Below are 576,716 nucleotides of genomic sequence, written 5' to 3' on the forward strand. Positions count from 1 at the left end.
CAAGTCCAAGGAGAGCGGAGCGGCTTGAAGCCGTTCTGTTCTCCCCAGGGATGGGGGTTGGGATCTGGCATAACTGCCGGATCCCAGCCCCACTTCCCGCTCCCCACCCACCCACCCCTGGGGCCGCCCATCACCCTCCCTCCCCCCCGCCCAGGAACGCCTCCCTCCTTCCCCCTCCTGCCTCCCCCACACCTACCTGTCACCCTTGCGTAGGCTCATCCAAGCCGATGCAAGGAGCTGGGAGGAAGCTGGTGCGGAGGCCTCCATTGGCCTCTGCAGGCTGGCGCTTCTTGGATCGCTGGCCTCGCTTCCTCCCAAGGAGGCGCAGACATGCTTTATGGCACGTTTGCAACCCTCCCAGGCCAGCCCAAGAGACTTGGGCCAGCCTAACGTCAGGTTAGGATAGCGCCCTAATTATGATAAGCCCAGGTGGTGTAATGGTTTGGGAGTTGGACTTAGACCTGGAAGATTCAATTTAAATCTCTGCTCAGATATACGGCTTCCTGGGTGACCTAGGACCAATCACCATCTCTCTGCTTCCCCTTCCTCACAGGGTTGTTGTGGGGGACAAAAGTAGGGGAGGAACTATGTACACCACACTGATCTCCTTGGAAGAAGGGCAATATAAAAATGTGTAAAATAAATAAAATAATTGCCTTTATTTCTTGCCTTTCTTCTTGGAATTCAATGTGGTAACTTTGGGGTTCCCATCTGGATACTAACCAGACCAAAACCTGTTTTGTTTCGACTTGCTAGCTGTATTATATATGTTCAGATCATGTCCTTGGATCATTTTGAAATAATTATAATTACATTAACAATTATTTTGAATAATGAATAACTCACAGCAACTCTGTTCCTTGGTTTTAGTTGTTTGTTTCAATGATATTTTGCTACCTGTTGGCAGGGGGTCCTTCTTTTGTAATGTATGTTGTTCATAACTAGTGGCCCTGCACCCATTTAATGAAACCAAGATAAGCATCACCACAGAGACCCACAACCACACCTGCATATGCATTTTTTGTGCTGTGTATCACGTAAGTCTCCCTTGCTGGATTGGGGCCAACATCTTTAATTCTTTCCCTGAGGAAAAGAAGTAGAGTAGTGAAGCTGTCCAAAGAGTTATTTTTTTTAATGGTGTACAAAAATCCCTTTCTGACATGCAGACCTACTAAGCTCAAAAAAGCTGGGCTTAACTAATGAGTGGGTGTGTATGTGTGGGTGCAATTTCACCAATGGTATATCCGCACACCTTGTGGAGGCTCGTGCATCACATCCAATCATAAAAGATCTTCGGTTGGAACAGCAGAGCTGAACTTGTTGGGATGTTGTCCCAGTTCCAGCCTTCAGAGCAACTCTGCTTTCAGTCAAACCACACCACGGCTGCCAAAGTCATTCAGTGTTATTTCCCATGGCGCTTTAAGCAAATTTAGATTTGGGGAAGGGAATAAATTCTGCTCAAGGTTCAGATCCAGATTTGGGGTGGATCACTTTTGGCTGACATGGGAAGAGGGGATTTTCAGGAACCAGCATCATCAGCCTTTATCTGTGTACTAGAAAGTTGGGGACAATGCTCCCAGTGTTCCTACAGCTACCTCTTAGCCTACCTGGATTCTTCCCCAGCACATGTTTAGCAACTTGCAGTTTCTCCCAACAGTTAGTTTGGCCCAAATAGAGTCTGAAATCAGGGGGAAGAGCCAATAACTTAGCAAGGCAGCAGCGTTTATTCCAATGTCATGCAATACATTCTAGAACATGGTTGATTGAGTGTCAAACTGTGAATGAAAATCACAGCAGGAAGGATTAGGAAAGAAACAGGACTGCCTTTCTTAAAGATATGGTTTCACATAGTGGGCACCCCCAGCCCCGCACCCCCGGGAAAGGTCCATGATGGCACCCCCCCCTGTGAGATGCCGCCACCCCACACACAAATCCACACACACACACACACCCCACTTACCTGGAGTGCACAGAGCCACACACGACTCCAGGACACATCAGGGAAGCCTCCTGAAGCTTCCCAGATGTTTTAAACTGTCCTTCCTCAGGGAAGCTTCCATGTGGTCCTACAGGCTCTGCATCCAGGGCTTTTGCCCCATTCATTTAATGGCAGGTCCGCCATTGCAGTTTCATATATCATAGAAATAAATCCTGGACTTCAGGAGTTTTGTTGCATCAGCCATTGTCACCTGGAAATTTTTTAGATGGCTTTTACAGCAAAGCAGGAGTACCAACTTAGCATTTCAAAGACACAAAGCAAGAACCATTTAAAAATACTTACTATTCAATGAATTGTTAGCCCCTGACACAGGCGCACACACCCACACACCAGCTTAACTCCTGTAATTAAAAGCCAGCCCCAACAGGAAAGTCTGGCAGTGTTTGTAGAAGACAAAACATTTGCAAATATGCAGATAAAAGAGGGAAAAAAAATTCCCCAACTTTTCCAGAGCTCCTCTTCATTTTGCAGGTCAGCTCTGCTCACTGCACTTGGTGTAGTTCTGTAGAGTTGACAGAGTGACTTTGCTTTGCCTAGAATATCTTGGTACCCAAGACATTATTAAGTAGCTGTGGGTGCAATCCAAATCCCTTATGTCAGTGCTTTCCAGCCAATGGGACATGTGTTGCATCCTGCAGTTGGGTGTCACTCACAGAGGCCTCCTTAAAGTAAGGGACTGTTTGTTCCCTTACCTCAGAGCTGCATTGCCCTTATATCAGTGCTGGAAAGCACTGACATAAGGGGTTAGGTTTGCACCCTAAGTTGTATTAAGGTAATTTTCCTGCAAAGCCTGTCCTGTTCGTGAAGCTGATTCTGCTTGCAGCTAGAGAATTTGGTTTGAGCACTTTAAATCAAATGTCTTTGCCTCTTGAGGCCAAACTATACGTTATGATGAATGCCTGATTTGGCCTTGTTTGTTTCTTTTTTGGTGTGTGTGTGTTAAATGGCATGTGGGATGTGTGCAAAATGCCACAAAACCACAGCGGGGGGGGGGTAATGGCTTTTGCTCTTTGCTTCTGTTGTGGTTTCTATCTCAATTGTCTATCTCCTGTGTGATATTTCCTTTTTACTAAAGCTTCAAGTAAAAGCCAACTGAAGCTTTTGAAAAATGTAAATCATGCACTGGGGGGGGGGGAGCTTACCTCCCCACCATGTTTTCATGGTACTTCACATGACACCCTCCATGCTATTTGAGAAACACACAGAAGGACCACACTGACTTGCTTATTGTCATGCATAGTTTCACCCTAAGCACCTATTTCCAGGTGGAAGGAAAGCTTCTATTTTTTTTTTGCATTTGTACTGTACATTCAGAAGTGGGTATTTCATGGGTTGATTGAATGGGTGAATGGAGTGGCATTATGAATAGGAAGGAGGGTGGATCCAGACCAGGAAGGGATTGGTTCAGTGGCAGAATCCAAACCTCCTTTCCTGACTCGATCCACCATTGCAGTCAGCAGGGTCCTACCTGAGAACAAGGTAACAAATGTTCCCTTGCATCAAAACTCACACAGTGGATACAGCAGATGCTATGCTGACAACACAGCATTGCTGTGTGGGGAGTTAGAGTCTGGCTGTGGGTTTGCTCTGAAACTGTATTTTCCTGGGCATCCCTTCTTGCAGGATTGCCTGTGGGCACGGTTGCCTCTTTGGAGGGGTACGAAATATTATTTATAATAATAATTTGGACATTATTTTGATGTACAAAACTTTGAGTAAAGCACACCATGAGCAAGCATTGCTCATTTGATGTGAATTTCTTGGAGCAACTTTTTGACTTTCTCGTTAGCAGAGGCTTGCAAAGGACTATTTAGGGCTGCACTTGAACCTGTTAGAATGAAGAACTGGGTAATGATGTGACCAAAGTGGCCAGGGTTTAGCTAGCCTACACCAACAAGAGTCTATGTTTCATCTCCTCCATCTCAATGCACATCTTTTTTTCATCTCCTTCATCTCAATGTGCTCCTATAATTTCTCTGCAATGATGAGTTGCAAAGGGGGACATGGATCATGTGCTTTTAGTAACTGTAGGAACCAGTTTGGGCAATGCTTTCTTCTCCAACCAGCCACGCACAATTAAAGGCATGCATGCTCACGGTGCATGCACATTCTGGCCCCTCTGCTCTCTCTTGGGTTAGTTTTGCTAATTGTCCATGGTGGCCGTTTGTCTAATCCAGGGGTCGGCAACCTTTTCAGGGGCCAAATGTTTAGCAATGGCATCATCATCATGTCATAGCCAAATGTCTTATGTTGCTGAGCTCCCAGAAGCAGTTGCAGTGGTACAGGGACTCTGTGAGTCACCTGCAGAGTAGGTAGCTCTGCCATTCCCTGTCTGAAGCATGGCAAATAGGGCGGGAGGCTTGCCTCCCAGCTGAGCTCCTCACTGGCTGGTTGTCTTTGGGTGGCAGGCTGGATCTGGCCCACGGGCCTTAGGTTGCTGGCCCTTGATCTAAACCATCCATAAACTGCTAATTCTACTTTTAAATAGGATTAGCAGCACCTGCAAAGGGGGTGGTTTGGACAATGCGCCCTCCTTGCAATTAACAAGGAACCAGCTGGAATTGAGAAGGACCAGGTTCTCCATGCATATGAATGCATACATCTTTTATCATGTAGGGAAGGACACTTCAGTGGCAAAAGTATCATCTGAACTGGCCCTCAAACTTCAGCAGATGCAGTTTTTCTCACTCACTTTTCACTGCAGAATGCAATGAAAGTTGCACCAAGGGAACCAAAATTCTTTCGCGCAACTTTTGATGAAATGGAAGTCCTGTGCATCTGGTACTCTATAAAAAATCTGCTCTTTTGCCCTTCCTTCCTATTTTTCCTGGATCCTTTAACGAAGACCAGATATGGGTGTGTCTCTTTAAGCTTGTTGAAATCTCCTCCTTTTTCTCAAAGTATCCAAGGGAAATGAAGGTGTCCTTTTTAGTAGCCTGATACTCTGAGCTGCCGATTACCAAGAAGTCCAGTCCTATGGGAGCTGCTGGTGCTCCATGCTTCTGAAGAGATTAAGCCATCTGGTATTTCGTTTGCCCTTCATAAGACTCCTTATTGAACCCAGTCCTTATGGACTGTTTCTGCTGTCCTTTACATATGGATCCCATTGAGTCCATGCAAATTCCATTGTGTAAATTTCCAAGTCAATGGCCAGTCATTGGCTTGCTGTCCTTGTCCCTCTCCTTTCATTTCCCTGAGACTGTGTTAAGAATCTGCACCTGTGCCATTTCCGAATAGCAAGCTGAAATCAACACCAGCTTTTTCAAGGGGGCTCATTGAACTGCTCAGAGTTTAACTGCAATCTTTGGGTGGCTGGCTTTCAAGGCTTAACACATTTCGTTCTTAAAACATATGCAGTTTCTTCCAGCCTGTACACAGATGCCACAGGAGGAAAAATTTAACCCACTCCAGTTTCTAATTTCTTTGGAAGACTGTTTTCTAGTAATCAACAGATCTCTCCCACATCTGTTTTGCTGGGTCTCTTTAAAAAAAACCTAGATATTTTCCAGCTAGTCAAGATTCAAGTCTTCCTTGATCATGGAACTGCAGGACTGGGAGTGCATGTGGAGAGCCTGCATTGGATGCAGCTGTTCAGTGGAAGCAGTCCTGCTGGATCAGTCCAAAGGTCCATCAAGTGCAGCTTCCACTCACCCATAGAGGGTAAGTGATCCCTCTGGGAAGCCACAAGCAAGAGACAAAGGCAATGGCCCTCACTAGCTGTTGCTTCATGTTCAGCCCAGCTGGGCCTTTAGTTCCTTCTCTCTTCTAAGTCAGGGCACAGTTTTAACCAGCTTTCCAGCACTGAGGTAAGGATAGTGCATCTCCAAGATACGGGAACAAACTTACCTTGAGAAGGCCTCCATGAGTGTTACCCAACTGTACGACGCAGCGCATGCCCCATAGGTACAGCTGTGCCAGTGTGGAAAAGTTGGTTAGGATTTGGGCCTCAGGGTGCAAAATTCATTTCTGCCTCCTCTTCTTCTTTTATTTTTGTGCTCATAGAGAAGCTTCTTGCATTGCTGAGTAATTAAAAGCTTGTAGTCAAAGCTTGGCTGGTTATTGCAAATTAATACATGAACTTTGTACTCTAACCTTGGCAGCAGCTCCCCTCTGCCTACACCTTCTTTCCACTCTTTGGACCAAACTTGATGAGATGAGAAATGGTGTTACTGCATTTCGGTCTCTGATTTTAATTTTTTAAAAGTAGCTGCTGTATTGAATGGAGATCTAAATTGGAACTGTGATGTGGAGGGTTCAGACCTAATAGCAGCATCTGAACTCGGGCAGAAGCAGCTGAGGGGACAGATTGATTTCAAATGCAGCTTTAGGGGTGATTTTCATAAGGAAAATGACATCAGGGAGAAGGGTTAATCCCCTCTCCCCCAAGCTGCAGTTTCAGTCTAGATTGGGTTTCACTGTTGCTATTAAAAAAAAAGAAAAGAAACAGAAATGTGAAAACAGGTCAGCTCTCAGCATCTGCGAGGGTTCCATTCCTGGGACCCCTGCGGATGTTGAAAACTGCGGATAAAGAAATCTGTGGTCTGACATTTTCTCTGAGGTGCAGGGAGGTTGCACATGATCTGCACGCACCTCAGAATGTCTTCTGAAGCCTTCTTGCAGGCACTTCTGGTGTTTGCAGTCCTCCAGCAGTCCTCTGGTGTTTGCAGTCCTCCAGGTTCGGTACCTACAGTGGGTCAGATCTGCAGGTTCTGAATCTTCAGATAAAGAAGACCCACTGTATCTAGGTTCAGAGACTGCTGCTTCTTCCCAGGCCCAGCCAAAACCTCTGGGTGCTTGAGGTGGATAATCTGTTCCTACCCCCAGACATGCAGAGCCTGCCTCACCTCTTATGGTCTTATTCCTTCCCTTGAACCTGCCTCTACTTCCCACAGCTGTCCTCCATCCTCCTCTCACCCCACCCCTGCAGCGTCTCCTCACCCCTTTCCCCACGATTTCCCTCCTAGCCCCTAGATTCCCTGCTACTCTACTCCGCCATACTTAGTTCCTATCCTGGACTAAGTCAGAGCAATGACAGAGAAATAGGTGTGGGGTCAAGGACAGAAGAGGAAGAACAGCAGCAGAGGCTGCTGTGGGAATGGAAGGTTGGCAAAAGGACACTGCTTTTGCCTGTCCACTGCCTGAAGTTTCCGCATCACGTGTCATGGGCAGACTGGCCCTTTTCTTACTCTCTTGCAGTCTTCCTTTCCTTGACCTCTGCATCTTTGTCCTCCCCTTTCCTAACATTTCACCCAACAGCATCCAAAAGCCCTGCAGACTGGCCAGTCTTTCACAGGCCGATCACTGAAACAGAAACTTCAGAGACTTTTTTTTGCAAGTGCCACCATAACATTCTGGTATCTCAAAAAGGAAAATACAATGTTTCTGCCTGGGGAATTTTTGGTGTCTTCTTCCTCTTCCCAGTCTCTTCTGTCCACATCATGAAATACAGCCCCACACTTCCCTCTGATGTCTGCTGCCTTTATTGCCACTCCTAATGTTTCTTTACAATTTCTGGAAACCCAGCATTGACTCAGATTGTATGATTTCCATCCAGCTCACGTACTGTTCTACTAGTGTATCACTTGACCCAGATTCCAAAGTTTCTTTAAAAAGAGGAAAAAGAATTTTTTGGCTTCATGATTGCGTAGGTAAGCAGAGGAATATGTGTGCCTTTGGGTGCTGTGTAAACGTTAATAAGAACATAAGAACAGCCCCACTGGATCAGGCCATAGGCCCATCTAGTCCAGCTTCCTGTATCTCACAGCGGCCCACCAAATGCCCCAGGGAGCACACCAGATAACAACAGACCTCATCCTGGTGCCCTCCCTTGCATCTGGCCTTCTGACATAGCCCATTTCTAAAATCAGGAGGTTGTGCATACACATCATGGCTTGTACCCCGTAATGGATTTTTCCTCCAGAAACTTGTCCAGTCCCCTTTTAAAGGCATCCAGGCCAGATCCCGTCACCACATCCTGTGGCCAGGAGTTCCACAGACCAACCACACACGGAGTAAAGGACGCTGAGTAATGCAATTCCATCCTTTCTGGAGAGGGCCTACTTCTGAAGAAGACCTACTTCTATAGACCAGATGGATGTTGGTCACCCATCTGTGAACTCCTTTGGGTTTCTGACGACATGCATCAATGTAGAAGGAGCCATGATGCAGTAGGTCCTATGCTGCTAATGCAATGTGGCTGTTATAAGGGATCCTGAGATATGTGCGATCAGGTAACAGGCAATTGACCTCTGTCTGACATCTGAAGTTCTGTTGGTTGTCCCCTGTTGATCAAAGCTTAGCAGGTGAGGAGACAAGGCAGGGTTTTTTGACATGCAGCACTTAGATTGTGGGATGTCTTCTCCAGGGAGGCCCATTTATCCAGGTCATTCTTCACCTGGAGCTGAACCTGGTACATCCCTCAGTTGTAGAGATCTGAACATGTGTACAAAATGCTTTGCTTGTCAATGGGGGAAATGTAGCATGACCCTTCAAGCTACCAACACTGTGGAGCCGCAAAGCACCCCTTCACTCTTAAGATTTCAGACTAGATGCCTTCCAGGTTCTGCTGTTCTCGGTTTAGCCTCCCCAGACCTCTGAGTGTGCAGGTGCCTTTTTCAGCCCATCCATCCGAATGTCATGGTTTGACCATTTCCAGATCCAAAAACACTGAAACCACCACAGGGAAAGGTTGCAAATGTGCCATGCTCTAGAGATGAAATGGAGGTAGGCTAATATTATTTAAAATCATTATATTGATGCTGAATTTCCAACCATCCTTCTTATCTACTTTTTTTTTTTTGTAAATCAGGGGCATTCAGTCCATAACAGTGCTGAAGCATTCCTTTGCAGATATATTACTAAGATCTTACCACTGCTTTACAACCTTGCTTTAAAGATTTAAGAGTTATCTTATTTATCTGTATTATCGAAATTATTATGCTGCAAATCGGTCTTATTTTGTGGCTAAAATAAGTTCAATTGATAACAGCGCCTCGGCCTTCTTGCATTTGGTGTATGTTAATCTCTGATTATCGTTAATGATCTTTGGGTCCCTTTTATTCCACATTATTCAGGAATTTCACATAATCTTTTCATCTAAGTGTGGCTAGAGAGACTTTAATCTCTGAGTATTTTTGTCCTCCTTTGGCTTTCATCCACATTTCATTGAAGGATTTTCCTATCTGAGTCTTATCCCCCTCCACTCTCTTCTACATGCTGTGTGTGTGTGTGATAGACAGAGAGAGAGAGAGAGAGAGAGAGAGAGAGAGAGAGAGAGAGATTCTATTGATTCTGGGAATTATGGATTGATTTTAATGTGTTTTCTGTTGTATAAGTCAAGGTTAAGCAGTCAGAAATGTGACAATTAACTTCGGCACGTATTAGCCTTGAAGACTATAGGCAGAGACAGTGTGCTGGGTGAGGCAAGAATGAAACTGCATTGTTGCTTCCATGTTCTCCTTGTGGACTTCTTGGAGACATCTGATTGGCCACACTGAGAAGCTGGATGGTGGGGTCCATTCCAGGACCCCCTGCAGATACCAAATTCCACAGATCATGAAATCCGGGGTGGGGGATGCAGCACTGGGGCTGCGCCCAGCCCTCAGGAGGTCACACACAGACTCCCAGCTGCCGCAGAATCCAACCAGAAGGCACTTCTTGGTTTGCGCTGGTGAAATGGAAGTGCTTTCCAGTTGTATCCGGGAGGCCTGAGGCTCAGGGAGGCTATGCGTGGAGCTCACTGTACTCGCCCTCCCCAGTACAGAACAAGGTAAAATAACTGGCTCCATCTTGTAGACCTGCAGCCATTTTGCAGCAGCTATGGGAACAGAGCTTGATAGAAGGCTGAGAGACAACTCCTTGCCAAGAATCTGGCTTCAACCAGGCTTTGATAATGTGCTGGGCATCAAGGCAGTAGTGTACAGCACTAAGTTTTGTAGGGTGCATCAATGCACCGTGTCAGCTGCCCCTCACCGTGTGAGCTGCCCCTCACCCCTTGAGCCATTTTGGGCCAAGCTATCATTGCCTGGAATGGCTCTGATAGCGAGGGGGAGGGGCAGCTACACTGTGCATTGATGCACCCTGCAAAACTTAGTGTTGTGCCCCCCATAGCTACACTACTGCATCAAGGTGTTGCTAATTAGAAATGGGAGCCAGTTGTTTGGAGAGGTCAGGGTGAGTGACCAGTGGTAACATCAGCTGGTGAGGTCACTTGCCAGAAGGTTTGGCAGATCAGAATCTCTGCTTGGCTAAGTGCTAACTTTAAAGTATTTTAAAAAAAACACCTGTTGCTGGGAGGGGTTTTTCTTTGCCATCATGGACATCTGTTCGTATCAGCTGTGGTATGAGAGGTAGTAAAGCTACTCTTTCTTATGTTCAGGAATTGGAAAGATCCAGGTGAGCATTAGGAACAAGTAGGCTTAAGAGCTTAGCTTGATTGTTTTAGCATTAAAAGAACATAAGAAGAGCCCCGCTGGATCAGGCCATAGACCCATCTAGTCCAGCTTCCCGTATCTCAGTGTGGCCCACCAAATCTTCAGAGAGCACACCAGATAACAAGAGACCTGCATCCTGGTGCCCTCCCCTGCATCTGGCCTTCTGAGGTAGCCTACTTCTAGAATCAGGAGCTTTCACATACCTTCATGACTTGTAACCCGTAATTACAGTTATGCACTGACGATGTCACAGCATGTGTTGATGATGTCACATCATTGTGTTATGCGTTGTATTTATTTGCTCAAATACCTAAGTGCCTTTCAAAGTAATGTGTAACCATCATCCTTTTCTTTAAATAAGCCATTTATTATTACATTTATTATATTTATTCTGGCCTCTGGCCATTGGTTCTGGCAGTCCCGCGGCGCATGACATCGACACACCTTGCACTCCAGTACCGGGACATACGGCAGCAGATCACAAGATCTGCCACTGTGAGCCCACAATAAGATTGGGCTATAAAACTCCTGTGATTAATTGAGTGAAGTATATTTAATCAGTCCTAAATTTAAAGCTGTAGCTGAAGTTTGTTGAGAGCCTTACTTTTCCTTTTAAAACCTCTAAATCACAAAGCAACCATGATTATGAATGTGGGGCAGGAGCAGTGAGGAGCGAAACTGAGTTCAGAAAAATATACACTGGAATGTTTGCAATCAAATTCAGATGATTACAGTAGATGGCTGGCCTTGCTTCTTCAACTCACTGTCCCCCTTGTCTCTCTCAGCAGTAGGTCGGTTGGTGTGCCCTGCCTTTCTGTTCCTTTTTGTCTCCCTTTTTCCCACCTTGAGAAGTCATCTCTGCTCCTGTGCGTATTGTGTTGATGATGCCATGGGGAAGGAACTGAGCTGTTGGCAACAAGTGAGAAACCTCCTTCCAGAAGTGGTGAGCTGCCTCCATCCACTTCAATGAGAGGCTTTTGCTTTCCCCCAATTCTGGGTTAGTTCCCTTCCCCTTCCCCCACCCTTACATCCATGAGTTGCTTTGAAGGTTGCCGTCAACGCATAGCTCCATCTGATTCACATTTCCCAAAGCGTAATGAGCAGGAATATCCATTGCCCTAAGTAGCCCTTTCATAACACCCTCCGAACAGGCACAATCAACCTGACCACAGACACATTCCCCAGCTGCCATGCGTGCCGCAGGCCGACTCATTTCTAGTTATTATTCATTATTTTGCCATCATAACTTAGATGATTAAAATTCAAATTTTGGAAAGCAGTACCCCTACCACTCCCTCGTCCAACTTTACCAATGTTTAAGTCATCAGGAGGAGAAACTTCAAAGGGTAGGGAGCAGCCTGGCCAATAAACACAGCATCGTTACCTAACACACACCACTAGCATGTGTTGTCTCGGTGCCATTTAGTTACAGTGGAACTCGGACAGCTGTGAAGGCCGTTCCAGGTGTGGGCGAATGTTGCACAGGTGGATACAAGGATCTTAAAGCTGCTTCCCTTGTAAGAAATGGAACACTCAATCAGGGTTGGTCACAAATCACTCCTTTCAATCTGATTGACAGATGAAAAGAACACCTCCTGTTCACTAAGACACACAGGCTGCAATTCTATCCACACTTTCCTGGGAGTAAGCCACATTGAACATAATGGAACTTACTTCTGAGTAGATATGCATAGGTTTATGTTGACACGCACATGACGGGAGAGGGCTGGGATTGCTCAGTCCGAGTCGTGACTTACAGCCCAATCCTGACCTGCCCGGAGCTTGGGGCTACCACAGTGCCAAAAATGGCTGCTATGGTATCCTGAGCACAACCAGACAGCCACCACCAGCTCCTTGGAGGAAGGGCATGTTTGTCTCCTTCCCTCGAGTAAGGAAAGTAGCCCCGCAATGGGGCTACTCAATTCTGTGGCAGTTCTGGAGTTGCCACAGAATCAAAGAGTTCCATGTTGGGCCGTGCAGCCGGACACAGAGCTTAGGATTTGGTGGCGCTGAGCTCCATCAGTCCTAACGTCCTCCTGTCCTGCTCCCTCCCCCAGCATTCCTCCTCCCTGCCCTCCCCCACCTGCCCTGTACCAGAAAGCCTCCTCCCCACCTCCCACCCACACTTCTACCTACCTCCCTGCTGTCCAGCAATTCGGGCAGCTGCCAAACAACAAAGCACCTGCTTTCCACCGCTACTAGCCCAGTGGGAGCTCATGCTGGACTAGCTCTGGCTCTAAGCCCCACACACATGCCTTACAGCATGTTTGTGACAGTGTGTGCCAGTGGTAAGCCGGGGCGCAGAGCTCAGGATTGGGCTCTTATCTAGTGCATGTATGAACAAGTTGCTCCAGTCTAAGGGCTGTTTCTCACATTACTCTGCAACAAATCCTGGTTTGTCATCAATTTTCTGCATTATAAGAAAATACACCTGTCAAAAAAAAAGGGATGCCAAGAAGGCAAGCTGGCCAAGCAGAAGAGCAACTGGTGGTTAGTGGTCACTTGCCCCTTCTGGCTCTCCATTTCCCCTTTACTGGATCATCAGCTGAACAGGGGAGGAAACTCGTAATTTCTGTCTGCTGCCACCACTCCAGGTGGTGAGACCCCATCCACAGACTGCAAAGAACCTCAGAGATTCTTGTTTGAAACCCAAGATCATAGCAGCGTCTGCACGAGCAATCAGATGTTTCAACCCACTGACTTAACCCTTGAACACGGACGGACTAAGCAGCCAAGAATAAAAATGAAGCTTGCTCCTTTAAAACTCAAGCCGTCAAGTGAGTCAGCAGTTTCCTGCCCAGCAACGGGCAGCAGGAGAAGCCTGAAGGAGTTCAGGTAGGAGCTATGTTGTGTCTAAGCGCAAACGAGCCAGCCAGAAGGCAGGCAGGCAGGAGGTAAGAAGGAAATGAATAAAGGAGGAATCCGCCTGGGCCCTGTGACCGAAGGACTGGCTGGGTGCAAAGGATCCTTGAGAGTCCCTCTTCCTTTCTCCTTGCAGCACTCCAAAGCAACCCTCCATGCATTGCCTCCATTGACGGCACACTTTTTGGCCCTTATAGGAAGGGCTTTCTTGTGTACCGTACACAAGCAAACAATCAATTGGCATATCTCTCTCCTCCCCCATCCCACTCCCTGCCGTACAAATAACTCATTCCTTCTTGCCATCCCAACATCTCAGTTGTAGTTAAGACCTTCCTTCCCATCCCTTGCTTGTCCACACTTTCCAAAGGTCTGGAATTGCTTTGGTTGGTTCCCAACCTTTAGGAGCCCGCGGACCATTGAAGCTAAAATTGGAATTGTTGTGGACCACATGCCATGCCAGCTGTGACGGTCTGTTCTCCACCCTCTCTTGTGGTCCATGGGGAAGCATCTCTCAAGTGAGCACTCCCCCACGAACCACCAGAGAGGGCTGAGAATGGGCCGCCTCCAGGTGGCCAGGACTGGTGTGGACAGTCTGTCCTCTCTGGTGGTCTGTGAGGGAGTGCTTGCTCAGTAAGATACTGGAAGTGATCAGAGGTTACTTTATACCTGAAACCCCACGGATCACTTCTCAGGGTTTTTGTGGTTTCCAGTGATCTAGCACTTCTGATAAAAATTTGACCACACCAACTCTAATCATTTTTTCCTCCTTTCCAGAAACCACATACATTTCCCTCTCCAAATAGAGGGTTCCTCAAGGTCATAAGAACATAAGAACATAAGAACAGCCCCACTGGATCAGGCCATAGGCCCATCTAGTCCAGCTTCCTGTATCTCACAGCGGCCCACCAAATGCCCCAGGGAGCACACCAGATAACAAGAGACCTCATCCTGGTGCCCTCCCCTACATCTGGTCACTTTATGAGACGGATCCGTTCAAGTTCAGAGAAGTGTGATCTCAGCTTGTTGTGAATTCCTTTAATTGAAGAGCTGGTGGTGTGCCTCAATCATTTTAGCAACCTGTCAGTGTGCTGTGAGCTGAAAAAGCTTGAAAATTCCTGTTCTAATTCATAATTTTTCCCTAAACTGGATATTATTCTATATTACCATATGTGCCCAGAGACCATTGGACACTAGCTGTATGTTCATCAATAATAATTAGCTGTGAAACGTTATAGTTATCAGATCTACACAAAAAAACGATAAATCTCAGACAAACCCGAATAAGATATTTTGGAAAACAGTACTCCACTTCTAAGGGAGAGTATGTCACATTTGCTTAGTGTTTCTTGTCCTTCAGTTCTAGTGTGGGAAGTTCTCCAGTACAGCCAGTGGTGTAGCTAGAGGGGGTGCAAAGCACTAAGTTTTGCAGGGAGTGTTACCGTGGTGTGCAAGTGGCCCCTCCCCCTTGGAACCATTCCAGGTGTGGGGAGCAAAACACAGGCATTTGCCTGGTCCCAGTTAAAATATCTCAGGTAGCAAAGCTGGGAAAGTCGTCTGCCTTGGAGGAGTCACCATCGCTTGGAATAGGTAATATTGTTTCAGAGATGAATCAGTAAATATAAAATAGGTAATAATGTTTCAGAGGTGAATCAGTGGACTCATATAATATTCACTGGTGCAGCATTTGGAGAAGCCAACCCTAGCCCTTTCCAGCCCATTGCATTGCATCTTTTTACTTACCAATCCATAAGCCGCCTGGCTACCAGTAGGTTTCCTTGGGCCTACACACCAGCTATTTAGCTGGCATATGTTCAAGGAGCCTCTGGGGGCATGTTGGACTGGGAATAGAGTCTGGGTGTACACAGCTACCACTGCGATCTATCCCTTTCCTGTCCCAAACCACTCCTTGTTCAGCCCTGCCCCAATCCCCCCCCCCATTTGCCCCACCATCACTTTACCTGCTGTGGCGTGGGCTGGGTGAACTACTGGCATGCACACAGAGCCTCTGGCCATTTGTGATGGTGCTCCCATAGTGCCCCACAACAGTGTGGTTCTTGTGTTGCTGGCTGGAGACTTATGGCAGTGCACTGTGAGATCCTCTGCTATAGGCCCTCCAAAGGACTGGGCTGTTAGACAGGAACATCTCGGATGCACTAAGAGGCCTTCTGTGACGTAAATGTGAGTGAGGGGTCATGTCGGAGGCGATAAAGGACCTGAACACAACCCTGGAAACTCAGTCTAGGCCTACGAGCTGCAAAACTGTGAATATATTAACTCTGCAATGTGAGTACCAACTGCCAAGGCCCATAACTTTGGATTAGTACACAATGAATGTGGAATGAGATGCCAATGAGCTTGCTCAGGAGCTGGAACAGAAGCAGCCCTTTGTGGTGCCCAGAGGACTCTTAGGACAACCCGGGCAATTGTCTCCTATGCTTGACCATCTGAACAAACAAAGCTGCCCTTGGTCCATCTAACCCAGTCTTGTCTACATGGCCTGACAGCAGCTCTCCAAGGTCTTGAGCAGAAGTGGAGAGTAGGGAGCAGAAAACGGTGACCAGACCAATCACATCCAGCTAGAGAAAAGGAAGAGGAGGAGGGAGATAAAAATATTAAGAGGACAACGGCAGTGACTCTCTCCCTCCCCACTGCTGTGCTCTTATCCTACCCTGGGAGCCAGTGAGAGAAACCAAAAGGAGGCCAGCACTGCCCCTTTGTCCCCTCCTCCCTTCCACATACACAATGCTGCTGCTGCTGCTGCTGCTGGAGGAGGAAGGCCTGCCAGCTCTTGGCATCTGGGTTCTGCAGCTGTCAAGCAAACCCCATGAGTAACCACCGCAGTTGGACGGAAACTCAAAGCAGATAAAGGCTGAACGGCGGCGAGAGGATGGAAGGGATCACACACCACACCATAATCAACAGAAATGGGAAGGTGCCAAGGAAGAATTTAAAGGGCTCCGTGTTCCGAGGGGGCTTTGAAGGGGGGATTCTATTTTTAAACGGTTTTATGAAATAATAGCCAGATAAATAAACAAACCAGCCAGCTCTTTGCTCCCTCATTTTAAATGAAAAGATGCCCTCCATTTTTATTTAGTCCTGCACTGTCAGGGCTTTGCCCCTTTGGGGAACTGGTTAAAGTCTGGCAGGAAGGACGGCATGAGATTTTGCTTCTGATATTTTCATCTCGATTTGGGTCTGTGTCTGGCTTGGTTTATCTGCAGAATGAGAAGGAGACACCACTGAGCAGTTTGCAGATCGAGGGTGCCCATTTTGACTGCTTCCTTTCGTAAATAAAAAATCCCTGCAGATCAGGCATATCAGGCTAAGGAGAAAGGCCCAAACCTATACTGTCTCTTTGGTGCTATTTTTCTCCTGATACGGAATTTTAATGCGTATTAAAGATGGTGATCCCTCCCTCCAGTATGATGCTGTAGCCTCAGGACTGTTCCCTCTTCATTCTGCTGCATTGGTAGACTCTTTCTTATAGGAGTCTTTCTTTCTCAATCTTGTTAAAAACAAGAAGGGAAAGAAAATCTAATAGAGAACAATGAAGTTACCATTTTCCAGCAACAGAAAAATACAGTTTACCAAACGCATTTGCCTGGCTCCCATTGCAAACAGAAAGCTGGACTAGAGGGACCCTTGGCCTGCCTGACCCAGCAAGGCAATGCTCATGTTCACTTAGGGACTGCCATGAAAACAAGCAGGGCGTCATGTAGGGGAGCCGAATGCTGATGAGGATAACCAGAGCAGGCTTGAAAATGGCTACTTCCAACAACGGCCTGATCAAATATGCTTATGATCAGGTTATGATGTTGAATCAACGTTTCTGCAAGTTGACCCAAAGCCCTGCTGTCCAAGTCAGCACATGACCTCCCCCCTTTTTGAATGTGCATGCATGCCCCGCTCTCTCCTGTCTCATCTGGTAGCATATCAGCCCCACTGCTTCCACTGCCACTCCCTTCCTCTCTTGTTCAGCCCTGGCAGTTCTGCAGGGATAAATGGCCACCTCTTCTTCCCACTCCTGCCCTTTCAAACAGGCGGAGAGGAGCAAAAGGGGAAGCATGAGGCGGAAGGCCCCTTCTCAGACCCGATCCTGTGGCCTGGATCCACATGGACCTGCACCTGTGAATTTGCTAGCAGCTCCAGATAGACCCCCCCCCCCCCAGGAAAGAGAACAAATGTAGCCTTTCTCAGAGGAGAACTCCGTAACTGCCCCTCCACAGTATGCAGTGGTAGTCATTTTGGCATTGCTGTATTCGCAAAGGAGGGGGGAAGAATAGTATTGGACTGTAAATTACTTAATTTGATGCACAGGGATGCTGTGTGTGCTTGCGACCTGGTCTGGCATGAAAACCTAATGTGGGTTCACGGACCCTGCGGTAAGTGCAGGGATGAAGGATTCCTGGGACAATGTAAGTAGCTAATAGGAACTGTATTTCTAACTAGATGCATTCAGGAATTCATTTTGATTTGTTTGCCCTTGTCCACTCCAAGCCCGTTTGCAAACTTCACCGATTTAGGACATGATGCATTGTGGAGTTTTATGTGATTTACTCTTAAGTAGCATCCCAGCTCCATCTGCTGAACCTTACTGTACACATGGCCCAATCCTATGATCACGTTGTGGTCATGTTGTGCCACTGGAACTCGGGTTCCAGCAGTGTTGTGTGCTTTATGGCAGCCACAAAAGGCGACACTCCAATTAGCACAGCAGGGACCATGCAGCCCGCAAAGGAGCCTTAGCAAGTATTGGGTATGGCAAGCAAGTGCGGGGGTGGGCAGAAGGGGGAGGGGAGGAAGAGGTATGGGGTGGAGACAGGGTGGGAAGGGTTGTGTCAAGGCCAGGAAGGGGGAAGTGTCAGCAGCACTACCACTGATAGTCTATCTCCTCCGACCTTGATCCACCTTCCTGTGACCACTCGAACGTGCGCCAGTAAAATTCCTGGTGCAGGTCCGACTAGACCCACTAGGGCAGTGGAGGCTTACACGCATATGGAAACCCTTATGAAACACCTGAGGTTAAGCCCCCCACACACTCAGGACTGACTCCACAAGTGGGGTCTTGTGGGGCAGGAACCAGGGGCCCATATCTGTGACTTCATGTAAACCTGTCTTCACTTTCTAGCCAGGCACCATCAGTGTTGTACAACAAGAAACCAGGTAGCAAGCAAGCAAGTGTCCTCCTCCATCACTGGAGTGATGTCCTCCATCACAGTGATGTCCTCCTCCATCACTGCTCCAGTAGCTGCAGCAGGAAGTAGCTGCAGCAGTAGCTGCAGTAGAAAGTAAACCAGGCAACACTCCAGTTTAACCACCATTGCAATAGCCACAGGTGGCGGCCTAGAGGAGGCTGCTGCTTCCTGTCTTCCACAGATATCTTTCCCAAGCATAAACAGTGGGATCCAATGAAGCTCCACTCATGCAGTGGGGCTTTAACTCCCCTTTACCGCAGTCCCCTGTACCTGAAAAGCCACTAGATTTGATGGAGCAAGAGATCTGCAGTGGAAGGGGTTATTGCAGAACTCAAAGGACCATCTTCTGTGAGTGGAAATGCCATTCATTCACAGGAGGCACTTTTGGATTCAACCCATGGTAGCCGCCGCCACCATTATATTCCACATTGTAAGTCTTGCCTACTAGGCAGCAAAGTGGTGTGATCACTATGACATCTCAAATCACCAGCTTGTGGACTGGAGTGCGGTTGGAATGCACGGGTGGGCAGGGGGGAGATGCAGAAAGATCACATTTGCAAAAAACAAAACCAGTGGATTAGTCCGTCTGTTAAGCCTTTCGCTCTGGCTAGCGTGCCCTAGATTGCAAATACTCAGCCTAACCCACTAGCAATTTTCTAAGTTTTCTTTTGTAAAGGCATCTACAGCACAAGGTGGCCTCAAAAAAACCACTCCTCTTGCCTCTCCCCCCCCCCAGCATTCAGCTGCGACGCATTTTCATTGAGGCAGGACAGAGACGGAATGTGCTCATCAGACACCCTCCAAACGACTTTCAGTTTTAATGAAGTTAAAACAGCAGCAACAACAAAGTAGTTCTGGCCTATTTCAGATTATTTAATCCTCTTTAGTCGTCTTTGAATCTTGGGCTTACAAATTATTTAGTGCATTTCAATAAGTATTGAGCACCCTCAGGGACACATCTGTACCAAAGTTTTGTATTCTGATCTAGCCTGTGCCTCTGTGATCTTGATGACAGAGGGAGGCGTTGGCCAGGTCTTAAGCTGGGAGGAGGAACACCAGTTTTATTGTTCACAAGTGGAAGAAGCAAGTGGTTTAGCAAGTAGTTCAGCTCAGTTGAATTCCTAACCCTGCACTGCTTACTCATAAGTAAGTCCCATTGTTGTCAGTGGGGCTTATTCCCAGGAAAATGTACACAGAGTGTCCCAGGAAAGTGTGAACAACAATGTAAAAGTGATGGTCATGACTTTCATGGCAGTCTTTTATCTTTAAAGACTTGCTTATTTACAACTTTTTTATCTTGACCTTTTCAGCTCAAGGAGACATGTGACCCCAACAATCACATTAGAACAGTACATTCATAATGGTAGGCAATGGACTCCACAGAACAGCATAACATGACTCACACCGGTGGCATAGCTGGAGAGGGGGCAGTGCATTCAGCCTGGCAGGGAGGTGGGCGAGCAGACCCTCCCTTCGAGCCATCCCATACAGCTCCATTCCCCCCCCCGGCCGGGAATGGCTCCAAAGAGAGGGGCCGTTCACCCACCTCGCCAGGCTGAATGCTCCACCCCCCTCCAGCTACGCCACTGATTCACACATCCAGCCCTGAACTACCATCTTCCCACAATAAAAACATTTTACAGTCTTGGCAGAGGCAGATTTAGGAGCTGCAGGGCCCAATTATTGAGCCCCCTCCCCCGCAGGTCCCCCCTTACTCACCAGAATAAGCAGCAGTGGCAAGGCACCTAGCAGAGGCATCACCACCAACTGCTTGGGGGGGGGCAATTTCAAGCCAATGGACCCATGTGTGGGGGGGCTGTCCAGTGGCAATTCTCCGGTCACTGAGCTCTCCTTGCGACACCTTGGCATGAAAGATTCCATGCCAGAGCCTCAGCGACAGAGCAAGGTGCTGGCTGTGGCTGCAGGTGCTCAGCATCTCTTTGGCTCTATTATGAAATGTGGCCTATAATTTTTATTTTTTTAAACCAATTGACTCAAACTCCATCTCTCTTCCAGAAGAGCATCTCAGAGCCTTGGGGCAGCAGCAAGGAAGGCCCCGTCCTTTGCAGCTGATCCAATCTTCTTCTCTCAGAGAAGATGCTTGGAACAAGGCTAAGCTGAATGCATGATCTTAAGAAATCACTGGTGACTGCAAAGTCTAAGAGTCCAATTCTATCTGCCAGCCCAAAGCATGCAGCAAGATTGCTAGAGCACATGCTGCATACTGGGTGTGTGTGTGTGTGTGTGTGACGTGACCAGAAATTCTAAATAAAACTTTTTCCTACTTACCTCCCTGTAGGTAGCCTGGTCTCCAGTGGGTCTCCTCAAAACTATGCCAGCTATTTAGTTGGAGTACATCCAAGAAGGGGCATTTCAGGGTAAAGAAAGGGGGACAGGATCTCGGCATGTATCACAGCTGCCAATCCCATCCCCTGTCCAGCTCGCTCCTCACACTGAAATACCTGCTCTGGTGAGACATCTGGGAGCTGCTGTCTTGCATGCAGGGCTCCACCTGTTTGCACCAGTGACCCCAAAGCACACAAAAGACCCCTCCCCCAACCTTACCTGCTCTTGCAGATGGGGTCAGGTGTAACTCTTGTGACACTGCTCCTAAAATGGCTGCTGACAAAGCACTTCATGTGGTCTGCCATCGTACAACAGTGGAAGTGTCTTCCACTGTGACAAAGAGCTGCGGTGGACAGCCTAGTCCTGTATAGAACTGGGAGGTAAAGCGGTGTAGCTAAAAGGCTCTGGGTGACTGCATTGGCTATTAGTTCTGACAACTGCTACAGTCACCCATAGAGAATTGTCAAGCTGTGTGACCCACCACCAAACACGGGATAGGCCAATATGGGCCACAGGATTAAGCAAAGAAAAAGCAAGAGAGCAGGTGTTTTTGGACATCTCAGGGCGCAATCCTAACCAACTTTTCAGCGCTGACATAGCTGCGCCAATGTGATGTGCACTGCATCCTGCAGTAGGGAGGCAGTCAAGGGGATCTCCTCAAGGTAAGGGCATGTTTGTTACCTTACCTCGGGGCTGCAATGCGGCTAAGTCAGCGCTGGAAAGTTGGTTCGGATTGCGCCCTCAAGGAACCAAAATACCAAACTTCAGCCCTGGATCAAAGGTGATTTTTGCATTAGACTTTTTTTCTAGCGCATCAATGCTACAGGACATCCACACTGTAGCAAAATCCGCCTGTGGTTATGTTCGGTCCCCTACTGGCAGGGTGGGCTTGTGGGTCTGTGCATAATGTGAAGTCTGCACTACATGCTGTCAAGGCAGTGATGCTGCACTGCAGAGATGTACTGTGTGCTGTTGTTCCCTTTTGGAAGGGCCAGACTTCTTTGCTGTGACCTCCTTCTGCATAAACTGCAAGGCAGGAAAGAGAGTGGAGCACATGTGTGTCATGGAATTTGTATCATTATTGACTGAATAAAACGTGTGTGTGTATGTGTGTGTGTTTTGATGTAAACTACAGGAGAGAAAGCAGGATTCCTGACTCACAGACCATGCAAGTAAGTCCAAAATGTCACAATTCAGGCATGCAGCGGCCAGGTGAAGTGGTCAGGTTTAATTTAAATCCAGAAGAATGGAGATTTCCTAGAGACCCGCAGTGCTTCTTAGTTTGGCCGCCTAGAGCTGATAAATCATTTCCCTCTAATGAGCTAGAAAAGGTGCTTAGCATTTTTGCCAGGATGGCAGCTCTATGTGATTAACAAGGCAAAACACGAAAACAACCCATCAGCAAAAAAAACTTGTTCGCCTCACACACACACATTCCTTGATGTGATCAGTGCAGTTTTCCCTCTGTCTGTTAAAGGGCTTAAGAACCACAACTTGTTTAATCTGAAACAGAGAGGGAAACTTCCACTTATGGCAGGATGGAGATAGACTTTAATATCTAACAAGAAGGCAAAGACAATGCTTCCAATGACAGAGTTTATCAGCCAAATCACTTGCAGCACAGAAACATTACAGGATTTTCCAGAAAGCCTCCTGTAATAAGACATTTTAGCCTTCCATGCACCCATATTGGTTTGCATAAGGGACATCTGACTACAATCTAACACCAGATTACAACATAGTGCTTTTTTAAGAGCTTAAAAAACACGAAACTCAACCTCAGCTCACGGTCACAGATCCCATCTCATCTTATAATCGCCTCTCTTATAAGTAAGTCACTGATTGTGCCGTTCAGCAAGAATGAGAAATAAATTGACAGGCGCTCTTGCTCCCAAGCAACCTGTTTCTTAAACCTTCTTTTGCAGCCATTGCATCAGCAGCACCGAAGACTCCCAGCCTGTTCCTAAGTTCCCCTGAGCTGATTTAGCAGGCAAAAAGTCTCCTTGCAGTAAAGGGACATTCATCCCCCTGCCTTGGGAAACATCCCAGCCACCACTATGGGTCCACTTTGACCTGTGCCAGTGATATCACTGATGCAAGTTCGTGTTGACCCATGTTTGTCACTCAGGCCTGGGAGTTGAGACAGGATATGGTGCACACCATCACAGCTAATCCTATCCTTCCCAGACCTGATCTGCCCATGCCCCACCCTCCTCACTGCCCTCCCCCTGCCATGTTAACCCTCTGCCCTTCCCTGCCCCTGCACTGCACAGCGCTGAACCTACCTACTCTGGCAGGCATCCTTCACTGTACCTGCGCACATGGGAAAGCTTCAGCTTTACAGCACATTTACAACAGGCTGCTCCAGCAGGGTACATACTCTGCCACCACAGCCCATTAGGACTGAGCCATATATTTAATTTCCCCTATGTGAATCACATGTAGTGTAGGCAGTTCAGTCCCAAAGGCCAGATGCCATCACTGCAGGTATTGTGCTTCCTAACTTGGGCATTATACAGACTTGAAAGGCTCGCCTTTGGTGTGACTGCAGGGGGTGCTGTACTCTAAAATTTCAGGTTAAAGAATAGAAGAAGAACCTTATTGGATCAGAGCATCAGTCCAGCATCTTGTTCACCAGTATGGCAACCAAATGCCCCTGAGAACCCACAAGCTAGCAGAGAAGTAGTGCTTCTGTGCTGTAGCCTTCCCCAACAACTGGGATACAAAGGCACTCTGCCTTGGAACATGGAGGTTCGACACAGTTATTAGCCTGTTTTATTCGACCTCCACCATGAATTTGCTTAATCCTCTTCTAAAGCACATCCTGAGACAGCGACTGTCATAAATTAATTATGTATTGTGGGAAGTACTTTGTCCTGAATCTCCTGCTAATCAGTTTTATTGGATGACCTCAGTTCCTAGCATTATGGGAGGAGAAACAGTTCTCTCATTCCACTTTTTCCATTCCAGTCATTCCATTCCATTCCATTTCCATTCCAGTCATTTATAAATCTCTAATTGGTATGTCTCAGGAAATGTGGGGCTTGAACCTGAAGCTCTGCGGATCAGGCGCTGACTCCCTGTGCTACTATTCAGTGGAAAGTACAGGCAGTTTCTACTGGGACATTCACAAAGATGTTCATCTTCAAAGCCTGTCCTGCGACACCTGAGCTTCGAACTGAGGCTATAAAGACTCTCAGGTCTGCCGCTTTGCCTGAGCAACACTGAGGCAGGCAACCAGAACCTTTCTCTGCACCAAAAGACTACCAATTGTCTGCTTGCTTGACCAGTCACATTGTTTGAATTTAAATTCTCTCTCTCACACACCCCCAATTAATGAAGTTATTCTTTCCTGTCAAGCTCGGCCTGTAAGGTGGCTAGCAGAAGTCATATTCTGTATTTGGAGGGGATATTCTGTCTTTTTTTTTTTTAAAGAAAGCAGGAAAGAGGTTGCAGTGGGAAGCTAGGAACATACAGCAGTGGCATAGCTAGAGGGGGTGCAAAGCACTAAGTTTTGCAGGGAGCCTCATCACAGCACGCAAGCAGTCTCCCCTTCAAAGCCATTCCAGGTGGTGGGAGCAAAATGGAGGCATATGCCTGGAATGGCTCCAAAGGGGAAGGGGAGGGGCTGCTTGCATGCCGTGCTGAGGCTCCCTGCAAAACTTAGTGCTTTGCACCCCTTCCAGCTCTGCAACCAACTTACAGAAGCCCCTCCCCCAATTTCTCTAGCAGGGTCCTGTGTGGTCCCACTTATAACTTGAACTGCTCTTCAATAAACCACACCAAATCAGTGTGATAAGTCATCTTGGAAACTAGCTCCTTTTTGCTCCTCTTTCTTTGTTTGCTTCTATAACTTCCAGGTACATGTTGAGGTCTAAAGATTGCTAACACAGGTACACATAGGCAGTCCCCTGGTATCCACAGAGGATGCATTCCTGCTGCTTTCACGGATACCTGAAACCACAGAGAGTAGCAAACCCTACTCAGATTCCCCTGCTGCCACACTCATGACTCACCTCTCTTCATCTGCAATCACTTTGCAAAAGGCAGCTTTCTATCTTGTGCATTGGAATGCTTTGGAAAAGGAGGCAAACTACCAGACTCATAGATGTTAGAGGAACGCTAGAGGAGGCAGCAGTGAGAATGCTAACAGGAAGCAGAATCTAGCTTTCTCACTGGCTTCTTCCTCACCTGTTCCTGCTGTTCTGCCTCAGTGCAGGTAGGGGGTGCACTAGACTGCATGGACTGTGAGCTGGTATGTTGGCCATGCCACTGGGAATCTTCATTAGCCTTAAGCACTGGATAGTCTCACATTACAGGTGCAGCCTATTTATCCACGGATTTTTTTATCTGCAGATTTGTCTCAACATGAATGGGGTGGAGTACTGAATGTCACACACACCTTTGCCTCACACTGGCATTTCCAGGCAGCCCAAAACACTGCAAAAAGGCTCCGCCTCGCCCAGGCAGGGAATAGCCCTGGAAGAGGTTCCCCTTGCAAAGGAACAGTAACATTCCTGGAGCCCCTGAGCCAGCTGAGGCTGAAGAGGGGAAGGGGGGGCAAGAACCTCTGTAGCCAGAACATGTGCAGGTGGAGCTCTCTTTCTCTCTCTCTCTCACTCACACACACACACGCACACACAGGGTCAGGTGCCGTAGCAACAGAGGGGATTGCTTTAAAAGAGAAGAGGGGATTCCTTTAAAGAACCCAGGGAGTGTTTGCTGAATTCCCCCCCCCCCCATGCAGGCTCTTAGAAAGCCTTGGAGATACAGGTGAGCAGAGAGCCAGACTACAAGTCCCAGAATGCTCGGGCAGAGGAGTTTCCATGATGGTGGTTGGGAGGGTTGCAGGAGCAGCAGCAGCAGAGGAAGAGAAGAACCTGCAGCGCTGTTGGGAGGCCGCCAGACACAGAGGCTTCCCAAGCAAGCTCACCATTCCAACTGTGAAAGAAGCAGGACAGCTGGCAACAGGAGGGCTGAGTGGGGAGGGGAGAGAATTGAGAACAGCTGCCTTAGTTTCCTTCCAACCTGAAGTGTCAGGCTGCAGCCTATTTGCTCTATGGACTCTAACTCTATGGACTCAGCACAACACGTTTTTTGTTAATTGCGCCGAGTCACGGAACGGAACTAACACAGATAAATAGGCTCTACCTGTATATACAGGTGAATGTTGCTGAGCGACATTCGGATGAGTGGCAGGCTGCAATATGCAATAGCCATCGCCAGTTCCTGTTCCCCTCCCCCCCAAGCCTCTGAAGCTATGCTCCCCTAACCTCCGGGGGCTTTTCCGAGCTCCGCAGAGGCAGTGCACATCCTGGAGGGCTTCCCCGGGACTCCAAATGCCTTATAAGGCAAAAAATCACTTCCAGTTTCCCCAAGGAAACAGGAAATCATGTCTTTTCAGCTAAAACGGCCATTCCGAGCCTTGCAGAGGCTGCAAGGGGATGCACACTGCCTCTGTGGGGCTCAAAAAAAGCCCCCAGAGGCAAGGAGGCTTCATTTAGGGTCAGGCATCGCTTGGCGGCGAGGGGGGTGGGTGGGAATGCATCCCTGCCATTAAGCAACGTACGACTGTATAAGCTGAGACGAATATCTAGTTGCTTATTATTTCAAATCAGTTATTATAAAACTAGTGGTATGAATGAAAGCCTCTCATGTCTGTAGCTCTGGCTTGTGTTGTGTACACCTTTCCTCTGCGCCCATTCTCTAGCCCTCGTTTCCTTCTCCTACACTCTTGTTTTGCCTTTCGCTTCTTCTTTCTAGACCAGGGTTTCTCAACTAGTGGTATGGGTAACACCAGTGGTACCTGAGGTGGTGTTTGGTGGTAGTCAAGGGACCCTGGACACCTGCTGCCCTGCACTGAGACCAAGAATATGACACAACAAACAGCCTCCAAAGTTTGCTTTTCCAGACTTGATAAAACCTCACCTAGCCTCTTACTGGTGTTCTTTGGTTCACCTCTGGCCTCCCAGCCCAGAAGTAACAGGCAATGTCATCACCTGTTACTTCCAGTGATACTTTGAACAGGTGGACCATGTGAAGTGTTTCAGTGGAAGACAAACATTGCGAGAAACTGTTCTAGATCATTTGCCCTGCCAACCTTCCTACCCTGTGCTGTCACCTACTTCTTTAGCCTGCAGGGATTCTTTCTTCTACTCCTCCTTCCCCAAGTCTTCTTTCTGCTTGCACTGACCTTCAACCCGATTAACAGCCTGATCCAGTGCAACCCCAGTGCTGTCATTGCACCTGCAATGCTGGTGCTAGGTGTCGCAAACATGCCGTAAAGCACATTTGCAGCACCCAGGGTGTAAGCGACACCAGCAGGGGAGCCTGTGCTGCTCTGTAGACACTGCAGTCGGACCTTAGCCAGTACCTGAGCTAAGGTAAGTGCCAAGTAGCACAGGGAGAGTGGCAGGAGGGATTTCTGGGAGGGGAAGGGTGGAACGGGGAATAGGACAGGGCCAGATAGGGGGGGACTGGTGGAGGCACTTCTGCCAAATCCTATCCCCGCCTCCCAGGCCCAGAAGCCTGAGATAGGGCTTCTCATGTCTGCACCAGCTAAATAGCTGATGCAGCTCCGAGAAGCTCCATTGATTTGGAATCTGAAATCTGAGGGTCTGAACTTGCAGAATACAAACCATTTGCTCTTCCAATGAGTTAGAGCCTCTTCCAAGCACAGTGCCACGAAAGACTGTGGGTTCCAATGGCAGCTTCACTCAGTCACAGTATGGGAGTTTGGAGTGTATTTTGTAAGATTTGTTTAAGAGCAGAATTCACCTTCTGCAAGCAATGATCAGTATCCCCTTGACAAATACGTAACAGTATCCTACACGCAATGCGGGTATTTGACTCTGTACAGCTTTCCTTTCTAGAATATGTGATATCAGCTAACAGCAGTTAGAAAAACCTTTTAGATTGATAAAAGGCAACAGGGCCAACCAGAATTTATTACTTCTTTGTTTTTCCTTTTTAACAAAGTGTAAATACAATCAGTCAGCATTTATAATTTACAACTTCAACAAATGTTTCCAGTGGGGGGAAAAAAATGACCATTCCTCTCAGCTCTTTTTTACAGCACTAACTGTTAACGCAGAAATCACTGCCTAGAGACATAAAAATAATTTCATTATCACATGAAACCTGTAACCGAAAATGACGATTGGTAACAGAACCATGTCTGTTTACATTTCTTTCTGTCTTCAGCTTTGAATTGAATATATTGTATCTTATTTTTTCAAAGGGGAATTTCTTGACACAGTCAAGTTTATTTTATTTTTGCAAACATGTTAGTACCGTCTTGATATTTGCCCATTGTCCATAGGTGCATGATATCCTCTCATATGTACACAACAGTTTTCAAATGAAATACAGGTGCTATATTTACAGAAGAGCTTTATATAGATGATTATGAAAGCAATTTTACATTTATATAGCACCTTTCATCCCAAAAGATATGAAAGAACTTTACAAAGGATTTAAAACATATAAACAACTTTCTCCACCACTTGGAATTCACGCCGCCTGGGGGCTAAAGTGTTTCAACAACTATATTACAATGCATAGCCGTATGTCACAATGGTTTAGGCCAAGACGTAAAGGATATGTGCTTCTACTACAGTTATGTCCAGAAAGCATTTTCTTATCAGCTACCAAAGTCAGCAGTCTGACCCACATGAAGAGTGTGAAGAGGCCTCTAGCAGAACTCTTATGTTCTCAGAAGAACTTAGATGATCAGAACTTCAGTTTTATACATCATCTGGAATGTAGCACTTCCAAGAACACCAATGGCACCTTAAACCCATTGCTTTTGAGGTTGGGTCTGTGATGACGGCGCCACCTACCAGGTCGTCAAAAGCAGTGCTTCCTGTGACACCTACAGAAGTGGACAATGCAAAATGAAATGAAACAAAAGTGTCAGAAACAGTTTATAAAAATGGCACATTTATTGCTACAGAACGGTCATGTACATGACGGCATCGAATAACTACAGATGGGAAACAGGTAATGGCCTACAGCGAGCTGTGTTTTTCTTCTTGAAGGAACTCTAGCGCACAACCTGTTTGGACACTTCTACAAATCAGAAATACACCAAAAAACATGAAAAAAATTGAGGCACTCAGCCACACGTTGAAAACAAAGTGTAACTGTTTTATCTTTTTTTTTTCTTTTTGTCCCTTTTATCATTTTTCCCTTTTTTTCATTTTTTTTAACTGTTGTAACTATGTGTAGAGTCGCAAAAAACTTCCCCGCTGCGACCTACAACTAAAAAAAAAAAAGAAGCTACCGTACAATTTCATCTCAGTAACACATGGTAAAATAACATCTTTTAAATAGTAAAATAAAGTAACAAACTTTTACTCAGAATGATTCCAAAAATCTACAAAGAAGAAATATTCAGAATCTGACATTCCCCCCCCCTTGCAATATTCATGGTATAAAAGGATTGCTCCTGTGAAAAATAAGCCAAATATATTTTTTTATTTTTAAATTTAGGGTTTTCTTTTATCCTACTAGGGTGTACTACAGTCTATTTTATAGCAAAAAGGTCACTAGACAAACGAAGCTTTGTAACAAAAAGCCAGGCACTGATACATGGTAAATCTCTGCTTTTTTTTTTTCTCTTATCTTCACTTAGTTGCATCACAAGTAACAAGAATGAAAAAGGCCACAGTTCATATATTTTCACCATTACATAAGTCTATAATACTTGAAATGAGTATGGTCAAACCAGCACTGCACAAAGTGAATCAACTTCAAGTCCCATGAGAAAGAATATGGCGCTTTAAAAAAGGAAAGGAAACAAAACAAGAAGCCAAAAAGGTCTTGGTGCCCCATTACGTTGGAATTCATCGTATTCCATCTTTAAGATATCTTTTTTTTTCTCCTCACGTCAGTCAGTGGACTAAGTTTAATTTAATTGTGCTTTTTCTCCCCTGATGAATTCTCTTCATTCCTGGCAATGTACTGAATTGTTCGGTTTCCGGCACAGGTTGTATCGTGCCCATCAGACAGAAAGATGAAGCCTGCAAATTCTACCCCACTCCACCCCCTCCCCACCCCCCAAAAACAAAATTAACAAACAAAACAAATCGGAAGACTGCATCGGTACAAGTTGCATCACTGGTCGAACTGACAGTTGTTTTAAACATTAGTGTTCCTTGCAGCTACACATAAGACAAATGTAAAAAAAGTTCTAGATGAACAGATTTCCCTAATCAGCATATTCATAAATTACTTGAATGTGGAGGTGGATCACTCACTAAACATTTGATAGGTTTCCACAGAAGAGTTCGAGTACTGTTTGTTACGGCACAACACATGGCCCCCTTTAAGCACGAAAGTCAAGCCATCACCAGCTCTAATGAGTGACAGATACCACTGAAGACACCTGCTTGAAAATTAAGCAGCAGCAATGGCCAGGCAACTTCTCACTGTCTTTTTTTCTTATGGACAGAATCTGGAAAAATGTACAAACATAGAAACAAAACAAAGCCCAGTGCAACTGAAAATCTTCGTTTTCAAGTGTAAATTCCATTGTGGAACAATAAATCATCTCTGATATCATACGTACAAGATGAGCATTTTATTCATAACTAACCTTTTCCTGGCTGTATATCACCTGTGTACATTACCACCAATATCACTGTTTAAATCATGCTCTGCCCATTGCCATACATTGAAAGAGTGGTGATGAAGAATTCACCCTGATTGTGTGTGACAGGGTAGCTAATTGTGATCTTTTCGTATCTTTAAAAAGTGAAATAATTACATCAGCAAGGTGATTAATTAAAAAAATGCTTAGTTTGATTTGCATTTGCTCCCTATCTTATATTTTTGAAGATCATTACTAGATCTTCAAGATCATCATTACAAGATGAAAAAGTATAATTTATATTATGTTTTCTCATAATTCTATAGTAGAATATCAGATTTTAAAAACTGTTGTGGCCAACTGTCAATATAACACTGAGTGGGATTGCAATCCTATACCCTCTTTCCTGGAAGTAAGCCCTGTTGAAAACAATGGAACTTAATTCTGAGTAAACATGCACAGGACTTAACTGTGGGATGGATGAAATAATGACAGTATGGACAGAAGTGAACAGAAGCAATCTTACATTAATGTCAGCAGAAATGGAAATTATTTCCATTTAGCCTGTTTGGATTTGGGACATAAGCTCATCTTCTGAACATTCGCCCCAAAATATTGGAATTTGTAATTTTAATACTAAGCAATATTAATATGCTTGACACTTAAATAGAATCTGTCAGCCTATTGTGAATACCGGTATTTAAAAGAATTAGGATTATCACACCCATTTAATCAAAGTAAAGTCTGTTAAAAGTACAATATTTGTAATGAAATATTCATTTTCTTGTTCTGACTTAAACTAACATGGACTCTCCTCTATTGTGAATTTCTTCATCATGGTTTTAATCCACCTCCACATTTGAGAAACTTATTAACAAATAAAAGCATTTTAAGTTTACTGCTACTGAACATATTTACAATTTTCAACACGCACACACAGCTAATCAAAATGTTTATGGATATGCAGAAGGTGGTTCACATGGTAAACTATCATATTTGTTCTTTATGTTTTTTTTTCAGAAACATAAAATTCAGATTCTCGTATCTCACTATTCCATTTAAATGAGTTTTTTTTCAACCACACAATTAAAAAAAAAACAAAAAACTGATACAATGTATTAAAACACATAATAACAAGAGTCTACATGTAAAAATATAACTTTTACATACACAATTTCAAAATAATGATACGTTTGCCATTTTGTTGCATAAAATTTACAAATGTACTTTTTTCATTAACTGGCAAAACAGGAGAACAGATGGAACGTCTAGACCGTTTTCAATGGACTTATGGCATTTACTCAGTGCTGAGAGGTGGAAAATCTACTTGAACAGGGAGATTTCATTTAAAAATACATGCCAAGTTTGTGTGGCTGTAAAAAACAAAAACAGAAGCTGGAATTGGGAGACAAAAGGATGCTGACAAATTGGGAGTACTGTTTGTTAATTGTTCTATACACCAAAGTCCATCTTCAGAAGATTTGCTATGGATACTGGTTCAGTTGTGCCTGAAGCTAGTTATTGGATGAGGTGCTGTGCCGTGCCGTACTTTTGATCTATGCTTGCTATTTTATTTATGTTAAGTAAATCTTGATTCATACTGGCCAGAGAAATACTGTTCTACTTCCCCCTCCTCAAGAAAGTGCAACTAAATGCTTTAGAACTGGTAAGGCTTGTTCTAATGCTGCATGACAATTGGATATTGGCATTTTTTTTAATGAATGAAGGAAGAGGCAGCAAATAGTCTAACCGTTCAGTAATCCACTCAGAAATAACAAAAAAATCAAAATCTGTCACACAACCTGCATTTTTCCCATTTGAAATTCCTTCCCTCCCCCAGTCTGACCGTGTATTCTGAAATGCCTCACTGTATACTGAATTTAGGCTACACACATTAAGTTAACACTTCTACTGGTTTGTTAAATCACAGCCACTTTTGATTATGTTATGTTTTTGATGATATAAACATTGGAAGGCACAGTGGTAACATTGTAGCATTCTAACCTTGTACCTCTGAAAATCCCCAAAACAGGGTTTAATGGGAGCAACGTTGACGATCTGGACCAAAAGAACCAACAAAACCTGCTTGGACCAACTCTCAGCAAAGTTGCTTTCAGTTAATCTGCCCATGATGTGACTTGCTAAGTCCTGTATTCTCCCCCAGAGACTGAAGAAACAGCTCTCTACTTAGTTATGAATGAGAAGCAACATCATCAGGGTCAGCGTTTCATCCTGAACTGCCCCTCCAGCAACAGAGTTGGCACTACAGGTTACAATAAAGAACCAAAGGGGAGGGAGAGAGAAATAAGACAAAACATTCCTTATTTACAGTAAAATCTTTTTTTAAAAAAGTTAATCAGTACTTTTTTTTTTTTACAGGAGCAAAAAAGTCTGAAACAAATGAACAAAAGCTTACCATAGTCACTAATTTTAATATATATATATTTATATATATTTATATATATATATATAATGCGTGTGTATGTGTGTGTGTGTGTGTGTGTGTGTGTGTGTGTGTCATAGGTCTATAAGATCCATCTGTTCCTCCTACCCTAAGGAATGGCTAATGTTATCACTTCAGTTTTCATTAGGACATTTGCTGGTTTTGTAAATATGTGGGTAGCAATGCTTCCCTTTTTAATATCCAGTAAGTATAAACACTAGCTGACTAGTACACCAACGAAAACGTTCAGTTTTTTTCTTCAGAAGTACACTTTTCATTATTGCAAGTTTACAATTTTTAAATTAAATATTTTTTTTCAGACTTACAAATTAATTATATTTTTTTTTCCAAAAGAAGTTTAGGCACAATGCATTGTCCCACAGTGTGGAGAAGATTGCCATTAAAGTCTCTTGGCTGTGCATGTACAGCTCCTGACATACTGCTTGAAACATTCTAAATGATATGTTGAAAAGAGGCGTCCCTCAAGTTGCACTTTTCTTTTTTGTCTCAAAATCGGGAATGCTGAAATTTCTTGCGTCTGTGATTCATAACTACTCAGACTTGTCTTATTATATTACAAAAAAGGGGGTTAAGTGTTTATGTGGTTTAAGATAATACAGCTGTTAAGGAAGTGGTCTCTGGTTTACATGAAGAAAATGTGGCAACTTGAACCTGCAAGAGAAGAGAAAATCAGCTCAGTCAAAGTGAACAAATGCTTTATGATTGGCTGTTCGTGCAATATTTTGATGGAATAAAGTGCATCATAACCACATCGCAATGCCCTACTGTAGCAATGCAAGGTAGATTATTACTCCCATTTTATAGCTGTGGAAGTGATGTGCTCACATGTTGGGTGATTGGGGGCTCCCAGATCTGAGACGAACTCCCTTCCCTAAACCTACGGTTTTCAAACTCCCAGGGAGTTTGAAAGCCACAGTAAGTTCTTGCAGGGGCGGGGGGGGGGAGCACGAGCAGGGGCAAGGCAGTGGTGTGATCCCGCTCGGGGGGGCTGCAGGGGCTTGGGTACACTTATCAGAGCCTCCTGCAGCCTCCCGGGGGTGCAGGGAGCCCTCTGCAGCTGTCCGCAGGGCTCCCCGATGTTTCAGGAGTGAAAATGGAGCAATCATGCTTCACTTCTGGTTTTACAGATTACTCCACTTTCACTTCTGAAGCATCGGGGGCCCTGCGGACAGCCGCTCAGGGCTCCCCGCACCCCCAGGAGACTGCAGGAGGCTCTGGTAAGTGCACCCAAGCCCCTGCAGCCCCCTGAGCGGTGCGATCCTGGGGATCGCACCGCTGCCTTCCACCTGCCCCTGCTGCCTCCTCCCTGCCCCCGCCCCTTAAGGGGAAACAGGCCAGGGACCACAGGCTGGGGCATCGCGACGCCCCAGTCTGAAAAGCCCTGCCCTAAACTCTCAAACTATATGTGAGGTGGAATTACCCAACCTAATCATGCTGAATCCCTACAAAACGGGGAAGCTGAAAGAGGTGGTTGGGAAGGGAGACTGAATCCTTCCCCATTGGTGTTTTTCTCCTCCCAATCACCTTTTAAAATCACTTCTGTTCACTGAGCCCAACCAAGTGAGAGAGAAAAAAAGACAGCTAAATCAAAAGAAGTTTCAGGATGAAAAGTGTTGGCAAGGAAGATTTTCACTTCCCACTGCCCCTCACACATGTAGCAGGACATTCAATCTTAACACAAATCAGCTGCCATCATGTTTAGCTTGCTCTTCTTATAAATGTACAATTTCTTCTCTGCGAAAGGTGCTCAGTTCAAACACACAAGTTCGCTCACCACTTCAGAATGGAGGAGTGCTTGTTTAAAAGTACTCCACTGTTGAATCTCCCCACATGTGGAACTGTGTGTATCAAAGAGAGGACAGTTCCTAACACAGACACCCACCATGTGCATGGATATTTTGAAGCAGGGTATTTTCATAAAAGCAAATCCATCATGAGCTTTCTGTTCAGTCACACAGACAGTATTCTGTGGTATTCTCTGCTACCTGCAGCTGGACAAAGAGGCACCTTTTAAAGTGGTGCTCCTCTTATATTTAGCAGGAAGAGCTGTGCCTATTGATTCCAGTAGAGCATCTTTTCCAGGGATCATTTGCTGGTGTTTCTTTTGCGTCTTGTTTAAACTGTGAGCTCTTTCGGAATAGGGAACTATTTTATTTATTTTGTTCCGTAAACTGCTTTGTCAACATTTTCTGTTGAAAAATGGTACAGAAGTTCCCCTGCTCACAAACAGACAGGGTTCTGGGGTTTGTTTAGAAGTCAATTCGTTCAGAAGTCCAACATCACTATTATCAGCAGTGAATTTATGACTATTGCCCTGTGATGTCTCCACCCTCAGTTTGGCCAACCTGTTTGGCTTTAAAATTCCCAGTGTCAGTATCTGCCTCAATCAGTGAGATTGCTGACAGTTGCCCAGCTTGGTTTTGTGATACTTTGTTGCCCACCATCACCAGGCAAAGATGAGGAAAGCCCTAAGTAGCTGCAGTCCCTTGAGGCTTTCCCCAGTGCTCAAGGTCACATGTGTTGCAGACAACAGACATGTGGCCAAGCATATCTGCATCTTTGAACATTTGTATGTCAAATGTTCATAAGTAGGGGAACTTCTGTATATAAATCTTATTAATGACAGAGGCCTACACACATTTTTGCAATCTTGAAAGTTAGACCTATTCTTATACTAGGGCAGGGGTGCCCAAACCCCGGCCCGGGGGCCACTTGCGGCCCTTGGGGCCTTTCAATCAGGCCCTCGGGGAGCCTCCAGTCTCCAGTGAGCCTCTGGCCCTCCAAAGACTTGCTGGAGCCTGTGTTGGCCTCTCAGCACGAGAAAGACTGTTTGACCTCTCACTTGAGCTGTGGGACAAGGGCTCCCTCCACTACTTGCTGTTTCACGTCTGTGATGCAGCAGTGGCAGCGAAGGAAAGGCTGGCCTTGCTTTGTGCAAGGCCTTTTATAGGCCTTGAGCTACTGCAAGACCTTCATTCATTCACACAAGTTCCATCTCTAATATATTCACTTAAGTAAATTTATTCAATTTTTAAATTGTAAATTAATTCTTTTTTTTTTCCTGGCCCCCGACACAGTGTCAGAGAGATGATGTGGCCCTCCTGCCAAAATGTTTGGACACCCCTGCACTAGGGTATACTTGGGGTGCTGAATCCCAAAATGGCATGAATTGGTTTTGCCCAATTGGCTTTAGTTTCGAGGGTATGGCATAGCCACTTATATACTGATTGAAGCAGCTTCCTTGTGAGGAAGCCATAGTGTCAGTTTCCTCACAAGGAAGCTGCTTGAATCAGTATTCTGTACCCCCAAAACAAGAGCCATTTGGTAAAACCGATGCCATTTTGGGATTCAGCACCCCCAAAATATCCTACATTCATTCAAACATCCTTGGCAATTAAAAGTGGTTTTTTTTTGGTAGGTCTGTGTAATAATATTGTTGTTGTAAAGTGGTATATAAATATTCGTGATAACAATAATATCTGCTGCACACCTAAGCATATGAACTGGTTCTTGATCCAATATTATATTACAACTGCAGAGCCCCAATACATCATTCTAAACCTCCAATACTCCTGTTTTCTACCCCAGATTCCTTCAGAGAAGCTTGTTCTACAAAACAGCAAGTATATCAATACAAAATATTCATTTAAATCCCAATCAGGTCTTACTCATATTGTGGAATAAGATCAAGCAATTGTTGTTAAAATCATATTACGTCAACTTGCCTTTTTTGTTTTTTACATCTGTCCCATATGATTAGATGTGTCTCCCATCCCAGGGTGGGGTCCTGCCAAAGAAAGCGGAGGAGGGTCCGAAGATACTTTCTCTTCTTCCCTTCTTTTCAGACATGCTGCTTTAGGATTCAGATTCCTTTCTGTGCAATCAAAGTGAAAGGACACTTTAAGCATGTTAGAATTTAAAGCTCTTTGGACAGCTTTCTTTGTACTTCCTGCTAATGGCTTGGCATCCAGTAAGCCCCGTGCTGGCAGCTGTAGCCCATGGAACTAGCCATCAGCAGAGGTATGTTGGTGGCAGGGGAGGATCTGGACAATGGCAATCACAGGATCTAGAACACCCATCATAAGCCTGACATGTCCCCTGTGTCAGTTGAAATCTACTGCAGTGGTTCTCAAACTTTTAGCACCGGGACCCACTTTTAGCACCGGGACACACTTTTTAGAATGAGAATCTGTCAGGACCCAACGGAAGTGATGTCGTGACCGGAAGTGACATCATCAAGCAAGGAAATTTCTAACAATCTCAGGCTGTAATCCTACCCACACTTATCTAGAAGTAAGTCCCATTGACAATCAACATTAAAAGCATATAATAACTAATAATAATAACTCGGTATTTATATACCGCCTTTCTGGTCATCGGATTACTCCTCTGACTTTATTCAAGGCAGTTTACATAGGCAGGCGTTTCTAAATCCCTCGAGGGAATTTTTACAATCATTGAGGTTCTCTCTTTCAAGAACCAACAACATTTCAGAATGGATCTTCCTGGTTTGGTCTCACTTCTGGCCTCCAGTTCTCCCACGCAGGCTCACAAGCAGTTCCATCTCTCACATGGAGGGCAGCCAAGATGCTTCTTGCTCACACCAAGAGCAGGTGGAATCACTCAGCTGGGCTTGTCAGCTGCTTCAAGGTCTCACCATTCTCAGCCGTTCAGGGAGCTGCCGGTGTCCTCAAACTGGCGACCTTCTGATGTTATCTTCGGGCTAACGGAGGCTCTACCCTCTAGACCAGACCTCCTGCCCTAGACCAGACCTCCTGCCCTATATATATACATAGTATATATACATAGGATATATATAGGAGATACACACACACACACACACACACACACACACACACACACACAGGATATATACATAGTATCCTGTTCAAAGTACAGAACTGCAACATTTCTCCAAATGCAGTCACATACCATGGCGGCATTCAAGTCTAATATATTAAAAATAAAATATTGAAATGAATGGGGACCCACCTGAAATTGGCTCGCAACCCACTTAGTAGGTCCTGACCCATAGTTTGAGAAACACCAATCTACTGGCAGCAAAGGAGCTGGCATAGCTCCGAGTAGGCCCATAGGGGACCACGGAATGGCAGAGAATATAAGTAATAATTGTCTATTTACCTCTCCTAGCTAACCTGCTCCCCAGCCAATCCACAGGATGTGCGGAGGCTGCGTCCTCATCCCTGCCTTGTGCAGGCTGGCCCAAGATAGGATTGGGCCATAAATTCATCAACAAACCAATTTAAACTAGTCAGCTTAGATCCACTGAAGTCAATGACCACAGCCCAAAACAGTCATTATGTGCCTGCACACAGATAAATAGTTGACTTACCAGTGAGCTCTCAGAAGAGCAGAACTCAATTCACAATCTGCAGACCTCTAAAAAAAAAAGTGATCTGCTTGGCAGTCTGCCTTGCATCAAATGGCTTGCTACATGGAACAGCCACCACATGCTGGAAGTTTCAAGAAACCTTCACACAGCAACCATGTTACGGGAAAACTTCCTAGTTCTTCTTAAGCATAACTGCTCCAACAAATTTAAATGCACTGGCATCTCGTGTTTACAGTATGCAGTCACAAGGTCATTCCACAAAGTATCTTTTGATTGGGTCTACGGAATCCAATATTCTCTTGAAATATGGTGGGGGGAAAAGGGAGGTAATAATCACATCTAGGATGGCACCCACTAAAGGCAGACTCAAGCTGCAAAGACACCAAGGGTTAATGCCAGTACCAGGCTCCTGGAGACCCTGGAACAAAGCCCTGCATTGTTCCTTCTATGGTCCCTCCACTGGCCCCCTGACAACATAATGGACACTCTCAATGGCATTGGAGCTGAGTATTTAGGGGCTGGCTAGGCTAGGTGGGCCTTCTGATCTGTTTTGGATTCAGCCAGTGCCCAACCTGACTGATCCCTGATGCCCTCTCTGGATGTGCTGCAACACTCGCTTGACTGCCCTGTTTGCCTACAAGAGTTCATTCAAAGAACCCAAAGGAGGAAGTGGAAACCCTTGTCTGTGATTTTTAAGTCATGATTCCGAAGTTGGGTGTCACTGCTTTTCTCTCCAGAAGGAGAGTAGGGTTGTTGTCTACAATCTCTGGGTCATAAGGACAGTACAGTCTGACCTCAACATCTGCAGATTCAGCATCCATGGATTTGACTCACCGCGGATGAATTTTTTTAAAAGTGTGCAAAAACCTAGGGTTTCCCAGGTTCACATGGTAAAACTGTGCTGTTTCCAAGCCTTAGGGCTAAAATAGATTTAAAGATCCACTTCCAGGTCTCCCAGTGTTGCCCCAGAAAGCATCGATATAGAGCTATACTGCATTCACCCACTAGATGGGGTCTTGATGCCATCTATGGCCTTAGAGCAGGGGTTCTCAACCAGTAGTATGTATACCACTTGTGGTATGCCAGGCAGTGTGGTACACCAGGTGGAACGAGCAGCACCTGCTGCCTAGTAGAGAGACCAGGACAGGAGCTTCCAAAAGTGGTAGGAAGCTCGGCCCAGTGGGCAGAGCTCCAGCACATGGTTTTTACATGCTTGAAAAAGTCCTCCTGCCTGCCCTGATCTTCTTACCGCCAAAGGAAGCTCCCATCTTGGTCTCCGAACCTGGAAGTAACTGGCAATGATGTCATCACCAGTTACTCCTGGTGGTACTTCCACAGAGAGCAAGTGGTACATCAGGGGAGCAGTATTGAGATATGCTGCCTTAGAGGCTTTGGCTGAATCACCAAAGGTCAGTGCCAAAAAGGTATAGCCCAGTGCTATTCAAACAGGGGCGTCGTGATGCCCCAGCCTGAGGGCCCTGGTCTCTGCCCCCTTAAGGGGCGGGGGCAGCCTAGAGGCAGGGGCGATCCCCAGGGTCGCACCGCTCAGGGGGCTGCAGGGGCTTGGGTGCACTTACCCAAGCCTCCTGTAGCCTCCCCGGGGTGCGGGGAGCCCGGCGTGACTCCTGGCAGGGCTCCCCGCAGCAGGGAAAGTGGATGTGGAGCGATCGCATCCCCCTGCCCCTGCTGCCTCCTTCCCCCGCCCCTGCAAGGACTTACTGGCTCCCAAACTCTCCCAGAGAGTTTGAGAACAACTGGTATAGCCCTTTTTCTCAAACTGTGGGTCAGGACCCACTAGGTGCACCGCGAGCCAATTTCAGGTCGGTCCCCAATCATTTCAATATTTTATTTTTAGTATATTAGACTTGATGCCAACGTAGTATGTGACTGCATTTGGAGATAGCTGTACTACAATGTATATGCTTTTAACAATAATAGTCAATGGGGCTTACTCCTTTGTAAGTGTGGAAAGGATAGCAGCCTTGGATTGTGAAAATTTTTCCTGCTTGATGTCACTTCCAGTCGTGACATCACTTTCCAGTCAATGACATAACTTCTGGTCGGTCCCGACAGATTATCATTCTAAAAAGTGGGTCCTGGGCTAAAAAGTTTGAGAACCACTGGCATACAGGCTTTCGCTGTATGATGCTTACTATTGTATTCCTTTTTTGCAAAATCCATGCAGCCTGACACGGGACTCCTTCATTCTGTGCAGCTAAAGAGCCACCGCAGAATCAAGTAGCTACTTCCCTTATTTGGGGGAAGAGGACGAAGGTCCTCTTCCCCTGAGGAGCTGCCGGTGGCTGCCGGCATACTTAGGATACCGTGGCGGCTATTTTGGCACAGCGGCAGCTCAGGATTGGGCTGTCAGTCTGACTGCAGTGATACAACAAGATCCAGCTAATAAATATTAGTAAATCTGATAGGACATTAGGTAAAACTGGTATCTAACTGACCTCTGACTTGCTGCTCTAAGCTGAGGATAACAGCTACAGCTTGGTGTAAGATCAGAAGTTTGGTCTGGGGCTTGTCACTCTTCAGATGGAGCTGCACCATCCGGCCCAGCTCCTTGAAAGCCTCGTTGATGTCACGGACACGAAGCCTTTCACGGGCATTATTGGCCATTCTCCTTTCTTTCTCACGCTCTGCCTTTTGCTCCGGTGTTAGATCTTCATCATCATTATTGCTGAGAAGCAAACAGAACACGGAATTGTCTAATGGCGTAGAAAACACAACTGTTTCTACAACAGTTCACCTAAAACACTTTTTCAGGACACAGGAGCACAGCATTTTTTTCATTTGCACTGTATACAAAGAATCAGCACACCCTGCACAACTACACTTGCGATTGTCACATAGATAACAAAGGGCCCAATCCTAGCCAAATTTCCAGCACTGATGTAGCCTGAGGTAAGAAAACAATCATTACCTTACCTTGAGGAGGACTCCATGACTGACCCCTCCCCCACCCACTGCAGGATGCAGCGCAGACCCTGTTGGCATGGCTCATCAGTGCTGGAACACTGGCTAGGTGTGGGCCCCAAGTGACATGAACAACAGAGTTCACATTTTGCTTGAGTCTCAGATTTCGTACACCAGAATAGTTCCTTTTAAGGCCTGGTTCAGAATTTTTTACACCAGGCACAATCTGCCAGGACATTCTTCTACACCAGGGGTGCCCAAACCCCGGCCCTGGGGCCATTTGCGGCCCTCAAGGCCTCTCAGTGTGGCCCTCAGGGAGCCCCCAGTCTCCAATGAGCCTCTGGAGATTTGTTGGAGCCCACACTGGCCCGATGCAACTGCTCTCAGCGTGAGGGTGACTGTTTGACCTCTCACGTGAGCTGTGGGGTGAGGGCTCCCTCCACTGCTTGTTGTTTCACATCTGTGATGCAGTAGCGGCAGCAAAGGGAAGGCTGGCCTTGCTTTGTGCAAGTCCTTTTATAGGCCATGAGCTATTGCAAGACCTTCATTCATTCATGTAAGTTCATCTTTACTACATTCATTTATGTAAACTTATGTAAATTTATTCAAATTTTAAATGTAAATTAATTCTTTTTTTCCCCCTGGCCTGTGTTTGAGAGACAGTGTGGCCCTCCTGCCAAAAACTTTGGACACAACTTTGTTCTACACAAGCCCCACTGAAATGAATTTCATTCAAATAGGCTTGCACAGGAGACCTTCCCAGCAGACTGAGCTCAGGGGTGGCAACAGCATCCGAATATGTGCACAGATGAGTAAATGAAGGAATGAAGGATCCACAGCGGTATTTTGGCATCGCCGCATTCAAGCAAATGATATTAATTATATTCACCCAAATTTTGAACTACAACTGTTGTCACATCCTATATCCTATTCTATATTTTTTAGTGGGGCTCCCGATGCTTAACAAATTTTGGACCCTATCTTTACAGATTGTCTTTTGCATGGGTGTACCATGATTTACCGCTGCTTTGATGCTGATTTATTCTGATGCTGGCCTATAGACCCTCCAATGGAAAAACCCAGGAATTTATCTTGGCATCCCCATAATGGAGTATTTGCATGATTTAAACTATGATACGTTGAAGAAGGGCAGATACTCCTGCTAAAATGTAAGCCACGGAAGGGTGTAGAAAATTAAACACTGAGTTAACCCTGTACTTGGCTACCATGACTGCATTATAGAATTCAGTTTTGTAGTCTGCCTTGAGAAATATAAATTGTAAATGACAACACCCATAATAATACTGATTAAACTACTCTGTCCTTGTCCTTCCTCTGGCAACTTTGTCTATTTTTCTGGCAATCAGAAAAGACCATCACATAGCAGGTAAGATGTTTTTAGAGCTGGGTGGGGAATTTTGTTCCCGAGTAGCACAAATCTGTTGTATGAATTTTCACAATTATGGGGTTCTAGTAAGGTAAAAAAGTGCAGTTGAATCTTTCTCTGAGTGAATTAGAAGAAGTATCGAAAGTCATTTTCAGCACAATCAATAGGGGCAGGAAGAGTGTGCCACTGTCCGAAACAGTATGGGGCAGGGAGGCTTTCCTGGCATGTTGGCTCTTTGCCCATTCCCTGGGAGCGATAGGCCTGCAGCAAGGCGTCATACAGCAGAAAGGCGGAATATGTGTACACCAGATTGGTGGTGATGGTGAGGAGTCTCACCAGTTTAGACAGGCTGAGCAGCTTTATGTTCCCTTCTCCTGCTCTAAATTAACTGGTGGCTCTAGCCAATGCCACAGGCAGTGAAGGTATGCAGCTGTCATTGCTCCCCACCACTGCCCAGCAAGCCAGGGCCCAATGGGGAAGCTTACTGGCTGACTTGGGCCAGTAGTGACATTGTCCACCACTGCCATTTGACACTTTTTGAATGTGTACTCCTGTCCCCTGATGCTGGGTTGGGGCCAGAGCATCCAGAAGTTCTTAAATAGCATCAGCCTGCTGCTAGATGCTCCAAATTGTCTCCCTTTGGGCCCCAGGAGTAGCAAACTAAAGAGCCATTTTATAATTTCTACTGCTGTTGTTCTTCACCACAACTTTGAGGTCCTCAGTCACCATGGAAAAGACAGCCTCAATCTGTATGCTGAAGTCAAAGGAAATGTTCAAGAAACACAGTGTGTGCTGATACCCTGAACTTTAGTGTGCATCTTTGACCTTGAACCATCATCTACCTTGCTTCTAGACTTTCTTTTCCATGTAACCTTTTCATACTACTTTTCTTAGGCCAGTAAAATAAGGATTCCTTTTGGTCTCCTTTTATTTACCTTGACCACATTCTTGATCGTCTACCAAGGTGACAGGTTTTTTTTGACTAGCAGAAGCTCTGGTTTATCATGAGTCTACGATAACTTATTTTGAACAAATTTGCTTAATCTATACTCTCAGAGCAAACTCAGGTGAGTGAGTGCCTTTCTGAGAAATGGAGCCATATGCAGATAAAATTGTGATTTCCTGGTCTCCACCATATTCAGGGGACTACCTAGGTGCCTAGAAAGATACGTTTGTAAATTTAAAATACAAAAAAGAAAAAAGAAAAAAGATTAACAGCCCAGTTCTATTCTGGTTGCAGGCCCTGCGGTACAGTGGTGTCAAAGTGGCTGCCACGGAGTCCTGTGGGGGCACAAGAGGCAGCCAGATGTCTTCTCGGAATAAACATCAGTCCCCTTACCCCGTGTTGGTTTTGGGGCTACTTGGACCTGCAGCAGCTCCGTAGCTGGTGCAGATTCAATTAGCCCTAGGGCTTTCAGGAGGTGTGGGGATAGGATCCGGCAGCAGCCTCTCCTGCCCTTTCCACTCCTCTCCTCTCCTGGGTGTGAACTGTCCCGGGCCACCCTCCTGCACCCAGAGGCACCCCTCCACATCCTTGTTCTGCCCTCGCCCCACTGCCAGTGCTGCACCTATCTCATCTGGCAGCCGATTCCTCTCCCACTGGTGTGAGAAGCCAGTGCCTGCCTGCCTCAGCCCCAGTGGCAACTAATGCCGGGCAACTGCAAAGTGCTTTATGACACTTTTGTGACGGCCACTGCCTGGGCAGTGCACACATGAGCAGTGCTGCCTGGGCAAGCAGCATGTGAACAGTGCTGTCCAGGAATAGGATTGGACCCTAAGAAAATGCAAAACAGAGTAATGCAGACTAAGCACACTCAGTGGCCTCTCTGAGGCAAGGAACGTTGAAGTGGCAGCTGGAAATAAACAAGAGCAGAACACAGTGGAGGAAGTGAATTAAGCCTGCTCAAGTCCTTAACTGCCAGTGATGGGCATTAGGGTTGAGGAGATGTAACACTTTGATTCATTTATTTCTGACACAAAGCTCTATATCTAAGGGCAAAGGTCAAGGACAGACCAGTTTGTTCACTGTACAACAATATCCATGTTATTTGAGTGGCAGAGTCTGAGTAAAATATAAGCTGAATTTACCAAATTAAATCCAAAAATGAATTTTCATGAATGTTTTGCAATGTTGCTTAAGTAGAACATGAGGAGCAGATGTAAGATCCAGTGGCAATCCAAGGAAAATCAAACACACTATGACCATTGATGCCTGTGATCAAGGATCACTGGTCCACGTAAAGATACCAAGCCATTATTGGAATCAAGATGGGATGAAATCACTCCGCTCCTTCCAAAAGCTGGACAAAGGGCCTCAGATGGTACAAACAGACATAGCTCTGTTTAACCAATGACACTACATTGATTTATCCATTCACAGTTACATACATAAAGGCAGGAGGAAAAACATCTATTCCACTGGGCATAAACTGTTATAGAAATGGCATCTGTTTTAAGACACATTGGTTTACACACACAAATTTAAAGCAAAATTTCTCTGAATTGTATTGCTTCCAATAATTTACATTTCTCATTCACTGACATAAAATTTGGTTTCTTTGCTCAATTCCATCGTATCAAAGAAGTGTCCAGTCCTTTTAGAGTACACGCATCCAAACAGATACTCTTAGTACTACCAGAAAGGCCTGTCAGCTTCCTATTTGCTTGTGGGTTTTATCTGGCAGGAAAAAAACTCCAGAGTTTCTTCCTGGTCTGTTCACTTCATCAAAATCCAGTAAAGGAATTAAATGAAGCGACACTATTATATACTGTTACCTAGATCTTGACCTAGTAATTGATTTGATATCCTTCTTGTCATCCTCTAACTTCTTCTCCTCCGACGATTTGGCATCCTGAAGGTTTTCATCTCCTTCATCATCAGATTTGATTTCAGAACTCCCTGAAGATACACTTTGTCCTTGAAGTCCAGTTGGCATGCCTATCAGGGGAAAAAAAAAATGTAAATACATACATACATACATACATACATACATACATACATACATATATTGCTACCATCTTTCAGCAGCTTACCCAAAATAAAGTTGCTGCCCCTGGCTTCTTTCACTGCCTGCAGGCAGTAAGAAGACCGGAAGTTTTGGAAGGAAGAGAAGATATGCTACGCCAGAGTAATGTCATTCCAGCAATGGAGTGGAATTACTGGACAGAATTATTGGACAGAATTATTTTTTGTAAGCTGCCTTGGGGATCATTATGGATTGAAAGATGGGTGATTTATGGATTGCAAAATAAAAATCCAGCAAGTTAGCGACAATGAAAACCTGTGCTAAGCTGGTCAAGGCCCACCCAACTCTAACATCCTGATGACTCTAGGTCAGCCTTTCTCAACATCTATCCCTGCCATACCACTCTGCATGGTCCATCTACTGGAAGTACCATAGGAAGTAACTGAAGGTGATGTCTTTGGTAATAAGTCATTGCCAGTAATGATATCAACCTCTGTAAAGAGTCTAAGGGCAGACGGGAGGGCTTTTGTGTGCTCATGTAAAGCACACGCTGGAGCTCTCTCCGCCAAGCCAAGCCAAGCCTCCTATCTTGCTGCCAGGTGGCAGGGCTCTTGCAGGTCCTTTGAGTACCACCGGACACCACCTCAAGTACCACTGGTGGTACAATTACCACTGGTTGAGAATACTGCTCTAGATAATCATGTACTTACGTTCAGCTACAATGGATTCTCTTTAAAGAGTATTTATTTTATACATTACACTATGCCTTAACTCTTGGGCTCTGGGTAATGTAGAAAGAATTACTATTTTACATGAAAAAGATGGAACTGTCTCTGCTGGAGACAAAGGATAGTTCCCTTCCAGAGCACTGAAACCTTGTATGATGGAAACCTTGTTTCTGGCGGTGTATTTATTCTCTGCTGCTGCCCCCCCCCCAGCATCTTTGTCTCTGTTCAAATAGATTGCACAGGGTTTTGCAGTGCTTCAAAACCTGCAAAAAGAACCCGAGTGGAACAAAGGAAATGAGTTTTTCCATCGCGAGCAATGAGGAGATCTACCCTTTCATCTGCAATAGTCTTTACTATCTGGCTGCAGCCTTACTGGCATTGAGTTCAACAGGGCTCCAATTAGTTCTGTAACAGTGCTGCATGTATATTTATTAATGACACATTATTTCTGCAGAGCACAGAGAACACCGGGGGCATGACGACACGTAGCTGAATGCTCACAAATGTGGTGAGCTGTGTGCAGCAGGGAGAATATCTAACACTTCCAGCCTCTTTGTATAAGAGAACTCCAGATGCCTCTCAGCCAACTTCGGTGAGTTGTTTGTGTGACTGCATATCCTCCCTAGTCATTGGTTGGCAACCTTCAGTCTCGAAAGACGATGGTATAAGCCTACAACACCCGGTATTCCCAAGCGGTCTCCCATCCAAGTACTAACCAGGCCCAACCCTGCTTAGCTTCTGAGATCAGACAAGATTGGGCATGTGCAGGGTAACAGTAAGGTTAGTCATAATCACTGTTACAACTAGTAAGATGTTCCTGTAAGAGAAGTTTTATTTCAGAATTAATGGCTTGTTTTGACCAATTGTGGTACCAGTAAATGAGTGAAGGGCTCTTCCAGCTGAAATGGCTCAGCAACATCAAGACACATGCTCTACCGACGCTCACAGGGACCTTTTGACAGCATTTCACAAGAATTTGCCAACAGAGTTTTGCAGCACTAAGATATAGAATTAAACACACCGCTCAGAGTCCAGTGTTACTACACTCACCTCTGTACGGATCTTGAGGCGGGTTTAAGTCAGGAGACGTAGCAGACTGTACTGGCAGCTGTGGAACTGGGACCTGATTTGGCACAAGTGAATGGCTGCCACGGAGACCGACTGCATCTTCACGATGAGCCCCAACCTGAAGGAGGAGGGCACAGGGAAAAGCATTAGTGTGAACAGCAACTTCCAGAGATCGTGTGGGGAGATGCTAGAAAGAAATAAGGGTATTCAAAAATAACAGCAAGGTTCCCCGTAACTTTTCACTAGAGGGCGCCGAGGTACTGCTATAGGTGTATATTAAACGTATATGCAAAGATGGGGAACATTCAGTAAGAGGCTGTGCAGCACATTTAGTGACAAATATGGCAGAGGAGCTCAGGCAGGTAAAACGTCAAATTGTCTCTCCCAGGGTGCTGCAGTAGAGAGCACTGATTCGTACCCATCTGTCTTCTATCATGTCCGCCAACAGATCTGACAATTATCTTAATGCCCATATGCTTAATTGTGGGCTTCTCAATTCCCCCATTGCTATCAGAAATCCTGCAGGAATTTCAATTTGGCATCCGACTTTCATTTCAGGGGATAAGATTCTTGGGCCTGCCATTTCCCCCCTCCCTTTTATAATGCCAGCTAAGCCTCTGACAGTAGAAGCTACTGAAGTATCTGACATCCCCCCCCGCCCCAGTTTGGAACAAACATACTAATAAATAAAAAAAATCACCTGGCTTTCCAAAAACTAAAAGCCTAAACCCATTTCAAATCAATCTTCACTGTTATGTCATTAACCACCGAATTCCAGCTCCAAAGGGGCACCATTTCTTGCCAACACCATGACTCCGGCTAATATATCAATAACGGTTTTATTAAACACACCAGTAATGCCATCATTGTAAGCACGATAATGTCAGCATAATGGTGCTGTTGGCATAACTGATGGAACCAGCATAATGGAGACACCCACTTTTTTCTACATGTCACCCTGTTCAGAGCACCTGTAAATGAAATCTGTTACAGAATTAAATAAAGAGAACGACAAATCAAGACTTGGCTATTTCTGACACAATATAACCTTATTAATCTAAATGGCTTGGGAAACCACAGCAAATGCTTGACACATCAGGAATGCAGAATGCTTTAAGAATTTTTTGTTTATGGGAATGCTTTCATTATTCTTATTATTGGTACAACCAATTGGTACAACCAAAATCTACTAGCTGTTGAACAAAGATGAACCAATACAGCAGGGCACTGATCTAAATAAAGGCAGATTAGGCAAGGAAGGTGAGAGTAGGGAGGTAAAGGGGAAAGGGGAACCAGCTAGAGTGAAGAGAAATTAGTGTAGTAAAGGAGGCACTTGAATCAGTTAAAGTTTGAAAGCCAAATGTCAGGTGGAAGGTCATTCCACTGTTAGGAAAGCGGAAGAGGAAAGCAAACAGGATGGGAGCAAAGCCAGTTATCTTAGAGACAAAGGAGGTAATACACTAAACATGTACTTGTTCAACATTCAATTGAAAATTCAAACATCAAAGCTGCAGTTTGTCCCAGAAGGCTCCATTTGCTGCAGTGGCACTTGTGGAGCCAAATCACTTTGGAGTGTAATTTTTGGTGGGAAAAAGGCATAGGGGAAAAATGTCAGATCCCATATGCCAACATGCTGGGGTCCTAGATCAAATCACTCTCTCCTCACCTAGTCTTCTATTTTTAAATCAAAAAAACAAGGATGAGAAAGGCAATTATGTCTTTATGGTCGCATCTAGTTTGCCCATTAGACTGAACTTGGGAGATATGTGCCAATACAGTGAACAGTCGGGGGAGAACAATATAGAGAACGAAGAGAAGACAGAATGATGTCAAATCATAGTAATGTCTGCAAGGAGAGTCACAGTGCCGTGAAGCTGAGACAATGAAGGTTCTGTTGTCAGATCAGAAATTTCAAAGGTGGTAACTGCAAAGTTCTGCTAAGTAAGAAGGAGATCTAAAATGTACTGACCTGTTTTAAACCCCAAGCATACCCAGACTGGCTTAAAATAACACTTTTATTCTAGACATTGTTTTCTTAGAGATGGCTTTGTCCTAGTATTTCCCATGGATCTGTCAACTTTACACACAGTACAGTATCTCGGTTCTCTGACGGTATCATCCACAAATCAGTATTTGTGGAGATTAAGGAGAGGGAGGAATGTTTCTAATCAGCCATACAAGACAATACAGTCTAATTGTTGCCAGTAAGGCAAACCTGAAAGACAGATTAAAGAGGATTCTGTCAAAGAAGAATCAAGAGGGGAAAAAGGTGAAGGAGAAAAAAAAGTTCCAGCAGACACAATGAATTCAACCAAAAGCAAGTAACAATGACAGTTCTCTATTGTTTGAAAACTGTTTAATTTTAGGGTCATGTGTACTAACAGGTGTTTCATGCAACATTTCCCAGCCCAACATGACTGCTGGGGCTGAAGAAGAAATTTCAGAATGTTTTGAATTCCACAGAAAAAGAAGAAGAAAAAAAGACGTTATAAGGTCTAGAATGCAGACACAGAGTCCACATTTGGGGTTCTACAGCTGTGCAATAGACCTCAGCAACTAGTTCCCTTGTGCCCTCTCTGGTCTTTGAGTAGAGCTGCTTGGCCCCCCAGTTGCTACCTAGAGGCAAAAGAGGTGACAATAAAAAGCTGCAAAGACAGAGTTTGCTAACAGGTCATTTCAGGAGATGGAATTCAGTCCCCAACAAACCCCCCCCCCCAATAAGAAACAGGGCCTCCAGGAACACTGACATAAAAAGAACTTGAGCTCAATGGCAAAGAGATGGGGTTTAACAAATCTCAAAGATTCAACAGACTAGGATTGGTGTGAAAAATTAAAAAACTGCAGCTAACCCTATTTTGCCTGTGGACAATACAGTTCAGACAGTGAGTGCTCCAAACGAATATGTGTTCCTTCTTGGTGGAGTTATGAAATAATGATTTCATTTGGCTGTCACCTGATTATACTCTGGGTTTTTCTTATTTTTTTTTTAAGGAACACATTTCCATGACAATGGAGCACAGCTCTCCAGGCCAACATAAAGATGCTCCTATATTTTGACATACTTCTCATCACGTTTTAAAATCGCTACTAACCAAATTCCGAAATTTAGACAGAATGGGCATAAACCACCAAGAGAGGTGTTTAAGCAAGCCCTGCTGACAAGAATGTGCGGGGAACAAGATCACACCCGCAGTCATTTCTATTCGTCACATACAACAGAACTTTACAGAGAACCCTAAACATTTTTAACTACAGAGGAGAAAAGAACTATTGTTTTTGAATGACTAAGCAATTCCTCTGATTCCCTAATAGCTAGTGAACTGACGGTGGCCTAGAATTCCTAGGTTTGTTTATAGTGAGAAATTTCCCCAGGCAAACAGGAAAAAAAATCAAACTCAGTGCAAAAGATGTACATTTTGATCTAGCCAGAGTTAGATGGATCCCAGTACCACTCAAGTGCAAGACGATAGAGAAATGAGGAGCACAGATGTCATTCAGTTTTAGGTACACCCAGCCCACTGAAGCCAAAAATTCCAGTTGACTGCTACCGGGACCCATGCCTGAATGAAACTAGCAGCACAATCCCATGCATGTCCATGCACAAGTACGTCACATGGGATTAAATGGGGCTGACTCTCAGGAAATAACAACAACAACAACAACAGGTATTTATATACCGCCTTTCTTGGTCTTTATTCAAGACTTTATTCAAGGCGGTTTACATAGGCAGGCTTTATTTAAATCCCTTATTAAATACGGATTTTTACAATTTGAAAGAAAGTTCTTTCTTTCAAGAACCACTACATTCAGGTGTTTCATTCCGATCTGGCTTCACATTCTGGCCTCCATCCTCCCACGCTCAGAGCAGATGGAATAGCTCGGCTTCAGTTTGTCAGCTGCTTCAAGGTCACACGGTGCCGGTGGCCTCGAACTAGCGACCTTGTGGATGTTATCTTCAGGCAGACAGAGGCTCTACCCTCTAGACCAGACCTCCTGCCCAAATAATGCATAGGATTGCAGCCTAGATTGTGTTTGATCCCAGCTGAAGCGTTACATGCTGCATGTGTGTTTTGGGGAGGGAGGGGATTTATGAAAATTCAGGTTGAACAAGTTCTCTAATGAAAACGGTGTATTGCAGCAGGGTATTTGTTTACATTCTTTTGTCCTAAGAAATTTGTTGAATATGAACAAAATCAGGTTTGTCTGTTCATGCCATGAGAATGAGGAGTAATGACAGAAAAGTTAATAAAAAGTCAGACATTTCCCTTCCTCAGCACACATGTCACCTCACACATGTGCTCTCTGTTTTATTTCTTTATAGATTTATATCCTGCCTTTCCCCAAAAGGTACTCAAGGTGACTAACAATGGCAACAGTATAAGGAATATAAGACACAGAATAAAGCAAGAAGAACTACAAAAGTTAAAATTAAAAAGGAATAAAATATTCACCAACAAAATATTTACCAACAGATGACGTAAGAGCGGGGAACTGGTTTATTAGTAACACAGTGGTGAAAGATAGGATAGTTGTTGAGAATGTTTGAAACAACAGATTTTTGAACCATAAATAAGCAAATCCAAACAAATGCTGGATGTAAGAGGAGGGTCTTATTCATCAACCGGTCCAAAGCAAAATTTAGAATGTTCTGTTAAGCCGAGATTGCACCACATCTACAAGCTTTGAGTCAAATGCAGAAGACCTGCGGGGGCACTATCAGGCTACAGACCTCAAGGACTTCCAGACATTAAGAGCCCACTTAATCCTGATGTAATTCCAGCACAGTTTCGCACGACAGCACAAAAATATGGCAACACCAGCAGGTGTAAAAGGATTAATTGTGTCATATACTTTGGTTTTGTAAACTCTGCAAGTATAGGAAACTGCCTGAATCTGCAATCCTATTCACACTTAGAGTCCAATCCTGAGCTCGCCATGCTGACTTACTGCCCGTGCGCACCATTGCAAACATGCTGTAAAGCACGTGTATGAGGGTTAGCACCAGCTGAGTGCCAGACCTAGCCCAGCACAAGCCCAAACTGGGCCAGTGCCAGGGGGAGGCTGGCTGTCGCCTGGACCACCAGGGGGCAGAGAGGTGAGTGGGAGTGTGGGGGAAGTGGGGAGGAGGCATTCAGGGACAAGGGGAGGGAGCAGGGCGGAAGGAAGGTGCGACTGATGGAGCTTGGCAACACCGGACCCTGAGCCCCATGTTTGGTCACACTGCCCAACATGGGGCTCTCTGATTCTGTGGCTGCTCCACAGCCAATGCAGAATCAAGTACCCATTGCAGGGCTATATCCCATCCCCCAAGGAGCCAGCACAGGCTGCCCAGTTGCGCTCAGGATGCCGCAGCAGCCATTTTGGCACTCCAGGATTGGGTTGTTATCTGGGTGTAACTCCCATTTAAGCCATTTCTGTCCAACGTTGTGTATACGCCACAGTGTCCAAATGTGTACACCTGCAGGCTGGGCAAAAATAGGTTAACCTAGTGGGACTTACTTCTGAGTAGATATGCTTAGGATTGTGCTGTGACGCAGTCAAATTTTCAGTTCAGCTCAGTGGTACCTGCTTGGATTAGCAGTAATACTCCAGGTCTAAAATAGAAGAACGAAACCCTTTGCAGCCAAGTTTCCAGATATCCTTTCACTGGAAACATCCCTTGGGACCTTGTGCATGCAAACCATGTGCTTCTCCACTGAGCTACGGCCCTACTTTATTAGCCCACGGTTCTTCCTCCTTGTTGATAAATGTTTAATTAATAGGACACTCAGGCAAATAGTGTCCCTACAGGGGTCAAAAATATTCTAACAACACAAGTTTCTGTATGTGTACGCAGCAGTTAAATCTCTTTCAGTTCAATGGGACTTACTCCCAAGTGTGAATAGTAGCGTGGCCCTTAGAAACCCTTATTGACTTATTTGCATGCACTCAGCTCAAGTTATTTGGAATGGTAACTAAACATCTTTTCTGCTCAACTAGTTTTCTCAGCCTCAGACCAAAACAAAATATTACTTCTGCTCTACCAGATCAAGCCAAAAGGCACAACATGAACTATTGACAGTAGTAAATTCAGTTGTAAATTAGCCTCTCCCCACAAGGATGGACCCAGGCAACTTATTCATGGATATTTAAAAGGCTATTGTACTCATGTGGCCAAATAAACCATGAGGGAAGTTCTGCACGAGTAGTATGCTATATTATCACTGCATTAGGGCCCAATCCTGAAGAATGCTCACTGGCCCAGTGCCAGAACAGGCTTGGCATGAGCCCGCACTGGGCTGGCACCAGTCGGAGGTCAGCTGGCCACTACCTGGCGCTCCATGAGAAGTGCCAGGTGGCAGAGAGGTAAATCAGGGTGTGGGGGGAGGTGTTCCAGGGCAGGGGGAGGGCGGAAGGAAGACGTGGCGGGAGGTGGGAGGAGGTGGGACTGGCGAGCTCCGTAGGATCCAAAGCCCTGTCTCGGGCTTCTCGACCCAACATGGGACTGCTTTACTCTATGCCAGCAAAATAGCTGGTACAGAGATGAGTAGTCCCATTGTCATGCAACTTACTTTACTTGGGGGAAGGGAACAAATGTTCTCTTTCCCCGAGGTGGCTTCTGGAGCTGCCGCCGGCTGCCTGGCATACTCAGGATGCCACAGCAGCCATTTTGGCACAGCTGGATTCAGGATTGGGCTGCTAATCACAGGACAATCATGATCTCTGGAATCCTCCCAATCAAAATTGTCATCTAGTCTACATAGTGCAATGAATGCTCTTATCTGACTGGTGATGTATGCATAGCCAAAGGCTAAGAAGACCAAGCTAGAACTAAAAGCACAACTGTTTCGGATGAAAATAAGGCATTTGTGCACATCTGCTTTGCTACAGAAGCTACAGTGGTAGGCTTGAATGTGGAAAACCCACTGTTGATCCCTGAGGGATTGTGTAAGTTGCCAGGTGAATTCTTATCATAGCCCATTCTCACATGGTCATAGTCAAAAAAATAAGAGAGGGGACAAGGCCTGTAAAATACTTTGTCCACCAAAAGATACCGTGGAAAAATTAGTAATCAATTACACTGGTAATGCATTTTTAAAAAATTTTTAACTTCTAATACTAGAAATAAGGGAGTGACACCAGTGAAGGAGTCTGAAACGAGCAGCAACAGATAACTTCACCAGATTTTCTCTTTTTCAAGCAAACTAATCAAGAAAGAAATACAGGCTGGCCCTTTTTTCCCATGGGTTTGGAATCAGCAGATTTGACTCACCGTGGGGTCCAAACCCATGGTATAGGAACGACCAGACCTCCCAGACATGTCCGGGAGGCTTTCTGAGATGTGGGGAGACCACGCATGGAGGTCCTGTAAGAGGCCTATCTGCTGATCCTGTTATGGAACCCCCACGGATGCTGAGGGCCAACTGTACATCTACTCCTCACTTAAAGTTGTAAATAAGTTCTTGGAAACGGCAACTTTAAGTTAAATGACTTATAACAAAACAATTTTACTGATGGCAAATTGATATATGTAAACAAGAGATACGTTCTTACAGCATGTTTGTGGACATAAAAAACATCACCAAACTTCTACATTAAGACCCCAAACACTTCTAATATTAAACATTGAATAAATGTGAGCTTTGACGGCTCTTCTTCTTGTCTCCTCCCTGTGTCTGAGACTCAGAGACAGACTACCCTCAAAACCTGGAGGTTTCAATCAGCTTTCACTGCTAATGGCTGTTGATATTTTTCATGAATTAATCTCTTTGCAGATGCCATCCAAGTGAACGGCCATCATCATGCCGTGGGGCAAATCAAATTCCTTGCGGTGAATTGTGGTTACCACAATGTTTATGTCGAAACACATGGTGCTGCTGGCAGTCAGACATTCTGCCAAAAAACGCTACATCATCAAGCCCTGTACATTCCATTGAAAAGTTGACATTTCATTTATCTTCCAGTCCTAAAAATCTTTCTTCAGTGCAGTTTTGTTTCACTGCAATGCCACTTTACTTAAAACTGTTGCTTTTTTTTGTATTATTTTGTCTTCCTTCTGCCACTTCATGACAATTTTAAGCTGTGCATTTCAAAAAATGATCAAGCTAAATTTAAAAAATATTTTAAAGATAAACACTGGAAACTCAATCAAACATGAAATCATTAAAAAAGCTGAATCTTTGTTTTCTTTGGCAGTATCAGCATCTATTCTGGATGAGGTTGCTCACTTGATTCCTACTGAGCACCACTGAGGGAAGAGGCTGCCAGAAGAGAAACAACAAAACAAGTCTCATCAATGCCCTAATAGGAAGGATAGTAGTGTTTCAGCAACTTGCATTATTGGCCAGGCAAAGGTGAGGTAAGAACTGCTACTGTGGTGAGAGCTGTCTACTGTGCAATTGCAGACTCTTTGAGTGCCTGGGACTCTTTGAGGAGTGGGAGGGACATTGCTGAGGAGACGTCCTGTCTCCTGATCTGGCTCTCAGGAAAGAGTGCCCTGGCTCCTGAAGAGAAAGAGAAAAAGTGTCAGCAGAGAAGACGAAGGTGTGCTCTAAATCCCCATTTCCCATCTGAGGTATGGGGAATACCCCAGAATGAACAGATAGCTTGGCAGTGATTAATCCTCTAAACTGGTTATGAATCATACTTGGATTAAAAGCACAGAGAATGCATTGTGCCAGTGCGATTCATATATTTTTGAGAGTTGAAGATGACTGAAAAGTATAGTTGTAGCTCATATGCTTGACAGGAAAACCAGGATGTTTTAACAAGCTCAATGTATTTCCACAGCTGCTTCATCTCCGCAGTCCCCTCAGCCCAGGTTAGAAAACACAAGCACTAAATATGACATGATCTTTGGAAAGTTTTCCTCTTGGCTTGTATTTTGTTTACACGGACACGGCAGTTGGTAAATGCCATTAGGGCCATATCATGCTATCAGTTCGAAAACAGAACCCCACTGGTGTGAAGACAATGCCGCTTATTGTATTTATCTGGAGACTCTCAACAAACAACAACAAAAAGACGTTCACTTGTTTTTCACTGTCTTTGTTTCTAGCGTGGAGTTTGAAAATAATTATTCTGCTGTGCTGAAACAGAATCACCTATTGCTCAGATACAAAGATGTACTGTATTGTGTCTGGCAGTAGTCGATCTGTGATAACAGTATTTCTGATAAAATAGATTTCCCCAAAGCAGGCATGAGACTTTGGGCACAATCCTATGCAGGTCTACCCACTGAGTTCAATGGGACTTACTCCCAGGAAAGTGTGGTTAGGATTGCAGCCTTAGGCTGATGATCCTGTACAACATCACTGGAGCTATGCTGGCTTACCATTAGGCTGTGACTAACTGTGACTGCCTGCCTGCCTGCTTGCCTACAGATAACAGCCATGAAACTTAAAGAAGACACTGGAAGTGAAGGATTCAAAAGGGTTCAAAAGGGTTCATCACCACTGCACCATCACCACTGCACACTGTTTCTTAAGCTTGAGACCTTTTCAAACCTTTTCAAACAAACCCATCTGTCTTTTGTTTCTACTGATCTCATGCCTATATTCTAGGACTATTTACATGATTGCTTAACCTAGGATAACACAGGCCTACAAAACAGAGGGTCAGAAAAGTTTTTCCCAAACTTTATGATGGATTGATATGAGTTTTGGGTGCCAATTCCAAAAATGGCACCCGTTTTGCCTTATTACATCTAGTTTTGGATATAGTATAGCCTCATTAGTGAATGGTTCGAGCAGGTTCCTCATGAGGAAGCCATGGTGTAGGCTTCCTTATGAAGAAGCTACTTGAACCATTCACTAAAGAGGCTATACTATATCTCCAAAACTAGACGTGACAGGGCAAAACGGGTGCCATTTTTGGAATCGGCGCCCCAAATATACACAGGAATTGGTGTAATGTTTAAGGAAGCAAAATGTGTGTTGGCCTGTGTAATTGTTCTTTGCAATGCCTTGATTTACGTGCCTATTCATGAAATTCAACAGAGGCTGAAGCAAAATGGATCAATTCTCTAAGTAAGATCAATAGTACCAGCACCAGGTTAACTGGGGCCCTGGGTTAAAGCCCTGCATTGGGTCCCCATGGCTGTTGCTTGCACCCTGATGGTTCATTAGACTCTATCATTGCTCTCTATCATTCAGTTCGGCCAAGTGGGCCCTCTAACAGACATTGGCCTTGACCAAAGCTCTATCTGGCTGACTACAACACACCCCTGAAGATCAGTCAAACATTAGTCGTATGTATTATAAATCCATGAAATCATTGCCTATAATCTAGCTTTTGGGGTAAAATTCTGCATTGTGAAAATGTCTGACTTTATTAACCCATCACCTAACTAAAGAACTTTTTCACCTTTTTTAGTTTTTTAGATTGTGGGGAAATATGGGCAGTATGTAGTAAAATTGCAGCTGTCATTAGTATGTGTTGGGTGAGTAGGAGTACTCTGCTCCAAAACCGACGGGTGAACACACCAATAGAAGAATTGGGTGAGGGTGAAACAAGTACAGGTTTGCTCACTGCCTTGATGCTTTTAAATGCATTGTTTCCAGGCAAGGATCTAGTGATCCCTGCTGTCTTATCTTCAAGCTCCTCACACTTTTTGCATTTTCTCTGCTCTTGTCAGGCATTTCAAAATTCTTTAAACTTGGATTCTGGATCTAAAAAGGCATACAAAAGAAATGAAGGCAAAAATGATCTAGTTTAAATAATTTATTTTAACTGCTTGTAATACCTGGAAAACGCAAGACAAGTCTGTAAGCCTACAGTCCACTACAATAAATGGAATTTAACCAAATGGTTCAAATCTAGTTTCACTGATTTCAGTACAGTGCTGGCAAGGCACAACTTTCTCAGGATTGTACCCTTTGTGCTTTTTTTGGTACTGATGCTTAGTTGACTTCCTGGATGTGGATTTTTTCTAGCACAGAGTACACATGGCCCTACATACAGTTACATCTGTGCAAACTGACACAAAGATCCTCATTCACATTAACTTTTAAGTATACATATTTGATAGATGAGATCATTTTTTCCCCCCAGTAAACACGGAAAGAAAAGCTGATGTAGTCTCACTGTAATTAGACACCCATCGACACAGAAAACTGTTTTGGTGTCTTTGAATTGTAATCTCCCTGTGAAATATCAATTATACCTGACAGGCTCAGAGTGCTAGATTCCAGTTTCAATTACCCTGCCAGTATCTGTCATATCAAAGGAAAGCAAAACTTATTTGCTCTAAAGTAGGGGGGGAAAAACACCATTTAGCCCTAAAATTGCATCTTTAAAAGTGGTAAGAAACACTCATCCAAATGTTACTTTTATTGCACACAGATGGGCACTCTGAAGTTTGTGAATTGTGGGCAGCAGATAAAAGCTGCAAAAAATTAAAACAATGGGAGGAAGGTTTCTTATGAAGTTATGGGAAGTGTATACTGCTGCTGCTTACAGTTAACTCTTTTCATACCGAGGAACAGGACTTCAAAAGTATTCTAACTTTTGAGGTATAATTACTTTAAAGAGAATTGAAACCAGCCCTCAAATGAAGCAAATGGGAGAGGTCGGCGTATCTTCACAGTCTTGGCATTACTACTTACAAGTATTTCCCTCCTTTTAAAAAAAAAAAAAAACAAAAAAAAACCTTTCAGTTTTTCTACTGTCTAATTCTTCCAGGCCAATGAGGGAACAAAATCTTCCACAGCCGCATGACTATAATCCAGATTTTAGTTCATTGAAACTCTTGATAATCTGGAAATCTGTGTGTGTCTCCTATATCTATAGCTTGTCAGTAACTTGACAACATTTTTTCATTTTAGCACAGCTTACCTGAGGACAACACAATGTATACGAAATACATGGTCTTCTGATTCTCATAGATCTCCCTAGCTAACACCCATCTCTTAAAGATGTCTAGAGCCAGCATCAGAAAGATCTCCTAGCATTTCCAGCAAGGTGTGTTGGTGAGCAGTACCCACTGCTCCTCCTCTCCACTCCTAACATGTTGTCGCTTTGCTTGTTATCATGTCATAAGAATGTTGTGCTACATCAGTGGCTGTTAGTGTGGCCCACTGTACTTTGCTGGTTGCTGGGATTCTTGCAAAGACCGTTACGACCAGGTGAACTTTGGACAGAGGTGTACTGCCCCTGCGGCAAAACAAGATGCATGCCCTTGGAACCACTGGGAACCAGTTGGAGTGCAAACATGCAGATGACGTCATGACATCAGGCATGGCCCTGGGTGCACCACTGACTTTGGACTAAGTCATTGACCCAGTCAGCCACTTTTAAGCTCTTAAGCAACTGAGTGCATGCTCAGTTTCACCGAACACCGATTAGTTATACCCTAACTGAGAAGCCAAGCTGGGTAAACACACTTGCTCTGTAAACGTAATACACACTGGTGAACAATAGAAAAAAGTAAAAAAAGGTAGACTGTGCCATACTGAAGTCAGATTATGTCCTGCAAAGTATTGCATATGATGAAGTAGCACTAATCCATGCAGTTGTATCAGCAGGTTTTGAGGACAGGCATGTCAATGTAGTAGTTACTGCACTCCACTCCAGTGCATGGTCTAAGCTTAATTCAATTTTGTAAGTAGCGCCTTCCCTTCCATTTTGAGAATGAAATAATTTGCACGCTCTAACTCAGAACACAATCCTACTAGAACACTGCACTGGCCTAGAGTGTCACGAACATGCTGTGAAGCACATTTGTGACTACTCTAGAGTAAGCAGCACTGGCAGAAAAGGTGGTGCCAGCCCACCAGTGCTGCATCCAAGCTCCTGGCTGCCAGCAGAGGTATGGAAAGCTCAGAGCAGTGCGGCAGTTTGGGGAGGGCAGAATGGAGGCAGGAGCATTTTGGGGGAGAGTGGAATGGGGGTGGATCAAGCCTGGGAGGGGATGGGATCGGTGGAGGAGGCATCTGTCGTACCTTATCCTCCCTCCTGGGCTGAGCCCTTACATAGGGCATTATTCAGGATTCAGTATGGATCACTTGGCCCAAAAGCACCAGTGCAGGTTAGGATTGGGCTGCCCACAATCCTCGAGTCATCTAATCTCAGAAACATTTTTCCTGTTTTGGGATATTTTTCCTTGAGCATCCTGCTTGAAAGCTTCAAACCTGCACTTCAAACACTGGTTTGTCTTCGTAAAAGTATTACTCAATCAGTCTTATGATATTCATTCTACTGGACCCACATGGCTATTTGATTTTGATACACTTTCATTCAAGGTAATCCTGAAATGACAAAGTACTTAATACAGTGTTTTCCAGACTGTGGGTTGGATCGCAACCTGATTTTTGTTGGGTCACGAAGTGCTGAGCAAAGCTTCCAAAGTAAATCCAGATGATGGCAAGATCAGATAACTAATTGCCTCAAGCCTTGATGCTATTCAAAAATCAGAGGGCTGATAATTACTTTCCAAACAGCTCAGCTCCTAGAGTTTGCAGGATAGCTGCTAATTGCCATGCAAAAAAGCTCAATAGCTATTTTGCTAACTGCAGGAGCTGATTTCTTTGCAGAGCAGTTAGCAATTATCATGCAATCTGCAGGAGATAATTGCCGTACAAAGAGCTTAGCTTCTGCAGTTTGCAAGCATGTGCAAATATAGATACAGGTGTCTTAGTTGATGCCTCTTAATAAATAATTTTTTTACAGAAGATTTTGTTTTGTTTTTATTTTTCAGGGAAGAAATGAGTAGGAAGGAGAGCATTCATTAAAGTTCATTAGTGCTGCCTCATCAAAATAAATTAATCTTGTTTTGTACAGACAGACAGACAGATATATTCTATTTTTTTAAGGACACAATCCTGACCTGGAGTTGGGCTAGCACAAGTCCCTTGCAACTGCCCAGGAGGGTTGCAAATGTGCCGTAAAACATGTTTGCGCCTCCTTAGGAGTCAACTGGGCTGGTGCACTGACACGCGCTGGTCCGTGGAGGCTGAATCCAGCCTCCACACCAACTTGGGGTGGGGGGAGGGCGGTCCCGGAGACGGGCGGGTATGGATCGGTTATGCCGGATCCCAAGCTCCATTCCCGAGCAGTGCGGAGCAGCTTCAAGTCGCTCCACTCTCCTCAGACTTATGCTACCTCAGGAGGTGGAGCAAGTATGAGGAGATCCATTGGGGCTGCAGTGGTTTACTCTGGGGTAAAGAAAAGAGTTTCCACTTACTTTTGGCTGAGCCACTTCGGGGCCCTATCTTGCACTGGATACAGCACAGGTCTCCTGGCCTGCCTGTTCCAGCACAAGATAGGATTGGGCTGTAAGTCTCGTACAGCTAGATGGGTTCTGAAAGAGTGTTTTTTTTTTTTTTCAAAAAGTGGGTCCTGGTGCCAAAAAGTATGGGAACCACTGACTTAATAGAATTAATATAAATTAATACAATTTTTAAATTATAAATAACTGTTTTAAAGAACCTGAAGCTAATTTAATTCAATGTCTCAATGAAGATTTTTATATTATTATATTATAGATACTATTATCATATTATCAATTTGGTTACTGATCAATCAATGGACTGATTGATAGACATACATATACATCCACAAGATATAACTTGTAGGGGGGCCACAGCTTAGTGGTACAGCTGTGCATGCAGAAGGTTCTAGATTAAAATGATAGTATCTTCAATGACCTACATACAGCAGAATGGCTAGAGGAGGTCTTGGAGAGCCTCTGACAACCAACACAGACAGATGAACCAATAGTCTCATTCAGCATAAGGCAGTTTTGTACAATATCTTCAGATTCACTTATCATATTTGTATATACTATAACAGAGGTGTCTTATAATTTGGTAAGTCCTGATAGCCTTATGAAACTGGGCAACTCCAGCATAACCCAAAAAGAAAAAAGTTTGCACATCTAAGTTATGGATTTTCTAGCGGTTAGAGGTTAGGATTTTCTAGGGGTTTGGCTTGTCAAAATAAAATGTTATTGTAAAAACAGTTATTATTTAATACTTACAATTTGGAAGAGTATAGCTAACCAGATGAATGATAGCAGAATCTATTTAATCATACTTTAAGATGGTGACCATTTTTAAAAATCCAGTTAGAAGTGTTAAGGAACAAGCAAATGATGACAGCAAGCAGGAACTAAGGTGATGGATATTACCATGAGTCCAAGACTGTCAAAATGTATAAGCTGGACAGAATGCAGGTTTACGAAAGGCCCTTATAAACCTCCAGCGCTAAGTAGAAAGGGAATGACGAAGGACACTTCAACAAAGTCAGATTCTCACAGTGTGTGTGCATGTTATTGGTCCAAATTATTCACTCTTATTTAACTGCACAGAAAGTCTTTCATCTCCATGCTATACAATAATAGTTTCCATATGACCAGTGGCTTAGCTATAAATAAGATCAAAAGCAAAAGAAAGGATTTCATAGTAACGGGGGTGGGGGTGGCTGGGTGGGGAGAGTCAGTTTGAGCAGCATTAAATCAAGAAAAATAGCAAAGTTTAACCATTTTCTTTTAACACAGAAAAGTGCCACAGAGTAATAAGCAGCTTTCCAAATAGCTTATGAAAAGGCATTCTGCAAATGGCAGTCATATGCAAAACCCATTTTAATGTAACCAAAAGTGGCAAAGCAGAAGTCCAGCTTAAAAAAAGAAAAAGTAAAACACCATGTCTTGAGTAGAGGCAGAAACTAGCTACCCCCCCCCCCCAAAGTGATTTTCAAGTTTAAGCACACTCTGTAAGAAGACTGCATGGCAGAGCTCCATACATTTCTCTATGCTCTTTCTGTTCTATTTTAGGTTGGGGGAGAGGGGCTTTTGGGTAATTCAGTATTTTTTAAAAAGAGAATCACAACAGTGCTCAGCTCAGTCCCACAAACTCCATGCAAAAGGATGTTTTATTTGGCATTACGCATCAACTCACTGGGAAAAGCCAAACTTCCCAAACACATTTTCTTCTGGAAATGCAAAAATAACAATGCTAAGCTCCATTCCCTACTGGACAAACAGATGTTAATAATCTATGGTTCTGATGGGCGGAGATGCATTTCCTTTGTGCCTATGGACAGCTGACGCATACAGTTTTGTACTGTTTTAATACACTTGAGGTGAGGCATTGCCGTTTGGGATGCTGACTTACGAGGACTCCTGCTCCAGTCTTACTGTGACTACACATTTCTGCCTGTCTTCAGTTGCTTTAATGGGCTGTTCTGGCACTCTGTGTTTGAAACGCAAGGTGAAAACTCTAGTTCTTTAAAAGAGCTTTCGTGGGGAGCAGTGGATTGCCCCTGTCAGTGAAATAAAGTCAACAGTGATTTCCTTCCTACGGAGATGATTATTCATTTTACATACTGGCTGAATCTGGAGATCTTCAAGATCCAAAAACTACAGGATTAGGAATATTAGTGTTTAGTGTAAGTTAATGGCTTGCCAGTAAAACCCACAGAGTAAAAATAAACAGTGAAATAATTCAGTTGGATGCTTTATTCCTAAACAAGAGAAAATATCTTTCAAGGGCTCTTGAGCTTGTCTGTCCCTCTTTCTTCCCCACTTGTTCCCAAGCACCTGTTGAATGGTGACCTCAACTCCACACCTCACGATTCAGACGTTTCACAAAACAGCTTTTTAAACAAAAGCCAGCTGTTTCTCATCGATGCTACAGGGGAAACAGAAATCAGGGCAGCCCAGGAGGAATGTTACCCAGAGACTTCCATTCTCCAATAACTTTCACACACCCAACTGCACAATAGAGTCATCCATGTGTAGAAAAGCAGGGAACACAGGCTAATGATAAATTAAAACTTGGAAACCGAATACTACTATTTTAACAATCCACCTAATTAGCTAGTTTCAAGTGAATGAAGTCATTGTAGTAAGATTTTTTTTAATGTGTCATTTTATATAATGGCTGGAGTTTTGTTCTCTCTTTTTTGTGAAACATCAACACTAGAGTTCAAAAAATGATTTTAAGTGTATGATATAATTACACAGAATTAGTAATGTTAACGTAAATTAGGTAGGCCTCAAACATGACATAAAATGATTTGCTGCAGTTTCTTTTAAAAAATGTTTCATTGCAGCATGATGCTTTGTCTTTGAATGAAAACTTTTTCACAGCAGTAAAGCAGGGGGAATAATAGTGCTTGTATTATACTGATAGTACTCAAATGGGACAGTCTTTTTTAAGTAAACAAGGCATCACTTTTAAAATAATTTCAAATTTTTTCTGGCTTTATTTTGATATGACTTCCACTAAGCAACTGCTTCATAAACTGGTACAGGCATGCCCCTGTGTCCATGGGGGTTCTGTTCTGGAACCCCCTGTGGATATCTGAATCCGCAGATACGAGGGGACATCTACATAGAGGCAGCGGATGTCTGTCTGCGGCCTCTGCCAGGCTCAGACTGAGCCTTAGAGGCAAAAAAAGTCACTTCCAGTTTTTCCGTAAAACCAGAAGTGACATTTTAAATGCCTTGTAAGGCATTAAAAACATCACTTTTGGTTTTACAAAAAAAACTGGAAGTGACATGTTTTCACCTCTAAGGCTCAGTCTGAGCCCAGCAGAGACTGCGGACAGACTTCCACAGCCTCTGCTGGGCTCAGAGGACCTGTGGAGGCAAGGGAAGCAGACCTCCTCTCACTTATGGAGGGAAGTGTGCTCGGGGGTTGGGGGGGGGCCTGCAGACCCGATCAGCGGATAAGTGAATCCGCAGATATGAGGGCCCCCCTGTAATTTATTTCTGAAGAAAATTCCATGTGTTAATTTAATTTAGATGTTTAAAACACATATGCATGATTTTCCTGTGTGCTGTCATGTGAAGCAAGCAGGCACTGATTGAGGTTTGAACAGTATCCCAAACAAATACTGTATGTTGGCGTGCGCTGGTCAACCATTGTCACAAATGCAGGAAAGAGCTAACAACAACAACAACAACAACAACTACTACTACTACTACTACTACTACTACTACTACTACTACTACTACTACTACTAGGTATTTATATACCGCCTTTCTGGTCATCAGATTACTCCTCTGCCTTTATTCAAGGCGGTTTATATAGGCAGACATTTCTAAATCCCTCAAGGGGATTTTTACAAACATAGAGGTTCTCTCTTTCAAGAACCAACAACATTTCAGAATGGATCTTCCTGGTTTGGCCTCACTTCTGGCCTCCAGTTCTCCCACGCAGGCTGAGAAGCAGCTCCATCTCTCACATGTAGGGCAGCCAAGACGCTTCTTGCTCGCACCAAGAGCAGGTGGAATCACTCAGCTGGGCTTGTCAGCTGCTTCAAGGTCTCGCCATTCTCAGCCGTTCAGGGAGCTGCTGGTGTCCTCGAACTGGCGACCTTTTGATGTTATCATCGGGCTAATGGAGGCTCTACCCTCTAGACCAGACCTCCTGCCCAGATTCCACTGCAGAAGTTATGATACAAGCACCACCTTACACCACTCCTTTAAATTCCTCTGCCTTACGTTCTGCAACATTCACTGCAGCCACCAAAACTAGAACAGTGTCTGTTGATCATGATGAAAAAAGCTTATCAACAGAAGCCAAAGTTTTGAATTTTGAAGGTGATTATTAAATCCTATTTAATCCTGTGCAGATGAATCCTATGCCCCATTTTGAGCACAGCTGCCTGTCATGGACCTTCTTGGTTCTGTGCCCGCTAAACAGTGGGCACAGCTCTGAGGAGACCTACTGGTGCCATTGGAGCTCTATCCAGGGAAGGGACAGAACCCTGAGGAGACTTTGGCAGCTGCACTGGCCCCGTGGGAGACAACAGAGGACATTTTGGCAGCACTGGACCTCATAGCACCAGAGCACTATAGGATTGGGCTGTTAGAACATTAAGAACGCTACTGTAAAATATTCTTGCAATTTTATTTTAGTGGGTTCACACACAACAAAGATTATTGATAACCACTGCTAGCTGGGCAAAGAGGCACTTTTTCATATGGTGTTCTCTTATGTTTTAGCAGGGGGAGAGCAACTGTCCCTCTTCACCCCATCAGGGCAAATTTTTTAGAGGCTGTTGTTGGTGTCTATTCTACATCTTTTTTTAGACTGTCAGTCCTTTAGTGAGAGGAAACATGTATTTATATAAATCACTCTGTGAACTATGTTTTGTTGAATAGTGGTATATAAATATTCTTAATTATCATCCTCATGTTACTTCTTTTTTTGCAACTGTCACTCTATGTCCTGCTGAAGCCCAGTTTGACAGGATACCCATCAAACAAAAAACCACACTGCACTGAACTTTACACATCTATATAGACTGCAATGTTATGAACACAACACTTTCTATGCATCTGAAATCTGCAGAATAGAATTGCACTTAATGGTACATATAAGGACCAATAATATGTGTGAGCATAGACTATTTGTGAATTAATGCAGCAACTCCCAAAAGTTGTAATTTGCCTTAAGACATGCAACTAAGGGCACAATCCTAACCTGCGCTGGAACAGGCTGGAACAGGCCGAAGGTTTGCGCCGTATCCAGCGCAGGATTGTGGCCAGAAGCGGCTCAGCCAGAGGTAAGGGGAAGCTGCTCCGTTCTCTGCAGGAATGGGGGTTGGGATCCGGCTTAACTGCTGGATCCCAGCCCTGCCTCCTGCTCCCTGCCCGCCCGCCCGCCCCTAGGGCCGCCCATCGCCCTCCCTCCCCCCGCGCAGGAACACCTCCCTCCCTCCTTCTCCCTACCCCTCCACGCCTAACTTTTTCACTTGTGTCAGTGCAGCCAGGCTGACACAAATGGCTGAGGGGAAGCCGGCATAGAAGCTTATGTCAGCCTCCGCAGGCTGGCACTTCTTGGAGCACCGGCCTGGCTTCCCCTCGAGGAGGCGCAAATGTACTTTACAGGATGTTTGCGACCCTCCTGGGCTGGCCCAAGGGACTTGGGCTGGCATAGGGCACAGTTTGGATTTCACCCTAATGTGTTTTGTGCATGAGAAATGCCGTGTACAGGGGAAGGGATCTATCAAATTCCCAAAACATTTTAATTACACAGTGACACATAATGACATGAATGTTATATAACAGTAAATACACAAGCTGTGATGGGCAGACATGTACTGTGGAGTCCTGATTGACAGCAGTTCCCTGACATATGTTCACTGCATGCTTTGAAGTAGACAACCCCCTTTCACACATCATGCATTCACTGTGGAAAACACTGGATAAACACCCACATATCTTCTGCAAGTGTGTGAAAAGGATGAAGCAGCCATTGAGCTAGGAAACACTATAAATGTCACCCTGAATATATCAAAGGAGCTAGTTAACACAGGCTCCCTACACACGCTTTTCTGGGAGTAAGCTCCATTGAACACAATGCAGCTTATTTCTGAGTAGATTTGCATAGATTTGCACTGACAGTCACATCAATCATATGGCAACCATCACATAGTCAAGGCTATGCAGTACTCGACTGGATAAAATAACGGTCACAAGCCCTTGGAAGATTTGCCCAAAAGGCAAAGCTCTGAAATTCTTTGAGTCCAAAACAAACTTCAGTGTGTCTTAAGGGCACCAGGGCAGGGAAGGACTCACCTTGTCACTGACTGGCATAGTAATTCCCTCCACCTGGAGATTATGATCAGCTGTCTAGCTCTCCATATGAAATGTGAAGGTTCTATAGGAAGGCCTTGAAAGAAGGTAAAAGTGTTCTTATTTCACATACAGCAGAACTTCCCAAACTGGGGTGTTGCGACACCAAATTAGGGGAGCCCTACCCCATCTCTTAAAGGGGCAGGGGAAGGCAACAACGTGAACCCTCAAATTGTGCTACTGTTAGAGACAGGATGAGGGTTTTTTTTAGCAGCAGCCAGTGAAGGAGTCCTGGGCAGATGGGGGCCCTTCACAAGACTCCCTGCATCTCCAAATACCTAAAAAAACAAAAAAAGGGCACTTCCAGTTTTGCAACAATTGAAATGCCTGGTGTTTTTTTTAGATATTTAGAGGTGTGGTGAGCCTTGCGGAAAGCTCCCCAGACCCCTCAGGGTTCCTGCACGGGATCCTCGTGTTGTTGTTTTTAAAAAAACCTCTCTTGTCCCCAGCAGCAGCGCAATCCTGGGGATCCCATTGCTGCCTTAGCCCCGCCCTGCATGTACTTACCTTGGGTCTCAAACTCTCAAGCAGTTTGAGAATTCAGGCTATATAGGATGTGAAGCTCCTCCTGGCCCTTAGAGCTTTCATAACAGATAAGCTCCCCATCTCCAGGCAAGTTCATGGGCTCTGAAACATCCCTGATCCTGTAGTGAAGCGGCAGAGGTTTCCACTTTTCTCATCCTTGTCTTGCAGGTCTGCCTAATTCTGCCTTCCTGACATTTTTGCTACTGGGATAGCACTGGGGCATGGCAACTGTTTGGCATTCCACCTCTGGCACAACTAACCCACAAAAAGAAAATGGTGAGACAAATTATGACAGTTCAGTGAAACTATCATGTTCAGAGTAGTATCTCTGAATGCCGGATGCAAAGGGGAGGTGGGGGTGGGGAAAGATTATCACAATCTTGTCCTGCTTTAGCGTTTTCCAAAGGTACAGGTGGGTTTTGCTTGTCTTGGGTTTTGCTTTGGTCTAACAAAGCAATATTGGGCAGCCTGATTCAATACTGCCCTAGTATGGTGCTGCAACTGCAGCGCTGGTGGTGCTGGGTGTTGCAAATGTGCCGTAAGGCACGTCTGTACCACCCAGAAAGAAATGGTGCTAGCAGGGAAGCCTGTGCTGCCCCATCAATGCTGCAGATGAAGCACTGGCTGCTGGCGGAGCAGAGGTAAGCAAAAGGCAGCATGGGGTGTGGGGAGGGTGACAGAAAGGTGTGGGGGACACTAGCTGGCAATCACTCCAGCAGTCTTCAAATGGCAATGGAAGTAAATGTGACTTAAAAGCTTGTTGAGAAGAGAATAAGTCATCACCTAACGAGCTTTCTGAAGTCCCAGATAGGATTCCAATACTAAGGGGTCAAAAGACAATTTAACCTTGTTGACCCAGGGACTGCAGCACAATCTATTGTCATATTCTTATTTATACTACTACTGCTACTATTGAGAATGGATGATGGCCGGATCCCAAAGGATCTCCTCTATGGAGAACTCGTGCAAGGAAAGCGCCCTACTGGTAGACCACAGCTGCGATACAAGGACATCTGCAAGAGGGATCTGAAGGCCTTAGGAGTGGACCTCAACAGGTGGGAAACCCTGGCCTCTGAGCGGCCCGCTTGGAGGCAGGCTGTGCAGCATGGCCTTTCCCAGTTTGAAGAGACACTTGGCCAACAGTCTGAGGCAAAGAGGCAAAGAAGGAAGGCCCATAGCCAGGGAGACAGATCAGGGACACACTACACTTGCTCCCAGTGTGGAAGGGATTGTCACTCCCGAATCGGCCTTTTCAGCCACACTAGACGCTGTGCCAGAACCACCATCCAGAGCGCGATACCATAGTCTTTCGAGACTGAAGGTTGCCAACAACAACTACAACTACTACTACTACTTTCGTTAGTGTTATTAATACAGCACCAAAAATGTCCATGGAACATTTTAGTTTCATAAGCAAAAAAAGACAGACCTCTGCCCCAAAGAGTTTACAATCTATGTCTAGACAATGGGAGGGGGGGGAGACAATAGAAAAAAAAGAAAAGGAGGGAAGGGAGGAGAGAGAAAAGGAGGGAGAAAAATGAGTTAAGCAAGAAGTGAATGTAAGCAAATGCAGAGACACATAGGCTTGATGAGGGGACAGCTGAGGGTGAGGATTCAGGTGTTAAGACACAAACCTGATGAAAAGGAGAATTCCTAAAGGGATCAGAAGAGAGAGAAGGAGCATCACATCTTCTTCCACCCCTTGTGATGACTAATTGGTTATGATTTGCTATTGAACAGTAAAATTCACATTGGTCCTATGCTGGATATCGATATGCCTTGACTTATTGAACCTCCCAGAAACAAACTTAAACCAACAAAATCTCAAATTACTTTTAGCATACACAAAAACAAAAACAAAGGCAAGATACAAAAATGACAAAGGAAGGTGTGCAGCAGGCAAAGAAACTCCCACCAGCACATTCTCAACAAGTTTCCGGTCCATACCTCCCACTGCTACTTTATTTACTGCAGCTGGCCAATGTTTTATAGCCTGTTTCATGTATTAAAATTCAAATGTGGAAAACATTACCAGTGTCCTCCTTGATTTTTTTTTTTTAATTTTTCTCCCCCTTCAACTTCCTTTTCAGCGTGGAATGTATCAAATGGTCAAAGGCTAACTTAAGACTGACTTTATTCAAAAACTATTTCCTTTGTTCTTGTGTTTTTGCTTCAAAATTCAGACCAGTTTCCCCAAAAGAAAATAGCAGGCCTGATGCTCTCTCACAAGTTACAGTTTCAGATAGTGAATAAAGTTGCCTACCCGTGTTTTCAGCACGGGACAAAGAATGACATTTTTCAAGGCTTCCCTAAACTATCTTTGGTGGGGAAATTTCAGAGGAGACTTATTTCCAATAATGTCCTGTCTGTCCCTATTTGTTTATTTGTAAAATGTACCTTGTGCTCAAGTTCAGTTATTATTTTATTAATCTATTTATACAAACAAGAAATTTGAGATCAATGGCAAAAGCACAGTTTCATGCTTTATATAACTGGATAAGCACCACTCGATAATCAAAGCAAATACATGCCTCGAAAGCAGAGGATGAATACCTGCTCTTTCATCAAAGGAAGGTGGAAGCAAGGGTCAGATATTTCCATCAACCACTGTACATATAACTGACATTTCTAGAGTTGCCCCCACCCCTCCCAGCCTCGGTCTTTCCTCAGCTACATCTGGTATATAAGAGGGAAGTACATATTTAAGGAACAACTCTCTCTGAAGTGATGCCCTGGGTGCATGTTGCATCAGTTTAACATATGCAAAGGACAAAAAAGCTACTAAAGGGAGGGGGGAAATCCTACTCATTCTTGATTGAGAGCAGATATACAGGAATAGTTGCAAGTTACAGATCTGGTTTTCAAAAGAGCCAGGTTTCTTCATTAAAAGCAGTATTGTTTAAACACAACACAGAACGCGTTTGTGCATGGATTTGCTTTGTACAGACCCAAATCTTAAGATTCTATGCATCCCAGGGGTACCTAATACATCACCTGAAGGCAAGCTAAATTACAGTCCAGAATTTCCTTTAGCAAATTCCTTTTCCTTTAGCAAATTCTCAGCAACTGTTATACATAAACAAAATAGTGCCTGGTTTGTACTAATTTAATAGGGAAAGTGGGAAATGGAGATATTGAATGAAGCATTTTTCGACCCTTGGAGTCTAACGGACAAATCATTTCAAGAAAGTGTTGGTGCTTTTATCCATAAATGCCAATTGTTCAAGCCCTTAATAATACAGTACTGAAAACATAATCACTTTTAACTTTAGCTCTAAGAGGTGATCTCAGCCAAGAGTTCTTTAATTTAAATGGCCCTTCTCTTCCTTTTTGATAATAAACAAAACTCAGTGGTAACAGCCATAAATTCAGAATCTTTCATCATGATGGGGTTAGGAGGCTGGTTACTTATAGCAACACCGATTTGCAACCATTAAAACTGGGTAAAGTGTGAATGGCCAAGGACAACTGGCCCAGTGTGTGTGTATATATGAGAGAGAGAGAGAGAGAGAGAGAGAGAGAGAGAGAGAGAGAGAGAGAGAGAGAGAGAGAGAGAGAGAGAGAGAGAGAGAGAGAGAGAGAGAGAGAGAGAGAGAGAGAGAGACCTTATGCTAGAGAGCCAGGGTGGTGTAGTGGTTTGGGAGGTGGACTTAGACCTGGATGATCCAGGTTCAAATCTCCCCTCAGCCACAAAGCTTCCTGGGTGACCTTGGGCCAGTCACTTTCTCTCAGCCTCACCTACCTCACAGGGTTGTTGTGAGGACAAGAAGGAGGGGAGGAGCAGCTGTGTAAATTGCCCTGAGCTCTTTGGAGGAAGGGCGGTATAAAAATGTGAAAAATAAATAAATAGAATAACTAGTGCTAAATGCAGACCACTGTCATACAACCTACATAGTATAATTCCTTGCAGAAAACAGTTAGCCCTAATGCTTTCCACCTAACTGTGCTAACGCTGAGAAGCTACTCCATAACCACCTCCCCTATGCATCTTTTAAAATTCTTCTTGCTAAAAAATTTTGGTGTGTGCTCTGGACATGAATTTCTGGCCAGAGTGATAGATCAAATTGGTCCCTATTGTAGGATCTTCTGGGCTAGCTTCCCATTTTGGCAACATACATTTAGAATTCTCTAAGCACACATGTCAAATGGAATGGAACACATGCAAATTCTCTGGGAGTAAATACAGGACTAAAAGCTGAGAAGAATGTAAACTATCCCATAGGACCTTTTATGTTATCTTGGAGCTGTAGACTTTGTTGTTTACATATGTCTCTTTATTTACTTCAGAACAACCAAAGTTAACCCTTTTGTGATATGCATAGTGGATCAGTCTCTAGACTTATCAGCAAGATGTTACAAACACCACATGAAATGTGGACCCAAATTTTGGAAACCTGTGAAGGAGGGATATTAGTTGATGAGTTGTTCTGACTCCCGTCTATTTAGATGGTGACCAGACTGATGGATACAGAATATCAAATAATATGTCCCATATTCAGGACTGATATCTGGCATCTTATTTTCCGTTCGTAGAAATTTTAAAAAATGCTTTTTCCACTCTGTTACAAATTATAGATAAGATTCAAACACATTGTAACACTTGATTGTATCCTTATGGAATGAATCAAATTGAAGCTCCTCAAATATTATTCTTTGCAGCCTCTACAACCAAAGAAAAACAGTGATTTATTTTTTTTTTGGTGTTGCAAATGGGGGAACTAATCAATCACATTTGGGTTTTTCTACTAAAGAACATTTCTAGAACTAGATTAGAAGCAAGATTCACAGTAGCAGATATTCACAGAAAAATTATCTCAAAGGACATTACTGATTGTAAAGATGGTCATTCAATCATACCGATGATAGATGTATGGTTGTTGATTTTGTTTATGTCAGTAATTGTAGTGTAATTTTATATCTGATTTTAATTATACTTGGAGTTGGGAGTTATGTTGGAGATTAACTGTTTTGAACTAATTATAATGTATTGCAGCGGTCAACTGGATGAGCAATGAGCTAGAACTTGACATGACAAACATCAGAATGATTGGCACCTCTGAGGAATGTCCATTTTGTAATACACAAGGACTACAATCAGCTTAGTCCCATCTCATAAAAATGTGGACAGTCATAAATAAATTTAGCCCCAAGTGATCTCAAATCATAGTGTACAAAAGATGGCATAGAAAAGAAATGGGTTGGATCCAAAAGTCTCTTCCTCTCCTTTTACACTTCATGCTAGAGTGCTGACAGAAAACTGAGACTGATCACAGTGATGCTCTTCTATTTGTGTAAGAGTTTGAACACAGGTGTTTACAATGTTTTGAGCTAGTGAAAGCGTGAGGACCGTTAATGAAGAACCCTCTTACTATAGCACAGGGCTGTCAAACTCATTTCATATGGAGGGCCCCAAAGCATTCATGATGTGATCTCATTAGGCAAGAAATGATGTCATTAAACAGGTCATAACCAAAAATAAACACTTTTTTCTCACTTAGGAACTCATTAGCTGCAAATAACAAAAGAGAATATATGCAAATTTTGATCTTATTTCAAGATATGGGAGAGCTCAATTTTCATGAGGGCTGCCCTTTCAGCAGTAACACCTCAGCACTACTCAGCAGCTGAAAGCCTGAGGGCCATATAAAAAGCTTCCGTGGGCCGCATCCGGCCACCGGGCCTTATGTTTGACACCCTGCTATAGCAGGTCCTGAACTCTTGTACAAGTTTCTGGGGAACAGCACTGCTCAACATAAAGCCATCATCAAAGGGGCTCTGATTTAGGAATGTGTAAAATGGAAAGGATCACTGAACTGGTGGTATTATTATTATTATTATTATTATTATTATTATTATTATTATTATTAACAGTATTTATATACCGCTTTTCAACTAAAAGTTCACATGAACTTTTAAAATGAAATGGATGTAGCTCAATGGCACAGCACAACTTTTGCATGCAGGACTCAGGTTGAATCCCCAACATCTCCGTGAAGTCTGGAGAGCTACTAATGATATGGTCCATCTCTGTAGAAGGCAACTTCCTATGTTCCTAAAAAGATTTGGAGAAAATGAATTTAGCTCCTGGCAAGCTTCTTTTACAGCTCTGTACTGAGGAAAGAATTGATAGGCGAAGGGAACTTCCTGCCTTGGAATGCAACCTCTCACAAATTGGAATATTTGTCCTTTGATTATCTAACAGGAGCCAATACATCAGGGATTATGCTAGCAGAGGAACAGCATGAGCGTTTTCAAGTCAACTCAAATTAATTCTTTGAGAAATTAATTTGCTTTTTCCCTTCATCATCATCATGAACAGTGTTCCCAGAGGGAGGCACAGCGCTAAGTTTTGCAGGATGCCTCTATGCACCGTGTAAGCTGCCTCTCCTCCTTGGAGCCTTTCCAGGTGGTGAGAACAATGTGAAGGTGTCTCCTCTGTGTTGCTCTCACCACCAGGAATGGCTCTGCCGGCGAGGGGGAGGGGCAGCGTACACAGCGAATAGAGTTGCTCTGCAAAACTTAGCACCGTTGCCCCCCTCTGGGAATCCCACTCATCATCACCATCAGCAGCAGCAGCAGCAGCAGTTGTTTTAGTATTGATATTTATATACTGCTTTTCAGCAAATAAGTTCACAAAGCTGTTTACAGACAAAATAATTAAATAATTAAATATTTAATAATTAAACATTTAAAAAATTAAATGGATCCCTGTTCCCAAAGGCTCACAGTCTAAAGAAGAACACCAGCAAACTGCCACTAGAAAAGACACTGTGTTGGGGTGAAAGGGGTAGTTACTCTTCCTGCAAAATATAAGAGGAGTACCACTTGAAAAAGTGCCTCTTTGCCCCGTTAGTAGGTATATCCTGCAAATAAGTGCTAGAGCAGTGGTTCCCAAACATTCTAGCACTGGAATTAACTTTTAAAAATGACATGGTATCAGGGCCCGCCTAGCTTTATGAGTCTTGCCTTAGAGCCCAATCTTGTGGTTCACACCGCACCTCTGCGGTGTGGACCACAGTCGCAAACGCGCCTTAAGACACGTTTGTGGGGCTTACTGCTGGTAAGGAGCCAGCACACAGCGGGCGCCCACGTTCCACGGCTTGGCGGTGTCTGTGACCGCCAGGCTGCGGAACGGGAAATGGGAGTGTGTCCGGGGGCGTGAGGGAGGCGTGGCTGGGGGCATAGGGGAGGTGTGTCCAGGGAGAGGTGAATCTGCAGAGCCAAGCTCCGCAGGATCGACGGCGCTAGGGCAGGGCTGTGCGCCCTACACGAGCACCTTCACTTTAGCAGTGACCAAACAGTTGCCGCTAAAGTGAGTAGTCCCGTTGCGGGACTGCTTCCCTTACTCGGGGGAAGGGGACGAATGTCCCCTTCTCCCGAGGAGCCTCCTGCGGTAGCACGGGAGGCTCTGGATCCGGCGGGAGCCCTTTGTGGAGCTGCCAGGTCCCGCAGCTCCGGGCAGCTCCAGATTGGGCTGCCCGTCAAACTATGATCTCTCAGCCCCAAAAACTTTATCTGTAAAGCAGGAACAATATTGGCCTACTCTACAAAGCCCTTGAAAGGATTTTTACAGTATTTCTCTTAATCTTCTTCCAATTATCTCAAAGCAGCCATTAGTTATTTGATTTTTCTCTGTAAACCGCTTTGTGAACTTTTTGTTGAAAAGCAGAATATAAATACTGTTAATAATAATAATAATAATAATAATAATAATAATAATAATAATAATAATAATAATAATATTGGTGTGCAATTTTAAAAAGTGAGTTTCCATTGCTAATAGGTTTGGAACTACTGCTTGATTGGAAAGGGTTGTTGATTTTTTACAGATTTCCCCACCACCACCACCACCACAATGAAGTCTCTTCCTCTCATCATCATTCTGGGTTTTTAATGCTGTTAAGAGGGAAGCTTTGAATATCAATCCAGCCCTAAAATAGGTTGGATTTAAAATTGATTTTGTACCAAATCACACTGAACTGGCTCAAATATAAGAACTTAAACTGAATTGGGCTTCGGATAGGGCTAAAAATCTTATAGTGTTTTTTGGGGGGGGGGGGGGCGGTGAGGTTTTTGCAGGTAGGCTACAGAGAATCCACTTGGTGGAATAGGGCTGGCTTCCCTATCTCATCTCCCCTATTTAATTATTTGTTTTACTTTAAGTACTTATAATTAATCATTTTAATTTATTTATAGCCTGCCTATCTAGGAAAAATTGCACAATTTCAGTGCTTGCCATAGGCAATTTCATAAGAACATAAGAACATAAGAACAGCCCCACTGGATCAGGCCATAGGCCCATCTAGTCCAGCTTCCTGTATCTCACAGCGGCCCACCAAATGCCCCAGGGAGCACACCAGATAACAAGAGACCTCGTCCTGGTGCTCTCCCCTACATCTGGCATTCTGACTTAACCCATTCCTAAAATCAGGAGGTTGCGCATACACATCATGGCTTGTACCCCATAATGGATTTTTCCTCCAGAAACTCGTCCAATCCCCTTTTAAAGGCGTCTAGGCTAGACGCCAGCACCACATCCTGTGGCAAGGAGTTCCACAGACTGACCACGCGCTGAGTAAAGAAATATTTTCTTTTGTCTGTCCTAACCCGCCCAACACTTTTTAGTGGATGTCCCCTGGTTCTGGTATTATGTGAGAGTGTAAAGAGCATCTCCCTATCCACTCTGTCCATCCCCTGTATAATTTTGTATGTCTCAATCATGTCCCCCCTCAAGCGTCTCTTTTCTAGGCTGAAGAGGCCCAAACGCCATAGCCTTTCCTCATAAGGAAGGTGCCCCAGCCCCGTAATCAGCTTAGTCGCTCTCTTTTGCACCTTTTCCATTTCCACTATGTCTTTTTTGAGATGCGGCGACCAGAACTGGACACAATACTCCAGGTGTGGCCTTACCATCGATTTGTACAATGGCATTATAATATTAGCCGTTTTGTTCTCAATACCCTTCCTAATGATCCCAAGCATAGAATTGGCCTTCTTCACTGCCGCCGCACATTGGGTCGACACTTTCATCGACCTGTCCACCACCACCCCAAGATCTCTCTCCTGATCTGTCACAGACAGCTCAGAACCCATCAGCCTATATCTAAAGTTTTGATTTTTTGCCCCAATGTGCATGACTTTACACTTACTGACATTGAAGCGCATCTGCCATTTTGCTGCCCATTCTGCCAGTCTGGAGAGATCCTTCTGGAGCTCCTCACAATCACTTCTGGTCTTTACCACTCGGAAAAGTTTGGTGTCGTCTGCAAACTTAGCCACTTCACTGCTCAACCCTGTCTCCAGGTCATTTATGAAGAGGTTGAAAAGCACCGGTCCCAGGACAGATCCTTGGGGCACACCGCTTTTCACCTCTCTCCATTGTGAAAATTGCCCATTGACACCCACTCTCTGCTTCCTGGCCTCCAACCAGTTCTCAATCCACGAGAGGACCTGTCCTCTAATTCCCTGACTGTGGAGTTTTTTCAGTAGCCTTTGGTGAGGGACCGTGTCAAATGCCTTCTGAAAGTCCAGATATATAATGTCCACGGGTTCTCCCGCATCCACATGCCTGTTGACCTTTTCAAAGAATTCTATAAGGTTCGTGAGGCAAGACTTACCCTTACAGAAGCCATGCTGACTCTCCCTCAGCAAGGCCTGTTCGTCTATGTGTTTTGAGATCCTATCTTTGATGAGGCATTCCACCATCTTACCCGGTATGGATGTTAGGCTGACCGGCCTATAGTTTCCCGGGTCCCCCCTCTTTCCCTTTTTAAAAATAGGCGTGACATTTGCTATCCTCCAATCTTCTGGTACTGTGGCTGTTTTGAGGGACAAGTTGCATACCTTAGTCAAGAGATCTGCAACTTCATTCTTCAATTCCTTAATAACCCTTGGGTGTATGCCATCATTTCATTCTCAGGAAAGCACTTTCCTGCTTGATGATGTCACTTCCAACCATGACATCACTTTCAGGTTAATGACATTACTTCTGGTGGTTCCCAAACAGATGATCATTCTGAAAAGTGGGTCCCAATGATAAAAGTTTGAGAACCACTGATGTATAGTGCAAGAAAGATTAGCTTTAGGGAAACGAATCTAGCAGCAGCTCTCAGCAAGGGACAGATAAAGAGGGAATGCTGGAGAATCCCAAAATCAAAGGTCAAGCCCTGCTCTTCCATCTATCTTTGCTGGAAAGAAAAAATGAGAAGGGGCATGCAACACTAGCATGCTTACTTGCCAAGTTTTGTAAAATTTGGCAACTTGGAGACTGATGTGATGCGTGCATGAAGAGAAACAAAGAGCTATCCAAGCCGGCTCCCTGGTCTCCTGGTGGCTACAGCAAGCAGAGAGACAAGGTTTTGAGAGGATGAAAAACGCTACACACTTCAAAGCCTTGGATGTTTCTGCTTTTATAATATTAATAACCAAGACCCTCACAATTATTCTTTGACAGTTTTCCTGCTCCCTATTGTTGCTGCCCATTAAAAGGAGAGCTGGCATGAACAGCATCATATTTATTAACAAAACATTATGACAACAGATTCCTGAATATGGATCAATACCAATGCCTATAGTGGTCTCTTACCAATCATGTATGAAAAGCAAGAAACAGTTCAGAAAATGTAAGTTCGATGGTCACAAATTGTACACACAGCAGAGCCTTGTTACACATACAGAGCAGTTGTAATTCCAGCTTCTATAATAAGTGTAAGTTCACAAAGTAACTTATGGCATAATTCTATGAATGCCTACTTCAGGAATAAGGTCTATTAAATTCAGTGGGACTTATTCCCCAGGAAAAGTGCACAGCATTGCAGCATTACTGTGCTAAGAACATTAATGTAATATTTCTGGCATAAATACAAACTTCATCATCATCTTTGATTTATAGGGTGCATCGTTTTACAAAAAAAAAAATCCTGGATGGGGGAACAGCTCCAAATTCTAATTACTTCACTGTTTTTAATTTTTTTTAATGCAATAAAAAAGCTTAATATTTATAGCTTACCATTAGTGAATGTCGATTGGCTGAAAGAAGGCCTGTCCCATATCCTGACCCAAGACCTCCCATTGCTCCATTATGAGAGGGCCCTATTAATCCATGCATGTCTCCATGACTACCGGGCATGGCAGTTGAAGGCCCCACTGCATGGTTCCGGAGAACATGAATAGCATCATCTAGTCTTTCCAAGCGGTCTTCGATCCGGCTTTGCTGTTTGTTTATGAAAAACAAATCAAGAGAAGTATCAGCAAATGTGAAGGGCCACTTAATGTTTGAGACAAAATTCACAGAGATTAGTTATTGCACATTTTCCACTCTGCTACTGCTTGCCAGGCAGAGGGAGGTTTCACACACATGTGCTATTTCTGAAGTTGTATTTATGTTATGAACACTGCTATTATTATTTAGTTCTCATCCCACAGGAAACTGCAATATATTTTAAATAACACCACCAAAATCTTCCCTCTAGGGAACTAAGAAAGTTCTGTTCACCAAAAGAAAAAAAAAAGTTTTCATTTTCATGGGCAAAACAGGTTCATTGACTCCTCATGAACATAACCACTATAAAATATATGATATCCTACAATTTTGAAATGTTTTGTCTTGCTTCAAAATACCTAAACTGCTAAGAAATTTAAAAATATTTAAATATAGTGTATTGCAACCCAGAACTCATTTATTCCTGAGTGGTCTTATTAAAGTCAAATGATTGTCAGTAGGTTATACACTGTACCCTCCAGCAATTTGTCAGGACCTATTGTTTTCACACAATCACAGGGAAGAATGAGAAGGAACACCTTAGGCCACTATTCATGTCCACAATTACTTCCTTGCTCCCTATAGTATACATAGCCAAACAGCTTTCAGAGCATTAACACAAGTTAAATAGGTTTAACTTCATTAAACAAACTTCAGAGTTACACAACCAGCAGTAGATAAGAAACACAAAACCCCATATTAAACTATATAATTCAGTCTTGTCTACATTCAGTCGCACAAACCTACATGTGAAGGAGCCTTCTAACTGTTTGGTTCACAACCTTCAGTCTCGAAAGACTATGGTATAAACCTATAGCACCTGGTATTCCCAAGCGGTCTCCCATCCAAGTACTAACCAGGCCTGACCCTGCTTAGCTTCCTAGATCAGACGAGATCGGGCATGTGCAGGGTAACAGTTGAAAGCAGAGAAAGCAGTGATACTGATTTTAGGGAATGTTATGTGCTGTTATTTTAGGGAATATTATGCACCCTCAGCACTGTTGGTTTAAAATATTATGCAGTGGGACAACGGAAGAATCTAGCGCAAACGCCAGAACTCATATGCATGTAATGGGACTTTAAACCTTTTTTTTTTCTTTTGAACAATAGACCTGCTTCCTTCCTCTATAACACACTATGAAAGTTATGCTTGACATTCCGCTTAACATCAACTTTTTTTTTTTTTTTTTTTTGGTGGTCATGTAGCATTGTAGAAGGACAGGAAGAAGATGTTATTGTTCAGGAAACAAATGTTCAAAACACTGGTCTGTGCATGGAGCAATTTGAGCAGTTCTTCAGATCCTGATCCAAGCTGGACTATTCTTCAAGTTACCTTACCAGACCAAAACAGCTTTGAATATCTATGTCCATTAGCTATGTAGGGAAGAGGCCAATTCCTGGTCTCTGTCACTAATATGTAAAATCTTACAAAAATTCCTGAGTTTTGCAGTTTTCATCACTGCCTTCTTCATACTATAATTCTGGCTATCATCTTGTAGTGAGATCAACCATGCCCTGAAAGTCAACCCTGTTAAGCTTGCTAGGTATGTGCAGGCAATGGATGCCAGTAAAAGTTGACCTGACTCATAAAAATAGCTGTAATATAGATCTTGTGGACCAATCGTAATGGGGCATTATGGTGCTGGAATGAGCAGAACATCCTTTATGACTGTTGCAAAGTGTGGCATGCCATTCAGCACAGCCTGGCCGCTGCCACAAGTGGCAAGCGGCTAGGTCCGCACGCCAGCAGGCTCTCCATGTCCCTCAGAGCTGGTAAGTCAGTGCAGAGACTAGTGAAGGTGTGGAGAAGGAGGAACAGGGCATGAAGTGGTAGGAATGGGCATGAAGGTGGAGGTTGGGGTGGGAAGGAGGTGGCTGAGAATCATGGCTGAGAAGCGGGTGGTATTGGTGGCACCACCACCACCAATATCCTATCTGCCTTCATGGCCTCCATGCTCTGACCCTGATGCTCTGACCTGGGTTCACTCGAACTTGCCAGCTATACAGCTGGAGCAAATGAGTAGAACCATTCAAGAGGTCATGGTTTGCCCCCAGGCAAAGGAGGAGATCCTGCCCCCTTGCCCAGAGGAGATCTTTTGGGCTGCGAATTCCCCGGCAGGATATGCTGTGTGCCCTGCTGGCATGGCTGAATTGCTACGTGGGGAGTTATGTTGGATTGGGCTATCCGACTCATGCTACTTACATATTAGCCAGTGACAAAAAGGAGTTATAAGAATTCAGCTTCTGCCAGATGAATTACATAACAACTGGTTCAATAAATGTTTTCAGTGCTATAATCTGATAATAAACATCATATACTCCCTCATGATAGTGGAATCACATCGGTAATAGGCCAGGTACTGTATTCCAAAATCATTCTTGACTCAATAAAAATTTTCTCATTGACTTCCAGAGGGATACCTGGGCTAGTCTGTAGCAGTAATTATCACAACACTCTGTTTATTGTCACTATCACTGAATGAGATTCAGTGCAATGTGGCAAACCTTTAAGTTCTCAGAAGTCCCATATTTTCTGCTGAGAAATATTTGTCCTTACTATTAGTCAAAGAAAACCTAAAGTGTGCTGACAAGATGATCACAATCTTCCCTGAGTGAGCAGAAAAAGGATAAGCATATAAAGGTTTTCTGCTCTTTGTCCACAGTATGTCTAGCGTCTACACCAGGGGTGTCCAAACTTTTTGGCAGGAGGGCCACATCATCTCTCTGACACTGTGTTGAGAGCGGGGGGGAAAAAAAAGAATTAGTTTACGTTTCAAATTTGAATAAATTTACACAATGATTATATTAGAGATGGAACTTATGTGAATGAATGAAGGTTGTGAGCAAATAAAAGGCCTTGTGCAAAGCAAAGCCAGCCTTTCCTTCGAAGATGTGAAACAGCAAGCAGTGTGGGGAGTCCTCATCCCACAGCTCACATGAGACGTTCAACAGTCACCCTCATGCTGAGAGCAGTTGCATCGGGCCAGCACGGGTTACAGCAAGTCTCTGGAGGGCCAGATGCTCATTGGAGGCTGGGGGCTCCCTGTGGGCCGGATTGGGAGTGCCTAAGGGCCGCAAGTGGCCCCAGGGCTGGGGTTTGGGCACCCCTGGTCTACACTCATCCTTCCATTTAAATAAAAATACCTTTTAAATTCTCGAACTAGTACAATCATTGATTCACTGTCTTCAACAAGCATAATCATAACGTGTGTCAACCTTTATCTTCCTGTTCATCTTCCAATCTGTACCTCTGTGTTTTATGCACACATTCCTGTCTTCTGCATCTAGTTCGGCATTTTTATGTCATAGTTCTATGCATTAGCTGCTACTACTGAACAGAAAAATTCCACTTAAAGTTATGTCTTAGTCCATGGGGTGGATCCCATACTACCAAATTTGGAAACTGCCAGAACGAGTGTGAAAATCCAAGGTTGCTGAAATCGCTAGCCAAAAGCAAACCTGTGTGAGAAAAGTGAATGAGATATGGAAAAAGTAGACAGCAAGAAAAATACTAACACTGAGGTCACCAGTCAAAAACATACCAAAGAGTGTAAGGGACCTTCATAATTGGGAGATGATGATGCTTGCCCTCCATTTCTAGACCAAACAGCTGTGCCTGCTAATAGCAAAATGGGAGTTACCATTGGAACTATGCAAACAAAATGCCTTTTCAAACATTTTGGACAGCAATTTAGACATGTAAATGCCATTTTCCAGATAGACGTTCAGAGCAGATGTATGGAGAACTTCCAAAACATATATTTATTTTAAAAAGTATATTTGCAGCAAAGCTTCTTAAGGCAGGCCACAAAGCTCCTCCAGGCTACTTGCTAACATAGATTTCATTGATTTGGCAGTTGTACCTACTTAAAGTTGCATTTAAAAAAAATGTGTTACCGGTGGAAGGAGACATAATTTTGAAAAGCACTTTTGAAAAGCACTAGGGGAAACACTGATGCCATAATTCTAGCCATGGCATTAGGAATTATCAGGGGTCACTGACAATATCACTGAACTACCAGATCTATGGCAGGTTATATTTTTTAAAAGAAAGTTGTACTATGTGGACAATTTACAGCATAAATTGTCCACATAAGCCTCACTCATTTTAATGGGACAATTTTGAAGGGAATGTTTCTGGGAGATAGTGCTTATTCACATTTTAATATTTTGAAGTCAGTGGTTCTCAAAATAAAATGATTTATTTTCGTACACCAAGACCAAAACTGGCCTTGACCAAGACTGAATTGCTTTTTATTTGCTTAACTATGTTCAATCATTTTTTTAAACTACTCTTGAAAGGGAAGAATACAAAATGATCAACAATGTAATGTATCTGTTTTCTAATGAAGTCACATTGAACAGTCAGGGATCAAATGTTGTTTTGGAAACTCTCCCTTGCAGATTGTTCTAATGAAGTATAACAACCTGGACATTTGCAATGTCACTGCCCCCTTGTACAACACAACTGATACTCGCGTTCTGAACAACAGCAGAGGCAGCAATCTTGCTCTGGGCTCTCTGCAGCACACTATTGACAATCACCAAGAAAAATTTGAGGACAATGGGGAAAGTAAAAGCAATAATCTCCACGTCCTAAATAACAGGCATGTTCTAAACATCCAGAAGTCCTGTCTAGAGTATTAGTAAATTCTCAATCTCTGGCAAAATAATCAAATGTGGCATTTTAAGTTACCAAGCACTGCTCTCGAGAGATTCCTTTTTCATATTAGTGTTCCATGTACTGAATGATGGAATTGATTGACCTGACAGGGGCCTCAAGACATTTTTCTTCTTTTCTTCTCCAATATATTTACTTCAGCTGTTTAATTTACTTGATTTTGATCTTTTAAAATCTGTCCATTCATCAGTTACCCAATAAAATTAACTTAGGGAATCCTATCCAAAGAAATTAACTAGAAAGTTAAACCTAACTTTCTAGTACCAACACAGCCGTGCCAACGGGGTGAGCGCTGCATCCTGCAATGGGAAGGACAGTCCCAGTGGCCTCCTCAACGTACCGTTTGTTCCCGTACTTTGGGGCTGCATTTCAGCTGCACTGGTACTGGAAAGCTGGACAGGATTGGGCCTTTAGCAGTGCAAAATTAAAGTGCTTTACATACACTAGCTTTGTCTTCAACTTCATTTATATTCCATATGCTAATAAGAGGAATTAATAGGGACTCCTTTAACATGGCCTACCAGAATTTTAGGATATAGTGTTTAGATGATAGCTCCTTAGTATTGAAGGGGTAGTGCAGAGAAAGGTGACTGTCCACTAATCCCCTAAATTTCTGAGTCATCCACACACTATTCAATCTCTACAACTTAGAGAAAGGCACTAAGACCTGCAGTATCATGGCAACTACACCTTCTGTGTAATGGACTGAGTGTCTGGAAAAGGGGAAGTCCAGTGATAACTTAGAAAAAACTGGTCTGGGAAGTCCAGTGATACTTAGAAAGACTGGTCTTTCTTCCATACACTTTACAGTGCAATTCTATATACACTTTCCTGGGAGTAAGTGCCATGGAACATCATAAGGCCTACTTCTGAGTAAATGTGTAGGATTCTACTGTTAAAAAAAGCCTTCTTTTGTACATGACCCAGCTAGCTCATAGTTACCATATGATTAACACAATCAAATGAATTGGTCACTCAAGTCTTCTGAAGTTTAGCAATCAGACTTGGTTACTGGCCAGCTCGCTCTTTTCTTAGTGATTCCTGAGCATACTAGGGTCTAGACAGTTACATGGAGCCAGAATACACTTTGGCTGGTTTTTAAGTTTTATTTTTGTGGTGCTGGTTAGAAGAGTAAACAGTTTATACAATCAGCAGGTTAGCCTGCAATGGAATTCATACCTGAGCGTTCTCAGCAATGAACAGGTAGGTGTCAGAGATCTCTACAGCAATCTCCAAATGAGAACACTTTTCTTCCTATACCTGGTTATTCAAATGTCAATGTTAGGTCATCCCCACCAATTTTCTTCTAATTTAGTATTGTGAACTCATTACAAATGATTACTAGTTTGCTAGAAAATTATTATTGCTAGACTACTAAGATTCATGGCAACACTAGACAAAAATGGCTTCCAGTGGATCACCATTCATTTTAAATGATTACAAATAAAGCTTCTGTGTGTTGTCATTAATATAGCAGCAGTCTGATACTGTTTCAAATGTGGTGTAGTTTTCATACTCTGAACAGTAGGAGTATAATTTAAGAATCTCCTACTTTCTGTAAAGTTGAAACGTTCAGTAAAATAGAATGTTAACCACAATACCTGAGAGAGAAGGGGGAGAACCAACAGGAGTTGAAGGATTTGATGAAAAGCTGTTGTTGGTGTGATCTGGAGAATAGATCTTTAAAAGATGATAAACAATTAATCTAAATCCATTCATAAATGGAGGCAGACAGAGGTATGGAACTTCTGATAATTAGAGAAGGTTAAAAACTCTGCTTCCTCATAGTAATAACCCCAAAACACACACACAAAGACATTATAAAGAGTCAGAACAGCATAATGAAAGCATCCTGAGAAAAAGATGAGATGACGGGTCAGTTCTAACAGGGTTTTTTCCCTTATTGTTCACAAGAATCTTAATAATTCCTTACAGTTCATTATACTCTTATTGTGTTTTCTATATAAATATAGAAAAAAGGTTTCAGATTCTATTTATGTTCAAGTTCTTCAATAACGACAACACCGCTAAGGAACTTTCACAGAAAGGGTCTACTAAAACATAGCACAGTGGGTAATGTTTACTAGCAGGTTGTGTAGAATATCCCAGCTGTGAGGAGAAGGCAGCTTGGCTGTTGTGTAGTTTCTGGGTACAGGCTGTGCCTGCTTAGGGCAAGTTCGTGAGCTATTGTAACTGAGACACACAGGAAAGTGCTAGATATCCTGAAGAGGTGAAACAGTTATTACTTAGGACATGATTAGCTATCATAGACCATTGACTCTTATAACATCAGACAATTATCAATTAATGGGATGCATCCCTGGAACCCCTATTGGCTACATCATAAACTGAACATGTGAACTCTTCCTTGGAGACCTGTCTAGGCAATTAAATTAATTAACCTCCGATTATCTCCCCTGTTAATCAATGCTTCAGGGCACCACTTGAAGGAATTTTTCTACTGTATTTATTATATATGGGAATTTATTTCTGATATACATTGGCTGGACATGAAAAATGCCAATTCTCATGAGAACTCAGTGGAACCCACTCTGCCCAGAAAATAAATTACAGTGGTTCTTCTTTTAAAAGTCGGCATTTTTTTTCCAGAAATTTTTTTAAATAAAGAATTATTATCAAACCCTGAGACATAGCAAATAAACAAACATTATTGGATTTGGGACCAGAAGACAGTCACCAAGCATGGCAATCTGGGGTTAGCACCGACTTTTAAACATCAACCACCCCAAAAGGAGCCCTTTAAATATTATTCTGGATGTGCAGGAGCTACTTTTTCATGAGGAGCTCCCATGAAGATTGTATGCTGTTTAAATGACCCAAATATGTTGGTAGGGGCTGATGGCACAGGTGCCACCCACTGAATCTGCACCCCATCAGGGTGTGTGGATTCTGTGGGAAAGACCGATGTGATCATGCAGTTGGGTCATCTGAAAGTTATCTCAGCTGTGCAGGAGCTACTTAGAGAAAATCAGCTCCCGCGCAGCTAGGTTAACACTTAAAGGGCCCCTGAGGTTAGAAAGGAAAACACAAAACTGAAAGCCAAATAGCTTCTCAATGAATCCTTTTCTCTGGCTTGCTGCTCAAATTACATTTGAAAGTCACAGCTGCACTCGTTCTTGCGGAGAGAATTTGTATTGGAACAACTCGGGACATAGCGCATCAAATCTCTGGAATAAACACAAGTATTATAGCTCCAGCCCTAAGAGTATGTCTACTCTTCAAACTTAAACAGGCTTCACTTCACTGTCATGACTTTCTCTCAGAGAATGCTGGGAGCTGTAGTTCTGTGCCATGGAATAAAGATCTCTCAAGCTGTAGTCTTATATGCACTTACTTGGGAATAAGGGCCCAATCCTATCCAACTTTCCAGCACTGGTGCAGCCACGCCAACAGAGTGTGCACTGCATCCTGTGGAGGCTTCCTCAACATAAGGGAATATGTAGTCCCTTACCTCAGTGCTGCACTGCAGCTGCATCAGTGCTGGAAAGTTGGATAGGACTGCCCTGAGTCCCATTAAACTCAATGTGTAGTCATGCCTAGGATTGCACTGCAAGAGACAGAAAAGCAAACATTCCCAAGATTTCTGGATGAAAACAAAAAAAATTAAGCTGGTTTAAGACTGCACTAGCCGTGTGGTGACGATATGACCAAGTTCTTCACAAATGTGAACACCTTGGAGCCCACCCTATCTTTCAAATGCAACTGCTGGGTAAGCAGTATCCAGAACAGCTAACAAACTAGCAGCCCCAATCCTATGCCCTGTTGGCCCAGAGCGTGCAGAGGTGTCAAGGGAACCCATGCTAAAAGCTATGGACCAGAAAGAGACAAGACGACCCAGAAGAGGTAAGTAAATAACATTTTTACTTACCTCCCCGTAGGCTGCTTGGTCTCCAAAATGGGTCTCCTCAGATCTGTGCCAGCTCTTTAGTTGGCATGATGACAGTCAGGAGTGGGTTGGGGCCAGGAAGGGGGGGGGTATAAGATATGGGATGCGTGACTGCTGATAATATCCTCTTCCTCCCACCCACTTCTGTTCTGGCCCTGCTTGCTTCCCATCCTGATCTGTTCCTGATCCTCCCCTGATCTGCCTCGCCTTAGCGGTGGCAGCAGAGCTTCTGCTGGTTGCTGTTGCCCACGTACAGCCTTCGGGGCTTCGCAGTGGCAGCAGCTGCCCGCAGAACAGTGGACTACTTGCCATGCCAGTGGCTTGGGCCTTATGGTGGTGGATCACAAGACCTGCCAGCACAAGGCCTGGATAGGATTGGGCCCTAACTCTGCTACTGAGTAACAGCATGTAAAGTTCCAGTTGTTTTGTATGTAGTTAATAGAATATTGCAAAGCATAGCTTTGAATCAATCATCCCCCTCCCCCGAGTATCTGTTTTCCAGAACTTTTAGTTACACTTATGTTAAGTTATTCTAACTAGCCATTATGAAACTGATGCTACTACTCAACTTCCTAAATATTTGGTGACTATTTGGATTCATGTTACAAGTGATCCCAAAGCTAATATTTCCTTACAGATGCAAGTGCTTTTCCCAGTGCATCGCCTGTCTGTGAACTTCCTGCTGCTCCACTTCCTCTGTTTGCTGAAAAACAAAAGATTGAATATAAAGAAAGGCAGAGAAATAATTCTGCTTTCTATTTCTGAATCCTGTATTTAGAATTCAACTGTATTTTAATTAATTACATTACATTAATTTCTAATTAGTATTACATATTTGCCAAGACAGATCTCAAACAAAAGATATAATATCTGAGTTCCAAATATATGCTGCACCTTTGATATCCCATGCCCATAGGTTATAATTTTTCCTGTGTTATAAATTAGCACTTCCCCTCCTCCCTCCCATCCCAGGACAGTTTTTGGGGAGACACTGAAGGGGGTTTTGTTCATGCTTTCTTCTTTACCACCATCTCCTACTGCCATCTAGTAGAAAATCAACTAGAAGTGACCAATTGAAAAAAAAATCCTATGCTGCAAATAACCATGGGATCTCATTTGTTCTGCATTTTTTAATCTGCAATGAGAGACTACATAGTTTTACTCTACTGCCTACACTTGGGTGCACATGGATGGGAGTATAACATTGATCCAGGCCTATCTGGTGTCTTACTCTGATAGCAAGGACCATGACTTAATCCCAGCCACCAAACTCCCATTTCATAGGAAATTCTGGATTCAGAATCTTATAACAGGCCACTCTGAAAATCTAGACAAATATTCACTATGGGAGGTAAATGAATTCTGGCTTCCTTTGGGGTGAATTGAGCATAAGGCCCTCTTCAGAAAATGTGTAATTAAACAACCTAGGCAATCCCTTACATAAAACATGAGTATAAACTAAGAGTCTGTAGATAAAACTCTTATTAAATACAATATTTTATTTTAGATAAGAAGCAGAAAAACATAGCAAATAACTTGGAAATAAAGGATTACTTCCATGAGCTCCTTTCTTCACAGCTTTCTTGAGTAGAATTATTCAACAGGGCAAAAAAAAATATGTGCAATTTCTGAAGTCCTTCATTCAAGATATCTCAGAGAGTTCATCAGTGTCATGGTTTCAAGGTATTAAGACCTGTCCTGCTTTGAAAAATTAATGTGTTCCCTATGCAGACGTTAGGTAAAACAGAAATAAGAGGAAGCTCTCAATTAGCCCTGCCTCTTTTACCCTAAAACTGACCATCAGTTCCCCATGCCTCCAGAGTCAAATGTCCGAGCACTGACCCATGCATCTTACTAAAGAAGCCAGCTGGAAGGCACAACTTCCACACATGTAAGAGGTGACAGATAAACCAATGTCACTGCAATCTTGCTGCTAACTCTAGTTCTGTCAGACTCAAAGATAAAGTATTTTGATAAAGTAGTTATAATAAAGAAGCTGACTTTAAAAAACAACAACAAAAACCCCACGCCCTGATCCAGCCTCTACACATATCTTGCTAAATATGACAGAACCCTCTGAGTTGAACAGAAGCTATGGTTAGATACAAGACAGGGAGAGAAAGCTTGGGTCAATTTAATATTCTCACTCTTCCGAAGATAAGATGTACTGCCACAACAGGATAAAAATTCATGTCCTTCCTGTGCCATATGACAGTTTATCACCCCACTGCATTGGAAGCTTAACACGCTTGTAAAAAAATTAAGTGCAGTATTATGTGACTCTTCTAATAATAAAATCACAGTAAAACCAAGGCCTCAAGGGAAAGCACACATAATGTTTCCACTAAAAAAGCCACATACTGCCATGCGTCATGTCATTCAAACATGTCATTTAAAGTGAGAGTAGAAAGCAGGATTAATACATGAATGAGGCAGATATTCTAGAGTAATCTTTAGCATATGTTGCATTAAATCTATCCTGGTAAGTAGCTGCCTAAATGCCACATTGCTTTTGAACCTTTGAAAACACATGGGTAATACTTTTTGCAGACTTAAGCATCACGTGATTCACTCAAGACTTTCTTGTGCTTGGAATCCAGTTTTCTTTGAGACATCACCATGCACATACAGCATGCACAGGTTGCTCTCGTTTGGAGAGAAATCCTATTGCATAAAGTAACTTTAAGACAGCCCCCAGATTTAGGGCACAATCCTATGTCTGTCTACTCAGACATAAGCCCTGTTGGGTTTGGTGGGGCTTACGCACAGGAAAGTGTAGACAGGATTGCAGCCTTAATAAATCAAATGTTTCTAGGATGAAAAATAGTGGAGAGTAATAGCCCAACCTACCTCTCCATTTACAGCAGCAGATCTCACATTCCACTGCTCTAAATTCATATACAATGGTGCAAAACGTGCATCACCTCAGGGCACTCTGAACCCTCCAGAGCAAATGGGCTGGAGGCTCCATGCATCTGCCACTGCGCAGCCCAGCTCACACCAATTCAGGTAAGTCAGTGGTGGGGGTAGGTTGTGGGCTGGGAGGATGTGGGTTGGGATGGAGGCAGTGGATCTCAGCAGCAAAAGCCAGATTCTACCTCCCATTTTCCAGCCTGCCCCACTCTCCTCCTCTCCTTCAACATATATCAGCTACATAGCCAGTGTGGGTCTTAAAAGACCCACTGGCAGCCATAAGAACACAAGAAGAGCCCCGCTGGATCAGGCCAAAAGCCCTTCTAGTCCAGCTTCCTGTATCTCACAATGGCCTCATGTTGGCCTTCTGGTTCCCCTGCCCCACTATAGCAAGCAGTGTGTTGTGTGTGCAATGTGTGCTCTATTGGTACAGTTGCAGGCTGTAGCATGATAGGGGATAGGACTGGGCTCTAAAGGAAGTAACTAGACTTCTGATATACATAAAATGAAATTCTATTTCCTTCTGATGAAGAAAGTAGTTCAGTAGTAGAGTTAAAGTAGTTCCAACATCTATATTGTTTCGTTCAAATTAAAATTTTCTTCTAAAACGTCTGATGAAAGCTGTTCCCTTCCACTCACAGAAAGTGAATGAAGGCAGGAGGCGAGAACAGACAGGAAGGGGGGGCAGAAATACAGGAGACAAGACAAAGAGAGGTTTTGCATTCGCTAATGATGAAACAACTCTTCAACTCACCCATTATGCTATCTGTTCCGTTTGCGGGCGGCGTACAGGAAGAGGCGCTGTAATGGGTTGTGCCACTACGATGGAAAGTGGACATTGGAGGAAGACTGGAATTAATATCTGCTGAGGAGTGTGATGGGTAGCTCTGCGATGGAAAGCATGAGAAAAGAACATTTCAGACGGCAAGGGGTGCAGAACAGTTGAAATTATATGCTTTGTTCTTTTAAGATTGACTGCTGTATTTCACTTCCTTCCACAGAATGAGGACCAGCCTGTTTTCTGGCCAGACCTTACTGCTTCACAAAGAGATATGATCACAACTGACATTTATCAAAATAGCAATAAACCATAGATGAAAGAACAGTAGTCAGAAGGGACTTGTGGAGCGTTAATTTAACGGTGAGGGGATATACTTGGTCCTCTCTTAGCTAAATTAAAGAGACAATTAAACAAAATTAAACATATTAGCAGCCCAATCCTAACTAAACGCACACATTCCCCACTGATGCAGCCAGACCAACAAAGAGTATGCAGCATCCTGCAGGAGGGGGCAGTCCCAGAGACCTTTTCCTCATCCTCTTACCCTGGGGCAAGCCTTCATTGCCACAATGAGTTTCCATGGATCTGTGCCAGTCATTTTGATGGTGCAGAACCAAGGAGAGGCAAAGGGAGAAGAATGGGAACAGGGCCAGTGACACCAGGATCTACCCCTTTTCCCTGATTCACTTTGATGTGTTTGATCCAGTCAAAGTCAATTCCATTCATCAAGCACTTTTAAGTCTTACTAGATTCAGTGGAAAAGAGTTAAGTGTGTACTTAACTTACCCAGTGCATCTATTTGATTTCAAAATGCTAAACAATGGTTGGCTCATGCTCAAGATGTATAAGAGAGCCAGGGTGGTGTAGTGGTCTGGGAATTGGACTTAGACCTGGAAGATCCAGGTTCAAATCTCCCCTCAGCCATGAAGCTTTCTGGGTGACCTTGGGCCAGTCACTTTCTCTCAGCATCACCTACCTCACAGGGTTGTTGTGAAGACAAAAGGAGGGGAGCAGCTGTGTATACTGCCCTGAGCTCTTTGGAAGAAGGGCGGTATAAAAATGCGAAAAATAAATAAATAAAATAAAATAAATAAGACTGATTAATGCCCCTATTGAGAGGCACTGATGGCAGTTGATCTTGTGATCTCATGGGCTTGATGTGTGCACCAACAGCTCACCCAGGCAGCACTACAGAAGCTAAGGCAGCAGCAGGGGATGGGTCATGAGCAGTTCAGGAGAGCAGGGTGGGAAGGGGGTGGTTCAATGATGAATCTCATTGCCAGTCACTCATTCCCCTTTTCCAAGCCCAACACAATCCCTGAGGTTCCTCAGATTTATGTCAGCTAAATAACTGGCATAGTTCAAGGAAAGCCATTGATGGACAGATGACTTACAGAGATAAATAAAAACATTTTACTTATTGCATGCATGAGGTTCCTTATTCAATCCTTGGCATCTCAAGTTAGAGCTGGGAAAGATCAGGTATCACTTGGGAGAATGACTTGGAAGTAAAGGACCTCTATCACTGTGCTGTGGTTCCAGTTCAAATCATAGCCCTGCAGGAAAACTTCAGCTGCTAAGTAGATGATAAAACATTCAATGTCATGTCTAGTTTGGTGTTGAGCTTCCTTGCCTTAACACCAAACTAGACATTTGGTGTCAAACAGCTGGAATGGCACAGAAACTGGATATATTGGACTCTCCAAAGTTTCACTGCCTTTGTCCACAAACCCTACAACTAGCCTCCATCCACTGGCTAGGCCTAGAATGGCAGCACCACATTCCACTGTAAAAAATTTTCATCTATCAGGTATAAAATAATGAATATCATTTGCATAAAGAAGAGGCTTCTTTCTTTAGATAATGGTCAGTATGGGTGCATATAACTATAAATGCTTTTAAAGTTGTGTGTTCCATGTTTTTGGCTGTCCAGCATCACTCTATTTCCATTTATTTATTCACTAATTATATTCATTTAATTAAAACACTTTTGCTTTGCTCTTCAGTTGACAGTGCTCCTAGAGCAGATTACACTTCACTGCTATCCAACTTCAGTTGAGTGGCAGATCTAGTTGAACACTCTCTCTCTCTCTCTCTCTCTCTCTCTCTCATTTCTTATGACACTCAATTATAGCCTTACCAAGCGGTCATGAGGATGAAGACTGCAGTAGCTACTGGACTGTGGAATATGAGAAGAATTACCCAACATTCCGCCATAACCAGGCTGATTCATTCCACTGGAGGAGCTCCACGGATCACTGCTGTGATGACCGTCTATAAAACAGAAAGAGAAAATTCAGCTTCTCTGAAGGTTTTGTTATCTAACATTCTGATGTGTGTTTCCAGTAAATGTTAAAATTAGCATTCTAATAGGGTTTGATGCACATCTATTGTGTCCCTGTGTTGGATAACTGCTTACATTAAAAGACAGCAATCACAAATGGAAAGCTATGTATCACCCTTTTGCCTCCTCATGGCTACAAATTTTTTAAAACAGGTACACATTCATGATTTTAAAAAATGTTAGCGAAACTGAACAGCAAATGACACTTCTCAAATCACTGCAAATTAGTCACAGATCTCATATGCAAAGTTGTCTAATAGTCTGTGCTATTTTTACACAAAATCTGAGTATCTATCTCCTATTTTGTTATACATCTCTACTAGGGCAAAATGTGGGGTTTGTAGTTATGCTAAACAGAAGCCCACTTAATACTATTGTGTAAAAGAGGATTTGGTTTTCTAGTCTATTATAAATTGATTTTGGTTCTCTTATGTAAACACATAAAAGATTTTGACCATAGTATTTTCATCTTGTCATTGGGAATCCTGCTATAAATTTGTGTGATCCCACACAAGATACTCTTACATTTTCAGAAGTTGAATATGAAGTTGCCTTATAGTGAGTTACAGCCCAAACCTGAGCTGCCCGTTGCACCGGGACAGCTACATGTAGAGATATTTTCAGCCATATTTAGATACCAAGGATGGAACCTGGGACTTTCTGCATGGAGAGATGATGTCCTATCACTAAACTGCAACTCCATTCTCAGTCATGGATGGAATAAGGTCAAAATCAAGGGTTGATTTTGGACAAACACACTGACCCTGTAGGCCAGAGAAACGAGAGGAGGAGAAAGAGCGTCTATGGAAAATTTATCCGTCTACTTGCTACATAGAATCAAAAACTTCACTGACAATCACCATATCCTGCCCTTTCTCCCTCCCTCCCTATCTGTGTCCTCAGTTTTTAGATCTTGTGGAAAATGATAGATTGGTCTGAAAATAATGAAATGTCTTCCAGAGAGACAGCCTAAACACAAAAGACAGACAAGAAACAATGAACCTCATTCACTGAAACTGTAAAATCCTGATTGAAAGCATCCTTGACCTCTTTAGATTCTTAGCCTGTTTTTCTTATACAATGGACCCTATTAAAGTTTTTCACCTTTATGCATTTCTTCAGAGCTATAAGCAGTGATGACACCACCAGTTGCCATGACAGTTTCTACCAACATTGGTCTCAGACTACATGTTATTCTAGGAAGGGCCATTTTTGTGTCCCTCTTCCGATTATTCAAAATTTTGAATACCTTTGTGTTTACAGCATATACTGATCCCATTTCACAGCTTTGGTGCACAATCTGGACATGTGATTTACTCCTGTTATGTAAGATTAATTTGCATGCATGGATATGTAAATCTGTATTTATTTATGTGCTGTATGAATAAACATAGTTCTCTCTAATCTTACAGAAACTTTTAATATTAGGTAAATATCTGACATGCCCTAGCTTGGGTCCTCAACTCTCTAAATCTAACCCTGGGCTCTTTTCATCTCATGCTATTTGACCTCATTAGAGGTAATTCCTCCTCGACATCTATATTTGAGCCTCATCATAGAGGTGTTAATTGGGGGGAGGGAACAATTCAGATCACATATGATTATTCCTCAGAAGCACCTATATTTCACCCAAGTACGGTTATAAACTGTTTGACCTGTGATGATAATTGCTAGTTATTTTGAGGCAGAAGAACAAATGCAGCAAATGTTCTTCAAATAACCTGCAATTTAATCATAACTGTTAGAACATATTCAACTAGGGGGTCTTTAAATATTAAATATAACTGAGAAGGTGAGCCCCCAAAAAGCTGAAAATGGCACTCCTGATTTATCTGTGCAAATTGGTAGGAAGTGTGCTCAAATGTTAGGCTGGCTAGGGAGACTAAGGATTCATCTCATTTCTTTTTCTCTTCTAAAACCTGATAGGATGCAAATTTTTTTAAGCACAAAGCATACTGTAGTTGCCGGCAGTTACCACTACTGCCCCAAGGAATTATTCAGGCCCATGGACCTTCAGATTCACATGCTATGGTGGCTATGGAGCTGGAGGACACACACATATACAATGAGATTTTCATAGCCAGTTGAGAGAAAGCAGAAATGTGACTGGCAGAAGTCCCAGGGTAGAGGAAGAGTTTAGGGCAGGGACAGGCAGGGAAGGGGGAGGAAGTGTGGAGCAGGTGAAGTGTGGAGCAGGCAGAGAGGAGGGAGACTGAGGACAGCAGGAACAGCTAAGAGAGAAGACCAGGGAAGCCAGTGGAAGAGATAGGGAGACAGGACAGATCCTGTCAAAGGAGGGAAGAATGGAAAGAATGATTAAGAGAAGAAGCCTGGACAAACTAAGGATAACAGATTAGAGAAGGGGGGGAGAGAAAAAGAAAGTGAAAGTCTCAGAATAAAAGAAGACACAGGTCATAAAGGGGGTAAGGTTGAACAAAACAACTGGAGAGTGGAACTGGAAGAGCCTCAGAGTGGATAGAGAAGGGGAAGACAAGACAGTGTGGAGCAAAGTGCAATCATGGAGAAAGTAAGTGAACTAAGAGGAGAAAAAAGAGCAGACTGAGGAAGCTCAACTGAGAAAAAAGAGGAAGGAGGAGAAATGGAGCTGATGCAAAAGCGAAAAGGAACAGAGTAGCAAGAAGTAGAAGAAGGCCAACACAGTGATTCAAGAGGAGAAGCCAAGCAAGGTGGACACCAGAACAGTAATACAAACCTCAGTGAAGTGAACTGTAGTTAATTTCCTTTACAGATCCAATAAACCTAAGTCAATTCATCCAGTCCCAGTGCTGGTTGTGACTGTTTTGGCGGCCACAATATCCTTCCTGAGCCCCCATGAGACAGACCTCATGCACTTAAGAATCTTGCACTGCCTCATTATGTTTGGCGGGGAACATATGCAGCTTCATGCATGCAAAGAGATGTATGCACCAAGCAGCATTCTTCATTGAGAAAGAAATGTGAACAGCCACTGTGAAGGGAGCTCCAAGGATGCATGTGTCAGTGCTCAGTAGCTAATTTCTGGAATAGGGCATGCCGCATGTGTATTAACAGTAAACGGGTGTCAGAGGATAGAGAAAGGGCTAAAGAAATGCAAGGTAACACTAATGATATTATCTTATGCTACCAATCACAAACATTCAGAAAAACAACAAAATACCGAAAACATTTGCACTCTTTATGCACTGTGATTCATTTCTGGCAGTAATAAAAATGACTACATGGTTTTTAAAAATTAAAATAGTTTTCTAAATGTACAAAGTATTTTTCATTCTTTGCTGCCTTGATTGTCGGCAGACTTGTCCTTACAAGTTTATGAGATCTGCAACAGTATACCCATTTCCTCAGTGGGGAAACAAGGCCAACAGGTACGGCCTTATTGCCAGGGTGAAGCACTGACTTGAGTCTAGGTTCTTCTGGATCCATGATCAACAAATACCCCACTGGCTTTCAAAAGGTAGTCACAGCAAAATCTCCTTCAGAACCACCATCATACCTTGCATGAAGAAAGAACTAGGAAAAGTGCTGGCTGCTGGTTTTGAGGATGGGTAGCCTGGTGAGTCCCGATTGTAGTCGGCAGTGCTTGCAGAAGGGGCGTAGACCTATGAAGAAAGAAACAAAGTGAAATGCATGAAATAGGCTTTCAATAGTGACTGAGATATTTCAAAGAGGTCGATAACAAGTTCAAGGTTGTGAACTTGAAAATAATGAACTTGCTCACATTTATTTAATACAATCCAATTCATAACACTACAAAATACACTTCTATTACAACAAAAGTCAACCTGACCTCAAAACTGTAGGGCTGGTAGACCTCTATTGCAACAGAAGTGTATCTTGTAGGATGCCACAGCCTACTTCTCACTGGCTGCAATCCTAACCTCACTTTCCTGGGAATAAGTCCCATTGAACACAATAGGACTTATTTCTGATTAGACCTGGTTAGGACTGTGCCCACTTAGGCGTAGAATGTACCATTTCAGACTAAAGGTGAGCTCACATGGTTGCGTGTTCCTTCAAATTATTATTATTTTTTCTAAATCTCATATAGAAGAATGTCTGAGAGACAAGTGGATTGGAACCCTTCTCCTTGACTTCTTGTTTTTAATGTATAGGAATTTTTTTTTTTTTCCATTCGAAGGAGCACTAAATCAGGTATACCTCTATTTGCAGACTGAAGTGGCATAACCCACACACAGGTTTTACCAACTTGGTGAGAACTTGGATGCAAGGATAAAGCAACAAGGATGAGGAAGGTTGCGGAGGATGGCAGCTACCTGACCTTTAAACATAAAATTTGGCACAAATTATGATTGGGAGAAACAGTGACCAGTAAAGTAGAAACGAAAATTGAGAGTTCTATGCTGATGTGCAAGCAGCGTATACTCTGAGATACGCCTCCACTGTGTATTCCTATGTGTGATCTATTCACACACATGCAGTATAAGACAATCAAAGGGAATTCAGCTTATGAAGCTAAAAGACACTGAAACCTACTGCTGTAGTGAATTATATCTGTCATATCTGGCTGTAAACAGTGTGGACAACATACGTCTGGTAGAACCGTAATACTATGGTATTTAAGATAATTTGAAAAACTCTTGAAACTGTTCCATTGTGCGGAAATAAGCAATTTCATATATTTGAAAGAAGAAAAATGAAAGAGGGGCAGGAAATCAGCCCTTTGTTCCCACAACTGAGAAATGAAATGGAGAAAACAGTACACTCTCAAGAGTATTGAAAATTCTAAGCATATCCTGGGATACTAAATTCCTATGATCTTTGCTCTTTGCTGAGAAGCTTGAAAGAACCATTAGAAATCAGGATCAGCACAAGACCACCAGCACAGTTTGCATGCACTTTAGGGGAAAAACTCCTCTTTTAAGTACTTTGCCTATTTGCATGTGCAATGAACTTAGCACGTATGCCAAAAACCTAATTTACTGAAGATTTGTTTACTAATACAACAGAGAATCTTCTAACCAGTTCTTCACAAGGACTAAAAATGATCTTGCTTATTCTCCTGCTTTGAGCAAAATTCATTCAAAAATGCCGAGATAGATAACAAGTGCAGTTTAATGAAGGTTTACATTTTCCCCCCATTTGTTTGAATGCATATATGCAGATATGCCTATATTTAAAATATGTTTTTTTTTACTCCCTACACCAGATGGTCAGGAAGACCAAAACATTCCTATCATCTAGATGAAAATGGATACCTTCCTGCCTCCATTTTGAAGCAGGCAGCAGATCACAAAATTGGCAGTGAGCCTACTGTGACATTCACAGGTCACAGCAAAAGGAAAGAAATTTAACAATACAACACAACAGCAAGCAAGAAGGGGAAACGAGAAAAATGCATCTCACAAACATCGTAATGATATCTTTCCAAGAACAAATCCCATAGGAAAGACACCTATTCTGACAACAGTAACAATTAATGAATCATTTCTGCTGAAAAAGTATGATCTAACAAGCAAGGAACTCATTGTACCTCTTGTAAATGATTTTGTAAAGCTATTTCCGGTATACAAGTATTTTAATTGCATATTGTATGTTATATAATAATTTATTAAACAAGCACTGCCACAATCTTATGTGCAATCATCACAGAGAAACACGCTAAAGCATTTCCTGACCTCCTCCCCCCAAAAAACTATAAAGAACTCTGTCCTCCAGAAAAAAGTACAAGGGTCGCCCAGAAAGTAATGCACCACATTTTTTTTCTCAGCCTACAGTAATAGTACGAATGCGAAACTTTAGATATACATTATTTGAATTTTCAGGAGTGCGCGCCCAAATTTTTGGTTTCTTCAGACAGATAGCGTAGCTGCAGCAGTGTTTCGAAATGGCGTCTGTAAGTGATGTATGTTACAAGCAGCGTGTCGTCATTGAATTTCTCACTGCGGAGAAAAAAACTGTTGGGAACATTCACAAACGTTTGTGTACAGTTTATGGAGAATCTGCAGTCGACAGAAGTACGGTTAGTCGCTGGGCACAGAGGGTGAGGCCATTAGAAGGCGGTTTGGCAGAGCTCCAAGATTCGCAGCGTTCGGGGCGGCCATCCATGGCTGTCACACCTGACAAGACACAGCTTGCTGATGTGCTCATTTGCGAGGACCGACACATAATGACTAGGCAGTTGGCAGTGAAGCTGTCAATCAGCAAAGGAAGTGTGGATGCAATCATCCGTGCTCTTGATTACTCAAAAGTGTGTGCACGATGGGTTCCGCGCTGTCTTACGGTGGACCACAAATCTCTCAGAAAAAACATTTCTTCTGAGTTGCTGAAACGTTTTGAAGATGAGGGGGAAGCGTTCTTGTCCAGGACTGTGACAGGTGATGAAACCTGGGTTCACCATTTTGAGCCCGAAACAAAACGACAGTCGATGGAATGGCGTCATCCTCAATCTCCACAGAAGAAAAAATTCAAAGCAACTGCTTCCGCCGATAAGGTCATGATCACTGTGTTTTGGGACTGTGAGGGCGTCATACTCATTGATGTGATGCCAAGAGGCAGCACCATTAATTCTGAAGCTTATGTGAAGACATTAACCAAACTCAAGAAGCGCTTCCAGCGACTTCGGCGCCATAACAACCCAGGTGAATGTTTGATTCAACATGATAACGCTCGGCCTCACACAAGTTTGAGGACTTCGGAACACATCACTAAACAGGGTTGGACTGTGTTACCCCATCCACCCTACAGCCCTGACCTAGCTCCCTCAGACTTCCACTTGTTTGGGCCATTAACGGATGCCATTCACGGAAGACATTTTGAGGATGACGAAGAGGTGATTCGCACAGTGCAGAAATGGCTTTGTGACCAGAACAAGGAGTGGTACCGACAGGGCATACATGCCCTTGTGTCTCGCTGGAGGAAGGCCATAGAACTGGACGGAGATTGCGTGGAAAAATAGGGAGTGTAGAAGAAACATCATTCTTTCTTGTGTGTAAGTTTCATTGTGTTCAATAAATAATTGTTGAAGAAAAAAAATGTGGTGCATTACTTTCTGGGCGACCCTCGTAACTAGAGAGGCAAAAGAAGCTGATGATGTCATAGCAAATGATTTATCCATTATGTTTTCGTTAATTATTTATTAAGTCATTTTATTACGTACGGGAGCTCAGGGGCCATCCAGCGTCTTCTAAAACTAGATACATTACTCCATGTAAATGCAACAGTGATTGTGAAGTACATGGCAGTCCTGGTGCCAAAACAATTCCCTGCTCAGCCCAGATACCCTGATCCAATTTTAAGCCACACCAACCAAGAAGACACTGAACAGCTGGTCTTGCTCAGATCCAGATCTTGATTTCAAACTGAGGGAGCAGCCAGAAAGGCAAAAATTGCAATTGTATGCATATGTACCAGGGAGCAGGTCTCACTGAACTCAGCAAATTTTACTTCCAAGTAGACATGCCTACAACCTGGCTCCTTTGAACTTAAGGAACCTCAATGGAAGCACTACACTTACGAACTAGGGCAGTGGATCTCAAACTGGTGTGTCACGACCCACCAGTTCGTGTAACACTTCCCCCATCCCTTTAAGGGGGCTAAGGGGGGTGAGGGGGGTTGCTTTGCACTTATTTCAAGAAGGCAGAGCTGTAGCAGCCTTCAGGAGGTAAAGCCTCCTGAGGAACTCTGAGCAGCTCTGAACAGCGCTCCCTGAGGTTTGGAACGTTAGCTAAAAGTGGGTGCAAAGTACTTCCGTTTTGCAGGAGGTGCTTTGCGCCCGCTTTTAGCAAACATTCCAAGCCTCGGGGAGCACTGTGCAGGGCTGCGCAGGGCTCCCCGCACCTCCTGCAGCTCTGCCTACATAACGTGAGTGCAAAGCAACCCCCTTGTCCCACCTTAGCGACGTGATCCTGGGCATCATGTTGCTGCCCTAGCCCCTCCCTTGCAAGAACTTACTGAGCTCCCTCAAAGTTTGAGAACCTCTGAACCAGGCCAACCAGTTAAGTTCTTAAGTGTTCCAGACCCCTGTGCACTGTAAAATATTATAAAGTTAAACCAGTCATTTTCAACCACTGTGCCGTGGCACACTGGTGTGCCACGAATGGTCTGCAGGTGTGCCGTGAGAGTTTGGGGGAGGGTCATTTGTTAATAGGGCCAATGGGGATGTGAGCTCTCCATCAACAGCCCGGCGTGCCTTGTCAGTTGTAAAAAAACTGATGGTGTGCCTTGACAATTCTAGCACCTTGTCAGTGTGCCATGAGACGAAAAAGATTGAAAACCACTGAGTTAAACTACTGGAGGAATGAATGGGTTTGGGTAGGAGAGATAAGAGTTAGGATCAAGCAGTAGCTCACTTGAAAGAAAATAGAAACATCTTGATTTTTGGAAACCTGCTTTTTCTCTCTCTCCCCCCCCCCCATCCTGACCATACGAACAAAAAACAGCAACCAGATCTGGGCTAATGACTCCTCACTAGGGGCTGAAGTGGTCACCAACAGGCATTGCATCACGGTCTAAATAAACTGATGGGGCTTGACTGCCTAACTCTCTGTAATACATTTCTATACACACAAAAACAAGCAAATGTGAGTAAAAAGACTCTAGGACCTTATTTTCCGGTGTGCTAGTTTTGTATGTGTAGACAGAATGCTTCTGGGGGGAGCACTGAAACAGTGAATATCTCCCACACCTGCCAAATGAAATTGTACAACCTAGGAACAGATCCATTACATGAGGCTTCCACTCAATTTCTCTAGGGCAAGATAAGACAAGTGAGGGTTGCCTTCATAGTCAGTATGCACTCTCAGGGCTGGCTTCCCAGCAGCCATTACTCTGAGTTGAATCACAGCTGCCATGTATCAGGAAGGTTCAGAGAATCGACCTCAACATTCTACTTGTAAAAGAGAACAAGATGGAAAACGGAGGTGGCAGAATTCTGGAGTGTACCACCTCAGACTTCAGGGAACTGTATGAGTCATATTTTTAAATATTCCCCCACATCAAAATTCCCTGTATATAGTAAATGAGGACATGCGGGAGAGGGCCACTATTCTCTCTTATGAGGAAGTGTAATACTTTGGTTGATTGTCTTCAACCACCTACAGTATGAAAAACACAGTTCAGAACTCCACAGCCTCATTCTGTGTATTGTATAGAAAAAATTCTGAGATGCTTCCAGGGGAGAACAGGGAACCTGAAGTTGTTTTAAATTGTAGTTTTCCAATGGCCAACCAACTCATAACAGCTCAGTGCTTCTCTCCATTCAAGAGAGAAATCACTCCAAAGTCACTCCAAAATATCATATTTGGGTACTTCTCAAATTTATTGAAAACCAGAGTAAGAAAATACTGGCCCGGTGGATACACAAATATTAGAAAAGGCAATTTATATTTGGTTTTTTAAAAAATGTATTTTTAGAAAAACACAGAATTAGTATCATTAACGATTCAGATTGACTATATATGATATCTTAGGAAAGTTCCACACACCATAACTATGCTACAGTAGAAAAATTATTTTGATTATAACAATCCAGGTCTTGCTTATTTGTTTCAATTAAATACCTATGTTGGAGTATGAACATCTTTTAGATTTTCCTTTTTTTCCTCCAATACTCCAATTGGAGTAGGGAAATCTTTTAGATTTTCCTGTTGCACAGAATGATGGTTTGTGCGGCAAAATACATTAGATATGTTAAAAAAAATAAGCATAAGTAATATTTTGTACATAAAACACAAGCCTCTTAACGTCGATTACTATTCCATGCTTGTGGTCTTACAGCTTGGAAACAAACCTCTGTGGATTAAATAGGGTTTCGACCCAAGTATATGCACCCAGGACTGCAACCTAGAGACTTAAGCAGATTCTCACAGACATCTCGCACTCAATAACTCTGTGTGTTCCTCATGATACAACATGGGATGCCACTGCCCAGGTATTGTCTGCTCCAGTAGCTATCTGCCAGAGATGCAACATGGAGAAGAAACATACAGCAGTCAGGAAATAGGAAAAAGGCCTTTGAGTTTGCTTCCAGATTATTTCAAGACCTGTATCAGTTCAAGGCATGGCAGAACCTTCTGCTTAAGGACTGCATATACAGTGGTGGTCAAAGCACAACCAAGAGGCTCTTAATGAGGCAGTCAGGTCTCCCATAGCTTGCAGCAGAGTGTTTACACAACAAAGAGGCCCTTAATGCAAAGAAGAAGCAATCTCCAGTAGCCTGTGCAGCCAGCTAGTTTCTGGCAGGGAGTGTCTGTTTCCACAACAAAAGCACTAGACAGGGCTGAATGTTTGCTTAATGACTAATCACCTAACAGTGGGGATCACAGAACGTATCCCCATCTTTAAGTGACACACATCTGTACTTGATGTAGTTTTCTAATCTTCGCATTCCCAAATCCCATCCTCACTGTGCTACTCTTACATTACCAAGAACATACAAACAGATAGAGCGAATAAGCAAAAGTTAAAGTGTCTCAAAACTCTTGAGATGAGTAAACCTGATGTGTTCCGGTGACAACAGTAAGTTCTGAGTTATATCTAGCATTGCAACGATATAATTTACAGTCAATAAACTGACAACAAAAATCAAATTTAAAGTAACGACAGCAAAGATGACAATAAATAGCAGCAAGGCAGTGAAAATCAATTAGGCTCCTAATAATATATTTCAGCTTCTCTTCATGACCAAAAACTTGAAGCCCTCACCTGAAACAGCCAGGCCACAATCCAACACAGAATTAAGCATGCTTAATTCGTTTCATGGACATAACCCTGGGGCTGTTCACATGTTAAACTGTACTTGGTGAATCACTGTTAGTCTGTGCCTGAGTACAGTTATTTACACATACAACATAAGTACAGTGGGTGCCCAGTGTACGCAGATTGTTGATCTGTAAAAACTAACACGCATATTGTCATTGTACAAGGCACAACAAAATTTCAATATGGAAACATGTATACATTCAATCAGTTGTACTTCAGTACAGGCTTTCTGTACTCGGACAGACCAAACAGCATGAAGAGTCCTTTGTGTGGGATTGTGGTCTTGGAAGCTGCTTTCATGTTTTGCTTAAGGGTTTGACATTTTTATTATTGTTGATATTACTGTGTATTTGAATTATTTTGTTCATAAACAGCCCTGAGGTCTGCTTGGGTGAAAGGTGATATGTGCAAGTATGTAAAAGGAGCTTTGCTACAATGGAAATGAACTGTCCTTGAACAGGTTCCAATTACACAAATGCTTACTTCAGGTTGGCACAAGTACTTGAAAAAATTAAGGCTTCAATTGTATGCATACTTACCTGGAAGGAAGCCCCACTGTATTAAGAAGGACCTATTGTATCCAAGAAATAGTGCATCGAATTGTGCTGTAAAAGTAATACCCTCTGGGTCTAATCGGACATGCATGCAAATGCATGCTTTTAACCTTTTACATATTAGCTATAAAAACACACACAGCGTGGAAGGGTCTGTGAAGCAACCTAAAATCCCTCAAGTCCTCATCAAAAGTGGTGGATAAGAGACTTTAGTACTCAGCTCCCATGGTGGTTTGTAGCCCGATCACATGAGCAGGGGCATTCCTGACCCTTCTGCCACCCTGGGGGCAGGAATGCAATTGCCTCCTCTGACTCCTACTGCCTGGGGAGCCTGTTGCTCTACTGCTGGCCCCAGCTAAGTGGCAGGGTTGCCCATTGCAATGGCACACAGTGATAGCGTGCTCCAAGACTTGATGAAGCCCCCCCCCCCACAGCCACTTGGAGAAGTTCTGTGCTGCCCTGAGCAGCCCACCCACCTGCTTTTTTTTCAAAGTGAAAAAGTGAGCAGTAACACAGGGGAGTGGATGGCAGCATGGTGCTTGTCCCTATTGACCACCCTCAGGTACACTAGTGCTCGTGAGTTAATCAGGGGTAGGGGTGGGAATTTCTACTGAAGCTTCTTTTTCTAACTATAAATAGTGCAGAGGGGGACCCAATGATACTACAAACTGTGGCGGGGGCCAAGTACCAAAGCCCCTATAGTCCCTGCCACAGTTTTTGACCATTTTGCTTGTGTGTGTGCAAGAGTGCAATTTATTTAAAAAGTAAGTCATTTGAGGATCAAAAGCAAACCTGAGTAGACCCTAATTCACAAACTCTTTGTAAGAACATTACAGGAGTAAGTTGCAACAACTGGTCCCCTCCCCCCAGTGATTCTGTCTACCACACAGAGGCTATGTTAGAGGCTGTGTGCATTGTAGACATGGACTCTGAAGGTCAATTTAGATTCAAGGTGGGATATCTGTGATCAGGATTCTCGGTGTTTTTTTGTTTGCTTTTTACTTCAAAGCAGTTGAACGGGTCTGCTAGATTGACCGGGGCACTGGGGTATGGATATTTAAGCCTTCTTCCTGTACCACATTCCCTGAACTAAATCTCTTGCTCTCGCACATGCACAAATACCCCAAACTGCTAGCTCTGCAGGGAACGCAGATGGGGTTAAACACTTTCTACATCAGTGTGCGCTCCCTGATCAAATTAGCACCACCGCGTGGCTGCTCTGAAGTAGTCAAACAGAACAAAAACTGTGAGAGAGCCTCATCGTGGACTTCCTACGTTGCATCTAATTCAGCCCTGAGATTTTCCTTGACTTCAGTGGATGATCCGTAAGGGAAAAACAGTGTTACATACTCCTCATTCTGAAACCTGTGTAAACAGTACAGAAGGTATTAACTCCTAAAAAATCTCAGCAGGAATACTAAATGCTGTTTTTGCTCAAACGTCCATGAACAGATAATGGACGGTCTCTGTTAATGAAGCCTCTCCCATTTCAACCCTGCATCATCATTTATGTGGGTGTGGGGGGGGGGGGGGTGGAACCGAAATGCAAATACGAACAGATGTGCAGATTTGACCCGGACACTGTGGATATCTGCCAATTTGTCTACCATGGTGGTGTATGGACCAAGGGACTATTGTTTGAAATTGGGTCTAAGCCAGGACAACTAGCAAACGTACAGATCATGTGGAGAATGGTGTGAGAAGCATCTGAAACAGCGTAATCCTGGAAGGAATGCATACTTAGAAGAGGATAAGTAATAGCCACCTCTCTTTTCCCAGTTTTAAACTGTGCTTTTTTCTGAATGAAAAAAATGTTGCTTCATTAGGATTCTCTTGCACTTTTTTTGCAATGCATTCTTTACACCACCAGCCATCACTTTTGGCCAATAAGCATTGTTTACAGGATAATTTTTAAACTACAAAATTACTTTTGCATTCCCTTTTATACTCTATTCACAAACAGAGTGAGGGTTTCTAAACAAAGGTTTCACGTATTTACACTCTCGGCGCATTCCAGCTCTGCTCCCAGTTCTTAACGTTATTTTCTTGTCTGCTTGCTTCCATATGCCAGTTTTCATTTGAAACTATGCCTCAGAGAAATCACTGTGTCTAAATAGCACTTAAACAAGAATACACTTTTGAAATTTTTCAGACCAGCAAAATGTAAATTCCAATTCAGATGTGAACTCAAAATATTCATTAATATGAACAATCATACAGGACAATTAATGAATTCTTGATTACTGGTTAGCGGATACACATTTGTTAGATCACAGTAATTGCAAAATTAACAGCATGTGAAAAATTTCCCCAATTGAGACACATTTGTACCAATCGGAGTCTTTCTCTAAAGACAAATAGTAGGGGGGAATCCAGAGCAGGACCTTAGTGGGGTCAAAGTAAAATAAACTCCCCTTGTGCAAATCCTGGTGTCAATCTGGATACCCCCTTGGCTGTTCTTTAAGGGAGAAACAAGCACACAATTGGTAAGTACATGGTTGTTGTAGCATGTGGTTTGCTCTTATGAATGTGAAAACAACTTCAAAAACATACATGCAAAATGTCACACATACATTGTATAATGTGGAGTACAGTGTACATATACCCATATATATTCAGAAGCTATCCAGAAAAGCACCTAAAATGTGTATTTGAAAACAATATTCTTTAGTTACCATAATCATCTATATATCAACTTGCAAAGCCAAAGCCAATTTTCAGGGCACTTTCTATGGTCACAGATGACTGAATGAGGTATCCAAATAACTAACAGAACACATAGATTTGCAATAAGTTATGGTTTCACAAATTTGTCATCCAAATCAGATACACTTGCCAACAGAAAGAAACTTTAGGGAATTGCAGGCTGCAGAACTTCTGCAGCTATGAGCTATAAGACATTTAGCTCTAGTATATTGACAAGACATCTCCCAAACTATTGCCTCAGTCACTGCAGGACTATGGAACATTTCAATTGCTCAGCACACCAGAAAGAGGTGTTTGCTAGAAAGGAGAAAGCAGCACAGTCAAAAGTCCACTGTTATACTGAATGTGACTCTTGCATATGTGAAGGAGAGGTACTTGAATGGACTCTATGTGTGAATGGGATTTCTGTAGCATATTCCAGCTCATTGCAATTCTTGTCCAGCTCAATTCTTATCTGTCTCATCCCTGTATACATGGATAATGAATCTTGTATCTAGACAAATGCATATATTTTCTTAATTAAAAGAAATGAATTCTATTTGGAATTCTAAAATCCACAAACATACGCTGCATGCAAGTGATCCTAAATTTGTAAATTAGGGATTACCAACATTTTCATGCTTTCCAGCCATGCCTCTTCGACTGGAACAGTAGCTGTTTTCTCACAGGCAGTTAAATCATAACACAATTAAAGCAAAAGGGTGAGACTGGGAGCTGACTCCATAACTCACTAGGCAGGTAGCTCTGCTCTGCCTGTAAAAAATGCTGAAATATCAGATTCAGTCCTGGTTCATGTGCTGTGAACTGCTCCTGTTGGAAACCCTAGAGAGACTCTCCTACTCATCTCAGACAATGCTGAACAACATGACTCAGTAGAAAGCTGCCTCATATGTTCCCTCTAAAAAGAAGCTGCTCAGTCAAGAGGGTCTGATGTTACTGCCTCCTTCCCAGGACCACAGTGATGGTAAGAAGGTAGTGAATACTTCAAGTTCTGTAGTCCTCCCTGTTCTTTCTGCAGGCAAAGACTGTGAATGAACTATGGGCCCTTTCCTTTACAAAGGTGTCATTTGGCTGGACTTCTAATCATTAGAGGTTTCCGTGCTCTACACCTCCTCCAAACTCCTATATAGAAAATCAGGTGCTAACAAGAAACTGGGCTGGAATCTGGCTGTTTCATTCCCAGGAGCTCCAGAGTGGGAAGGGGGAAAGCCAATACTTCAAGCTTCCCCAGTCATTCTTCCATGTAGAAACACTTCTGGAGGGAGCCAAAAGCATAGCTGAGCAACTTGCCCTGCATGCAACTAAACATTTTACGTGGCAAGCATATCGGAAGCAAACTCACCCACTGAATTCAGTGAGGCTTTCTTCTGAGTAAATTTGCATAGGAGCACTTCTGTCAAAACAGGCAAAAAATACAGCAGAGGCCTCTGCTTCTTTAGTTTCTTCAGAGAGCAGAGAAACTGAAAAAGGGCAGCAAGAAAAGGTCTATTCCCCTCACTACCAATAAATGCTCCCCTGCAGCATTTGTCATCCTGGGTGTGGTTAGTTCTTTCCAGGGAAAAAAATTTCTCCTCCAGCTCCACACAGGAAGATGCTAAGAAAAGTGATGGTTATTTTGCAGAAAAGAGCCTGTACTTTCAATGCAAGCCTAACAACCAGTTTCACTGAACTCTGGGGGATGCTTTTCCTAATCTTGGCCAACGACATGGTGTATGAGTGAGGGGCACCTTTGCTTCACTAAAAGATGATTATTTGTTACAGATCAACTTTCCGGCATCTTTCATGGATGCCAACGAGATGAACCTGTATGAAATCTTGCAAGTCAGCACTGCCACCCAATCAGAGAGTTATTCAAAACTTGCAAACTATTTAAGCCAGATTAATCAGGAGAGTTCCAGCTTTGTTCAAGCTCCACCTGTCAGTCCCACCATTTGATCTATTAGTTTTGTTTATCTTGATCTATAGGAGTCCCACTTATGGACTTCACCTCAACACTGCTGACTTGCCCCTAATGCTTCAGGGAAGACAAGCTAGTTTTCCTGATAACACCACGCTGTCCATAAAAGAACAACATTCCTGAACATAACAAGTAGAAGTTTACACTGTAAACATGTTCTTGTGAGGAAGCAATATTTTTATGTGGTTGAGGGCCTCCCTGATGTAATATAACCAGATATCTCATTACAGTAAAAGCTATTTTCCTGTGATCCACAGTACAATCTAAAGCAGGGGTGTCAAACATAGGGCCCCAGGGGCTGGATGCGGCCCTCAAAAGCTTTTTATCCGGCCCTCAGGCTCTCAGCTGCTGAGGTGTTAACACTGAAATGGCAGACCACATGAAAACTGGGCTTTCCCAAATCTTGCAATATGATCAAGATTTGCTTACTTTCTCTTCTGTCATTAGCAGTTAATGAGCTTCTGTATGAGAACAAGGTCTGATTTCTGGCCATTAGCTGCTTAATGATGTCACTTTCTGTTTAAAAACATCACTTCTGGTCCTCAGCTGGAGCCCTGAATGCTAACTTCGGCCCTCTGTATGAAACGTGTTTGACACCCCTGATCTAAAGAATGGGTTTTTTGTAATTCCTGTCATCATGTTTTAACAACTTAAAATCTTGGTTCACCTTTATGGATGAGACAATGCAAAACTGTTAACAAGTAAGAAAGTGAGAGGGGGATTTTCTTTGATTTGAGGAAATGGAGATTTTGTTTAATTCTTGCCTGTAAATCTCCATTCTCCTTGGGGACAGAATGACAGTGTGGACTGGTGGGGAGCTATTTCCTGCAGGGTGACAGAAAGCAGGATATAATTTAAAATCTTCCTCCCAAAAGGGAAGCTTCTTTGAAAGGTCAGATAATGAAAAGAGTTTCCTGGAATACTGAAAATGTTGAAATCCAAATCAGTGTGAACCCAGAGCACTAATAACTGGGATTGGGGGGGGGAGAGGAGGACTGTAGCCTGTTCCATAACTCCAAACAAGATCTCCACTTCTCTCTCAGGCACAAGATGACAGCTGGAATGGACAGGGCATATCACAGCTATGCTTTTTCGAGAGGGAATTAGGTTTCTCCTATCCCTGAAGAACTCTGGTCTGAAAGGTAGTTCCTGTGGAATACCAGTGGTCCATTTTGTAATGTCTGGTGGAGCTATAAACACAGCTGCTTTGCAGGTGTCTTCTGAAGTGCAATCCTATACAAGCATATCAAACTTTTTCTTACTAAATTCCTCTTACTGAATGATATGAAACATTTTCAGGGATCTCCACCTCAGCATAGTGGTTGCCATAATCAACAAAGCAGTGCCAATGGGACGTGTGCTGCATCCTGCGGTTGGGTGCCACTCACGGAGGCCTCCTCAAAGTAAGGGAATGTTTGTTCCCTTACCTCAGAGCTGCATTGCCTTTAAGCCCAATGATTGTGCCCAAAGTTTGTCTGGGCACTCTCCCCTAAAATTACCACAGAAAAAGACAAAGAGATTGGTCTGCCTAACATTCTTATGCTTGATATAGCACTTGACAGTCCAATTTTCATCTGTTCTGATGATCAACAGTTTCCCTTCTTCAGATCATGGCAATGATTTTGACAGTGGAAGTGACCTTTCTCCAGCTCACTGCCCTGAGGGTTTTCAACATGCTCAGTGAGGCATCCTCATTTGCAGTAGCTCAAGGAAGCACGACAACTATGGATCTGTCTCTGCTTGTATCTGGTCACATGCATAATGCAAGACATACCTAGACATCAAGTGACCCATTAGGATCGTCTGCCCTGGATGATGGATCCAGGGAGTTTTCTGACAGTTCTGGGGGGGGGGGGGGTTACCTGCCTTGTTGATGATCCTGTAGAAGACCTGGTTGACCTCTGCAAATGTGCAGTTGACACAAATGCCCTCGAGATGGACTGAGTGAAAGTGGACAAATACTCTGGCCAAATCCAACCAAACATGGGCTGGAGCTTACTTTAGAACCTACTCATTGGTGGTAACATGATAATAAAACGTATTTCTCCACTACCACCACATCACAGAGTCTTTGAAGGCTCTGGTAACTGTGCAAAGCACAGTGAAGCTGCAGGGGATTGCTGTTCAGCTCCTTGGTAAATGGTGCCCTACAAGTTTTCATCTTATTCTCCATGTTACTTAGCATCAATATGAAGCATCAAGTGGAGAAGGTCATGCACTGTGTCACCACCAATATGTGAATAACATTCAGTTCTATCTCTTCTTTCCATCAAGGTCAGGGGACGTTGTGGAGGTTCTGAATTGGTGTCTGATAGCTGTGAAGGATGGGATACAGGTTGATACAATGAAACTCAATCCAAACGAGACAGAGTGTCCTGGTCAGTAAGAAAGCTGACTCAGAATTAGGATTACAACCTGTCTTAGACAGGGTTGTAGTCCCCTTGAAGGATCAAGTCACAGCTTGGAAGGGCTCCCGGACTCATTCCTTGAGAATCATTCCTGATTCTCCCGGACTTTTTCCTGGAGAATCAGGTGTTGGCAGGAGTCAGGAGCGTGCTTGCCTAGCTTTGGCTGGTATACCACATGTGTCTGAGGAAAGCAGATTTGGCCACAGTGCTTCATGCCCTAGTAGTCACCTTGTATCAGAAGCACTGTAAGGCACTCTACATGCCGCTGCCCTTGAAAATGGTTCAGAAACTTCAGCTGGTTCAAAATGTGGTAGCCCAGGTCTTTTCAAGGGCCAACTAGTCTGACTGTACTGCCCCTCTTCCACCTATGCTGTGTATGGTTTCTGTGACCAGTTCAAGGTGCTGGCCATCATCTCTAAAGCCCTACCTGAAGGACTGCTTCTCTCAATATATCTGCATGAGGAAGCTATAGACACACCAGCAGCAATCTATGGACTCCTGAGCACAGTTCCTTGCTAAAATCCCATATCAAACAAAAACAGATGGACCCCTTTATTCCAGTTGGTTGGCAATGCTATGTGGAATTGCAGAATTTAGGTCTGTATGCTGAAAGAAAGAAAATATATTGCCAGTCTGAAATATAAATATACGTTGAAAAGGAAAATACTGTAGCAGCATAGGGCTGCACAGTCCCAGATACCAAGAAATGCACTTAGATAAATTCCTAATGGAAGAAACATTTGGGAAGACAATAAAACCCATCAGATGGGGAGCCTCTTCCCAGAGTATGGAGCATGTCCCTTACAATGAAGACCTCAGAAAAGAACATTTATTAAATTTTAAGTGTATTACCAAGAGGAAAACGTAATGGTTTTCAGGGCTGTCAAAAGAATAAAATTACTCAATAAAGAACTCTGGTCAACGTGATCAAACATCAAGTTCACACAAGAGTCAAGGATCTCCTACAGCCCACTCCTGAAACACGTATATTCAGAAGTAACTTGCATTAATTTCAGAGGGACTTTTTTCCAAGACGTATGCTTAAGATTGCAACCTTATGCTAACACTTGATAAAGTAATAAAAAGTAATACACAGGGCTATGATTCTCTGCATGCAGAACTTGATGTGAATCTAATATTGGTACAGAATCAGGTGCCTCCTATGGATTCCTAAGAATTTCAGCTATTGTTTTTAGGGCTGAATCACTTACATGTGTATTCTATCATTGCACTGTGCAGCCAGAACCATGTTCTGGCAGAAGCCCAACCTACAGCGTCACAAAACACAATGCTCTGTAGTACGTGAATGGGCCACTGCCAGAAACAGTGAGTGGCGTTGACCACATGGCAGTAGTCTTCCTGGAATCCCTGACACTGGTAAGTCAGAGGGAGCAGGTCCTAGCCAGGGAAGTGGAGGGCATGGAAGGACCGTGGGTATTTCTGGGCAGGAAAGGGAGGAGACAGGGTTAGGGAGCAGACAAGAGGCAACAGTGGTGCATGTCATATCTTACGCCCTCTTTTTAAGTCCTTCCTCCCCCTTTTCTCTCCTTGGATGTGCACCACCAAAATAGCTAGTCTATGTCAAAGGAGAACTAGTAGCAATTGGGCAGCTTACCAGGAGGCAAGTGCAAAATGCTTTCACTTACCTCCTGCAGGCTGTTCGATCAGCCTAACGCTCATAGGATGCAGCCCGCTCCTTTTGGCTGCGTTGGCACTGGTGGTAGGGGATAGGATCGAGCTGTTAATTGCTATACTGATTAATCAATTAAAACCTTTTGAATGATTAGAAAAGTGTCCATGATTAACTGGGTGGCAGCTTCCTTATTTTTTTTATTTTTTATTTTTAAGAGTTTCCTAATTATTGTTACAAATCTTCATGACTGGGAATGGGCTATTGGAAGGACCACCTCCTCCCATATGAAACAGCTTGTCACCTTAGATCATCTGGGGAAGTCCACCCTATGTGTACTGCCAGTATTCAAGGGTTCTCTGGCAGCAACAAGATACAGGTCCTTCTTGGTAGTGGCACAACAGTTATGGAACTGTCTTCCTGACTGAACTGAAGAACTGAACCCCTGTTGTCAGCCTTCCAGCAGCAGCTCAAGACATTTTTGTTCTTATGATTTTTAGCTCTTTTTTTTTTTTAGGTTTCTGCCTTTTTATTGTCTGCTTGTTAATATTTGTATTTATAGTTTCATTACTCTCATTTTGTTGTTAGCCTCCTTAAGCCTTTTTTGCAAAAGTGAAAAATAGAAATGTTTTAAAATAAAAATATAAATCTATGGATTACAGGTAGCCTCTTAGAAGAAGCATTTCTCTTCCTCTCCTGACATGAGGGAACATCTCTTCTGAGGGGGTGCCTAAAGTGACAGATATGTGCATCTCCAAAAGATACAGATAATAAGTTTGTTGCCTACTACTGTTTTTATGGCTCCATCCTATAGAGGGCCTGGGGAAACAGATTGCCCAATTCACTGCCATAAATCTTCATTGGCATCCTTCAGTCTCGGGAGACTACGGTATCGCGCTCTGAATGGTGGTTCTGGAACAGCGTCTAGTGTTAATGAAAAGGCCAATTCGGGAGTGACAATTCCTTCCACACTGGGAGCAAGTGCAGTCTGTCCCTGGTCTGTCTCCCTGGCTATGGGCCTTCCTTCTTTGCCTCTTTGCCTCAGTCTGTTGGCCAAGTGTCTCTTCAAACTGGGAGAGGCCATGCTGCACAGCCTGCCTCCAAGCGGGCTGCTCAGAGGTCAAGGTTTCCCATCTGTTGAGTTCCATTCCTAAGGCCTTCAGATCCCTCTTGCAGATGTCCTTGTATCGCAGCTGTGATCTACCTGTAGGGCGCTTTCCCTGCACAAGTTCTCCATAGAGGAAATCCTTTGGGATCTGGCCATCGCCCATTCTCACAACATGACCAAGCCAACGCAGGCGTCTCTGTTTCAGCAGTGCATACATGCTAGGGATTCCAGCTCATTCCAGGACTGTGTTGTTTGGAACTCTGTCCTGCCAGGTGATACCGAGGATGCGTCGGAGGCATGTGGAAAGCGTTCAGTTTCCTCTCCTGCTGTGAGCGAAGAGTCCATGACTCGCTGCAGTACAGAAGTGTACTCAGGACGCAAGCTCTGTAGACCTGGATCTTGGTATGTTCCATCAGCTTCTTGTTGGGCCAGACTCTCTTTGTGAGTCTGGGAAACATGGTAGCTGCTTTACCGATGCATTTGTTTAGCTTGGTATCAAGAGAAAGAGTGTCAGAGATCGTTAATAAATCTTCTAAGGATGACATAACTGTTGCACTGCCTTTGTGGAAGTTGGAGCTGCTGGTGGAGGCTTATGGCCAGAGCTGGAGCAGGCAAGGTGCCAGTGGGGGTGGCTCATGGGCAGTTCAGGGAAGAGACCAGAAGGGCAGGGGTGGTTTGGGAGCTTGGGGGGCACGCATTCCAGTGGCAGTACTGTGCACTAGGATGCTATCGCCGTTTTTCCAACCTGACATGCCCCTGAATCTCCTCAGACTCAGGCCCACAAAACAGCTGGTGCAGGACTGAGGTTAACCAATAATGGTCAAGCAGCATATGGAGAGGTAAATACAAATTTTTTTTATTTACCTCTCCCAGGCTGACTGGTCCCTGCCACCACCATTGCATGCAGTGTGTTCCATCAGCACAGTTGCATGGCAGGAGATGGTGGAGGATAGGATTCGCTCATAGACCTGCAAATTTATGCAGATGTAATTAATTGATTTATACTCTTGACGGTTAAATGACTAACATTTCTTTAATTGATTGACAGCTCTAATTTTTTTTAATCAAATACACCTTTTTTGAATTCTCCTAGTCGTGAAGATATATTTCAAATATTTTTCAGTGAATGTCTGCAAAAGGTTACAGTGTTTAAATGGGTGGAGCGCTTGCATCCTTGTTTGTGATTAGGTTCCTTCCTCCTCCTACCCTTACTGGTCATGTCTTGATCACATTGAATATTTTATACCCCTCCTTGCCTTATTTTTGGCCACCAGCCATGTATATATTTAGTTGATTTGATTCAGGATACTTTCAGCACTGCCATCAAACCTCATTTAAACTACAATCCTGCCCACACAGGACAGGGCTGCATACAAGTGTAGGAGAAATGCTGCCTACCTGTGCAGCTATGGTACATTTCCAACACTCTGCAGACCGTTTGGGACAATAGAGCAGTGTGGAATTAACTGCATTAACTGCACTCCCTGGCCTGAGACAATGCTGGGAAAAGAGGGGCTGACAGCATGATCAAGGCCCATATGCTGGAAAGTCAAAACGCTTCTATCAGCAATGTTCAAAAGTTTCCATTCCTCTGCGTAAGATCTCTGGCTTTTCTTCCAGTCCTCTAGCCCTCCCCTAGGCATATTTACATATGTATTCCCTGCTGAGCAAGGGTAATGAGACTCTTTCTGGGTACCCCTACTGCTTTAGTTTACAAGAAAAGGGAAGATTCCCCCTATCCTGAACAAATGATTGTGCAAATGCAGCTTGAGCTCAAGCCTTCCAAGAGGAACCAAATTTATACAGTATTTTGTAAGCCTCTTTACTTGTTCCCTCCTACTCTGACATGAAAACACTCTTTTGCCATTCCAGAGATACATTTTCCTGACTTGCACTGAAAAATCAGTTTGTACTTTGCTATGTGTTGGGAGCAGATTCGCCATTTCCTGGACTGATCTATTCCAGGTTTACAGCAAAAGGATGCTTTTTAAAAATTGCAGATCCCTAATTTGGGCCACATGTTGCTGGTGGTGATTTGGACTGGGGGTGAGGAGGTATGTGAGGCAGGAGATGGTTGGAGGGGGCAATGGGGGAGAGGGAGGGTAGGAAGATGATGAAAAGACCAGCACCACAAGTGAAGCACATTACCAGTCCAGAGTGGAAAGGGCCGGAAGGAAAACCCACCCACCTCACCCTGCGTTTATTCTATCAACCTGCAATTGCAACAATCAAAGCCAGATGTCGGCTCTTCCAGATCTTTCTCACAGGACAAACATGCAAAAGGCCTAGGGCCTGGCGTTGCCATCAAATAGTAATTGATACCATATGAGCCAGAAAACAGAAAAGCACATGCAAACCACCCCCAGCCCCGTGAGAGGTATGAAATTGCAGGTCCCGCTGAGCCGTTAAGTGCACCGTGCACCATGAAAAACAAGTGTACATAACTACGGTAACCACCTGTAAGTAACAGAGACAAAAAAAAAGACTCACTGGCAAAGATAAAACCCTGGAGGATAACAAGAGGTTAAAGGTCACCTAGGGTTAATGAAAAGGGTTGTTTAGTGCAGAAGAAAATGAATGCAGGTGTGAGAATGATCACAATGGCTGTGATGCTCTCTAGTCTCACATGCTTCTGTTCTTTAATTGCAACATGTTCTCCTGCAAGTACCTTATGCTGAGTACAAAAAATGTTAAAACGGTAATACTTCATTTATTCCTCAGTCCCCTCCCCCAAATCTATCATGCTACAGACCTTTTTCTGAACTGAATAACATCATGAATTCATTACGGAGAGAATGGTTGCAGGGCTTGGTCTAAAACTGTACTAATGTGGCCTTGTTTTAAGCAAACATCCTGGCTAAGGCAGCTGGAAAATCAGAGCTTTAATACAAAGAAGTTTGCTTAGTGGGGAGGGAGAAGCTTCAGCCCAATATTTGTGAAAAATCTCAGTTTTCTCTTGCTTGATTAAAGGCAACATGCCACTGTGCACCCATATATTTTATACCAATGCAATCAAGTAGAAATTTGCAGAGACTGCTGTACATTCAAAAATTACTGTCTGAATGCCAGTTTTTTTAAACCGCAGCTCATTCTGAGGTGAAATGTTGAGATACAGACCGCAACACCCATATGCTCCTCACTATTTGTTCCAATTCCATCACCAATCACTTCTATACAAACAGTCTGATTCTAAACATACTCTAACCATTAGTAGTCTTGATTTTTTTCTTATCCCACTGTATATTATATCCTAATTCCACAGATCCAGTCAACTTAAAATATTTTCCAGATGGAGCAGCTAAATTCTACATCTTGTGAACGCCCAAAGTTAAAAAAAGGTCAACTAAATTAAAAAAAAAATCAACCAAACAAAAAAAAAAATGATGTCATCCCTGTGTAACAATGTTCATTCTAGTACAGTAACAATAATAAAAAATGGCCCCGGATGATATCTATTCATATTTTCATTTAGCTCCAGGAAATTTCTTCTGTCAATATATTATCTGTCCTAAACCTCTGCAAATTAGTGATAAATTCAGTGCAGTTTTCAGGAGAAATTTATAGAATCTTGCAGTGTCTGGTAAAATTTGGTTATTAATAAATTTTCAAGAGAGAGGAGAGTTAGACTGGAAGCAATTCTTAACACAGCCCCCAAGACAAAATTAGTTCAAGTCTCCAGAGCAAAAGATAGCAACTCACAGCCTTCCCTTTCTCTTAAAAAACAAGGAGACAGTATATAGAAAATCCTTAACAAATGTGTCTGTACTTCCAGACCTGAAAATAACTGCACCTCAGCTCAGCTTACTGAAATATCTATGCAATAACCTGACTTCCTTCCTTACATCACTGTTACTTCTTTGATCTGCTTAGAGCTCCAAGTGGTAGGTGCTAACAGTAAGTTAGGAGGAAACTACTCTGGCCATTACACTGGTTTCCAAGACTGCGAGTGATATAGTGAACCGGACAAAGCACAAAACCATTTTCTTTTCCCAGCTACACAGCAGCAAGTCCAAAAGGTTGCACAAGTACAAAGAACAAGCTGTGATCTCTGAAGGAGAGAGTTTCCCAGGGCTTTACAAGCCAGTCCTTTAAAAGACTGTAACCACTGAGACAGAGCACTTGAAGTCACTTTTTGGACAACCCTTGTAAAGATATGAATATGGCCTCCAATGTCCTGGTCTGAGCCATTTGCCAGGGGGAAAAATGCACGACCTTCCACACAACCAATGAACTGACTTTTTTTCCAGAATGACAGGGAAAATGGGCAAGTCCTATGAACTGTGGAACAAGGGTCTTTGGCATGAATGCATGATCTCAAACCATTTGACCTCATCCTTAACAAACAGCTCCTACTTAGAAGGGCCTTGAGTTCTGATATCCATCCCATGGAGGCAATGGCCACTAAGAAAAAGTTGTTGAAGGTCAGTTCTTACCCATCAATTCAGGTGGATATCCTGTGAGTGAACACCTGTTAAGATTTCAGCTGAGAACCTGTATAGGCAGTTGATTCAGAAATACCTTTTAAGAAATACTTTATGTACATGTGGGAATAAAGGATGCTCCACTTCTTGCATCTCAGGTTGTCATTTACTGCTGCCACTTGCCACTTCAGGGTTCTAGTGCTAAGTCCTTTTCCAACCCTTCTTGTAAAAATCCAACATATGTTGGATTTGAAGCAAATCAGGTATTACTCCGATTCATGCATCACGGTAGAAAAACATTCTATGTGGTGCCATACATCTTCTGCATAGATTGATGCCTTGAGGCTAAGAGTGTATCCAGTACTTTGTCGGAATAATTGAAGCATTTTAGCCAATGCCTCTTAGCCTCCCTGCGGTCAGCCAGAACAGATGCAGTTACGGATGATGAATCACATCTTCCCACGTGATTCTTCAAAAACAATGCTAAAACTTCAGAAACCAGGGCCTTCTTGGCCACTAAGAAGTTATAAAGATATCTGCATTTTGCCCTCCGATCTGAGGACCAAGTCATGGCACATGTCATCTTCAGGACACCCTGGTGTCCCATGCCTGGATCTTGATCTTATCTGGACATAATCCAGATAGGGGTACAGGAAAAGAACTGTAGGTCTGACAACAACACCACAGTAACTGTCCTACGAATAGCAGCCACTCAAATCTCTATCATCTACTTATACTATCTTTACTGATAATTATATGGAACATGGACAGGAGACATTGACAGGTATTTTCTGTTTAGACAACCAAGAAAGAATATACTTAATCACACCCTGAATCTGGTCACATGATATAAAACCAGAGAAGGTTCTGCATTAGATGGTTTTCTAGTGCTCAAGCACATGAATTGGAGTTAGGATGCATCCCAATTCATTGTCTTAACTTTCAAGAGAAAGCGGAAAATTTCACGAATAACCATTTTAGAACATGGACATTCTGATTTTTTGGTAAGAAAATACAGGGAGTATTTTTATTTATTATTTAGCAACAAAATAAGAACTCTGTTCAATTTCTTAGGCAGAAAAAAAGAGATGAAGGTAGGGAGCCTATGCAAAGCAGTAATGCAAAGCAGTTCCTGGAGCAAAGCAGTAATGCATACGAAGAACCTGCTGTAGTCATCACAATTTACATGGAGAGTCATGTTTCAAAGGGATAAGGAAGCAAGACGTAGATATAGTGGAATGTATATGGAATGTGTGAGGTTCAAACAAACCCTCCTTGTTGCAGAAAGGATCAGGCCACTTTCTCATGACTTGAACAGTGACAGTGAAGCTTCTACTAGTATATACTAGGCATGACTTCCACCATATTTATTTTGATATAAATCTCTAGCTGGTACTGGTCCAAAACAGAGGGGTAGAGAGAGGTGCTGTAATTTGGTCCTGGCATTTTTGATTAGGGGGGAAGAGAACACAGTGACTGCCAACCGAGATAAATAGGCAGTTCAGATATAGTCTTAGGCTGCAATTCTAACCACGTTTTCCTGAGAGTAAGCCCCACTGAACAAAATAGGACTTACTTCTGAGTAGACCTGGTTAGGATTGTGCCCTAAGACTCCATAAATACTGGGGAAGGAAAGGCACAGAAGAAATGGAAGCAAGAAAAAAAACACCACGAGACACAATGTAAAATCATTAAAGAAACAGTAAGGCATCTTGCCAAAAGGCATTCTGGTGTGGACACGAATACCAACTGCCTGAAAGCCCAGTTAGATAAAGGAGATAGAGAGAACTAAATGCAGGACAGGAGAAGAACATGTAAGAGGAGAATGGCATGCAGCAAATGAGGGGGACAACATGTGAGCAGCAGTGTGGCTTGATCCTCAAGGGTGATGATAATCTAACCATCCCATTATTTAAATAAAAGTTGGGAGGGGCTCAGAAAGTCAGCATCAGATTTTGCAAGAGGGAAGAAAAAGAGTGCAAAGGAGAAATGATGGAAGGCAGAAATAAAAGTGACGACAAAAAGAACAAAGGTGCCATTTGGCAGAGATTCAGGGGCTGCTGCCATATGTAAATTCTAAATCACATTTAATTTAAGCTAGTATGTCCCCAAGCATTTTTTTTTTTTAAAAAGGGTTCCCAGCAGAGGGAGAGAAAAGAAAGAAAAGCAATTCATGTGTTTTCCTTTCATTTCCTATCTGCTGTATGGAATTTCTCCTAGCCAGATTTACTGAGAACCATTTTGTGTTTTTCAATTTCCGCATTCTGTTTACAAATACACATGAATACAGAGACGGCATCAGACATCTGCCCAAATTCTCCTCAGCAAGAAATAAACCTTAATTTTTGGATTTTCCAGGGACTCTGGTCATTATCTACCTAGTACAGCGTGATCAAGTGAGTCTTAAAGGATATACATTTCGTTCATTAGATTTTAACCATTTTCTTAAAGAATCCCAAGTAAATTCCTACTAATCGTGTTGAGTGTACTACAAACCTTGCCATTTATGAACCCCTGTTTGAGGCACTAACTCTTAATAATAACACCATGCATATAGCATTCTGCAACTGTGATAATAGATAGATATTCTAAAACCAATGAAACTGCATTAATCTGGTCTAGAAAGTATGAAATATAAAACAGTGCAACTGAGATATCACCTGTAGGCTACACCTCCCTCACAACACTTCTTTCCCCCTTCCCCCAACAATTCTGGGATTGGAAAATGTGTAATAAATTATTTTACATTTGCTCAGAATGTTGTGTTTGGATTGCACTTTTATTACACGCAAATAGAATTCGTAAAGAAATTGGATGAGTGGAACTCAAGGAGATGTATACAGACTGGAGAGGCAGGAGCACAGACAATGGGAGAAGACCTTGATACAGATGCATCTTAATGCTAATTCATTGGGGGGGAAATCTGTCTTTTGATTTAAGTAATTACATTTTGCATTATAGAAATTGTGATGTAGTTACAGTAATGCACAATTCTATTCTCTTTCCTGGCTATAAACATCTACAAATCCTTTGTTTTGCCTGCCTCACAAACAATATTATCACATTACTGTAAATTAAAACTGGTTTGGAATCCACCCTAGGATGGTCTAGGAAGCCACTAACATAAGCTTCATCTTAAATGCAGGTACACATCATGTTCCTACCACAACAACAACAACAACAAAAATAGGTGAGAACACACAGGTAGAAAGTATGTGTTTTACAGAATGAGAGAGAGACAATTTAGGGCAAAGTTCTTGGAAAATCATATTATTTCTGTGGTGATTAGCTAGTTGATGACAATTGACTCACTACCTGAGCTCTGGGAAGCCAATGATAGCACCTCATGATCATCCTGTGTAACTCTGGTCAGCTATGTAGCAGAAGGAACTAGGGTGACAGCAGCTTCAGGTACCAAAACACAACAAAACAATAAGGAAAGAAAATGTTTGCTTTTTATGTCAGAGGAGATGTCAGTACCCATTAATAAATCTATCTACTAAATCTACTCTTATTCATGAGGGACATCACCAAGTTAAAGTAAAATAAATTATCTTGAATTAAATGGAATTGTCGTCTTCCTCTCACTATCATCGCCAATTATTATATTCTAATCAGTTCTTTTGGGAAATGGCATGAAAGAAGGCCGAGAGGCACATGGATTATAAACAGTGTGTCTTTCCATCAAGAGACAGAACGTTTATTTTAATTGTGTGGGACCGTGAACTGCACCAAGTCCATGGTAAATGGGATCAAAAGTTTAAAAGGATATCATTAAGATAGAAAAAGGAAATCTCTCTGTGTCACCTTCTAAGGACTACTTCCTCTTAGGCCACTCCTACAATTAAAAACTTGGAGTAAGGCGGAGGCAATTAGAAAACATTTAAGCAAGTCATTTGTTTAAATGAGAGTTGAAGGATTTAATGTTGACCTAAAAGCAAAGTAAATGCAAGAGGGAATGTGACCCTTTGACCAGAGTGTGGAAAAAGAGCCAAGAATGAATTTCAGCTCACTTATTAAATTGTACATGAGACCAAGCAACCTGTGCCTTACTTAAGCTATGTGCTATATTGGGATATCATTTAAAGTGGATTGAACACAGGTGGCCTGCTAGTAGTATGTTGCACTGAAATATCTCCATCAACCTCTTATCAGCATTGAATTTTAGAACCAGATGTAATGCTATAGCTTATCTACCCTTTGCAAAAGGAAGATTATACTTAAAGTCATGTGTGGTACTCATTTAATGCATACTGAGCAACATTCAGAGAAGGAAATCCCATAATGCCTTTGGGAAATCTGCCCAACTGTTCTTACTGCCACAGAGCATCTCCAGCTATTCAACATAATTTTTTTTTCTCTGTTCTGCTTTAGCTTGGGTCTATTCCTTCTTTTATTTTCCTCACAGGTTCAAATTTTCCTCATGGGTTTTTTTCTCTCCTTCGTTATGGCGCATTCTTCAACGTTTGAAAAATATAACCATATTCCCACTTAGGCTGCAATCTTCTCCACACTTACCTGGGAGTAAGCCCCATTGACTATTTGGAAATTTACATTGACTGAGTAAATTTACTTACTTACCAAATTTTACTTCTGGCTTCTTTGTGTGAAAATCTCACACTGTCATTGGTTGGGGTTATGACATCAGAGATGGAGGCTCTCTTAGGATTGGTTACAGATTTACAAGCATCTGATTGGTCTATACACACATAGAATTGGACTCTTCCTTTCTTTAAACCAGATCCACTTTATCATTTTCACTGGCTTTGCGAGGCCAAAAAAATTTCCTGTGACGGATATGAATTTGAAAAAATAGCTGTAAACCACCCTAAGCCAATGGAATAAAATAGGATATGTACAGGGCAGTCCTATCTATGCAGCAACTAGAAGGCACTGCATTGAGCAGCAGATTCTGAGGAGTCTGAGAGGGCAGTGGATTTGAGGTCCCTTTCACCCCCAGTCTGCTGTCACTGCTGCCTCCCTCCCTAGATCGAAGTTGGAGTAGCAGATTCTGTTTTGCACTCACTTGATTGCAAAGCAAATCATTCCTGTACTTAACCATGCTCGTCACATGCTAGAACTTCTCACTGCATTTTTTTAAAACAGAGGAGCAGCAGACCTGAGCTAGAATCAGGCTGTGTTTCAGGTTGCACCACCCCTGGGTATGCATGTAAAACACAGAGAATGGATATGGACTTCCTACTGCTAAATCAGGGGTGCCCAAATCCCGGCCCTGGGGCCACATGCGGCCCTCAAGGCCTCTCAATGCGGCCCTCAGGGAGCCCCCAGTCTTCAATGAGCCTCTGGCCCTCCGGAGATTTGTTGGAGCCTGCACTGGCCCGATGCAACTGCTCTCAGAGTGAGGGCGAATGTTTGACCTCTTGTGTGAGCTGTGGGATGAGGGTTCCCTCCGCTGCTTGCTGTTTTACGTCTGTGATGCAGTAGCAGAAGCAAAGGAAAGGCCAGCCTTGCTTTGTGCAAGGCCTTTTATAGGCCTTGAGCTATTGCAAGACCTTCATGCATTCATATAAGTTCATCTTTAATATATTCATTTATGTAAACTTATGTAAATTTATTCAAATTTTAAATATAAATTAATTTCTTATTCCCCCGGCCCCCAACACAGTGTCAGAGAGATGATGTGGCCCTCCTGCCAAAAACTTTGGACACCCCTGTGCTAAAGTAACCAAACCTGAGAAAATTGGTCCTAGCTACAATGACAGAGGAAGACTTGCAGTCTAATCCTCTTCTTCTCATGCATACAGAGGTAGTCACTAACTTACAAATGGGTTGTATTCCAGAAGCCTGTTTCTAAGTAAGTTGGTTTGGAACCTGATGCATATTTTCAATGTTATAAATATTGTTTGGTTCCCAGCGAGCCTACAAAAGTAAATAACCAGCTCTTTTCATCCTTTTCCTTGACCTTCCTACCATCTCTCTCCTCAGCCTTTGCTTTCTCGCCGTTTCTTGCTTTCTTTTTTTATCGCCTTCCTTCCTTTTCTCTTCCACTTTCTCTTTACTTCACTTGACCCCACTTTATCTATGCACTGCACTCCCTGGCCAGACGGACAATAATATCTCCGGTGAGGCTGCCGGGTGCAGTGGCGCCAAAATGGTCACTGCTACATTCAGTGGGACTGCCAGGGTCGCTGGAGGTCTCCTCTAGGAAAGGGACTTTGGGTCCCTTCCCCTGGAGAAAACCCCAAGCCCCACAATAGGGCTTCTCAAGTCTGTGCCAGCTATTTTGCTGGTGCAGACTTGAGAGCCACTTGGTTGGGCTTTACAGTCTGACATGAAGGATAGGATATGGAGGAGCAGACCTCCACCAGTCCCACCCCACTCCTGCCCTGGTTCCTCCCCCAACCCACCCTGCCCTGTCCCGTCCCACCCCAGAACACATCCCCCACACTCCCAAAGCCCTCACTGCCACCCAGAATTCTTATTGTGCTCCAGGTGGCGTCCTCTGGCACTGGGCTCAGCACCGGCATTGACTCCTCTTTGGGCCATGCGGATGTGCTTTATGGCATGTTTGTGACACCCAGCACTGGCTCTGAGGTAAGAGAGGATTGGGCCCCGAGTCTGCAGATCTTTCAGAGTTGGCAGCGACTTGTGTCATTGGGATCTGTGGCAACTTGTGATGTGGACACATGTGAGTGCCTGTGTCCTTGTTCACATGTGCAAGTTGAAGTTTATAAGCCAAGTTATTATAAGTTAATTCATAAGGGCGGATGTTTATAAGTTGGTTGTTTGGACTTAGAGAACCCCTGGAATTGTTTACATCCCCAAATGGCTAATCATCTGAGCAATGATATAAATAGTTTGGAAAAAGGGGGGGGAGGAATAGTGAGGGAGAGCCAATTTGTAAGCTAACTATTTGTAAGTCAATTTGACAATTTTTTTGGAGTATGAATTGGAATAGAAATGTCTAAATAAATTAAATAATTTATTTCCATTGTCAAATTAAATAGTTTCAGCTATGTTTAACATTTGGATATATTAAAAATTGGCATTCAAAGTGAAATTAAAAAGGAGGATGGGGAGACATAAAGGAAGTAGTTGAATGTTTTTAACTGCCCAAAGCCTAACTGAGTAGATACACATAGTTATAGTGGTTAGAATTAGGTTTGTGATCTCTGATAAACATGCTCAGTTCAAGTAAGCTAACAGGTTTGACTTCCCCAAAACCACCCTCTATTACCCCTAGTGTGTATGCAAATTAAAGGTCTTTTTAAAAATGTATTAATTATGCCCCTATATGACCAACAGCCCAATCCTGAGCTGCCCAGGGTGCCCAGGCTTGGCGGCACCGAGAAGGGCTGCAGCCAGATCCTGCACCTCCCAGGCTACCGCAGGAGGCACCTCGGAAGACTGGGACTTTTGTCCCCTTCTCCCTGTTAAGGTAAGCAGCCCCGCAATGGGGCTACTCACTTTACCGGGGGAAAGGCACTCGTGTAGGGCGCGCAGCCCTACACGAGCAACTTGAATCCTGCGGAGCGGAGCTCTGCGGACCCGCCTTCCTCCCTCCCCCAGCACACCTCCAGCCCGCTCCCTGGCACGCTTCCCCAGCCCTCTCTCTGCCCCCCCACCGGCCTGCCCCTTCCCCAGAACGCCCCCACCCCCGCTTGCTCTGCAGCAGGAACTGGGCTAGCACTGGCAGGAGCCTGGTGGTGAGGCTGGCAAACGTGCCTGACGGCACATTTGCGACAGTGCTCGGTGGCACGGAGCAGTGCCACTGAGCACAGGATTGGGCTCCAGGTTGGCAAATAGCCAACTTCTGGATATGACAATTTAAATTCTCCAAATACCACATGTTGACTGTATCAAAAATGAATTAGTACTGAAAATATCCACACATTAACAGTCCAGACCTAATAATCTTTCCAGCACTGATGCAGACACAATGCAGCCCCAAGTAAAGAAACACATGTCCCCGTACCTTGAGGACGGCTCTGTGACTGCCCCCACCACCACAGGGTGTAGTACGCATCTTGCCATGTGTTGGCATGGCTGCATCAGTGCTGAAAAGTTAGTTTGGATTGGGCTGTCTTTATTGGGACTGCATCAGTAATTTAATATCGCTTAGCAGTAGGTCTAAGAAAACATTATAATTATCTGCCCCACTCCTGAATTCAGTTGCTTGCAAATAGGATCCAAAGCTGCAATCCTATACACTAGGACAGGGGTCAGCAACCTGCAGCTCTAGAGCCACATGTGGCTCTTTCAGCTGTCTGCTGGTGAAAGTGGCAAAGGGGCTAACAGGAGGCACCTGTGTTGGGAGGGCAGGCTGCTTCCCTCTACCCCCTGAGCTCATTGCCCTCTTCTCCCTTCACCCCCACCTGCCCCTCATTGGTTTCCCTTTTCAATTTTGCCCGCTCTGCAGGCTTAAGCTCCCTGTTTTTCCCTTCCCCAACTCTCCAGCAGGCTCAGCCAATCAGCATCCAGCAGGCTCCTGGCTTTTCCTGTTGGAATGGCTCAGGGCCCTTCACTGGCTGACCACCAGCCAATCCTGAGCTGCCCTCCTCCTCAGCCATTGCCAGCCCTTGCAGCCCGCCTTTCCCTGAGCAGGTCCCCACTCAGTGCAAGGAGAGGCTTTTCCTCCGCAGCTGAAGAGACATCATGTGTGTCTACTCAGTAGTAAGCCCCATTACAGCGGATGAAGCTTACTCCCAGGAAAGGGTGCCTGGGATGGCAGCCTTGGAGCCTGCTCCTATGCGTGTCTACTCAGTTGTAAGCCCAATTACAGCAGATGACACTTACTCCCAGGAAAGGGTGCCTGCTCAAGGCCAAGCACAAGGACGGGTGAGTAGGAGCCTGCGCAGGTCTGTTCGAGAGCAAGCCCTGATGTAGTCCCTGGGCTACTCCCAGGAAGGTGTGGAGTGCTGTAGCCTCAGCCCCCTCCTGTGCAGGTCTACTCACAAGTAAGCTGTAGTCAGTGGGGCTTCCTCCCAGGAAGGTGTGGAGTGCTGCAGCCTCAGCCCTCTCCTATGCAGGTCTACTCACAAGTAGTCAGTGAGGCTTCCTCCCAGGAAAGTGTGGAGAGGACTGCAACCTGAGAGCTCCAACCAACTTGTCTGCTCAGAAGTCCCATTGGGACTTACTCCCAGGATAGTGTGGAGAGGGTTGCAGCCTGAGGGAGGGAGGGCAGGCAGGAAGGGCAGAAGCTGGCCTGTGGCTGCCACCCTGGCTTCTTCTCTTCCCCACCTCTGGAGTCTGTGTCCTTTTTTCCTTCCAGCAGGGTGCCTCTGGAAGGTGGGGGGAGTTCTTTAAGATAAGGGGGAGGGGAAGGTGGGGGGAGTTCCATGTAAGATAAGCAGATGTCATAACCGCCATATATATTGGAATCCTGGAAGATCTGGTGAGGAGGTAGATGTGGTGTTAGCAGTGGTCTCTTTAAGGGTAAGGCCTGGGCCACTGCTAACACCACATCTACCTCCTCACCAGATCTTCCAGGATTGCAATACATATGGAGTATCCAAGTCAAAGTCAATAAACCCAGTCAGTCACACCCTACCTCCTTGCCAGATCTATGGAGATTCCAATACAGGGTCTACTTGGATATACACCAGCTCTTTGGGGTAGGGTGTGACATCAGCAGTGGCCCCTTTAAGGGTAAGGCCTGGGCATCCAGCAGAGTGTGCTGCACAGCTGCAGCCACTTGAAGGCAATAGGGCCCTCAGGGATATAAGGAGCACCTGAGGCAGGAAGGGGGTGTGTGGGTTGGAGAAGAGACTGGGCTTATTGACTTGGATACTCTGACTGATTTGACTGACTTACTTTGGAATCTGACCTTGGACTGTGACTTGGCTTATTGACTTTGGACTCTGCCCTGGATACTCTGACTGACTTTGTGACTAATGGACTGCTGGAGACACTGGAGTTTGGTGTGTGGCTGCTGTGCCCAAGACCTGCTGAGGACCAAGGGGCTGCTGTAGTGGTGGGAGGCTGCTGGCAGGAGAGAGGACCTCTGCAGGTTGAACAGGAGAGCTACCCTGGAGGTGGGGTCCAGCAGGACTGCAGGGCAGAACCAGGGTCATTTGTTGGGGGAAAGAAGGGGAGCTAATTTGCTTAAAGTGGGCATAATTCTCCAGGCAGAGAATGGCCTTGGAATCAGGTAAAATACCATAGAGGACTAGGCGTCTGAAAACACAGGACAAGAACGTATGACAAAACTAACTAAAAGCTACAAGAGGGGGCTACATTATAAAAATGGGACCTATAAGAGCATAAAGGTAAAAAAAAAACTATATATGCAGTGTTATCTTCATTTTAGATGTCAAAAGGGTTTTGTGGCTCCTGAGGTTGTTTTTCCTCCGGAAAACAGGTCCAAATGGCTCTTTGAGTGTTTAAGGTTGCCGACCCCTGCACTAGGACAAAGTCTAATAGGACAAAATCCAAATCTGTAGGACTTATTTTTGATGGGCAGTTCAATCCTACTGGGGCTGCTTGTGCTGTGGTACAGTGATGCCAAAACGGTTGCTGGGCCAAGGAGGCAGCCAGAATCTCCTTGAGGTAAGAGCAACTTCCCTCACTACGTGTGAAGCCCTGGCACCCATTATGGGTCTACTCTGATTTGGACCAGCTCAATCGCTGGAGCAGATCTGAGTAGACCTATGTAGGGCTTTCAGGCATGGGAGGGGAGAACAGGATGTGGCGGCAGCCTCTTTCACTATCCTTGTTCCTGGTCCAGGCCTCAACTGCCCTCTTCCCTGCTCAGTTTCAGCTCCATACCACCTTCCCTCCACCAACCCCCCGAGCTGGCCTCCCCACTAACACCACAGTCTTTCTGATTACCACAATATGCCTTACAGCACATTTGCAAAGGCTGTCTCCCAGGCAGCGCACAGGAGATTGCCACTGGCGTGGAACAGGACCGGGTGTGTAACATGAACAGGACTGGATTCCACAAGACCATAATATATTGCTTCCACTTTTTATACAATGAATTAAATTAGACATCATATCAAACAGTTCACAAACCATGATTAATTTTATCTGTGGATTTGTACAACATCTGAATTTTCAAACCAAAGTTATGGCTATTGTTATAAGACAGGTTGTTATCTTCCTAAAACAATTTATTTAGAATGATGTACCTGGGACAGGGGGAAGATTAACTAAAATACTAATGAACATGAAATCTAAAGTTTTAAACCTTAATTTGTTTTTCTAATGAATTATTGTCCTTTTGCAGTACAAAACCTGCACTCTAAATCTGAAGAATGGTTCCAACAAAGCTAGTTGTTAAATTTCCAGTAAGATCAGATCTTCAGTGTACAAGGTGATCAACAACTCAAAATATATCAATGTAATATATCAGTGTTGTACACGTCTCAAGTTCAGGTACTCCAATGTCTAGAGAATCAGTTGCACACTGACCCATGATGATCTTTGTATATTCTCATAACAAGCACAGGTTAAAAAAAGGCATGGGATTGGGGGAAAGATTCCAAGGGGAAAAATAGGAAGAGAAGGAACATGCAACTGGCTTTACGAAAAACAGCTACATAGAATACACAAACCCTGGACTGCTCAGAAAATCTGCTTAAGGTGGCAATTATGGCTCTGGAGTTACTACAGTTTCCAAGACTTGCCCCCACAGTAAGTTTTGATGCTTTAACTTCCACATGCTAAGTGTTGGTCCATATGTTCATAAACACTACTTGGTATCTAATTGCACAATTTCAGAAAACCAGATGAATTGCTGCCAAACTTCTGATCTAACTGAAGTATTTACTGTACTAAGCACTGAAGAACTCTGTATGAACATAAGAACAGCCCCACTGGATCAGGCCGTAGGCCCATCTAGTCCAGCTTCCTGTATCTCACAGCGGCCCACCAAATGCCCCAGGGAGCACACCAGATAACAAGAGACTTCATCCTGGTGCCCTCCCTTGCATCTGGCATAGCCCATTTCTAAATTCAGGAGGTTGTACATGCACATCATGGCTTGTAACCCATAATTGATTTTTCCTCCAGAAACTTGTCCAATCCCCTTTTAAAGGCGTCCAGGCCAGACGCCATCACCACATGCTGCAGCAAGGAGTTCCACAGACCAACCACAAGCTGAGTAAATAAATACTTTCTTTTGTCTGTTCTAACTCTCCCAACACTCAGTTTTAGCGGATGTCCCATGGTTCTGGTGTTATGTGAGAGTGTAAAGAGCATCTCTCTATCCACTCTGTCCATCCCCTGCATAATTTTGTATATCTCAATCAGAATGTGTTTCAAAAAGTACACCCAAGAATGTTTACAAATTTCCCCTTCCACCTCCTTTCCTTTCAGAGGGTCTTCTGTCCTTCAGGGATGGCTTTTCAAGGTTGCACAAGGAAGGCAACCAAGCCTTAATGGATACACAGCACTCTGCCTGCAGTCCTTTAGACCCTACTCACTGTATCTGAGGTGAGTGCAGAGAAACAATATGAAGGGCGCAATCCTAACCCCTTATGTCAGTGCTTTCCAGCACTGGCATAGTGGTGCCAATCGGACATGTACTGCATCCTGCAGTTGGGTGACACTCACAGAGGCCTCCTCAAAGTAAGGGAATGTTTGTTCCCGTACCTCAGAGCTGCATTGCCCTTATGTCAGTGCTGGAAAGCACTGACATAAGGGATTAGGACTGTGCCCAAAAGCTTTGACTTTGTCTGTGTGGTGGCTGCTACAAGCATGCTTGTCATCACCTGATACTACATTCACTAAATGAAGGCATAATCTTACCCTGTCTTCTGGAACAGATTCTGAAGCAGCTGAAAGACTGCAATCCTATGACTGTACAATCCTATGCGTGTATTCATAAGTAAGCCTTTTTCAGATCAATGGGACCTACTCTCAAGAGAGTGTCCACAGGATTGCAGCCAGGCAGCTCAATCCTATCAGTGGTGAAACATGTGTTCCAACAGTGCAGTTAATGTAAAGAAGCCATAAAGCACTGGACACCAGCACAAATTGCCGGTGTGCCAAAACAAGGACCAGAGTCTTCCCATATGCACTGGTAGACCTTAGGACAGTCCTCTGGAACAGGTAAGCCCAGCATAGGGGATAGGACACAGGGAGGGAGTGGAACAGGACATGAGGAGTTAGATAGAATTGGGCAGTTAGTGTCATATAGAACAGAAATGGACTTACATTTGGCCCACAACTTATGTACACTTTACTTATGCAAATTCAACTACACAGGCTTGGCAAAAAGAGAAAACTACAGTTTAAAAAGTGCAAGCAATTCTTCCTACCATTCCACTTACTCAGGATATACAGGTCAAGCCTATTTATACACAGATTTTTTTAATACACGGATTTGACTCAACCAGAATGGCCACTGCAAATGAGAAGGAATGTGCTGATCTCTGGAGAAGGGGAAAAATGCACCCCTTTAAAATCAGTTTTAAAAACTGAACAGTCCTTTAAAAACAGCCTCCTTATTGAGAGAGGGGGGGCAGCTGGCTGACAATCCATCAATCCTTCTCTCTCCAGCGGCCTCTCCCTTCTCCCTGAGCAGAAAGGTGATCACTTTGCATTGGTGAAGGGAGGGACTGAGTGAAACACCTTTGTAAGCACTTGGAGGAAGACTGATTGATGTATTGTCTTCTTAATGAATCTAGTCTTGCATCACAAAGGTCCGCAAGGCTGTTTTTAAATCATCAGAGCAAAGAAACTTTGTTTTTTAAATAGATTTGCTATAGTGTGTTTTTTGCCATCCACGTGAGTGCGTGACGGAACCCACGCGAAGATTGAGGCTCAACCTGTATATGACCCAGAGCAAGCCTAAGATGGGAGAATGAATCTGCTTTTCTCTCAGCCAAACTTAGTTCCCAAGTGCCACTCACAGTTTTTTAAAGAGACCATATGCATTTTTTTTCCTTTTTGGGTACAAGGGGTTTGCAGGATAATTTTAAGTATATACAATTTTAGCTTTATGTACTGACTCTGGAACATAAACCTTGCATAAGATGTTGGCTGACTGCAATTATCTGTCTACATGCATAGATTTGCACTGAACGAACCCTAAAGGGCCAGCTCACTAGAGGCCCAATCCTATCCAATTTTCCAATGGGGTGTGCACTGCATCCTGGGGAAGGGAGGCAGTCACTGAGGCCTCCTCAAGATAAGGGAATGTTTGTTCCCTTATCTCTGGGCTGCATTGTGGCTGCACCAGTGCTGGAAAGTTGGATAGGATTGGGCCCTAGGGCTTTTGTGGGACAAGATGACAATGTTCAAGAAAGACAACCCAAATAATCTAATGCAGTGGTTCTGAAACTTTCCAGGATCATGACTTACCTAAAAAAAAGGTTCAATATCAGCAGCTCAAGCCTCTGTGGCTATAATGGTGATTGGGCAGCATTGCTCTCTCTAAGCAGCAAGTTGATTGGGCAGGAGGTCTGGTCTAGAGGGTACAGCCTCCATTTGCCTGAAGATAACATCCACAAGGTTGCCGGCACCGTGCCACTGTCACCGTGCGACCTTGAAGCAGCTGACAAGCTGAAGCCGAACTATTCCATCTGCTCTGAGCATGGGAGGATGGAGGCCAGAATGTGAAAACAGATCAGAGAGAAACACCTGAATGTTGTGGTTCTTGAAAGAAAGAACCTTCTTTCATTTGTAAAAATCCCTACGTGGATTTAAATAAGCCTGCCTATGTAAAACCGCCTTGAATAAAGTCTTGAATAAAGAACAAGAAAGGCGGTATATAAATACCTGTATTATTATTATTATTATTATTATTATTAACCCATGATGCACAATGCCTAATCTGCCCTGTCAGGCAGGTCTTGACCCACTGGTGTGTCATGGACCCACAGTTTGGGAACCGCTGCTCTGATAAGACTGCAAGAACAACAACAGTTCAACTCTGTAATCCCATTAATTTATATTAACGTTTCAATCGGATATGGGTTGCCACGGACAATTAGCTATTAAAGAACTATTGCAAATACAAGATATCCTGTAAAAGCATTTTCAAGATTTTATGTCTTAACAATAAGAACTAGCAACTTTTAATTGATAGAACAGGAGATTTTCTCATATCTCACAGTAATAATTTTGTAAAAGTCTTCTCTCTCCTGTTATCTACTAGATAGGATCATAATACTTTTCTAATTTATGCCAAAATTTCTGTCTGTTCCATGGCTTATTATGGCATAATAATATAAATGTAAAAAAAAGACAAGAGTTACAGAATTGCTCATATCACTGAACCCCTATCCAGCTCCAAAGCTTCTTTACACCACATGTTGTCTGTCTGCTTATTCATTAGCTATGAGGGTCCTACTAAAGTTTCTTGACAACTATTGGGATTAGTTTATTTAAGAATATTATCTGAGATAAAGTTCCAACAATGTAGAAAAAAGACCTTTTATATAATAAATAGAGCAAAACCAGAAACTATATTCTGATTAATTAATCCAACATTTCTTTAAAAAATTAATGTTTTCCAGAGTGTAGCACTGTTTTTATTTAACATAGCTTTGAATTGCTGCCTACAGAAGTTAGAGAGAGAGAGAGAGAGCGCGCAAATAGAGACCACAGCTAAGCAAGCTTGCTGACTTCATATAAAAGGGCCAGTTTTAAACTTGTTTACACTACTGATTCCAAATTAATTCAAGATGGTGGCTAGTTAAAGAAAGAGATCATGGCAAGGGTTTTGATCAAGGCACTTAAATTCAGAAATGCTCGATTTTAATTGATCATTAATAAAGGAATATTAGCTCCTCAATAGGAATTTCTGTTTTGGGAATGGTTGGTTGGCAACCTTCAGTCTCGAAAGACTGTGGTATAAGCCTACAGCACCCGGTATTCCCAAGCGGTCTCCCATCCAAGTACTAACCAGGCCTGTCTCTGCTTAGCTTCCGAGATCAGACAAGATCGGAATGAAGAAATATAGAATCCAGTGAATCATTCTGCATTCAGCAAACTTGTGGTAAGCAGCTTAATAACAAGAACAAGAACAACAACAACAATTTTATAAAATAAAAAATTTAAATTTTCTTCAAAGGTTCTTAAGTTTTGCAACCTGAAGGCAAGACAAGATGGATGCTATTAATTAAATATGAATTCGGAACCTAAATGAAAATCCTAAAGACATACTTAATATGATAGACTCTAATAGAACCAGATAGAGGATAATTTATTGCACATAAACAACTTACAGTCCTCATTTCCTTCATTTTCATAAGAATCTTGTGAAGCAGGCTGTTAATTTGTCCATTTTACATTAAAAATTAAATTAAAACTGAGATGTAAAACTGGGGTCAAGCCCTGAAGCTATTTGCTGGGCCAAACCACAACTATTGTTAAACAGATCTAAGTGCCAGGGAAGCTAATAAGGAAATGATACACTAAAATCCTACTTTACAACTTCACATTTACATTTTAAAAGTTTTGTGACTCGGGCCCAAACCTATTCAACCTTCTAGCGCCAATGTAGTAGTGCCAATGGGGCATGCACTGTGTCCTGCTGTGGGGGAGGGGGGGCTGTCATGGAGGCCTCCTCAAGGATAAAACTCCAAGAGACCAAACATCCCCTTCTAGAAAACAGTAGTCTCTCTCTCGCTCTCCCTCTCTCTCTCTCTGTGTACATGTGTTACTGAAAATATTAAGGAAGGCTTAGAGTTTCTGTAGGGGTTTTCTGATAGCAAGATAAATGACAATATATAGTAAGCAGTGCTGAAGCTTTGCAATTCAAAAGGTCATAGTTTTCTTTGATGAGGAATATACAACTGCCTCAATATGCACTACATTTTATCATGATGACTTTTGGCAACAAACTACTGCACTTTATGCAACTGTGTTTAATGAAAACCATATTTTTTTTTGTTTCCTGACAATGCTTATTAGAAAGAATTTTTTAGGTTTTTGTGATGCAATAACTAGTTATATGGAACCAAAATATTAATGCAAATGGGCATTACTAAGTTTAAAGTATTTTGCATAACAGGAACCACACACCAGTAAAGATGAAAGAGTGTACACAACACAAATGACTCTTAACATTGTAATTATTACAGAGAGCAATGATAGTTTGTGCATAGCATCATGAGACCAGGATAAAGCAACTGCCAGTCTGCGACACTGTTAGCTGCTGATATTCAGTGTTCATATCTTATGAAGAATTACAAAAAAAATCTCAGCATTCATTTGAGCTGAAAAATGGGAGTTCATGGTTTCACAGTGGAAGGGCTATTCACATACTACAGGTCCAGCCTTGCTATACACGGATTTTTTATACACGAATTTGACTCAACACGAATGGCCACTGCAGATGAGAAGGAATGTGCTGATCCCTGGAGAAGGGGAAAATGTATCCTTTAAAATCAGTTTAAAAAACTGAACAGTCCTTTAACAATAGCCTCCTTAATGAGAGAGAGGGGAGCAGCTGGCTAACAATCCATCAATCCTTCTCTCTCCAGGCGACCCCTTCCTTTCCCCTGAGTACATGAAAGAAAGGTGATCACTTTGCATTGGTGAAGGGAGGAGCTGAGTGAAACGCCTTTCTAAGAGCTTGGAGTAGGACAGATTGATGGATTGTCTTCTTAATGACTCTTATCTTATATCACAAAGGTCAGCAAGGCTGTTTTTAAATCACCGGGGCAAAGAAACTTTGGGTGCAATCCTAACCCCTTATGTTAGTGTTTTCCAGCACTGGCATAGTGGTGCCAATGGGACATGTGCTGCATCCTGCAGTTGGTTGTCACTCGTGGAGGCCTACTCAAAGTAACAGAATGTTTGTTCCCTTATCTCAGAGTTGCATTGCCCTTATGTCAGTGCTGGACCATCAGTCATGATGGTGCTTGATAGCCTACATCAAGTTGTACCTATATCACCTGGGAGTGTTCCTGGGCCTTGGGAAAAAACATGTGCCACTGAGTATCTGAAAAAAACAACAACCCATGAGCAGCCATTCAAGTGCTAGCCACATCTAGCAATCATGCACTGGGTGACCATGGCATGCCATCTGACCTCCACTCAGCTTCTTCCAACCCTGCTCACAACTGTGATACAGCCATCCTGATAAGAACTGGAATTCATCCCCCACTCCCAGGACAGAAGTACAACCAGCATCACATAATGGTAAAGACTTGAAGTACAGCTATACACCCAGACCACCTGTTTGCCTATAGATGGGCTGCACTGCGTCCTTTGTTTATTAACAAATAGGTAATCTGAGGTATGTTGTATATTGAAATAAGTATCTACATATGGACAGAAGATAAAGATTATAAAACAAAAATATATGAGTGGTAGCATTTTATAGGCTACAGTACAGGGACCACTTTTCAATTCCACAAGGTAGAAATGCCATTTATTTAGGACAGTAGGATGGTTCTTATTCCTTGTTTTATCCTCACAACAACCTGTGAGGCAGGTTAGACAATGAAGCGAATGACAGTGTTCACATCAGGCAGATTGGGGGAAGCAGAGGGAGTGGCAAACAGACACCTCCCTTCTTTTCAGATGGAGCCAGACTCCTTACCTGCTCCTTCCTTGACTCTGGCACTTTAATCAAAGCAGGAATGTACAGGATGCTGGGACTGCTGCTTCTAATGGACCCCACATTACCTGCTTCATGTAAAGAGCTTGCGCACAGGAAGGAGTGAGATAGCTTTGTTCTGATCCTTGTAATGCAGTGATTTGGCTCACCCCAGTGTATCCTCCACTGAATTCTTTAAAAAAAGCCAAGCGGAAATAGGATCAGTGTGAGAAAAATGAAGGGGTTCAGATCCCTGCACACCAAAGATTGGAATACAGTGATCCTGCCCACTTACCTGGCTCCTTCTGCTGGCTCTTGACTCAAAGCTGGAAGTGCAAAGCATGCTAGGATCCCCTCCACAGTGAATGTTGTAGTTCTCATTGTATAAAGAGAAAGAAGCAAGGTTGCTCTTTCCATCCCATGGACTCTTTAAACAGAGTGCTAGGAGTGATCCCAGCATGCTTCACAGTTTCTGCATTGCTTCAAGAACCTGCACATAGGTAGAAAGCAAAATAAGGGATGCATGAATTTTATTTGGAGCGTAGAACTTGCAGGGATGCTGCAAGACCACCAAAGAGAAATCAAATTCACAGTCGAGCCCATGCAGTTTTTGCATTCTCATCATAGACTGACTTAAGTCAAAACTGACACAGATAGCATTGGGGGGGGGGGGAAGAGCAAGTTATTCACCTAAGCAAAGATGCTCACCCTGTCCCAGTCCCATTTCTGGATCTCTGTGGTGACTTGAAAGAACAGCACTTTTCACACACTCAGAATTGTTTTTTTTCTATCAGCTAATGACATGCATGTCTGTCTGTCTGTCTGTCTGTCTGTCTGTCTAAAGAAGAGTTGTCCATATCTGGCTGTTGGGAATGGAAGTGGCATGGAAAGGAAGACTTTTAACTCTATCAAAATCAATAAGGCATAAAATCAAATAAGTTTAGCAGAGGAATGCTGGTATGAAATATGCCATCGCACAAATCTGATGTGTGGGACAAAAAGCTGACTCTCCACCTGCTAAAAAAGGCACTGAATGGTACATTAAAACTCTGAGCAAGGTAAACAAAATGTAAGCACAGTGAAAGCAACCGTAAGAAATAAGAATGAGACCAAATTCTGTAGTGCAGATTCTTACCCTGACAGGGATAATTTTTGACCACCAGGAAGAGAACAGAATGTTGTTCTTAGACATCAGTAACATTGGCCAAGATCTAATATACATCTGAAGCACATACATGTCTTTGCCATACACTCTTGGCATGCATGTATACATCTGCAAAACTAATACTTGAATGTACATCCCATTTTTCCACATTGCCTGAAGTAAAATTTTCCTAATTTTTAACCAGCATTGAAGGTTTGGAAATGCCCCTCATGCTTATGCACTCCCTTCCCCCTTCCTCCTCCTCCTCCTCTTCCTCCTCCAGAAATGCCCCCTTTCTTCCATTTACAGCATGAAGTTCAGTATAGTATCTGCACCCAAGATAATGCCAACAAGGGTGTGAAGCAAGTTTGCAAATCCTTGTTGAAGGCAACCATGGATACCACTAATCTGGGTGCAAATGTGCTATGATTCAGGCAAGAAAAGTGGAGAAACATTCACTCATTACTGTGTACAAGTACTGCATTACTTGCAGATACAAGATTACTGGCCTAATGAACTCCAGCAGCTTTTTGGCACTAGTCTAGTATAGTGCGTAAAATTCTTTAGAACATCATAGGCAATAATGATCTTAATGAGAAATGTTCTTTTTTTATATCCAGATAATTTTTTTTAAATCTTGCAGATCTTTTTCTTTTTAAATGGGAGACGTAGGAATGCTCTTCCTACAGCACAAGTTTCCTTAGCCCTGAGGCTGTTAAGAGAACTTTGATAAATCTATGATATAAGTTATTACTCTCATTTATAGGCCTGAAATTCGATTGCACACTTATTTAGGAGTAAGTTCTACAGGACTTAATTCCATGTAAACTATGCATACAATTGGGCTATATAACTGTCAGAAGTTTTCTTTTTACCAACAGATCACCATGTTTTTGTTCTGATTACACAGCAACAACAGGGAGAAGGGGGGCACATGAAAATGCAAAATTCTTCTTTGAAGACTCACTACCAAGTAACAAAACTAGAAAAATTGACTAAAAAAAAAAACTGGTGAAGTGCAATCTTGATCATACATGTTGACATTCATGCTATTACTATTAGGTACTGTCATTCACAATATACACGTGTAAACTGTGGAGTAACTGTGGAGACAATGACGGCGTACTCAAGAAAAATGTCAACACAACTCCTTTCAGCCTTTGTAGAAGAATGAGGGCCCAATCCTAACCAACTATCCAGTGTTGATACAGCCGCAATGCAGTTCTGAGGTAAGGGAACATGTGTTCCCCGCCACATATGTTCCCTTACCTTGAGGAGGCCTCCATGTCCTCCCCCCACCCCCACCCCCACAGGATGCAGTACAGCCGCACTGGCATGTCTGCATCAGTGCTGGGAGGTTGAATAGGTTTGAGCCTTGAAAAAGCTAGAAAACAATCAGTAACAGAATATTGAAATTGCTTGAATTTGCTGCATTCAAGGTTATTACTTGCAGGGAATGATGGACTAGGTCACTCAGGACCAAACCAGATGAGACCCTGTGGAATCAGTAACCTTATCTCCCATGATTTTCCAGTTACTGCAAAGCAGCAAAAGAGGAAGGCATGAATCACATCTCGGAAGCAGCTCAGGCCTCACCCCACCTCTGCATTGTTTTCTCCATATAAGTTGTCCCATAAATCTACTCTTTGCCCCTCTGGTGAAAGCTACAGGTACCCATGTAAGTCCTTGAATGTTTTCCCTGTGGGACAAACAACCATTTCAGTGGCTGATGGGCAGCCCAATCCTGAGCTGCCCATTGCACTGGAACTGTAAATATCCCCTTCCCCTGGGTAAGGCAAGCAGCCTCACAATTGGGCAACTCGATTCTGCAGCAGCCCTTGGGCTGCTGTAGAATCAAGAGCCTCTGTGTCGGGCCAGCAGCCTGACGTGGAGGCTCTGGATGTGAAGGAGCAGAGCTCCTCCAGTCCCACCTCCCTCCCGCCCCACTCCCCCCCCAGCAAGCCTCCTCCCTACACTCTCCCCACCTCAGAACGTCTCCTCCCCACCTCCGTCTCCGCCACGCCGCAGTTCGGGCAACCACTGAGCGGCGAAGCAGCAACAGTCCAACGGCCCTGGCCCAGAAATGGCTGAGCTAGCTCCGGCACTGAGGGCTGCAGATGTGCCTTACGGTACATTTGTGACACTCAGCACCAGCAGTGGAGTGGCATGAAGAGCTTAGGATTGGGCTCTCATACATCACACAGAGCCATGATTTATTTTATGCAACCATGGTTTGTCTGATCATCTGAACTGTGTGTGTTATGTCAGGGAAATAAACTGGGATCTGAGCCCATCGTTTGTGGTTGGATTGTTAACCAAACTTTGTTTCCAAGTTACATCTGAATCAATAATAATCTTGGCTTGTTTTAGTGACTCAGCAGAGGTATTCTAGGATGAAAGTTGCCCTCGCAGACCAGGACAGGGGTAAAGATGCAGTGTAGACCAGCACTGCCATTTCCACCCCTCTCCCAGGCCTCATCCCCCCATTCTTCCCTGCTCCCGCCCAGAAACACCCCCTTTCGCCACCCTCCCCTCCACCCAGTGCAAACTTTACTGGTGGCTGATGGTGGGAATATGTCAACCCCAGAACAATGCAGGCCTTCCAAACAAGTCTGCTTATTCTCTGAGTGTCAAAAGTGCTTTATGGCGCTCTTATGACACCAAGCACCCAGCACTCTCAGTCCATAGGATTCGGGTCTGACGGTCCAGCCGCTGGGCTGATCCTAATTCTATATAGCAACATTTTCTCTCCCTTACATGCTTATCTCTTTAAACCAGTAAAAAGTGCATCACCCAGGCTTCAAAAACACTGGTCACCAATTCAGTGTCCACTAAATCCAGCATTTGGAAATAATTTCTATTTTAGCTATTCTCTATACATTTGGAATACGATGTTCACACTATCTGAAATTTTAGTGCAAGGGTGAACTGAATTAACACAACTGTTACCCTGCACATGCCTGATCTCATCTGATCTCGGAAGCTAAGCAGGGTCAGGCCTGGTTAGTACTTGGATGGGAGACCGCCTGGGAATACCGGGTGCTGTAGGCTTATACCATAGTCTTTCGAGACTGTAGGTTGCCAACCAATTATTTAGAAGTTTACGGCCTGCCCCCCCCCACCCCACAAGAGGGCAACCAGGGTGTTTGGGGTGAAATTCAGACTCTCCTAATTTTTTAGTCGATCCAAAAATAAAGTGATAATCAGAGCACTCCACCATCCACCATGCAGGCTGATCTCAGTTTATTGTGGCACTTGATTTCAAAGTCGAAGTTACAAAAACAGATCTACATATTTCAACAGAACACATCAAATGGACCATATGAATTGGTCAGGTTAATTAATGCAAGTTGAATAGCTGATAATGATAGCTGCAGCTCCACACACAATTATATGCACTAAAATCCCACTGAAATCAATGTAGCTGAAGAGTGTTTAACCCATTTTTGCCCAGCCCACAGGTGTACACATATGGTCCATGCTGCATATATGCAACATTGGGCAGAAATGGCTTAACTGCATGCAAGAGTGTAGCCATGTGTATTTTTGCCTATAGAGGTGGATATTTTACTGCACTGACTGATTTTAGATTGTTCATCTGCAGGTCATGTCCTTCATCTTTTAAATACTGTGTACAGTGCCTGATGACCTTTGGTACTTAATAAATAATAATTATTATAATCATTAGTACCGTTCATGATCTCTTATACCAGTTCCTGAGCTGAACGTATTTTTTTTCAATGAGTTACCTTGGGCCACACTGTGTCTTGCAGATTATAGGATAAAATAAAATGAGTCTATGAATACTGCCTTGAGTTCCTTTAAGGAACTAACTAACTAACTAACTAAATAAATAAATAAATAAATAAAAGACTGGGTATGAATGTGACAGACAGAAACTGAATAATGTAGCTAGCCACCTGCTGGGTGACTGGAAGAGATTTCTTATTGTTCAGAGCATCCTTTAACTGTGTTTCAATCTCAAGACCTCACACAAAGGATCCCTCTTATTGACCATTCCATCATACTCAACTCCAATGTCCTCCACACACTGTCAATATCTGCCCTGAGTTCTCAGTCGTCATACCAGCACACGAAGCTGTTTATGGCTGCAGTCAGTGTTAAAAATTGATGGAGTATAACAGATACCAAGTTAAATTTGCCTACAGCTTCATAGGCTGGACATTTCTACGCAGAGGGTAATACCACATTCTGAAGCAGGACCAAATCAGCTTAAATCAAGTGGCACATGTAGTCAGTTCAGGTACCTTTGCAAAAGAAAATAGAAAAAAGCACCAACACAAGCAAAATATCTGGAAATACAGTGCTGTTAAAAAACAACAACACCCATTTATTCATACATACAGCAGACTGTGCAATCTTGATAAAAGAGAAGTTATTGATTTCTCTTTCTTACTCCCCACCCACCCACCCATGCACAGAATTTAATTTTTAGAGAGAGGACACATGTACATGTCCTCAACCATGTAACATGCCGGCCCAACCATGACGCCTCCTATTGCAGCTTGCATCAGCAGCGGATGGAGAGAAAAGTGAGGGTGGGTGGGGATGGGGTGGCCTTCCCCCGAGTCCGCTACTACCTCCCTCTACCCCACTGTGGATGCAAGCTGCACTGATGTGCTTCCTGCTCACTTGATCAAGATTCACTTCACCCAGCTCCTTCCTAAGCTTCTAGTGCTGGTTTCTCAAACATGGAAGTGTGGTACTTCTGGTTTTATTTACTGGGACAGTGCAAATGAGGGAGTTTGCATGGTCCGTGTAAATAAAATCATAAGTCCTGGGTTTGGGAAAACCATGTAAAGAACATGGTAAGGGGGCTTTCAAATTTTCTTTCTCCAGAGTGTCACAGCAGAAGCAGCAGAGGTGGCAGCATTGGACAGCAGCTCACACAGCACAGCCCTGCCTGTCCTTCTGAGACAGAGCCAGCAATTTGGGTAATTTTTCTGTGGGTGCAAGAATGGGAGAAAACAGGAAAATGGTTCCCAGTGTTGTCCTACTCTGCTTTCCGCTCTAGTAGCGAAGATTCTCCCGATGAGCGTCTCTGCCGACTGCTCACCTGCTTCTTTGGAAGTCATTTCCCCCCCACATTGGTCTTGTTCTGCTCAAGGACAACCAGTGAAGCCCATCTCACTCTAAATTAGTGAGTGAGATTTTATCTGCCCTGAGTGACATCATCATTTAGCCAAATCCAATTGGCTGTATGACAGCATTGTTGTTTTTAGGCAGAAGTTGAATAAGGCCTGTTTGGGGTGGGGTGGGGGGATGGATGGACACAGCATCTGATTGGGGCAGTGAACAGCAATTAATTGCCATGAAGAAAAGGCAGGCAGGCTTTGAGGCAGAGTCCTTCAGTTAAAATGCTGGAACCCTAAAAGCCCCCTTTTTGCACTGAAATTGTTTGTAAGTTTGTAGATCGTAAGTTCTGTGGTGCGGGGCCTGCCTTTTGCTTATGCAACTCCACACAATACCATGGACATCATCGGCACTAAACAAACAAGTAAATAGCACTGTACAGATTCTAGGTATTTCAAATGGCATGAAACATCAAAATTTATAGTTTGTCTTATGTTTTAAAAAACAGTTTAAAGTGTTTTTTCCCTTGAAATATTGATAAGCTGATACAAATATGATCCCAGGTTATTTTTTAAAAATTGTATTAAATTTTGTGCATAACATAATTCCAGTAATTTTTTCCCTCTATAGAAACAAATATGTATGAGTAAATTACTGACTTTACATGAAAAACAGTATCCACATCAAATGCAAAACTTCTACAGAGCTAATCAAATTCCATACACATTAAGGATTATTTGCAGCACATTTACTCAGAAGAAAGTCCCCATATTTTCAACAGGGTTTACTCCACGGTGAGCATGGATAGAATCATGCCTTCTGTTCCAAAAGGCTTAATTTATTATGTAGCTTCTTCCTGTTGTAACTGATTTCAAACCTGCATTCTTATTTCCGACAGCTCCAGTCAAGAAATAGGTTTGCTTTATTTGCAAGTGCTGGGAAATGGGATTACTGCAGGCAAATCAGAACATATCATCTTACTGTTCTAGCATTCACATACTTAATACTACACAAGGTCTCTTTTCAGGTGTTAATAGAAAAATCAATTTTACATCACAACAGCTGGGATCGTTTTAAATATCACAGCTGTCAGAATTCGAAAATAACTAATCTGAACATAGCCGCTGTGTTGAAAATGTAGCAAAATGAAAACACAACTGATCGGCACATATTATTCCCTCTGCCAACCAAACTTCCGGTATGACTGGCACCAGCACTGCACAGATATCTAGTAACAGGTTTCAGCTTTTAGTTATGCTATGACAATAGTGAATGCATGGAATTTATTTCCCATATGAGGCAAGTGAAAGGCTTAGAGCAGCAACAAATAATTATCAGTTTCATGTATGCATATTGCTTAGCTGAAAAAATATTTTTAATTACAGAAATAGTGTCAACTCTGCAAAACCTTGATTTAAAGAGCAGCCAATCTGTTTATACGTATAAGGATTTTGCTGCCAAGTCAGTCTGCAGATTAAGTAATATATGTGATAAATATTAGGTCTTTGTAATTTTAGAAATGGAGAGGTTTTTTGTGAAGATGAAACTCTGGAATTGTTTACACAGTCTATACAAAAGCTGTGCACAACACAAAAACAAATTGGCCGTTTCCCCCCCTAATTGTGAAGCCCCCTGGCTATGTGAAGCTATAGATCATTTCAGAATAAATCTATAATGGGGCTAACTTAACTTTTCATGATCCCAAGCCAGTGGCGTTAGTCTAAAGAATGAAAAAGTATGGTAAGGAAAGGAACAAGGAAAGCTCTTCATTTTGAAACTGAGAGGTGCTGGATTGAAAGCCACGTCACACCCTCTGTTGTGGAAGACCTTTCCCTAAATTTTATGTAGCTTAAGTCTGAATATGCACACACATGAAGGGAAAGGCAGTCTGTGTGAGCCCCAAAGACAGCCTCTTCTTTGTTAGTCATTTGGATGCTTTCACAATGTACAGAAACAGGAATTAGGTATAGCCTCTAAGGGCTGGTATATGACCCCCACCTAGCCATAAACTACTACAGTATTATCTCAACCAGCCCTCTCACCTACCTTACAGGACTGTTGGAATGATTTCTGAGACACTGTATACGAGTGCTGCAAATATTATTTAGGAATGCTATTTTTTGTTAGTGATAATAATTACGGAGGAATATGAAGGATGTGAGCAGGAAAAATTGGACTCTTCAGAACTCGGATTTGCTGCCATACTGAATGTGAACTCCCTTACTGGCCATGGGCACATCAAATGCTGCTAACATACCCAGACTACCCCCCCCCCAAAAAAAAACACGTGCTACTTTTCAGTATGATACATAAGGCTCACCTAGTTGTTAAAATGGCAAAATGTAAGAGAGAAAGCCAATAAAAATCTGATATGATTTTTATTTAATTTCACCATGGAAACACTTATCAATAATACAATCACAATTGTTTTAGTACGCTTCTGAATCAAAGGAAACTCTCTTTAGAAAGAAAAAAAAGGACAAGGGAAGTCCTTATTGGACTATTTGGGGGTGGGGATGGGTGGGAATAAAAACATGCAATGCTATTTTGAAACTACACAATAAGGCCACTTTCTAGCACAGAGTCCAGAGTGTACTGATTTTAGTGGAATTTAAGAGTATGAACCTGTGTGATGGATTGTGGCCCATATGTCTTATGTATATGGAGACTGCAATTTTCTTGGAAATAAATTTCAATGATTTTACATTAATTTAATATCAAGTTCATTTTATTAAAAACAATGAGACTTGCACCCAAGTTTGTGTGTATATGACCCGGGTTCAAGCATATGTATATCTCGATGTTGACCCCCCCCCCCAATGGTAGGTTTCAGAAACTTTTAGGCAGCAGGTATCACAGAAAGTATACATTCTTCATTTTGCATGTTTACTTCTAGGTTACATAAAACATATTAAAAGCTTCAGTGCTAATCAAAGCAAGCATAAGGCATCATATCAAAAATGATGCTTTAAATATATTTTGCAGCCATTTCCATCACCTCCACAATTGCTCTCAAAAACAGCCTAAAGAGTCATCACACACTGTATGTTATTCTTCCTCTATTGGAATTGTTGTAACAGGTGCAGTAGTAATAATATGCTGGGCAATCAACTTTTTCCCGCTGATCTGTCAGTTCAGCTTAATAATGCCATTAAGAATGTAAACATTTCTGCAATTTATATTTAGAAGTCAATAAAATAATGGGGTGCACTACTTATCCTTTTTAATTTTTAAAGTAATACATTTGATTATTTTAATCATGTCACTCCTTAACTGGATGGATTTAAATATGCAGGCTACATCAATGAGGATTTTTTTTTCTTCATTAGGAAAAGCCATTGAGCAACTCCATCTTATTCCTGTTAAAGCAGAGTCTATTTAAGGACAATCAGTTACATTCCACATTCTGTTGTTCCAGAGGGTACAGAAATATGTGAAATATATTATTTTATTAAGGAGGAAGGGTATTATAATTGACCATAAAGGAGTGGGAATCTGAAACACAGCAGTCAAATAAAATAACTTCGTAATAATAAGGATCAGCTATATAAACTATTTTAGATGTAATTACAGGGAGTTAGCCAGCAAGTGTAATTTAAAAAAAAAAAAAAAAAACCACATTTCTCTCTCTCATATTATAGATTTCTACTCTTTAAGTGCTGTTACTAGTACACAGAATTTCCTAGTCTATAATTCTCACTGAAACGTTTACAGAGGTGAAAAAGCCAAGTCAAATGTTAGCCTGGATTGTTAACATCCTCTTTGCATTTACAGGTCAACTACAATGGAAGCAGCTGGAATGTAACATTCTCCACACTGCCCCACCAATTACTTCAACACTGCCTTCTCTCAGGATGAGTGTAATTTGGTCTCTATGAAAGCTCAGCTTTTGCTCCCCTGAGAATGACAGGCAAAGACTTCATATTTCAGGGGTGTCTGAACAGAGACACATTACAATGCTGCTTTTCATTTGTTATCTCTCCACTTCAAACCATTCTTCCTTGCTGTTTGCTTAGTTAAATGCTGAAGCACACCTTTCTTACACGAACTAGATTTTGTACACTGAGATATTTATAGTAACTCCACTTCTGTTTAGACACCCATTAAAACAGTGCAGGTGTACAGCATTTCCTCAGTTTAAATCATTATTAATCTTTTGGGTCATCATACTAATAAAATAAAAACTTGTGGAGGAAGATTTCCACTCATGCATGAGAAACAAACACTCACATGTACACACGCAGATCTGAAATGCTAAAGAAGACTACTGGCATAGCAGTAGAATTTCCAAAGGTTGACAACATGACGGCAATGATGCTGATAATGCCAACACAAGCAAAGTATCAGCACTGATATGACTTTAACTGAACTGATACACTTTTAACTGATAAATTTTAACTGAACTAAACTTTACAATAGGATGTGTTTATATCTGTGGACATGTGCAACTCTGTCTATGCAACTGTCCGTGGAGGATACAAGATGGTTTGGTGAGTCAAAGACAACCAATGTGCTTCTAATGTACTCACAATCACTTACTCTAGGAGACATAAATGCTTTAGATATTTATGACCAGCAGAAGACCAGTGAATACACATTGAGGTGTCTAAATTATTTTCAGTACTATAATACTGGAATATTTTCTAAGCAAACTTTGACCTATACACATTTAGGGAAAATTCACGTGAAAACCTAAAATGGAGACATTGCAATTCATATGATTGGGTTGCTAGAACTAAAATATTACAATATGTTAATTAACAGAATGCCTAATTTCTGGAAGCTGCAGCATGAAACTAAGTTTTCATTAATTCTACAGCAACATCCATCAGCTTTGACATTCTCCAAGCACAAAAGTGAAGGAATCCCTCCTTGTCAAACGCAAACTGGAGTGATACGTAACTGGACCACAGAACAGTACAGTGAGTCCATAAAACCACAGTTACAATGGCTTAAGCCAATTTATCTTCATTGACTTCAGTGGAACTAAATTATTTAAGTCAAGGACTGCAACTTCATTGGTATATGGATCAATCTGGCAGTCTCCCACACTGTTCTGCCTTATGTGATAGATTCCTATATACCACGCAGTAACTGCAGGAAATTGACAGCAGTTGTGTTTTCCAAAGTCACCCCTACTCACAAAACTTGAAGACACAAATACCAGTAAATTAAGGCAGTGATAGCCCTAAAAATCTAGCAGGCCCTTGTCTATCTTTGACTCTTGCTACATACAGCTTCATTCAATACATCCAGATTCTAGAGCCCAGGCATAGTACGGCAATTTACAGTAAACGGACTATAACGTGAACCAGACATATTCTCACACAGGAAACAAACAGTTCTTCTGCACAATTTCCTGTAGATCACTTGGAAAGGTATTTAAAGACTGCACTGGCAGTGAGCATTTTTAAATTACCCTCCCTCAAAAACAAAACTTGCACTAAACCCAAGATTTTAAGAATATGCCACTTTTCTTAAAGAGACAATGTATTAATTTTACAGGTCTGTCAGCAATTCATGATTAAGTAGATTAACCATTATTTATAATTTTATTTGCAAAGGAAAGGAAGGAATTTTTATTTCTGAAACCATATTCAAACTGGTACACATGACAAGGAAGTGGTCCATAACATGCAAAAATGTATGCAAGCATTGAGTCGATATAAAGCTGCATTCAGAACCAATAATTTCAATAGGTTTGCCTCTGCCAATATATCTATAACTATACAGCTATATAACGATAAACCCCAATTCAACGAAATAATAAATAAATAAGACAAATCATGAACAGGACAAAGGCTGCAATCCTACACATATTTACCTAAGAGTAAGCCCCATTAAACTCAATGGGGCTTACTTCTGAGTAGACATGCACAGAACTGCACTGAAACAGCACTTGTTTTTGCACTATAAAGAGGCTAAACAATGTGTTACTCCAAAGTATGCGATTAAAAGCAAGAATTTATTTCAGAAATAATACTTACAATTGCTACTTCCACAAACTGTCTAGTATGGAGTATTCATGCTACATTATATTTTTCTTTATAAAACATGAAAATACAAAACCACAAAAATGTGAAGTAGGGCCATGGATGGACAACTACAGCCATATTAACTACAGCCCATATTAAATCTGAGGCGCATAGTGTTTTCTCTTTCCTTGATGTCATCAGACAGCTTTCAAAACTACTGATAATAGATATAAGTTGAACGATGAATTAGAATGCTCCAATTTGGAATTGGCGGGGGGGGGAGCGACTTACCAACTTTAAAATAATATATAATGCAGAAATAACATGCACATTTAAAATATACATAATTAACGTATCAGTCTATAATGCTACAATTAAAAAGCTGATACTGTAGTACCGTTTATGAGACTTATGTAGGTGTACGCTAACCTTCGTGTTTTGTGTGGGTCTAAGTTCCATTCGCTTCAATAGGATTCACTGTGAATTACAGATTTTTGGCATGTTATTATCTCTATATGTAATGCGCAGTTTTAAATTTAGAATATGGGTTACAGCACTAACTGTGATCCCTGCCATACACAGGTTTTGAGCTTCATTTATTGCAATCGATAAGTTGAATTATTGTACCATTTGGCCCAGATATTTGAACTATTAGCAGAAACAACACTATAAACTAAGAACTTTATGGAGTTGTAAAGGTCCATAATAAGAAAAGCAGACAAAATACAAACACAAAAACACATTAGCATTTACTTTTTGTGATTTGATGACTTGACAAATAACTATTTCAAAACAACTAGTTGGTGAGATAGCTTGACGCTTGTTGGTATAACGTACAAAAAAAGAGCAATTATGATAATTGTAGGGTTCCCTATATGATTTAACACATGCGCATGCGGATGGGAACCAATAATGAGAACTTAAAATACTATTAAGTGAAAGTTTTGCCACTTTTGTTTTCAATTCCATTTGCAATAATGTCATCTTTTCTGTTTCCATGTTCTTTAAAGGGTGGCATTTGATCAAACAACTGCTTGCTAAAATTTCAGTCATATGCAATTAGCAATGCTAAACATCAGATTAAAAAAGTGGCACTACACAATTTCAGACTATACATATTATCAGGGATATCTTAGTATATTAGAGTTACAAGATGCAGAGAGAGTATAAGCTTTGGCAATCCAGTTATTATGCTCAGTGTGTTACAGAGCACAAAGCATGCATTATTGGGGAAAAAAGCAAAAACAGAATCTGACTATGGAACATTATGAGCTAGATAGCGATACATAGGCTCCAACCATACATTTAACTACGTAGCACTTCCTCTGCAAATTGTGTTTTTTTAAACAAGTACTTCACATTTAAATAATGTCAATAGGAAAAAAATGTTGCTCCAGAGAAAACGAATGACATGAACAACAGGTGAATGGGAAAAAGGAGATATATTCTCAAAGGCTATAATGCCTTTATTATGAAAACAGTAACTCAAAGTACTCACAGGCTGAATGAATTGCCATTTCAAAAATAAATGCAAAAAAATGGGAGAGACCTTGTTCTCCATCATACCCATCTTTCCACCTTATCTTCAATAAAGAAGGATCTGGAGTGATTTTGCATTTTTTTCTTTTGTTTATTCCCAAGGAAGACCTGCTTCCGCTGGGCTGCTCTCAGTTCAGAGAGTTCAAACTGAATTTAAACAAGTAATTGACTTGTCAAGGAGAGAAAAAGGAAGAAGAGGAGGAGGAATTTTAAACTATGACTTGTTGGAAGACAAAAACTAAGGCAACATATCACAGCCCGTTCTTTCTTCTAACAAACCGGAAAGAGATATGCAACACCTCAAATGAAATCCAATGTATTGTTGCTGTTTTTCTTTTTCAATAGGCACTCTAAACAATTCATGCAGGACATCCACAATCTCTGCAAGATGCCTGGCACTAAATCAAGAGCCGCACAATGTAGAATCTGTGCCGGAACAATACTGACCATATCAATGGGGACCCTCTCAAAAAATGGTACAAACATAATTTTGCTCTTTTCCCACCAAATGCCAAGGTACTGGCCTTATCCACAAAAGTCCTACAACTTTACTGCTATGCTTGATGCCTCTTCTCAGAGCTAAATTAAAGGACATCCCATGGTGAAGATTTTTAAATGTCCTGAACCAATGTTTATTCCCTCTCCCTGCTCAGCTTCATGCATACACTACAATGTGAAGTATACTGCTTTCTTCTTATGGAATGCACACCCACAGATTTGTTTTTAATAAACATCATTTAACAGTTCCTATAAATACTTTTCCTCTGACAGTGATCTTGATTTTTATGAGTACGATCCTCCCTTCCTGACTCCCCCTCCCCTCACAAAAATCAACCCAAACTGAAAATATCTATTAACTGGGGGACTGGAGGGGGGGGGCTTTCTAGTAGTATGATGTCATGTTCAGCATTTACTTCTATATAGCCACAAACTGGATAGTCAGAATAGCACTGTACTTGAATTAGAGACTTGAGTTTGGATATTTTCTTTTAACGAAAGTTTTTGTTTCTACTGTATTCCAGCACTGTGTTTAAAGTACCAACTTCATTTCATTGATACCCCCGTCTCACCCCACCAAGAATATCCCCACAAAATGTGCAGAATCTTCCACACAGGACATTATAGTTGTGATATTCAACTGCTGAACACTGTACCGTTTTCTAATTACAGTTTTTGTGTGCTTGTTTTTTTAAATAAATCACTTGCTGCTACTATTAGGAACACTGATGAGCTTTTTCCCCAAGATACTGAAATTGACTGCCCATGCCATGCACAGGAATATCATGGATAGTAAATGTATTCATGTCATTCACGAAAATCTCGTGCTTCGTTTTCCAACATCTTGATGTTTTGTTTTACTTCTTTAAAAAAACAACTGATGTCTTTCTGTACCGACTACATTAGTCTGAAATGTGTTTTTAAAAGATAACAAAGAATTTACAAAGTCCACAGCTCTTGCTAGTGAGCGTACTGATAGGGGGGAAAAAATCAACTATTCCAACAGATGTTCGTTCATGAGGATGGATTTCTCACACAAAATAATGTAATCTGTATATACTGTATGTGCATACTTGTATAACAGGCACTCAGATGTATGACAGAATTACTTTGTGCTCATCTCCTACCTCTGAAAAGGGCCTCACTTAAAGCTGTAATAGTTCCCTTTTGGCCTAACTGCTATACCCTGATTGGTATCAGATGAAATGCTGGAAAGTTGAGAGAATGCAGGCTATAGCCTGCCCTCTCCACAGAACTACCAAACATTATTTTCCTGTTTTTTCAGCAACACATCTCTTTACCTTAGCAGCCCATTAAAAAAAATTTTTTTTTAATCTTTTACTTCCCAGGAGCTAGGCAGAATTTTTTTTTAAAAAAAAATCCTTCCAGATGGTAAGTATAAACCTTCTGCTGCGGTTATGCACAAAAAATACCAAACACATTTTTTTCCCTTTAAATAAAGTGTTTCTGATGGAAGAAAATAAATGCTTTAAAAAAGACTGAATGTAGGACACACATTCTAAATAGTGAAATATACTGTCTGCAAAAATGGATTTCAGGGTTTATTTCCATTATTTTAGGACTATTTTCAATTGGATTTCTCATTTTTTATGGTCTACATCTAGTTTTCTCTATCAGCGAGTCAAATCCATTCAACGACAGATCCTGAATCGGGAAGCTGCTAAGCCTGTCTCCGAAAGAGAAATGCAGTAACAATGTATCTGCACAGAAAACTGCTCTCTCTCTCTCTCTCTCTCTCTCTGTCCAGTAGGTTTAACATCCTTCTTCCTATAAACAATTCAAGTCAGTGAGAGAGAGGCTGGTGGAAAAATGACCAACTTTGCCCGCATCAAAAAAACTTTCCGGCTGCAGAACACTCCCCCCCAAAATCCACATGAAGAAGAAGGCATTTCATCTCTGGCTGCTTTGTTTTTGCCTTTCCAATCTAGACTTTTCATACTTTCTAACATGAACAAGAATTCAGTGGCTGAAGGATCCAGGAGGGCTGGAGTAACCCAGAGAACGACTTGCAAAGCAATCAGTGCAGCGAACGAGTCTCATTCCTAGGACAATAAAACTTGTCAAAATTACACCTTTAATTACAGAGCCAGCTTACCGCTTTCCCATTATAGTAGTACATCAAAGAGTTTCCGCCCATGCCAGGGATGGTGTATGCGCAATACATGGTCTCGGGTTCTTTTTTTCCTCTCCAGTCCCACTCTAACAACTTTTATTTCAAACTCGCTGTCCCTTTTTTCACAACAATTCCTTCAGTCGCATTTTCCCATATGGCCAGGCCAAGCATGGTGAATATGCAAAGCAGGGAGAAACCATTCCTGACGTGAGGGGTGGTGGTTGGGGGGGAGGAGGTGGCTAGGACTCTTCTGTCAGACAGTTAACTTTCCACAGCAAAGCTGGAAGCCTTCCCAGTCCTGATTTAGCTGCAACTCCTAACGCATGCAAGAGACCGCTTCAACTTTTTCTCCCCTGGACTGCACTGGTTGCTGGAATCGCGGCGCTTCTTAGGAGATGCTCACCAATTCTTCCCAAAAAAGACAGGAATAATAATAAAAAAAAGTTCCAGGCACCCCTTTCCTTCAGCAAAAAAAAATTTCCACTCAACTGCCTTAGGGTAAAAGTGGAATAGGGTCCATTATTGAAGAGAATACAAATGCAGTTAATTGACTCCCCCTCTCTCTCTCTCCCTCTCTTTCTTTTTTGTTTTAATTTGATTAAAAAGCGAGTGGCAGGAAGGGAATCGTATGATGCACATCTAATAACTCTACCATCTGTCTCTGTTGCTGGCTAGCTCCCAGCATTGTACGCAGCTGCCTGAGAACTCAGACTCAGAGAAAGAGGAGGGGGGAAAAAGGCAAAAAAAAAAAATCACACACACACACACACACACACACAACATTGGGGGGGGGAGAACCACCCATCTCTGACCTCGCTGAAAAGGAGAGTGCTTTCTGACTGCCTGGTCAACAACCTACAAAACGGGGGCTGAGAATGAAACAGAGAACCATTGCTTCCAGTCTTGCCTCTCCCCCCCCCCCCCCAAGTCACTGGCTTTCTTTGGGAAGCAGGAAATAGGTTAGGAGCTGGAGAACTTAATTCAAGGAAAAGGCTGCTGGCACTGCCTTCCAGGGAATCAGGCGACAGGCTACTACAGACACTCTCACTGAGCACTTGCTCTTTTCATTTTTTCAGTTCAAGTGTTTGGAGGAGGTGTTTGGGTGTGTGGGGTGATCCCCCCCCCCCAACTGAATGCCAAATGCGAAAACTGTTTACTGCAGGACGTGATATTTGAAATTGGGTGTGTTGCTAATGTTATTCACAACATCGCTAGTGAAATTGGGTGTACTGCTAATGTTTGAAGGTCCAGGACTGTGAAAACTATTTCTCAAAATCTCATCCGTCCTTTAAGAAAAAAAAAAAATTCTTCTCCCAACTCAGTGCAGCTCACTAGTCTAAACGCCACTAAACTCTTCTTTCTAGTATTCACTTTTTTCCTTCTGCGTGTTGGAAAAATAAAGCGCGTGCACTGCACAGTTCGACGCTAGTGGGTGGACTCTGCCTCTTAATTTTCTTTTACACTGTACTACTGGAGCCAAAAGTGGGAAGAGTGGTTAAAAAAGAAAAAAGGGGGGGGAGGGGAGAAGATTGGGACTGGTTTTAGCTTGCCAAATTCAGAGCATCACAGGAAAGGAAGGCCCCTGGGAATTGATCCCAAATGAAACTAAATAATTTGCATATGCTGAGGCAAATGCCATCTGAGCATACAGCTATTCTCCAGAATCAACTTTAATAATTCAAAGCACCTATTTCCTTACTACTCAACGTGGTAACAAAACACATACAGTATTAATAAACAGTAAGAGATGGCAATGTCAGTTCACAGCAGCCGTCTTTTGCTAATGGTAAAGTTTTCTTTCGATCTCTCCATTGCATCCACATAGAGTGGAGGTCCATATGTATATTTTAGAGAGGGAAGAGGGAGCAGAGGGTTTATCTAACTTCCTTGCTCTGCATTTATTTGGGATGTCTCCAGAGACATGGGTAAACAGTTCTTGAATTATAATCACACATTTCATTCAAATTTCATGCTTTGAGGATTTTTGCCTCATTAGAACAGTTAGTTGTCAATCTGACAGGATCACATTTGTAACCTTTAAACCACCCTCTGTGTATAATACATAAGGCCAGAAAACCCAAGTAAGACAGGTCTGCGTGCAACAAAATGTACTACCTACAAGGGAAAGGGCGGAGAAAGGGTATTTCATGGCACTAATGATGATTTCAGTCATCAATAAATTTAAGCTTGCTGAGTTATTTTAATACTGGATTTACAGGTTGAAAAAACTGGTGCTGGTTTAAAATGAAACAAAAAAATTAAAGCTACTACACTATAATTTCTTCTTCATTTATACACCCTTTTTAAACTTTACACTTGTAATGTGTACAGAAATTTCTTACAGAAATGTAAGAGTGTTGTTGTCTTATTAAAAAGAAGGTATACCTTCAAATCATCGGGGGGGGGAATCCCATAAATTTGTGGATTAGTATAATGTGCAATTAACATTTAATTCTAATAAAACTTTACCCCAAAACTAGATTTGATTGACTTTTAAGCCTGTAAATTCACTCTAATCAGTTCACAGGCACTGAAACAACCCTCTAAAATCGGACTAACACTATAAGCTTTAATTACTGGCACCAGATAATTATGGAATTTCATATTCTGATGTCTACAGGAAAACATAAATTAATGAACACTGAGTACATTGAAGGGTAGCCTTGAAATCATGACCTTTCAGATACAAAAGTGACTGCAGTTGAGATTTTGGTTGCTTGTGGCAATGTGGGGTAGGGCCTTTCAAATTCCAGTTGGATGACCATACTGTTTTTTTTTTTCAAAGCAAACAAACTATGAAGTTTCTCAACTTCTTCATCATCTCCTCTCCCCCCTTTTTCCAATTTAACTTTTCTATGCCAGAAACACACAGTAAAAATTACACTCTGGTGTCATTTATATGATATCTCGGTTAGAAAGAGGCCACAGCTTAAGAGCTGAGCTCATGCTTTACATATCTAAGGTTCAGGTTCAATGCCTTATGGTTCCATGTACAGAATCTTGGGTATCAGAGCTGGCTCTCCTAAAACCCTAGAAAGAGGCCATCAATCAAGACAGATAGTCCTGGGTTAGGTGGATCAATAGTCTTACCTGGCACAAGGCAGCTTCCTTTATATTTGTAACAGCTAACCAGATGATTCTGCTCATAAAATTCAATACACCTGCTCGGACATGGGCAGCCCAAGCCTATCCTGCACTGGAACAGACAGGCTGCCTGGCCTGTGCTGTATCCAGCACAGGGTAGGAGGTGGCTGCCATGTAACTCAGGGAATTTCTTTCCCCTTACCCCATATTGCATGACAGCCACTCCAATGTGGCTACTTGGATCTGCCCCAGTGATTCTGCTGGCACAGATCTAAGCAGCCTGGTGTAACGGCAGGCTGGCTGGAAGGGGGTGGGGTGTTCGTATCCGGCCTGTGCCACCCAGGCCAGTCCCACCCCCCTCCTGGGCCGGTTTGCCCACTGACCCTCCCTTTCCACTTCAAAAAGCCCCCATTCTGCCCTTCCCCCCACTCTCCCAAACACCCCCCCCATGTCCGTTGCCTTTGACTGGTGCAACCTTACCTGGGTCCAGCTGTGTGGAGGCTGGATGTGGCCTCTGCGAGCCAGTGCACATCTATGCGCCGGCTCAGCTGACTCTCCTGATAGCGCAAACATGCTTTATGGCGTGTTTGCGACACTCCTGGGCCAGTGTAAGGGACTTGTGCAGGCCCATCTATGTGTCTGGATCGTGCCCTCGGCCTGTGATGAGGCACTGTATCCATCAGCCCTGCCTGCATTTAAGAGGTAGAGTTCAAGTACTGATCAGTGTGCTCTGCATGGCACAACATTAAGAAGCACACGCATGTGTATAACACCTATATGCACTGAGCTCTATGCATATGAACTTCTATCTAAACATGCAATTATCAAGTAGGAGGTGGTGGACAAAATGGTCCTTTTAACCTGGTGATGGAGTGCAAATTGTTTCTCTTACCTTACTATGTAACCCACAATTTTCTTTACTCTCCAGACCCAGCCAACTGGGTACTGCATACAACATCATATTGGTAAAGGCCTACCAGTTGATTGTTGCTTGAGAGATACCACTTATACTTGGGAAGCTCAAATAACCAAATATAAATCTTGTGAGTTCTTTGAACGGATGTCAAAATGGTTGAATACATTTCCTCTATTTTACAATTTCTCAATCAACAGCTTTAAAAACTTCAACCCTGGTTGTTCAGTTGCCTCATTCCGCATCCTATCTGCACCACTCTAGATTCAGGCAAACCAAGCAGCAACTGTTAGCCTGCACATGCTGGATCTCGTCTGATCTCGGAAGCTAAGCAGGGTCAGGCCTGGTTAGTACTTGGATGGGAGACCACCTGGGAATACCGGGTGCTGTAGGCTTATACCATAGTCTTTCGAGACTGAAGGTTGCCAACCAAGCTACTCATGGTGCAGTCCTGCATGGAACTGATCACCTCAGAAGGCAAATTGGAAATGGAAAGCTCCCCATCTCAAACTGCATGCTAGTGCAATGAAGAGAAAAATTCTAGCTATATAGCTACTAGCTAGTATAGACATACTAACTTTCTACAGGCAGAATTTGATTTAGGGGATCTTTCTAACAAGTGATCCTTTTGTATCTTCCTTCTGTAATGGTACAGAACCCCCATTCTCATGCCTTCTCAGTGTCTGTGCCTCAGCTGTGGAACCCCCAACCAAGGGAGACCTCCCATGACCCTTCTGTTACACTGAAGATACCTCCATGACTGCCCCTTCCCCACTGCAGGATGCACCACACACATCATTGGCAGGGCTGCACCCATGCTGGGAAGTTGGTTAGGATTGGACCCCTAGTCTTACTAAAGGCCTTAACGGTCTGGGCATCAAAATGTAAAGATTTTAAGAAGGCCCTAAGATATAATCCATAGTCTTCCACTACAGACATACCTTTGCCCCAAATCCCAGCTATTACCTGCGTCTTTCTCTTTATGTGTATGCTGGCAAAGTGACATGAAGTAGCATGAATAAAAGCACATGAAAATGAGAATATGTCTAAGTCAAGAGCGAAGGAAGCACAGACTTTAGAAACAAATGGGTAACAGAGAACAGTGAGTAGCCACCAGAAATAGTAGCCTTTGGAAAGGGACACTGAACTATGTGGTCACTGAAGTCTAACAGGGCCCCACTGTTCCATACTCCTATTCACAACCACAAGGGCTAGACCAGGGGTGCTCACACTTTTTTGGCTCGAGAGCTACTTTGAAACCCAGCAAGGCCCGGAGATCTACCAGAATTTTTTTTACAATGTTCGCACCATCATAACATATAACATTTATGTGTACAATGTATGTTGGTGTACCTTGAGCCCCACTGAGTATAACAGGACTTACTCCTGAGTAGACATGCCTAGGATTAGGCTGTGAGGCTGCAATCCTAGCCACACTTACCTGGGAGTAAGCCCCATTGAGTACAATGGGCCTTACTCCTGGCGTTTCCTCCCAGAGGCACCTGAAGGGGGGGGATCGGCACTCTGCGATCTACTCATTTTGCCTCGCAATCTACCGGTAGATCACGATCCACCTACTGAGCACCCCTGGGCTAGACACTAGGTGTTGTTCCCCCAAAATAAAAAGCTAAGGAACAGCCAGGAGAGGATTGCTCACCTAACCTGTTCAAGCAGTAAAGTATATCCAATTGTCAAGATCTACATGCTCTAAAATCTGTAATGCATAAAAAAGCCACCAGGAACTATACAGTACAGAAAAAGGTTGATGAACTGTTATTTTCCTTCTACAAAATGAACTTGTAGTGCTGAATCCTTGTACAGGGCGCTACCCAGCAGAAGACATATCTTCACTCACCCAGCCTAAATTAGGCTTTGGGGTAATAGGATGTTATTGATTAAAAATAGTCAACTGCTAAAAATATAAGCACAGTTATCTGACAAGAAACAGCTTTTAAAAAAATAATAATAAATGCGGGTTGGTGTTTTAATCTCCTAATGCAGTGCTGTCAAATTTGCATCTGGACACAACATAACTACTTTAGGGATTTTCACTGAGCCAGGCAAAGGCAGTTGTTAAGCTACATTTTGTTGATCCAAAAAGCTGGTATTAATACAGATTGCTACAAAGCCAAGTCCCCAGTTATTCCAAATCAAACTGACCCAACAGGAGTCGCTACCATCAAATGCTGCTGCTATTTTACAAAAATGTCTTGAGATAGGTATGTGTATAAGACAGTATATACGTGTGTCTTTTCAAAGACAATGTGTGCCTTTACACACATAATACAATCAGTATAGGACTGATTATATGCGTACACCTACATTAGGATGCCATGATAACCCGAAAGGCTTGAGTTCTGACATGGCTACTATAGTTCCACTCAGTGGACAATTGTCCTAAACAAATTCCCTTCTGATTCTATCCAAATTACTTTTGATCAGGCAAAATGTTATCAAGAACTGAATGTAAAAAACTTTGGGCAAACTAGCCAGCAAACCGGTTAAGGATGGGTACGTGCATTCATGTGCTTGTCATCCAAATGCACTTCTGATCTACAGTTCTAGTTTCTAAAAGCAAGATATATTGTATTCTCTGCAGAACAGCTGGTTGACCACTGTAGGAAGCAGGATACTGAACTACATAGATCTTGGATCTGCTACTCATGATGGAAAAGTGAACAACTCTGTGGGGGCACACACAGGTTTTGTGCGTGCCTAAGGAATATGCTGAGTTTGCCACTGTGATGATCTAACTGCGCAAACTTGCTAGCTTTCTACTTTGGTTTCACATCTCAAGTCCTCCATTATACACCTGATTCATACTGTACTTCACTGAGCACCAATTTTAAAATGATGCTGGGTGACCAAAATAAATCTACCAACTTGGGATTTCATAGGTCATGATTCTCCTTTATGGAATTGGGCCTTAACTTAGTACAGTAGTAGAGCACATACAGAGTATTCCAGGTATAATTCTTAGCATCTCCAGGTAGGTCTGGAAAGGTACACAATACTAAGCTAAATTGGTTACTTGATTAGCTGCTGAATCAAGATAAGGCAACTTCTTATGTCCTGTGTTCCAAAGTGCATAAATCTGCAATCCTATACACTCTCACCTGTGAGTAAGTCCCAATGAATTCAGTAAGTCTTACTTTCTGAGTAGACTCGTGTAGGATTGCATAGTAAATAGCCTGATGTATGAGAGATTAATACCAGGATGACCAGATACAGTGGAGGATGGAGTGCTTATACTTTTAAATGATGTATAGAAGAGGGAATTTCTGTGCTGCTCAACACGGAAGGGTTTAAAAAGCTGCACCTGCCAAAATTCCTATACAATGGTTAAAGGTATAGGCCCTCTGCCCTCCACTGTAATTGGTCCCCCTGCATGTCAGAGATCTATTTCCAGGTACATATCAAAGGCACCATTACACCATTCACACAGGTTCTTTTTACCTGCTCAGTTTTAAATTGAGCATGAAGACTTCACTGCTTTCTCCCCCACCCCAATTAATAAAAAAAAATCTATATTTCCTAATTAATTTCTGCATTATCTCCTTTGTTGTTCCCTGTGTTTGAAGCATCCCTTCCAGGGGTTAGGCTGCCTCACTCCCCTCTTTCAAATTCCTTCTTGAGATCCACTTTTGGGACACTCTATGCATCACAAACAATAAAGACCAAGACTTTTAAAAAATGACAGCCTTGGAAGATGTGTTAGAGAAGGGCAGAGACAGAGTATAAACCATTCCTTGCCTTTTTTTTTAAGGCTGGCTCTCTCTCTCTCTCTCTCTCTCTCTCTCTCTCTCTCTCTCACACACACACACACACACACACACACACACAAAGCTGCTGGCAAGTGGGAGGAAATTTTAAGCACCCCTCCCACCAGTCTTCCATCCAAAATCATAGCCTTCTAAGACTGGGCTCTCTATTTATAAAAGGTGTTAATACATACATTTATGTATAACATGCAGTTTGCTTTTTTACCACAGTCTTTCCTAAATCACCTTAGCCTCACCTTTCCCTCATTACTTCTCCATTTTGTCCATCAATTGTCAATGATAAGCCCTCTGGGCAGTGGCTGCCTCATACCTCTGGGTTGTACAGGGCACACTATTGGTCCTAAATAAGTTCTGACAGCATTAAGTAAAGCATGGGCTACTGACAAGGGCAGAGTACAAAAAGGCACTAGCGCATATGTACAGAATTCAGCTACTTCAGCTTCAACCATGAATGATCAAAATGTTTGCCTGAAACATCAAACAACATTTCTTTATTTGTATTGATGTATCAGTGCTACACCACCATATCCTCCAAATACAGAAATAGTGACCACTGAAACGTTCTTCTACTCCGAAACAGCACAACCATCAGGTTGCCTGTGCATATCTAGCAACTTAAAATCCTATGAGACATTTCATCTGGGCAGAGTGGCTCAACAATGTATTGCTTCAATTCAGGGGGACAATTTGGCAAGTACAGCTATGCAGCCCTGCTTCGTTTCCATGGACAGTTTGGTGACCACAGCAAAAAGCACAAATTGCACCAGAGCTTCTGAAGGTGACCTAAAGGTTTGAGCTTTCTACCCTGACAAATCAATCTTCAACCAGTTACACTAAACTGCTTGCATAGTTTCAAGGAATTAAAGACCCCATCCTGTTCTCTGCTAGATGCTGTGCAAACTGTAAGGTCAGGATCCGTTTCAAGGGACAGCACCATGGCATCACTATGGACTTGTTTCAGTGCTGACTGCTGACTTCATCCTCAGCAGCTGCCACCTGGCACTCTTCTTTCAGCACATGTGAAGAAATCAGGGGCTACACAAGAATCAGTGCAGGGAAAGGAGAAAAGTGGATTGCCCACTGGCTGACAGCATCCTATGTAAAGCATTCGGAGGAGTTCCAAAGCTCCAAAACCAGCTCAGTTGCATACAGGCTAACAGCTGTGACAAGGGCATTCCCCTTCTTTTAGAGTAAATCAGGATGTTGCTGACCAGTTTCACTCTGCTTGCTTTGTAAAAGGCATACAGGCTGATACTGTAGTGTAGCACAAAGCTCTGTTTGCATCACAATGGTTACAGAAGCAGAAAAGCAGGGGCTGCCCATCACTTACAGTAACAGCATAGTAGTCTGTCTTACTGTGTGAATCTGGTTTTGGAAGCATAAAGTCAATGACAACCAGTGCTTTGCATGTCATCATTTCCTACTGCTTTCTAGGTCACTGATTGCAAAACAAAAATCATCAGGTACAATTTATAACCACTCTAGTCCTATTAATATATTTATACACAACAAGTAGGGACAAATTCATGTTAATATAAACTTTTATCCAACATGACACAGAAAGTGGGAGATACCATGTCACTGTAAACTACTTTGCTCAGCATTTTCTAATGCAACAATGTGCCTTACATGTTTTAAGTTACTCATTGCTCTATTATCATTCACCTTAATCAGTGCAATGTGTCATCTTCAAAGAAATAAAAGAAGGTGTACTTTAAATTTAATTCATAAGGAAGATAAAAAGAAAACAAATAGAAAGCTGAAAAAGTTCACAGCTCTGTGGCTCCAGTTATAGCTATATGGATTTTTTTTCAAGTTTTGATATTTTTGCCTCCTGGTTTCCTGTTCTATTTTATGATGATCAAGAAAAAAAGTCTAAATTTTTTATTCAAATACAAATATCTTTATTTCTTTCTATAAACTTTAAACACAAATATTAATTTCTTAAGCTTGTGCTAGACAGACAGACAGATAGCAAACACCTGATACTAGTTTCTGTTGGCATTTTGACATCCTTTGGAGGTTGTTGAAATTATGTGTCCTGCTTTTGCAGTTTTGTTTTGATATTCTGTGCATCGTTTTACTTGGCATCCTTCAGTCTCGGAAGACTATGGTATCATGCTCTGAATGGTGGTTCTGGAACAGAGTGTCCTCTCCAGTGCATGAAGCCTGGGTAAAGTAGATATGGAGGATAGAGTGTTTCCCATGCAGCAAATCCCCCCTCTCCACGTCGCTGAAATGGTCCAATGGAAAGGCAGAGGCCAATATGGTTGGTTCCAGTGGCGTCGCAGGATTTGCCAGAATGTGACTGTGTTCAGCCATGAACTGCCTCAGGGACTCCGGCTCCGGATTTTGCCTTGAGGTTGACTCCTGAAGCCTTTTCCTTAACTGAATGTAGCCACAAGGCAGTTGAGGTTTGGGATCAGAGTTTTCCTTCTCTCAGATGAGCTGCCTTCCCAGGTTAACATCTACCTGGTGACTGTTTAGTTGCCTCTTAAGACAAGTACAGCCAAACTGAAGGCCTATTCTTATCCCCAGCCCCCAGGGTAAAACTTGGGTAAAACACAGCTTTTTGCATATCTTTTTGCATTCAGATAGTGGTACATTGGGAAGGATTTTTGCACTGGCAACTTCCTTGTGAATTTCTCATAGGCATTTGGTTGATCACTGTGGGAAACAGGATGCTGGACTTTAAGTCTGATCTACCAGGGCTCTACATTCTTAGTCTGATGCTATTCAATACCCTTAGTGCAGGCTTACCTGCACTAAGCTTACCTGTGTCTCACCTAGTGTAGTTGCACAGGGTAGCTTAGAAGGGGCTCAGGAAATCTCCTGTTCTTGTTGCCTGCTTGGGACTGCAAAAACTATGTTACAAGTTCCTGGCAGACAGTGGCACAAGTCTGGTGGTTACATTTGGCTTGGGTGGTCACAAATCATCCAGGCCTGCATTAAAGAAATTAATTGATTGTCTGACTTTAGTGAGCTTGAGGAGAAAGATCACCCAAGCTTGACCCTGCAGAACACCTTTGTTGATATTTATGGCAGAGATGCTAAGAACTCAATGGGGTAAGAGTAAGCCCAGATATAGGTGCTTGCAAAAGCTCTTCTTCGTACATTTTTATTTTTGTTTTCTTTCTACAGTTAATTCTTATTTTATGTCATCTTGCCACCTATCATGAAAACCAATGACTGCACAAACAACATTAAAATATAATTTACAGTCAATCTATTTTAAACTAACTGTATTTCTAAAATATTCATTAACTACTCTCTCCTTTTTCCTTTTCTGCTCATAAAAGCTGAAAGTTGAAACACAGGGGCCTGAACCCTTCCCAACATCTGAACACCGTAAGAACCTTAAACTGTGAGCTGACATAGAACATAAACCTATGTTGTGGTTATCTGCCAACTGGTGAACAGGGTGAAAAAAGTCTTTCACTTTATAATGGAACTTGGTCCATCTGTTCAGCAGTCTGCTGACAATCCGTCATTCAGAGTTGGAATGGATCATAGGTCAACTAGTCCAACTGACACCCAAGTAAAATGATGCATTAAATCTCCAAACTGCAAAAGCAGGACACTGAATTTGAACAACCTCTAAAGGATGTCAAAATGCCAACAGAAACTATCCAACAGAAATTAGTATCAGCTGCTATCTATCTATCTATCTATCTATCTATCTATCTATCTATCTATCTATCTATCTATCTATCTATCTATCTATCTGTCTGTCTGTCTGTCTGTCTGTCTGTCTGTCTGTCTTCTCATTATCAGATATTACTCAAGTCTATCATACCAGCAATATTTATATTCGAATTTAGCCGGTAAAACAGTGGGAATCCATTCCCAAACTATTATATTTTGATGACAAGGTTTTAATTTGTTTCGTTCAACTCAGTTCCTAACCTGTAAAATGAGTCTCCCTAAGGAAGGATGGTAATGAAACATTATCAAGTCTGAAAAGCAAGAGATGAAGCATGAGTGGACTCATCCAGGGTCACACACTAGCTATACAGGTGGGGCCTTGGTATTCACAGAGGATCCATTCTCTGACTCCCCCCCCGCCCCCGCCCCCTGGATACCAAGAACCGCGGATAAGCAAATTCATGGTTTTGGCCCCATAAAGCCTCTGAAGGCAACTGGAGCTGTGCTCTGGTAGCCTCTGGAGGGCTTTCTGAAACCCACAGAGGCTGTGTGCATCTGCCCGCAGCCTCTGCAGGCTTCAGAATGACTGTTTCAGGTCAAAAAAGTCACTCCCAGTTTCCCTCAGGAGATCTGCGGATAAGCCAGATCTGTGGAAAGTAAATCTGTGGATACCAAGGCCCCACCTGTATCTCACTTACTTGGTTTGCAACTCCAGACACATCTCCATGATACCTTTGCAGCCTTACTGCATGCAAGGAAGTTGTAGCAGTAATCAGCATTATGGCCACTACCATAATCCTCTTAAAAGTATGGTTTAATTACAAAATTGTGTTGGGCTGTCAGTTATCTGTGGTTCTCCATGGCCCCTGCACCCCCCATACCAAATATTTTCCATTTTCTTCTTTAGCAAGCAGGCAAGTTCCTTGCTTTTAAAGATGCTACTCGTAGAACAGAAAGGTGACAAGCAGGCAGGCAGCCTGAATGCTAGAGGGATGCAGTCAGGATATTAACAGGAAGCTAAATATAAGATGAGTGTCCATTGAAAAAAGTGCTTTTTGCAGGGGCAAAGATAGGAGGTCAGGGGGCAAAAACCCTGTGGGGCTGGCCCTGCTGTGCCACAGCTACTACCTTCATCTGCCCTCTGGAGCTCTTCCGAGGACTGGGGAGGCCCCTCTCTGTATCCGTGGGTGCTCCAAAAGCCATTTGTGGCCTCCGGAGCACTGTTAAACAGTACTGGTCTAGAGGGTAGAGCCTCCATTTGCCTGAAGATAACATCCACAGGTCGCCAGTTCGAGGCCACCGGCACCGTGCGACCTTGAAGCAGCTGATAAGCTGAGCCGAGTTATTCCATCTGCTCTGAGCGTGGGAGGATGGAGGCCAGAATGTGAAACCAGATAAGAAAGAAACATCTGAAATGTTGTGGTTCTTGAAAGATAGAGAAAGAAGGGTTCTTTCAATTGTAAAAATCCCTACGGGGATTTAAATAGCCTGCCTATGTAAACCGCCTTGAATAAAGTCTGAGGAGAAATCTGATGACCAAGAAAGACAGTATATAAATACCTGTATTATTATTATTATTATTATTATTATTATTATTATTATTATTATTATTATTACTTCCAGTTTCCTGAAAACTGAAAGTACTGCTTAAAGGCACTCTGGAAGCCTCAGAAGGCTTTTGGAGTGCCCATGGATATCGTGCGAGGCTCCGTACAGCTGGTAAGTCTCCTATTGGGGGGGGGGCAATTGCATGTTGTGGTCCTGTGCTCTAGGGTGGCACAGAACCGGGTTTACAACTGCCTCTTTGCCCAGTTAGAGTCAGGGGCATACGAATCTCTACACAAAGTATGTTAAGTATTAGAAGAAATAAATATGAACTTAAAGGTCACATTTAGGGATAGAGGTGAAATTAACGTGTAGAGCGTTAGTTCATTTTTGTGACTTTATTGATATTATCTGGAAACTGATGACTAGCTCACACAAATATTTTTTTTTTCCCCACTAACTAAGCAGCCTAGGAACATATGTATATGAACAAATATATCGTGTTAACCTGACATTTGTGTATATTACCTGCAGCATTTCTTGGAATTGTTCTTTAGACATTTCTAAAGCAGTGTCTCCAGGATTACAAGAGTCACTGCTGTCTATACTTGTGATTCCCCAGAACACATGTTATATTTGTTTTCAGTAACACAAACAAATGAAGGCTGGAAAGGCTTTTGTGGAGGAAAAAAGTACTGATCAACAGAAGATTGGATTGCATTGATAACTTGTTAGGGGTTCAAATATTATTGAATAAATTATTTGAATAAATGAATAAACAAAATAAACAATACCCTTGTGAGGCAGTGAGTAACGCAGTTTAGATAGTATTGTATCTTGAAATGGCATAAGATTAATGTAAGGAGCCCCTGGATATCCAGAGGCTCAGGACACTACTTTTGGCTCTCTTTAGTTTGCTTTAACCATCATGAACAAATCTTAGGTTGAAAAGCAAGAAACTTCTGCCTGCAGATAACTGATTGGAATTATCCTTTTTGGGATCACAAAATAGCATATATGTACTTGCAATTGTCTATTTTTCACACCCATATGCCAGTTAACATATTGAAATGTGATATTTAAAGTACAAAAAAAGCATCAACATAAAAATAGATGCTGTAGAGAAGGAAACAACAAGAAAAACCTATTTCCTAACCTATTTAGAAATTGCATTTTGAAAAATTAGCAGATTAATAATTTAGAGTGAATTTCTCACAAAAAGAAGAAAGTTGAGTATGGGTCAGAAGGCTCTCAAACAAGAAGCCATGATTTAAATTTCACAAAAAACAAAGAAAGATTGAATGTTCACAAATAAAATATAAACTGCTGGAACATTTACAGCACAATCTTATGAATGTCTGCTCAGAAATAAGTCCCATTCTATTCAGTGGGGCTTATGTGCAAAGAAACATATATAGCAGTGTTTCTCAAACTGTGGGTTGGGACTCACTAGGTGGGTCGCAAGCCAATTTCAGGTGGGTCCCTGTTCATTTCAATATTTTATTTTTAATATATTAGACTTCCATGGTATGTGACTGCATTTGGGTAAATGTTACAGATCTGCACTTTTACCGAGCTACTATGTATATGCTTTTAACAATTATAGTCAATGGAACTTACCACTGGGTAAGTGCGGGCAGGACTGCAGCCTAGGATTGTAAAAAATTTTCCTGCTTGATGAAGTCACTTCTGGTCATGACATTACTTCCAGTGGATCCTGACAGATTCTCATTCTAAAAAGTGGGTCCCGGTGCTAAAAGTTTGAGAACAACTGATTCATAGGATGGCAGCCTCAAGAGCTTGCTGAGCCATAGGTAAAGAAGCCACCTGCTTCAGTACAAAAGATACAGGAATCACCTGACTCTGGTGTCAAGTTTTTCACACCCTAGTCCTCTTTTGCATATAAATTTTCACTACAATATAGAGGCGAGGAAAGGAAGTATCCCATGAGTTAAAAGCAAACAGAATAGTTCCATCATCAACCTGGCATGCTGATTAAAACCAGACATGACATATAGTTGAGGCTTGCTGATTACTCATTCATAATTGTTGCAATGGACAGTATATTTTATAAGGTTTATGTCATTTGTAGCCCAGTCCTAACCACAGCCCAGCCCAGTCCTAACCACATGGCCTCTGCTATATCCAGTGCTCATCAGAGGCAGGTTGGCGGCCTTCACAGGGTGAAGGGATTTTTCCCCTCTTATTCTGAGTAATACCACAGCCTGCCCAATGGGGCTACTCGGATCTCCATCAGCTGTTGAGTAGGTGGAAGTCTGAGCCAGTGGCGTAGCTAAGGGGGTGCAGGGGGTAGCAGTTGCACCAGGCATCAAGCTTTAGGGGGGCGACAAGCTGAGCTTGACATTAGTGACCAAAATTGTGAAACTTTTGGTACAATACCATCATGTTATATATCATTGGAAAGGTAATTTAATGCTGAAGGCAGTGCAACAAACTGCACTGGAATATCTGCATTCTTTCAAAAGTTATGGTCAATTAACCAGAAAATGAAAACACAACTGCCTTGTGGAACAAAAGTGGATTTGCTTAACTCAAACTGACCTGTGAGACTGATTGTTTTGAGTGCGAATAAGATGTTGTTACGATACAGCATGGAATTAATAACTTTTGATTTATTTAATTAATTAAATTTGATTTTTGTTGTGCAGGGGGGGCTACAAAATCTTTGACCTCAGGTAGCAGATATATGCCTTAGCTATGCCACTGACTGGGAGGAGGCAGCAGAGCAAGTGGGTGGTGAGCTACTGGGGGGAGGAAGTGGGTTCCTCCCAATTTTCACTTTTTTAAAAGCCCGAGTGTGATGTCACTTCCGGTTGTGACGTCACTTCAGGGGCAACATTTTGAACTTGGCACCAGGCTACACGATTATTAGCTATGCCACTGGTCTGAGCAGCCCCTGTAAGACTGCCAGGCCTTGGAGGGAAGAAAGAAAACGGCAGAGGAGGCTTCCACCAATCCCATCCTCTCCCAAGCATGATCTACACCAGGGGTGCTTAATAGGTGGATCGCGATCTACCAGTAGATCGCGAGGCAAAATGAGTAGATCGAGGAGTGCCGACCCCCCCCTTAGATGCCTCTGGGAGGAAACGCTGGGAGTAAGGCCCATTGTACTCAATGGGGCTTACTCCCAGGTAAGCGTGGCTAGGATTGCAGCCTCACAGCCTAATCCTAGGCATGTCTACTCAGGAGTAAGTCCTGTTATACTCAGTGGGGCTCAAGGTACACCAACATACATTGTACACATAAATGTTATATGTTATGATGGTGTGAACAATGTAAAAAAAAAACTCTGGTAGATCTCCGGGCCTTGCTGGGTTTCAAAGTAGTTCTAGAGCCAAAAAAGCGTGAGCACCCCTGATCTACATCATTCTACCCTCCATCACCCCAAAATGCCCCCTTCCAGCCTCCAAAGCACCCTCCTGTCACTATCTCTACTACCCAGCGCAACCCTAAGGTGCTGTCCAATGGAAGGCTTGGATGGAGCATTAGCAGGGCAATGCAGGACTCCCCGCAGGTGCTCTGCACTCGCCAGCTGTTGTGACATGCCTTCTGGCACATTTGCAATACCTTCTGCAAACACAGCGGCCGCTGCACCAGAGTCCAGCCATGTTAAAATTGAGCTCTCATTCTCACAGCCACCCTGCAACACCGTTGTGCTTTTTTCCAGATGAAGAACAGAATTGAGATACAGCGATTTGACCAAGGGTACCAAATGTTTACATCACTTTGATAACTTGATCTCTGGGGGCTGGAGTTCACAACTGTCCACTTCACAACACTGGGACTTGCAATGAACACCTGCGACTGAGATAGAGCAGCTTTAACTGGTGGAGAAATTTCAACTATGCCACAGACAGGTGCATGAAAAAATATTACTTCAGAATGCTAAATCCATGTGTATTCTACATTATCACATAAGTTTTAACATGCATCTTGAACAGTTTTCTTCTTTTGAATCAAATAATACATCAGAACTAGTTTATAAAGTTCTTGCTGAAACTTATGTGGAATGTAATAACTACATGCAAGAGAGCAGAGTTTAAACTATGACAATAACCCCTCCCTTCTAATGACTTGTAGTGGACTTCTCTAAAAGCAAATTAATTGTCCATGTAAAGTGGGATTAGCAGCTGTGATTTGGTTCCCTGTTCCTAATATGATCCTGGCTTTTATGGGGTTTAAATCAGAGATATTTAGCATCACTTTAGAGATTTTTTTTTTTTTTAGTAGTTAAGATTTTTGCACTTGGCTTACCCTTGATTATTTCATTCAGTGGACAGCTATTACAGAGATCTGATTTTTCTGAACCTCAGTAACACACCACAACATGTTTTAAGCTCTTCTGCAAAATATTCCATGTCAGACAAATCTATGTGAAATGCAAACATTTGTGGTAGATGGTCCAAAAATGGGTTGAAATGATGCAAATTATACTAAAAAAGTCAAATATTGCAGCTCAGAGAATGGCAGTGAAACAGTTAACAGACATATGCTGTATAATTAGGAGATGCATTAATGATTATGAATAGTAAATGATTTGGTGCAAGGAAAAAACCTAGTCAAAAGGGACATGCACCTATCTTACATGTTTGTTAGTAACTGTATATAACTAGAGATTTCTGCTATTAAGAATCCTGGATTATTGGTGTAAATACTTCCAAGGGTACATCAAATTGTAATCTTTCATACGACATCCATCAAACCAGGCTGGAGATTTTGACAAACATTAAACACAGTAAGGAGGCAATTATGTATGCATGATTTAATCTGCAACTAATTAATATGCAAATTTATTCATATGTTAGTTACTAAATTAAAAATGCAAAGAAGCCCTTATGGTGATTCTCAAAAATTTTGCACAAACAGAACATTTAAAATGTAAGAAAAACGAAGTTTTTTTGAAAACCTGCAGCATACTTTTAGCCTTTTAGAAACCTGTTGCATGAGAAGGTTAAAAATATTTGCTTTATTATTGGGGAAGGACAAATTGAGTGCTAATTTGATGTGAGAATGTGGTAAAAGAAAGGTTAAACATGATTCTATCAAAGTCTTATGAGATGCACACTAATGATCAAACAAATTGTACACTAAACTCAGTTCATATAACTTGTTAAGATTTTGGAACAAACGTTGCTTAGACTTATTTTTTCTGGGGGGAGGGGAAGTTGCTTTTTTGTTCTTTGCTTAGATAAGTTAGTGCTGAATTCAATTTTATCTTTTTATTTGAATAAAGAAAATAATATTTTCAGTCCAGAGTGCCTAACGTTTTGGTGATGAGCAGGCATGCCTGCTTTACTCATCCAAATGTACCTTTTAAGAATTAGATCGAGAAAACAAGTGGAGACTAAGCTGAGTGGAAAAAAGGGAGGGAGGAATATAAACACTGCCTTTTAATTCCATCCCAGATGCATCTTAAAAGAAAGACAATGAAAGAGAGAAAACATCTGTAACAATTCCTAGGCATGTTATTACTGCAGTAGCCCTTGTCTTTCGGAGTAGATTTGAAAAAGGAAATAGTTTTTTGAAGGTGAGTGCAGAAAGGTCATTGAATGGCCTAGGCAACAATTTTACATTTTTAACCCTTATAGCTTGTCAACATCTCCATGACAGATACACTGGGAAAAAATCATGCTCTCCGTGCTGATGAGATTAGTGGCTTTCTCTCATTTACAGTGTATATGTGCATGTTTACGAGCAAGGAGAATAAGCTGCCAGGCAGTAAAAGGTCCTGGACACTGAAATGCAACGTACAATCAGTACCTCCCAACTACTTCATGAGGTGCTGAGCTTAACTTGCATTTTTCTGAAAATCAGAGAGAAAGAGAGAGAGAGTATGAGAGATAATAATTAGGCCCACTGAGGTCCAAGTACCACAAAAATGGGAAGTTAAGTGAGTGACTAACATTGCATTCATGGTGCAATTTTGTTTCCCTAGTTATTTTTTAACCCATTCTGCTGCCAAGCTAACAATGGAATGCCATTTCATATGAACCAAGCCAGTCCAACAAAGGGTAAGATTTTTTTTTAAGCCATCCTGCTGTGTTAATGCTGTGCTGCTTTGATATCCATATTTTTTTAAGAATACCAGAAGGGCACCAGTTGGTCACTCCTTCGCACCAAGAACAAGGAGAGTGGAAAATCAGGGTAAATTAAAAGAGAAACAGAGTGAGTTAAACCAGAGTGAGGGAGGAGATGTATTGCAACAAAATGTATAAAGGAGGACTTTGAGGAATTACAGCAAGAGAAAATAAGCATTTGCTGTAATATAAACTCAGTTTTAAAGGACATGCATATTTCCATTCCTTGGAATACCAATAATGGACTGGTCAAATTAACATTAAAGACTCTTAACAAGATCTTCCCTTTTGTGTACAAGATTCTATGGCAGTGTTTCTCAAGGTTTATCCTCTGCTGTACCACTTCAGATGGTCTACCTATTCGAAGTACCACTGGAGATGACATTGTTGTCAGTCACTTTAGGTTGGGAGGCCACAACAAACACCAGTAAGAGGCTCAGGGTGGATGGGAGGGCTTTTTTGAGGGCAGAAAAGCATGCTTTGGAGCTCTGCCTGCCAAGCCAAGCCTCCTACCACTGTTTGTTGCGTCACGTTCCTAGTCTCACTGCCAGGTGGAAGGTGTCCAGGGGTCCTGTGAGTACCACCAGACACCACCTGAAATACCCCGGTGGAACCTGTACCACTGGTTCAGAAACACTGTTCTATAGTTATCTGTCATGGCCTGAAATGATTCCCAAATAAACTGCGTTGATACAGGATAGGTAGTACAGGGTACCTTCCTTCAGGTTTACTGTGCTGTGACCTGATAGGCAACACTCGATTTCTGTCAAGACCTGAATGAATGTAAGGCTTTTAAAAGCTTAAATGTACACATTTGTGCATTCATTAGGTAGTGCTAAATCTAATTTGTTCTCTTTACTGTAACAGGAAGCACATGTTTAAAGCAATCTGTTTCCTCATATGAATGCTTTCCTGTCTGTTTGAAAAAAAAAAATTGCAACACACTTTACCCCAAGTAACCAAGAGGTGATCGTAAATATCCCTAAATAGCATTAAACAGATATGAAAGACATTAACACTTTCAGAATGCCAGAGTAGTATTAAAAAAAAAAATCTAACAGATGCTCCTAGGTCAAAAAGTGAAATGTGTGTTTCCTGAAAGGGAAAAAGAAGAAAAAAATTCTCATCAGAATCATAAATGAACTGTGAGCAGAAAAATGAAGTGTCATACAGCAAACAAAAGAATCCAGTTGAGAACTCTAACACACCCTTGCCGAAGTGTGGGTTGCATTAAAAGAGCCAAATGCAAATGGAACTTTGCTTAATAAATCAATATCCTTTATAATCCACAAGGTGGCATTGGCAACAAATTTGGGCTACCTATGTACAATCTGTTCTGGGGCCCGTGAACACTTCTTGAAAAAGAACAGACTTCTAAGAACCAAACTATAATGTTCAAGGCACTGAAAAGCATGAGAAGGGACAAGTGGGCAAATTACACAGCCAAAATGCATACTGTATTAACTACGCATTTTAATATTACCTTGCCACTTGGCTGCTGATGTTTGTTAGAGGAAAGTTGGTGGCCTCAAGAAACACACTGAAATCAAACATAGTGTGCCAATCTGGAGCAACAGAAAATATATCTATCCCTCCTTCTGTTGACTTTAAGGTATACTTGCTGCGTTACTATCATACTACCCCGCTGAAGAATTTAGGATCCCAGCATAAAAATGAAACAACATAGAAATGAAGTTTAGGGAATCAATAGGTCCTTGAATGCACCCTAAAACATCTGTGTAAACACTCCTCCTATGAATCCTAAGGGATTCATAAATGAAGGGGGGGGGAACCCTTTACACCTTTATTTAAAAAAAATCATAATAGGAAAACAAATCTCAGTTGTATGTGATGATATTCAGTTTCCAGCTAAAATCTTTGATTCCATTAGGCAGAAAAACAAAAGAAAAAAATGTGCAAAGCTCAGCCCTATTCAGGCCCATAGTAAGCAAGAAGCATCCTATGACACAAGCGATAATGACAGTCAGCAACCTATTAAAGAGCAGCATTTATGCATTCCAGAGAAAGAGCTTTTCCAGGTATGGCATATTCTTAAGGAAGCCTTCTCTGGTCCCAAGGAGACACTTAAAACATGTATGTGCACTCATGTTTTTAACAGCAGGAGCTAACGCACGTCTACTCAGAAGTAAGCCCCACTGAGTTCAATGGATGTTAGTCCAAGGTAGGTGTGTATATGATTTTCATGTGGATAGTACAAACCCAAAATTCTTATTGTTTATCCTGGAGACTACTGGAAAATCAGTGGGTTGTACTTGAATTTGTGTGGCTTGAGCATATACGATGAAGTGGACCAAGGGCGCAATCCTAACCCCTTATGTCAGTGCTTTCCAGCACTGGCATAGCAGTGCCAATGGGACATGTGCTGCATCCTACAGTCGGGTGTCACTCACATAGGCCTCCTCAAAGTAAGGCAGTGGTTCTCAAACTCTCTGGGAGAGTTTGAGAGCCAGTAAGTCCTTGCAGGGGCGGGGGGAGGAGGCAGCAGGGCCGGGGGGAAGGCAGCGGTGCAATCCCCAGGATTGCGCCGCTCAGGGGGCTGCAGGGGCTTGGGTGCACTTAACCAAGCCTCCTGCAGCCTCCCTGGGGTGCGGGGATCCCTGCCAGAAGTCGCGCTGGGCTCCCCGCACCCCAGGGAGGCTGCAGGAGGCTTGGCTAAGTACACCCAAGCCCCTGCAGCCCCCTAAGCAGCGCGATCCCCTGGATCGCGCTGCTGCCTTCCCCCCGCCCCTTAAGGGGGCAGAGACCAGGGACCTCAGGCTGGGGCATCACGACGCCCTAGTTTGAATAGCACTGAAGTAAGGGAATGTTTGTTCCCTTACCTCAGAGCTGCATTGCCCTTATGTCAGTGCTGGAAAGCATTGACATAAGGGGTTAGGATTGCACCCCAAATCAGTCCCCAACTTTCAGTTAAAACACTCCAGAGCAGAAATTCTTAGAATTTTGTGCATAAAAGGGAATGAATGCATTATTTAAATAAACCTAAATGTATGTCTGTCAAAAAGCCTTTTAGGTTTCATGACTGTACAGTATACTATACTATTTTGAATGGCCCTCCCTTATTCCTGAATATAATATATATACGCATGTACTATGTCAGAGCCATAATGAACTGAACTTCAAGCAATGGACACCAAAATGCTATCTTGCCCCAGTTTGACCTGGTATCAATAAGACAAAGTTCAGGCACAACTGACCCTTAAAGAAACAATACAAAACTTCCAGACACACAAAATAGTTACAATACACATTATCCAAAAAAAAAAAGAGTTGCAGATACAAAAGACTCAGAAGTCATGACTGAAAATAAAAACACAATCTAAAAAGTACAAATGGAGACTTAACGGTTTTCTTAACTGTTTTCTCACTTGAGTTACAATGATGTGTGCCAATCAACAATATAAAGCTCTTAAAGTCTAGTAGGAATGCTTAAAACATTGTAAGAAGTATCTTTAGTTAGCTCTTGAAGTAAGAAGTTATTTTTATATCTCTGACAGTGCAATCCAAAGCTGGCTCTCCACCAGCGCAGCAGCTGCTGTGCTGACAGAGGGTGTCGCAAATATGTTATAAGGTACACTGCGACACCCAACGAGTAAGCAGCACCGGCAGGGAGACTTGCACTGTCCCGCCGATGCTGCATTCAAAGGATCAGACACCAGCGGAAGTATGTGGAAGTAGCTGGAGCAGGCAGTGGAAAGGCAGCAAGAGGGTGTGTCGCATATGGGGACAGGGCGTTTCTGGGTGGGGCGAAGGCGAAATGGGGGGCAAGTCAGGCTCATGAGGGGGCAGGATCAGCGGAGCAGGCCTCTGCCATATCCTAACCCCCCAAGGCCTTCAAATTTTACATGGTAGTGCTCTGACTTGTGCCTGCTATTTAGCAGGTGCAGATCTGAGTAGCCCCATAGGGTAGGCTGGGGTGTTATATCCCCTTACCCCAGGGAGTCCTCCAGCCTTCTCCAAAGCTGCACTGGATAAAGCAGAGGCCATGTGGCCCTGCTGTGCCAGTGCAGTTTAGGATTGGGCTGCTAATCTCTTAAAACAGAAATCATTTCCAGAGGGTACATGTTCAAATAGAGGATTAAATGCTAAATTCTGTCCTTGTTTACACTTATGCAATCCCACTGAATCCATTGGGATTATGTGGGCCATATCCATATTGGCAAAAAAAAAAAAAATGACCTCTATGATCCCTGCATTCTTCTCATTCTCTCCTTCTAAGTGTTCTGTCCTTTTTTTCCTGAACATAATATTAATACATCTCTTATTTGTACTAGTTATTTTCTTTCTATTCACCAGAGGATACTATATGTTTTGTTCTCAACACGGCACATGAATTAAGAAAAGGGAAAGAAAATAAACCCAGTGAAATATTTTAGCCTTAATGGGTTAAAAACTAGCTGTACACTCTTGCATGGGGTTCCAGAAATTTCTTAACAGATGTTTAACATACATTATGTAGGACTGGTCCCCCACAGTGACAAGTGGAACACACTTTTAAAAACTAAACTGAGATGCAACACAGAAAGTGCAATTTCACTTTAGTTCTGGTTCACTTCAAGTGGAATTTTCACTGAGTTCTCCAAACATGGTCTCATTAGACCCCAAAAAGGGAAAAAAAATATTTAAGATTAAATTATCATTACTCTTCTTACCCTAAGATACCCTTTAAATGGCCTGGAAAGTCAAGGCTTTTAACTGTCTGAAACCTATTATGGACAGTAAACAGCAATACAAATGCTTGTTTTCTAAAACAAAAATATACTGGAAAATTCATTAATACAACTTAGAGAAGGGAACAAATGTCATATATTTGATGGACAAAACCTATGTCCATAAGAAACGGTGTCCCTTGCATTACCTATATTCCTCTGAAGAGGGAGTCTATGATTAAGCAAAACACAGAGGCCTAATGTTGATGTACTATGCTATTCACTGCTGAGAAATAGACTAAAATGTTTTCAACTGCTGCTTTCAGGTCCACACAGTTCTATATTATGTTAAATTATATTGCATTAATCAACCCATCAAGCAATGAAAAACAAATCCTACTGTAAATTATCCTGCTGCAAATTATTTCATATTTTCAAAGACTCCAACCCCCTTTTAAAAAAAAAAAATGGTACATCAAAGGCTATTTCTAACCCTTTGAAACAGCAACACCTTCCTTTCAACACAGCACTTTTCCAAAAAGCTTCAGGATTCTTTATTGCTTATTTTGGTTTTCAGCAGCTGGACATCTTTTAAATAGATTTTGCAGGGCATGTGTTAAAGTTTGTTGTAGTCAGAAGGCATGCAGAGTTGAGCGAGATGCTACACAGGTAACACTCTTGGGCAGTGCTTCTTCAAATAGTTGCCCAGAATGTAACTTCCCAGTAATATAACTACGTATGCATGCATACACACATGCTTCCCAAACTGGGAGGGGCCAGGGGTTATATGTTCAATGTCAGCATACAAGAAGATGGAAGGCATCCCTTTCACAGCTCTGAAAGAAACTGCACAGAATGGCGTCAGTAACCTAAGACAACAGGGAGTAAATTGTGACCCATAACCATACTTCAGTATCTTTCATTCTAATTTGTCCTGACCGAAGAAACCATCAACCTGCCTCTGAAGTCCTCTCAGCCACAAATAAATACTCATAACCTGTCTCTTCAGCATGTGGGAGCAGTTACGGAGGAGAAAACTATGAAGACTCTCATTGAGCACATGATTCTTTTCCTTGCATAAATCTTACACACTCATTACTTATTTGGATTGTGACCTATGTGGTTTTGTAAGAATCCTTAGGACCCTGGCTTTCATTTAAAAGTAAAGAAGGGGATAGATGGGTGGGCCGAACATAAACCTATGAAGTTGCCTTATGCCAGGTCAGTCAATGATCTATGAAGCCCAGTACTGTCTACTTCGACTGGCACCAGCTCTACAGGTCTTTCCTATCACCTGTCACCTGTAAATGGAGATGCCAGGGACTGAATGGGACCTTTCTCACTGAGTTAGGTCCCTCCCTTGGGATTCAAGGTCTCTTAAGTTAAAGAAGTGCATTTGAAAATGTATTAGTGAAGTATGCAAGCAGGGTTGAAAGAGAAAAAAGCTGCCCACTGACCCACCAGGGCTGAGAGGTCCTGATTGAAAGTAGGTGCATGGAATGCTAATTGCCAGCAGGAAATCTACAAACAAATACTACTGTTGTATTCTGATCCTACTGTTACAGAAAGAGCTAAGTGCACACAACTTCTTCGTTACTCCTTTGCTGGCTTCTGGGGAGCCGGTTGCAGGTTGTCCTCTCAACCAGTATGCTGCTGTTGGTGCTGCTGGGATCCATGTGTCATTCATAATATGCTTCTACCCTTGGCAATTATCGTCAATATCTCCAGCCTCTTTTGATGGTCAATCGCTGGTTCCTTAGAACTTCCTCTAAGGAGGTAACGTGTTTTTGGGCCACATTTTCTTTGGTGCTGTCCATTGAATCCTCCACTCTCATAACTTTAATGTCCTCAAGAAGGGATGCTGTGGAACCTGTTCAATTTCTTTTCTTCCTCCATTTGGATTTCTGGAGCTGCTCAAATATTTCTGCTTTCAGAGTTAGCAGAGTTTTTGCACTTGGATGATTCAGATTGTGATGCTCTGTACAATTTTTCTAGTCCTTCCCTTTTTGCTTTTCATTCTCTTTGACCAGGTGGTAGGTCAGTTGTGTCTTCAGCAGCAGCCACCATGTTTGCTGAAATTCCACCAAATCTACTATAGGATCTCAGCAGGTTTAGCATTTATCGTAGACTGGCTGCCATTTTCAAATCAAGCTACCTCAGTCCTTTGTGAGGTCAGAGGCAAATTGATGCATACTGCATAGTTCTAACCTCAGGGAAGCCCTGCAGTTCACAGCAATGATAAGAGTTCACACCAGAATGCCCTGAAAGCAATGAAAAGATCAGCATCCCATTTGGAGTGTTGGTTTTGGGAGGCAGAAGTAGCCGGGACCATCTGACAAGTGGCAAATGGCCCAATCTTATCTCCCACCAGTTTACATTCTGCAGCTGCACAGCCAGAGTGTGCACTGCATGCAATGGTCGGGGAAGGGGGGTGTGACCAGATGGCCTGAAAGAGGTAAAGAGAAATATTTTTTAACTTACTTTTCTGTAAGCCGCCTGGCCATGAATAGATCGCCTTTTGCTGGCATATGCCTGAGAAGAATTAGGGGCTGTCCAAGGAGAGACTGGTGTTCTCCAGGGACAGTCAGAGAGTACAAGTCAGTATGGGGACATAAGTTTTCAGCATGTGCTGCCACCGCAGAGATCCGCCTGCCCCTTAACTACCCACTGCCCAGCCTGATCCCCCTTCAAACAGCCCATGCTGACCTCTGCCATCATCATACCTACTCCAGTGCGCATCCAGGTTCTGGAGTGCACAATGATATTGGTGGCTCTTGAGTGCATGCTGGTGGTGCACGCATAACAAGAATTGTGGCTGCAGATTGTGTAATCTGTTGCCATAGGCCCTGCACTGGATTGGGCCAAACAAGCATTAAATGACAGGTTGTTGGAAAAAGCAGAAGTGAAAAATTCAGAGTACAGGTTGAGTCTCATTATTCATGAGGGTTCTGTTCCCAGAACTCACATGGATGGCACAAACTGCATTAAAGCAAACCCATTTAAAAAACAATGTCCCTTTGCTAGGTGATTTAAAAACAGCCTTGCTGACATTTGTGATGTAAGACAGAGTCATTAGGCAGACAATCCATCAATTAGTCTCTCTTCAGGTGCTTAGAAAGGCTTCACTCTGAGCCAACAACTCCTCCTTTCACCCAGAGCAAAGTGATTATCTATCTTTCATATGCTCAGGGGGATGGGAGGGGTTGCTTGCCTTGGAGTGAAGCTGTTCCAAGTGTCTGGAGAGAGAAAGATTGATGAATTGTCAGTCGGCTGCCCTCTCTTGCATTAAGGGAGGCTATTGTTGAAAAATCCATGGAAAATTAGGTTATATCTGTAATTGCTTGCATGACTGTCTCTCTACAGCAGTAAGAAAAGCAGTTTTTTTAAACTGTGATTTTAAAGAGAAGCATTTTTCCCCTTCTCCGGGGATCAGCACATTCCTTCTCATTTGCAGTGGCCATTCGAGCTGAGTCAAATCCATGTATAAAAAAATCCGTGTATAACAAGGTTGGACCTGTATAGTATTACATTATTTGTCCCCTAACAGTTAACAATAGAAAAATGTTCAAATCTCTATCTCATGTAGAACATATAGCAGCTCCTTGGTTGTGATCAGCACAGTTGGGAAGGTTTCCATGGCCATCACTTCAGATGGTCTTCACCTCCACAAAACCACCTACATCTCTATGGAATCCAGGACAAATAAAATTGTCAGATGAATTTGTAAAGAGATTCACAGACCGAAGGACATAGTGAAGCCTTTTGTTCATATGTATTATTTGAAATATGTCATAGGGATGTTCTTCACTGTAACAAATATAATTCATTCAGTCCATGGAACTTCCATTAGAAGTCCCTCCATTAAACGTTTTACTGCATCTAAGTCAGGGGTGCTCAATAGGTGGATCGCGATCTACCAGTAGATCGCGAGGCAAAATGAGTAGATCGCAGAGTGCTGACCTCCCCCTTCAGGTGCCTCTGGGAGGAAACGCTGGGAGTAAGGCCCATTGTACTCAATGGGGCTTACTCCCAGGTAAGTGTGGCTAGGATTGCAGCCTCACAATCTAATCCTAGGCATGTCTACTCAGGAGTAAGTCCTGTTGTACTCAGTGGGGCTCAAGGTACACCAACATACATTGTACACATAAATGTTATATGTTATGATGGTGCGAACATTGTAAAAAAAACTCTGGTAGATCTCCGGGCCTTGCTGGGTTTCAAAGTAGCTCTCGAGCCAAAAAAGTGTGAGCACCCCTGATCTAAGTGCTCATGTTTTTGAGGATCTAGACATTATAATTCCTTACGTTCATATCCTTTGCCTTGTGCAGGCTTTTCCTTCTATTCCCAGCTTGTGTCTGCTGGCTCTTTCCTCCTTCAGTTTTTTAAAGGGACAACCATGTCCCCCAACCAAAGGGACAACCATTTAAATAGCCTGCCTGCTCTTCTTTCACCCACTCGAGTTTTAAAAAGGGACATCACAATTTACAGTATTTCAATACTGGACTGTTAATTTAGGCATTCCTGAGAGGGGTGTGTGTGTGTGTGGAACAGGGGGTGGAACCAGCCTGGGAGGGGTATGGAACTGGCAGAGGGTTCGATAAATCCCCCCCCCCCCAAGTTGGACTTGAAAGCCCAATATGGGGCTTCTCAAGTCTGTGCTAGTGATCTGGTAAAGACTCAAAAAACCCCATTGCAAGGGCTGAGGCTTTACTTGGGTTAAGGGGACAAATGTCCTCTTCCCCCGAGGAGACTCCCCTGGTGGCTTCCCAGGCCCCACAGGATACAGTGGTGGCCATTTTGGCACCACTTTAATCAGTGGCACTGTCCATCCAATGAAGAACATGGATGTAAATACAGTCTCTATTAACTCCTATTTACATTATTTCTTATGTGGATAAATTTCCCTTTATAAGCCATTTCACTATAAGCCCATGTTCTCCAGTTCCTAACCCAGTCCTAAAGGGTACTATACTGTACTGATTCAGTATTAGGCACACAAGTCCACTTAAAACATTGCTCTTTTGCCATAGACTTGTAATCAGACCCTATTGGCTTGATTTTAGACTGCCTGTCCAGAGCATCAACAATTATGACCTACATCAGGATTCATGAGAAGATTTTGTCAAAGAAAAAAAGGAAGGCATATGTTCCACAAAATTAATGTAAGTGTACTTATTCTGTGATGCTTGTAGCTTGAAAATGTAAACCATTAAAACATACTTGATATTTTGGGCTTGTCTCTTTCAGCTATTGCATCACATGTATTTACTTAAGGACTCAACAACAACAGAAATAAATGCAAAAGAAAACAAACAAACAAAAACCCTCCTTGCGTTTGTGATTTTAGATTTAACAATTTTCTATAAAAGTTCAATCTTTTTTTCCCCCCAACAATTGTGTTCAAATAGTACTGGCACCTTTTCCTTTTATTGAAAGTCTTCTAAAAGTTCTAATTCAGAATTCTCAGTATCTTTAAAAAAATGAAGCAAAAAAGAATCCGACCAATCAGAAGTCATGCCATTTGAAAAACAACAGATTTGGTGTTTTGCTTTGTTTAATTTGGCACATTTTGAAGCACAAAAACTAAAAAGCTCATTTTAATAAAGAACACTGATGCTTTAGTGATTCCACCAGCAAAGATGTGTGCTCTAAGATTACACAATAACCTCATGTTTCCAAATGGCATATTTGGAGGATTTTTGGTGAAGAGATAACAATTGACTCTCTTTGGAAGAGATACTGTATATCAGCCACCACTTCACTCATGGAAATAGTTATACCATTTCAACAGTGACCACCCCAAAAGTATCATATTCCTATAGCTTGTATAACTTACATGCACATTTCACCTTTTAATCTCCATGCGGTCGTTGTTCTACAATTTAGCCCACAAAAAAAAAAAGCTATTAGAGTAAATGCTGCTATAGCATAGTGGCTAAGAGACTGAGCTACAAAACCCGACTTGGACTGGGCTATCAGGCCCAGGTGGTAGGACTTGTGCGAGTGATTTAGCAAGTGCAGGTCCAAGTAGACCCACTGCCATGCCTGGGGCTTATTCAGGAGTAAGCGTACGAAAGTAGTTTGTTGGATGCAGTAGAGCCTGCGCTGGAGCCGCTGCATCAGTTTGGGCGTGGTTGGATAGGATTTGACTATAAGGGCCCAATCCTGTAGAATGTGTGTCAGCCCACTGCTGGTGTGCACTATTCCAAACAGGCCAGAAGGCACGCCTTGCCTCTTAGCACTAGCCAAGCACTGGTGCTGGCCCAGCAGCAGCCTGGGCTGTGCCAGCACTGATTGGAAGCTAGTGGACCACTGAGAAGCGATGGGCAGCAGAGAGGTGAGTGGGGTTGTGGAGGGAGGCATTCTGAGGCAGGGGGAAGTGGGGGAAAGGTGGGGACAAGGCATTACGGGGGAGGGAGGACGATGGAACTGGCAGAGCTCCCACCAGATCCAGAGCCCCATGTCAGGACTCATGGCCCGACATGAGGCATCTTTATTCTGTGCTGGCTAAATAGTTGGTGCAGAGTCAAGTAGCTCAATTGCGGGGCTACTTTCCTTACCCAGGGGAAGGAGACAAATGTTCCCCTCTCCTGAAGAGCCGCTGGTGGTTGCCAGGCATGCTGCAGCAGACATTTTTGGCACTGCAGCAGCCTTTTGCGCTGGGCAGCTCGGGATTGGGCTGTACAGCTATAATCTTATGCTGATTTGCCTATGAGTAAGGACACAATCCAGAACCAGGATTGGGCCGGCTGTCCAAGAAGCGCAAGCCTGCAGAGGCTGACATAAGCCTCCATGCCAGCTTCTTTCAGTTCCAAAGACTCCTGTGGATGGCAAAAACTGCATTAAAGCAAATCCATTTAAAAAACAATGTCCCTTTGCTAGGTGATTTAAAAACAACCTTGCTGACGTTTGTGACGTTTGTGATGACAGAGTCATTAGGCAGACAATCCATCAATTAGTCTCTCTTCCGGTGCTTAGAAAGGCTTCACTCTGAGCCAGCAACTCCTCCTTTCACCCAGAGCAAAGTGATTATCTATCTTTCATATGCTCAGGGGGAAGGGAGGGGTTGCTTGACTTGGAGTGAAACAGTTCTAAGTGCCTGGAGACAGAATGATTGATGGATGTCAGCCCTCTCTCGCATTAAATACCATTTCAAGGCAATAGTTAAATGACTTTTTTCCTTTAGTTTAAAGGGCCCTTCTCATTGTGTTGAGATAAAACCACAGGTAAAAAATCCGTGGATAATTAGGTTATACCTGTATAGATTGTTCTATTAATCTATATAGGGATAGTCTATAATCACATCTATTACCATTCAGTCAAATTTTATGCAAATTGTAGCAACTGCATGAAAATTAAGGAAAATACGTATACTGCAGATCACAAGTACATGATATTTCCAGTATAGTCTGGAATTTCTGAATAATATGAGCATCAGTTATTCAGAAACATCCACATAGAAGCATACCAAATGCACATATGGTCATTTTTCTTATTTATATAGATACAAATATGCTGGGTGTTGGATTACATCTTCTTGCCACAGTGAACAATGAAATGTAATCTGGGAGGGCTAAGTAGACGGAGGGGGTGAACTAGTTTCTTAAAAGTACCCACTGACTTTCATGAGATAAGGTAAAAGGGCTGAAAACTGAAGCACATCAAAATAAGTAAGGTTATTATGCTCCTTTTCCAACCTAATAACAATAATAATAATAATAATACTTTATTTTTATCCCGCCCTTCTTCCTAATGGGACCCAGGGCGGCTAACAACATATTAAAAAAAACAGATTTTAAAAACATTAATACATAGCAGATAAAAACATTTAAAAAACACATTACAGAGGCCATAAAAACAATAGTCAGATTAAAAGACAGAATAAAAGAGCAAGTCACCGAGGAATCAAGCCTGTAAAAAACTAAAAGATGTATAAAAATGTTAAGAAGGCCAGAAATCAGAAGGCTTGTTTAAACAACAGTGTTTTCAGGCCTCGCCGAAAACTCTCAAGAGAGGGAGCCATTCTCAAATCAAGGGGAAGGGAGTTCCATAATGTTGGTGCCACTACCGAGAAGGCCCTATTTCTTGCAGCCGCCCCCCGGACCTCCTTGGGTGGCGGCACTTGCAAAAAGGCCTTCTCTGATGACCTGAGATGGCGAGCCGGATTGTACGGGAGTAGGCGGTCTCTAAGATATCCTGGCCCAGAGCAGTATAGGACTTTAAAGGTCAAAACCAGCACCTTAAATTGGGCCCGGAAACGAATGGGCAGCCAATGTAGCCCCCGGAGAAGCGGACTGACAGAGTCAAACTGCCTGGCTCCGGTGACCACACGGGCCGCCGCATTCTGTACTAATTGTAGTTTCCGAACCGTCTTCAGGGGCAGCCCCACATAGAGCGCATTACAGTAATCTAACCTTGATGTCACCGTGGCATGGATCACCGTGGCCAGGTCTGCACGATCCAAGTACGGTTCGCAGCTGGCGCACCAGCCGAAGCTGAGCAAAGGCCCCCCTAGCCACAGCCGCCACCTGGGAATCCAGGAGCAGCTGCGAGTCCAGGAGGACCCCCAAGCTGCGAACCTGCTCCTTCAGAGGGAGTGCAACCCCATTCAGAGCAAGCCGATAATCCAGCACCTGCATTGAGGATTTCCGAACCAGGAGAGCCTCTGTCTTATCTGGATTTAATTTCAGCTTAAAAAAAACAAACCTATTTTTGCAGACTGGGCATATTCTACTTTTCAAACTGTGGTCTCTATTTGTAGCCTGCTTATACTCTCCCACAGAAGAGTGACTCCCATAGTGTTACAGACACTAGGTAAATTGGCTTCAGTAAACTGTTGGAGGAGACTGTGTTTGAGATAAGCAAGAGACTTGAGGGGGGACGACAAGGACTGAAATCTAGAGGCTGTGCGGCTCAGGGATACAAGCTGGGGACCCTCTACCAAGGACTGCAATCTCTACCTCAAAGGTATTCTTGGCTTGGGGAAGACGGTGCAATTCAGCTTCCTTAACCCCTTATGGGGGTTGATATTGAGAAGCTGGGCTTCTCAGAAGACCATCTTCAACTCTGCGTAAGAGCTCAGAAAGGGGAATGGAAAGTGGGCTGCGTATCCCAAAGAAGGAATTCACCCCAAAGAAAGGGGGTGGAATATTAGGAAATAGGGCCCACTGCAAAACTGCTTCATATTATTGGGGGCACACAGGCAATTAACACAAGTGACTGTTATTTATGCTACTTTATAAGAGCAGGAAGGGGCAAACAACTTTGCTATCGGTTTTATTTCTCAAATTATTCTTTCAAACAGATGCAACTTCCACCTGCAAACTCCCATTTCTTAATACACAGTTACATTTAACAGTAGAGAGTTTTAGTTCAGGGTGTTCCACACATATTTCCCATGTTAGCCTCGCTTTTTTGTTTAGTTTTTGCATTATTCCACTATTGATATTCCATGACTTCATGCTCCAAATCCTTTAACATTAAGGGCTTTATTAATTAAAACACAGTTATGGTCTTCTGTGCTGTTTTACTTCTGAGATCGTATCTCTGCACCTGGACAATCTTTTCATATAAATACAATGCAGCCAGACCACAAAGTCCTTTATTAGATTTTCTGGAGCAGAAAATGAAAAAGACATTGGGTGTGGAGTGTGTGTGGGAAACTTCTGTACATCGTTAACTGTTCCAGATTAGCTCTCCAAAACTTGGAAAAAAATTTAAAGTAAACTAGATGCTTTGAAGAAGCCAAAAACACACCTTTCATTCTAAATTTAGTCCCTGTTAAGGATAGATAAACAGTTAAAGAAGCTGCCAAGAATCAGACACCCTGCCTGGGTACACTGCCAAAGTTTTCATCTCTCTGCTTTTATTTTTCTTAGTTCAAAAGAAGTTTTATTGCATCTAATAATCTCATCTGCAGGGCAAAGAATTCCAAAGTCCCCAAATAAAATGGGGGGCTGTAATGAGATAATGTAATGTCCACTCATTGTACTAAGTAGATACTCACTTTTGAAATGCATGACCTACCAGTGAAGGGAAAAATAAGTTTTCACAAATCACATTTCACACTAGGGTCCATAACTTCTAGCAAATGTTACAGAAACAGCTATGAATCAGTACAGCCAAGACTGTACTGTGTTCATAAAAGATTGTATCAAGGTTTTCCCTTAGTGCTGAATCACCACAGCACTTGGTGTGAGAGCAGCTTGCTGATAAGATTTAGGAAAACTTCAAGAGAAAGTTCCAATTGGGTACACCAATATCTTGATCACAAACATTTCTAGATCATAGTCATTTTTGTTAATCCTGCAGGGCTTACAGGTGTTGTATCTCAGGTGACAGGGCGGGAGGAGCAGTGGGGAGATGTTGATCCTCCCCTTGTCAGCCAGCTACTGGCCACCACCTCCTGGCTGCTCACTTTCTCTCCAGGCTAACCAGCTGTGAGAGTGAATGAGCAGCCACTACAGAGAGGGAGTGAAGCCTAAAGAGAATGGTCACCTGGTTCCCTCTCAGCTTGCTGTGGCTCCTAACTTTCAATTTCTCAACTGAAACTGCTGCAAAGGAGGTTGGTGATGGGGAAAGCTTAGCAGATTGCAGCATGTTTTGTGTGCCAGTGGGTAAAGCCTTGCGGCTCCATCTCAAGTTGGGGGAGGGCTTGGGTCAGGCCTGCAACTTTGTTAACTGTTACAGCCCAATCCTATTGGCCATTTAAATAAATACAGGTATTTCTATACTGCCTTTCTTGGTCCTCAGATTTCTCCTCGCACTTTATTCAAGGTGGTTTACATAGGCAGGCAAATTTAAATCCCCATAGGGATTTTTACAATTTGAAAGGTTCTATCTTTAAAGAAACCACAACAATCAGATGTTACTTTCTTGATCTGGTCGCACATTCTGGCCTCCATCCTCCCACGCTCAGAGCAGATGGAATAACTCGGCTCAGCTTGTCAGCTGCTTCAAGGTCGCCCAGTGCTGGGTGGCCTCGAACTGGCGACCTTCGGATGTTATCTTCAGGCAAATGGAGGCTCAACCCTCTAGACCAGACCTCCTGCCTGGAAGGAGCATGCCAGTGATGTAAACAGCTTTACAGCTTTCGCAAATATAACTATGCCACAAGCACAGTCTTGTCACCTCCACAGGTGGTGAATGGCTGGGTCTGAATGGCTGTGTCTGCGTGATGATGGACAGTGGATTCCCACCACCACAAGTAAGATTGTGCAGGGGTTGGGAGGGAGGCAGGGAGTGGGTGGAATGAGCAGGGAGTGCACAAACCAGGGAGGCAATGGGGATGGGGAGATGGTGGGATGAGCCCATGGATGGACCTTTCATATTACCTAAAAACTATGTTTTTCAACAAAACCAGTTCACACACACAACTGAAAATTAGCAGATAACCTTAGAATAACTGCTGCTGTCCCACTAAAATGAAAGGGGTTGACAACATCAGACTGGTGTGAGAACCACATGTCTAGGTGATAAAATAGTTTGCAAAGGAAAGGAAAAAAGCACTGGAATGATCTCAGAGTGGAATACAACAGAAACCTTCTCCTTAGCTTGTTTCAATGTGATTGTATAATTTACTTCAATCACAATTAAGGTACCAACGCAAGCAGCCAGTAAATTGCCTATAATGAATGTACCTGAGTGAGGGCCTTTCCCATGCAATTGTACTGGCATGGGATCTGCTTTCCCATGTTACAACCCCAGATGACTGAAGGCAATTCACTGAGAGGGGCAGATGAGGTGGGAAAACAATTACAGACATGCACTGCTTAACAACCGATCGCTTAACAACGTATCGCATATATTACAGTGGTCAAAGCACAATAAAGATGCTCTTAATGAACTGTGAATGAATTAACTGTGTCTCCCATAGCCTGCAGCAGAGTGTCTCTTTACACATCAGAGAGGCTGTGAATGCAAAGAGGCAATCTATCTCCAGTAGACTGTGCAGCCAGCTAGTGTCTTGCAGGGAGTGTCTGTTTACACAACAAAGGCAACAGATTGGACTGAATGTTCACTTAATGACCAAATCAGATAACAACGGGGATAGGAGAACGTATCCATATCATTCAGTGGTGCACACCTGTATACAATAAAGCTGTACCCTTGTGCAGATCATTTTTATGCAACTTATAGCCAAATGGCACATTTGTTCCATATAACCTCAGTTACATGTAAAGTGGACCAAGAACTAACTTCAATATATAAAAAAACTGGGGTCTCACATATGAATTTTTTTTTCCTAGCAGCCACACTGGATCATCATCTAAATCAATTACCTATACTTCTCCGACCACAGTAGGCTATGACAGTGACAGTTGGTTCTGATGTTACTATTCCTTGTTTGTATTGTTTATGGAAGGCATGTAGGAAAGCAGGAGAAAAATAGTTGAATAACTTATATGTAATATATATATCCTTGAAAGACGCAGCTGGGAAATTTCCCAAATAGTCCAACAACTGCATGTCTCACAGCACAATGCTATTGGTATCTACTCAGAAGTAAGTTGTGTTTTGTTCACTGGGACTTACAGCCGAATTCTACCTAAAACCCCACACAATGATACCGCAGCAGGCTTCACTGCATCCCATAGAGGATTTTTGACTTCTGGAAGTCTCCTTGGGGTAAGTGGACATTTGTTCCCTTGCCCCAGGGAAAGCCCCAGCAGCTTCAACAGGTCAACCTGGACCTGTGCCGGTGAAGTCCACATTGATCTGTGCAGGAGGATCAGGCCCGAGAAGGTTCTGGCCTTCCTGCCAGCATGCCTGAGCCTTGCGCTGTCACAAAACACTGCAGCCTAAGAAGCATAGCTACTCTCACAACACTGGGTAAGCAACAATTTTCTAGCCATTTTCACACACATACATTTTTACAACATGAGTGAAGAATAATAACATACTCAACCTTGAAAAGAGGAGAGCTCTTTCCAGAAATGCAAATCCACACATAACACCCTCAGTTCTCGGCATTCTCAAAAAATATATATTTCACTTCTTTGCACACATTGACAAAGTACTAAAATTTTTCTTGCTATGCAGGAAGCAGCTAGCTGGATAAGTTTGAGTCATATTAAGGTGTCTTTTCTAAATAAGAAAACAAATTGCTTAGTACCTTCCTAGAAAATATCTGACTCTTTCTCTAATCTTTTTTTCTGTATGTTTATGGAAATTTGTTATAGACATCTGTGCATTAAAACAACGGCTGAAGCCCTTTATAGACAACTATATGAATATTCAAGTGACAGTTTAATACCCATATTTTAATAGAAAGAGAATAATATTTCCATTCTATCAGCTAAGTACTATATAATCTGTTTAGTCAATTTATAAATGAGTACTGTTTATCCAACATAATAGCATCATTTACTATAATGTGACAAGATGCATTATTTAAATATATTTTGCCTTTTTATGGAGTAAAGTTTTATCTTAAAGACCTCTGTCATTTAACTGCCTTAATATGATTTTTAAAGAAAATATTTCCCATGACAAATTTAGATATATAGCATGTACCGGAATCATTGTTTCTTCAAATATGTTTATGAAAAATGAGAGTAGGAGACTAAAATTATGGTGAATGTTGGATTATATTTCTTATAATATCATCAGGTCATATATAAACAAGGAAACAATTTATGGTAAAATAGTTTTGTCTTCTTGTTTCTATCATTTATACATTTAATAGGTTTCAGTGCCATCAAGCAAGCTGATGGACTATGAACTTGAAACTGGAAAAATAAATTGTGCTAGAAATCAAAAATTTCCAATTAATGTTTATAAGGGCAAAGAAGCAAGCAAAGTAAGGGTAAGTAAGCACAAAAAACACGTTCTAAGGACTTCCCTGGATATCAACAGACACACCAACTTATCTGATTTGTTGGAACAATGTTAACATAATGTAACTAGAGAGAATGCATCATCACAGCAGTTATCTCATTTCTCTATACAACTACAGCCACTTCATTACCCTGCAAGTGGTTAAATTTCTAAACTGAAATATTTTCAAATAAGAACAAGTTCTGGAAAGTACATAGATGAAGATGTGAGAAAATACACAAGTAAATTATATATCTATCATAGCAATTTTCATCCAGTGTGCTGGGGCATATTGGTGTTCCATGAATGGTCTGCAGGTGTGCCACTGGAGTTCGGGGGAGGGTCATTTATTAGTATGGGGGATGTGTTCCCCCCACCGACAATGTGCTGTGCCTTGTCAATTGTTAAGAAACTGGTGGTGTGCCTTCACAATTTTTATCACCATGTCTGTGTGCCGTGAGATGAAAAAGGTTGAAGATCGCTGTTCTATCAGAACCTATTTTATAAACAGAGACCCTTTAAAAAAAATGGAGGTGGAAAACATGGCAGGTCATCTTTCAAGTGTTCAAAAAGTATAACTTTGTGTGGCTTTTTTTTTTTTTTTTTTTTTTTTTGCAAAATACAATCCTGCAGTTCAAGAACATTTGAAAGGTACACTCTACTGTGCTTAATATTATCCATGCTACTTAGTGGCTTGATTCAAAATATAAACAGCTGCAAGACATATATCATTTGTAGTTGTCATAAAAGCTATTAGAAGCTAAAGTTTCAAGTAAATTAAATCTGCCACATACTTCAAGCACTAAAAAAATTCCTACGATAATGCTTGGAAAGATTTCAAGTATTTTTATATTTAAAAAAACAACACATAATCTTATCTTAAATTTGCACTGATTTTTCTCTAAGAGTCAAACATGGCTAATTCTTATTTTGCTGTCAACTTTTATGTTCAACAGTATGCACAAAATTCAGATATCTTATATCGTATTTATGATATTAGTGGAATATGCTCACTCCATTCCTTTAACTGTTCATTTCTTTATTACCCTGCCAATAGTAGAAAGAAAACTATAGGTTATGAGGACTCAGAATTTTACCTTAAAAAGTCAGAAAACAATATAACAAGGAAAATAGCAGCTAGATATCAAATTATTAGCTATTTTTCTTCACTCTTTTTATTTACTGATAAGAGAATACAAAAAATAGAAATTAAAAGTGCTTATTTTGTAATATACTTATTGTGTTATTGTTGCTTGATCTGAAATGCCATCCTATTTATGATCACATGTATAAGCAGTATTCTAGGGCAATCCCATAAATGCCTGTAGAATCATTTGGATGGAAGGAGATCAGGAGCTGTATTTTCATCACTGCTCCCTCTTCTCAAATACAAACCCAAATAACAGCAAGTAAAATATTTTGATTTTTATGCCTAAACTACCATTCATGGCTTTCCTGCGTTTCAGTATAGCACTCTGAATAGCTTTCAAATTAATCAATAAAGTTACCCCTTTAAAACCTGTCACATTTCATTATTATACATTTCAACATTTATTTTAAAAAAAGATGCAACAATGAGAAATTTATAATAGCATAATTTGAGTCATTAAAGTAAGGGTGCTATAATGGGAAGATGTACATTTAGCTTCTCTTGCATAAATAGTTTAAATATATACATGCAAGCAATTAAGATATAGCCCACAATTCTTAAGACAAAAAAAGGAAAGAAAAAAAGAACCCACATAAACACATCATTTCCTAAAGAGAGGAATCAATAGTCCATATTTCTTTAGGAAACACCTGAATTCAACTGGTTGACACCTGGAATCATGCACACAGTGAGAGAGCTATTTGTGCAGGTACATTTACAGCTCTAATTCAGAAACTTCAGGTGGAAATGAAGATGTTGTTCCTCTATTCTGGGCTGAGACCCATGTAAATGTTTCATAAATCCTCTCTACAAATCTCTTTTAACATGCAAATCCATAAATCATCATAATACTGACAAAGAAGTTAACCAGCACATGAAACTAATGCGTTTTCTATCTGGAACTGAATACTGGTAAAACTATCCAAAATAGAGGCACTTCTCCAGATTGCTCTTTAAAAAAGAAAGAGAGAACAGAACAACACCCACCACCAGTTTCTTACCCCTATAGTCACAAGACAACACTTTAATACTGTCCTCAACTTGTCTGCAGATGTTCCAAATAAATGGTTAGGAATGGGTTTCATTCCTAAAATATGTCCAACACCACCTCTTTTAGCCAACAGAACCAAAGAAAAGTGAATATGCAATGCTTAGAATAGACAAGGTGTACTTACTGAAGATGGTAAACCTGGAGGAACCTTTCGAACTTTCTTTGTTTGCACTTCTGAAAGAAGACATAATACAGCTGTAAAGTGCAAGATTGCAGGCACAAACCCTTTAATACTTCTGAGTCCAGTTTTAGCTTTCCTCTTAAATTTCATATCAATTACCGCAGGACAAAAGTTCACTGGAAATTTCTCTTTTTTCTTTGCTATGTGGATAAAAAAGCAGCACTATGTAACTTACCCACAGAGGTATTGTGCAGAGGCCTCCTTCGCGGGTTATTGCTAGAATACTGATAGTACTGAGATCCAGGTTTGGTGGGTGAGAGAGCTCCTGGATTGCCCATTTCCATGTCACCTCCAAGGAGGCTTTGCTAAAAAAAAATTGAAAAATAAATATCATTACATCTAACTTTTTCGTTTTAGTTTCTTTTTAGTGACTCAAACAGCATGTATTTCACAGCCAGAGGCTTCAGTGGCTGGCAAACTTAAGTACTACATAAAAAAAATATGTTTCCAGATTATACAATCAGATACTACAAAACAGTTCTTCTAAAAAAGATTTTTTTTCAGCGTATGGGATTCATAAAATAATTCTCCTTTTTAAAAAAAAATAAATGGTTGAACAGTAAAAGAGACTTTCCAAAATTTTTACTCAAGGGAAACTTAACTAAGTTCCTTAGAAATATCTTAAGGAAAGATTACAATCTGCTTTTCTAAAAAAAAAAATCAGGATGAACTAAATATATCACACTTAACAATCTAACATTTTTCCCTGTTGGTGATATTACCAATCTGCACTTATAAAATAATTTCACTGACAGATGTATTTATTTCATAACTGAAAACTTTTTTCTTCTTAAATATACCTATGGAAGAAAAGTAGCAAATACAATACAATCTCAAATGTGACGATCAGGGATATGATCCATGAAAGAGATGTGAAAACAGACCATACAGTGCATAAATAAACTAGTGTTTCATCAAATTACTTGGCTGGGGGGGGGGAGATGAAATAGAACAATTAAGACGAGTGGATAGTAGATGTTGCTGAAAGGTACTTCGAAACCATTATGTCTATATTATTAAAAAAAAAAGTGAACATTCACAAATACGAAATGTACTTACTCGTGAATGGACTATAGCTACTACAAAACTGGAAGAAATGGTATCAGAGCACAATAGCAAGGAAGCGACAAAAACTATGACATTTTCTAAAAAATTCTACTGCTATAAACTACATTGAAACTTACCCATAATATATAAATCCCCTGATTATACTCTGCATTGAATACATTGTTCTTTTAATTTTTCTGATATGCAATAAAACAGGTGCAGATACTACCATTTATATGATGAAGAAATTTTCCATTTAATAAAGAAATTTTAAAATTAAGTACCAAAAATCTAACTTTATGGTTACTTGTAATCAACTTTTACTGACTGAACTAATTACTGTACTTGATAAAGTACAGAATGTGTTTTCCCTAATCTAAATTCTAATCACCATGTCACTCACAACAGACTTAGTAATGCTTCACTAACACACTATTCACATGCAAAACACTCTAAATAGGCCAATTATGACTCTGCCCCTGTTCCCTGGTTAACCCGCTGAGAACTGAAAAATTTCACAAGGCAGTCACCAACTAAAACAAAGGCTCCTTGTTTTAAATTAAGACAGTCTTTTTGATTCTTAAATAGCTCAACAAAGTGCCATGTCTTCCCCTGAAAGCAGTTGGTCAAATATGGCCCATGAGCTGGAAAATACTCTGCATAAAATAAAAATAAAAAATACAAAGAAATTCATCAAGGGGGTGTATATGATCTTTATTCTTAGATGTGCCACTAGTAAATTGCTAGTGGGCTGCCAGCTACTTCAGGAAAGTTATATGATGTCCACTTTTCAACTTCATGCAAAATTAAAAAATGAGAAAATTTTAGATGTAAAATTAAAGTCATTAAAAATAAGAGAAAAGAGATTGGTAGGTAGGATGATTATTAAACCATGTTAAGGTTGACAATTTTCTATGTTTTCAGCAAAAGGGGGGTAAGAGAAAATTACATATTGTTTAAAAAAGACATTGAAAACTTTTAAAAACTTTTAAAAAAAGTTTTAGTCTTTCATAAATGTTTGGCAAAAAGAAGCTGGTTTTGTAAAACTTAAAGAATCCGGAATTCAAAAAGAAATACTCTATTTCAAAACCCTAATTAAGACACATTTAAAAAGCGACGAAATTTAGACACAGAATTGAACATACTAAGCTTGAGCACAGAATGACAACTGGACTTTATTTAGAAGTTTTAACAATCGGTCTTATCATGCCATACATCCAGCTTTCTAAATAAGTTGGTTTCTGCCAACTATATATATAATTAACGAATTATATCCTGATATTCATGATATCATAATATCATGTTTCCTATTAGCTTTCTAGTTTCTATTAACTAACTGAAGATTAAGTAGTAAAGTAACTATAGAAGGAAGCTCTAGCAGAAAATTTTAGTGCTAAAAAAGTTGTTTTATCTGATAAACTTTTGCCATCTCTTTGCTTTTAGCAGAGAAAATAACTTAAAGCTGCAAAAATTTCATTTTTAAAATGACAAGGCATTCTCAAACCATGAAACAGAAATAAGTATCTATTTGTGATACTTCCATATAAAACACTTTTTTTTTTTACAAAAAAGATCTACTTGAATTTACTCAGAATAAGTCCCACCGAGTCTAATGGGATATAAATACATACTCAAGTAACATATTTTAGAATTACAGTGCTAGATAGCTTTTTAAAATATGACATAGTATCTTTAAAATATTTATTAACAAAAGGGTACAAAAAAGGAAGAAAAGTTTCTGGGATTCAAGCAACAAATGTGTATTTTGCTATACATGTACAGTAATCTTCATTAGCATTTGCATATACATCCGTACAGAAAATGCAGTACTGGCTTTCCATTTCAGCCTTTTAAGTTTGTAGTTATGAAAACATTTGTTTTTCATTGGAATAGCTGTCATTCTTCTGAGGCAACAAATAATGCATTTGCATGCTCTTGTGGGGGCTTCTCCCAATATTCCACTTAGTAGAACAGTGAAATCCAACCCACGCAGTGAGTCAGGTGCCACTGTCCTTGTGCCAACTCTGAGTGTTGCGCAAATGTGCTGTAAGGCACTATTGTGCCTACACGGTAGCCGGCTGGGCCAATGTGGAGGACTGTGCTGACCGGCACAGATAAGTGTGCACTGGGTGGCACAGGGGCTAGGAGAGGGTGGTGGGAGGGTGGCACAGAGGGATGGTTTTTGGTGGGGGCAGAAAAAATGGGAGGTAGATCAGGCCCAGGAGGGGAGCAGGATAAGTGCCGCATGCCGTATCCTAACTCTTATCCCTGGCCCAAGCAGCCGTACACGGTTGGTGTAGATCTAACGCAGATCCAAGAAGCCCCAGATACCTAGGGCAGATACCTGTGCAGATATCTGGCACAGATCCAAGAAGCCCCATAGGGCTGGCTGAGGCTTAACCTGGAAATACATCCCCTTATTCCAAGGTGACCTTCAGCTGGCTCCTAACCTGGTCTGGATGCAGTACAGGCCATGCAGCCTGGCTGCACCAGCCCAATTTAGGAACCAACCATATCTCTTGTTCTCTCATAAAGCTATAAAGATTCTATACTAAAATTCACTATATCCTTGTGTCTAGCCGGCTTGCAGCCTAGATCAATACACTTTTATACTGTCATGAGGCAACCAGTATAATTCCTGGGAGATCAAGTCTTGTATCAGTGTAATTCCTTACAGACCAAAAGCTACTTTAGGCCCTTTCAAGAGGGGCCCAGTGAAATGTTTTCTTCCCCCCCCCCCTTAAATATCAGAATCCCATGTTAGATCAGAAATAAGATTTCAAAATCAAAATAGATTTGTCATGTGGCTTGAAGAAATGATGTTCAAGAAATGCAAGCCCAGAAGTCTCTTCGGCATGCAAAAGAAGCTGCATTGTCATCTGGATACAGGGACTTAAAAAAAATAAATAAGTTTTATTAATAATTACTGCAAGTCATCCCAGAAGCCCATATATTGGAAGATTGCTTTCGCCACCTTGAAGTCACTGCCACCTGTTGTAACTCTTTGGCTGCAATCCTAACCACACTTTCCTGAGAGTAAGCCCCACTGAACAAAATAGGACTTACTTCTGAGTAGACCTGTTTAGGATTGTGCCCTTTGTCACTGTTGTTCAGTCATTAAGTCGTAACTCTTTGTTACCCCATGGACCACAGCACACCAGGCCTCCCCGTCTGCCACTAATTTCCGGAGTTTGTCCAAACAGTTGGAGTTTGTTGTAACACTTTGTTGTAACAGTTTGGAGTTTGTTGCAACACTTGCTGAATGTTAAGTTAGACATAGCTGCACTTTCAGATCTTGTGGAACAAAACTACAAGATGATGGAACAGGCAAAGCACTAACAAATGTAACCCTAACTAGGAATCATTGTAGCACCATCCACTGACTAGAGTAGCCATTTTCAACTCTGTGCCATGGCACACTAGTGTGCTGCAAGTGGTATACAGGTGTGCCACAGGAATTTGGGGGAAGATCATTTATTAGTAAGGCCAATGGGGATGTGAACCCCCCACCGCCAGTATGGTGTGCCTTGTCAATTGTCAAAAACCTGATGGTGTGCCTTGACATCTTAGTGCCTTGTCAGTGTGCCACAAGATGAAAAAGGTTGAAAATCGCTGGACTAGAGCAGGGGTGTCCAAAGTTTTTGGCAGGAGGGCCACACCATCTCTCTGACATTGTGCTGGGGGCCGAATTAATTTACATTTCAAATTTGAATAAATTTACATAAATGAATATATTAAAAATGAACTTGTATGAATGAATGATGGTCTTGCAATAGCTCAAGGCCTATAAAAGGCCTTGCACAAAGCAAGGCTGGCCTTTCCTTTGCTGTCGCTACTGCATCACCGACGTGAAACAGCAAGCAGTGGAGGGAGCCCTTGGCCCACAGCTCACGCAAGAGGTCGTACAGTCACCCTTCTGCTGAGAGCAGTTGCATTGGGCCAGTGTGGGCTCCAACAACTCTCTGGAGGACCAGAGGCTCATTGGAGACTGGGGGCACCCTGAGGGCCACACTGAGAGGCCTTGAGGGCCGCAAGTGGCCCCAGGTCCGGGGTTTGGGCACCCCTGGACTAGAGGCATGTCATACCCAGTCACTATAGTTAAATTACAATATTGAAGTCATTTTACAAAGTTCTGTGTAATTCCCTTTAGTCCAAAGATACACATTACTATTATCTACTACAGTGTTTCTCAAACTGTGGGTCGGGATCCACTAGGTGGGTCATAAGCCAATTTCAGGTGAGTAGACCTATTGGAGTAGGAGTAGACCTAGCTCAGCCAAATTTGAAAATGCAGAGCTGAAAACACAGGGTACAGAACTATTGGGAAGGGTGGGCTCTCAGTAGGAGAGAGGCATGGTGCTTTGTCCTGAATAGGTGAGAAGACCAGATGCTGGAGAGGAAGGGCTCTGTGGTTGGAGAAGAATCCAAATCTGGGTTCTGCTTTGACTTCTGAACTGGAATGTTTGAATTTCAAGCTAGGTAAAACAAAAGCACAAGTGCATTGTGTAATGGGACCTTGAGCTGATTGTGGCTTAGGTTTGAAGTCTAAATTGATGATGTCACTTCCGGCCATGACATAACTTCCAGGTTAATTACATCACTTCCAGTGGGTCCTGACAGACTGTTATTCTAAAAAGTGGGTCCCAGTGCTAAAAAGTTAGAGGACCACTGGTCTACTACATACAATGTGAGTCCAATTCTATGTATGTAAACTCAGAAATAAGGGCCCAATCCTATTCAACTTTCCAGCCCAGATGCAACCACAAATGCAGCCCTGAGTTATGGGAGCAAATGTTCCCTTTCCTTGAGGAGGACTCTCTGCCCCCCATTGCAGGATGCAGTGCACATGCTGTTGGCACAGCTGCATCAGCGCTGGCATGTTGGATAGTATTGGGACCTAAGATCCACTATAGTCAATGGGGTTGACTCCCAGGTATGAGTGGATATGACTGCAGCCTGTGATATCAATACAAGGCATAAACTGAGTTTGCCAATTAGGGTGCAATCCTGACTTGTGCTGGAGCAGACAGGCTAGCGGCCTTGCGCCACATCCAGTGGAAGTTTGGGGCCAGAATCAGCTCAACCCAAGGCAAGGGGGAAACTTTCCCCTTACCCTGTGTTGTGCTGCATTGGCTCCAATAGGTCTGCTCGGATCTGAGCCACCTTAGGAGGTGATGCAAATCCAAATAGTGCGGAGCGGCCAGAGTTTGCTCCGTGCCACCCAGGAACAGGGTCAGGATCCGGTATAACCAGCAGATCCTGGTCCCACCTCCCGCTCCCTTGCCCCCCAGGAACACCTGCCACCCACCCTCCTCCCACCCTGAAATGCCTCCTCCCCACTTTCTCCCCACCCTCCCCATACTCCCTCAGACTTCTGCATCGGCCAAGCTCAGCTAATGCAAACTTACTCCACCAGGTCTGGATCCAGTGTAGGGAGGACAGCGCTGGCCTTCCCAACTCCAAAGTCAGCACAAACGTGCCTTATGGTATGTTTGCAACACTCCCAGGTCGGCACAAGTGACTTGTGCCAGACTAACTCAGGGGTTAGGATTGCGCTGCACGTAGTTTATATCTGGTCTATGTCTACATTTCTCAGTAGAGAAATCATCTTGGTGCCAAAATTCCATGTCAGATTCAGACACTCTGCTACCTTTGTATCGCTGGGCATTAATTTGCTGTAGAACAGTGTTTCTCAAACTGTGGGCAGGGACCCACTAGGTGGGTCACAAGCCAATCTCAGGTGGGTCGCCATTCATTTCAATATTTTAATTTATTAGACTTAATACTACCAAGGTAAGTGACGGCATTTGGGGAAATGTCACAGACATGTACTTTTAACAGGCTACTGTGTATATGCTTTTAACAATGAGAGTCAATGGGACTTACTCCTGGGTAGGATTGCAGCCTAGGATTGCTAAAAAATTTTCTGCTTGATGATGTAACTTCCAGTCATGACATTACTGCCGGTGGATCTTGACAGATTCTCATTCTAAAAAGTGGGTCCCAGTGCTAAAGGAGTGAGAACCACTGCTGTAGAGAATGCAAACCGATTCTAGCGCACAGCTCTCCACTCCTTTATTATCATTCCATTCAGCTTGGTTTGTTTTTGCGACCTTTTCCCCCCCTTTTTTTCAAAAAAATGTATCAGTCATGATACCTTTTCATAAAATCATGCTCTGGCTACTGAATCCTGCTTAAACAGCCCAGAAAGTGAAGCCATTAATTAAGGTTGAGCTGTCAAACAGACTAGTTTAAATAAAAAAATATAAATATTTGAATGCACTTGAAAAAAATAAAACAAGCCTGTACGTCTCATAATTGTGAATCTCTTTTTTCCACATGTAAATGGTTGTTTTCAATGAGATAACTGTTGCACTTTAATTTTATACGCACAGGCATGCACATACCCACAAATGGAATTTTAAAATATAACAAATGGAAAATAGATTTTCAAAACTATTATATTTTACCTTAATTACAAATATGATGAAGATTAAAACTGGATGAGTGGTGCCTTTCTGAATGTATAATTAATTCACATAAAAGGTAAATGACCCTGAATGGTGTAATCTGTTAAAAGAAATTAATATTTTTCAAAAAAACAAAAAAAAAAAAACAACCCAAACAAACAGGATAGGAAAGGAAAACCATTCCTAGGGAACAACAACAACAACAACAACAACAACAACAACTTAAGGAATGGCCCTTTGACTGGACTTCCTGGACACATTTCCTCTCTTTTTCTCTGTCACTTCTATTAAATCATGATCAGATATCAAACACTACTTCATGGGGATACGGAACAGAGAAAAAACAGTCTTAGATGAAAACAGATTACGATCCTTTTCTGAACACTTGCCAAATGTTTGTAAACTGAATACATGTTTGGGCATTCTTGCACTCAAACAGCTGCAATTCTACACTACCATCACAAACCTATGTGATCTATAGTGACTCTGGGCCATATGTTCTACTCTTCTTATGCAGCACAGAAAGCAGAATGGCCTAAAGGCTTCAAAGAGTGTCAGGAGGGGTTGCATGGCAGTGAAAGGTGGATGCCTTGTAGATTTCTCCTGTGTCATGTTGCTGCCATAAGGCCCTGCAGTACCCATTCGCTATGGTGCTCCTACATGGCACAGAAGATTATATGGGGCAGCCTTCAAGCAGAAGGGTTGACAAACCATGCTTTGACATGTCTTTCAAAGCTTTCAAAGTGACATGTAACAAAAGCAACATACACCATATATTTACTTTTCTCTGTGTGTCTGGGTATGGAGGTATTCACGACACAGCAAGAAATGAACCAAAAATGATGCAAGCCTAACCTGGTAATCATTTGTTTCTGGGCATGGATAGGCATGGGGAATGAATGGCCCAGTCTAGTTTTTAGTCACAATTATCACAAAGAATTTCTAGAGAACAGAAAATGATGCGCTCTCTCTCTCTCTCCCACTCCCACCTGCATTAGATATCATTCTGAGTGGTATGCAGAGCCCTTCTTCTCACACAATGTTCAACAGAAAGTAGGGGTACATCTAACCACTGTGAATAAGACATATTTGATGAGACAAGTTCAATACCAGAAGAACAGAATGCCAAAATCTAGGTAAACTTGTGAATGTAAATTCATAAGCTAGAAAGATTAGGGGCGCAATCCTGACTGCGTCTTGGGTTGGTGCAAGTCTCTTGTGCTGGCTCAGGAGGGTTGCAAATGTGCCATAAAGCATGTCTGCACCTCCTTGAGAGTCGGCTGGGCAGGTGCAGGGACACCTGCGGAGACTGAATCTAGCCTCTGCACTGACTCAGGCAGGGAGAATTGTATTGGCTGAGCTTGGTCAACACAAGGGTCTGAGGAGGACGGGGAAGAGGTGAGAGGGAGGCGTTCCAAGGCGAGGGGAGTGCAGGTAGAGGGGGGTCCTGGGGGCAGGTGGCTGGGGAGCTGGAGGCGGGGCTGGAACCTGGCTGTTATGCCAAATCCCAACCCCATTCCCCACACAGTGTGGAATGGCTCCAAGCCGCTCCGCTCTCCTCAAACTTATGCCACCTCTGGAGGTGGTGCAAGTCCGAGGAGACCCATTTGGGCTGTGTTGGTTTACCCGGCGGTAAGGGGGAAGAGTTTTCCTTGCCTCCAGTTGAGTTACTTCAAGACCCAATCTTGCATTGGATACAGTGTAGGCCTCCTGGACTGCCAGTTCCAGCTCAAGATAGGATTGCGCTGTAAGTCACATGCCAGGCAATCTGATCCTGCATAACTCCCCACAGGGTGATTCAGCTGCACCAATGGGATACAAGCTATATCCCATGGGGGATTTTCAGGCCCTGATGGTCTCCTATGGGTAAGGGAACATTTGTTTGCCTGAGGGTAAGTCCTCACCGCCAGAATAGATCTACTCAGACCCAGGTATATAGTCTGAGTGGACCCAGGAAAGTAGATCAAGGCTGCAAATGGCTGCTGATACTGCCCTATTCCTGGCCTCAATCCACGCTCTTGCCTGTCCAAATCTCACCCCAATTTTGTCCCCTCCTCACCCCCTTTCTGTCCCTCCCCCAAGGAGAGAGGGACAGCTTGCTGCTGCAAGTACCTGGTCTCTAGCGGCTTGGAGAGGTGGCCTGGTCACACAGAATTGTGTGTTGTATTTTGTGACAGCAATAAAGGGTGCCTGAGTACTAACAGAATTGGGCCATTAGTATATGATTCGTTAATATTTATCCATACATATTTGTAAGTGGGCATGCTACAATCTATAACAGCCAGTTTAATCCTTAAGTGTAAAAAGATTAAGAGGGCTCGGTTCCAATCTGTAAAAAATTGACCTTTTAAGGTATTTTGCTATTTGAAGGCCACATCAGATGTGCACACAAATGTGCACCATTAAAGCATGCTTCTATTGGAGACACTTTATTTTGTTCTTAAGACCAGTTGACTGGAGAGAGGGAAACCCTAGCTGAGACAGGAACATGAGAGGGAGTGCCCTCCTGAAGAAGCAATTAGCCTTTGGAACAACAAATTTCTCCAGTCTTCAAACCCTCCATAGTTAGTTTTGGTAAATCCCTTTCTCTGTTTTCATCAAGGTTTCTAGATATCCTGAAGGTTCTAGGAGCCATGTTTGGGTGGTATGAATAATAAAATAGATAAAATATATACTTGAAGCAATAAACTTGCACTTATTCAATACGCAAGTGCAGGGTTATCCTACTTCTCACTGTAGTTTTGTACAAGACCTTACAGATTCTGATGTTAGGCATAGGGTGAGGGAGACAACCAACTCTGCCTCTCAAATTCCTGTAAATCTATTAGCTATACTTTACAGAGTAACAATATCCGGAGGACAATCTAGATGTAACAAAGCCGTGTTTTTATTCATACAACTGCCTGATTTCAAAAATAAAGTGAGACGGATAATAATTCAATTTTTTTTTTTTGTCCAAAGGGGCACATAGGTGCAGGGAATGGAAAATTTTCTGCCTTACCTCTTCCTGCTGCCTCAGGCACCTCCTCTAAGCCCAGCTCTGATACTAAAAGTGAGCTCAGAGAAAAAGTGACTGACACATTGGGACACAGTGAGCTAAAGAAAGGGAAAGTTCAGCTCCCCTCTTAGATGTAAAAATCAGAACCACTTATTCAACCACTTCATATGCAACCAAGGCAGAAATGTGAATAAAACTTCGGAGGGGGCACTGCCATCGTTTAGTTTGAACCTGAATTAATTCAGAATTTTGGAACAAAAACAGCTACTTACCTACCTGATACGGGGAACAAAGGGGCTTACTGCCCGATCTGGAGGAAGTAGATAAAGGGTCTCTCTTGCTGACCATGGCATTTCAAATTGGTAATCTCTTATTAATTTTATTTATTTATTTATTTATTTATTTTTCCACATTTTTATACTGCCAAAGAGCTCAGGGTGGTTTACACAGCTGCTTCTCCCCTCTTTCTTGTCCTCACAACAACCCCGTGAGGTAGGTGAGGCTGAGAGAAAGTGACTGGCCCAAGGTCACCCAAGAAGGTTTGTGGCTGAGGGGGGATTTGAACCTGGATCATCCAGGTCTAAGTCCACCTCCCAAACCAATACACCACCCTGGCTCTGTGAAGTAAAAGTATCAGATGTCTTGTCAGCTGGCATTCTCTACGTTCTTCAGCAAAATTTTACTAAATGGAAACATACTATTCTGGAGAGTTTTCCCCCTCATTGATATTATCTTAAATGGATCATGTTGGAACAAGGTATTGTGTATTAATGTCAATGATAATTATTTTAATTCTTCTCTTCATTCCCCCCTTCAATTGCAATATCTCATGGTTGAGCTACAAGATTAAATCTCCCTATTAAAAAAAAAATTGGCGATGAATTAATTTCCCTTAATTGCATACTTTGAAAATTGAGCATAAAGGATAAGTAGTTCCATTATTTGTCTGCTTGTTGTTTTGATGGATTAATCAAGGATTAATCCTGGACATCATTTAGCTGTTATTTAAGAAGTAGATGGTCCAGATCACCAAGAGTCCAGATCACCACAGGTGTCATGTTTTGATGATGTTGATGATGACAACAGTGATACTGGAGGCAAGTAACAGATCTCTCTTAGAAAAACTTTCATTTTATCTTCAAAATTCTTACATAATAGAATAGTCTGAATGAAGATATTACATCTGTACTGGAGCAAGTGGGTATAACTATTTATATTCAATAATGCACTTAGATGAAGGCTTTTACATTTCTAGATATGCTGGGATTGTCATGAATCTTCCTACACTGTCCTACTGAAATTCCAGATAAACAGCCTTTGCTTCGCAGAATAACAATAATGAATAGCCCAATCCTACTGGGACCTCATCCTGCCAGAACTAACATTCCAGCAGAGTAAGGTCCTTTACAGCGTTTGCAAAAGGTGATACGTCATTTGGTGCAGCCTGGCTGGGGCTGCAAACAGGAAGTGGCCAGGTTCATGTGCCAGTAGTTAAGGAAGGAGCCCAGGCACAGGTAAGTCAGTGCAGGGGGTCAGAAGGAAGTTGGGAGCAATGAGTGGAGATTGGGGCAGGGAGGAGGGAAGACTGAGGTGATATAGGCACCAGAAGTACTGCCAGTATCCTATCCCCAGCTTTGATCTGCCTGAGCAGGTATACTTGGACTTGTGTCAGCTATGGAGTTAGGCAGGAAATACTGAAAATCTATTGCAGTAACATGCAACCAGCAAATCCCATCATAATGATGGTTTACGTCAATTTAAATCTGGTACAGATACATATAACCAAGGTGAATGCTTGCTAGCCAATGCCAAAATTGGTAATACAGGTATAACCTAATTATCCACTGATTTTTGACGTGCGGTTTTATTTCAACATGATGAGAAGGGCCCTTTAAATTAAAGGAAAAAAGTTGCTGAACAATAGCCTTGTTAATGCAGGAGAGGGCAGCCAGCTGACAATCCATCAAACGTTCTCTCTCCAGGCACTTAAGACAGCTTCACTCTCAGGCATGCAACCCCTCCATCCCACTGAGCATGTGAAATAATGTAAGTCATTATCACCTCCTCCATTCTTCTGCACTGGGCTCCTGAGAAAGGAAGGGGTCGGTGCCTCGGGAAAAAGCCTTTCTAAGCACCTGGAGACTGATTGCCTCTGTGTGGATTACAAAGGCTGTAATCGATGATGGATTACATCAGGCTGTGTGGATTACAAAGGCTGTAATCGATGAGCAAAAGGACATTGTCAGGCCTGGTTAGTACTTGGATGGGAGACCACCTGGGAATACTGGGTGCTGTAGGCTTATACCATAGTCTTTCGAGACTGAAGGTTGCCAACCATGATTTTTGCCTTCAATGTAAGTTCTGGGATGAGAATGGAACTCTGAGTACTGATTGAATACTGAGACTTAACCTGTGTTATTCCCTAGTTTTTCGCATATATAAATAATGTAAGCACTAGAAGTAAAACAAAGTTGATCTTGTAATGTAATATATTGAATTAAATTGATCATGTAATGTAATACAATTCATGACACACATTACAAGGAACATTTTCCTTTTTTTTAAATTGTAGAATAATATTGTGTCTCTTAGAACACTATGCTGAGGCATTAGGCAAAAACCCAGATAGAGTCCATCAACTGTTACTAATAAAAATAACCTTTCTTCTTAAAGTTAGAAGAAATATACTTCTGAATGAGTATATCTCTGAGTATATCACACATCAAGGTAAGTATACCTCTCCTGGACTTCCTAGGAGCTGGTGTCTACTGTTGGAAACAAGATAGACTTGACAGATCCTTGGACAATCCAGGAGGTTCTGCTTACATTCTTATGCCAGGCCTTACAAGAAGAGGAGTAGAGTGTTCTTGCTCTCTGCTTCCTCTGCTGTCCACTTCCTGTTAGTGTTCAAACTGTTGCCTCCTTTAGCACTCCTCTAGCAACTATGAGTCTAGGTTCTCACTGTCTGCTTCCTTTTCCAAAATGTTGCAAAGTAAAACAAAGAAAGTTGCCTTTTGTGATAATAAAATGAGAGGTGCGTTATGAGTGCAATGGGGGATTTATGTAGGTTCTCTACTGTCTGCATTTTTGGGTATCCATGGTAGCAGCAGGAACATTTTTCCTGTGGATACAGAGGGATGCCTGTACTTATCCCCATTTTTCAGTAGCAAGGCTCCCAAAGAAACTCACTGCAGATACTCACCTATAAGTTGATCTCACAGAAAAGTCGAGGGTAGGTTTTGAGCCAAAAATCATGCAATTTTCTATGACTGTCAGATACATCAGTGTGTGTGTGTGTGTGTGTGTGTGTGTGTGTGTGTGTGTGTGTGTGTGTGTGTGTGTGTTAAATTTAGGGGGTGCCTGACTGTAGCTTGTCTGATTTTACTCAAGGTCAGATCCTGAAAAATAACCTACTAGTAACCTTGTTACCTAAGTTAACCAGTAAACTTACCTTGTTTACCTAAGAACTGTACAGTCTCTAATTTATTAAAAATATTGTAAAAGTCATAAAAAACATTTTTATTCATTAACTTTTCAAATTCTGGTCTTCACAACCTTTTTGTAAACACTCTCAGAGTAAGTGCACTGTAAAAAACATACCAGTAGAATAGTGGTTCCCAACCTGGGGTACATGTACCCCCAGGGGCACTCGACAGGACCTTTAGGGGTCCTTGAAAAAGAATTGAATAATGGCAGAAAAAGGCAGCTAGTGCCCCAGAATACCAAGGCAGGAAGGGAGGTAGCTAGTTGGTTGTGAAAGCCTCACCAATAGCTAGTTTTTATTAGTTCATGTACTAATCAGTGATTGAAAACCAGTACAGTAAGAAAGCTGAAACATAATAAGGAAAGTGATCAATCACTAAGAAGTTCTCAGGACAGTTCTGGTTCAAAACAGTGTAAAGGCATAGTCTTCAGTTCTTCAGACAAAAAATACTGTGATGAATACATGAAGTATGGGTTTACATATAGAGGAGATGAAGGCTTATATTATTAATAATAATTACAAACATTTAGCTAATATGAGAGGTACAATTTACGGAAATGGGCTGCCATGGGGTGCACAAGTGAAAAATGTTTGGGAACCACTGCAGGAAAACCATTAATCGAATCCTTCTTTAAGATGCCTGGTGTGTTAAGCCAGAGGCTCTACACATAACACACAACTTATAACACATAACTGGGAGCGTGCAATTCAATTCACAGCAGACAGACAATCAACAAGGAATAACTGTGAGCAAGTTGCACACAGTTGCAACCCTATTTAAGAACATAAGAACATAAGAACATAAGAACAGCCCCACTGGATCAGGCCGTAGGCCCATCTAGTCCAGCTTCCTGTATCTCACAGCGGCCCACCAAATGCCCCAGGGAGCACACCAGATTACAAGAGACCTCATCCTGGTGCTCTCCCCTACATCTGGCATTCTGACTTAACCCATTCCTAAAATCAGGAGGTTGCGCATACACATCATGGCTTGTACCCCATAATGGATTTTTCCTCCAGAAACTCGTCCAATCCCCTTTTAAAGGCGTCTAGGCTAGACGCCAGCACCACATCCTGTGGCAAGGAGTTCCACAGACCGACCACGCGCTGAGTAAAGAAATATTTTCTTTTGTCTGTCCTAACCCGCCCAACACTCAATTTGAGTGGATGTCCCCTGGTTCTGGTATTATGTGAGAGTGTAAAGAGCATCTCCCTATCCACTCTGTCCATCCCCTGCATAATTTTGTATGTCTCAATCATGTCCCCCCTCAAGCGTCTCTTTTCTAGGCTGAAGAGGCCCAAACGCCGTAGCCTTTCCTCATAAGGAAGGTGCCCCAGCCCCGTAATCATCTTAGTCGCTCTCTTTTGCACCTTTTCCATTTCCACTATGTCTTTTTTGAGATGTGGTGACCAGAACTGGACACAATACTCCAGGTGTGGCCTTACCATAGATTTGTACAACGGCATTATAATACTAACCGTTTTGTTCTCAATACCCTTCCTAATGATCCCAAGCATAGAATTGGCCTTCTTCACTGCTGCCGCACATTGGGTCGACACTTTCATCGACCTGTCCACCACCACCCCAAGATCTCTCTCCTGATCTGTCACAGACAGCTCAGAACCCATCAGCCTATATCTAAAGTTTTGATTTTTTGCCCCAATGTGCATGACTTTACACTTACTGACATTGAAGCGCATCTGCCATTTTGCTGCCCATTCTGCCAGTCTGGAGAGATCCTTCTGGAGCTCCTCACAATCACTTCTGGTCTTTACCACTCGGAAAAGTTTGGTGTCATCTGCAAACTTAGCCACTTCACTGCTCAACCCTGTCTCCAGGTCATTTATGAAGAGGTTGAAAAGCACCGGTCCCAGGACAGATCCTTGGGGCACACCGCTTTTCACCTCTCTCCATTGTGAAAATTGCCCATTGACACCCACTCTCTGCCTCCTGGCCTCCAACCAGTTCTCAATCCAGGAGAGGACCTGTCCTCTAATTCCCTGACTGTGGAGTTTTTTCAGTAGCCTTTGGTGAGGGACCGTGTCAAACGCCTTCTGAAAGTCCAGATATATAATGTCCACGGGTTCTCCCGCATCCACATGCCTGTTGACCTTTTCAAAGAATTCTATAAGGTTCGTGAGGCAAGACTTACCCTTACAGAAGCCATGCTGACTCTCCCTCAGCAAGGCCTGTTCGTCTATGTGTTTTGAGATCCTATCTTTGATGAGGCATTCCACCATCTTACCCGGTATAGATGTTAGGCTGACCGGCCTATAGTTTCCCGGGTCCCCCCTCTTTCCCTTTTTAAAAATAGGCGTATATTTACTTCTGAATATTTATTCAGAAGTAGACCCATTGCTTTCCAAGAATAAGGTGTTATTCTTAAGTAATGGCACACTAAATTGTAACCCGGAACTTTGTTTCAAACGGAAAAGAGAATTCTGATATTTTAAAAGAGCAGACCTCTGCAAAATGCAAGCATTTGCAAAATGGAATAAGGCTGCAGCAGCATTTGCAAAATGGAACGAGGCTTGTTTGATTTCAATGGAAGCCTTTAGCCCTTTTCTCAAGAGGAGAATAAAAAGTTAACTTTGGCTAGAGTCTGCCAGGGAGGTTACCCTTACAGCCTTCTAATTACCTCTGCATTGCTTCTCCGGTGCTTACCTGAAAAGCCCTGATCCCTGAGACCTCAGAGATAAGGCAAGGTGATTATCTAAGCTTGATTTATGGGCAGAAATTTCTCACCCTATAGGCGAGTATCTATGGTACATAAAAAAATTAAAATTGCAACTACACAATAAAAATCAAACAGCAGAACCACAAAACAAGATAGCAGATAACAATTCCAGTTCTAAAATAAATAAAAACTGCTAGATCTACAAGGTTTGGTGAAAAACCGGCTCTTCTGCTGAGAAAAGATCAGACTTCACATGTCTGTAAGTCTCTCACAAAAGCCCCTTGGGATGTGGTGAGAGTCCCAAAGACAGAGTACCAAAACTAAATAAGTCCTATGTCCAGTAACTACCAATCCTAGTTTTGATGGGTAGGCAATGTAGAGGAGGACCTCTGAGGATGACCTTAATTATCAGGCAGATTCAAGCAAAAGAAGGTGGCTGTAAGCCATTTAAACAAAATTAATGCTCTGAATTTTGTATGGAAACGAACAACACCATAATATGACTGATACGTATGATTTTAAAATAAATTTTTTTTTTCAGTGAATCAGTTGCTCAAGTGCACAAACATAACAACATGGTTTACAAATAAGCTGTCTACAAAAAACCCATTTCCTGAAATGAAACTGTAGAAACTGTACTGTGCAAGTGTACCTCCAAATGGTAGATAAATCCCCTTTATATCTCCCCAACCCAGTGATCTCTTGTTTTCAATGTATTGTTACAAAAACACCTGACAATGTAGCAGAGAAGAGTGATGCAGTCTCAAATGGCAGGAATATAATTACCTAAAGGGAACACTCAGCTTTCTTGTTAAAACCAGCTATGAACATAGCAGAACAGCGGTCTCCAAACTAGGGATCGCTACATGCTGAAAAAACCCTCCCAAGCGTGACCAGAGCTTGGTTCTAGAGGGGAGCCTGCTATCTTTATTGCCTATCTCCCCCAAATGTCACACAGGCCAACCCGGAAACCAGCATGAAGAGTTTGCTGGGGCAACAAAATGTGAAAGCGGCTGGCCTGGTCAAGGTTTGAGGGAGATCAGAGATGAAGATAGAGCAGGCTCCCCCACAGAATCGTAAGCTCTATTCACGTGGGAGAGGGGTTTTCGTGGGTAGTGGTTCCGGCCCTTGGACCAGAGTTTGACGCCTGCTGTAGCATAATGTTGAGTCTGTTCACAAGGTGACTTTTACAACACAATCCTATGCACGTCTACTCAGATGTAGGTCCCATAGTGTTCAATGTGGTTTACTCCCAGGAAAGTGTGTAAGGAAGTGTTTCTCAAACTGTGGGTTGGGACCCACTAGATGGGTTGTGAGCCAATTTCAGGCAGGTCCCCATTCATTTCAATATTTTATTTTTAATATGCTACCGTGATGACTTGATGCTACCATGGTATGTGACTGCATTTGGGGAAATGTTACAGACCTATACTTTTAACAAGCTACTACGTATATTCTTTTAATAATGATAGTAAATGGGACTTACTCCTGGGTAAGTGTGGGTAGGATTGCAGCACTGGATTGTCAAAAATGGTCATACTTGATGATGTCACTTCCGGTCATGACATCACTTCCGGTGGGTCCTGACAGATTCTCATACTAAAAAGTGGGTTCCAGTGCTAAATGTGTGAGAACCATTGGTGTAAGGCATTGTAGCCTAAGAGCAATTGCACAGGTGGTCAGGTACTGCAGAAAGTAGCACTAATCTAGACTGAGTTTTGCTTAAATCTGAACAGGCCTCATTTTGCAAAAGTGCAAAATTTTGGATAGAATGCCATCCATTAAGGCAGTGGTATTCAAACTGGGGCAGCAGGAGATGGGGGAAGGCAGTGGCACGATCCACAGGAGGGCTGCAGGGGCTTGGGTGCACTTGCCCAAAGCCTCCTGCAGCCTCCCGGGGGTGCAGGGAGCCCTGTGCAACCTTCAGCAGGGCTCCCCAGGTCAGGAAAAGTGAAAGCGGAGCAATCCCGCCCCGCTCCGCAAAACCAGAAGCGGAGCACGATCACTCCGCTTTCCCTTCTGATTGGGCTGCAGGAACTGGGGTGCACCCTCCAGTCCCTGCAGCAGCCGTCCCTGTGTATGGAGAGCCCTGCGCGAATGCCTGCAGGGCTCTCCAGGTCAGGGAAAGGGAGAACGGAGCGCGATCGCCCCATCTCCCTTTCCCTGACCTGGTGCTCCCTGCAGGTGCTTGTGCAGGGCTCCCCACACAAAGGGACGGCTGCTGCAGGGACTGGTGAGTGCATCCCAGTCCCTGCAGCCCCCTGAACGACGCAATCCTGCGGATCCCATCGCTGCCTTCCCCCTGCCCCTGCTGCTTCCCCCCCGCCCCCGCCAAGACTTACTGCGGGTTTCAAACTCCCTGAGAGTTTGAAAACCGCAACATTAAGGCAACCAGAACCATTTCAGTACCAAAACCAGGTTGAAAGTCAGATGTAAAGCAATCAAGATAACCAGTTTCATCCAAGCACCTCTAGAATTGCATCACTGCCACACACTTGAATACCTTGCTAAAAATGCTAAACTGGATGATGCCCAACAGTTATTCAACACAATGGGGCTCAGAGAGGTGTTTTTTTTTTTTGTAACACAGAGTGCACAACTGGCATTATGAGAAAGGATGGCCTCTACTAGTGAAACATTAATTATCTTTCCTGCCCACTTGGCCAGTCCACCTCTAGCACCTTTTATTCCCAAATTTGGAATGAGTCAAGAGTACAAGTGGATGACCTTCCACTGAATACACTGAAAAAGTATACATAACAACAACTGTGCAACCATGTCTGAAACTTCTAGCGTGGATCCAAGTCATGGCTGATGACAGCAATTTTGTTCACATGCAAACTGGTCATGGTGACAACCAAAGGATTCTCTCCTTCACCATACAGGCGAAGACATAACAATACACTCCTCTGCAAAGGGCTCTCGACATACACCATGTTAGCAGAGAATGAAGCCTTCTTTGCTGCCATCATCACCATGAAATAGGTGCAAAGATTAACTCTAGTCCACATTTGGTTGGACTCGGCACGGGTTTTCTTTCAGACTTCTATGTCATCCAAAATTCATCGCTTGATGAAAACGAAGAGCACAACAAATTATGCACATCTTCCTTTTATAGTGAGTATTGCAATACAAAGAAATAACAAAACCACAGAAGTGTGAAGGAAGAGCATCCTGTAGAGACTGCATTAATTAGCTGGAATCACAGATTAAGATGACCAGAAATTTTCCATGTGGGGACAGGAGGGTGGCATTTTGCTAAGGCATTTTTTTTTCTGCAACAAAGCAAGTTTGAACTGCCATGCAAATTATGCAACATATGGGATAAGCTTTAAAAAATTTCTTCCAGCAGAAGTCTACAAATTTCTGTGACGTATCTTATAAGAATTTCTGCACAAACCCCATTTAAATGCATAGGAACTGTGATAGAACGCAGTACGGCCCTATGCATACTAATATTTTGTTAATTAATACTTATGCACATAAAGATTAATTTGTTTATTTAAAGTATTTATATCCCGTCTTTCCACTCCCCATTGGGAGGTGCCCAAGACAGCATACAGTATTCATTCATTCATTTATTTTTTATCTGCTAGAAGTCCTGTCCACAAGGGGCTCATTGTCAGAAATGGTAGCAAGTGGGGAAAAGCAGGACATTCTTAAAGAGGCAGCCATGGTGGCAGCAGCAAATGGAAATTCTGATGGTAGATTTTTGCCTACTTCTATAGCCTCCAAGGCTATAGAAGGTTGTTCATGTTACTATGCCACTGTGGGGGGAGAGGGGCCCAGCACCTTTAAGGAGTCAGAAGCTGCTGGAGGTGGCAATAGAATATTTTCTTGATTCTTATTAAATGCAGTTATTATTTGTTAAGTGGAGAACTCCACTCTTCCACATATGGCCAAAAAGGAGATCAAATTCCAGATAAACTGACCAGGACTAGTTTCCCTTTACTTTAAAAGGGAGGAGAGCAGAGTAGGGTGGGGCTGGCTTATTTGGGACACCTGCCTGTGGCTGATCCAGCTCCATTTTGGCTCTTCTTCCTGCAGGTTGGTTTTACCATCTTAGCCCTCTGGCGCGAGCCGAAGGGCGAGAGCCAAAGGGCTTTTTGTCCGTGGAGTGGAGCCCGGAAGATCGGTTGCTGCTGTCACCAGCCACCCCGCCAATTCCCCTGTGGATTGATAGGCGCCAGCCTTGCTTGCTCCTTATTCTGGAGCCTTGAGCCTGTCAACGTACCAGCACCAGCCTTTTTTAACTGAGTGAGTGTTCATGTGAATGTGAGAGTCAGGCCAGGAGGGTACCTGCCTCTGTGAGAGGGGGGCAGGGAGGGACGGGTTAGAGAGACCTCTGCCTCAGTGAGAGAGAGGCAGAGAGGTGCAGCAGACCAAGCCTCAGTGTGAGGAGGGTGAGGGTTGCTGCTTTGGTTGGTTGTGGAGTGTGTGTGTGTTTTAATTTTATATTTGTGTGGCTGGGTTGGTGTGTAGGCCAGTCCCGCCGGAACTATGTGTCTGACATCACGGGGGAGCTTAGGGGAGGGGAGGGAGGCCACCATCACTAGAGTTACAGGCCATGGAAGGTATGGCGGTGGGGGTTGGCCTGGTTGTTACAGGAGAAGGAGGGTCAGTCGTAGACAGACTGTCCCTCTTTCTGGCCCTCCCCACATTCCTCTGACCCTTGGCATGCCTGGCAACAGCCCCCTGAGTCTGAAACTGCTGCTTCTTAATGCCAGGTCAGTAAATAATAAGATCTGTTTAATCCAGGATTTAATCCTGGAGGAAAAGGCCGACCTGGTATGTATCACGGAGACCTGGTTGGGTGAGCTGGGGGGGGGGTTAACCTTTCCCAGATTTATCCACCAGGTTTCCGGGTACTGCAGCAGCCAAGGCTACAGGGGCGGGGAGGCGGGGTTGCAATGGTCTACCGGGATTCCATCCGTCTTACCAGAAACCCTGTTCAGCAGTCCACTGGGTTTGAGTGTCTTCGTGTGGTGTTGGAGGGGCGAGACAGAACAGGGATTCTGCTGGTGTACCGCCCGCCTTGCTGCCCAACAGACTCCCTGCCTGAGCTCACGGAGTTGGTCTTGAGCGTGGTGCTGGAGTCCCCCCGCCTATTGGTGTTGGGGGACTTTAATGTCCATGCCGAGGCCCCGGGAACAGCTGCAGCTCAGGATTTCATGGCCTCCATGGGTCTGTCTCAAAGAATATTTGCCCCAACACATGATGTGGGACATACGCTGGACCTGGTGTTTACTGCTGGGCAGGCTGATGGTGATCTGGAGGTGGAGGATATTAAGATCACTCCTTTGTCATGTACAGATCACTTTCTGGTGGGATTTAGGCTTGTTGCGGCCTCTCACCTCCGCAATGGCGGGGGATCACATTTTATGATCCGCCCTCGGAGGCTGATGGATCCAAATGGATTCCTGAGGGCTCTGGGGGATTTTCCTGCGGCCAGAGCTGGAGACCTACCCAGTGCTCTGGTCGATCTCTGGAATATGGAGATGGCCAGGGCCCTGGATGAGATCGCTCCCGAGCGTCCTCTGCCCAGTCGCAGGGTCAGAGCGGCTCCTTGGTTTTCTGAGGAGCTGCGGATGATGAAGCGGCAGGGCAGACGTCTAGAGCCTCAGTGGCGAAAGACTCGTACCGAATCTGACCGTACATGGGCTAGGGCCCAGTTGAGAGCATATTCTAAGGCGGTGGTGGCAGCTAAGAGGGCACACCTCTCTGCCACCATTGCATCTGCACAGAACCGTCCAGCTGAGCTCTTTCGTGTGGTCCGTAGCCTTTTACATCTGGCCCCCCCTACTGGTGGGGAGGAGCACACGGAAGCTCGCTGTGACGAGTTTGCAAGACACTTTGCAGAGAAGGTCGATCAGATTCGGCATGACTTGGACGCCGCTGTGGGCATGTCTACTGATGTCCCTGGGGCACCTGTCTATCCTGCTATTTGGGATTCCTTTCAGCTTGTAGAGCCTGAGGATGTGGACAGGATTCTCTGGAGTGTGAGACCTGCTGCTTGCCCGCTCAACCCGTGCCCAGCATGGTTAATTAGGGCTGCCCGGGAAGGGCTGGCCGAGTGGACGGGGAGGGTGGTGAACTCATCTCTGAGGGAGGGGGTGCTCCCGCCTGCCTTGAAGCAGGCAATGGTTCGCCCCCTCCTGAAGAAGCCCTCCCTGTATTCCACTAATTTAAATAACTTTCGGCCGGTCTCGAATATCCCATTCCTGGGCAAGGTGATTGAGCGGGTGGTGGCGTCCCAGCTTCAGAGGGTACTGGAGGAAACGGATTATCTGGACCCATCCCAATCTGGCTTCAGGCCGGGGTTAGGGACGGAGACTGCCTTGGTCGCCTTAGTGGATGACCTTCACCGGGGGATGGACAGGGGGAGTGCAACCCTGTTAATCCTGCTGGACCTCTCAGCGGCATTCAACACCATCGACCATGGTGTCCTTCTGGGCCGGCTGGCCAGGTTAGGGCTTGGAGGCACTGTTTTGAAGTGGTTCCGCTCCTTCCTGGCTAACAGATCCCAGAAGGTGGTGCTGGGGGATGCCTGTTCGGCAACCCGACCTCTTAGGTTTGGGGTGCTGCAGGGTTCCATCGTATCCCCCATGCTTTTTAACATCTACATGAAGCCGCTGGGAGAGGTCATCTGGGGGTTTGGAGTGGGTTGCCACCAGTACGCTGATGACACCCAGCTTTATCTCTCCTTTCCCCCTGATTCTGAGGAGGCGTTTGGGGTCCTGGATCGCTGTCTGGAGGCGGTTAGGGACTGGATGTGGGCGAACAAGCTGAAATTAAATCCGGATAAGATAGAGGTGCTCTTGGTTCAGAAATCCACAGCTCAGGTACTGGACTAACGTCCTGCTCTGAATGGGGTTGCACTCCCTCTAAAGGAGCAGGTCCGCAGCTTGGGGGTTCTCCTGGATCCACAGCTGCTCCTGGAGTCCCAGGTGGCGGCGGTGGCCAGGGGAGCCTTTGCTCAGCTTCAGCTGATTCGCCAGCTGCGACAGTACCTGAGCTGCGCGGACCTGGCCACAGTAACCCATGCCTTAGTGACATCTAGATTAGATTATTGCAATGCGCTCTACGTGGGGCTGCTTTTGAAGACGGTCCGGAAATTACAACTTGTACAGAACGCGGCTGCTCGTGTGGTTGTCGGGGCACGTCGGTTTGACTCTGTTGAGCCATTGCTCCGGTGGCTACACTGGTTGCCGGTTCTGTTCTGGGCCCAATTCAAGGTGCTACTTTTGACTTTTAAAGCCCTTTATGGCTCGGGTCCGGGGTATTTGAGGGACCACCTCCTTCCTTACAATCCAGCCCATGCTCTTCTGGGGGGGCCCTTTTGACTGTGCTGCCACTAAGAGATGTGAGGGGGTGGCGGCCAGGAAGAGGGCCTTCTCGGTGGTGGTCCCCGAACTGTGGAATACCCTCCCCTTAGAACTGAGAACTGCTCCCTCGTTGCTAACGTTTCAGCGTGGACTGAAGACCTTTTTATTTCAAAAAGCTTTTAATTGTTGACAGGCTGGCTGGCGTTCTTGCTTTTTATATGAAAATCCACGGGGTTTGTTTTGTTTTTAGCTTTTTAATCATTGTAAACTGTTTTTAACTGTTTTTCATGTTGTATTTTTAAATTGTTTGTTAGCCGCCTTGTGTGCCCGTTGGGCAAAAAGGCGGGGTACAAATTAATAAAATAATAATAATAATAATAATAATAATAATAATAATAATAATAATAATAATAATAATAATAATAATAAGCACAATTGCAATTAAATTGCTCCTTTTATAAATATGAATTAAGCTACTTACTTTGCTGAACTCTTTTTGGTGGGTGGAAAAATATTTTGCAGTTCCATAATAATGACTGATATGAATTTCGTTTACACTACAAAATTACCTATAAAGTTATAGCATTTTGCATCAGTATTATGAAGTTATGATCTACAAATTACAAGAGATTGTGAATCTGTGCAATAACAATATTAATCACCCCCTGGTGATTAAAAGGTTCCCACTGGATGAAATCAAAAGAGCCTATAAAAATGCATTCAGGGGAGGCCTGGGAAATAGTCAATTCAAAAATATCTTAATAATCCCTGAAGACATCGTAGTATTTGTATTTATTACTCTCTTTCCCATCAGCAAATTCTGTTTATATGATAATCTAGGTAGGCTGGCATAGATTAAAAAAAAATGAAAAGTACAATGTACTCCAAGCAACCCTGTGAATGACCTTGTAATTATTAAAGCACTTCAGGAAAAAGCAACATTATGTTTGTAGCCAGTGTGTTTTGAAATGAAAGCTGAGGAATAAAGATGTTATTGACAGCCCTTCCAGAGTTGTGCAGCCTGTAAACTGAGTGTATCACACTCTTCGCAGGTGCAGATTCTGCCAGCGAGACGTACACAATGTTTTGTTACCTGGCTGCATGAAGATTACCAGGTGGCATCTGTAGCTGAGGCAGCAGCTTCCTATATATAAATGCATACAAAAACTGGGGAAGTGAGGAAAAAAAATATGCACATGTATTTTAAATAAAAATGAGGACATGGCTTCCAGAAATGAAGGGCAAAAGGGATGGCTCCTCAGCTATCTGCAGATATGAAATATGTAAAGCCTTCTACTCCTATTTCCACCATCCTGTTTGTGTTCAAGGTACTGCTGTAAAAAAAGCATGGCCAATGGACTCAATACAACAGGAGCATTTCATTGTTTATTTATTTAGAGAAGACTTATAGTTCAACCCTAAGGCTAAGATGTAGATCTGCCACTTCAAAGGTTCACTGCAATTGTGAAGTAGCCAGTGCTCACTAATCAATGCTTAGTTTATCCCATTTCTAGGCTGATAGGAGAGAAACCTCCCATGTTATATGGATATCACATATCAAAAGAATTCCCTCTCCCTAAAGGTTGCTGAAAAATACGTGGGGTGTGTGTGTGGGGGGTCTTGATCTGTTCCTCCCAGTTTACAAATCTCTCTACTGAGAGCCAGGCAAAGAATGATTCAGATGCTAGGGCTTTACAACGATTGTGGCATCAAGATTCCTGTCTGTGCAGCTTGTGGCTTTAGACAGAGCAACTGGGACCAGAGTATGCAATTTCTTTGGTAAGGCTATTATTTTCTTCTGAAATGCCTCTGATTATTGTAAAAATAAAAAAAGAGTACTATGAAACTTTAAAGACTAAAAGCACAATCCTAAAGACACACAAGTCCCTTGTGGTGGCCCAAGAGTGTTGTAAATGTTCTGTAAAGCACATTTGCGACTACTCTGGAGTCAGCTGGGCTGGCGCAAGGATGTGCGGCGACCCATGGAGGCCAGTTCCTGCCCCTGCACCGTGGAGACAGGGTAACTGCGCCACCAAGAGTGGCTGTGGTAGAGGGTTGAAGTGGGTGGCAGGAGGGTGGAATGGTGGCATTTTTAGGAGGAGGAGGGTGGGCCAGTTGGCAGATCGGGCATGGGAGAGTAGACTGGCCCTGGCCCCTTAGGCCGGAATCTAACCCCACTCCAAGTCAGTCTGGTATTACACCAGGTTGCTTGGATTTGTGCCAGCGATTTTGCAGGCACAAATCCAACAAGCCTCGTTGGAGTGGCTTGCATGCAATATGGGGTAAGGATGAAAATATCCCCTTACTCCTAGTTACGCCACAGTCACCTGCAATCTCATGCAGGTCTTGAGGTTTGAATTCTGCCAAACTTTTTTTCAGTTCTACAACCAACTTTTCCTACTCATACAATCTAGATCGGGGTGGGCAAACCCCGGTCCACAGGCCATTTGCAGCCCACAGTCTCCAATGAAACCTCTGGCCCGTTGGAGGCTGCTGGAGCCCATGCTGGCCTGCAACTGTGCTTTATGTTGGAGGTATGTGCTTAGGCTGGAGGTGTGTGCTCAGGAGTCATTTATACCCCCTCCCCTTCACTTTTCTGGCTTGGTTTGCATGTCTGGTGAAAGCACATCCATAATTCTCCCAAGTGCACCAGTTCATGCTTCTCCACGTGTTTTCTGCTTTTCCCTGAACATTATTTTATCCTCCCCATTGCCTCGGAACAACTTATGTCTCCATGTATTTCTGGTTTTGTCTTGCTTGGTCTGTATGTTTTTACTGTGCAAGAGGTGTGTGGCAAACAGTTCATAGTTCTCATATGGTTCTCTCTGCCTGTATTATAGTTCTCATGTGTATTATAAATAAGCTCAGTAAAATTCATTCATTCATATAAGTCCCTTCTCTACTGTAGTCATGTATGTAAATTTATGTAAATTTATTCAACTCTGAAATATAAATTAATTCTTTTTTTTCCAGGCCCCTGACACAGAGGATGATGTGGACCTCCTTCCAAGATGTTTGCCCACCCCTGATCTAGATTATTTCAACTGGGAATTTTGGCCAAGATAACCAGTAAACTTCAAAGAAATGTTTTATTATTAGGGACGGGAGTTGTTTGTGGCTTTCTGTGCATTTGTGAATCAAAAGTTTGGGCAAAAACCTTAAAAAAGTAGCACTGAGCATACATGTATGATAAGGCTTATTGACTGTTTTAAAAATGGAGATTATCATCTCAGGCGTGTAGGACTATCTGGAAATGCAATTAACTGCCTGCCCCTTTAGCTCAAGATTATTAGGGTTGTCAGTTATTAGAGGTGTTTTTAATTGATTAACTGTTTTGCTATTAACTGATTAATGGGCCAATTAAAATAAATATGACAGTATCTCAATACAGGTGATATATTGAGGATATTTCACCACACCAATATTCTTTCAACTAAGGGTTCATAATACATGCGCTAATATTTCTGCTGGCAAGAAAAAGGAACTGGTGTTTCCCCCCCCCTTAATTGGCCATAAATACATTTCAAACCTAACTCCTGGAACTATAATATCAACAAACACAAAGTGGCATGGCACTTACAACACTAAAATCCACTGACTGTAGACTGCTTTCTACATCTAAATGAATAGGAATAATGCAGGTACTCCATGTACACGTCAAAAAATAAGTGGAGCTTGGTGAAAGGTGATGGTCTGAATCACATATTAAGCACCGATTGTAAAGAATCATTCACCAACAATGTTTTAATATAGCCCTTGGGAGGGGGGGAAGGAGTAGATTCAAGTCCAGTCCATTCACAGCTATATATTTACATCCCAATTCTATCTTCAAGGTACAGTACACTCTCGCGGCAGGCTCTCCACCAGTCTGCATGGCACTATCAGTGATGCAAAGGCTGGTAATGCGTCATCAGCAGAGCCATGCAGACAAACCGCCAGTGGGTTTCTGCTGTGAAGAGGCCAAAACTGGTCTGGGATTGGGAGAGAATCAGGACAGGATGGGGTAGATTATGTTGGCACCAGTGTTCACCACATCCAAATCCCCATCACAGCCCTGACATGTTGCCAGTAGGCTCTTCAATTCTATGCTAGCAAAAGAGCGGGCGCCAATCTGACGAGTCCTATGGAGGACCAGACAGTGGCAGGGAAGCAAGCAAGCAAGTTTCTCTGGTTCCCTGCTGGCACCTTGGATACACTGGCTACATGGGCAGTACTGCGTGCTGTACAACAGCATGGGATAGGATTGTGCCATTAATCTATAATACTGTACATAAAAACAGATCTCCCACCAACATCAAAGTGCCATTACAAGTGCCTGTCCTATCTAGGATAGCTGCAATGCATTTTCCAGCTGAAAAGTTTTATTTGATTTCCTTATTTTTTAAACAGATTTATACCCAATTTTTTAAATTAAAAAATTTAGAAGGCAACTTAACAGGCAGAAACAACAAGGTGACTGTGCCCTCTTTTTTTTTTACTTCAAAGGAAGTAAGAGGAAAAGCAAGTCTAGAAAGCAGCAAAAAAATAAAAATAATTTTAAAAAACACAAACACACAAAATCAATGGAAACATGTGAATGGGTCAGAGAGTGCCAGGGTGAGTATTTATATGCCCTTTCACAAATATTTGCAAGACTGTTGCACTAACGGGCAGCCCAGTCCTGAGCTGCCTGGCACGTGGGGCTTCAGTGGCGCCGAAAATGGCTGCCACTGCATCCAACACGCCAGCAGCCTCCTTGGGAGAAGGGGACTTTTGTTCCCTTCCCTCGGGCAAGGTGAGTAACCCCACAATGGGACTACTTGATTCTACAGCAAGCCTCCATGTTGGGTGGGTGGCAAAGTTCCACTGATCCCATCCCCCTCCCTCCCCCGGCATGCCTCCTCCCACCTTCTCCCCACCTTCCCTTCGCCTCCTCCCACCCCAGAACGCCTCCTCCCCACCTCTCCCTATGCCCCCACCTACCTCTCCACTGCCTGGCAGTCCATGTGACCACCAAGCGGCGGAGCTCCAGTGCTCTACCGGCACTAGCCCATGTTTGCGACCGTGCACTAGCCCACGTTACGGCACATCTGTGACATTGCCGGCACACAATGCATTGGATCGGGCTCCAAGTCTCTTAGGGCACAATCCTAACCAGGTCTACTCAGAAGTAAGTCCTATTTTGTTCAATAGGGCTTACTCTCAGGAAAGTGTGGTTAGAATTGCAGCCTTAATCTATTTTCTGTCATTATCAATTTTTAAGTCCATTAAAATAAAGTTTAAAGTCTTTTTAAAAGTTTCTTTACAGCTGAGACAAATTGGTCATCTTGGTGCAATTACAGTAATTTAGATTGTGAGCAGTAATTACAGTAATTTTTAGATTGTGAGCCCTTTTGGGACAGGGAACCATTTAGTTATTTGATTTTTCTCTGTAAACCGCTTTGTGAACTTTTAGTTGAAAAGCGGTATATAAATACTGTTAATAATAATAATAATAATAATAATAATAATAATAATAATAATAATAATAATAATAATAATAATAATAATTACACCTTGTATATAGTTGTGAGCATTGTGTGGGCTAGTTAATGTATCCACTGTAAATCTAACCCCATCTGTTTGGCAGTATTTTTTTAAACAACAACAATATAGAAATGCTTATATGCCTCTTTGGGTCCCTTCAGGGAGAAAGGTATGGTGATGATGATAATTATTATTATTATTATTATTATTATTATTATTATTATTACAGGCAGATGTCTGTGTGGATGAGGATTTACCAGCTGATAAATGTTGTGTTTTTGTGTGTATACGATCATTATCAGCTGTGTTGTCATTTTGATGTGAATAAAATAAACAATAATAACAATAATAATATATTTCATTGGATATTATCTGACTATGTTCTCAAGGTGACATTGAAAAAGAAGTTAATGGAAGCTACCCATATTTTCACTGAGGCCACCATATTAGAAAATATCTGCTTTTCTGTTACATCCAAATACAAACCCTTCCAGTGACAAGAGACTTCTCTTTTTACAGAAATAAAACAGTTAAAAAATCTCCAATAAAATGTAGACAGATGGCTACATTCCATCATTAACTTCAAAACAAAATAAAAATATTAACTTCTCTATTGCTGCTATACATACCAAGACAAATTTGTTGTCTGGCAGACAGACATTTCATCTGTTGAAAAGGCAAAAGAATACACCTCTCTCCCATTGTTATTATTTACCATTATTAAATTGGTTTAAATAACTAATAAATTAAATTGGTATTAAGTTACCATTGTACCAGCAATGTGCTGAGAGTTGTTAAAGACAATAAAAGGGTCCATAAATAAAGAAAAGCAGGACACACTGACAATTGGAAGCTTCTATTGTTGCCATTTATCAATTTCTAAGACTTGTGCAAGAAAAGAATAGCACTTCAGAGGCAACTGTCAATGCTTTAAGAAGTTACAATTCAAGGAGCTGTCCCATACTGAGAAAACAAAAGTCACAAGAAAGTAGTATTAATTAATAGGTCAGTTAGCCTTGCCCATCTATCCACTTAGCCCAGGTGCCAGCTCTCCAGTTCATGGACCAGTGTGAAGGCCTCTGTCGCCCTTCTGAATCCCTAGTTTGTCAATAGCTTCCATAACAATCCACCACCCAGGTCTGTCAATCTTTCCTTTTCCCACAAATCTTGTATGAAGTTAAATTCAGGCAATAGGAAATAGTGTCGTACTGGAAAACAAAAACAGAAAGGGAGGGTGGCAGTTGGTTTATTCACAAAGACAAGACATGAATGTGAGGAGCTCCAGAAGGATCTCTCCAAACTGGCAGAATGGGCAGCAAAATGGCAGATGCATTTCAATGTAAGTAAGTGTAAAGTCATGCACATTGGGGCAAAAAATCAAAGCTTCACATATAGGCTAATGGGTTCTAAGCTGTCTGTGACAGATCAGGAGAGAGATCTTGGGGTGGTGGTGGACAGGGCGATGAAAGTATCAACCCAATGTGCGGTGGCAGTAAAGAAGGCCAATTCTATGCTTGGGATCATTAGAAAAGGTATTGAGAACAAAACGGCTAATATTTAATGCCGTTGTACAAATCAGTGATAAAGCCACACCGGGAGTATTGCGTCAAGTTCTGGTCGCCACATCTCAAAAAGGATGTAGTGGAAATGAAAATGTTGCAAAAGAGAGCAACTAAGATGATTACGGGGCTGGGGCACCTTCCTTATGAGGAAAGGCTATAGCGTTTGGGCCTCTTCAGCCTAGAAAAGAGACGCATGAGGGGGGACATGATTGAGACATACAAAATTATGCATGGGAAGGACAAAGTGGATACAGAGATGCCCTTTACACTCTCACTTAACACCAGAACCAGGGACATCCATTAAAATTTAGTGTTGGGAGGGTTAGGACAGGCAAAAGAAAGTATTTCTTTACTCAGCGTGTGGTTTGTCTGTGGAACTCCTTGCCACAGGATGTGGTGATGGCATCTGGCCTGGATGCCTTTAAAAGCGGATTGGACAAGTTTCTGGAGGAAAAATCCATTATGGGTTACAAGCCATGTTGTGTATGTGCAACCTCCTGATTTTAGAAATGGGCTATGTCAGAATGCCAGATGCAGGGGAGGGCACCAGGATACAGGTCTCTTGTTTTCAGGTGTGCTCCCTGGGGCATTTGGTGGGCCGCTGTGAGGTACAGGAAGCTCGACTAGATGGGCCTGATCCAGTCGGGCTGTTCTTATGTTCTTATGGTAGAAACCAAAAGGATTAAATATGCGATACCTAATTCTTCAAGTGTTTTTACAACTGATCCAGATAAAAAAAAATCAAAGTCTGTCCCTACATTTGTGCCTTTGCTGAAGTACTGCCAGCTCCAATTCAGAGGCAATACTTTTGATTTGCATGGCACTTTGAACATTCAAAATGCTTCATATGTATTATCTTGCTAGAACCCTTACCACAAGGATTCCAAAAGTGCACCTGCGAACAGGGCACTTTTAAAGTGGTGCTTCTCTAGCAGGGGGAGAGTGATTGTCCCTCTGTACCCCAGCATAACATCTGTCTAGCAGCTGTTTGCTGGTGATTCTTCTGCATCTTTTTTAGACTCTGAGGCCTTTGGGAACAGGAAAATTTATTTTGCTAGGTAAACCAATGTTATTATTAAATACTTCTATACCATAAAGTTCTTTTGTTAGAAACTATTATTGAAATATTCTCAATAATAAACTTATCCCCACATTGCAGGTGGGGAGCTGAGGGCAAGAGGAGTGGCTTGCCAAGGTCATCTAGTGGATTCATGGATCGTGAGATTTACAACATAAGACACAAACCAGAGAGTTCCCGATTCAGAGCTCAGGCCCACAAAAAACATGCAAAAACCCACCATGAAAATAATTTCCCCTTGGATGTTGTGCAAGTTTGGATTAAAAACACACATAGGTTTCCTTATCTATAAGTTTTTTTTCCCCACAGAATAAACCAAGTAGCTTTTCCACTTCTTAATCTGTGAATGTGGAATTGTCCATGTGGGTTTTGAATGTAAGGTTGGAAATTCATGTGGTTGCCTAAGATATGTGGGTTTTGAGTCCTCAGAAGAGGTGATATGGCATCTTAGACATGCTCTCTTCCTAGACTTCGCCAGACCTTGTCTTCTCTTTGTCTTCTCTGGCTTTTAAAGGCAGTTGATTCCTCCCCCTTGCTTGTGGCAAGTAGTAGAGACAGGAGTAGCAGCGTGCAGACAAGAGTGAGGCAGTGGAGGAGGATGCTGACAGCTAATCAACAAGTCTATTCAGCACCTTGAAGAGTCAAATTAATCTGTTGTTACACTCTGATTATATTTTTTTTAAAATTATTTTTTGAAGTTTAATCTCTTTGTCTACTTTTCAGAATATGGAGGGGTGTGGAGCGACTTTGTGGGGTGAGCACCTCCTCATGCCTGCTTTGGGGCACAAACATATACCCACTTTCTTGGAAGAAACCTCCAATGCCTAGCCAGAGGTATGCTCCCTCACTAGCCTGTCAGCCTTTGGTCCATGCAGCTGGGATTGGGAACCAGAAAAAATGCTGCGATCCTGATCACACTTATGGGGCGTAAGACCATGTACTTCCATGACTTGTGAAAATGCTGAGGACTGCTGCCTGAACACCAAGTGCACTCTGGCACAGTAAACAAATACAATAAATGAAAAGCACATGACTACCGCTGCACCACCCTCCTTATCACATCACTTGCAGAATCAGGAGGTTTACTGCCCTCAGAAGAGCAGGTCTTTAGTGGGAAATTCCTACCCCTTGCAGTGAGTGAGTGTTGTTGGGATATGTGCAGGCACAGGGAGACTGCTTGATGGATGAGAGCCAGAGAAGGGACTAGGGCAGTTTTTCCATAGATAAACCCCAGACAGGAGTGAATGTGCGGGCTACAAATCCTACAAGGATTGACATTCACAGATGTTGACTAATTTCCCACGGAGTTACTATATGTTTGGTCTGGGACATAGGGCACAATCCTAACCTGCGCTGAAGCAGGCAAGCCAGGAGGCTTGTGCTGCATCCAACGTGGGATTGCAGCAAGCAGCGGCTCAGCCATAGGCAAGGGGAAACTCTATGGGAAACTCTAAGGGGAAGACCCTATGGGTCTCATTGAACCTGCGCCACCTCCGGAAGTGGCACAAGTCCGAGGAGAGTGGAGCGGCTTGAAGCCACTCCGCTTGCCCCGGGGACAGGGGTTGGGATCTGGCATAACTGCCAGGTCCCAGCCCCACCCCCGGCTCCCTGCGCCCCCGTCCAGTAACGCCCCCTCCAGCCCCCTCCCCACACCTACCTTTGCCACTTATGTCAGCACGCTTGTGCCGACACAAGCGGCAGCGCAGGAGCCGCAGCGGAGGCTTCTGCCTCCATCCGCGCATCGGCATATCTGAATGCGCCAATGCAGCTCCCGCCTAAGGAGGCGCAAATGTGCTTTACAGCATGTTTGCAACCCTCCAGGGCCACCTATACTGGCATAACTGCTGGTTAGGATTGCACCCTAAGTCATTTTTCTATTATGCTATACAGTTCATGTGGCTATTTAATGGCAGGAAAGGAGAGAGACAGCCATGAGGTCTGTTTAGGTTTTCTAAAGGATACAGAGTCTGAATATCTCTTCTATCAATACATAATGAACATGCTACAAAAAACGTAGCTCAGTGGTATATAAGGTAAGTCTACCAAAACTGGGCTCACTAGACAACTGTGCAATAGAGAGGAGATGAATGTACCCAGATTTGTTTGCATATGAGAAGTAGTGGAGAGAATTGGAAAAGAGAAACATTTTGGAACAGGTGTTAAGGGCATAACTTTGACAGAATATACACAAAGAATCCAGGAGCAGATTCCTTCCTGAAAAGCACCTGTTTCCCTTTAATTTCAACTTCATAGCCACAAAGCCACATAAATGGAGCACTGGAATTCAATCTAGCTGGCCATTTAGTTGGCAGCTTCCTGGCACATACAGTTTTATAATCAGTAACAGAACTTCTTATAATCCACTGGTTTTCTGTTGAGTGACAACCCTGTGGGGGGGGGGGAATCCTCTTGGAACTTAAATTATCATTAGGACCTTCAATGGGACGAGAGCGTGCACTAAGTCCCACTGAAAACTCTTCAGTGCAGTGATTTTCCTCTCCTTTTAATTTTGAGCTCTGCATTCAGGATGCCTCAAAAAGAATTACAGGTTAAGCTACAGAACAACTGGCACATGAAACAGCAGGGGTGCATGCTATTCTTGGACATCAGGAGCAGCTGTGTTTATTTTCAGTGACCAGGATATTACTAAGGTGATGCTTCATTTTGATCCAGAGGGTCACTTTTTTTTCCAGAATACCCCTGTTCCTCTTATGTGAAATGTCATTGTTATACTTGTCCAGCAATAATAAAAAATTTAAAAAAACAAACCACAAAAAAATCTCACTTCATGGACATACATCCAGATGAGTTGCACCACATAAGCTAATTATAATTATATATTCAATTGCACTTATTTCCATCACTTCAGATTTCTGTCTAAATCAACGTCTACTCTTTGGGGTTGGTAGCTTCCAAAATTGGGCTGCCCATGTACTCAGCAGCCTGAGTTTGGGACAGGACACTTAAAAATACTGCTTTCACCACTTTTGCAAGTTACATCAGGAGATTAAATAAATTAAATAAACACAGCCAGTGTATTTACACAGAAATGTGCCCAAGCCAACTGAAAGGTAACACTGGTGACCTAAGAGTGCATATTCTGCTAGTGCTGGCTCTGCAAATGTGCTGGAAAGGGTTTTGAGGCAGCGTAGGGAGCCAGTGCACTGGCAGGTAAAGCCTTCCTGTGCATGCTGACAGAGGCCCACCAGAGCAGGAAAGTCTGGCATGATGGGAGGACAGCTTGGGGGAGAGTGGACCAGGGGGAAGATGGGGCAGGGTGCTGGGACTGGTAGTGGCAAAGCATGTCAAATCCTGAACCCCATCCTGGGCCTGATAGGCCTGCATGGATCAACGCAGACTTGTGCCACTATATCGCAGCTGCTGGGACTTAACCCAGGGCAAGGAGACAAATGTCCCCTTACTCCAAGGAGACCTCCAGCAGCCAAAAAATCCCCCACGGGATGCAGTGTAGCCTGTGCTGGTGCCGCTGTGTCACTGTGCAGGGATTTAAGTTGGACTGGGCTACCCATCTACAACAGCCTGATATAAAAATGAAGCCTACTCAACAACATTTGCACCTGCATAGAAAATCATCCACACAGCCAGGATCCACATCGTGAAAAGGATCACTAAATATTGGGAGAACAAAAGATTGATAGAATTCCAGTTTGAAGCCCATCTATGAACCTGACATGCAGGCAGAAGTCCATAGTGCCAAAATCCATAGGCTTTAGTGTTTGACTTTTGTTGCATTGATGCCATTTTTGTATTTTGATTTTAAGTTATTAAAAAGAGGAACATCAGACATGTTTAAACTGCCTCGAGAAATATACTAATCTAAAATATTTATAAGCCTTCAGGTGTTGATTGTTAATTGCACAGGTTAGTATTATTACAAAATGGATCTACTGACTGAAATAATCACAATTTGAGTAAGTAATTGAAACTTAACCATGTGTAACCACAACATGTTGCTGTATATAAACAAAGGGCGCAATCCTAACCCGCACTGGAGCAGGCAAGCCAGGAGGCTTGCGCTGCATCCAACGCGGGATTGCAGCAAGCAGCGGCTCAACCACAGGCAAGGGGAAGCTCTTCCCCTTACCCGTGGGTAAGGGCTGTGCACCCCTATGGGTCTCCTCAGACCTGCACCACCTCCGGAGGTGGCGCAAATCCGAGGAGAGCAGAGTGGCTTGAAGCAGCTCTGCTCGCTCCGGGGATGGGGGTTCTGATTCGGCATAACCTCACCCCAGCACTGTCTGTTCTAGTGGCTGTCTGCTGGTATTCCTTGGCATCTTTTTAGATTGTGAGCCCTTTTCGGACAGGGAGCCATTTAGTTATTTGATTTTTTTCTGTAAACCGCTTTGTGAACTTTTAGTTGAAAAGCGGTATATAAATACTGTTAATAATAATAATAATAATAATAATAATAATAATAATAATAATAACCGCTGGGTTCCAGCCCCGCCCCCGGCTCCCCACACGCCCACCCCTGGGCCCACTCTCCCCTGCCCAGTAACGCCCCCTCTGGCCCCCCACACCTACCTTTGCCGCTTATGTTGGCGCGCTCGTGCCCACACAAGCAGCAGCGTGGGAGCCGCGGCGGAGGCTTCTGCCTCCATCTGCACGGCAGCGCATCTGAATGTGCTGACGCAGCTCCCGCCTAAGGAGGCGCAAACGTGCTTTACGGCACGTTTTGCGACCCTCCAGGGCCACCTATACCAGCATAACAGCTGATTAGGATTGCTCCCAAAGTTATATTAATTTTATTAACAAAGTTGTTTTAGAAACAGATGCTATTCATGTGTTTCATAACAGTACAAACCAGGGATGTCAAACTTGTTTCATACAGTGGGCCAGATAGCATTCATAGTGCCTATTGAGGGCCGGAAGTAATGTCATTAAGCAGGAAGTGATGTCATTAAGCAGGTGATAATAGAAATAAGCATTTTTTTCTCACATAGAAACTCATTAGCTGCAAATGACAGAAGAGAAAATATGAAAATCTTGATAATATTTTCAAGATATGGGAGAAACCAATTATCACATGGGTTGCCCTTTCAGCAGTACACCTTCTGCCAAGGCATCACTTCACAGTTCAGCAACTGAGTGGTGCTCTGCAACTAACACCTCGGCAGAAGCTAAGGCACTGAAAGGGCACCAGCATAATAATTTGGCTCTTCCAGCAGCTTCTCCCTTCCTCACTTCTTTTGGTCTGTCTCTTCCCCCCACACCATTTCTCACCTTTGAAGACCTCCTTCTCTCTCTAACTCCCAGGACCTCAGCAAAAGCAGTGTTGAGAAAGCCCAATTATCACACTGGTCAGCAGTGACACTTCTGCTGCTGCATCATTTCAGTGCTCAGTGGTTGACAGCAGCTGATGGTAGCACTGGGAGAACCCAGTTATCATGGGGGTTGAATACAGAGTCTTTTCAGGCTGTATGTCTTATATGTGACACCCCTGGAATGAGGTACAGTCATGCCTCATTATCCACGGAAGTTCTGTTTCCTGAACCCCTGCAGATGTCAAAAGAGGCGGATAATGAAATCCGCAGGTCAGGTATGCTAGACTCTGCAAACTCTACCAAAGCAGTATTCCAGTCATGTCCGGAGGGTGTTCTGAGGGCTGAGGAGATCCCGTGCAGCTTTCCTGGCTCTCAAAACACCTTATGAAGGCATTAAAATGTCACTTATAGTTTTCACCCAAAAACTGGAAGTAATGTTAAAATTCTTTTAGAAGGCATTCTGAGGACCAGGGAGGCTGCACACAACCCCCTAGCACTCAGAACACCCTCCAGATGCAACTGAAGTGCATCTCTCTGCAATTCTCTGCGGAAGCGCAACTGGCCTCTGGGAAACCAAGTGCCTCAAGAACAAAGTGCCAGGTAAGGTACCGCGGGTTTACCCTCATTGCGAAGAGAGGGAGAAGGCAAGTGGACCTCTGAGTTTTTGGAGAAGGAGAGGGAGGACTCTCTGAGTTGTGAAGAGGAGAGGAGGAGGACAACAAGAAATAGAAGGTAAGTGTACTCTTTCTAACTCTTTGTCTTTCTAACTCTTTGTCTTCTAACCTTAAATCAACATTGCAGTTTAGCTTTACCTTTAGCTTAGCTTTACCTAAGCTTCACCTAAGTTAGCACCTAATCTAACCAGAGGGAGGGAGTCTAAGGTCCAGCAAGTTACATAAGAACATAACATAAGAACATAAGAACAGCCCCACTGGATCAGGCCATAGGCCCATCTAGTCCAGCTTCCTGTATCTCACAGCGGCCCACCAAATGCCCCAGGGAGCACACCAGATAACAAGAGACCTCATCCTGGTGCTCTTCCCTACATCTGGCATTCTGACTTAACCCATTCCTAAAATCAGGAGGTTGCGCATACACATCATGGCTTGTACCCCATAATGGATTTTTCCTCCAGAAACTCGTCCAATCCCCTTTTAAAGGTGTCTAGGCTAGACGCCAGCACCACATCCTGTGGCAAGGAGTTCCACAGACCAACCACGCGCTGAGTAAAGAAATATTTTCTTTTGTCTGTCCTAACCCGCCCAACACTCAATTTTAGTGGATGTCCCCTGGTTCTGGTATTATGTGAGAGCGTAAAGAGCATCTCCCGATCCACTCTGTCCATTCCCTGCATAATTTTGTATGTCTCAATCATGTCCCCCCTCAAGCGTCTCTTTTCTAGGCTGAAGAGGCCCAAACGCCATAGCCTTTCCTCATAAGGAAGGTGCCCCAGCCCCGTAATCATCTTAGTCGCTCTCTTTTGCACCTTTTCCATTTCCACTATGTCTTTTTTGAGATGCGGCAACCAGAACTGGACACAATACTCCAGGTGTGGCCTTACCATCGATTTGTACAACGGCATTATAATACTAACCGTTGGGGCACAGGAGCTAGGTGAGGGCAACAAAAATAGATACGTGAGAGTGTACATAGGTCTACTCTGAGCAGGAGCAGAGTCCTACTCATTAGTAAGGGCCCACGGTACAGGCACTTGAAAAAAAAACAACATAGGAGGATAAAGTAGAAAGCAAGTTTTTCTACTTTGTGTAAATTAACCCTATACTTAACCCAAGTTAAACCTAATCCAAGTTAGAACATAATCTAAAGGTTCAGTAATTTGGTGAGAGCAATAAATAAATAAATAAATAAATAATTTAAATTAAAGTGCACACTTAATAAAAGCAGGAAGTATAATTTAGGTAGGAAGCTAGAGCCCAAACTAAACAAAGAAGAGGGTAATAGGGGGAGAAAGTACACTTGGTGTCTATTTTATAAACAGGGCAAAACAGGATTTAAACCTTTAGTGTGTAAGTTCTGCCAGGCCCAAAAAACTCCAGTGCAGTTTAAAGTCAAATAAAAAGCAGCTTGAGGTTAAAAAACTGTCCAGCCTAAGAGAACTGAATTAGGAGGGTAAGAACCTAGGAAGGGCCCATTCCCAGCCAGCCAGGGCAATTTAGCTAGCATAGTCATAAACTTAGCAATTTAGCAATTTAGCATAGTCATTGTCCTTTAGGAGGTGATAAGAGCCCCATTAGGCAAATCCAAGCACCCCATTCAGGATCCTGCAGAGTAGATTAGGCTCATCAGCAGCCTTTAGTCTTCCTTATCTTTTGTAATCTCACCTGGGAAGACCAGCCCCTTTCAATCAGCAAGGATGGAGGGAGGAGGAGCTAGCTAGGGGCATAAAGCTAGTGCCTGCCACCACGTGAGTCCTCTGCAGAGGCGGGCATGGCCTCTGGGACACCCAGTGGCTCGGGAACAAAGTGCCAGGTAAGGCACCGTGAGTTTAGCATCTGGGTGAGTTCAGCAGCAGGGCAAGGAGGCCAGGGCCCCAGACACTGTTCTTCTCTTCCCTTGAGAAGAGGGCTGCTAACCAGTATAGGGTTTTTAAGTATCCCTAAACAAAAATAAACAAAATAAAAAAAGCTATGCAGTCAGACAGCCAGGAGCAGGGTGGGGGCTATCCAGTGTTCTGCATCGAGTGCCACATGTATGACTATATGCCTCTGGGGCATAAGTCATGGGTGTGTCCTCGGTGCAAGCAGCTCCAAGGACCCAGGGAACGCGTCTCCTCCCTTGAAGCCTTGGTGGCCGACCTGGAAAAGCAGAGGAAGGCAGAGAAGGACCATGGGGAGACTTCCGGGGACGATCAGGCTTCGTTCCAACCTCAGGAGTGCAGCTCCTCAGTTGCCCAGGTGGGAAGTCTCGGGGCTGGAGGATGTCATCATGGAGAGGAGGGAAACAATCCCCTAGGGGGGACCCCTTCTCCAGGAGACAGGCCCATATCTGAACGCACTCAGGATACTCCTCGGCAGGAGGGGGGTTGGGGTTTCTTGTAGTGGGGGATTTGATTATTAGAAACATTGAGAGGGGGGTTTGTGACGGATGTGAAGACCGCATGGCAACTTGCATGCCTGGCGCGAAGGTTGCGGACATCACTTCTCGTCTAGACAGGCTGGTAGACCATGCTGGGGAGGATGTAGCGGCTGTGGTGCATGTTGGCACCAACAACGTGGGCAAGTGTAGCCGGGAGGTCCTGGAGGCAAAATTTAGGCTATTAGATAGGAAGCTGAAAGCCAGGACCTCAAAGTTAGCGTTCTCTGAAGTGCTACCTCTTCCACGCACAGGGCCAGCTAGGCAGGCGGAGATCAGGGGTCTCAATGCATGGATGAGACGGTGGTGTAGGGAGGAGGGGTTTGGATTCGTTAGGCACTGGGGAATGTTTTGGGACAAGCGGGGCCTGTACAAGAGGGACGGGCTTCACTTGAACCAGAATAGAATCAGACTGCTGGTGAATAACATTAAAAAGGTGGCAGAGCAGCTTTTAAATTGATCCCTGGGGGAAAGCCGACAGGAGCCAAGGGGCATCCGGTTCGGGACTCCTCATCCCTATGGGACGAGGATGGGGAGGTTAGAAACCAACAAGGTAAAGGCAGAGTAGGAGAAGAAATTGGGAATGGTAGCGTGATGGGATGTGATAGATGTTTTGGCACAGTGAGAGGATGTGGGGACAAAGGAGCTAATAAGCAGCCCATCCTGGGGCAATCCATGTGCAAATGCTTTTATGCAAATGCCCAAAGTCTCTGAGCAAAGATGGGAGAACTGGAATGTCTGGTGACAAGGGAAAACATTGACATAGTAGGCACAACGGAAACCTGGTGGAATGCGGAAAATCAGTGGGATATCGCAATCCCGGGTTATAAACTCTACAGGAGGGACAGGGAGGGGCGTGTTGGAGGTGGGGTGAGGCCAGGTCGAGCTATTCCATCTGCTCTGAGCGTGGGAGGATGGAGGCCAGGATGGAGGCCAGATCAGAACGAAACATCTGAATTGTTGTGGCTCTTGAAAGATAGAGCCTTCTTTCAATTGTAAAAATCCCTACAGGGATTTAAATAAGCCTGCCTATGTAAACCGCCTTGAATAAAGTCTTGAATAAAGACCAAGAAAGGCAGTATATAAATACCTGTACTACTACTACTACTACTACTACTACTACTACTACTACTACTATTATTAATAATAATAATATTAATAATTATTAAATATTAATAATAATATTAATGTCCCTGTTTAAATACACAACAGGCAGTTTGGAGATCACCATGTAAACTAACAGATTTTGGAGGTTCTTGAAGGCTTAGTACTCATGCAAACTGCACCATAAGTTGGCATCAAGCACTAGGACTGTGCTTAGACAAAAAAAAAAGGGGGGGGGATCGTGAATAACTAGATGTGAGGTGGCATCAGGCAGGGTTCTGGACTGCATACTGAAAGTGCCACACAAGTGTCTAATAACGGATAAACAATATACACAATTCTGTGTCCTCTGTTTTTTATGCAAACAGCCATACATGTGCAGCCTATAAGATCATGAGCTGCTAATGATCATAGTGGTCCTGCTTTCAACTTGCTCACTGGATCCGTTGTAATATTTACACATTTACCATAACATTTGATAGTCCTGAAAGGAATGCTTCTCCATAACAATAGCAGGGGGAAAGGGAAGAAACAAATGAGGTTTAAAAAGAAGAAATTTATGCCTGCATTTCTTGGTTTTATTGGATTTAATGCTATCTCAGTGTTTTTAACTGCATAGAGCAGGAAGGAGATTTGATAACAGGTAAAGATAACTTGCTATCAGAGTAAAAAGAAATCTACTTATTTGACTAATCAAAAAAACATACTTAGTGATTTGTAATAGAAGAGTAAAATGAACTCTTGCGTCTCAAGAGGTCTACAATATGATCTTCACAAAAGGTAGCTTGCCAATTTAATTGAGGTAGTAGTTATTTAATTTTTTTTAGATAGGTATAGCTTTCAATAAAACCACATATGCCTATAATACTGCAATGGCAGATGTGTCTCGATTATTAGAGATGGGCTCTAGGGAATATACACAGCGGATCTTGAAATCTGTAAGCAGCTGTTTGGAAGGGGGGAAAGAACATTGTAACACACACACATGTTCCTTAAGTGCAGTAATATTTTGTTATTTTACTGCAGGTGTATTATAGAGTTGAAATTTAATAACTTATTGTATACAATACCAATAAAAAAAGATTCCATGCCTTGATGTTCATGAATAAAGTACAAATTAGAAACAGTTTACACACACACTCACGTATCTGTGTGTGTGTAGTATGTATATGTATAGTGTGTACATGTGCAGCTTCCATGCATTTGTTACACTGTGTGTCACCGATTTTAGTGATGTGGTATAAAGGAAATTTGCAAAGTCTAATGATCACAACAACCACCAAATTCAACACTGAGCAGAATTGTGGGCAATATGTTGGGTGAGGCAGGGCAGGATGAGAGCACAAAATGCTAAGCAGGTTGCTCATTATCTAGTTCATGATGAAGCCAAATACATCAACATTCTTAACAGAAGTTTTTCATAGTCTGACAGACTAGAGTCTGCATTCACCAATACCTGTTTAACGCCAGTGATCATTTCACCAGACTCAAGCAATTATTTCTTCAGTGACAGGCAACCCAATCCAAACTTAACTCCTCGTGCTGTAACACAGCAGTCCCAACACAGTTTCTGCCGTATCCCACAGGAGAGTTGTGGCTTGTTGAGGCCTCCTCGAGGTAAAGGAACATTTGTTCCCTGGCCCCAAGGTAACCCCCAACAGCCACCATGAGTCAACTTGAACCTGCCAAGCTCTGTATCTGGCACAAGTCTGTGCTGACCTGTGAAAGTGGATCAGGCCTGCAAAGAGGATTCGGTGGGTGCCACTGTTGCTGAAACTGTTCCCTTCCCAGGCCAGATCCCCCCGCCTCCCTGCCCCATCTCATCTCCTTTCCACCCACCCCCAACCTGTGCCACCCCTCCCGCCTCCTTCCTTACCCCCGCACCGCCTTACCTGCTCTGGCACCCATCTTCACACTGATTTGGCCGCTTTCCACTTGCGACAGTGACCAGGCCTTGCACATTGGTGCTGTCGCATTTGTGACAGCCATAAAGCTATTTACACTGGTGGAACATGTGTTTTCCCAGCATAAATGGCCATAGGATTGGGCTGAAAATCAGTAAGTCTTATTTCACGCTATATTCTTGGACAGAAAAGTTATAGTTCACTTCTGCATCTCAGTCAGGTATTGTATTAAGAGAATATTCTTCTATTTCTCTTCAGTTTTGCAGAAGAAATTTCTCTAGCTCTTTATTGATATCTTATAAGCTGCAGCAAAATTACAACAGTTGATTTTCTGAATCTCAGCAGGTCTTTTGATGACCCAGAACAGAGACAGTCATACAATACCATCAGGAATGTATCCATCTCAACACTGCACGTTCTGACAGCTGAGCTCCAGGTGATCATAAATCTTGATTAACATAATTTAGAATACAGTGATGCCTCGCAAGACGAATGCCTCGTGCAACGAAAAACTCGCAAGACGAAAGCGTTTTGTGATATTTTTGGTGACTCACAAGACAAATTTTTTTCCTTTTTATTTTTTTGGTTTGTTTTAAATTGCACTTTGCAAGACGAAAATTTCGCAAAACGAAACGACTCACGGAACATATTAATTTCGTCTTGCGAGGCACCACTGTATATGTCATGGGCACTAAGGACAATCCTAGGCTGGGATCTGATTCCTGACAGGATCTAACTTTTAATCTATGGGGAGAGAGGATAATATCTGTGGTGGCATCACAATTGTGGAATTCCCTCCCCCTGCGATTTAAGAACTGCCCCCTCCCTAAGGACATTCCAGCAGGGGTTAAATACTTTTTTCCATTCCAGCAGGGGTTAAATACTTTTAGCTTTCCAGGGTGGATTGTGGGTTGGGCTTGGAAGTGCTATTTTTTATATACTGCTTTTACAGCTGCTTTATTGACTGTTTTTATCTGCGCTTATCTTGATTTAATATCATTTTCAGTCCCTGCTTATTAATTAAGTTTTCTTTCTGTGATTGGGTTGGGACCCACCAGATTGGCTGCAAGACATTTTTAGGTCGGTCCCCATTCATTTCAATATTTACACATCTGTACTTTAAACAAGCTACTATGTATATACTTTTAACAATGATAATAAATGAGACTTACACCTTGGTGAGTGTGGGTAGGATTGAAGCCTAGGATTGTTAAAAATTTTACTGCTTGATGATGTCACTCCTGGTCATGACATCACTTCTGGTGGGTCCTGACAGATTCTCAAAAGTGGGTCCCGGTGCTAAACGTTTAGAGAACCACCGTGCTATGGGGTTTTGGGGGGAATTTTATTGGATGCATTTTATTTTTTATTTATGCATTTTATTTTATGCATTTTAATAATAATAATAATAATAATAATAATAATAATAATACAGGTGTTTCTATACCTGTATTATGCCTTTCTTGGTCCTCAGATTTCTCCTCGGACTTTATTCAAGGCGGTTTACATAGGCAGGCAATTTTTAAATCCCCGTAGGGATTTTTACAATTTGAAAGGTTCTAGTGTTGGCAACCTTCAGTCTCGAAAGACTATGGCATCGCACTCTGAATGGTGGTTCTGGAACAGCGTCTAGTGTGGCTGAAAAGGCCAATTCGGGAGTGACAATCCCTTCCACACTGCGAGCAAGTGCAGTCTGTCCCTGGTCTGTCTCCCTTCCTTCTTTGCCTCAGACTGTTGGCCAAGTGTCTCTTCAAACTGGGAAAGGCCATGCTGCACAGCCTGCCTCCAAGCGGGCTGCTCAGAGGCCAGGGTTTCCCACTTGTTGAGGTCCACTCCTAAGGCCTTCAGATCCCTCTTGCAGATCTTCTATCTTTCAAGAAACCACAACATTCAGATGTTTCTTTCATTGATCTGGTCACACATTCTGGCCTTCATCCTCCCACACTCAGAGCAGATGGAATAACTCAGCTCAGCTTATTTTATTTTATTGCAAAGTATTGTATTACTTTGTAATATTTAAATTCTAGATTTTATTATTGATTTATTTTGTACTCATTTAATGTGTCTATGACTTTCTTGGCCACCTGGAGTATCTTTTGGGGAAAGGTGGGGTAAAAAATTTCTTAAATAAATAAAATACACTCTTTTTTAGACTCATGTAAGTGAAACAGAGCCCTTCTAAAGGGAAAACATAAAGATAACCAAGGTGGATGCCGAAATGTTCAAATGGACAGCAGACTGCAAATGGAAGATCACATTTTTGAACGTCACCCTATATTAAAAATGACTTCCAAGAAGAAAAAGTGCACATCAGGTGAAGGGCTGGGCTATAACCTTTTCCACTGATGTGTTAGATTTTCCGTTCCTGCTAACTGGGCAAAGAGGAACCTTCTAAAGTAGGGTCCTCTTTTATTTAGCAGGGGATAGCAAGTGCCCCTCTTTACCTCAGCATGACATCTTTTCCAATTGCTGTTGCCTCTTTTCCATTGCTTTTTAGGCTGCGAGCCCTTTGGAGACAGGAAACCATTTATTAATTTGTTTTGTTACATAAACCGCTTTGTAAGCTACTTTTTATTGAAAAGTGGTATATAAATATTTATTAATGACAATAATAATATTTGCAGGGAGTATTTTTACATAGGAAACCATTCCAAAGTGGTATTCCCACTTCTACTCTATCACCTTATTTGCACCTTCTTCTGTTGCATGTGCACACAGTTTCATTCTCTGTACATGAAGAACAAGCTTGGTTATAGATGCAGTTCTGTCAATCATGTCCCAATATTCTAAATCTGTATGATTCCTATGAACTTGGTATTTAATTTTTTGAAGAAACACCAATTATTTGGAACAGTGCTTGAGAGTGCCGTTCTGGTAAATGGCAATCAAGAGAACAAAAGCAGAGGTTGCAACCTTGGCCAGGAGTTATACAGGTGCAAGAAGTAATGTAGGAACAAAATCTATGCATCCTGAGCAGTGTGTAAATATAGGATGGCATTCCCGCTATGATTTATGTCATTTCTGTCATGGATTCCCTCCATGAATGAATGTTCTCTCCATGAATGAGAAGAATGTTGCGCTTGAGTAAGCAGTCCTTGCATGAGCAGAACGCTCCCTTCACGCACAGAGGGATCTCCTGACACTCTGGATGCTTGCTATGCAGTGACTGCATGCTTTCAAACTAATATCCACCTCTACGACAATTAACATTTTGGATTTTTATTTCCTGTGGGAGAGGTTAAAAGTGAGTATTCTAAACCTGGTACTAGAACTTCTGTTAACTGTAAGCCCTGATTATGAAATTATAGGAACTATATCTCTGCGCTTGAACTGGAGGTTGTCCATGACTTTGTGTACCTTGGCTCAACGATCTTCAACACTCTTTCTCTCGATACCGAGTTAAACAGATGCATCGGCAAAGCAGCTACCACGTTTTCCAGACTCGCAAAGAGAGTCTGGTCCAACAAGAAGCTGACGGAACATACCAAGATCCAGATCTACAGAGCTTGCGTCCTGAGTACACTCCTGTACTGTAGCGAGTCATGGACTCTTCGCACACAACAGGAGAAGCTGAACGCTTTTCACATGCGCTGCCTCCGATGCATCCTCAGTATCACCTGGCAGGACAAAGTTCCAAACAACACAGTCCTGGAACAAGCTGGAATCCCCAGCGTGTATACACTGCTGAAACAGAGACACCTGCGTTGGCTTGGTCATGTCGTGAGAATGGGCGCTTGAGTAAGCAGTCGGATCCCAGAGGACCTCCTCTATGGAGAACTTGTGCAGAGAAAGCGCCCTATGGGTAGACCACAGCTGCGCTACAACGATATCTGCAAGAGGGATCTGAAAGCCTTAGGAATGAACCTCAACAGGTGGGAAACCTTGGCCTCTGAGCGTTCTGCTTGGAGGCAGGCTGTGCAGCATGGCCTTTCCTAGTTTGAAGAGACACTTTGCCAACAGACTGAGGTAAAGAGGCAAAGAAGGAAGGCCCATAGCCAGGGAGACAGAACAGGGACAGACTGCACTTGCTCCCAGTGTGGAAGGGATTGTCGCTCCCGAATTGGCCTTTTCAGCCACACTAGACACTGTGCCAGAACCACCACTCAGAGCGCGATACCATAGTCTTTCGAGACTGAAGGTTGCCAACAACAATATGAATTATGAACCTGATTATGAAACTATAGGAACTTATGGAACTATAAGCTCTTATGTAGCCTCCTATAGATAACACCTTTCACGCTACATATCAATCACAAAGCTGTAGTTCTGAGATACATTCTATGTCTGTTGTTGATCACAATGTTTAAGAGCAAAAATGGTTCTTGCCAACTCAGAGCGGTGAATTTTGAACTGCGATGAGAGAACTATAGAGAAAACATAATGCTGGTGCATAAGGAAAAAGAGATGCCCTGCTTAGCAGATTGGGGGCAATCAGCACTTAAGAGGGAGAACTAGTTACATATCAGCAGGGATAGGAACTTGAGTCTGAGTCGCGAAAATCAGTATTTTCCGCTGACTTGTGGAGACGCGAGTCACGTGCATGGAAGACTCAGCAAAACACTTGAGTCAGGGGACCCTGATTTGTGAGTTGCCATCTGCTTGGGTGACTCGAGTTGCCCGCCCAAGCACATGGGTTGCGCCATCTCCATCTCACCTGCAAAAATCTCTTGCAATGATCTGGAAGCTGTTTTTTGTGTATGCAAGTAGCAGAAGCAGAAGCAGAAGGGTATGCTATGTTCAGAGATGGGCTGGGAGGGGGTGGAGCAAAATAGTTAATTTTTTTTTTGTTTGAGCTTAAAAAAAAAAAACTTACAGGGTCTCCTGATACAGAAATTGTAGCAGCTTCTGCAAAAATATCAATTTTACCTGGCTTGAGGCATCTGCATGTCTAGAGAACCCAGGGAAGGGAGGCAACTATCTGGTGTCCCGGAGCATCCATTGGACGGAGGGGGACAGGAGTAGCCATTTTTCCCCAAAGGGACAAGTGGGTTTGGGAAGCAGAAGGAGGGGCTGCAGGGGGTGGAGAAAAGTGGGGGGAGTCACCCACATTCCATTGCATCCCTCACTGCCAAAGCAAGCAGTTGTCTTGTGTGCATTCTCTCATGTTCCCAGCACAGGCAGGCAGCTTTTCTTAGTTTTTTGGGTAGGCAGGCAGGGATGGGGCATTATGGGATATACTTCTGCACAAGCAGCAGATGCAGCAGCTGTGCTTTTTCTGAGGGGTTTTTCTTAGGAACTTAGTTCTTAGGAACTCAGGAAAGGTTTGTTTTGTTCTACTCAGGGGTTGTTTAGGGGTTGCGCTGCTGCCTTAGATGAGATGGGTGGGGACAGCAGGGGAGTGTAGGGGAACACCTAGACAGACACACAGCCTAGCAGTTGCCCCATTTTCTTCCACAGAGCCACGGTGGGCTTTATAAAGAGAATGATTTGAAACTCGAGTCTTTTCGAATCACAAAAATGCTCCAGGCGAGTCGGAAAGTGCCCCCGTTATTCGAATCGCGGGGCAGAGATTTGAGAATCAAGTGAAGCCGTGCCTGACTCGCCCATCCCTGTATATCAGTAGGTATCAGCGCATGGCATGTAGATAGTAGCATCCAATAGTTGCTAGTGAACAAACCAAAGACCTAATTATCTCCATGTCAACACTGGTTACCCAATCAGTATGCACACAAGCCCTAACCCAAAGATTCCCTGTCCACATGCGCCACCACTAAAAAAAAAATCTATAAAAGTGACTAACAAATAATGGCATTTAACGCTTTATAGGTACGATAAATATTGAACTATTGATGTCAGAATATCATTGAAGAAAGAGAGAACTTATTTGCTTGCAATGATCCTTATGACTCATAAAAATTACAAAAAGCTGGTAAGAAGCTGGTTTTGCTGCAAACATCTGTTAATATTTGTTTGGGCACTCAGCAGATCTGCAAATAAAGGGTCAGCCTGCTTAGCTTTAATGAGAATAATTTCCATTCACCTTTCAGATTCTGTCAGATTTTCCATTTATAAACCTTCTTTAATCTCTGTCTGAATACTTTGCAATAAACTAAAGATGGCAGCCAACCTCTCATTCTGGAAAAAAATGTTGTTTCTTAACTATTTAGATATAATGAATTCTGCCATATTTTAGTTAACAGAATGTTAGTGTCTTAAATCTATTCCTAGTTCCTGCATTCTTTGGACATTCTTTATTTTCACAATGCAACTGGTGGCAAGTTGTTTTCCATGGATTTTAGTGACTGCTTCAAAATATATTTAAAAATGTAGCACCTTCTTTGCCCAGTAGATTGATTACAGCAACTAATTACTTTGTTAATAGTTAATATGTGCATAATGCATATTTGTTTAATAGGAATAAAATTTTGGAATTTAGCTACTACAGATTCCAAACCAGTGAATGCTATTATGCAACTAGAAATCACATCAACTACACAATACTTAAAAAAGAAGATCTAACCTTTGAAATGACAAGGTGTTTTATATCTGTATCCATGTCTGAGAGTGGATTTGCATACAGAAGACTTAAATTGCAGGTGAACATGCCCACACTGAAAAATACTATGTTTGAGATATAATGAAAGGAGATAGGCTGTGAATTCTGCCTGTAATATCTGTAGTTTCATGCATAAACACCATCATTCAGTGCTGGAGCTACTGAACAATGAATGCACCTATGTAAACTCAATCCTGAACTCACAGGCTGGTTTTTCATATGGTCACTATCACATTTCAGACTTCTTGGCAAGTTTACTGAAAAAATATTTTTTTCTTCTAAAGCATCCACATAGTGAAAATCTTGAAAACAACTGAACAAGCTAAGGGCCCAATCCTATCCTACTTTTCAGCACTGGTGCAGCTGCAAGGCAGCCCCAAGGTAAAGGAACAAATGTTCCCATACCTTGAGGAGGCCTCTGTGACTGCCTTCCCAACACAGCAAGCAGTGCATATTTCACTGGCACAGCAGCACCAGCACTGTAAAACTGGATAGGATTGGGGCCTAAGTTGTCACATTGCTTGACTAAATCATTCTTTGAGTAAAGTTGAACAGCTTCTGCCTTTTATTTTATTTATTTATTTAAAGAGATTTATACCCCGCCTTTCCACCCCGCTTAAGGGCCCTCAAGGCAGCTTAAAATAATATTTAAATTTTCTAAAAACAGTGCTAAAAAGATTTAAAAAGTTAAAACCACCAAAAAAAAACACCATTGGATCATAGATTAAAAGATGTTTCATAAAAAAGTGCTAGCCCCCGATGTCAGCATTTAAAAGCTTTCCTAAATAAAAAGTCTTGAGACCCCACCAAAAGGACTCCAAAGAGGGGGCTGTTCTCAATTCCAGGTGGAGGGAATTCCAGAGGAAGAAGAAAGAAAAGATGGGTTAATAATATCCTAGAAATAACATCCTGGTTCTCAAACTTTTAATACTGGGGCCCATTTTTTTTAGAAGGGCTGTTAGTGCACCTCCCTGGCGCGATGGCAGTGATTGCCAGGCTTTCTGGGTCCCTTTGGGGAGAAGGGCAGGATAAAAATAAAGTTTTATTATTATTATTATTATTATTATTATTATTATTTCCCCCCTATCAGCCGGCAGCAGGGGTTTGCTGCCAGCTTATTGGCCGGCTGGCTGAAGGGGGTGGAACGGGAGAGCAGCACAGGTGCACGTGCGCAAGCGACACCCACCCTGCCTGCCCATAGCTAGTCTGGGATTAGCTAGTCGCCCTATGAGGGCCTGGTAGGAATTTTTAATCACCATCAAAATTGGCTCTAAGATGGTGGTTTTTTTCGCCTAACCCAGACTGGCTGTGGAGTGGGTTTGGGTTCTTGATATAGGTATTTAATGCCCTGGTCATTGGTGGTAGAAGTGCGGGGTGGGTAGGCAGAAGACATTCTCAGTGTCCAATCTAAGTCAGCAATGGGGTGAACCAGAACCGCTCCCATGATGCCTGACCGTTTCGAGGAGGCAGTCTGGCTAGCCCCTTGTCCAAACTTGGGGGCCTTGCAGGGGTGACCTGAAGGCATAGCAGTTCTGCTGACTTACCCTCTTCGGGCGACGTTGAGAGGCACGCTTAATAACAATTAAGTTACATCTGGAGTCGGGTGGACACCCTACGAGACCGGGGGACGTAGATGGCTAGGACCGTTTCCCCCACCTAGAACCCCCGCACTTGGGATGGGTTTGTTTAACCCCTTTTGTTGCCCTGTTGCAATGTTTGGTATTTTAATAAAAGTGGCCCATTTTAATTCCATACCTGTTGTCGGCTGTATTTATCTGGGGAGTGCATGGTAATGGCAATCTGTCCAGGACCCATCGGAAGTGGCAGTGACCTGGCAGTGATGTCATGGCCAAAACACAGCAAGCACTGAAATTGCACAATTTTCTCTTGATAGGCAGGCTATACTATAAATAAATAAATAAATAAATAAATAAATAAATAAATAAATAAATAAAAGATGGGGAAGCCAGCCCTGTTCCACCAAGTAAATTCTCTCTGTAACCTGCCTGCAAAAACCTCAACCCCACTCCATTCCCCTCCCCCCAAAAAGCCCCATAAGATTTTCAGCCCTACGTAATACTTAGTTCAATTTAGGTTCTTATTTTTAAGCTAGGTCAATGCAGTTTGGGACAAAATCAATTTTAAAACCAACATGTTTTTTTTTTTTTTTTGTTAGGGCTGGATTGAGATTCAAAGCTTCCCTCTAAACAGCATTAAAAACCCAAAATGATGAGCAGAGGAAATGAGATTTGACGGGGGGGGGGAGGAATATGTATTCCTATTAGCACTGGAACCCAGTTTTTGAAATTACACAGCATTAGGACCTACCGAACTTTACAAGACTAAAAAAGAAAAACATCTTTACCAGATCAAGCCTATTTTTTACTGTGCTATGGTGGGGGTAGGCTCCCTTCTGGAGCACTTGTTGAGCTTCACGTACATAGGATCGGGACCATTCCGGTGGTTTTGTACTCCCCTTTGCCTGACCTTCTACATGAGCCAAGGCAGTTTGCTTACTCACAAATAAATGCAAACATGTGGTTTCGTTTCACTTTTCATAGGGGTCAATACATTCATCATCTTGGAAGAAGGGACTTCAATCTTGAGTTTATTTGAGAGGCTGCGTTGATCGGATCAAGACCATTCTGGTAGTGTAGGATTCCTCTCGGCCTGATCTTTGTAATGGCTCAAGGCATGTTTGTCTACTCAGGAGTAAAGGCACAGTGTGGTTCAGTTTCACTTTCCATAATGGTTGGTTGGCAATCTTCAGTCTCGAAAGACTATGGTATAAGCCTACAGCACCCGGTATTCCCAGGTGGTCTCCCATCCAAGTACTAACCAGGCCTGACCCTGCTTAGCTTCCAAGATCAGACGAGATTGGGCATGTGCAGGGTAACAGTTCAATGCATTTGGCTCACCTACTGTCAGCTTGTCAGTTACAGCTTCGCAATCCACCTACAATCACCTCAGGACCTACAGTTTGAGAAATCCTGTCCTAGAGGACTTGAAATATGCAAAATGTGGTTTACCAACTGCCACATGACTTTGTCAAGATCACATAGGCTATTTAATATCAAGGACAACGCTATGTTGTTTCAATTGGAAATTTTTTATAACATGGCCGTTCACAATGTGCAGAGAGAGGGAGAGAGTAGAGACAGGTAGCCCCATCGCACAAATTCACACACAGCAGGCAAAGTGAAGGCTCAGCAGGAAGTTTGCAAGCTGGTAGTCTCCTCGAGGTAAGTAGATATTAATCTCCTTGCCCTGGAGAAAGCCCCAGCCCATGCAATACGTTTATTCAGACCTATGAGAACCATATGGCTGATGTAAGTCGATGTGCACCTGTATAGGTGGGTCAGGACAAGGAGGGGGGAAGGATGTGGCAAGTGCACCTGTGTAGATGAATCAGGCCCCAGGAGAGGGGATAGGAAGCAGCATGTGCCACTGCCACCACTGATCCTGCCCCTCACAGGTCTGATTCACTCAGCCCCCACCTCATCACTGCCCTCCCCACCCCATTTCATCCCCTCCCCACCCTCACCTTGCATTCACCTTGCCCCTGCACTGCCTGGCAGGGAACTTGCCTGCTCTGGCAGGTGTCCTGTGATGTGCCACCATGCACGCAAAGGCCTCAACCTCCACAGTAACGCACCCACAGCCCAATCCTATCCACGCTTTCCTGGGAGTAAGCCCCATTGACTCTAATGGGACTTACTTCTGAGTAGATGTGCGCATGATTGGGCTGTCGGTCTCTGCACCATTGCAAAATGCTTTATAGTGCTTTTGCACAGCGCAGAGGCTGGTGGAGTGTGTGCTATGCCAGCATGCCAATTAAGTAGGATCGTGTCCAAAATGAATATGCTTTGGCAATCAATTGGCACCCTGTCCTAGCACAACCAATTTCAAGACCACCTGGTTTGGAAGAACTTCAGTTTCTATTTATTTTCCGTCAACCTTCTTGGTTGGGATCAGTAATTTACCTCCTCCGTAAACAATAACTGTGCTTGACCTTGCTGCTTGGCTAATAGCTTGTTTTCTATGTTTCATAACAGGTGATACCTATTCTGTTTTTACTCCCTGGTCAGTTTCCTGGAATGTCTGATCTGAGTTCCTCTTAAATGTAAACCAACATTGTCAAAAAAGGTCCAGGTACTTCCTTATTTTGAGGACAATTAGAACTAAGTTGGCGCCCCAGGAAAGATTATTTCCTTAGACATCTGCTACAAGGATTAGGGATGTGTGTTGCTGAACTTTTACACAAGAACTTAAAATACTAACAGCAGCAGAAACTGAAAACATCACTTTATTGTAATGCATTTCAAATAGTGTATGATCTACATATGTAACAGAATTACAAAAAAAAGTTTAACTGAAGACACCAGAGATATCCTGCTGCCTTACAATAAGCAACCTGTAAAAACTGTGACTAGCTAAACAACAACAAAAGCAACACTTCAGTCATACAGGACTACCTTGTCATTCAACAACAAACAAAAAGCCCCACTGAAAGTTGCAGTTGTTTCACCACCACCTGCAAAAGGAAACATGTCATCAACCTCGTCCTTATTCCATTCAAACAAACTCTGCCTTGACTCTCCAGAAACTAGATACACAGGAACAGCCTTCCACAGGAACTGAAAGCTTTACACTAGAGACCCAGCGCTAAGCTGCTCACTGCCTGAGCTATCTGCTCCAAGCATTTGCAGTCACATTCCAAAGATGTTTCCGTTGCCCTGGAATGGCTGTGCCTTTACTTTCCTGTGGAAGCACTTCGAAAGAAAGTGAAGTGAATTGCACTCGACAACACCTGCAATCCTTAGTTCCTAACATAGTCACTCTTGTGTCTCATTTCGACAAATCTCTGGCCACAGCTCGGGATGGAATTGATGGCATATCTGAATAGGCTGGAGAGTCTAAACATGAAAAAGTTAACAGATGCAGGAAGGCAATGGAATGCCAACTCTTAGAATACATTAATGCTCTGTGTGTGTGTGTGTGTGTGTGTGTGTGTGTGTGTGTGTATTTCTCAAGGCGAGGTTCTATTTACTTACTTGGACTGTTTATATTTTTTCTATAATTTAACAAACTTGTGAACCCCCATAAATCCGACATTCTTTTCCCCATCTACTCAGGAGACCTGACCATTTGAAAACAATAGAAGGAAAAATGATTTCCCCGTTCAACAAGAAATGCCTCTTTTTCCTAGGTCAGTAAAAATTCTGCATAGTTTTGAATAATGAAAAAGGATTATTAATTCCTCCTAGTAGTTTCTCAGATTGAAAAACTATTGCAAAAGGAGGGGAAAAAAAACAGAAAAAGATCTAGAGAAAAAAATTAACTTTAGCTTTAAAAAAAATGGTATATTCCTGGTGGAACTAAATGGCAGCATTTTATTGATCACTTGGCTTGAAAGAAGCTTAGCCTTTTGCCTATTGATAGTAATTTAAGGCTAAAACCACTCTCTGGAGAGTTAAAAGTATGCAAATGCAGAGTGCACAGAGCCACAAACACACACATGCTATACCTTTGTATTACATGGGCATTTTATTATTTAATTAAACTATTCTTATTTTTCTAGCTTGTGCATGCTTCCCTTGAGAGGTTTTGCTGTTAGCCTGCTGGCCTTGACTTCCAGCCAAAAACAATTCAGAAACAAAAAGGGACAACAAATCATATTTTCACAGACATTTTTATCCCTCAATACAACCCTGTTTTCACACAACATCATACAGACTCTATGTAAGCTATAATTTATGGCAATTGCCATCCAAAGCCAAGGTCTTACACATGCTCTGTAGGTGTGCAACCACTCCACTCTTTAACAAATAGTTCCTTAAGTTGAGCCATTATGCAGGAATTGTCATGCTTGAACAGTATGAAACTGTTTTTAGAGACCGATCAATAGTATGCCAATAGGGTGCCAGCAGAGTAACTAGTTGCTAAAAGAGACTCATCAATAACAGAAGGAAAGATTACACAAGCAATTTAATGTCTACATTTGCAGATACAATTTAATTTTTTTTTGTTAAAGTCCCCTTTACCAACCATTTGATGAATCTCAAAAGCAAGATAATAATCCATAACCAAGTGTATATTCCATCCACTGTTTCATCATGTTGTGTCATACAAACTATTCCATGCTATTCTCTGACTCTTACCTGGTGGCAACCCTGTATGTTTGACTCTCGCCCGTACGAAGAATAGGAGCCTCTTTCTGTTTTACCTGTTAAAAAAAAGAGAGGCCTGTGTTATTTGACGTGAGTAGTTTTCAAAATAATATGTTATGGAATCAATTCAAATTATTAATGATGATCAGGGTTGTACCTGATACCTCTTATCTTTGAAGACACCTTCTACAATAGTGAAAAACATTCTTTTTGTGAAACGTAACAGTTCTGTTCTGAATAATGCACATTCCTAGTTTCTGAAGACCAAATCCTATCCAATTTTCCATTACTGGTGCAGCTGCACCAACGGGGCTTGTGCTGCATCTTGTGGTGGCGGGGGCAACATGATGGAGTTTATGCACTTATGCACTTATGGGCAACATGATGGAGTCATGGAACAAACATGAACATTTGTTCCCTTTTCTCAAGGCTGCACTGCAGCTGCAATGGCACTGGAAAGTTGGATAGGATTGGGCCCTGAGTCCCTAGTCCTCTTACCCTAGAACAGGGGTGTCAAACATAAGGCCCAGGGGCCGAATGCGGCCCGCAGAAGCTTTTTATTCGGCCCCCAGGCTCTCAGCTGCTGAGCAGTGCTGAGGTGTTACTGTTAAAAGGGCAGCCCCCATGAATATTGGGCACTCCCATATCTTGAAATATGATGAAGATTTGCATGTTTTCTCCTCTGTCATTTGTATGTCATTCCTAAGTGAGAAAAAGTGCTTATTTTTGGTTATGAGTTGTTTAATGACATCTCTTCCTGCCTAACAACATCACTTCCATCCCTCAGCAGCAACATGAATGCCATTCGGCCCTGATACCTCTTATCTTCAAAGACACCTTCTACAATAGTGAAAAACATTCTTTTTGCGAAACATAACAGTTCTGTTGTAAATAATGCATGTTCCTAGTTTCTGAAGGTCAAATTCTGGTATAGGCCCTCAGTATGAAACAGGTTTTGACACCCCTGCCCTAGATATTACCTAGCTCAAGCTACCTAGCTAGATATTACCTGAGTGTTGGCAACCTTCAGTCTCAAAAGACTATGGTATCGCGCTCTGAATGGTGGTTCTGGAACAGCATCTAGTGTGGCTGAAAAGGCCAATTTGGGAGTGACAATCCCTTCCACACTGAGAGCAAGTGCAGTCTGTCCCTGGTCTGTCTCCCTGGCTATGGGCCTTCCTTCTTTGCCTCTTTGCCTCAGACTGTTGGCCAATGTCTCTTCAAACTGGGAAAGGAGAGGAAACTGAATGCTTTCTAAATATTACCTAGCTCAAGCTAAATAGTTCTCACATGCAGAAGAGTATCACCCATGCAAGGGCCTCAGCACAGAGCTCACTGACAGGAACAGCTTCAGCACACCTGTATATTTTCTCCTCTTGTAAAAGCAGCAGCTGGGGTGGGCAACTTATGGCCCAATCCTATCACAAAGGTATGACAGAAGAACGCACATTCTGCCATTGTCAGTAGCAAGGCACCACCATAAATAATGCCCTGCTGCCAAGCGTGGAAGAGCCACCAGCAGAAGTGATTAGCAGCTCCCCACACATGCCAATGGCCCACCCAAGCCACACTGCAGCAGGTAAGGCATCGGAGGGTCATACATGGGGATGGGGAGGTGTGGAGTGAAGACGGGAAGGTCAGGGAGCAGGGTGTGAGCTGGAAGAGGCAAAAGCACACACTGTATCCTATCCCTGATTTTCAATCCACCCCCATCCCCTTCCTTCTGTAGGACAAAATTGCTGGCATAGGTCTCAGGAGACCCAAAGGCTATCAGGCAGCCTACTGGGATGTAAGTTAAAAATGTGTTTTTTTACTTATTTATTTACTTAGTTTTTTTTTTTACTTATCTCTCACTGACCATCTGAACACCCCACCACCATAGCATGCTGCGCGCACTCCACTGGGTATGGTTGAAGCTATGCAGTGGTGAGGTGTAAGACTGCGCTGTTAGTTCAATAAAATGGTGCAAGAAAATGGTTACATCTCTTCCCACAATACCATGATTCTGATCCCACGTGGATCACACATACTTATAGCTTACAAAAATAGGAGGTTTGATTACAGATCTCCTGCCATCTCACCCAGTCTGCTCCTTTGATACTCCATATCAAGTAAATGGAGATTCTGACTTGCATCCTCCATTCACTTCAATGGGACTTGTTGGACAGAGGTACTTGGAGACTGTGGCCTAAAGCATTTTCTTTTTCAGCATGACAAGGGGGAAATAAATGTCCTATTCTCATTCCAAATGCCATTCATGCATCCCAAAACTCTAAGGGCACAATCCTATGCATGCCTACTCATAAGTAAGTCCTATTGTGTTCAATGGGACCTACTCTCAGGAAAGTGTGGTTAGGATTGCAGCATAAATGAAACAGGTTCAGCAATTCCACTGGGGGGGGGGGGAACAGAATCTACACCTCCCTTTTATTTTAATTTTCTTTCATATCCCTAAAAGGATGAGTAAATTTATTTTTTAGGTACACAGCAGGAAAGTTACTGATGTCATGACCTGACCATAATAATTCCCATTGATTACACTGTATTCACCACTGAGGTCAAAGGTAATCAATCAAAGGCTCTCCAGATGGTGAATTTAGCAAAGAAACCTTTCAAAAGTCTGACTGTTCACTCTTTTTCCCAGTGTAGTTCCTCAGTGAAAGACCTGATCTTGGCAGTTACACTACGATGGAAATTTTGGATCGAAACTTGTCACTTCCTACCAATGTTTCAGCTGCCTCAGAAATGCAAGTCAGTTGAATGGGCTGTGAGATTCTGAGCCAGCTCTAAGTATCTAATTTGATTGTCTTCTGTGCTTTTATGTTTCCCTTTAAAGCACCAACTGCGCAGGCACCCATGATGTAGTCATATATAGTTGTCCGTTCAGCAAAAAGATCAGAGGTCTGGTTCAGAAATGTAAAGTGATCATCAACATTTACTAGTGAAAAATAGGAAAACCTAGTAGCCTTGATGCACAAGGGAAACAAAGAACACTCATAGGTGTTGATGGCATGAAAACCACCCAGGTGATTAAGCCGACGGTAAAGAAGTGACAGATTAAGATAAAGTGGGCAAGGGCATATGACAGTTATTAAGAGTACTTTAAGATCACCAGAGATTACATTAAATGGCTTAATATAGAAAGAATCACAGAAATGCAATACTGTTAGCGACTGAACACCTATTACATTTGATTCATGGAAGACATACGTATTGGTGGACAACAGTAATGACACTTAGGTGCACAGATCTAATGTAATGCAGAGTTCGGGTTGTTTTCCCAATCAAGCATATAATAAATTGCAATAATGGGCTATACATAGTACAGTACATTACCCCTGCAAATGAATCATTTAATTACTATCACTACGAAAGACACATACTTTGCAAAATCCCCTTTACTTTAAGGAATGCATTTTTCATTACAGAATATCATATTCCAACTGAGTGTCAAAGTAATATAACCAATGAGAAAAAAGCATATGAATTTTTCCTGCATTTACAATATGGAATTAAACAAACAAACAAAAAAAGGAAACAGCTGGGCAATCCAATCCTGACTAAATTCCTGTGTGGCAATGCAGCTGCACCAGTGCCAGCTACATTGCCATGGAGGGATTTTGGCTGTTGGAGGTCTCCTTGAGGTAAGGGGACATTTGCCCCCCCCGCCCCAGGATAAGCCCCAGCAGGTCAACTAGTTCATGTTCATCCTTGTTGGCAAATCAGGTCCAGGAAGGGGGATAGGATATGTCACGTGCCAGTGCTACCTATCCCACCCCCTTCTGGACGTGATCCACCCACACCCCGCCTCTGTTGCCACCCTCCTCCCACCCATTCCATTACCTCCTCCAGACATACCTGGTCCAGCAGGTACCAGAGTGGCTGCTCTTGTGCTATTGTAAAGCGCTTTATGGCACTTTTGTACAGTGTGCACCAATGGAACTAGCATTCCACCGGTGTGGGGTGAATATAGGATTAATCCATAAGGCCACAGTACTATACATATTTACCTGGGAGTAAGTCTCATTAAATTCAATGGGGCTACATACAGATTGCACTCTCAAAAATTAAGCTCTTGCTTTCTAGAGAAAGTAGTGAACAAACGTTTGAAAATCTAATTTCCACAATTAAATAGACCCAACATATCATTTAGTATTTCCAATACTCAATACAGCCGTGTTTCTTTATTGTTATCTAAGTTATCCTACTTTACTAGATAGAACAAAGTAACATCAAATTGTGGTTGTGTTGTTTTTTTTACAAGCTCTTAAAATGGCACTTATGGATATTAACTTGCTTATATGAATTTGTACTCTTGTTTCATCTTCTGTTTAGAAATATAGGACCTATGCCGGCATGGAAGTTCTTGCAGTCAAACCCTTTGGAAAGGAACTACACAAAAACACAACTGTGATGCTCCTGTTGTCTCTTTCAATGGAGATTCCCTGAAGAGGCTCTCCAAGGATTGCACTCATCCTTGTTAATATATGACCAATAATCATAATAAGGAGGGGAAAAAACTATCCTGAACTTCTAAAGAAATGTTCTGTGACTTTTTTTTAAATAAAATTTAAGGTCTTTCAATCTGTTCTTAAAATAAGCTATTCCTTGCCAGAAAACTAAAGACTACGGACTGAATTTGTCTACATAGCCAAAGAAGTAATATTTTGACAAACCTTATTTTAGTAACTCACAAAAAGTGTTTTAATAGTAGAAGTACTAATAAACAACAATACTAATGGAGTGAAAATATTGAGTTCACTCCACATTCAGAACACTGGAAATCAATGTCGAAAATAATACAGTTACAGCCATAAACAATTCAGCTCTTGAATCTTTTGGGCTGTGATGAGAAGACATGAAACAAGAGGAAAAATCCTAAGAAAAGTATGAAAGGCGCATATGTTAATGTTACTTCATAGTGCACCTATAAGGCCAATCTCCTTCATTCCATTCTACTAGGTGAATGGTCACCATAAATATAAGTGTGTGGGGAGGGAAGAAATAAAATAAGCAAATTCAACTTATTGCACAAAGAACCCTGCAAATGGTCCTTATTTGTAGCATGTTGATACCTGTCGTCCTTGCTTTTCTCCTTGCTATCATATCAGATTCAGACTGCCTGATTTTAATTTCAGTTGTTAAAAAATATTTATCCAGATACAAAAATAAACCCACTGCAAATTACAAGTTGTCAGGGTTAAAAATCTACTTCTATTTGTGTGGGGGAGGATAACAGAACAGCACAGACATGAATCATTCTCAGTAATTTGAGTGTTTCCATGACATCAATGGGCACTCGTCCAGGACTGTGTCGAAGCCTGTGAGGTACCAAAGAGACACGGCAACCAGCAGGAGATTGACTTTTTTTAGGATTATGCTCCTTGTAAAGATTTCATCTGTAGCATCCATTTTACCACCAAACAGATAGTTTTGGAGATCATGAGTGAACACATTTCATCCCGATAGTGTAAGCCTTTAACTTTTACTACATCTTTATTTTTATTCCCAAATCCAACCTAAAAATCTCTTTCCTCCAGTTAAGAAGAAAATAATCAAAATTCAGAGGAAACCATTTAAGGATACATGTGTGTGTTTATGTGTGTGCAGGCATGTGTGTACACACACACACACACATACACACACACACACACACACACACATATATATATATATATATATATTTGTATACATCCACCACTATAATTGTTGTTATGGGATTAACAGACATTTTTGCAATGACATTTTGTTTTGTGGAGGAAAAAATCCTTTGTTAAAAACTGTCCATTTAAAATTAGCTACACTCTTTATGTTGATTTTCTGCTTAAAATTCACTGGCACATTTGTTTCAGATAATAAAATTTGAAAGAGTGTTGATAATATGCTAGAGTAGGCTCTTTAAGGAACTATTTGTGTGCATGAATAAAAAAAAGCTCACCAAGAATTTCTGCACTTGCTGTATAAAATGTATCATTCTCAGGTGCTTGGACCCAGCAATCTGGAAAGTGCCTTTTTTGACTGGAGGGAGGGGGTATGAATGGTTGTTTATTTTTAAGGGGGTGGGGGATCTGTTTTAAAAGAGAAAGTCTACAGTAATGTAGAAACTCGACGCATTCACTGCGGAATTTTCGAGACAACCCTCCAGTACTAGAATGCGGCAGCCGCTGCGGATATTTTTTGGCACAAAGACAATGGTGGCAGTGCCAAGCCCCATGGCTACAACTACTCAAAAGAGGCATAAGGGTAGCATTAATCGTTCAAGTCTTTTACTGCGTGGAGTATTGCTGTCCATATTTTAAAAAACTAAATGTACCCATTAATAATTTTTGTATAAATTGGGGAATGAGAAGTATCAAAACACCAACCAGTAACAAATCTTATCAAAGTTCTTATTAATTTCTCCACCAGAAGTACCAAATATTAATATCGTACCAATTACTAACACAAAAGATCTCTCTTCCTGCAAATTTGGCCTGTAGATAGAAGCAGAGTTTCACAAAAGAACCTGACCCACGGCAATGATACTTTTTTTTTTTTTGCATGTACTGCCCTTCAGAGTGATCCATGGGAAATATATTATTAATAGCAATACCTCTTAAAATAAACTAAATGAACACAATGCATGTCAGCAAAAATACATGCAAAGAAAACACAGACTGAACTGCGAAGTCTCTTTTCCAACAGGCATGATGCACGTCCATACCCAATAATCACCCAAAGAATAAAAAAGGAAGCTCTCTAAATTGAACTCAAGTGATTGTTTACTCTACATTTGCAAGCATTTGAAATTTACTGTAATACAAAGGGAGAAATAAAAAAGGAAGCAGTATAGGACTTCCAATCAGTCAATGAAGAAGCCAGTTGCCTCTCCATGGTGTGCTTTGAAACATTAATCAAATTAAGTAGAAAATTTAAGCAACTTGCAAAGGAAAAATGCAAGTCATCTAGCTCTCACACATAACATTTTCCCTTTGCTCTGAAAGATAGGGCACCTTGTCTTTACCCTTCCATGGAAAATAACGGGGCATAGGGTAACTCCTTTCTGTCAGCTGAGAGAAATGGAAGAACAGCTATTGTGAGCGATTAGGCTTCAGTGTTGATCTTAAATTGAGAGTTGGGCTCAAGCTGCAAAATCCAGATGCAATTATACATGATCCCAAATTTTCAGTTAGCAACTTCAGTACAGGTTTAGATCAAATTATGATGGTCAAGTAAAATTTGTTATACTTGTCTTATGAACTTCTCAGTTTGGGGACTGCTTCCATCTAGGCCCATTTCTTATTTTACTGCAGGGTTAGTATTCCTCCTGTTCAGTTACCCTGTACTTTAACATTATCAGGTATTGAAAAATGAGCATCCAAGTAGAATAGAGAGGTGTAGAGCCACACATTTCTGCACAACTCTTTCTCATATCTCTGTAGTTATGATGATGGACATGATCATCAACAGTGGGATAATCATGGCCTCAGGACATTTTTAACAGGGCAGCTGACTCTGAAATACCTAAAGAACTTTTAGTTGAAAAGCGGTATATAAATACTGTTAATAAAAAGAAAGTGGCAAAGTCTTGTTATTGCCACTACTACACTATTCATGTATCCAACCTAAGTGAAAAACTTTTTAGGTTATGCACAGTATTGTGATTCTGGGTATTTACTGCAGTGCATCTGGTATTTCCCTATATTAATGTGGTACTTTACTGTAGTGTATTGGGCTAGATGTCCCATAAATAAACTTTTCATCACCCAGACACCTGCCATGTCAAATTTCTGATGGGTTAAGGCGGAAATCATCTCAGTGTCATGCAGCAACTCTTTATCTGGCAGTGATTAGAAGTGCAGATCTAGAAATGCCACACAACTACCCGGTTTAAGATTTTATACTGGCCCAGCTATGCATCACCCTAATCTTCCTATTTTAGAGTATAAACACAAACACCTCTATAAGAGCATGGACTTCCTCATTCACATGAATTAAACACACCCTGGTTCAGATTTTCCAAAGCATTAAAATCATAAATTGGAGGATTCCTATACCTGATATTAGACATTAGAGCCTCCTGGAGATTTTGATTGGGGGCTTTCTGTTCAGCCCTATACATTTGCCAACATGGAAACTCGTATCTTTTTTTAATGTATGATGATAGGTTTAGGAATAAGAACCTAATCCTATGCATGTCTACTCAGAAGTAAGTCCCATTAGAGTCACTGGGGCTTACTCCCAGGAAAGTGTGGATAGGATTGGGCTGTAAGATATGCAAAACAATATTGTGGACAAATTTTTGAACATCCCAAGATTGCTCTTTTGAAATGATTAATTACGTATATAACAATGATGAGGAAGTAAGCTCTTCTATGTGGTGTTTTAATGATACCCAAAGTAGTTTGGTGCTCCAAGAAAAACAATGTGAGATAGATGCAGGAATTAATTCAGAAATTAATTCAGCCAACATTGGCTCAATTTAGATGTCACAAAAATGATCTCCAAACCATGGTCTGGAGCAGGGGTGCCCAAACCCTGGCCCGGGGGCCACTTGTGGCCCTTGGGTACTCACAATCCGGCCCGCAGGGAGCCCCTAGTCTCCAATAAGCATCTGGCCCTCCGGAGACTTGCTGGAGCCCATGCTGGCCTGATGCAACTGCTCTCAGTGTGAAGATGACTGTTTGACCTCTCACATGACCTGTGGGACGAGGGCTCCCTCCACTACTTGCTGTTTCATGTCTGTGATGCAGCAATGGCAGTGAAGGAAAGGCTAGCCTTGCTTTGTGCACAGACTTTTATAGGCCTTGAGCTATTGCAAGACCTTCATTCATTTATACAAGTTCCATCTCTAATATATTCATTTATGTAAATTTATTCAAATCTGAAATGTAAATTAATTCGGCCCCCGACACAGTGTCAGAGAGATGATGTGGCCCTCTTGCCAAAAAGTTTGGACACCCCTGGTCTGGAGGACTGGGAATTTAAGTTAGATCACATGGTCCTTCCTCCCCTCCAATGTCCAGGTTCCCTCCTCCCTATTTGCTCTAACTATAGTTTGCCATTATATCTGTTTAGGCATACTTGCACTAACTAGGAATTCCCTTCATAGAGTTAGATAGATACAGATAACTGAAAGTAGTGTTCCACATGTGAAGAAAGGCCTTCGCATTCTTTTCCAACAGTAGCGTTCAGCATCCCCTCCAAAAATCAACCCTGAAGGTCCTGATCATATAGCAGATGACAGGGAGGGGTCCTTGCAAGAAACCACATCCCTGTGCTTGAGCAAAATTGGCTTTTCAACTGGTACACAGCACCTCTAGATTATCATGGTTTGAAGATTAGATTGCCATGGTTAGAAACCAACCCCATGGTTCGAAGTAGGTTGGCAAACCATGGTTAGGAGTCAATTTCTAGCTAGTGGTAACCATATTATAACAAATTATGGTTAAGGTTAAACAGGAATTGAAAGGGGAAGATGAAGCATGAAAGCTCGTGGTACTTTTCTAATGATCAAATCATGATTTGAGATCAGGTTTGTGGTGTTTGACCTGAGCTATTATGTAAGCATCTCAAACCAACAAGATAACAGAATAACTTCAGAGATTGTACTATAAGTTCAGATGTTCCAAAGATATAGCAAAACACTGAAGTTAGTTGTTGTTTTCATAAAATGAAAGGCTTTAGTGTATACACTGACAAGCAGTGAAGATTGATTGTTTCTAAAGAGGCATTACAGTGCCAATGTGATGCGCTATTACAACAGAAGATTGTAAGTTTAACAAAGCCATCAGAAGACAAAGGAAATGAAACCCTTAAAGCCGCACTTAACTTAAGGGTGCTTCCAGATGGACAATTTTTTGAGTGTCAGGCTGATTCAATGCTCCTGACACCTGCAAACCACAAGAGGACTGTGCCAATTCCTGTGTTGATCCCTGTTAGTTTAAACAAATGCCTGGGACACTGCAAGATTAGCCAGTGTGGTGAAGGTAAATGTTGTGAAAAAAATTCCACACTGGATGATGTCTCTTCCCTTATGTACTCCACTTCCCTCAAATTCCACTTTTGTGCTTCAATACAAAACCAGTCATGGGAAGGGTTCAGTCCTGTAGAGAACTTAAGCCAATGTTCAAGAACAGAATTATTATTTAGCCAAATCTCATATTCAAAAATGCACATTCATGTCCTCGGCAACATACTACTTCCCCATCACTTTTGATGGCTAACTGGCTAATCCATATGACTGTTTCTCAATAAGGCACCCAGTGGTTTCTTCCTATTCAGTCAACATTTATATGGTCTCTGTATTTTTCCCCAACCAAATTGCTAAAGCAATGCTGAAGAAAGCCAGCTTGAAGAGATAAGACATTTTTCAAACAGTAATGGAGCTTGGGATTATTAAAAAAAATAAATAAATAAATGGTAAAAGACAGTCTTGGACCAGCCAGTCCAATTTCAGTGGTGCAGAAATTATAACAGACGTGAAGAGATAGATGCATCAACTTTAAGTCCTAGTCAACTCTGGCTGCACCAGGATAGCACAGCTTTGCTCACACATTACTCCACAGATGCAACACCTCAGGGTAGTATGCACTGTGGAATTCCTTACTAGGTAAATCAACTTGAAAAGTGGAATTTATTTACATGGAGTCAAATCTGTGTAATTATCCCCTTGGACAAGTCACTTTAGCACTTACTGCCTGAATACACAGATACATACACTGCCTGAATATCCCTTAACATGCAATATAGCAAAAAAATACAGCTGAAAAAATTCAAGGTTTCTGGTTCCATTTCTGATACTGAGATGGAAGAAAGCATTGTTCAGCCCTAGGCAGGGCTTATATCAAAATATTTGATGTTGGTACATGGAACTATTTTTACAATACTGAAAAATCAGTTTTTCTAAGAGGTCAACATCCTCAACAACTGCAGATAAAGTATATTGTCTTGGGCATAGACTACTTTGGAAGGTAATGGCTTTAAACTGTGTTCAAACAATTCTACAGTTCCTTAAAAGAAATATTAAGTAAACAGTTCTGAATGCACTGGACAGGAAACAGTGATGCATTTAGTAGATACAGGAACTGAGAACAATACAAATGTAACACGCTCCTGTAATTCAATTAAGTGTTTAAACAAAAAAAAAAAAACAATTGTTGCTATCCAATGGCCTTTAAAGCAATTATATTTCATGGGTTAAAGAAATCTTATTACCTCAATGACAGATCTCTAAATTTGTTTGTCTTACAGGAACTGCTTATTCTATGCAAATTAATCTCAGATTACCCAGCAGATCCCGCTCATAAAGAACTATATACCTCAATCCCAGGGTCTGAGAGCAAAGGACTTCTGTTTATCCATTGCCAGTGTTTCCTTTAAATCTGAAATGCTTCTTATATAACAGTGTGTGTCTGTGTGAGCATGTGTATTTTTAACTAATCATCTAAGTCTGAGGATTTGAAATCCTAGAAAAAACATCTACAGAAGAAAGTAATCTCTATCTATAGATTGATCTTGAAGAAACTATTAAAATCAGAAGTTAAAATTATTTATCTTTTACCATCTTTATCTTTACAATTATTTATCTTGTTACCATCTCTTATAACGTCAGTTCCTCCTTTACCCTCTCTATATGCTACTAAACTACTAGACTCCCTTACATTTGACCAGCCAGTCTTCGTCAGTGAAAAAGGGCCCAATTCTATCTGGGTCTTGCGTTGCCTGAACTCCTGGTCTGGCAGCACAAGGTCCTTTACAGCAGAGTAAAAGATGCAGTTGTTGTGTGCTTCCCGGACATTGCCATAAATGGCAAAAGCACAAAATGCACAGCAGTGGCTCCCAGATGCTTTGCTAGTACTAGTAAGTTGGTGGTGGGGGCATGTCTTGGGCATGTCTTCAGATTTACTATATAGCTAACATAAGTCCAAGAAGATCCCTAGGCCACCAGGAAGCCCAAGCAGAGGTCAGTAGAAAATATTTTTAGTTACTTCTAGCATGCCTCATGATTCCCACCACCATCACCAGATACAGCATGTGCTCCGTTAGGTAATGGTGGGCCATTAGGATTGGCCAGTAACACAATAATTGTGCAACACAAATGAAGACATGCTTGGGAGAGGCTGTACTTCAATGGAAAAGGTTTTGCTGAAACCCTGGAGAAGGCACTGTTCGTAACGCTTTAGGAGACCATTGATCACAGCTTAGTGGGGTTGAACTAGCCCAGAAGAAGTGCTTAATACAAGAAGCTTCTTATTTTCTCCAACATGTTAAGCAAATTTTAAATGCAAAAAATAAGCTTCAGATAAAAAATTCTGAAATGTCTTAATTAAAAGCAATATAAAGTGAATGCATCATTCATTACTGGTCTGCGGCACAAGTGGGTATTTTGTTTTGTTTAACCTCGATTTTCAGTTAACCTGGGAGCATAATTTTAAAACTAAGCAGATGCAGATCTCTAAAGCCATAAAATGAACAGAATTGGAAGGGGACAATGCTCTTTGATGGTCACTAGATTCAATAGCTTTAAAAGGGAATAAACGAACTCAGTCAAATAGGTGCAGTTAGTAGCTGTTGTAGCTAAGCCATGTTCAGAAACAATACCCTTCTGAATATGATACAAATAGATAGGAGCGCTATCATGCCCTGCTTTTGGGGTTCCCAGAAGCACCTGCTTGCCTTGTTGAAAGCAGAATGCTGGAACTTGAGCCCTGACCCGGCAGGGCGATTCTCGGGTTCTTAACTGTGACTAGCCCATTACAAACTTTAAATCACCAGGCCGCATGCCTAACATACTTAAAAAGAGAAAGCACTAGTACACAGTGTGGGTTACTTCTGTGTAAATATGTATAAAGCTGTGGTGTAAATCTTTATTTAAACAAATGTGAAGAGCCAGTCAAATGGCTCAGAAAATAAAACTGATCTGTAGGGTGATACACCTACCTTGGATCATTATGAAGGGAAATTCCTATTCTGACCTATTCTGTCCAAAGTGATCTTTTTTGCCATGAAAGCAAACCCTCAAATTCTCCAATAGTTTCTGTAATTTCAAATAATTCCTGTAGTCTCAAATTTTCAGCCCAGCCTGCAAACTACTTATTGAAAGAAAACTGAGATTAAGAGATTATTCTTCAGCATATTTCTGAACGTTTATTTCCCCAAGACAGTATCTGTGTTCCTCCTGTCCAGGTCTTGTGAGCTTTGTTGAAAGCAATCAGAAGCAGATTTGGAATAGAAAACTTTTTGAGGAATGAACTGCTGCCCCATGCTCTTTTCTACAACAGAGAGCATCTGCTTGCGCAACCATTAAACTAGGACTCATTGTTTGAGACACAGAGAGATTTGAGCTTCCCTATGTGACTTGCTTGCTCAAGAACTAACAGTCCCAGACAGTGGCATCGCTAAGGGGTGCAGACCACAAGAGGGGGGTGACACGCACTGGGTGACGAGCTAAAATCATGGTGGTTAGGAGTAATACCATCAGGTTATATACCCTTGGATGTGGAATTTGAACTGAATGCAATGCAAAAAACACGAGTGAAATATCTCCTTTCTATCAAAAGTTATTGGCAAAATACTGGAAAACAAAAAATACATGCAGCCCAATGGAAAGAGAAACCAAGGGGTATCGTGTGTTTACTCATGAGTAGGTGAACATGCCTTAGTCCATCTGAAAGGGCAGGCTGAGAGGAATCCAACAACACCAGAATGGTCCTGATCCAATGAATGTAGCCCCCAAAAAACACCTGAGAAGGAGGTCCCTCCCTCCAAGCTGGCGAACATATTGAGCCCTATGGAAAGCAAAACTAAGCCACATGGTCGCATTTACTGGCGAGTAAGCAAACATGCCTTGGCTCCTGGGCAGGTCAGGCAAAGGGAAATGTGAGGCCATCAGAATGGTCCTGATTTGATGCAACTGGAGCTCAACAAATGCTCCAGAAGACACCCCCCCCCCCCATAAAAAGAATGAAACAGACTTGACAGGGTAAGGTGAAATTTTTTTTCTATTTTAGGCTGCAGTCCTATCCACACTTTCCTGGGAGTAAGCCCCACTGACTATAATGGGACTTACTTTTGAGTAGACTGGCATAGGATTGGGTTCTCAGACTTGCAAAGCCAGGTGGGTCCTGATAGTGATATGCTTGAAATATAAGAATTTAAATTGCACTGGCTACTGAGTAGGGGTGAAAATCTTACTGATATTTTTTTTTTTTTGGGGGGGGGGGGAGTGTTATTGCAAGCAGGCTACAGAGAAAATTCACTTGGTGGAACAGGGCTGGCTGTCCCTTATTTATTGATTTTACTTTAATTTATAATTATTTTAATTTGCTTTATGATGGGTCCTGGACAGATTGTCATTCTAGGAAGTGGGTCCCAGTGCTAAAAGTTTGAGAACTGCTTCAATAAGGTGTTAGTAAGTTGACACCCTGGGGGAAGGTGACACCACTAGTGACCAAAATAACTAAAATCAGAGTTTGGAGGAATAATACCATCATGTTACATATCAATCAATGTGTAATTTCATGCAGAATGCGATGAAACAAACTACGTTGAAATATCTTTATTCTATCAAAAGGTACAGCCAAAAAATCAGTGGGGGCGGGGCAATGGTAGATCACCACGCCTACCACCTAGAGTGTTGCCCCGCCCACTTCAGGGGTGACGGGCTGGCCTCCCGCACCGGGTGACGCAAACCCTAGTGACGCCACTGGTTCCAGAGTTCCTCATGCAGAGGAACAAAGGAAGGAACAGCTGCTGGGAGGGACAGGGGAACATACGAATCAGGGACGTTGATCCAAGGACAGTGGACAGTCGGCCAGATCTACAGAACTGGTGTGTCATGAATGGTCTGCAGGTGTGCCACAGGAGTTTGGGAGAGGGTTGCTTATTAGTAGGGCCATTGGGAGATGTGCCCCCCACCACAGTGCGGCATGCCATGTCATTTGTCAAAAAACGGTGTGCTTGAAAATTTTAGCACCTTTTCAGTGTGCTGTGAGATGAAAAAGATTGAAATAGCTGATCTACAGCTTCAAAATATATTTGAGTAAATGTCTAGTTTGCATAGACCTTACTACTCATTGGAACATGTATGGAGCAGTTTTGGAAAAAATTCTGAAGAGGGATAGTTTACACAATTAATGAAAGTGTGAGATTTGAGAGACACAATATTATATTGTTATATTGGTTATATTGGTGTTATATTGGTTATATTGGTGTTTTGTTACCTGGATCTATATGTTACATAATCAGTACATGAGCATTATGTATATGTGGTGATAAAGTAAAATGAGTAGCCCCGCAATAGGGCTACTCGTTTCTACGTAGACCCAAAGGTCGGCATAGAATCAAGAGACTCCATGTTGGGCGGTGAGCCCAACACAGAGGCTCTGGATCCAGTGGAGCAAAGCTCCACCAGTTCCACCTCCCTCCCACCCACCCTGTTCCCTCCCCCCGGAATGCCTCCTCCCTGCCCTCTCCATGCCCTCCCTCCACCTCCCCCCTCCCAGGAACGCCGCCTCCCCCCACACCCTCCACCTACTTCTCTGCTGCTCAGTGGTCCACGCAACCCCCCGAGCAGCAGAGCTCTAGTGCTCTCCCAGCACTAATTAATTAATTAGCACCAGTACAGGCCACTGCTGGGCTAACACCAGCAGAGCACTGGCACTAGGGCCTGCAAATGTACCTTATGGCATGTTTGCACAGTGTGCACCGGCGGTGAGCCGGCGCGCCAAGCTGACGATTGGTCTCGTAATCAGGTATCCAGTATGGAGGCTTGATCAAGAAAATGCTGGTATAGAGTGATTATGTGCAAGATTATCTGTATAGAGAGATTTTGCGAGTGGAAGTACAACAATTGATTTGTTTAGAAAAGACTGGACTTCGTTTATACGGGTTGGGCATCCCTTCTCCAAAGTCCTTGGAATCAGAAGTGTTTTAGATATTAGATTTTTCTGTATTTCTGAATAAAAAATGAGATATCTGGGGGAGTAGGGCATAAGTTTAGTGAGATCAGCGCAACCACTCTTTCCCTGAGCCTGCCGGTAAGGGTGGGAATGAGGGCACACCAGTTGCAAGATCTGACAAGCTATGGATCAGCTTGTCAGCACGGTCGCTACAGAGCAGCATGAGAGCAGAACAGCAGGCCTCTCCTCACCCTACTCCTCTTTTCTGGTTAGGTCTCTCTCTTCCCCCACCCCTATCTCCACCTTCCCGTCAGAGAAGCAGCAAAGTCAGGGAACTGATGATGAATCCATTAATACTGCCTTCGATGCATCAAAAGAAGCCAAATGGCTGGGAAAGGTTGGCCTCAAATTTCTCCAGGAAACACTTGGGGGCTGTTTTTGGTGATGTATGAAACTGGTGATTAGGGAAGAGTTCTGACAGGAGAAGACAAGCCCTCCTTCCCTCCTTGCTTGAGTCTGGTGGCTGCTGTTGGGCAGTGGATTGCAATGTCTTGAAGGGGAGCTGGAGCGCTGAGATCTCTCTCTCCCTCTCACCCCTTTCCCTACTCAGTCAAGTTATGCATACTCCTTGTTGCTGCTAGTCTGAGCCAGGGAATGGAGATGAGGGTCTGCTTTTCCCAGTAGAGGCAGGAATGAGGGCAGACCTGTTAGCAAGATCACAGCAGCCCCAGATCAGCTGGTCAGCACAGCGGCAGCTGATGAGGGCAGAAAGTAAGCAAGATCAATACTACTTCCAATCTTTCTGCCCCCAATCCTGTCATGTTGAGCACCATGCAGGCGCTCAAAAAAGTTCTGGTTTCTGGAAAATTTCAGATTTTAGAATTCCAGCTGAGGGGTGCCCAACGTGTAATATATATTGGAATCGCAGAATACCATGGACAATATCACTCATGGGCTGCAAGAGTATGTTTTAGCATTTATACAGTATTCTTCTTAAGTATTCAAAGAACATTACATATATTACCTACACACGATTTATATCACAACTTTCCACTTGAAAAGTGGATATGCAAGGAGTTATAAAATAATAAAACAGTAATAATAGTAGTAATAAATACATAATATTAACTAAGATACATATAAATATCATAAAATGCACAGCAACGCAGAAAATGACAACCTTCCCCCGGCCCAACTATCAAACAGTAGGCAAACCAAATGCTTGCCTAAACAAAGTTACACATTAGTTAAAAATATCTTAACTAAGTGGAACAATAAATCTCACATTAAATGAGTACCGTTACAATGGCCCTGCAAAGGAGAGCAACTTTATCATCCCTATTATCATCCTCATTTTACAGCAGTGGGGCTGAGGACTAGTAGTTTGTCTAAGGCCACTCAATGAGCTGTATAATTTTCCTACACTACACAGTGGGCTCATCCGGTTACAGCAGCTTCTCCATTTAACACAAATGTCTCCACAAGCACAAAACGATGTATGCATGATGCCACCTCCACTGAAGCAAATATAAGTTCTCATGCTGAGGAATCTAGGTCTGCATCAGAGCACGAAGTCAGGGCTTTTCAAACTTACACTCCAATTCTATATCAATGATTCCCTGCTTTCAGAACCAGTGTGGTGTGGGGATTATAATGTTGGATTTGGATCAAGAAGATACTAGTTTGTTTATTAGATTTCTATACTGCTTTTCTAAAAACTCAAAGTGGTGCACAACAAACACATAAAGATAAAACATTAGAATCAGCTATAAAAAGAAAGAACTACCAAAAACCATTAAAACAATTTGAAAGATAACAATATAAGAGCAGATTAAAATAACAGTTAAAAGAAGGGGTCCCTAAGGAAAGCCTCCCTCCCCAAAGGCCAGGTTAAACAGATGGGTCTTCAAACCCTGCCAGAAACTATATAAGAGACTGCCTTCAGATCTTCTGGCAGCTACCAGAGGCCACAACCAAGAAGGCCATACACCTCATGGCCATCCCCCTGGCTTGGGATGGTTGAAATACCCTAAGAAGGGACCTCTCTGATGACCACAGGGGACATGCAGGAATATATGGATGAAGGTGGTCCTTAAGGCATCCCGATCCTTTGCCGGGTTTTAAAGGTCATCACCAACACCCTGAATTGGGCACAGAAAGGAATGGGCAGCCAGTGTAGCCTCTGGAGCAACAGCATAGTGGATTCAGCACACCGTGCCCCAGTGACCAACCAAGCTGCTGCATTCTGCACTCACCTACAGAATTAAAATTAAAATTAAATTTGAATTAAAATCCCCATTCAGCCATAAAGCTTATGGAATGACCTTGGGCTAGTCACAGTCTTCAAACCAAGCCTACCTGACAGAGCTGTTGTAAAGAGAGGAGGAGGAGGAGGAGGAGGAACTCTGCATATCAGCCTGAGCTCCCTGGTACACACATGGAAAATGAATGAATTCATTCAGCTTCTCCACATTCAAATAGTTGGCTACTAAAACATTTCAAACTATGAGGTAGTAATTTTGGAAACATTAACAGTGACAGGCTAATACTTGCATTAATTCTGTATGAAAATACAACAAAAAAAAATGTGAGCCTTCCAGATACCAATATAAGCTAACTATGTCTTAGTTCTTCCCAGACTACAGATGCTACAATGCATCCGCTGCAGACATTAGTTATATGTTAAGGCACCCAAATGAAGATTTTGTAGTGTTGAGTGGGTGCAATCCTAACCAACTTTTCAGCACCGGGGTTAGGGCAATGCAGCTAGGTAAGTGAACAAACGTTCCCTTAACTTGAGGAGGCCTCTGTGACTTTCACCCAACTGCAGGATGCAACATACACCGCATTGGCACAGCTATGCCAGTGCTGGAAAGTTGGTTAGGATTGTGCCCTATTTCTTTTGTTTCAGACCGAGTTTTTGTAAGGAAAGATATTCAATGTATTTTCAGTTTACGAGCATTTATACTTAAACCTTTAGCTGGAAAAACTGCACACATGGTTGTTAAAACTTTAGGAAAATATTAATTCAAGTCACAAAGGGAAAGGTAATGCTAGGAGTTTCCTATATGGAAAAACAATGAAATGTTCTGTAATTCATCCAGAAGGCTCAAATTAGCATTATCCAGCAGAGGGCATCCATAACCCTAATAAGATAGTTACACTTGAGAACTGACTCTTCCTGTGTTATCGGTGTTATGAAAATTATGCTGAAAATATAAGCAAATATGCCACTTCAGCAAATAATTAACATAATGTCAGGTGCACTGTGGGAAACATGTCACTATTTCAAACAAACCTAAGGTTGTTCAAGTTTGCCTTGATACTTACATCAATTCCAGTAGTACTTATTATTTTTAAGCATCCTTCAGATTTACAACCACGGACAATGACAACCTTTTGTAATGAACGCTTTTCTCTACACTCTCCAAACTGTAAGGTTCATTTAAAAAAAACAACACCTTTGTTTACTGCAGAACAATTATTTTCAGGGCCAAACTGAGGTGTGCAAACAGATTCTGAGTTTTATATTTTACACCATTATTATAGTCAGTGGCTCAGATTTGGATAAAAAGTTGACACTGTGATTTACTACTTAAGACTGAAAAAAAAAAAAAATAAAATTGGTCCTGATTGTTGCCAGTACTGCAAAGTCCCTGCTGGAGATGGTAATAGGAATGGATGAGGAGGATTCCCAAAATGCAAACACTTGAACAGAGGCTTCTAGGTGCCGCCATGAGGTTAATATATATAAATGGCTCATCACAACATATAATTGCTAGACTCCAGTGCATACACTCAGGGTTAGCACAAGATCTCTTGGTGCCTGTGGCAGGGTGACAATTGCTGACAGATGCACCTGTCCTTGAGCTTAGTATCCCTACCACTCCTCATCCTGCTTTGGACAGGAAAAGGTAGAGGGAAGTAGAATGGAAGGAAAAGGGTTGGTATAGCATCTCTGATAACTTAGCCCAGAGTTTCTCAAAGTGTTCCCCTAGGAGCCCTGGGTATCTAGAGCACACGATGTGGTCCTTATCTGCTCCATGCCCAGTTTGCTCGTCCAGCTCTCTTACTTCCCCTGTTCAGGGCTCTCCTTCCTCATTCCCCTCCTGTTCCAGCTCTTCATCAGTATTCAACACTGGGCTTGGTGCCGACCCACACCACACATGCACCAGCACGCTGGGGCTCCCTAAGGCTCTGCACATGTGCTGGCAGGATTCCCCAGGACTCCTATTAGGAATGTAAAGGGCTCCAGAGACCACAAAGTTTGAGAACTGCTGCCTTAGCCTATCAGTCTCCTCTCTTCCACTCCATTCTTTTTTTCTGAATCCAGGGAGTGGATGAATAGCAAAGATGGATACATATTCACCATCAATCCTTAGATGACCACCTCAGTCAACTTCATGGTCAGTCAGGTACTGCAGGGGCTACTAAACAGACTGAGGGTTTCACCAGGACAGAACTGAAAGTATAAAATGCAGCAAACCACTGGAAAGTCAAACCTTTATCTGACCATACGGATGTCATGACCATTATACCTGAGATGGAATTCTGTGCAACACAAATGTTTCACTCTCCCCACTCACAGGTCTTCTTGCTTGTTACTTCTATATAGATTTAAGGCCACTGAGAAGGCACAATGGAAGTTTTCTTCCGCACCGTTAAATATATTTCAACAGCAGTACAGTTGAAAGTGAAACGCTGGGACTAGATCCTATAATGTGTTTTAATTCATGGCTTAAAGACTCAAGCAACATATTAAATTATGTTTTAAACTCATTCAGCCATGAAAGCCTTAGTATGTTAGTAATTCTCTCTCTCTCTCTCTCTCTCTCTCTCTCTCACACACACACACACACACCACACACACACACACAATGTTTAGTGATCTTGGAGGGCATGACCTAAGTTTATCAAAGAGTAAGCCCAACTTCCAAGTATGATCATGAAAGCTGTTCATGCTAACATGTCCATGTACACATGCTAAGTCCCACTGAAATAAATGCAGGTCACTCTACAGCTGAGATCCATGGACTGCACCCAAGAGATACAAAGCAGGAGGCTTGGGTTACATGTAGGTCACAATAAATAATACTCACTGCTTGGTCAACATGAGCTGCAATGTTGCTGCTTAAGTTGAAATGACAAGCTTTTATTATTCCCAAGCACTTGATTTCTGAAACATTTGCACAATCTGTTTGGTCCAGACAAATTTAAGTGGTTCTGACATGCAGCCTGCTAGGGTCAGTGACAAGGATAATGCCTCTGTTCACGGGTAAAATTTTGTGGCATATAGGTCACTCTCTTAAGAGGAATCAACTGTGTGTCTCTTCTTTGCATTTCCACCACAATCCTTCATTCTGCAGCCTGGAGCTGAGAGTGAAATGCAAGAAAGGAGTCGAGCGCTCAAAGCAAAAATCTGCTTCCAGGACAATCCATTATATCTGACAAGTTAAATGTTCCATGGTAGACCATATGGCATCAGAGCAGGGCCGACGGTGGAAGAGGGAAACTCAGCAAATGCATCACAATTAAGGAGTTTGACTACAGACAGTATTTTTATTTGCTCTATTTTTAATTTTTTTAAAAAAAAATTGTAGGGACCATATACATTTAGCAGTAGCCCTCACTGGTCTGCTATATGAGTTTTGATTCCTTATAGTTCACCAGAATTTTGTTTTCTTTCATCTTCTGGCCACTACCACTTAGTGATCTCTATTCTATGGCTTTCTCATCGACCAACACTAGAAACTTTATATTCCTTCATGTTAGGTGAGTAGATGTGGTGCAGAATGAGGAGAGGAGGAAGGAAGGAGGAAACACAGAGGTGGGGAGATTTTGGGAACGTTGAGGATTACATGGAACCTGCTGACAAAAACATGGCCAGTTATCTCAAATTGCTAAATCAAACTCTGCCCTTTCCCCAAATTCTTCAACTTCCTGAACAACAGTCCCTATGTAAAGGTATCTTTCTAGTCTTTTTAACTTCCTAAAGAGCAACTGCACTAGCTGGCAAAATTCAATGACTAATGGACCAATCCTATCTCCCGACCTACTGCCATAGGCTCCAGTGAGGCAGCGTGAAAGCTGTACTATCACACACAAAGGAGCCACTAGTGGAAATGGCCATCGGCTCCGTGCTTACACCAGACTTGCCCAGATGCTCTGCCAGCCCAGGTAAGTCTGTAATTCTTTCTACTCAGCAGTAGAGCATTTGGGAACATTCTATAACATCAAAGCTGGAGTCAAGCAACAGAGGGGGCAGGATTGGCAGCTGATGAACTTATAAAATTGTTCAGGGACAACACACAATGAAAGACCACAGGCTAAAAGGTATACATGGTAAAGATTTGGAAATTTCTCAGGAAATAGGTTTCTTGAACTTCATGCCGTCCTGCCTGCTTTTTTTTGTTGCTTTTTCCCAACAAGCAAATGTTTAGAGCAACCCATTCCCAGACCCAATCACACGGCATGGGTCCACACAGACCTGCATCAGCTACTCTGCTAGTACAGCTACTTTGCTAATGAGTAGATTCCCCCATGCTGCAGAGCCTTACCTCGGTAAGGGAATGAACGTTCAAACAAGCGCAGGGACAAAACAGGGAATGAACAACTATCCCCCTGCAGGATGAAGTGGCAGCCACTTTAGCATCACTGCATCATGTGGGGGGCAGATAGTTTTAAGCTCTTAAAGACCTTCAGGACAGGTAACTGAGAGCCAGCAAGATGAAGATGGAGATTTCAGAGTGGAAAAGAATAAACACCACCTATTTATTAAATTTGAAATATTAGCCCGTTATAATTTTACACATACTTACATGTTACTTTATATGACTTTTAGTGTAGCCTCATTTTATGGTCCAACAAAATTCACAAGTATCAGAAGAACAACTTTTAACCTCTAACTTTTACAGAACTTTAATTCAATTACAATATTACTGTTTGAGAATCTTTTCATCAATGCATGATATAATATGTGGCTGAATTTGGAATTGCTCTGCATTTTAATTTTCTATTTCTTAATGTTATACATATTCCTACGCCTGCAAGGTCCTATTGTCACAACTACAATGCACATATGTTGGAGGGAGGCAACTCTTTCAACTAATAACAACTTACAAAAAGTGTTCCAGAAACAATCATTCTGCAAAACAAGATGTCACAACTTAGCATCTGTATTTCATAGCTAAGGATAATATTGTCAGTAATTCCTGAACATTTTTTAATTAGTACGTGGAAACAATGTAAATGCTGAACTTAACTTTTTCATTTTTCACGTAAGCAAGTGATAAAGAAATTAAAGTATCAAATGATCAGTAGGTAGTTTGAACGTTTAGTTAATTTGGAATTTAAAAACTTGTTAAGTTATAAACAGCAAGTTGGCACCTTTTGGGCTAAAGGCAAGTGATAAGTCTTTACAAACAAACAAACTTCTGTTTTATAGATGGCATTTGACTCCTGACAAAATAGCAAAAATGTATTCAGGTTCATCAAACAAGTGTTGGAAATGTAAAGAGATTAAGGGGACTTTTTACCATATGTGGTGGTAAAGTATGTGAAAAGGCAAAGAAATATTGGAAAATGATACATAAAATGTTACAATAGATATTAACAGTGTAATACCATTCAAACCAGAAATAGTCCTCCTAAATGTGACATCAGAAATTAAAGAAAAACAGAAGAAACACCTTATTGTACATATTAGCACAGCGGCAAGAAATGCACAACTTATTATATGCACAAATGTAGAAATCTATAGACCAATTAGAGGAAAATTAATAGATAAGATTTATGAAATAGCAGAAATTGATGTTTTAACAGAAAGAATGAGAGAGTTATAAGCAGAATAAGAAGATATTAGAAGCCCTTTTATGACTGGATAGATAATTTACATAATTAATATTAACTGTCTAGATAAATTAATAAATATTTTAATGATAAATGGGGTAATATTTGTATAGATAATTTCTTTTTTTAGACTACTGTTTTTTTCTAAGAATCCATGTTGTAATTCAATGTGTAACCTGTGTAGACCCATCCCTAAGTCCAACCCATTTCCTTGCCCTGTATCTGTAACAAATAAATAACATTTTTTCAAAAAAAAAACCCAAAAAAACACTTCTGTTTTACCAACTTCTATGTGGATACATTTCCCAAATTAATACATTACTACTGCTTCTGTTTCTTAGAGTTGGTTCAAGTCAAAAAGATTTCTGATGATACTCGTATAGACCAGGGGTCTCCAAACCCCGGCCCTGAGGCCAGATACGGCCCACAGCAAGCCTCTTTCTGGCCCATGGCCAACCTCTTGTCCCCTGAAAGCCTCTGGCCCACTCAACTGAACATGACCAGAACTGTGCTCTGATTGTGTCTGGAGGGTGTTCTGAGGGCCAGAGAGGTTGAATGAATGAGCCCATTCATTCATTTATTCACTCATCTAAATTCCGTCTCTAATTTATTTAAATTTTATATTTAAATTTTTTTTCCGGCCCTCAACACCACACCATATATTTTATGCGGCCCTCTGGTCAAAATGTTTGGAGACCCCCGATATAGACATATTCACACTATACAAAACTGGCTGCCCAGGAGAAAGCCTTCTGAAATGAGGACACTCATTCACTACCAAACAATAGATCTCTACTTTTGAGGGTCTGGAATGCATTCCTTTGCTAGGAAACACATAAAATTTTGTTCCAATTGATTTTAATCAATGTATCACCTGCACTGGAACAGGCTGACCTGCACTGTATTCAGCACAGGTTTGGTGCAGCATGGAGTGCAACTCGTAGTAAGGGAATTTTAGTCCTCTTATCCCAAGCAATGCCACAGGTAGCCCTATGGGGCTACTTGGATCTGTGCCCATGATCTTGCAGGCGCAAATCTGAGCAGCCCAAGTAACGCCACTCGGGCCAGGGATTGGGATCCAGCCTGCACTGAAGCAGCTGGCCCCACTCCCAAAAGGCAGCAGAGAACAGGAGGCTCGTGACCATAGATAGTGCAGACTCAAGGAGCAGTGTGAGAGCATGCCTCTCCCCACAGTTTCACCCTTAGGGACACCGAAGTAAATCAGGGTAGGAAGCAGGGATTCCTAATCTGCTAACAAAGAGACAAGTATGATCAAGTCAAAGTATTTATTGAACTATATCAGTGACAGAATAGCATCTGAAAAACAAGCATACGTACAAGTGTAGTTGCCAATTTATTTATTTTTCACACCACCCTTCCTCCAAAGGGCTCAGGGTGGTGTACACAGCTGCTCCCCTCCTTTTGTCCTCACAACAACCCTGAGAGGTAGGTGAGGCTGAGAGAAAGTGGCCCAAGGTCACCCAGGAAGCTTCATGGCTGAGGGGGGATTTGAACCTGGATCTCCCAGGTCCAAGTCCACCTCCCAAACCACTACACCACCCTGGCTCTCAACCATATTCTCCAACCATATTGTCCCAGCAGGGTTGTTTTACCACTGCAAGTTATCCAGCAGACACCCAAGAAACAGGTGCCACTGAGGTTTGGCTGCATCAGTTAGTTCACTGTCTTCATGGAGTTTGGAAAGTTACAGGGACCTCATGGGAACAAGTAGATCAGCAACGCACAGCAGCTGGGCTCACGCTGGTCACCACAAGCAGGAAGGCTGTGGGTCCTCACTGGAGTCTATGCAGCAACTTCACCTACCGGGCAGCTGCCTGTGGGGAGCAAGCACAAAAATTTGATTGCAGCATTGGTCATAGCTGTTCTCTGGATGACAATGCATGTTCAGTGTTTGTGAGAGAGTGGTGCTACCAGTGTTTCATGCAGTGGTTCCCTGTGGTGAGGGTGGGAGAGAAAATGGTTTACCTTCCCCTCTCCTGGAAGGGCAGGGGGCTGCAGAGGAACTCCACGAATGTGACTGTACTCCCCATGTGGCAATAGTGCAGTTCGGGAAAACAAAACAGATTCAGATGAGTCTGGCCAACAGCTGGAATCCATGGCATTCACCAAGGGAGTCCAGACACCAGCAGCTCTTAGCTGCTACATAAGGGATGGTAAGGCAACACTGTTTATAGCGAAGATACATTTGATGGCTCAAATGTATTGGGTGGGGGAGGATGGACAACTGGAACAAAGGTGCAGTACTGACACATTTCAGCATGGGATGCCCTCCCCCCTTTGCTTACCAGTACGAGGTGTATCATGCTTGCTTTTCCTGTTGGGGTGGTGAGGTGGAGGTTCCACTTCTGTGTTTGTGTGTGGGACAGAAAATCTGCAATATCTGAGAAAACAAGTGTTAACAAAAAGAAAAAGAAAAAAAATTGCCATTCACCTTACCATTCACACTGTGAAGGATAAGAGGTCATTTGTGTAAAGGGCTCTCCCTATGTACCAAGTGCCTTTCACCATAATTTCCATCACCAGGGGTCCCCCCTTTGAGAGGCAAGAGAGGCACAGCCCTTTGTACTAGATCTGATGTGCAGTGACTGGTTACCAAAGGTAGTCTGAATCCAACATTCTGTTGTAGGGGCAGCATGGGTGTTAGGAGGTTCAATTTTCTGGTGTTTTCCCTTCCCTATGGTTCTCCATTAGTTTATTCCTTCCTATGCCAGCTCTGCTGTTGGCATAGCTTTCTTCCAGTGCTGGGGACGTGTCCATAACAAAGGCCTACAAAACTGAGGGTCAGAAAAGTTTTTCCCAAACTTTATGGTCGTTTGATATGAATTTGGGGTGCTGATTCCACCATGAAGCCATGGTGTAGGCTTCCTCATGAGGAAGCTGCTTGAACCATTCACTAAAGAGGCTATGCCGTGTCTCCAAAACTAGACGTGGCAGGGCAAAACGGATGCCATTTTTGGAATCGGCACCCCAAATATACCCAGAAATTGGTGTAACGTTTAAGGAAGCAAAATGTGTGTTGGCCTGTGTAATTGGAAGGGGGATTAGGATACGGCGTACATCAACTCCTCTTGATCTTTTCCAAATCCCTCCCACATTAGTCTTCATTTGACTTCTCCTCTGGTGGAGTTATGGCAGCATCTGAGCTATGTTTGTGAAGCATTTTTAGGAGTTGCACAGGCATTTGTGGCATGGCCGTCGGTGGGCACACATCTGCACTGGTGGGGCTGTCATTGTGCTGGCATACATGGACATATGCTGACATACCTCAAAGATAGGAATGGGATTTAAATCGAGGCCTGTAAAATCAAGGGTTTACTGTATTCCAAAAATACAGGAGTTCAGCTACTTTTTCGTTCCTATGTCTAAGCAGCCCTGCACATATATTGACACTCGTACTTTTTAAGAGATTGATTCAAACTTGCAGGAAACCTCACAAACTCAATATTTAGGTTTGCAGACTGCTGAGGCCTATCCAGCATGCCCCCCTTTTGCCCTTCTTCCGTCCTTTTGCTTTGCACCCGCTTGACAAAAAATTCTGTTGAATTTTAAAGCTTACTGCATTTTGTTAACTTTGTTACTTCTGATTGGTCCTAAATAATTGGATTGTGGATTTGGGCCCTACCCAGATACCAATAGCACAGGTGACCTAAAGTGATTGCTGAGATTTTCTAACAGATCTAAACCTTTGTTTTTGACCCTAAAAGTGACTCCTTTTAAACAATTCTGAAACTGAGGAAGTCAAATTCGTATACACAGAAAAAGCATGGTCTTGCTTTTAAAATATTTGTAATTGACTAGGTATCAGTAGATAGTGATATCAGTGATAGATAGATAGATAGATAGATAGATAGATAGATAGATAGATAGAGAGAGAGAGAGAGAGAGAGAGAGAGATGATATTGTTTTTTCAGAACTAGATCAGATGTACAGTAAGTAATATAGTATTACTATAGTAATGTAGTATAGTATTTGCAATAGTAAGTAGAGCACAGGGTGGAAAACTGAACTACAAAAGGAATGCTACAATCCCATAGATGGTTCCTCAAATTGTAACAAACTGTACTGAAGGGTTACCATTGCCTAGACAGTCATATCCACATAGTTGTCATTGCACATGTGCAAACACAGAAGGTAGTGGGGGGAGAGGGGGAGCAAGGTAAAAAAAAGGAGGAGGAAAGATACAAACTCTCCCCAGTATAATGAAGCAGGTCTTTGTGCTTTGTAAAACCCTACTACTGTAACCAGATCAACATTTTTATTGCTAATTAAAATGCCCATATGGTAAAATAACACCTTATCCAAGGAGCTCCTACGTGGCGTAATTGTCAGCGCTGAACTCCTATAATGTTAACATTGTTACCTGAAATTTTGGCATAGCTTGAATTTGAAAAGCAATGTTTCTTAACCATTACAAAATACAATTAACACTTTAGGCCACATATGTATTTTACTAGAGGTTTGACTAAGATAATCACAGTTGCATTTGGAGATGAAATAGTTCATTTTTTATTCCTTTAAACTCTTACATGCAGTCAGTTTTGGAATTTGCTCCATATCCTCCTAGGCTTGTCCCACCACTGTTGGACCTTCAATAATTTAACAGCATGGAAGAAGAAAAACAAAAGGCTCAGTACAAAACAGCAGAAGACCATAAGCACTTCCACCCTAATAACACAATGCACAATATATTGTTTAAAATCTAGCAACAACTAGGGTCCTAGGAAAATTCAATGACTGGTTTCTGATTCACTAAGAGTCAGTTACACCACAAAGTATGTATACTATATCCACTAAAATTGAGTGTTGGGAGAGTTAGTACAGACAAAAGAAAATATTTCTTTACCCAGCATGTAATTAGTAAGTGGAACCCCTTGCCACAGGAAGTGGTGATGGCATCTCGCCTAGATTCCTTTAAGAGGGGATTGGACAAATTTGGGGAGGAAAAGGCCATCATGGGTTCATCATGGGAAAAGACCTATCAGGTCATGATAGGTATGTGCAAGCTCCTGATTTTAGAAGTAGGCTACTTCAGAATGTGGGGGGGGGGGGGGAGGCATCATGACACAGGTTGTGTCTTGTCTTGTGTGCTCCCTGAAGCATTTGGTGGGCCACTGTGAGATATAGGAAGCTGGACTAGATGGGCCTTTGGCCTGATCCAGCAGGGCTCTTTGCAGGGGGCATGAGTTCTTTGTAACCTGCAACTGTTTTATAAGTTTTACGTATGCGTGTTTTCTCTTCTGTAATGTGCAGCTAATTACTTTCGAAGTGTTAAAAAGTGCTTATTTTTGGTTATGACCTGTTTAATGACTTCACTTCCGGCCCTCAGCAGAGATGATGAATGCAATTCGGCCCTTTGTATGAAACAAGTTTAACACCCCTGACTTAGACAAATAGATGGGGATTGGTGCTATGGCTGCCAATGCCACAAAGGCCTCCCTAAAGTGGGAAACAATCCTATTCCTTTACGACATTTATATGGAGAAGGGACATGGGGGGGTCTATCTCTGTGACTGCACATTTTCTCTGTGATTGCACATTTTCCAAACACAATCAATTGTTTTCCACACCCTCACAGCTTTCCAAGAGCATTTGGTCTGTCCACAATTTTAAATGTGTTTTTTTCAAGTGATACAGGAGGAGAAGGTGGACAGATGCACTTGCAAATATATGGGGCTTTATGAAATAAGCTTGTAAATACTACCCTAAACCTCTATACTTTAGACTCCCCCTACATGTCCCACCAACAATACCCTACAAGAGACTGACTGTGCTAAGGTCATAGAACAAAAAGATGCAAAGACGTGACTGGCAGTGTTGACTAGACTAGACACTGCACCAGTCATACAAAAATAAATTCATGCTGCTTTTTGCAAAACAAAATGCATCAACTTTCCAATGCAGAGATTAATAATGTAGAGAAAAAAAATATCACACAAAGCATCCTTTAGTAACCAGAATTTAGCTAGTGCCAGGAGTGGCTGAGACTTCAGTTTGGTTCTTATTGGAGTTTCTCATGATGTAAGCCAATTCTGCCCAACATTGCATATACGCAACAGGGATCAAATGTGTACACCTGTAGGCTGGGCAGAAATTGGTTAAATGATTACTCTTTAAGAATTATTTAACAAAGGCCATAATGTGCTTAAAAATTATCTTCACACTAGGATTATTAATGTTAGTTTGTCCTGAACTCTGAGATGTATAAATACATTGATCACACAGACAGGCAGCCACCTACTGCGAAAGGTATCCCAACTTCTCCAGCCACCCTGCAGTTTCACCTACACAATGTCTATTTATTTGGGCTTGTGCAAGAGCTGTGAATTTAATCAAATGGGGTTTGATCCTGCTGCCTACGTGTGGGAAACATTTCCATTAACCTCAGTGGGGTTATGCTTGCTTAAGTGCTGCTGAAGCAAATGAAACATCTGTGCATGGTTGCTCTTTTAAACAAACAAAAAAAGCACCAAAAAAACAAAGAGCCAGAAATATTTATATTCTTTAAAAACTAAAAACACAACCATGCATTCTGCAATTAAACACATTACAGTAATGGTTTTAAAAACTGAGCTACAGACCTGAAGCAATACTGATCTGTAGAGGAGGGAGGGTGGCTGGGCGCACACTAGCATGTTATTAAAAAAGAAGACACGTATTGGAAAGGGAGGTGTTTTTGAAAATGTAACTAGAGGCACATACAAAATATATAGATTTTAACAAATATGTGTTAAAACCACACAAATGTATACATGAACACATATGGAAATTGAGAAGTCTTCTATCGCTAACAGTTTTTGAGATATAAAATGTAGTCATTAAATCTGAATACCAAATTGTTCTCTTGACCTCTGAAATTCCAAATCCAGAATTCAGGTGCCACTTTGCATTCCTGCCCCTGGAGGAAGGACTTCAGTCTAGAGACCCCAGAACTTCAATGGTCACATTAGACGGATGTGAGACACTGAACAACCCTCCATTGTCTCAGTTGGAGTCACTGCCATGTTGGCTCTTCCCAGCTCAAAACTATCTCCTGCAGTGCTATTCAAAGTGGTTTGTAAATATTCTGCTCTTTGTACGACAGACAGACAGACAGACACTATATCTTCACCAGAGACTGGCTGAGTCCATAATGAATATAGAAGGCTTCAGAAACACAGCAGGTCGTACTGTGCACAAACCTTCTGCCCCAATCTGATGAGATAATGTGGAGGTCTCTAGTGCAGACTCAATGCCTGTGGTGTTGTTGAAACCTTTGAATTGCTCAAACTTCATGGATACTGGTAGCTTGCTACTGGAACCTGCACTAGCCAAATGTTAAATGGAATCTTTGCAGAAGTTTTTGCAGAAAAAAATCAGGTTCACATATTTTTTGCCTGGAACAGACATGCAGCACAATCCTATCTTGCGCTGGAACAGGCAAGTCAGGAGGCTTGTGCTGTATCCAGCACAAGATAGGGCTCCAATGTGGCTCAGTCAAAGATGAGGGGAAACTCTTTCCCTTACCTCTGGGTAAGCCACTGCAGATCCTATGGGTCACTTGGACTTGCGCCAGCTCCTGAGGAGGCATAAGTCCAGGGAGAGAGGAGCAGCTTCAAGCATAACAGCCGGATCCCAGCCCCACCTCCTGCTCCCAACCCCCCTGCCCGCCCCTGGGATCGCCCTCCACTCACCATGAAACACCTCCGTCTTGCCTCCTCCCCACTTTCCCCAGAGCCTTGTGTTGGTTGAGCTCAGCCGACGCAAGGCTTGCTCCCTATGCTGGCGCAGAGGCTGGATGCAGCCTCTGCGCACTGGCCCAGCCAACTCTCAAGGAGGTGCAAACATGCCTTATGTTTGGGCCTGGGCCAGAGCAAAGGCACGTCTGGAATGCACCCTTAGGTGGTTCTATCTCTTTCCCATCATGTCTTAAGTTTGCAAGCTCCTCAATGAAGGAGTTTGCCGTATGATGACTGCTATAAGTAGAAAGTTTATAAAGGAAAAAGCCATTGATGTTTACTTGTGCTCTATAAAAAATGATGATGATGATGATGATGATGACGACACCATGGCAAACTCAAATGACAGACTTGGTATCTGGATACCACCCTTCAAAATCATTTTTAATCCAAGATGAGTTTTTAAGCTCTCAGTTGCAAAATAGCTGTTACATAAGAACATAAGAACAGCCACAGTGGATCAGGCCATAGGCCCATCTAGTCCAGCTTCCTGTATCTCACAGCGGCCCATCAAATGCCCCAGGAAGCACACCAGTTAACAAGAGACCTGCATTCTGGTCCTCTCCCTTGCATCTGGCATTCTAACATAGCCCATTTCTAAAATCAGGAGGTTGCACAAAGGAGGAGCTGTTATCAAAATGGAAGTGCACATACACAACATCCCCTGTTTAACCCATTTCTGCCCAGCCCACAGGTGTGTACATTTGATCCCTGTTGCATATATGCAATGCAACCAAATACAATGGGACTTAAATCCAAATAGACATGCATAGGATTGTGCTGTTAAGACTGTATAATTTTTATTTATTTACTGCAATTTTTTCCTGCCTTTTCCCCCCTAAAGGAACCAAAGCAGATTCCAACAAACCATTATATAATTTTTAAAAATCATAAAATTTTATCTGTGTTTGCTTTTTAAAGAGAGTAAATGGCAACTGTAGGAGGTCCTGCTCAAACTCAGCTTTAGCGCCCCCTCCCTTCTTCCTTGGTACTGGTAAAGATGGCTGAGTTTTGTCATGCTGTTGTTGAAGTCACCTCTACTCAGGCCCTCTTTTTCTCACACATGATTAATGCTCTCCGGTGCCTCATAATTTCTCTGCTCTCCCTGTGCCCAGTCAGCCTTGGCAATAGGGAGTGCTTCCTTCATCTTCTCCCTCCCTCCTGCCCCGGGAATCCCCATATTTTCAGTGTTATCCAGTATTATTTAGCTCTTGCTTTTTCCTGTCTCCACAGCAAGGGGTCACTATTATCAAAGGTACAGAGCCACTCAAATTGTCATTTTGCAGACCTTTATGCCTATTTCAAAGCCCCAACCAAGCCTGTTCGTAAATTGGATGTCCATAACTAGAATGTCTGTAAGTCAGATATTTTCTGTATTTTTGTCAGGTGTTTGGCTGTGTGACTTGTTAGGCAGAGGGAACAAATTCAGAAGGAGGGATAATGGAGGCACTGGGTGGCCAGCAAGCAGTCACCATATTTACTCTCTAAATAGTAGCCTTCCCAAGTTTACACACTGTTAACTCAAACACAAGCTGAGTTGAACAACAGGTATGCTTCATGTACATGAACATGAACATGTTCATGAACATGTACACTTCAGTAATTCTTTTCCTGCTTCCTTCCATCTCAGTTTTCTTTTCTTCTAACATTTAAGTGCATTTTAACAGTGTTACCCAAGTACACAAGCCATTACTGCACAAAACCGCTCTCTAACCACCCAGCCACAGCAGAAGGTAAGCAACAAGTAACTCAACTGGCATTTGAACATCATCCATCACTGCAAGGAGGCACACCAGGCTGTGAGGATGTAGCACATGGACCAGAGGGAGCATTGCATGGGTCAATCATTGGGCTGGCATGTGACACAGGGTGCCTAATGCAGTGGCCTGCCCATTTAGCTACACCCACACATACCCCAAGCCCTTTGGGCATGTGCCAGCTTGGGTGTTAGTCTGCTGTCCTTGTCCCCCTGTCACTGTTTGCCCCAATGACAAATGGCAACAGAGATGAAATGGCTCATGATCACTGATCATGGAGTCCAAGGAGTTACAGAGTGAAAATGATGCATACTACGAGGGCAGAGGGGCCAATCTCTCCTCCACAGAGACCCACCCTGAGATTAGCTTAGGTAAGAAGCAACTAGCTTAGAAGGGATTCCTATCTAGTAATAAAGAGACAACAAGAGTGATCCTGCCAAAGTTTTTTATTATTTAACAGTATCAGTGACAGAGCAATATCTGAAAGAGAAACACACAAGTGGGGTTACCAACTATCTCCACCAAGCAGATCTGTTTTGCCATTGCAAGTTATCCAACAGACAGTCAAGTGACAGTGCTAGTGAAGTCTGGCTACACCAGCTGGTTCACTTTCTGCCTTGGAGTCTGCAAAGCCACAAAGGCCCAACTGGAAGGAGTAGGTTGGCAACTTCACTGAGAGGCATCTGGGCTTCCACCAGTTACTTAGGGCAGATAGGCTGGATCTGCGCCTTTACCTGGGGGACAGCTGTCTGTGAGGAGCAAGGAGAAACACAGAGGGAGTAACAAGGAATTGACAACTGCATCAGTCACAAATGTTCTCTGAATGAGGTGCACACTCAGTGTGAGGAGAGCAGTGTACTCAGAGTGGTGACCTAAGGTGGGGGGGGCATCCTGGTGGCTTAGAACATTACCTTCCCTTTTCCAGGGGAGGGGCTGCAGTGTAACCCTGCAAACAACCAGTGTTCCTCTCTGCAATGGAACTCTGCAGACAACCAATTGCCACCTGTGACAATGGTGCAGTCCTAAAAAACAAAAGGGATTCAGATGAGTGTTTGTACAGTGGGACCAACGGTTGGAGCTCCTGGCATTCACCAAAAGGAAGCAGACACTCCCCGCTACTAAAAGGAAGGAATGGTTAGGCAGTGCATTGATATCACAGATGCATGTAATAATCCAGAAGGGCCGGAGGTGAGGGGAGAGACATGACATGGAGATGCAGCATCAGCATGGAATTCCCTCCCTACCTTGGCTCACCTGTGCAGTGCACTTGCTTACCCTATTGGGGTGATTAGGTAGTGATTCCAGTTGGGTGTTTGTGTACGGAATCCTGCTGGAGCAGACTTCCTGTAATAAGAATTCTGAGAGTATAAGTGATAAGTAGGAAAGCTGTTTGCCCGAGTTGCACTGAAGAGGCTCTAGGTACTTGCAGAGACCGTCTACCCAGAATCACGGTGCGGATTCCGAGCCAACAGGTCCACCAACGATATGGTGTTCTCCCTTAGACAGCTGCAGGAGAAATGCAGGGAACAGTGGCAGCCACTCTTTATAACCTTCATAGATCTCACAAAGGCTTTCGACCTGGTCAGCAGGGACGGCCTCTTCAAAATTCTCCCCAAGATCAGATGTCCACCCAGGCTCCTCAGCATCATCAGGTCTTTCCATGAGGATATGATGGGCACTGTAGTTTTTGATGGCTCCACATCAGACCCCTTTGACATCCGAAGCAGCGTGAAGCAGGGCTGTGTTCTTGCGCCGACCTTGTTTGGGATTTTCTTCGCTGTCCTGCTGAAGCATGCCTTTGGAACTGCAACAGAAGACATCTATCTCCGGACCAGATCAGACAGAAAGATCTTCAACCTCTCCAGACTGAGAGTAAAGTCCAAAGTCTAGCTGAAATGTCTGCGTGACTTCCTCTTTGCCTATGATACAGCTGTCACCGCCCACTCTGTCAAAGATCTCCAGCAGCTCATGAATTGTTTTAGCAAGGCCTGCTAAGACTTTGGTCTGAAAATCAGCCTGAAGAAAACACAGGTCATGGTTCAGGATGTGGATTCACCTCCTTGCATTACAATCTCTGCACATGAACTGGAGGTTGTCCATGACTTTGTGTAGTAGACCACAGCTGCGATACAAAGATATCTGCAAGAAGGATCTGAATGCTTTAGGAATGGACCTCAACAGGTGGGAAACCTTGACCTCTGAGCGTTCCACTTGGAGGCAGGCTGTGCAGCATGGCCTTTCCCAGTTTGAAGAGACACTTGCCCAACAGTCTGAGGCTAAGAGGCAAAGAAGGAAGGCCCATAGCCAGGGAGACAGACCAGGGACAGACTGCACTTGGTCCCAGTGTGGAAGGAATTGTCACTCCCGAATTGGCCTTTTCAGCCACACTAGACGCTGTTCCAGAACCAATTTTAATAATAATAATAATAAATAATAATAATAATAATAACAGGTATTTATATACCGCCTTTCTTGGTCTTTATTCAAGACTTTATTCAAGGCGGTTTACATAGGCAGGCTTTATTTAAATCCCTTATTAAATAGGGATTTTTACAATTTTGAAAGAAGATTCTTTCTTTCAAGAACCACTACATTCAGGTGTTTCATTCCAATCTGGCTTCACATTCTGGCCTCCATCCTCCCACGCTCAGAGCAGATGGAATAGCTCAGCTTCAGCTTGTCAGCTGCTTCAAGGTCGCATGGTGCCGGTGGCCTTGAACTGGCGACCTTGTGGATGTTATCTTCAGGCAGACGGAGGCTCTACCCTCTAGACCAGACTGAAGGATGCCAATGAATGAAGAAGTGATAACAAAATATCTTGCCATATATATTGTGAGTGAGAAGAGGGGCTTACACACTGGAGTTAGCATGCTGTGATGGGCAGTCAAACGTAGTATGTATCCTATGCTTCATCATTAGGGAGTAGGCAGGGCATGGGAGCATCAGTGGCATGACCATTGCCTGAGGAGAGGATATGGCATACATCAACACCTTCTTGTCCCTCCCACATCATACCCCAATCTTGGCCTCTCCACTGGAAGAGCGGCACCAGTGTCTGACCTATGACCGAGTTAAAATAGTGTGGCATTCTTCTGAAATTGCACCAACGTCCTTGGCGTGTCCATCTGCGGGCAGATTTCAATGCCAGTGGAGCTGTTGCTGCATCAGTAAATCAGTGAGGGTAGGAATGGGTCTTAAGTGTTCCACCTTGAACCTGTCTCCCTTTTTAGTAGTTATTGGTTTTGGATGGTCCCTTGGCTATATGTGTTCGGTGAGTGTACTTTGAAACACAGTGAGATAGACTGAAAGAATTCCCTGTCAGCCCTTAGATTCAATGAAAGCTAGATTTAAAAACTAGGTTCAGTAACATTCAGTATGGAGTATATATGGAGTATATTAGGGACTGATGTTAAAAAGTGTTATTGAGGCTGTATGTTATTCACTTTGTATTACAGTTCTGTGCTCTCAGGTTTGATTTTCTGATTATTTGAAGAGTGGGCTTAGCACCCCAACACACCCCTCAGGCTGGTGTTCTTAACCTTTGGGCATTTCATTATCTATTGGGTCTGAAAGTGCACAGACACTCAGCCATCAGAATCCAACTTAGCCTCATTCAATAAGTCAACATGAAGGCAAGTGTTTTGGGGATAAACGGTTATTTAATCACCCCCAACAGGAAGCACAAGTCCTCAGCCTTTCTTGATGTGCCATTGAATAAGAATATAAATCTTAGGCTTGTAATTCAGTAGAACTTGGAAGATGTCAAAGACATGCTAACAGGATGATAATAGTTTGATCAGATATGCTCGCCAGGAGAGTTTTGTGAGGAGCAATGCACTCTGCTAATATCATCACCAACTTGTTTCTGTCTCTTAACACAGCGGTTCTCAAACATTTTAGCACCAGGACACACTTTTTAGAATGACAATCTATCAGGACCCACTGGAAGTGATGTCATTGTCAGAAGTTACATCATCAGAAAGGAAAAATTTTAACACTCCCATACAACCAAATCAAATCAAACAATTAAGTAAATTAAATGTTTATAATAATTTTAGAAATGTATTTAATATAAAGAAGAACTCACCTAATTCTCCCAAGCAGCTGCTGATGTGTTCAAAAAAAATTCCCTAAACATCCCAAAGGCTGTAATCCTATCCACACTTACCCAGGAGTAAGCCCCAATGACTATCATTGTTAAGAGTATATACTCAGATTACAATCCTAACCTCAATTTCCTGGGAGTACGTCCCATTGAACACAATAGGATTTATTTCTGAGTAGACCTGGTTAGGATTGTGCCCTCAGTAGCCTATCAAAAGTACAAATCTGTAATATTTTTCCAAATGCAGTCACATATCATGGTAGCATCAAGTCTAAAATAAAATACACATTGAAATGAATGGGGATCCACTTGAACTTGGCTTGCAACCTTGGCTTGTGGGTCCTGACCCACAGTTTGAGAAACATTGCCTTAACAGATGCAGGGCCAAACATCTTTTTCATAATGATCTGAGAGGTGTATTGAAACAAATTTTCACACTGGGCAGAAGGAAACTAAGTAAGCTGGGTCCCTTGTGTGACAAGAGAAGTGCAGGCAGAAGATATGTTAATGGTCCTGGTGACCATTTGGAGGTGACTTCCTCTGATAAGAGGTTGATTTAGGTGATAACATGAGGTTGGGCAGCTGAAGGTTGTATGGAAAATCTTTTGAACTGGTAATCCTTCAATAACCCCATGTAGGTGGCCCTTGTGTGTTAGTAATACATGACATCCATCTGGGGTTTTCATGTACCCCTGACAATTCCCATATAGGAGGAATAGCATGTAAAGAGGAAGAGGGAGAAAAAAAACAACTGGCATTTCTCTTTCAGGATGGTTGCAGGACTGCTCGTGCTGACTTTAGGCTTACAGTTAACAATTGTACATGCTTTGAAGATTTTTGATAACACAGTACAGTGCTTTCCAACTTTTTGTTTTCTTTGGCATGGGGATAATCCAATACTTTCCAAAAGTAAACTAGAAAATGTAAACGGAATTCACATAACTACTTTTTCACATGCTTTGGTTTTTCCTATAGATTAACATGAGCTGAACAAATCTTGGAAATACAATCTACACATTGTTTCTCAACAGCTGTGTTGAGAGCATGACCCTCAGTATCTAGACATAACTCAGCTTCTACAATTATTTTTCAAACTGTATACAGTAGTACTAGAATATGGTCACAAGTTTGGTCCAACATGCCCAAATCCAATGAATATCAGCTCATGCTGGCTGCAACACACATTAACCCATTTTTGCCCTGCCCACAGGTATACACATTTGGTCGCTGTTGCATATATGCAGTGTTGGGCAGAAATAAAAATGTGAATTGGGGATGAGGTTATATGCCTTGAGCACCTTTATTCTGAAACAATACCACTACTTCACAATACAACTACTTCACAAATAAAGTGATATATGGACTGTAACCACAGTAATTGTCACAATTATCCAAGCAAGTCAATTTCTGAGACTACAACATTTTAATTTTCTATTATGAAGTGATTATGCTTTTTGAACAACAATTCTTGAGAATTTCTGCACTTTTTTCCTGTTCATCAAGTGGATGGACATTTGATTAGATGTTGTTTCAACAAGAGGAGGAAAAAAATTTGTGGCATATATTTTACACAAGGTTTCAAACAACAGATTTTGGAAGTAGAGAATGAGCCAGTCACAGAAAGTAAACTTTAAAAAAAAATGATGTTAGCATCTTAATACTGCCTTACGAAAGCATAATGCAGGTAAAGGAAATATACAAATTAATCTTAACTGTAGAAATGGACAACTTTATACAAGGTGGAGGTGACGACTTAAACGGTCCGATTGAAAACGTGGCCCAGCCAAAAGTAATGTAACCCAAAAAGATTTTTTCCACACATTTTGGGGAATAAAAGTAAGCACGTAGAATGAGAAACATATACTCATATCTGAATATATTTACGACAAAGTAATATTACTTCAAGAAAAATTAAAATCAATTGAAAGAAATTCAGTAGTTGCTAAACAGAAATGCATCTCAACCAGGAAAAAAATATACAAAGAAAACAATCACTAGAAGTATTAAGAAAGAAGTTTCTTAATGGATTAAGAGAGAAGTTACTGAATGTGCTGCATCCTCTTGAGCAATAAGCAATCTGTTTTTTTTGTTCTGTTTTGTTTTCAAATTCTGCCTTCCGAAGCAATGCATTAGTATTTTTCCATCTCTATGAAGGTAGCAGATTTTGGGTTTTAATGACCCACCAACCAACCAAGTACAAAAAGGCATTTAGCCATTAAACTGAATTTACAGTAATTTGCCAGAAGACAGAATCTGTTGTATTCCCCTACTCCTTTCTTCACAGAGCTATAGAGCGGATTCTGTTTCTTATTTGAAATCATCTGTCATGCTATTTGTCAAAAAATATTGCTGTCACCTTATCACCAGGGCATTAAAGGTCTATGAATTGCTTTTCTTAATTTTGTTGCTTGGATCAAGCTTTCTTCTGTACTTCCGGCTGATACGGCCAAACAGGCAGCCGCTTAGTGGTCCCAAGTGATTATACGCTGATCTCGAAGTTCCAAGTTTGGATGGCAGCACGGAGCACACAACTGTAAACTAGTAACTGTGCACAAAATATTTGCTTACATTTCTCTGCTAGGGTAGCAAGATACTCATTTTTTGAATTTGTGCTATATACCATATGTAGGTTGGAAGGGGGACACAGAGAACCAGATGCTGCCAACAAATCAGGTGTACATACAAAGGACATGAGTCCAACAATTTTGCAAAACAAAAATAATACCAGATTGTCAGAATATCTACAACATTAACATATGCACGCATGCTCAAAAATAATCCATCTGAACCGAGCAATGCTATGTGCGTATGAGAAAGCATGCCATAATACAGTAGCGGACTGGGTGCAAATACAATTCCACAGAGGAGTCACAAAATGTTTGAAGATCTGCACTGCCTTCCAAATTTGCACTGACTTTTTCTTTTTCTTTTTTCTTAACCATCCTGAAATACGCAGAAAAACTAACCCTAGAGAAATAACAATCGCAGAGTTAACTTATAGGAAGCAGTGGCTCAAGCGAGCAGATTTCTCCAGTCTTGCTTTTCTATCAATAACTGGAAGTTTGTATAGTATGAATGAAACACCAAAAAGAAACTGCAAAATTCAAGCAAAGTTTTACCACCAATATCTGTACTTTTAACATTTTGAAAAATGGCTCTTAAAATGATATTGATTCGGTATGTTTTAAACGCCATGAATTTAACTAGTCTGGCTTTCTTCTTAAGAGGGTGGGGGAGAAGGGTCTAAAGAGTTAAAAGCTCCCTACCATTAATTTGCATCTGGTGCTTTTAGTGTGTGTGTGTTTTTTTAATACCCTGAAAAGTTGGCAGAGCCACCGATTTTCCATAATGCAAGCATTTGGGAATTGTGAGCGGAATGAAACCGATCCAATCTCCTGACTGCGACATGAATTTTCATTAATTACAACCTTGTCAGCAAAAGCATTATCAAAGCTGAATATGAAAATGCTAATGAGTTCTCATTTGCATATTTTTCTTTGTTGGAATGTCATTAATTATTACATTTTATGATGATGAATGCAGCTGTCGAAGCTCTCCGATGCATAATTAGCCATCAGAATGCCAGGAGCCGATCAGCATTTTTGGGTAAAAAAAAAAAAAAACCAACAACAACAAATTTCACTTCAACCTCTTCCACTTCTCCCCATCCACTAGGCAAAAACCCCAAAGTTTGTGCTGATGATGATGGTTCTGCCATTTTTTACTTTGATGTAGTTATGGTGTGTGAAAAGCAGAAATTTCTCTTAATTTTATGACCAAATTATTTTGTTTTTGCCGATTTCAGTCTTATACAATTGAAGCAGCTCTTAATAAAAAAATCGTTATTCCAGCTTAATTAATGCCATGCTTAATTATAACACCATGATGTCAGCGGTTTTAATTAAGTATTGGCTCAGTTACAAAAAAATTCCTCGCTGCAGTAAGAGTCACCATCCAGGCATTTGTGCAAATCTTTTCACTCTCTGATTTTGGAGGGGGGAGGGGAGGGGAGGGGCAGTTCTTACTGGTTTGTGAGCCAGTTCAAATATCAGCAAGCATTAAATTCTGCATAAGGGAACAGGCAAGCAGAGAAGGGGGTGGGGGGAATGCTCCAGTAGACTACTTGGATATACTTTCAGCCTTTACCTACTTGACCACTTTTTTGAGCTAAAGTGTAAGTGAAGATGACAAAACATAGCTCATCCTCTCTCAGCCGCTGGGAACGGTGTTTATAAGTAAAAAAGGAAAAACAACACAGAGCAGATGGGACCATTACACATGACCAAACCAATCAATCACAGATGAAGGGCCCAGGTGCAGCGCAGCCGCGCAACAACGCACCATTTCACAGTCTGTCAGACACATACACATGGTCGTACATGAATGACCCTCCTCAGCTCCCCCAGGACCTCATCTGGAGCGCTTCTCCCCTTTCGCCTGCCTAAGCTCCAAATGACGTCTTCATAATCGCCCTGTCTCTCTCTCTACTTTAACTATAGCTAACAGACAGGGAAGTGGGAAGGAAGGATGGGTAAAGAAGAAGGACAAGGACCCCCATCATTTCACATTTAAATAATTCTATCTCCCGTGCCCCCACTCTACACATTTGTGCGCGTGCACACACACACCGAACACACACAATTCTCCAGCTTTGCAGTCATCACTGGAGTCACAAACATAGCTACACAAACATAGTCACAGGAAACAAAGCTACTTGCGCTGACTGTACTGGATGGCACCTGAAGACACAATCCCAAAACATAACTTGCTTTTAAGAAGTCAGACATTTGAAATCAGCAGTGTAGGACTGAGATGCAATTTTAAAAATCAACACACACACACACACACACACACACACACACACACACACACTCACACACCACCCATATTTAAAGTTTTAAGAATATTCCTGTATAGCAAAGATTTTATCTAGCCTCAGATACTCTTAAGTTACAATTTTCAACCCACATTTTGTACTATGCAAATCATGCAACATTTATATCTCAATCTTAAATGTATATATACAGAAGTGAGCACCAACTATTTTAACGGGAAATACTTTATTTCCTCAAAATGGGCTTAGGATCACAGCCCTCGAGCTCCTTGTCAACCATACTTAAATCAAGGAGAACTTAGGCACTTATGGCCCAAGTTAATTAAAACTGGACATAATTTTTCTCTTAAAAGATAGGACTCCCAGAGACACAAAAAGCCCTCCAGGTACCTGAACAAAAGCCAAGTCATCAGCAAAAACACCCCCAAAAAGACAAAATAGACAAGATCAAATCACATGGATAAAAGCATTAGAGTGCTCAATAATATGTCAACTATGACCCTGAATGTGCATATGTTGGTTAACTTTATACAAACAATTTTGAGATTTTAGTGTTTACTTATAAATAAGACAACCTAAACCACAAGATACAGTATTCAAAGCATAAATGAAGTTTCAGCTGATAAAGTCTTCTTATCTATTTCTCGAAGAACACCTGTCAATGTTCTATTTTCTGTGTGATTAAAAGGAACCAAAAGTTGCTAATACATTTTCCTTAATTTCTAAGACCAAGAAAACCCTACCCATGCAAGCTTTCTAGAACTCATAAAAAGCAATAAACAGCAATACATAATCAATGGTTGGCAACCATCAGTCTCGAAAGACTATGGTATAAGCCTACAGCACCCGGTATTCCCAGGCGGTCTCCCATGATCACAATGCAAATGAAAAAAAATAAAACTATGACTAGCCACCAAGAGGGAAAATAAACAGACAAGCACCCTACACTGGGTTGTCAGCGGGCAAGAAATGTTGAACTTATCCCTGACCTGTTCAACCTGTTTCCTTCCAAACTCTATTAAGGGTTCCTCTGTAATCCGCCAAACCCCCCCCCCCCCCAAACAGGGCTCCAATGCAAGACATAAGCCTTGCCAGGAGAGAAACAGCTGGGAGGAAGCTGCTTCAAGGTGGGAGGAAGCATCTATGTTCTAACTTATGGGACATTCTAACATAACCTCTAGTTTGCACCTTACTCATGAGGATCAACAGTGTTACACTGCAATGAATGAACAGACCGGTTTTCCACTGAGGAGCGATTCAGGATCATTGTACATAATATTTGGAATTATTGAAATTGTTATTATATGTTGACATTTAGCAACTGTATTTAATTACATATGAACCTTCTCTTGTTGTTCCATTATAATATGCTTTAATTTATTTGGTCTCTTTTTGTTTCTGTTCTACAATGTCATGTTGATGACACATACAAATTTCATCAAGCCAGGCTAGGGAAGAAATTAAAATGTTAAAGCTTGAATGCACACATATGAAAATAAAATCATAAACCATCACCACCTCAAACCCGAAAGAAATCTGGAAAGAACTTTCATTGATTTGGGGTTGTGAAGTAAATTACTTCAGCTTATATAAGAGTTGCCTGCAGAATTCTTGGAAAAGCTCTGAAAACTACAACTGGATCAGGCCAAAGACCCATCTAGTACAGCTTCCAGTATCTCACAGTGGCTCACCAGATGACTCAGGGAGCACACAAGACAACAAGAGACCTGCATCCTGGTGCCCTCCTTCACATCTTGTATTCTGAGGTAGCCTACTTCTAAAATCAGGAGGTTGCACATACCCATCACATCTTGTAACCTGTGATGGACTTTTCCTCTAGAAATTTGTCTTTTAAATTAAATGCTTTTAAAGGCATCCAGGCCAGATCAACAAAAAAAGTTCAGTTTACAGAGGAAAATAAACAATCCATGCAAACCTATTCATGGAAGGCTTTACGACAGCGTAATAAAGTTCTGCTGACATATAATGGCTGGCAACGGAGCGTTCTGTAGGTGGCCATTTTGTGAACAGTGTCACGCCAATGGAGCCTTCAGCACCCACTGGACCAGGTAAGGAGGGGCAGGGACTAGGAGAGGGTGAAACTGGATAGGGGTAGGAATGGGGTTCGGAGGCAGATCTGGTGGCAGTGTCATGAGCTGGATCCTATCCCCTCCTCATCCCCTTCCTCTCCTTGAACCTATGCTAGCTAAAGAGCTGAGGAAGATCTAAGGAGACCCATTGGCAAGCAGAAGACTTTTGAAAAGGTATGGGGATCCACGCACCCCACCACCTCCTGCTGGATAGTGTGCACCTTTGGGAGCATGTCTGCATCAGTGGTGGAGTGGGTGGATAGAATTCAGCTCAAAAAAATGGTTCCTCTTCCAAAGGGGCTTTTCTCTAAAAAGAAACAAAAGGGAGATATTAGCAAATTGTCACTGGTAAAAGAGGGAAAGAGGGGCAGTTTCTCTCTCTCTCTCTCTCTGTTAAATATAAAAGAACCACCACTTTAAAAATTAGCTTTTAGCTCAGTTAGCAGACTATCATGTTTATTATTTATTACATTGTTGTTGGCAACCTTCAGTCTCGAAAGACTATGGTATCGCGCTCTGAAAGGTGGTTCTGGAACAGCATCTAGTGTGGCTGAAAAGGCCGATTCAGGAGTGACAATCCCTTCCACACCGGGAGCAAGCGTAGTGTGTCCCTGGTCTGTCTCCCTGGCTATGGGCCTTAGCTACTTTTAAATGTTATTACAGTCGCTTCATTATATATCCATCTTCATTGAAAAAGGGGCCCATTAGAGGGGGGGTACAGGGGGTAATTTGTACCCTGGTCCAGGGTCAAAAAGTGGGCTCAGGATCCAAAGGAGGGGACCCAGAATTTTCCTGGGATCTTACTCACTGCCTGTATGGGATGATGGGTGGTACCACTGGCATGCAGTCACATGCACCAGACCCAGGAATGAATACATGACACAGTGTAAAATCTAGTAGGAAACTGGCCTGCCATGGTAGTTCTTTGGCTTGTGGCTCCACTAATCATGAAGGAGTGTAGAGGAGCTCAGGGACACAGCTGCAGGACTACCGCAGCTGCAGAGGTAAATTTTGGTACACACAGTTCTCTTTCCATTCTAGTGTGAAGTTTAAATAACAATGATGCTAATTTTCTGCAACCGTTTTTCTACATTTAAAAGACTTTAGAGACATTTAGATACTGTAGGTAGCTGCTGACACGGCATGGGCAGGTATACCTGGGCCCTGCAATGGGAAACCCGGTAAACCTGGGCTCCAAAGACGATTTCAGCTGTTGCTACCTTTCCCCCCAATTCTGTTTTATCCCCCTCCCCACCCCATTCTGCCAGCCCCTATCACCACTCTCCCCTGCTCTGTTTTGCCCCTCCTTTCTCCCTTCGAGAAGAGACTGAAAAGAAACTTTGTACCACCTGATAAAATTTCTCTCAGAAGCCATGCATGCAGGAGCACCAAAGGGTGCTGCTGAGGTGGCAGTAGGGATTCAGCACCTAAGGGTGCACCTGCCAAATTCTTGCATCACATGTTCATCACTACACAAATTACCAAAGCTGTTGGTTGCCCATGGACAAACACAGTGAACGCCAAAACAGAAGCAATCTTTCAGAAAAAGGAGAGGGAGGCACAGTGTGCTGCTGCATTGGGTCATCTGTAGGCCAGAATAACACACATTTCTTTTATTATGAACAGATCCCTCGGGCTTGCTACAAAACCTTGTCGGAAAATACCCACTAAACACCAAACTAGCTTGGAAACACAGAATATGATATTACACTGATTGGGGGTGTTGCATGGCCATTTCTGTTGGCATACTGGCATTCAAATATTTAGGGTGCAGTCCTAACCCACTTTCAAGCACTGGCATAAGGGCAACGCAGCTTTGAGGTAAGGCAACAAACTTTCCCAGACTTTGAGGAGGGCTCTGTGAGTGCCTCCCAACTGCAGGATGAAGCACATGCCCCTTTGCCAGTGCTAGAAAGTTGGTTAGGATTTTGGCCTTAAACATTTAAGATGCCATTGTCCAAACATATGACAAAACATACAGTACACATAGGAAAGCAAAAACATATAGAAAAAAAACTTATTTTTTCTGAGCCCTTGTTTGGAAGGTAGGATATCTTTATGGAAAGTTTTTAATGAAAGACTTAAGAATGGAAACCCAAGTTAAAATGTATCTTTTGCTTGTTTTTTTTTAAAAAGCTAAATTAATATGTTTTGAGCATCACACCAAGAGCACTGATTCTACAGATCACTCTAAGATTTCTTTGTATGCAACCTCCTTAAAAGCCTACCCCATAGTTCTCTGCAATTTATTTTGAAAGCATTTACCTTGTTTGGATCATGTCCAATTTAAATGGCAGAACCAATTTTACAGCACACTGGGCACCACCAGAGCAAGTAAAAGAAAAAAACTCCTTTGCCTTGGGGCAGGCAGCCTAAACTATCACTGATAATTTACAAAAAGTTCAAAAGACAGCTGTAGGAACAACACACTTGTATGAAAAACCACTCACAAGCATCAAACAAGATTTTTCACTTTTCCCTATCAATACTTCCAAATGTTTATAGCCCCATACTTCATACTTCTCTATTCCTACGAGTAAAAATGCCCTCCCATTTGAAGCTATTTATCCTTTCTCTAAATAAACAAAACAGTCTTCTGAATGGTTCCAGATGTGTTCAGATTTCATCAGAAGTCCACTTTCAACCCACTAATTAAAGACTTTTAATTGCAAGGGGTGCCAGAATCTGCATATATGTCAAACTCATTCACAACCCCATTTCAACACTCAACATTTGGAATCCATTTAAAAGGTCAATCCATGTTAATTCCAATATGGCAAAATGGTTGCGCTAATGTACCGGATGCAGCTACTCCCATTTTCTTTTTCTTTATCATATCTATTACAACCAATTGTCAAGAAACATTCTGTGTTTTGCATTTTAAGACTCCTGTTTTTCCCAGTTTTACAAGAAACTACATTTACACAACAGTAATCATCTTTTCTTCTCAGTTTCGAAAATGCTCTAAATGAGTGCAAAATGCAGACATATATATTGGGTTCTTTCAAATTAAATTTTCTGAAAGCTGGCCTATTCTACTTCAGATCCAAGACACTAAAATGCAATTTCCTCCTCCTTCCCATATAATTACAGAGGTTTCATTTCTTTTGTTACAACAAGCATTTCAGGTAAACCTTAAAATGGAAGGAATAATGATCAGGTGCTATAGCACAGCTTAAACAATGCCATAGTATGTCTCTGTTCTGTACCCCTGCTGTTTGAACCTCCATTATGCCAGGGATGAAAAATAATCATTGGGAAGTTTACCTCCATGACCCAGTCTTGTTACCCACCAACGTTCCAGGTGCCCAGCTTTAGGGCAGTAGTTTTCTGTTTTCTGTTGCATGGTGCAGAGTTGTCGATCCGCTTGTCGGTTTTCACCCTAAACCCCACGCACCCCATGAGGTTAACGGACCGTGGCGAGGCAACACCTTACTGGCTGGGGACTGCCCAGCTTAAGGCGGGCGGTAGCTGCCCAATGAGATGCAATGATCTCTCCCACCGTCGGAAGCAGCCCCTGGCGTCATGCTCTACGCCAATCGAGCATGTCTAATATATTAAATTAAATATTTCCTCTAGAAATTTGTCTTTTAAATTAAATGCTTTTAAAGGCATCCAGGCCAGATCAACAAAAAAAGTTCAGTTTACAGAGGAAAATAAACAATCCATGCAAACCTATTCATGGAAGGCTTTACGACAGCGTAATAAAGTTCTGCTGACATATAATGGCTGGCAACGGAGCGTTCTGTAGGTGGCCATTTTGTGAACAGTGTCACGCCAATGGAGCCTTCAGCACCCACTGGACCAGGTAAGGAGGGGCAGGGACTAGAAGAGGGTGAAACTGGATAGGGGTAGGAATGGGGTTCGGAGGCAGATCTGGTGGCAGTGTCATGAGCTGGATCCTATCCCCTCCTCAGCATTCCTAAGCACCAAGGCCATCTACTATAAAATGTCCTCTTACATAAACTGTCATTCAGACTGTAGCATCTGCAGGATTCAAGAAATAGTTTCAGACAATCAAGACAGCTCAGGGTCTGTCCCAAGTTCTGGCTAGGGAAAGAGGGTTAGAACATCACTGGAGAGTACCACCAATCATAGCAGACAATAGTGAAGCCAATGGTCTTACTGAGTAAGGTAGCCCAATCCTACCCAGCACTGGCTGTGCAGCGGGGTTGCGTGGCCCATGCCATATTCAGTACATGGAATATGACCCATGCCATATTCAGTGCTGGAATTGAGCAGGCTGGAAGTCTCCTTGGGAACATTCCTTCCCTTACTCCATGTAGAGACCCAACCTGCTCAATTAGGCTACTCGAATCTGTGCTAGCTAAATCACTGGTGCAAGTCCAAGCAGGTCTGGGAAGAGGTTTAGAATATGGCGAAGGCCTCCTCCACAGACACTGATCCCTCCTGGGCCTGAACTACCCCTGTTCCTTTCTCCCTGCATCATTACATTCCTTCCCCACCTCTTCCTGCCCTTCTTCACCCCTGCACCACTCAGCGCTGTACTTACCGATACCAGTGGCCCTGGGTCAGAATTCCTAAAATAAGAACAGCCCCCCGCTGGATCAGGCCATAGGCCTATCTAGTCCAGCTTCCTGTATCTCACAGTGGCCCACCAAATGCCCCAGGGAGCACACCAGATAACAAGAGACCTCATCCTGGTGCCCTCCCTTGCATCTGGCATAGCCCATTTTTAAAAACAGGAGATTGCACATACACATCATGGCTTGTAACCCGTAACGGATTTTTCCTCCAGAAATTTGTCCAATCCCCTTTTAAAGGCATCTAGGCCAGATGCCATCATCACATGCTGCGGCAAGGAGTTCCACAGACCAACCACACACTGAGTAAAGAAATATTTTCTCTTGTCTGTCCTAACTCTCCCAACACTCAATTTTAGTGGATGTCCCCCTGGTTCTGGTGTTACGCGAGAGTGTAAAGATCATCTCTCTATCCACTTTATCCTTCCCATGCATAATTTTGTATGTCTCAATCATGTCCCCCCTCAGGCGCCTCTTTTCTAGGCTGAAGAGGCCCAAACGCCGTAGCCTTTCCTCATAAGGTGCCCCAGCCCAGTAATCATCTTAGTTGCTCTCTTTTGCACCTTTTCCATTTCCACTATGTCCTTTTTGAGATGTGGCGACCAGAACTGGACTCCAGGTGTGGCTTTATCACTGATTTGTACAACGGCATTATAATATTAGCCGTTTTGTCCTCAATACCTTTTCTAATGCTCCCAAGCATAGAATTGGCCTTCTTCACTGCTGCCGCACATTGGGTCGATACTTTCATCAACCTGTCCACCACCACCCCCCGATCTCTCTCCTGATCTGTCACAGACAGCTCAGAACCCTTTAGCCTATATGTGAAGTTTTGATTTTTTGCCCCAATGTGCATGACTTTACACTTACTGACATTGAAATGCATCTGCCCATTCTGCCAGTTTAAAGAGATCCTTCTGGAACTCCTCACAATCACTTCTGGTCTTCACCATTCGGAAAAGTTTGGTGTCGTCTGCAAACTTAGCTACCTTGCTGTTCAACCCTGTCTCCAGGTCATTTATGAAGAGGATTAAGAGCACCGGTCCCAGGACAGATCCTTGGGGCACACCGCTTTTCACCTCTCTCCATTGTGAAAATTGCCCATTGACACCCACTCTCTTTTTCCTGGTCTTCAATCAGGTCTCAATCCAGGAGAGGACCTGTCCTCTAATTCCCTGACTGTGGAGTTTTTTCAGTAGCCTTTGGTGAGGGACCATGTCGAACGCCTTCTGAAAGTCCAGATATATAATGTCCACGGGTTCTCCTGCATCCACAGGCCTGTTGACCTTTTCAAAGAATTCTATAAGGTTCGTGAGGCAAGACTTACCCTTACAGACGCCATGCTGATTCTCCCTCAGCAAGGCCTGTTCGTCTATGTGTTTTGAGATTCTATCTTTGATGAGGCATTCCACCATCTTACCTGGAACAGACGTCAGACTAACTGGGCTATAGTTTCCCAGGTTCCCTCTCCTTCCCTTTTCAAAGATTGGTGTGACATTTGCTATCTTCCAATCCTCTGGCACCGTGGCCATTTTGAGGGACAAGTTGCATAATGGTGCTCCTTACTCTATAGTAATTGTAATCATACTTTATGGTAGGGAAGGCACTAGCCCTGATTAGGATTGAGTTGCAAGTAGCATATGTATTGAGCAAAGGAGCCTACTGTATCCTGCTGTAGAACATGCTTGGCCCTCTTATAGAAACTTACAGCTACAATCATAGTAGTTTTTGTACCCCTGAAGAAAGCAAGGGGAAAAAAACACCCTAATCTTTAAGGAGCTGAAGTTGATTTCACATGCAGTGTTACTCAAACTGGGTCGCGGGCCAATTTCAGGTGGGTTCCCATTCATCTCACTATTTTATTTTTAATATATTAGACTTGATGCTACCATGGCATGTGACTGCATTCGGGGAAATGTTACAGATCTGCTCTTTTAACAGGCTATTATGTATATGATAGTAAATGGGACTTACTTTGGGGGGGGATTGGGGAGGATTGCAGCCTAGGACTGTTAAAAATTTTTCCTGTTTAATGATAAGTCATTAAGAACCAGTCATCACATCACTTCTGGTGGGATCTGACAGATTCTCATACTAGAAAATTGGTCCCAGTGCTAAAAGTGTGAGAACTGCTGTCATACAGTAACAAACTGGGTTTGGAACCCATCATATATCTGAAAAGGAACTTTAGCCTAGTCCATCTCTTTGTCTCCTTGCCTATCTAGACGATATCCATCTTAGAGATATTTCTCCAAGCATATCTATGTTATACCTGTCTTTCCAAACTACTGTTTGCTGTATTCACCTCTTAAAAGTACACCTAAAAAGTTAATGTGTGAATGAAGCAAAGTAGTCACTCTGTTTTAAACCCAATGACATTATTTGCCCTGCAGCTAGAAGCCCAGTTCTTAGCCAGCTACCATCAGCAGGACGGGCATGCGTACTGTTGCAAACATGCCATAAGGCACACTGTGGCAGCAAAAAGGATCATGGCACCAGTGAACAGGCCTATACCGGCCTTCTGGCGCCAGTCAGAGGCCAGTGCCCACTGGAGAAGGTAGGCGCTCCATGGGCTTAAGGGGGGGATGGGAGAAGAGCAGGAGGGGATTCATAGGGTTGGGGAAGGTGTGAGAGGGGGTGGAAAGTGGGGATTAGGCCTGGAAAGAGGGGAAACTGCAACAGTGGCTACTGCCACATCGTACACCCCCCCCGAACCTGCTTGTCCAACATGGGGTTGATCGAACTTGCACCAGAGATTTTGTTGGCATGAGCCCAAGTAGCTCCATAGTGGCTGCTGGGGCTTACCGTGGGCAAAGGGATGCATGCACCTTTCCTTGGAGAGATATCCAGCAGTCTGTGTTTCTACGCTGGATGTAGCGGAGGCTGCACCAGTGCCACTGCATTGGTTAGGATCTGGCTGTACGTCAGACTATTTAAATATCACCAGAGAAGAGAGATGCAGCAAAAGGGGAAAGCAAATACTACAGAAGTAATAAACAGTTATAAATTAAAATGATAAATAAACATACTGGTGAAATAATGATCTGATTCATCCATGGTGTGGCAAAATGCTTGCCAGAATAACCATTACATAATTTCTAAATGATACCTACATAGGAAAGACCAGATCACAGAGATTCTGATTTGTACCCTAACTTTTTACTCTCCATCACTCTGTGTCAGGAACAACCACTGAATGGATGGAGAGTTGTGCTCTCAGAAGGGACGCTTCTGAAATTTGGGTCTTTCCAATAGCATAACTAAGAACAGCTGGATCAGGCCAAAAGCCCATCTAGTCCAGCCTCTTATACCTCGCAGTGGTCCACCAGATGCCGCAGGGAACACACAAGACAACAAGAGACCTGCATCCTGATGCCCTCCCTTACATCTGGCATTCTGAGATGGCCAGGAAGTTACATGTGCCCATCACGGCTTGTAACCTATGATGAACTTTTCATCCAGAAATTTGTCCAATCCCCTTTTAAAGGCCATCTAGGTGAGATGCCATCACCACAACCTGTGGGAAGGAGTTCCACAGACTAATCACACGCTGGGTAAAGAAATATTTTCTTTTATCTGTCCTAACTGTCCCAATGCGCAATTTTAGTAGGTATCTCCACAACATGGAGCACTGCTGTGATTAAAACACTACATGAAATAAAGAGCTCATGACCTGGAAGAGGCAAACATTGCACATACATATTTCAAACTCAAAATCTATCAGTAAAGAACACCTCTCTGAGAGTTCGCCAGTCACAAACTGGATGTATTCATGTGCTAAGAATATCTTTAAATTGATGTTAAATTATTTTAATATAAACGAATGCTTATAGGAGGTAAGATATTGCATACAGTATCAATTGCATCTAAAATTGTAGATCATCGCCTCAAAATGCAAAGAAAACAAAACCAGGGATTAAAGTTATAAAGGGAAAAAATGAGACAGTCTTACATTCTGAGGAAAAAGTCAGGGCTGCTTGCTATAAGTCTCTTTTGCTAAGTGATGGCATGGATTGGAGGATAAGAGAGATGAGTGACATATTAAGCAACTACAAATGTAGATCATTAGATATATTTAGCTTAGTTTATTATGGGTACAATAACCCAGATCCTCCATTTCATTTTGTATGGAGATGATAGACTCACTGTGAATTTTACTCCAGCTGCATGGAAATATGACTCAGCAATCTCCCAATACAGTATTGTTCCCACACAAGTACTTAGAATCTTCCCTGTTTGACTGGATGAATTAGAAAGCGGGGGCTAGATAAACATAACTTCCATTTCTATGATGCTGAATCACAGGAAAAATGATTTCTACTATGGTCCTGCTAGTGCAAAAGGAAGTCGTGGAAAACCCAGTATGCAGGTGCATCAGAGGTGAGCAATATAACAACTTTAGTGATTGCTACCCACTGGCGTCGCTGGGGGGGTGCAGGCTGTACCGGGTGATGCGCCGGGGGGGCTGATGTGCCCTGGGGGGAGGACGCAGTAACTTCGTGGCGTTAGGAGCTACCGCATCATGCCATTGGATGCGTTGGATGCAAAATGGCCAGCGGAGTGCAATGCAAAAAACAGAATTGAAATTGCTCCTTTCGTTCAAAAGTTATGGCCAAAAAACTGGAAGGAAAAAAAGCATGGAGCCCTATGGAAAGTGAAAGTGAGTCGTATCGCACATTTACTCGTGAGTAGGCATACTTGCCATAGTCTGTTGGAAAGGGCAGGCTGAGTGGAATCCAACGACACCAGAATGGTCCCAATCCAATGAATGCAGCCCCCCAAAAACACCCGAGAAGCTCCCCGCTCCCAGTCTGAGCCTGAAACGAAGCCATGTGGTCGCGTTTACTCACAAGTAGGCGGACTTCCCTTAGACAAGGCAGGCTGAGAGGCAGGCTGAGAGGCATCAAGGACGTCGAAATGGTCCTTATCCAATGAATGCCGCCCCCCAAAACACAGAGGAGTTCCCCCCTCCCAGTTGCGAGTCTATTGAGCTCTATGGAAAGTGAAGCAGCCTCATGTCACGTTTACTCGTGAGTAGGCAGACAGCTGGTGGTCAGGCCAGGCAAAGGGGAATGTGAGGACACTGGAATGGTCCTGATCCATGGAGCTTGAGCGCAACAAATGCTCCAGAAGGCAGCCTCTCCCCCCCCCCCCACACACACACATACTAAAAAGGACAGAAAAGTGGCTTGAACTGGAAAGGGCAAGTTTTCTATTTTGCATTTGCAAAGCCAGGTGGGTCTTTATCTTGATATGCCTGAAATAGAATAACTTTAAACTGGGCACTGGGGAGGGATGGAAATTCCACTGATTCTTTTTTGTGTGTGGGGGGGGGGGGTATTGCAGGCAGACTACAGAGTATGCTCCACTGACCACTATGGGACTTACTTTAGAGTAGACATGCATAGGATTGGGCTCACAGGCTGCAATCCTACTCACACTTTTCTGAGAGTAAGCCCCATTGACCACAACAGGACTTACTTCAAAGTAGATTCACTTGGTGGAACAGGACTGGCTCCCCCTTATGTAATTATTTTAATTTAATTATTTATTTTAATTTGCTTGATGATGTCACTTCTGGCCATGACATCACTTCCAATGGGTCCTGGACACATTGTCATTCTAAAAAGTGGGTTCCAGTGCTAACAGTTTGAGAACTGCTGCAATAAGGGGTTACTAAATTGACATGGGGGTGTGTGTGTGAGAGAGACTACAAGTTTTCAAAATCACTAAAATCAGAGTTTGGAAGAATAAGACCATCATGTTATATATCAATCAATGCGTAATTTCATGCAGAGTGCAATGAAACAAACCACATTGAAATATCTGTATAATAACAAAAGGTACAGCCAAAAAACCGGTGGGGGCAGGGCAATGGTACATCACCACGCCCGCCTGGGGTGTTGTCCTACCCACTACATGGGGTGACGCGCAGGCCTCCCGCACCGGGTGACTCGAACCCTAGTGACGCCACTGTTGCTACCTATTGCCCATTTTTTTCCCATTACTATTAGCAATGTTCATTACCTATTGCCCATTACCTGTTGTTTGTTTAAATCACAAACAGCGCAATCCTAACTGCACATTAGGCTGGCGTAAGTCCCTTGCGCCATTCTAAGATGTTTGCAAACATGCTGTAAAGCATGTTTGCGCCTGCTAAGAAGGAAGCTGCGCAGCACACGGAGGTGCGCTGGCACACAGAGTCTGCATCCAGCCTTCGTGGCAGCTTCCCCCAGGTAAGTTGCATTGGCTGAACTCAGCTGACGCAGGGGCCTGGGCGGGTGGTGAGGAGGCGGGAAGGAGGTGTCCCAGGATGGGTGGAGGGCGGTCCCAGGCAGGGCTGGAATCTGGCAGTTATGCCAGATCCAAAACCTGTTCCCCAAGCAGCACAGAGCGGCTTCAAGCCGCTTCACTCTCCTCAGACGTGTGCCACCTCTGGAGGTGGCGCAAGTCCAAGGAGACCTATAGAGGCTTCAGTGGCTGACCAGAGGTAAGGGGAAGAGTTTCCCCTTACTTCTGGCTGAGCCATTTTGGGCAGCTATCCTGCACTGGATGCAAGCCTCTTAGCTTGCAGGTTCCAGAGCAAGATAGGATTGCGCCTAAAGTGACACTTTCTCCTTAGGTATGCTGCACATGTTGAGAAGGTTTGGGGTTTAGGATTAGAATGTTTGCTAATAAAATAATGCATCATTACAGAGAGACGAGTGGACACAACAGGAATGAACTAGTATACAGGCATGCATCACTTAACAACCGTCCACTTAATGACAGTGATAAAAGAGGCTCTTAATGAGGCAATCAGATGTCCCTAGCCTGCAGCAGAGTATCAGTTTACACAACAAAGGCACTAAACTGAGCTGAATGTTTGCTTAAGGACCTAACTGCATATCAGGGATCAGATAACTTAAGTCGTTAAGTGATGCTCACCTGTAATTAAAATGAAGGAATTTAATGTAGTGTGATAACCACTGTACAAACAATAAGTTGTTTTTTTAGTTGTATACCTTGCTTAAAAATTCCTCCAAGATGATAGTATTATTACTTTGTCGTGCACACGGAGTTCCCCTGTTCTAGAATTATGAGCTTCCACCTTTTGCCTGGCTTCACCAGTTTGCAAAACCTCATTCTGCTACATACTAATCCCCATCTCAGACCTGAAAGTCTTACACAGGACTACTCAGTTCTGTGCCAGATAAATAGCCCCATTGGGAACAAATATTCCACTACCCCAAGGAGACCTCCCAACTGCTCAGTTCCAATGCTGGATACAGCATAGGCCCAAATGCCCCACTGTACCAGCATTGGATAGGATTGGGTTGCCCATATGATTAACTCATTATTAGGCAAGTGAAAGTCATAAATAATAATAATAATAATAATAATATACAGTATTTATATACCGCCTTTCTTGGTCTTTATTCAAGACTTTATTCAAGGCGGTTTACACAGGCAGGCTTATTAAATCCACGCAGGGATTTTTACAAATTGAAAGAAGGTTCTCTCTTTCAAGAACCACCACATTCAAGCTGTTACACTCCGATCTGGTTTAACATTCTGGCCTCCATCCTCCCACGCTCCGAGCAGATGGAACAGCTCAGCTGCAGCTTGCCAGCTGCTTCAAGGTCGCACGGTGCCGGTGGCCTCGAACTGGCGACCTTGTGGATGTTAATCTTCAGGCAAATGGAGGCTCTACCCTCTAGACCAGACCTCCTGCCTGGTCATATGGGCAAGGCTCTACCCTCTAGACCAGACCTCCTGCCTGGTCATATGGGCAAGTCATAAATATAATTATGACCAACTACTTCCTTCATGACTAATTTTAAAATCTCAGGATCCTCTCAATCCAGTCTACATTTTTGACAAACCAGCTCAATTTTTTTAATTGGGAGTTAACAATTTTAGAATATTGCTCTGAGACACAAATGCGCTATAGAAATTGTTAATATTCAATTAAAGCTTCAGACCAATACAGTAGGCCCTTTGTATCCACAGGGGATCCATTTCAGGGCACCTGTGTATAACAAATTCTGCAGAAAGTGAAATTTGGAGGGGGGGGTCAACAGTAAGTGCTTTTCAGAAAGCCTCCCAAACACTTCTAGAGGCACTTCCAGTTTTTTGGAAAACCAGGAGAAGTGTCTGAGAAGCCTTTGAGGTGTGGCTCAGCATCTGCATATATTCAAATCCGAGGATGGATAAGGAGGGTCCACTGTACATGTTTATTTGGGAGTAAATCTCACTAGACACAGAGGGATTTAATTCTGAGTAAACATGCATAGAACTGGGCTGTAAATTCTACCATCTACCTGAGGCAACCAGTTTTGTATTGTGTAGTTCTATGCAGAAGACAGGAAAGAGTTGCACACCCTAAAGCAATAAGTATTCTAATAGTGATTCTTTCATTGGATCTAGCAAGCCAAGAATTACTGTTTCTAATATTTGGCATTTGTATAGTGCTTCTCCAGTTCTGAGTGTTCAAAACATTTCACACTAATGTTTTGCTACAATGATTACTGAGTTCATACACAAAGTTGAGCGCTGAACCAGAAACGTCCTGATCCATTGCACAGTTTCCTCACCATTATGCTACACCAATGGTTCTCAAACTGGTGGGCCGTGACCCACCAGCCTGCGAACCACTGCCCTTGTAGTGGTTGTAGAATGTAAACAAAAATTGATTGCAACCCACTTCCAGGTTGCAATAGCAAAATGGAAGTGTGTCACAATCATTTTTTTTAAAAAAAAAAAACATTCTACAAGCCACGGGGAACCCTGCAGAGGGCTCCACAGAGCTCCCCACACCCCTCCTCTGGTCCCTGGCAGTAGCTAAGTTAAAAACACCCCCTCCTTCTCCCGCAGTGGCGCAATCCTGGGGATCATATCGTTTCTTTCCACCCCACCCCCACAAAGACTTACCCTGGTTCTCAAACTCCCAGAGAGTTACACGAAGCCTCTCCTTGCTATTCCCCTCATTTTCCCACATAAACCAGAAAGGTCCTGATCCGTAGCACAGTCTCTTCAACATTATGCTACACCTACTGCTACACCAAGCCTCTCTTGTTGTTTCCTTCATTCCCCATAAAAGCCCAGCACATAAGAAAAGCTGCTATGGGAAAGCTGTGACTTCCATTCAAATTCTGTGCATGTTTCCTCAGAAGAGACTCTCACTCGCGTACTCTCAAGTCTTTTCAAGTGGATAGACCTGAAGTCTTAGTGGCATGGAGGTATATTCTATCGTGTCTTCGTTTTTAAGCATATTATGCTCTCTACCCTTCCTTTAAATATCATTACATAATGACAGAAGTATGTTAACTCTTATAAGAAAGAGAGGCCAGCTTCAAAGCCAAGTCTCTTTTCCAACACATTACAGGTGTGCAACATGTGAGTCAGCAGGGAAACTTTGGAGATGACAAATTTATATAATGTGATCAAGAATACCTCATATGGGGGAAAAAATCAAGCTAGAAAAAGAACAGCTCTACCACATCAAAAGAGAAAGTACAGGAACAAATATTTTAAATAGGGTAACTATATGAACAGCTGAAATATGTAAGGTGCACCTGGATTTGATTCCATCCTTGTGTTATTTGCTTAATTTAGAATAATTTTAAACAGCTTTTCTGGTTTTTGAAATACTCAAATTGTCATACTAGTTACAAATAAAAAACAAAATAAAATAACTAATTAATACATTCCTTTAAAAACCCTCAGCAAGTACAAACAACAAAGATGGCAAACAAGGGAGTCAGGCAGGTCTCCAAGGGACGGGAGTTCCACTGGACGACAGTGGAGAAGGTCCTGTCCCATCAGCCATTCATTATTAGCCATAAAGAAACCAAGAAGCAGGACTTTCTTGGATCACCAAAATTTGCAGGTACAGGTGGAGCCTGGTTGTCCACAGGGGTTCTGTTCCCAGATTCCCTCCCCCACCCCCACCCCCATGGATAACAAAATCTGTGGTTTTCAGAGCCCACCTGAGCTCCAAATATGATCAATGCCTTGCTCCAGCCATATCCAGAGCCGTTCTCAGACTTGGAGTGGCTACATGTGACCTCTACAAGGCTCACAATGCCTCCCAGAGCCTTTTTATGTCAACTTCCAGTTTACAAGAAAACTGTAAGTTGCTGGAAAAAGGTTCCAAGCAGCTTTCAGAGTCTTGGAGAGGTCTTCAGAGTCATCTGGGAGGTCTTCAGTAGGGCTATTGGGGGGAGGGAGTTCAGCATCCACGGTCAGGCAAATAATGAGGTCCCACCTGTATGTTCACATGGGAGTAAGATTATCCTTCAGGTCATAATACAACCACTACAAAAAGCAATTTATTCATTAATCTGTACCTGAGTACATCTGTATGCCTGGGTTCAATCAGTTACTCTGCAAAAAAGTACAGTTTTGACACATTACTTCCCTTAGGGTGCAATCCTATCCCGCGCTGGAATAGGTAAGCCAAGAGGCTTGCGTTGTATCCAGCACAGGACAGGGGCCCAAAGTGGCTCCACCAGAGATAAGGGAAAACTTTCCCCCTTACCTCTGGATAAGGTCTGCTGGCCCCATGAGTCTCTTCGAACTTGTACCACCTCCTGAGATGACACAAGTCTGAGGAGAGCTGAGCAGCTTAAAGCTGCTCCATTCTCCTCAGGAACGGGGGTTGGGATCCAGCTTAACTGTTGGATCCCAGCCCAACTTCCCGCTCCTACCACCCCCGGGGCCACCCACCTGCCCTCCCCCACCACAGAACTCTTCCCTCCCACCTTCTCCCAGCCCACCTCAGAGTCTTGCATCAGCCGCGCTCAGCTGACACAAGACTCAGTGCCTCCGTACGCACGGAGGTTTGTGCCAGTTTCCGCAGGCCAGTGTGCCTCCACACGCCAGCCTTGCCAACTCACAAGGAGGTGCAAATGTGCCTTATGGCATGTTTGCGACCCTCCTGGGCGAGCACAAGGGACTTCCACAGGCCCAAGTACTCTTTCTGGCCTGCGCCCTTAGTAACATCCCGATGGTAAAGGGCTGCACTGTGGCTGCAATGGCGCTGGAAAGTTGGTAAGGGCTGAGCTGCTAGGATATGATTTGTGTAGATCCCTTGGGATATTTGAATTTGAATTTCTTGAATAGTACCTCCCCTGACTCCCCTCCCTGCACACAGCAAGACTCTTTAGAACTGAGAAAAGTCTGAAAAACTTTTTTTTTCTGCCTCCCCCACTGGGTTACCTGGGTCAGGAGGCATTCTGGAAGCCACAGTAGCTCCAGTCTCCCTGCCAGCGCTCCAGTAGCATGCAGCTTCATGTGCTGCCTTAGAGACTCTTACCATTGTGAAAACTGCATTAGCCTTTTTTTGCAGTTGGATCACATGCTAACTCTTCTTCAGCTACTGATAAACAATAACGCCAAGATCCGTTTTATGTACAGTGGTACCTCGCAAAACGAATGCCCCGCGCAGCGAAAAACTCGCATAACAAAAGCGTTTTGCGAAGTTTGGTAACTCGCACAACGAATTTTTATGACCCGTGCTTCGCAAGACGAATTTTTTTTTTTTTTTTGCTTTGGTTTGTTTTAAGGGGAAGATCTTCATGTCAGTTTATGATCCCGTTCACCCTAGTAAGGGGAGGATCTTCATGTCAGTTTATGATCCCGTTCACCCTAGTAAGGGGAGGATCTTCATGTCAGTTTATGATCCCGTTCACCCTAGTAAGGGGAGGATCTTCATGTCAGTTTATGATCCCGTCCACCCTAGTAAGGGGCGGATCTTCATGTCAGTTTATGATCCCATCCACCCTAGTAAGGGACGGACCTTCATGTCAGTTTATGATCCCGTCCACCCTAGTAAGGGGCGGATCTTCATGTCAGTTTATGATCCCGTCCACCCTAGTAAGGGGGATCTTCATGTCAGTTCATGATCCCGTCCACCCTAGTAAGGGGAGGATCTTCATGTCAGTTAATGATCCTGTTCACCCTAGTAAGGGGAGGATCTTCATGTCAGTTTATGTAAGTAAGTCCCATTGTGCTTGCTCCCAGGAAAGTGTGCACAGGATTACAGCCTTCAAGCTCCCCACTCAGCATCCCCCCCCCCCGTTTTTGAAATCCTCTGTACAGTATGTATGCCTTTAAAGAGAAACAGTTTGTAAACCAAATTTGACTTTGTTCTGACTTTTCTTGCCCATAGGAACGCATTAATTAAATTTCAATGCATTCCTAAGGGAAAACGCGCTTCGCAAAACAAAAAACTCGCATAACGAAAGGACTCGCGGAACGGATTAATTTCGTTATGCGAGGCACCACTGTATATTACTGCCAAGCCAGTTATCCTTCATCCTATGTATATGCCTATGATTTTTTCCCACAGTGCAGAACTTGGCTTTTGTTTCTGTTGAATTTCACTGTGTTAGTTTCAGTCCAGTTTTCCATTCCATCAAGATCATTTTGGATTTTACTTCTGCCTTCTAAGGATCCCCACCACTTTATCTAAGTGTCTGATTAAAAATGCTGAAGAGTTCCTGACTAGGACAGAGCCCAGCGTCACCAACTCTCAAAACTTCAACTCCAGGATAAGGAGTGGTGATGAGCACTCTTCAAGTACAGTTTTTCAACGAGGTGCATATCTACTTAAAGGCAGTATCATCTAACTCATGCAACCAGATGCCAACCAAAATATCATGGGGAACTTTGTCAAATGCTTTGCTGAAATCAAAATTATGTCCAGAGAATTCATGCGGTCTACTAAACTAGAAACCCCATTTTTTTAAAAAGGTACAAGATTAGTCTGGCAGAACTTTATCTTGACTTATTCATGCTAGCTTCTACTAATCACCACACTGTTATCAAATTGCCTACTGCCGACCATTTTATATCTGTCCTACCATCCTCCCTGGCATCAGACTGTACTTTTCCAAATCCTCTTTTCTGAAGATGGGACAACTTCCCATCTCCAGTCTTGTTAAATTTCTACCATTCCTCAGGATTTGCAAAGATAACAGACTGAGGTTCTGAGACTGCATCAGCAAATTCTTTAAATACCCCAGGAAACAATTCATCCAGACCTGAAGATTTGATTTCATTTAAGGCAGACAGATATTGCCTGGCCAACTCTTCCTTATTAGTCTTGAAATGAAATCCTCAACCCTACCATGCATCCTTCTTTTGTAAGAATGTACTTTTGGAAGAAGAGAGAGACAAAAAAGAAGCTGAGTAATACTTGTTGTCAACTATTAACATTTCACTCATCCTTACTGAGCAACAAGATTATAAGAACATAAGAACATAAGAACAGCCCCACTGGATCAGGCCATAGGCCCATCTAGTCCAGCTTCCTGTATCTCACAGCGGCCCACCAAATGCCCCAGGGAGCACACCAGATAACAAGAGACCTCATCCTGGTGCCCTCCCCTGCATCTGGCATTCTGACATACCCCATTTCTAAAATCAGGAGGTTGCGCATACACATCATCGCTTGTACCCCATAATGGATTTTTCCTCCAGAAACTCGTCCAATCCCCTTTTAAAGGCATCTAGGCTAGACGCCAGCACCACATCCTGTGGCAAGGAGTTCCACAGACTGACCACGCGCTGAGTAAAGAAATATTTTCTTTTGTCTGTCCTAACCCGCCCAACACTCAATTTTAGTGGATGTCCCCTGGTTCTGGTATTATGTGAGAGTGTAAAGAGCATCTCCCTATCCACTCTGTCCATCCCCTGCATAATTTTGTATGTCTCAATCATGTCCCCCCTCAAGCGTCTCTTTTCTAGGCTGAAGAGGCCCAAACGCCGTAGCCTTTCCTCATAAGGAAGGTGCCCCAGCCCCATAATCATATTAGTCGCTCTCTTTTGCACCTTTTCCATTTCCACTATGTCTTTTTTGAGATGCGGCGACCAGAACTGGACACAATACTCCAGGTGTGGCCTTACCATCGATTTGTACAACGGCATTATAATATTAGCCGTTTTGTTCTCAATACCCTTCCTAATGATCCCAAGCATAGAATTGGCCTTCTTCACTGCCGCCGCACATTGGGTCGACACTTTCATCGACCTGTCCACCACCACCCCAAGATCTCTCTCCTGATCTGTCACAGACAGCTCAGAACCCATCAGCCTATATCTAAAGTTTTGATTTTTTGCCCCAATGTGCATGACTTTACACTTACTGACATTGAAGCGCATCTGCCATTTTGCTGCCCATTCTGCCAGTCTGGAGAGATCCTTCTGGAGCTCCTCACAATCACTTCTGGTCTTTACCACTCGGAAAAGTTTGGTGTCGTCTGCAAACTTAGCCACTTCACTGCTCAACCCTGTCTCCAGGTCATTTATGAAGAGGTTGAAAAGCACCGGTCCCAGGACAGATCCTTGGGGCACACCGCTTTTCACCTCTCTCCATTGTGAAAATTGCCCATTGACACCCACTCTCTGCTTCCTGGCCTCCAACCAGTTCTCAATCCAGGAGAGGACCTGTCCTCTAATTCCCTGACTGTGGAGTTTTTTCAGTAGCCTTTGGTGAGGGACCGTGTCAAATGCCTTCTGAAAGTCCAGATATATAATGTCCACGGGTTCTCCCGCATCCACATGCCTGTTGACCTTTTCAAAGAATTCTATAAGGTTTGTGAGGCAAGACTTACCCTTACAGAAGCCATGCTGACTCTCCCTCAGCAAGGCCTGTTCGTCTATGTGTTTTGAGATCCTATCTTTGATGAGGCATTCCACCATCTTACCCGGTATGGATGTTAGGCTGACCGGCCTATAGTTTCCAGGGTCCCCCCTCTTTCCCTTTTTAAAAATAGGCGTGACATTTGCTATCCTCCAATCTTCTGGTACTGTGGCTGTTTTGAGGGACAAGTTGCATACCTTAGTCAAGAGATCTGCAACTTCATTCTTCAATTCCTTAATAACCCTTGGGTGTATGCCATCAGGGCCCGGTGACTTATTGATCTTTAATTTATCAATGAGGTCTGAAACATCTTCTCTTTTAACCTCTATCTGACTTAACTCCTCGGTTAGGAGGGGCCGTTCGGGCAGCGGTATCTGCCCGAGGTCTTCTGCCGTGAAGACAGATGCAAAGAACTCATTTAATTTCTCTGCCATCTCTAAGTCTCCTTTTATCTCCCCTTTCCCTCCCTCACCATCCAGAGGGCCAACCGCTTCTCTGGCGGGTTTCCTGCTTCTAACATATTTGAAGAAGCTTTTATTATTCCCCTTAATGTTGCTGGCCATGCGTTCCTCATAGTCTCGCTTGGCCTCCCCTATCACCTTCTTACATTTCTTTTGCCACAGTTTATGTTCCTTTTTATTCTCTTCATTAGGGCAAGACTTCCATTTACGGAAGGAAGCTTCCTTGCCCTTCACAGCCTCTCTAACTTGGCTGGTTAGCCATGCGGGCACTCTCCTGGATTTAGTGGAACCCTTCTTTCTTTGCGGTATACACCTCTGCTGGGCCTCTATTACTGTTGTTTTAAGCAGCCTCCATGCACTCTGGAGAGACTGGACTCTTTTTACCCTCCCTTTCAACCTCCTTCTAACCAGCCTCCTCATTTGAGGGAAGTCCGCCCGTCGGAAGTCAAGGGTTTTTGTTAGAGATTTGCCTGGTATTCTTCCCCCAACGTGCACATCAAAACGGATCGCAGCATGATCACTGTTCCCCAATGGCTCAGTAACGTTTACATCTCTAACCAGGTCCTGCGTACCGCACAAAATTAAATCCAGAGTCACCTGTCCTCTGGTGGGCTCCTTGACTAGCTGATCTAAGCCACAGTCATTTAGCACGTCAAGAAATCCGGTTTCCTTATCGTGACCAGAACACAAATTGACCCAGTCAATATGAGGATAATTGAAGTCCCCCATGATTACAACCCTGTCCCTCCTTGTCACCTCCCTGATCTGTTTCCTCATTTCAAGGTCCCCATCAGATTTCTGGTCTGGAGGACGATAGCACGCCCCCAGTATTACATCGCTGCACAAGCCTGGTAATTTAACCCACAGAGATTCTACGGTGGAGTCGGACCCACCTTCAATCTCTACTTTGCTGGATTCTATCCCTTCCTTAACATAAAGGGCCACCCCACCTCCAACACGCCCCTGCCTGTCCCTCCTGTAGAGTTTATAGCCCGGGATTGCGGTATCCCACTGATTCTCCGCATTCCACCAGGTTTCCGTTATGCCCACTATGTCAATATTTTCCCTTGTCACCAGACATTCCAGTTCTCCCACCTTTGCTCGTAGACTTCGGGCATTCGCATAAAAGCATTTATACACGGAATGCCCCAGGATGGGCTGCTTATTCGCTCCTTTGTCCCCGCATCCTCTCATTGTGCCAAACCGTCTATCACATCCCATCACCCTACCTTTCCCAATTTCTTCTCCTACCCTGCCTTTGTCTTGTTGTTCTCTAACCTCCCCATCCTCATCCCATAGGGATGAGGAGTCCCGAACCGGATGCCCCTCGGCTCCTGTCGGCCTTCCCCCAGGGATCAGTTTAAAAGCTGCTCTGCCACCTTTTTAATGTTATGCGCCAGCAGTCTGGTTCCATTCTGGTTCAAATGGAGCCCGTCCCTCTTGTACAGGCCCCGCTTGTCCCAAAACGTTCCCCAGTGCCTAACGAATCTAAACCCCTCCTCCCTACACCACCGTCTCATCCACGCATTGAGACCCCTGATCTCCGCCTGCCTAGCTGGCCCTGCGCGTGGAACAGGTAGCACTTCAGAGAAGTGTCTTCACTTCAGAGAAGATTAACTGTCTTCTTTCTCTTTAGGCTGCAATCCTATGCACACTTTCCTAAGAGTAAGATCCACTGAACCCAATGGGGACTTCCTTATGAGCAGACATGCATAGGACTACACTATTAGCATCCTTTGTCAGCTTCAGATCATTCAAACTTTTGTCAGGAAAGCTAATGTCCCAGAAAGTCTGGGCTACCTATCTTTACTCTGTCCTTCCTTCCACTTCTTGTATGCGTCCTTTTCCTTTTTCTGATTTTTTTAAATTTCAACTATTTTGGATTTTTTTAAGATACCTCCCATTTTTCTGCCTTATCACAATAGTTTGTGACTGTGCCTTTAGTAATTCCCTCTTCAGGAACTCTAGCACATCTTGAGTTTCTTTTCCTACCTAGCCATGGAATCCAAACAAAGTGTTCTCTGAGCTGATCAAAATCAGCTTTCCTGAGCCAATGGACATGTTTAACTACTCTCACCTTTAGCTTTCCATAAGATCAATAGTTTTAGCATTACACTATCACATTTTCCCAAAGTTCTCACTTCTTATACCTCATTGATCAAATCAAGGATCATCGATTGCCTCAATGTTTCTGAAAGAGTAAGCAAGGCACATCAGAATTCAGTGCTTGGAGAAGTTTGCCTCCCAACGGATATCGGAGTGGTTGACGTTTCTCATTTACTACTAATCCTTTCTTGAAACATCTGCAATTTGTTTCAGAAAAGCATCATCTACATTCTCTTGTTGGCATGGTGATCTGTAGAAGACTCCAGCCACATTCCTGATTTGTATATCCCTGACTGTATAAACAAGATCTCAGTGGGAAAAGGAGATGGTCTTGTTAAACTACCTTTTTCTTTTCTTGGGGAGTCAATTCTTGGTATAACACAGCTGTGGAAGAAAAAATGTGTATTAGCGTAACTACCTGAACAGAAGAATTATCTATGTGAGCGTATTTGGTTACAGTAAAATTCCATCATAATACCTTAAACCAGACTATATTTCTGTGTAACTATGAATTTATCATACACACACAGAATCTGCACACAAAAAATGTAAGTTTTCATTTTTACTAAAGCAAATGTCTAGCCCTTATGAACACAAAAAAGAAACCTGAAAAAGTATTAGCAAGACCAGGTGAAACTTAAACAGAATAAACCAGTTTCATTACTGGAAATGCAGTACACCCTTTAACTTCAATATTTCAGCTTTCTATCCTCCTATTTTGAATATCTGACCCAATAGTTCATGCCTTTCTCTTCATTCCTCCGATTTCTTCATTTCTGCAAATATACTTAATATTTCAATTTTGTAGAGGATGCATCTGAAGTTCATTCCATACGTTGAAGCTGCTGCCACAGACTTTGGTAGTCATTTATTCAAATGATTCATATAAATATTCAGTGATGTAGCCAGGCTGGCCCAAGGCAGGGTGATGCAATAATGAGGTCATGTGATACCCCCCCCCGTCACTGCATCATCTCACACCGCATAAACAGCTCCTATTTGGAGCCAAACAGAAGTTCAGGACTGCAGTAGGGCCCCAACTCTCCACTCACTACTATTCAAATGCAAGTGGCAAGTACTGTGCACGCACACACACACACACACCCTAGCAAGAGCTCAGCAAACCTCCAGATCGGCATCTGAGGTGAGGTGGGCTGCCTCAGCTATGCTATGCCACTGTAAATATTTATCTATCATGTTCTCTACCAGACATATGGCACCCAAAGCAGCTTACAACAAAATTAAAAACACCCAAGTCACTGTAAAAGTGTAACAACAGCACAGTAGTAAAACCATCAGTTATAAATTCCATAGTTAGAAAACAACGCACCATGAAGACAACACCAAACTGCCTGTAGGATACACTTCTTGAAAAAGTCATTTTCCCCCTACAACAATAATATAAATATTTTGAATAAACAAACTGCAAAATAAAACCCATTTATTTGGCCTGGCCCTTGGGAGGTACTTCTTAGGGACCTCTTATACACTTTTATGCTGCTGACATTTTAATCTGCTCTTTTATTGCTATCTTTTACATTGTTTTAATGGTTTTATTTTAATGCTTTATCTTTATGTGTTTTCTCTGTTGGACACTGATTTGGGTGTTTAGAAAAGTGGTATATAACTCAAATAAATAAATAAAATAATCAGTGAGGGAGCCTGACACACATCACTAGGGTAAACATTCTATAGTGTGAGTGCCAGTCTGGTGAGAGCCCAACCCAGTGCCCTTGCAGTTCACACCTTGGTAAAGGACTCGAAGCAAGGACTCTGCCATAAGTACATAAAGCTGCCTTATGCTGAGCCCCAGCTTCTTGGACCAGTACAGCCCACACCAAATGGCAGTAATTTTCCAGGACTTTAAATAAGGCTTTCTCCAAGCTGGAAATGCCAGGGGTTGAACATGGTACCTTCTGCATGCAAAACACATGCTCTGCCACTGCGTTACAGTATTACACCACAGAGAGATAGATATGGAAGAAGGCACTTCTTAATAACCAGCTAAAGAAAGGGTTAAAGGACAAGATTAAAAGTACAGTTTGTCTTCCTTATCTGCATGGGTTTAGCTCTTGAACCCCCTGTGGATGTGAAAATAAGAACCTCAACACTCACTGGCTTCCAGCTGACTCCACCACCATCCTGAAGACAAGGCGCATCAGACAGGAGAACAGGAAGATGAAGGGTGTGAGCAGGAAGACGGAGCAGGGGCAGTGAGGGGATGGCAGCAATGCCTCTGCCCTTGTGGCCACTGTCCTCCACTGCAGGAGCGGAGCAGTTGCAAAGGGCAGCCCGCTGTTCATTCTTTCTCTTCCTGCTGTGGATTGGCCCACCAGTGTGGGGGGAGGGAGAAGCTGGCAGCGCCACCACTGCTCCTGCAGCTGCTGCCCTCAGTGAAGGGAAAACAAAGAATGGTCAACTGAATGGCTCTTTGCAGTGGCTCTGCTCCTGCAGAGGAGGGCAGTAGCTGCATGCGGGGAGGCAGCACTACCATCTCCTCGCCACTCCATCCTCCTACTGACCTGCCTGATGGGCCTTCTCCTCAGCAGCTCCTCATGAGCCTCCTTCAGTGGGAAGTTTCATCAGTGCCCTGGCCAGCGGACCAAAAATTACTGTGCATTCCAATTCCCCACTCCCACCCCAGTACAGTATTTTTCAATTTGTGGATTGTTAAATCCTCGAATGCCAAGCCCAGATGAGGAGGGCCACTATACAAGTTTTTTAAAAAGCTCTAAAGCTGGCAGAGCTGCAAAGGTGTTGGAAAACAATTCTAACTACCTATTGCCATACTGTGAGGCATTCCAAGATTCTCTAATATAATTATTAAGAGTTCAGATGCTTCAGTTCTGCTGCTGCCCTTCAAGGTGGCACAGTTTGCAAACTGGGCTGAGCAAGTGCAGAGTCAGCAAGAGTTAGCTCATCCCTAACTTTGATTGCACAGCGTGTAGAAGTGTGAATACCCCACACTTCTAATTTACTGCAATTAAAGGAATGTTTGAGCTGGGAATCGCAGGTCTCATCACAAGTGAGCTCCAACAACTGGAAAGACCTTCAAGCCCCACTTAAAGCACAAATACTTTAATTGCATGGAATCAGAGGTATAAAGCCACAACAACTTGAATATGGGATACGGTCCATTTAAGGATGTATCCAAAGTCAATATCCAATGAAGTCTATTTAAACAGAATGGAAGAGTATCTGGAAGCAAAAGGTCCATACTCGGCACACTAGATTCATAAGTTATGAACATGATGTTGCATTGGCACTGGCATTGGCATCTGTCTCAGAAGACTATGGTATCATGCTCTGAATGGTGGTTCTGGAACAGGATGTCCTCTCCAGAGTGCGAAGCCTGGGTAAAGTAGATATGGAGGATAGACTGTTTCCCATGCAGCAAATCCCCCCTCTCCACATCATTGAAATGGTCCAATGGAAAGGCAGAAGCCAATACGGTTGGTTCCAGCGGCATCGCAGGAGTTGCCAGAACGTGACTGTGTTCAGCCATGAACTGCCTCAGGGACTCCAGCTCTGGATTTTGCCTCGAGGTCGACTCCTGAAGCCTTTTCCATAACTGGATGTAGCCACAAGGCAGTGGAGGTTTGGGATCAGAGTTTTCCTTCTCTCAGATGAGCTGCCTTCCCAGGTTATCAAGTCCCATCTATCCGGTGGTTGCTCAGTCGCCTCTAACAAGTACAGCCAAACTGAGGGCCTATTCTTATCCCCCAGCCCCCAGGCATGACATCTGGGATGTCAAGACTTGCGCGTGAATTGGATTAAAGTGAGGGAGAGGTGCGTATAGTCAGCCTCACTCTCTCTTCCCAGATTCCATCTTGCTCCAATGGCAGGACAAAAGTCGAGATGGTTGGAGATGGGCTGGGCACAGTGGTTGACCAGGGCATCTTTCGTGTCTTGCCATGCTCTTAGCATACCACGTCGCTTGCATAAACCGCCTTCATGACCTATTCTAGTAGGTCTTCATGATCTATTCTAGTAGGTCTCATCTGCTCAATCCGCCGGAGTCTGTCTTCACATGCTGTACATGTGATGAACATGATGTAAATCACAGAAAACAGCAGTCCTGTGATTGCTCAGATAAAAGAGCTAAGCGTGACCTTAGAAGCTAGTATCAGAGTTGGAAGCTATTGCATGCAAATTCCTTGCCAACTGCCAGTTAGACTCAGAGGTTTTCATATATAAACTCATCATATAGTGGTCACACCAGGTACCTCATACATAATTATATTTCCAGGTCAGTTTTTATTTATTTGCCATAGCATGGTCTATTTTCCTCAATAAATGTATAATCTTAGACACATCAAATAAGCAATCATATCAGAGTTCCTTTTTAATAATTCTTTCTACCGTTCAAAAGCAACCTAGCATAATCAGACTATGAATTGTGGAAAGCAGTGGCCAAGGCAGATACCAAGGCAGAGAGCCAGGGTGGTGTAGTGGTTTGGGAGGTGGACTTAGACCTGGAAGATCCAAGTTCGAATTCCCCCTCAGCCATGAAGCTTCCAGGGGGACCCTGGGCCGGTCACTTTCTCTCAGCCTCACCTACCTCACAGGGTTTACAGGGTTGTTGTGAGAATAAAAGGAGGGGAGCAGCTGTGTAGACTGCCCTGAGCTCTTTGGAGGAAGGGTGGTATAAAAATGTGAATAAAAATACCAGTTTTCCTTGCAGTGCAGAGTCGCTCTCTTGCAGAACAAAACTAAAACAAACACCTTCAACATTCTCCAGGATCACTAGAGTTCTGGTAGGAATTTGGCACTTCAGAGGATGAGATCTGAATATACTTGATTCACTTGTTCCAAATTTAAAACACTGGGACAATTCAGCCAAACTGAAGCATGCACAAGTCTGCTTCTGAGACACAAGGGTCAAGATGGATCAGGGCAAGAGTCTGTTGTGCTGGATAAGATCAAGAATTGGGAGTTGGGGATTAGTGCAAGCATTTTACTCCCCTCTACCAATATAGCCAAAAATTGTACTTCAAAGTTTTCCGTAGCATAGTTCTTTTTTTTTTATTGCTACCATCCTTTCTTTACAGAATTTATATATAATTTCAAACTAAAATAAGCATATTCTACATAGCAAACACATTCGTACAGTCAACAGATATATTTCCTTGAGCATAGACTCAAGTTGATTATTAATTATCTAGCTAACTCCACACTATTTTCACACATCTCATGCCGTAAACCAGAGCCTAACACTGTGTGTGTGTGTGTGTGTGTGTGTGTGTGTGTGTGTGTGTGTGTGTGTGTGTGTGTGTGTGTGTGTGTGTGAGAGAGAGAGAGAGAGAGAGAGAGAGAGAGAGAGAGAGCGAGCTCAAAGAGCCTTAACTACATAAATGACCTGGTAATTCACCAAATGTGTTTTGTTTCACAAATTCATCTAAATGTGAAACTCCTTCTGTTATACACTTGTGTGACATATCCAAACTCACAATCTCCTCCTGAAATGAGCCTCTTCCTTTAAATAATATGGCTATTAATTATATGACCAAAAATACCTCTGGAAAGTATTAATATTGGAAACCAATTCTTAAGCCAAACATTTTTTTTTTTCAAAAGGCGAGCCTGTGAATGATTTCCTGGTTGGCTAAGATTTTCTAGAAATTGGATTTTCCCTCCTCTATGAATATTTTAAAGAAGTCACTTATAGACGCCTTTTAATGCAAGAACAGGTGTGAGCTCAAATTCCCTCGGCAACTAATATCAGCTCAGCTGAGAGAACAGCAGTAAATTCTTATTTGAAAGCTAAACTAAGTTCATCTTGATAAGGGCTGGAAGCTCATTAACCATTAAAATGCCATATAAATGCTATTCTGAAAGCTATTCCTTTGTCTGGTAGGATTTTATGTGAATTTGGAATGCAGGAAAATAAACATGAAGAGGCACATGAAAATAAAGCATTTGCGCACCAAAGGAGCTTCTGCTTAAAGCTGAGAAAAACAGAATGGTTTGTGACTTGCAGTTTGGTTGGACTGAGAAAGAAAAGATTCGCTTCTGCAATTTTGTTTGAAGTTTCTATCACAACACTGCCTTGTTCCGAATTTGCAATCTTAGCTCAGCTGTTCTAAAGCAAAATACATTCTGAGGCCGGGGGGGGGGGGGAGAAAGAGAAGAGCACAGAATATGCAAGCTTTATCTGAAGTCAGCCCAAAACCTTTATCCACATACACATAGCTCAAATAAAAGACCTTCAGTTTTTACTATTAGTGCTTAAGTTATTGAGAAGGATAAGAAAAAGATGAGACATATCTGTAATGATTTTATCTGTTTTTAATTGGTATTTCTTGCTCAAGCAATTACTCAGTCTTTTTCTTCTTTCCTTTTCCAATCCACCACAAAATCATCCCTGGGGCAAGACTCAAAACTGAACATTTGAAATTTGTACTGAAGAGGATGGCTTAAATCTAGATGTATTCAAGAGTCCACAGGAGTTTCCTTTCACCATGTTGGATCTTATCCACAAGGTTCAAATTTGTCATAGGACTGATGATAGTTGTTACACATTAACTCTATGCTATTGTTTTTAAGAAATGCAGTTGAAACTAAAAATAAATTAGATGGCACTAAATAATATTACAGTTTCTTGCTTCCTATAAGCATTAATTGTTGATGGCTGCAGATTCCTTTACACAAATTCCCCAGGTAAATAAAGCTAGGAATTCAATGTAAGTTTTCATGACCATAAGAACATAAGAACAGCCCCACTGGATCAGGCCATAGGCCCATCTAGTCCAGCTTCCTGTATCTCACAGCGGCCCACCAAATGCCCCAGGGAGCACACCAGATAACAAGAGACCTCATCCTGGTGCCCTCCCTTGCATCTGGCATTCTGACTTAACCCATTTCTAAAATCAGGAAGTTGCGCATACACATCATGGCTTGTACCCCATAATGGATTTTTCCTCCAGAAACTTGTCCAATCCCCTTTTAAAGGCGTCTAGGCTAGACGCCAGCACCACATCCTGTGGCAAGGAGTTCCACAGACCGACCACATGCTGAGTAAAGAAATATTTTCTTTTGTCTGTCCTAACCCGCCCAACACTCAATTTTAGTGGATGTCCCCTGGTTCTGGTATTATGTGAGAACACTATTATGTCAGATGAACACTTAACGTTTCCTGTCAAATAAAACTAACAAGGTAGGCATTGCAGAAAAACTGACACAGAAGGATACTAGAAAGCTGGCTTATACTGAAACAGACAACCAGGCCCTTGGTCCTTCATTCATCCAGCATTGTCAATGCAATCTGGCTTTCCAGAGTTTTGGTCAGGAATTTTTCTCTGCCCTCCACAGAGATTCATTTGAGACCTCCTACAAGCAAAGTACATAGCTACAGTCCTTCTTCAAATTGAAATAGCATACATATTTTGCCCCTCAAATATTTCAGGAACTGGATACATAAAACAGCCTGTAACTTTCAATTGTCTTAGCCTGAAGAACAAGACTAAATTCAATAGAAGCATTAAGATTCTTGTTTAAAGAAGATACAGAATAAAGGCTGCAACCACCTTATGCTCAAACAAATGGCTCATTCCTATCCTTGACCAGCCTGCATGGGGTACCACCACCAACACAAACTCTGCTGCATCTTGTGGACTGGCTGGGACCAGACCAACCAGGAAAGGTAACAAAAATTTTCACTCACCTCCTACACCGCTCCCTGGCCTCCCATGGGACTCCTCAAAGCTACGTCAGCACTTTTGCTGGTCATACCTTCTGGGGGCATACCTGGGTCACGAGGTGGGTATAGGATTGGGCATGTGCCAGTTCTGTCAAGACCCGCCCCTATCCAGATCTGATCCACCCCTGGGACCATTTTGGTGGCCTTACATTCCTCTTCTCCCGGTTTTTGATAAAAGCCAAGGCAAGTCACCTACTCATGAATAAATGCGCATGTGAGACTCCGTTTCATTTTCCAGAGGGCTCAATACATTTTTCCTTGTCAATCTGGAGACTTCCAAGGAAGGGGACTTCCTTCTCCCCTTGTTTTTTGGGGGCTGTGTTCATCAAATTGGAACAATTATGGTGGTGTTGTGTTTCTCTCAGCCTGCCCTTCGAAGTGGACTGAAGCATGGCCGCCTAACTGCCAGTAAACACATACATATGGCTCAGTTTCACTTTCCATAGGGCTCAATATACATTTTCCTTGTCAGCTATCATCTTGTCAGTTTCAGGCTGCAATCCTAACTACACTTTCCTGAGAGTAAGCCCCATTGAACAAAATAGGACATTTCTGAGTAAACCTGGTTAGGATTGTGCCCTCAGTGTCACAATCCACCATGAAACAGATTGGGAAACACTGTGCTATTGTAATGAGGGTTGTACATGCTTTACTGGGTTGCAGCTTCTTAGAGTAGAAGTATGTACGTTTCTGCTTACACAGAACTCTTCCAAAAGGAAACTTTGTATGTCTAACTCAAACACATTTGGTTGGAAACGATTTATATAAAGTTTTCCTTAATCAGGAATGGCATTCAATCAAGTACAATGGCCTGTTCTTTTTATATCTTAGAATAACAGGATATTTTATTTATTTGTTTTTATGCATACAGCATTTTTTACCTAATTGCTGTCCAAGAATTTTATAATTATACCACCATAAAACATAATAAAGCATCACAAAGCCTCACAAAAAACCCAAAGAAACAAATATAAATGCAAATGAAACCCATTAAGTAGCAGATTATTTTTTATATTAAATAGGCTTGTTTAAATAAGCTTGATAGAAGAACACCTTTACAAATTTCCTAGAAGTTGCAATGGAGCAGGCCTAGTGAGTTTCCCTGGGGTATGAAATCCTCTATATATCAGGTGCCACTATATATCACAGGGCACTGTGTATAGGAGAAGGTATTTTCTTAAACATCTCAGGCCATCTTAGGGCTTTGAAAGTTAAAAATCAGCACAATCAACAATATATATATATATTGTTGGCAACCTTCAGTCTCGAAAGACTATGGTATCACGCTCTGAATGGTGGTTCTGGCACAGTGTCTAGTGTGGCTGAAGAGGCCAGTTTGGGAGCGATAATCCCTTTCACACTGGGAGCAAGTGCAGTCTGTCCCTGGTCTGTCTCCCTGGCTATGGGTCTTCCTTCTTTGCCTCTTTGCCTCAGTCTGTTGGTCAAGTGTCTCTTCAAACTGGGAAAGGCCATGCTGCACAGCCTGCCTCCAAGCAGAACGCTCAGAGGCCAGGGTTTCCCATCTGTTAAGGTTCATTTCTAAGGCCTTCAGATCCCTCTTGCAGATATCCTTGTAGCGCAGCTGTGGTCTACCCATAGGGCGCTTTCCCTGCACAAGTTCTCCATAGAGGAGATCCTTTGGGATCCACCCATCATCCATTCTCACGACACGACCAAGCCAACACAGGCATCTCTGTTTCAGTACTGTATACACGCTGGGGATTCCAGCTCGTTCCAGGACTGTGTTGTTTGGAACTTTGTCCTGCCAGGTGATGCCGAAGATGCATCGGAGGCAGCGCATGTGGAAAGTGTTCAGTTTCCTCTCCTGTTGTGAGCGGAGAGTCCATGACTCGCTGCAGTGCAGAAGTGTACTCAGGACGCAAGCTCTGTAGACCTGGATCATGGTATGTTCTGTCAGCTTCTTGTTGGACCAAACTCTATTTGTGAGTCTGGAAAATGTGGTAGCTGCTTTACCGACGCGACCGTTTAGCTTGGTACCCATAGAAAGAGTGTCGGAGATCGCTGAGCCAAGGTACACAAAGTCATGGACAACCTCCAGTACATGCGCAGAGATTGCAATGCAGGGAGGTGAGTCCACATCCTGAACCATGACCTGTGTTTTCTTCAGGCTGATTGTCAGTACAAAGTCTTGGCAGGCCTTGCTAAAACAGTTCATGAGCTGCTGGAGATCTTTGGCAGAGTGGGTAGTGACAGCTGCATCGTTGGCAAAGAGGAAGTCACGCAGACATTTCAGCTGGACTTTGGACTTTACTCTCAGTCTGGAGAGGTTGAAGAGCTTTCCGTCTGATCTGGTCTGGAGAGAGATGCCTTCTGTTGTAGTTCCAAAGGCATGCTTCAGCAGGACAGCGAAGAAAATCCCAAACAAGGTTGGTGCAAGAACACAGCCCTGCTTCGGATGTCAAAGGAGTCTGATGTGGAGCCATCAAAGATTACAGTGCCCTTCATGTCCTCATGGAAAGACCTGATGATGCTGAGGAGCCTGGGTGGACATCCAATCTTGGGGAGAATCTTGAAGAGGCCATCCCTGCTGACGAGGTTGAAAGCCTTCGTGAGATCTATGAAGGTTATAAAGAGTGGCTGCCACTGTTCCCTGCATTTCTCCTGCAGCTGTCTAAGGGAGAACACCATATCGTTGGTGGACCTGTTGGCTCGGAATCCACACCGTGATTCTGGGTAGACGCTCTCTGCAAGTACCTGGAGCCTCTTCAGTGCAACTCGTGCAAACAGCTTTCCTACAACTCTAAGGAGAGAGATGCCGCGGTAGTTATTGCAGTCACCCCTGTCGCCTTTGTTCTTGTGCAGCGTGAAAATGTTTGCATTCCTCATGTCCTGTGGTACTCCACCTTCTCTCCAGCAGAAGCAGAAGATTTCATGCAGCTCAGTGGCAATGATCTCTTTGCAGCACTTTAGGACTTCAGCAGGGATAATGTCTTTCCCAGGTGCCTTGCCAAAGGCGAGGGAGTCCAGGGCCACGTGAAGTTCTGCTAGGGTTGGTTCACTATCAAGCTTCTCCAACATAGACAGGCACTCAATGTTGTTCAGTGCTTCCTCGGTTACTGCATTTTCTCGGGAATATAGCTCAGAGTAGTGCTGCACCCAGCATCCCATCTGCTGCGCCCAGTCCTGGATGACTTCGCCTGTGGCAGACTTCAGAGGGGCAGTTTTCTTCTGTGTTGGTCCTAGGGCCTGCTTGATACCATCATACATTCCCTTGCTGTTGCCCATGTCAGCCGCTATCTGTATCTGGGAACAGAGTTGGAGCCTGTAGTCATTAGCACATCTCCTGGTCTGCTGGTCAAGTCTGCTGGACTTTGCTTGGAGGACCCCCCCCCCCTCAAGAATATCTAACTTAATAAAGCAGTTTCGCCCCCCTTTCCAATTCACCGATTCTATGTTGGTCCCAACTGATACAAGACACCCAGTTGGTAGCATGGAGTCCAAAGAAAACCTCCACACATTAGTCTGAGAACTCCTTTCCTAAGGATGAAGTGATAGCATTTGGACTAGATGCCTTTAAAAGTGGATTGAACAAATTTCTGGGGGAAAATTTCATCACGAGTTATAAGCCATGATGTGTAATGTGCAACCTCCTGCTTTTAGAAGTGGACTATGTCAGAATGACAGATGCAAGGGAGGGCACCAGGATGCAGGTGTCTTGTTGTCATGTGTGCTCCCTGAAACATCTAGTGGGCCACTCTGAGATACATAGACCTTTGGCCTGATCCAGCGGGGCTCTTCTTATGTTCTCACTGTGCCACATCAGACTGACTTTTCATTTCTGGTGATATTCTGAATAGGCAGTGTTTTATTTTGATTTGTTATCATGTGTGAATCAGACCAATCTGTTTAGGAGAAATGGTAGGGGTTCAATATTTTAACTAACTAATAAACAGTAAAAGAAAAGTAACTCAGTTTGAAGTAAACCCTTTAATCATATACAGTATTTCCACTCATTTTATGTAAGAGAATATTTCATTCTTCCATTTAAAAAGGGAAGCAGGGAGAAGACGTGAATGGCTAATAAAGCTACACATCACTCCTATAGAGGGTCAGAAAGAGAATGGGGCCCAGGTGAACAGTATAAACCAGTCTTAGGCAATTCCTCTCTTCTATCCAGAATCATAAACCCTTTTCTTGGCACTATGGTAAACATGGTCAATGAATACTTATAGGGGAATGGGATTGTGGCTGTGGTTTCTGCCATCTGATCTGTTGCATTCACTAGCCCCACCCCTGATCTCCATTCCTGGAGTAGAAATTGTAAGAATGAGCTCTATGCTCATATATAGATCATCATGATCATATATCATCACATCATATATCATCATGATATATATATCACACACACACACACACAGAATCTGCAGATATGATCAGGAACCCTGACCTGATCAACATTGGGTAAGAGGCACTTTTTCAAGTGGGTGCTCTGTTTTTTAGCAGGGGGAGAGTAACTGGCCCACCTCACCCCAGCACTGTCTGTTCTAGTAGCTGTCTGCTGGTATTCATTTGCATCTTTTTAGATTGTGAGCCCTTTTGGGACAGGGAGCCATTTAGTTATTTGATTTTTCTCTGTAAACTGCTTTGTGAACTTTTAGTTGAAAAGCGGTATATAAATACTGTTAATAATGTGAACATGGGAGGGACACTGGAGCAATTCTACTCTCCTGCATACATTGACTGAAGACTTTAGTCCTGTACAGATATTAGTCAAAGAGTGCAGCATCCATGAGTACATTCCCAACTCCCCTGTTTCCATGCTGATACAAATCTAAGCCCCTCCACTGTCGCCCAGCATTCCCTATCACAGGGGCCATTTGTCACTGCAGATAAATGCTGTATTTATGGGAAGCAGGTCTTTGAATTGCATATGGGGGAAACTGCACCCAGGTACAGAATCTACACTTTGATCAATGTCCATACAGAGCTAAGGATTCCCAAGTACACCATTTGTTTTTAAGGTACAGTATTGCTGGTTCTCAGAGACAAGAGATATTCTTGAACATATGATGCCAGAGGATAAAAACAAGTAAAAATAAATCAACATTCAGAAAGGTTTTAATTTCTCATGGTTTTTAAGACAATACAGCAAGATTTTTCAGAAGTGATTTACGGTAATTTTTGTATCAACATTACAGTTCTGTATAAATCAATACATCATCCATAACTTGATGGCTTTGTGCAATTTCACATCTTCAGAAAGTATATAACAGAACTTAGAAAGATGAACAAAATGGAAAACTCTCCATGTGAAAGGAAAACAAGAAGGCAAGGTTTTGATCCATGGGGGTAGCATGTGTTCACTGAGGCCTTAATGGATTGCAGTCTGTGACTATTCAATCTAGAAAATAAATGGCTGTGACAGGATATGACTGAAATCTGTCTGAAATTTTGAGCAAACTGTTAAAAAAGTGCATTCAACACAGCATTTATCGTTTCACATACATAAAACTAAAGGATATCAATGAAACCCACTCAGAGAATGCATGAAACACAAAATGAGCTTCTTCCACACAACACTCAGGGTTCAAAACCTGACCAAAAAGGAAGAGTACAGGATGTCCAAGTTTGATATTCAGTTTTATGCATGGTAAGACGAGAGTGAGGAGGGAGTGTGTAACATGCAGTGATCTGGAAGGGAAGGCAGGGGTAACATTCAAACTGCTTCTATATCTGACTACACAAGATGTAGGGAAGAATGGATCAAGAGTCTAATGCCAATTTTTTTTTTTCATTTTGGTGTATTTTAATGTGTGTATTTAATTTTAATCAACTGATATTAAGAGTTCATATACTGCATAGGAGCAGCTGAATTATTTCTTATTTAAGCTGTTTCCTCTTTCTTTATTGCACAAATGTGACTGTCTGGCACCCATTTTCAACTACTGTGCCATGGCACACTGGTGTGCCACGAGTGGTCAACAGGTGTGCCACATCAATTTGGGGGAAGGTTATTTATCTGGTGGTGTGCCTTGACCATTTTAGTGCCTTGTCAGCGTGCCATGAGATGAAAAAGGTTGAAAATCACTGGTCTAAGGAATGCATAATCCACCATATTCAGTGAAGTTCAGAATAAAGCAATTACATTCAGCAGTGGAACTGGGGGGGCAGAGCTGTAGGTGCCACACCACTCTGAAATTCACTGTGTAAGCTGCCCCTCCCCCTCACTCTCGGGGCATTTCCAAGGAGCAAAAGCAACTCAGAGGCATCTCCTTCTGTGTTGCTTTCACCCCCAGACAGGCTCGAGAGCAAGGAGGAGAGGCAGCTTACATAGTGGGTTTTGGAGCCATGAGGAACTTACACTCTACCCCCCCCTGGTTCCGCTACTGTTTGCAATGTTTACCTTTACATGGTTGCTTTCACCTTTATGTGGTGCTAGTATAATTAGAAACCCTTTGAAGCAACCCAAACCTAAATATTTCTGCTAGGCAGACTGGACAGAGGAACTGAATTATAAAGAACCAGCAGCTGTCACAATATGAACACAGTAACGGTCAAAATATCAACCACTGACCCAGATGAGATTCAAAGGGTCAATATATAAAGCCAGTAACTTTCTTCAAGATCACCCAAAACCTTAATCTATTAAGCTATGGAGGTATGGAAAGTTACTGAATATTGGTGAATGATTTAATATAGTAGCAAGATAACCTATGCAGAATAAGAGAAGCAATAAAAGATAGCACCTAAAAATTGAGTGGCAAATCTAGACTGGCATGTACTCAGAGTAATATATTCAACTTCCTATATAGTACCAGAATACATGGAGAGATTTACACAGGCCTAAAAGCGCACCATTGACTTGCTTCTTAAGACATGGTTAAGTTGTTTGGTGGGTGAACCAGAGAGATTCTGGTTCTATAGAAAGCGTCAAGAATTTGGAAGGTCAAGCTTTTTTCGCCATAATAAATTTAGCTTTACTAATTCCCCACAGCTAATTATTGCATGGCTTGAAATGAAGGCTAATTTAAATACTTCTTGCATGGCTTCCAGCCACTCCGAAAACACTCAGAATGAGAATTAATACCTTGAAAGCAAGTGTTTGGAATGTAGGTCTAGAGTTGCTACCTTACTCCAACAAATATTCTTGGCTATATTATTATAATTACTAGACTAGACTATGGCCAAATATCTGAGACTTTTTTATCATAACTTACATAAAATTGAAGTATCAGTAAGTTTGTGTGGCATGACTATACAAAGGTTTGTTGCTGTACCGGTCCAAGAGAATAATAAATGTAAAACGTATATCTTTACAAGTCTGTTGGATCTTTGCATTGTTCAAATCCTGCTCATCATATTGAACTAGACATGTTATGGGTAACCAAAAGTTATCGAATTAAATCCTAGCCACAAAGTTGATTCAGGGTCACTCTAAGAATAATAACCACCACTCTTATGATGAGAATTTGTAGTGTTTTGTTTTCAGATTCATAATAAAAATTACCTTACCTTTAAAAAAAAAAAAGTACATCAGCTAATTAAACCAACTTCATTCTCTCTCTGTGCTCTTGGCATTTTATTTATTTATTTTTATTTATTACTGGATTTTTATTTTACTTTTTCATTCACAGAATGGTCAAGATAACTTCTATTTAGAATAAAAAATATAATTAAAAATACAATTAAATAAAACGCAATTTAAAAAATTGAACAGAACAGCTCGCTGTTTTATCCTCCTTTTGACTTCTGTTTGTCTCCCTTGCCTAACCACAGCAGCAACAGAGGAACACAGGGTTAAATGTCTCCTGCCTCTCTCTTATCTTGACTGCCATGGGTTACTTCTGCTTCCTGCTGGGGAGAAAGAGTGGCAAGTCAGGCCTGGTGTTCATCCCCCAGTCCTAGAACTGGTATCTTTCAGGTGGAAAGATATGAGCTGCTCAAAGGAGACAGGGTAGATCTATTGACCTGGGACAAAATGCTCGTCCTGGCTTTTGGTTGATTTCTTTCAAGCAAATACCATGTGAATCTTCCAGGCACATGGGCTATGTTAGAATGCCACATTCAAGGGAGGGCACCAGGATACAGATCTCTGGTTGTCTTGAGTGCTCCCTGAGGCATTTGGTGGGCCATTGTGAGATACAGGAAGCTGGACTAGATGGGCCTATGGTCTCATGCAGCAGGGCTGTTCTTATGTTCACATTTCCTGAAATACAGTACAAGTATGCCCCCATATCTGGGGGGAGGGGTTTCTGTTCTGGAATCCCCCGCAGTTATGTGAAACCACAGATATGGGAGACCATCTCCCCGCCACACTCCAGAGACGAGGGAAGCTGTACTCCCCTAATCACCAGAGGATCCGCTGAGCCCAGCAGAGGCAGTGGTTGTCCATATGTGGCCCAATCCACAGTTTACTGAAACTGTGGATATAGCAGCCTCCCCCCCCCCCCCATTTTCATAAGTGTTCCCTCATATACACGGTTTCGGTATTCACGGTGGGGAGGGAACGGATCCCCAACAGATACGATGGCTCACCTGTACAAAAGTATCTTTTTAAGCTTTTAGCTCCAGAGACCTGTGTTAAAACATTTGAGGTGAGGATTGTACTCATCATAACCATCATTCTAAACCTTTCTTCTTCTACCACAACTGCTGGAAAATAATAAAATAAAACAAACCCTACATATATAACAGGCACAAAATGGTCATTGAAATTCCATGCTCAAATAGTACAAAACAGCTGTGCCTGATTAAAGCACTCGCGCTCTCTCTCTCTCTCTCTCTCACTTGAAAGTCCTCTTTCTACAAGCCAGCTTGGGGAGTTCTACCTTCCCACTCACTGGCCTCGTCACTCAGACAGTTTTGCTACATTCAAGTGAATTGTCTAGTTTTTAACACTGTCTCATTCAGTTTCAAATCTGCTAGAGGTACACAATGTGGCATTCCATAAACACCAAAATACCAATCCAGACCAGACAGCTTATCTAACATAATAGCGCTTTCATTTATGCCAGGTGCACAGATAGAGCAGTGCTCTCTGGCAGAGAGCAGGAGACGGCCTTGCCTCCCACATTTAAACCTGAGTTCTTATTTTCATTCAAGGGAAGAGACTGCTCTGGAGTTTTCCTCTGACTGAGGTTTTCCCCGAGATTGTTTTCTGCTACCCTTGCAAAAAGAGGAAGCAGTTGTACCAGTCACCAGGCAGGTGTTGAAGGGAAACTCTGACATTTCTCAAAGAAATAAATGTGCATCTCACAGTACAATCCTCAGCATGTCTACTCACAAGTAAGACCCAATATATTCAATGAGACTTACTCTCATGTAAGTGCATATAGGATTGCAAACTCAACTGCAGAAGCACAAAAGTTTTCCTGTGTAAGATCTCATCTTATTCTATCCTTTTTTCTTTCTGCAGGCAGGGTTCAGAACAGTCCTGTGGAATTCAGTGGAAACAGGAAAATAAATGGAATGCATTTTTACAAGCTGTGGAACCTAAGACTCACATTAAAAGGAAATTTGTTTAAATTCCCAAAATACAATTTTAAACTGAAGCAACAAAATCCTGTAGATTTCAAGGGCCAAGGTCATGGGCTCCAATGGCGAACCATCATTACTACTACACAACATACCACACTTGTCAGAAGCTGTAAACCTCTCACACACACATATTCAAGCACAAAGACCAGTATTCTCAGCTTCTCATATGCACTTTAATGCAAGAAACATCTAGAACATGCATGTGCAAAGACACTGGCCATTTCAAAAGAAAGAATTTTGATACTGAAGACAAACATTGACACAAGCATCTTCCAAGTACAAAAGGCCAATTACCTGTTTCAGTTTGAAAATGAAGCTCCCTCCAATACATTAATAAATGTGTGCATTTTTAATTCTTATCAATGTTTGATTTATGTATTAAAATGTTCTTGTAAAACTCTTCTTTAAATATTAAAGAAGTGTTAAACAAAGGAAAATACACTTTCCTTGGCAAACAATATTTACAACCATTGGCAAACAATATTTACAACCACCATCTTGGGGTGGTGGTGGAAAAGTCGATGAAAGTGTCGACCCAATATGCAGTGGCAGGAAAGAAGGCCAATTCTATGCTTGGGATCATTAGAAAAGTATTGAGAACAAAATAGCTATTACAGTGCCGTTGTACAAATATATGGTAAGGCCACACCTGGAGTACTGTGTCCATTTCTGGTGGCCACATCTCAAAAAGGATATAGTGGAAATGGAAAAGGTGCAAAAGAGAGCGACTAAGATGATTACTCGGCTGGGGCACCTTCCCTATGAGGAAAGGCTACGGCGTTTGGGCCTCTTCAGCCTAGAAAAGAGGCGCCTGAGGAGGGACATGATTGAGACATACAAAATTATGCATGGGAAGGATAGAGTGGATAGAGAGATGCTCTTTACACTCTCACATAACACCAGAACCAGGGGACTAAAATTGAGTGTTGGGAGAATTAGGACAGACAAAAGAAAATATTTCTTTACTCAGCGTGTGGTTGGTCTGCGGAACTCCTTGCCGCAGGATGTGGTGACTGCATCTGGCGTGGATGCCTTTATAAGTGGATTGGACAAGTTTCTGGAAGAAAAACCCATTATGGGTTACAAGCCATGATGTGTATGTGCAACCTCCCGATTTTAGAAATGGGCTATGACAGAATGCCAGATGCAAGGGAGGGCACCAGGATGCAGGTCTCTTGTTATCTGGTGTGCTCCCTGGGGCATTTGGTGGGCGGCTATGAGATACAGGAAGCTGGACTAGATGGGCCTGTGGCCTGATTCAGTGGGGCTGTTCTTATGTTCTTACAAACTAACCTGATCTTTGTCAGAGGAAACCCAATAGAGTGAGAGAAAAGAAACAAACTTTTAAGTTGCAAAATCCAAGTAAAAAGGTCAGACCTAAAGCATCATTTAGCACAGTGGGCTTCACAGAAGACCATGAATACGTGCAAAGATTGTATTTACACTGCCTGAGGTCAAACCCAATAGCATGAGTTAAGAAGGGAGAGTCAGAATTTCCTTGCTTTTGTTGGCTCAAGCCAATTGCTGAAACTGCTGAAAGAACGGAACACGCATGTGCATGCATGTGTCACTACATACACATTACTGCAAGCTTCAACCGCTGTCTCCCATGTCAAGCTACTCACAAAATATTTCCTCATATGAAAGGATAAGGAATATTTCAGGGGCATATATGTTACTCTGTGAGTGATATATCACAGTTACAACCCAGTGCTTTCTTTGGCTAGAGTTCAGTTGCTTGAAACCAAGGCATCTCAGTTAGTTCATTGACAAATGCAAGTAGAAGGGTGTGATCTTGGCCAAGGAGAAGGATTACTAATCATTTTACATCATATATTTATCTTAACCAAACTCATTTATCAACCATGATTAAAGAAAAGTTGCTATCTACACTTGCACATAATTAAAGGCTTTCTTCTGCAAGCCAAAATTATTGCTGTAGAAAGAGATCCCTGCAAATTGGAATGATAGTGACCAAGCTCTATCCAACTGTGAGGGCACACACTTGCCAAATACCACAGGCTGTCAGAAGTAGAGCATGCTGCAGACACGGTCAGGCTTAATGTAGAAGTTTACAGCCCAGAGTCTGCAAGTCCCTGCAGGCAAAATATTCACACTGTTATCCAAAGAAAACAATTTCAGATCGCTGACAGCTAACCTCCCCTCATTTGTCCACTGAAACGAACACCCCTTTCTAATCACTTCAGCACCTTTTTCACAGTTGCAATGTTTCTCTCAGAAGTACTTGTTCATAGGCTATCAGGTCACACATCTGAAGATGACACCCTACGCTTGGGTGAGAAAAAGTGTTTGCAACTTCTTACACAGGCACTGCAATATATTCAATGTACACAATTAGCATTGCAGGTGAAACTAGAGAGCATAACACTGAAGAATATGCAAAAAGTCAATATCCTGCACAATCAAAGGCAAACGAGAAATATCAGAAAAGACTTTAAAAATTGGGGGAGAAAATAAACTAATGTGTTTTCTTTCCATTTTTTAAAAATCAAGCTTTTATAATGATACAACCAAATTCTTCTTACTTTGTATTCTGGAATTCACAAAAGGAGGAGATAGATTGTCATGTGACCCAAGGTCCCTGTTTGTCATGTGTTCATAAGGAGTTCCATCTCCATAGTTCTGTTAATAAATAGGAAAATGTATATTTAAAATTTGTTTAAAATACATACTTCAGTATCTTAGAGACATTCCCAGAATATATTATGAATATAAAGGCAGGAAATAGATATCCTTCCATCATTGTGGCACACAGCCACAATGTTAAAAATGCTGCTATTGGCTGAGATGCTATCAAACACTTGCATTTGCATCATTGAATGGCTTATCTATCACCCAATGACAGCAGTCCTGAGCCCACTGTAAAGACAGTAATGTTGTACAGTGAACCTACCAAGAGTGCACTTATTACTATTATTGTATTACTATTACTATTTCTCTTGGGCTGCAAATGCATACATGCTTACTTGGCAGTAAGTCCCACTGAACTCAAAGGGACTCACTTCTGAATAGATTTGCAAGGAATTGTGTTAGTCTTGATAAATAGGCATAAATTTGCTACTCTTGAGTGAGTGTACAAAAACAAAACACACTTTTAGATATACACTTAAAAATTAGTTCATATATTTTTAACTTAGTAAAAATCAAAGTCATATGCCAATACAAATTTGAAATATGTCATGGCATTCTGAAAAGTTTCATGTTTAATATTTTAAGACATGCTTGACTATGCTTAAAATTTTAAGACAAATAATAATTGTAGCAAAATGTAGGCAAACCCTCAAATCTAAACCCTAAATGTAGCCAAAATACAGAATTAGTTTCTCTCTTTGAGGCAAAATGCTGAATGTTCATGTTACGTATTTTGTGCCTGTAGGTGAGATCATCTGGAAAGTGACCTATACCGAATGAGAAGTCAACAGCAACCAAAAACACAGCTTACAGGACAGAGATAACTTAAAGTAATGGATCAAAGGCTCATAGCAACAGGCAAGGCAAAACATTTAATGAAGTTTCTTGACACCTCTTAACAGGAATACAGCAGGTATCAAATTCAACTATAGGATCAGATAAGAATTTTAAAAAGCAATTCTAAGAAGAGGTTGCTCTGTGACCATATTTGCATGTACATTTTCCTTTGCAATCAGGTGTAAAACTCACATTTAGATTTTACATTTACATACACAAGGAGTCTGGTGAGGGGAAAAAAGAGATTAGACATACTTACCCTGGATGGACTCGGATGTCCTCCATTCCCCCAGGACCCTGAGCTAGTTCTGTCTTCTACATCTAGGGACAAAAAAGTTCTTTAGGCTTTATTGCAATAATTCTTTCCTTTTATATAGGCACTTTTAAATTAATGTTTCAAATTAATCTCCTGTTGCCTTTAATTAAGAACCAGGCACAGGGCTACTACGATGATAGTGGCTTCTGACCCAACCACTTAAATTAACTCATTTAAATTCACAGCAGAAATGAACTGGACCCTCAGGAACCAGAGGTTTGCACATAAAAATTATTCTAGTCACTCATTCTTTCAGGAGAGCTTCAAGAAGTGGCTGGAAGTCACTAACTAAAGTTGAATTCAACTCGAGTACAAAATAAACATATAGGCTCAAAGACAAAACTGAAGCTACTACAAAACAAATAATGTAGAAAATCTAATGTCACACTGTCCCTAGACACATTTTTTTCTCTTTTATTATGAACATTCCACCATAAATTCTTTTTCTACATAATGATAGGGGGTTAACGCCTCAGAAAAACATGTAGACAGGTAGGCATGATGGTTGGACTGGAACTTGAAGAACTGGTTTTATGTTTCAGCTGAGTAATGAACTCATGAGATAACTCACCAGACCAACCTAGCCAAACCCGGCACTACCCCTGGTTGGTTTGCTGACACTGTTTAATTTATTTAACTTATTTTTCAAATTTTTATACCACTCTTCTAAGGAGCTCAATGTGCTGTACGTAGTTCCTCCCCTCCTGTTGTCCTCACAACAGCCCAGTGAAGTAGGGGAGGCTAAGAGATAGTGACAGCCCCATGGTCATTCAGGAAGCTTCACAGCTGAGCAGGAATTTGAAGCTGGCAGGTCTAACTCCTGAACAACTACACCATCCTGGCTCTCATCATGTTTTAGGACATTCCCACAGATCATCTCTGAGTAAGGACAGTAGACACAAATGTGAATTTTTTGCCTCTTTCTTTAATTCTACTTTGACACTGCATGTAAAATATTTCAATTCAGTGGTTTTGCAAAGGTTTGCTTAATTTACTGTTTTAATGAAAACAATTGTTGCAGCCATGTTTGTCTGTATTCTGTTATGTATTCTACTTTTTCATCAATTTATGATGGATTTATGACTGAGCATATTTATCACTCTGGGAAAATCACCTTGCGTAAAACGGAAGCTATAACATCACCCTACAAAGGTGCTGCGAGGCTTAGCTAATTAGATATGCTAAACTGCTATTAAGACCTTTTTGATGAAAAAGGTTATAGGAATTTTTAATTATTACTGTACAGCTATACGTTTCTCCTTGACAAAAACAAAGGAGGGTACTGAAACTTTGTTTCACAGAAAGGGTGCATCTTGAGTGTTTACATCTCTTGAGGAGGGTTCCAATGGAATTTTACTCTTTTTGTTTAAACTTTGCCTAAAATAGAGTCTGTGAATAGAGAAAAAGAGGAAGGAGGTAGAGAGGCAAAGGAGAGCACAAGTGTGTTTTCACATGAGGAATTTTAATTGTGGTTTACACTGTTGTCTAATTTTATTGATTTAGACCATCTGAGAAAGCAAGCAGCCTGGCTGCCTTCAACAGTACCCCAAGTACATTCCAGTATCCCTCATGGATAGTCAAAGACAGTGCATCATGCGCCTCGGGGTAAATCACGGCCACTTTGAGGTTGTATAAAGGCCCAAGAGGAGAAATGGAAGTCCCTCATCTCTACGGTTTAGCCAGAGCCCATTACATGCTTTGTGGCATACTGAAGCATGCTGGAGTAAGCTTGGCTGACTGCTCATTAAAAATGAGCTGAGAATCTCTTGTGACTATTCCATTTAGGCAGCAGTCCAGCAAAGCAATTAAGAACAAGCTTAATTTTAAGCATAACTGTAAAGTAAATTTAAGCACAATTTTAAGGAGAAGTTCTGGTGAAGCATTTCTGCAGTGATATTTAATGGTCAATCATAAATGAATGCTGCGAAGAGTATCATAGCAAAGTAAGCAACATCCCATCCCTAAAGGTTTACATAAAACACACTTCACTGAAACTACAGCACAACTTCATCTGATGGCACTGAACCCTCAGCAGTTTAAAGTAGCAAAATCAATTGCACTGCCAGAATAGATTTAGTATACTGTGATTTGGCCAGAATTTGTTCTCATGCTTAAGGGTGAGCATAAGCTGACTTCTTTATATATCTGTTCCCCCGTAAAGCCCTTTAGCAACGCAGCATCCCGCTGCAGCAAGAGACTGTGGAAAGGAATACGTGTTCAATCCCCAGTCACTTTATAATGACATCATCACTGGACATGGAAGGGCTCCCCACATCTCCAAACACGTTAAAAAAAAATTTTTTTAAAGGCACTTCCAGTTTTTGTTGCAAAGTGCCTGCTTTTTTTTCTTTTTTAAATGCTTGGAGGTGCAGAATCCTGGGGATTGTGTTGCTGCCATAGCACACACAATGCTGCAAACTGCATTATCTCATCTTTATAAGTCATTTTGGTTTTTTGCTTCCCAAAAGCAAAACCCCACCATGAAGAAAGATGTGCGAGAAAATGATGAAAAAGTAGCCCAGTGCTGAAGAGTCTTGCGGGTAGTTTCTAAGAAAAGCCTCTACACAAGCTCTCTGCCACCAAAAGTAACTCTTCCTTACTGTCTTTCATCATCCTCTCTATTTAAGCAGTGGCATCCAGCAGAAAAGGATGTATGAATGTGAGCGCAACTGCATCTGGGCCTTGACAAGTGAGACTGAGAAAGTGCTTGTTCCTTATATCTGTTAAGAACAGTACGTGCATGGGAGAACGGGTCTGTGACTGCATTTCTGGGCATTCCTTGTACAAACTTTTATCCAGCAAACACTTATGTACCTCTTGCATCCCAAGCAGCAGGTGAAATAAATTGAAATGGATACTGAATGCTTCCTTGTACTATGACTATTTGAAGAAAACTTGATTTTGATAAGGAAGATGGTATGTGAGCAGGAAAATGTCTTTCTTTGACAAATATCTTCCACATTTCTTTCATGACTACAGAGTGCTGTTTCAGCCCAGACACCGTGACATCAAGCAGCACCTGCTGGTAAGGGCACTATCCCCCTCAGTCAATGCGGAGACTGATATACAATTCACAGTTTTACACACACAACACACACACACACACACACACACACACACACACACACAGTTGCTCTTCCTGATCATAATGAAATCCCCCTTCTTACTTGAATCCCAAATTTCTTTCTGGATTACTGTAACATAATTCCAGGTGAGAACACACCATTAACTTATTTAAAAATAGATGCTGAAGTATTATCTGCCATTATATTCATCATGATTATTAATTCTATTACTTCAAACAACATATTTACTCTGAACAAAAAAGCATGCATAAGAGATTAACAAAACAAAGCACTTAAATTATACCTAGAATGTGAACTAGGTCTGCAACTGCAGTTAGGGAGCTTAGACATCTGTACCACATATTCTAGCAGTACGTGTAAAAGTAATGATTTTTCCCCACCATCTATATTTTTCTTGTTTGTTAACATGTTTGCTAGCATTATACTTTTCTGCATAACAATTCCAAGTATCTCAATAAAATATTGAAGTGCTGACAACGCACTGACGTTCCAGGTAAATATTTAATTAAATGTTTTAAAAATGGGCATCATTTAAATGACAGATTAGATCAACGGTTGCTTTCAGTTAATTAGGCAGGGCTTTTAAAAATCATGGCGGTTATATAACTGTTTATTAACTCTTTCAGATTCTGATTCATTCATATGAAGAGACCAAGCGGTTTTTCAACAGGTTTTATAGGAGGTTTTGGTCTTAAGATTTCTCTTTCATTTGTGAAATTTGCAGTGAAAACTGCAATCCTGTCCCAGCACAAATCAATTAGCCTCAGTGAAAAAAACACATATCTGAATGCAGGATCATAGCCTGAACCCTTAAGAGTTATGTTTTTGTTATCTCCTACTATTTATTTTTTAAAAAATTCTCATTTCTGTCTTGTCTGCTTTGGGGAGGGGAGAATACTTTTTATCTCTAAAATCCTTTCCCCCCAAATTACATGATAATATAAGCCAGTCATTTGCCAGGTGTATCAAATTTCAGCCTGCTGTAAATGTTTATGACTTGAGTTATAAACCTTCAAAAATGGAATTTATAATATAAACATTGCAACATTAATGATCCTGCAGTAAACCTTACCAATAAAATGAGCACAATTCTAAAAAAAGGATATTTTACCAACTGAAACACAACCCTTAATTTTTGTTTGTTTGTTTTTTTAAAGGATCCAAAATATGAAAAGGTTATAGAACTAAGGCTGCAATCCTATCCACTTTCCTGGGAGTAAGCTCCACTGACAGTAATGGGACTTAGTTCTGAGTATAAAGGCATTGGATTGGGCTCTAAATCTTGAGGCTAATTCAGATTTCAGATACACAATCTCCTTCAATATGTATTCTTGGGAACTGGATCACAGACTAGATGCTGTGTTTAGCCATGTACACACTCCGGTTTTAGAGAGTGTAAATAGAACCCTGAAATAAAATGTTGCAGTGATGCACCAGCCCCTAACAAGAGTATTTCTGTGCAGGAATCTAGTAAGCTGGGAACTCTTGCAGCCATCCCTGGAGCTTGTAGACACCTTTATCTTCCATACCTTCTGCCACTGTGCTAAAGGACTGGGTCCAAGTATAATCTTTGGGGACCCAATAAAAATCTGGAATATGGGGCCCCTCCCAAAACATATACCACAGTTCATTCCAGTCATATAACACAACATAAAAGTTTACATCATCATCATTTGCCACAGATACTCTCTACTGAAATTGCTCTCATCTTGGTTTTGTTCATCCACTTGTCTAGTCAACATACTGCCACAGCCAGAGAGAGAAAGAGAGAATGAACATATTTTCATTCTGAGACTAATCATATCAACAGAAAGAGCTCCCCCATCCCGGATCAATGTCCCAGATTACACAAACTGCATGATCCTAACTAGGGCTATGCAGCCCTTTACTAAATGGGTGTTGGGTGTTGGCAACCTTCAGTCTCGAAAGACTACGGTATCGCGCTCTGAATGCTGGTTCTGGAACAGCGTCTAGTGTGGCTGAAAAGACCAATTCAGGAGTGACAATCCCTTCCACACTGGGAGCAAGTGCAGTCTGTCCCTGGTCTGTCTCCCTGGCTATTGGCCTTCCTGCTTTGCCTCTTTGCCTCAGTCTGTTGGCCAAGTGTCTCTTCAAACTGGGAAAGGCCATGCTGCACAGCCTGCCTCCAAGAGGCCAAGGTTTCCCACCTGTAGAGGCCCACTACTAAGGCCTTCAGATCCCTCTTGACAGCATTCTGCTGTCATAAACAGCCACAGGGAGGCAGGTTGTGTGACAGCCATTTTGGGGCAACAGCTGCAAACAGCAGTGGTGCAGGAAGCTCACTGATTGAGCCAGCAACCTCCAGAAGTGAAGGTGAACCAGCAGTAGGGGGTGGGTGGTGGGAGGAACAGGGCAGGGAGGGGATGGATGCCAGCAAAACCAACATGTGCCAAGATCATAAACCTCTTCCTTCTCATCTATCTCTTATTCTCCTTGGACCAAGCAAAACCAGCAAAACCTTGGCCAGCAAAACCAACATGTGCCAAGATCATAAACCTCTTCCTTCTCATCTATCCCTTAGTCTCCTTGGACCTGCACCAGCAAAACAGCTGGTGCAGACTTGAGGAGACCCACTGGGGCAGTGGAGGGTTGCCTGGGAACATCTGAAAGTGCTGACACATCTGTCCACAGTTTGGAGGATGTGTGCATTATGGTCCTTTGTCTGGTCCTTTGGCCCAACCATCAGCTTGTTCCATTACCTGCCAGGTAAGTCTGGCACAGAGGTGGGTGGAGGGTGGGGAGAAGGTGAGGAGAGCATGGAAAGGGGCAGGGGGAAAGCAGGGTCAGGTACATCAGACTCAGAAGAAGGGCAGGATCAGCAGTGCAGTGCCAACGCATGCCGTATCATATCCCCCTTTACAGGCCTGATCCGCCAACATGGACCAATGTGGACTTGCGCCAGCTCTAAGTCTAGTAGAGGTGGCACAGGTTTGAGTTGACCCTTTGTGGCAGCTGGGGCTTACCCCAGGGCAAGGGGTGAAACAACCCCTTACCTTGAGGGGACCTCCAGAGCAGAAATTCTCATGCAGGATGCACTGTACACCACTGCATTGCTGCATCTGGAATTTAGTTAGGATTGGGTTGCCTATTGCGAATGGGATGCAGCATGTGAATTTTCCCCACCTTCCACGAGAAGGCAGTAGTACAGCTTATCGTCTGCAGCATTTAATGTGAACCCAGAATTTCCCTCTCCAGACAATGAAATTGCTTAAGAAAATGTTAGCGCGTAATATTCAGCATTCCACAGGTCCTGGAAGTACCCAGGGTCATTGTGGACTTTATTTATTCTTGATAAACATATATACTAATGTGTACCTAAAGTGCCTCCTAAATATGCAGAAACGAGAATCTAATTTTTGTGTGCTTGGCTTCCAAACCAAAAGGCGCCCGACTATCCAAATTTGCTGTTAGAGGTAATGGTTCAGAAGTGAATTGACAATACCCATTAAATTGTAACAACCAAATTGGCCTCAGCCTAAAAGCACCTAAGAAATCAGAGCACAGTCTGCCAGCAACTACAGATGAGAATTCATTTACTATTATAATCAACAGCATTCTCTTTCAGGCTCCATGACCCCCTCATAACTGAATGAATGAAATGCACATCTCTACACCCCATTCCCAAGACACAGACAAACTAAGGATGTAAACTGTACAAGTAAAGAAACTTCACACTGCAGGGAAACACTGTGATCCACGAGACACTCAAATAAACATGCTTGAATGTAATCCGCTGCAGTCACTTGAAGTCAACAGGACTCAGTACTTGATGATTCACAGTTGAGTGTTTCCACTGAAAGCCACTGTGTCAGAGGTAATGTGAGATAATATGAAAATTCTACCAGGGGTGTTTGATATGTGCTGAGTGATTCACACATGCAAGTCATCACTTGGTATGAGTAAAGGTGTTTGTTTCCAGTAACACAGGATTACAGCCTGGCAGCCCAATCCTACACATGTCTACCCAGAAGTAAGTCCTATTGTGTTCAATGGGGCTTTGTCCCAGGAAATTGTGTATAGGAACACAGCCGAAGTCTTACTGAACACAATAGGATTATTTCTGAGTAAAATAAATAACACCATTTTCAAACACCTCCAGGTATGAGTCATCAGGTAGTAAATATTTATTTAAAAGATTTATATCCCACTGTTCAATAAAAATTGAAGATGACTTACAATATGAAAACACTAAACTATCACTGTCCTTAGGCTCTAATTCTTAATATTATATTCTTAATAATGAGGATAATTTAGGGAAGTTTGACAAAGAGCCCAATCCTAACCCCTTATGTCAGTGCTTTCCAGCACTGGCACAGCAGTGCCAATGGGACATGTGCTGCATCCTGTAGTTGGGTATCACTCACAGAGGCCTCCTCAAAGTAAGGGAATGTTCAGAGCTGCACTGCCCTTCTGTCAGTGCTGGAAAGCAGTGACATAAGGGGTTAGGATTGCACCCAAACTCAGTGATACAAGCCAGACTGGCAAGCTTAAAGGTGAAGTCCTGCATATATGAACAAAAACAAGACCTAGAACTATGAATAACAGTGCTGTTTATTCATTCACTTCTTAAGTTTTTTTCAGATATAACAAGAGACAGCGAATTATATATTAGTTCCATATTATTAATTTAATTTGTACATAATTCATCTAGCAGTCTCTTTTACTTCCTTGTTATGTTTTTCTGCAATCATGAAAGTGAAAAGCACTCTAATTTTATTTTCAAATACTTTGGGAATGATAGAATACCTTTAGCATGACAGCTGTTTGCCTATATCTAACTCCCCAGGATCACCAGTAAGTCCAAGATGCCCCAGCTTTGATTATCTTTCTCCAGATGAGATCACTACGGCCCTGAAATGTTTGTAGCTTGCTACCTGAAAAAGCCAAATGCACAGTCTACTACAGAGTGAACAGATATCCTTTAGCACTAGTGGTCCTTTTCATGAAAAGGTATAGTACCTGAAAATGTAGCAGAACCTGACTCAGATACACTTCTGCATATTGTGTCACCTCAATTTCCACCTTCAGTTGGCACCATCAGCTTGAAAACCTGTAATTTCTACCTGAAAAAAATGCACCTGTTTCGCCATTACTCCTGCTCTGCAGTGGTATCCATGTGAGCAGATTTCCAACTGACACTGATTTCTATGATTTCGAATGCACAAACTTCTACCTGAATGAATGTAACTGAAAAACTGCAAAAGTCAAATCTAAAGGAAAATGTGTGGCTCCAAGGAAAGAAATATGTAAGTATGTCCACATACCTCTCTTAACCTAAAGTACAAATTATGAACCTGAAAAATAACTTAATTTAAAAGCAATTGAGGGCCCAATCCTATCTAATTTTCTAGCACTGGTGCAGCTGCAATGCAGTCCCAAGGTAAGGGACCAAATGTTCCCATACTTTAAGGAGGCCTCTGTGACTGCTGCCCCACCACAAGATGCAGTGCACACCCCATTGGCATAGTTGCACCAGCATTGGAAAACTGGATAGGACTGGGCCTTGGGACTTCTGTAATCCATTTTCTACAATAGACTAATCTTTTAATATGCATTAAAAAGGTAGTTACGTTTCTCTTCTATTACACTTACTTAGGTTACTGAAGGACTACGTAAGGTCAGTGGCATCACTAGGGGGTGTGAGGGTGCAGACTGCATCGGGTGGATGAAGCTCCAGAGCCCTGGTCTACCCTGCCAGTACCTAGCCTCCATCTCCATCCAGCTTCCATCTTTCAATCTCTGTGAAGCCAGGTCACCCAAAAGGAGGGTGGGAAATGGCCTGCTGGGCAGATAGGGCATACCCAGAGCTTTGGGGGGGGGCTCGGTCCATTGTGGTGACACCATGAGTTACCGCACTGGGTGACACCGACCCTGGTGACCCCACTGGGTAAGGTCAAAGTACCATACTGGAGACAAGGACAGGCCAAGGTAATATCGACTTTCCCTTATGTTTTAGTCTTCTATTTATTTATCAGAGCAGGACTAACAAAAGTCTTGCTTCTTCAACTTTCCCCCTCCCACTAGCATTCCTGTGATTCATCACTATATATTAAGCTTACAAAAAAAATTGATACCCATGACTTAGAAGAGACATCACTAATTTATATTTAGTAAACCTGAATATGCACACTTAACAACTTGAGGGCACAATCCTAACCCTTATGCAGGCACTAAGTGATCCATCAAAATTGACCAGTGGTTCACCATTAGCTGTTTTCCTGATAAACTGGCCATATCAACAGTCTTACAGCTCCTGGGTCTATAACTGCATCTATTGTCCTGCTAATTCCTTGGAGATTAGCATATCTAATCAGTCATAACAGTATGGGGAGGAGCTAGGTAGGAGTATAAAACTAGGGCCAGCTTGCAAGAGAGCTCTTTCCATGACCAGCAATTGTGCTTCACTGGGATCAAGTGGCAGGTAAACAAAGATACAGCACCACAACAAAACTATTACAACAGAAAGGCAGCAGCAGCAGGGTAGGGGCTTTCCAGTATATTGCACAGAATGTCATATGTATGTGCCTCGTGGGCATAAGTTGTGGGTGTGTGCTCAGTGTAAAGAACCCTGAGCTCTCAGGGAACAGGTGTGTTCCCTTCAAGCCCTGGTAGCTGACCTGAAAAAGCAGACAAAGTCAGAGAGGGATCTCACAGAGACTTACAGGGATATGAAGGCATTGTCCCACCATCAAAATCATAGCTCCTCAGCTGCCAAGGACGTTTCTGGGATGGAGGACATCATTCTAGAGCAGGGGTGCCCAAACCCCTGCCCTGGGGCCACATGCAGCCCTCGAGGCCTCTCAATGCCAGCCTCAGGAAGTCCCTAGTCTTCAATGAGCCTCTGGCCCTCCAGAGATTTGTTGGAAGCCCGCACTGGCCCGACACAACTGCTCACAGCGTATGGGTGACTGTTTGACCTCTCGCGTGAGCTGTGGGATGAGGGCTCCCTCCACTTCTTGTTGTTTCACGTCTGTGATGCAGTAGTGGCACCAAAGGAAAGGCCAGCCTTGCTTTGTGCAAGGCCTTTTATGGACCTTGAGCTATTGCAAGACCTTCATCCATTCATATAAGTTCGTCTTTAATATATTCATTTATGTAAACTTATGTAAATTTATTCAAATTTTAAATGTAAATTAATTCTCTTTTTTCCCAGGCCCCCAACACAGTGTCAGAGAGCTGATGTGGCCCTCCTGCCAAAAACTTTGGACACCCCTGTTCTAGAGACTAGGGAAACAATCCCCCAGTGGAACAACATCTTCTGGGGTGGTAAGGTTTGTGACAGATGTATGGATTTCACAGTGACTTTCCTACCTGATGCAAAAGTTGCAGACATCATGTCTCTTCTAGATGGGCTATGGTTAAATTACCAGGCTGAAGGAGCAATGTAATCGTGGGAGCATGCTATCATCCTCCAGATCAAAAAACTGAAGGAATTTATGGAGTAAAGTCTATCATAGGTTACAAGCTACGATGATTATATCCAACCTCCAGGTCTTAGAGGTAGCCTATCTCTGAACACCAGATGCAAGGGAATGGCAACAGGATACTGATATTTTTTTCATTTTGTTTGCACCCAGAAGCAATAGGTGAGCCACTGTGTGATATAAGACACTGGACTAGAAGGACACTTAGTTTGATACAGCAAGGCACTTCTAAAGTTCTTATTACCATGCCACCAGGACACAGATCTCCTCCTGAGGGATGAGGGGAAAGCAGGAACAGGCAGAAATGTCCTTCAGCTGAAGATATGTTCATTCTGACAGAAAGTGTGGTGTCTGTCATTGTGGTTTTGTAAATCCAGGTCTATATGACTGAAGAACTGGGCCTGGATTGCTCAATTATTAATCTGGTGTAAAAAAAAAATGTTTCACCCGTGTTTAAGTCTTGGTTTTAGTCTCTTGCTAGTTTTGACTCTTAAAATTCTGAGGGCACAATCCCAACATTGAACTGGGCTAGAGCAATTCTCCTATGCCAACCTCTGAGTGCTGTGAATGTGCTATAAAGCAACTGGAACCTGATCCAACCAGGCAGCGATAAGTTTGCTCTGGCTGAGAGTGGCCGATGCAAGGGGTTGAAGAGAGTGGTGGAGGGTAGAAAAGGACTTCTTGGTGCAATGGGTGGGTGGGGGAGGGAGGGTGGCCTGGGTCTGGGCGGGGGTGGGACCGGCCTCGGCAATTTAGGCTGGATCCTAGCTCTCCTCCTAGCCAGGCCTGTCTTACACAGGGTTGCTTGAATTTGTGACAGTGATGTCGCTGGCGCAGACCCGACTATCCCCATAGGAGTGGCTGGCACATGATACAGAGTAAGGAGAAAAATATTCCCTTAGTCTGAGTTGCATGCCAGTCACCTCCTACCCTGCGCTGGATACAGCAAGGCCACTTGGTCTGCCTGTTCCAGGGCAGGTTAGGATTGGGACACCTGACTTATAAATGAAGAAACAATTTCCAGCTCTGTGTCCAAGGTACACCAAGGCTGCCTAAGTTTTTCAGCCAGAAAATAGCCAGAAGTGAAGTTGCTGGCATGCCTCTAGCATGCTTCTAGCATGCTTCATTTAAAAGAAAAAATGGAATGAAAATGGTGTCTAATGTACTTCAGAGTGTTTTTGTGATGTTTCATCGTTGCCTTATAGTTATTAAAATTACCTTATAGTAACTTCTACATAATGCTTTTAAAATCTCAAGAATGGATGGTTCCATTTCAAAAACACCTCCTCTCCTATTTGCCATACCAGATGGCTGCACCCAATTGGAACACAACAAATGATATTATTCACAGAGGCTGCCATGTTTTTTAGCCTCAAGCTCAAAGGACAGATTGCTAGCATGGCGAGCATGCTAGAACCTGAAAAAAGAATGTGACCCTAGCACACTAGAAGGAGATAAAAAAAAAAAACAACAGCTTAGTGTTTCTAGTACTGGAAGCTGAATGCATCCTGAGAATGCTATTTTGTTCTTATCCTCTCACCAATGACAGAATACCAGGAGAGGACTAGAAATTCTTATTCTCACCCTTGATAAATGCATTAGCATAGAGTGTTTTTTGGAAGACACATTTGATTTTTGAATCTGGCTTCTGCATATTTGTACCTATGATTTATAGTCTGAGTGTTTTACATTTTTGTTACCTGAACTAAGCCTTTGAGATAAAGAATGGAAACAAATACATACCAATAGAATTAAGAAAATGTCCAATTACCACCTCTAGTACCCCCAACCCATGCCAGCAAAGCTAGAGGATTATGGAGAAAATGCTCTCTCATGACATCTCTGAAAGCTCTTCACTATCAAGCTATTTTAATTTCAGCTTTACAATATTCAGATCCTTCCAGCATATTAAGGTTTTACCCAGTGATCTGAAAAATGGCAAGCAATCAGTCCTGTACGTTATCTTCGTAGGTCGTGCCTAAGCTTTCAGCCAATTTTCTTTGTATTTAGACTTAAATGTGCAAACTGCACTATATTAGTCTGCAAAGCATCAATGAGAAGGCTTAATTAAGTAACACTGACAGATAAATCCATTTCTTTTGCAGTAATCAAATCAAAGCAGGTTGACATAACACAGAAACTTAATACAGTTATTCCCTTGTAATTGGAAAAAGGCCCTTTATTTCTCATTAAAGCAATCTTCTGGGTATTTGGCATAATAAGACATCTCAAGGCTTTAATATTACCCTACAAAAGTCTCAAGATACAGATTCCCTTAAGCAAACATGCAAGATTATCTAATTCCTTCATCACAGTAGAACATGTAGTTCCTATTGTTTTAAAATGGTTAATTCTTCATCTTATCTATAGTCCAAAAACAATACAACTATAAAAAAAATGCAAGGACACAAACTCAGCTCTTGAAACGTAAACTCTCAAAACTGAATGAGCTATTAAAAAATTGGGACTTTTTACTATTATTTTAATATATTCTTACCCTAACTTTCCTCCACTTATGTGGATGCCCAAGGCGGCTTACATAAATCCAGGATATACAATAATTACTTTTAATAGTGATAAAACATTTATAATAGTAATAAAATAATTTATAAAAAGCATTTGCAAACAACCTACAATAATAGATTTGCAGCCCAATCCTAACCTGTGCTGGACAAAGCCAGCCAACAGACCTGTGCTATACTCAGCACCGGTTAGGACAGCAATTTTCAGCCAGTGTGCTATGGCACACTGGTATGCATGAATGGTCTTTAGGGGTGCACGGGAATTTGGGGGAGGGTCATTTATTATTAGGGCCATTGGGGGATGTTAGCCCCCCAGCAGCAGCATGGTGTGCCTTGTCAATTATCAAAATGCTGATGATGTGCCTGGACAATTTTCGCACCTTGTCTGAGTGCCCTGAGATGAAAAAGGTTGAAATTGCTGGGTTAGGAGGTGGCTGCTGTGCAACTCAGAGTAAGGGGATACATTTCCCCTTACCCCAGGTCAAGCAGCAGCCACCCCTAATGGACTACTTGGATCTGTGCCAGCAACATTGCTGGTACAGATTTGAGCAACCAAGTAAAATGCCAGGCTGGCCAGGGAAGGGGGTTAGGATCTGGTCTAAGTTGAAGAGGCCTATCCCACTTCCCACCCAAGCCTCGTCCGGCCTTCCCCTGCCTTCCTACCACACAGAAATGACCCTGTTCCCTCCCACTATCCCTCCAACCCCCACACCAGCTGCCCTCGGTCAGCACAAACCTACCTTCTTACCATGGCACTACAGAGGCTGGATTTGGCTTTCATGAGCCATGTGTTTGCTCAGCCAACTCACAAGGAGGCGTGAATGTGCTTTACTGCATGTTTGCAACACTCCTGGGTCAGTGCAAGGGACTTGCACCAGCCCATCTGTATTTCAGGATTGTGTTCTCAGAAATAGGTGAAAACCTACAAACTTAGCTTAACAAATGGATTTCCTCCTAAGGGTCATTTTTGAAAATCACAGATTGAGTATGAGAGCTTTTCAATTTGTAAATAGATTATTTTTTTTTTTTGTACAATGTCTAAAGTGTGGGTTCTCAACTTAACAGTGGTTGAGAATCCACCCTTTTGGCATTGTACAGTTACTAGGGGATGCACGAGAAGTGGGGCAACAAGAAAAAAGACAGGTAATCAAACAAAAATTAAATTTAAAAAATGATTTAAAATAAAATGGAAAAGAGACCACAGTTCAGGGAAAACAATGCTGCAGAAACAGGTTAACAGACTCAGGTTAACACTCCTAGTGATAAGGATTATATATTGATCCAGTCCCAAAGATCCAATCTTTCTGTGGCCAAAAAAATCTTATTGTCAGGTCTACTCATCTAAAATAATTTCTTAGCTTATGTCAAAACATTTTCATATATCATTTAGCTTATACAGTATATCACATTTTCTTCTCACAATCACACTGCGAGACGCCATATGATTAAGCATATGAAGGATCAAGTAAGTTTTGACTGCATATGTGAAGGCCAGGGCAAATGCAACCGAATGAACCTCTCAGGTCCAAATCGTAACCAACTTTCCAGCACAGACATAGCTGTGTCAATGCGGCATGTGCTGCATCCTGCAGTTGGGTGGCAGTCACTGAGACCTCTTCAAGGTAAGAGAATGTTTGTTCCCTTCCCTTGGAGCTGCAATGGCCTTACCACGGTGCTGGAAGGATAGTTAGGATTGCACCCTCAGGGAATCAAGATCCCAGGCCTTGTCTATGCCAAATCAGAGCCTGAAGTAGTGCCAAAGTCTGCTTTTGTCCCAGAGCACAGTTTTAGTATGCTCATTGGGGCAGCCATCTCCTCTTGAGCTCACTGCTTCTTCACAACAAGCTGGACAGGAGGAGCCTGAGAGCAAAGGAGAAAGTCTGTTTCTTCCACTACCAGGTTCTTCCCACTCAGCCTGTTTTGTAGAAAGGGTGAGTGCATGTGGAAAAAGAGGCAGTGAAAAAGACGGGTGTGAGTGAAGAGCAGCAGACCCCAATCTCCTCTTCTAGCCCATCCAGTGCAATTTCTCACTGTCCTCAGCAGTGGAGTTTGCAGAGGAGGGGGGGATAGGCAACCATCACTCTGATCTTCTTCTTGCTAACTCTCCTTCCTTTTGGGTAGGAAAGTGAATAGGAAGATGTGGAGGATGGCAGCAAAGTGAACTGGATGGACGGTAATTGGCCAGTGGAGGTGGTGAAGAGGAACGGAGTATGGCGTAGCCCTGCCACCTTCCCCAGTCCACCACTCAAAGAAGCAGTTCAGTCTTGTGACTGGGCACAGAGCCTGGGGGATACTACCAAAAAGAACCTGTCCTGCTTGCTTGCCAGTGTGCTGATACACAGACCAATATCTGTACACAGAGCAGAGTCTTTTCTAATGATTGTAACTGTGTTAAGCTTTAAGGAATATTAATCTATACAGACTAGATGGCCAAACAAATGTTAATCATTTCATTATTTTACATTATACCTTTTATAGACCTGCAAGAAAATACTGCTTTAGAGCAACAATTTTCAACCACTGTGCAGTGGCACACTGGTATGCCGCAGATGGTCAGCAGGTGTGCCACAGGACTTTGAGAAGGGTCATTTATTAGTAGATCAATTGGGGGATTTGAGCTCCCATTAGCAGCATAGTGTGCCTTATCAACAGTAAAAAAACTGATGGTGTGCCTTGAAAATTTTAGTTTACATAATATGATAGCGGCAGAATATGGAACACAGTCATGTGCAATTTAGGAAAGCAACCATCTGAATGAGGCACTAGCAAAAAATATAAAGGTTTTCAGAAAGCGAAACTAATGTATCATCAGATTACTAAAGTTAATCTCTCTCTCTCTCAAAAAAAGGTGTAGTGCGGCCTAGAGACGTAAAGTTCCAAGAAAATACGTAATGCTTTAAGGCAGTCATTCTCAAACAATTTAGCACCAGGATCTACTTTATAGAACAGGCGTGCTCAAAGTTTTTGGCAGGAGGGCCATATCAACTCTCTGACACTGTCGGGGGCCGGGGGGAAAAAGAATTAATTTACATTTAAAATTTGAATTTATAGTTTACATAAATGATAAATAATAAAGTTTACATAAATGAATATATTAAAGATGAACTTATATGAATGAATGAAGGTCTTGCAATAGCTCAAGGTCTATAAAAGGCCTTGTACAAAGCAAGGCTGGCCTTTCCTTTGCTGCCTCTGCTGCATCACAGACGTGAAACTGCAAGCAGTGGCAGGAGCCCTCATCCCACAGCACATTCAAGAGGTCAAACAGTTGCCTCTTGGTGTCAAAAAGAGGTCACGCTAAGAGCAGCTGCGTCGGGTCAGAGGGGGCTCCAACAAATCTCCAGAGGGCCAGAGTCTCATTGGAGACTGGGGGCTCCCTGAGGGCCACACTGAGAGTCCTTGAGGGCCGCAAGTGGCCCCAGGGCCGGGGTTTGGGCAAGTGGCCCCAGGGCCGGGGTTTGGGCACCCCTGTTATAGAAGAACAATCTGTCATAACCCACTAGAAGTGATGTCATTAACCTGGAAGTGATGTCATGGCCCGAAGTGACATCACCAATTTATGCTTCAAATCTAAGCCACAATCAGTTATACGTGCCCATTACATAGTGTGCTTGTGCTGTTATTTTGCATAGCTCGAAATCCAAACATTCCATCTTGGAAGTCAAAGCAGAACACAGAATTGGATTTTTCTCACTCCGACCTCCCCCCCCCCCTTTCCAGCATCCCATATTCTCACCTATTCAGGGCAAAGCACCATGCCTCTCTCTCACCAGGAGCCCTTCCTGCCCAGCAGCTCTACACTCTATATTTTCAGCTCTGTATTTTCAATGGCAGCTGAGCTAGGGTGCTATGTGACCCACCTGAAATTGGCCCGCAACCCACAGTTTGAGAAAGGATGCCATAGCGGGGAAAAATGTGCTTCACTTCTCTCTGCTCTTGAGAACTAAAATGCCAAAAACTAAAAGCTTTGTGATTTTTTAAAAACTTCATGAAATGTTTTCACTTTCAGAATGAGTGAAATGCTTTTAAAAGCGGTGTTTTAAAATAACATTGTTACACAGCCAATTCAAACTGCTGCAAAGCTCTTAGATCCAAGATTCAAAGGTAGTAATGTTAGTGATAGCACTGCTACTGTGTTTGACTAACACAGCTAAACAAACAACACTTTTAGGACTGGATATTGCTGCTTTCAAATGTTGCAAAATATAGAACAGGAATTTGGTGGTGGAGTGCAATCTGGGAGTACACCAAGCACACCTCTCCTGCAGCAAGCCAGCAAGACCTCTGACAACACAACCTCTCACTCTTTTGTTTCCCACCAGCTTCAGTTAGATACTTCCATTTTCTGCATTATGTGCAATAAACTAATTCATATTTAAAACTGCTCGAATAAAAACCAGGAACAAGCTAACAGAAAAGAACCAAGAATATATTTGTTTGTGTTCCTGAAAACCATCTGTTTTCTGAAAGTCAACATTCAGAATAAGAAGCTATGACTTGTTAGGACACAGATTAACCATTTTAATAATTTAAAAAAAAAACTTGAATTAAGTCTTTATTTTCAAGGATGCATTATGTACTAGGATGGAGTAGATCATAAATCTAATAGATAAATAAGGATGGCTAATAGACTATCAAAAGTTAACGCGATACTTGCTGAATATGGTGGTGAAATCACATTGAACTCCTCACAAGTACTGTAAAGTGTAATTGAATATTCAAGTTTATTGCTACTTCATAATCACATTATAGATATTTTATTATTTTTTTCTCTTAAACATGTTTCTTTTGTTTCTGCATGAAAATACAGTTTCTAAGTCCAGGGTTGACAGTTTCTATTTCTGCTAATGTTTTATTTTTTCCTATTTTCCCAATTAGCAAAAAACTAAGATATTTCTTTTGCTTAAAGTGCCAACAAGCAACTTCATCTCTGATGCAGGATATATTTGTAATTATTGTTCAGATAAATTAAAGGCCTTTATACTTTTAAATTTCATAAATATTCGGTCTGATGAGAACGGAAGTATCGAAGACATTAAATTATGCAAACCTTTTCTTTCCAGGAAAAAATGGTGGAAAAATATTCCAAAATTCTCTGAAACAGTATTTCTCTAGCCAACAGTTTGAGAACTGTGGGTCTCAAAACTGGCTCACCAGTGGGTCGCGACTCAATTTTTCATGGGTCGCAAAAATTACAAGCTGATAGGCAACAAGGAAAATGTACTGAGCCCTATGGAAACTGAAACAAGCAGTATGTGCACATTTACAAATAGGTGAACACGCCTATTCCACTTCAAAGGGCAGGCCAAAGGGAATGCAATGCCACCAGAATGGTCCTGATTTGATGAACAACTCTCCTGAAGAAAGCCCCCCCCCCCAAGCTGACAAGGAAAATGTATTGAGCACTATGAAAACAAAACTGAGTCACATACATGTGTGCTTAGTCATGAGTAGGTGACTTTGCTCTTATCAAAGATCAGGCAGAGGGGCATACTGTGTGTTGGCAACCTTCACATAGTCTTGAAAGACTATGGTATCGCGCTCTGAAAGGTGGTTCTGGAACAGCATCTAGTGTGGCTGAAAAGGCCAATTCGGGAGTGACAATCCCTTCCACACTGGGAGCAAGTGCAGTCTGTCCCTGGTCTGTCTCCCTGGCTATGGGCCTTCCTTCTTTGCCTCTTTGCCTCAGACTGTTGGCCAAGTATCTCTTCAAACTGGGAAAGACCATGCTGCACAGCCTGCCTCCAAGCGGGCCGCTCAGAGGCCAGGGTTTCCCACTTGTTGAGGTCCACTCCTAAGGCCTTCAGATCCCTCTTGCAGATGTCCTTGTATCGCAGCTGTGGTCTACCTGTAGGGCGCTTTCCTTGCACCAGTTCTCCATAGAGGAGATCCTTTGGGATCCGGCCATCATCCATTCTCACAACATGACCGAGCCAACGCAGACGTCTCTGTTTCAGTAGTGTGTACATGCTAGGGATTCCAGCACGTTCCAGGACTGTGTTGTTTGGAACTTTGTCCTGCCAGGTGATGCCGAGAATGCGTCGGAGGCAGCGCATGTGGAAAGCGTTCAGTTTCCTCTCCTGTTGTGAGTGAAAAGTCCATGACTCGCTGCAATACAGAAGTGTACTCAGGACGCAAGCTCTGTAGACCTGGATCTTGGTATGTTCCATCAGCTTCTTGTTGGACCAGACTCTCTTTGTGAGTCTGGAAAACGTGGTAGCTGCTTTACCGATGCGTTTGTTTAGCTCGGTATCGAGAGAAAGAGTGTCGGATATCGTTGAGCCAAGGTACACAAAGTCATGGACAACCTCCAGTTCATGTGCAGAGATTGTAATGCAGGGAGGTGAGTCCACATCCTGAACCATGACCTGTGTTTTCTTCAGGCTGATCGTTAGTCCAAAATCTTGGCAGCCTTGCTAAAACGATCCATGAGCTGCTGGAGATCTTTGGCAGAGTGGGTAGTGATAGCTGCATCGTTGGCAAAGAGGAAGTCACGCAGACATTTCAGCTGGACTTTGGACTTTGCTCTCAGTCTGGAGAGGTTGAAGAGCTTTCCGTCTGATCTGGTCCGGAGATAGATGCCTTCTGTTGCAGTTCCAAAGGCATGCTTCAGCAGGACAGCGAAGAAAATCCCAAACAAGGTTGGTGCAAGAACACAGCCCTGCTTCACGCCGCTTCGGATGTCAAAGGGGTCTGATGTGGAGCCATCGAAGACAACAGTGCCCTTCATGTCCTTGTGGAAGGATCTGATGATGCTGAGGAGCCTGGGTGGACATCCAATCTTGGGTGGACATCCAATCTTGGGGAGAATCTTGAAGAGGCCATCCCTGCTGACCAGGTCGAAGGCCTTCGTGAGATCTATGAAGGCTATAAAGAGTGGCTGTCGTTGTTCCCTGCATTTCTCCTGCAGTTGTCTAAGGGAGAATACCATATCAGTGGTGGACCTGTTGGCTCAGAATTCGCACTGTGATTCTGGATAAACGCTCTCTGCAAGTACCTGGAGCCTCTTTAGTGCAACTCGGGCAAACAACTTCCCTACAACGCTAAGGGGCATACAAGGCCACCAGAATGGACCCAATTCAATGAATGTGGTTTAGCAATTGCATACAATTGGTTCTTTCTTAGCTTTCATCCATTCATTCATCACTAATGTTAACACAGGGCTCACTGTTCCAACTTTTTGCAAAATAAAGGCAGATAAAAGACTCACACCGCCCATCCTGAGACTTCTCAATTGCATTATGTACCATGATGTCCTGCCAACCACACATAGTAAGTTTGCACATGGAGACGTAGAAACCAGGAACTTGGCCTATCCTCCTTCCCATATGCTCCTAACTGGTAGCATATTGAAACATGGAGACATTTCCTAAAGTCCCAGAGACCAGTTTGTAGGAGTAGGTGCATTGCCAGTGGAGCTTCTTTCTATCACTGCAATAATATTTACTGCAGTAGGGTAGGATGTGTGTTAAATAATTTGTCCTTTATAATATACTTAATTTTGAAACAGTCATATTATCCCTATACGGCAGATGAGAAACAAAGGCTGAGAGAGCGAGGCTTGCCTAAGTTCATGGCAAGCAAAATTTGAACAGGCAAAATCCTGACTCATAGTCCCCCACAGCCATTACACTATACCAAGTCTCTCATAGCAGATATACTATATAAAAGAATATATCTTTTTTAAATGTTTTGCAGAGCACAGATTATGCCCAGCTTCACATCCAGCTGACTACTTCTCTTGGAAATAGTCCCATGCTTTTATCTCCTCCCTTTGCTAACTCTTGTGTGTGTGTGGGCATGTGCACTGAAACAACTAATTTTAAGATTAGTTGTTTCTAAACTAATCATTTCTAAACTAGAAATGAAAGAATGTTTATGTATAACTTCCATTCCTGACTTTTTAAACCATTTACAGGAAACTACAGAAGACTATGCAAATCATGATGAAGGGAATATATGCTGACTTCCAAAGGACCCAGAGCAGTGAACAAGAAATAAACAATGCAACTGAAATCATAATTGAGTGTTCTGGTAGAATAAGGCCCTATACAGCAGCTACAAAACACAACATGTCATTCAGCATGGCCGACACCACAAGCAGGAGAGTCTGGCTCAGTTGGTAGAGCTGCCGCCTTGTATGCCTAAAGATCTGAGGCTGCCAGTTCGAAACAACCGGAAGTACCCGAGAACTGACGACATGCTGATATACTGATGAGTTGACCCTCAGTGGCAGAGAGGAGTTGCCATCAAGTGGAACGTGGGTGGCAAAGGGCCAGAGAGAGGCCAGACTGGGAAGGAATCCAGCTGGAATGATGAGTTCTATGAAAGACTAGAACTATTCAATTGTAAAAATCCCTACGCGAGTTTAGAACAGCCTGCCTATGTAAACCACCTTGGGTTAAAGTCTGAGGAGAAATCTGACAACCAAAGAAAGGCGGTATATAAATACCTGTATAAATAAAATAAATAAATAAGCAGCCAGGTTCATGTGAAAGCAACCAGAAGATGCCTGCTGGTAACAAGTCAGCACTGGAGATGGGAGGGGCGCACGGGATCTGTGGAACAGGTTGAAGAGGGAGAGAAATGGGGAGATGGGGAAAGGATGGCAGTTGAGGCCAGGAAGGGGACAGTATTAGCAGCAGGGAAGGCGCCAATATCCTATACCACTTCCCAGCTTCAATTCCTTGACCCAGGTCCATTCAGATGGCTGGTGCAGGTCTGAGCAGATCTAGTAGGCGAGTGCAGGCTTACTCCAAGGAGGCCTCTATGGCCTGAAACACCCCTGCAATCAGTGCATACCCTATTGGTATGGCTCCATCATGGCACAGGGATTTACATGGAATTGGTCTGACCATAATAGAGGTGTAATGTGCTCACAATCAGCTGCCCTAGATAAAACTCAGGCAGTCACAGTTTGCATCAGCTGAAGTTTCTGAAACTGTCTTCAAGTGCCTGTTATATACACATACAGCATGTTACAATAATCCAGCCTGCAGATAACTAGAACGTACAGAATTGTGGCCAGGTTTGACCACTCCATGAATGATCACAAGCAGCTGAAACTGATGAAAGGTATTCTTCCACCTTATCACACCTTGTCCTCCATAAGAAGTGTCAATTCAAAAAGCTCTCCCCAAGAACCAGAATCTAATCTTTCAGGGGGAGCATAACCTCATCTACAACGATCGGTAAAACTATTCCTGATTCAGACAAACACCCTGCCAACAACATCTCTGTCTATTCTGGATTAAACTTCAGCTTGTTTATACCCATCCAGTCCTTCATAGCTGGCAAACAATAGTATCCACTCCCTCCCTAGAGGTTGCTGAGATAAAGAGGTGGAGTTCAGCCCAAAACTCCAGGTGATTTCATTCAGTGGCTTCATGTAGATGTTAAAATGCATGGGAACAATATGGAACCTTACCTGATCACGCAAAGGCCAAAGAGGTGAGAAGTTCCTCAGCATCCCCTTCTAGTATCTGCCATCCAAGAAAAAGTAGAATCACCCTCCTCTCTTTCCTTTCATACATACCAGAATGTATACCAGACATACCAGAAGGACCATTGGTCAATGGTCCTGAAGACCATTGAAAGGTCAAGTAGAACCAACAAGGTCACAACCTCCTGTTCATTTCACAATGCAAGATGTCCACTAGGATGAACAAGGCAGTTTCCATCCCAAAACCAGTCTGGCAGGAACCCAAATGCTTTTTTTTAAACTAATAAACATTAAAACTGAAGCAAAAAGAAGATACAACAACAAAAGGAAGAAATAATCAAATAAATTAGAAGACCTTGACTGACTACACTACACTCTGTACTTGTTTTTATCTCAAATGCAAGACAATTTCCTAAAGGCTGCTTAAAAGCCATTTCTGCCCAATGTTGCATATATGCGACTGTGTGTACACCTGTGGGCCAGGCAAACATGGGTTAACTGCAAGGTAGTCAGAAGAGAACTGAATGGGAAGGGGTGGTCATGCCCTAAGCATGTGAACTGACATGCTTCTGTCTCCAGCTGTATGTAGCTGGCCAGAATCCTCCAGAATTGTCCAGAGGTAAGTCTGTGCTCACAAAAACATTTCCCAGTGATATGAATGCACTGGTGAAAGATGAAAGCATGGAGAGCCAATTGGCAGTCAAGAGTTCACTTCAGCCCCACAGTGCTTGTGTTCTTGATCATGTCTGCTTCCCCTCCCCAATTACCCACTTGATCACTTTCACATAAGCCAGGGGTGTCCAAAGTTTTTGGCAGGAGGGCCACATCATCTCCCTGGCACTGCATCAGGGGCCGGGGGAAGGGAAGAATTAATTTACATTTAAAATTTGAATAAATTTATATAAGTTTGCATAAATGAATATATTAAACATGAACTTATATGAATGAATGAAGGTCTTGCAGTAGCTCAAGGCCTATAAAAGGCCTTGCACAAAGCAAGGCTGGCCTATCCTTTGCTGCTGCTACTGCATCACAGATGTGAAACAGCAAGCAGAGGGAGCCCTCATTCCACAGCTCATGTGAGAGGTCAAACAGTTGCCCTCAGGCTGAGAGCAGTTGCATCGGGCCAGTGTGGGCTCCAGCAAGTCTCCAGAGGGCCAGAGGCTCATTGGAGACTGGTCGCTCCCTGAGGGCCGCATTGGGAGTCCTCGAGGGCCACAAGTGGCCCCAGGGCATAAGCTTGGACACCCCTGACATAAGCTATGAGAAAGGCAAGGGGCTCTTTCTTTGCTTCAACCCTCCCCTTACTACAAAGAGCAACAGAAAATCAGCCAGCGACTAAGCTCTTCCATGATTTACCTCAGCTGCTCACTCCCATACACAAGCCAAGGTACAGGCAACTGGGACAGACCAGATGATGAGCATCAGAGAAGGACTCTGCCAAAACCCTCTGATGCTATTCTCAGTGGGAGGAGGAAGAGGGTAAAATACTTCATTTCCTGCAGTGTCTTAGCTCACAAGGGAACAAGTCAGTAGGCAGAGCCAATACTGCTAGTCCTTCGGCTCTTATCTGAATGAAAAGTTTGGCCCCAATTAACAATTGGATGCTCTATAATTATTCACTGATCCCCCAGCCAAAGGATCGAAGACATGTACCAGATTTTGTTAATAAACTATCTTTCTCCCACACCACATTTAGGAGGAAAAAAAAATTAGATTGTTACTGTCTTGTCCACTAAGCTGCAATACTACCCATGCTTACCTGGGAGTAAGCCCCATTGGCTATAATGGTACTTAATTCTGAGTAGACATGCATAGAATTGGGCTCTAAATCAGTTCCATACTGATGAAACAGAATAGTCGAAAGGCTTGTGGGGGGCTGCAAGTGTGCGCTCTATAATTTTTTGAATCTTTTGGACCGTATTCTTGTTATAATCATTCCTTCCACCAAAGGGAAATATGCTTTCTATCTCAGTGTTCATCTAGGATCCCAGGTGGCTAATCATTGGTGAGTGAGTAAGCTTGTTTCCGTTCGAAAGGCTCCAGAACAGTGCAAATCCCGTGTGTGGTTTTATTGCCCCCAAAGGAGCCAGTCCTCCATTTGGAAGGCCACCAAAATACCTTCTCAACGGAGGATTGCTGCTGTTGCTTGTATTACTGCCATGTGAGAAACGCTGGGGAAGATGTCAGCCCTAAAGGGGGATGAAGTGGACTGGAAATACAGTTGACCTGCTGTTAAATGTAGGTAGGAAAAATTTGATTAGCATGGAGGTATGAGGACATAGCTGTGTGATGCATGTGATTCAGGATTTCAAACAGTAGGAAACTCCCAAGCTTGAAAGCTATCAGCATACCGCTTTCAACAAGAGGGTTATTAATTTTGAGTTTTAAAACAGCCATACTCTTTCAGATACAGGCCGCCTGGTTCTTTTTTACTGCTAAACAATTCATGAAGTACAGTTAACTAGGGAAGAGAAAATTAAGTTCTTAATAGAAGCTTTTCTTCTTTGAGAAGGACAGCAAGGTTATATATAAAGGAGAGCTAGTTACGTGTGCTCCGTTAGAGAAAATTGAAGAAAAAAATAATAAAACCAGGCAGGAGACAGCATATTATTATTAAGAATATTTATTTACCACTTTTACAACATGGTTTATATAGAAAACCAAATATCCTGAAAGGATGATCTAATAGACCAGCCCAGGGGTGGACAAACTTCAAACTTAAGGGATCCTAGACCTTGAACATTGTGTGGGAAGGAGAATTTCAGCAGATGTAGCTTGTCATCTGCTGCACCTGCTGAAATTCTCTCTTCTATACAATTGTTTAAAGGTTCAGGATCCCTATAGTTGAAAGTTTGCCCATCCCTGGGCTAGAATACTCAAGGTTCATTCACACACTGCTATGCATCACTTTAACATTTGAACATCTGAATAGTCCCTACTGCAAAGCACTATAATCCAGGTTTGATTATCAGTAATTAATTTGGGATGGCTCACGTGTTCTTGGACTTCATCATGTGTTCAATAAGTGATGAACTTCTGTGTTCAGATCAGCCTTAAGTGGTACAGTGGCTTAGGGCTGGTGCAGTGGTTCTCGAACTTTTTAGCATTGGGACCCACTTTTTAAAATGACACCCTATCGGAACCCACTGAGCATTACAAGACTTAAAAAAAATGATCTAGAAAGAATTATTTTTATTTATTTACAAGTAATATTTTATTCATTTGTTTGTTTGTTTGTTTGTTCATTTGTGTGTTTGTTTGCAAAAATCATGATCTATTTCTTGTAATGAGGCTGCCAATGAATAGCCTCAAGCCTTTAGGAGCCCAATCCAATCCAACTTTCCAGCATTGGTGCAGCTGCAATGCAGCCCTAAGGTATGGGAACAAATGTTCCCATACCTTGGGGAGGCCTCTGTGACTGCCTCCCCAAACCACTGCAGGATGCAGCATACACCCCATTGACATAGCTGCACTGGCACTGAAAAACTGGATAGGATTGGGACCTTAGTTATGTGACCCAGCCTTCACCTGTCCTAGCTACCTGTGACTGATGGGGGGGGGGATCAGAAAAAAGAGGCTCAAACATTTATTTCCCTATATTTACACAAGCTTGCAAGTTGCAGGAGCTCAACTCTTTGCAGGACAGTCAGTAGCTATCTGATTTTTGAATGGCCTCAGGGCTTGAGGCAATTACTTATCTGATCTTCCCATCACCTGTGTTTTCATTGGAGGTTCCGTGGGACCCACCAGAAATCAGGTTCTAACCCACCAAGTTTGTTCCAACCCCAGCCCCAACTCTCCTACTGCCCACCCACAGGCCAACCTGCCACCCGCAACGAAACGCCTCCTCCCCACCCTTCCCATGCCCCACCAGACCACCGCACTTGTTCAGCTTGGCCAGCGTGAACTTACCCAGTCCCATCACCGCAGAGGCTGGATCTGGCCTCAATGTGCCATCCCAGCTGACTCCGGAAGAGGTGCAAACATGCTTGATGGCAGGTTTGCGACACTCCCAGGCCTGTGTAAGGGACTTACGCCAGCCCAGCACAATCTCAGGATTGCACGCTAACTTAAATTGCTGTTGGTTCAAAGTGTGGTGGCCAACTGGGATTGGCTGCTACAAGCATATTTTGTCAGTACTAGACTATGACAGAGAATTTCACTGTTTCATTATATTTATGCAAATGTTGCAAAATAAAAAAAAATTCAAAAACTGGACCATTTCCCATCCCAAACAGTATAGATAAGGGTTACTCAACCTGTATCGGCTTATGTTTGCCATAGGAAGAAGTGTTGAAGCACCACTGCTTAAACACTAGAGTCAAATACCAGCATCAGCAGTGAAATAACCCAGTTTAATAACCATATTATTATACTGAGGAAAACAAAAACCAATGGCAGGAATGATATGTTGTCCAAACAGTTAAAGCCATATCCAAACTCCAAACACACATTGAAACTCCCCACATATCAAAATGAGTACAGGTATAACCTGATTATCTATGGATTTTTCACCCTCAGTTTTATCTCAATGTAATGAAAAGGGCCCTGTAAATCAAAGGAAAAAAGACATTTAACAATAGCCTCATTAATGTGGGAGAGGGAAGCCAGCAGACAATCCATCAGACATTCTCTCTCCAGGCACTTAGAATAGCTTCACTTCCAGGCGAGAAACCCCTCCCATCCCATGGAGCACATGAAAGAATGCAAGTCATTATCGCCTTCTCCATTCTTTCCCTGCTCCATTCTTTCCCTGCGCTGGGTTCCCAGGGAAGGGAGGGGTTGCTGCCTTGGTGTGAAGCCTTTCTAAGCGCCTTAAAAGAGACTGATTGTCTCTGTGTATTACAAAAAGTCAGAAAGGCTGTTTTTAAATTGTTGAGTAAAAGGACATTGTTTTTTTAATGGATTTGCTTTAGTGCGATTTTTGCCGTCCATGTGAGTTCTGGGAACGGAACCCTTGCTTATAACAACACTTGCTGCCCAATCCTATGCATGTCTACTCAGACGTAAGTTCCATTAGCGTCAATGGGGCTTACCCCCAGGAAAGTGTGGATAGGATTGGGCTGTCAATCTGTAATCAGTCATGAAAGCTATACAGCCGAGAAAAGCAACATTACCAAACTGAGACCATATCTCAGACTTCCCAATTCCGACAAAGTTAAGCAAAGCATCCCTCCTCATCTGATTCAATCACAGCCGTCTGAGCAGGTGGTCCTGATCATTATTTTAGTTGAGCGTGCCAACTTCTTGCCAGCATAGCAATAATGCCATGATATTTGGCTTAGCAGGCCATGAAATATTAGGAAGAACCGTGCTCGAGTAATTAAAGCTAGATAATGAATTCCTAAAGTCGATATTTTTAATTTTCTCAAAATTAGTTACAACAGAATCCAGTATCCATTAGACCCAACAAAAGCCTATTCAGAAAACATTCATAAAATGGGAGTGATAAAAATACATTTAGAAAATTCAGTGTCATTTTTAAAACCTAGGGAGGGAACAGACCGTTAAGGTACCTCATACTTCACTGTCGCTCAGTACAAAATTCCATATTTTCTGTCATTTTTTTTACTGTCATTTGTTTTTATATGACTGAGTTCAAATGCTGGCCTTCATTTAACTTTGAGTTAATAACAATAATCTCAGCACAGTCTGATTTATAATGAGGGAAAACCTCAAATTACTAAAATAAACTGAATAATCATATGGAATAGCATTTAATAATTTGCTACACTGTTACGCCACATTAGTAAACTCATTAAAAGTTGGCAGCACAGCCTCAATACATCACTGCAATCCAGGGGGAGAACTGGGGTTCCCATAAGATATGAAAGAAATAACCAGGTTAATGCTGTTACTCACATACATTATGTAGTTTATCTTACAGAATAAGTAACCATAATGAAGTACAGTATCATATTTAGTGACAGATTTGATCATGAAACCGTCCAAAAAGAAACTAACATCTAAATTTAATTGGTTAAGTAATACACTAAGGGCCTGATCCTATTCAATTATCCAGTGCCAATGCAGCCACAATGCAGTTCTGATGTAAGGGAACAAATGTTCCCTTACCTTGAGGAGGGCTCCATGATTGCCCCTCCCCCACAAGATGCAGCGCATGCCCTGTTGGCATGACTGCATCGGTGCTGGAAAGTTGAACAGGATTGGGTTATAAAATGTGTATTCAAGAACTAAATAAACTTGAAGACACATGGTAAATGCTCCTGGTTTTTCCCTAAAAGTTTTCCTATTTTTGGACACTTCTAACTTGTCACAGGCTTCTGCAGTGTCTCAGCATCTAACGAGATCCTTTAAAAGGAGATCACATCCTGCAGTAGCGCTTGTCCATTTCAAATTCATCACCATTTTGTAAGGACCTATGGTTCAGGATGTGGACTTACCTCCCTGCATTACAATCTCTGCGTAAGAACTGGAGGTTGTCCATGACTTTGTGTACCTTGGCTCAACGATCTCCGACACTCTTTCTCTCGATACCGAGCTAAACAAACGCATCAGTAAAGCGGCTACCACGTTTTCCAGACTCACAAAGAGAGTCTGGTCCAACAAGAAGCTGACAGAACATACCAAGATCCAGGTCTACAGAGCTTGCGTCCTGAGTACACTTCTGTACTGCAGCGAGTCATGGACTCTTCACTCACAACAGGAGAGGAAACTGAACGCTTTCCACATGCGCTGCCTCCGACGCATTCTCGGCATCACCTGGCAGGACAAAGTTCCAAACAACACAGTCCTGGAACGTGCTGGAATCCCTAGCATGTATGCACTGCTGAAACAGAGACGCCTGCGTTGGCTCGGTCATGTTGTGAGAATGGATGATGGCCGGATCCCAAAGGATCTCCTCTATGGAGAACTGGTGCAAGGAAAGCGCCCTACAGGTAGACCACAGCTGCGATACAAGGACATCTGCAAGAGGGATCTGAAGGCCTTAGGAGTGGACCTCAACAAGTGGGAAACCTTGGCCTCTGAGCGGCCCGCTTGGAGGCAGGCTGTGCAGCATGACCTTTCCCAGTTTGAAGAGACACGTGGCCAACAGACTGAGGCAAAGAGGCAAAGAAGGAAGGCCCATAGCCAGGGAGACAGACCAGGGACAGACTACACTTGCTCCCAGTGTGGAAGGGATTGTCACTCCCGAATCGGCCTTTTCAGCCACACTAGACGCTGTTCCAGAACCACCATTCAGAGCGCGATACCATCTTTCGAGACTGAAGGTTGCCAACAACATTCCTTTGTAAGGACCACATGGCATTCTAGAAAAACCTTAAGTACATTGATTTCCCTCAAACAATGGATTCTGGCCAACACCCTTGCTACGACTGGCATGTGCTAGCAACATGGGCAGTCATGTTCACCTGGTTAGGTAAAGGGGTAGGGTGGGATGCCCAGGTAATCATAACTCTTCCAACTGGATGTTATTACAACATCCTCTTCCAACCAATGTTATTACATCAACATTGATAGATTTTTTAAGTTTACACACATGGATTGCCTCCCTGTTTCGCTTCATGTACTGGTGAAGGGAGCAGATATTTACCCCCAAGTATCTCCAGACTGGAAGGTAGATGAGGGAATGGAGAGAGCAAGGGGAAAGAGCTGTATCTAGCCACTGGGGCCTGTTTAGCCCTCTACCCCTGCATTCCCTATTCCACCACAACACAAAACACATGCCATTTTCACCAAAATAAAGCATTTGAAACTGCAGTCACATAAATAGTTAGCTTTGAACTAAAAACCCATTTTCTAAATTTGCAGAATCCTATTCCCAGGTGTTGAGTTGTCAGAAGTCAGATGCAGTGGACCCGCACTTTACAATGGAGGTTTTTGAAACTGTGGGTCATGACCCGATATCCAGTGGGTCCTGGGTTGGGCCCTCCCTTCCACCCTTGCATCTCGTTGGCTCTAAATTGGAGCCTTCTGGACGCAACTGGATGCTGCACAGGCCTCCATACACTTCTGGTTGTTAGCAGAGGTCTGCAGAAGCCCAGTGCTGGACAAAGAGATGGGTTGCAGCACCCTTCACCACAAAACTGGTGAGTCATAGGGGGGTGTTTGAGAACCCCTGCACTATACTACAAAGGTGTTGACCTTTGTGATGTTTGTCAATTTTTAAACTTATAATTTTGTAATCGAACTTTAAAATACTACACACACACAGAGCATATCTTAATTTGTAAATTACTCCACTAACTCCCTCTCCTCCACAATGAACTCTAGCTTCTCATTATGGCACATTAATGCTCAAACAGGTCAATGATCATAAAGATCAGTAAAGAAGAATTAGAGAAAAAAAAGTAATTGAAAGGTGATGAAGGCTTGGCAAGAGCTCGTCTAGTGAAGCTATATGGCACAAGAGGGAAGACATTCAGAGAAAACTGATGGGGTGACTGATGTCACTCACCATGAATACCATCACAAGCACTATTTGTACCACCACCTCACATAACATTTCATGCCATAGTCTTGCAACATAAATTCAGACTTGAATCTCAGAAACTCAGCTGAGAAAAACAAGTACATTTATTGCACAGTAAACCAAAGATCCTGCAGAAAGGCCTTATAGAGCAGAAAAGCAGGGGAGAGATCAATTTTCCTATAACACAGTGTCATCTTCCATGATTAATCATCGAGAAAAATATCTTTTACACAGATGAATATCTCTTCAAAGCACCAAACCAGTAACTTATTTAAGCATATTTCTGCTTTAGGTTAAAGTGGGCAAAAAATGAAGAACTGTGGCTAGAAATTACCAAAGTGGAGGAAAGCAAGAGAGAAGGGGTGTTGCTAGATGCCAGAGGAGAAGAACAAATGTACTTTGCTGCCCAAGGCCTCACAAAAGCAGGTAGTCAGGCTTGCGCAACAAGATAGGGCACAATCCTAACCAGGTCTTCTCAGAAGTAAGTCCTATTTTGTTCAATAGGGCTTACTCTCAGGAAAGTGAAGTTAGGATTGCAGCCATAGAATCATAAGGAAAAGAACCAGCCTCCTTCTGATTTACAAAGCTTTCTGACTGGTCACCTAAGGTCTTGCTCACCAAAAATGCATGGGTAACTGGCTAGTGTAACCTAAAGACTTACATGCAAATTCATTACCTTGTACTTAAAAAAAAAAAAAAAAGTTGCTTCCCAGCACGAATCAGTACAATGGGTAGAGATGCATGTTGAATCCTTTTCTTGGTACAACCAACATAGATACAGAAATCTATACTAAAACAAGCCAGGGAAGACCTGGTATGTCCACTAGAAACTACCAGTGCCTTCTCTTATGGAGGTAATGCTTTGTGGTTTTCTGATCACAGGCCTCTAAACCATGACAGCATATCCCAGTTCTAAAACTGTGAGAAAGCCTCCCCAGCAAAGGGCATACAACGGCTGAAGTGTTTGTAGCCAAAATTCCACAAACAAATGGGATCCTGAGACAAATGAGCCCTCCTTCTACTACAGTGACACCAAGAGCCAAGCCAACCTTCTTCAAGAAGCCAACCTTCTTCCTGCAGAAGATTCTTACTGACCTACACTGGATTCAAGGGAGAGGGGGACTGCTTCTCCCGTTGTACCATCAACTCAATCGTGTTTGGAAAGAGTTGCTGTTTTGATGACCTTTTCCTGGAGGTGATTTTAGGAGAGGTTGAAGAGACCCTGTTATACTGCAATTCTTTTAGTTGTAAGCCACTTTGGAAATGGTTTAAACTTGATAGAATAGAAATTTTAAAAATAATTAACTGAATAGCGTATCTGTTAGATATGCTGCAATTCACAGAGCCTTGAACTCAGGAGTTGGTTTTACACAACACTGTGCAAATAACTCTGGATGCACTACTGAGGAATAGATGGTTGTTTGTGGTTGATGAGGAATTCAGATGGCAGAGTAAATTCGGAAGGGGGACAATCTCAGTAAGTTTGAGAACCACTACCATAAGCAGAAAACGAGAATAAGATGTACCATCACACATATGCCTTATGACAGAAGCAGAAGGAGTGCATTTAGTGAAACAGCACAAAAAAATTGCTTCCTGTGTTTGCAAGAGTAGTAAGCACTATTTCTGTTAAGAATTCCTTGACTCCATTTTGTGTTTACATGTACAGACCTTATGCCATTACTTTTTACTTTAACACAAATAAAATACAGAGGAAATGGTGAATGGAAATGCAGCTCTTTCAACTGCTGCTCTGAGCCCTAAAACACACAGATGTAAATGAAAATACATGCCTGACATTTGGTGGAACCAGCTATGTTTAAAGCTGCCAAACAGAGGAAGGAAGTTCAAGTGTTGGATAAATGTTACAAAACTTGTGCCAAAACTCTAGTAATTAAATATATATAAACTAAATTATAAATCCACTTAAACTTCCTCAGCAGTCGACAACCCATAGGGCTCTACTTTTCAAATGATGTTGATATGTACCAATAGGTCATTTACTGTATTGCATCTAATCCATCTGTATAGCACAAACTCTGAGAGATATTCAGATACATATTGGCATTCTGAGGATCTCTGCTTTCATCTCTTTTCAAAAGCAGATTTCTAGCCCTCATGGTTGCAAATAACAGCTTGGAAAAAGTGTGGGAAGCATTTGCTGAAAGCACAGCTTCCTGTCTCACCCAGTTGTTAGATTATCTGTTTTGCTACTTCTACAGCTTTATCATAGCAGCTCCATTTTTAGGGTTAACCCTCTTTTCATTCCTTTTTATTTATTAAACTTTTAGGCTGCTTTTCAACTCACTGCAATTCTTACCCAAGGGAAAGTCTGCAATTCTTACCCAAGAGAAAGTCTCTGTGAATACAGTCAGACTGAGGCCCAAATCCTAACCAACTTTCCTGCACTGACATAGCTGTGCCAATGGGGAACGTGCTGCATCCTGAAGTTGGGTGGCAGTCACAGAGGCCTGCTTAAGGTAAAGGAATGTTTGTTCCCTTGCCTTGGAGCTGCATTGCCTCAATGCTGGGAAGCTGGTTAGGTTTGTGCCCTGACTTTGCTACCCTGCATCCCATGGGGGAATTTTGGACGCTGTAGATCTTCTTGGGGCAAGGGGACATTATTTTTTTAGCTTTCCAAATCATAACACTTGGAAGAAATCAAACTAAGCAATGAACCTGTTCTCTCCCTCAAATTTTGATAATCTGCTTCTTCCCAGAGAAAATACATTCTACAAAGCAATTATAAGCATGTTTGATCAGATTGCATAGTGTAGCTTGAGTGCAAAATTTGTAAAGGTATTTTTGTATTCCTCACCAAAGCTTTGGCCTCAGAAGCTATGGGTCGGCAATCTCAAAAGGAGAGGTACAAGAGTTTTTCTATCTCCATGGCATCTGAAGAGTTCTGCAAAGAACTCTTTTTCAATCTCCCCTGTTGTGAAAGTCATTCTCATTTTAAGCAAATGTGTTTTCCACCATTCTAAGGTGTTTACAAAGCTTAAAACCACTAGTACTATTTTCACTTACCAGCATGCCGCCCAATTTAACTAAAACATTTATTTTATAAACAGAAAAGAAAATGAGATTGAGCAAGATATATTTATGCAATTAACATATTTAATAGGCAATTATGCGTCCTCTTTACAAGAACAGATAAATAATATATGCATATACATTTATCAAGTGAACATCTATGTGGGAGAATAAAGCAGATGAAATAAAAAAGTAGAATGTTATATGTTCTATGCAGTTTCCATCATTTAATATTCACACAACAGAAAGTAATATTGGTCTTCAATGATGCTACAAATTACTTGCAATGCAGTTTGACTTGGGCATTAGGCAGGAGAAATAAATGTCATACTTTTTTTCCCAAGCCATAAACCAAAGATCTCCATTAGAGCTGCCTGTTAGGAAATGGGAGGATTTCACCAAAATGTTGTGCTTGTGTCAACAGGAGAGGATGACACTTTCCCATTTATGTTCAAAAAACCACACATGGCATTTGTGATGCAAGACCACAAGCATGTCATAGAGTCTTCTGAGTGAAATGGGTGACCCCCTTAGCATGTTTACATGTGCTTCACAATATATTTATTGATAACCTGTCTCTCTTTCATCAAGCTCAGGATAGCTTGCATGGTGTTCCCAGGCACTGACCAAACCTAGAGGTGCTTAGCTTCTACAGCTGGCTATATCATGCGCTCTCTCAGACCATGCCTTACAATCCTGCTATAATGTATGTAAACAACAGAAACAGCAATGAGAGGGTAGCATAGCATAATCCATGCCATATTATGGATCACTGATTTACCTATTTGTTTTATGCCCTGACAAAAAGAAGAAAGATGATCATCCTTCCTCAGTGAGGGTTACACAGCTGTTACTGCTACAAGCATAGATGTTCATGGAGAAGCTACATTTTTTTCTTGCACACAACATTCCATTACTTCACTAGCTATTAGTACTGTTTGTGCATTCTCAAATATAGGCTATTGGTCCTGTTTAGCCAGTGATGGATCTTTAGACAGGTATTAATTTCTTGCTGGCCTGAACCATTTTTTGAAGTGGCTGCCCAGCTCAAAGTTTATTTCTATGAAAGAAGTGCTGGCCTGGAAGAACTCACCAGAACTCCAAGACAGACAACCCAATCCAGAATGCCACATATAGTCAGAGATGCACATAGACTGAAAGAGCATGCTATTTCACTCATTTCAGAGTAGACTCATTTCAGAGTTAGAAGCAGGAAACCCGCCAGAGAAGCGGTTGGCCCTCTGGATGGTGAGGGAGGGAAAGGGGAGATAAAAGGAGACTTAGAAATGGCAGAGAAATTAAATGAGTTCTTTGCATCTGTCTTCACGGCAGAAGACCTCGGGCAGATACCTCTGCCCGAACGGCCCCTCCTGACCGAAGAGTTAAGTCAGATAGAGGTTAAAAGAGAAGATGTTTCAGACCTCAATGATAAATTAAAGATCAATAAGTCACCGGGCCCTGATGGCATACACCCAAGGGTTATTAAGGAATTGAAGAATGAAGTTGCAGATCTCTTGACTAAGGTATGCAACTTGTCCCTCAAAACGGCCACAGTGCCAGAAGATTGGAGGATAACAAATGTCACGCCTATTTTTAAAAAGGGAAAGAGGGGGGACCCGGGAAACTATAGACCAGTCAGCCTAACATCCATACCGGGTAAGATGGTGGAATGCCTCATCAAAGATAGGATCTCAAAACACATAGACGAACAGGCCTTGCTGAGGGAGAGTCAGCATGGCTTCTGTAAGGGTAAGTCTTGCCTCACGAACCTTATAGAATTCTTTGAAAAGGTCAACAGGCATGTGGATGCGGGAGAACCCGTGGACATTATATATCTGGACTTTCAGAAGGCGTTTGACACGGTCCCTCACCAAAGGCTACTGAAAAAACTCCACAGTCAGGGAATTAGAGGACAGGTCCTCTCGTGGATTGAGAACTGGTTGGAGGCCAGGAAGCAGAGAGTGGGTGTCAATGGGCAATTTTCACAATGGAGAGAGGTGAAAAGCGGTGTGCCCCAAGGATCTGTCCTGGGACCGGTGCTTTTCAACCTCTTCATAAATGACCTGGAGACAGGGTTGAGCAGTGAAGTGGCTAAGTTTGCAGACGACACCAAACTTTTCCGAGTGGTAAAGACCAGAAGTGATTATGAGGAGCTCCAGAAGGATCTCTCCAGACTGGCAGAATGGGCAGCAAAATGGCAGATGCGCTTCAATGTCAGTAAGTGTAAAGTCATGCACATTGGGGCAAAAAATCAAAACTTTAGATATAGGCTGATGGGTTCTGAGCTGTCTGTGACAGATCAGGAGAGAGATCTTGGGGTGGTGGTGGACAGGTCGATGAAAGTGTCGACCCAATGTGCGGCGGCAGTGAAGAAGGCCAATTCTATGCTTGGGATCATTAGGAAGGGTATTGAGAACAAAACGGCTAGTATTATAATGCCGTTGTACAAATCGATGGTAAGGCCACACCTGGAGTATTGTGTCCAGTTCTGGTCGCCGCATCTCAAAAAAGACATAGTGGAAATGGAAAAGGTGCAAAAGAGAGCGACTAAGATGATTACGGGGCTGGGGCACCTTCCTTATGAGGAAAGGCTACGGCGTTTGGGCCTCTTCAGCCTAGAAAAGAGATGCTTGAGGGGGGACATGATTGAGACATACAAAATTATGCAGGGGATGGACAGAGTGGATAGGGAGATGTTCTTTACACTCTCACATAATACCAGAACCAGGGGACATCCACTAAAATTGAGTGTTGGGCGGGTTAGGACAGACAAAAGAAAATATTTCTTTACTCAGCGTGTGGTCGGTCTGTGGAACTCCTTGCCACAGGATGTGGTGCTAGCGTCTAGCCTAGATGCCTTTAAAAGGGGATTGGACAAGTTTCTGGAGGAAAAATCCATTATGGGGTACAAGCCATGATGAGTATGCGCAACCTCCTGATTTTAGAAATGGGTTATGTCAGAATGCCAGATGCAAGGGAGGGCACCAGGATGAGGTCTCTTGTTATCTGGTGTGCTCCCTGGGGCATTTGGTGGGCCGCTGTGAGATACAGGAAGCTGGACTAGATGGGCCTATGGCCTGATCCAGTGGGGCTGTTCTTATGTTCTTATGTAGACAACCAACCCCATTCCTTTATGTATATAGATCACATCTGTCCAGTGGTTCCCAAACTGTCAGAACCCATTGGTGGGTTGCAACCTGATTTTTTGTGGGACGCCAAAGGGTGATGGAAAGATCATATAACTAATTGCTTCAAACCCTGAGGCTATTGAAAAATGACATACTGTAGCTGCTAATTACCCTGCAAAGAGCTCAGCTCCTGCAGATTGCAAAATAGCTGCTAACTGCCCTGCAAGGAGCTGAACTCCTGCAGTTTACTAGCATGTGTAAATATATAGAGCAGCCATTTTCAACCACTGTGCTGTGGCACACTGGTGTGCCGCCAATGAATCCCAGGTGTGCTGCGGGAGTTTGGTGGAGGGTCATTTATTAATAGGACCATTGGGGATATGAGCCCCCCACCAACAGCAAGGTGTGCCTTGTCAATTGTCCAAAAACTAATGGTGTGCCTTGATAATTTTAGTACCTTGTCAGTGTGCCATGAGACGAAAAAGATTGAAAATCACTGATATAGAGAGATAAAGTTTGAGGATCTTTTTCTGGTTATTATTTATAAGTAAATATTATTTCCTTCTAGATCTCCTTTTTTAAAGTCTGGTAAACCTAGGAGGGTCCCAATAGAATGTCTTTTTAAAAGTGGGTCCTGGTACCAATAAGTTTGGGAACTACGGTCCTAGACATTAGACCTTGAATAATTTGATATACATCTTAATGCTTCTGCCCTTGATGTGCAGAAACACACAGTGGATTTTATGGCCACCATAACAACTATGGGCCTATCGCAATATCAATTGAGACTACGTTTTGGATGTGGTGTTTGTTGCTGGATGGTGGTGCTCTGGGAATAGAGGATTTTTCTATTACCCCTTTGTCATGGTTAGATCACCACCTAGTAGGGAGTTGGATATTCATGCATTTTTTCCAGCTTGCTCAGGTCTGAGGATGCGGTACTATAAACCGGCACCCATCTTGAAGATAGGCAGGGATTGCTCTGACTCGAGTGGTGAAAACATGTTTTTTGCAATTCATACAGACTCAAGTCACACATGTCAAAAACTTGGACTGGGGGGGGTTTACCCCCAAAATGAAAAGAGTCAGACTCAAATCAAGGCTCACTTTTATGAGTGCTTGCAGCTCTGTTTTGTGTGTGTGTTTTCTTGCTTGTGTTTATTTTTTTCCCTGCCACTTCTGCAGCGTGACTTGCTTTTTGAAAAGACATGGACAGAATGGCTCAAAAAATGGCTCTGGGTGAGTCCTGACAGCTGCTATTATCATTCGTGGGTGACTCAAATCAAGAGGGGCAGAGACTTGGGATTCAACTGGAAGAAATGGCTCAGGCACATTCTTGGTGATGGAGTGACTGTAGTTATGTGTCTTCAACCTTGGTCCTGGTCAGGCCAACCAGAACCAGACTCAAAATGCCTTTTTCCTTTACCGCCAATATTTCCCCCACCTTTGCAATTATGAGTAAAAACTTGAACTGGAGTCACTATGTTAAATTTCCCTAAAGCAACTGTAACTTCCAGAGCACACCCAGAGTCCCTAATCAATTCTTAAGACTAGTTAGCCACCACAGGTCTTTTGAGGAAAAAAAGCAGATTATAAATCTTTTAAAATAAATATTCTTGAATGGCAGAGTACATCCCTTATGCGCAGAAAGACTTTCCCTTTCTGCCTGATCTTCCTTTCTCAGTTGTTTTTGGGCTTTGTAATTGTATTCAATATTTTGCTTCAATTGCACTATCTTTTATTACTTTTTTGGTGTTTTTTCACTTTTTACCATTTTTTGTCTGTATTGTACGCAGGCTTGATTGCTGCATTTATTCAGAGGAAAAGGCTGGATATAAATAATCATAAATAAAAGCATCTGCAGTATAGGTATGGGAATGATCTGGGAACTTGGAATGGTGACTGGAGCAGCTGACATAGGACTAGGCCTGCAATCCTACACACATTAACACAATCCTACACTTGATTACTCAGAAGTACATCTCAAAAGTATTCAGTGGGACTTACTCCCTAGTAAGTGTGCACAGGATTTTAGCCTTGCCTGGGAGCAAGCCCTATTTTATACTTTGGGACTTTCATCTAAGCAGATGTGCACAAGAAGGATTGTGCTGCACATAGATCAATGCTAAGATGAAAACACAAGACAGTTACATACATTCACAAAAGGTACAGCTGTCACCTAGTGGTAAAGGTGCAGTGGCATTGGCAAGTACAATGTGCTCTGTTTCACCACAAGGTAAACCATTTCAAGAATCAAGAATGTGTGAATTGCTTACAAATCTGTTTTATCGCCCTTCCTCTACAAAGACAAATCACAGGCAATCCAACAATATTTACAGCCAAGCACTTAGTTATTTTAAAGACTGGATGCTTGAAGTATTTCCTTAAATGTGCCTTAAATCTGACATATGGTGTGTGAAATAAACTGAAATATCCACATGTAAGAAATCATGGAGGAAAAGCAACAAGATATGTTAATGCTATCATAGTCATCAAATACCACAAAAACTTCTGTAAAGCACCTATCTATAGTAGCTGATGATTGTAAATGAAGTAAGTCTGAAACAATACAAAACAACCAAGCAACTAGGAAGACTTATGACCTGGATTACAATAGGATATGAATAAATGACACACAGGGTTTGCTGTCATTATATAATCTTTTCAAATCAAAAGCATGTATATATGCATTTATGAAAAATAAATGTTTGTCCAATGATGATAAAGCACAACATTCTCTTAAATATTATGTAGGACTTATACTGTGGAATATAATGCCCCAAATATTAAATAAAATCAATATAACTTGTTGGTACCATGGGCAAAACATTTATTGGTATTTGTATTTCAGTAAAGGTTCTTTATAAAGGCAGGTTTGTTCTTTTGAGTGGCAAAAAGAAAAAAAAATCTGAAAAGGGCAGGTTGGTTTTTAAAGGAGACAGATATGACCTGAAGGGAAAACATTTTACTGTAGTGAAATAAAATGAGGAAACAGTTTGCAGATTAAAAATCCCTTGAAAGGAAGCATCATCTTTGGAAGAAAAAAATCTTTGTAGAGGAAAACAGCTGGAAACAGGAAGCTTTTGTACTTTCATCCTGACTACTTTGATACCACCACATCCCCATATCATAAAAAGGCAAAGAGACTGATGTCAGCTCATCTTATTTCTTCAGAGGAGAAAAAAAAGTGATTTGTGGATTGTAAGCAAGACAGAAAGAGAGAGGGAGAGAGAAAGAAAGATCTCCTGCACAGTCTAATCGATTAAATAGTAAAAGAAAATGGCAGCAGATTTGTTATCTCTTTCAAAGTACAAAAGAGGTTATTTAACTTCCAAACACAGTTATTTGCCCATTTTTTACAACACGGGAATTTCATGGATGGCAGATACCCTATTACTAATTTTCTCCCGAGTTTTCTTGGAGTGTTTATGCACATCAAATTTTACCAGACATCTTGTTAAAGAGTTTTCTAGAGATTGGAACTTCTCATTCAGTGGAGCATGCAAGTAGAGCCCACTCTTCACCGCGCAGGGACTATGTGGCTAACACTTGTAGCCTCCTGGTTCACAACTCCATGGGGGCTCTGGAGGCAGGATCAGCCAAGTCTGGATAGGACCCTGAACAACACAGCATCTTATTCTCAGCGATTACAGAATGGCACATTTCAAACTTTGTGATATGAAATCATGAGATCTGTTACCAAATTAGTACTGTGATCCTTACTTCTGAGTAAATATGAACAGGACTGTGCTGCAAGTCTTGGATTCAGCAGCTTCTCATGACTTGCTTTAAATAAAGGGCTTAAGACAGCCAAGAAATTAACAGACAAAACATGCAAAATTATAAAAATTGAACGCTAGATTTCTGACTGTTTGGACTGAGTGGCATGCCACACGGGCAGCCCAAGCGTATGCTGTCCTGGCACCACACAGTACAGTGATGCCAAAATGGCCACCGCTATATCCTGCGGGGTCAGAGCAGGTGCCAGAGTATCCTCAGAGTAAGGGCTGGCACTCCTAGTTGGCGTCCTCCCAGTGCAGAGGCCCTACACCAACTGGCACGGGCCTCTCCCACCAGCAGCAAAGTGTCTTACAGCATGTTTGCGACAACCAGTGCTGGCGCTACAAGTGCAGCGCTGGTACTGGAGAGAATTGGGCTCTTAAGGGCACAATCTCAACCAACATATGGGATGGCACAAGTCCCTTGCACCAACCCAACGGTGTTGCGAAAGTGCCATACAGCACTTTCGCACCACTGGGAGAGGAGGGGGACCAGTGCATGAACACTAAGCTAGCAGAAGCCCCTTTGGGCTGGTAAAAAGGTAAACCTGCTCTAGCCAAGTCAGGCTGGCGTGGGGGTCTGGGGGTGTGTGGGGAGGGCAGGATGGAGGTATTGGGCTGTAAGTCAGGTACAAACAGCCTGTGACAACGTGGCTATGAGAAGATATTTCTTTTGTTTTTAACAGCTTTGTATAATAACTACAAATCTATGTTGTAGGGCAGTGGTTCTCAGTTTGTGTAACACTTCCCCCGTCCCTTTAAGGGGGAAGTTTTTGCAGGAGGTGCTTTGCACCCACTTTTAGCGAATGTTCTAAGCCTCAGGGAGCGCTGTGCAGGGCTACACAAGGCTCCCGCACCTCCTGCTGCAGCCCTGCCTTCTGAAAGTAAGTGCAAAGTACCCCCCTCATTGTCCTAGCCCCTCCCCTGCAAGAACTTACTGAGGGAGTAAAGCTCCCTCAAGTTTGAGAACCACTGTTGTAGGGGAAACATTGAAATTTCTCTATAGTACTACAACAAAAGATATTGTGACACTGAACTGGTTTGCCAATGGTTGAACAACAACACAAACATTTACTTGCTGGCAAAGCATTTCAGAATTTGGGCCATACGTTTGCTGTTACCATGCACGGGTACACTGGGAGACAAAGAATTTACATATAATTGAAATAATTTCACCACAACACAATAATTCCAAACTATTTGATTGTAATAAAGGAGATAATCTAGTGACTTTGAAATGTCTGTATATATTCCACAAACATGGTCTAGAGCAGGGGTGCTCACACTTTTTTGGCTCGAGAGCTACTTTGAAACCCAGCAAGGCCCGGAGATCTACCAGAGTTTTTTTTACAATGTTCGCGCCATCATAACATATAACATTTATGTGTACAATGTATGTTGGTGTACCTTGAGCCCCACTGAGTATAAGAGAACTTACTCCTGAGTAGACATGCCTAGGATTAGGCTCTGAGGCTGCAATCCTAGCCACACTTACCTGGGAGTAAGCCCCACTGAGTACAATGGGCCTTACTCCTGGCGTTTCCTCCCAGAGGCACCTGAAGGGGGGCGTCGGCACTCTGCGATCTACTCATTTTGCCTCGCGATCTACCGGTAGATCGCAATCCACCTATTGAACACCCCTGGTCTAGAGGGTAGAGTCTCCATTTGCCTGAAGATAACATCCACAAGGTCACCAGTTCGAGGCCACCGGCACCGTGTGACCTTGAAGCAGCTGACAAGCTGAGCCGAGTTATTCCATCTGCTCTGAGCGTGGGAGGAGGGAGGCCAGAATGTGAAACTAGATCAGAAAGAAACATCTGAATGTTGTGGTTCTTGGAAGATAGAACCTTCTTTCAATTGTAAAAATCCCTACGGGGATTTAAATATAGCCTGCCTATGTAAACCGCCTTGAATAAAGTCTTGAATAAAGACCAAGAAAGGCGGTATATAAATATCTGTAGTATTATTATTATTATTATTATTATTATTATATAGAAAGTTGATTTAAACAGGCATACAGAGTTGTACAGTTCAGGTTGCCTGATTTGCTTTTGGGTTCTACCAAGTCCTCAAAAGTCTTCACTGAGATAAGGATTAACCACCAATGTGTGTGTCTTCAGAAGTGGGCTGAATGAAGCTCAGATGTAAATCCTGAAGTGAAGTTCTAAGGTTTAGCTAGTGATGGATGCTCTCTCTCTCTCTCTCTCTCTCTCTCTCTCTCACACACACACACACACACACACACACACACACACACAAAGTGTCAAGAAATCCCATACAAGACAAGTAAGTCATGGTAAATTCCACACCATAAACTCATCAGCAGAAACAATCATGATAGTGGCAGGCCTGTGTCTTGAGGTTGCTGCCATCTTTGATGTGGCTAAAGTGACTCAGACTATGCTGCGTGGCTATCACTCTTACTTTGGACTGCTCCCATGGGGCCAAGGCAAAGAAACAAGGTATACAAGTATTGAGACTGATGGAGATGGAAGCCAGCTCTTGTACAATAATGCACAAGATATAATCTTATGATTAAACATATAGTTCCCTCAGACAAAAGAGGAAAAATTCAAACTAAAAATGAATGTAAGCTAGTTTTGATTCTTCACATAAAGACAGACATTCTCTCTTGTAGCTAGAACACTTGACACAGTAAAAATTCATTTTAGTATGTCCCCATTTTTCCCATCAAAACAGACATGTTTCTAAGTAACCAGTAACGTTCATACATATTTTATTCTTCTCTAAGTAGGGACTAACATGATACATGCTGTTATGGTCTAAGGAATCTACTCTTAGTTTGCATTATGCTAAACAAAAAGGAAGCAGGCAAAGAGCCATCTGTTATACAAAATAGAAAAAGAAAAAAGACCAATAAATATAATACTGGGTCAGGATTTAAGAAAACGAACATGCCATCCCAAGATTAACTGTTATCCCTTGTTTCAAGGTGTACTACTTATCCTGAAACTGTCCATTATTCCAGCATATCTGTAGCCCCACGGAATTTAATAGCCGCTTAGTAGGCACTCCAAGTCAGACCAGTAGCTGCTCTGTTGACATCACCTTACAGACTCAAAAAAGCCAATTCACTTGCCCAGTTGCTGCCCCATTCTCTTCTTGCACACTCTCCTTGGGAGAGTGGGAAGAAGATGGGAGGAAGCTCACCTCTTCCTCCAACACAGCTGCAAACCTTCTTCTGAGAGGTTCCCTTCCACGAAAGTGCTTGGGGAAAGGTCCCCTCGTCCACTACTATCTCCTCCCCCAGTGCCTTTGCTTCCTGCCCAGCCAATTTAGAAGCAGCAGTTGTAGCAGCAAATAATGAGGGTGGTGCATGCTGGCACAGGGGTTGCTAGTGTGGGTGCACATGCATCCTGGGGCACTGAGTGGCAGAATTTGTGGTTTGGGTTCAGAATTTGATACCACCTCAGGCATCTGATCAGTTTGGGCCACCTATTTGTAATCCTGATTTGCACTTGCCTTGTTGTCAGGTTGAATAATTTGTTGCTAAGAAGGAAGTAATGGATTACTCAGAGCATATAGGGAAGGAAGTAAACAGAGTAGGACTCATTCTTACCAAACTGAAGTATGGTTTGGCATTTCATGTTAACTGCTCATTATATCTGCCAGTTTATTCTTATTCTTGGAATACTAATTTGGCAATCCTTAAAAACAAACATGTACAATGAAATAACTTTTATTTTCAAATGTATCTATGTAGTAGTCCTTCCCCTCCCATATTTGTGTCTGCTGAAGCAAAAGTCTTATTTCATAACTTTAAACAGGGTTAGATTGACCTTTGGGCAAAGGTAGGCAACCTAGGACAGCAATGTTAGTAAGGGACATTGTGGTAGTGGTAGACAGAAAGGGTTTTCCCTTCCAGTGCATGAGTTTCTGCTGCTCAGGAAAATCAGGGGGTCAAGAAGGATTGGGAGAACTGATACACAGAAGGACAGCTGGTGAGGAAACCCAGAAGCTACTTAGAGGGTCATGCTGGCCAGTAAGGAACATGTGATGTACAATATGCAAGTGTGGCTGTGGTCATAAGAACATAGAAAAATCCTTCTGGTCAGACCTGATGCCCATTCAGTCTCTCCACTCCATTCATAATGATGTATCAATCATGTCCCCATTTAATTGCCTTTTTTCCTAAGCTAAAGCATCACAAAACATAGCACCCTTTTGTTGAGAAGAAGGAGCACTGGACTACTGAACATTTTGGTCGCCCTTCTGTATCTTTTTCCAGTTCAGTTACATAATTTCTGAGGTGTGGTGATCAGAAGAATTCACAGTATTCCAAATGTGAACACACCATAGATTTGTATAAGGGCATTTTTATATCAGCAGTCCCTTTTCCAATGATCTGACTTCTTTACAGCTACCACATACTGTTTTCAGCTACCCACCATGAGTTCTAGATCTCTTACCTGGTTCATTTGTAACAGCTGACTCCATCAAAGTATATATGAAGCTGGTGTCCGTCTGTCCCCAATAAGCATCACTTTACACTTATTGACATTGAACCGTGTTTGTCATTTGGTTGCCCAAATGTGGGTAACCAAAATTTGCCACCTTGAACTATTTGGTGTCATCTGCAAATGCAGCGATCTCATTGCTTACTCCTAACTCCATATTATGGAGTTCTTTAATGAACAAGTTTAAAAGCACCAGTCTCAACATGAATCTCTGGAGGACCCCACTTCGTACTCCCCCCCACTATGAAAACTGCCCATTCCTGCTCTCTGCTTCCTGTTCTTTATCCAGTGACCAATCCATAAAAGGCCTCATCCTCTTACTTCACAACTGCTGAGTTTATGGAAGAGCCTTTGGTGAGAGACTAATGCTAATTGGGTCTAACGGACCTATGAGGTTGGTAAGTGGCAGTGATGGACTGAGTGGTGAACCTGGGTGACTGTCTTTCCTCCTCTTGGAGGAGAGGGGCAGCCCAGAGCAGCGTGGAATCACTCCAGAAGTAGGTTTGTACTCCCGGTGCGTTTCTGGAAGCAATTGTAGTGACGTGATGATGTCACCACAACTACTTCTGGGTCAAGGGTGGGGGGGAAGGCAAGCAAAATGGTGCTCCGGGAATGAAGAAGCCCAAGAATGCTACTGCTAACTGGACTGCCTCTATTTACATGTCTCCTGTCACACTTAAAGAACTTCAGTAGGTTAGTGAGGCAGAACTTTCTGTGCTAAGGATGGAGGTTCATCACCATGTCTAGCAGTGCCCACGCAGCCAGTCTCTTCCTAGGTTTCCTGTCTTCCATCTTTCTAGGCAGAGGCCACTGTCCATGGCCTATCCAATGACCCCCCTCAAACATGTCTCACTCACATGATTGGGTGTCCCAATTCTGAGAATGCCTGCTTTAGATTTCAACTGCAGAATGAGCAAACTGAATTTGCAGTCTTGGTATTATTCAATTTGGAAAGAAGACTGCTTGAACAGTAGGTGCTTCCCCTCATATATTTGTCAGCAATCCATCAATCATTTGCTGAGATGGGGGGGAGGGGGGACCCAGGCAGTTTATTTATAAGCTACAGCTCAATTGCAACAATAAGCCACAAGCAACAAAAACAACCAAAATAAAATATGAGTCAAATAACTCGTTGCCAGACTGAGGTCTCAAGATGGGTTGGTGCGGTCCCTTGGGAGTCCCGCTGCTTCAAGTACAATAGCAGCAGGATGTGCCTCATTTCCTTCAAACGCTCAACATGGCTCTCTGTACGATGTTTGTAAACTTCCTTCCTTTACGCATCAGGTTCTCAAACTGTCGTCAGTCCTTGGGACTAATAATATCCTGTTGATGCCTGAACAAGCCAAGCTCTTTCTCTTTTTTTTTTACCTTTTTTGTAGATATTTTTCCTACCCATTTGTTAGCTGAAAATGCTGACTGAGCAACAAGCAGCATATGGAGCTGAAACTAAGGCTTGCAAGCTGTACCTCCTTTCCACACACTCGTCTCCATTTAACATCAGTTCAAGGCAAACCTCACCCAGCAGACATCTGAATGAACTGTAGCTGGGAATCTGTAAGACCAAGTTCACCATCCCATGTTCAGGGAAATCAAATTATACAACTAATTCTCCAATCCAATTTCACCACTTGCACCAATGCGGCCGTGCCATGGAGGCACACACTGCATTCTATAGTAGGAAAGCAATCAGGAGGCCTCCTTGAAATAATGGAACTTTTATTCCCTTACCACCAGTTAAGCCCCCGTTGCCCCAGGGGACTATTCTGATCTGCGCCAGCTCTTCTGGCAGGTGCAAGGCTGAGTGGACCCAAGGGAAGTGGCAAGGCCAGGAGGGGGGGCATAAGAGATTGGTGGCACCTTTGCCACCGATACCTGCCACCTGCCCACCCCGACACACTTCCCGGTGGCCCCAATCCCTGTTCAACATATTGGCACCAGAGGAGCAGTCGTTTGGTAGCACACAACAGAATGTGGCTTTTTGCAGTGCCACAAACCATGTTCTGTTGCTGGAAGCACTGATGGGGGATGGCATTGGGAAGCATAATTTATAATACTTGTGCCACAGAACGTCTCGGTTATGGCATTGACTCCCATGAGGGTCTTCCCACAACTGCATCTGTCCATGCCCTATGGTTCCTCACTGACTGCTTTTTCAAGGAGTTGCTATGCACCTGTCAATGTATCACTACGTGTTGCAAAGGATTCTAGCAGCACAATCCTGTGCTGGTTTTGCCCTGGTGTAGCAACTGCTGTGCTGGCCTAGGGTGTCGCAAACATGCCACAAAGCACGTTTATGGCACTCCTGGCAGGAGTGCCAGTGGGAATGCCTGCGCCATTCCCCAGGCCTGAAAACCCAACACAACTCAAGCTTTGTGCCAGCTATTTAGCAGGCACAGCTCCAAGTTCCCCCAATGAGCAGGCTGGGGCTTTAATTGGGATAAGGGGACGAATGTTCATTTATCTCAAGGAGACCTGCAGCCTGCTCAGGCTGCGCTTAGGGTTAGAGTGACCATGCTGGACCAGCTGCATCAGCACAGGTTAGGAGCTCTAGGGCACATTCTAGGGCAGGGGTGCTCAATAGGTGGATCGTGAGGCAAAATGAGTAGATCGTGGAGTGCCGACCCCCCCCCCTTCAGGTGCCTCTGGGAGGAAACGCTGGGAGTAAGGCCCATTGTACTCAATGGGGCTTACTCCCAGGTAAGTGTGGCTAGGATTGCAGCCTCACAACCTAATCCTAGGCATGTCTACTCAGGAGTAAGTTCTCTTATACTCAGTGGGACTCAAGGTACACCAACATACATTGTACACATAAATGTTATATGTTATGATGGCGCGAACATTGTAAAAAAAACTCTGGTAGATCTCCGGGCCTTGCTGGGTTTCAAAGTAGCTCTCGAGCCAAAAAAGTGTGAGCACCCCTGTTCTAGGGTACATTCTGTGCTTAACATCACAGGCCCAAATCCTAACCAACTTTCCAGCACTGGCATAGCGGTGCCAATGGGACATGTGCTGCATCCTGCTGTTGGATGGCACTCACGGAGGCCTTCTCATGCTTGTTCCTTTACTTCAGAGTTGCATCGCCCTTATGTTGGTGCTGGAAAGTGGGTTAGGATTGCGCCCACATTTATATAGGGCAGTGTACAAACCCTGAAGTTCTTTTGGTTCACTATCCTAGTTTCAACAAATGACATGTTTGTTACCTGTTAGAATCTACAACTTTTTTTTTTAGTCAGTCATAATTGGACAAATAAAAGTACAGCTTTGAGTTAATTCCTACAGAAATAATGAATCTCCATAGAATGGCAGGGGAATTCTCAACATTTAACTGAGGATTATGGTACCCAGTATAAAAGCAAAAGATGGACACATTTCATTAAAAAATAATATTCACAGAATGGTGAGGGGATATCACCCATTTATTCACTTTAAAGAATAGAGTGTGACGCTAATCCATATCAGTATTTGTGAACCTGGTATTTGCTATGAAATTAAACTATATATGCTCTTCCAAACAAGCCAGATTCAGGGGCTCAATATGTGAGTTTTGTTTATTGGTTATTTTGTAGTTCTAGACTTCCTATCTCTCAAAATTTCATTCATCCACAAATTTTAACCATGCCAGTAGCTAAAATAAAATAAAAACAACCAAGTAAGAAAGAAAACAAGACCTATTTCTTACTGAGATGACAACCTTGTATCTGTAGGACTGAGCGCTGCTGTATACAAAATAATTCCGCACACATGGAAAACTAGTAGCCCAATCCTATTCTGGCCTGGGCTGTGAGCTGTAGCACTTTGCAACAGCAGAACATAGTTCTGGAAGCATTGCCACAAGAGGCATCGGCCCTCCCTGGATGTCACCAGACCCTGTTGAGCCCACCAGAGCAGATAAGTCAGCTGCAAGGATGAGAAGGGGGCAAAACTGGGTGGGGGGGGGAGGAAAAGCTTCAAGATGCTTCAAGAGGGGAGGGGAGGCTTCAACAGGGGAGTGAGTCTGGCATCAATGGTGCACACCAGATCCTATCCCCTTATTTTGTAGTCTCCCCACCTCCTTTCTCTCCTTGGATGTGCACCAAATACAGAGCTGGTACAGATTCAGAAAGACCCATTGCAGAGTGGGAGGCTTATGGAGTGGTAAGGAGATTTAAATCTCCTTTCCTCTCCAAAGCCTCCCAGTCTGCCAACCCCTTTACTGCTTACTTTAATTTTTACCTTAACGTACCACTAAGCTAAAAGTCTTCTCCCTGATATCTAGTTTTCTATTCCTAAAGAGAAGTTTTATTTAGAGAATTCAATCATGAGAACCCCCCACCAAAGGTCTGAAATGGCAGCCCAGATAGTAACTGGATAAAATAGTCTGAAAATGAAAAATAGTTGAGGTCATCAAAAGAAATTTATCAATACTGAAACCAGTAATCCTTTTAACAGAGAAAATACAGACCAAAATATTTCAAAAAGATAAGCCTCAATGCTGCTACCATCATGAACACTCTGAATTTCAAGATAATCACTAAAAAGAGAAAATAGATGACACTGGAAAAATTAACTCAGTATACCTAAAAAGGAATATTAACAGCCCAATCCTATTCCCTGCCATGCCATAGCATGTAGCCACGGCAACAGAGGTTGTGCTTTATGCTGGGGGGCAGGGAGATTACGAGAAAGTTTTTTACTTACCTCCATGCAGGCCTTCTGGCTACCTATAGGGCTACTTGGACCCGCCCCAGCTATAGAGCTGATAGAAGTCCAAGTAGAGCCAGGAGGAATTTTAGGGGAAGGGTTATGGGGGTAGGATCTGTTGTGATCCACTGTCTCAGGATTCACCCCCTTCCTTCTCCATCATGCCCCATCATACCCCATCATGATGGGGACATGACCTTTTTTGCTGTCATGCGGCCTTTTGAATCAGCGGATTGCAAGATCTACTGATGCAGAAGGCTCACAGGATTGGACTGTAAGTTTCCCATTCTTCATCAGATTTTAAGATACAGACACGGAAGGAAGTTCATAGTAACTGTAATTTAGAGTTTAACAAAAGACATTGTGTAAAGGGTAACATTTGTTAGAATTATAAGCACTGAGGAAAACTGAAAACTGTGACGCTAGTCCCTTGAGACCAAAACATCAACAAAGGATTTTAACTGCCTATGGTCACTGAAGGCGAACGTCACTTATTGGGGTGAAGGTATGCATCAATTATTCCCAAAGTCTTACTTCAGACTAACAGCAAATGTTTCACACAAGCTGCTATTCCACAGAAAGATTCAGCCTAATGCTACAGATTTCACTAATATTTCAACATTTAATTTGTATTATTCATTTATTCATCATGTCAAAAACAAACAATACTAAGAAATAAGAAAGCAAAATCTACTTTCAGGGCTCTAATAAGGGAAGGCCAAGAAAATTGAATGAGCTAGAATGAAAGTTAATGTATTTTCCACCCTGAGTATTTTATCTCCCTTTTTTATTTCAGAGAAATACTCAATATAGCTAATAAAATATATATCAACCAACATCACAATAGTATATCTAAACTCAAAACAATTAGAAGCAACATAAACAACTGAAACACTTTGGTAATAAAAAAATTAATACAAAAAGCAACACAAGTGCATTGCTGATTAAAATGCAGCACCAAAAATATCCTGTTGGAAGATGTTTTTGTGCTGCCTGCTGGAAGATGAGAATACCTGTTGCCAAGAGATGGAGCTGGTAGATCTCACTTAAGAGTGTATTCGATACACTTGGCACTACCACAGAGGAGGTCTGAAGTACTTTGAGTCTGAAGTGTAGCAGTGAGTATGGTAGGAATGGTGGAATGGCCACAGTGTGAGGTTAGGAAGGGAATATAGGCCGGGCTTTGCCTCTGGGGTCCACGGCCACTAATGAGATTAAACTGCCAAGTCTGGTGCAATATGGAGGCCTGGCAAATTTGCATCCTGTGTGAATTATGGTGGGAACGGGATTACAAAGAACTATACTGTAATACTTGAGAAATGGAGAAGAGCAACTGACAAAAGAATTCTCTTTTATGGCCATAAAGTCCATATGGGTCATACCAGGCGAACAGGATTTCCTCAAAGATATTTGCTTTCTCTAATACAGTGAATTATCAAATCTCAGTGAATTGCTCTAAAAAAAAAAAAAGACCAGCGAAGGCCACCTCTTCCACGGCTTTATTATTCTGTTTCACCAATTTATAGTATAGGTCTTACTTCAGCTACTATAGGCCTTATTCAGATATCACATTAAAATCTATTCTGTAACTTTGCTCTTCAACATCCCCCTTTATCCTATCCCCACATGAAGTAAAGGACTGAAGTTGTTGAACTTCAGGTGAAGGATGATTTTGTAAATGAGCATACCAAGTTTCATTGCACTGTGCTAATGCCCAGGAGATTCTGCTATATGGTATACTTTACGTCTTTCCCAAACCTGTCAAAAACAGACACCGGACTCAAACTAGGGTTTGAACTTAAAATGTAGAAGGGTATTCCCCCCCCCCCCCACACCAACTTTCACCCTGGTATCTCAGTCTTCAAGGTTGATACCATATAGACATGAATTACAACTGTCCATGGAAAAGGTGCAGACTCAAACTTGAAATACACCACTCTGGTATTATGACTGTGTATAGCAAATAGCCTGGGAATATCCCTTTAAATCTCCACTTAGTAACTTAGCTACTGAGCATTCAAATTTCAGCAGGTCCTGTGAAATTCCTATAAAGTTGATTAGGCTGGGGTTATATCACCACAACAGCTAATCCAAGTTCAGCTTTTAACTACAAAGCCTGGGGTCTTCCCACCCAGCTTCTGAACTTGTCTCATAACCAAAGCCATAGAACCATCCTCTCTCTTCTGAAGGATTTCCAGGGTCCCCTTAATCTTCTGAGAAAAATCAGATGAGCACCTTCCAGTTGCCAGTTCCGTCTTCTTCCTTTTACTGCCTTTTGCCCACAGGCACACCTGTTGCTTCTCCAAAGGCCTGAGCAGAGAAGGAATTCTCATTCTGCTTGATTAGCTATAGGTGAACATAAGAACATAAGAACAGCCCTGCTGGATCAGGCCATAGGCCCATAATATACTAGGTGGGTATACGATATACTGCCTGATCTTTTTCTCCTGAATATCTCAGTGAATCTGTCACAGTATGCACACCAACTTCATTCCAACATCTCAACCTTCGAAGAAGATACTTTATTACAATGCATTGTGCAGCTCTCCCCTTCTTTGAAAATGGACATGGGAGTCAAACTGCTATTCAACCTTGAAATGTAAAATTGCACCATCAACATGTATTCCAAATGTTTTTCCAGTATCTCAGGATTAAAAGTTAAATCTCAGGGTTTTTCCAGTATCTCAGGGAAGTAGCTCAGGGTTTCTATCTCAGTGTTAAAAGACAGGGGAAAAAAGGAAAGCCAAATAGACTAACAATAATAATTTTTAGCACTTATACAGAACTTTCTGAATGTGCAAACCATTCTCCTACATTATCTTGATGTATACCTTACAGCAATCCTGTTAGGTATGTAAGTATTATTATCCCCAGATAGCTGGGGAGCTGAGGCTTGTCTAAGGTCACCTACCCAAAGCAGGGAAATCTGGGGCAGGGGTGGCATGAGCCTTATCAGGTTCCTTACATGTTGCTGCAAAACCTTAAAAGTTTCATGACAGCACAGGAGGTAAACAGTAGGGACGGGAATGACCTGCTCCTTAGTCAAGCAAGCAGGAATCAGATCATTATGACTGGCACTGCAGGCAGGTAGGAGGGAGGAAGCTATAGCCCGTTGGGAGAAAGGCATCCAAAATCCACTGCCCCCAAAGATCTTTTGTTATCTGCCACTGATGCAATCCGCATCAGGTGGCTGCCTGGATGAGCCAATAGGGTCATAGGTCTGTCTCTTAGCCATTAGCCAAAGACCACATTTTCCTCAACCAAATATACTATATAGCAGGGGCAGATTCAACATGGGAACCATGGGTGCATGCCCCCCCCCAAACTGTCTGCTAGCAGGCAAGTGCGCCTGCCGGGCTAGAGAGCACAATCAGGCATCAGGGAACACCCACTGGGCGGGCACCAGTGAGATTGGCTGGAATAGGAGCCAGATCTACCCAACCAATAGAACTGGGCTCCAAGGCCAGGCGGGAGCCCAGGTCTACCCAGTCTGTAGACCTGGGCTCCAAGACCAGGTTCCCAGTCCATTAGCCATCAATTCCTCAGTCCATTAATCCAGTCTGTCCTTCCTCAAGCTTTCCTCCTTCTGCTACCCACATCAAACTCTCCCTTTATCAGGTGTTTTTATGCCTGAGGGCCCTATTGCCTTCAAGTGGCTGCAGCTGTGCAGCACACTCTGCTGGATGTCCAGGCCTTACCCTTAAAGGGGCCACTGCTGACACCACATCCTACCTCCTCGCCAGATCTTCTACAATTCCAATACAGGCTCCAAGGTCAGGTGGGAGCCTAGGTCTACCCTGTCAGTAGATCTGGGCTCCAAGGCCAGGTTGGAGCCCAGGTCTACCTACCCAGCAAACCTTGGCCATGGAAGCCATCAAGTTCAAACTGGAGCCCAGATGTACCCCACCTGGTTGACCTGGGCTCTGGAGTTGGTAGTTCTCATGCCCCCCCCCAACACAAGCACTGGATCCACCCCTGCTATGTAGTAAATATAGAATAAATATACTTATTGAGTCTATAATAGAAATATCTAAGGCCACAATCCTAACCAACTTTCCAGCACTGACATAAGGGCAATGCAACTCCAAAGTAAGGGAACAAACATTGCCTTACCTTGAGGAGGTCTGCGTGACTGCCCCCCAACTGCAGGATGCAACACATGCCCCTCTGGCACAGCTATGCCAGTGCTGGAAAGTGGGTAAGGACTGTGCCCTAAGAATCATAGATACTAAATATTAGATTATAGAAATATTCTATTATCCCTATAAAATACTGAGCTATATAAATACAAATTATATGCTCATAAATGATATGAGACATTACACAATTGCAAATTTGTCCTAGAGAAAGCCATTATAGACTAGTGGAAAGAATGTTTGGGTCCATTCAGACGTTTCCCCTCCCCTTGTCATGGGATGATTCCTGCCTTCATTCCCAAGATGAGTTCCTGCACACAAAAACAGTGTGAAATGGTGCCAGCAATGGAACTGCATGGCAGCGATCCCAGGAATAGAAACTTAGACTGCTGGCACAAAGTTCCCTCATCAGCAATGCTCCTTCAAAGTGTTTTCACAGATATCTGTCACAGCAATTATGGCAGAAATTGTCCCATGATAGGGGAAAAAGAGATGACTGACTCTGCTCTTAGATTTTTATTTCACTGGTCCTTACCCCACTTGAATGTGTACAGGATTGCTGCTATGGGTTTAAATCCCAACTCTGCTTTGGAGTGAGCAATGATTTCCCATCTCTAAAACAGGAGTAAACAACTTCCAATAGTCGTGGACTTTAAAGAGAGGCTGGGCTACAGTAAATAAAACAACAGATACAAAGATGAGACCTACTGAATCAGGGACGCAGTCCTTCTATCTTAGTATCGTGTTTCCAACCATGCCGACCATTCCCAGAAAACCCACAGGTAAGACATGATGGAAATAGCCCTTTTCTGTCATTTGCCTCGAAACATGAACACTGTATTCAACCACAGACATATCTATCCTCTACAAGTTTGGGCAGAATCCTAACCAACTTTCCAGCACTGAGGTAAGGGCAACGCAACTCTGATGTAAGGGAACCAATATTGCCTTACCTTGACAAGGCCTCCATGACTGCCCCCCCAACTGCAGGATGCAGCACATGCCCCAAAGGCACAGCTAGGCCAGGGCTGAAAAGTTGGTTAGGATTGCACCCTTTGTCTAACATAATTACAAACAACAATTCACAAAGTGGGCCCGATCCAGCAAAACGTAAGGGCCCAATCCAATCCGCAGCAGCCCAGAATGTACATCACCACCAATGGACCAGCCAATGCATTTGGGGGGGGGGGGGGGGGACACCAGACAGCTCAGTAGAGGCAAGTAAAAAATTTTATTTACCTCTCTGGAGGCTGCCTGGTCTCAAATGGGTCTGTTCACATGTACTCCAGCTCTTTTGTGTAACTCCAAGGAGACTCCTGGAGGTGGGTCAGGGCTGGAAAGGTGGGATACAATCTCAGCATGCCCAGTTGCTGTCATTATCCTCCTCTGTAGCACACCAATCCAGCCCTGCTACCACCGACATGCTGCCTTGGTCGTTTCTCCTGGCAGCCAAGGAAGAGACTGAATGGAAGAGCAGGCTTTCCCACCATTTGCCCAGGACTAACACTGATGGATAGTAAGACCCTGATAGGATTGGGCCTTTCATCTCCATTGTTTTCAGTGAAATAGATTTGAGAACATGCTTAATACACTGAAATCAATGGGGCTTAAAAGTGCTTAACTTTAGTAGAATTGTGCTTGCTGTAATTACACAATGTAATTATTTTATAAAATGAACAATTAACTTGTAGAACACTGAGAAGAGAAACACTACAGCTTTTTCCCCCAAAATGAACAAAAAATCCTGTAAAAGGAAAGGCAGACCGATAGAAATTAACAAAAGTAATCATGACATGCCAGTATCTAGAATCTTCATGGAAAGGGGAAATAACAAGGTAATTTTCTGGGCTGCCTTATTTCTCATTTGTTCCCTCTGAAGCATTTGTTGGTGGCCAGTGTTAAAGACAAGCTATCAATAGCATCTGACTGTTCAGAGACCTAAAATGACAGCCCCATCTTATTGGGTTGCCCCACTGGCAGAACACACATTCCACCAACACTGGTTGCTGAAAAGCAGCTGTAAACACTCTCCAGCAGTGTGCTGACTAGGAGGTGACAGGGGAAGAGTTTACTAGAAGCAAGTAAAGCTGCCTTGCAAGTGGAGGTATCGGTACCCCTTGAGAAGAGGTGTCATCCCAGGTCAGGTGATCCCCAGAAGCCTACTCAAGGGACAGGGGCCTTCCTCCTAGATCATAAGGTGCCAAGACCAGGATAGTGTGTGTCCTGGGTCCAGCAATAATTAGTACCTGAAGTAAAGGACCATGATCATCAAGGATTGCTGTGAATATTATCCATCACCCACCACTGGAGTTGGTGGAAATAGCTGGAGGATGGACCAGACAAAAGAACTTAGCATCTATGTGCTGCCTCCCAATAAAATGGCTTCCAAAGTGATTTAAACATAAAAGAACACTTTCCACTTTCCCATTACAGGGGTCTCTGTATCCTTGGATCCCATAATCAAGATTTCATGCATCCACGGTTTTGTGGATGCGCCCTCCCAAGAACACATTCTCTGGTGCATCCACCTGCAGCCATTGGCTCTTTAGCCCCCCCCCCCCCAAATATGACTTTCAGGGTGTTTTGTTTTTTAGCCTAAAAGGCCATTCTGAAGCCCAAAGAGGGAACATTCCCCATATCTGTGGTTTCACTTATCTGTGGGGTACTCTGGGACGGAACCTCTGCAGACATAGGGAAATGCCTGTATGTTTTCATAAAAAACCATGAATGAATAGGTTTTGCATAGAGCTTTCAATGGCAACACTTTAGGGCAATGTTTCTCAAACTGTGGGTTGGGACCCACTAGGTGGGTCACAAGCCAATTTCAGGTGGGTCCCCATTCATTTAAATATTTTATTTTTCTTCTATTAGACTTGATGCTCCCATGGTATGTGACTGCATTTGGGGAAATGTTATAGACCTGTACTTTCAACAAGCTACGATATATATATCCTTTTAACAACGATAGTAAATGGGACTTAATCCTGGGTAGGATTGCAGCCTAGAATTGTTAAAAATTTTCCTGCTTAATGATGTCACTTCCAGTCATGACATCACCTCTGGTGGGTCCTGACATATATTCATTCTAGAAAGTGGGTCCCGGTGCTAAATGTGTGAGAACCACTGCTTTAGGGTATTCTGAGAGACCAATCCACAAATGTTTAAATTCAAGTGTCTGGATTTAAACTGATTTATTTTAACTGACTGCAGTGAAAGTAAATACTCGTAAACCCAATCATCCCATATCAACTAGTTTGTGGTTTGCAATCTAAAATTAACAGACTTTGTAGTTCAACAGTAATGGACCCCTGCTCCTGCAAAAGTTCCAAGCTCGCATTCCAAATGTTTGCATTCTGGAAGTTTGTCAAATTACAAAATATTATTTTAAGCTATGTGCTGACATAATGGTACTATAGAAGTGTTCTATTTCATTAAATCATGTTTGTGTCCTAAAAATTTTTCTGCATCGAAGAAATCAAGCTCGTTCAAGATACTTCTCAAAAGCTATGACAAAGGCCACCAGGCAAAAGATTTCACTTCTTAAATGTAACTGATGTGGTCCTTGTGCATACCACATTGCATCATAGGCAATATAATAACAACAAAGAAAAGCTGTAGAAACAAAAGGTATGACTGCTGAGTGACTGCTGGTAAGGTTGTCACAGCCTTTTGCTACACAACCTTATTTATTATCCCTATAGCCTTGTCTTGGAAAGAGGCCATATCCACATGGAAGACAAAAGGATGTTTTCTGCCAAGTTCGGAGAAATAAGCATCGAATACATATGCAGGTCTCGTAGGAAGCAGTGTATTTGTTGTTGTGATCTGTATGCCAGATCTTGCACAAAATTCCACCCGCGCAGAATCCCAGAAGAGGAAAAAGGCTGCCTAAAGGCCTTGAAACACAAGGAGTAAACCACAAAAGTTATTACATTTGCACATCCTGTGAATCTGAGAATTCTTCATTTTACCTATTCAGGAGCATACATAAGATACAACACTTATCTATGTTACTAGGGTTACTTTAATGTCATGGACAGACTTGCCCTTTAAGCACCTTGAAATTCCAGACCAGGACTGAAATTAATGTAGTCTGCTCTCAGAAGAAAAGCATGAGGAATGATGTATTCAGGTACAATTCTCATAACACTTACTTGTGCCATTAAAGGCAGCATGGCTGCTCTAGAGTAGGTAGTTCCTTGGATTTCATTAATACAAAAAAAACTTGCCAGTTGCCATTAACATAGGTTCAATAATTACCGCTCTGACACAAACAGATCACATTTGGGCAGCAGCGGACTTCCCCAGCCCCATGCCCTGTGGCAAAGGTTTGCGAAGGTGTCCCCACCACGGGCTGTTGCTGCCCCTGTGCAAAAATCCACACACACACACCCCACTCACCTGAAGTTCATGCAACCTTGTGCGACCTAGAGCTGCGTTGGGGAATCCTCTCTGAGGTTCCCAACACTATAAACTGTGCTTCTGGGAAAACAAAACACAGTTTCTGGCCCCACCGGGAGCCTCAGAGAGGCTTCTGCAGGGTCCTAGAGGCTCGCACCTGGGGCATTTGCCCCATCAGACTTAACGGCAGGTCCACAACTGCATTTGGGAGAGTTTAAGCCTATCTGACCAGGGGGCAGAAAGCCAAATTGCACGGCCACTCCTGGAGGCCTAAGGATCCAGGTGGATTCTTGATGGCTCTGGGGAACTTTCATTCTCCCAATACTGGCAACTCATCTGAAACCCTGTTCAACTTCTGGCATGGGAAAATGTCCAGAACTCTGGATCAGATCACTTCTGAACAGCTTCTGGCTCATTATAGAGCTAAAGTAGCTCTGGTTCACTGGGGAGCTTCTTGCAATGAAACTGCTAGGAAGATGCCTTGAGCAACAGGGGCAGGCGATATGTGATGAGTCTCACCAAACACTGGTAAGAGCTCACATCAGGACCTACTCTGTGGCAGTGATGGCAAGCAAAGGAGGTTTTTTTTTCCCCCTCTGCCACCACTGTGTGTGTGGAAAGCCATCTGGTCGAGCTATTCTGGGTTATACGTGGCTTGACCCACAACAGTGACAACTCGGCTGCTCTCAGAGACTAATCTGCTACACATGTCACAGAAAAAAAAAAATTGCTCACATCCACCACAACTTGGACTTCAAATTGAGTGGAGTCAAGATTGGTCCTGCTCTTTGGCGCTCTTTTCAATTTGAACAACCTGAGGATGGTGACAGGATCCTTTGCAGTGTAAGGTCAACCACCTGCCCACTTGACCCTTTCCTAGCTTGGTTTGATAGATCTGCCTGGGAGGTGACCGAATGATCAAGGAGGGTAATCAATTCATCTTGAAGGAAGAGGTGCTGCACCAGTGTTAAAGCTGATGGTAGGTGTCCCCGCTTGAAGAAACCCTCCTCGAAATCCACCATATTGAATAACTACTAGCCCATCTCAAATCTTTCATTTTTGGACAAGGTGACAGAGCAGGTATTGGCGTCTCAGCTTTAGAGGTCCTGGATGAAACTGATTATCTGGACCCCTTTCAAATCTGGCTTCACACCAGGCTGAATGAAATGAAATCAGAATGAAAACAGTTCTTGGTTACCCTGGTGGACAATTTGCTTTGAGGATCAAGCAGGAAAGATACAGGAGGAGAGCTTTTGAAACGATCAACTATGGTGTTCTTCTGGGTCAGTTGGCTGGGTTGTGGCTTGGCGGAAGTGTTTTCCAATAGATACAGTCCTTCCTGGCTGAGATTCCAAAAGTGTTAATAGGGGCACCTGGTCTGTATCTGGCTTTTGACCTGCAGCGTGCCACATGGTTCTATTTTGTCCCCTATGAGGGGACATGGTTCTATTTTGTCCCCTCGTATGTTTAACATCTACATTAAACCACTGGAGAGAACACTCAAAGCTGTGGTGTGAGGTGCTATTAATATGCATGTAACTCCCTGCTCTATTTGTCTGAATCAGATAATTATTAATAAAAGTCAGAACCTTACATGATGCCTATTTTGACTGTTGTAACATGCAATAAAAGTGTAGGTGGAGAGAGAAAGAGGGTGGGTACACACTTGCAGTACCTGGACCACATTGATCAGGAGTACAATCTAAGAAACAATAATTGTGCAGACTATTAGAATGCATCTTGTTTTTCTTGCAATTTACCAGCAACGTAAAGCTGATTTAAAGAAATGTCCTGCTATAGCCCAGTTTGCTTATATCAGGCTAAAGCACTTATTATTCACAATGCCAGTGACAAGAGTGTATGTCCTATAGAGCAAAACAGATCTCACCAAAGTGGAAACTTGTTTTCAATTTTCTTAAATCCCAATATTTATATAGGTTGACCCCAATGCAGTGTTTTGAGCTTGCTTTACAGATTTAGATATGGTTTATGAGCTAAAACATGACTGGCTGACCATTTAATAATCTTCCTTTTACAGGTTTAAATATATTCTGCCTGTATTTAGCATTTAGGCTGCTAGCTGTTACTGAGGCTTGAAATTGTTTTGTGTTTTTAAACACAGAATCAGTACCAAAAGTGTCTTTTCATTTCCATGATATCTTTTTGCTGTGCTGCCAATCAGTGTTCAGTTTTGGAAGGAAAAGGTACAAAACATCTTTCCCTGTAGTCTGTCTGATACAGGCATTTGGAGTCATTCCATCTTGCTGCTAACTTTTCCCTCTGCCAATTTTCTCTAAACCTTAAGATCTTTTATACTATGTTTCTACAACACATGACTAATAAAATGGTGAAGTCACCCAATGATGAATCAGTTCCATTGTTTAGTACACTGACATTCAAGATAGTTGCACTGATTTACACAAGGAGCCCACATTTGAAAATGTTCTGCAGTATCTATGACATGTATTGTACTGATACCAACATAACATTGTGAAATCAGAACTCCAACAAAAAAGGAAGATTATTTGCATGCTGTGCATATGCATATGGTGCATATGCCCCATAAGGGCACAATCCTAACCAACTTTCCAGCACTGGGGTAAGGGCAATACAGCTCCTAGGTAAGTGAATAAACATTCCCTTACCTTGAATAGGCCTCCAAGGCTGCCACCCAACTGCAGGATGCAGCACATATCCCACTGACATAGCTAAGTCAGTACTGAAATGTTGGTTAGGATTTGGGCCTAACCCCTTCACTCACTTTAGTTCATACCTTCGGTTTAAGGACAGCATTACAATCTCCGCAGGAAACATCAGTGGAACAGCAATGTTTCCCACACCAAATACAGAATTTGGATGTTACGTGTCAGCGCACATGGAGCATCAAGCACTAGTGTACATATGTTTGGGAAAACTCAACTAAGCAGGTTTCCCAGAAGTACATATACTGATGTCTTATATTCACACATTATATGCTTACGGGATATCATTTTTGTATGTTTATTAATTTTTTAAAGCTGGTTCTAGTAGTTATTACTCCCAGGGAAAGGAAACATGCTTCATGATTAAAAGTACATTTCTAATTGTTGGTGAACACAGCAAGTCTACATTCAGTTCTTGTCAAATCTAGTTTGTATATCTTCTTGCAAAGTATACAACAAAGCCTTATGTGGTTCAGATAGATCAGATTGATCATGGAAATCATCATATGGTCATTCCTATAGTTCCAATTTTACCTCCAAATTTAGCAAACCAAGGGATGACTTCTTGACCTTTTGGTTTCAACAGATAGATTGCCCACACAGCAGTGTGGATAAATAAAAAGTGCTACATGAGTTAGCACATCCATTTTAGAATCTGATTTGTTCAATTTCAAGGTCAAATTCACCTCCAGATAAACAGTGCTACATAGAGCTAGAACTACAGCTCAGGTTTTTATTTTTTTAGGTAAAAACCCAACAAAAACTGGCGAAGTACATAACACAGCTGACATGACTTAACATGTTTTCCAAAAAAGACAACATATGACTAACGTTTATTGACTATTTTATTACCTGTTGGTTTATCACTGCACGCCAATTATGTTTTAATATTTAAATATTATATAAGATTTTTATTATAAACTGCCTTGTGATGCTTTTAAATGGAAAGGTGGGCTATAAATTCATAAAATCAATAACATATGTGATTAGACAGACAGACAGACAGAGTTTTGGTGACTGAGGTTCAAGCAACCTTAAGGGTGCTGAGTCACCATCTATGGATAGAGCTGGGTTTTTTCAGTGATGACGAAATAAAAACACATTACTTTCTGTACTTCTCATTTTTTTGTAAAAATAAAACAAAATTTGTAAAAAAATAAAACCATTCTCTAACACCTCTACATGTATGTGGCTGCATTTGCTGACACTATATCACCCACCTAGTACACTTTTGAAGCAATTGTAATTTGCAATTATGATTTATAAAAATGCACCCTTGGAATAAAAACACATAACACTGCTTTCTGCACTTCTAACTTTGGAAAATACAAAAATCTGTGAAAAAGTAAAACTGTTTTCACCTACCTCTACCTATGGATTGTCACTACACCAGTGGTTCTCAAACTGTGAAGGAGCTTTACTACCTCAGTAAGTCTTTGCGGGGGAGGGGCAAGGATAGGAAATCAATCCCCAGGATCATGTCCCTAAGGGGGGCAAAGGGGGTGTGCTTGCACTTACTTTTACGTAGTTAGGGCTGCAGGAGGTGAGGGGAGCCCTGCGCAGCCCTCCGCAGCGCTCCCCGAGGCTTGGAACGTTCAAGCGGAGACATTGCAAAGCACTTCCGGTTTCCAGGAAGCAAGCAGCCCCCCTTAGGGATGCGATCCTGGGGATCACTTCCCTGCCTCTCCACTTCCCCCACCCCAAAAAGGGGCAGGGGAAGCTTTACAACAAACCGGTGGGTCACAACCCACCAGTTTGAGAACCACTGCACTACACAATATCAAAGCTTGGTTCCTAAGAGACACATATGCTGAAGTATAAAATATATAATATTTATATTCCACTTTTCCCTCACTAACATGAATGCCAAGATGGCTCACATAAAATAGACATACTAAACAATAAAAAGAGCTATTAAACTTTAACAAAAATTTAAATCCACTACAATAAAAGCACTAATAAATAATTCAATCCTATTGCTAGTTAGTTCCTGGGACACCGCGTCTGCAGTGCTGGTGCTGGGTATTGTAAAAGCTGAAAAGCACTTTTTGACACAGCATGAGAAAATGGCACCGACAGAACTGGCACCTGTGCCATCTTGCAGGTGCTGCATCCAACCTGATGGCCGCCAGGGCAGGTTAGTGTTGATCCAGGTAGCAGGTAGGCAGGAGAGGGCACTCCTGAGGCAGGGAGGGGTGTTTCGGGGCATGGGAGGACAGGAAGGGGATTAGGGAACATTTGTTCCCTTATCCCAAGGAGACCTCCCAGCTGCTCAGATCCAACACCAGATACAGTGTGGGCCTGGCCGCCCCACTGTGCCAGGACTGGATAGGGTTGGGCTGGCAGAATTGTAAAACAGTACACAGCATTATAAGTAAAAAGTAAAAAGCAATATAAGTAAAAAGAATAAAAATAGTAAAATAATAAAATGGCTGCCAAAATGTTAAACCAAAAGAAAATCAGTAACAAACAGTAAAATAGTAAATAGTTAAAACAATTGGGGGGGGGGGAACAGCAGCAAGGTAGGAATAAACAATGGAAAACAACAAGCAGATTTAGGTCACAGCATTCAAGTTATACAAAAAAGAAACAAATGATGTGACTTCATGGAGTAGGTGAAGCTATAAAGGAATTCTATTTTCTCTTAAGTTTTGCTAATGCACAGAAATGTTGAACTGACAGAATTTTCCAAAACTACCAGAGCTTTATTCATGCACACTGAGCTCAAGCACGTTGTTCCTGAGTTGGAAAACTATATTGCTATTCTATCTGTCCCAAGCAGGACAGGAGTCAGAAATGTGAAAGGATTGTAAAATGGAAGTAACGGTAAGTGAAAACATGGCGTCATAACCCCAAAGGCTGGACCATTCAACAGTCAAGATTAAACTCGTCTACCTCCAACGGCATGACCCTGACAATATTCATGAAAATGTTATCAGGAACAGCCAATCACTTCCCACCTCGAGATAAGTTTCCAATGTGGCCTACGGCACTGAACAAGTTGCCAGCCCCAGCCAAAAGCCGTGGCTCAAATAATCACTGAAAAGTTCAAATGTTTATCCAAACCCTTCAGATGGCAATCTTGGGTCTGGGAAAGTGAGTGGGAAATCTCACATGAACAGACTGTCTCCTGGCATTTCAGCATTTTCACTTCTGGTCCTGGCCAAAGCCAGGAAGTGCAGAGGCGTGTGCTCAAGTGCAAAATGTGGAGGGATGAAGGGATGCTGGGAAATGTTGTAGGAACATTTCCCAACTTACAAAAACATATTTGGTGAGAACCAAGCAGCCCAAATGGGTTACTTGATTTGTTTAATTGCATTTAGTCATCCCTATCGAAAATGTCAAAAGTTCCTAACTTGGCAATAACAATTCAGCACACCAAACAAGAGACTTGGAAAACCAAGCCAAACTATGTATCTGTATAAGAGAGAGGACAACATAAACGACACAGAACTTTGTCAACTGGTATTTGAGAAGAGGTTACCTTCGGTAAGTTTTTTGCCTTGAACAAGACCATTCACAACAGAATTCACAGAACAGGTTGAGCCTCATTATTAGCTTGGGTTCCATTCCAAGCACTCCCTTGGATGGCAAAAAATGCACTATAGCAAATCCATTTAAAAAACAAAGTTTCTTTGATAGGGTCATTTAAAAACAGCCTTGCTGACCTTTGTGATGTAAGATAAGAGTCATTAAGAAGACAATCCATCAATCATTCTTCCTCCAAGCGCTTAGAAAGGTGCTTCACTCATCCCCTCCCTTCACCAATGCAAAGTGATCACCTTTCTTTCAGTGCTCAGGGGGAAGGGAGGGGTCGCCTGGAGAGAGAAGGATTGATGAATTGTCAGCCAGCTGCCCCCCCCCTCATTACGGAGGCTATTTTTAAAGGACTGTTCAGTTTTTTTAACTGATTTTTAAGGGGTGCATTTTCCCCTTCTCCAGGGATCAGCACATTTCTTCTCATTTGCAGTGGCCATTCGTGTTGAGTCAAATCCATGTATAAAAAATCCATGTATAAATAGGCTGGACCTATATCTGAATAAGCTTGGATGTAACTTTAAAGTGACTCTCTAGCCAACTTCAGTATATCCAAAATTTAAAAGTACTCAGATTAGGGAAATCTAACAGTCCAATCCTATGGGCCGTTTCCAACAGCAGAACGATGATTCTACGGTCACAAAAGGCCAATGGTTGTTACAAAGAGTGCATTGCCACCAGGCCATTCTGAGCTGCAGCTGGAAAGCAGTGGCAGCATCGTAACCGTGCTACCAAGAACCTTGGATGATGCCAGGGAAGGTATGCTAGCAGCAGGAGCATTGCATGGGCAACAATGGGGAAGGCAGGGGGCAGATTGTGTGGATCCCAGCAGTAGTGCCAGCATTTTATCCCTTCTCCTTCACCTTTGAAACTGATGACACTGTGCCATTGATTTTGTGTAAAGATCTATTGGATGACATAACACATAGCAGTCTGTTTGCTGCTATATGTCAGTAAATAAATGGCTGTTTGCTTATTGAGAGAAAACTACCACTAACAATGTATATCTTCAAGTATATAAAAATAAATCAAGCATGACTGAGTTTGGAAATGGAGGAAAGGTGGAAGAGAAAACATTTTCTAAACCAGGGCTTTCAAAACCCCAGTCCAGGAGTCGAAGCTGAGGTCTGGGGAAAGCGCTACACTCCATGAGCGAATTTTACCATTCCACCTCTGCACCACGTGCATTCTCAGTAGATCTGGGCACTAGGACATTCTGGGCGGTCATATCCGCCCAGATGTCCTGTTGTACAGCCTTCTGGGATGCTAGGCAACAGACACGACTGCCCAGATTGTCCTGGTGCCCAGACCTACTGAGAATTCACATGGTGCAGAGGTGGAATGGTAAGCTCTGGCTTGAACAGGGACCACTTTTTTAACAGTGGTTGTGAGTTTGGCAACCACTGTTCTAAACAAACATGATTAAGGAATTGCTGAATGAGGATAGGATGGTGACTAGTTTGGCCACGTACAACAGAGTTAGCCATCCTACAAGTGCTAATTCATATGGGCTTCCTGAATTTAATCTACAAGACTGTTAGGTATACATTTGTAATCATTCTCTAAGAAGTGGTATTCTAAACAAAAGTATACATGACTGACATAATAAATGTTTATTCTCAACTTTCAAAAGCACTAGAAAATGTATGATGGAAAAAAATATATTTATTCTGAGACAGGACAAATGCTGAAGGAAAAGGGGATCAAGCCAGAACAGGTGAATAAGAAATTAATATGTCTGACTACAGAGAAGAGCTGTTGATCAGATGGTTTTTCCAAGAGATTTTGGCACAGAAGGTCTGGGAATTGTTTTAATCAGGTATTTTTAAATCTGTGCGTGTAGCTGGCATTAGAAAAGTAGTAACTCAGTGACTAGGAAAAAATGGTAACAGTTTTATAGCTGTTAAGCTGACATCAGTCTTGGACATTTCTTTTCTATTTAAAGAAGCTTCAACAGAAAAAAAATGGCACTGATAAGAAACTTCTTCAAAGTGCTATCATAAATGTATACTTGCAGTAATCACAAGCTGCACAAGACCCTATACAAATAAGATAAAGTTTGTCCATGTGTTTATTTTTATACAGAATGTAAAATGTAGGATAACTTTACCTTTCTATTTCTTTTAATAAATTTGCATTTGTAGGAGATCAATAGATTCTTTCCTTCCAGCCCCTTGGTAAGGAGGGTTTCGAAGCATTCAGAGATGATTTGAAATATAATGTTAAATACAACTGGAGTAGCATAGCTAGAGGGGAGGCAAGACAGTAAGTTATGCAGGTGCTGAAATGCGCCACGTAAGCTGCCCCTCCCATTTGATGTTGGAACCATTCCGGGCAGCAAGAGCAATGTGTAGGCACTTGCTGAACAAACAGCATCTCCTGTGCATTGTCATTGCTGCCCAGAATGGTTACAACAACAATTGGGAGGGGGTGCTTACATTGCATGTTGTGGGCTCTGCAACTTACCACCACTATAGCTATTCTACTGTACAACTGAACAGTGTTTTTAATATTTTAGTTTAATGGCATGAAGAAATTTCAGGAGGAGGTTCTGATGCACAATATAGGGCTTTCACATGAGTATAGGTTTCCACTTCAGTGCTAAAAATCCTTGTATTCATCTCCATGTTTGCCAGTACAGTCTACAAGCTTCCCAGTACACTCTAATGCCTACATGTGCCTATCAATAGAGTCTGCTAAATCAGACCAAATGTCTACTCAGTCTCGCATTCTGTCTCCAACAGTGGCCAGTCACTGTTGCCAAAGCAAAGCACATTCATGAGGCAAGAAGGTAATAAGGAGACTGCAAGTAATTATATATTCAGGAACTATTCTGCCTTTTGACATGGGGAGTCTATTTAGCTATCATGGCTAACAGCCAATGAATGGCCAGAGTCCAGTGAAGTTTTAAACTGGGTTAACAGTGTATATAGGTCATAGATCCATTGGATTACAAGTCCTTTGAAGGCACAGGCTACTCTTTTCTTCAGTTGGAATCTAAAGTTGTGCAACCTAGGGCACAGTCCTAACCTGCGCTGGAACAGGCAAGCAAGGAGGCTTGCGCTGTATCCAGCACATTAGAGTGGCCATAAGCAGCTCAGCCAGAGGCAAGGGGAAACATTTCCCCTTACCTCCGGGTAAGGGCTGCTAGCCCCTATGGGTCTGTCTGAGGAGAGCGGAGCGGCTTAAACCGCTCCGTTCTCCCCTGGAACGGGGATTGGGATCTGGCATAACTGGCGGATCCCAGCCCCGCCTCACACTCCCCACCCACCCACCCACCCCCAGGTCCGCCCACCGCCTGCCCTCCCCCTGTCCAGGAATGCCTCCCTCCCACCTCCTCCCTGCCTACCTCACAGCCTTGCGTCGGCACATCCAAGCCAACGCAAGGCACTCAGAGGCAGCCGCCACAGAGGCTGGATTCAGCCTCCGTGTGTCGGTGCATCTCTGCGCCAACATGGCTTCCTCCTGAGGAGGCCCTCCTGGGCTGGCACAAAGGACTTGCGTTGGCCCATGGGTGCCTTTGGATTGCGCCTTTACTCTCTGAAGATATTCCTAACCTAAATATAGACCTAAATTCACAAGGGGCCATGGCTTTTTATTATTTTTATTTATTTTAATTTTGGGTTCTGTGTTTTATTGTGTGTTTTATTTTTATACATATTTATATATTTTATGTTTTTATATGATTTCTTTTGTAAGCCGCCTCGAGTGCCCTTTACAGGGACAGAAAGGTGGGATATAAATTCTATAAATAAATAATTAATAAATGTGTAAATAATTAAAATTATACATATAACTATAAGATACCAAGACAATGTGGAATCATGGCTAATATATGGGAGCTTGGTCAGAAACCAGTGGCTTCTCTTACAGTCTTGTTGCAAGTACTTGGTGATTCTCCTTTACTACAATATAGTAAGGCAAGGTGGAGAGACGTCACTGAGTAGGATTAGAGTGATCAAGATTCTGGAGGTATTACAACGCAGCAAGCACTTCTGTCAAACTCTTCAGCATTATGGTGGCCTTAACTAACTCTTTTGGCATCTCAGATTACTTAAAACTCCCATGCTTATTCTTTTTCAATTTAAAAATATGACATAGGATGGAAATATAAGCACTTTTTTATTAAGCTCAAAATGTCAGTACAGGTAAATCTCCTCCATAACTCTAGTAATAGAAAAAACTGCACAACGCAGCAAGGCCTGACCCAAGGCAAATTACCTTGCCTTCACCCACTCCACTTTTCTTTGATTGTAAAGGAGAGAATACTACTTGAGCATCTGACAAGAGAGGCCATGAAATGTATTTCTCTTGAAGGCAAATATTGTAACAGATAGCAAAAACAATCTCAGTCTCTTGCTGAAGGCATGCACACTAATTGAAACAGAAATAAAATGAGGAATAAGAAAGAGATTAAGATACAAAGTTATGTCTTGGTCCAATTAGTAGGTAGGGAGTTAAAACAAATTATCAGTTAAAAGCAGACTACAAGTTTCAGCATTAAAAATTGGAAGGGAATTTTTTTAAAAAATACACACAAAATAGGCATCTCTGTGTTATAAAACTGCAGACACCTGGAGCTGATAGCACAATCCCAAGCATTCTGGGCAGAATAATATTTCACATCTGGATACAGTGAAAAACGAGAGCAAACATGAAAAATAGCAAGATAAGCTGAAAATACATTGTTTTGTATGAAGTTAAGCAAAATAATTAGTAGCTGAAAGCCCTAGTTGGGTCATCTGGTCCATCATCTTGCCTCTGCTCACTACAAAGTCAGCTATAGCTGTGGCACAATTAACATAATTCATAAAGTTCCAAATTGCTGATTGAGCATGCATCCTCACACAGAGACAAACTAGCATCTACTCCATTCTATGTGCTGCGGTCTGCCTCTTGAGGTGATATTTTTGGGTACATATCCATAAAAACCTTTCCACAATAAAGGATCACCCAAATACGTTGTCTAGATGGATTTAGTTCAGAAGCCGTTTTGTGGAAGAAAAGTGCAGTGCCAAAAGCAACATCTAGAACAGCTTCAAGGTTGTCCCCAAAATTATGCCCAACTGCCACTACTCAGACTTGAATAATTACAGTTCTGCCCACTCATCCCTTTTTTTTTCTTATGGTCATAAACTGCTGCTAAGTTACTGAGCTAAATACAAGCTAAAAAATCTCAGCAGGCTGAGAAAACGGGCAACAACCTTCTTTCCTCCACAATGGTACAAGCACATGGGAGAACACCACTTATATAAGCAGATGTAAAGCTGTAAGACAAACAGGGTAGGCAACATTGTCTTCTTTAGCAAACTGGGCAGTAGACTGGAAGTTCTGCAAGCATTTTCAGGACATACACAGGTTTAGAAAACATATCAGACGCAGGTGTTCAAAAAAGAAAAAAAGACAATGGCTTTATTTATCCAAGCTAACGGTTGAGTACCTGACCAAGTGCATGTCTAATCAGCCTGGAAATATAAAGATTTCCTATTGCTGCTTCTGTTATGAAGTATTATTATTGGAAGTCTTATTTTGATAAGTGCATCCATGTGCATTCAGCATTCTGGTCACCAGCATGGCAGGCCTGGTTGAGCCACATGCATAATGACAACAGTAATAATTTTTGGAATGCATACAGTTATTCAGAATGTTCGGAGTGTTCCATATACACTACCTTGCAGTGCTTACAACAACCCTATTAGATATATCATTGTTGTTGGTGGAGATGGTGTTATACAAGATTTCTATACCACCTTTCTCACTGACCCAAGGTGGTTCACATATATAAGTAAGGTTGAGTATATATAAGTAGGGTTAAGTAGGGGGATACTGGACTTCCTCCACCTATCTAGTAAATTCATAACAGAGGCAAGAGTTAACCCAGGTCTTTATGATTCTTAGTCCAGTTTTCTTAGACGCTATTCTACATTTCACAGGATGTGAATATTCACAGAATAGACACAGAATAGAATATTCACTGGAGTGTCGTTTTCATTTTTTAAATACCAAACAGCAGCTTGCCTTGTCAGCAGTTGGAACTACTGAGGCACCAGCCTCAAAAAAAAAAAAAAAAGCTCCTGCAATATAGTGGTTCCACTCATATATGCTTTCTTGGACCGCAACTGACATTCAACATACTTGGTGACAGAGGGCACACATGCCTACTAACAGAAAGTTAAATATTAATACTAACTAATTGATATGGTGCATGATCTTTCTCTTAGGTGCATTTACCAAAGCATTTAGTAAGTACTAATTAATGCATGTCCCACAAGATTAAAAGGAAAAATTTATTATAAATCAACAGGAGTCCGTTCTATATTAATAATTATATGGTACAATGATCCACAAGGATCGGTTAACCCAACGTACAAGACCTGCACATTAAATAAGTGTTTGTTCCTTCCGCAAAGACCTTATAACTGTCTGTAAAATAAAGGATGGTGGGTGACAATGTAAAAACCCAAAACTTTATAGAAGAGGTTCCCAAACTGGGACGCCCCAGTTGTGATGCCCCAGTCAGGGAAGCCCTGTCTCTGCCCCCTTAAGGGGTGGGGGTGGGGCGAAAGCAGAGACACAATCACTGCCATCACACTGCTGCCAGGGGTAAAGGGGGATGTTTAAAACTTACCCGATGAAGTACTGGCCTCCTAGGGGCGATGTCAAAAATAACTACTTCCAGTTTTCACTACAACAAAAACTGGAAGTGGCTCTTTTTTGACTGGGCCACTTGTTTGGAGAGCAGGGAGCCCTGCACAGGGGTCCGCAAGCTCCCCAGACCCCCCACCAGGAGGCCAGAGCTGTCTCGGGTAAATTTTAAATTTTTTTAATCCCTCTTATCCCTGGCAGCAATGCAATCGCAGTGATTGTGTCGCTTCCTTTGCCCCTACCCCGCAGGAACTTACAGCAGTTCGCAAACTCCAGGAGAGTTTTGGAACCACTGCTTTATAGTTTTAAGGTAAGAACCTGAATTGCTAGTTTCTCCCCAAATTCACCACTTGCCAGAATTAAGAGTGCATGTCCCATTTAAGATGACTCTGTTAAGACATAGGAAGTGAACACCTTGTGCCTCGCACCGAAGAATAATATTATCCAACTTAATTTGCATGAACAGTTCTGTCTAAAATAAGTAACTGGAGAAACAGAGACCAAATATACACTAGTCTCCAACAATCTCACTTCCAACAACACCCATGCACAGCTATTCTGCCTCTTTCACCCAAGCTAAGTTAAAGGCAAAGGGCTACAGTGTGTCCACACAGCAAGGGAGGCTATGAAAGAGCCCTGCCCTTACTACTCTAATGCTCACTTCAATGCACAAATCAGGATATAGGAAAAGAAAAATCTGAGATGCCTAAAGGAAGGGCTTTGCCAAACCTCTGGTGCTGTAATATACAATGATCCACAAGGATCAGTTAACCCACCCTAGGGTTATGTTTCAACACTATGAAACCTAAGAACAGCCGTTTCAAGAGCATTATGTCTGCATCTCAGCTCATGTGGGTAGAGCCAATAAAGTTAACCATTTAGCCCTTGTCTGTTGAAAATATGGCCCCTGGTAAAAACCACTCACCAATCAGCAGCCCAGAAGTTTCCTGATTTGTCCTGTTCCTGCTTGCTAAGTCATCACTACTCTGTCTCTGTCAGGGCCATAAATGGATCAGTCACAACTGTAAGTGTAGTGCCTTTTCTAGCTAGCCACTAACCACGAGGACAGAGTATAATACATTTCAGACAGTAACTGGCAAGTCAAGTCATGACATAAAACATCGTCTATATTACATCACCTCATGTTAAATCAATCGCAAAATACTTTCAGAACTCACGTCGTAGACATTAAGGGTGTGTTTCTTGAAATGTATGAGCAGACAGAATTTGATGAAGTTATCCAGACTATCAACAGATCTAATGCATTTCTCTTTATCTCTCTTTAACTGTGGACCCAATCCTATCCAACTTTCCAGCACGAATACAGCTATGCCAGTGGGGGTAAAATGAGAAATATATGCAGAAATAACAGCACAAAATACAGTGGCCTTGCTTCAGTTTTGGTAGCTTTGATTCATTTAACAGATACATCTAATAAGGTTAAAACTACTCAATAGTCTAAAGAAGCTGGTTCAGAGTTTTCTAATTTTTATCCCATTTACTAAGATGAACCAAAATGAATTAAAAGTACCAACAGTGCTGCTGAAACATGACACATTAGTACTTATCTTTCATAGCTACGAGGTATAGTGGGAATTACACCAAAATCATAGATACAAGAAATGCATTTCCCTGTGTGAACAGAAGATGCTGCATCCAAAAGAGTCTCCTTATCCAACTGCCAGGCCCTCCCTCTCCCCATAGGAACATGTACATCAAAAGTTATCTTTAACTGCAGGATCACTTATTCAAAAACTGGCTGATCAAAACTAATTCTGATTGCCCAATCCAACCCTCCACCATTGGAGACAATGCAGTTGCACCAACTTGGCATGTGCTGTAACCAATGCTGGGGGGAGGGGCATCCAGGAGGCTTGGGAGAGGTAAAGCAAAATATTTTTCCCTTACCTTTCTGTAGACCTCTTGCTGGCCTATGGGTCTCCTCAGACCTACGCCAACTATACAGCCGACATACATCTGAGGAGTGAAAAGGGGAGAAGATTTGATCCTGGGGTAAGTAGCTGCTGCTGCAGACCAGCCCCTCCCTCCCCTGAACTGCCCTCTGCCCTGTCCCTCTGAAATTCCCATGACATGGCCCCGTCACCAACTTATTGGGAGTGATGGAGCCTCCAGGAGCCATGCAGTGGCCCAAAAGCATGCAACGGTTCTTCATGCCACCATAAAGGGCCTTGCACTGCCAGAACGTGAGTTCTGATTGGTCCCTGAGAATCTTTGAACTGGAAAGTGACATACAACTTTTTGTGTAATAAAGTAAAAATTAATAGTGAGGCCATGTAGGACTAGTCTAAAAAAGAAAACCCAAAGAGTACATGGTTTCATGCTAAGAACAAACTGGGATATTTGGCATACTGGAAATCTAGATTAAACTTGAAAGTAAATGTATTCCCATAGCAGACCAAAATATACAAAGTGAGAGCCAGTTATTCCAAAAATACCTTCTACAAGCATCAAAGTGGTTATGAATGCTGCCACAACACTTCAGCAAAATTAACAGATCTCAAGTCTGCATTATACAAGCACAGTTCTATGTAAGTTGCATTGAACTGGAAACTCATTCCTGAGTATACATTATATGCCTAGGATTGTATTTTTTTCCCCTTTTCTCTTAATAGTGAGCTGCTTAATTATAAGAGCAATGAGAGCTGGCCATTTAGTAGAAGCAGCATTTGGCTGCCTTACAGTCATTGATATTCATTCTTTGCTAACAAAACAAATCATTACGTTCCATGATATAGGTATTTTAAATGTAGTAAGTTTGGGTCCTATCCTAAACAGTGCTCACTGGAGGAGGCATTCGGGGGAAGGGAGCAGACAAAAGATTGGTGTCAAAAGAGTCACTTCAAGAGATTTCACACACCCAGAAGAATTTTGGAGATTGGGGGACGGACGGACAACTGACTGAATGCCATAGTGCTTTTGATACTCCATTCAGTTTCAAAAGCAGTTTAGGGAGTACAACACAAGAAGTGCAAATCCAAAGGACTCATGAGAGCAGAAGTTCTGCTCTGCAGCCCGTACGAGTAAGTTATCACTATGAAGTCAGAAGAACTGTGTTTAGTTTATTCATTGCAGGAAGAATGAGAGAAGATGAGCTAAGAATTTAGAAAAATCAGTACTACTTTTATTTATGTGTTTGTCTATCTTTATCTTTATCTCCCAAGCAGGCATTCAAAGCAGGGCATAGCAAACCAAAGTGGACATATCAATCCAACACCATGTGTTCTAATGTGTAGACTAGTGACATATACATATGTTAGCAGAACTACTCCAAAGTTCATGTTGATGGTGCATTTCTTTGGTAGCCAATCTACACAAACACATGTGCACTCATGTTCCATTGTGTCCTTTAGTTGTTTTTTTTTAATTATAGAAAAAAGAGCTGCTTCAAATTCATTATTTGGTATAATTTACAATATTTTTTTCTGTCTTTTTAAAAAAAAATACACTTCATTGACTTTGGCATGCAATCAATCTGAGAAAGCAAGAAAAGTTGAATGGCAACCAATCAACACCAATTAAAAAATATTAAAAAGCACATAATTAAAGAGTCAACAGCAACTAATGGAACTAAAAACTGCAAATTTTGAAAACCCTGAATTTTTTCCTACAATGCATAGTCCACTTATTGATCATTTAAATCAGAAATTATTGTCTTATTATAATAACATTTTTTCTTCTGTTAGACTTAAGCAGATGGATGCCCAATCCTATCCAAAGCCTGTGCTGGTGGAATGCATGTTCTGCCCACATAGGCTGCTGCAAAAGCACCACAAAGATCTTTGCAGCAGTGCAGGGAGCCAGTGTAGTGACAGGAAGGTCAGTACCTACTCCCGCATGCTGGTGGAGTGATGGAGGCCCACCTGAGCAAGGAAGCCTGGTGCAGGGGGCAGAATGAGGTGAGGGAACCCAGGGAAGAAGTGGAATAGAGTGGGGCAGGGCAGGAGATGGGCCATGAGGTGGGCGGATCAGGCTCTGCAGCAGTGGTGCACACCAAATCCCAATCCCTTCCCAGGCATGATCCATTTGCACAGAACAAAGCAGACTTGCACCAGCTATATCGCTGGTGCAGGTCTGAGTTGATCCATTCCAGCTGCTGGGGCTCACCCCAGGACAAGGGGACAGAAGTCCAAGTAGCCCCATAGGGCAGGCTGGGGCTCAAAAAATATCCCCTTACCCCAAAGTGACTGCCCCAAGGTGACAACCTCCCACCATGTGCTGGATACAGATCAGGCCACATGGCCTGGCTGTACTGGTGCGGGTTAGAAATGTACCCATAAGATAACATATTCTGATTGAAACAACCAATGTGCTATACACATTCATTATTGCTTTGCATTTTCTTGTTTCTAAGCTGTTTCTGCATAGTATTCACTACCTCAACACAGAGACTAAGGGCGCAATCCTATCCTGCACTGGAACAGACAAGCCAAGAGGCTTGTTCTGTATCCAGCGCAGAATAGGGGCCCAAGGCAGCTCAGCCAGAGGCGAGGAGAAACCTTTCCCCTTACCTTCAGGTAAGGTGCCTTTGCCCCAATGGGTCTCCTCAGACTTGTGTACCTTCTGAGGTGGTGCAAGTCCAAGGAGAGTGGAATGGCTTCACACTGCTCCAAACTCCCCAGGAACGAGGGCTGGGATCCAGCATAAGTGCTGGATCCCAGCCCCACATCCTGCTCCCCCTGTCCACCCCAGGGCCACCCACGGCCCGCCTTCCCCCCTCCCAGGAACGCCTCCCTCCCACCTGCACTCCGCCCACCCCAGAGCCCAGAGACACAAGGCTCACCGAGGAAGCTGGAGTGGACTGTCAGCCTCTGCAGACCGGCGCACCTCTGAGCGGCAGCCCGGCTTCCTCCCAATGAGGCGCAAACATGCCTTACAGCACATTTGCGACCCTCCTAGGCTGGCGCAAGAGACTTGCACCAGCCCATGAGCGCCTCAGGATTGCGCCCTAAGACATTCATGTTAGCTGCACATCTACTATGTATGTGTTTGTGCAGAAAACTGGCCTAGCTAACCCAACGCAGGTTTACTGTTGTGCAGTGCAGGCCCAATGGGACTTGGGCTGGCATCTCGTCGCCAGCACACCTCTGTGCACTGGCCTACCTCCTCTTAAGTCATTGAGAAAGTGTGTTATGGCACTTTCGCAACAGTCAGTGGCCGGCGCAAGGGACTTTTGGTTTGCTCTCCCAATGTTCAGTTTTCACATCTAACTGTGTCTTAATATTTTCCTTTTAATCCACCTTTGTAGACGAATAAAGCTTTGAATGACCAACATTGATAATCTTATTAAAACCTTTCTTCTGTTAATGGCCTATGCTGAACAGCTTATCTCAGAACAACAAACATGACATATAGTTACAACCAAGTCACCACATGAAAATTACAATAGTTATGAAGATAACGTAACATGTTCATATAAAACCATATCTCAAGGAAAATCTCACAAATGGGCCAAAAAACAAAATAGATTTTATTTACATTACAGCAAAACATAATAAACATTCCTGTTTAACAGTCTACAAAATGACTTCGACCATTAACTTAAGCCAGGGGTGCCCAAACCCTGGCCCTGGGGCCACTTGCAGCCCTCGAGGGCTCCCAATCTGGCCCTCAGGAAGTCCCCAGTCTCCAATGAGCCTCTGGCCCTCTGGAGACTTGCTGGAGCCCATGCTAGCCTGATGCAACTGCTCTCAGCGTGATGGCCAACTGTTGGACTTCTTGCATGAACTGTGGGACAAGGGCTCCCTCCACTGCATGCTGTTTCACATTTGTGATGCAGCAGCGGCAGCAAGCAAAGGAAAGATTGGCCTTGCTATTTGCAAGGCTTTTTATAGGCCCTGAGCTATTCCTGAGCAAGACCTTCATTCATTCATATAAGTTCCATCTCTAATATATTCATTTATGTAAATGTATTCAAATTCGAAATGTAAATTAATTCTTATTTTCTCCAGCCCCCAACACAGTGTCAGAGAGATGATGTGGCCCTCCGGCCAAAAAGTTTGGACACCCCTGACTTAAGCAATCCTTTTCGCAAGGGTGATTTTTTTTAAATAAATCCAACCGTTCATACAATGTATGGGAGTTATGGAAATACCGCTTGTCATATAGTGAGCACCAATTCCAATCCAGCATAAGAGAATAGTAGGCACATAATAGGCAGTGGTACTAGATAGATCGCTACCTGAATGGTGAGTCTAAAAGACTACAAAAGTGAAAGCAATAAAAATTAAACTATTCCCCTCTTCCAATACAACAAAGAGACTTTTTTTTTTTTTTGAAAAGTTAACTTTTCATAGAAACCTAGCTACATGTAAATAACGTCACCCTAACTTGTGAGTTTAGAACTGTTTTCCTTGTATTGTGCACAAAAGGCCAAAAATCAAGCAAGAAAAAAAATAATAAATTAGCCAATTTTTCAGCAGCCTTTCTAATGTCTCCATTCAAACTCACATTGATATTCAGCTCCACATTAACAGCCTTACATTCAAAAATAGACATAACACTATCATAACATTTCATGTTTCAGCTTTTTTTAAAAATAAGAATGTCAAGAAAACGCTTCTAGCAAGTGTTTCCATCAATCACAGTTGGGGGGGACGGGGACAGAGAGAGAGGAGGAGGAGGAGGAGGAGGAGGAGGAGGTGGAGGAGAGTAGAAAAGGAACCACAAATCTTTTCTTGTGTGGGTGGCAGGGAGGATTGTATTCCAACTCCTAAGGAGAAACATTTACCAAAAGTTCTATTCTGACTCCAGGCAGCTGAGAGTCCCTGGCACCTGATAAAGAGGCCACATTTTGATGTATGTAATAACATCTTAGTCACTAGTCGACACATAACTTTTAGAAGGATCAGAATCCTCATCCAAGAGATTGGTGGAAAAAACATTTCCAAAATAAACCTTAATGACAAAGTTTTAAGACGTGTTACAGCTACTAGTTATTGTTGCTGGGTTTTGCAACTTAAGTACTGGCACTTTTTATAATGTGCTAAGTCAAATTCCATGGAAATCGAAGATGCCTGCCAGGAGATACAAGCAATCCTGAACATTCTGTCTTTACTCAGATTTCTGCCCAATCCTAACTAAAAACCCACCCACCGATGCAGCTGTGCCAACAGAGCACATGCTGCATCTTGCAGGGGGTTGTCCCACAGATCTCCATAAATTAAAGGAACATCCGCTGCCGCTGCCCCAATGGGACTTCTCAGATCTGTGTTTCCTAGCACACCAGAAGCAGGGGACATCCACTAAAATTGAGTGTTGGGAGAGTTAGGACAGACAAAAGAAAATGTTTCTTTATTCAGCATGTAGTTGGTCTGTGGAACTCCTTGCCACAGGGTGTGGTGATGGCATTTGGCGTAGATGCCTTTAAGAGGATTGGACAAATTTCTGGAGGAAAAATCCATTACGAGTTACAAGCCATGATGAGTATGTGCAATCTCCTGATTTCAGAAATGGGCTAGGTCAGAATGCCAGATGCAAGGGAGGGCACCAGGATGCAGGTCTCTTGTTCTCTTGTATGCTCCCTGACGCATTTGGTAGGCCACTGTGAGATAAAGGAAGCTGAACTAGAAGGGCCTATGGACTGATCCTGCAGAACTCTTCTTATGTTCTTAGAAGTGAGCAAAGTAAGGGAGATAGATAGGAAGAACAGGAATAAGATCTTTGCACACGCAGGTGCCACCAAGATCCACCCCATCCCTGCCAGCTCACATCTGCTTCTTCTCCACCCAAAAACATGCCCATTCCTCCCGTTCCTACCCCATTCTTCCTAAGAACTGCCCATGCCACCAATTTACCAGGGATGACAGTCGGTGGTTCATCCATTGGTGTGCACTGGCAGCCTCATTGCGCATACCATCTCAGCAATACTTCTACCAGCAGAACATGTATTCCGCTGGAAAAGGCTTAGTTTAGGATTGAGTCCTATTTACTCCCAAGTAAATGTACAAAGTTTTGAAGAATTAATGAATAAGATCAATTCTGTTAATGCAAAGGACAGGTATTTCACTCCATGCTCTGCTGACTTATAAACCCCATTGTATCCATGCATCAGAGGAAAGACAGCAAAAGAGTTCCACACCCATTTAAAAGCATACACAATTACAGCGTCCACAGATCATCAGATTTTAATTGCTAAAACGACAAGGCAGTTACAAGACAAGAAAGCATCCATACTGATATTCACTTGCACCTGCTTAATATAAAAGACCTGGGGCGCAATCCAAACCTGCCCCAGCAGGCCTGGACTGCATCCAAGGCAGGTTTGGGGCTGCAAGCAGATCAGGGCTTGCAGGGAGTCCACTACTGAGCTATGGCTCCTCCCTAAAACAGAATAGTGTAAGAAAAAAACACTCTTAATTAGGTCAATCCTTATACAAAAAAATGTCCCTTCATTCTGGAGCTAATGGAATTCATATTGTCCAACTCTAGACTCTCCACAACACCTTGGGGACTCCTGGCACCCCATCAAGCACTCTGTGGGAAAGCAGCAACTGGCACCATGACACCAAAGCACAGATTTGCATCCAGCCCACCCACCATTTCCCTAGTCACAAGGGCACAATGTCAGGGACAACCCTTAGTTTCTTGAGAATCCTTGTGAGGATGGGCCAAGTCTCAGGGAAGGGGCCATGTCCCCAGAAGATAGCAGGCTGGCAGTAACTGCAGCAGCAGACAGAGAACCCCAAGCACATCTTTGATGCACAAGGAGCCCTCTTTGATTGCTCTTCACAGGATGGTCTCTCCATCCTAAGCAAGGCCATGAGGCAGGTTGTAGGTATGGGGGAGAAACAGTTCAGGAAAGGGACGCTCAGAATACATAACACACTCAGGGATGATGATGAGGCAATCTCTGGACAGGATGTCCAATGTGCGGTGGCAGTGAAGAAGGCCAATTCTATGCTTGGGATCATTAGGAAGGGTATTGAGAACAAAACGGTTAGTATTATAATGCCGTTGTACAAATCGATGGTAAGGCCACACCTGGAGTATTGTGTCCAGTTCTGGTCGCCGCATCTCAAAAAAGACATAGTGGAAATGGAAAAGGTGCAAAAGAGAGCGACTAAGATGATTACGGGGCTGGGGCACCTTCCTTATGAGGAAAGGCTACGGCGTTTGGGCCTCTTCAGCCTAGAAAAGAGACGCTTGAGGGGGGACATGATTGAGACATACAAAATTATGCAGGGGATGGACAGAGTGGATAGGGAGATGCTCTTTACACTCTCACATAATACCAGAACCAGGGGACATCCACTAAAATTGAGTGTTGGGCGGGTTAGGACAGACAAAAGAAAATATTTCTTTACTCAGCGCGTGGTCGGTCTGTGGAACTCCTTGCCACAGGATGTGGTGCTGGCGTCTAGCCTAGACGCCTTTAAAAGGGGATTGGACGAGTTTCTGGAGGAAAAATCCATTATGGGGTACAAGCCATGATGTGTATGCGCAACCTCCTGATTTTAGGAATGGGTTAAGTCAGAATGCCAGATGTAGGGGAGAGCACCAGGATGAGGTCTCTTGTTATCTGGTGTGCTCCCTGGGGCATTTGGTGGGCCGCTGTGAAATACAGGAAGCTGGACTAGATGGGCCTATGGCCTGATCCAGTGGGGCTGTTCTTATGTTCTTATGTTCTTATGATGCCTGAGAGCACTTCTGTATCAGCACCCCTGGGACTAAGACCAGGCCAAGCTCATGGAAGGAGAACATAAGAACAGCCCCGCTGGATCAGGCCATAGGCCCATCTAGTTCACTTCCTGTATCTTACAGTGGCCTACCAAATGCCCCAGGGAGCACACAAGACAAAAAGAGACCTTCATCCTGGTGCCCTCCCTTGCATCTGGCATTCTGACCTAGCCCATTTCTAAAATCAGGAGGTTGCACATACACATCATGGCTTGTAACCCGTGATGGACATTTCCTCCAGAAATTTGTCCAATTCCATTTTAAAGGCATCTATGCCAGATGCCATCACCACATCCTGTGGCAAGGCGTTCCACAACTAACTACACTAATTACTAAGGGATTGGTGAAGGAGGAAGGATGGTGAGAACCTCTGGACCCTGAGGTGTGGTTGCGTCCCTGTTGCTTGACCAACAACCTCCTTTTCCTATCCCCTTATTACCTCGGGGCTAAGGAGGATGCAGATACCGAAGGATATCCCTCTTATGAAAACTCTGGGAGCAAAGGAAGAACTTACAAATACTTCCCTAGAACCCAAGGAAATCTAAAACCCAAACAATGTCTTTCTCAGCCATTCTGCTTCATACTATGCCACAGTGCCATTATTTTATTTAGAGATGCCTGCATTGGCTTGGTCATGTCGTGAGAATGGACGATGGCCAGATCCCAAAGGATCTCCTCTATGGAGAACTTGTGCAGGGAAAGCAATTTACAGGTAGACCACAGCTGCGAAACAAGGATATCTGCAAGAGGGATCTGAAGGCCTTAGGAATGGACCTCAACAGATGGGAAATGTTGGCTTCTGAGCGTCCCGCTTGGAGGCAGGCTGTGCAGTGTGGCCTCTCCCCATTTGAAGAGACACTTCTCCAACTGAATGAGGCAAAGAAGAAAGGCCCGTAGCCAGGGAGACAGACCAGGGACAGGCTACATTTGCTCTCAGTGTGGAAGGGATTGTCACTCCCGAAACGGCCTTTTCAGTCACACTAGACACTGTTCCAGAACCAGCATTCAGAACGTGATACCATAGTCTTTTGAGACTGAAGGATGCCAACAGCATTTCATTTATTTATTTATTTGTCTGTCCGTCCGTCCAAACACTTATATCCTGCCTTTCTGCCTCTGAAGAGTTCCCAAGGCGGCTAACAACATTTTAAATTAAATACACTACAATAATAAAAATAAATAAATAGAACCAAATTCCAACAAAACGCTTGCCAGAACAAAGAAATTTTAAGCGAGCAACAGAAGACGACCAGAGAGAGAGAGCCAAACACCCCAAGGGATGGATGTTCCAATGCCTGGAAGCGCTGGTCAAAATTCCCTGTCATAAGTTGTTCCCCCATTGGAAACAAGCACTGGAGCTATGACATGGAGCTGGGTCACTGTTAATGACTGAGGGCCCAATCCTATCCAACTTTCCAGTGCCAGTACAAGCTGCAATGCAGCCCTGAGGCAAGGGAACAAGCAACTCCCAAACTTGTGGAGGCCTCCCTAACTACCCTCCTACTACAGGATGTAGTGCACAGCCCATTGGCACAGCTACACCAGGGCTGGAAACTTGGAAAGGATTTGGCCCTACGGGGGTAAACAGATTCACATTCATTATTTCATTATGGAAGATATTCTGTTTAGGCTTATTAATAATATTAATATTAATAATTATACTTATAGACCACTTTTCAACAAGACTAGTTCACAAAGCATAGAATAATAAATCAATAAATGGTTTCAGATCATAAGATCTGAAAATCAGCTTCACAAGGAACTACTGGAATACACATTATTTGAACTTTGGTTGAAATTCTGCCAAAATACCAAACTTTCAAGGATGAATTTCAAAATGGGAGGAAAAGCAAAAACAACGTCAACTACCATGTCCTACCTAAGACTGGGAATGCTATGCTCGAAAAGTAGACATCATGATAAAATAACACAAAGCGCTTTTTAAGAGTGTCTTTCATTTTACGAGAGCATCATAATCCTCAGGAATCTGGGAGACCTGAAAGGTCAAGGTATAAGATCATTAGCTCAAGGACAACAGACTCAATCCTTGAGACCAAGAGAAAACAACAGGCAAGATTCACAGGCAGGTACCAAACGCAGGCAGCCAAGGAAGGGGAGCAAGATGAAGCTTCCACTGGATTCTTCTGACCTTTAACATAATCTGGGTATTGTAATCCATTCGGAGACATGGAAGAGATGGCAATAATTATGAAGGATATGTAAGAACAATCAAAACAACAAAAACAACCCAAATCTGATTCCATCAAGGACACAGAACCTTCCTATCTACTTCTTATGTTAGCGCAATTTATCTGGCTCGTTGCACGTGTTATTATCATGTGATCAGTATTTCAGGAGATAAATAGGCCTTTGTTGAATTAAGTTTGTTCACATTTCAACCCTAAACCAACATCTGGTGCTCTCAGTGTCCAACACATTGCTCATTAACTTCCAACACACACATTATTTTCTACCGAGACACACACCAGTGACTAGGTTGAAAATACTGTAGAAAAAGAAATGCGCTGGACCATTTAGACTGTTTTTATACATAGCTCAATGGACACAATAGTGCTGAATACAAGGCTGCAGTTCAATTGAAGTGTTCCACTGTCATCACAAACAGCTGCAGAACCCCCCCCCCCGAGTCTGAAATGCAGCCTTCCCATTCAAGCTCATTTCTTCCATTGTTACTTATAATGTGATCTAAAGGAACATTTGCAGGATTTCATAGAAAGTTTAAATGTTGTTTGATGAGAGCCATTAGATATTTAAATCTGAAACGAACGACATACTGTAGGCAAGAGAAGTAATCACCACACACCTAAACTAGAGCAGAAAACTTCACGGCTATTATCTCCTCTTGTTTGTGGCTAATATTTGTAATGGGGCATGTGGAACTGTGAAGGCAGGATGCATTCCCAAGGAAAGAAATAAGGGGAAAGAAGACTTCTGGCACTGGCCTCTTGTATTAAGGAGTCTCTTTCAGAGAAGTTCCACTTCACTGAAATAGAGCAGATGCTGGGTAGAAAAATGCCAACTTAAAAAAATATATTTCCACTTTGTTTCACGGACATCTAATGCGAAGTTAACAACACGTAATGTTAACAGAATGACACCTTAAAATGTCTAAAAAGTAGGGTTTCAACTGCCATAGTATATGAAGACTCAAGTGCTGAAATAAACTAACAGGAGCAGTTCCAGAGATGTCCTCCAGGTAAGGGAACATTCACTGCACTGATGAGTCTACTCAGAAGTGCATCTGCGCAAGTCTGAGTCAACCACTGTAGGTGGTTATAGACCACAAAGGGGACTAGGATATCTACAGAGCTGCTGCCACTGATATCCACTCCCTTCCTGGCCTTGACACACACCCCATCCTCGGCCTGTTCATAGACTCCTTCGCCAATTTACAGGAACTGGGACTCCTGCAGAAGCCACTGTCACCTGGCCATTGCCACCTACTGTTTGCAATGGTGGCCAGGCTGCGCTCTGTGGCGTGTCACATTTTGCAACCCCTATAAAGCACTCTGACCTTCAGGAACACAAGTTCCAGTGACACAGTGGACCCACCGTATTGGGTCATAAGCCTTTGTAGAGCCTTGAGTTCCTTCACCAAAAAAATCACCAGTGTTATCATAAAGAAGAGGGGAAGCATCAGTATTTCTCAGCACGCCATTCTGTAGCAGGACTGGACAGCTAGGTCAAAACTAAGAGAAAACGAATTTCTGCAATTACAATGGCTAACAAGAATTCTGGGATTGTTAACCATACATCAAATTCAAAACCAGCAGGAAGCTACTTGTTCGTGAGGGGCAAATTAAAACAGCACATGGACATGTGCCTTATAACCAGCTCATACACTTCTTTCATTTTCTCATTCTCGTACCTTGCAACTTCAGCTGAGTCTCAGCTGCTAGGCAGCCAGCCCTTGTTGCTTTTTAAACAAAAAATAAAGAACTGCTCAACCAAACAGGAGAGCATTTGTGCTATTTGATTGCTGGTTAACTAGTGGCATGCGCGGACGTTCTGTTGCTTATGATCATTTTTTCCAACATGTCAGTAAATCAAAATTTAATAAGTAAAGGACCAACGCAGTTCATCTTGTTTACTTACTAGGATTTAAAAACTATAATGAAAAAGTTCGTCCCCATAATCAAATTTCAAATCGAATGTCACTAGAAAAATAAAAAACTTGACTTGAATGTATGATGAAAATGATAAAAGGGATTTGTCAAGTACCCTTATATTCAGAATTTTTTATCCCCACCCCTTTATCAGCATATAAAAGGGTCACCTAGAATAATGGTGAGTTTATTTCATAATCTAAAGCAGCTCTCCTTGAGAAGAGCCTTCACCACTGCAAGATTTCATCTTGTCATCTATGTATTTGGAGGGACATCACATCAAGCTACCAGTTAATCAATACCTGTGTATATATAGATCTCAGGAAATGGAACATATTTACTAATACACTTTGAAGGATTCTATTTATATCCTCCTGAGAGCTAAATTTTTGGCCCAGTTTATTACAGGTGGAGCCTATTTATCCGCGTTAGTTCCATTCCGTGACTCGGCATGATTAATAAAAAACGCATTGTGCTAAATTCCATAGAGTTACACAAATACATTGCAGCCTGACACTTCCGGATGGAAGGAAACTAGTAGTTGGCAACCTTCAGTCTCGAAAGACTATGGTATCGCGCTCTGAAAGGTGGTTCTGGAACAGCATCTAGTGTGGCTGAAAAGGCCGATTCGGGAGTGACAATCCCTTCCACACTGGGAGCAAGTGCAGTCTGTCCCTGGTCTGTCTCCCTGGCTATGGGCCTTCCTTCTTTGCCTCTTTGCCTCAGACTGTTGGCCAAGTGTCTCTTCAAACTGGGAAAGGCCATGCTGCACAGCCTGCCTCCAAGCGGGCCGCTCAGAGGCCAGGGTTTCCCACTTGTTGAGGTCCACTCCTAGGCAGCTGTTATCAATTCCCTCCCCTCCACTCCACTCTGTACTCAGCCCTCCCCGTTGCCAGCTGTCCCACTGAGCTTTTAAGAGTCCAGCCCTATGTGTTTCTACTCAGAAGTAAGCCCCATTGTCGTCAATGGAGCTTACTCCCAGGAAAGTGTGGAGAGGACTGTAGGCTAAATCACATGCTTTGCTTACTGGGAAGGCTTGCTTGTGTCAGTGATAGCCTGCACCATCTCAGTGGGAGGGGTTGCTTGTGTAGGTAATTGCCTGCACCATGGGGGGGGGGGAATTCAGCGAACATTCCTTAGGTTTTTTAAAGCAATCCCCTCTGTTGCTACCACACCTGCCCCTGTCTGTGTCTGAGTGAGAAAGAGGGAGCAAGAGTGAGAGAGCAAGCTCCACCTTGCTGCATGTGTTCTGGCTACAGAGGTTTTCTGCCCGCCTTCCCCTCTTCAGCCTCTTTGCTGGCTCAGGGGCTCCAGGAATGTTACTGTTCCTTGCAAGGGGAACCTCTTCCAGAGCTCAAGGGCTATTTCCCTGCCTGGGCGAGGAGGAGCCTTTTTGCAGTGTTTTGGGCTGCCTGGAAACAGATTGAGATGCCAGCGCAGGGCAAAGGAGGCAAAGGTGTGTGTGACTTTCAGTTCCCCCCACCCCATTCACATTGAGACAAATCCGCAGATAAAAAATCCGTGGATAAATAGGCTGCACCTGTACTTCTTGAAAAACCTTATTTACTGGAAAATCAAAAACAATTATGTCACCCAGAGAGTTACTTGGTTTGCCATGGCAGCACAAAAATTATGTAACTTTCTTAAGACTAATATTGTGAAACAGCATGGCAACTCATTACCATGAGTTACCCTAGCCTGAAAATGTTATGTGTTTGTCTCTTTTTAACATTTACATCTATTTTACATTGTTTTACATGGAATAATTATATCTATTATTATACTTAAAGAGTTACAAGGAGCTCTTTATAATAATGCATTTTATGGTTCTTCAAAACTTAAGATCTCTCAAAATTCAGGATATGATAAGAGAGCAGTTCTAACATTCATTGGTTCAGCTTAAACTGTTCTTTTAAATATTTTATACTTCTTGCCACACATGTGCAGAGAAAAACCCATAATGTTGAGCAGCTACAGAATTTGGGGCACATTTTTTGCTCAGTTACATCCACATAAATCCAGTGAGTTTATGAAATATAAACACTACAGCATAAACTGACAGTGGAGTTTGATCTTCCTCCTTTACAGGAAAAAAAAATGCTTGTGATGGAGAAAAAATCCATAGTGCATTCTGTCCCTTTTCAGTAAGTTATAGCAATAATGTCTTTCACTAACTGCATTAGAAAGCAATTATGGCATAATGGCTGTCTAAATCCATTATCAGTGTACACTTAACCTTTCAATATTTAAAGATAATATTTAATTTGAGTAAATTAACGGACTGCGTATGAGACCAAATATATCTATTTAGCTTCTGGTTTTTCCATCAGCAATATTTCTCTTTAGATCACCACTCCTGTGATGAGGAAGCCTAGTTAAAGATGCACTTCTCTGTATTTGTACTTCAGAAAGAGGTTAATACAATAGAAGCTACAAGTGAAACACACAGTTCTTATTAACTACCACATCCATCACTAACAACATTAGCATTGTTTTTAACCCTGCAAATAATTTCTGATCATTTACAGGGAACATTTGCATTTAAATGTCTACCTTTCTCTTCCTTTCTAACAGCTAATCATAAAACACCACAGTTTGTGGGAATGGATTCCCATCTTTTCATCTCCCTGCCAGCATATATGTCAAGCTTTTTCAACAGAATGCTCAATGTACTCCAGATTTCAGTAAATAGTGATGATGACACTTCTTAAAAATGAGTATTAGCTTGGATTTAGGGACATATTTTAAGCAACTATGAAGAGTCATTTCTCAAGACTAAGAACACAGCTGCTCATTCCATTTAAAAAAATTAAAAACAACATATATTATAATCAGCATATGTATACATTTAATAGCTGATACTTACATACTCTGTCAACCATTCTATAAATTAAAATAAGAGGATTTATAGCTCAGGGGAGGGGCTATAGTTCAGTGGCAGAACACATGATTTTCACATGGAAGGTCCAAGCTTCAACCCCTGCTTCTCCAGGTAAGGCAGAGAAAATAAATTCTGTCTGAAATGCTGGACAGCTGCTGCCGGTCAGTGTTGACCAAACTGAGCTAGATGGATTAGAGCAGCAGCCATTTTCAATATGCCATGGCATGCTGGTGTGCCGTGAGTGGCTCAAAGGTGTGCCACAAGAATTTGGGAGGTCATTTATTAGTAGGGCCAATGAAGAAGTGAGCCCCCCATTATCCTTGTCAATTGATAGGTTGCCTTGACAATTTTGTCACTGTGCCATGAGATTAAAAAGATTGAAAATTGACTCCATATAAAATGTTCTATGCATCGTAATTTGGTTCAGCAGGGGGTTGTAGAGGAACAGTGCTCAGTTTCTGAAGATCAATTTAAACACTACAGCCACAATGTACACAGCCTGGAAAATGCCTCAGAGTATCAGTAATTCAACCTAGGGACAAGACTCAGAAGCTCACCGTAAAGATTGTCCCACCCACCAATCACAGGAAGATTCTCTGAAGGAGCACTCCATACCCACTGGCCAATGGTACTGACACAGAGACTTCTCACACAGACAAGATGATCCAAATATCAACTGACTTTCAAATGGCATGAACTCTACATACCTAGCAGCTTTCACTAACCTGAACTGGTTGTCAGGTAGCTAACACCTACCTCCTTGAACGCCTAGAGAAGCTTCCTTTCCAAGACCAACTGGGTACAATTCATACCAAATGTCATGATCCCCCCCAAGCAATAGTTTGGAGTTGGAGTACAAGGCAAGTGGACCAGAGCTTGACCCCGGCCCAGATAAAGGACGAGAAATGAAGGGCCCAATCCTATCCAACTTTGCCTGATGCCATCATGCAAACGGGACATGCACTGCATCCTACAGAGGAGGGCAGACATCCTCAAGTAAGGGAATGGTTGTTCTCTTACCTCAGGGCCGCATCAGCACTAGACCCATGATTTGATTACCTGCAGGTTTCGGCAACCACTGGGGTTCCGGTAACAGAACCCACACGGATGCTGAGGCACGACTGTATAAAAATATTCTTATTAATAACCACAATAATGTGTAGTATTGCTTTAGCCCCACAATACACGCAGGGATCTGTGGAACATGTGAAATGGACATTTGGTTCCATAAGAAAGGAAAACTAAAAAATATAAGTCAATGAAGAAGAGAAACAATGTCTGAAAAGATATTAAAATTATGAAAGAATGGTAAAAAACAAGAGTCCACACTTAGTGGATGGTGAGTATTTTTAGGTTCTGGTCAAGTGACTGAATCCAGATAACAGTGTGTTAGACGTTTTATTGTTAACAATGCACCAAAATGTTCTGAAATGCAATGCAAAGTGATGTAATATTTGCTATATTAAAACATTACACTGAAGGAGAAGTTATCAGACACTTTCACATAAACACTTCTAAGGATATTCAGACTATACCTTACACATACAGGTCAGACCCTGGTATCTGCGAGGGTTCAGTCCCCATGCATAAGGAATTTGTGAATACTGGGGTCCGAATTTAAATCCCTTCAAAACAAAAAAGAGTACCAAAACCCAGCTTTTTTACGCTGTTGCGGTTAAACCGCATGGCTTGGGCCTGTAGATGTGTTTTTTGGACTGACCCATTTCCGGGTCATGCAGTCCTAAAAGCACCTCTACAGTCTTGGAAACCGCACTGTTTGTCCGTGACAAGGTAAAAATGCTTGGATTTGGTGCCTTTTTTTTTTTTTTTGGAAGGGGTTTTAAATTTGGATCCCGGTATACACTGGCATCTGTGGTGAGTCAAATCTGCAGATGTCGGACCTGCGAATACCATAAGTCCCCTTAACAGGGATCAGCAGTACTGATACAGTATACACACAAGGCAGTGAATAATCATGGTTGGTTTGCATTTGATGACTACAGCTGCTAATTCAGGATGTCTCAAAAATTCAGAATCTAAAGTCAGTGCCTGTCGCAAAAGGCACTCTGACAGCACGCAAGTTAGCGCACTGGCAGGAAGACCTGCACCTTCCTGCCCCCACCATCACTGATGTCCCCCCTCACTGGAGTAGGTAAGGCAACAGGAGAGACGGGAGAGGTGGCAGGAGGACAGAACAAATGCAGGGAGGGGGCAAAACTAGACAGGGAGCGGGGCATAATTGGGGGTCATCACGGGAAGGGGAGGATCCATCATGGATGGCCCATGCTAGATCTTATCCACTCTGGCTGCAGCCTCCCTGCCCAATTTCTCTCCTTGGACTTGCACTGGCAAACTTACTGGCGCAGGTCGAGGAGACCCATTGCGTGTCGGGAGGCTTATGCAGGGGTAAAGAGATTTAAAATTCTCTTTCCCCACTGAAGCCTCCTGGCCCACTCACCATGCAATGCAGCGTTCACCAATTTGGTGTAATTGCAATGGTGGGAGGGAGGAGTAAGATTGGGCTGTCAGAACTGAATTCAGTTCTTGTTCTAAAAGGCACACAGAACATCACCTTTACAATTGCTACTGGAAAGAAAATGCATTGAATTTGCAACCTGAATACCAAGAATAATTAGCCTGTGATATAACCAACTGTGGCCTTCTGCTAAATAACATTTTCCACTGCTGTTGTTAAAGTATAGTGCAGGCAAAGTATAGTGCAGGCAAAACTCACACAGGGCTGCAGTAGGTGTGGGGAGCCCCATGCAACCCTCCGCAGGGCTCCCCAAGGTTTGGAACGTGTTGGGCTCCCCAAGTGATTGCAAAGCACCTCCTGGAAACTGGAAGTGCTTTGTGCTCGCTTTTTTTGAACATTCCAAGCCTTGGGCAGCCTGCAGAGGAATGTGCGGGGCAGCCTGTACCTCCTGCAGCCTGTTGCAGCCCTCTAAGTAAAAGCACCCCCCTTGCCCCCCTTAGCAATGCAATCCTGGGGATCGTGTCGCTGACTCCCCCCTTCCCCTGCCCCTTAAAGGGATGGGGGAACCTTTACACGAACTGGTGGGTCGCAACCCACCAGTTTGACAACCACTGCCACAAAGTGTTCAGTTTTTCTCAACACTATGTTACCACTGTTTTTCCAGACCCCCTTTCAAAGCTTACACCATATTCTGGGATAACAACAAATCACCATTAGGTGGATGCACAATGATCCTTCTCTGCATTTTGCACAAACAAACTGCTGTTGTGTGTAACCAATTGTGAATTTGCTGTTGCAATGTCACATTGACTTTGGAAGACAAAAGAACATGATACCTCAGAGTCCCCCTACAGCCACACACATAGAAACATAAGAACAAGACTCTTCCTGAATTCCCTTCATCCAAAACCAACAAGTTTCTCACACCCAAGGGGGATTTGAGCTTGTGTTTCTTGAACACTTCACTTCACCCCCCCCCCTTCAGCTGTATAGCAAACCTCTTCTGAAACAGAGAAACATTTGAAAAGCAATTTGTGACATACAGGTTGTACCGCATCATCCACAGGGATTCCATTCCAAAACCCCAAGTGGATAAAAAAAAAATCAGTGGATACCAAATCAGTGGAAAAATAGCTTTAAAGACCCACTTCTGAGTTTCCTGCTCCTCCACTGTTGCTCCAGAATGCATTGGTATAGACATTATAACACATTCTGCTGCTAGATGGGGTAAATAATGGAATCTACTGAAACAAAATTAATTATTTACGTTTGTAGGTTTTCATGGCCAGCAATAATCCAACAATTTAATGTATCTTTACTTGGGTGAGAAGACCATGATTGTGTCAAAGAATTAGAATCCATGTTGTTAAAAAGTCCAATGTTTCGTTCTATAACTTTTTCAGAACTTCATCAGGAAAACATGCCTAGACAGGACTTGTTGCTAGGGAGCAAGCCAGAAACAGCAGTTAAAAAATTATAGTTATTTAATAGCACAAAAGTAGGAAATTGGATTTTGGTGCTTTTTTCCTCTGGTTACAAGGCATTTAAAGGTGGACCTCAATATCAGTGGTAAGTCAAATCAGTGGATACCAAATCAGTGGATACTGAAATTCCACTGAGATACTGTAGTATCATCTGCCACTCAAAATGAAGAAGTCAAAGATTTCACTGGGCATGCCGAAGCCCTTAATCTCCACTGGGTTTGCCTAACCCGTAATTCTTTGGACACAAGTCAGTTACTTCCGGGGAAAAGATTCTGATTTGAACAATAACGTTATGATTGTAAAGGGAAATATATTTTGCACGTGAAGAATATTGGGCCAATCCTACCTGTAAGTCCCAGGCCAGCAGCGTGGCAGCCACTCCACCCTGGTGGGCCACAGCTACCAATGCATCATTGCCAATGCAATGATGGCCACACACTGGCAACAGTGGCCTACAGAACTTCTGTGATCCTCTGCCATGACCAGTAAGTAAGTGATGGAAGCAGATCAGGACACGGACCATGATGGGTTTGGAACAGTTCAGTGGTGGGACAGGGGTGGATCACTGCAGCACTCACACGCACCATATTCTCAAGCTTACACCAAGACTCTCATAAGAACATAAGAACATAAGAACAGCCCCACTGGATCAGGCCATAGGCCCATCTAGTCCAGCTTCCTGTATCTCACAGCGGCCCACCAAATGCCCCAGGGAGCACACCAGATAGACTCTCCTCAAGCTTACACCATATAAACAGCTGGCACAGGTTCAGGGAGACCTAGTGAAGACTAGGAGGGATAAATAAAAAAGTTTATTTACCTCTTCTGGGCTGTCAGGTCTCCTACTGGCCTATAGTCCATCAGTGCATGATAGTTGGCTGAGGATAGGATTGGGCTGTATGATGATAAAACAACTAACAACTTGGTCAACAACCATGAAATTCATGGAACAGCCCCTTAGCCAACCTCAAACTGTCATCTCAAAGGAAAAGAAGGGCTATTTCTGTACAGCTGAAATAAACATAATTGCTGGTTAGTCTGCTGTTTGTGACCATCAGAAACGTTACCTTAATTTGGCTTTAATGACCAATAATCTTTTTCAGTATATGGCTTTTAAAACCGTTATTATTCAGCTTGATCTATGGCTATAATGCAGAACTGAACTGTGGGTGTAATTAAAATAAGTCCCTGTAAAAGTGGAGTATGTAGTACATTGCTAATGTGCAAATGACTAAATAACTTAATTACGTGAAATGAAGTGCACTTATAACCACAGATGTTTAAGCTGAATCATGATAATGTTGTGTGTATTAATATATTATTTTAAAAATCTGTTTATTAACCAAAGAGGAGGGCAAGAAAATACAAATGATCACAAGTTATACAAATAATAGTGGGTTTTCATCACTAGTTTACAGAAGCAGAGAAAAATTCATCTTTAAAAATATGCGAATACGCTTTGGGCTGCTCTTATCTTCCATGACACAATAAAACAGGGAATTGAATAAACTTATACCCGGATCCTAAACACATTACTTCCGAACATGGATTGCATGGAATTAGAAGACAAGATCAAAACATCACCTTTAGGTGTCCCTAAGTACTGAGTATGCCAATGGGAATTGGCATTATAATAGTAACTATTATAATAGTTAAATACTATTAAACATAATAGTAACTATTATTATTAATAACTATTATTATTTTACATATTTTAACAAAATGTGAGACATTCTCATTCCACCCTGTGTCATAAAAGAGATTGCTTCTGCAAATCCTCTCCATTTCCAAAGTGGCTTGTCATGTGACAAAGAGTCCTGTAGTTTTAGAAACACAAGCTCAAAGTTCCCTTGGGCAAAAGCAGAACTAGGTGCACACTTCTTTGGAGCCCGGCCAATGGTAAACATTTTCCAGTAACAAGATGAAGCTTGGAATGAAATTCAAACCTGCAGGGTTGTTTTAAAATTCCCATCCCAGCCCCAATCCAAAACCCCTAAAAGAAATTTAGTACAATTTACAACACTTGTTTTCTTCCACTATCTCAAGGCTGTATGTATTGTTTGTACTCCTCTCCTGCACTCTTTAGATCTCACAAAATTATGGAAGTTGTTCACACAGCAAACAGGATGAAACAGTCTTATCAGTTTACTGCTGAAGTTGGTGGAAAAATTCCTAACTTCATTAAGAGGCAGATTAGATCTTAACACAGAAGGGAAAGAACATAGAGTGCACTTGATTCAAAAACACAGACTGTGGCTTAACCATGTCCCATTTGAGAGTGTCATGCTGAATATGAGAAGCTGCACAAATCACTTACAGAATTCCAAGTGTTCATCGATTCATCCATATTCATTCTTCCTCTCTCTGCCACTGTGCTCTCGCTGTAGGTGAATGTAGCATAACCATGTGCATGATGAGGAAATGAATAAGACAAATTTCTGAATGTGATTTTGAAGGAGGCTTCAACCAAATGAGCAACCCTGAAATGCACACTTCTAATTTTTACAATGGAAGAGAAAATGGGTGATGTCCTCCAAGTGGGAGATTTGCAAATTTGCAAAAAAGAAGCAGCAATCTCTTCTTCTTCTCAGGAAGCAATGATGATCTATATTGCCTTGTCCAGAATGAAGATGCTCTTGTAAGCATCTTCCCGAAACATGCTTATGTCGAAATATTAAAAACTGCACTGCATGTGAGTGGTCTTCTTTTCTTACTGCAAAAGTCCTTAGGGTGACCCACAATGCATAGCTGGCCTCCAGGAGCTACCTACCACTAGCTTCAGGAAATATGTGCAACATGGGAAGGTGTATCTCTAGCTTTCTTCATTCTCACTGCAAGTAAGCTGATGTTCCTCAGAGCTTGGCCTACCACAAAAGGCTTTCTTCTATCAAAGGGCCAGGAATCCGTAAGTTCTCATGGAAAAGGGGAGGGACAAGGACCAGAGTCTGAGAGAAAAACCTCACTGGGGGTGGAATGAAGTCTCATGATAGTCGTTGGCATCCTTCAGTCTTGGAAGACTATGGTGTCACGCTCTGAATGGTGGTTCTGGAACAGAGTGTCCTCTCCAGTGCGCGAAGCCTGGGTAAAGCAGGTATGGAGGATAGGCTGTTACCCATGCAGCAAATCCCCCCTTTCCACGTCGCTGAAATGGTCCAATGGAAAGGCAGAGGCCAATACGGTTGGTTCCAGCGGCGTCGCAGGAGTTGCCAGAACGTGACTGTGTTCAGCCATGAACTGCCTCAGGGACTCCGGCTCCGGATTTTACCTTGAGGTTGACTCCTGAAGCCTTTTCCATAACTGGATGTAGCCACAAGGCAGTGGAGGTTTGGGATCAGAGTTTTCCTTCTCTTAGATGAGCTGCCTTCCCAGGCTGACGAGTCCCATCTACCCGGTGGCTGTTTAGTCGCCTCTTACGACAAGTACAGCCAAACTGAGGGCCTATTTTTATCCCCAGCCCCCAGGGGTACATGGTAGTAGAGGGGCATTTTAAAATTCACGAGACCTATGCAAAGTGGTATTTGAGTTACATGTGGGTAATTGTAAAAAAAAAAAAGCCTTCTGAGGACAAAATGATTGAATTTTTAATAGTAGTTTGTTAAAGTAGCAATCAACTTAAATTGACCCACAGACCTCTGAAGAACAGGTAGGTACTTTTAGAGCCACTGAAAAGCCTATCTAGAAAATAAGCCACTATGCTATCCACACAATAATAAGCACTGTAAACCATGTCTGCTACTTAGAAATGTGTTTCTCTTTTTAAACACACACAGACACACACACACAGGCTGCAATCCTATACTTACCTGGGAGTTAGCCCCATTGATTATAATGGAACTTAATGCTCAAGAGACATGCATAGATTTGGGCACTTTTATACACTAAGAGACCAATCCAATTCAACTTTCCAGTACCAATGCAGCTGGGCCAATGAGGTGTGTGTTGCTTCCTGTGGTGGAGGGATGGTCAAGGAGCCCTCCTCAAGGTAAGAGGATGTTTGTTCCCGTAGCTTGGGGCTGCACTGCAGCTGCATCAATGATGGCAAGTTGGATAGAATTGAGCCCTATGTCCCCAACACACATACTGGTTCTATTCCAGAGGTTTGTTCAGAAGTCAGAATGTATGTAGGTTGAAATAGCCAGCTCCTGCTGGCCCAGCACTTGGTACCTGCGCAAAAGCAATCCAATGAATGGACTGTGCTTGCATGAAAGCGCCAACAGGGTTGTCTGTAACTCATCTATCCATAACTCGGGAACCCAGTGTATATTGCATACATTTGTCTGCACAGAAATATAGTACAACTATTTGCATTTTATGACCCTTGACCCCAATGTTTACAAACTTTTTTTACACACACACACACACACACACACACACACACACACACACACACACACACACACACACCCTCTCTGCCAATATATAATACCATTGTGGGACTGGCCCACAACAGCCTCAACACATTCGTTATCTGTACTGCAGCGAGTCATGGACTCTTCGCTCACTGAGGAGAGGAAACTGAATGCTTTCCACATGCGCTGCCTCCAACGCATTCTTGGCATCACCTGGCATGACAAAGTTCCAAACAACACAGTCCTGGAACGAGCTGGAATCCCTAGCATGTATGCACTGCTGAAACAGAGACCCCTGCGTTGGCTCAGTCATGTCATAAGAACATAAGAACATAAGAACAGCCGCACTGGATCAGGCCATAGGCCCATCTAGTCCAGCTTCCTGTATCTCACAGCGGCCCACCAAATGCCCCAGGGAGCACACCAGATAACAAGAGACCTCATCCTGGTGCCCTCCCCGACATCTGGCATTCTGACTTAACCCATTCCTATAATCAGGAGGTTGCGCATACACATCATGGCTTGTACCCCATAATGGATTTTTCCTCCAGAAACTCGTCCAATCCCCTTTTAAAGGCGTCTAGGCTAGACGCCAGCACCACATCCTGTGGCAAGGAGTTCCACAGACCGACCACGCGCTGAGTAAAGAAATATTTTCTTTTGTCTGTCCTAACCCGCCCAACACTCAATTTTACTGGATGTCCCCTGGTTCTGGTATTATGTGAGAGTGTAAAGAGCATCTCCCTATCCACTCTGTCCATCCCCTGCATAATTTTGTATGTCTCAATCATGTCCCCCCTCAAGCGTCTCTTTTCTAGGCTGAAGAGGCCCAAACGCCGTAGCCTTTCCTCATAAGGAAGGTGCCCCAGCCCCGTAATCATCTTAGTCGCTCTCTTTTGCACCTTTTCCATTTCCACTATGTCTTTTTTGAGATGCGGCGACCAGAACTGGACACAATACTCCAGGTGTGGCCTTACCATCGATTTGTACAACGGCATTATAATACTAACCGTTTTGTTCTCAATACCCTTCCTAATGATCCCAAGCATAGAATTGGCCTTCTTCACTGCCGCCGCACATTGGGTCGACACTTTCATCGACCTGTCCACCACCACCCCAAGATCTCTCTCCTGATCTGTCACAGACAGCTCAGAACCCATCAGCCTATATCTAAAGTTTTGATTTTTTGCCCCAATGTGCATGACTTTACACTTACTGACATTGAAGCGCATCTGCCATTTTGCTGCCCATTCTGCCAGTCTGGAGAGATCCTTCTGGAGCTCCTCACAATCACTTCTGGTCTTTACCACTCGGAAAAGTTTGGTGTCGTCTGCAAACTTAGCCACTTCACTGCTCAACCCTGTCTCCAGGTCATTTATGAAGAGGTTGAAAAGCACCGGTCCCAGGACAGATCCTTGGGGCACACCGCTTTTCACCTCTCTCCATTGTGAAAATTGCCCATTGACACCCACTCTCTGCTTCCTGGCCTCCAACCAGTTCTCAATCCACGAGAGGACCTGTCCTCTAATTCCCTGACTGTGGAGTTTTTTCAGTAGCCTTTGGTGAGGGACCGTGTCAAACGCCTTCTGAAAGTCCAGATATATAATGTCCACGGGTTCTCCCGCATCCACATGCCTGTTGACCTTTTCAAAGAATTCTATAAGGTTCGTGAGGCAAGACTTACCCTTACAGAAGCCATGCTGACTCTCCCTCAGCAAGGCCTGTTCGTCTATGTGTTTTGATGTCGTGTCAATGGATGATGGCCGGATCCCAAAGGATCTCCTCTATGGAGAACTCGTGCAAGGAAAGCACCCTACAGGTAGGACAGACTGCACTTGTTCCCAATGTGGAAGGGATTGTCACTCCTGAATCGGCCTTTTCAGCCACACTAGATGCTGTTCCAGAACCACCATTCAGAGCGCGATACCATAGTCTTTCGAGACTGAAGGTTGCCAACAACAATGTACCCATGTAATGTGTAATGTGAACCGTCTGTGTTTTCAGTCCATATATTCACAAATGCAATATCAGAGTGATTCACTGCTCCTTATCTTATTCATCTGTCAGCAAAAATTTTGATTTGTAATGGTACTATACCCTTCTTTTGTTCTAGTACCTTTGATGTCAGAGCTTACATATGTATCTTTCTCTCAACTCTGCACCTTTGCAACCCCTCAGCTGAAATAAGAAAGCCCCATGAAGAAAAACTGACATGTGTGATAATCAGCTAAAAAGATCCGCAATCCTTATTTCAATGTATAAACAATTTCTATAGGTGAAAAATGCCAGTAAGAGATGTTTCTTGTACTACTCACTTCATTGATTCAAAGGATATGAAGAACTCATGCAAGGAAAGCGCCCTACAGGTAGACCACAGCTGCGATACAAGGACATCTGCAAGAGGGATCTGAAGGCCTTAGGAGTGGACCTCAACAGGTGGGAAACCCTGGCCTCTGAGCGGCCCACTTGGAGGCAGGCTGTGCAGCATGGCCTTTCCCAGTTTGAAGAGACACTTGGCCAATAGACTGAGGCAAAGAGGCAAAGAAGGAAGGCCCATAGCCAGGGAGACAGACCAGGGACAGACTGCACTTGCTGTCAGTGTGGAAGGGATTGTCACTCCCGAATTGGCCTTTTCAGCCACACTAGATGCTGTTCTAGAACCACCTTTCAGAGCGCAATACCATAGTCTTTCAAGACTGAAGGTTGCCAACAACCAACCAACCAACCACTTCATTGCAAGGAAAACTGCATCAATCTATACAGTCCAATCCTATCTGATTTTCCCGCACTGAAGCAGCTGCGCCCATGGGGCGTGCAGTGCATCCTAGGGTGGGGGGGGGGCAATGAGAGCCCTCCTCAAGGCCTCAGGGCTGCATTGCGGCTGCATGGGCACTGGAAAGCTGGATAAGATTTGGGCCCTAAATCTTTCAACATTTTATATTGTTAACAATTTAATGAATGCTATGGTATTTATCTACTAAGAGCATTATTTTCCCTGGCTCTAAAAAAGTAATAAAGCAGGACAATGAGGAGAAAGTAATAGACGTGATTATAATATACTCCTCCATTATACCACTCGTTTGATTTCAAGGAAGGAAAACGTGATCTTGTAGTCTGGTTCATTATCTAATCTTTGAACATCCACTGAAGAAATAAATTATTTTCCGTTAGAGTCTATGTTGATCCCAAATCATAAAACTAATGCGGCTTATGCCCCAATCCTGTCACTCGTGGCTGCACGACACTGTCCTGCTGTGGTAAATCAAATGCGGATAACACACAGACCGCTGCCAGTAGTCATTTTCATACTCAGCCTGCTGCTGTAGTCAACAACCTGCTCCGGTGCAGGTAAGCTGGCACAGAAGATGGTACATGGACAGGATGGTGAAGCAACAGGGTGTGTTGTGGGAGGAACAGAGGGCAGTTGCTACACTGGATCCTATCCCCTCTTTCCAAAACCGCCTCGAACCTTTTCTCTCCTCAGACATGTGCCACCAAAATGCCTGGTGTGTGCTCAAGGAGACCCATAGGCAGCCTACAGGCTTATGCAGAGGCAAATAAAAATGTTTTTTACTTACCTCCCTTCGCCTTCAGATCACCCCACCACCACCCACCCCTCCCTGCTCCTGGGGCAAAGGTCCACGATGCTGCCCCCTGCAAGATGCCACTCTTCTGCACACAAAGTTGGCCCCCCCCACCTTTTAAGCACAATGGAGCTTCATGCAACTTTCAGACTGACTGAGGAAGCATTCTGAGGCTTCCCGTGGTCTGCAATTTCCAACCGTGCCAGGAGCCTCAGTAAGGCTTCCCTCATGGTCCTGCCATCACAGAGACTCAGTGCCTGGGGCATCTACTCCGTTTGCTCAGCGTTAGGTCCGCTGTGGCCACCACCGCCACTGCATGTAGCACGCACCATTTTGGCAGGGGATAAAATTGGGTTCTAAGGCACTCCAGAGTCTATGACCCAAGTGAATAATTTGGCCATTACTTATTTACTACATTTCATTACCACATTTAACTGTCATTAACCTGCACCAGAAGAAGCAGTCTTCTATACCAGTAGTCAACCTTTTTGGCAAGCATTCTACAAATCAAGTCCAAAGAATGAGATAAAGTCAATTCAGTGCACAGGACAGTCTCTGTTCAGTACTCCCGTTTGCCTACAGATTACTGAAGGCAATTCCCAGCTGTCTATGTGACTTGTGGCACAGTCTCTTCAACCTTGGTGTACATCTCCACAACCTAACAGCAGCCATCTAATTAGGGACTAAGGACCAAAGGTAACTTCTTACCGTCACTTCAAAGCTTTTTGTACAGAAGCTATAAACTCAGAGTAACAGGCCTGCTTACAAGATAGCAAGAAGTAACAAGCAACCGGCTCTCAGAGAGGCCACACAAGATGCTTTAAGGATGCTACCAGACAGGTGGCCATGTATTTTCAACTGAAAACATTTAGGCGCAATCCTAACCGGCAGTTATGGTATAGGTGGCCCTGTAGGGTCGCAAACATGCCGTAAAACACATTTGCGCCTCCTTAGGTGGGAGCTGTGTCGGTGCATTCAGAAGCCTCTGCCACAGCTCCCGCACTGCCGCATGTGTCGGCGCAAGTGCGCCAACATAAGTGGCAAAGGTAGGCGTGGGGGATGTGGGGAGGGGGCGTTACTGGGCAGGGGAGGGCAGGCCTGGGGGCGGGCGCGCAGGGAGCCAGGGGCGGGGCTGGGACCCGGCGGTTATGTCAGTTCCCAACTCCTGTCCTTCAAGCTGCTCCGCTCTCCTCGGACTTGTGCCAGCTCCGGAGGTGGCGCAGGTCCGAGGAGACCCGTAAGGGTGCACAGCCCTTACCCACAGGTAAGGGGAAGAGCTTCCCCTTGCCCGTGGCTGAGCCTCCGCTCACTACAATTCCGCGTTGGATGCGCGCAAGCCTCCTGGCTTGCCTGCTCCAGCGCGGGTTAGGATTGCGTCCTAAGTGTCTCTCTTGGCAACCTACTCTCTCTTCTAGAAAATAAGGGAAATGCAATAATACATTTTTGCACATCTAAGAAAATAATCTCTTAATGTTTTGCTGTTAACACCAGTTCTGGTGCTACCTCTGCTTAGAATAAAAATGCTTACCATTTCTCATCTGAAAGAACAGAGTTTAGGAAATCATAATGATAACTTTAGAAGTTCTAACAAGTAGCTACAGTAGGGAAGGTATTAAAAGCTAAAGCACAGCCAAATTTGTTCTGAACTGAGTGTTTACTTAATGGTAATTGGTAATTCCGCTATGCTAACTTCCTAATTAGATGTCAGGCGCATTTTCAAGATCTTGTACATTTCAATCATAGAGGGGGATACAAAGGACAGCACTGCTATCTCGCCTTGACCAAACTGCTTAATCAAATCTTGACACGAGCATGAACCTGAAGCACTGTCACCACTAAGCTGCCACGAGCGCCAATTAGCTGATTCAGTTTTAAGGACAGAGATAAAAGAAATAAACCGGAATATAAATGAGGACATTAGGAGAGGGAATAGACAATGCCTATTAGTTAATGAGCGGGATTGTAAATTTAATTCCCTGATTCTGTAGTGTTTACAAAATATTTCATTTTGAGAACATGAATCTTCTATTAAAATTAAAAGCAAGTAAATCTGCCCAAAGAACAGAACAGGAAGAAACCAAATTAGGGGAACATTTGCTGGTAAAATATATTTATGCAGAAATTGCAGTTATTTCCCCCCTCAAAAGTTTAATGGATAAAGTACAACCAAAAATAGGACCAGGAATTATAACAAAGTCTAAAACAAAAGGGCATACTAGTCAACAGTGACACAATAGCGTTAAGTGGGTGTAGAATTTTCCTCTTCTTTTAAGCCAGTTCATCGCGGCCCTCTGAAACACAGGTGGAGCCTTGCTTTCAGCTCAGCTAAAATCCATTAATCAAAGACCAAGTTGCTGAGACATGAGCCCACTGCAGAAAAACATCCTGACTCTCAAGGTCTTTCTTCCAGTCCCCTCACCTTGGGAAGTGGCACAGGTGAATACTACAGATAGGGCCTGTTCAGTTGTAGCACCCAAGATCTGGAACAGTCTCCCAAGAAAGGTACACCTGATCCCACTGCTGCTTGTTTTAGATAGCAGCAAAGAGTTTTATTGCAGCCTGCTTTCACATAATTTTGGCTTGAAATGACTTGATTGCTTCTGTAACGACACTACATTTGCCAGCAGCTCCTTCCGTGACTCTGTTCTAGAAAGTCTGTGGGAGAGCCAGTGGTGGACCTCCTATTCATTTGATGGGGCAAATCCGTCACTGGGGAGGGCTGGTGAGGAAGGACAAAGAGGTTGCCAGAAGATGGGGCTCTGAAGGACACAAAGCAGAGGGTGATAGGAGCATGTCTGTGGCAAGCTGGTGAAGTTCCTTGGTTGAAGTGATGGAGCAAAGGTATCCCTGGGCCTGCTGTTGTTCATGCTGTGCTGGGGAAGCCCTGGAAAATGGGGACCTGATGTTCCTTTGGGTCCTACAGTTAAACTGGCAGCCACTGAACATAAGAACATAAAAACAGCCTCACTGGATCAGGCCATAGGCCCATCTAGTCCAGCTTCCTGTATCTCACAGCGGCCCACCAAATGCCCCAGGGAGCACACCAGATAACAAGAGACCTGTGTCCTGGTGCCCAAGACCTGCATCCTGGTGCCCTGCATCCTGATTAAGGCTGCAATCCTAACCTCACTTTCCTGGGAGTAAGTCCCATTGAACACAATAGGACTTACTTCTGAGTAGACCTGGTTAGGATTGTGCCCTAAGTTGAAGGATTTGTTTACCACCCTTTTTGAATCCTGTTTGTGTGCCCTACGCCCCAGAAATTGCAAGCTTCCCCATTTTATCTACCATACAAAATCATCTGTTGTTAACCCTGTGTCAGTGAGATCACTAGAAACAGCAGTATTAGCACAGAGACAACTAATACTGATTCGCCATCAGCACTGGCCTCCAATCCTAACTGTACAGGCCACTCCTGATTTCATTTCACATGACACTACCTTTCAGTCTCATTTTCCCATTTTCCTATTTTTTGCCAGAATTTAAAGCATTTGATGGTCATTGTGTTGCCATTTTTATTGTTCTTTTATTGTTGTATGTCACCTTACAATTCTCTGTGCATATGAAGTAGGGGAAAAAACAGAAATCATCAAGCAGGCCATAGAACAGCTCTATTACAGAAGAGTATATTTCAGTTACAGAGAGAAAAAGGATTAGCCTTGATCACAATTATTACTACCGTGGATAACAGTTTTTCAGCACAGCATTCATTAAACATACTTTACTGAAACTTCAGTAAAATTGTGCAATGGACTCAGGTTGGCTCTACAAAGACCTGGACTGTGCTACCTTGTATTGTGGCAGACGGAAACACAATGAAGCAGGACTATATTTAGACCAGCCAGATAGATTTGATTTCTGAAGGTGCAATACAAAAACTTAATTATGAAATAAAAGAGTTGCCAGTGTCCTGCGGATTAGATGTTAACTTACTAGGTTCACATAGACTTGTTTACAGTTTATGTGAAACCACACACTGTAGTTGTGCAAAAAGAAAAAAAGTGAGGCATAAAATCTCTCCCTCAGTTCTTAAAAGTTCCTATAAAGAGCAAGTAACTACTTTAGTTTTGGCTTCAGTTAGCAACTACTTGATCTGAATGCGACTATACAAAACAAAGCTAGACAGAAGATCGGATCCAGGAGGAAACTTGAGAATAATGAGCTTTATCCTAACTCCTGCAACCCATTTCATAAGCTAACTTCCCCTTCCCCCCCCCCCCAAAGTCCACAGCCCTCTGAAAAGCCACTTGTTGAGGTTGGTGGACCCACTGGAACATATTGGAGAGCTAGATGGAGTTGTAGGGAGAGGTGGGAATTCCTCCTAAGCTGGGCAGAAAGATCGTCCATCCAGTCACAGAAAGTGCTTACACCCAGTTTGAGGGAATTCGTCCCCACAGCTGCAGTTCCCTGCTTTCCATTCCAACCCATTTCTGAGGATTTCCTAATCCAGAGGAGCAGCTTTTAGGGAGGTTGCTCTACGTGGGGAGGGGAGGGGGTAGGAAAGGTTTCCTTGCTCCAACTTCTCTCCACCCACATACAACCCATGGAAGTTTGCTAGATATGGGAGCAATGGAACTGTTCCAACAGCACCTTTGCAGCAAGGGGTAGTTGACTTCTGACTCACTTCACCAATCTTTTTTATTTCATTACATCTGCACAGCTGCTGGAGGCAAGTTAGAGGTATTATTATGTTTCACAATTTTTGCCAGGACTACTTCCCAGTTTGCATAGATAATCGCACTGCCATGGAAGAAAACAACACATACACTGTCTTATTGGAAACTGAGAATGCATTTGACAGGTGGAAGAAGTTGAAAAATCAGCAGGAGGCAAATTTATCAACTGCATTGCCATGTTTGGCATCATATTTATTATACAGGGCTGGTTTGCTTTTTTTCAGAAGGGGAAGAAATTACAGAACCATAGAGATAGAGATGCCATGTACTTTCCAATCTGATGCTCCTTCCCTAAAACAGGATATCATATACCTAAAGAATATGCCTGTCAACTTTTTTTTTCTTGGAAAATATCTCAAGAAGATTCCACTGCTTCCCCAAGACAAATAGCTGGCACCAAAATAGCTGAGACCAAGGAGTCTCACAGGGCCTATGGGAGCTCTCCAGGGCAAGTGAACAAAGGTTAACTTATTCTGGGGAGACCTCTCCAACTGCCCCACTTATCACAGGATGAAGCACATGCCTCCTTGGTACACCTGCATTGGCTGAGGGGGGGGGGAGATTTAGGTTGGATTGGGTTGCTAGTATGCAAACCTACAAGACTTTTTCCTGGGAGTAGGTCCTACTATTGAATTGGGCTTATTTTGAATAGACCTGAGTAGGATTGCACTTTTACTCAATTTTTAACTATCAGTTTCACTAGTTGTATGTATGTATGTATACACTAGACATGTATTCGTAACTCCAGTGGCCCACAGGACCTTATACAGGTTGTGCATCCCTTATCCTAAGTGCTTGAGACCAGAAATATTTTGTATATCAGATTTTCCCATATTTTGGAATACTTGCATATACACAATGAGAACTTGGGGATGGGGCCCAACTCTAAACACAAAATTCATTTATGTTTCATATGCTCCTTATACACATAGCCTGAAGATAATTTTGTACAATACTTTTTAATAATTTTGTGCATGAAAAAGTTTTGTGCATGAAACACAGGTTGTGATTTCATTTCTTTAGTCAAAAAAGTAAAAAAAAAAGAAAAAAGACATGTCGGTGCTCAAAAAAGTTCCCTATTTCTGAATACTCTGTATTTCAGAATTCTGAATAAGGGATGCCCAACAGGCAGTATTTACTGATTAAAAGGAGATTGAAATAATTAAGAAATCATTCAGAACAGAAGAAGATGTGGGAACATCATTACCTTTCTCAGATTTTCTCTCTATAGTGTGTTACTTCCCTTAAGAATTCTGTGATAAGATAGAAGCTCCTAAAACAATGGATATGTCCCACCTCTCACTCACCATGGAGATACCATGGATTACCATCACTGCTCTTCCTTGGACAGGAGCAAATAACCTGGCTTAGAACATGTTCACCCAACAACAGTGCCACATATATTTTATAGAAGGATAAGGTATTAATTATTTTATTCAATAAATCAACAATTTGCTGGACAAGAACAGATCTACACCTAGTTTAAAAAGTGTCCTAGGCTTCTTCAGGTCTTCATAACTGATTTTCCTAATTATTTCAATTAGAGCTGAAAGAAAATGAAAAATTATTCGGTGAAAAGTAGCTGAGTACTGAAAAACAATGCTTTCTATGTAAAAATCCTTAATTACTTTGAAAAATGTTTAAATTCAAATATAAAAAATATTGGCATGAATCCTGGGTTCTTTAGCAGATAACTCCACATTTTACCACACGAAAACAGGCAGTGCAGTCCTATGCAACACTGGTGCATCAAGGTCACACGGCCCATGCCATATCCAATGCTGAAACTGGGCAGGTTGGAGGTCTCCTTGGGTAAGGGATCAACTGTTGAGCCCCAGCCTGCCCATAAGGCTGCTCGGATCTGCACCAGCTAAATCACTGTAGCATGTCCAAATAGCCTCATGTAGGGCTTTCAGGCCTGGGATGGTGGTTAAGGTACATCGGAGGCCTCCTCCACCACCTTGGTCCTCTCCCAGGCCTCAACCACCCCTCCACCTCCCCAAAATACCCCCTCCCTGCCTCTATTCTTCCCTCCCACCACCCTCCCCACCCCTCTGCCACCCAAAGCAACATCTACCTGGCTCCAGAACCCGCTGGGCTAGATTCAGCACTGGTGGGACAGCATAGGCCTTCCTATCAGTGCTGCCTACTCACAAGTCGTTGCAAATGTTCTTTACAGCACATTTGCAATGGCTAGCACCGGCACAACAGTTACTGCACCAGCACTAGCCCCACAATAGCACTGGGCGGCCAATTTCACTAACAAAAGCAGAATGTGCAGTGTTCATGGGTCCATCCTACTTTAACACATTCAGTAGAGGCATTCAATGATATACTAATTTCTGAAGCACTGGGGAAAAAATTGAATATATATATTTAAATTACTTATTTGATTTTTCTCTATAAACCACTTTGTGAACTTTTAGTTGAAAAGCGGTATATAAATACTGTTGTTAATAATAATAATAATAATAATAATAATAATAATAATAATAATATCCCCCAAATAAACATAGTGTTCAAGATAGCGCACTCTTATTGCTGCACCCTTAATGCTCACTCTTTCAAATCATCCCAAAAAAGAACATCAACATTCATAATAGCTACAGACAAGCCACAATCTATAAGCATATTTGCAATTCTAAATTAAGCATGACAAATGAAAATCATGACCACTAAAACAGATATAACTACTGTGAATTTGCATGTGCAAGAGAGAAATTCCCTTTTATAGCAGCTTTGTGTACCAGCGTCTCACCAATCTGTCCCCACGCCTGCCACTCTTATTCCCCCGAACCCCAGTAACAGTTTTGCCAATGTATGAAATGAGTTTTCTAAAACGCTTTCTTTAAACCAAACAACATAACGCAGACACTAGAAAAGCACAATCGTGTTTAAATCATGCAGTGTATAAGAACAGGCTCAAAGCTCCCATTACTGGCACAAGAGGACTCCTTGTCCTCTTACTGCCATTCTGGAAGTTCAGTATATTCTACTGAAGCAACAGCAACTTCAGTACGGGACTGGGGGAAATTGTCAGCTTGTCCAGTTTTAGAGAGATTTAAGTTGAGCTGTCCAGCCTGCCTTCCTGAGAATACCTCTGTGTAAACCACAAGAACTATATAGCCCAGCAGAAGATCAGCAGATTTGAATGGATATGGCCCACAGCAACTCTAGCAAATGCATATTTCATGTTACGTTACACAGAATGTTCCAAAACTATACCTATAGTTCTGCAAAGTATTATTCTGCAATAATTTATTCCTGAATTACCACTGAAAGATAAAACAAAAAAACCTGAATAAAGTATTGAAAAACTTTAAAAAATCAAGATAGCAAAAAACAATGGCAGTAATGGTTTGGGGTTTTTTTTTTTTGTTTGCTTTGTTTTTTGCTTGTTTCCTAAGAACGAATGAAAGGGATTTTTCTGCATTCAGCAAGAAGGTGTTGCCACCCCTAGACTGAACATAAGTGGAGCAAAACTGGGAATGTTGGGGACGTAGTTTAATGGGGAAATTTAATACCGGGCTCAAAGTGAATGCTCGTGCCTCATTCAAAAGCTTTGAGCCAAATTACAAACTTCTTGAAATAAAGGCTAGCAATGGAGTCGGTGAGAGATTCTAAAGTCTAGAAGCAACAGCAGGTGCTCCAACAATACAAGGACATAATTCAATCAGGTTTTTGGCTGATGTTGTAAAGTGCAAAATGAGTCAAATTGTTTACGAACAGCACCAGAACCCCTAAGATTAAATTACAGCCTTGATATTTGATCAGGAGTCATGCATTGGGTGTGTTTTTTTTTAATAAAACAATTGTTAAGTTATTTATCTTCTAGGTCAACTGAATTTAAAAGGTGCATTCAGAAAAGAATCTCGGCTGTATGCTTTGCTAAGATGTCAACTTCCCATTTTACAGAGAGAGAGAGAGAAAGACCCAATGGACGCAGCAGTGTTTTAGACTACAACACTCACAAATTAGTCTCTGAAAAGGGAATTAAAGCATAAACTTGAATTTGTCTGTCCTAACCATTAAATGGGCTTAGACTACTCGAAGGCTGCAATCTTATACACACTTACCTGGAGTACACCCTACGGAATACAATGGAATTTACCTCTAAGTAGACATGCACAGGACTGTACATACAACCATTGTAACTGTACTGTGTTGTGACTAATGCACATTATATTGTGATATGCATGTAAACAAGCAAACAGAGATAAGTTCATACGCACTTGGCATTATGCCTCTAAATAATATGCTGCTTGTTAGATATTAAATTTGGCTCATAAACCACTATTTAAATTTTCAGGGGTGAACACTATATAATGTTTCACATTTCTTTTTTCACCCTTCCTCGAAGGAGGTCAGGATGACTTAGAAAGTGTTAACGCATGTTATTTATTTAGTCTATTGATTTGTACTCCCATTTTTCTGCACATTGATTAGGATGAGAGATAATATCTTGTCCAAAGCCATCCTGTGTGCTTTACAGGAGGAGGATTTGAAAACAGGTTCTCCCCAGTTCATGCATTCCATCTATTATACCTCATAGGTCATGATCATATTGGTGACCGCTGGGGTAAAAAGATATTAACATAGTAAAGAAAAATTTAGTAATGTCATAACATACTCCTATAGTCATTTTTTCATTTAAAAAAAATGCAGCTTTTTACTAGAACACTTAGCAAAAATACTTTTTTACCCAGAATAGCCTGTTAAAAGCAAATCAGAAGGAAGAAATCTATTACACTGGTTTTCAATGGTTAGGTTAGTTACATCAGTGTTACTGAACGTGCTGGAATCCCTAGCATGTATTCACTGCTGAAACAGAGACGCCTGCGTTGGCTTGGTCATGTTGTGAGAATGGATGATGGCCGGATCCCAAAGGATCTCCTCTATGGAGAACTCGTGCAAGGAAAGCGCCCTACAGGTAGACCACAGCTGCGATACAAGGACATCTGCAAGAGGGATCTGAAGGCCTTAGGGATGGACCTCAACAAGTGGGAAACCCTGGCCTCTGAGCGGCCCGCTTGGAGGCAGGCTGTGCAGCATGGCCTTTCCCAGTTTGAAGAGACACTTTGCCAACAGTCTGAGGCTAAGAGGCAAAGAAGGAAGGCCCATAGCCAGGGAGACAGACCAGGGACAGACTGCACTTGCTCCCGGTGTGGAAGGGATTGTCACTCCCGGATTGGCCTTTTCAGCCACACTAGACGCTGTGCCAGAACCACCTTTCAGAGCGCGATACCATAGTCTTTCGAGACTGAAGGTTGCCTATACAGATACTGAACTTCTGACAAATGCAAAAGGTGGTTCCTTCCCGATCAATGCATCCTTTACAAAACTTTTCAATCCAATTGGCATCCCAATCCTATGGGTCTTCTGCATCAATGGATCTTGTGATCCAATGCCATGTGCAGTGGAACTGGTGGCATAAACAGACTTATTGGTTGCTCCATTAGTGCCACTAATTTGGCAATGGGAATGAGTAAGGAGGGAAAGGATCAGGGCATTTCAGGGGAAGAAGCAGGGTTTTTGTCAGGGACAGATGGGATGGATCAGGAGGCATTCGCTCATGTTATCCCCATAACCCCATCTGACTGTTCTCAGATTTACACCAGCTCCATAGCTGGCATAGTTCTGAGGAGACCAATAAGTGACCAGAAGGACCACAAGGAGGTAAGTTAAAAAATGTTTTACTTGCCTCCAGTTTGACTTCTGGTCACACCCTTCCTCTACAGCAGTGGTTCTCAAGCGTTTAGCACCGGGACCCACTTTTTAGAATGAGAATCTGTCAGGACCCACTGGAAGTGATGTCATGACCGGAAGTGACATCATCAGGCAGGGAAGATTTTAACAATCCTAGGCTACAATCCTACCCACACTTACCCAGGAGTAAATCCCACTTATTATCATTGTTAAAAGCATATATATAGTAGCCTGTTAAAAGTACAGACCTGTGACATTTCCCCAAATACAGTCATGCCATGGTAGCATCAAGTCTAATATATTAAAAATAAATTTTTTTAATGAATGGGAACCAACCTGAAATTGGCTCACGACCCACCTACTGGGTCCCAACCCACAGTTTGAGAAACACTGCTCTATAGCATGCAGTTTAGCCTCCATGGGAACAGCTGTAGGCTTTGACACAAGAGGGGATGAGACTGGGATGTAATTTCAAAGTTATAATCTCAGGCTTGCAAAAGTCAGTCACCTGGTTATTGGTTGCAGATATGAACTGCCTTCAGTGATCAAGTAATGAAGCTTTTTTTTTTTTATAAAACTTTTGTTCTATAAAATAAAAAAACTGTTTTAATTAAGTTTTTAAAACTACAAAACTATGTTTTAATTAAGTTTTGTAAAATTATTTGCAAGTGAGCCCTAACTTGTATTTTGACTACAGGGGGCCCCATATCCACAGATCCCAAATCCACAGTTTCACTTATCTGCAGATCAGGGATCCACACCCTCCCCTGGTGCCCCCTCCTGAGGTGAGATCCGCTCCCCTCACCTCCAGGGGGTCTTATGAGCACAACAGAGGCAGCATTCATCCACCCGCAGCATCTGCTGGACTCAGAATGGCTGTAAGAGATGAAAAAGCGTCACTTCCGTTTTTTTTCTAAAAAAATCTGTTCTTACTCAGTTATCTGCAGATCGGGCCCACAGCCCTCCGCACCTCCTCTGCAGGCAAGGGGCCTCCAGTGGATCCAGGCAGTGAGGACGAGTATTTGCCGATACCCGTGGTTTCAGCTATCTGCAAACAGAACCTCCACAGATAAGGGGGCACTTCTGTATTACAAAGTCATGATCCACTTTAAGTGTTGTGCTTGCCACCAATTAGGGTTTCTATCTTGGAAGCACCTTATTCAAAATACCTACAAAATACTTAAAATATATCATGAGTGACTCATCTCCAAATTTAGACAACATGAATTTATCGCTTTGATTAACCCGGAATACAACAAACTGCAGCAAGTTTGGCAATATCTGTCATTCTGAAATAGGTATCCTCATATGTGAAGGTCACCTTGTAAAAGTTGACAAGGTGGCAGATATGTTCAGTTTTCTTCCTGGAAAGTGGGTTTTTATTTTTAGGTTGTTTTACAAAACAGCACAACATCCTATGAGAGAGAGAGAGAGAGAGAGAGTTCTATAACAATAATGGGTAAGAAAGTCAGTGTAAATGGAATAGTTGAAGAAAACACCACCACCTAGGACAGTGTTTCACACACAGGATAGCCTCCATCTCTGTAAATTTAGAGCCTCTTTTCATGAGCAGTTTTAAAACTGCAGAGGTCTGCCAGCCAACAACGTATAAATTTGACTACGGGAGGCTACAGTGAAGTCAGGCAAACATTTCAAGATTCTGATGAGACACTGGAGAAGATGCAAATCTTGGGTATATGACACATCAAAACCACAGGTGTACAGTATTCCTAACTTAAACAGGAATAAGTGCATTTTTATAATAAATGATGTTCACCAATGTCCTCAGTCACATAAATGAAAAATGGAAAGTATAGAAAACTGTATTGTTTGTTATTTCTTTAAGGTGCTCAGCCAACAGAGTGACCCTGGTATAGTCAGTCACTATTTCTCAGCTTCATATCCCCATAAAAATAGTGATGTTTAACTATTTACTGCCTACTCCTATCGTCCATCTGCGCTGAAGGAACTCGCATTCCAGCAGCACAGTGTGGTTCGTGGTGCTACAAAACACAACATGCTGTTGCAGTTCTGGGCCACTTCAGCAAATGACAAGCAGCACCAACTACACAGTAGCAGCTTGTCTGGTTCCCCCAGTGCCAGAACATTGGCACAGATGGGTGGGTGGTAGAGCCTCCAGGAGGTGTGTCAGAGTGCGTAGGGGATGCTTATCTGTGGCATAGGTACCTCCAATATCCTATGTCACCTCTTGGCCATGCTCCCTTGGGTTCACTGAGCCTTGACCAGCCAAAGAGCAGGCATGGATTTAAGTAGACCTACAGCGCAAAAGGGAACTTAGCAGAAAGTTAGGAACAAAAGCTCCCTTACTCGTACAAGGAGGCCTCCTGTCACCTCACCACCACCACAGGATGGAAGTGCACCCCCCCCCCCCCCACAGTTGTATTGGTTCATGTGGCAGGGAATACAATTGGGACATTAATCTATATAAATTCAGTTCTGGCAAATAAAATCTACTTACATAAGAACATAAGAAGAGCCCTGCTGGATCAGGCCATAGGCCCATCTAGTCCAGCTTCCTGTATCTCACAGCGGCCCACCAAATGCCCCAGGGAGCACACCAGATGACAAGAGACCTGCAAGGCCTCCTGGGAATTGTAGTTAAGAACATAAGAACAGTCCTGCTGGATCAGGCCATAGGCCCATCTAGTCCAGCTTCCTGTATCTCACAGCGGCCCACCAAATGCCCCAGGGAGCACACCAGATAACAAGAAGACCTGCAAGGCATTCTGGGAATTGTAGTTAAGAACATAAGAACAGCCCCACTGGATCAGGCCATAGGCCCATCTAGTCCAGCTTCCTGTATCTCACAGCGGCCCACCAAATGCCCCAGGGAGCACACCAGATAACAAGAAGACCTGCAAGGCTTCCTGGGAATTGTAGTTTAAGAACATAAGAACAGCCCCACTGGATCAGGCCACAGGCCCATCTAGTCCAGCTTCCTGTATCTCACAGCGGCCCACCAAATGCCCATCATTTAGATACTTATCATGTAGAACTCTACAACTAGGTCATATTCTATGCATCTGGAACCTAAACCCAAATCAAAGTTATGGATCCAGAGAAGGGGAAGAGGGGGTTAGCTGACAAAAAGATTTTGCAAAAGACTGTGAAATTATCAAGGGATTTCAGTTGCAGTGCATCCTGACTGGCCTTTTTGGTTTTCAACTGAATGTGGCCACTTGGCAGAGAAATGCGGCTAGTGAAATGGGGCTTGTGACACAGAAGTAAAAACATACCCCCATTTGTATCATGATGGCATCGAAAGACCATTTTCAAATACAAGGTTAGAAGTTTAGCTTTTTCCTTAGTTCTGTGAGTAGGACTACTGACTGAGGCCTAATCTCAGACTAACTCAGAATAGACTAACTCAGAATAGACTAACAGCAAATGAAAAGGACAGGAACAAATTTAACACACTGAAAAAAAAAATCTTGTCATGGTTCCTTGTAATATGTGCGGATTACAAACCACTGGAGTTTCTGTTTGTGTACATTCCACTAGAGTGTAAAGAACAAGAAAAAGGGATAGGGTTGTATTACAACTTGTCCTTACACTTACATAAGGGAGCATGTGCACACAAAGTGACAGCACAAGGTTCTTACACACAGAAATGTGAATGAAATTTGAACTTAGCTTTGCATTTGTGCAACCTTGCACAAGATATCAACATAAAATTGTCAGTACCTCACTATAGTGCAATTTCTTCAACATGCCCTTGCACAACTACATGCAGAAAGGTGCAAAATGCCTCTTTATTTCCATGCTCACTCTTTTGGATACAACTCTGAGTGTCCAAAATCTATTTTTTTTAATTCAGGTAAGCATATTTACCCCTTAGTAACTTCAGAATAAGTATTAAATGTGATGTTGCCTGGTTCATTATTTCCAGCAGCACAGCTGAGCCAGCAGGCACTGGGATGACATGATGCCATCACGTAACACAAACCTCTGCATCAGGGTGTCACACCCGAATCCAGAATGGCTCCAATTTGGAGCCAGGCAGAATCGGGCAGGCGGGAAGGCCTGTCTTTGTTCCGCTGGCTGATTCGAGAATTCAGGTGGCAAGCACTGCACGCGTCTCCCACAGAGAGCACTACAAAACCTCGGTATGCTCACTACACTACTGATTATTTCATATGTCATAACCCTTCATATGTCATAACCCTTCCAAACAACACAGTCCTGGAACGTGCTGGAATCCCTAGCATGTATGCACTACTGAAACAGCATTGGCTCGGTCATGTCGTGAGAATGGATGATGGCCGGATCCCAAAGGATCTCCTCTTTGGAGAACTCGTGCAAGGAAAGCGCCCTACAGGTAGACCACAGCTGCGATACAAGGACATCTGCAAGAGGGATCTGAAGGCCTTAGGAGTGGACCTCAACAAGTGGGAAACCCTGGCCTCTGAGTAGCCCGCTTGGAGGCAGGCTGTGCAGCATGGCCTTTCCCAGTTTGAAGAGACACTTGGCCAACAGACTGAGGCAAAGAGGCAAAGAAGGAAGGCCCATAGCCAGGGAGACAGACCAGGGACAGACTGCACTTGCTGTCAGTGTGGAAGGGATTGTCACTCCCGAATTGGCCTTTTCAGCCACACTAGACGCTGTTCCAGAACCACCTTTCAGAGCGCGATACCATTGTCTTTAGAGACTGAAGGTTGTCAACATAACCCTTTTAACTGCAAAGAGTCATCTGTTAAATGGTGTTCTTTTAAATGTATGTGGTAAAAGAGCAACTGTCCCAATTCACCCCAGCACAGCATCCTTTCCAGTGGCTGTTTGTTCGTGTCTCTTGTGTGTCGGCGCATGTGTGTATTTGTGTATTTATTTTAGATTGTGAGCCCCCTAGGAAACAGAACTATCTTTTTAATTCGTACTGTGTAAACTGCCTTATAAACTTTTTCTGTTGAACAACAGTACATAAATATTTTAAATACGGAATAATAATATTCTATAGTCAGGGCTTTAAATAATATAGGGTGCAATTCTAACCCCTTATTTCAGTGCTTTCCAGCACTGACATAAGGGCAATGCAGCTCTGAGGTAAGGGAAGAAACATTCCCTTACTTTGAGAAGGCCTCTGTGAGTGCCACCCAACTGCAGGATGCAGCACATGTCCCACTGGCACCGCTATGCCAGTGCTAGAAAGCACTGACACAAGGGGTTAGGACTGTGCCCATAAAAGCACACCAGCAGAGAAGAAGACAATGCACATCTATACTAAGAAATTCTGAATATATTGATCTGCTTTGAACAAATACATAGAGTGTTTTCAAATTAATCAAAAACTTCCTTCTAAAGGCTGCCTCAAGCATGATGAATTTCCTTCACATCATTTTCTTGTAGGAAATTGAGGGCCCAATCCTATCCAATTTTTCAGTGCCAGTGCAGCGGTGCCTATGAGGCGTACACTGCCTCGGTAAGGGGGCAGTGACGGAGGCCTCCTCAAGGTAAGGGCATGTTTGTTCCGTTATCTCAAGGCTGCATTGTTGTTGCACCGGTGCTGGAAAGTTGGATAGGATTGGAGAGCCGAATCCTGAGCTGCCTGGGGCACGCAGCTGTGGCGGCACCAAAAATGGCTGCTGCCAAAATGGGACTTTTGTCCCCTTCCCCCGGGTAAACCCCACAATGGGGCTACTCGATTCACTGCTGACCAAAAGGTTGGCGGTGAGGCAAAAGCCTCTGTGTCAAGTGGCGGGCCTGACACGGAGGCTTTGGATCTGATGGAGCTTGCCCCACCTCTCTCCCACCCTGCTCTCTCCCCCAGCATGCTCCTCCCTGCTCTGCACCCGCCCCACCTCCTCAGAATGCCTCCTCCCTGCCTCTCCTCACACCCCTGCTTACCTCTCCACTGCTTGGCAGTCTGTGCAACCGCCGAGCAGCAGAGGCTGGGCATTTACCCGGCACTAGCCCAGCACTGGCCAGCACTGGGCTCGCACCAGCACTCGCCCAGCATTAGGGCTCGTAAATATGCCTTATGGCACATTTGTGACAGTAAGCCTGCATGCAGAGCTCAGGATTGGGTGCAATCCTAACCTGTGCTGGTACAACCAGCCACAGTGGCCTGCACTGTATGCAGCGCAGGTTGGGACGCTGCTGGAGGTCACCTCAGGGTAAGGGGATATTTTGTGCACAGTTTGTATGCATTTTGCTGCACCTGGAGTGACATGCATATAGAAAATTCATTATAGCTAAAACATCCCAGAAATCCTGAAATTCCTATGATTTTTAATAAACTGTCTTTAACAAACCAATTGATTTCTGAAAGGAGTGCAACCAAGTAATTTACTAAGGATCTAAACAAACAGATGCTCCATTAAAACAGAGCGTGAATTTCTTCACAAGTTTAATTCCCCCTCCCACCCCTTTATCTGATACACCTCTTAGCATGTCCACTACACTGACAAACATTTACTCAAGAACAGTTTGGTAAATGATCTTTAAAATGCAGACCATCGCAAATATACACACTGTTCCTGATTAAGCAATAGCAGATCCGTATCTTCCCTTCTGGGAATGGATATAAATAGCATCATAATATCAAACACTGAAAACCACAGGCTGGGGCCACCAGTACTGCGCTTCTTTGTAGGTTCTGCTAAATCACAAACTTCCTGATATAAAATGTAGTTTACCATTAGGAGTAAATGTTTGATCTGCAATGCTTACAAGATGACTGTGTTTATAATAACAGATTAAAGATTAAGCTGAAACAAAACTGTTTATGGAGTCTGTAGAGCTCTGCCATTCTGTACATTTAAGAGAGAATCAAGTAATTAACAGCATAAACTTTCATTACTTCATTCTATTATATACAGTAGTTCATTTGTTATTTAACTGATTATCTCATTACAAGGGAAAAAGACAATTTGCTGATTTTGTCAAATGTAAAAAGTGTTTCATTCCCAGAAGTCCTTAAATCACAAGAACTATGTTCCTGTGCAAATAAGCATGTCTGGGAATCAACAATATTGGCTCAGTTCAGAAAATATTCCCCCCCCCCCCCCCCATTTCTTGCCTGTAGCTTCCAAGTCAGGAAAAGGACAAGAACAAATTTATGAACTGGGAGAACCCATGTATATTTATATTTATATATATATAACAAGTAAGTGGAACAGGCTGCAATCTTATAGACATTTACCTGGAAGTAAGTCCTAATGAACTCAGTGGGGCTGACATCTGAGTAGACATGAATAGGATTGCACTTGCAGTGGTGTAATTGCTTGATTTTCTCTCCCTGAGTGTACAAAATACTAGTTATATGGTATATAACCAATTCACAAGCTAGTTAAGCTGAAGCAATCCAGACAATTTAGCCCAATCAGTCGAATGGGAGTGAGAAGATCTAAATCAAGTAGGTCAATTTAGCTGAGTTAAAGAATGGGTTGTAAACACATGGCCTTCTTTATATGCATTAGATTTAGAAAACAGTAACTCCACTCACTTATGACTTAAATGACTATTCATATCCATCACCTTCCTATTCTCCTTCATGCACCTATCGAATAGGCTTCAAAACTGTGCCAAAATAAATTAAAGAGCTTTACTGCCCAATCCTAAGGGGCAGCCCAAACCTGAGCTGCCCGGGGAGCCCCCGCTCGGCGGCACTACGAGGGCTGCTACCAAATCCAGCGCCTCCCGCACTACCGCAGGAGGCACCTCAGGAGTAGGGGACTTTCGTCCCCTTCCCCCGGGGTAAGGGAGACAGCCCTGCAATGGGGTTACTCTTTAGCAGCACCCAGAGGGTGCCGCTAAAGTAAAGGCATTTGTGTAAGGCACGCAGTCTCCACGAGCGCCTAGGATCCTGCGGAGTGGAGCTCCATGGATCCTCCTCCTGCCCGCCCCCGGGCACGCTTCTGACATGCCCCCCTCCCCACGTCACGCCGGCCTCCCCGCCCCCTCCTCGCATCACGCTGGCCTCCCAGCCCCCCAGAACGCTCCCATCCCCTCCCCGTTCCGCAGCCTGGCGATCGCAGGCACTGCCGAGCTGTGGAACGGCAGTGCCCGCTGAATGGTGGCTCAGCGCCGGCCGGAGCTGAGCCACCTCCAGTGGGAGCCTGGCAGTGAGCCCCACGAATGTGCCTTATGGCACGTTTGCGACTGTGGTCTGCGGCACAGAGGCACAGCGCGCACCACAGGATTGGGCTCTTAAAGTGACCCAAGCTTTTCTGCATGATTTTTCAAGAAACATGGATTTGCTCTCAACATTTTCAAGGCTACACACAAAAATATAATTTGAAAGAGCGTGTTGTATATCATGTTTCCCTTAGGGCGCAATCCTAACCTGCCCTGGAACATGCAAGCCAGGAGGCTTGTGCTGTATCCACCACAGGATTGTGGCCAGAATCTGCTTAGCCAGAGGCAAGGGAAAATTTTTCCCCTTGGGGAAAAGGCAAGGAGGTAAGACCTGCTGGCACCTATGAGTCTCCTCGGACTTGCACCACCTTTGGAGGTGGCACAAGTTTGAGGAGAATGGAGCGGTTTTAAGCTGCTCTGTTCTCTCCAGGGACGGGAATGGGATCCGGCATAACTGCCAGATCCCAGCCCCGCCTCCCACTCTCCGCCCGCCCAGAAACACCTCCCTCCCTTCTCGTCCCTGCTCCCCCACGCCTACCTTCTCCGCTTATGTCGGCGCAGGCAGGCCGACACAAGCGGCTGAGGGGAAGCTGGCGCGGAGGCTTATGTCAGCCTCTGCAGGCCAGCGCTTCTCAGAGCGCCAGCCTGGTTTCCCCTCGAGGAGGTACAAATGTGCTTTAAGGCATGTTTGCGACCCTCCTAGGCCAGCCTTAGGGTTGGCATAGGGTGCAGTTTGGATTGCCCCCTTAGTCATTTTAAAATGCTATCTGAAAAAATTATGCACATTACTTTATTTGTGCATTTCTCCCACAATTGTAAATTAATTTTATAATCAATAACTGTCTTCCAATCTTGCCACTATGTTAAACTTAGGTGGCAACCTCCCTCAAGGTCATGTCAGTGCTTAGAGGTAGGACCACAGCTACTTAGTTATACATACAGCAGTTACCTCTTGATATAGCAATCAAATGATAAACATGTAACATGTGCAGAAGTCCAAAACTTACAAGATGCTTCCGTTTTGTATTTCCATTTAATGGCAAGACGGCACGGTACACTGGCATGCCACTCACATATGATTTACACCCAGATTACCAGGTCACCAACTTTCCCCCTACAGTCTTATAGTCTGCAAGTTAGTTACATCTTAGCCCCAAATATTTTTCAGGCAGTGATGACGCCACATTCATACTGCACTTTTAAGTTAGGCTGCAATAATGACTCAGACCTGCTAAAGTCACTATGATTACTTCAGAGGAAGAGTCTGAAAGCCCTAAAAAGCACTTTCTTAGTACTGAAATAGCCTCTGTGAAGCACACTGAATACACTAAAGCATGGTATAAAAGCTAAGTATTATTAATTGTGATTAGATTAAAAGCAACAGAGTACCACAAAAAACAGCCATGCAACTTGCTTTTCTCACTTATGCTACAAGCAATAAGGTATTCTATTCAGTATTTCTTAACTAACTACCAATTACATAATCTCATAAAACAGGGCTTATCACTGACCTCTACTATCAGAAATCAGCAGCTCAGCTATATTTTCTTTTGCAGGAAAAAAGGAAGAGTTTGGATTTTCTTTCATGTCATCCTTTGTGTTTAGTTTATTAACATTTAAATTTTAAAATGAATTTCATGCCTATTAAAATATTTTAAGTAGCAATTTTTAGAAAGGTGCATGAATAGGAAAACTTTGTGCTGCTATGCAGTCTTTCCCCAAAATGCTTTATTTAGTTATTTATACAGGTATTTATATACTGCCTTTCTTTGGTCGTCAGATTTCTCCTCAGACTTTAACCCAAGGCGGTTTACATAGGCAGGCTGTTCTAAACCCACCCCCCCGTAGAAGTTTTTTTACAATTGAATAGTTCTAGTCTTTCATAGAACTCCTCCTTCCAGCTGGATTCCCTCCTTTCCTTTATGGCCCATAAGATGCTGTGTACTGTTTAATACCGAGTCTTCCTCAAGAACCACTGTCTGGCCTGCTCACAGGATAACCAACAACAGGTTAAAGTGGGATCAGAAATGCTGTGATGGAAAAATATAATTTGAAGGACTTGTGGATGGGAACAAGCACTCTTTCTCTTTTTAATCAGAACTACAATGTAAACGATGACAAACATGGCAGTAGCTGCTCTTGTGTATTTGCATGGCTAAATCCCTAATGATTTGCAAAAGACAAAACAAAGAGAAAACTATTCAAAAATCTAAGTGCCATCTGCCATTGAAGAGTGGCAGCTTAAATGATTCAAGCATCTTCAATTTATGTAGGTACTAAGTGCATTTTTTGGTACCACACTACATTGAAATGGCAAAATATCACGTGTCAAGATAAAAAAAAAAAAGTTAGCATGCACATGATACTTGTAGCCTTGTGGCTACATCCAGTTATGGAAAAGGCTTCAGGAGTCAACCTCGAGGCAAAATCCGGAGCCGGAGTCCCTGAGGCAGTTCATGGCTGAACACAGTCACGTTCTGGCAACTCCTGCGACGCCGCTGGAACCAACCGTATTGGCCTCTGCCTTTCCATTGGACCATTTCAGCAACGTGGAGAGGGGGGATTTGCTGCATGGGTAACAGCCTATCCTCCATACCTACTTTACCCAGGCTTCGCGCACTGGAGAGGACACTCTGTTCCAGAACCACCATTCAGAGCGTGACACCATAGTCTTCCGAGACTGAAGGATGCCAACAAGTGATACTCGTATCCATGGGTTATCTCATACTTTCTTTTAGGAGGTGCAGCAGCAGCGCAATGGCAGAGCACATACTTTGCATGTAGAAAGTATCAGGTCAATCCCCTGATCAGTCCTGAGCTGGGCCAGCACCAGTGGCACTGGGTGTTACAAACGTGCTGCAAGGCACACCTGCGACACCTTGCGCCGAGTCAGCATTGGACAGTGTGCTGGATGGTGGTGAGGGCTTCAGGGATGTGGGGAGGCATCCTGGGATGTGGGGAGAGTGGGGGAAGGAACCAGGGTGGGAGTGGGTGAGACCAGTGGAGCTCTACTCCATCAGATCGTGAACTTTGTCAGGCCAGAAGGCCCAACACGGTGTCTCTCAAGTCTGCGCCGGCAAAATAGCAGGGGCAATCTCAAGAAGCCCCATTGTGGGGCTTGGGACTTTCCCTGCTGAAAGGAGATGAAAGTCCCCTTTGCTCCTTGACTTCTGGCAGCTGCCACAGTGCCACAGGATGCAGCACTAGCCTTTCTTTACATAAGAACATAAGAACAGCCCCACTGGATCAGGCCATAGGCCCATCTAGTCCAGCTTCCTGTATCTCACAGTGGCCCACCAAATGCCCCAGGGAGCACACCAGATAACAAGAGACCTCATCCTGGTGCCCTCCCCTACATCTGGCATTCTGACTTAACCCATTCCTAAAATCAGGAGGTTGCGCATACACATCATGGCTTGTACCCCATAATGGATTTTTCCTCCAGAAACTCATCCAATCCCCTTTTAAAGGCGTCTAGGCTAGACGGCAGCACCACATCCTGTGGCAAGGAGTTCCACAGACCGACCACACGCTGAGTAAAGAAATATTTTCTTTTTTCTGTCCTAACCCACCCAACACTCAATTTTAGTGGATGCCCCCTGGTTCTGGTATTATGTGAGAGTGTAAAGAGCATCTCCCTATCCACTCTGTCCATTCCCTGCATAATTTTGTATGTCTCAATCATGTCCCCCCTCAAGCGTCTTTTCTAGGCTGAAGAGGCCCAAACGCTGTAGCCTTTCCTCATAAGGAAGGTGCCCCAGCCCCGTAATCATCTTAGTCGCTCTCTTTTGCACCTTTTCCATTTCCACTATGTCTTTTTTGAGATGCGGCGACCAGAACTGGACACAATACTCCAGGTGTGGCCTTACCATTGATTTGTACAATGGCATTATACTAGCCGTTTTGTTCTCAATACCCTTCCTAATGATCCCAAGCATAGAATTGGCCTTCTTCACTGCCGCCGCACATTGGGTCGACACTTTCATCGGCCTGTCCACCACCACCCCAAGATCTCTCTCCTGATCTGTCACAGACAGCTCAGAACCCATCAGCCTATATCTAAAGTTTTGATTTTTTGCCCCAATGTGCATGACTTTACACTTACTGACATTGAAGCGCATCTGCCATTTTGCTGCCCATTCTGCCAGTCTGGAGAGATCCTTCTGGAGCTCCTCATAATTACTTCTGGTCTTTACCACTCGGAAAAGTTTGGTGTCGTCTGCAAACTTAGCCACTTCACTGCTCAACCCTGTCTCCAGGTCATTTATGAAGAGGTTGAAAAGCACCGGTCCCAGGACAGATCCTTGGGGCACACCGCTTTTCACCTCTCTCCATTGTGAAAATTGCCCATTGACACCCACTCTCTGCTTCCTGGCCTCCAACCAGTTCTCAATCCACGAGAGGACCTGTCCTCTAATTCCCTGACTGTGGAGTTTTTTCAGTAGCCTTTGGTGAGGGACCGTGTCAAACGCCTTCTGAAAGTCCAGATATATAATGTCCACGGGTTCTCCCGCATCCACATGCCTGTTGACCTTTTCAAAGAATTCTATAAGGTTTGTGAGGCAAGACTTACCCTTACAGAAGCCATGCTGACTCTCCCTCAGCAAGGCCTGTTCGTCTATGTGTTTTGAGATCCTATCTTTGATGAGGCATTCCACCATCTTACCCGGTATGGATGTTAGGCTGACCGGCCTATAGTTTCCCGGGTCTCCCCTCTTTCCCTTTTTAAAAATAGGCGTGACATTTGCTATCCTCCAATCTTCTGGCACCGTGGCCGTTTTGAGGGACAAGTTGCATACCTTAGTCAAGAGATCTGCAACTTCATTCTTCAATTCCTTAATAACCCTTGGGTGGATGCCATCAGGGCCCGGTGACTTATTGATCTTTAATTTATCAATGAGGTCTGAAACATCTTCTCTTTTAACCTCTATCTGACTTAACTCCTCGGTCAGGAGGGGCCGTTCGGGCAGCGGTATCTCCCCGAGGTCTTCTGCGGTGAAGACAGATGCAAAGAACTCATTTAATTTCTCTGCCATCTCTAAGTCTCCTTTTATCTCCCCTTTCCCTCCCTCACCATCCAGAGGGCCAACCGCTTCTCTGGCGGGTTTCCTGCTTCTAACATATTTGAAGAAGCTTTTATTATTCCCCTTAATGTTGCCGGCCATGCGTTCCTCATAGTCTCTCTTGGCCTCCCATATCACCTTCTTACATTTCTTTTGCCACAGTTTATGTTCCTTTTTATTCTCCTCATTAGGGAAAGACTTCCATTTACGGAAGGAAGCTTCCTTGCCCTTCACAGCCTCTCTAACTTGGCTGGTTAGCCATGTGGGCACCCTCCTGGATTTAGTGGAACCCTTCTTTCTTTGTTGTATACACCTCTGCTGGGCCTCTATTACTGTTGTTTTAAGCAGCCTCCATGCACTCTGGAGAGATTGGACTCTTTTTACCCTCCCTTTCAACCTCCTTCTAACCAGCCTCATTTGAGGGAAGTCCGCCCGTCGGAAGTCAAGGGTTTTTGTTAGAGATTTGCCTGGTATTCTTCCCCCAATGTGCACGTCAAAACGGATCGCAGCATGATCACTGTTCCCCAATGGCTCAGTAACGTTTACATCTCTAACCAGGTCCTGCGTACCGCACAATATTAAATCCAGAGTCACCTGTCCTCTGGTGGGCTCCATGACTAGCTGATCTAAGCCACAGTCATTTAGCACGTCAAGAAATCCGGTTTCCTTATCGTGACCAGAACACAAATTGACCCAGTCAATATGAGGATAATTGAAGTCCCCCATGATTACAACCCTGTCCCTCCTTGTCACCTCCCTGATCTGTTTCCTCATTTCAAGGTCCCCATCAGATTTCTGGTCTGGAGGACGATAGCACGCCCCCAGTATTACATCGCTGCACAAGCCTGGTAATTTAACCCACAGAGATTCTGCGGTGGAGTCGGACCCACCTTCAATCTCTACTTTGCTGGATTCTATCCCTTCCTTAACATAAAGGGCCACCCCACCTCCAACAAGCCCCTGCCTGTCCCTCCTGTAGAGTTTATAGCCCGGGATTGCGGTATCCCACTGATTCTCCGCATTCCACCAGGTTTCCGTTATGCCCACTATGTCAATATTTTCCCTTGTCACCAGACATTCCAGTTCTCCCACCTTTGCTCGTAGACTTCGGGCATTCGCATAAAAGCATTTGTACACGGAATGCCCCAGGATGGGCTGCTTATTTGCTCCTTTGTCCATGCATCCTCTCATTGTGCCAAACCGTCTATCACATCCCATCACCCTACCTTTCCCAATTTCTTCCCCTACCCTGCCTTTGTCTTGTCTTCTTTGCACCGCTGCACCCACTGGGGGCACAGCCTTTAGGACTGTGCAGCCCATTTCCAGGTAAAGCAGTGAAAGATTCATTTCTGAAACTCTGGAGATCTACGACTTGCTGTGTCAACAATACTGAGGCCCAAATCCTAACCAACTTTCCATCACTGGCATAGCTGTGCCAATGGGGCATGTGCTGCACCCTGCAGTTGGGTGGCACTCACAGAGGCCTCCTCAAAGTAAAAGAATGCTTGTTCCCTTACCTCGGAGCTGCATTGCCCTTATGTGGGCGCTGGAAAGTGAGTTAGGATTGCGCCCTGAGTGACATGGACCAATGTTTTGACTTATATCATGGGTTGTATCATACTTACATGCATACATTGGTATCATACATACATACATACATACATACATACATACATACATACATACATACATACATACATACATACATGCCTAAATTAGTGTAAGGCAGCTTCCTAGATTAACCATCTCCTGGTTTGTCAGGGCACTCTTAACAGCTATTACACGCATCCATATACCAGAATGTTATTTTTCTATTAGGCAGTAAAATGTTTTGATTACTATATTCTCCTATTGTTTACTCTTGAACAGCCATTCTGTATTTTTCTGTTGTTTTCAGATAGATCAACTTTAAAAGCTAAAGATCTGGATCTAAGGTTCTCCTTACAGACACTACTCCACATGAAGTTAAAGATATGCACATGCATTGCATCCGTGTTGAGACAACAGAGAAAGCTCTAAGAGTAAGAAGTGTGGGAGCAGAGATGGAAGGGAGGGAAGGGTGGGAAAAGCTGAAGAATTTTCAAGTTGCCTAATTTTATTTTGTTCGTTATTGTAAATATTTAAATTTATTGTGACATACACTCAGAGCATCTGGGACTGAGTGGGATAAAACCTCAAATAAATATAATAAATATTATGGTGGGGTTAGTCTGCAAATAAAACATTGTAAGACAAATATTTCATTTCATTTCAGATCGCCTGCTCTTATTCTATCTAAAGAATAATGCACTCCAGAAGGCTGCAGTTTTCAAATGACATGGGTGTATTTAGCAAAATACAAAAATAATTAATTTACAGAATTGCACTCAAAACAATCCATCCAAGCAAATTAAGTTTAGAAATAACATTTTCAACATTTTAAACTGAAAGATTTAAAAGTAAATTATGTTCACTCTTTGATACACGAAAGTTAGCCAACGTGGTTTTCACAATGGATGAGGTGATGATCCTGTGTGTGGACTTAACATTTCTAGACACATTTGCAGAACAGACTTCCAACCAACAACAAAAAAACCTTGCATAAATAAAACTGCATGTCAGGTAGAATGTTAATCTCAGAACCCTCCATCCTAACATATAGTTTTATAAGTACAGGAATTTTATTTCTTTTTCCTTTCTTTTGGCACAGAAGAGAAATCAGTTATAAAGTCCCCACCTGAAGTCGAAAATGGTACAGTCCACACCCAGGTTTACTACTTCAACTGCTGTTAGAAAGAAGTAGCTTCAAGTCTTTTCACTTCATAGCAGTGGTTCTCAAACTGTCACAACAATCCTCCTCAGATAAGAAAATGAAACTTTGGTCATCCCAGAGAATATCTAAGACAAGCTAAAATCAGATTTCAGCTGGCAAAGATCATCCTGCTGAACTCCAGGGTCAGGCAGATCCAGTGCAAAGTGGATACTAGAGGCCAATGTGGTTTGCATGGATAACTTGTCCCAATGTTCCTTAGCATTAACTGTTGCCTGCACTATACTGACTGGGTTGGCTGTAGGTCAGGAGATGGGCTTGACATATGGGCGGGTGTGAGCGAACAAATCACATATTTTCTAGTGGTCACTCAAGCTTTCTTAAGCAACGTTTATCTAAAATTTTGAATGTTTTGCCTTAGTAGGCAAACCAAGCCTATTACTACACTTGTACATCTCATTCGCACAACAAGAGATGTGACGTTCTTGAGTATGAAAGAAACACTTATGGAGCAGAGAGAAAAGAAGCCAAAAATACGTCACAAAAAAACATTAGTAACCTCTTGTAAAAAAACTTGGAAATAAATGTTGCAGATGTGACTAGGGTCTCATACTTAATATAGTCCAGTCCTATCTCACTAGAAATTTAAAAAAAAAATTATTTTTACGATTTCTGGGAATAGCAGTAATCACCACCATGCTGGCAAACTTTCCTAAGTTGACTCCAACATCCTGAAACCACTGGAGAAGAAGACTAAAACTCATATTCTCAAGTATTCAAACTGAGCCAAGGGACGTTTCTTTCAACTTTGTTCATGTCCTCCCCAATTCTCCCTGTTAAGGTCATAAGGCCTCTGAACCATCATGGCTGGATTGTTTTAGTGCTCTCTGCTGAACACCTGCAAACATCAAACAAAAACTGCTGGTCCTTTACAGCGTTGACAAAAGCCTTTCATGTGAAAAATGCACCCTGGGAACGTCAGGCCTGTGGCTCAGGTTACATTCCTGTCTCCCTTGCAGCCTTACAATTTCTTGAGGTAGCAAGAGGCCATATTTGCAAAATTAAAAATTAAAGGAAATACAGGCCCATTTTATTTTCATTCACATATTACAAATCACACCAGATCATTGTGCAATAAGCAGGCAGATTAAGCACGCACAGGCATGCATGAACATGCAAAGACACACATTCTTTTCTTTGGAATCTTCTGTTTAATAAATAAAAATTAAACCAATACAAAAGACACTGATAACTCTTCCACTAATTGAGTACCAGTTTGATAGGAGATATGAAAAAATGCCTAAATTCTCTAAATCGAATCCCAACAGAGGCAGCAAATTGCATTTGATATTCGGTTTTTTGAACAAAAAATTTAGTTAAAAGCACTGCTATCAATAAGCAAAGCCAGTACAACAAGTAAGTCTGCAGTGCTGAGTTTTCTGTAACTGAAAATCTGTTTGTCTGAATATATCTTACTGTAGTTTCCATGCTTAATACAATCACCATATTTAGACTCACTATAACTGTGCACAACATTACTCTATACTGCTTATTTGCCTAAAAACTTACCAGCAAACAAGGTGTATACCTTTAGGTCACAGATTTTCCTTAGGATTTAGTGCCAGGTTATAACTTGTGAGATTCTACAACTTTCTGTTATCACTGATTTTTTTTCTTTTAAAAGCCATTGCCTAATGAGAATAAGCTGCTACCTATATCACTAAAACTATACAGTTTACCCATACCTCAACAACACCTTCAGTTCATTACTATAACAGCCATTTTTTATTTTATTTTATCAGATAGGACAGAACCCTATAATTTCTCTCTGTCTTGACTATATCCATGGTTGGTAAAAGTTACAATGCATTCGGATGCATCATTTGCTTATAAATCAGTTCACTGAACTTACTTACAAGAAGGTATGCTTAGCAGTGTGACCTTAGAATGGCTTATAAAAAGAGGCATTGTTTTAGTGCCTCCACACTTTAATTTTCTTGCTTTGCCTCAGGTTCAGCAGGGATTCTTTTCTCCCTTCTGAATTATTTGCATGTCAGGCTTCCCGCACTACAACAATATTTTTGTGTTGAACATACTAAAAAAAATATGTCCCGTTTCCCAGATTTTCAGATAGTTTGTTCCTTCTCTTTTAACTGTTGCTCAGCTGGCCACACAGTAGCTGTAGAAAATCCCTGAAAATTAGCATCTTTCTTATTCATGCTAGACCAATAGTCACCTGCAGCATTGATTATATATAAGCCTGACAAATTGATTAATCTGGCATAATACTGTACTTTGTACTGCTTCTAAACTGAAGAAAAAAAAACCTGAATACTCTTATTTCTTTAAAATTTGTTACTGTGAATTGTAAATATTACATGTGATTCACCCTTAGTGAGCAAGTATTAGCAGGTATTTAGTTCCACAGAAATGGATGACACTACATTCACAAAAACAGGTTCAGAAATCATAGTATATGGATGGCCATCAATGAAATCTCTAATATCAATTCACCTATCGTATGGCCATTTATAATACACACATTTCTTCATTTCTAAAAATTCTGAATATAATCAGATAATATTTAATGATGCTGCTTGCTACCAAAATGCAAGCTAGATACAGTTTAGGTAGAGGTGTGTCATCTTGGAAAATTCTACATAAAAATATACAATTGGCAAGAAAAGAAAAAAAGACTGACTCTAATATCTGCCAAAACAACACACATTATTTCATTCTTTGTACACTTTGTCTTCAATCCTGTTCCATTAAAGCCTTTGGGAACGTTGCCACTTATTTTGATACAAGTAGGATAGCACCCCTAGATAATCACTGGTGGTGAACTTGCAAAGGCTTGTCAAAATTTAACATCTGGTTCAGAGATGCTCTCCATATAAAACACTTTCTACACTGTACTGTGGTGTGCAATTGCCAAAACACAGAAAATGCTGCAGCTGTTTAATTGTATATATATCTGAGGCGTGTCCAAAGAACTGCATGCAACAATGTAGGAAACTCAATGAAATGAAATTATTTGGGGGAGCTAGTTCAAATGCATACTTCTTTTTCCTAGCCTGACAAAAAATGAATTATTTCCAATAAACATCCTCTACGTTTGAGATTCTGTTATTATATTCAGGGGTTCCTACATTAATTACCGAATCCCTTGAATAAACTGGGACTTTAAAAAGAGAGTGAGAGAGACACAGAGAGAGAGAGAGCAGCTAGGTGCTCTTACAACTTAAAAAAGAGTTTGCTTCTTGTCTTGGCCATTGGAAACAAGTACTATCTTTGTCCTCACATAACAAAAGAGAAAACACACTTTAGAATTTTAAAATCTCCCAAATGTGATTTTGTTTACACCTACTTGTGAATTAGCATCCTGTGAAATATTCTTCACAAGAAATGAACTATAATAAACATGGGACAATATGAACAACATCAATATTTCAGTTGAAATCTCCGTGGAAGTCTCTCACCCCAAATGGACTTCTGCCATTACAACACACAAACACAAAGTCGATGTGGGGAAAAAAATAATCTAAAGACACTTTAACTGCACACCAAAAAGAAAGTGTACATACTTGAGCCAGTAAAATGTCCACTTGCCAAGGAAGTTGGTCCATTTTTCCCACTGCTCACCGGAGGTGAAAACATCTAAAAGAAAACAAAGAGGCATTATTGTTGGTAAACAGGATTTTTTTTTCTACATTCAGTGATAGCTCAAATTTCATTCAACTTTATACAAATGCTATAATAATGGCTTATTTAAATATGAAACATCTCCCATCTCATCTTTCATAATGGCACAGCAGTTTGTACAATCCATGCCCCATCTCTTTTTTTTTTCTTGTTAGTTTCACTTGTTCCCCTAAGATACAAGATTTGGGGTGGGGGACCTCAGTACCCCAATCACAAGATCAAGCCTTAATACTAGGCAAGAAACATTTAATACCCTTCTGAAACATTTAGATGGGCAAAGGTGAGGAAAAAAAGTTTGTGACTGAAACCTTGGTCATAAACGTAGCTATATCCATCTCCATCCCGTTTTAGGATTTGCCTGTCATATATGAACCCAAATAATATTAATGCAAAGTTCCACCTGCCCTAAATTTTCATCTCGGCTCTTAATGGGAGAGCAATTTGAAGCAAGACTCTCTCTCTCTCTCTCTCTCTCTCTCTCTCCCCAGCATTTATTTCAACCCTAATTGGTTTCCATCTTCTTCAACGTGTCTAGTGGATAATACGCACCTTCCCTGAGTCAGAGACTACAAAAAGCAAAGGAACAAATGGAAAAAGCACAGCTAGGAAAGTGGGGGCTACAGAGCTGCCTCAGGCTACAGTTCCTGGCCAAACTTCCCAAAGCCATTTCTCGAAAGGAAAGTCTGGAGGAAAACAGCAGACTGAGATAGCCCCCACTTACAAGGTGGTTTTGATTCTTTTCCCCTCCCAGTATTGAAATTATTTAAAGACACAACATCAAATTGACTTGTTTTGGAGTTTCCCCCCCCCCCTATATGAATAAATAAATAAAGACTTCTGACATACTGGAAGAGGGGTGGGGGGAAGATTAGGAGGGGGAGAGAAAAGCAGGGGTGGAGGAGAGAAAAGCAGGGGTGGATGGAGGTGGGAGGAATATGGTACTCGGCAGCTACCCAGGATCTGGTTAACATTTGGCCTCAAAACTAAGATCTTTACAAAAAGCCTAAAGAGATAGTAAGTAATTTTTAATTAAAAAGAAAAACCACACACACACACACACATACACACCACTACCCATCAGTGCAAGGTGGGGGGAGTCCACAGGAAAGTTGCAACCCATTCATACATAAACAGGAGCAATCTGAGATTTCAGTGAAAACTTGAACTGAACTAGTCCTGGATTTCCTTTCACTTTCCATGTGCCAAAAAATGAAACAAGGGAAGAACTAAGAGCACAGGATAAGTAACTGATTAGCCATCAGTTAGTTGGCATACAAGCCATACTTTCAGAATCCAATGCACCATGTAAAGGAACTATTATTATTAACAAAGAGCGATGAGAAACATCCACAATTTTTACAGAGGATGTGTGGGTTTATTGGGGGGGGGGTCAAATCAGAAGAGCACATCCTGGAAAATTGTGGACGATAATCCATCGATTTTCAGATATAATTTGACAAGAGTCGAATTGGTCGGTAGTAATCATAATTAAGGATAATGAGAATAAAGCGTGCATATTTACCGTGAATCTAGCTGTTGATTAAAAATTACTCAATGTACTTAGCTCACAGTTTTTGCTTTGTTTTGGTTTAGTTTAACAGACTTTTTTTTCCACCGTTGTTTCTTACCGCACTGAAATCCAGTAAATCACTGAGTTCTTTGTCCGTCCCTAAGGCAGCCATTCGCTGTTGGTGATGCATTTTAGCAAAATCACACAAACCTGGAAACATGGAAATAACCGCAATCAGAAACCCAGTCCCGAGCCTTGCAGGAAACAACAATCGGATTTTTTAAAATGAGACTAAGGGGGGGGGGAGGGGAAGAGAGGTGGAGGAGGAGGAGGAGGAAGAGGGGGGAAGATGGAGGTGCAGCCACAACAACGAGGAAGAGGGCAGGGAAGGTGACCCTCCAGTTCCAGCAAGCCGAGCAGGCAGTCTAACCCCCAATCCAGGAAGGAGACCGAGAGAGAGACGAGGAGCCACGCCGTTCAGCGCATCGTTTATGCAACAGGAGGTTCAGCCAGGGATGAATGAGGGAACCGCAGCAGCAACTACAGCCCGCCGCTCCTCTCAACTTTTCTGGCTTATTTCTTGGGCACCCTTTACTCCTCCTCCAGCTTTCTCAGATCATTTTATTCGAAAAGTCTCGAGGCTGGGGAGAGCCACCCCGGCTGGCGCCAGAGGTTTGGTGGGTGGCTGGGAGGGGTGGGGGGCAAAGGAAGATGGATGGAGAGTTTGGGGAAAGGGCAGAAATCCGCCTTTCTGACCATCAGCCTGGACACTGATTCGGGCTCAACCGCTGCCCAAAGTCTGGGTGGGGGCAGGAAAGGGAAAGAGTCAGCCCTTCCCCCCCAAAAAAATCAGGCGAAAAAAATCCCTGGGAGAGGAAAAGAAAGTAACTCGGAGGCAGGCCCCTTTGCAACAAAGTCGCCCGAGCCTTGAAAGCAAACAATTGAAAGGAGGGGGAAGGATGGCAAAGGCGAGCTTAGCGCGCACACACACACACACCCATGCACCCCGTGGAGCGGAGGGGGGGATTCCGCGTGGTTAAATGAAGCCACCACCAGCCACGATCAGGGCTCTTTCCAGGCGCACCAGTCCAAACTAACTCCGGTCTGAGGACATTTAAAACACACACTCATCACACACACACACACACACCCATCACACACAGAGGCAGGCAAGCCTCCGGTACCTACCGGCCGAGAGAGAGGAGAAGGGGCTCCCTTTCCGACCACAGCCCCGAGCTCTGGGTTTCATTGCGCGCAATCAAGGCATCCACCAGGCGCACGACGCGCGGCGCGCAGCAGAGAGAAGGGGAAGGGGGAAAGGAGGGACCCCGCAGGCGGGCGCCACGCGAACCCTCTCCCGGGCTGGGGGAGAAGAAAGGCACACGCAGGAGGAGGCAGGAGGAAGCCCGGATTCCGGAGCAAACTCTGCTCTCCTGCCTTGGGGGAGAGCGAGAGGAGGAGAGGGCGAGGGGGAAAGGAAGCAGGGGGGGCGGCACGAACCACGACACCCCCCAAGCCCCCCACGACACGCGCACAGCCACAGAGCCCGAGGAAGCCGGGCTGCAAGTTCAGCAGGGAGCCCAGAGGCAGCACCAGCCCGCTCGTGCCTTCCTGAGGATATTCCCCAACACACACTCATGCATGGAACACACACACACTCACAGAGGCAGCCACACCGCGCCCCCCCCCAAAGGAAATCAGTGCGTGTCTATCTATCGATCTCTGTGCAAGGAAGGCGAGCCAGCACCTCGTTTTCTTCCATGCCTGTGGCCAGGTCTCTGGGAACGCACACCTGAGTTGCCGAGCTCCTTTGGCCTCCCTCCCGGTCCCCAACCCCCGAAGCACTTTCTCAAGATTTATGAGGTCAAGCATCATCCTCCCCCGCGAGGCTCCGGGCCAGCAAAGCAACTTTATACTCCGCTGCCTGCAAATGCACGTGATACAAAAGACTGGGATGGCCGGGAGAAGCGAGATCGCCTCCCCAGCCGGCCTCCGAGTGTGCCGGGCACTTGGAGAGGGGACGCGTTTCGTGTGGTTTCATGCTACGGTGTGGGGACCCTCGACTCGCCCCGCACAGAAAGCATCGCTGCAAACTTTGTTCCCAGGCTGAGCGTTGCACTGGCTTTTTTGCACCCGCAAGTTTTCGGGAGCCGATGCCAGCCTCCTCCCCCCTCTACCTCCGCCACCCCGCCCCAGCATGTTCTTCTTTCATTCCAAAATGTTGCTTCTACAGGCCGCACATGAGTCCCTGCCGAGCCTCCCTCCCCCGCACCCAGCAGACCACATTGACCTTCCTTTTTTGCAACGCTAGGCACCAACCCCATTCTTTACTTGATCCTGGTGCAGTACATATATATTTTTTTTAATTCATGCACGTGTCTTTTCTCGATTTATTATGCACTTAATAAGTGTGTGAATAGTATTACGTACACAGTACAGATCAATTCACATCGCCCCAGGGCTGCAATCCTAGCCACACTTACCTGGGAGTAAGCCCCATTCACTATAATGGGATTTACTTCTACGTAAACAGGCATAGGATTGAGCTCCAAGTTGTATCAAGTTAAAAAAAAATAATACATTGGGATCAACATTATAAAAAAAAAAAATCACTCCAAGAGGAAATTATAACTTTACCTTAAATGGCCACAAATATGTTCACAATATTCCAAGGAAAGGTATTTTAGGGGAAGCAAAGAGTAAATCTTCTGCAAAGGTGCTTTACTGTTTCACGTGTATTTGACCCTCCCCCCCCAAAAAAAGATAAGAAAAAGTACTTTTAAACTCGTACTCAAGTCTTGATCCAAAGAATATTCCACCAATTCTCAGACAACTTTAGGTCGGGTGTAGGAAGGGCTCTGCTTTGTTTATGAATCTCCACCACAAGGCAATTGCCCTCAAAGTCTTCCCACCCAAATAAAAGCAAAAGGAAAAGCCAGCAAAAGCAGTCACAACAAAAACAACGAGGAGGAGGAAGATCCAGGAACTTTCCCCAGTTATCAGCACAGGACTACTCATAAACTATTTTGGAAAAAAATCTCGGTGGCAGTGCGATTTCCCCCCTCTGTCTTTAAAAAGAAAGCACACACACACACACAAGAGAAAAAGTCTTAAACTTGTTGGAACTTTACAGATTTCTCTTCCTTCTCATCACCATCATCACCACCATCATCATCATCATCACTGACTCCCCCATGGAGAAATTGATAGTAATACGTTTCCCTGAAAGATACATTGTAATCCATTCACATCCGGGCAATGCAGCGGTGCTTATAAAGACGAAAAAAGCTGCTGCTACCGCCACCGCTGCTGCTCGCACGTTGCTTGCTCCTGCCGCGTCGCCTCTTACAGGGAGTGACGACAAAAGGAGGCAGGGAAAGGGGGGGGGAGGAAGCATAGAGAGGTAAACAGCCAGCCTAGAAAGTCGACCAAGATGGAGGAGACAAAACTCTGGAAAGGGGGGTGGGGGAGCAGAAAGTGCAAAGAAAATGCAACTTAATGTTCTGATTAAGGCTTGGAGCTGTGGCTTTCTCTGCAATATTTTTGCTTCCCCCCCCCCCCTTAAAACCCTGCAACATGCAAAGTGGCTGTGCCACCCAGACAGAGTTTTATGGGTCCAGTCACAGGTTTTGGTCACTTGCCAGAAGTAGAGGATGCAAAGCTGGGAGGGAAACCCAGCTAGACACTTCTTGCTGTTAGGTCCACACAGGGTGGTGCTGCTTTTACTCTGGTGGTGGCTGGTGGTGTGTGTTTTTTAAGTTCACATGTGTATGATGAGAAGGCTGCAGTCCCTTCGATGCAAAGACTTGTATACTGTTCAATATAGTACAACTGTATATAACTGTTCATTGAGTTTGTGGCCTTAAAGAAAGGAGCAAGGACTTCACTGGCACAATTTTGGGGCATGCATTTTGTGAGTCTGCACCTGTGCGTGTTGGTCTCCCGACCACAGTACAGGTGAATCTGTCAGCTCATGGAATTCCTGAGTTGACTGTTTTACCTGCTATGTCAGGGCCACATCTCAGAAATTTATAGTTCATCTCTGCTGTTCTTAAAATTAAATATTTTCCCCAAAGACTGGTGATAATTTTTTTTTTTCCAGAGTGCAGAAGAATTACAATAAAACAATGAGGGAGGGGCTTAGTAATAGAATACTACACTTTGCATGCTAAAAGTCCTGGCTCAATCCCCTGGCACAGTGATTTTTCAGCCACTGTGCCATGGCACATTGGTGTGCTGTGAATGGTCTGCAGGTGTGCTGCAGGAGTTTGGGGGAGGGTCACATATTATAGGGCCATCAGGAGATGAGAGGTCCCTGCTAGCAGTGTGGTGACCCTTGTCAATTGTTAACAAAAAACAAATGATGCGCCTTGACAATTTTAGTGCCTGCTCAGAATGCCAATGCAAGGGAGGGCACCAGGATGCAGGTCTCTTGTTATCTGGTGTGCTCCCTGGGGCATTTGGTGGGCCGCTATGAGATACAGGAAGCTGGACTAGATGGGCCTAGGGCCTGATCCAGCAGGGCTGTTCTTATGTTCAATGTGCCATGAGATGAAAAAGGTTGAAAATTGCTGCCCTAGATGTGCACATTTCTTCCACAAGTGTCTGGTCAAACAGTTTGTTGCAGGTTTTGTAGTATTTCTTAAAACTTGCAAAATAGACCACAGATGATGAGGGGAAGGAGGTATTTATTTATTTATACAGGTATTTATATACCAACTTTCTTTGGTCCTCAGATTTCTCCTCAGACTTTAATCCAAGGCAGTTTACATAGGCAGGCTGTTCCAAACCCCCATAGGGATTTTTACAATTGAATCGTTCTAGTGATTGTATACAATCAGCTGCAGCCAGTACCTCTGAAATAACCAAAGGTTTATTTCCACTGGGGTCTCACCACTGATTGAGCTAAACTCAGACAAGGGCTACTAGAACAACACTGTAAGTTGTAAAACATGATAAAGTGTATTCTGTGTGTTGTGGGGAACGGTGGTATTTTGTTCTATGGAAATCAGTTGAGGACTATCAAGGACATTTTTATGAAACATGTTTTCATAAAATATGTTATGAAGCATGTTTTGCTACATTATCCTACCACACAACTTAATTGTAATTCTGTTTTCTAACACAACAAGCTAGGGCTTTGCCTTTAATTAATCTATGACTAGTGCTGGGTAGCCCAATCATATAATGCCTTTCCACAATCAGAACTAGTGTTTTAGCAGCATGAGACACTGGACAGTGGTCACAACATGCAGATGGGATGCCAGCAGACCATCCACAGCCCCAGGCACCAGTGAATCAGTGCAAGAGGTAGGAGGGAGGGTGGATGGGATGGAACAGGGTGGAATGGGAAGCAGAACAAAGGCTAGAAGGGGCGGTATTTGCAGCAGCAGTGCCATCAATATCCTATCCCACTTGCAGGTCTTGATCCACCTTCCTGGATACACTAGGACTTGCACTAGCTTAATCACTGGCACAGGTCCAAAGAGACTTGTTCCAGCGCAGGAGATTTACCCTCCAGGACTGTCCCCACTTGCAGAATGCAGTGTGTGCTCCAGCAGCACAGCTGCATCAGTGGGGCAGGGAAAGGATAGGATTGGGATCAAAATCTCTTAGCAATCTGCAGGGATGAGCACTTGACTCGGGCGACTCAACTCAGAGTTGCTCTTAAGTCACTACCCTCGAAGATTGGGGTCATGGCCATCACTGACTCACACTTGACAGGCAATTTGTAGGCAGAGGATAGGTTCCACCAGGCAGAGGCTGGGAGAGATAGCATGATGAGGGGAGGAAGAAGGCTTAAGGGTTTTTTGTTTGTTTTTTCTGCATGAGGCTGACAAGATGGCTGGACAGTCAGGACACAGCTCTTTGCAGTACAGGAAGGAACAACTTAATTTTTTTTCTGGATGAGGGAGGGGAGAGATGAAGGAGGACAAAGGATGGGGGGATTTTTTGCAATAGGAACTGTCATGAAAGGGGAGGATGAATACCGGGTGCTGTAGGCTTATTCCATAGCCTTTCGAGACTGAAGGTTGCCAACCAATCAATCTAGCAACCACTTGCTGATCCAGGGCAATGATGCCTAGTGCCAACAGCTCATTCCTTTTCCACCCCCCACTCCTCCAATCGGTTTGGACGTGCAGCTTGGTAGGACCAGACCAGGTAGATCTAGTCTGGTAGATCTTACCCAGGTAGATCTAGATCTTATGTTCTTATGTTCTTATGTTCTTAGTCCATTGTCACCAGCCAGAGAGATCCAGTTCCCAGAGGGGTTCCCTGGGCAAAACCCCTCCCCAAGAATGCTATGTAGGGTTGTTAAAATGCCCTCACTATGACAGTGATACCTGCAGAGTGGGGAAGCTGACAAATCCACTGATCCCAGAACATGGCAGAGGTTTTGAGCAAAACAGTTTTTTTTTTTTAACAGGTGGGTTAATAGATGAGAGAAAAAAAAATAATGAAAACAGGCTTGGTTTCTCACAGATAAATGTCCCCTGAATGGTGCTGGCTCTGCAGGAAAGCCTCGCACATGCAGGCTCTGCTGGACTAGGGGAGAGCCTGGATCCCAACTTGGCCTAGCCTGAACTGAGGGAGCAAGAGCATCCTGGGAGCAGGGTCATATTAGTCATAAGGCTAACTAGGCTGAAGCGTAGGGGCCCTGCAGGGATTAGGGGGCCCCTTGATTGATGGACTGATTGATTAATTTTTATTTGCTGAAACGCTATTCACTATTGTGAATATATTGCATCAGGGGACCCTCAAAATGGATATGCGGCTAGATATTGTGGTCTAGTACCTGTAATACCAGGGTCAGGCTGTCAACTGTAAAGGGGTGAAAGACTGAAGTGCCAGAGTGGGGCTCAAAATACCTGAACGCCCAGGGGCCCGGCCATGGGTTAATGCGGCACTGCCTGGGCGTATGCCAATAAAGGTTGATTTGATTTGACCAGAGCTTCCAGCATCTGAAGGGGGGGACAGACCAACATAAACAACCTAATGCTCCTGGTTGATACTTGGTCCCTTTCTGTGCCTGGAGCTCTCCCCAGCAGCCTTCCACTGCGCTCCCCAGAGAGTGGCTCTTCCTGTCTTGTCCAGTCCCCTCAGGCCTGGTGACCTTCTCTTTAGCACCAGCTCTGCTTGGCTAACCCCCCTTGGTACCTGAAGTACCTCAGAATTGGAGGGAAAATCCTCCACAATGAAATACAGCTATACAACTATTTTGTCATAGCTTAATCTTGGAGAAGAGCTTTAGACACAGACTTAGAAAAATCACAGTCCTATAGGCTGGTAATTGAACACCTGTGTGAATTGTACAGGAACAAAGTTGAATTCTAACCTGTCATTCAGCATCCTCGGGATACCCAGCAAAATAAATGTAAAGGACAAGCATGATATAGGATTTTTCCGAAGTGAAAGAGTCTGCTTGACTTCCATGCCATTTTGCAACTTAAGGCGTGTATCTTTGACTCTCTGCCTTGTGTGACTGTTCATTTTCCTATCATGGAAGACCCTTTCATATTGGGAAGTTATATAAGTTAAGAGAGAGAGTGTGTCTCCTCAGGCCTTCTTCTGGCCCTGCCTCCCTGGCTCTCTATTTGGCTAGCTCCCCTTGGAACCTGAAGCACCTAGAATTGGAGGGAAAATCCTCCACAATGAAATACAGTGATTTCATCACAGGAACAAATGGCTTCAGGTTTTTTTCTGCACAGACCATGAAGGGGCAAACCAGGAGGGAGGAATGCCTTTATTTTTCTGTGAAATTGGCGCAAGGACTTGAGACATGTGACTTGAAATGACTCTGACTCATGACTCAAAGGACTTGGAATTTTGTTCAAGTCAAGTCACGATGGCCGCAAACTATGACTCACAAGTTAAGCCAAGTCGCAGGGTCAGTGACTCACAACTTGACTAGTTAAGGGACTTGAGCACATCCCTGGCAATCTGTTAGGACCTAGAGCTTCAGCACAGTGATAAAAGTGCCTGTGCTACTCACCCAAGGCTCCCTTGGGTAAGTGGAACTCTCCTTTCATCCATGGAAGGCACATCTGCTGATTAGAGGCCACTGTGTTGAAGCTATGGATGCTACACATTCAATTGACTTATCAGATGCCTAAAATAAATACTAGGCTGTAATTGGATTAAAGAAATTTCAAGGTGCAGTCTTATACAAACTTTCCATGGAATAAGCCTATCATACTGAACTTACTTCTAAGTGGATAGGCATAGGATTGTGTTGTTACTTGATTAATCAATTAACATATTCAATTTGCACATAAATAAAACACTGTTACAAAAAAAGCAGGTTTGCTTGGGGATGATACATGTAAATATTCAACAGGCAACCTTTTTACAGGAGCGTTCTCTCATATGAGTTTGTTTTTTGTAAATTTTTTAATTAAAATAATTAATTGTTTTGTCCCAATCAGTTTCTTCATATTTGGTTTATTTATTATAGGTGCTTTGAAATAATGAACTCAATCTCTTCCTGCACACTGGCTCTTTAGTCCACAGGGATGCAATTTTGGATTTTGTTTAGAGCGGGTTAAAAGATTGAACGGCATGATTCACAATGATGCCTTGGATATATGAAAAAGTAAACTGAAGAAAAATCAGCATTATCTAAAATTAGTTACTGTGGCTACTTTATCTTTTATAGATATAGATGTTTCTTAGGAACATATATGTAAAACGGGAAGGGGAGGACATTATTCCCCCCTCCCTTCATGGTCTAGCACTGCTAGCTGTCCCTTTGGTTGCATTCATCCCCCGTCACACTGACTTCCTGCATAAGTAAAGGCACCCATTATCAAAATGCTACAACTTTGCCTTTTCTTCAGCAGTGGCAAAAAACTTGAAGCCAATGCAGTGATGGTGATCTGAGGATATTTAACCCATTTCTGCCCAGCCCACAGGTGTACATATTTGATCCCTGTTGCATACATGCAAAGGTGGGCAGAAATGGCTTAAGGCTATAACTGTTTCTCTTGGTTATTCTGAGGGAACTTAAGGAATATGCTTTTTTTTTTTTTTTTTTTTTTTTTTGGTGTTTGTCTATTTTCTTGATGTGTTTAACCTGATTGTAAGCTACCATACTTCAGGCAGCTCTGAGTGTGCAGATAGGGCACACAAAATGAATAAATGAAACTGCTCCTTTTGGTAAAACAGCATGCATGCCTTTCTTCCCACTGGCCAATGTTAAGATTTCTTGGATAACCTTTTGCACCTGCTCTGTTACCAGACTCATGAGAAAATTCCAAGGCTGGATTCCCCACACAAAACCAGGCCTTTACATTGAGTCAGGCTATCCTGAAATTAATCTGAAAATGAGACAAAGGGGATTCAAATGAGCGTGACAAAAACAACATCAGAAACAACAACACTCATTTTTGGAGTTACTTCCGGAACCGTTTACCTCAGAGAACAGATTACTGATGATACAATTTGAATTGGTCTTAGATACTGTCATTTCAGATGGCTCTTGGCAATCATATGTGTTTTAACCATTTTTTTATTCTTTTATTATATAGTTTTAATTGTTTGCAAGCTGACTTGATTAAGCCATCCTAGATTATGAGGTGGACTACAGATTTTAACATTTATTTGTCTTTTATTTTTGTACCGTCCTTCGTGCAATAAGGGCAGCACACAGAGTACAAACTAAATAGATGTCTCCAGTACTCTGAGAATAATGTGCTCTGACAGACTTGGCTGGACGTGGACTCGCCTGGAGCCCTGGAGGGCATCCTCCGCCCTGTCATTCCCAGCATCAGTGAGAGGGAGCAAGCCCCAAAGCAGGAGAAAGCAGCAGAGGGAGACAGCAGGGCGGTTGGGGGGCAGGACTGGTGGAGCTCTCCTCCGCTGGATCCATAGCCCCACATCGGGCCTCCCAACCCGATACGGGGCTACTTTACACTGCGCAGGTTAAATATCCCATTGTGGGGCTTCTTACATCCCCCAAGGAGATGTTGGGAGCTGCCAGAGGCTGCCCGGTGTCCATAGGATGCAGTGGCAGCCATTTTGGTGCCACTGGGTGCCAGGCAGCTCAGGATTGGGCTGTGAACTCCCCACACGAAGCTCTGAGATCTTGCGCAGAGTCAGCATTCTATCACTTGGGCCTCTCCCCGCACACACATGGAGGCAGGGAGCAAGAAGAGCAAGCCTGGGCAGGAGGACTCTCTACTTAGGGTTCCATCACCCAAGTGCCATCGGGAGGAGTTTACAGGACTTTACTGACAGGTGGGGATTGCTGCTTTGACTGACTGACTGACTGACTTGGAAGATTCAAGGTGTCTCTTGACTGAGCAAATGCACTTGCATCCTATTCCTGGGTGCATTCCTGGGTACCCTATTCCATCATGGATTGGACCAGTGCATGGAGGGCTTTATGATAGCGCAGGGGTGTCCAAAGTTTTTGGCAGGAGGGTCACATCGTCTCTCTGACACTGTCGGGCGCCGGGGGGGAAAAGAATTAATTTACATTTAAAATTTGAATAAATTTACATAAACTTACATAACTGACTATATTAAAGATGAACTTAAATGAAAGAATGAAGGTCTTGCAATAGCTCAAGGCCTATAAAAGGCCTTGCACAAAGCAAGGCTGGCCTTTCCTTTGCTGCTGCTACTGCATCACAGATGTGAAACAGCAAGCAGTGGAGGGAGCCCTCATCCCACAGCTCATGAGAGAGGTCAAACAGTTGCCCTCACGCTATGTCGGGCCAGTGTGGGCTCCAACAAATCTCCGGAGGGCCAGAGACTCATTGGAGACTGGGGGCTCCCTGAGGGCTGCATTGAGAGGCCTCGAGGGCCGCAAGTGGCCCCAGGGACAGGGTTTGGGCACCCCTGTGATAGCAGGATGCAATCCCACTATCATAAAATGGTCTCCAGTAGCTGCATCCGCAGGTGGGAATTTGGGTAGGACTGGGCTGTCCGTTTTTCTTGGTTAGCCCATGCTCAGGATTTTTCTGCAAGCAAGGGTCAGTTGTCTCTTGATTTGTCTCTTAACATGCCTCAAACTGCCAACTGCCACCTTCAGGCTCTTCCCCTACATCCAGTTTCCTTCAGGCTGCTGTCACTTGGGCTTCTACCCTCACAAAACCAATCAGGACTTTACATGTGTAGCAGGATAAGGGAACAAAATCCTGAGGGGGGCAACTGAACTGCACCACTGCTGGTTCCAGGCTAGGTATGTAATTTTTGAATGCTTCCCCGCACAAAACAACCAAAAAGTAAATAGTGCCTCAGGAAGAAAGGTTATAGCCTAGTCCTTCAGCTGGTAAACCTACTGATAAGAAAGTGTGAAGGGGGGGGGGGGTAAACGCAGAAAAACATCTAAAATTTTGTTCCCTCCACCTGTAGCCTGAAATGGTACAGTCACCTCAGGTGAAATGGTATAGTCACCTCAGGTTTTTTGAGGTTTATTTTCTGAGGTTCATTTCACCACAGTTCATTCTGCCACCCCATTGTTTTGACCAAGTTGCAGTTACAATTTTGTTTGTTTGTTCATATAGCACATATAAATGTGCATGATGTTTTACAACAAAAGAGAGGTCCCTGCCCTGAGCAGCTTACAACCTAAATTAAACACAAATCAGGCAGCACAGGAAAAACAGGAATCATGCCAGGGTATATGGGAAGAATATGTGATTATTTTATGTACATGTGCTTAGCTGCAGTAAGGGTAGAGGAACTAAGAAGTAGTGCCAAAATCTTCATGGAAATGGTAGGTGTTGAGGAGGGATTTCAAGGTAGCAAGAGAGGGGGCATCCTGCAGGTGTTCAGGGAGGGAGTTTCAGGAATAGGAAGGAGCAGTGGCATCACTAGGGCTTGTGTCATCCGATGCAGGAGGCCAGTGCATTGTCCCCATGATGGACCTTCTCCCATGCAGTGGGAAGGGCAACACCCTGCGCTGTGGATGTGGTGATTCACCATTGTCCTGCTCCCAGTGGTTTTTTGGCAATAACTTTTGATAGAAAGAGACATTTCAACATGGTTTCATTGCATTCTGCATTAAATTACACATCAAATATATATATAACATGATGGTATTATTCCAAAATATCAAAATTTTAAAAAGTTTTGGCCAGTAGTGGTGTCAAACCCCCCCCCCCTCCATGCACATCATCCAGTGTGGCCCACACACCCCTAGCAATGCCACTGGAAGGAGAAACAGAGACCAGGTGGAGATGAAGGATTGTAATGAGTCTGCAGAAGTCCATAGAAGCAAAGATTGCAGTAGTAAACCAACAGAATCTGAACTCATGTTTTAGCTGAAGGGACAAAGATGAAGGGACAAATTTTTGCAATGATGTAGATGGAGATGCTATATGATTTGGTGACAGTCTGAATATGGGGAATGAAGGTGAGAGTGGAATCAAAGATGAAGATAACGTTTTGAGCACCTCAGTGGGGGGAGTGGTGACAATGTCAATAGAGAAAGAGTGATGTCAAGGATAGGAAGACTTAGAAGGAAAGATGGAAAGTCCTGCCTTTGACATACTGAGTTTAGGATGACAATGAAGCATCCAAGCAGAAGTGTCCAGGCAGACAGAAAAATGGTACTGGATAGATACATTCTGGAGTAGAAAGAGCTGGGACTCATCAGTAGACAAATGGTACTGAAAGCTATGAGATTTCATGAGACCATCCACCATGTAGAGAGGGGATGACAGGCTTAGAAGAGATCTCTGAGGGATTAATAAAGAGAAGGAAAGCAGAAGAAGAGATATTCCTTCCCACCCTCCAGAAATGTGGAAGGTATGATGAGATAGGTAGGAAGATAACTGAGGACAGTATCTTGGATACTTAAGGCATAAAGGAAGTCAAGTAAGGGAGGGCAGTCAGCCATGTCAAACTTAGCAGAGGTGTCAGAAAGCATGAGAACAGCATAGAGACCTTTCAGTGTGTCAGCAAGAAGGCCATTGGTCCATGCTCCCTTTGATTGAGTTTTAAAGCTGGGCAATCCATAGACAATTCCCTCCTCAGTGATACTTTTTCTGGCCATGAAAATCTGGTTCTTTACATCAAGATCAATCTCGGTTAAAAATTCTGGTTGATGTTCATGTGGCTCATAGCCCTGAATCAATGCACCATCCATGCACTGTATCACCCTGGGTGGCTTTCAAACAATCATCCCACGCATCATCTGCAGACTTGCCTGCTGCTGCCTTAATTGTTTCTCTTGGCATTTGTGGTTCTTTTTCTTCTTCTACTCAGCTCATCAAATTGAGCACTCATTGTTCACATGTCCAGCTTTCTTGCAACTAAAACATGCTGTGGTTGCCCTCAAGGGAAGTGAATAGGAGAGATAGGAGAAAGACCGGAAAAAGGAGAGAGAGGTTTGGTAACTTACCTGGATGCCAGCTGGTATAGTGGCTGTTGAGTAGTGGGGGGGAATCAGGGTGTTTGATACAGCCACCAGTAGATCAACCAAACAATTCATAAGTAGCAACTAGAGTATCACACAGGGTAACAGGTGAAGAGCAACTGGATGAACAGAACAATACAAAGGGTCTGTGACCCAGTGTTTCATAACCAAAATTTCCATAGGGAACCAGAGAGGCTATTGTTAGGTGAACAGAGATCTTTTGTGTCTTGATGGCCCTTGATGATCCATTCCTAGGCTGAGATGGATGCCTGTATTCATGCAGGCTGCAGCAGAAGTTTCCTTCAGGGTTCATTCTCATAAACTCTTGATTGAGTTTACTGTGAGGGAAGCCAAGACAGAAGGAACCTCTTCTGTGTTTACTAACAACTGAAGTTACTTCCAACACAGGAACCTCCCAGAATGTGGCTTGATCTTAGTTTAAATCTTGTTGACTAAGCAAGTATGGCTGGTCATGAAATTTCTGAAACATAAGGCATGGCTTCTTCTAACCCAGTCTGAAGGATGAACATAAGAACATAAGGACAGCCCCACTGGATCAGGCCATAGGCCCATCTAGTCCAGCTTCCTATATCTCACAGTGGCCCCACCAAATGCCCCAGGGAGCACACCTGATAACAAGAGACCTGCATCCTGGTGCCCTCCCTTGCATCTGACATAGCCCATTTCTAAAATCAGGAGGCTGCACATACACATCATGGCTTGTACCCCATAATGGATTTTTCCTCCAGAAACTTGTCCAATCCTCTTTTAAAGGCACCCAAGTGGGATGCCGTCACCACATCCTGTGGCAAGGAGTTCCACAGACCAACCAAATGCTGAGTAAACAAATATTTTCTTTTGTCTGTCCTAACTCTCCCAACACTCAATTTTAGTGGATGTCCCCTGGTTCTGGTGTTATGTGAGAGTGTAAAGAGCATCTCTCGATACACTTTATCCTTCCCATGCATAATTTTGTATGTCTCAATCATGTCTCCCCTCAGGTGTCTCTTTTCTAGGCTGAAGAGGCCCAAACGCCATAGCCTTTCCTCATAAGGAAGGTGCCCCAGCCCAGCAATCATCTTAGTTGCCCTCTTTTGCACCTTTTCCATTTCCACTATATCCTTTCTGAGATGTGGCAATCAGAACTGGACAAAATACTCCAGGTGTGGCCTTACCATAGATTTGTACGACAGCATTATATTAGCTGTTTTGTTCTCAATACCTTTTCTAATTATCCCAAGCATAGGATTGGCCTTCTTTACTGCTGCCGCACATTGGGTCGACACTTTCATCGACTTGTCCACCACCACCCGAAGATCTCTCTCCTGATTTGTCATAGAGAGCTCAGAACCCATTAACCTATATGTGAAGTTTTGATTTTTTGCCCCAATGTGCATGACTTTACACTAACTGACATTGAAATGCATCTGCCATTTTGCTGCCCATTCTGCCAGTTTGGAGAGATCCTCCTGGAGCTCCTCACAATCACTTCTGGTCTTCACCACTCAGAAAAGTTTGGTGTCATCTGCTACCATCCCATCATGCTACCATTCCCAATTTCTTCTCCTACTCTACCTTTACCTTGTTGTTCTCTAACCTCCCCATCCGCATCCCATAGGGATGAGGAGTCCCGAACCAAATGCCCCTCGGCTCCTGTCGGCTTTCCCCCAGGGATCAGTTTAAAAGCTGCTCTGCCACCTTTTTAATGTTATGCGCCAGCAGTCTGGTTCCATTCTGGTTCCAGTGAAGCCCGATGATAGTTTGGCTTTTTTCCTAAGGGCCTGTGGGACCAGCTAGTCCTTCCCATCAGCACAAAATAAATGCCAAGAGATTGATCTGGGTCATTTTTGCCTGGCATGCCACCATGTACCTGTGCAGACAAACATGTCAAGGAACAATTTTAAAAAAATTGTCAATTTTTTAAAAAATTGTCAGGAAGCAGCAGTGGGAAAGCACTAGGATGTGTTGGAGAATCCATGGATTTATTTAGTTCATTTACAACCCACTCTTCAGCCTTCTGGGATCTCAAAGCAACTCAGAAATTTGAAAACAGTGGGCAGTATCCTGATGCTTCTGCTGTCAGGCGCTTCCTCCAGGAACAGAAGGATTGTTCTGCTTCAAGTTGTGCATGCAAGACGCTCCTTCTGTTCCTGGGGGAAGCTCCCTACAGTGGAAACACTAGTTGGGATAGTACTCATTAAAAGTTAAAAAAGTTAATCCCAAATAGCACAATACAATAATTAAAATAATAGAGCAGCAAGAAACATCTGCAATAAATTCAAAATCAAAAGGATTAATTTTATTAGAGGCAGTTGGTATGTGAATGCTATTATTAATATTATTTTAATTTGAGAAAAGTATTCTGCCATCTTTATTGTACTAGGTTTAAACTGACTCATAAGAGTATTAAAGTATAATATGTAACAGCATTTTGTTGACTGACTCCTGCATCTCAGGCTGCTGTTAAAGGCACTGAAGCAACCCAAGTTGATTTTAAGGCCAGGTGAAAGTCACCTCCTTTTGAACTTCAAATTTTGGCAGGTGTGGAAAAGCACAGAGCTAACAAACAGCCCAGTCTGATTGAACAAGAGCTCCAATGCTGCAGCTGTAGCACTGGTGCTAGGTGGTGTAAAAGTGCTGTAAAGCACTTTTCAGCATCCAGAGAGTAAGCAGTACCGGCCTGCACCAGGGAGACCTGCACTATCCCACAGATACTGCATCCTGTCCTACAGCCGCTGGGGCAGGTAAATGTTGTGCTGGGCAGCAAGGAAGCAGGGGGAGAGCATTCTGGAGGCAGAGAGGGGATGTTTTGGGGCATGGGAAGTGTAGGCAGGGGCAGTTCAGGCACAGGAAGCAGGCATGATAGCAGAGCAAACCTCTGCCATATCCTAACCCCTGTCCCAGGCCTGAAAGCCCTACACGGTGCTACTTGGCTCTGCACCAGTTAAATAGTGCATTAGTGCAATAGATAGTGAGTAGCTCCATTGAGCAGGCTGGGACACTACAGGAGAACAATTGTTCCCTTACCCCAATGAGACCTCCCGCCTGTTCAAATGTATACAGCGTGGGCAGTGGCGTCACTAGGATTTGTGTCACCCGGTGCGGGAGGCCTGCGCATCACCCCATGTAGTGGGCGGGGCAACACCCCAGGTGGTGGGCATGATGTTGTACCATCGCCCCGCCCCCACTGGTTTTTTGGCTGTCCCTTTTGTTAGAACACAGATATTTCAATGTGGTTTGTTTCATTGCATTCTGCATTAAATTACGCATTGATTGATATATAACATGACATGATGGTATTATTTCTCCAAACTCTGATTTTAGTTATTTTGAAAACTTGTAAAGTCTCACACACACACACCCATGTCAACTTGTGAACACCTTATTGCAGCAGTTCTCAAACTTTTAGCACTGGGACCCACTTTTTAGAAAGACAATGTGTCCAGGACCCATTGGAAGTGATGTCATGGCCAGAAGTGACATCATCAAGCAAATTAAAATAAATAATTATAAATAATTAAATTAAAAGAAAAGAAATAATTAAATAGGGGGGGAGCCAGTCCTGTTCCACCAAGTGAATCTACTCTGAAGTAAGTCCTATAGTGGTCAATGGGGCTTACTCTCAGGAAAGTGTGAGTAGGATTGCAACCTGTGAGCCCAATCCTATGCATGTCTACTCTGAAGTAAGTCCCATAGTGGTCAATGGAGCTTACTCTGTAGTCCGCCTGCAATACCCCCCCCCCCAAAAAAAAAAAGAATCAGTGAGATTTCCATCCTTCCCCACTGCCCAGTTTAAAGTTGTTCTGTTTCAGGCATATCAAGATAAAGACCCACCTGGCTTTGCAAGTGCAAAATAGAAAACTTTCCCCTTACCATTCAAGCCTCTTTTTTTGTCCTTTTTAGTGGGGGAGAGAGGCTGCCTTCTGGAACATATGTTGAGCTACTGTTCCATCGGATCGGGACCATTCTGGTGTCCTCACATTCCCCTTTGCCTGGCCTGACCACCAGCCAAGGCTCATCTGCCTACTCATGAGTAAACACGACCGTGAGGCTGCTTAGCTTTCCATAGGGCTTGGAGGGAGGGACCTCCCTTTTGTGTTTTGGAGGGCTGCATTCATTGGATCAGGACCATTCTGATGTCCTTGGAGTCCTCTCAGCCTGCCCTGAGTCCTCTCTGTCCTTGCCTGGACTAAGGCAAGTTCACCTACTCACGAGTAAAGGCGGGCACGTGGCTTTGTTTCGGGCTCAATAGACGCAGCTGGGAGGGAGGCAGGGACCTCCTCGTGTTTTGGGGGGCTGCATTCATTGAATTGTGACCATTCTGGTGTCGTCGGATTCTTCTCAGCCTGCCCTTTCCGACGGTCTATGGCAAGTATGCCTACTTGCGAGTAAACGCACAATATCGCTCACTTTCACTTTCCATAGGGCTCCATGCATTTTTTCTTTCTGGTTTTTTGGCCGTAACTTTTGAATGAAAGGAGCTATTTCAATTCTGTTTTTTGCATTGCATTCTACTGGAAATTCCATATCCAACAGTGTATGGCATGATGGGGTAGCTCTGAAAGCTGCGAAGTTAGCGCGTCCTCCTCCCAGAGTGCGTCACCCCCCGGCGCGTCACCCGGTGCGGCCCCCACGCCCCCCTAGCGAAGCCAGTGAGCGTGGGTCTGGCAGGCCCGCTCCATCAGCATTGGACAGGATTGGGTCATCAATGTTTTAAGAATGTGCCTATGGTGCTTCTAAGCCTGGCTTTTAGAATATCCTGTTGAAACCTAAGGTTTATGGTGAAAAAATTCCCCCTTGGATACACATTTGCCTGAAGATAACATCCGAAGGTCGCCAGTTCGAAGCCACTGGCACCATGCGACCTTGAAGCAGCTGACAAGCTGAGCCGAGTTATTCCATCTGCTCTGAGCGTGGGAGGATGGAGGCCAAAATGTGCGGCCAGATCAAGAAAGAAACATCTGATTGTTGTGGTTTCTTGAAAGATAGAACCTTTCGAATTGTAAAAATCCCTACGAGGATTTAAATTGCCCGCCCATGTAAACCGCCTTGAATAAAGTCCGAGGAGAAATCTGAGGACATAGAAAGGTGGTATATAAATACCTGTATTGTATTGTATTGTATTGTATTGTATATAATAGAGCACCATCAATGTGTCCAAGTGTCTGACAGTCTCTCATAAACAAAACATTAAAAAAGAAAGAAAGATGTCAGTCACTGCCCTGAGAAACTTGCAATATAAATGTAATTAATATGTAGGAAGATTATGGTTAAACACCATGCGACAGTTTCTCAAGAGTTCTTTCTGCACTACAATTGGCCACATACTTTCTGGTGAATATTGGCATTCTGAGTATAAAAAGAGTGGGCCCTATTTCTGTAATGTTCCTACAGTGAAGAGTTAGGGTAGCAGCACTCTTTAAAAGAAAAGAAAAAGCATTCTGTACTTCTGTTTCTTTATTACTTTAACAGCACAGTCTTAAGCATGTTTACTCAAAAGTAAGTTCGACTGTGTTAGGTGGTATTTACTCCCTCATAACTGTACTTAAGATTGCAGCCTTAGTCCCTTTCCACTGTGAACAGTATCTGGGTCTGACAACATTGTGAACAATTGCACACCTGCCCATAATCTTCATCTCCTACTTTAATTATGCAGCACAGAATCAGTGAATCAATTAATAATGTATCACCCACATATTGCTTAAATCTACACCCCACTCCCTCACACAGTCTGACATCAGTTAATTTTGTGCATGCTACCCCCAAATTAGTTTTGTCAAGGATGGTCGCTAATGGCATTGCTAAGTAGCGCAAGAAGGTTCCAGCAGAATTTGGAGGAGGAAATAAAATACCTTTTTTAACCCTGTAATTGTTGCATCTGTCTGCTTTGAACTCTGCTGAAAGCTGAATTAGTGCTGCCCTCTTAGCATATTGCCTAAAGGCCCACTGGCTTTACTCAATGCATTAAATGCCACTAGGAGAGCCCGTGCTTTAAGGACCACTGCCCATTGACAGGATCCACAACATTTTAAACTAATACTTTCACAGTTGTCTTTTTTTTTTTTTTTAAGGGGTTGATGTGCAGAAGCCTAGGCAGTGACTATTAGGAGATGCTTTTGTGTACTTATAAGTAAGAAAGAACTGTGTTGTTTGGAACTTTGTCCTGCCAGGTGATGCCGAGAATGCGTCGGAGGCAGCGCATGTGGAAAGCGTTCAGTTTCCTCTCCTGTTGTGAGTGAAGAGTCCATGACTCACTGCAGTACAGAAGTGTACTCAGGACACAAGCTCTGTAGACCTGGATCTTGGTATGTTCCGTCAGCTTCTTGTTCCCGATTCCTGGAACATGCTGCAATCCCTAGCATGTCTGCACTGCTGAAACAGAGACGCCTGCATTGGCTCGGTCATGTCGTGAGAATGGATGATGGCTGGATCCAAAGGATCTCCTCTATGGAGAACTCGTGCAAGGAAAGCGCCCTACAGGTAGACCACAGCTGCGATACAAGGACATCTGCAAGAGGGATCTGAAGGCCTTAGGAGTGGACCTCAACAAGTGGGAAACCCTGGCCTCTAAGTGGCCCGCTTGGAGGCAGGCTGTGCAGCATGGCCTTTCCCAGTTTGAAGAGACGCTTGGCCAGTTTGAGGCAAAGAAGGAAGGCCCATAGCCAGGGAGACAGACCAGAGACAGACTGAACTTGCTCCCAGTGTGGAAGGGATTGTCACTCCCGAATTGGCCGTTTCAGCCACACTAGATGCTGTTCCGGAACTACCATCCAGAGCGCGATACCATAGTCTTTTGAGACTGAAGGTTGCCAACAACAAGGTAAGAAAGAAGTTAGCATGAACTCCTGCACCCTGTGAAAGGGTCTTGGCATTGGGTTCTACAGTGTGCTAGTAGGAGTGAGAGAAAAATCGCACTCTTGACCCTTTTTTGAGGAAAAGTTGTTTCTTTTCCTCTGCTGTTCTATAACTATTATTGTTCATTTGCTCCTCATCTCCTAGTCTTAGTTCATCTGCTACTCCTCTATTCCTTTTCTTCCCTCTGCCTTCCTTCTGCTAGCTATTTGCTGGGTCTGCTGCTTTCCTGACATTCCTTTTCTGCCTCTTCCAATCCTTTCCATCTCCTATGCTGCTTGAGTGGCCCATGATTTCCTCTACCTCATTATGTTTTGCTTATTGGTTTCACTGCAAAAATTCCATTCCCAAATTTTGGATCATTCAATCTCAGACCTTTCCCCCTTCCATCCAGTCCTGTACCTCCAATTGTTTGTTTTGTATTTCTCTCTCAATGTCTTCTTGCAATCACAATATGTTGGACAGCCCAATCCACAGCAACTTCGTGCATGGCAATGTAGCAGTGCCAGTGTGGCTCCTGCTGCATCCCTCAGGGGAGTTTTACCCTCCGGAGGCCTCTTTAGAGTAAGCCCATGCCAGCCTGCTTGGTCTACTCAGACCTGTGCTAGCAATATTGCAAGCTCAGTCCACATGGACCCATGAAGGCAGATCAAGCCCAGGAAGGCCACTGTCCCCAAATCGGCCCCCGGCCCAGTCCCGATCTGCCCTCCTCCACACTCCCGTTCCATTCCACTCACTTCCATCTCCCTCCCACACCTCTCCGTGAACTTACCAATGCTGGCAGATGTCCACTGGCACTCAGAGCCAGCTACTCACTACTTGCAGCAGAGACCAGGCCACTCAATCTGGTGTGGTGCCTTTTGCAACAGCTGGATAGTGCTTTATACTGCTGGAATGCTCGTTCTGGTGGTGTTGGGCACCAATAGGATCAGGTCATAAGACTAACAGCACAATCCTATTCATGTCTACTCAGTCTCATTGTGTTCAGTGGGGCTTACACGGATGAAAGTGTGTATAGGTTTGCAAACTGAACTGTTCACTTGTCTTCTAAAACTTCCTCCCCTCTGTCTCTGACAATATCACTGCCCATCTTGGTCACCAGGCATGGATCTTTGGTTGAGAGGCGTAGCTAGGTCATTTGACACCCGGGGCCCATAAATTTTTGTCACCCCATATGACTTATTAATTAATTATTAATAATTATTAATTATATTGATCAGTTAATTAATTCACATTTTTATACTACCCTTCCTCTAAGCAGCTCAGGGTGGTGTACATGGTTCCTCCCCTTATTTTGTCCTCACAACAACCCTGTGAGGTAGGTGAGACAGAGATAGTAATAGTCATGACACAGAATGTCATTAAAAAGGTGGCAGAGCACCTTTTCATTAAAACATTAATCATTAAAACATTAAAAAGGTGGCAGAGCAGCTTTTAAACTGATCCCTGGGGGAAGGCCGACAGGAGCCGAGGGGCATCCGGTTCGGGACTCCTCATCCTTATGGGATGAGGATGGGGAGGTTAGAGAACAACAAGACAAAGGCAGGGTAGGAGAAGAAATTGGGAAAGGTAGGGTGATGGGATGTGATAGACGGTTTGGCACAATGAGAGGATGCGGGGACAAAGGAGCAAATAAGCAGCCCATCCTGGGGCATTCCGTGTATAAATGCTTTTATGCGAATGCCCGAAGTCTACGAGCAAAGGTGGGAGAACTGGAATGTCTGGTGACAAGGGAAAACATTGACATAGTGGGCATAACGGAAACCTGGTGGAATGCAGAGAATCAGTGGGATACCGCAATCCCGGGCTATAAACTCTACAGGAGGGACAGGCAGGGGCGTGTTGGAGGTGGGGTGGCCCTTTATGTTAAGGAAGGGATAGAATCCAGCAAAGTAGAGATTGAAGGTGGGTCCGACTCCACCGTAGAATCTCTGTGGGTTAAATTACCAGGCTTGTGCAGCGATGTAATACTGGGGGCGTGCTATCGTCCTCCAGACCAGAAATCTGATGGGGACCTTGAAATGAGGAAACAGATCAGTGAGGTGACAAGGAGGGACAGGGTTGTAATCATGGGGGACTTCAATTATCCTCATATTGACTGGGTCAATTTGTGTTCTGGTCACGATAAGGAAACCAGATTTCTTGATGTGCTAAATGACTGTGGCTTAGATCAGCTAGTCACAGAGCCCACCAGAGGACAGGTGACTCTGGATTTAATATTGTGCGGTACGCAGGACCTGGTTAGAGATGTAAACGTTACTGAGCCATTGGGGAACAGTGATCATGCTGCGATCCGTTTTGACGTGCACGTTGGGGGAAGAATACCAGGCAAATCTCTAACAAAAACCCTTGACTTCCGACGGGCGGACTTCCCTCAAATGAGGAGGCTGGTTAGAAGGAGGTGGAAAGGGAGGGTAGAAAGAGTCCAATCTCTCCAGAGTGCATGGAGGCTGCTTAAAACAACAGTAATAGAGGCCCAGCAGAGGTGTATACCGCAAAGAAAGAAGGGTTCCACTAAATCCAGGAGGTTGCCCGCATGGCTAACCAGCCAAGTTAGAGAAGCTGTGAAGGGCAAGGAAGCTTCCTTCCATAAATGGAAGTCTTGCCCTAATGAGGAGAATAAAAAGGAACATAAACTGTGGCAAAAGAAATGTAAGAAGGTGATATGGGAGGCCAAGCAAGACTATGCGGAACGCATGGCCAGCAACATTAAGGGGAATAATAAAAGCTTCTTCAAATATGTTAGAAGCAGGAAACCCGCCAGAGAAGCGGTTGGCCCTCTGGATGGTGAGGGAGGGAAAGGGGAGATAAAAGGAGATTTAGAGATGGCAGAGAAATTAAATGAGTTCTTTGCATCTGTCTTCACGGCAGAAGACCTCGGGCAGATACCGCTGCCCGAACGGCCCCTCCTAACGGAGGAGTTAAGTCAGATAGAGGTTAAAAGAGAAGATGTTTCAGACCTCATTGATAAATTAAAGATCAATAAGTCACCGGGCCCTGATGGCATCCACCCAAGGGTTATTAAGGAATTGAAGAATGAAGTTGCAGATCTCTTGACTAAGGTATGCAACTTGTCCCTCAAAACGGCCATGGTGCCAGAAGATTGGAGGATAGCAAATGTCACGCCTATTTTTAAAAAGGGAAAGAGGGGGGACCCGGGAAACTATAGGCCGGTCAGCCTAACATCCATACCGGGTAAGATGGTGGAATGCCTCATCAAAGATAGGATCTCAAAACACATAGACGAACAGGCCTTGCTGAGGGAGAGTCAGCATGGCTTCTGTAAGGGTAAGTCTTGCCTCACGAACCTTATAGAATTCTTTGAAAAGGTCAACAGGCATGTGGATGCGGGAGAACCCGTGGACATTATATATCTGGACTTTCAGAAGGCGTTTGACACGGTCCCTCACCAAAGGCTACTGAAAAAACTCCACAGTCAGGGAATTAGAGGACAGGTCCTCTCGTGGATTGAGAACTGATTGGAGGCCAGGAAGCTGAGAGTGGGTGTCAATGGGCAATTTTCACAATGGAGAGAGGTGAAAAGCGGTGTGCCCCAAGGATCTGTCCTGGGACCGGTGCTTTTCAACCTCTTCATAAATGACCTGGAGACAGGGTTGAGCAGTGAGGTGGCTAAGTTTGCAGATGACACCAAACTTTTCCGAGTGGTAAAGACCAGAAGTGATTGTGAGGAGCTCCAGAAGGATCTCTCCAGACTGGCAGAATGGGCAGCAAAATGGCAGATGCGCTTCAATGTCAGTAAGTGTAAAGTCATGCACATTGGGGCAAAAAAATCAAAACTTTACATATAGGCTGATGGGTTCTGAGCTGTCTGTGACAGATCAGGAGAGAGATCTTGGGGTGGTGGTGGACAGGTCGATGAAAGTGTCGACCCAATGTGCGGCGGCAGTGAAGAAGGCCAATTCTATGCTTGGGATCATTAGGAAGGGTATTGAGAACAAAACGGCTAGTATTATAATGCCGTTGTACAAATCTATGGTAAGGCCACACCTGGAGTATTGTGTCCAGTTCTGGTCGCCGCATCTCAAAAAAGACATAGTGGAAATGGAAAAGGTGCAAAAGAGAGCGACTAAGATGATTACGTGCTGGGGCACCTTCCTTATGAGGAAAGGCTACGGCGTTTGGGCCTCTTCAGCCTAGAAAAGAGACGCTTGAGGGGGGACATGATTGAGACATACAAAATTATGCAGGGAATGGACAGAGTGGATAGGGAGATGCTCTTTACACTCTCACATAATACCAGAACCAGGGGACATCCACTAAAATTGAGTGTTGGGCGGGTTAGGACAGACAAAAGAAAATATTTCTTTACACAGCGTGTGGTCGGTCTGTGGAACTCCTTGCCACAGGATGTGGTGCTGCCGTCTAGCCTAGATGCTTTTAAAAGGGGATTGGACAAGTTTCTTGAGGAAAAATCCATTATGGGGTACAAGCCATGATGTGTATGCGCAACCTCCTGATTTTAGGAATGGGTTAAGTCAGAATGCCAGATGTAGGGGAGGGCACCAGGATGAGGTCTCTTGTTATCAGGTGTGCTCCCTGGGGCATTTGGTGGGCCGCTGTGAGATACAGGAAGCTGGACTAGATGGGCCTATGGCCTGATCCAGTGCGGCTGTTCTTATGTTCTTATGTTCTTAATGAATAATAATAATGGCCAGAAAAATAAATGCTGTGAATATTTCCCCACAAGCAGTGGATGAAATTCTGCATCGAATGGTATACATAACATGATGGTATTATTCCTAAAAGCCACAATTTCCAGCATTTTGATCACTAGGATGTCATGTCACACCCCCTCCCCCCATGTCTCATTGGCCTGTTTTGAGTCAAGGCAGTGGTTCTCAAACTCTTAACACTGGGACCCACTTTTTAGAATGACAATCTGTCCGGGACCCACCAGAAGTGATGTCATGGCTGGAAGTGACATCATCAAGCAAAATAAAATAATTATAAATAATTAAATTAAAGAAAAACAGATAAATAAGGGGAAGCCAGCCCTGTTTCACCAAGTGAATTTTCTCTGTAGTCTGCCTGCAATAACAACCCCCAAATAAATCAGTGAGGGTTTCAGCCCTCCCCAGTGCCCACCTTACCAGCTCAAGCCTCTGTTTTATTCATGGGAGGGGGGGGTTTGCTGCCTGCAATAACACCCCCCTCCACACACAAATAAATCAGTGAGATGTTTAGCCCTCCCCAGTGTCCACCTTATCAGCTCAAGCCTTTGGTTTATTTTTTGGGGGTGGTCTGCCTTCTGGAGCATTTGTTGAGCTCCACTTTCATCAGATGGGGACCATGCAGCTAGCCTTGCTTTCCCCTTTGCCTGACTTGACCAAGAGCCAAGGCACATTTGCTTACTCAAGAGTAAACGTGACCGTGTGCTTTACTTTCGCTTTCCATGGGACTCAATACATTCTTCTGTTTGGAGGGACTTCCTTCTTGGGTGTTTTTTGGGGGCTGCTTTTATCGGATAGGAACCATTCAGGTGTCTTTGGATTCCTCTCAGCCTGAACTATGGCAAGTTTGCCTACTCATGAGTAAACATGTGATATGGCTGTTTCATTTTCCATAGGGTTCCATGAATTTTTTGGTTTCTGGTTTTTTGGCCATAACTTTTGATGGAAAGGAGATATTTCAATCTGGTTTTTTGCATTGCATTCCACTGGAAATTCCACAGCCAACAGTATATGGCATGATGGGGTTTCGCGTACCCTCCGCAACATTAGTGATGTTGGGGCATTTGTGATGTTACTCCCCCCAAGGGTGGTACCAGGGGCGGATTGCTCCTGCCCCCCACTAGCTACGCCACTGCTTTGATTTTATCTTGGTTCCTCCCTCTCCTTTCTCTTTTTGCTTTTCCCTGAACAACAGTGAAACAAGCTGTCTCTTTTCACTCCATTTCCTTGGCTAAAACTCTGTTCATTTCCTATTGAAAGTGTGACTTTTGAAACCTTCTCTTCTCTGACCTTTCCTGTCCATGTCTTTCACTTCTGTCTAAAACTTTGCAGCCAGAATCACTCACCCCTCTTGCCACTCAAACCATTTAATGTATAGTTAAAGCTTTGCCTGCTATACATTTCAAGACTCACTTATTGCTGAGGTTGCAGAAGCTACATAGATGAATTTGCCTCAAATGATGGGGGTGGGGGAATCTTTTGTCAGTTTTTTCAGAGGAGCATTTTGTATGGGAACAAAGGTTCTCCCCGCAATTCTTCCTCCCCATCTGGTATATATCAAAACCTAGTTTGCTCTTCTGCTCCCTGTTGGAAATGTATGTTTGATTTTAAATTAAAAATGAAATGTCCGCATTTTAGGATGCACTGTGTAGCCTTAATGGACGCATGTTCCTCTTACACGTTACAGGAAAAGGCACTGTGCTTGGAAAATACCCCTAGGAATGGAGCTTCTCATCATCAATCAAAATACATAACTGAAGGAATTCTATCCAATGCATCTCTAAGAAGATATTACAGCATATTGGTTTGCATATCTGACCTCGTTATTCAGTTTGTTAAGGAATGCAACTTTTAGTTTATTTCCAAGGTAAATGTAATACACTACAGCCTTAGTACCTCTGCTGTCAATTTACTCATCAGTAGAGGTGTTTGAAAACAGTGTTACTATATTTACTCAGCAGTGAGCCTACTGTGTTCAGTAAGATGGGTTAGGCCAGTGGTTCTCACACATTTAGCACGGGTTCCCACTTTTTAGAATGAGAATCTGACAGGACCCACCAGAAGTGACATCACCAAGCAGGAAAATTTTTAACCATCCTAGGCTGCAATCCTACCCACACTACCCTGGAGTAAGTCTCATTTACTATCATTGTTAAATGGTTGGCAACCTTCAGTCTTGAAAAACTATGGTATAAGCCTACAGCACCTGGTATTCCCAGGCGGTCTCCCATCCAAGTACTAACCAGGTCTGACCCTGCTTAGCTTCCGAGATCAGATGGGATCTGGCATGTGCAAGAATATACATGGTAGTTTGTTAAAAGTACAGGTCTGTAACATTTCCCCAAATGCAGTCACACAGCATGGTAGCATCAAGTCTAATAGATTAAAAAGAAAATATTGAAATGAATGGGGTCCCACCTGAAATTGGCTCATGACCCACAGTTTGAGAGACGCTGGGTTAGGCTGGGTTATCTCACTTGCCAGAAACAAACATGTCTACTCATCAGGGCTTTCGTTTGGTGAGACTGCTCAGTTTTTAGTATAGTTCTCTGCCATGAAGAAGGAAGGAAGGAAGGGGGCAGGTGAGGAGGTGAAATGAGAATGGGGAGAGAGGCTTGCAACACTTCTGATAACAGTTCTTTCCCTCCAATATTGACAAAATGTTACAATCCAAGACACGGTTCTTTTTACAAAAAAATCATTCCATATCACATTTCATCTTTCAGAGCTTCCATGTGTTCTGAATCTTGGCTGCTGCAGTTTGTCAGGTTTTAAAAATGTACACAGAAGTCCTCTGATGCGAGTGAAACTGGAGCCAAGATAACATCCTCCATTTTCTCCCACCTAAGTATATGGGCATGTGTAGGTAGTTATAGCAAACTATAGGTGGTGATGACAGCTTGACTGGGAGTGCAAATGGTACAATAAAACAATCACTTCTAAAAGTTTCATCAGAACTTTAATATTTCCTGAAATACAAGCATCTGGAAATTGGGGAGAGAGAGGAAGTGCAATAAAGTAAAAAGAAGATGGTTTAGTAATATAAGTTTTGCAACAGTGAGATTAAAGTAGGACAGCTTTGCTTGCATGCTAGGATTTGCAGGTTCTACTCAATGACTAATTAACATCCCAGATATGGTCTGAAACCAGAAAACCACAATTCTACAATTACACATTTTATTCGTTTTACATAATTTACAATGCTTCTATGTTTTTTTTTAAATCTTGAAATGATTTGGGATTATGTGAAAGCTATGGAACTTTTTCTAAGCTTTTCTAAACCATGGGCCAAATGAACTGAGAAGCAGGAAATCTGGGATTGGATCTCCCAATGCTTAAAAAAAAAGTGCCACCCCTCTAATTGGACTGAGGCCATTGGGCTGGAGAATTTGCTGGAGAAGTGCAAATGCTTAGTATATACAGATGCTGAGCTTTACCACAACTACTGCTAGGACTGCCAACCTTTCAGGATTAGCGTGGAGAATCTAGAGATCAGCACCAGTCTCCAGATGACTATTGAAAGCAATCCTGGAGGTTTTAATGGGGCCTTCCAAAATTTCCAACATTATATCATGTTGATAAAAAAATCTCCAAGAATAGCTTCAGACAGAGTTGGCGGTACTATCTCCTGCACATAATTTAATGGAGCCCTGAGGCTTGTTCTGTATTTTCTTACGTGGGGAGGGGTTTTGAAAGTTGCTCTACATTTTATTAAACTTTTTTTTTACATTACATTTAACAGCTCTCTCAGGAAGGCTGTAACACTATGGAGAAATGTCGCATAACAATAAGATATCAATCTAGTTCATAATATTTCAATATGTGGAATACGTAGCAAGACAGTTTTCATTGAAAAATGGTGCAATGAAGTTAACAAATACAAGCCAACCCCCCAACTGCTGAATATAAGCTCATAATGAGTAAATAAAATACTGTTTCCCTGCATTGAAAATTATAATCTTTTTCTGTCACTCTTATTAGTGCTAATAAAATACAACCACTAGAGTCCGGATCCCAAAGGATCTCCTCTATGGAGAACTCGTGCAAGGAAAGCGCCCTACAGGTAGACCACAGCTGCGATACAAGGACATCTGCAAGAGGGATCTGAAGGCCTTAGGGATGGACCTCAACAAGTGGGAAACCCTGGCCTCTGAGCGGCCCGCTTGGAGGCAGGCTGTGCAGCATGGCCTTTCCCAGTTTGAAGAGACACTTTGCCAACAGTCTGAGGCTAAGAGGCAAAGAAGGAAGGCCCATAGCCAGGGAGACAGACCAGGGACAGACTGCACTTGCTCCCGGTGTGGAAGGGATTGTCACTCCCGGATTGGCCTTTTCAGCCACACTAGACGCTGTGCCAGAACCACCTTTCAGAGCGCGATACCATAGTCTTTCGAGACTGAAGGTTGCCAATACAATATACTAGAGTCCTAAAACTATATTATGAAATACAAACCAAACTGTAATGCTCTGGTTTACTTAATCCCCTCCTTGGATTACATCAACATTTTTTCCCTTCAAATCTCCCTTATTCATGTACTTTTAGTCCCACATATGGAGTTGTGCAGTGGTGTCTTTAGGGGTGCTTGGGCTACACTGGTGCGGGCCGCACTGGATGACACACATGTGGGGTGACACTACAACTAGCCAAAATTTTTTAAATCTTGGTATTTTCAAATGAAACCATCATGTCATATATCATTCAATGCATAATTTCATACAGAATGCAATGAAATAACCAGAGTTGAACTATATTCTATCAAAGGTTATAGCCAAAAAACCAGTGGGGGTGGGGCAATGTTGCATCACCACACCCACCTTCCAGGTTGTTGCCCTGCTCGCTGCATGGTAGAAGGTCCATCATGGGGGTGATGTGCTGGCCTCCCACACTGGGTGATACAAACCCTAGCAAATCCACTGGAGTCGTGCATTCACAAGCCTCATTTCAGAATTCCTCCTGTGGATTAAATTACCAGGCCAGAAGAACAATGTATTACTGGGGGCATACTATCGTCCTCCAGACCAGAAACCAGAAAGAGACCTTAAAATGAGAAAACAGATCAGGGAGGTGTCAAGGAGGGACAGGTTTGTAACCATGGGGGACTTCAATTATCCTCACATCGACTGGGTCAGTTTGTGTTCTGGTCACGAAAGAGAGACCAGATTCCTTGACATACTAAATGACTGTGCCTTAGAGCAGCTAGTCATGGAGTTCACCAGAGGACAGGTGACTCTGGATTTAGTATTGTGTGGCACTCAGGACCTGGTTAGAGAGGTAAATGTTACTGAGCCATTGGGGAACAGTGACTATGCTGCAATCTGTTTTGACATGCATGTCGGGGGAAGAGTACCAGGCAAATCTCTTACAAAAACTCTTTACTTTTGACGAGCAGACTTCCCTCAAATCAGGAGGCTGGTTAGAAGGAGGTTGAAAGGGAAGGTAAAAAGAGTCCTATCTCTCCAGAGTGCACAGAGGTTGCTCAAATCAACAGTAACAGAGGCCCAGCACAGGTGTAGACCACAAGGAAAGAAGGGTTCCACTAAATCCAGGAGGGTGCCCTCATGGCTAACGAGCCAAGTTAGAGAGGCTGTAAAGGGCAAGGAAGCTTCCTTCCATAAATGGAAGTCTTTTCCTAATGAGGAGAATAAAAAGGAATATAAACTGTGGCAAATGAAATGTAAGAAGGTGATATGGGAGGCCAAGAGAGACTATGAGGAACACATGACCAGCAACATTAAGGAGAATAATAAAAGCTTCTTCAAATATGTTAGAAGCAGATACTGCTGCCCGAACGGCCCCTCCTGACCAAGGAATTAAGTCAGAGAGAGGTTAAAAGAGAAGATGTTTCAGACCTCATTGATAAATTAAAGATCAATAAGTCACCGGGCCCTGATGGCATCACCCAAGAGTTATTGAGGAATTAAAGAATGAAGTTGCTGATCTCTTGACTAAAATATGCAACTTCTCCCTCAAAACAGCCATGGTGCCAGAGAATTGGAGGATAGCAAATGTCACACCGATTTTTAAAAAGGGAAGGAGGGATGACCTGGGAAACTATAGGCCAGGCAGCCTAACATCTATACCGGGTAAGATGGTGGAATGCCTCATCAAAGATAGAATCTCAAAACACATAGACAATCAGGCCTTGCTGAGGGAGAATCAGCATGGCTTCTGTAAGGGTAAGTCTTGCTTCACAAACCTTTTAGAATTCTTTGAAAAGGTCAAAAGGCACGTGAATGCGGGAGAACTCGTGGACATTATATATCTGGACATTCAGAAGGCGTTGGACATGGTCCCTCACCAAAGGCTACTGAAAAAACTCCACAGTCAGGGAATTAGAGGACAGGTCCTCTCCTGGATTGAGACCTGGTTGAAGACCGGGAAACAGAGTGTGGGTGTCAATGGGCAATTTTTACAATGGAGAGAGGTGAAAAGCGGTGTGCCCCAAGGATCTGTCCTGGGACCGGTGCTTTTCAACCTCTTCATAAATGACCTGGAGACAGGGTAGAGTGGCATGGTGGCTAAGTTTGCAGATGACACCAAACTTTTCCGAGTGGTGAAGACCAGAAATGATTGTGAGGAGCTCCAGAAGGAGCTCTGCAAACTGGCAGAATGGGCAGCAAAATGGCAGATGCATTTCAATGTAAGTAAGTGTAAAGTCATTCACATTGGGGCAAAAAAATCAAAACTTCACATATAGGCTAAAGGGTTCTGAGCTGCCTGTGACAGATCAGGAGAGAGATCTTGGGGTGGTGGTGGACAGGTCGATGAAAATGTCGACCCAATGTGCGGCGGCAGTAAAGAAGGCCAATTCTATGCTTGGGATCATTAGGAAAGGTATTGAGAACAAAACAGCTAATATTATAATGCTGTTGTACAAATCGATGGCATTTGTACATGTATATGGAGTATTGCGTCCAGTTCTGGTTGCCACATCTCAAAAAGGACATAGTGGAAATGGAAAAGGTGCAAAAGAGAGTGACTAAGGGCCAACTTAGTAATCATCTTAGGGCCCAATCCTATCCAACTTTCCAGCACTGATGTAGCTGTGCCAATGGGGTGGGTGCTGCATCCTGCTGTGGGGGATGGAGACCTCCTCAAGGTGCAGGAATGTTTGTTTACTTACCTCGGGGTTGCATTGAGATTGCATCAGCACTGGAAAGTTGGATAGGATTGGGCCCTAAGATGATTACTGGGCTGGGGCACCTTCCTTATGAGGAAAGGCTGTAGCGTTTGGGCCTCTTCAGCCTAGAAAAGAGGCGCCTGATGGGGGACATGATTGAGACATACAAAGTTATGCAGGGGATGGACAGAGTGCATAGAGAGATGCTCTTTACCCTCTCACACAACACCAGAACCAGGGAACATCCACTAAAATTGAGTATTGGGAGAGTTAGGACAGACAAAAGAAAATATTACTTTACTCATAAGAACATAAGAACAGCCCCACTGGATCAGGCCATAGGCCCATCTAGTCCAGCTTCCTGGGTCCCGTTAGGGAGAAGGGCGGGATAAAAATAAAGTTTTATTATTATTATTATTATTATTATTATTATTATTATTATTATTATTATTATTATTATCTCACAGCGGCCCACCAAATGCCCCAGGGAGCACACCAGATAATGAGACCTGCATCTTGATGCCCTCCCTTGCATCTGGCATTCTGACATAGCCCATTTCTAAAATCAGGAGATTGTACATACCCATTATAACTTATAACCCGTAATGGATTTTTCCTCCAGAAAATTGTCCAATCCCCTTTAAAAAGCTTCCAGGCCAGATGCCATCACCACATCCTGCGGCAAGGAGTTCCACAGACCAACCACACGCTGAGTAAAGAAATATTTTCTTTTGTCTGTCCTAACTCTTCCAACACTCAATTTTAGTGGATGTCTCCTGGTTCTGGTGTTATGTGAGAGTGTAAAGAGCATCTCTCTATCCACTTTGTCCTTCCCGTGCATAATTTTTATGTCTCAATCATGTCCTCCCTCAGGCGACTCTTTTCTAGGCTGAAGAGGCCCAAATGCTACAGCCTTTCCTCATAAGGAAGGTGCCCCAGCCCAGTAATCATCTTAGTCGCTCTCTTTTGCACCATTTCCATTTCCACGATATCCTTTTTGAGATGTGGCGACCAGAACTAGACACAATACTCAGCGTGTAGTTAGTCTGTGGAACTCCTTGCCACAGCATGTGGTGATGGCATCTGGCCTAGATGCCTTTAAAAGGGGATTGGACAAGTTTCTGGAGGAAAAATCCATTATGGGTTATAAGCTATAATGGGTATGTACAATCTCCTGATTTTAGAAATGGGCTACGTCAGATGCAAGGGAGGGCATCAGGATGCAGGTCTCTTGTTGCCTTGTGTGCTCCCTGAGGTATTTGTTGGACCACTGTGAGATACAGGAAGCTGGACTAGATGGGCCTATGGCCTGATCCAGCGGGGCATGTTCTTAGAAGCTTCAAGACCCAGTGCTTCTACCCTCTGTCTGAGTTTAACAGTCTTCCATACATTGTGGAGTAACAAGCCGAGATTGATATAGCCAGCAACAAAGAAACTTGTTCATTACTGACAAGTTCTGATGTTGTAAAATGGGTAAAGGCACGCCTCTAGCAGCCATTCTGGAAGCATTGCCACCAATGGCAGCAGTTTAGGAGCCCATTGCCAGATCCAGAAAGTAAATTGGATCGCAGTGGGAACATGGGGTGGGTGAAGGGGGAGGAGATGGAGTCAGGGGGATAGATTGAGGCTGGGACAGGGTGAGATTGGTGGCAGCAACACCGCCGATATCCTATTCCTCTTCCCAGCCTTCCTGGGTCCCCATTCATAGTAGCTGGTGCAGATCTGAGTAGGCCCATTCAGGAAATGATGGCTTACCTGCAGGCAAGGGAACAAATATTCCTTTACCTGGAGGAGACCTTGAGGACCTGAAACTCCCCCATGTGATTCAACATGCACCCCATTGGCCTGGCTGCATCACACAGGGGGAGTTAGACAGGAGGATTAGGCTGTTTATCTCTCAACTAATAGACCAAGAAGTCTTGGAGGTGCTGGTGGAAATAAGCAGATGAAAACCGTCAGGAAGGACCATTACCTCCCCTAGCAACTTTTTGCTGTCTCCACAAAAGTAATCTGACACTCAGTTTGAGAAACATGGCTGTCATCCAAACACCTATTCGAGTGGTGCCCAGTGGAATGTTTGACATGTGAATTAAAAGTTCTATCACAATAAGCAATGCCTGAGATTAAACATTGTCTCATTATTTCATGTTTTGCATTGTTCAAATTACATGCATAGTTCATTGTTTAATCAAATGTTTCCTGGTGTCCCCTCATATCCTTTTAAAGATTTACAGCCCAATCCTAACCACACTTTCCTGGGAGTAAGCCCCATTGACTCTGATGGAACTTACTTCTGAGTAGACATACATAGGATTGGGCTCTTAAACATGTGTTAACTGATAAATCATTCTTGACATACAAGTCCTTCCACAGGTCATTACAGTTACAGCAGGTGAAATGATTACAAAAACATATCCAAGTCATATTCTTTTGTAATAAATAGATTGATTGGTCTCCATATTTGATTAGTCTTTTTAAGGAAACAAATGTTACAAATGCTATCGTTACAAACGAATGCTACGGGTTACAAGTCATAGTAGGTATGTGCAAGCTCTTGGTTTTAGAGGCAAGCTGCCTCTGATTGCCAGATGCAGGGGAGGGCACTGGGATGCAGATTGTGTCTGTTGTCTTGTGTGCTCCCTGGGGCATTTGGTGGGCCACTGTGAGACCCAGGAAGCTGGACTAGATGGGCCTTTGGCCTAATCCAGCAGGGCGCTTCTTATGTGCTTATGTTCTTAGTCATTTGCAGTTTGTTCCATGATCTCTTAAGAATTGTTATGTCCCACTCTCTTTTCTGGAAGATCCTAAACACAGTTTCCAACATTTCCCCATAACTCAAGTCTAGCAATCATTAGTAGATATAAAGCTACATTTGGTGGTATGTTTTCAGGGTAACATTATTTACATTTTTTTCATTGTCTTCACCATAGGTAAGTGAATATGTATAGGGGTGTTTGCCCATTCTTTTGTTTCCACCTGTTCTATATTTTCTAATACAGTTTCTAATTTTCTAATTCTAATTTTCTAATGTCTAATTTTCTAATTTCTAATTTTCTAATACAGTTTTTTTCTTGCCACAGCCAAATTAAATCAAAGTAATTTTGATTTTCTTTCTTTCTTTCTTTCTTTCTTTCTTTCTTGCTTGCTTGCTTGCTTGCTTGCTTGCTTTCATCTGTGTTCTTACCACATCCTGACTTGGAAACTCTTCTCAGCTTCAGAAGTGGTGTGCCATGTGGCATTGTGAGGGTGTGTATGATGGAGAAACACGAGTGCAAAGTCCTTTGGCCTGCACAGAAGTTAGTGGTATGGTTTTTTGGAACCTAGCCTATGACACTGCAGTTGTTGATTGGATCGTACCCCAATTACATTTTAATTTTTTCAATGCAAGCAATTAGCCGAAGTTGGCTATTACTTCCAATCCATGCTATACTTGTGAGTTATGTTGCAAAAATGAGAAAACTATTCCTACACATCATTGCTCCTAACAGGAAAATCAGACAGCTGTTGTATGACCGAGTGATTAAAACAAACCCTGTAGGCCAATTCATTGGAGATGACACAGTCACAACCCAGGGCCAGTATCCTTAAAAAATCAAATCGTTAGCTTCTGTGTATAACTATGTGAGGCTGGCCACCCAACATTCACCCATTCCTCTCTATTCCTTTGCCCAGTTGAAGTCATAGCCCATATAAAAGAGAAATATGAGACAGAAGATGCTATTCCAGTTGTCATGATCACTAACCTCACAGATTTTACGAGACAAATGGCTTCAAAGTGTCTAAGGCCAAGGGGGATGTCTGTGGTATTTTGTAAAGCTGTCTCGGAAAGAACCAAGATAGACGGGGTGTTCTGTGCCATGCATCATCTGCAAAGATTTTTTGAGAGAGTACATGACATTTAATGGCACACACTTCGCAGCCACATCATTTCATAATTTAATAGCTTCGGTTAATGTTACTTGAGTTTATCTATTGACAGAAATCTACAATATACACGATTACTAGTGAGAAACCCAGGGATGAGCCTGGGCCGCATCCCCAAGTCCTGAGCTGAGTCTTGAGTCTCCACTCCTTGACTCAAGTCACCCACGAGTCATAAAGGTGGTTGTCACAACTTGTCCAGAGTCATTTTTTAAATCATTTTGACTTGAGTTTGAGTCGTTTTGAGAAACAGGTCAAGCAGACAAGCACACAGATAAAACAGAGTCGCAATCAGACACTGAGGGGGCAATCCTACCCTCCGCTGGAACAGGCAAGCCAAGAGGCTTGCGCTGTATCCAGTACGGGGTTCGGGCTCAAAGAGGCTCAGGTAAGGCACCCTGGCCCTTATGGAGATTGGACAATTTTATGGAGGAAAGGTCCATTATGGGTTACAAGTCATAGTAGCTATATGCAAGCTCTTAGTTTTAGAGGCGGCTGCCTCTGATTGCCAAATGCAGGAGAGAGCACAGAGACGCAGGTTGTGTCTGTTGTCTTGTTGCTCCCTGGGGTATTTGGTGGGCCACTGTGAGATACAGGAAGCTGGACTAGATGGGCCTTTGGCCTAATCCAGCAGGGCTCTTCTCATGTTCTTATGTTCTTGAACTTGCACCACGTCCTGAGGTGGCACAAGTCCAAGGAGAACAGAGTGGCTAGAAGCCGCTCCGAATTCCCCAGGAAAGGGGGTTGGGATCTGGCATAACTGCCAGGTCCCAGCCCTGCCTCTCGCTCCCTACCCACCTGCCCCCAGGGCTGCCCACTGCCTGTCCTCCTCCTGCCCCTGAACGACTCCCTCCTGCCTCCTCCCCACCTCCTCTCCACCCATCCCAGAGTCTTGTGTCGGCCGAGCTCAGCTGATGCAAGACTTGGAGCCTCCATTGGCACAGAGGCTTGTGTCAGCCTCTGCAGGCCAGTGCATCTCTGTGCACCAGCCTTGCCAACTCCTGAGGAGGTGCAAATATGCTTTACGGCACGTTTGTGATCCTTCTGGGCCAGCGCAAGAAACTTGCGTTGGCCCAAGGGTGCCTTTGGATTGAACCAAGTCAGGCCCAAGTTTTTAACATGCGTGACTCAAGGAACGAAAAATGAGTGTTTTTGTGACTCGTGTTGGAGTCGCAGCCCATCCCTGGAGAAACCCCAAATGATGATTGATGATATGTGAATATGGAGGACCAATATATTGCTTGGTCTCCTGAATACCTTCTATGCAGAGAGACACATTGCACATCCCCAGAGGTTTCTGATCCTGAAACCCTCATCTAAGCTGCTCCGTTCTCCTGGTTGAAGGCCAGGAAACAGAGAGTGGGTGTCAATGGGCAATTTTCACAATGGAGAGAAGTGAAAAGCGGTGTGCCCCAAGGATCTGTGCTGGGACTGGTGCTCTTCCACCTCTTCATAAATGACCTGGGTTGAGCAGTGAGGTGGAAAAGTTTGCAGACAACACCAAACTTTTCCAAGTGGTGAAGACCAGAAGTGATTGTGAGGAGCTCCAGAAGGATCTCTCCAGACTGGCAGAATGGGCAGCAAAATGGCAGATGCACTTCAATGTCAGTAAGTGTAAGGTCATGCACATTGGGGCGAAAAATCAAAACTTCACATATAGGCGGATGGGTTCTGTGCTGTCTGTGACAGATCAGGAGAGAGATCTTGGGGTGGTGGTGGACAGGTCGATGAAAGTGTCGACCCAATGTAAAGTTTCAGCAGTAAAGAAGGCCAATTCTATGCTTGGGATCATTAGAAAAGGTATTGAGAGCAAAACAGCTAATATAATGCTGTTGTACAAATCTATGGTAAGGCCACACCTGGAGTATTGTGTTCAGTTCTGGTCACCGCATCACAAAAAAGACAGTGGAAATGGAAAAGGTACAAAAGAGAGCGACTGAGATGATTACGGGGTTGGGGCACCTTCCTTATGAGGAAAGGCTATGGTGTTTGGGCCTCTTCAGCCTAGAAGAGGCACCTGAGGGGGGACATGATTGAGACATACAAAATTATGCAGGGGATGGACAGAGTGGATAGGGAGATGCTCTTTACCCTCTCACATAACACTAGAACCAGAGGACATCTGCTAAAATTGAGTGTTGGGAAAGTTAGAACAGACAAAAGAAAATATTTCTTTACTCAGTGTGTGGTTGGTCTGTGGAACTCCTTGCCACATGATGTGGTGATGGCGCCTGGCCTGGACGCCTTTAAAAGGGGATTGGACAAGTTTCTGGAGGAAAAAATCCATTACAGGTTACAAGCCATAATGTGTATGTGCAGCCTCCTGATTTTAGAAACGGGCTTTGTATCAGAGTGCCAGATGCAAGGGAGGGCACCAGGATGAGGTCTCTTGTTGTCTAGTGTGCTCCCTGGGGCATTTGGTGGGCTGCTGTGAGATATAGGAAGCTGGACTAGATGGGCTTATGGCTTGATCCAGTGGGGCTGTTCTTATGTTCTTATGTTCTTATGACTTGCGCCACCTCATGAGGTGGCGCAGGTCTGATGAGACCCATTGGGGCTGTCATGGCTTACCTGAGGGTAAGGGAAAGAGTTTCTCCTTGCTTCCGGCTGAGCCACTTCTGGCCCCAATCTTGTGCTGGCCTGCCTGTTCCAGTGCAAGACAGGATTGCGCTGTCAGAGAAAATATGCAGTAAACTACCATAATTTCTCAATATGTCCAAACAGGAAACAGTGGTTTATAAAAACTGCAGTTAGTGAACAAACCAAGTTATCAAATCAGATCCTGTTCTTTCCATTTAGTAACCTTGTGAGTTGCCTCACTGTGTGTAGGAAGATTGGTACTCTTATTAATTTAAAAAAATTGTATTGCTTGCTCTATCCAGCATAATCAATGTTGTGTCATACTTATTTTTTTAACAGAATCACTTTATGGCACAACGACTCATTGCAGCTCAGCTTGTTTCAAGCAGTTGTACTATAGTTTTGCAGCACTTGGTTTTAGTAAAGAGAGTCACTGCTCAGGCCAGCAGTCAGGTGCTGCATCATCATCTCAAGGACACAGGAGGCAGAGAGAGGCTGAAAAACAAGGTCAAATGTTATTTTGATTGCACCAGTCTTAAGGTTTTGCCTTTCAGAGTGTTTTGTAATAAATAAACTGTTCCTGAGCTTCAGTCCTGTACACCAGGGGTGCTCAAACTTTCAACTTTAGGGATGCTGGACCTTTAACAAGTGTATAGAAGAGAGAATTGCAGCAGGTGCAACTTGTCATCCCACAGATGACAAGCTGCACCTGCTGAAATTCTCTCTTCTATACACTTGTTAAAGGTCCAGCATCCCTAAAGTTGAAAGTTTGAGCACCCCTGCTGTACACACTGGGAATAGGTTTCATTAAACTCAGTGAGGCTTACTTCTGAGTAGATGTGCATAGGCTTGCTAGTTAACAGATCAATCCTGTGCTTCCCAGTAGCTTGGGATACAGTGGTGCCAAAATGGCTACCACTGCATCCCATGGGGCTGGGAAGCAGCACGGGGTCTACACAGGGTAAGGGAGCATATGCTCCTTTACCCTGTGTAACGCCAGGTTGCCCCAATGGGTCTTCTTGGATCTGTGCCCACTATTGAGCAGATGCAGATTCAAGGAGACCCATGTCAGGCGTCCTGAGCCAAACGGGGGGTTAGGATATGGTGGCAGGGCCTGACGCCATCTTTGCCCCCTCCTGCCCCACACCATCCCCACCACACCTTCCCTCACCCTTTGCCCACCCCAGAACACCTCCTCCACCCAGACTTACCTCTCCACCACCTGATGCTTGCCTGGCGCTCCAGGCGGCTGCCCTCTGCCCAGCGCTGGCTCAGCATTGAGCCACCTGCCATGCCAGACCAGTGCTTACTATCACAGGCACGATAGTATACCTTAAGGCACATTTGTGGCAGTGCGTGCTGGTGCTGGGTTGGCACGAGCCCGATTGGATCGGGCTCTTAAGTTTGGTAAATCTATTCTTTCTCCCATTCCTATAACACAGATGTTGCAATGCATAAACAATTCAAGCAAGCGTAAAATGACTATGTGCAAAAAGTTCACAGCCATTTTTAACCTGCATGTCCCCTTCTTAAGACGTTTGCCCACTCTCCTGCCACCGTGACAAAAAGGAAAGAAAAAAAATGTTAATTTTAGACTTAATCATGATATTTCTACAAAAGGAGGAGATTAAAGAGCTCTCCACCTGTGTCTTGGCTGTGGTGAACAATAGGAGGAGGAATCTTTGGACTGGGGGCTATGCTAAAGAGCACATGGGGCAGCCCTTGGGGTGAACTGATTCCGTAGCCATCAATTTTCTGTCCCCAATATATTGCCTGTTCCTAAAATCTGCAGTTCCTGTATGTTTAGAATAAGTTGGAAATAATGCGGTCTCCGGCACATATCTACTATGTTGTCCTGTTTCAGTCTTCAGCAGCAGTAATCTTTTATAGAAGATTGCTTCATGCCAGCAATACTTGAAGGTGCTTCATCGCATTTTTGCAGCACTGTAATTCTGAAAGGTGCCAGAAATGTGTGTCCCAAAGCAGGGGACCTAACAGTCCAGAGTTGCCACATTTGCCTCCTTTACCACTGATGCTTTGCAAATCTAGCTGATGGCCAATCCAATCTCACTGAGGGCTTATGGTGGAGGAACTCGTAATCCATCACTGTAAGTTCTCTTAATTATGGTGTCAAAAAAGGTGTGTGGCTGTCTTCTGCTATGAGACCACTGGTGCAAATGGTCAGAGCCCCTATGTGTGCTCTGGCAGCTCTCAGACACCATGCTGGAGAAGGATAGATGGCAGTGGGGGTGGTTCGTGGGTGGGAGGGGGAGGATTGGGGCAGGGAACTGGGGGTGCATGGGTGTGAGGGAGTGGATCTCAGCAGCAGTAGCATACACTGGATCCTATCCCCATTTTCCTGGCCCAAATCACCACCTGCCTTTCCTTAGACTCACATCACCAAAATAGCTGGCATCAGTCCAAGGAGATCCACTGATGGCCAGGTAGCCTATGGGGAGGTAAATAAAAAAATATTTTTCCTTGCTCTCTAGGGCCACCTAATCGCTGGTCACACCACTGCATAGCATGCACTCTGGCAGCTGGTGAGAGATAGGATTGGGGCGTAGGTGTTGCGATGCACCAACCAGGCTGCAATAATTTTGGGTTGATCCTAAAGCCAGTCCCAACTCACCCTTGGTCTCAGAGCTAGCCCATCAACTCATCACTATGAGTAGCAGCAACAGTTTCCTGGTGCTTCTAGAACCCAGCTTGGCCCCTCGGGTGCTGATCTGGTCTTGACCTTGCCTGTTTAAATTAGAACTTTGAACAGCACCCATCAACTGAGAGCAATCATCCACTCAGGCTGGAAAGTTCAGTAATATACAAACTGCTTTTAGTAGCAGACAACCGCTGCTCTGAGTTGCTCTTATGCTGTCCTGTCCTGCCCTGCAACTGTGGTCCCCTCTGTTGACCATCATGTTCTTACGTCCACGGCCGCTGCTTCCTTCTGGTGTTGGCTCACTTCAGTGCTGCTACTGTTGCTGCTGTCTTTGGTTTGCCAGTGGTGTTTGCTTGCTGCTGTGTTATGCATGGGGCTTTGCTGTTCTTTTGGTGGTAGCTGCTGCTGGTCAGCTGGTGGGGGTGCTGTTTTCTTACAGTCCTCTCCTGTTCATTGCGTCTCTTCTGCTGCATGCCGCTGCTCTCTTCTGCCATGCGCATGGCTGCTGTTCAATTCTGATGCCAGCCACTGCTTCTCTGGGGCTGTTTTTTGTTCACTATAGCACTACTGCTCCTTTGTCCTGCAACTCACTGCTGTCACGACCTGACCTAAAGTGGAAGCCAACAGAGCTGGAAGGGCAGTGCTGGAACAGCCCAATTATCATGGGGGCTGGATAAAAAGCTTCAGGGGCCGCATCGGGCCCATGGCCCTTATGTTTGACACCCCAATCTAGATTCTTTGATAAGTCCTTTATATAATTTAAGTGGAATCCAGTACACTCTAAAAATAGTTTTCTTGGCATCAGACATAAGCACCAGACCCCTAACCACAAATTTGTTTGCATCTTAATAGAAACTTGCTTCTAGTAGTCACAAAGATGGATTGACTGAATGCAGTGGCGTGACTAGAGTTTGCATTGTGCAACAGGGCAGGAGGCCAGTGTGGCATCCCCATGATGGACCTGCTCCCATGCAATGAGTGGGGCAGCATCCCAGGTGGTGGGCTTGGTGATGCACAATTGCCCCACCCCACTGGTTTTTGGCTATACCTTTTGATAGAATAGAGATATTTCAACATGGTTTCTTTCATTGCATTCTGCATGAAATTATGCATCGAACGATATATGATGATATTATTCGAAAATAACAAGATTTGAAAAATTTTAGCCAGTACTGGTGTCACCCCCCCTCCCCCGTGTGTCACCTGGTGTGGCCCACATCCCCAGCGATACCATTGACTGAATGAACTGATGACTGCATCAGGCCTTGTAGGTAAAACATCAGGATAAACCAAAGATGGTGCACAAACTTAGTTGATGAGCAATAATTTCAGTTTAATGTCTTGCATCTACATGGAATCTGCTCTCAGCTTGCTGTGGCCTGAACCTGGATTGAAGGCTTCCACAACCACTTTTAGGTTATTACAGGGCAAAAATATTTGAAATTAAGATGTTAATGGTAGATCGTAGCCCACTGTATCACTGGGCATCTTAAGTTCCAATGAAATCAATGGAACGTAAGCCTATTTAACCCATTTCTGTCCAGCCCACAGGTGTATACATTTGATCCCTGTTTTGTACATGCAATCTTGGGCAGAAATGGCTTGATTTTGTCCAGATTCTCACTGAGAAATGATACAGCACTGCCTGCTTGGGATCATTTTAGTATAAGAGAAATCTGCCACTTGCTCTTCTGAATCACAGAATGCGTAGGAGTATACTTTCACTCAGGCCTAGTACTGTATATACTATAATAACATAGATATCTAAACTGGCCTGTGCCACTTTTGACTGCCATTGAGAGCTCAAGTAGCTTCCACTGTTCTAATGCCTGGAAATCTAAGAACTTTCAGGCTTGTCCACAAGGGGGCAATTAAGCTGGGTGCAGGCTGCTACCATTTCTGGTAAACATGGTGCAATTCTCTGGAGAGCTGAAAGGCCTGAGATGGAAGGCTAACTGCAGGAAGACTTCAAAGACAGTGTGGTTTAAAATCTATTGATAAGCCTGCACATTGCTTATTTTAGGCGAATGCCATTTGTAAAGAAGAGGAGATAGCAGCAGACCACTAAATCTCAACACTGTCCCAGAAAGACTTATTTTGAACCAAAAAGGAAAACTGTGAGATGCCAGATTTGTAGTACATTTTTGAGAAATGATCCTTAGTTGTGGACACTGAGTTTAAAGCATTTTCTATATTCTTTTTCCACTGAGGGCCAAACTAGATGTTATCCTAAACTTGAATATGGCCTGGTTTTGTTTTGTTTTTAAATAGTGGCCATAGAGGGGGCATGAAACAAATGGGGTTGGAAGGAGCTAGTTCTTTGCCTCTGCCGCATTTATGCTCCCAATTGCTCCCCCCCCCATGTTATTTTAAATAGAAATAAAGCTGACATTGGTGGAAGCATTTTTTCTGTGTAAAATACAGCAGGGGAGCTGTGGCCAGAAACGGAACTGGGCCAGAAGCAAAGTTTTAAAGTCTCCACAAAATCCCCCCCCCCCCCAGTTCCAATCCATTTTCTGGAAACCCCTCCCAGACCATTATTTTTTGGCTCTGAATATTGTTATGTTGGGGTCTTTTTAAGAAAAGAAAAAAGATACCAATTTTGACTACATATATTTGTCTATTATTATTGTTATTTACTGTTTTAGTTGTGCACAAAGAATTGCAAGGTGACCTCTCATCGCCACTATAACTAACTCGTCCCATTTAGTTATTCTGTCTGGGAATCCCTGTGTGACTCAATTTTGTGTAGGGGTTACACTCACATGATTGAATGCTCCCTCCCCAGGGTGTAGCTGAGGAACAACATAGCTCCAGGACGTCTCTTAAAGCAGGAGCACTGATGTCTTCCGCAGGCACACTCAAATGCTGTGTTTGAAATGTTTTCAAAAGGACCTTAGCCAAGAAGAGGCATCAAGTTCAGCAGGATACAAACTGAACAATTTGACTAGGGGCATGTTCACGACTAGGCCATCATATATCCCAAAGGTGACAGCCAATATGTAACTCATGTTACAATGGCAGCCCAAATTGAACCAGTGTCGAAGTAGCTGGGTTGCTTGGACCACACTATATCCAGTGTAGAGAAGGAGCAGGCTGGAGGTCTCCTTGAGTTAAAAGGACAAATGTCCCCTTACCCTGGGGTAAACCCCAACCTGTGCAATAGGGTGACTCAGATGTGTGCCTGCCAAATGGCCAATGCAAGTCCAAGATGCTTTGTGTTGGTCTTTCAAGTCCAGGAGGGAGAATAACCCAGGAGGGAGAATAGCATTTGGCAAGCACCAGTAACACTAATCCTGCTCCCTCCTGGATCTGATCTGTCCCTGTTTCTGTCCTTTTCCACCCCATTACACCTCTCCCTGTTGGGGGCTTTCCTGCTCCATTGGGCACTTCGTCTGGATTAAGCACCAACAGGACAGTGCAGGGCTTCCTGCTAGCGCTCCTTACTCCCAGGGTGATGCAAAGCACATGATTGCACTTTTGCAACACCCTAGGCCCGTGCAGCACTTGCTGTGCCAGCTTTCCTCAAGCTCTAGATCAGGGGTGTCAAACTCATTTCATACAGCGGGTCGAATAGCATTCGTGATGCCTGCCGAGGACAGGAAGTGATGCCATTAAATAGGTCAAAACCAGAAATAAGCGCACTCTGTTCTCCTGTAGGAACTCATTAGCTGCAAATGACAGAAGGCAAAATACACAAATCTTGATCATATTTCAAAATATGGCAGAGCCCAATTCTCATGCGGGCCACCCTTTCAGCAGTGACACCTCAGCATTGCTCAGCTGCTGAGAACTTGAGGGCCAGATAAAAAGCTTTGATGGGCCACATTCGGCCCCCAGGCCTTATGTTTGACACCCCTAGTCTAGATTGTGCCGTAAGGCTACAATCATGTGCAAATTTACCTGGGAATAATTCCTACAGGGCTTTCTTCTGAGTAATTATGCATAGACTAGCAATGTCTAATCTATACATGCATTTGGGATACCTTTTAATCCAATTTTTTTTTTCAGTTTTTACACATTTGTTTTAAAATTATTGCACCCCCCTCCAAGAATGTGCAATGAACTATGCTAGATCTTTAAATGAAATATAATACATTCAAAGTAGAAATAAGTGGAAGGAAAAGAAAATACTGTAATGAAGAACTTTAAAGTTGGGGTTGTTCTTATAGTCTTCATTGGATGGAGTTATGGGGGGAGTGTCAAGATGAGTTCCTACACTTTAAAATTTACCACTACACCACTGTCTTCACAGAGAAGATTCTCTGCAAACAGAAAGCTGGCATGCCAGGCAGAAGGTTATGCTAGAATCTTTCTCCTTGACACTTAGTTTTTCTTGAAACCTGGTATTGCGTAATGGCTGAGAGAATGACCTACAGATATGAAAGTCTCCAGTTCAAATCTTACTTCTGCCATGAACCTGATAGATGATGGCCTTAGCCTTAGTCCTTTGTATCTGCAACACAGGAATAATAATATGTACTTTACAGGCTTGACGCAAGGACTGCAACAAGAAAATATACAGGAAATGCTTTGTGTACCGTAAGGTACAAATGGAAATTTTTACATGCAGGGATTTTTCCCCCCTGCATGGTGGAGCACTGAAGTATGTGAGCTCTCACCTGCGGTCAGGAACAAGTTGACCACCTCATCTGTTGTTTGTGAATACTAAGCCTGAGTGAAAGTACACTTTACACATCATGTTTCAGATGTAGATTTGGCAGGTTTGTCTTGAAACAACAAGAAAAAAATGTTCCTGATTGGGAAGTGTTGCAAACAAACTGAAGCTTCTACAGCAACACAGGGAAGTTAAGTGGTATACTGCAAATACTGGTCTGAACTAGTAGTTCCTAGCTTTTGGGGGGGGGGGGGCTTAATGGAAATCTTCCATTACATTGGTAACATCCCCAAGGAATTCTCCTTTTACAGCAGAAAGATGCTTGGAGAGTTACCTAGCAAAATTAATTCCTTATTCCAGGAAATATGTTTTGGCTACTTTCTGGATACTTGATTCAAAATATCTGTTCTTGCTAATGACATAATGGGAAATGCTATATCAAATTTGGCAGGATGTATTCAAATGACCAATGAGGCAGTTCAAAGAACGGCAAGGCAATCTGTTCATTGGGCTTTGGCCACTGCTGTTTCTACTTCTGGTACTTGCACCATTTTCACCTGGAGATTTATGGATGCATCTGGATTTAGTAAAATAAGAGCAGCAGGAACCTGCAGCCATTGCTGACCAAACAATAATGCACTAATCCATTGTAAATGCAGACCTGATTGAACCCACAATAAATCACAAGGCTTGGCCTCTTGACTATTCAAAGACCAAGGCCAACCATCTGGCCCGTGCTCACATTTTTGGCTAATGAGTAGCTTGGATACCCTCCCACTTTTGTGTTATCTGAAGGAATATTAAAACAGAAAGGACTATATTCTCACCACACAGACCGTATTGAAATGCGAAATTGGTCCATCAGTTCTTCCTTTGTCAATGAGCTTCTGTGACTTGATTATACTGATAGCACAGTGTCTTCCAGAAGAACAGAGATCTTCATTTTTTGTGTGTCTTGCATGGTATCCCATTGGAGATCTTCTGTTTTCTCTCCTGTATGTGCATTACTTCATGACCACAACATCACGTGATAATTTGCATGTGTGAAATCAACCTCACAGACCAAGCACCACAACAAACTTTTATATCCCTGCTGACACAGTAAGTTTCATTGAAGGCAGTTTTTTTTCCAGAGATTTCATGTAATCAAGCAGCAAACAACACTAATCTAGAGCAGTGGTTCCCAAGCTGGGGGGCTCATGAGCCCCCGGGGAACCAGAAACAAGCTGCTGTGTGGAGTCACAAGCAGATGGCACCTCCAGGATCATACTACTGCCATGAAAACGGGTTTTTAAAACATACCTGGGTGTCACTATGGTCCCCTGGAGGGTGCAGAAGCCCCACAGCCCCCCTCTGCAGTACTCCCTGCACCTCAGAATGTCTCCCTAACATGACTGTGACCCATTTGCAGTTTCATGACAAAAACTATACTCTCTTCTGTTTGCTTGTGTTTTCTTGTTGTTTACCTTTTTTTTTTTTTTTTTTTTTTTTGCCTCTTCCCCATCACACCGAAAGACCTCATGGGCAATCTGGAAGCCAGGATTCAAAAAGATAGAAGCAGCAAAGTAGGTTGGTTCCAGGAGGAAGGGGCTGGTGGGGCTTGAGAGCAGGCTTAAGGTGTTTTTTTTTTGAGACTTGTTTCTTCAAATGACCTGTGGCTCAAGACTTGAAATTTTGCATGAGCTGAGTTGCGACAGCTGCGCATTATGACTCTTGAGTCGAGGAGTCGCTGACCTGGGACTTGACTCGCGACTCTGGCTTATAGACTTGAGCACATCCCTGTTGAATTCTTGACTTGCTCATAGACTCTGATTAGAACAAGCTGGGAGGTGTCAGATTGGAAGTTTAAAGATTCTTCCTGCTGTAGTGGGGGAAGGGAACGTATTAATCTGAGCCTCATTAATATTGTGTAGAACCTTGATTAACAACTCAATCCTAAACTGCTCCCCCCCTCCATTGCTGGCGTGGTGGTACCAAAAACAAGTGTGCTATGTCCAACTTGGGGGGGGGGATTGGAAAGTTTCAGCAAGAAAAGGGGATTTAAGTCCCCTTAGCCCTGTATAAGCTTCCCGCTCCACATTTGCTGCTGTAATAAAAAGAGCCATCTTACTGATCTGTCTCAGGGATCCAGAGACCAGAATATTGTAAACCTATTGTAAACTTTTTGAAAGTGCCTTGAATTACTTAGTGGAACTCAGTGCTGTAATCTCAGCAAGCAAGGACCAGGCACATAGAGCAATGACAAGTGTTCATGTGAGGACAACCAGTCAGCAAGTAAGGAGGAATCTGGCAAACACTTAGGAGCAGCCAAACAGATTCTCTAGACCAGGGGTCTCCAAAGTTTTTGGCACAAGGGCCATGTTGTACTTCTGACATGGTGTTGTGGGCCAATAAATAAATAAATACTTTAAAGACATGAGAAGGGGGAATTGATTTTGAAAAAGGATTGGGGAGAGCAGAGGGCAAAACTGATTTGCAAGGAAGTGGGGGGAATGGATTTTGAAAGGAAAATTAATTTTCTTATTAATTCTAATTAATTAATGCCCTCCTCCGCTTCCAAACAGCTTATCAGCTGATTTCTGGTTCCTCTTCATCGCACGCACAGGACAAGGTGCTGGCATCAGTTTTTTTTCTCTACCCTTGATCAGGCTGGCTGATGAGTGGTATTCCCAGCTTGTAGCCAGTTCGGCTGCTTCTGCCCCCCCCAACTTCCCCACTCCAAGGAACCAGTTACCCCTCACTTAGAACAAATGGTTTTTCATGAACAAATCCCATGTGCTGAACCAAACTCTCTCTTTGCTCCAATTTAGAAAAACCTTCCCGCAGCTGCAGTGGTGGGCAGTGGTGGTGGGCAGTGGTGGGCAGGGAGCCTGAATGGGGGTAGCCACGCCTGCACAAAGTACTGATTCTAGTTCTTGGAATCACAGCTGCCCACAAATTGCATTGCTGATCTTTTTCTCATTAATGGACATCTGAAAGCCAGTAGCCAGGCTTCAAGTGGGCTTGGAAGCATCGCGACAGCTGGGACTTGCATTCAAGCTTCCCCACCTAATGCCTTGGGCTAGATCAAACCCTCTGGAGTGCTGGATTTGGCCCCCAGGCCAGTGTCTGAAGACCCTTGCTCAGTCTAGATAACCAGTTGCATTGGAGTTTATATGAAGAAGTATTAAGTAATTGGTTCTTTATGATCACCTGGCTAGAACGATCTGCTCAGAAAAGTCAATTGTTGGGATTAAATGTCCTTCAGTTCTCCCTCTAACAAGCTGTTTTGGCAGAGGATGTGACTCAGTGGTCAACAACATGTTTTACATGTAGAAGATCCCAGGTTAAACTCCTAGCAACTTCAGGCAGGGTTCGAAAAGACTGCTGCTAGAGTAGTGGTTCTCACACATTTAGCACCGGGACAGAATGAGAATCTGTTGGGACCCACCGGAAGTGATGTCATGACCGAAAGTGACATCATCAAGCAGCAAAAATTTTAACAAGTCTAGGCTGCAATCTTACCCAAGATTAAGTCCCATTGACTATCATTGTTAAAACCTGTTCAAAGTACCGGTCTGTAACATTTCCCCAAATGCAGTCACATACCATGTAGCATCAAGTCTAATATATTAAAAATAAAATATTGAAATGAATGGGGACCCACCTGAAACTGGCTCGCGACCCACCTAGCTTTGTGAAACACTGTGCTAGAGCAGGGGTGTCCAAACTTTTTGGCAGGAGGGCCACATCATCTCTCTGATGCTGTGTTGGGGGCCGGGAAAGAAAAGAATTAATTTACATTTAAAATTTGAATAAATTTACATAAATGAATATGTTAGAGATGGAACTGATATGAATGAATGAGGTCTCGCAATAGCTCAAGACTATAAAAGACCTAGCACAAAGCAAGGCCAGCCTTTTCTTTGCTGCTGTTGCTGCATCACAGATGTGAAACAGCAAGCAGAGGAGGGAGCCTTCCTCTCATAGCTCACACAAGAGGTCAAACAGTTGACCGTCACACTGAGAGCAGCTACTTTGGGCCAGTGCAGGCTCCAGCAAGTCTCCAGAGGGCCAGAGGCTCATTGGAGACTGGGGACTCCCCAAGGGCTGAATTTGGAGTCCTTGAGGGCCGCAAGTGGCCCCAGGGCCAGGGTTTGGGTACCCCTGTGCTAGAGAATACTGACATGGATGGGTCTGACTAAGGCTACGGCAATTTAACATGTGGCACAGAGAGTAAGGAACGGGTATCTGACTCCAAGCCTTCCCCATCTGATAGACTGTGATTATTGAAAAATGATGACTGAACAGATAAATTAGCTAAAGCAGGAAGTGGTGAATACAGTGTCCTCAAGTGATGGTGCTCAAAGCTCCACCCACTCCAACTTGTTCTCTCTCACATTCTCCTTACACCCATCCCACCTTAACATGACTAAAGGAAAATGATTTCTCCAAGGCCAGATACTGTATCTGAGGCAGGAAACTGCACACAACACTGTCTGTGTTTGTGCAAGCTTCTAAAAATCACATAAGTGGCCAATCCTCTTCCAGCAATCCAGACCAGGTTTTGTTTCTGCTCAGAACTTCTCTGCACATGTGCAGAGTTAAAAAGGGTTTTCTGCTCAGAAACACAAAATGACGCTGCAAACGCACCATTATCTAATTGTCAGAGCAGCAAGGAGGAATTCAGTGAACTCTTTAAACTGTGATAGGTGCCTCCACATTTGGAGGTTCTACAATTAATTATGAAAATACTCATAGCCTTTTAATTTACTATTTTTGAACTCATCAGGCCAGTGGTGTATGCCTCCATTTTGCTCCCCCTACCCGGAATAGTTCCGAAGGGGAGAGGCTGTTTGCAGGCTTCGGTGAGGCTCCCTGAAAAACTTAGTGCTTTGCACCGCTCCTAGCTGTGCCACTGCATCAGGCTATAAAAACTGGGACTTGCCAGAGGCAAAGCACTTGCTCTACACTGAAGGCTCCTCCTACATCTTGTCCCCAAACCTGGAAATACTGTTCATATTCCCAACTGACCTCTGACACATTCTGTCACTAAGTTTTTCTTCAGTTAACAGTGAGATAATAATACAAGTGATGCAGGATTCAAGTGGCATTCATTTGATGGTTTTATTTATTTATTTTGCGTAGGAATGTACGCAGCACAGATTAGCATTAGGCATTAGTGCATGGAACAGAACAGGGTTTTCCAGCTTCTGTTTTCTTCCACCTTTTTAAAGGTACCACTTTTGCAAGTACCACAACTGCCACCAGAAATGGAAGCTGCATGTTGACTTGACCCTCAGTTGGGCTTTCCCAATGCACTCTCCTTCCCCGAACCATGCCTCTTTTGAAGGGCCAAACAGCTGCACAGCCACTTCTTGTCCATCTCTACTTCCAATGGTGTCAGGCCAGGTGGGACACTGATCCATGGTCATCATTGCAGTGGGCCAAGTACTACCCAGTGGTGAACCTTTCCAGCCCCATGTCCAGGGCAAAGATCTGCGATGGTGCCCCCCTGTGATATGTCACCACCCCCAGCTCACCACAACAAAACAGAGTCTTGCACAGCTCCAGGAAACCATCTGAGGCTTCCCTGCAGTGTAAAACTGTGTTTCTGGCACAGTTTCTGATCCTGTCAGGAGCCTCAGTGAGGTTTCTGCAGGGTCCTAGAGGCATGCAAGGATCCACACCCGGGGCATTTGGCCCTTTCAGACAATGGCAGGTCCACTACTGGTACTACCTGCCATACCATGGTGTACCACTAGTAGTGTGAATACACTTTTGTCTGCTGTTTTTCTTTTAAAGATTACAATAGAGAACAATGAAAGCCCAATCCTATCCACACTTTCCTGGGAGTAAGCCCCATTCACTACAATGGAATTTACTTCTGAGTAGGCATGGCTAGGATTGGACTCTGAGAAACCCTAAACTGTGGTTGTGCTGTCACACTTTATCTGTCACACTAAAAGATACTTTAAGGTGCACATCCATTATTTTGAACTGACTGCATCTGAAGGAATACCACCAACAGCAGGTATTCAACATTTTTGTAAATTAAACATATTCACACACTTAACTTTTATTAAACCAAATAATGCATGTGTGTACGTGTGTGTAAACTCATGCATAATTTTCTTCCTTATCCAAATGAAAGGTAAATCATAATAGTTTTTTAAAATTGGCATTGAAAGAAGAATGCATGCAATTGTTGTCATCAACCCCCATTTTTCCAGTGGAAGAACAGCCAAGATTTGTTGGATGAGACTGAAGGTACTTTATTTTAGTGAAAAGCCAAGAAGAGAGCTTCAAATAATGAAGTGGTAGATTCCAAAATGCACCAGAGGGAGGAAGTATGAACCCAGTGAGTATCTACCTAATATGCAGCTAACTCCCATGCATGTTTACTTGAATTTTAAGAATTTTAATTTATATGCACATTTACTTGAGTGTAAACTCCATTGAATTCAGTGAAGCTTACTTATGTGTAAATAAATACTGTATAGGTGGCAACCCTTTGATGAAAAATTCTATATAAATGCCAGGCAGTTCTTTGGGGACAGCCCAGTTCCTTTCAGCAAAGTTGTAGTTTGTGAACTTAAAATTTAAACCCCAAACTAGCATGAGAGAGAGAGAGAGAGAGAGAGAGATTATGAAGAAAATTGTATCTACACCTTAAAGCACCCTTTGCAGATGCCTTTCGTGCTTCTTGAAAACTTCAGGTGAGGAAGAGCCTACAACCTTCCTAGGCAATTTCTACTACTGCTGCATAAAATGTATTCCCTAACGTCCATCAGGACCTACATGCAGTGAATATGTCGAACAACTGGTGTCCTTGAACTGGTGTATATTGGCACAACTCCAGGGATTTGAGCGGGGCTGTCAGAGTTACACTGCCTGAGCATAAGGTTCATTGATTTCAGCTGAGTTACTCCTGATTTACACCTGTGCAAAGGAGAGGTGAATCCAACTGCACATTCCTTCGGTGTTTACGGTTGTTGAACAGTTATTTTCAAGGTAAATACAATTGTGTGTTTTCCTTCATCAGCAAGGGAAAGAAAGGAAAAATTCAAAGGGGGTCAGTCAAGGAACAGTGTCTGGATACGCAAGAAAAGAGAATGTTAAAGTAATGATGTGTTCCCTTGTATGAGTAACTTTCTAACAATCTGCTGAAGGAGTGATTTTATATCAGGCTGAAACCCCAAACCACCATCTTTATAATTTGCCAAGCACCTGTGCAAGAATGCAGCTGCAAGACCCTGGGAAAACAATGGGAACTGTGACAGTTCATTAATATAAACCAGCAACTAGATGTATTTGGGAAAAGTCGTTGATATAGAATTACACCGGAGGACACAATGGCATTCCTGAAGAATACCAGGCAAGCAGCTAACTAAGATTATAGATGGGTGTACATCATTTGGACTGACTGGTAATTTGGAAACTGTTTATTGTAGTGAGTCCAACAAGGTTACACATGTATACAGAAAATGGATTGATTAATAACTGAAGCTTTTTTTTTTTTGAGGGGGGGAGTGATTGCTTCAGCATTTCCAGGTTTGTTTGTTAGTATCCCCCCACCACCTGGTTAAAATCCTATGCATCATTACTTGGGAGTAAGTATAATTGGACTCACTGGGTGTATCTCTGTGTTAACAAAGATTCTGTAGCATGTGGTGTAAGGGCAAATTAGGCTGCATTCCTATCCACGCTGGGAGTAAGCCCTATTGACTATAAATGGGACTTACTTCTGAGTATAGAGCACATGCATAGGATTGGGCTCGTATTTTCTTTATATTATGCAACCTAGGTAAGATTAGGGGCTGTCCCCAAAGAGGCAAATAGTTCTCTCAACAAAGCAATTCATGTATTTCCATATTTATGAAAATATTTATTTAAAAGACTTATATAGCAACTCAGAAATGTGTTTGCATAATTTCTATAATGTAAGTCAGGGGTGCTCAAACTTTCAACTTTAGGGATGCTGGACCTTTAACAAGTGTATAGAAGAGAGAATTTCAGCATGTGCAGCTTGTCATCTGTGGGATGACAAGTTGCACCTGCTGCAATTCTCTCTTCTTAGTTGGCAACCTTCAGTCTCGAAAGACTATGGTATCGCGCTCTGAAAGGTGGTTCTGGAACAGCGTCTAGTGTGGCTGAAAAGGCCAATTCAGGAGTGACAATCCCTTCCACACTGGGAGCAAGTGCAGTCTGTCCCTGGCCTGTCTCCCTGGCTATGGGCCTTCCTTCTTTGCCTCTTAGCCTCAGACTGTTGGCCAAGTGTCTCTTCAAACTGGGAAAGGCCATGCTGCACAGCCTGCCTCCAAGCAGGCCGCTCAGAGGCCAGGGTTTCCCACTTGTTGAGGTCCACTCCTAAGGCCTTCAGATCCCTCTTGCAGATGTCCTTGTATCGCAGCTGTGGTCTACCCGTAGGGCGCTTTCCTTGCACGAGTTCTCCATAGAGGAGATCCTTTGGGATCCGGCCATAATCCATTCTCACGACATGACCGAGCCAACGCAGGCGTCTCTGTTTCAGTAGTGCATACATGCTAGGGATTCCAGCACGTTCCAGGACTGTGTTGTTTGGAACTTTGTCCTGCCAGGTGATGCCGAGAATACGTCGGAGGCAGCGCATGTGGAAAGCATTCAGTTTCCTCTCCTGTTGTGAGTGAAGAGTCCATGACTCGGTATCGAGAGAAAGAGTGTCGGAGATCGTTGAGCCAAGGTACACAAAGTCATGGACAACCTCCAGTTCATGCGCAGAGATTGTAATGCAGGGAGGTGAGTCCACATCCTGAACCATGACCTGTGTTTTCTTCAGGCTGATTGTCAGTCCAAAATCTTGGCAGGCCTTGCTAAAATGATCCATGAGCTGCTGGAGATCTTTGGCAGAGTGGGTAGTGATAGCTGCATCGTTGGCAAAGAGGAAGTCACGCAGACATTTCAGCTGGACTTTGGACTTTGCTCTCAGTCTGGAGAGGTTGAAGAGCTTTCCATCTGATCTGGTCCGGAGATAGATGCCTTCTGTTGTAGTTCCAAAGGCCTGCTTCAGCAGGACAGCGAAGAAGATCCCAAACAAGGTTGGTGCAAGAACACAGCCCTGCTTCACGCCATCAAAGACAACAGTGCCCTTCATGTCCTTGTGGAAGGATCTGATGATGCTGAGGAGCCTGGGTGGACATCCAATCTTGGGGAGAATCTTGAAGAGGCCATCCCTGCTGACCAGGTCGAAAGCCTTCGTGAGATCTATGAAGGCTATAAAGAGTGGCTGTCGTTGTTCCCTGCATTTCTCCTGCAGTTTGTGCAGAGGGGTTTGTGTGTATCAGGAAGTTGAACAGGGAGCAGTGGTGAGGCAGACGGGATGCAGGGGGAGGGGCACGAGAGGGGTTTGTGGCTATCTCTCTTCTATACACTTGTTAAAGGTCCAGCATCCCTAAAGTTGAAAGTTTGAGCACCCCTGATGTAAGCCATGCAAATGAAGGTGAATGTAACTGACAGCACACCTAGCCACCCCCATCTTGACCTCCCACATCAGCCCAAAGTTCTGAAAACAGCATTGAAATATATATATTATTGTTATATCCCATTCCTCTTTCATCATGAGCTAAGCAGTCACTCATCAAAACACTGACTAAACCTGAGACCTGCCTCAATTCAAGCAAGGCTGAATCCAGGACATTTGCTGAATCCATGACTGTGCCCTCAGGTCATGTTCTGAACCTGCATGAGTCCGGTTTCCAATCACATGGAGTATTTAAGCACATTGAGCTATACAGACCTCCACAGATCTTTGGTAGGAGGGGCAGGGCCAGTGACTTGCAGGGATGTCAAGGTATGTGTCAGGCTTTTGGCATCCCAGGCCCTGAATTGTTGTAAGCCAGGATGTGGCAGGAGGAGCCTTGATGTCCAGGCCTGGTATGAAATGAAATAAAGGAACAGCAGCACTGTATGTGATTAGCAATCAGATCCACCTGTGTTAGGTGGGAGCCATGTGACCTGGGAGGATGAATGCTGAGTCACGTAGCCTATGGAGGAAAGGTGCAATGCACCACTGGACAGCCAATCAGAAAGGGTCAGAAGACAGTTCTTGTGACGATGAAGTCGCCCCATTCTGATTGGCTGGCCCCGGTATATATGGGGGCAAGAACAGACACCAAATGCGGGTTGCTGTGGTGGAGTTTCTGCGTGTCGTGCTGCTGGTTCGTTCTGTGACTTGGACTGCTTATCGTGACTGTGCCTCTCTGTATCCCTGACTCCTGGACCGTTTGACTGACTACTCTTCTACCTGCTCTTTCCCAATACCTGCTTCTGCAACAAACAAGCCTGTGACTGCTCCTTTGGCTCTGTTTGGGATCGCCTGCTTCTTGTGCTATCTCCCTATGCTCCCGTGCCACTCTGCTATCGGGAAAGCAAGGGCTATCTTCCCCTGCTGACCTGACAGTATGTGTACTCCCAGTGGCGTTGCACAGATGTGCAGGGGGTGTGGGCTGCACCGGGTGACACGCGCAGGGGATGACACCATTACTGGCCAAAATTTTTTTTTAATCTTGGTATTTTTAAATAATACCATCAAGCTACATATCATTTGATGCATTAATTTCATGCAGAATACAATGAAACAAACTGTGTTGAAATATCTGTATTCTATCAAAAGTTATAGCCCAAAAATCAGCTGGAGCAGGGCAATGGTACATCACCACACCCACCACCTGGGGCGTTGCCCTGCCCACTACACGGGAGGGGGTCCATCCTAGGGGTGACAGGCTGGCCTCCTGCACTGGGTGACGCATACCCTAGTGTTGCTACTGTGTATTCCGACTCCCTTCTTCCTTCACTTCATCTGTGTGCAAAGGAAACATCGTACAAGACCTTATAAGAAACAACATGGGCAGAAAGGAAAAAACCCCCATAGCAATAGTCTTTTCTTTTAAAGTTCTAGCTTTGATTACCTCTTCAGAACAAGAATTCATATCCAAATCCTTGATGCCTCCAGCTGACCCCTAAGCCAAACTGCTTGGGGCTTAGTTATCCCAAAGACAGTTAACAGTTAATGCAGTTAACACTTGCTGAATCCAGGACTATCTATTTAATGTGTGCTCTCTCTCTCTCTCTCTCTCTTGCATTTAAGGAGAAAGCAACATAACTTCAGTGTACAGTGTAATTAAGTGCTATTGTCACTCCATGCAACTATTACAAATTGCAGAGAGTAAAAAGATATTGCAGAACGACTCACATGGCAGAGATTAAGGGCCACTAAGAGATGTAAGCTCACAAACGTTAATCACTAGTGAGGTAGTACATACATCTATACACACACATTATCACAGTCCTCTGCCAAAGGCTTTTGTCTATAAAACCAAGAGCTGGAAAGCATTTTAGTTATTCTGCTTTTTACCAGAAGATTCCCAGATCCATCTTCTCCTCCATCATGCAAGATACTTTTGCATACTTTCAGTCATTGATTGAGACCCTCGTACCCCCATGCAGCCTTAGCAATAGCTAGTTATATCACAAGGCACAGTTTAACCAATCAGCAATTCAGTAAGAGCTGGTCAATGGCTAACAAACTGTCCAAAGGCCTCCTTTTTGACCAGATCATCCTGGTTTTTCTGCTCCATCTTTCCCATTCACCAAAGGAGTCCCAAACCATAACTGCAATCCTTCTCTCTCCAGGACTGACTTGTGAAGCAGAGTCCTTAAGTAAAAGTCAATAAGGTCAAATTATCTTAAGTAAAGTAGAAGTTATTTAATTTAGAGAAGAGGAAACAGAGAGAAAATCAAACCAAATGAAATGCTAGGAGAGTAATGAATCTCTAATAGAAGGACTTGCTTGATAGAGATGGCTTTTGCAGTTAGAGGTCTCTGAGTGTAAGAATGGCCCTGCTCAGACAGACCACAGATCCATTTAGTCCATCAGTCTGTTTCACCCATCCAGATGCCTCTGTGAAACTGACAAGTAAGGCATATAGGTAACAGCCCTCACCCTTGGTTTCTTCCCATTATTTCAAGTTCAAAAGTATGTTACTGCTTTTCAAGTTAATTCAATTTTGCTATCATGGTTAATAATTTTTGATATATCATGGATTTCTGTAATCCTTTTCTAAGCTGTTGACCATCACTGCACCACTGAATTCCATCACATATGTTATGTAAAGCAGTACTAATTTAATCTCTTCTGGTTCAACTGCTGATCATTTCACTGTGGGTGACCACAGGTGCTGATATGAGCAGATGGAGGAACCAATTATTCTGTGGTTTTCTACATGCATTCATAAGAACAGTGGTTCCCAAACTTTTTAGCACCAGGACACACTTTTTTAAATGACACTCTATCGAGACCCACCTAGGTTTACCAGACTTTTAAAAAAGGAGATCTAGAAACAAAAAGAAAATTATTTATTTTATTTATTTATAAGTAATAATAACCAGAAAAAGACCCTCAAACAATCATCTCTCTATAAGCACTCATGCTTGCAAACTGAGCTCTTTGCAAGGAGTTACAGTATTTGATTTTTAATGGCCTCAGGGCTTGGGGCCATTAGTTATTTGATCTTTCCATCACCCTTTGGCAATTCACCAAAAATCAGGACACAACCCACCAGAGGGTCCTGACCCACAGTTTGGGAACCACTGCATTAGAATGTCTTTATTTTGTTCCTTTTTATCTAAAAGCATTACATCAATATTTTTAACCATAACAACAATAATCAGGGAGATTCACACCTTGTTGAATGTCCAGAGGGCTCTCTCCATGCAGTCATGAACCCTTCAAAGGGAAATGTCCTGCTGTGTTGAGAGAGACCTCTGTGTGTAAAGATTTATGTGCAGGGCTCTCTACAGTCATATACAAATTGGAGGCAGAGCGTGCCACTGTGACACCCCCATGTGCATTCATAGTACAAAACCAAATACCTAACATTGGCCATTGTTTGCCAGCAAACCAGGTTTTGAGACAACAATTTGATCATGGTGTTCAAATCTGATCTGAAGGCAAGCTGATTTATGCAAACAAGAGTTTACCTGGTTCAAATGAAATGTCAAATTTTGGTTTGCCAAGAACCAGGAAGTTCAGGAGGGAATTGGAGTACAAGGGATGGGGAAAGAGTGATTGTGGAAGTCTAAGGTTTGTTCAGGTCATGCTAAACCAGGCCACTGAATCACTACATTGTCTCTGTGATTGCACATTTCCAGTGCTTCCTTTAGATATTTGAAGCTGCTTAATAGTCATGTCTAGAGCAGGAGTCTCAAACATGGCCTATAGGACAGTGGAAGCTCTTTATCCACCCCCCCCACCCCATGATAACTGAGCTCTCCTAGCACCACTATTAACTGTGAAGTGACAGCTATGAGCTGTGAAGTGACACCTTGCCATGTGGCATTGCTGGAAGGGCAACCCACATTATAATTGGGCTCTCCCATATCTTGAAAATATGATCAAGATTTGCATATATTCTCTTCTGTCATTTGCAGCTAATGAGTTCCTAAGTGAGAAAGAAGTGCTTATTCCTGGTCATGATCTGCTTAATGACATCACTTCCGACCTTCAGCAGGTGCTGTGAATGCCTTTTGGCCTGCTGAATGAAACATGTCTGAAATCCCTGGTCTAGATGTTCACTTACCTTGACCATTCATGGTCACATTCTCTTTTCCCTTCCCTTATTTAGACTGGATTATGCCTATGCATGCAAGGCTAAAGGGGTAAGGGTAAAGGGTCAGCAACTCTGACTGATAAGCGATTTTATCTAATCTTACAAACAAGCCTATTCACTCTTTGATTACCTTTTCCTGCCTTTGTTCTATTCCTTCTACTGTTCTAGTCTTTTTGATCTTGTCTGTTGCCATTCCAGGCCTTGGGCCACCTTTTCTGTTGGCTGGCAGGTTACCATTCTCTTAAATAGCACCTCCAAATGATCTGATGCTGTTTCCTTTTCATATGCGGTTTACCATCCTGTTCAGCATTTAGTGGAGATCATTAGAGAGACTTGAGAGAGAGCTTTCCTGGCCTTGTTCCAATTAGCATGCAGTACTTCATTCAGAGCAGTCCTTTGAACCTTGATATGTATTTAGCAAGGATGCCTCACCTGGTTGCATGTAGCTTTGTTTAAGATATCCTTGCTAGATCAAAGACTATTTGCATGTTGATTGGCCCCTCTTGCCTGCCTTCTTTTTCTCTTCCAGGTAGAAGACTTGATTTCACGAACAGGCTTATCATACTTATTTTCATCATACACAAACTCATGTTTTCAAACATTATCTCCAAATCCTTAATGGCTAGAAACTTGTGTTTAAAACAAAAAAAAATCAAGCCACAGAAAATTTTTTTACATGGCTGATAGAGTAAGGTTGGGGCCACTCATTTGAAAAAGTCCACTCAGGTTTACAGCCTCATTTAGAATCCATAAAGCTAATTCCAGGATTTTCAGAGCTCCTTGGGTGCTACAACCTGGGATGCTTGCCAATTTGAAAGTCATTCACTGTCTTATGGCCTAACTGGTGGTAGCTCCCTCATTCTTTTCAGTCCAAGTGTACATTCTTCTTCAAGAAGAAGCTCAGGAGGAAAAAAAAAACACAGTTCTGTAAATCTGAAACAGAAGCAGTGGCATTGACTGACTGACCTCTCATACCACTAGGATGGGCTGGCCAGCCTATCTAAGAGATCAACTGAAGCTGTTATATCAGATTGTGGACTGCCGGGGTAGCCTATCTCCATCTGCCCACTCAGCTTCACTGTTGCTCCTCTTCCTGTTCCCTGGATTGAAAAGGAAAGAGGGGAAGTGCAAGAGAAAGTGTGGAGGATTGGATAACAGTAGGCTAGAGCATCTTCCTTTTCCAGTCCAAGGAGTGGGAGGAGAAGAAACTGGTACATCACCAGGTAAGGAGGTACCCCTGCTAACTGGGTAAGAGGTACTTTTTAAGTGGGTGCTCTTCTTTTATTTAGTGGGGTGAGAGTAAACAGGCCCTCCTCACCCCAGCACTGTCTTTTCTCGTGGCTGCCTGCTGGTGTTCTTTTGCATCCTTTTAGATTGTGAGCCCTTTTGGGACAGGGAGCCATGAGTTGTTTGTTTGATTTTCTCTGTAAACCGCTTTGTGAACTTTCCATTGAAAAGCGGTATATAAATACTGTTGTTAATCATCATCATCATCATCATAAGCAGGGGTAGCATTTGGCACACTGCCACAGGTACCCAAGCGTCCTAGGCCAGCACTATTGGAAGGGCACCCGAGCCTTGATTTCTGGAGCAGTTTTGCCCTTCTGCAAAATGCTTGTTATATGGGTCCAATGTGAGGAAAGAGGAAATGCAAGTGGCCAACACTGCCTGGCCACTTCTCTACAATTCTGCCTCATTAAAGCAGAACTTCTCCACTTCCTTTACCAGGAAAGAGTTAAACCTCTCCCTGCATAGGATCTCCTGGGCAGGAAATATATGAGCTCTTCTATTCTGGAAGAGGCAGAGATGAAAAGCAACAGAAACAGCCCCGTCCTCTCTGCATTGGTTTGCAGTCTGAAGTCGCTCTGAATGCACCAATATTCCCCTGTGGGCGGGCATAGCAGGGGCAGAGCAGCCTTGGCAATTATCAAGCTGTTTTTTTTTTTGGGGGGGGGTATAATGAATTTCTCATTGTGAACCCCCCAATAAGCTTCCATGAAGCACAGTTTGAAAACCACTGATGTAGAATTTGGATTTCCTTGGCACAGAATTTTCTCTGCCTCAATGTAAAACCTTTAAAAGCATATCTGCTGCATGGTTCTATGCATTTTGTATGCAATCTGTGCTTTCATGGTCTTCCTATACGCAAGCAAAACTTTATTTTAATATCAAAAATGTGTGTTTTCTAATCAATGGACACAATAACATAATTTCGTGTAGCAGAATATAGGTCGTATTTTCTCATTTATTACCTTTTGTATTACTTTGAACAACGGAATATCTTGGGCAGCCAATCCTAACTAAATTCCTGTGTGGCGATTCAGTGGTGCTGGCACCATCTCTGCTGCTTCCCATGGGGGAATTTCAGCTGCTAAGGTTTTCTTTGGGCTAAGGGGGTATTTTTCACCTTGCCCTGAGGTAGGCCCCAGCAGCTGCTACACAGTCGATCTGTGTCGGTGGATCAGGCCCAGGAAAGAAGTTAGGATATGGCGCATGTTTGTGCCGCTGATCCTTCTCCCCTCTTGGGCCTGATTTACTTCCCCCATCCTGTTCCATCCCCTCCCTCTGCCCTCCCCTTGCCCTTGTTCTGAACTTACTGTTCCTGCCAGTGTCTCTTTCTGTCTCTACCAGCATGCCTGGGATGGCCCTGGGATTTGGTGGAACACATGTCACTGCTGAAAGGGCAGCCTGCATGATAATTGACCAATATCTTGAAGTTCAAGATTTGCATATATTCTCTTCTGCCATTTGCAGCTCAGTTCCTAACTGAGAAAAAATTGCTTATTTCTGGTCATGATCTGCTTAATTATATCATTTCCTGCTTAATGACATCACTTCAGGTCCTCAGCAGGCATCATGAATGCTATTGGTCCACTGTATGAAATGAGTTTGGCACCCCTACCAAGGAGTGTGCTCTTTTACCCCTCAATCACAGTTCTCTCTCTCTCTCTCTCTCTCTCTCTCTCTCTCCTTGCAGCTTGTTCTCACGGTCCTCTTAGAGATAGTCAGATTGGAAAACACAGGGATTTCTATGTAGCCTCTGCTTGCTCAGTTGAAAATGAACTGAGTTGTATTGCTTCAGTTTGATTTTATTGCCTTTTCCCCACCTCTAATATTGTAATTAATCTCTCAATAAATTAGAATTGATTCATTTCAGTTCCTCTGGACTCCCACCTCTTCTTTTAATCCCTTAAGTACTCATTTATTGCTCATTTATTGATTGCCACTGAACCTCCTGAGCTAAATATCCACACAGTGTAGGTGTGCTGCAAGCCAGTGTTCAAAGATCCCTCACATGTATATATCTAGGAAGGCATGTGCAAGTTGTTACGTGTGTCCTAGAGCACATGTGTTTAGAGAGGGAAGGGGGATGGAGGTTGGGTAAACAGGGAAAGCAGCTACAGATACATAGGCTTTGTTTCCATTGAAAGGATGAAAGGGTTAAGCTAAAGGCTTTATGGAAGATGCAGAGTGACAGTTGGCCCCATCTAGATGTACTAGGAGGAAATTCCAGGTATAATGGGCAGCAACAAGGAAGGAAGGAAGGATGGAACCATTTACGAACATATGAGCCAGAACCACTGGTTTGTATCAGAGTTTCTCAAACTGTGGGTTAATACCCACTAGGTGGGTTGTGAGCCAATTTCAGCTGGGCCCCCATTCATTTCAATATTTTATTTTTAATATATTAGACTTGATGCTACCATGCTATGTGACTGCATTTGGGGAAATGTTACAGACCTGTACTTTTAACAAGCTACTAAATGGGATTTACTCCTGGGTAAGTGTGGGTAGGCTTACAGCCTTGGATTGTTAAAAATCTTCCTTCTTAATGTCACTTCTGGTCATGACATCACTTCTGGTGGGTCCTGACAGATTCTCATTCTAAAAAGTGGGTCCAGGTGCTAAATGTGTGAGAACCACTGGTCTGTATGGTTTATGCTGACAGTCATTGTCCCTCCAGGGTTTCAGACAGGGGTCTTTCTTAGCCCTACCCACCTGGGGTTGAACCTGGAACCTTCTCCATGATTGAGTGACAGCTCCTTCCCTATTACATGTCAAGGATGAGCACTCAACTTGGGTTGACTTGAGTTATGCAAAAACACTGTTTTTGATGACTCAAGTAGACTTGAGTCATGGATGTCACTGACCCTGACTCTACTTGCAACTCAGGGCCAGTGACTCTAAAAATGAGTCTAGACTCAAAATGACTCATCCCTATCTCAAGTACCTAGTGAGTGTGTGTTCTTGGTAATTATTATTATTTTTTGTATTGCTGCTTTTGCATGGTGCAGAAGACCTCATGGGCAATCTGGAAGCTGGCCTTCAGGCCAACAGCAGCAGTAGATGTGGTGGGAGGAAGGAGGGTGGGAATTGAGGAGAGGAGGAACACACACACCTCACCTCCACTACCTCCTTTTCTCTGTGAAGTTTTGCCTAGGGAAGTCCTTGACTCACGACTCGACTCGTTTTTCAAAATGGCTCAAATTTGGGTCTTGAAAGACTCAAATTTTTTGTGAGTAGAATCACGATGGTGCATTACGACTCACAAGTCAAGTCAATGACTTGCAACTTGAGCTTACTGACTAGAGCACATCCCTGTTACTTGTTACTAAGTGAGCAAGTGTTTTGGATGGCTAAGACAGAGGAGTAGCCATCACAGGCATGAACAATTTGGGAGATTAGGGAAGAAAGAGAGGGTAGGACTAAGCCCGCTGAGAGTTTTGAGGGTCAGGAAGGCAAAATGTCTCTCCAACTTGATATTGATACATTTGCGCTACCATTTGACTGTGGGGATTTCAACTGATTATATGATCAGCTTATTGTAGTGGCTGCTGATCCATGTTGGTCTTACTTGGGATCCTGCACATCTTTTATTGTTTGGTATCTGTATCTTTATATATTGTTCCCTGTATATAGCGTGCATACCTTTTTTCTTCTTCCTTGCACTGCATAAAGCAAAACATCAAGGAAAAAGTTCAACATGAATCCCCTTAACTCTGCAGATCTAGAAGGTAGAGTTCAAAACATCCCAAAAAAATGCCCTCTTTTAATGACTGTCATTATATTTTGATGTGTTTAATAATACAGCAGAGGTTAAATGAAACATGAAAAAGGGATGTACATTAAAATTGAGATAACTCTTCCTTCAGTGAAGTGGAACCCAGCAGATGTAGCTGCACACTGTAATTGCTGCCTGCTTCCTGTCAGTCTGATTAAGTTGCATTGTGCCCGCTCCAAGTGTAAGAATCAGTGGCTTCCCATAGGGCACAGCATGGGACAATTGGCTTATGCAGTCAGATCACTATGCACACCTCCTGCTTAGGCCTGGTAATGGTACAGACACTCAATATACATTGATGACTTATAAAATCAATAGTGCAGCACATTAGGAAACAAAATAACAGTCCAGCCAGGGAGCTCCTTTTCCCTGCCTCCTTCCTCCCCAAAAATTTTGTTGCAAAGTTAAATTTCCTAACTCAGCATTCTAGAGAATTCCAATGGCTGCTCATTCAAAGGCATCAAGATAGAGCACCAGCAATGACTAGAGCCTATAATGCACTTCTTAATTTTTTTTTGGCATCCATCATGCCCCCCTGAACAGCAGTTTTTTTGTTTATTTTTTGTTTTCAGTTTGCCACAGTGAAGAAGCTTTGTTGTTTTCCATTATCTCTTTTCAAGACTTCATTACCAACTGCAAGCATTCTGTACTGCCTGAAATCATGTGATTAAATCCTAAACTGGTGTGAATCCAAGCAGTCAATCTTGTTGCACAATGTGCTGAGAAAAGAGGTATAAGATATGAGAGCAGGAAAAAAAAACAACTCCTTGGAAGTAAAGGGTTCTCACAAAAGTCACTGGACAGTTTGGCCTCAGAGCAGTTTATTTCCAGATTGCCATCAAATTGTCATTAACACTGAAATCCCAGGAGGCAGCCAGTGGCTTGGAGTCCCTGGAGTTCAGTGGGATATCCAACAATGTAATACTCTGTCCCGGAATGCAGTATGTTATTTCTATGCCATAGGTAACTCCATGGCCTCATTATTAATATGATGCTCAAGCCAGATTTGACTGGCTGAACTGGAAGACCAGTTCACACAAACTTCCTTATATATTTATTTGGAAAATATGCATCTTGCCATTCCTTCTTCCCACAGGCCCTCAAGGCAGCTTGCATAATAATAATAATAATAATAATAATAATAATATTATTTTGCAGACGCGTGTGGCCTCTGGGACACCAAGTGCCTCTGGGAACTAAGTGCCAGGTAAGGCACAAGAGTTTAGCATCTGGGCGAGGAGAAGGCAAGGAGACCTCTGAGTTTTGGAGAAGGAGAGGAGGAGGAGCAGGAGGAGGAGGTAAGTGTACTCATTCTAACGCTTTGTCTTTCTAACTCCCTGTCTTCTAACCTTAACCTTACCTTTAAAGCAACCTTAAATCAAAATTGAAAGTTAGCACCTAAGGGAGGTACATAGGGCTACTCTGAGCAGGAGCAGAGTCCTACTCGTGAGTAAGAGCAGAGTCCTACTCGTGAGTAAGTGCCCAAGGGTCAGGCATTTAAATCAAAATTGAAAGTTAGCTGCACCTAAGGTAGCACTTAATCGAAGAAAGGGAGGAGGATAAAGTGAAAAGCAGGTTTTCTACTTGCTTAAATTAAACCTGCAGAGTAGGTCACGCCCATCAGCAGCCATTTGCCTTCCTGAGCTTTTGTAAACTCATCTGGGAAGGCCAGCCCCCTTTCAATCAGGAAGGAAGGAGGGGGGAGGAGCCAGCCAGGAGTATAAAGCTAGGCGGGCCATCGCGTGAGGCTCTCTGCAGACGCGTGTGGCCTCTGGGACACCAAGTGCCTCTGGGAACTAAGTGCCAGGTAAGGCACAAGAGTTCAGCATCTGGGCGAGGAGGCCAGGGCCCCATACACTGCCCTTCCTCTTCCCTAGAGAAGAGGACTGCTATCCAGTGTACGGTTTTTAAAAGGACCCCTAAATAAAACAACAACAACAGCAACAAAAAAGCTATGCAGTCAGACAGCCAGCAGCAGAGTGGGGGCTATCCAGTGTTCTGCATCGAGTGCCACATGTATGATTATATGCCTCTGGGGTATAAGTCATGGATGTGTCCTCGGTGCAAGGAGCTCCAGGCTCTCAGGGAACGCGTCCGCTCCCTTGAAGCCTTGGTGGCCAACCTGGAGAAGCGCAGGCAGCCAGAGGAGGACCGTGGGGAGACTTCTGGGGACGATCAGGCTTCGTCCCAACCTCAGGCGTGCAGCTCCTCGGCTGCCTGGGTGGGAAGTCTCGGGACTGGAGGACGTCATCCTGGAGAGGAGGGAAACAATCCCCTAGGGGGGATCCCTTCTCCAGGGGATGGGCCCGTATCCAAGCGCACTCGGGATACTCCTCGGCGGGAGGGGGGTCGGGGGCTTCTTGTAGTGGGGGATTCAATTATTAGAAACATAGAGAGGGGGGTTTGCGACGGATGTGAGGACCGCATGGTGACTTGCCTGCCTGGTGCGAAGGTTGCGGACATCACTTCTCGTCTAGACAGGCTAGTAGACAGTGCTGGGGGAGAGGTAGCGGCTGTGGTGCATGTCGGCACCAACGATGTGGGCAAGTGTAGCTGGGAGGTCCTGGAGGCCAAATTTAGGCTTTTAGGCAGGAAGCTGAAAGCCAGGACCTCAAAGGTAGCGTTCTCTGAAGTGCTACCTGTTCCACGCGCAGGGCCAGCTAGGCAGGCGGAGATCAGGGGTCTCAATGCGTGGATGAGACGGTGGTGTAGGGAGGAGGGGTTTAGATTCGTTAGGCACTGGGGAACGTTTTGGGACAAGCGGGGCCTGTACAAGAGGGACGGGCTCCATTTGAACCAGAATGGAACCAGACTGCTGGCGCATAACATTAAAAAGGTGGCAGAGCAGCTTTTAAACTGATCCCTGGGGGAAGGCCGACAGGAGCCGAGGGGCATCCGGTTCGGGACTCCTCATCCCTATGGGATGAGGATGGGGAGGTTAGAGAACAACAAGACAAAGGCAGGGTAGGAGAAGAAATTGGGAAAGGTAGGGAGATGGGATGTGATAGACAGTTTGGCACAGTGAGAGGATGCGGGGACAAAGGAGCGAATAAGCAGCCCATCCTGGGGCATTCCGTGTATAAATGCTTTTATGCGAATGCCCGAAGTCTACGAGCAAAGGTGGGAGAACTGGAATGTCTGGTGACAAGGGAAAATATTGACATAGTGGGCATAACGGAAACCTGGTGGAATGCGGAGAATCAGTGGGATACCGCAATCCCGGGCTATAAACTCTACAGGAGGGACAGGCAGGGGCGTGTTGGAGGTGGGGTGGCCCTTTATGTTAAAGAAGGGATAGAATCCAGCAAAGTAGAGATTGAAGGTGGGTCCGACTCCACCGTAGAATCTCTGTGGGTTAAATTACCAGGCTTGAGCAGCGATGTAATACTGGGGGTGTGCTATCGTCCTCCAGACCAGAAATCTGATGGGGACCTTGAAATGAGGAAACAGATCAGGGAGGTGACAAGGAAGGACAGGGTTGTAATCATGGGGGACTTCAATTATCCTCATATTGACTGGGTCAATTTGTGTTCTGGTCACGATAAGGAAACCGGATTTCTTGACGTGCTAAATGACTGTGGCTTAGATCAGCTAGTTACGGAGCCCACCAGAGGACAGGTGACTCTGGATTTAATTTTGTGCGGTACGCAGGACCTGGTTAGAGATGTAAACGTTACTGAGCCATTGGGGAACAGTGATCATGCTGCGATCCGTTTTGATGTGCACATTGGGGGAAGAATACCAGGCAAATCTCTAACAAAAACCCTTGACTTCCGACGGGCGGACTTCCCTCAAATGAGGAGGCTGGTTAGAAGGAGGTTGAAAGGGAGGGTAAAAAGAGTCCAGTCTCTCCAGAGTGCATGGAGGCTGCTTAAAACAACAGTAATAGAGGCCCAGCAGAAGTGTATACCGCAAATAAAGAAGGGTTCCACTAAATCCAGGAGAGTGCCTGCATGGCTAACCAGCCAAGTTAGAGAGGCTGTGAAGGGCAAGGAAGCTTCCTTCCGTAAATGGAAGTCTTGCCCTAATGAAGAGAATAAAAAGGAACATAAACTGTGGCAAAAGAAATGTAAGAAGGTGATAGGGGAGGCCAAGCGAGACTATGAGGAATGCATGGCCAGCAACATTAAGGGGAATAATAAAAGCTTCTTCAAATATGTTAGAAGCAGGAAACCCGCCAGAGAAGCGGTTGGCCCTCTGGATGGTGAGGGAGGGAAAGGGGAGATAAAAGGAGACTTAGAGATGGCAGAGAAATTAAATGAGTTCTTTGCATCTGTCTTCACGGCAGAAGACCTCGGGCAGATACCGCTGCCCGAACGGCCCCTCCTAACCGAGGAGTTAAGTCAGATAGAGGTTAAAAGAGAAGATGTTTCAGACCTCATTGATAAATTAAAGATCAATAAGTCACCGGGCCCTGATGGCATACACCCAAGGGTTATTAAGGAATTGAAGAATGAAGTTGCAGATCTCTTGACTAAGGTATGCAACTTGTCCCTGAAAACGGCCACGGTACCAGAAGATTGGAGGATAGCAAATGTCACGCCTATTTTTAAAAAGGGAAAGAGGGGGGACCCGGGAAACTATAGGCCGGTCAGCCTAACATCTATACCGGGTAAGATGGTGGAATGCCTCATCAAAGATAGGATCTCAAAACACATAGACAAACAGGCCTTGCTGAGGGAGAGTCAGCATGGCTTCTGTAAGGGTAAGTCTTGCCTCACGAACCTTATAGAATTCTTTGAAAAGGTCAACAGGCATGTGGATGCGGGAGAACCCGTGGACATTATATATCTGGACTTTCAGAAGGCGTTTGACACGGTCCCTCACCAAAGGCTACTGAAAAAACTCCACAGTCAGGGAATTAGAGGACAGGTCCTCTCGTGGATTGAGAACTGGTTGGAGGCCAGGAAGCAGAGAGTGGGTGTCAATGGGCAATTTTCACAATGGAGAGAGGTGAAAAGCGGTGTGCCCCAAGGATCTGTCCTGGGACCGGTGCTTTTCAACCTCTTCATAAATGACCTGGAGACAGGGTTGAGCAGTGAAGTGGCTAAGTTTGCAGACGACACCAAACTTTTCCGAGTGGTAAAGACCAGAAGTGATTGTGAGGAGCTCCAGAAGGATCTCTCCAGACTGGCAGAATGGGCAGCAAAATGGCAGATGCGCTTCAATGTCAGTAAGTGTAAAGTCATGCACATTGGGGCAAAAAATCAAAACTTTAGATATAGGCTGATGGGTTCTGAGCTGTCTGTGACAGATCAGGAGAGAGATCTTGGGGTGGTGGTGGACAGGTCGATGAAAGTGTCGACCCAATGTGCGGCAGCAGTGAAGAAGGCCAATTCTATGCTTGGGATCATTAGGAAGGGTATTGAGAACAAAACGGTTAGTATTATACTGCCGTTGTACAAATCTATGGTAAGGCCACACCTGGAGTATTGTGTCCAGTTCTGGTCGCCGCATCTCAAAAAAGACATAGTGGAAATGGAAAAGGTGCAAAAGAGAGCGACTAAGATGATTACGGGGCTGGGGCACCTACCTTATGAGGAAAGGCTACGGCGTTTGGGCCTCTTCAGCCTAGAAAAGAGACGCTTGAGGGGGGACATGATTGAGACATACAAAATTATGCAGGGGATGGACAGAGTGGATAGGGAGATGCTCTTTACACTCTCACATAATACCAGAACCAGGGGACATCCACTAAAATTGAGTGTTGGGCGGGTTAGGACAGACAAAAGAAAATATTTCTTTACTCAGCGTGTGGTTGGTCTGTGGAACTCCTTGCCACAGGATGTGGTGCTGGCGTCTAGCCTAGACGCCTTTAAAAGGGGATTGGACGAGTTTCTGGAGGAAAAATCCATTATGGGGTACAAGCCATGATGGGTATGCGCAACCTCCTGATTTTAGGAATGGGTTAAGTCAGAATGCCAGATGTAGGGGAGGGCACCAGGATGAGGTCTCTTGTTATCTGGTGTGCTCCCTGGGGCATTTGGTGGGCCGCTGTGAGATACAGGAAGCTGGACTAGATGGGCCTATGGCCTGATCCAGTGGGGCTGTTCTTATGTTCTTATGTTCTTAATAATAATAATAATAATAATAATATCATAATAATACAGGTATTTATATACCACCTTTCTTGGTCTTCAGATTTCTCCTCAGACTTTATTCAAGGTGGTTTACATAGGCAGGCTGTTCTAAATCCTGTAGGGATTTTTAAAATTGAAGAAAGGTTCTATCTTTCAAGAACCACAACATTTCAGATGGATCTTTCTGATCTGGTATCACATTCTGGCCAGTTTCCTCCCATGCAAGCTGACAAGCAGCTCCTTCATCTCTCACATGGAAGGCAGCCAAGACGCTTCTTCACTCACAGCAAAAAGTAGGTGGAATAACTCGGCTTGGCTTGTCAGCTGTTTCAAGGTCTCTCCGTTCACGGTGCCGGTGGCCTCGAACTGGCAACCTGCGGATGTTATCTTAAGGCAAACGTAGGCTCTAGACCAGACCTCCTGCCCATACAAAGATTAAGGAAGAAAGTGTGTATTTCTTCAAACACATGTGCCAGCCCATTTTTCAATTTTTTTTTTCCAAAATAGCATGAGGGTGTGTATGAAAAACGGCAAAACCACAGCAGAAGAATAGAACGGCTTTCACACTTTGCCAATTGTGCAATTTTAAAGTGGGGCACCCAGATACACAGTCAGTTTTGTATATGAGAACGAAGACCTTGAGATACCCAAGTCCTGTGGTTCCCAAACTTTTTCATGGTTGGACCCACCTAGCTTTATAAGCCTAAGGGGGGGGGGAGAAGAAGTGTTCACCTTATCAGCTGCTCAAGCCTCTGTCCTGTTGGAAAGTCCAGAGCTACCTTAAAAACACCAAACTGGAAGGAAGAAGAGATAATGAGGAAAGGGGGGGGGGGCTTTGTTGCAAAGGAAATACAGGTGGAGCCTATTTATCCATGTTAGTTCCGTTCTGTGACTCGGTGCTATTAACAAAAAACAGTTGTGCTAAATTCCATAGAGTTCCACAAATACACTGCAGCCTGACACTTCCGGATGGAAGGAAACTAAGGCAGCTGTTATCAATCCCCTCCACTCAGTACTCAGCCCTCCCCATTGCCAGCTGCCTGGCTTCTTTCACAGTTGGGATGCTGATCTTTTAAGAGTCCAACCCTATGTGTTTCTACTCAGAAGTAAGATCTCCCAGGAAAGCGTGGAGAGGATTGTAGGCTAAATCTCATGCTTTGCTTGGTGGGAAGTCTTGCTTGTGTCGGTGATTGCCTGCACCATCTCAATGGGGGAGGGAAATTTGGCAAACACTCCGTGGGTTTTTTAAAGCAACCCCCTCTGTTGCTACCACACCTGCCCCTGTGTGACTGTGTTCCACCTTGCTGCACGTGTTCTGGCTACAGAGATTTTTGGCCCCCCCTTCAGCCTCTTTGCTGGCTCAGGGGCTCCAGGAGTGTTACTGTTCCTTTGCAAGGGGAACCTCTTCCAGGGCTATTTCCCTGCCTGGGCAAGGCAGAGTCTTTTTGCAGTGTTTTGGGCTGCCTGGAAATGGAGTGAGAGGACAGCGCAGGGCAAAGGAGGCAAAGGTGTGTGTGACTTTTGGTTCCCCCACCCTATTCACTTTGAGACAAATCCGCAGATAAAAAAATCTGTGGATAAATAGGCTGCACCTGTACACAGAGCTGGATATAGGTCCAGGCCAGATGGGAAATGTAGGCCCCATTTCAAACTGTTCTTTTGTTCTTAAAATATCTCCCTCTTAAACTATGCAATCGGCTTCCAGCAAACTTAGTGCAAATTCAGCTACTAAAATGGAAAGTGCCAATTTTTTTTACAGTTTTTCAGGCATGGGGAGCCCTGCACAAGTCTCCCCACACCCCCCAGAACTGCAGAGCTGGATGCAAGTAAGTAGAAAACCTTCCTTCCATGGGAATCGTGCTGCTGCCTTCTCCCCTTTCTCATCCCTTAAAGCAGGGGTGCCCAAACCCCAGCCCTGGGGCCATTTGTGGCCCTCAAGAATGCCCAATGCAGCCCTCAGGGAGTCCCCAGACTCCAATGAGTCTCTGGCCCTCTGGAGACTTGCTGGAGCCTGCACTGGCCCGATGCAACTGCTCTCAGCATGAGGGCTACTGTTTGACCTCTAGTGTGAGCTGTGGGATAAAGGCTCCCTCCACTGCTTGCTGTTTCACGTCTGTGATGCAGTAGCGGCAGCAAAGGAAAGGCCAGCCTTGCTTTATGAAAGGCCTTTTATAGGCCTTGAGCTATTGCAAGACCTTCATTCATTCATTAAGTTCATCTTTAATATACTCATTTATGTAAACTTATGTAAATTTATTCAAATTTTAAATGTAAATTAATTCTTTTTTCCCTGCCCCCCCCCACACAGTGTCAGAGAGATTATGTGGCCCTCCTGTCAAAAACTTTGGCACTCCTGCCTTAAAGGGACATTGGCCAATGCTTCCCAGGGTGTTGGGTCACCCACTAGGTGGGTCACGAGCCAATTTCAGGTGGGTACCCATTCATTTTAATATTTTATTTTTAATAGATTAGACTGGATGCTATCATGGTATGTGATTGCATTTGATGAAATGTTACTGATTTGTACTTTTAACAGGCTATGTATATGCTTTTAACAATGATAGTAAGTGGGACTTACTCCTGGGTAAGTGTGGGTAGGATTGCAGCCTAGGATTGCTAAAAATTTTCCTACTTGATGATGTCACTTCTGGTCATGACATCACTTCCAATGGGTTTCAACAGATTCTCATTCTAAAAAGTGGGTCTTGGTGCTAAAAGTTTGAGAACCACTGAGCTAGAAGTTAAGAGTCTGAATAACTACAGTGGGATTGAACATTGGAAGGTCTTTTAAAAAAACCTGTGTGTTTTTTAAATTCATAATATATACTTGTAGTGCTTTCAAGGCACATGTCTGATTATAATTATCACATGTTTTTCCAAGGTACTCATCATAATATCTTGGTTTCATTACATAAATTTTTAAAGATCAACATGTCTATGAAGGAAAGGGCTACTTTCCAGATACATGATTAAAGCCAAAGAAGTGAAATAACGAGTTTGACAGAAAGTCAGCTGAAAAGAATATAGACACTTCTCTTGGTGAAAAGTTCAACCTGTACCGTGAACCAGGCCTCTCAGTAATAATTTGCCTCAAGCAAGCTAGTAGGAACAATGAGACAGTTTTTTCTTGGTTGTGAGGAAAGTCTACCAAAGTTCATGCTTGCTTCTGTTCCCTTATGTGCTCTCAGCTGATCGGCCATGTCAAAATGGATTGTGAAAAAGAGCAAGGAGGAAACTTGTTTCTTAAATAAACAAGGCCTTGGAGAATTTGACCTACATGGAGACTGGAATGAAGGGCAGTTTGGAAGGCAGAGTGGTAATAGGTTAGTTTGGTGTTTTTCAAACTTTCTGCCTTAAGGGAACCATTTTCACATTGGCTGATTCAATTGGCTGATTTGGGCCTCTTCAGCCTAGAAAAGAGACGCCTGAGGGGGGACATGATTGAGACATACAAAATTATGCAGGGAATGGACAGAGTGGATAGAGAGATGCTCTTTACACTCTCACATAACACCAGAACCAGGGGACATCCACTAAAATTGAGTGTTGGGCGGGTTAGTACAGACAAAAGAAAATATTTCTTTACTCAGCATGTGGTTGGTCTGTGGAACTCCTTGCCACAGGATGTGGTGCTGGTGTCTAGCCTAGACGCCTTTAAAAGGGGATTGGACAAGTTTCTGGAGGAAAAATCCATTATGGGGTACAAGCCATGATCTGTATGCGCAACCTCCTGATTTTAGAAATGGGCTATGTCAGAATGCCAGATGCAAGGGAGGGCACCAGGATGAGGTCTCTTGTTATCTGGTGTGCTCCCTGGGGCATTTGGTGAACCGCTGTGAGATACAGGAAGCTGGACTAGATGGGCCTATGGCCTGATCCAGTGGGGCTGTTCTTATGTTCTTATTCCTCTGAGGAACCCATTGCAAAGAATTATGGGTAGGTGTGATTTTTTTTTTCCAATGATAATGAAATAAAAACACATTAGACCACTTTATGCACTCATTAAAAAAAACAACAGAAATCTGCAACAAATAAAACAATTTTCTAATACCTATCTGACTGTTGCTGTATCTGCTTACATTATACCACCTATACCTACCTAGTACTTTAAATCTGTTATAATTTATACGTATAGTTTATAAAAATGCACCTTGGAATAAAAACACATAACACCATGCTCTGCACTTTTTCTCCATGGGAAAAACAAAATCTGTGAAAAAATAAAAACATTTAAAAACACATCTAAGAATGGGAGATTTTCTAAGGAGCACTTGGGCCACATGAGGCATTGATCAGATCTACAAGCCTCCCTTTCACCCTGAGTAAACTCAGATATATCTCTAGAACACAACTAAGATGTCCAGGATTGTCACTCAGCATTCCAGAGCTAAAATGGTAGTGGTGGGCAAACCATTATCCAGGAAAACAGATCTTCCCACTGAGCATCCTGATAAGATTCCTCAGTGCTCCAAAGTTCCAGAGAACGCAAATGGAAAACAAGAATGTCAGTGGAAGTAGTTCTAAATAATGATGACGTGGTGTGCATTCACCTGTTACAATAAAGCTATAAGGTTCCAGGGGACTCAACCTACGGACTGCACTGCAACAAAATGTCAGCCCTCAGGCAGAAAGAACTGGTGCCTCAGCCTTGGCTGCACTGTTGCTTTGCCTTCATTGGCCATAGAGGAATACTGTACCTCATCAGCTCGGCTGAACCAGATGATCTCTTATATGACCTTTGCTTCAGGCTTAGGCCGCAGTCCTAACCAATTTTCCAGCACTGACATAAGGGGAATGCAACTCCGAGGAAAGGTAACAAACATTGCCTTACCTTGCCTTACCTTGAGGAGGCCTCCATGACTGCCCCCCCCCAACTGCAGGATGCAGCACATGCCCTACTGTCACAGCTATGCCAGTGCCGGAAAGTTGGTTCAGGGTTGCACCCTTAGTTCCAGCTTGTCAATAACGCCTGCCTTGTCTTGACTGTTGGAACATGACCTTTGGCTTGACTGACTGTGCACTTACCTCCGGCAGTGGTGGCTCTAGTTTTTAGGGGGCTCTGGAGCAAAAGCCCTGTGAAAGCTTCTACAACAGCATGCTTCCCTATGCTTTAGAAAGTCCATGTGTGTGTCAGCTAACATCCATAGGTGCCCAGGGACCAAGCAGCAGACAAACACAGGTCTTCCTTCATGTTGCCATATGCAGTTCCAGGGGCAGCAGTGGAAGATTCACTCATCCAGTGCCCAGTTCCTGGTTAGTTTTCCCAGTTGGGCACCATCAAGAGCATTTGTCCAGGAGAGCTAAGGTGGCAGTGAATGGGTGACAGTTCTTCACTGCTTCCACTAGAATTATATGTGGCAGTGCAAAGGACGACTTGTGCCACCAGCAGGTTGCTGCCACCTGCTTCCTACTATTGCCTTGTAAGCCTCCCGATTGGACCATGGGTTCTGGCTGGCATCCTGGGGAGCCGTTGTAGCAGCAGTTGATAAATGTACCCATGGGCTCACCAGGATCTGTCCATCTATGTGGCCAATTGAAGCAATTTCCTCAGGCAGCAGGTTGCTGGGGAGTTCCCACCTCCTTGTCTGTCTGCGTGCTACCCTTTCATCTCCTGCTCACTGGATTGAAAAGGAATAGGGGAACAGAGAGGAGGGAGAAATTTGTCTGGGGGGGGGCAGAGCTCTGAGTCTGAACTTTGGAGAGTGGGATGAGCAGAGGCCGACACACCATCAGGTACAGGATTTGGCATGCTGCCTCGGGGATCAGCAGGTCATGAGCCAACCCTGGGTGGCAGCAGTTGATGTTGCCTCAGGGCTTGGGTGGACCAGACATGGGTAAAGGCCCTGGCATGGCTCCCAGCACATGCACCTCCAGACCCATTTGTGGTGGCCTCTGGCTTCTGTGTTTGCTACTCTGAACGTTATAACCCTCTTCACCCAGGTAAGAGACCCAGGCTCTCTCTTGTTCCTCTAGAAGCATATTTGACCTTGCAAGGCCAGGGCCTTGCAAAACAGGGAAGGATGTGATGCATGTCTTCCATTGTATTGGTATTGGCAACCTTCAGTCTCGAAAGACTCTGGTATCGCGCTCTGAAAGGTGGTTCTGGCACAGCGTCTAGTGTGGCTGAAAAGGCCGATCCGGGAGTGACAATCCCTTCCACACCGGGAGCAAGTGCAGTCTGTCCCTGGTCTGTCTCCCTGGCTATGGGCCTTCCTTCTTTGCCTCTTAGCCTCAGACTGTTGGCAAAGTGTCTCTTCAAACTGGGAAAGGCCATGCTGCACAGCCTGCCTCCAAGCGGGCCGCTCAGAGGCCAGGGTCTCCCACTTGTTGAGGTCCATCCCTAAGGCCTTCAGATCCCTCTTGCAGATGTCCTTGTATCGCAGCTGTGGTCTACCTGTAGGGCGCTTTCCTTGCACGAGTTCTCCATAGAGGAGATCCTTTGGAGATCTAGAGGAGATCCTTCCATTGTTTTTTTTGTATTGGCAACCTTCAGTCTCGAAAGACTATGGTATCGCGCTCTGAAAGGTGGTTCTGGCACAGCGTCTAGTGTGGCTGAAAAGGCCAATCCGGGAGTGACAATCCCTTCCACACCAGGAGCAAGTGCAGTCTGTCCCTGGTCTGTCTCCCTGGCTATGGGCCTTCCTTCTTTGCCTCTTAGCCTCAGACTGTTGGCAAAGTGTCTCTTCAAACTGGGAAAGGCCATGCTGCACAGCCTGCCTCCAAGCGGGCCGCTCAGAGGCCAGGGTTTCCCACTTGTTGAGGTCCATCCCTAAGGCCTTCAGATCCCTCTTGCAGATGTCCTTGTATCGCAGCTGTGGTCTACCTGTAGGGCGCTTTCCTTGCACGAGTTCTCCATAGAGGAGATCCTTTGGGATCCGGCCATCATCCATTCTCACGACATGACCAAGCCAACGCAGGCGTCTCTGTTTCAGCAGTGAATACATGCTAGGGATTCCAGCACGTTCCAGGACTGTGTTGTTTGGAACTTTGTCCTGCCAGGTGATGCCGAGGATGCGTCGGAGGCAGCGCATGTGGAAAGCGCTCAGTTTCCTCTCCTGTTGTGGGCGAAGAGTCCATGACTCGCTGCAGTACAGAAGTGTACTCAGGACGCAAGCTCTGTAGACCTGGATCTTGGTATGTTCCGTCAGCTTCTTGTTGGACCAGACTCTCTTTGTGAGTCTGGAAAACGTGGTAGCTGCTTTACCGATGCGCCTGTTTAGCTCGGCATCGAGAGAATGAGTGTCGGAGATCGTTGAGCCAAGGTACACAAAGTCATGGACAACCTCCAGTTCATGCTCAGAGATTGTAATGCAGGGAGGTGAGTCCACATCCTGAACCATGACCTGTGTTTTCTTCAGGCTGATTGTCAGTCCAAAATCTTGGCAGGCCTTGCTAAAACGATCCATGAGCTGCTGGAGATCTTTGGCAGAGTGGGTAGTGACAGCTGCATCGTCGGCAAAGAGGAAGTCACGCAGACATTTCAGCTGGACTTTGGATTTTGCTCTCAGTCTGGAGAGGTTGAAGAGCTTTCCGTCTGATCTGGTCCGGAGATAGATGCCTTCTGTTGCAGTTCCAAAGGCCTGCTTCAGCAGGACAGCGAAGAAAATCCCAAACAAGGTTGGTGCAAGAACACAGCCCTGCTTCACTCCGCTTCGGATGTCAAAAGGGTCTGATGTGGAGCCATCGAAGACAACAGTGCCCTTCATGTCCTTGTGGAAGGATCTGATGATGCTGAGGAGCCTGGGTGGACATCCAATCTTGGGGAGAATCTTGAAGAGGCCGTCTCTGCTGACCAGGTCGAAAGCCTTTGTGAGATCTATGAAGGCTATAAAGAGTGGCTGTCGTTGTTCCCTGCATTTCTCCTGCAGTTGTCTAAGGGAGAATACCATATCAGTGGTGGACCTGTTGGCTCGGAATCCACACTGCGATTCTGGACAGACGCTCTCTGCAAGTACCTGGAGCCTCTTTAGTGCAACTCGGGCAAACAGCTTTCCTACAACGCTAAGGAGAGAGATGCCGCGGTAGTTGTTGCAGTCACCCCTGTCACCTTTGTTCTTGTACAGCGTGATGATGTTTGCATCCCTCATGTCTTGAGGTACTCCACCTTCTCTCCAGCAGAGACAGAGGATTTCATGCAGCTCAGTGACGATGATCTCTTTGCAGCATTTTAGGACTTCAGCAGGGATGCTGTCTTTTCCAGGTACTTCCATTGTACTTCTGGGATATTGTTGAAAAAGGTGCTTATTGGCATGCGATCGCAACCTGCGATCAAACTGGGGTGTTTACATTGTGTCTTTGCAGATTCCTTTAGCAGTGGTGTAGTGTAGTGCCAGCAGGAACCTGAGACTATGTTTACTCAGAAGTTAGTAGAATTGTGGTTAATGAGGCTTACAACCAGGTGAGTGTGCATAGGATTGCAGTCTGAAAATGAACCACAAAACCTTTATTGCAAATCTTACCTCAACCATGACCTCTAGCGCAAGCTACATTTGGCATTAATTATCTCAGTTGGTTCTGATATTTTGTTTTGTCTAAAAATCAGAAGCTAAGGCAGGTGATCAGTACTGGGACCATGGAAGGGGGTAGACAACAGCTTTAATTCTTTCCCTGTTTCCCTGATCTAGATCGTAATCTAGTTCAGGGCCTGCATGATGTTCTTTCCCCGAGGAAGGAGGCTCCCACTTACATCTTATCCCAAGGATTTTCTTGTTATAAAAATATTTGTGGCTCCAATAAAACAACTGCCTAGTTGCACCAATAACATCTAAATAAGTGTTTTTAAGGGGGGGGAGAGCATTCAAAGGATAGAAGCAGCCAACACTTTCTATTTGTTCTTTCAAAGATGCTCAGAGTAGGACTTGGTGGATCTCCAAGAAAAGGGAGCTCCACAACTCTACGACATCAGCCAAAACATAGCTCACATATGTTATCATTAAGAGGTTGCTCTCAGTTGATGTCAAAACCAAAGAAAGTGTAGCAATAATGGAAACACATCAAGACGAGCAATCACGCTAGAGAGGGCTGGCCCCATTTTAACAGCATTGAGCTGTAATCTGGGTGGGGTTGACCCAAGTTGCTGCAGGTTGTGTACAGCATGTATAGGAACAAAGGGAAGATGTGGCCAGATGGGCAGCCATGCAGGTAGTATGAACAGACAGGCACCGTGTTAAGTTCAATGGAAAGTTGCCTTCAGGCAACTGTGCTAACTAGCCATTATTTACACACTCTGCTATTGACAGTGTGGGAGCCTGGGCAGGGAGGCTTTGAAAAAAAAAATCTCCATTTTCAAACAAAGCTTTAATTATTTGCAAAAGGCTTCAATTGTTTAATAGATAATGTCATGGATTGGTCCTCACAGTGTGGCGTGCGACTGTCCAGAACCCCCACAGTACAATAAATAGGCTCTTGATGCTGTAATTGATTGATGTTTGGCGTAAAGTCTATTCCTCTGAGCTTGCCCATTCCTTCTGTTCAGTGTTTTCAAACAAATAATCTTGGGGTGGATGAAAATATGCACCAAATATGCAATTTGGGAAGAGTTCTGAACGGAGCCCTCATTTCCCAAGTCCTAGTTCCTTATGTTTAGAGAATATATACCTTTTACATCAATAAAAAGAAAACACAGAGATTTCACATTGTCCCAGAGGACTCTGGAAAGGGTTTATTAATGACACTGAGACTCAAATAGGCTGGTTCCTTAGCACTTATGGTCCATCTTTTCCAACTGCAAGAATCCAGGGAGGTACCTTTAAACCCTGGATTAGGTCATTGGCTCAAAAACAGGGAGAAAATCTCAGGCTCAGAGACTTGTGTTTGGTTTGTATGCAGGGCTTTATCTTTCTCTGTGGGCTTGCCTTTGACTTCAGTGCCTCAATCATGGTCCAAAGATGTAAAAAAAAAATCTGTTTAAAAAGGGCTTTTTGATCTGTTCTTTTTGTCCCCCACTTGGTGAGTCCTGGTCATAGAGCATATTCTTCATCAACCCTTGAAGAAGCCCCAACACTACTTAGTGAACACTGCCAGCACTGGGTTGTCAGGCAAAGTCCTGCACTGGGTTCCCCATGGTGTGCCCACCCCCAATGATGCCTTGGATGCTGACACTGCCACCATATTGAGGGTGTACACACAGCACACACTAGAGGCTGAAGTACACACTGGGGCACACACTGGAGACTTCCCAACATGGATGTCATCTAACTATGGGCTTCAGTTTGAAGGCAGTTTTTCTTTTCATGTCCATACATGTGTTCTTCTCCATAAGAACAGCCCCGCTGCATCAGGCCATAAGCCCTTCTAGTCCAGCTTCTTGCATCTCACAGTGGCCCAACAAATGCCCCAGGTAGCACACAAGACGACAAGACACCTGCATCCTGGTGCCCTACCTCTCTGCATGTACCTCCTCGGCTCTAAGTTTGGAACTTGGTACAAATTCTGCAGTTCATGAATATGTTTAGTAGAAAGGAAGCCTCCGTAAATATTCAGATTTATGTTTTTCCCCTTAGATGACTTGTCCATGCTTCGTAACAGCTGACTTGCTTTAATTCATTTCATCTTTGTTTTGTTACTTTGTTTCATTCATTGTTATTTGCTTTGTTTTGCTTCATCTTGCCCACTTCATTTTCCATTAGCCACACTGAAAATGAAATACACTAAACTAGCAAAGCAATGGACTTTGGAAACACACCATCCACCCAATCAATCATTGCACAGAATAAATTATTAGCTGTTGCACAGAATAAATTATTAGCCAATCGCAAATTGTGGATAATAGCCATGTAAGTCAACATTTGAGTCAACATGTGAGTCAACATGTGCAGTGGCGTAGCTAGAGGGGGAGCAAAGCATTAAGTTTTTCACGGAGCCTCACTGCGGCGTACAAGCAGCCCCTTCCCCTCCCCTTTGGAGCATTCCAAGCCACAAGAGCAAAACAGAGTCATTGCCATCTGCTCCACTGGATCCAATGCTCTGTGTTGGGTTGAAAAGTCCGACACAAGGCTTCTAAGAAAGAACAGCCCTGCTGGATCAGACCATAGGCCCATCTAGTCCAGCTTCCTGTATCTCACAGCAGCCCACGAAATGCCCCAGGGAGCACACCGGATAACAAGAGACCTGCATCCTGGTGCCCTCCCTTGCATCTGGCATTCTGACATAGCCCCTTTCTGAAATCAGGAGGTTGCACATACACATCATGGCTTGTAACCCATGATTGATTTTTTCCTCCAGAAATTAGTCCAATCGCCTTTTAAAGTAATCTAGGCCAGATGCCATCACCACATCCTGTGGCAAGGAATTCCACAGACCAATCACAAGCTGAGTAAATAAATATTTTCTTTTGTCTGCCCTAACTCTCCCAATACTCAATTTTAGTGGATGTCTCCTGGTTCTGGTGTTGTGTGAGAGGGAAAAGAGCATCTCTCTATCCACTCTGTCCTTCCCTGGAGGAGACCTAATGCAGGACCTGCGCCCTTACCTGGGGGAAGGAGATGAATGCATCCTATGAGCTGCCACAGCTCCTCTGGGCCCTGGGTAGTTTAGGATTGGGCTGTCAATCCCTTATCCAGGTCAGGAGCCAGATTGGAAGGAATCTAGATAATCACATATTGAGGGAAAAACTGGAGTTAGATCCCCACCATGTGTTCAGGCACCTTGGCCAAATATGATAAATTCTATAATGAGCAAAGTGGGAAATAGAAATACATCCAGTACTGACTTGGTACGTACATTTAGAAGCCAAATCAGCATGGATATGATCAATTTTATCAACAAAATGCTTCATAAATGATCATAGTGAAATGATCACCAGGCATTCCTCAGAATCCAAAAGGCCCTTTGTCTTTTGAAAAACTCAGGCAGTGCTGGTGTAATGATGTACACCATTGCCACAATTCCTTTGCCAGTATTACTGCCAGAAAACAGATTTGAAAATGACCTGTAGCTCACGTTTGACCTTTTGGTTTGTTTAAAGAATTTCTACAAAATTTAAAACATGACAATAATTAAAAAATTTAAAGCATTTAAAATGATGAAAACCAAGACAAAACCTCCATAAAACAATATAAAGCAATACAAATGGCATTCAGTTCAAACACCAGTCCATCATGTCACCTATTGAATGCCATCCTGAATAAAACAGCCTTAACGCCCTGCTGAAAGGTCTCCAAAGAGTGAGTAGTTCTTAATTCCAAAGGGAGGGAATTCTTGCCATCTCTCTCTCCTCCATCAATTGATCACACTTGACCTTTCATCATGATTCTTCCTCCAGTGTTGCTCTATTTGTCATCCCAGGTATCCACCTCCTGCTTCTCAGTAAACCAACCGGGCACTGTGAAGGGGGAGAAGGTGTCTAGGAGCAATTGAGTTACTTACATTGGCCATCCTGATTCCAGAGGCTGGCCGGGGCATTGATAAAAATGCCAGTCATAGCAGCAGGAAATTCCTCCAGAGTAATCAGGAAACCATCCGGATCCCTCTGTCTCTGATAGTGGACCATTGTAACAGATCGACCACCTCTCTGAACTCTCTGAGACCCCCAGGAGTCTATTTTGGCATGATGCTTCCATTTTTATTTTCACAAATGTTGTGACTCATTGCAGCAGGAGTTTAGTATGTAATATTTATGTGGCTTACCTGGTGTGTGTGTGTGTGTGTGTGTGTGTGTGTGTGTGTGTGTGTGTGATTGAGGGAGGGAGGGAGATCCTGGATAAAAACATACAAAGCATCAAGTGAAATTATATTGATAATTAAGAAAACAAACAGTATGAAGATTCCCAAGCAATGGTGCTTTAAAAAAATGTATTTCTGAAAGCCTATTATATGAAGCAAAACTCTTATCCAAATTGATAAATATATGTTGTTTACTACAGGGTACTATTTGTTCTTTTTTTTTCTTTTTGGAAACAATTAAGCCTAATACATTCCCCCCCCCCCAAATATTAAAGAACTCTTCAAATTGATTATCAGATGGCAGTTAGACATGTATATCGTAGCAAGAGGAACGACAAGAGTTGCACAAGGTTATGCTAAACAATTATTCAAAACAAATTTAATCCAGAACAAATATCATTCCCATAGCTTTGTTCTCACATAGATTAGAATCACCACTTTTGCTTAAATGGGAGTTCTCAAGGGCACTGTGCATGATTTTTTTTTTTCTGGTTGCTTAATATGCTTTAGAGCCCCTTTGTTTATACACAGTCTTGGTAACTCATGCATTTGGCCCCTTCACTTTAAAATCCCTGTTTATGGGAGGGCTCGCATTGTATGTTGTCAATCTCTTTATTATTCCAAATCAAATTAATATGGAGAATATCCACTCCCATTGATGCAGATTATAACTTCCTCTCCTTTAACTGTTCTTTGGAGAATGGAAAATGTCCAGCTTTTAGCATCCTATTTGTTTCAGCAGCTGGTCCAAGACTTGCTGGCAGTGGGGGAAGCGTGACAAACACTCTCCCCCTTTATCTCGAACTTGCCATTTTGTAGCAACAGTTCCAGTCCATCTCGTTTGTTCCTCATACTTTGTGCATTCGTGTAGAGACACCTGAAGCCACCGGTAGAATCCCCATTCCACTTTTCCATATTGTGGTATTGGTGTTTCCTGTTTTGCAGTCACAGTGGCCTCTATTGTATCTTCCATGTTCCCTTTCTCAACCTTCAGCATTGGGTTGACTGTGGAGTAATCTGCCTCCCCCTGTGGCTTAATTTAAAGACTCCCAATGAAGCTTGCAAGATTCTTCCCGAATGCATTTTTCCCAGGTGTTTTTGCCAGAAGACACTCATCCCAAAAGCCTAGACCCGTGTTCCAGGAAACCAAACCCTTCTTGTCAAGACCATCTGCGTAGTCATTCATTCACTCTAATGAGTTTTTGTTCCCTTTGCACAACATGCTCCCCCACCAGAGGAATCCACAAAAACACCACCTGCGCACCAAATTCTTTCACCTTTTGGCCGAGATCCTCATAGCCCTTTATGATTTGGTCAAGGCCATGCCTGGCAGTGTTGTTTGTTCCCATGTGAATCAGCAGGCACAGGTAATAGTCATTAGGCCTGAAGAGCCTAAGTGACCTCTCCATCAGATCTGAGATTTTCATCCCAGAGAGACAGCACACCTCTTGTGCCTGCTTGTCTAGCAGCTTCAGTCCCTCTCAGCAAGGGAATCTACAACCACCACAACATGCTTCTTCCTCTTAACTGGGGCAGCAGTGATGGTCCTTTCCTGCACTGAGGCTTCAGCATCCTCCACTGTGGTTCCTGGGATGAGTCCATGAGTAGCCCTCCCTCTTGGGACTCTGTGAACTCCATAGGAATGGCCTAGAAGTGCTTACGTAGTACCAGGACCACAGAAGTCTTTGTTACAGGCAGTGGTATAGCTAGAGGGGCAGCATAGCCTCCGTTTTGCTCTTGCAGCCAGGACTGGCTCCGAAGGGATGGGGGAGGGACTGCTTGCCCACTGTGGGGAGGCTTCCTGCAAAACTTAGGGTTTTGCACTTCTTCTAGCTATGCCACTGGTTACAGATTTTGTCCTTTGGGAGACATTCCTCCAACAGGCTTGCTTATGGCTGTCTTCCACTATTGGAAAAGTCTGGGTCTTCTCTGGCAATTCCAGAGGTTTCCTTTGTTCTGTTCTAGTACTCTTCATCCCCCATGTTAAGAACTTAAGGACATAAGAACAACCCCACTGGATCAGACCATAGGCCCATCTAGTCCAGCTTCCTGGAACTCACAGCGGCCCACCCAATGCCCCAGGGAGCAGACCAGATAACAAGAGACCTGCATCCTGGTGCCCCCCCTTGCATCTGGCATTCTGATATAGCCCATTTCTAAAATCAGGAGGTTGCACATGCACATCATGGCTTGTAACCCATAATGGATTTTTCCTCCAGAAATTTGTCCAATCCCCTTTTAAAGATATCTAGGCCAGATGCCATCACCACATCCTGCGGCAAGGAGTTCCACAGACCAACCACATGCTGAGTAAAGAAATATTTTCTTTTGTCTGCCCTAACTCTCCCAACACTCAATTTTAGTGGATGTCCCCTGGTTCTGGTGTTATGTGAGAGTGTAAAGAACATCTCTCTATCCACTCTATCCTTCCTATGTTAAGCTATCCTATGTTAAGCTGAAGGGTGGCAAGACACGCCTCCAGGCCACACACCTTTTCCTCCAGAAGCTCCACCAGCTTGTCCTGACTACTTGTATAATTCTTTGTATTCTCTAGTGGTGTAATTCACTATTGTGATTTTGGTGTCACGCAGTGTGCATGCTGGCTGGTCCCACCCCTTCCGGCCTTGCCAGCATGACATTCTCTATATCTGCTGACAGGAAGAGGAACATGCCATATTCTGTGTAAGTCACAGCTACTTCCTTGTGGGCCATATTCCTTGAAGTCTGCAGTGTCTCTGGGACTGGTGCTACTTTCTTCTACAAGCCCTTCCCTCCTGCCCCACTCCCATGTAAAAACCCCAGTCTGCATCTCTGCTGGCAAGCTCAGGTCACAAGCTTCCTGGTCTTGTCTGCCTCCTAGAAACTGAGCTGAGATGGACAACTGATAACTTCAGTTGCCTTTTCTTAAACAACAACAAAATCACCTTCTCTTTTGTCACAGAATAAGCAGAATTACACATTTCTGTATGCGAAGGCTCCTGAATCTCCTTCTGGTCTTGTGCAGCCCTTAAAGTCTAAAATCGTTATATCAAATCTTGATTGTCTTCAAATCCTCTAAATCCAGTAGTTATGAGCTGATTTCAGATTGCAGTACTAGACACACTTACCAGTGAGTGAGCCCTGGGGACTGACAACTGAGTGAGGGTTGAGTAGGCAGTCATTTTTCTAGCTGTAAGGATTAGAGTCCACAAGAGAAGTGATTGTGGGCGTGTACACGCACAAACGCATACACCAAAGCTAGAGACTGCAGGGAATGTGTCAGGCCTGCAAGGAAACATCCTAACCACAAGAAGGCATAATGGGTCAAGTGATGACCCTGTGGTCCCTATAAATGTTTTTTCACTCACATTCTGTGGTCTGAGGAGGTAGGAGCTTCCACTGCGGTCTCACCAGTCTGAGTAATGAAAATCAGTGTTTTTAGCTGACTCGTGGAGACTCAAGTCACCTGCGCTGATGATTCAGGCATTGACTCGAGTCTGAGGCTACTTCTCAGCACTGATTCCACATGCATGTGCACTGCAGTCTGTCTGTGTCTGGGTGTGCTTGCTTACTTTTCTAGTGGTGTGAGAGACTTCGTAGAGACATCATTCAGATCGGGTGAGCAGCAGGGAAGTTCCAGCCAGGAGGCAGGGAAGGTTTAATGTTTTGCTGCTGCATTGGGCAGGAGGCAGGAGCCGGCTCTTTTCCCATCTCTAAAGGTCATTGGATAAAGGATGGGCAGTCTGGTTCTTTTTTTCTTTGTTTGGATGAGACAGAACAGAAGGAGGAGCCCAACGGTTTCTAGGCTTGGAATTGACTGGAGAAGTCCAGGTTGTTCATGGAAAAACACCAAAGCTGCCCCACCTGCTTATACCCAAGGTAGCTCTCCTTACAACCGAGAAAGCAGATGTAAGAAGAGCCTCCTCAGTGTAAAAAGAGTCTCCTCAGGTGTAAGCAGGCAGGGTAGCTGCAGTGTTTTTACACCAGTGACGATGGGGCAGTTGTGTCTCACCTGCCGCCCCCACACTGCATGTCCCTGCTCTGAAGAGGAGGGGGCTGCTTATACAGTGTGGTGAGGCTCCATGCAACGCATAGTGTTTTGCAAGCTGAGGCTCCCTGCAAAACCTAGCGCTTTGCACCCCCTCTAGCTACGCTACTGGTGGGTTCCATTATTACTTGGGAGGAGGAAGCCTCATTCAATGATTGGAGCCAATGGGACTATTTCTGAGTAGAGCTGCAAAGGACTAGGTCATTCTGGTAAACTTCACAGCTGCTGCGAGTGACCCTCCTCCCTCTTGCCACTTCTGTCCCCACTCTTGTGGGTCCCACACCCTCCCACCTTGTTTACAGCTAGGATGGGGCATCAGGGGAGTGTTTAAAGAGAACTCTGACAAACACACGCCCCCCCCCCCCACAGCTCTGTTTTTTTGCACAGCTAGATTTTTAAAGGGAACGTCTTAAATCTTTTTGAGTTGCAGAACGCTATGGGTGACTTGGAAAGTCTGCTCATTAGGACTCGTTTTCGAGTGAAGTCACAGGGGGTTGTCTTGCAATCCTGCCGACTATGCCAATTTGTCCCAATGCCCACTTTTTTGGCTAACTAACACGTCCTTATCTCTAGAAACAACAGCTGTGGTGTGCAAAGGAATGAACACAGAACTCCTTATCTATAGCAATTAACCAAATTTATTGCTATAAACACATACACTCCCTGCACTTCCGCTTGTCCAGAGGCTCTCCCTCCCCAAAACTCCACTTAACTTAGTGGGTAAAGGTCCAAAGCCTCCAGTCCAAGTCCAATCCAGTCTCCGAAGCACAGTTCAGTCTTCCCAATCCAGTCTTCTGCAGCAGAGTCCCTCCTCTGTGTCCTCTCCAGCAGAGTCCTGGCAGTCCTCTCTTCTGCATCCTCCAGCAGAGTCCCGTAGGCCTGGGGTCCTGTAGGTCTAGCTCTTGGTCAGGTATAGCTTTTGGTCAGACAGCATCAGTGGCTTTGCTCCTTCTGAAGCTGCCTTTTATCCTGCAGCCCCTTGTTAAGTCCAATTTAGGCTCAGGTGAGCCATCCCTTCAGTCCATGTCCATTCAAAGTCCCATCAAGGTCAAATGAAGCTCAGGTGTCCATCCAGGTCTCCACTGGCCTTGATTTATTACAGCTGTGGAGCCAGCCCTGCCCTTCCCAGAGCTGTCAACCTGCTGTCAAAACATGGAATTGCTGTCAACACCACATCATCCACCTGATAATCTTCTGATCTTCCATTACAGGGGTGGAGACTCATGTGGCTTGAGTCAAGCCACACTGGATTTGCCCATCCCTGCTACTGAGTCAGAAAATCTGTTTTGCAAAGAGATACAAACACTGATAAGGCTATGACTCTGTTCACAGATACACTTTCATCATATAACAAGAGCATCGTCATGAGATGATTTCTATGTGTGCATGAATGAGTACCACCAAAAAATATCCATGTTTATCCCCACCTAGCCCTTAGGACTTTCCCCCTATCACGACCGGATCTGGACCTGATAGTAGGTTTGAATGGGATTTAATTTATTGATGTATGGTGGCATTGGACCAATTTCCATTCTTGATGTGTTCTTTTCAGCATTATTGGATTGTCACATCTGTCAGTATACAAAATGTTTTGGCTTATTCAAGAAGCCTTTTCAAAAATTAAAAGCAAATCAGACGACAACAATCTCATTTGTCAAAACTGTGGCAAAAACCAGCCACAGCATGTAATTCTGTTTTGATTGAAAGCATTATTAGTTTTGATCAAGCGTTTTGCAAACAATCGTATCTGAGTAGGATTTGGGTGTACCTGGAGTGCCCTCAATATGGTGCCCCTCGCAAAGCACTTCTTCAGTGCTTTGCTGCCCAGAGATAAGCTGTGGATGCTTTCCATTACCTCAACGGGAGGTCTTTCTCACTGGTGTGACTACAGAAGTGGAAAAAACGTCACCTACGCACAAATGCACATTTATCAAGCACAAAGAAGCTAGAGAATATTAAACAGCAGTGAGAACTAGTGCGGGGAGGGTAGAACAGGTTCTGTGGGTTGTCAGAGCTCAGAGATAAAATCCTCCCACCTTCAGATTGTAAAGCTTGGTTTCTTGGAATCTGGGAATCATCGGAATGGGCAATATGTTTTCCGCCCTGGTACTTCTACTGAGAACAGTAGAAGTGCCTGAAATGTGTACAACTTCCATAGGATTCACACAATATGACAAGGGCGAGTCAATTCTGTGGGGGACACAAATGTTGCTGCTGCTGTGTTATTAGATACTTGTAATACCCTGGTCTTCTTTCAAAGAGCTCATATGTTTCCCAGGTAATATCCCATTCAGGCCACTTACAATCACAGCTCAGATTGTGTCTGTTCACATTTGAATGTTCAAAGTTTGATGGCTGCATCTACATGCAGGTAGAATTTTCATATCACCTCTTATCTCCTCACATATCATGTTTTCTAAAGAAGGCAGTTAACACATTCAGCTGTACAGGTGGTACCTCAGTATCCATGGGAGAACTGTTCCTGAACTCCCCTCGAATACCAAGATCTATGGATAATCAAATCTGCGGATCTCCCCATCTGCTGTCCTCTGAATGTGACTGAAGTTGTGCTCCTGTCATGTTTGGAGGCCCTCCTTAGGGCCAGGGAGGCTGCGCAGAGCCTCCCTGACCCCTGGAGGCCTTATGAGGCCTCCAGAAGGCTGAAAATCGGCACTTCCAGTTTTCAGCCGAAAATGGTGCTGATTTTCAGCCTTTCAGATCCCTCAGAAGGGCCTTCAAATGCAGCTGTAGCACAGCTCCAGTCATATTCCGAGGACAGCAGGTGAGGAGATCTGTGAGTTCGGGACCCACGGTGAAGTAAAATTGCAGGTCCTGAATCCACAAATAAAGAGGCCCCACCTGTAGTTCATCAACCATCATGACTGCTAAATAGCATACCCAGACCGACAAATGTTCTAATGTAAGACCGTGGTAGGTGGGCTTAACCCGTTGCCCCCACGTGGTTCTGATGCAGATTCTCCCAACTGCTATTTGCCCTGGGGAAAGATTCCCATTGATACCAAAGAAGTCTCAGGGACTCAGTCTGGACTGAGGCACATGTGAGGGCAAAGGGTTAAAGTCCCACTTTACCATGCCGCAGTTCCATTCATCATTGGACTTCCACATGAAGAACCAGTTTCTTGTACTTCCTGTTGTATAGGTGTTTGGTGTATATATAGGAAAGGGTAGTTTCCAATCCATTGTGTTCTTAACTTGCAAGGGGCAGAGACCGGGTCAGGGTGTGGTATGTGCTAAGATTGGAAGGTGAGAATGTCTTTGGGCCAAGTGTGTTCTAGGGAACCTTGGGATTTCTCAGGAGTTTTATCACAGGTTGCTCAGTAGAATCAGTAACGGAGGATGACATTTCCTGAAAGATAACTTGGCAATCATTATAGATCCTGCTGAAACACACAGTTTCAGGTGAGTGTTGTGTACATTCTAGAAGGTACTGTTAATTCTGGCAAAGCCAACAGACCCACTGCAATCCTAACTTGCCCTGGAATGGGCAGGCCGATAAGCCTGCTCTGTATCCAGCATGTTTGGAGCTGACTGCAGGCCAGCCCAGGGCAAGGGGAAATAATTCCCTTTACCTGAGTAACACTGCAGCAGCCCCAATGGGGTTACTTGGATCTGCCCTACCTATATAGATGGTGCAAATCCAAGTAACCTGGGGCTGGCCTAGGCTGCTTGAGAATGGGGCTAGGATCTGGTGTAAGTGCCAGATCCTGGACTCACCTCCCACTCTCTGCCCATCCACCCAGAATCTTGTAGCACAAAGTTTTTCTCCAGTGTGGAAAGGATCTTCTGAATGATGAAAGTTTAAAAAACCATGGCTGTAGATTAAATATGATCTCCCATAGCATCTTCTTAGCATTTGTTTTCTAGAATCTTTACCTTTGCCATTCTCCTTGTTAAGCTTTTCCAGTTTGTCCATAGTCTTGAATTGTGGCATCCAGAAGTGGACAAAGGATGCCAGGATGGCGCTTACTATTCCTTGGAATTAATGCTCCTGTTAATGATACAATCCATAAACACACTGGCCTTAACAGTATGTACCACACCATTGTGCTGTTGCCTAGTGTCCGGTTTGCTACATCTTTACGTTCCACCTTAACAACACATTTCATTTATTTATTTATTTATTTATTTATTTATTTATTTATTTATTTATTATATTTGTATTCCACCTTTCTCCCTGAAGGGCACCCAAGGTCGCTGTTTGCTTAGATGGGATGGAAAGACACACTGGAGAAATCCTTTTGTTGCCAGTTCCCATCTCTTGGATATGAGGTTAGGAACAGTCAACAAATTAAATTATCTTTTAAAATGGTATTCACAACTGTGATTGCTGTATCATGAGTGTGGAATGTTAGTACGCTTGGCATTGTGTGAAACAGAAGAGTTTCTTGTTCATTTTCTCCATTGCAAGTTGTTGTTGGAAACAGCAATTAAAAAGAAAAAAAAGACTGTATATTTAATACTGAATATTTATTCAGCTACCACTGGAACACATAGCCTGGAAGAAGGAAACATCTTGTTTAGAATTACTGTGAGTGTAACAGCTAGAAGTCTCATGAAACACACATCTAGATGTATAATAAGGAAGCATTCATAATATCCCTGTAATATTAATTAATGTGAAAAAGACCCAGGTAAATGTTTTATGAAAGAGCTATTGTATGCCTGGGTTTACAATAAACAGCAAAGGCTATTAAAGTTGAGTTGATGCAAGTGGAGCATTTGCTTAGATTTGGCAAGATGAAATGTTGTAAATAATTCAAAGACTGTAATTTGATTCTAGATTTTTCTAGGCTATGTGGCATATGGCCCTTCTGTTTTTTGTTTCGTTTAGCAGTGCCGCCTTCGTTATGTAACCGTTCTTTTTTTTCTCCCCTGTCTGTAATTAAACTTCAAAGTCAACCAAGAATTAGGCTCAGATGAAGTCTGTATAATGGAAACAAGTGGGGTTGGACAAGGTTGTATTTTATCACACCTCCTACCATGAATCATTGGGTGTTATAGAATGGAGTCAAAGGTGTGAATGGAAGACTCCCATATTTTGTGCACTAAGGCTGGACCAGGAAAGGCCTAAATACCAACTCTCAGTAGAGCAGTATAGACTCCTGTGTACAGAGGTAAAAGAAATGGGGAGTTGGCATCACTGAGAGCCACATGAATACCAAACAGAAAGTGAGTCAGAAAAGTTTCCCAAGAAAATCTTAGCCAATCAGCAATAGAATTATTTTATAGGCTTGTCCCTTATTCTTGGATAAGTGCTCATTTTTCTTTGTCTTGAGGATTTGCTGATTGATGTGCTTCAAGGCTGCACACAAGGAGTGCATTAAGTAGAGAAATGATGTGCTTTGCAAAGCAGATCATTCTTGGACTGAGGCAGGGAGCAGATTTGGGGTGACAGATTCCCAGAATCTGCTGTTCCCTCAGACCCTTTGCAACCTGCCACTAATGCAGCCTACTTCTGCTGGCTGTGTGACCAGGCCTGCCCAGCTGGGAGACATTTTCAAGTGGAAAATGATGCACAGAGAAAGTTAGTCCCCAAATGTGTCACTTTACCTTTATCCTTATTTGGAGTGACAGTCCTCCGCCTATATGGTATAAAGTGAAGGCGTGCGCTCAAAAGGGCAAAAACAAAACCGCTGACCCTAGTGTCTGAAATGAGAAGCATGTTTTACCCCGTTTAAGCTATGCAGTCAGATTACTCACTTAGGGCACAATCCATGGCTCCCTCAGCACCAGTACGGAACTCCGTAAGGCATGTCTGTGGCACCGAGAGAGGAGAGGCTGCCAGCCCTGAACCAGCACCAGTCAGCGCTGAGCCTCAATGCTGCATGGAGGGTCAGTTGGTGCTCCTGCAGCATTGGCCATCACTGAGTCTTTTGGGGTGAAATGGGGCAGGAGGAGGGCTGGGTGAGGAACTGGGGCAGGAGCAGGCTGGGGCTGCCAGAGCCCTGCTCCACTGGTTCCTGCTCCACTGGTTCCAGTCTGTGCTGGCAAAATAACTGTCTCAGTCTGGAAAGACCCATCGTGGTTCCTGCGTCCTTACTTGGGGGAAGGGGATGAAAGTCCCCTTCCCTGCAGAGGCCTCCGGCAGTCCTGGAAAGGCTGCTGGATATAGTGGTCATCATTTTTGCGGTGCTGCACCTGGAAGCAGTGCCATTGTCAGGACTGGGCTGTTATCCCACAGAACTGTTGAAATTTGGAATTAGCTTTTCATATCTATAGCTATGCAGATCCAGTATGTATCTATATACTGCTTTTGTTGTCCACAGATGCTTGTCCTGATTTGAGTTCAAACTTGCACCTGCCAATCTCAAAGATCCATTGTTTTCTAGTAATTTGCACTCAAAACATTTTTGAGATAAAAGGTATATTTTGGGGAGTGCAAGCCCCACCCAGAAAAAAAACTATTTGTTTTTTCACTTTTATGGTGGCTCCTAACTGTTTGCAGACTTCATTTCATCTAATTTTTCATCCTTTGTTTTATTTGTCCTTGAGGGATTCCAAATAATCTAGGACCAAGTGGTAGACATGATGCTATGCACCACTGAAAGACCTAAGACATTTGGGTTTTCCATTTCAATGAAATGATTGCATTTCATGATCGTGAAACAGATCGGTATCGAGCAATTCTGGAGATTTCTTAAGACTGTATGTCTACCAAGATGAGGCCAGTTGGCTCACCCCTATGTCCTGAATAGCAACATCTTTGAGAAGATGGTTTGTCCATGGCAACTTAAGCTGGACAGGCGTTTGAATTCTTGTCTGTGATGAACACAGGCTCATCGGAAATGTGTAAAAAGGAATATGTTTTAATGGAGAAACAATTGAGAAGTAGGGCTGTGTATTTCCCCCTTCCCCCCCCCCCAAATTGTGCGGTTGGAGTGGCCTGAGTTTTTGTGCATGACAGCGTGGCCATAATCTATATATATAGTTGGCAACCTTCAGTCTCGAAAGACTATGGTATCGCGCTCTGAAAGGTGGTTCTGGAACAGCGTCTAGTGTGGCTGAAAAGGCCAATTCGGGAGTGAAAATCCCTTCCACACCGGACACTGTTTTATTTACTTTTTTTCTTAGCAACATGAGACATCTCCACAGGGAGACTATCTCTGAAGAATAAAATTGTTTTGCTGCACATCCTCCAGATCCAAGGTGGTAACCAGGTGGTCACCAGAATCCTAACCCACATGAAGCAAGACATTTGCTCTGTTAATTTGCTGCAATACTATGTTGCTATGTTTGGTTTGTTGTATGCATGTTGGCAACCTTCAGTCTCGAAAGACTATGGTATCGCGCTCTGAATGGTGGTTCTGGAGCAGCGTATAGTGTGGCTGAAAAGGCCGATTCGGGAGTGACAATCCCTTCCACACCGGGAGCAAGTGCAGTCTGTCCCTGGTCTGTCTTCCTGGCTATGGGCCTTCCTTCTTTGCCTCTTTGCCTCAGACTGTTGGCCAAGTGTCTCTTCAAACTGGGAAAGGCCATGCTGCACAGCCTGCCTCCAAGCGGGCCGCTCAGAGGCCAGGGTTTCCCACCTGTTGAGGTCCACTCCTAAGGCCTTCAGATCCCTCTTGCAGATGTCCTTGTATCGCAGCTGTGGTCTACCTGTAGGGCGCTTTCCTTGCACGAGTTCTCCATAGAGGAGATCCTTTGGGATCCGGCCATCATCCATTCTCACAACATGACCAAGCCAACGCAGGTGTCTCTGTTTCAGTAGTGCGTACATGCTAGGGATTCCAGCACGTTCCAGGACTGTGTTGTTTGGAACTTTGTCCTGCCAGGTGATGCTGAGAATGCGTCGGAGGCAGCGCATGTGGAAAGCGTTCAGTTTCCTCTCCTGTTGTGAGTGAAGAGTCCATGACTCGCTGCAGTACAGAAGTGTACTCAGGATGCAAGCTCTGTAGACCTGGATCTTGGTATGTTCCGTCAGCTTCTTGTTGGACCAGACTCTCTTTGTGAGTCTGGAAAACGTGGTAGCTGCTTTACCGATGCATTTGTTTAGCTCGGTATCGAGAGAAAGAGTGTCGGAGATCGTTGAGCCAAGGTACACAAAGTCATGGACAACCTCCAGTTCATGTGCAGAGATTGTAATGCAGGGAGGTGAGTCCACATCCTGAACCATGACCTGTGTTTTCTTCAGGCTGATCTTCAGTCCAAAATCTTGGCAGGCCTTGCTAAAACGATCCATGAGCTGCTGGAGATCTTTGGCAGAGTGGGTAGTGACAGCTGCATCGTCGGCAAAGAGGAAGTCACGCAGACATTTCAGCTGGACTTTGGACTTTGCTCTCAGTCTGGAGAGGTTGAAGAGCTTTCCATCTGATCTGGTCCGGAGATAGATGCCTTCTGTTGCAGTTCCAAAGACCTGCTTCAGCAGGACAGCAAAAAAAATCCCAAACAAGGTTGGTGCAAGAACTCAGCCCTGCTTCACGCCGCTTCGGATGTCAATAATCTATGACTTCGGAATCTATAATAATCTATGACTTCGGAAGTCAATAATCGCTTCGGATGGCCATAATCTATGTACACGTATGAACTGTATGTCTGTATTAGGTATGTATACCTGAAGTAGAAAGGATAATTTATTAAGGCATGTAATGATAGTCGCTTTATAGAGGAACAGGATTTTTGATATGCAAATCAAGCAATTAGCCACTGCAAAGAGTTGATGATAATCAAAGCACAGCCAGCAGGTGGGGGGGGGGGTCACCGGCTGGTATAATAGTCCTGGAAACTGAGATATCCATCAAACTTTAAGAGTTTGGCTCCTGGTTGCAGCACAAGTTTCCTTACCGAACACAGCTGAGCAGCACAAACTTGTGTACGTTCACCAAGAGATACTGCTCATAAAAATGTAACCGATAGTTGGATTGCTATAATATGAAGCACTTCTATGCTAGGCTTTTGTCTTTGCTCATATGAACATGGTTGTATTTTCTTACACCCAGGATAAGTTTCCTGTAAAATGTACCACAGGTGATCCTATATGAATTGGGCTACCATCTAGGGGATGGGTCCAACCACCAAAATGTGTCAGTTTACCTATTTGTGAGCCCACTCCATCCCTCATCTCCAATGGTGCTGACTGCAGTAAAGCAGTCAGTGCCTATTGCAAAAGGAGAACCAACAGTGTACCAGTCAGCATGTTGCTTGGAGAAAGGCCTGCATCACCCCACTCCCACCATCCAGGAAGTCCCTGTTTGCCGGAGCAGGTAGGATGATGGAGGTGGTGGGGCGGCTGTACAAAGGTGGGGGAGGGTGAAACTGGGTGGGGAGGGGGCTTAACGGGGCAGGGAGGCCACTGGAGGGGGAGGATCCATCGCGGGTAGCCCACAACAGCTATTATCCCCTTGACAGAAACCTTCCTGCCCCTTTCTCTCCTTGGACTTGTGTTGCCAAAGTTGGTGTGTGTGTGGGAAGCATAAGATTGGGCTGTTTGCCTTATAGAAGATTTGGGATGTGTATGCAATTTAAGTCATGAAATTGACATAGTGGAAAGGGTTGGACCCCCTTCTCCTGTAGCTCCAATCCACATCTCCTCCACCCTGAAAAAATGACATTAAGAGTTCCAGTGATGGAACTTTGTAGTTTGACTCTCCAAGCATGTTCCCAAAGAGATTGGAATTTCTGGGTTGTAATAGCTCTTAAACTGTCTTCATAGGAGGATGCCTGCATTGCCAAATGTGTGAACGATCTCCTGCCAAATTTGGTGAGAAGCTTATGCAGTCCACTGCAAAATCTCTATCCTGAACCTCTTAACATCCTACTTCCCATGTGTCCATTTTGCTCCCACTGCCTGCAATGGTTCTGAAGGAGAGGGGAAGGGGCCCCTTGCACACTGTAGTGAAGCTCCCTGCAATTCTTAGTGCTTTGCACCTCCTCTAGTTATGCCACTGTACATGCAATCAGATTATTCCTTTGCACCAAAGGCATACTTGACTTGGTGACAAGTCTATTGTTTCTGAAAGGCAATAAAACAAATGAATCATCATTACAATCACAGAGTTACAGTTTTTTTTCATACCCTAACAAAAGGGCAGTAGGTCAGTGATTATTTCCTTTGTATGCTACAAGGAAACACTCAAGAAGCAAGAGGAAGTCAGCAATGCCACCCAAAGGCAAGGTAATGTAAAATTATTTCCCAGCAATATCCGTTCCTTTATTTCCCAGTAACATTGGTCTTGGCAGAATATTTTACTTCCCTGGATACCTGTCTTCTAAGCTTTTTGTACAATAAGCCTTATTTATTAAACTCTTTATAGCCTGCATTTATACTTCAAATTGAAAGTCCCAAGGTGTCTATCAACAATGTCATTTTTAAAAAAGAGACGTAAAACAGACATGTGAATAGACAACAACAAAAATAAAGGAGACTAGAGCCCTACATTCACTTCTCCCCACCTTTGCATACACTAAACATATGGTGGGGGAAAGGAGCATGCCCTCCAGCTTTCAGAGGAATTCAGAACATTGGAAGTGCAGAAAGTGAGGCACCTGGTCCCAACTTTTGGGTCTCCCAATGTGAGACTTGTCTCATGTTCTCACCAGTGGCTTAGGAAATATCACTTTTTCTCAGCTCAAATCTCCATCTGTAAAATGGGGCTAATAGTGATCTAATTTGCCAACACAATAAAAGATAGTGACGCTCTTTGTGGTGTAAAGGATTAAAAGCAGTAAGTTGTATAGTTATTGGTGCTGAGCTGAAGATTTTTTTAAAATCCCCTTTGGCATTTGACAAACTGCTGAAGTAGCTTCATATTTTATATGCAACACCTTTTTCACATTTTCAATGTCACTTTAAATAGGCAAGAGGTCCGTGACAAACAACCTTAAAGAGTGTGCCAACCATAATACAGGTACTCTATATGCATATAACCCTTATCTTTTATGGCATAAAGTACATTTGCACCATTGACTGAGATGAGGACGCTGGAGCCCAAGCCAAGAGAGCTAATCCACCTGTCAAATAGCTCCTGTACCTCTTCCAACAGGTTTATGACAGGACGGTCAATTTCAAAACCCTTATTACACATGGCTGTCTTATATCCCCTATAAACACACATTTAGATGTGGTAGCTGCTGCCTCTTTTTTAATAACCATCCAATGTCATGCCCTAGGTAAGCCCAGCTATTCAGTGGGAAGGCTGCATGGAAGAGGAGGGCAGGACGGGGAGGACAAGTAATAATACAATGGCAACAATGGCAGATTTCAAGAACCTCATCTGCAGCTCAGCTGGCTGAAGGTGTAATGGTAAAGGCTGTCTGTCATGCAAAGACAGTTTAGCACAGTGGAACCTGCTAATTGATGGGGACTGTTTGCAGCAGATTAATGGGCAATCAGATTCAGTGAGAAGCTTTTAAATGCTTTGGCTCAACCCACCTTGAACTAAATCTGCACATGAAGGCAGTAATGTACAGTTTTCTTTGGGAAGGGGCATACTTTGTGTGGAATAGATACTTGAGTATATACTAGGTCTGGTCACTCTTCCAGTGGTTCCCAAACTGTTAGTCCTGGATCCGCCCAACCTAATTTTTGGTGGGCTGGGAAACTGACCAGGCAGATTAGGATACATGCATCAAGGGTTAAACAACCTGCTACTTCAGTGGGGGGAGCACTGTTGCCCAATCATCTTTATAGCCACTTAGGCTTGAATGCCTAGTGAAGTGAAACTTTTTTTTAGGTGGGTCCCAATGCTAAAAAGGTTGGGAATCACCAGAATAAAATAATAAATTCATAGAAACAAAGGATTATAGAGTCCAAACAGGCAAGGAAGGAGCCATAGCTCAATGGTAGATGGTCCCAGGTTCCATCTCAGGCATCTCCAGTTAAAAGGAAATCAGGTAGAACAACTGGGAAAGACCCCTCCCGAAGATCTCAGAGAGCTACTGCTAGCCAGAGTAGGCTAAAAGGACTAGTGCAGCAGTTCCTAAACATTTTAGCACTGGGACCCACTTTTAAAAATTACACTCTATTATACTCTATGACATGCAGCTTTACAAGGCTGAAAAAAGTTACCCTTTTCAAGCCTCTGTTTTTGTTTTTTACTAAGATGTGGGGACAGCCTTTTGCAGTGTTTATTGAGCTCCATGTTTGTCAGATCTGAAACATTCTGGTGGTCTTGCACTCCCTTTAGCCTGCCCTTCACTGTCACCTACCCATGAGTAAATTCATAGATGTGGCTCAGTTTCACTTTCCATAGGACTCACTACATTTTCCTTGTTGGTTTTTGTGTTCATCAGATCAGGATCATTCTCATAGCGTTTTGTTCCCCTTGGCCTGCCCTTTGAAGTGAATTGAGGCACGGTCGCCTACTCATGAGTAAATGTGCACAAGTGGCTCAGTTTTATTTTCCATAGGGCTCAATACATTTTCCTCATCAGCTATCAGTATTTCAGTTTCATGACCCACCAAAAATCAGGTCGTGACCCACTGGTGGGTCAGAACTCACAGTTTGAGAACTGCTGCTTTAGGGTTTAGCTGTATGACTGCATTGGCTGTTGTTTTTGACTCCAGTTTCCAGTTGTTATGTTATTATCCCCGCATCAAAGTTATCTATTCTTGCACCTTCACCCTCACCTCCCTTCCCTTTTCATGCCATTCCAAACAGTTGGTCCCTGCACAGACAATAGATTTCCCCAGTGGCATAGCTAGAGGGGGGCAAAGCACTGAGTTTAGCATTCTCACCACAGCATGCAAGGGCCCCTCCCCCTCCCCTTCGGAGCCATTCCAGGTGGTTGGAGCAAAATGGAGGTGTATCCCCCTGGATCTTCCCTCATGTGCACATGTTAACACGTCTTAAAAGCATGGTTGGCTGCAGTGGTAGAAACTGCAATTAAAACATCAGCTCAGTGTGCAGCAGCTGTGAAAATTCCATGCTGGGGATTATTAGGAGTTGAAATAAAACTGCCAGACCAGAATGCTACTCTACAAATCTAGTTTGCAGTCACACTTGGAATACTGTACAGGTCCAGCCTATTTATACATGGATTTTTTATACAAGGATTTGACTCAACACGAATGGCCCCTGCAAATGAGAAAGAATGTGCTGATCCCTGGAGAAGGGGAAAAATGCATCCCTTTAAAATCAGTTTTAAAAACTGAACAGTCCTTTAACAACAGCCTCCTTAATGAGAGAGAGAGAGAGAGGGCAGCAGGCTAACAATCCATCAATCCTTCTCTCTCCTTCGGACCCCTCCCTTCCCCCAGTGAAAGAAACTGATCATTTTGCATTGGTGAAGGGAGGGGCTGAGTGAAGTACTGATGGATTGTCTTCTTAAGAACTCTTATCTTAGAGCCAAAAGGTCAGCAAGGCTGTTTTTCAATCACTGGAGCAAAGAAACTTTGTTTTTTAAATTGATTTGCTATAGTGCGTGTTTTATTTATCCACGTGAGTGCTTGGAACGAACCCATGTGAATAATTAGTCTCAACCTGTACACATTTCTGGTCATCTCATCTCAAAAAACGTATCTGATAACTACATTTCCCAGAGTTTCTGGTATCCCTGAACATTGCTGTGCATGTTTGCAATAGTGGCTTAGCTCTACAACAGTGGTTTCTGGAAGCCTGGCTGCTTGGTTTGGGAAAAGAGGGCAACACCAGAGATCCTGAACCTCTGTAGAAGAGCTTCAGGCTTCTGCATGCTGAAATGGATTTATTTCAGATAAACCTGTATGGGGATCGGAGTACAATCCAAAATGAATTTGGGGCACATACCCCAGGATCAGAATCCCGCTCTCACACCTGTTTTCAGATTTCAGTTCATCACTGCTGTAGTTCTTGTACTTACATGGCAGATAAGGCCTGCACACAGCCAATCTCCCTGGTTTCTACCAGAAATTTCCTCTATCTGGTTCATTAAGGCTGCATTTACAAGGACCTCACTCAGCCTTCTTGGAACAGAATTTGCTGTTCCCATTAAATGCCAGCAACCTGTAAACTGTACAGACTCTGCAATCAATAGAATGAGAAAATCACCCGGCAAGCTTGGGGAAAAATTGTGGTTAGAATGTCTCGGAAATACCAAGTAACAGGTGCAGCGAGATAGTCTGGCAACCCCACTGGTTTCACAACAATTACTAATAAGAAAATAAAAAGTAGTTGCTTGCCCTTACAGTTTTTCAAAATTCTAATTTCTCCGAGTCCTAAAGAGCAGCAAACAACAGCTCCGCATTGCAGCCTGCACTAAAGGTTCCTGGAGCGAATCTCAAATGTCTCTCTATCAAAATGGGCTGACGAACGCAGTTAGCGGCTGAGGAGTAGAGCTGCTCTTCCTCACCCATTTTTCCTTCACAGTCATTACTGCCCATCAAGCCCTTGAGTCCTTTGGAGGCTTTTGTTTCCTGCAAGTTTTGTTGGCTGCTGTACAATCACAGCAATTAAATGAGTCACAAATCCTAATACAGAATTTAATTGGAAAAAAATTGTGTGCGAATGTAAAAATGCCTCCCTTCATTTGATTTAAAATTTTAGCTAATCCTTTCAAATGTGATGATGACAAGTTATTTGTTTGGAGAGTTTTGTATTTAGTTATAGCTCACACTGTGCTATCCATTAACTGATCATTTCAATCCCACCCTCCCTTGAAGGAGATCACAAAGGCGTATATGATCTCCCCTTCCCGATTGCATGATCTTCCCTTTTATCTTCTTCACAGCCCTGTAAAGTACATTAGGCAGCTGTCTGGCTCAAGGTCGCCCAGTGAGCTTCACAGCTGAGCAAGGATCTTGACTACTGAAGTTCAGCTCTACACTGGTGCTGGTAACTTAACTTAGGGCCTGATTCAGATCTTTGTGGGCGAGTTCACTGCCGGCATGCACTGTTGCAAATATGGCGTAAGGCATGTTTGCGAGCCTTACCATGGGCCCTGCATTAGAGCTAGCCTAGTATGAGCTACCATGGGGCTGGTTCTGGTGCTGGGCCCTCAGTCTGCCACCTGTGCTCCATGTGAAACACCGGGCAGCGGAAAGGTAAGATGGGGTGGCGGAGGAAGGGAGGAGGCATTCTGGAGTGGGTGGAGGGTGGGGGGGAAGGTGTTGTGGGGAGAGGGAGCAGGGTGGGAGGTGGCCCAACACTGGATTCCTTGATTCTGCACTGGCTAAAGAGCTGCTGCAGAATCAAGTAGCCCTATTGCAGGGTTACATCCCTTACTTGGGGGAAGGGGAAAAATGTCCCCTTCTCCCAAGGACCTAATGGCGGCTGCTTATGTTAGGTGAAAATTAATGTTGTTGGGTGAAAATTAATGTTGTGCAGAGATGGGATGCAGAGCCTTTGGGATGTTGGAAGCATCTACCCTCTTCCTTTAAAAAAGCATCCCATCTGCAGAGATGGGATGGGAATTGCATGCTTTTGTTAGGTGCTTTCTTGATTGTAGTCTTTTCCCCAACTCCCACTTCATAAATGAACAGAGCAAGGCAAAGGAGCTCTGCTGAAGAAGAAGAGTAGGACACATCCCTCCCCTGTCCCATCAGGTTGTGCTGCCCCAGGACAACTCTTCTCCCCTATAAAGGGGGCAACCCTGAGACCGTTTCAATTCCGACACTTGAGAAAGCTGCCCAAAGCGGTTGGATCAGGCTAGTTTTCCATTTAGGAACTAAAGAATTGAAAACATGGCAGAAGAGTTAGCATCAGGAATGGATTTTGTAACTCTGCTTCAAATGACAAAAATCTCCATAATAGTCCCCACACAGAGGGATGATTGCCTCAAGCTACTGCATGTGTCCCACCAACCAGTTATCAACAAAACATATGACTTTCGAGCACACAATTCCCCCCTTTTAATTTTAGTTTTATCTCCCTAGCCTTCAGCCAAAGAGGTTCTCAGGGCAGCTAACAATCATGTTAAGTTAGATATAATGTTGAATAAAACAATTGAAAGATTACCAATCACAGGACAGACCAGCAAAGATAAAGTACAGCATCGACACAGGTGCTGGATCCTTCTCCTGGAGAAGACATTTTAACTGAGCTTCTTCACAAACCCACCAAGCTGGTCATGATTGGTCCCTCTGGGCAAACTGCTTCACAGACAGGGCACCAGGAAAAGGCCTCAGGGAAGGTGAGCAGATCACAGATCAAGTTATAAGTTGTAAGATTTCAAAACAGAATGGAAGGAAAAGAGCCTTTCAGTTGTGAGCCAGTGTAATTTCATGATTATGAGCGTGAGCTACCAGTTGGAAGACCCCACCTGAAATGTCAGCACAGCCTTGAGCTCAGCTGCATAACCTTCAGCAAGCTGTTAGCTCTCCTTTTCAGCCCTGGAAATGTACTTAACTTTACTATATTCATATGCAATACGGAAATAATAATACTGGTCTACTTCACAGGGTTGCTGCAATGATGATTGATTGATTGATTGATTGATTGAGATAACTGACATCTGAACACACACTGCAGCAAAAACCCTGGAGTCCCTCCTCAATTTTGCCTATTTTTCTCTATTTTTAAGGACTTTCTAACCTCCAGAGGTTTCTGTAGTGTCTCAGCATCCTTAAAAAGGCAGGGACATATTCATTAAATTCAGTGTTGTTACAAAAGGGCCACATGGCATCCCAGACAAGTATTTTGTGCAGTCCCTGCCTTCATGTCTGGAGTTTCCAGAAACAAAGTGGGCCAACCCCACTGTTGGAGATTGGTTTGTGTTCACCAGCTAGGCATCTGGTTAGGTAAAAGGGTAGGGTGAGATGTCCAGGTTGTCCTACCTCATTGAGTCTGATAACCCTATGAGTAAGATGACCCTATTCTGAGGGGCATCAGCTACCCTAAGTCTTCAATTTCACTCTCAGAGTTGTTCAAGATTGTTCATTATGTGGTTCTTTATCTGATGCACTATGTATGAAAGCTCACCTACTTCTTGTAGGAGTGCAGGAACTGGACTCCTCCTTTCTCTTTTCCAAAGTGAGTAGCTAAGGATCCAACAAGTAGAGTCTGGGACATTATTTCCTGCTTGTCTTTTAAGCTCTGTACTGATTTCATGTCCCGGTTAGTCCTACTTCTACTTTTCTTTTTCATCCTCTGCACCAACTCCCCATTTCTCTTATTTTATCTTTTTTATTCAGGTGTTTAATAAGGGTATTATTCTTTATTAAGTGTCAGGTCCTCACACAGTGGATTGTCCACACTTTCTCAGATCACTCAGTTCTCACTACTGTTTGGTTTTTACTGAGATCTCCCTTGTATTTGGGGGCCCATTTAACCAAAGAGAGAAGTTTTCCCAAGGCAGCCATTTCTGGTCTGGGTTTCCCCTATCTTGGGTAGTGGCAGCAATATGTTAAGTTTTCTCCAGTAACTCCCAGTCTGATCAATGGGAGCAGTGGAGAGAGTGAGGAAGGGCCTTGGTTAATCACTAGGTTCTATGCCTCTTTGGCCTCCTCCTCTTTCACCACAGGTGCTCACAGGAAGGAGTTCCTTTCCAAGTAATCCCCCTTTCTGTCTTCATCTATGGAAATCTGGTGAACCCTCCAGACCGGTCTCTGGTGCAGAACAAGGAGTTGCAGTAAGAAGGAAGCTTTGGATTTGGTGAATCTCAGTACATGCAAAGGACTTCAAAATCCAGACCTCCCGTTATAATTAGTATAATTATTATGTTGTACTCAGATTAGGAGATCTGAAGGGTCTCTTTTTGTTTGGGTGACCAAAATCTGCAAAGACCTTTTTTCGTTCTGGTGACAGCATACAGAATTATTTCACAGAGCTCTCCAGCAATGTAAATTGTGAGCATGACATGTTAACATTTCAGAAGTTTTTCTGTTCTTAATATGAAGAATGCAGGACAGTGGCACATTTGCCACCTGTTTTGTCTTCCTCCTCCTTTGTTTTTTTATTTAATTTATAATGCACATTTTCTAATCCAAGAAGTTTTCTCTCCAAGTTTCTATTCTGTCTTTCTTGGAGTTATGCCAGTTTCGTCCAGATTATGGCCCCTACATATTTTTTTTTAAATGGGTAGCAATTTAAATTGGCTGAATAATAAATACTCCCTTTGTTTTAATGAGGTTTGATTCAAATCAATGGGGGCAAATATACCTTCTAGAATATATCAGGTGTGTGTATGGCATTTCCTCAGGAAATGATACTCAGACATCCAGGCATACTTCAGAGAGAGAGAGAGCGAGAGAGAGAGAGAGCGAGAGAGAGCAATCTGGAGGTATGCTTGCAGAAGTTTTATATAGAGTCTGTGCCTTGCTTCTGCCCTTTTTCTTTAAAATTATATTCTGGGTAGAGATGGCAAATTAAAGGCCCCCTAGTGGAAAAAATGGTCTACTATCAAAAAGACTCTGCCAGTGGTGATACAGTGGATAATAAATCTTCATTTATCTCCTTACAGAAGGAAGCAAACATTGTGGACAAAGACCAGAAACTGAGGAGAGAATTTCAGCATCTCCCTGCCACAACTCCTATTTCTGCTTAAATCTTGGCTTTAAAGTTCTTACCAGACTTCTGAACTTTTTTCCCCCATTTAAAAGGTGACTAGGATTTGCTTTCTCCCAAATTCTCACTGCTGTGGCAGAAACATCATTCCCAGAGCATCCGCTTTCCCTCCCAGCAAAAATATCTGTCATATAGGGGGATTAGCAATGAAGATCTAGCCGCAGTGCAGAAGTATACAAACCGGATAACCCAGGAGGTTCTCTCCAACCCATCTATGAATTATGAATTAGCACTTGTAAATCTTGACTAATATTTGCTGTAGAAACAGCACATCACCAAGATTAGCAACCTTCACAGTGGTTTATTTGCAGCTTTCAAATGGGTTTAGGATGAAGCAAGCTGGGAGAGAGAAGCTAGAGGGCAAATCCAGTTAGGGAAATTTAAACTCTTCATTAGAAGGTGCTAAAGTTTTCATTTCGGGTAACTGCAGCCCAATCATACTCTGAAGTGAGTCCCCATATGTTCAATAGGACTTGCTCCTAGGTCCATTATGTATGAAGTTGCTGCCTTTTAATCTTCAACTGTAGGGCTCTTTCACACAGTATGCAGAGGCACTACTAGATGTGCTACTAAGTGTGGACCTGAATTGGCTGTTATTTATTTATTTATTTATTTATGGAAAGTATTTTTATCCCATCCAGTGGCACAGCTACAGTGTGTGTGCGTGCACGGAAAGCAGTGCAGGTACTGCTTTGCGCCTGCAGTACTTACTGCACCGACTCCATAGCTGTGCTACTGACCCTGCTTCACCCCCATAGTGGTGGAAGACAGCAACTGTAAAATGTGATACAAATACAGTAATTAGAAACTACCATGATAAAAGCACAGCATACCACAGCAAGACAGCCAATGGCACAAATAATGAGGTACAGGGGCTTCACCGGGTCTCAGAATGTCTTATATGGCATAAAAAATATCAATTTCAGGAAGGGAAACTGGCTGAAACTGCTCTTTTGAAGCCTGCAGAGGCAGTGGGTGGAAGCGCACTGCCTCTGCGGGCTTCAGAAAGGACTCAGGTGGGGCCGATCGCGGATTTAGTTATCTGCAATTTAACACAAGTTATCTGCAAGAACATTAACACAAGGGTAGCGGAAATACAGGAAAAATGTCCACTGCTTCACACAAAAGCAACCAACAAAAACACCATTTTTAAGAGCAGAAACATCAGTCAGTCCAAAAAGCTTCTTCAAAAAGTCAGGGGGTGGGTGTGTTTGGAGCCGAAGGTTGTGAGTCTATGCACACTTTCCAGGGAGGGGAGCCCAATCCAATGGGCTGCAGTGGCACTGAAATGGCTACCACTGCATCCCATTGGGCTGGGAAGCAGCACTGGGGTTGTTTGGGGTACGGGAGCACCTTGAATCTGTGCCTGTTATTGAGTGGGTGCAGATTCAAGGAGATTCAAGTCTCCCAGTGCCAGGAAGAGGATAAGGATATGGTGGCAGGGTCTGCCACCATCTCTACCCCCTCCGGCACCACTCCCTACCCCTGCCATGTCTTCCCCCTGCCCTTCCTCTACCCTGGAATGCCTCTCGCCACCCAACCACTCTGCTGCTTGATACTCACCCAGAGCTCTGGGCAGTGGTCCTCCATCTTCTACCCAGTGCTGGTTAAGTGCAGGCTTGCACTGAGCCAGTTCCAGTGCCAGACTGTTGCAGGTGTGCCTTACGGCACTGCACACCAGCGCTGGGCTGGTGTGAGCCTGTCTGCA

The 576,716-nt window shown here is 43.2% G+C and overlaps 1 protein-coding gene and 3 pseudogenes across 21 annotated transcripts; 1 reads left to right on the plus strand and 3 right to left on the minus strand.

Moving 5' to 3' along the window:
• Window positions 1-27,831: 27,831 nt before the first annotated feature.
• TCF4 (transcription factor 4) lies at window positions 27,832-472,594 on the minus strand. 21 transcript variants are annotated; one of them, XR_010793922.1, is made up of 23 exons: window positions 471,947-472,594; window positions 469,428-469,519; window positions 467,682-467,754; window positions 411,121-411,189; window positions 391,905-392,003; window positions 337,705-337,766; window positions 336,503-336,599; window positions 250,760-250,824; window positions 194,745-194,874; window positions 194,513-194,562; window positions 97,782-97,887; window positions 94,085-94,218; window positions 91,918-92,050; window positions 88,886-88,953; window positions 85,945-86,023; window positions 83,205-83,281; window positions 79,411-79,614; window positions 47,297-47,432; window positions 45,328-45,490; window positions 40,700-40,929; window positions 36,616-36,764; window positions 33,196-33,541; window positions 27,832-28,707 (listed from the first exon to the last, which is right to left on the minus strand). XR_010793922.1 is itself a non-coding variant. In XM_066617915.1 (22 exons), the coding sequence occupies exons 2-21, from the start codon at window positions 469,497-469,499 to the stop codon at window positions 36,628-36,630; spliced, it is 2,181 nt and encodes a 726-aa protein (XP_066474012.1). In that variant the 5' UTR covers window positions 469,500-469,519; window positions 471,947-472,594; the 3' UTR covers window positions 28,759-33,541; window positions 36,616-36,627. The 21 variants fall into 21 exon arrangements, 20 of the variants coding, with proteins under 20 accessions (XP_066474012.1, XP_066474013.1, XP_066474008.1 ...); XM_066617915.1 differs by lacking the exon at window positions 27,832-28,707 and having other exon boundaries at window positions 28,759-33,541; window positions 83,205-83,278; XM_066617916.1 differs by lacking the exon at window positions 27,832-28,707 and having other exon boundaries at window positions 28,759-33,541; window positions 45,340-45,490.
• On the minus strand, window positions 80,471-80,587 carry LOC136642742 (5S ribosomal RNA; annotated as a pseudogene).
• LOC136643338 (5S ribosomal RNA) lies at window positions 142,328-142,446 on the plus strand (annotated as a pseudogene).
• LOC136643266 (5S ribosomal RNA) lies at window positions 247,389-247,505 on the minus strand (annotated as a pseudogene).
• Window positions 472,595-576,716: the final 104,122 nt, after the last annotated feature.

This window comes from Tiliqua scincoides, chromosome 2, assembly GCF_035046505.1.
Source record: "Tiliqua scincoides isolate rTilSci1 chromosome 2, rTilSci1.hap2, whole genome shotgun sequence".
Classification (NCBI taxonomy): Eukaryota; Metazoa; Chordata; class Lepidosauria; order Squamata; family Scincidae; genus Tiliqua; species Tiliqua scincoides.

Excerpts from the sequence above, each read along its gene's own strand:
- TCF4 (XM_066617911.1), bottom strand. The coding sequence starts at position 469,499 with ATGCATCACCAACAGCGAATGGCTGCCTTAGGGACGGACAAAGAACTC. Across the intron at positions 411,190-467,681 it reads TGGACATTTTACTGGCTCAA|ATGTATGTCGGCTGTATAGT; the intron begins GTATGTACACTT and ends TTCACTCCTCAG. Across the intron at positions 250,825-336,502 it reads TGTGAATTCCAGAATACAAA|GTAAAACAGAAAGAGGCTCC; the intron begins GTAAGAAGAATT and ends TTTTTTTAACAG.